The 576,716-nt window shown below is 38.0% G+C and overlaps 3 protein-coding genes, 2 long non-coding RNA genes, 2 other non-coding genes and 1 pseudogene across 20 annotated transcripts; 5 read left to right on the top strand and 3 right to left on the bottom strand.

Annotated features, from left to right (window-relative positions):
• Nucleotides 1-1,920: 1,920 nt before the first annotated feature.
• Nucleotides 1,921-118,028, top strand: LOC122237030. Of its 2 annotated transcripts, none has more exons than XR_006215228.1 (3): nt 1,921-2,073; nt 31,406-31,489; nt 117,928-118,028. It is a non-coding gene; the product is annotated as an uncharacterized LOC122237030 (long non-coding RNA). The 2 variants fall into 2 exon arrangements; XR_006215229.1 differs by lacking the exon at nt 117,928-118,028 and adding an exon at nt 116,633-116,695.
• Nucleotides 118,029-167,496: 49,468 nt separating this feature from the next.
• On the top strand, nt 167,497-212,666 carry XPO1 (exportin 1). Of its 8 annotated transcripts, XM_042981460.1 has the most exons (27): nt 167,585-168,366; nt 172,163-172,294; nt 176,768-176,858; nt 177,796-177,897; nt 178,804-178,833; nt 181,333-181,405; nt 195,849-195,910; nt 196,121-196,165; nt 197,393-197,574; nt 198,786-198,834; nt 198,916-199,035; nt 200,181-200,309; nt 200,971-201,129; nt 202,466-202,663; nt 203,445-203,583; nt 203,774-203,955; nt 204,034-204,190; nt 204,291-204,454; nt 205,036-205,170; nt 205,515-205,698; nt 205,998-206,104; nt 207,699-207,893; nt 208,588-208,756; nt 209,433-209,567; nt 209,650-209,809; nt 210,342-210,438; nt 211,551-212,666. In XM_042981460.1, the coding sequence occupies exons 3-27, from the start codon at nt 176,835-176,837 to the stop codon at nt 211,695-211,697; spliced, it is 3,144 nt and encodes a 1,047-aa protein (XP_042837394.1). In that variant the 5' UTR covers nt 167,585-168,366; nt 172,163-172,294; nt 176,768-176,834; the 3' UTR covers nt 211,698-212,666. The 8 variants fall into 8 exon arrangements, with proteins under 8 accessions (XP_042837392.1, XP_042837394.1, XP_042837391.1 ...); XM_042981458.1 differs by lacking the exons at nt 167,585-168,366; nt 176,768-176,858 and adding an exon at nt 167,497-167,515; XM_042981457.1 differs by lacking the exon at nt 176,768-176,858.
• A 35,175-nt stretch (nt 212,667-247,841) lies between these two features.
• USP34 (ubiquitin specific peptidase 34) lies at nt 247,842-496,926 on the top strand. 3 transcript variants are annotated; one of them, XM_042981450.1, is made up of 80 exons: nt 247,842-247,968; nt 289,029-289,116; nt 302,740-303,160; nt 310,090-310,140; nt 310,302-310,451; nt 326,193-326,260; nt 329,558-329,750; nt 330,725-330,786; nt 340,296-340,377; nt 340,469-340,561; nt 356,006-356,131; nt 356,299-356,428; nt 357,314-357,349; nt 357,684-357,814; nt 358,410-359,023; nt 360,976-361,190; nt 365,803-365,918; nt 366,008-366,135; nt 374,488-374,577; nt 377,039-377,134; nt 382,245-382,327; nt 384,787-384,941; nt 385,934-386,047; nt 387,833-387,932; nt 388,037-388,196; nt 390,917-391,043; nt 391,140-391,287; nt 396,722-396,822; nt 397,232-397,441; nt 401,128-401,253; nt 402,296-402,418; nt 403,211-403,294; nt 403,780-403,866; nt 413,747-413,947; nt 416,810-416,892; nt 420,061-420,101; nt 420,232-420,356; nt 421,349-421,501; nt 422,668-422,772; nt 424,040-424,095; nt 424,192-424,312; nt 434,600-434,783; nt 435,267-435,427; nt 439,327-439,392; nt 440,214-440,360; nt 440,444-440,500; nt 440,592-440,669; nt 441,063-441,157; nt 444,058-444,230; nt 447,778-447,931; nt 449,030-449,108; nt 452,712-452,765; nt 452,897-452,992; nt 456,817-456,881; nt 456,976-457,051; nt 457,134-457,181; nt 457,295-457,360; nt 459,943-460,023; nt 461,759-461,844; nt 462,198-462,366; nt 462,471-462,545; nt 463,659-463,810; nt 467,315-467,363; nt 467,444-467,548; nt 467,628-467,672; nt 468,615-468,719; nt 469,762-469,909; nt 475,065-475,699; nt 476,922-477,079; nt 478,523-478,601; nt 480,145-480,271; nt 481,076-481,183; nt 482,190-482,294; nt 482,411-482,535; nt 483,526-483,649; nt 492,125-492,204; nt 494,321-494,461; nt 494,568-494,711; nt 495,386-495,545; nt 495,749-496,926. In XM_042981450.1, the coding sequence occupies exons 1-80, from the start codon at nt 247,926-247,928 to the stop codon at nt 496,354-496,356; spliced, it is 10,644 nt and encodes a 3,547-aa protein (XP_042837384.1). In that variant the 5' UTR covers nt 247,842-247,925; the 3' UTR covers nt 496,357-496,926. The 3 variants fall into 3 exon arrangements, with proteins under 3 accessions (XP_042837384.1, XP_042837383.1, XP_042837385.1); XM_042981449.1 differs by having other exon boundaries at nt 435,264-435,427; XM_042981451.1 differs by lacking the exons at nt 247,842-247,968; nt 289,029-289,116; nt 302,740-303,160; nt 310,090-310,140; nt 310,302-310,451 and adding an exon at nt 318,337-318,513 and having other exon boundaries at nt 435,264-435,427.
• On the top strand, nt 289,955-290,098 carry LOC122237567. Its single transcript, XR_006216155.1, has one exon. It is a non-coding gene; the product is annotated as a U4 spliceosomal RNA (small nuclear RNA).
• Nucleotides 496,927-530,896: 33,970 nt separating the features above from the next.
• Nucleotides 530,897-533,236, bottom strand: CA3H2orf74 (chromosome A3 C2orf74 homolog). 2 transcript variants are annotated; one of them, XM_042981456.1, is made up of 5 exons: nt 533,057-533,236; nt 532,959-532,963; nt 532,426-532,539; nt 532,144-532,324; nt 530,897-531,371 (listed from the first exon to the last, which is right to left on the bottom strand). In XM_042981456.1, exons 1-5 carry the CDS (start codon nt 533,219-533,221, stop codon nt 531,150-531,152), a joined length of 687 nt encoding a protein of 228 aa, XP_042837390.1. In that variant the 5' UTR covers nt 533,222-533,236; the 3' UTR covers nt 530,897-531,149. The 2 variants fall into 2 exon arrangements, with proteins under 2 accessions (XP_042837390.1, XP_007075430.1); XM_007075368.2 differs by having other exon boundaries at nt 532,770-532,963; nt 533,057-533,149.
• An 18-nt stretch (nt 533,237-533,254) lies between these two features.
• LOC102972704 lies at nt 533,255-555,567 on the top strand. Of its 3 annotated transcripts, XR_006215751.1 has the most exons (5): nt 533,255-533,720; nt 542,320-542,414; nt 542,499-542,620; nt 547,218-547,410; nt 555,381-555,567. It is a non-coding gene; the product is annotated as an uncharacterized LOC102972704 (long non-coding RNA). The 3 variants fall into 3 exon arrangements; XR_006215750.1 differs by lacking the exon at nt 542,320-542,414; XR_006215752.1 differs by lacking the exon at nt 542,499-542,620 and having other exon boundaries at nt 542,320-542,445.
• A 15,292-nt stretch (nt 555,568-570,859) lies between these two features.
• LOC122237465 lies at nt 570,860-570,967 on the bottom strand. The gene has a single exon (XR_006216079.1). It is a non-coding gene; the product is annotated as a U6 spliceosomal RNA (small nuclear RNA).
• Nucleotides 570,968-574,178: 3,211 nt separating this feature from the next.
• Nucleotides 574,179-574,987, bottom strand: LOC102955851 (annotated as a pseudogene).
• Nucleotides 574,988-576,716: the final 1,729 nt, after the last annotated feature.

Below are 576,716 nucleotides of genomic sequence, written 5' to 3'. Positions count from 1 at the left end.
GCACGCATGTACACGGGGAGGAGTAGACAAAGACAGAGACATAGAATCCCAAGCAGGCGCCACACCATCAGCCCAGAGCCCAACATGGGGCTCAAACCCACAAACCGTGAGATCATGACTTGAGGCGAAATCAAGGAGCTTAACCGACTGATCCACTCAGGAGCTCCAAACTTTTGCAATCTTTGAAATGAAAATTTCATTTCATTTAAAATATTCCAAGAATAAAAAATAAACAGTATTCTAAGAATAGTAAAAGGCTCTCTGATATCTATAGATTAAAATAATTTTAAAATTATAAAAAATATTAACCAATGGGCAATACAATCTACCATACAGTTTCTATCACTTAATTATGCAATTTGTGTTTAAGTTAAACAGGTATTGGGGGCGCCTCTGTGGCTCAGTGGATTAAGCATCCAACTCTGGATTTCAGCTCTAGTCATGATCTCATGGTTTTGTGGGTGCCCGGAACCTGGCTCTGAGCACAGACTGCCATAGCCTTCCGGGGATTCTCCCTCTCCCTGCCCCTCCCCCGCTCACACTCTGTCTGTCTCAAAATAAAAAGACTTTAAAGAAAAAAAGACAAACAGGTACTTAAACCTCGAGTTTCACAGAAGAGCAAACTCTTAATTTTTCCTTTTAACATCATTCACCAGATGGTCTAGAAATCTTTGATCTGGAAGCCTTAGCTGGTTTCCAGATCTCTGGCGGAGGTATTACCCTCCTAAAACTTGTGTGATTTCTTGTCCACTCTCTGGGACTGAATCATTAGACTCTTACAGTAAAGCTACTAACTAATCACCAGAATGTTAGATAATCAGCCAAATAGGACAGAATGAATTTTGCAACACAAATCAGGGACCCATTTCCTACAGACTAATTCACAAAAATTGCCTTACAGGAGCTCCCATCAACATTTCTACCTAAATGTCCTGATACCTCAAGCCCAGCGACCATTCATTTTGAATTACATTCTTTCAAAAACTGGTTATCAACTTCCATCCCAAGTCAAGTCTATCTGGTTCCCACGCGAGTACTGGGGCGTGGGCTTGTTCATCTCCCGGGCCTCCCCACCCAAAAGTCTCCCTTAGTTTCGATGTCCAGAGAGGTCTCTAGCAGTGTTGTTCCGTGCAGTCGGTCTCTAACCTCCCGCCTTGCCAGCCCTCGGCTATCCAGGCAACTGCCCGCCGCTGACGCGACCTTTCTGCCCGGCCCTCGCCTCCCCTTCTCCGCAGTCCCGCGTCCGGCGTGGCTCCAGCCTCAAGGGAAAGCGTCAGTTGACTTATGCAGCCTGCTAACTACGGGTGCGAGCAAGATTAACCCGCTTCCAACTCAAGGGCCTCCCACCACCCAGTTCCCAGACAGTCGCCCCCCAAAAGCATAGGAGGGAGACAGGCCAGCACGCACGCGCGGGACCCCGCCCGTTCTGCCCGCGCGCGCCCGGCCGTAGAAGCCGCCAGCCAATCAGAAAGTGCCCAGCCTCTACGCCCCCAGGTCCGCGCGCGTCTGTCCTTTAAGGGCGGCATTCGAATACAATAGCCCGCTAGCGGACATTCCCTTCGCTTAGTGTCTTTCAGTCATCGCCCCTAGAGACGCCCTTTCCAGGGGCGGCCTCAAAGCCTCTCCCTAAGGGAGGGAAAGTGGGTGGTGGAGGAAGGGTGGGGAGTGATGTAGGGTTTTTCATTGTCAAGAAAACCCCTTTACACTCTCCAGGCTTCCCCCACTCGCATCTCAGGATAATGAAACGCCTCTTGGCTGGGCTTAAGTTAGTAGCAGATGTTGTGTTAAACGAATGAGGCATTAGTTCTTCTTTCAAATGGTAAGTTCTCCTCGTGAGGTAATGCACATCCGCGCGCTACCCAGAATTCCCCAGTTCCCGCGTGGCGTGTTTCCGGTCTGCGTGCTGCGGGGGAGCAGCAGGGCGAGGCTCCAACGTTCGGGAGCCACTTCAGCGTGCCCCGCCCCTGCAGGTCCTAGCCCGTTTTCTCCCCTCAAATCAATAGTTTCTTTGTATTTTATGATTGTAAGAAGAAAACTGCTTTCAAAAAGTGCCTGCTCCCTGCAAAACTGATAGTAAGTACATAAACGTTTATAAAAGAAAGTTAAACTCACCCACAATCTCGCCACTCAGAAATAACAGTATTAACACACTGCTATGTAAACTTGGAGACTTTTCACATATACACATAAAGTGTTTTTTTGTTTAAAAAAAATTTTTTTTTAATGTTTACTTATTTTTGAGAGAGCGTGAGTGGGGTAGGGGCAGAGAGCAGGAGACACAATACGAAGCAGGCTCCAGGCTCTGAGCTGTGAGCTCAGAGCTGGATGCAGGGCTCGAACCTGTGAATCCTTAGATCATGACCTAAGCAGAAGTCAGACACTTAACCAACTGAGCCACCCAGGCGCCCCTATTTTTTGTTTTTAATAGAAAAATGTGAGCGTGTTACGGTGTCCCAAAAGTGTCTATCTTTCCAGGTAAATTTAAATAGATAATCATTTTTAATTCTGTGGGGATGTAATGGCATTTAAGGATTTTACGTGTACAAACTTGTTCAGCCAGTCCCTAAATTCTTGGACTTCTACAGTTTTTCACGTGTACAAACAATACTAAATGATTATTCACGTACATAAATCTTTACATACCCCTGATTATTTCCTTACAATAAACTCATAGAAATATAATTACTGGATCAAAGGGAATGCACACTTATAAGACTCTAGATGATGTTACCAGACTCTCCCCTGGCAATGTATTTATTACTTTTCCACCGACAGAGTATGTAAATGACACCTGTGTCTTCATCTTCTTGCTAATCTTCAGTATTGTTAATCTTTGAGATCTTTATCACCTTGAACATTTTTATCATCTTTGTCTTCTTGTTTTAATTTGCATTTTGTTGACTAAGTGTAAAACTGAACATCGTTTATATATTTATTGGCTCTATTTTTGTGAATTGCCAGTAAATTACTTCTGCCTATTTTAAAATTAAAATATTTACATTTAACAAGTTACAAGTGCTTTTTGTATATCAGCAGTATTAACGTATCTGAAATATAATTATAAATATTGTTACCATTCCTTAATTCATGTTTTAACATGGCCTGTGTTCATTTGCCGAAGGAAAAAAAGAAATGTCTCACAAAAAGGAAGTATATATGATGCCAGATGGACTAAGATAGCAAAGAATACAATTCATCTGTAAGTTATTAATATACTTACAGTTTAAATTAAAATACAACAAAAATATACTTTATACATCTCATGAAAATGATACTAAAATTCACTTCAGAAAAGATACAGTTGATCCCCCTTGAACGACACAGATTTGAATTGCATTGGTCCACTTACCTGTGGATTTTTTTTTCAATAATGTAGTACTGTATCATAAATGTATTTTCCTTATGATTTTCTTAATATTTTTCTCTGGTTTACTTTATTGTAAGAATACTATATATAATACATGTAACATACAAAATATGTGTTAATCGACAGTTTATGTTGTGAGTGAGGGCAGTCAGCTTAGACTATTAATAAAGTTTTGGGGAGGGGCACCTGGATGGCTCAGTCGATTGAGCCTCCGACTCTTGATTTTGGTTCAGGCTCAGGTCATGATCTCATGGTTCCTGAGATCAAGCCTGGCATCCAGCTCTGCACTAACAGGGCTGTGCCTGCTTGGGATTCTCTCTCTGCCTTTCCCTTGCTTGTGCACTCTCTCTCTCTCTCTCAAAATAAATAAACTTAAAAAAAATTCTCTCTCTCTCCCTTTGCCCCTCCCCTGCTTGTGGTCTCTCTGTCTCTAAAATAAAATTTTAAAAAAGCTTTGGGGGAGTTAAAAGTTATGTGTGGATTTTCCACTTGGGAGGGGTCCCTGTCTCCAACCCCTGTGTTGTTCAAGGGACAAATGGTCAGAATATTCAAAGAACGTCATTTAAAAGGGAGAGAGGGAAGCAAAGTGGAGGAGAATGGACTCTCTTGACATGATTTGTAGGCTAAATTTAAAAATAATTAGGAGTACAAGAAAAAATACACTATGTGGTAAGTTATATAAAGTATATACTATAAAATTATACAATTTTGTACTGTGTAAAAACTCGGTTTATGTAGAATTAATCAGAATCAGAAACCATAAGTAAGTGCAAATAAATAGAAGTTTAAGGTGATGGAATTGTTGGGAAGTTTTTCATTTTTATGTAGGCATATATTTAGTTTTTGCCTCTGTTTCTAGCTTTGATGTCAGGCTTACCTGTGTATTTTTTTCTAGCATTTTTAGGTGCCCTTAACATTTTTTTCAATATTTAATCCATCTAAAGTTTATTTATGAGGAGGAAGGGAAGGATCTAGTTTGATTTTTTTTTTCTCCATGACTTGCTGGTTGCCCACACACCATTTATTGAATACTCAATCTACCCTATAGATTTAAAATTGTACTTATGTACAGCACTAAATTTCCAAATGTACTTTATTTTCTGTTCCATTGATTTATTTGTTAACTGGACAGCAATATTATTGTTTTAATATATTTTTTAATTGTTTTTATATTTCTGGTAGGGTAAATTCCTGCTTAATAGACTTCTTTTTCAGAGTATTTACTTAAGAACTGTCTCTTATAAATCTATTTGATAAAATCTAATACATATAAAAGAAAATTTTGTAATATATGTAAGTTAAAAAAACATGAAGCAAACTGCCAACCTCAGAGCTCGAACATTACCAATAACTTGCAGCAATCTGTGTATTCTTCCCATTCTACCTTGTCATCCTTGCCATAGATATATTGTTTCTTTCATAGTAACTTTAAATTTATTTTGTCAAATTAAAAGAGTTGTGATTTTTATTGGAATTTCATTAATTTCATAGATTAATTTAGGGAAAACGGACATCTTTATAAAAATAATTCTATAGTTTTTACTGAGTGCTTTGTTTGTGTTAGTCATTTAATCTTCTCAACTCTATTATTGTCACCCTCATTTTATAGATGAGGAAACTCATGTGTAAATAACTTGTTGAAGGTCAGGAAACTAATAGATGACAAAGTCAAAGGTCAAACTCAGGCTATTTGGCCCCAGAGGCTGTACTCTTTTTTTTTTTTTTTTTTTTTTATGTTTATTTTTGAGAGAGAGAGGGAGAGAGAAAGCAAGGGAGGGGCAGAGAGAGAGAGAGAGAGAGAGAGAGACAGAATCCAAAGCAGGCTCCAGGCTCTGAGCTGTCAGCACAGAGCCTGACATGGGGCTCAAATTCAGGAGCTGTGAGATCATGACCTGAACTGAGACCAAGAGTTGGAAGCTTAACTGATTGAGCCACCCAGGTGCCCCTGGAGGCTATTTTCTTTACCTCTATGTTATATTGTCTCTCCACAATATGGAATCTGCTCATCTATAATGGACATGCCATTCAACTTGCCTGTACCACTCCCCCATGTCCCAATATGCATCTTTATCTTCTTTTAATGAGTAGATACCTTCTTGATCCTCCCCTCCTCTGCCATAGCTGATTGGACTAGAGGGTAGGTAGAAAAGCTGGTCCAATCAGATTGTTTCTCCCAGAAATTAATAAATAGTCTTACTTAAGCTCTTGACCTAGAAAGTGATGACACAAGGGCAAAGCAGGGAGAGATGTTTGACCCACAAGTAAGTAGGTAGTGCAGACAAAGCAGGCTTGTGGAGAGGCAGTCAGAAAAGAAGCAGAGTTAAGAAGCCCAGAAGAGGGTGGAGGGGTAGCTGCCTGGGATTCTGGAGCTTTCCAGGTCCTGGTTTGCTCCTACTAAGGCCTTACATATTGCCTTTTCTGTTCTTGGGGATCTATACCAGTTACCTCTCTTCCTTTAAATAAACTTCTCTTTCAGTTTGAGCTCACCTGAATGACTTCCCTTACTTTTGAAACCAAGTATGCCATCTAAAAACATGCCCATTTTCAATTTACCCATTTTCTTTTGGTTTCCCAGTAGCATTTTCTTTACATAAATCCTTTACATTTCTTGTTCAGTTCATTCCTAAATATATTTTTGTTGTTTTTTGCTCTTTACAATGATAATCTGTTCATTGTTGTCCCCTTTATATCTTTTTTCCCTTTATATCTTTTTTAAAAAAATGTTTATTATATTTGAGAGAGGGAGTGTGCTCACGAGTGGAGGAAGGGCAGAGAGAGGGAAATAGGATCTGAAGTTGGCTCTGTGCTGACAGAGAGCCCGAAGTGAGGCTCAAACTCATGTACCTACCATGAGATCATGACCTGATCCCAAGAGGTTCACTTAGCTGACTGAGCCACCCAGGTGCCCCTATATCTTAATCTATAAAAATTCTACTTCCATTGGGGCGCCTTGGTGGCTCAGTCAGTGAAGCATCCGACTTCAGCTCAGATCATAATCTCATGGCTCATGGGTTGGAGCCCTGTATAGCCTGGTTGGGATTCTCTCTCTCTCCCTTTCTCTCTGCCCCTCCTCTGCTCACACACACTCTCTAAATAAACTTAAAAAAAATTCTGCTTTCATCAACTGAGACTGCTAAATGTCAATGGTTTGTAAATGTGAATTATTCTTTTAAAATAATGTTTTATCTATTAAAATAATGTTTCCTACTAGATATATCTGTTCTCTGCTTTCATTTGTTCTGCTGATGATTCATGTGAGGATGATGATGATTCATCTGTTGGAAATGAGCCACAGGGATCCCAAAGAAGTATAGAATTTTCTGTAACCTGTTTTGAAAAGAAAGTCTCATATATGAATAGAAACATTGAGTTTTCAACATCTAGCTGATATGAAAACATAAAATGAGGAAATCTATTTTTAATAAGACCAATTTCTCAGATATAAAATAATAAGACAATAGAGGGCATTATCTGGGTATATATTTTGTTTTTAAAAAAAAATTTTTTTTTTAATGTTTATTTATTTTTGAGACAGAGAGAGACACAGCATAACGGGGGAGGGTCAGAGAGAGAGGGAGACACAGAATCTGAAGCAGGCTTCAGGCTCTGAGCTGTCAGCACAGAGCCCGACACGAGGCTCGAATGGACCGTGAGATCATGACCTGAGCCGAAGTCGGACGCTTAACCGACTGAGCCACCCAGGCGCCCCTGGGTAAATATTTTGAATACAGTAGACAACAAAATAAAGATTAAGAGAAATTGATATCTCACTCTTAATATAGGCATATTATCCTTTATCCAAAACCTTTGGCCAGATGTGTTTCAGAACTCAGAATTGTTAAGACTTTAGACAGGAGTATAATGCATATACCATATTTTCTGTAACACCTCAGCAGGGTCTGGAGCAGCATCTTATAATCAAACATATTAATAGTCATGTAACAAAAATACATTAGTATGAACCCTAAGCAGGATAAATAAAGGCTATATAACCTATATAATATCCATATATATGTTCAGGTCAGATTTGCTGCCAAATGAGTTTGACTCAGCCTTATGAAAAACTTTAGGTTTCTAAAGCTTTTTTAGATTTTGGAATTTTATTTTATTTTATTTTTTAATGTTTATTATTTTTGAGAATGAGAGAGAGACAGAGAACAAGCAGGGAAGGGGCAGAGAGAGAGGGAGACACAGAATTGGAAGCAGGCTCCAGGCTCTGAGCTGTCAGCACAGAGCCCGATGCAGGGCTAGAACTCACAGACCTGATCATGACCTGAGAGCTGTAGTCAGCTGCCCAACCGACTGAGCCACCCAGGTGCCCCAGATTTTGGAATTTTAGATAATGGCTTATAGACCTGTGTAAGCAGATATGTTCAGATTTCAACATCTGGCCAGCTCTGGGGGTCAATTAAAGAGTTCTTTGAAGTCCTGGCTATGTTAGATAGTCCTGTGGTTTAGGATGTTTAGTCTAAAGGCAAAGGAGTACACTTTTAGAAGGACAAAATACAGACTTTGAAGTAATTATTGAAAAAGTAATGGGTTAAGTATCTTGACTTGCATTCTTAAGCTTTGTCTTCAGTCATTACTTCAGTGTGTGGTGCTTTGGTTGAAAAGAATTTCACTAACAGTGCCTAGAAAATCTTAACATAAAAAGTTGCTGTATTTTTCCTTAGGCCTATCAATGAAGGGATCCTTGATGTTTTTATTTCTAGTACATAGACTCCCTTCCCTCTAAATATCCTGACTGTGAAGATAATTGTTTCAGTTGAGTCTTTTAAAGTACCCGAATTAAGGAACCTATTCAGTCATCATATACATTGAGTGCCTACTCTGTGTCAGACTGTGCTAGATACTGAGGATGTAGTCTGGTGGCAGAGAAGCACACATCAATAGGACATTACAGTATCATGAGATAAGTGATGTGAAAGGGTAAGTACAGTGTGCCATGGAACCCCATGTTCTGGGGAGAGGGAAGGACTGAAGGCTGAGTAAGAAATTAGGCAGGTGAATGGGGGAGGGAAATAAAAAATGTTCTGACAGTGATTTTCTAAGTGTGGTTGGTTCATGGACCAGCAACATCAACATCACCTGAGAACGTGTCAGAAATGCAGATTCCTGGGCCCTATCACAGATCTACTGAATCAAAAACTCTGGGGGTGGAGCCTATCAATCTGTGTTTTAATAAGCCTGCCCATCCAAGTGGTCTCAAGCCCACCAAAGTTTGAGAACCACTGTTCTAAACAGCAAATATGATAAAACCAGAGTGTGTAGGCGAGATGTTTAGTGTGTCTAAATGGCACTATTCACTAGCATATCTGTATTGGAGTGGGGTGGCAGAGTAGGGGGATCATGGAAATGACAGATGAGGTTGGAAAAGTAAACATGCTTCACTTGGGGGTTTTATGAGCCATGTTAAAGAGTTTGGGCTTCATTTATTCAACAAATATTTATTGCCATGTCTACATTATAAGTATAGTGTACAAAATGGATTCCCTCTTGTCAGGGAACTTAGCCAAATAAGCAAATAAATGTATATGTCGGGTGGTAAAAAAAAATGTTATGACACAACAACTTGGATGAATCTCCAGAGAATTATGCTGAGTAGAAAAAGGCAATCCCAAAAGGTTAATACTGTATAATTCCATTTATATAACATTCTTGAAATAACAAAACTATAGAAATGGAGAACAGATTAGTGGTTGCCAGGGGTTACAGAGGGGGTGGAGGTTGGAGGGAGGTGGGTGTGGCTATAAAAGATATAAAAGAGTAACAGGAAGCTCTGTGGTGATGGAACTGGAAATGTTCCGTATCTGAACTATATCAATGTCAGTATCCTAGTTGTGATATTGTACTATAGTTTTGTAAAATGTGACCATTGGGGGGAACTGAGTAAGGGGTAAACAGAATCTGTCTGTATTATTTCTTACAACTGCCTGTAAATCCATAATTGATTCAAAATAAAGTGTTTTTTCAATGCTATCAATATAAATTAGGTTAGAGGATTGAAAGAGATGAGAGGATTTATTTTATATGGGATAGTTAGGAAAGGCCTAGCTGATAAAGGAAATAAGAGAATTACATATGAATATCTGGAAACTATTAGAAGTGTGAAGGCCCTGAGAGTATGCTTGGTGTAGGGACACTGGTGGATAGAGTGGGGTGAGCAAGGAAGAGAGCAAGGGGAAATGAAATCAGAGAGTTGATAGAGATGGTGGTTGTAGAGACAGATCATACAGGGTCTTGTAGGTCATAATTAAGGACTTCTCATTCTGAGTAAAATGGGAAGCTATGGAAGAGTTTGTTTTGTTTTGTTTTTATTATTTTGAGACAGAGAGAGAGAGAGAGCAAGGGAAGGGCAGAGAAAGAGGGAGAGAGAGAGAGAATCCCAAGCAGGTTTCGCATGGAGCCCAATGAGGGACTTAATCTCACAAAATGTGAGATCATGACCTGAGCCGAAATCAGCAGTCAGAAATCACCGAGCCATCCAGGCACCCCTAAGCTATGGAAGAGTTTTAAGCAGAAAAGTAACATGATCTAATTTATGTTTTAAAAGTATCACTTCACTGTAAAAAAATTGAGTGAGGGGAGTATGAGATTATGGGGGTTTGGACTAAGGTGGCAGAGGAGGAGGTAATAAGAAATAGTTTGATTGTGAATAAGTTTTGTGGGTCCAGCTAATTGGATATTCTGATAGATTGGATGTGGGATGTGAGAGGAGAGGAGTCAAGAATGATTCCAAGGTTTGGGCCTGAGCAAGTGGGAGAATGGTGTTACTACTTTTATGAAAGAAGAGCAATATATGGCAGAAAATGAACAGTTTAGGTTTGGGCTTTTTGAGATGCCTGTAGACATCCCAGTGGAGATGTTATATAGCCTATTGGATAGGTAAACATGTCTGGAATTTGGGTAGGAGTCAGGCTAGATATATGAATTTGGGAGGCAGTAGCATATAGATATTTAAAGTCAGGGTCTGGGTGAGAACTCTAATGAGTGAGTATATGTAGATAGGGAAGAGAAGAGGTCTGTGGAATAAGACCTGGACACTCCAATTTTTGGAGATTGGAAGATAAAGGAGAACTTAACAAAGAATGCAGAGAAGGAATGGCCACTGGGGTAGGAGGAGAACCAAGGGAGAGGGGTATCTTGGAGACCAAGTGAAGAAAGTGTTTTAGAAAGAAGAGAACAACCAAATAAGTCAACTGCTACTGATAGGAAGAATGAAATAAGAACTGAGTTTGTCCTTCAGACAAATATATATTTGGCAAAAAAAAAACAAAACAAAACAAAACAAAAAAACGAAAAAAAACCCCAAAAAACAAAAAACCACCTTTAATGTAGATTAACCTTAAAATATTCCTTGGGATGCCTGGGTGACTCATTTGGTTTAGCATCTGACTCTTGATTTCGTTTCAGGTCATGATCTCAGGTTTATGAGATAGAGCCCCATGTTGGGCTCTGTGCTGGGTGTGGAGCTGGCTTAAGATGCTCTCCCTTTCTCTAAGAACAAAACAAAACAACAAAACAAAACAAAACAAAACTGTCCTTGGTTCCAGAGAGAAATAGAGAAGTAAAACAAATTTTACTAATTACTTTCTAAATTAGACCATTATTTTATTGGTTAGAATGCTGCTTTTAGGGGCGCCTGGGTGGTTCAGTTGGTTAAATGTCTGATTCTTGGTTTTGGCTCAGGACATGATCTCACTGTTCGTGAGTTTGAGCCCCACATGAGGCTCCCTACTGACAGTGCAGAGCCTGCTTGGGATTTTGCCCTTCCCTCTCTCTGTGCCCTTCCCCTGCTCGCTCTCTCTCTCTCTCTCTCAAAATAAATAAATAAACATTAAAAAACAAAGAATGCTGCTTTTAAGGGATTAGTCTCTCCCTCTCTCTCTCTCTCTCTCTCTCTCTTTAATGGACTAGTTGCCTAAAAGGTACAGATGTAAAAACTACAGGTGGGAGGAAGGCGGGATCTTGTGAGGCAGGAGTTTTGGATATTTCTGCCATGTGGGCTGAATAGTATATAGGCCAGTTTTCAGAGAAAATAGTTCTATGTAACACCAAAAATTTACTGCTAAGCTACCAGGCTTTATGCAGAGAGGTAACCTGCCCAAAGCCCTAGCTTATAGGTAGTAGAATTGGCATTTGAACCCAGGCAGTCTGGCTCAGGAGCCCAGGAGTTTCACCACCACTCTCAGCAGATAAACAGAAATTGAGACAACAAATTGGGCAAGGGTACTGCTTAGAACTGTCTAAGCAGAAAGCAAAAAGGGAAGTAATTATAAAAACAACAAACCTGGATCCTCCTAGGACCTAAGAGCAGGACCAGGGCAAGGTCTCTGGAAGGACGGTGAGTTGGTAATTCATCAGGAAGCAGGCAGGGTGATCTAATTCCCAAATGGCAGACTCCATATATGCTGCATGCAGTATATGTTCTAGGCTTCTACAAATAAAATGTTTTATCTTCAATTATGTTCTTTTCCATAAATTTACAACAGCATAAACAGGCACAGATAACATATTAAAGCATAGACTTTTATCAAGTATAAGAGGAGCACCAGGCTAGGAGTCTAAAGAATTGGGTTTTGTTCATTCATAAATGCTCATGGAAACTTTCAGGAGTGATGGATATATTCGATATATTGAATATCTTGATTGTAGTTTTAGTCTCACAGATGTGTACATATGGCAAAACTTAACACTTTAAATATGTACAGTTTATTAAAGTCATTTATACTTCAATAAAACTGTCTAAAATGTTTATGGAGTTCCCACAGTGCTGGCACTAGGCTATAAAAAGGATATAGGCAGAACCCCATCCCTCAAAGGATTTTTATTCAAGTCTGGGGCCCAGACATGGAAGCACACGGGTCAGAGAGCAACAGAGGTTGCAACATAGAGAGCATGTGCTATGCCTCATTTTCCTTTTCTAGAATGTCTGCTTCCTTGCCTCAGAGAATATGGGCAAAATCCAATGAAAACACTTTGTGATAAATGCTATAAAAATATACAGAAGTTGTTTTCAAAACAAGATGATTCCTGTTCAACAGCCTATTTAGAATCCTTGCTGAGCTATTTTCAAATAATGCCAATATAAAATAATTACTGAAGGTGTTGTATCTATACACAAAATAATGAAAAATTGTCAGACTTTACTTGCCATTATTATCATAGTAATGTCATTTGTGTGACTTTGGGTAAGTAACTTCTCTAAGCCTTCTCTATAAAATGGAAATATTAAAATTGACCTCTAGTGTTGTTTTGAAGATTAAATAATGTGTGTTAACTATTTAGTACACAGTGATAATGAAAGTTACCTCTGATTTGAATTTTTTATTTTATTTTATTTAAAAATTTTTTAAATGTTTGTTTTATTTTGAGAGAGAGAGAAAGAGAGAGAGAGAGAGAGAGAGAGCGAGCAGGAATGGAAGAGGGGCAGAGAGAGAGGGAGATACAGAATCCGAAGCAGGCTCCAGGCTCTGAGCTGTCAGCACAGAGCCCAATGTGGGGCTTGAACCCACAAACTGTGAGATCATGACCTGAGCCAAAGTTGGCCGCTCAACCAATTGATGCACCCAGGTGCCCCTTATTTTATTATTTTTTAATGTTTATATATTTTTGAGAGAGAGAGAAAAACACAAGTGGGGGAGGGGCAGAGAGAGAGGGGGACAGAGAAGCCAAAGTGGTCTCTGTCTACTGTGGGGCTCAAACTCACGAACTGGGAGACCATGACCTGAGCTTAAGTCTGATGCTTAACCAACTGAGCCACCCAGGTACCCCTGATTTGAATTTTTTAAAAAAATGTTTATTTATTTATTTTGGGTGGGGGCAGGGGCAGAGAGTGAGGGAGAGAGAATCTGAAGCAGGCTCCATCCTGTCCACTCAGAGCCCGTCTTGGGACTCAAACTTGGAAACCATGAGATCATATCCTGAGCCAAAATCAAGAGTCCAATGCTCTGAATGCTGGGTGTCTTAGTTGGTTAAGCATCTGACTCTTGGTTTCGGCTCAGATCATGATCTTACGGTTCGTGAGTTTGAGCCCCGCATTGGGCTCTGTGCTGACAGTGTGGAGCCTGCTTGATATTCTCTCTCCCTCTCTCTCTGCCTGTCCTTTGCTTATGCATATGCACACTCTCTTGCTCTCAAAATAAATAAACTAAAAAAAAAAAAAAGGCGGGGGGAAATGTAATAAAAAGCCTCTAGACAGAGGTAGATTTAATTTGAAGCAAATGAGGATTATGTTTCAGGACTTCACCAGCACAGGCTCCTTCTAAGGCTCAGTGAGGTCTCCTTGTAGTGAGGAGAGTACATCAGTAGTCCCAACCCTGTGAAGTGCTGCCCCACCGGGGGTACCTGCCTATGCTATCTAATTCTCCTTCACTTCCCTGTTTCTGTTTCTTCCAACTGCAAAAGGAACTTTAGACAATACCAGCGATCAGCAAGATTTCAGAACAAGGATAAAAATGATTTCTGTGGGAAGATCTCAGTATACCCCACAAATAGGTAATTCTTGTTATTCTATTTTACTAGTGTTGAAACCAATACCCAGAGATTATATGATCTGCCTCAGGTCACAAATCAGCAAATAGAAGCAGCAGCAGCAGCAGCAGCAGCAGCAGCACAGTAATAGAATCTGTGAGTCTTGTCTTACACCCTTGTGCTTAAGCACACGAATATATCTCCTGAGCGACTATGAAGGTCTGCGCTGGCTGATCATACATAAACTCCAGAGGATGGTGCCACTGACCTTCCAAAACTTGCCCCATTCCTTGAGTAATTGATATGTCCTCAGGCTTCACTAGCTTGTGACCTCAGAACAAGGCCATGCACCTAAATATCCAAACCACACCTCTGAGCCCATGGAACTGGGGAGTCTATTCCTTTGCTGAATTCACATGCTCCTCCCCACCTGCCCCAAATCCAAGGAGCAGTTGTTAGGAAGGCTTGTTATTTTCATCAGTCCCTTGCTTCCAAAGTGGCTTCTTCCAAGGCCCTGGGAGAAGCCCTAGCAGTGCATTCAAATGGGTGTATGTTTTGGTAAAAGTTGTAAGTGTTTTAACTGCGATCATTTCAGATTTCTGTCTGTTTCTACTACTACTTTCGCTCCATTATACTCTCCCTGTCTATGGTGGTATTGGAGTGACTGTGGCCCTTTTTATAGGATCTGGCTAAGAAGAAGTGAATACTATATATGTTGTGCTTCAAAAAAAATTTTTTTAAGCACATTAAGTTGAAAATACACTGCTTCTAACACCTTTAATGTCAGAGATTGACATACAATAAAGGTTCATATTTAAAGTGTACAATTTGATATGTTTTAATTTATGTATAGCCTGAGAAACCATCACCAAGTCAAGATAATGAGCAGACCCATCACCCTCAAAAAGTTTCCTCATGCTTCTTTGTAATTCCTCCCCCCTGCTCTCATTGCCATCCTTAACCACTAATTTCTGTCAGTTTAGTTTGCATTTTCTATAACTTTCTTTTTTTTTTTTTTTTTTTTAAATTTTTTTTTTCAACGTTTTTTATTTTATTTTTGGGACAGAGAGAGACAGAGCATGAACGGGGGAGGGGCAGAGAGAGAGGGAGACACAGAATCGGAAACAGGCTCCAGGCTCCGAGCCATCTGCCCAGAGCCTGACGCGGGGCTCGAACTCACAGACCGCGAGATCGTGACCTGGCTGAAGTCGGACGCTTAACCGACTGCGCCACCCAGGCGCCCCTGCATTTTCTATAACTTTCTATAAATGGAATCATATAATATGTACTCCTTTTTGTCTGGCTTTTTTCACTCAACTGTAGTTGTTTTGGGATCCATCCATGTTTTTTTGTGTGTATCAGTAATTTTTTCCTTTTTACTACTGTTGTATTCCATTTTGTGTATATGTTGCAATTTCCTTATCCATTCTACTGTTGAGACATTTTGGATTGTTTCTAGTTTAGGGGCTATTATTACAATGCTGCTGTGAAGATCTGCATATAATTCTTTGTATGATCCTGTACTTTCATCTCTCTTGGGTAAATACCTGGAAGTAGAATGGCTGGGTCAGATGATAGGTTTATAGTTAATTTTTAAGAAATTGCCAAGTTTTCCAATGATTGTGATGAGATGTTGGGGGGTGATTGTGGGGTTTGTGAGGTCTGGAGCCGATGGCCAAGAAAGAATTCTTGAAGTCGTCCTTGGTGCAAAAAGGTGATTTTATTAAAGCACAGGGACAGGACCCATGGGCAGGAAGGGCTGCCCCTGACCCTGTGGAGAGACTGGTTATATATTTGGGAGTTGGGGGAGGTAAAGTCCAGGGGAAATTTCCAATGAGATTTTCTTTTTTTTTTTTTTTTTTTTTTAATTTTTTTTAACGTTTATTTATTTTTGAGACAGAGAGAGACAGAGCATGAATGGGGGAGGGTTAGAGAGAGGGAGACACAGAATCTGAAACAGGATCCGGGCTCTGAGCTGTCAGCACAGGGGCCCGATGCGGGGCTCGAACTCACGGACGGCGAGATCATGACCTGAGCCAAAGTCAGCGCTCAACCGACTGAGCCACCCAGGCGCCCCTCCAATGAGATTTTCATATGCTAAAGAAGACTCAAAGGATACTTGGAGGCCTAGGTATTGTCAAGCGAAGGTTGTTTTAATATTAAGACGTAGGGAGTTCTGGGAGAAACCTTTTACTTTGCCAGCCTGAAGTATTTGTCAATGGGCTGCAGGTTATAAGGAAATGTAATTCTATCTGCCATTTCCTTCTGCCTTTGTTTCCCACATCAATTGTATCATATTGTGTTCCCACTAGCTATGTATGAAAGTTCTAGTTGATCCATATGTTCTTGCTGATTCTTAGTACGGCCAGCTTTATATCTTAGCCATTCTAATAAGGGTAGCAGAATCACTGTGATTTTCCTGGATATTTCCCTAATAGTGAATGATGTAGAGTATATTTTCAGTGTGCTTATTTGCCAGCTTTAGATCTTCTCTGTGAAGTGTCTTTTCAGGTCTTTTGCCCATTTGAAAATTTTTTGTGTTGTTTGTTTACTTATTATTGAGTTTTAAGAGTTCTTTATATATTTTGGATATTCCAAGGTGTGGTCTGACTCCATATGGTCAGGATAAAGCAATCACTATGAATGACAGACTACTTCCAAAGCTGATAACTGTGTCTTGAATAATGCTACTGGGGATACCCCCTACCCCAATCTGCCATGTAGTTCATACAACACTGGGCTAAACTACTCTGTATGGGAAAAATTCTCTCTGTTTTTCCTCTGCTCGCACTCTACTACCACACTTCACTTCTGACACCAGATGTGTGGGTTTCCCACACATCAGGCAATTCTCTGACACCTGCTGAGTATCCCATAATTTAACTCAAATATGACACTACTTGAAGTTAATGTCAGATCCCATAGGGTAAGGGCTCAGCCCCACAAGACTGACCACCCCCCCTTCAGATGCCAATCTCAGTTCCCGGTTGTCATTTGTACTTCTGACTGATCATCTCTGAATCTCATGTCATATTCCTTCGGTTTGATAATTTGCTAGAATGACTCACAGAACTCAGAGAAATACCTAATTTACCTTTACCAGTTTATTCTAAAAGGAAGTGATAAAGGATACAGATTAACATCCAGATGGAAGAGATGCCAAAGACAAGGTATAGGGGGAGGGGCACGGAGTTTCCATGTCTTTGCCAGGTGCCACCCCCCCAGTACCTCCATCCTCAGTCCTCCTTGTGTTCAGCAAGCTGGAAGCTCTTTGGACCTCATACTTTTGGGACTTTTATGGAGGCTTCATCATGTAGGCATGAATGATCATTAACTCTATTTCCAGCCTCCTCTTCCTAGAGGATGGGGGCAGGGGGGGGGGGCGCTGAAAGTTCTAAGTTTCTAATCATGGCTTGGTTTTTCTGGTGACCAGCCCCCATCTGGAGCCCACCAACCATTGCCTTATTAGAACAAAAGATACTCCTATCACTTAGGAAATTACAAGGCAAAAGTTTTAGAAGCTCTGTGCTAGGAACCGGAGGCAGAGGCTAATATATACATTTTCTGTTATTTCCACACTCTTAAGTCCTTTTCACAGCTTTTCTTCTAGCGTGGGGGAAAGAGAAGTTCAGACCTGCATGTTAGCCTTCCTACAGTGTAGTCTTAAAATTTCCCATGGGCAAATGCTTTAACAAAAATACAATACCTCTTGAAAGAACCATCACTTTCAGGGACATTCCAGTCTACATAGGCAATTAGAAAAATAAAAATCAAAAACAGCTCTCTTACTCAGAAAGCATGTAGTCCTGCCAATAATACTCCCAATTTGTGTCCCTGAAGGAAAGACTTAACATTTTAGATTTTCAAATGCTTTACAATTGCCTGTACTTGGCTTCGCAGTTGTCTCCAGGAATAGTAGATGGATTCTTGCTTGTGGTTTACATTTTGCAGGTTCCATTTTGACAACTTTTCCCCAAAGCAGAGATTTTCATCTCTACTTCTAGAACATTTGTAATAAATATCACTTTTTCACCTTCTCAAAACACTAAACTTACTTATCCACTAGACACTGAAATACATTTAGATATGTATGGGTGTGTGTGTAGATACACATATGTATATACTACTTTATATATATGTATATGAGTTACAAGTGTTCCATATAGATAAGTATATATATTTGCACCTTTCTCTTCTAAAGAACTTCTGGTAGAGGAGGGCTTGGGAAGTCTTTGAATCAATGAACAAGCATTTTGGAGGCTCCTAATGCTCCTAAATGTGTGAGCCTAGCATTTAGCCATTTCCAAACACTGGTAAACTGATAAAAGAGTGAGGGAGTGACCATAAATGGAGCCAAGAAGTGTATGGCAGAATGTTCCTTCCATCCTAAACTTGTCCTTGCTGCTATAACCTTTAGTTATGCAAAAAACAAAGGTTTTATAGAGGGATGTAGAATAGGAAATTTTATTGCAGAATTTTGAAAGGCTTTGGAAACTAAAACCAAATCAACCAAAGGAATTTTTAAAATCCCTGTTGTTTGCAGAACATTATAGGATCAAAAAGCATTATACCTCTCATTATCCTCTGATTGCCTTGTCCTATTCAATATAGCACTGTCATCATCCTCACCGTCATTATCACATAACATAAGTATTGGTCTTACTTATTTGCATTAATCATCTGCCAGGCACCAAACTATGTGCTTTATACATTTTATCTTTCAGTAACTCAGAAGGGCCCTATGTGTTAGATATTATTATCCCTTTTCACAGATTAAAAAAAAAGCACAGAGAAATTAATCTCCTCTCAGTCATAAACTAGTAAGTGAAGTTAAAAATCAAACATCCATTGAACCAGAGTCATGCTCATAATAAGCTTACCATATTCACTCAATAATTAATATTTGTAGAAGCAGATTTACCATGAACTAGTGAAGCTTAAGTTGCAGGCCCCTTGAGTTGTACAACTCCCTTCCAAAGCCTTGGGTGTGGGGTCCCTAATGATGTGTTCACATGGCCATGTGCTTTTGTAAAATGAGCTATCAGTTAAGATGCTTTTTTCTTCTAACTCCTCTTCCATCACACTTTCCCTTACATCATGGGGCATTAGAATGGCTGTGGAAATTTATATACTGAATTGGGGATTTAGGGATACATTTAATTTGGATTTTGTGTGATATTTAATGTAGTACAATCACTTATGTACAGTTGAGTGACTGGCTTTTAGTAATACTCTAGCCACTGATTGTGCCAACTCACCTACTATTGTGACATTGGAACTAAAAGAGTTAAAAAGTGGTGGGGGGGAACCAAAGAAAATGGAATTAGAGCAAAAATTACATTTTTTGACATCTCAAATTTAACTAGTATAAGAACTCATAAATCTTAAAATTAAGCTCCTTACTATTGGAGTTAACTCATTAAGCCATTAAGGAAATTAGGTACAATATAACTTTTTATTACATTTTAGAGAGATTTTTATTAAGTGGTTTATATAAATGAGCATCATTTTTCTGAGTAATGTGCTTATATAAAGCAGCTCATTCCCCTGTGGTGCCTGATGAAGCATAAATTTGATGAGAAAGAACCCTGGCATATGATCACATGTGATGTGTGATGAATTTATAACATTGGCCCTCCCAGTTTGAATTGTCAGATGAGTAGTGAGAGACCTATCTGGCACATACTTAATGAAGCATTTGTCAAATGAATGAGCAAATGAATGAGTGAGTGAATCATTAGATTTATAGCGTTTATATATCATTGGATTTACATGATCAAGGCCTGTTGGTTCAGAGAGGCTGAGTGATTTACTTCCTAACATTGAGTGGCAGGGTGAGAGAAGGACTCAGGTTTCCCGACTTTCAATCCTGTGCTCTTTAACAAGATTTCAGATTGTGAATATTTTCTAGAAGGCTTTAAATAACCTCTACCAATTCCAACAACTAAAGTACCTCTTTTATATCTTGGAGATTGTTGTTCAATGGAAAAGGATTCTTAGAAAATCCAAGAACTTAGACAGTGATTGTTTTAAAGATGCCTTCATGTTATCTGACCTGGTTCTGATAAATAAGATGCCAAAAGAGTCTTGGGGGCTCTTTAGATCAAGGGTTTTCAAACTGAGGGTCTTGGCCTATTAGTGGTTAGTGAAATCAGTTTAGTGGCTGATTTTTTTTCCTAGAATAAAAAAGAAAATATCAGATTGTATTGCCATGTGGTAAGGAACTAAGTATTATTTAGGAAAAACTTTTGTATGCACCTTGTCACAATATAAAATGTTTTTGGTGTTTTGTTTTGTTTTGTTTTGTTTTGCTGTGGATGATAGTCAAGATTAAAAAAACAAAAAGCAAAAAACAACTAGAGGTGGTAACCCAAGTTTGGAGAACAGAATAAGAATGTAACATCAGTGTAATATGAATTTGGGAGGAATAAACCTGGGGTGTAAATGTAATTTTTTGGGATTGAAGAGGAGGGAGGACTACCACAGTTAGGCCAGCACTTAAATGATACACGGAGGAGGAAAAGCTCAGAGCCCCTGTGGTATGACTGGAGGTCGGGGTCTGGAGGTCTCCACATAATTGGTTGGAGACTTAGGAGCATGGGAAACCTCTCACTGGCTGCAGGTTCAGCCTGAGCTTGGGCCTGTAATAGAATCTGACGTGGTCAGGCTTCCAAGGGGCCAGTTTGGGGCAGAGGATCTCACTGGGCTTGGGGGAAGATCAAGGTTGTTGACTTTAAAGTTGGTTGAGCTCCAGTTACAAGTGTAGTTGGTTTTATTCAGTGTTAGATTTTGAAGGAGAAGCATGAAGGGATATGTCTGTGGAGTTGTGGAAGATCCTATAGGCTATGGAGTGGGGGATAGGCAAGGATGGGTTTAGGAAGGTATCACTATTACCTTTTTTTCTTCAGATTGCTTAGCACATAGAACAGTTATATATTTATAATAGTATAGTGCTGTATGGAATAATCTCCAAGTAGAATAGTGATTATGACAGTGCTATATCCACTTTTCATTAGCATTTTCCTAGTGAATCTTTTTCAATTCCTTTATTTTTGACATTTCTTTGATATGTTGTTTTAAGGGTGTCTCTCATAAATAGGATAGAGTTATTATCTTTTTAAAGGTGATTTTATTTTATTTATCTATTTTTTAAAATGTTTATTTATTTTTGAGAGAGAGAAGCGTGAGTGGTGGAGGGGCAGAGAGAGAGAGGAAGACACAGAATAGGAAGCAGGCTCCAGACTTCGAGCTGTCAGCACAGAGCCTGATGCAGGGCTTGAACTCATGAACCATGAGATCATCACCTGAGCCAAAGTCAGACGCTTAACTGACTGAGCCACCCAGGCGCCCCGGGATATAGTTATTTTTAATTAAAAATATACCAAATGTTGGGGTGCCTGGGTGACTCAGTCGGTGTGGCATTTGACTTCGACTCAGGTCATGATCTCGTGGTTTATAAGTTCAAGCCCAGAGCCTGAAGCCTGCTTCAGATTCTGTGTCTCCCTCTGTCTATGCCCCTTGCCCACTCACACTCTCTCTCTGTCTCTCAAAAATAAATAAACGTTAAAAATTAAAAAAAAAACCCAAATGTTAAACAGTATTTTTATTAGGAAGGTGAATACCTGTCAAGATTCAAATATCTAAAAGAAACAATTATAAGAAAATAATTTAAAATGTTAATTGTAGGGGTGGCTGTTTGGCTCAGTTGATAGAGTATGAGACTCTTGACCTTGGGGTTGTGAGTTTGAGCCCCACTTTGGGTGTAGAGATTACTTAAAAATAAGATCTTAAAAAATATGTTAATTATAGGGGCGCTTGGGTGGCTCAGTCAGCTAAGTGTCTGACTCTTGATCTCAGCTCAGGTCTTGATCTCAGGATCATGAGTGGAGGCCCTGCATTGGGCTCTGCACTAGGTGTGAAGCCTACTTCTGGATTAAAACAATTAATTCACCAAGTAGTTTGAAATATAACTCAGAAATCTGAGTTATAAAATTATAGTTACTAGAGTAAGTGACCACCAAAAAAAAAAAAAAAAAAAAAAAAAAAAAAGGAAGGGTAGGAGCAAATAGCACTATCAGGTTTTATTAAACCAATTCCAGATTATTAAGGATTTGACATCTACCAATTTAACTGAGAAGATAAAAATAATAAAAAAGATATTAAAAACAGAAAAATTAAGAATACAAAGAGTTAAGTGTAGTTTTGTGCTTGCTGTTTTTACTTGTTTTATCCAGTAGTAGGATAGATTTGGGTCGAATATTCATGCTGTTTTACCTGATCCACTTTGTCATGTCATGAAAAAGGCCGGCTAAAGATCAGAACCAGGAAAGTCACCTGGCCCACACTAGCATCAAACTTGTGGGATTACAAGCATCAGATAATTTATCTGAATGGGCCCACTACAAATAGCTGTGAATTACATTATTATGCACACTGTCATTATTCCAGCAGCTGCATTTTCTGTTCTGATTATTTTTGCAGAGGATAAATTTCTTCTCTGTTTCAGTGTTAACAGAAAGAGGGTTAAAATTGGATGGTCAGTGTGGTTAAACATGGACCAACCCAATGGGGGCAACAGATACCAAATAGGTTCATTTTCAAACCCAATATTAGGCAAAACTTAAAACTCATAATTATCATATTTCCAGGTAAAACAGAAGTACTTTGTGGGCTATAGTGAGCTAACTTAAACAGTAGCATTTAATAGTATATCAAATGTCCTATGTAACAGCCATGGTTAATTAGTATATGGCAATAATTATGCCAATGATATGGAAACACCAAGATAATATCTGAATTAAGTAGTAATTATATCAGAAAGGATTTAAGAGATAACTCCATCAGAAATTATGTCATCAGACTTACTGAGAAAATGATCATTGTTGAAGCTGAATGATACTCAGAGGTTCTGTTCTCCCTACTTTTGTGTATCTTTGAAAATTTCCATTATAGAAGTGATAAACAAACAAACAAACAAATGAAAGTGTGGAAAAACCAAATCACTGTTTTATTTCTGTAGAAGTAAAAATAAAGCTTTAAGTGACAGGTTATAGAAAAATTGAATACTACAACGAGTGTCTGGCCTTTACCACAAATCGAATTTGTATTTATTAAGTGTTTTGCATTCATTTTTCTGTGTATATGTATGGGCTTCAGTGCTCATGATATATGTGATAAGTTTGAGAAAAAAATTTTATAGGGTTTATACCACAATGTAAATGTCAGATATTCTTATTTACTTTGAAAATAGCCAGTGGCCAATGTCACTGAAGCTGATAGATAAAGGGCAGCATGGTCTTGTCATTTTAGTAACAGATCCTAAGAAATGGGCTGTGATCTCAGTTTTGCTTACTAAAAAACAAACCAATCCATTCATTATCTAAGTGACACTTAATAAGGGTTCAGCACTGTACTGGAACAGTGTGATCTAACAGTTATGGTAAAATGGTAGATCTGGAGTCACACATGGGCTAGAATCCTGGCTTGGCCAATTATAGCCATGTGATCTTGGGCAAATAACTTAAACTTACTAGATCAAGCTCAATTTCCTTTTCTCTAAATGGGAGCAATAATAGCTAACTCAGAGGGTTGTTGTGAGGATAAAATGAGATACAGCTCATTAAGTGTCTAGAACAGTGTCTGGCATATAGCATGTACAATAAATGGTGGTTATTATTATTTTTTAAAAGTTTATTTTGAGAGAGAGGAGAGGGAGAACATGAGTAGGTGAGGGGCAGAGAGAGAGAGAGAGAGAGAATCCCAGGCAGGTTCTGCACCATCAGAGAGGAGCCCGATGTGGGGCTTGAACCCGTGAACTGTGAGATCATGACCTGAACTGAAAGCAGGAGTCAGACATTTAACCTACTGAACCACCCAGGCGCCCCAGTGATGATGATTATTATCTATCTGCCCCATTGAATATGATATATTCTCTCCATGGTGGTAAGTAGAATATAGAAATATTCATAGTGGTAAGTAGAATATACACATAGAAATATTTTTTTCTATTGCACTAGGCATTCTAAGATAGACCATGTATGCAGGACAACCTAGTTCTTGACAAGAGCAGCATTATTCAGGTGCAGTTTTCTTGTGTCAACCTATCAGGCTCCTGTACTTTTGGGTATCTAACATCTAGGTGCCTGCAGCTTCCTGAGACTTAACATTTTGAGGAACCAGCTAAGTGGGAAGCAGGCCTGCTGAAACCTTGTTCTGCCCTCTAACTTTGCACCCGACATCTCCACAGCAGGATTGCTCTTCTAGGCACCCTCAATTCCAACTGATCTGAGTCCAGGCTTGCCTCTAGCATCATGACAATTGCCCAGAGCTCCCAAAATCAGATGTCCCCACTCCTGTTTTACCCCTCAGATCAGAGCACCTCTCCTTGCATGCCATTGTGTGAGTGGAGTTTAGCCACTATCCCTGGGCTTAGGTGTTAAGACTTCTATACATCTCTCCAGCTAAGAGAGGGTCCACCTTTTCTATTAATTGCTTTCCTGCTGCTGTCTTCTCCCAGGCTTTGTTTCCCACATACCCCAACCTATCCTAGCATGCTGCATGACACAAATAAGTATCTGTCTTGTAGAGGATATTCACTAAGTATTTGTTGAATTAATGATGTTCATGTTAATGATGGGGATGGGAGGGTATTCAGCTGGTATGGGCATGGGTGTGGGTAGTTCTATAAGTAACTATTTATTTATTTTTAATGTTTTTTTTTTTTAACGTTTATTTATTTTTGAGACAGAGAGAGACAGAGCATGAATGGGGGAGGGTCACAGAGAGAGGGAGACACAGAATCTGAAACAGGCTCCAGGCTCTGAGCTGTCAGCACAGAGCCCGCCGCGGGGCTCGAACTCACAGACGGCGAGATCATGACCTGAGCCGAAGTTGGACGCTTAACCAACCGAGCCACCCAGGCGCCCCTTTAATGTTTATTTTTGAGAGAGGGGTGGAGGGGCAGAGAGAGAAGGAGACAGAGGATTTGAAGTGGGCTCTGTGCTGACAACAGAGAGCCTCATGTGGGGCTCAAGCTCACCAACTGTAAGATCATGACCTGGGCCAAAGTCAGATGCTTAGCTGACTGAGCCACCAGGTGCCCCAGTAATTGACTATTTAATACTTAGCACCAGACCTTATCTTGATGTTTTTATAGTCACTTTGATTATCTGAATGTCATTCTCTAGTATATTCCTGGGAAAGGCACATGAGAACAGCATTCCTGATAGCAATTTATTTGTGCCCTTTATATTTGAATCAGTTTTGCCCACAACAGTCATTTCAGACGTCAACATCTCAAACTTCTCAAAGCTCTGATCACTCCCATCTACCCTCATTGGCAATAGCAAACCTCACCTCCTACATGATAGAGGTAATAGAAGCCCCATTTTTTTAAATATAAAACATATAAGCCTACTTTCCTCCTTCCTTTCGTTACAACAGAGAGCCTATCCTTATTCCTCTTTAATGTTAATCCCTCTTTGTTTAGATTTCATTCCCTCTTTCTTTCTAAGGAACATTACATTGTCAGTTATCCTTTTATATCCTTGTATGTTCAAACATTCTCTCTTTCTCCCGATTAGACCCTTCTTATCAGGTTTTAAATACATTCAAGTCATCCCCAATTAAAAAAAAATTTTTTTAATGTTATTTTATTTTTGAGAGCAAGAGAGAGAGAGAGAGACAGAGTGTGAGTGGGGGAGGGGCAGAGAGAGAGGACACACAGAATCCAAAGCAGGTTCCAGGCTCTGAGTTGTCAGGGCAGAGCCCGATGCAGGGCTCAAACTCACGAACCATGAGATCATGACCTGAGCCAAAATCAATTAAACTGACTGAGCCACCCAGGTGCCCCAAGTCATCCCCAATTTTTTAAAAAGGTCACTCAAGGGGCACCTGGGTGGCTCAGTTGGTTGAGCATCTGACTCTTGATTTTGGTTCAGGTCATAGCCCCGGAGTCATGGGATTGAGCCCATGTTGGGCTCCTCACTAAGCGTGGAGCCTGAGATTCTCTGTCTCCCTCTTCCCCTTTCCCTGCTCATGCTCTCTCTCTCTCAATAATAAAAAATAAAAAGGTCACTCAATCCCACATTCCCCTCTAGCTGTCATGTTATAATCTCCTTCCCTTGTGGACACACTTTCTCAACATGTGATTGTACATGCTGTGTAGCTGCTATGGGTGACTTCTCAATATCCATCTCCCGTGTTTTCTACAGAAACTGATTCTGTTAGGAACGGTAATGACTCAAACTAAAGAGCTACATTTCCTAGCTGCCCTTATAGCTAGGAGAGGCCATATGACACAGTTCTAGCTAATGATAAGTAAGCTGAAGTCAGCTGAGGATTTACAGAAAATTTTTGCTTTCCTGGTATAGGTACCAGACCTTTCCCCTTGATATTTCTTTCTTCTTCCTATCTGAAACACTGGCTTAAGAGTTAGCAGCTGTCTTACATGCACAATGGGGAAAAAACCATATACTGGGGATGATAGAGCATAAAGAAGGACTCTAGGACATTGATGACATCATGGAGTCACTGCACCAGCCTTAACTATCTCCCTCTGTCTTTTTTGTTATATGAGGGAAATAGCCTAATTTAGTTAAGCAACTATCATCAGGCTCTATTACATGTGACCAAATGCAATTCCTAATCTATACTCTCGCTCCCTACAATTCCTCACCTTCCACTCACTCTCAAATCATTCCATTCTGGCTTCTGGCCCATCATTCCTCTGGGCTCACCAGTGACCTGCATGTTGTGAAATCCAAGGGATATTTTCAGGTCTCATATTTCTTGACCTCTCAGCAGCATTTGACTCTTGGCCATGGCCTCCTTTTTGAAACACTGTCTCCCCATGGCTTCCATGACCAATACTCTGAGTTTGCTCCTTCTCTGTCTTCTTGTGGGGTTATTCTTCCTCTTTGAGCCACACTCACTGGTTCTTGGCCTCTAAGACATACTACGGCTTTAGCCACATGCTCTTCCCTCTGTCACGAATGCTCTCCTTCCTTTTGCCAACTTAGCCTTCCTTACCCTTCAGTTCTTCATCCATTCTTCACTTCCTTTTTTTTTTTTTTTTTTTTTTTTTGAGAGAGAGAGCACAAGTGAGTGAGAGGCAGAGAGAGAGAGAGAGAGAACCCAGGAGGGGCAGAGGGAGAGACAGGGGGTTGGGGGGGGGGAGAGAGAGAGAAGCAGGGCTCATGTTTGTTTTTTTTTTTTTTATGTTTATTTATTTTTGACAGAGAGAGAGAGAGACAGAGCACGAGCAGGGGAGGAGCTGAGAGAGGGAGACACAGAATCTGAAGCAGGCTCCAAGCTGTCGGCACAGAGCCTGATGCGGGCCTCGAACTCACGGACCGCGAGATCATGACCTGAGCCGAAGTCAGATGCTTAACAACTGAGCCACCTAGGCACCTCATTCTTCACTTCCTTAGGGAAGCTTCCTCTGACCTTCTTGTGAAGTCATATTTCCTTATTGTATATTCCTTCATAGCTCTTATATAGTTACAACTTTATCTTTTTTAGTGTGACTCTGAGTAAGCTGTCTCCCTCAGAATGTAGGCTCCATGAAGATAGGGACAGCTACTTTTGTTCATCATTGTATCCTGAGAAAGCAAAATATTCTCCCAATACATAATATGTGCTCAATAATTAGTTCCTGGATGCATAAATGGATGAATGTATAATTATATGGCTTATTTGCTTATCTGTTTATGGTCTATATTCCTCCAGCTCCATGAGAGAAGGGAACATATCTATTTTGTTCTCAACCACATATGCATTATCTAATACATATTGCATGGCATAAAATAGGAAATGTAACAAATTTTAATGAACTAAAGAATTAAAGATGTTCCAGGAGAGACATTCCAATAGTTCTATCCCTAACATGTCAATGTTTGGATATTATTTTACTATATTTTTCTTTTTATTGTTATTATTATTGTTATTATTATTATTATTTTTTTTTAGTTTATTTATTTATTTTGAGAGAGAGAGAGAGTGTGTGTGAGCAGGGGAGGGGCAGAGAGAAAGGGAGAGACAATCCCAAGCAGGCTCCACACCATCAGCATGGAGCCCGATGCAGGGCTCGAGCCCATGAACTGTGAGATCATGACCTGAGCCGAAATCAAGAATCAGTTGCTTAACCAACTGAGCCACCCAGTCACCCTTATTTTACTATCTTTTGATAAAGTTTCTGTTTACAAGAGAGCACCAAATAGCTCTATTATCTCTAGAGAAGAGTCTTTTGGAAAATATCTGCTAGCATGTTCTCCTTACTGTACATCATGCCTAAAATAGATTGTCTATCAAGATCTTGAACCTATACACTTCTTCCCCTCTTCATTGCCACCACCCTAGTCAAGTTCACTATCACATTTCCCCTTTCCTTAAGCATGATTTATTAAACTATATATATATTTAGATGGTTCCGAGTTTTTATTGTATCTTCAGATCAAGGATCATATCTGTTTATGTTATCTCCTAAGAAAGATAAGTACATATGGCACATACATAATTTTTCATTTTGTTGTGGCAGAGAATTATTTCTTTTCTACATTTGACAAAATATTTCATTTACTTAAGGAAAAGAAGTATTTTTCAACTAGCAACAGATCTTTGTTTTCAAATTACCAAACTGAAAACATTCAGAAAAAGCCAATGACTTTTTAAGTCCCCCTACTTCCCTGCCCCATGAATTCTTAGTCATTGAGGTACCTAAAATGTTCAATGAAGTTGACAAGAAGAGTAATTGATGCAGTTGTGATGGACTTGAGAATGCCCCCAACATTGTAGTCAGTATATCTGGATCCTGCTGTTCCTCCAAGGTCAAGCACCTGTCTTTCTTCCTCAACAAATCTTCTTTCACTCACTCTTAGCTCTGACACCTCAACTTATTATATATGTCTAATAAACATATGTATGTATATATCCTTTTTCTCCAAAAAGCCTGGGAAAGATGCAACACATATCTTACACATTATTGTATCCTCAGGACCTAGTACAAAGTCTCGTTGGTATATGTTCTGCTCTGCTGATGCTTATTTTCTTTTTGTTAATAAGAGTTACTGAGCACTTACTATTGTGCCACGCACAGCATTATGCTCAGTAGGTGCTATTATTGTCCCCCTTTCACTGATGAGAGTTTAAATAACTTGCACAAGTCTTGTAGCTAGTGAGGAACAGACGCAGGGCTCAAACACAGCTTACCAGAATCCAGAGCTAGTGCTCTTAACCACTAGGCAATCCTGCCTTCCATGAATATTCGTGGGTAACAAACTCCAACCAGGCTGCATTTGCTCCTATATTTAAGAAGGCACCAGGTGATCAGCTTTGCTGGCAGCTAATCAGGAGCCTTTCAAGTTGTTTTCAAATGAAGTTGTAAGTCTGCAGATAATTAAGAAAGAAACCATTTTGGAAACAGCAGGAAGGGGGGATGTGTAGAGGCCCACGTTGACATTTTGAAGTGCATTTAAACATACAGCTCAGGGCTATAAAAAGTCACTACACCGAGACTGCAGAAGTATTAAAAATCAAATTGCCTTATTAATTTTTTTAGAAAACTGTATATGACGTCCTTTCATCTCTAGGGAAATCCTTCCCTAAAGCACCAAACCTCTTGGATGAATGACTGGGTGACTGGGATGAATAAGTTGGCTTTCTTCCTTTTCATTTATCCACTCTCTGTCCCAGAGGGTCAAAGAAAATCATCTCATTTTAAAATTTAAGCTTTATTTGTTGAGGTTTCTAGCTAAACTGGGAGCAAGAAAAGCCATTTCATGTTGGCATGGTAGTAGAAAGCATTTAGCAACATTCCAGCTTAATGATGGAAGACTAGTCAAGATTATTATTAAGTTTTAATCTCCTCATCTAATCGACAAGGTCAGTTAATACTCTTCGACTCAAGGGAAAAAAAAGCTTTACAAAGTCTTGACCATTGATACTTTAACCAGCTTCCCCTTTCATATTTTGAGTGAAAGGCTCTATATCATGAACCATTGAGTTTCCTTGAAAGGTCCAGAGAATAAACAGTTGCAGAAAAGTCCAGGAGTAAGATAGCCCAGAGACTTGAACCTGCAGCAAAATGGAGTTTCTCCAAATTAGGCATCAGGAGAAGCAGATAAGGGGAACTGGCAACTGGAGATATCCTTGTTATTCTCTGGGCCACCATCATGCTGGCAGAAGCTTAAACTAACTAAATTTACTTGTGAGTTCTCCGAAGGGAGTGACTGTGTTGCACCAGAAACATTTTTCATAACACTACTTTGCAAACAAGTTTCTAGGACCTTTTAAATATTTGACTTATGAAACTCAATATAAGTATTAAAATGCCAGCATGTTCATTACATATCCCAGCTACAAAAAATATGTTTCACTATTCACTGGAAATAGAAACTCCAATAATATTTATGCCTTATTAGAGCATACAGTCTTCATTTTTAAAGACTTAAAGCCTCTAGGGTGTCTTTATCCAAAATTAGCATCCAGTAACAACACCTTGGGATATCCCCGTTTTGGCAGGCTCTGTAGCCAGATCTGGTTACAGTTAATAAACTAATGCTAGAGCTGCTGACCTTAGGAAGACAGGTGTCTTCTGTAACATCAGGTCCATATTCTGGTCAATAAGAAATTTACTTGCTTGATTAAACTGGCCTGAGGCCTGGTCTGTTTGCTTGGGTATCCGGCCAGCATTGTAGCCTCCTCACAAAGAATTAATGGAGTTTTCATGTCTTCTCCAAATACTTTGCTCTGTAATTAATTGAGCATTACATTTTCCAAAAGAAATATTGCTTTGTGGCTAAATACATAATACTCTTCATTAATTTGTTAATTAATCCAATATATATTGAATACCTACTATGTGTCTCAACATATGTGAGACCTATGTGGCAGGTCTTGGAGGTACAAAAATTAATGACAAGGAATCTCTACTAATAGCTCAACTTAGTAGCCCAAGAATTGTTTGAAGGATCCCCATCTTCTATCTATATTTTATCTACACAGCCCAATCTGCAAAGCCCATTTCAGGTCTTATCTCCTCATTCATCCATTTAGGAAAGCTTTATTAGGCTCCCTAAACTGTGAGGCACAGGAATGATGAAGAAGAGGAGAATACAGTTTCCATCACCAGGACCTTCCAGCTTACTTGTAGGGAGGAATGCAAGGTTGGCAGAAGCAGATGATGGAAGACATTGTAAGTCAGGCTAACCAAGGAGTATGGGTTTTATCGTCCAGCAGTGAGGAGAGCTATGAGACAGTCTTAAGGAAAACAGAAGGGTGATTAAATGTGCATTTTAGAAAAATCAGTTTGACAATGACAAGGGAGGTGGATGGTAAGGAAGAGTGGCCGGAAGGAAGGAAATCAGAGAGGAAGAAAAATAAAATTCCAAAGCAACTGAAGAAACAGAAGTGACAGCATTTTAGTAACAAATTGAATGTGAAGATTGAGGGAGAGGATGAAGTCTAGGATGACTTCTAAGATTCTGGTCTGGATGGTATTAGCAGCTAGAGAAGGAGGAACAGAGTTAGTAAAAAAAAATGAGTTCAGTTTTGAATGTTTTGTTGCAGGTGCCTTTGGAACATCCATGTGTCAACATCAAGTTTGCTGCTGTAAATGTTTGTCTGAAACCCAGGAAAGAGGTAGGGCAGGAGGTAAGGACTCAGGAGTTATCACCTTATAGATTATAACTAAAATATAATTACATTATGAATAATATTGCCAGTTCTGTAGCCATCCCATACTACTCCCTGGTCTCAAATGCCTTGTACTCATATAGCATTCATTTTTAAATGAATTTATTATTCATTGTTTCATCCTTCATTTGGTTGACTAATATAGAAGGCACTCCAATGTCATATTCCCAGTGACATGAAAGACTCTGGCTGTACACAGATAAAGGATTACCATAAAGGATTTCATAACCTGGCTGTTGATTATACATTGACTAATTCTGTGTGTCTTATATCCTTAAGAAGAGTATAAACTCTCAAAGTAAAAGACACTCTCTTAGACTCCTTTAACAAAAGAAACCAGAAAAGGTGCCTGGCTGGCTCAGTTGGAAGGGCTTGCTACTCTTTGTCTTGGGGTCATGAGTTTGAGCCCAACATTGGGTGTACAGTTTACTTAAATAAAACTTAGGGATGCCTGGGTGACTCAGTCTGTTAAGTGCTGGACCCTTGGTTTTGGCTCAGGTCATGATCTCACAGTTTGTGAAATAGAGCCCCACACTGGGCTCTGTGCTGACAGCATGGAGCCTATTTGGGATTCTGTCTCTCCCTCTCTCTCTGTCCCTCTCCAGCTCCCCTGCATGCATTCTCATGCACATGTGCTCTCTCTCTCTCAAAAATAAACTTAAAAATAGATAAAACTTTTAAAAAAATCCCCATAAAGACTTAGCACAAGTTCTGTTCTTTGTAGATGCTTAATATGAACCTTGAGTAATAGATTAATTTTTTTTTTAATGTTTATGTATTTATTTTGAGAGAGAGTGGGGGGGTGAGGGGCAGAGAGAGGATGAGAGAGAGAATCCCAAGCAGGCTTCATGCTGTCAGTGCAGAGCCAAAGGTGGGGCTGGAATTCACCAACTGTTAGATCATGATCTAAGCTGAAATCAAGAATCAGATGCTTAACTGACTGAGCCACCCAGGCCTAAATTACTTATTTAAAAACATAGACCACTTTATTTATTTTTAAATGGTTTTTGAGGGAAGAGTTCTGACTAGAAAAACATTATATTTTAATTGTAAAAAATTAAAAACATAAATACATTTAAATTAAAACATAACATTAAAAACATACAGAAAGTAATAATCATTTTAAACATATTATCCAAAGACAACTACTATTAATATTTTATGTAAAATATTCTTAATCCTTGTTCTAAGTATAAACATGTGGATTTGTTAAATTTTTGGTAAAAGAGATCATATTGAACATATTTTTGTGACACTCTTTTCATTTACAAGTGCTATATCATGAACATAATCCTATGTCATTAGATATAGGTTTTCAACATTATTTTTAAACTGTTTCATTGTATTCCATTGTTGTACCATAATTTATTTAGCTGATCCCGCACTAATGGACACTTAGGTTGCTTCCAAATGTTCACTATATAAACAGTGTAATGATGAATATCTTTATACTTAGAACTTTACATTGTGTGGTCTTTTCTGTACAAAAAATTCCTTGAAATGGGTTAACATGTTTGTAAGACTTGAAGGATATGTTGCCAAATTGTCCTTTGAGTATGAAACTATCCCCATCTAGGGTTTGAGTTTCAAAATTCTTTTTTTTTTAACGTTTATTTTTGAGACAGTGAGAGAGCAGAGAGAGAGGGAGACACAGAATCTGAAGCAAGGTCCAGGCTCTGAGCTGTTAGCACAGACGCAGGTCTCGAACTCACAAACTGTGAGATCATGACCTGAGCTGAAGTCGTATGCTTAACCGACTAAGCCACCCAGGTGCCCTGAGTTTCAAAATTCTAATTGAAGTTCTTTAGAGGCCAAAGGCAGAGACCTATGACTTTTTAAAAATAAAAACATAACATGTATACATAAAAGTTCATAAAAATGAGCTTGATAAAATTTTATAAAATGAACACACATACATGAAGCCCAGACAAAGAAACAGATAATTAAAATCCCAGAAGCCCTCTTCTGCCTTCTAGTTACTACACACCATACCTACTTTCTTTCCAGGAAGTTCTCTGTAAATGCCTAAGCATGGCATAGGTACTAATGTCTGGACATTTCTGTCCAATATAGGCCCCCTCTATGCTGGCCAGGATTTTCTCAGAGCTACACCTCTGTCTGAGGCTCTTCCTATTCAGTCCTCTTTACTTTCCCCTCTCCTTGTCCACATGTCAGACCTGCATCATGGTCTAAAAATTTACTCTGACTACTCCTTTAATAGATGTTACCAGCAATAAATCTCTTGCAATTCTAACTCTGCCTGATGTCTGCTGCCCAGAGAACCATCAACACAGATGGTACTAGAATTGATCTAAAATGACAAGCTCAGTTTGGGGACTGGACCACATACCTCCCTGCTGGCACGGAGGACCCCATCTAAGTGGTATGTGGGCACAGACAGTCTCAGACAAAAGTGGTTGCCCAATTGTTAAAAATAGTATGTCACTCCCAGTAGTGACTTGGGAGTGACATCCCAGTGGAGAATACCCTGGTGGGTGAGATGATTTGAACCTTTTTAAATGCAGGCTGTCAGAGGAGGGAGAGACTACACATAAGGATAGTGGAATTGGCTGGATACTAAACAGTTGCATTGACATCCTACAGAGGAATAATTGAAAATGGAGGGCAGCTAACAAACATTTATGGCTAAATATGACAGCCAGCAGGCCTCTTTCATAGCTTATAAAGTAGAAAAGCTAGTGCAACCCAGGACCAAACTCAGGACCTAATAGTTAGGATCCCCCAAAACAGTGGAATGCTGTGCCATGGTAGGTCTGTTATACCCTGGTTCAGAAAACCTGGGACCCTGAGACATGGGATGGGAACATCTGGATGGATATCCTCAAAGATACTGGCTCTGCTGTCTTCCCTGAACCTTCAAAATCTATAGATGTGACCAACCCCTCTTTGTGCAGGAGGATATTGCAGAAGCCTCTCATCAAGGCAACAGATGCCCCCTCCAGAGCTGTGTCCACCTCCTCTTCTGGCTGCCAGGTTGATAATTACACTTATATCTCCACATAACTTGACTGGGACAGTGGACCTGATGAGGGCACTAGAGTTACTCCCTCAAGCTCATACCTCTGGCTATAGTGGGCATCCAGTATAATCAGCTGAAGGAGGAAAAAGTCCAACCTTGGTTTACAGATGGGTCAGCTCAATTGTGGGTGCAAGCTTTGTCATTGGAACTGGCACAATGGATACATGAATGGAGTGGCCATGGTGGCAGAGACAGAATCTATATATGGACTTAAAAGCATGGACTCCCACTTAGCAAAGCAAGTCTCATTATTACCGCCTCTGAATATCTAACCTTTCAGCAACAGAGACCAACACTCATCCCATTATATGGCTCTATTCCTTGAGGAGACCCACCAGCAATAAGTAGACTAAATGGGTGAGAAGAATAAGAAGGATGGAGAGGAAGAAAGAATGGAGAGGCCTAGAGTAGTAAAAGGCAGGGGGAAAGGCTTTCAACCCCTCCACTTAATGGAAACTTTAGTACCAGGACCTTACCTTTAGATCAAGGCTGTCCAAAAGAGATATAATGTATGTCACACATTTAATTTATGTTTTCTAGTAGCCACATTAAAATTTGTTTTCCAAAAACAAGTGAAATTAATTTTAAATAATATATATTTAAGCCAACATATCAAAAATATTGTCATTTCAACATGTAGCCAATTAAAAAGTAATAAGCTATTTTACATTCATCTATTTTATGTCTTTGAGATCTAATGTATATTACATGGACAGCAAATAACAATTCAGATGCTCATTCTATTTATATTTCACAAAATTTTAAATTGAAAAAGTAGTTTCATAAATATACTTAAAATTTTTCAATAACTGAATCAAGTATCAGTTTTTAAATTTAAAGTAAACTTAGGGGGCACCTGGGTGACTCACTTGGTTAAGTATCTGACTCTTAACTTCAGCTCAGGTCATGATCTCACAATTCATGAGATCAAGCCCCACTTCAGTGGTGTCAGCACAGAGCCTGCTTGGGATTCGTTCTCTCTCGCTTTCTACCCCTCCACTGCTTACTCTCTCTGTCAAAATAAATAAATAAATAATTAATTAACTAAAATAAAATAAAAGTTAAATTTAAAAAAACTAATAAAATAAAATAAAAAACTTAGTGTTTCAATCACAGTAACTGCATTTCAAATGCTGATTAGCCTTGTGTGGCTAGGGGCAACCATGTTAGCACAGAGAACATTCCATCAGCACAGAGTGTTATAGGACTATGCAGGTCTAGATGATTCTAGCCTTTGGTGTAAACTTAACTCACTACTTAGTCAAACAGAATCAGGGAAATGAGTTATGTACATAAAACAGGTTCCTTAACTTTCCAGAAACCTGGGGATGCCTCTCCCTTGACTCTCAAATGAACTTCTCCAAGTGCCTTCTCCCACTCTACCCCACCCACCCTGAAGCCAATAAAGAGCAAGGGCTCTGGAGTCAGAGATATCAATTTTAATCTCAGCTCATCACTTAGTGGTTGACTTCCAATAGTCAGTTAACTTCTTTGAGCCTTAGTTTTCTCATTAATAAACTGATGACAATATTTTAAAGGATTGTTGTACGAAGTAAGAGAGGTAATGTGCACAAGACTTTTAGCACACTGCCTGCCACTCAGAAAAGAATAAATGGTAGTTATTAAACAAAAAAACTCACTGTATATGCTTTGTATATGCTTCCACCACTTCCAGCCACCCGTGCCGGGTTACTCTTTGGTGCTGTTAAGCAGGGCAGGAGTTAGCGAGGGTGGCGGTGAGAAGTGGGGCAGGGCCCTGGCATCTAGGTGCTGGCATGTGCCACAAGTCAACACTGTGGTTTAGGAACAGTGTTTGCTGCTACTGTTATCCTCAGCTCTTCCCTCCCCCTTATCAGTCAGATGGCTTTTGCTCTAGAACTCCAAGTCCCACATGGCCCCCCTCTTTCTACTCTGTACTAGAACAAATGATTAACCACACGAAACAGCCATCTACACTCTTTCCAAGGACATCAGTGGCCTCATTAAGTCCAAGCTAAGGGGCACTCTTCTCTTCATCCTCTCTGCAGTGTGTGACACTGTTGCTTCTCCCTCCCCACCCTGGTTCTCTTCTAACATCCTGCAGATCATTCCTCCTCCTCCTCCCCCCTCCTTTGGCAAAGGCAAATCTCTTTACTGCTCCCCAGGCCTGAGCCTTCCCCAGGGCACAGTCTCATTTACTCCTGGGCTCGATTCCCCTAAATGGATGGCTCCTAAATCTATACACCAGCTTCCACTTCAACTTCAGGCCTAACTTACTGCTCTCTGCTAGCCTGTCCTCCTGTAAGACCCACCTCTGAATTCATCCTTGCTCCCCTCAAACAAAATTCCCAGGTTGCTCTCAGGGGGGAAAGAACACACACACTGATTCCAAGCTCCTGTGTCCATACCCTGTGGTAGGTGCTTCATTTAATCTTCACAACAACTCTGTGAGGAAGGAACTGTGATCTGCATTTTATAGCTGGGGGGGAAAAAGACTCAGAAGAAGAAGAAACCAAAATCTAGGTCTGTCTGAATCCAGACTCCATGTTCTTTCCAGTCCATAGGACCACCTCCCATAATTCATTCAATGAATTGATGTTCTCTGCCAGGATAAGTAATATACCACCTATCCCCTAATGATTTGTGGTTTAGTGACAGAGACAGAGAAGATACAGGAAAATACAGTGGTGTGGTAGTAATATGATAGGTGATGTGGTTTGAAGTGTTGGGGCTCGAAGCCAATGGCCAAGAAAGAATTCTTGAAATGTCTTCGGTGCAAAAAGGTGGTTTTATTAAAGCACGGGGACAGGACATGTGGGCAGAACGAGCTGCACTGGGGTTGTGAAGAGTGGCTGATTATATACTTTCAAGTTCAGAGGGGCTTAGGGACAGCACAAACCTCCAAGGTAATTTGGAAACAAGGTTTCCAGAGTCTTGAGGGGGCTAACTGTCATTAGGAAAAGGTCATTTATTACTCTTTAGTAAAAACTCAGGCATGAGACCCTTCAGATTTGTATCAGTGGGCCATACATTTGGAGGACAATTGCTAACATATATTTGAGGGGTAGAGATAAAGGAAGTTTCCAAAGGAATTTTTATATGTTAAAGTAGACTTATAGGATCCTGGAGGTCAGGATAATGTTAAGCTAAATTTGCCTTTTGCCCTTAGCAAAGTGTCATCAGCAAGGCAGCTGAGTTCCTAGAGGAAGGCCACTCTGCCTGTTTCAAGGACTTGTCAATGGGCTGTAGGCAGTAAGGAAATTTAATTTTTCATTTGCCTTTGTTTCCCCCATCAATAGAGGCCTATGGTAATGCACAGAATTGGAACCTAACTTGGGCTTTGGGGTCAGAAAAAACCTCTACCAAAGAGAAAATACCTCTGCTGCATCAAGAAGGACTAGTAGGAATTACAAAGGAAGAGAACAGGGCAGGAAGCATGATCTCAGGCAGAGGGAGTAGTGAGAGAAAATATCTCAAAATGAGGGAGAGAGAGTTGGGAAGCTGCAAGCAGTTAATTATGGCAGGAGCCAGACCAGAGGTACTGTGAGACAGAGGTGAGCAGAAGCCAGCTGGAATCTAGGTGAGGTTACAGGAAACCATTAAATCCTTTTAGCAGAGGAGAAGCAGGTTCAGATTTGCATGGGAGAAAGAATCACTCTGTCTGCAGCCTAGAGAATGGACTCAAGAGGTAACCCAAGAGGGGAGGGCAGGGAGACCAGTTAGCAGGTCACAGTCATAGTCTAGATAAGAGATGAAGACAGTGCAAATAAAGGTAGTGGCCCCCTACATAAGAAGGAATGGAAAGAAATTCAGGATGGAGACTGCATGGGACTTGATAGTTGTTGATTAGATGTCATAATATGTGGAGGACAGCTAAGGAATCAAGGATAATATTCAACGTTGGAATATTGGGTAACTGTGTGGATGGTGATAGAGTCATTGAAAGAGAGATACACAAGAAAAAACAAGTATGAAGGAATGTTGATGCATTTCACTTGAGATGTGTTGAGTTGAGGTGCCATTGGGACACCCAGATCAGGATGTCTGATAGACAATGGTCTATCGGTTTCTAGCTGAGGAGAAGGAACTGTTGGGATAGAGACAGAGGTTTGAGTTTCATCAACAGTAACTTAAGCAATAGGAGTATATGAATCCTCCAAAAGAATATAAAATGAAAGGAAAAGCAGGTTGAAGAAGGAACTGAGACATACCGATATTTAGGAGGTGAGTAGGAGAAGAAAGACCTTAAAGGAGACTGAAAAGAAGCCAGAGAAGCAGAAGGAAAACCCAAGAAAGTACATTTTTGTGGAAGCAAAGGGAGAATAGTAGAGGTAAAGATGCTGACAGTATAACTAGTTTCAACAGTAAGGAGGTTATGGGTACCCTTATTGAGAGCAATCTAAGAGTGTCTGCAGTGAGTTGATATTTGGATGGTAAGCAAATGTAGACGGTGAACGTAGAACACTCCTTCAAGATATCTAGTTGTGCTAAGTTCACTGTAAAGGTTAAATGAGATGATGAAAGTATAGCAATTAACAGCCCATGGCACATCACAATAATTCAGTAAATGTTGGCTACTACTACTAATATTAAGGAATATATCTTAAGGAAGAGAAGAGACAGTAGTAGCCATAAGGAGGTGTAAGTTTAGGGAGGATATTTTTTAAGGCCTCTCTCTTTACCATATTGAAAAAAAAGGGGAAAAAAAGCTTTTAAAACCTCATCACTGGCACCTGGGTGGTTTAGTCAGTTAAGCGTCTGACTTCAGCTCAGGTCATGATCTCACAGCTTGTGGGTTCGAGCCCTGCAGCAGGCTCTGTGAGTACAGCTGAGAACCTGGAGCCTGCTTCAGGTTCTGTGTCTCCCTCTGTCTCTGCCCCTCCCCGACCTGTGTTCTCTCTCTTTCAAAAATAAACAAACTTAAAAAAAAAAATACCATGTCAAAGAAATACATGCAAATGATCCAAAGAAGCAACAATCTCTGAGCCACTTTTTGCCAGCCCAGAAGAAACCAATTTGAACTGCTTCTGTGTTATGGTAACCTCCTTATCACTAATTAACCTCCTAATGACTGTTTCTTGATTTATCATTCTTAAACATTATCTGTTAACTTCCTGCTATGCTGAGTGAGAATTTAGTTCACTTATACCTCTCTGTCATCCAGAGTAGTTATGTCACTATCTACTGGCCACCTTCAAAACCTACATAAGCTCTATTTTTCATTCCATTAATCACAGATAGCATTTCTTGACTCCCAATGTTTAAGATGAGGTTGTTAGTAGCCTACTCTTCCCACCATCTCTCAATGGGAAAGATTTGTTTTTGTTTGTTTTGTGTTTTAAATATGAGAGATTATTAAATAGGATTAAATGGAAAGGAATGAATGAAAGTGAACAACTGAAGATAGATGGCAAAACAGTTGTTGCCCTGAGGTGCCTGGAGAGGTAGAAGAGGATGAGTTCAGAGTCCAGTATGGGACATCTTGTCCATAATGGCACCACCAATGTCCTAGCACAAGTCTAGGAAACTTCTGGAATGTGTGGAACTCCTTTCACCCTAGATCCAAACAGCTATAAAATTCCATAGATTCCAACTCTTCAGTTACCATCTTTCTATTCATTTCTCTTCTGCCTATGCTTTTAGTTTGGCCCTTCAATATTTGTGACTTGGACAGTAGACTTCTAACTGATGTCTCTTTCTCCTCACTTTCCTCATTCACACAATGTGTCCCAGCCCAGCATGGGGTATTGAAAAGGTCACCTGAGAGGAATGGGGTGGAGGCCAGTGCATAGTTTCATAGAAACATAGTTTCTCAAGACTGCCCAATCATCAAGAGCTTCAGGGCCTGACCAGAAGAGGTAAAGACTGGTTAGGCAACCCGAAAGTGTCCATTGCAAAGTGAAATAACCATAGCATGGGCTCTGGTTGAGAAATTCTCTTAAGGTTTCCTTCAGAAAATCACAAAAGAAGAAATACAATAGCCAATAAACATTTAAAAGCTCAACATCACTAATCTAGAGTGACAGCCATGAGAAAATGTGTGTGCTGTCTTTTTAAAGGTCTTCCTTTGTGTCCATTATTAAATTAAATTAGTAGCTGGACAGTTTAGCTGGCAGCTGCTTTCCCCTCCTCCTCTGGTCTCAGTCCTTTGGGAACTGGATATGCCTGGCATAGGGCACTAACTGTGGAGAGCATGTGAGGCATGTACCTCTGTGTCACGGAAGCTCTGACAGTGAGCAAGATTATTTTTAGAGGTGACCTTCTAGGTACCAAGGAAAAGCAAACAGACAGATGCACATGATTTCCTCTGAGAGACTCACAGTAAACAAATTGGCATGTGTGCACTTTCTATTATCCCGTGTTCTGAATTCTCATCTCTTAAAGAGCAAGCTCAGGTGAAAAGCTTTATTGAAAACTCGAAAGCAACCAGAATGAAGAAAGTGGTAACTGAGTGAAAGTTCACAGTTTCTAGCTACTGGGTCAGAAAACCGTAGATGAAATGCCATATCTAGTCTAAATGTTTGGAAAACATGTTATTTAAATTTTTTTTTAAGTTTATTTATTTATTTTGAGAGAGAGATAGAGTTGGGGAGGGCCAGAGAGAGAGAGAGAGAGAGAGAGAGAGAGAGAATCCCAAACAGGCTCTACACTGTCAGCGTAGAGCCCAATGTAGGGCTTGAATTCACAATCCATGAGATCATGACCTGAGCCAAAACCAAGAATTGGATGCTTAACTGACTGAGCCACCCAGGCACCCCATGTTTTAAATAAAGTTTCAATACTTTCTCATAAAACATTGCTAAAACTTACTTAACTTAATCACTTGTTTTTATTTTGTATTATTCTGTTTTACCTTTGTTGATTGTGCTGTGTGATGTTTATTATCTTTAAGTGAATGTCTGTGTCACTTAAAAAAATGTAAAAAGAAAAAAATGTCCATAATCCTGCCTGTTATTAATACTTTGTATCCTTCAGATTTTTTTTGCACATACTTCTATCTATATATCAACAAAAGAAAAACATACTGTCATTTATAACTTTCTTTTGTCATCCAGTACTATATCTTGCCATCTTTTCATGTTCATATATATAGGTCTTTCTCATTCTGTTGATGGATGTTTAGGTCATTTCCAGTGTTTCACTGTTACAAACAATGCATAAGTAGGCATTTTTGCACAGATACCTTGAAGCACTTGCATGAAAGTTTCTGTTGGACAGCTTGTGGGAAAGAATTTCTGGACCAAAATGTTAACATATTTTTAAAGTTTTAGTTTAGTTATTGCTCTCTACTTGTCCCCTGAAACATGAAAATAAGTTAATTGCTCATGAAGACTTAGCACCTAACACAATGCTTGGCACATGTTCATTAACTGCTGGTTATAGTAAAGCAACAAATATTAGTTATTGTGAAAAAGTGATGCCTTTGACACTATTAAAACACATTTCCCTGCCTGTACTCTTTTCTTGGCCTAGACAACTGAGGTAAAATGTTAAATTCATAGTAGTTATCATCATAATAAATATTATAAAAAATAAGTGCATACCAGAATACATAGCACTTCTGATTGTCTCCTTGGTGACAAGCCATTGTTGTCACCTGAAATCATGGCATTCAATCATAGACAAGAGTCTAGACATCAAATAGTGTATTTTTAAAAAAATATATATAAATAAGTGAAATCCCAGAGAGGTAGTGATTGGTCAAAGGTTTGAGAACTAATAGATTCTACTTAAAACACCTCTTATTTTCCACTGTCCTTTCTTTACTTGAATGCACATATTTAGTATAATTTTATTACATTTGACTAGGTCATATAAACAAGGCACATTATTGACTGAGATGTTTCCTCAAGTCTTCTTGGTTCTGTCAATTACCTGCCTAGAGCTTTCTTTCTTGCCCTTCTCTAATTTCCTACTTCAAGTTAGTCAAAGATTGGAAATAAGATAGGCTTAATAGAATGATATGTCAAGTGGTGGGATCTGCATGTGAGTCCAAGGTTTTCCTATGAGTGAAACATGGGAATCTTAGCATAACTTTTTGTCAGTTATTTTAGCTACTCAGGAAAGCTTGTATGTGTGTATGTGTCTGGGTCTGTGTGGGGATGTAAGTACACATGCACTTCCCAAGTTTTATCAGTTTAGGAACATGTTGCCATGTTCTGGAAAGATGAGATGATATTGTATATAAATATTTATATAGCATATAATACCTGGAATATCTGGAAGGTACTCAGAACCTTTTAGATTTTTTTTGTATTTTTTCAATTTTTTTTTTTTTAATTTCTTTTTGAGAGAGAGAGAAAGTAGGGGAGGGGCAGAGACAGAGGGAGACACAGAATCCAAAGCAGGCTCCAGGCTCTGAGCTGTCAGCACAGAGCCCGACGCAGGGCTCCAACTCACAGAGCACGAGATCATGACCTGAGCTGAAGTCAGATGCTTAATGGACTGAGCCACCAGGTGCCCCAGAACCCTTTAGAATTAAAATTTTGCCTAATTAGGGGCACCTCAGTGGCTTAGTCAGTTGGGTGTCCAACTTTGGCTCAAGTCATGATCTCCCAGTTTGTGAGTTTGAGCCCCATGTCAGGCTCAGTGCTGACAGCTCAGGGCCTGGAGCCTGCTTTGGATTCTGTGTCTCCCTCTCTCTCTGCCTCTTCCCTGCTCGCATTCTGTCTGTCTCTCTCTCTCTCAAAAATAAACATTAAAATTTTTTTTTTTAATTTTGCCTAATTCTAAGGAAACAAATAGCCAAAGAGTTTGTTTTCAAATGCTGTTAGCATTTGGCCAAGGTCTATTTAAAGGACAGTGAAATAATCTTTTTCCATCCCTTTGCTGATATATAATGCCAACTTTGATTTCATCATCAGTAATTTCAGGAATAGTATCTGTGGCAGGCAGAATAATAGCTGCCCAAAGACAACCATGTCCTAATTCCTGAAATCTGTGAATATGTTACCTTACGTGGCAAAAGGGACTTTGCAGATATGATTAAATTAAGGATCTTGAGATGGGGAAATTATCCTGGATCATGCAGGTGAATCCAGTGAAATTACAAGGGTCCTTAAAGAGGGAGGCAGGAGAGTCAGAGTCAGAAAAGGAAATATGTTGACAAGAGCAGAGGTCAGAGTGATACTATTGCTGGAGGAAAAGACCATAAGCCAAGGAATGCAGGTGGCCTTTAGAAGCTGGAAAAGGCAGGGAAATGGATTCTCCCCTGAGAGCTTCCAGAAAGGAATGCAGTCCAGTGCCAACACCTTGATCTTAGTTCAGTGAGAACTTTTTAGATTTCTGAACTCCACAATTGTAAGATGATAAATTTGTGTTTAAATCCCTAAGTTTATGGTCATTTGTTGTAGCAGCAATAGGAAATTAACACAATGTCTTACCATAAGGTAGTGCAAGTTTGAATTTTGACTGAAGGACAGCTGTTCTTTTTGCATTTTAATAAAATATATAAAGAATGTTTAAAGAAAAAAAAGTTGAAAAAATAACCATATGATAATAGTTAGTATTTACTGACCACTTACTATAAAACTGACCACTTACTGTAAAAGGGCACCTGGGTGGCTCAGTCGGTCAAGTGTCTGACTCTTTTTTTTTTTTTAAGTTTTATTTACTTATTTTGGGAGAGACAGAGACAGCATGAGTGGGGAAGGGGCAGAGAGAGAGAGAGAGAGAGAGAGAGAATCCCAATCAGGCTCTGTGTTGTCAGCGCAGAGCCCAATGCAGGACTTGAACTCACAAACCGTGAGATCGTGACCTGAGCTGAATCCAAGAGTCAGATGTTCAACCAGCTGAACCATCCAGGTGCCCCAAGTGTCTGACTCTTGAATTTAATTAACTTTAATAAGCAAAGAGATTAGCTGAACTCTCAAGTCGAAAGTACAGAACTCCATCTTCTCAAATTAAGCATGGAAAAATTGAAAGTAGTTACCATAAAAATTAGGCAAAGGTAAAATTTACAAGGGATAGATGATGCCCTGGGTTGTAAAAACAAATCACATCTGAAACAGTTTGCGTTCCTACTACATAGTAGACAGTTCCCAGCTATTACAAAGGCCCAGCTTGTTAACTGGGAGACTGGGTAGAACCCTCAGAAGGTACACCCCTTCCTCTCCCACCTAATCTCCCCCCATCTGGAATTTTTGACCAATAACCCTGAAACTATACATAACCCCATCTCAAGCCTTTGACTGACAACCCTGAATACATCAGGTTAACAGTGCCAAAATAAATCTGTTCCCCTCTCCATTGGATAATGTACTCGGTAATGATTGCAACTCCAAATAACATACACATGCTGAAGAAATTATGATTATTTTAATGACACCTTGTATTTATAAGATGTAGTAACTTTTAACTCACTTGTTGCTTGTGTATATATTCTCTGTATTTACTATTATTTGATATATTTTAGAGAATCTCACAGGTTGGGGAGAAAATCTGACATTACATTGATTTTTAATTGAAATACTTAGGGTTTGACCAATTAGGCATATAGTGAATATTTAAATGCTTAAGGGATATTGACTTAATGTATAGGTTTGATTTTTATGCTGCACAGATGCCTAAGAGAATTTGATCTAGTAGATTTACACTAACACTGTAAAATCTGTTGAGCGCTTATTATCTGCCAGGTACTGTTTTAAGTGCTTTGCATGCACTAACTCAGGTAAGGCTCACAACAACTCCGAGAGTTGTGTACTCTTGCTACCCCCACTTTCAGGTGATAAAGCAGAGGTACAAAAAGTTACATGACTTAACCAAGGTCACGTAGCCAGTTAGTAGCAGAGCAGTCTGGCTGGGAGCCCACAATCCTAACCAGTGTCCTTTCAGTGCTCAGGAAGACTCTTAACAGGAATACTCTATAAGTGCTCTAGACTGGGCAGAAAATGGGCCAAGATGATTTAGGGTATAAATCTGCCTTGTTAGGAGTATGAAGTACCTGAGACAATCAGATACAGCACTGTGTGAACTTTACATAATTTAAGGGAATTTAAAAATTAAGTTTATAAATAGCATAAATGTGTAAGACAGTTTGATTTGTTGAATTTGTATGCTTTTGTTACTTTAATAGGTGATGCTTAAGAAAATTCTATCACTTATAAATAGTGTTTAAATGAAAAGTCTAATATTCAAATTAATAAGCTTACTGAGGGGCACCTGGGTGGCTCAGTTGTTAAGCATCCGACTTCAGCTCAGGTCATGATCTCCCGGTTTGTGAGTTCTAGCCCCGCGCTAGGGACTCTGTGCTGACAGCTCAGAGCCTGGAGCCTGCTTCAGATTCTATGTCTCCCTCTCCCTCTGCCCCTCTCCTGCTCACGCTCGGACTCTCTCTGTCTTTCAGTAATAAATAAACATTAAAAAAAATTTAAAAAAAAAGTTCACTGAGCATTGATCAAAGAACAAGTCAAAGTGTTTAATTTTTAACACAAAATTGATAGACTTATAAATGAATTTGAGATTTGTGTTTACATACTTAATAACAGTTTGGCTTAAAATTTACAACACTAATAAATTAAATATCAATTAAAAACCAAGCAGCTTTATGGGCTCTTTTCCATGCACTTTTGCGCAAAAAGTCCACTCTGATATTTAAAATCTCCACTGACAGTTGGTACAGTTATAGACCTATTTTGCAGAGGGGAAAACTAAAATAAAGAGAAGTAACTTCCCAAGTGGGAAGTGGCAGATCCTGCATTGCAGCCCAGGCAACACCAGATTGCCAAAGCCTGCACATTCAACCATTTTCCCATACTGCCTCAGTGTATGGAGAGTCCATTTTTACACAAAACAATGTCAGTTCCGAATATATAACCCGGAGAAATATACACTAATATAACAACAGTGGTTTTGCCTGAAGTGGAATTCTAAATGGCTGTTATTTCAATTTCTGTGTCACTGAAGATTTGAGTAAAAGGAGTTCTCTACCCCTTCACCCCATTTTCAACTTACCTCTTTAAAATTGATAGAATTCTGTACCTCTTTGTATTTTAATTTCTTCTGTTTCAATCAGCATTTTGTAGTCATTTATTGATATCTACCTCATGAGCTTTTTAAAAATTTTTACATTTCTCCTTGTGCTTCATATACCCCATCAAATGGACACCATTCCTGAGTTAAATCCTTTCTTATGCCATTATCCCCATAACACTGATAGAATTAGTCACTCCTTCAGTTAGGCTACTTTTGTACCTAGCATATGCTTTTATTAAACACGTAACACTGAATTATAGTTGTTTTTCTATTTTTCTGTCTTCCCTATTAGTGTCTGTGATATATGTCTCTTTTCCCTGGGTCTAGCACAGAATTTGGTTGGTTAAACCAAACATATTTTGCAGTTACAGAAGCTGAAGTATGCTTCAGTCAAGAAAGCTTAAGTGTGAAGTATTTTGTTTTTATTTTTTTTTATTCTCTAGGAAGATTCTTTCCCTTTTATTAAACTCTCTGAATTATATATATATATATATATAAAATATATACATATATATTATATATATATATTTTATATATATATATATATATAATATATATATATATATATATTATATTTTCATCAGGGTTATTTTGGAGTCTGTTTAGAGCCAGTAACCAAAGACAATGTGGCTGTGGTTTATGAGGTATTAGAAGAGATGCTTAACAGTGGGTTTCCATTGGCTATTGAGTGGAACATCCTCAAATCCACTCACTATCCTTTGAGCAGTTGTCAACTCCATAATACGTATGGAGGAAAGGGAAATCAACAGAAAGCTGCTGCTTAGTCCAGTGTGGCTTAGTCCAGTGTTGTGCATTGTTTCAAGTGCTTGTCTTTGGGAGTCTCAAATGTCAGGTGCTTTAATTTTGCTCTTTATAGTTTTTGAGTTGAAATGTGCACAAAAAAACTAGTTTTTTCCCCCTTAAAAAGCTTATTAATCTGGGGCACCTGGGTGGCTCAGTAGGTTACGCCTCAGACTCTTGATTTTGGCTCAGGTCATGATCTCATGGCACAGAGCTTGCTAGGGCTTCTCTCTCCCTTTCTCTGCCACTCCCCCACTCACGTGTGCTTTCTCTTTGTCTGTCTCCCTCTCTTCTCTCTCAAAATGAATACACAACTTAAAAAAAAAAAAAAAAAAAAAAAAGAAGAACCAGGAGATCCTGACCAAAATGTATATTAAAAGAAAAAGGGATGGAGGGGTGCAGCGATGGACCTCAGCTCAGGTCATGCTCAGGTCATGATCCTGGGTTTGAGCCCCAAGTCAGGATCTGTGCTCACAGCACAGAGCCTGGAGACTGCTTCAGATTGTGTCCCCCTCTCTCTCTGCCCCTCCCCAGATCGCGCCCTGTCTCTCTCTCTCTCTCTCTCTCAAAAATAAACATTTAAAAAACTTAAAAAAAAAAAAGGATTATTAATCTCTTTTGGTCCTTTGACTCTGACTCTGGCTTAGCATTGGGGTAGGTGATACAATCAAGACTTAAGTTGAACTAAAAGTGGAGGAATTCAGTTATGCTGTTACAAAACTAGAAAAATTGGATTATCTGAAAACAGGTATCATTTGTAAGGAGAGTGGAGCCAAATCACATTTTAACAACTTGGGAGGGAGGAATCTTGTCTTTGCTTTCCTGAGGTGCACCATGTCCAGCTGTTTTCAAATTAGCCCACCCACCACATCTGGTATGTATTTCTAAGGGTCCAGTTTTCTACTTCAAAGAAGAAAAGGGCAGTTAATCACGAAGAATATTTTCAGATAGGTCAGATAGCTGGGGACCGGGAATACTTCAGTTACTTATCATGACCCCAGTATATTTGCATTTTATCCCGGACTGCTTCATTGGTGGAAACCGTGGGGTAGAGTTTTGGATGGTACAGCCCTTACAGACCAACTAGCCACCACACCACTGCCCCTGTGGAAGTGGTGACACGGGCGCTGGTCCTAGCCACTTTCTCCGCTCCAAGTCTGCGGGCCCCATAGGGAAAGTGAAAATGGAAACTGAAGCTACCCTGACTGTCTACGCTCGGGCTGGCGGCCCGTACTGGTCCCTTAAACTATGTGGGAGGATGGGAAGCGCCGCGAGTTCACGGGCTGATGACCCTCTTAAGAGTCTCCCTTTTCCTCTGGATAGTAGTAAGTCTCCTTTCTTACTTCGCGTACTAGTGCAGCTAGCACGCCCTTTTGGGGCTCTGAAGACCCCCGCTCCAGCAGGCTGGCTGGTTCCCGCCCCAATGAGTCTCCACCCCGAAGAGGTTCCGCCCGCCCTCTGCTTCCGCCCCCGAGGCCACGCCCCCTGGAGGCCAAAGGGCACGAGGGCCCGACCAGCGCGGGCGGGGCTTCAACAAGGGCACTTTGTTTTTATCCTCCTCTCCGGTTCTCTCCTCCTTCCCGCTACGGTGGGGTCGCGGGATCCCGAAGGCCTGGCAGAGACTGGGTCCAGGCGAACCCAGAGTTTCTCATTAGGGCCCTGTCCAGGCCTCGCCATCCCGCGGCGGGTGGCGTTGGCGTTGGCGTTGAGCGTTGAGTTTCTCCCGGGCCCATCTCTGCGCCGAGAACCTGTCCGGGAGGGCGGATCCTGAAGAACCGCTTGGGCACTTTTTCCTGGTGCGCCGGCACCACCCAAGTGGAAGTGTTAAGGGAAGTAGGTAAATAGATTGTTGAAAGGAAAAGAATGCCCCTGAATTACGAAGTGCCTAGTCGAAGAAAAATCCGAGAGCAAGGACATGAGAGTGCTAAAAATATTTGAGGCAAATTCACAGTTAAAAAATACAAATGGTTAGAATTACCATTTCTAACCGCCTGATTTCAAACCGCCTCTTAATTAATTACAACTAACAGGACGCCTGTTAATTACAGTAGACACCAGGACTGATACTTACAGACCAAGCTCCGATCGGATTATTTAGAGAAATGCAGGTACGAAGCAGGAAACTGGGGTATTCATGTTTTCAGAATTCCTTTCAGGATTCTGAAAGATAGCAGGGCGGTGGCGGGGTGGGGGTGGGGATACCGCCAATGAATGTATACCCCAGACATAATCAAGAACAACCTAAAGCCACCATCATCTACGTTTCTCCATGTCTCACATCAGATTGTATTTATAAGTTATTCATTGGCTGGTGTGAGCCCTTACGATCAAAATGAAGCCAGATGATTTAGCACAGTTGTTTGCTTATGTTCTCAGATGCTGAAGAATGTTGCGTACACATTTGTAGGGAGTTTAAAGAGAAACACCTGCTTCATGTGCTCAGCCTTGTACTTGAACAATTATAGAAGCTATCACTTAGCTTCTGTGAATTTTTGCCCAAGTTAATGTGTAGTTGTGAGATTTACTTCATAATTACCTATTCCTAGTGAAACTTTGTCCTTTAGAAATTTTTTGGCAGTGGTAGCAGAGTGAAAGGTACACACAAATGTATCATATCTGTCAGTGCTAACTAGGACACACTGAACATTCTGAGAGTTGTGGGTAAATGATATATAAGATCATGCTATGTGGGGCACCCAGGGGTGGTTCAGTTGGTTAAGCATCTGACTCTTAATATCAGCTCAGGTATTGATCTCAGGGTCGTGAGTTCAAGCTGTGCATTCAGCTCCACACTGGATGTGGAGCCTACTTAAAAAAAAAAAAAAAAAATGCCATTTCTTCAGTTCCTTCTGCCTCTGACATAAAGAGTAAATGAATATGGCAGTCCCAGGAGCTTCAGGAGCCATAGGCTTCATGCAGACATGGTCAAGTCCAAGAACCACACGATACACAACCAGTCATGAAAATGGCACAGAAACAACATCAAGAAACCCCAGTAACAAAGATATGAGTCTCTTAAGGGGGCAGACCCCAAGTTCCTGAGGAACATACACTTTGCCAAGAAGCACAACAAGAATGGCCTGAAGAAGATGCAGGGCAACACCATCTAGGCCATGAGTGCTCGTGCTGAGGCTATCAAGGCCCTAATGTAGCCCAGGGAAATCAAACCCAAGATCCTAAATGGCTGCATCCACAAGTGCAATCAACTTGCCTACATTGCTCACCCCAAGCTCAGGAAATGTGCTGGTGCCATATTGCCAAAGGCCAAGGCCAAGGCTCAAACCAAGGCCCAGCCTATGGCTGTGCCTCAGGTCCCCAAAGGTGCTCATGCTCCTATGAAGGCTCCAGTGTAGCCTTGGTTTCTCTCTGCCAATGTAAGGACTACAGGTCTGGTGTGACCCCCTGAGCTTCTGACTGCATGGGGCTGGTGTCCTCCTGTGCTATTTGTACAAGTAAACATGAGGCAGGATGTGCCAAAAAAATAAATTAATATGGCGAACACTCAGAAGTGAGGAAGAAACGATGAGTTCATAAATTTCCATTTGAAAGAACCCAGGTAGAAATTTAGAAATACAAAGTTAATTTTGTATCTTACCTAGTTATAAAAGGCGAATTGAGAACAGACTGTATTCTAGACACTTACTGTTCATTATTTCACTGTACCTTTACAATGCTGTGAGATCGCCTTCATCGTTGTTTTACAGAGAGAAGAATCAAGGCTTTGAAAAGTTAAGGTAACTTGCCAAAGGTGACTAGTAAGTGACCAGTTTAGGATTGAACTCAGGTCACCCATCTCCAGGTTAAAAACCATGCAGCATGTGGGTGTATCATTTATCTAAGTTCATCACAATGTACAGTTTAAATGGATACAATTTATATAAATTATACCCATAAAGTTAATTTTAAAAAATAATGCAGAGTGAATGTAATGTTTTTATGATAAAGAAACAACATTATGGGGGCGCCTAGGTGTCTCAGTTCATTAAACATCTGTATTTGGCTCAGGTCATGATCTCACGGTTCATGAGTTCAAGCCCCACATCTGGCTCTCTGCTGACAGCTCAGAGCCAGGAGCCTGCTTTGGATTCTGTGTCTCCCTTGCTCTCTGCCCCTCCCCCCCTCCCCACCCCCCAAATAAACGTTAAAAAAAAAAAAGAAACAACATGATGATTTCATACATGACAGTTTCAGAGGAAAAAGAGATGGAGGTAATATATATATATATTTATATATATTTATAAATATATATATATAATTTATAAGTATATATATATATATATTTAAGATATACAGTGAAAGACTGATGATACTATAGTCAAGGATTGTTCATTTAGTTGACCTTCCTAAACTTAAGAAACAGATTTATAGAAATATCAGCGAGGATGCTATCGTGGGTAAGGGGCATGCAAGTCTGTTGTGGAAATGAATCAAGCAAATTTTTCTACAAAATTAAAAAAGACATCTGAAGTATGTGATACCAAGTTTGTCTAACAAAAATATGTTCAAGTACAGTACATTAAAAAGTTAGCTGTCTCTCAAAATAAATTAATAAACTTTAAAAAAAAATGTGGGGTTCCTGAGAGGCTCAGTTGGTTAGGGGTCAGACTCTTGATTTCAGCTCAGGTCACTATCTCAAGGTTTGTGAGTTAGAGCCCTGAGTTAGGCTCTGTGCTAGCAGTGCAGAGCCTGCTTGGGATTCTCTCTCTCCCTCTCTCTCTGCCCCTCCCCTACTCATGCTGTCTCTGTTTCTCTCAAAATAAACAAATAAACCTAAAAAAAAAAGTTAGATATTTTTGCTGGTGGTATGCATTAAGGTCACATTTTCTTTGTATAATAATGTTTTATACTAAGCATTGTGATTATAAGCTGTGCAGCAGAATTTATGCATTTTTATTTTCAGTGAAAACTTACTTGAAAAGTTTGTCACAACAATCAAGGCACAAAACTGCTTTTGTGTTTAAAGACTGTATTGGGGTGTTTCAAGAGAATATATTGACTCCTTTTTCATTGTATGATGTTCCATTTTGAAGTTTCACCAATTTCAGAAACATGTTGAATTTAAGGCTTTAATTAAAATTTACAAATCAAATATTTTGTGAATTGGGTATTCTGAACAATTATAGTTGCCCATACACATGTAGAAACGGCACAAAATAGCTCAGTTCCTTCCAAACTTCCTAGGATGCTTAAACTGCTAGTGACTATCCCCACCCAATACAGATATTTAACAGCCCCAATAATGGCAAACTCCACAAAGCCTCAGAACAAGATGTGACCAGTGAGATCCCACTGTTAGGAATTCTGCACAACCTTGAGTTTTCCAAGAGAATATTCTCTTCATTGGCCATCATGAAAACAGTGACCTATCTTGAGTGAAAAAGAAAACGATGGTGAGAGAAAGCATGAGTCTTAAGGCAATTTTATCAGGATGCATATTTAGCACCCTTTGTGAAATGCAGGAGGAAACTGACCCAGCAGCTTCCATCAGGAGAGTGTGTGAGTTTGAGCGTAACAATAGAAAATCACCACTCTTGTTAATTAGATATAACCTGGATGGATTGTTGGGGATTAGCACAGAGCCTGAGATTTCTGTGTGGAGTGCACCCAGCCTTCCTGATGGTTGTTACTCTCTTTACTATTTTACTTCTTTAACATCTGTTTAAAATTAGTACAGCTTAATGACAAAGAAAGCAGCTGTGTCTTCTCAGACATGAATAAGCCTATAATTGATAAACTACTAAAAATGTTTCTACTCCAACTAATTTCTAGTATAGTTTTCTTAATTTATTCATAGAATTTATAATCATTAATTCCAGAAATATACAACTTACTAGAAACTGAACTGGTGGCAGCAACTTTAATACATGGACATGTTATCCATAATAAATGCACATTTTTTTCCCCTTTCCCCAGCATACCACCTTGAGTTCCTATATCTGCATGATAAAAATTGAAATAAAGTTTCAAAACTATACTTTAAATTCTTAAGCTACTTTTTGGCAAGGTATATTAAGAATCTTGGGGCACCTGTGTGGCTCAGTCGGTTAAGCATCTGACTTCAGCTCAGGTCATGATCTCACAGTTCAAGCCCCGCATAGGGCTCTGTGCTGACAGCTCAGAGCCTGGAGCCTGCTTTGGATTCTGTGTCTCCTTCTCTCTATGCCCCTCCTCCGCTCATTCTCTCTCTCTCTCTCCCTCTCCCTCTCTCTCTCTCTCTCTCTCTCTCAAAAATCAATAAACATTGAAAAAATTTAAAAAAGAAGAATCTTTAGGGGTGCCTGGGAGGCTCAGTTGGTTAAGCATCTGACTCTTGATCTTGGCTCAGGTCATGACCTCACAGTTCATGGGATCAAGCCCAGAGTTGGGCTCTGCACTGACAGCGTAGAGCTTGCTTGGGATTTTCTGTCTCTCTGCCTGTCTGTCTCTCTCTGCCCATCCCACACTGGCTTTCTTTCTCCAAATAAACATTAAATAAATAAGTAAATAAATAAACCTAAAAAGACATTATAAATAAAAATATAATTTATGGAAATTTAAAAATGTGTTTCAAATTCATGTAATCTTACAGACTATCATCCTAAATTTGTAAAAATGCATATATATGCATAGAAAAAGAACAAGAAGCAACTACATAAGAATATTATCTGTGGTTATTGCTGAATAGTAAGATTATGGGCCACTTACATTTTCTTTATCTTTTAATTTTTTTCATACTCTTCATAGTGAACATTAATTTTTATAGTCAGGAAAATAACAAGTGCTACTCTTTAAAAAGAAAATGATTAGAGGGCTTAATAAACACTTCTTGATTCATAACTAATAGAATGAATTATTAGTGCTTATGCAGGTAAATAACCCAGAAATAACCTCAAACAATGACTACTTTAGAAATCAACTAGTATCCAGGTGCCTGGGTGGCTCAGTTGGTTGAGTGTCTGACTTCAGTTCAGGTCATGATCTCGAGGTTTGTGAGTTCAACCCCCTTGTCGGGCTCTATGATGGCAGGTCAGGGCCTGAAGCCTGCTTTGGATTCTGTGTCTCCCTCTCTCTCTATCTCTCTACTCCCCCACTCATGCTCTCTCTCTGTCTCTCAAAAATGAATAAACATTAAAAAGAATTTTTAAAAATATTAACCAGTCTCACTCTGCCTCCTCCCTTCATTCATTTAAAAAAAAAAAATTAACATTTATTCATTTTTGAGAGACAGAGACAGAGTGTGAGCAAGGGAGGGGCAGAGAGAGGGAGATGCAGAATCTGAAACAGGCCCCAGGCTCTTAGCTGTCAGCACAGAGCCCAATGCAGGGCTCAAACCCACAAATCACGAGATCACCACCTGAGCCGAAGTCAGACACCTAACCTACTGAGCCACCCAGGCGCTCTCTCCTTTCATTCATTCTTATCCTGGTCTAGTTGTTATAAAAATGTTTCCTCTGGTTGAAAGCCTATTCCTACCAAAGTAGAATAGTATAAAATGAATTAAGTCCAAAAGCTTATACCTACATAAACCTAAAGTGCTAACTTAAAAAAAGATTAATAACACATGCCCCCAAACACATGTTATGTATCATGACATGTTTCCTTCTTCCTCAAAAGCCTCAAGGCCCTGTGCTGAATACAGCAGAATTGCCATAACTGAGGTCTTTTTCTATTAAAATACTCATATACATTTACTTTTAAATGTGTCCTAGGAAAATGTCTGGAAGGCTACACTTTGATGTCAAGGTGCATTAAGTCTCTGGGTTGGTAGAATCATTAGTGTTCAGGACATTTTTTCAGTATTTTCAGATTATTCTATAATGTGCAAACATAGCTGTTTGTGGGGTAAAAAAATATTACCCAGAGCTGTCAGAATTAGTCTCTTTGAGACCTTCCTAACTTGCAATTAGGAAAATAAATGGCCAATTATACTATGGAGTTTTGACAGACTAAATAATATAGCTTTATATTTGGTATCTGCCCAGAACTTGGGAAGAAAAAGAAATAATTCCTTTGCATTTATCTAAGAAACAATTTAGGAAATCCTCTTGGAAAACTCAGTTGTGCAACAACTATTTGAAGAGATTAAATTAACATCTTCCATTGGCAGTTGTTTCAGTAGACGCATACATTGATGAATGATTTAAAACAAAACAGGTACTCCAACAGAAAATTAAACAAACACAAAATACCATAGGGAAACAGACAAGTTTCCTAAAAGAACAACATCAAGTTAATAACTATAGTGTTTAAATAAAAACATCTGGGACAATTTTGCATGTCAGAGCTTTTAGAGATGGAACATTACCAGTGGGCTGGTAACAAGGTCCATTTTACAAAGTATATTAGCACAGAGTTTGACATAAAGTAGATGTTCAGTATCTTCTTATAAAAATCTATTTTGTTCAAACCTATGCCATAGAAAGTGATTCCTAAGTTTAGTTTACAAATTAAGTTTGATTATTCACTGAACAAAACATATGGTGCTAAGTTTTTTCCCTAAATTTGAACATCTGGAGAAAAATTTTCAATCAATTTAGTACACACCTAACAAAATGAAACAAAGCCATTAAGATGGAGGCACTATGAGGGGCACCTGGGTGGCTCACTTGGTTAAGTGTTGGACTTCGGCTCAGGTTATAATTTCATGGTTCATGAGTTCCAGCCCCACATTGGGCTCTCTGCTGTCAGCGTGGAACCCCTTCGGATCCTCTATTCCCACTCATCCACCCCCGCCCCTCCACTGCACATGTGCGTTCTCTCTCTCTCTTTCTCAAAAATAAATAAACATTTAGCAACAACAACAACAACAAAAAGATCGAAGCAATATGACACACTAAAAAACACCTTGAACACTGGAATCTACTCCCAACTTCACAGCTAACTAGCTTGTAACCTTGAGGTTCATTTGCTACTACAGCAAAGTAAGGTGATTAAACAGGATCATCTCCAAAGATGTTTTCATTTTTTAAGTTTGTAATTTGAAAACAAACATAGGAATTTTCCAAAAGGTAGAGGGACACCTGGGTGGCTCAGTCAGTTGAGTGTCCAACATCAGCCCAGGTCATGATCTCATGGTTTGTGGGTTCATGCCCCATGTTGGGTTTTGCACTAACAGCATGGAGCCTGCTTTGGATTCTTTGACTCTCTCTCTCTCTCACTCTCTCTGTCTCTCCTCTGCTCGTGAATTCTCTCTCTCTCTCAAAAATAAACATTTCAAAAAAAATCTAAAATGTAGAGAGAAGGTAGATTAACTAGAGACGTTGGGACCCAAGACACAATAGAGGGATGAGTCTTCTGGATTATCTTTCTGCCTCATATAACCTATACTTGGAGCTATAGAAACTAGCAACTAGCACAAATTAAAGGAAAACCCCAGGGCTGCCCAGCTGGCTCAGTGGGTATAGTGTGCAACTCTTGATTTGTGGGTCCTCAGTTCAAGCCCATGTGGGGTATAGAGATTATTTAAAAAAAAAAAAAAAAAAAAGGGCACCTGGGTGGCTCAGTCGGTTAAGCGTCCGACTTCAGCTCAGGTCACGATCTCACGGTCCGTGAGTTTGAGCCCCGCATTGGGCTCTGTGCTGACAGCTCAGAGCCTGGAGCCTGCTTCTGATTCTGTGTCTCCCTCTCTCTCTGCCCCTCCCCCGTTCATGCTCTGTCTCTCTCTGTCTCAAAAATAAATAAACATTAAAAAAAAAAAAAAGAAGAAGAAGAAGGAAAGCCCCACCAAAACCTTCTTTCTTTAGCCAAAGGACCTGAAAAAGGGCAGCCTAGCAAGACAGAGCTTTAGGCAACAAGAGCTCTATTCCATCCAGACTCCAGCCAAACATGATAATAAAACAGTTTGGTCCCAACCCCACCTATATTAGTAGAGGCCAAGTGGAGAGTTCAGACTTCTACTTTTGCCAGGCTGTAATGAAGTGGCTTAACCCTGCTCCTGCACCACCACCACCAGTGTGGAATCAGAGGAAGCCTAGTGGAGAGTCAGGACTTTTATAACCACTGGTAGTAATGAGGCCAGAGGTCACTCACCACACTTCAGTGGTTGTCAGTGGAGTCCACATGAGGAGTAGTAAGGCCTAGTAAAGAGCTGGAACTCACATCTCCCCCTATAAATAATGAAAATCACCTCCACCTCAGGTGCCAACACAGGCTGAGTAGAGGCTGAGAGAGTCCAGTACCCAGTCTTCTACCCCCCAACTGGCAATAATGAAGTGGCCACTCCCCTATCCCCATCCTTCTCCTGCTGGAGCAGTTTCAGAAGAAGCCAGCAAAAAACATAAGGTTTAAATGAGATCCATATGGTCTCCTTTGAAATACAAAAGTTTTAAATTTTGATGAAGTCAAATTTATCTTTTTTTTTTTCTTTTGTTGCTCATGCTTTTGGTGTCATATCTAAGAATCCTTTGCCAAATCTCAAATCATGATTTTCCCCTATGTTTTCTTGAGAGTTTTATAGTGTTACCGCCTACATTTAGGTCTTTGATCCATTGTGAGCTAATTTTTGTGTATGGGGTAAGGTAAGGTTCCAACTTCATTCTTTTGCCTGTGGCTATCTAGTTGTCTCATTATTTGTTGAAAAGAACATTCTTCCCCATTGATAGTCTTGGCGCTCTTGTCAAGTCAATTGACCATATATATGTGATTTATTTCTGACTATCAATTCTATTCTATTGATCTGTGTGTCCCTTCTTGTGTCAATACCACATTGTCTTGACTACTGTCAGTTTGTAGTAAGTTTTGAAATTAGTAAGCATGATTCTTCCAACTTTGTTCTACCTTTTCAAGATTAATTAGGTTATTCTGGGTCCCTTGCAATTCCATATGAATTTTAGAATCAGCGTGTATTTTTTTTAATGTTTATTTATTTTGAGAGAGGGAGAGAGAGAGAGAGAGAGAGAGGGAGAGAGAGAGAGAGAGAGAGGGAGAGAGAGAGAGATCGGGGCAGGGGCTATGCTGTCAACGGAGAGCCTGACATGGGGCTTGAACTCACTAGCTGTGAGATCATGACCTGAGCTGAAATCCAGAGTCTGTTGCTTAACCCACTGGGCCACTCAGGTGCCCCTAGGATCAGCTAATAAATTTCTACAAAGAAATCAGTGGGGATTCTGATAGGTATTGAGTTGAATCTTAGGTCAATTTCAAGAGTATTGCATCTTAACAATGTTGAGTCTTCTGATCCAAGAACAGGCATTTTTCCATTTCCATAGATTTCCTTTTATTATTTTCACCAGTGCTATTTTCATAATAGAAGTTTTGACCTTCTTTTGTTAAATCTCTTCCTAAATATTTAATTATTTTTGATGCTGTTGTTAATGGGATTTTTTTCTTAATTTCATTTTGAATTATTCATTAAAATTGTATAAAACTACAGTTAATTTCTGTGTAACAATCTTGTGTCCTGTAACCTTTTGAAAATTTTTTCTAGTTCTAATAGTTTTTTAGTGAAGTCTATAGGAGTTTCTATATATAAGATTATGCCATCTATGAATAGAGATAGTTTTATTTTTTCCTTTCCAATCTGGATGCATTTTATTTCTTGTATGTATGTATGTGTGTATTTTTAATTCTATTTATTTATTTTAAGTAATTTCTACACCCAGTGTGGGGCTCAAACTCATGACCCTGAGATCGAGAGTCACATGCTCTTCTGACTGAGCCAGAATTAAGAATTAAGACACCCCAGTTTAGTTAATAGTTTTTTTAACGTTTATTTATTTTGAGAGGGTGAGAGAGAATGTACGTGTGAATGGAGGAGTGTCAGGGAGAGAGGGAGAGAAAGAATCCCAAGCAGGCTTTGTGCTGTCAGCACAGAGCCCCACATGGAGCTCGATCCCACAAACCATGAGATCGTGACTTGAGCCAAAAACAAGAGTCAGATGCTTAACTGAGCCACACAGGAGCCCTAGTTTTTTTGTTTGTTTGTTTTTGTTTCTTTAAATTTTTTTTAATGTTTATTAATTTTTGAAGGAGAGAGAGAGCAGGGGAGGGGAGGGGCAGAGAGAGAGGGAGACACAGAATCCGAAGCAGGCTCTAGGCTCCAAGCTGTCAGCACAGAGCCCGATGCGGGGCTCAAACTCAGGAACGGTGAGATCATGACCTGAGCCGAAGTCGGACGCTTAACCGACTGAGCCACCCAGGTGTCCCCCTAGCTATTTTTTTTTAATTGACTTATTGCCCTGGCCAGAATCTCACAGTGTTGGATAAACTGGTCACAGAGTGGAAACCATTGTCTCATTTCTGATCATAGAGGAAAAGCATCTAATATTTCACCATTGAGTGTGATATTAGCTGGGATTTTTGTAGATGCCCTTTATCAAGTTGAGGAAGTTCTCTTCTATTCCTGCTTTGCTAAGTGTTTTTGTTTGTTTTGTTTTGTTTTGTTTTGTTTTGTTTTGTTTACAACATGAAAGGGTGTTGGATTGTGTCAAATGCTTTTTCTATATCTGTTCAGGTTGCCTTAGTCTGCTTGGGCTGCCATAACAAATTACCATAGATTGAGTGGCATTAACAAAAGAAATTTTTTTATCTTAGATCTCGAGGCAGGGAGTGTAAGGCAGCAAGATAGGTTCTGGTGAGAGCTCTCTTTCTGGCTTGCCTTCTTGCTGTATCCTCCCATAGGAGAGACAGACCAATTCTCTGGTGTTTCTTCTTATAAGGGCCCTAATCCCATCATGAAGGCCCCATTCTCATGACCTCATCTAAACCAAATTACTTCCTAAAGGCCCCATCTCCAAATACCAACACTTTGGGGGTTAGGCCTTCAACATGTGAATTTGGGGGAGACTCAATTCAATTCATAGCAGAGATGATTATGTGATTTTTGTTTTTTATTTTATTTAAATTTTATAAAATGATTATTAGTTGATTTTCAGATGTTAAACCAACATTATATTTCTGGGATAAATCCCATTTGGTCACAATGTATAATTCTTCCTATATGTTGTTGAATTAGCTTTGCTAGTATTTTGTTGAGGATTTTTGCATCTGTATCATATGAGATATTGGTCTATTCTTTTCTTGTGATATCTTTGTCTGGTTCTCATATAAGGGTAATACTGGCCTCATAAAGTGAGTTGAGAAGTGCTCCCTCTTCTATTTTTTGAAAGATTTTGTGAAGAATTGGTATTAATTGTTCTTTAAATGTTTGGTAGAATTCAGTGGTGAAGCCATTTGCTTCTGGCTTTTCTTTTTATTTTGGTCTTATTAATATACACATTATTTCAGTTTCAGGTGTACAATATAGTGATTTAACAATTCTATACATGACTCAGGGGCTCCTGGGTGGCTCAGTCGGTTAAGCATCCGACTGCGGCTCAGGTCATGATCTCACGGTCAGTGGGTTCGAGCCCCGCGTCGGGCTCTGTGCTGACGGCTCAGAGCCTGGAGCCTGTTTCAGATTCTGTGTCTCCCTCTCTCTCTGACCCTCCCCCGTTCATGCTCTGTCTCTCTCTGTCTCAAAAATAAATAAACATTAAAAAAAAATTAAAAAAAAAAAACAATTCTATACATGACTCAATGCTCATCACAGTAAGTGTACTCTTAATCCCCATCATCTATTTCACTCATCCTCCCACCTGCCTCCCCTCTGGAACCACAAATTTGTTCTCTATAATTAAGAGTCTGTTTTTTTGTTTGTCTCTTTTTTTCTTTGTTTTGTTTCTTAAATTCCACATATGAGTGAAATTATATGGTATTTGTCTTTCTCTGAGTGACTTATTTCATTTAGCATTAGATCCTCTAGATCCATCCATGTTGTTGCAAATGGCAAGATGCCATTCTTTTTTTTTACAGCTGCATAATATTTCATTATATATGTGTGTGTGTGTGTGTGTGTGTGTGTGTGTGTGTGTATGCACACACACATGTATATATCACATATTCTTTATCCATTCATCTATCAATGGACACTTGGGTTGCTTTCATAATTTGGTGATTGTAAATAATGCTACAATAAATGTAGGGATACAGGTATCTTTTCAAATTAGTGTTTTCATATTCTTTGGGTAAATACCCAGTAGTGGAATTACTGAATCATATGGTATTTCCATTTTAAATTTTTTTAAGTTTAATTATTTATTTTGAGAAGGGCAGGGGCAGAGAAAAAGGGAGAGAATCCCAAGCAGGCTCTGCTCAGAGTGGAGCCCAACATGGGGCTCAATCTCATGACCACAAAATCATGACCGAAGCCAATATCAAGAGTTGGATGCTTGACAAACTGAGCCACCACCCAGGCACCCCATTTGTGATATTTTGAGGAAGCTTCATACTGTTTTCCACAGTGGCTGCTCCAGTTTGCATTCTCACCAGCAAAGCACGAGAGTTCCTTTTTCTCCACATCCTCACCAACACCTGCTTCTTATGTTTTTTATTTTAGCCATTCTAATAGGTAAAAGGTGGTATCTCATTGTGGCTTTGATTTGCATTTCCCTGATGACGAGTGATGCTGGGCATCTTTTCATGTGTCTCTCACCCATTTCTTCTTTGTAGAAATATCCATTTATGTCTTCTGCTCATTTTTAAATTGGATTGCTTTTGGTAATGAGTAGTATAACTTCTATATTTATTTTGGATACTAACCCTTTATTGGATATATCATTTGCAAACATCTTCTCCTATTCCGTAGGTTGCCTTTTAGTTTTGTTGATTGTTTCCTTCACTGTGCAGAAGCTTTTTATTTGGATGTAGTCCCAATAGTTTATTTTTGCTTGTGTTTCTTTTGTCTCAGGAGACATATTTAGAACCATGTTGTTATGGCCAATATCAGAAATTACTGCCTGTACTCTCTTCTAGGATTTTTATGGTTTCAGATCTCACATTTAGGTCTTTAATCTGTTTTGAGTTTATTTTTATATATGCTGTAAGAAAGTAGTCCAGCTTTATTTTTTTTGCATGTTGCTGTCCAGTGTTCCCAGCACCACTTATTGAAGAGGCTTTCTTTTTTCCATCGCATATTCTTGCCTCCTTTGTCATAGATTAATTGACCATATAATTGTGGGTTTATTTCTGGACTCCCTATTCTATTCCATTGAACTTTGTGTCCACTTTTATGCCAGTACCATAGTGTTGTGATTGCTAGAGCTTTGTAGTATATCTTGTAATCTGGGATTGTGAACCTTCAGTTTTGTTCTTCTTTCTCAAGATTGCTTTGGTTATTTTGTGGTTTCATACAAATCTTAGGATTATTTTTTCCAGTTATGTGAAAAATGCTGTTGGTATTTTGATAGGGATTGCATTAAATCTGTAGATTCCTTTGGGTGGTATGGACATTTTAACAATATTTGTTCTCCCAATCCATGAGGATGGAATATATTTCCATATGTTTGTGTCATCTTCAGTTTTTTTCACCAGTGTTATAATTTTCAGAGTACAGGTCTTTCACCTCTTTGGTTAAGTTTATTCCTAGGTATTTTATTATTTTTGGTGCAATTATAAATGGGATTGCTTTCTTATTCTCTTTCTGGTGCCTCATTATTATTGTATAGAAATACAACAGATTTCTGTATATTGATTTTGTATTGTGAAACCTTATTGAATTCATTTATCAGTTCTAGTAGTTTTTTGGTGGAGTCTTTAGGGTTTTCAGTGTATAGTATCATGTCATCTGCAAATAATGAGTGTTTTAGTTCTTCCTTACCAATTTAGATGCCTTTTATTTCTTTTTATTATCTGATTGCTGTGGCTAGGACTTTCAGTACTATGTTGAATAAAAATGGTGAGAGTGGATATCCTTGTCTTGTTCCTGATCTTTAAGGGAAAAGCTTTCAGGTTTTCACCATTGAGTGCAGTGCTAGCTGTGAGTTTTTTATACCTATCCTTTATAATGATGAGGTATGTTCCCTCTAAACCTGCTTTGTTGAAAGTTTTTATCGTGAATGGATGTTGTATTTTGTCAAATGCTTTTTCTGCATCTATTGATCATGTGGTTTTTATCTTTTCCTTTGTTGATATGATGTATCACACTGATTGATTTATGAATATTTAATCACCAAGAATAAATCCCACTTGACTGTGGTGAATTTTTTTTTTTAACACATTGTTGAATTTAGTTTGCTACTATTTTGTCAAGAGTTTTTCCATCTATGTTCATTGGCAACATTGGCCTGTAGTTTTCTTTTTTTGTAGTGTCTTTATCTGGTTTTGGTATCAGGGAAATTATGGGTTTATAGAATGTATTTGGAAGCTTTCCTTCCTTTTCTGTTTGTTGTTGTTGTTGTTGTTGTTGTTGTTTTGTTTTGTTTTGTTTTTTGGGGTTTTTTTTGGTTTTTGGAATAGTGTGAGAAGAATAGGTATTAACTTTTCTTTAAACCTTTGGTAGAATTTGCCTATGAAGGTCATAGATGTTTGTTTGTCCCGGGTTTTTTGATTACTGATTCAATTTCATTACTAGTAATCAGTTTGTTCAAATTTTCACTTTCTTTCTGATTCGGTTTTGGAAGATTGTATGTTTCTAGGAATTCATCCAGTTTTTTCTAGGTTGTCCAATTTGTTGGCATATAATTTTTCATAATATTCTCTTATAATACATTGTATTTCTGTGGTGTCAATTTTTATTTCTCCTCCTTTTTCCCCCATCTTTTTCTTTTTTTTTTTCTTTTTAGTTTATTTATTTATTTTGAGAGAGAGAGAGCACACCCGTGTGTGTGCACACAGGGGAGGAAGGGCAGAGAGAGAATCCCAAGCAGGCTCCACACGGACACTGGGCTAGATCTTATGACCCTGAGATCATGACCTGAGCTGAAATCAAGAGTCCAGGTCTTAACTGACTGAACCGCCCAGGTGCCCCACCCCACCTTTTTTCTAACCTCATTTTCCACCAGTCATCCCTGTACACTGTTGCATACTGTCTTTCATGCTATTTTTATACACCAAGCATATCCATCTCTTAGAACCTTCATATTTTCTGTTCCCTCTGTGCAGAAGACACTTCCTCTAGATATCTGCAAAGTTTCCTCTTGCTTTCAGGTCTCTGATAGAATGCGATGACTACCTTATCAACCTAGTTGCTTTCTAGCTCCCTGTTTCTACATAGCACTTACCAACACCATTACATATCTGTTTGCTTATCATCTACCTCCTTTACTAGATATTAAGTTCCATGAGGGCAGGGATTTCATTCACTACCAAATCCCTGGAGCCTACGATGGTATTTGGAACATACAAGATGCTCAGTATATATTTAGTAAAGAATGAGTTAAGATAATAGGGGAAATGAAGCACTAGATTTTCCATAGAGGCTGCCAATCAGAAAGAAAGAAGTGAGAAGAACATGAAGGAAAAATCATACCAATATGCATTGAATATGCTTAAAGTGAGCAGACTACTGCCTGAGTATCAAAGGTCTTGTTCCTGCCCTAAAGTTCAGGAGTTGACAAGATAATAGCCTGATAATATCTATAACAGAAGTAAGACCAATGTATAGAAGTAATAAAATTTTGTGAGACAATGGAAGTATCTGTGTTCATGTTTTTAGTAAATATTTCTATGAAAGTAGAAATGGAGAGGTATGAGGAAAAAGCTTATTTTTGGTTTATATAATATTTAAGACAATTTGGTGTGATGGTTATGGCCATGGCTTGACATAAACTTTGGTCACATTTTCTGAGTAGTTTTGATTCCTTACTAAGGATTGTGAAAGCAAGTTTGATTGATTTCACTAAAGTGACACCAGCTTCCTAAGACAGCAGTAAGCCACCTACTTCATACCAGCATCACCTACTTTTAGACTAATTTCTAGGCAGGTGGATGGTATTAAGGTCCTCCTGCGGGTGATTCTTGGACTTAGTATATTTATGACTGCTTCTGATACCACATTCCAGCTCAGAACTACTGGAATACCTCACAGCCTTAATATTCGATGTCCAGTCAAGCAGTAAATGTCATAGAACCTCTGAATCTGGAGGATCCAGAGCCAGGATCTAACCCAGTTGAGGAGTATAATTGACTCAGATGGCTCAGCAGCAGCTCTGTTTAGAAAGGGAAGTGATTTGACCCTGCCCTTGTATTACTTAACTCTCCTAACCTTCAGCAGTTCATTAATGATAAGGCAAAGTATAAACTACAACATCAGGCTTGTTTGTACCTATGGCACCTATGTTTGGTGGAATTCAGTAGTGAAGTCATTTGGGTCTGGGCTTTTCTTTGTAGGTAGTTTTTATTACTAATTCAATCTGTTCACTTGTTGTAGATCTATTCAAATTGTCTGTTTCTTCTTGAGTTAGTTTTGGTAGTCTGTGTCTTTTTAGGAATTTGTATATTTCATCTAAGTTATCTAATTTGTTGGCATACAGTTGTTCTTCCTCGTAGTATTCCTCCTCATCATTTATGGCTAAACTGAAATAAATATTCCAAAAAATGGCCCATGGCTTCCTGCCCTTTCATTTTTTGTACTTGGAATGCACTCAACTTAATCTCTACCTATTAAAATGTATTGGATATCTACTGGGACCAAAACATTCTTCAGAGTTCTCTAGGGAATGCATGAACAATAGTTATGATAAGGTTTTGGCTTTGTTATAGATAGCTGTCAACAACGTCAAGTGCTGCAGAGAGGTCAAAGAGGCCAAGAAATGGCATTTAGATTTAACAATCTTGAAGTCAATGTCAGTTTTCAAAAGAACAATTCCAGGACAATGGTGGAAGCAGATAAGAAGAAAATAATGAGTAAGTAGAACAATACATGAGCTCCAAAAAGTAGGGATTTTTGTCCCTTTTATTTACTAATGTTCCCCATCCTGTAGACTATACCTGATATATTGAAAGCTCTCCACAAATATTAGGTGAATATTAAATAAGTGAATTAATTAATGCATTGATAAGTGGTGGTAAAAAAGAAAAAAGTAGAGGCAATGGGAGTAATAAAGGAGAGACTAGAATAATGATGTAGTTGAAGAAAGGGGCAAGTTGAACATGCTTTTAGGTGGAGGACTCCAACAGAAAAGTGGAAATCAAAGATGTAAAAAAAAAAAAAAAAAGTAAAATAGTTGGGGTGCCTGGCTGGCTCAGTCAGTAGAGCATGCAACTCTTGATCTTGGGGTTGTGAGTTCGAGCCCCATGTTGGGGCTAGAATTCACTTAAAGAAAAAGATGCAAAATAGTGGAAATCAATGCCACACTATCGTTAGAGCAACAAGGTCACAAATAGGAATACAAAGAGGCAAGTTGGATGGGAAGAGGCAAGTCCCACTTAATGTATGAAATGGACTCAGTTGCGACTCTTTGCAAAAAAAATTATTCCTCATTATGGGTTCCATATTGTCATTAACTGTGTGAAAATCCACTCAAGCATGCAAGCTAGAGACTCCAGTTTTCTTTAACACCTCCTTCTCTTTCATCTTCTTCAGTGCTTATAAGTGCTTTCATCATCTCAATTCCACTTCTGTAATGCTCCATTTCCACTCCCATCTTCCATCCACACTGGCCCTACCCTATGTAAGTCATTCAACATTTTCATGCCTGGAATGTGTTAATGATTTTCTGAACTATATTCTGAATTCAGAAGCTTTCAGCTCTCAGTCCTTTCTTTATACTGCCATCAGAACTACGGTCTTAAAACACAGATATGATTATACCATTTTCCTCTTCAAAAGAGCAGCAATGAACCATTCCTATCTATTATATTTCTTCATTTATTGAGTGCTTTGCATATGCTAGGTGCTGGGGATACACTGGTGAGTTATAATAAAGGGGGCATTTCAAACTGGGGGCAAAGAAATAAAATGGCCACAACAAAATGAAAATACACTTAAGAATGAAATGTCATCGGGGCGCCTGGGTGGCGCAGTCGGTTAAGCGTCCGACTTCAGCCAGGTCACGATCTCGCGGTCCGTGAGTTCGAGCCCCGCGTCAGGCTCTGGGCTGATGGCTCGGAACCTGGAGCCTGTTTCCGATTCTGTGTCTCCTTCTCTCTCTGCCCCTCCCCCGTTCATGCTCTGTCTCTCTCTGTCCCAAAAATAAATAAAAAACGTTGAAAAAAAAAATTTAAAAAAAATTAAAAAAAAAAAAAAAGAATGAAATGTCATGGGAATGCAAGCTGGTACAGCCACTCTGGAAAACAGTATAGAGGTTTCTCAAAAAATTAAAAATAGAACTACTGTACAACCCAGCAATTGCACTACTAGGTATTTATCCAAGGGATACAGGTGTGCTGTTTCAAAGGGACACATGCACCCAATGTTTATAGCAGCACGATCAACAATAGCCAAAGTATGGAAAGAGCCCAAATATGTCCATCAATGGATGAATGGATAAAGAAGAGGTGGCACACACACACACACACACACACACACACAATGGAGTATTACTCAGCAATCGAAAAGAATGAAATCTTGCCATTCACAACAACGTGGATAGAACTCGAGGGTATTATGCTAAGTGAAATTAGAGAAAGACAAATATCATATGACTTCACTCATATGAGGACTTTAAGAGACAAAACAGATGAACATAAAGGAAGGGAATCAAAAATAATATAAAAACGGGGGGGGGGGACAAAGCATAAGAGACTCATAAATATGGAGAACAAACAGAGGGTTAGGGGAAGGATTGTGGGAAGGGGGATGGGCTAAATGGGTAAGGGGCACTAAGGAATCTACTCCTGAAATCACTGTTGCACTATATGCTAACTAATTTGGATGTAAATTTTAAAAAATTAAATTAAAAAAATAAATAAAATAAAAGGTATTGGAACAACAACAACAAAAAAGAATGAAATGTCATTTTTTCTCCTATGAGATCAGCAAAGATGAAAAAGAATGAAAATAGTCATTGTTGGTAAATATGTAGGAAAACAAGCAACCTTATTCACTATTGGTGGAAGTTATTAGATACAAACTTTTTAGAGGGCAATTTAACATTATTTGTTAAAATTCTGATAATACCAAATTACCCTAACAATAGTTATATCCAGGTTGTGGAATTATGAAAGACTAACTTTCTACTTCTCACAGTATTATTCACTACTCCTCATAGTATTTAAGTATTTATAATGTATATTTATATTTATTTTTTCATTTTAAAAAAGGTGTGGCACAAAACTGGAAAAATATTTCTTTCTTTAATGGATTCACACTTTTTTTTAGGTCAACATTCAAAGCTGCTCAAAATGAGTCCCTTACCCAGTCCAGCCCCACCTCCACCATTCCCATTTTTTACCAAGGACTGCCCCAGGTAGTGCTTTTCACTCTTCTGTGCCTCTGATGTGCTTCTAACTGGAATGCCTTCCTCCTCTTCTCTATTAATCAAAACAGTACTCATCTTCCCAGAGCAACTCCAGAGTCACTTCCCTTTCTCTGTGGAGCTTTTCCTCCCATCTGGTTTAAATTGCTCCTCCTTGGTGCTGAGGGGGTAGTTTGTTTACACTTCTAACAGAGCACAGCTTGGCTTGCCTTGTTACTTGTGTCTGGTGTCTCCCTTGCCATCTTTTATTATCTACTTTATCTGCCTTTTCTGTGAAATAAATGTTAATTTCAAAATATTACTCAGATTCCTGTATGTTCCGTACATAAATCCACACTTCAACTATACAGTCTTTGGAGATGCATATCTCAGCCATGTGGGTAATTTCCTTCAAGTCGCAAAATGCCACTTTGTATTAATTTGTATTTGAAGAGAGTGTAGGAATTAATTAAACACGTCTATAGATGCCTGGTGTTTATTCACTGACAATGAGCCGGAATTATTACCTCACTTTAAGCCTTTCTCTAGTGATTTGTTGACAGAGAGTTGTGCTAAATAGCTGAATTGTTGTCATGACCCTTTGCCTAGATCTTTTCAAAACAGTCATTAGACTTGAGTTTTACATAACACACACACACACACACACACACACACACACACACACACACATACACACACACACTCATATCAGAGAGAGAAACTGAAAACATTTCTTAGAATTTTAAGCTTGAGCTGCATTAAGGTTGGACTTATAGTAATAGGCATAGCCCATAATTTTGTAACTCAACAACAATTAAATCTGACCATTTATAAGTGCTGAAGTGTCTGTGGTTGCCAAACTGTGATAAAGTGTAAAATGAAGTAATGACCTTCCATGAACTTGATCAATAGGGCTCGTTTCAGTAAACCAAAGAATTAACCACTTTTTGCTTTTTGGTGACTACATAGTCACAGGTTCCCAAGTGGGAGTAGCTCTTAAAGCAAAAGTGGCAGCCCCATTATCATTTGTAAATTTCCACTAACAAGCCAGCCTTGCAGTGTCTGTTTGCTGTGCAGGCTGTGACCTTTCTAACAGCATAGTATTTGTCATTGTTTTGCTTAGGAGCATCTATATATGCCGTGGAAATTCTGGGGAAAGTTTCAAAAAGAGAAAACTGAAACTAAGAAGGACATCAAAAGTAAAAAGCCAGAAACGACTTCTTTAGCTCTTTCTTTATGATCTCAGGACTTCAGGGACCTTGAAAGATTGATTTCCTCTCACTCAAGTTTCTTATAAAATTAGCTTTGGCTCATACATTTGTAACACAGTAGTTAATTTTACAAGATAAGCAGTACAGGGGAAATGTATCTGAGGGGAGAATCAAGTGCTGGGAGCTCAAGAGACACTTATAAGGTCACAGAACAAAGCTGATAAGTAAAGTGGTCCTACCATAGACCTGCAAATAGCAAAGGGTCTGCTTTGGGTTAATTTCAGTGTATCTTTCATCACATTTCACTTTTCTTCTCAGCCAGTATTAAATATAAGTGGGCCTACTCAAACCTGTTCCATGAGAGTCTTTTGAATTACTCAGTCACAGAGCAATCATGATTTAAGTCATGAAATTTGAACTTTGTTTTAGCATCTACTTCTCTGTAATGGTCCCAGACGCTGTACTAGCCACAGTAATGAGTGTATTAACCAGGAATTCATGTTCACAGTTATTTATGCCATTTCTAGAAACTAAATGTGCTTTTGGATAAGCACCATTGGTTATCTGAGCTGGAAGGAATATTACAGTCTTTTAATTCAATCCTTTCACTTTATAGAAGAGGTTTCTAAGGCTCAGAAAGACTCCTAAAGATGAAGTAGTTTGCTTAAGAGCAAGGCTAGAATTAGAACCAGGTGTCTCAGCTAATCTAGATTCCTAATCTAGAGCTCTTTATACTCACAGTGAGTAAACGCCAGAATAATTTCTCACTTATACAGAGAAAGTCTCTATGAATTAATTAATCTTTTTATTTGGATATGTTAATCTTTTAAAATATGCAGAAGACTCATTTCAATATATGTTAGCACTGGGAAAATGCTCATAAATAAACTGCCTTAGGAAGCATCCTAAGAGATCCCTTCTGGGGTGCCTGGGTGGCTCAGTTAAGTGGCCCACTTTGGCTCCGGTCACAATATCGCAGTTCGTGAGTTGGAGCTCCGCATTGGGCTCTGTGCTGACAGCGTGGAGCCTGGAGCCTGCTTCAGACTCTGTGTCTCCTCTCTCTGCCCCTCCCCAGCTTGCAGTCTGTCTGTCTCTCTCTCTCAAAAATAAATATACGTTAAAAAAATAAAAAAGAGAGAGATGCCTTCTAAGTTAGATGGGGCTGGCCTGTAATACGGTCCAATAATCCACAAATTATGAATTTTCAAGAGAACATTAACTGGGACGATTACATTTCTACCTGATTATCGAACTGCTGTGTTGATTAACTTCATCAAAATTCCCTTCAAGTCAGTCATATCACTGAAGTTCCTCTCTATTGTACTCCAACTGGATGCAGCAGTTCCCAGGCAAGTTCTGAGAGGTACAGAATTCCTGTGAAACACACGAGGCTACTTATCCTCACCTCATCTTTTTATTAATTAATTAAGTAGTTAATTAATTTTTAAATTTACATCCAAGTTAATTAGCATATAGTGCAACAATAATTTCAGGAATAGATTCCTTTCTTTTTAGTATATGTGCTGTCAAAGCGAGCACTCAAGAGTGGATTCCTTAATGCCCTTACCCATTTAGCCCATCCCCCGTCCCACAACCCCACCAGCAACCCTGTTTGTTTTCTATATTTAAGTCTCTTGTGTTTTGTCTCCTTCCCTGTTTTTATGTTATTTTTGCTTCCCTTTCTTTATGTTCATCTGTTTTGTATCTTAAATTCTTCATATGAATGAAGTTATGTGATATTTGTCTTTCTCTGACTAATTTCACTTAGCATAATACCCTCTAGTTCCATCCACGTAGTCGCAAATGGCAAGATTTCATTCTTTTGATTGCCGAGTAATACTCCATTGTATATATATATACCACCTCTTCTTTATCCATTCATCCATCGATGGACATTTGGGCTCTTTCCATACTTTGGCTATTGTCGATAGTACTGCTATAATATAACATTGGGGTGCATACGCCCCTCAGAAACAGCACATCTGTATCCCTTGGATAAATACCTAGTAGTGCAATTGCTGGCTTGTAGGGTAGTTCTATTTTTAATTTTTTGAGGAACCTCCGTACTGTTTTCCAGAGTGGCTGCACCAGTTTGCATTCCCACCAGCAGTGCAAAAGAGATCCTCTTTCTCCACATCCTCGCCAATATTTATTCTTGCCTGAGTTGTTAATGTTAGCGATTCTGACACGTGGGAGGTGGTATCTCATTGTGGTTTTGATTTGTATATCCCTGATGATGAGTGATGTTAAGCATTTTTTCATGTGTTGGTTGACCATGTGGATGTCTTCTTTGGAGAAGTGTCTATTCATGTCTTTTGCCCATTTCTTCACTGAATTATATGTATTTTGGGTGTTGAGTTTGATAAGTTCTTTATAGATTTGGGATACTAACCCTTTAATATGTCAGATAAGTCAGAAGACTGATCTTCTCTCATTCCCTCGGTTGCCTTTTAGTTTTGTTGATTGTTTCCTTCACTGTGCAGAAGCTTTTTATTTTGATGAGGTCCCAATAGTTCATTTTTGCTTTTGTTTCCCTTGCCTCCGGAGACATGTTGAGTAAGAAGTTGTTGCAGCAAAGGTCAAAGAGGTTTTTGCCTGCTTTCTCCTCGAGGATTTTGATGGCTTCCTGTCTTACATGTAGGTCTTTCATCCCTTTTGAGTTTATTTTTGTGTATGGTGTAAGAAAGTGGTCCAGGTTCATTTTTCTGCATGTTGCTGTCCAATTTTCCCAGCACCACTTGCTGAAGAGACTGTCTTTATTCCACTGAATATTCTTTCCTGCTTTGTCAAAGATTAGTTGGCCATACGTTTGTGTGTCCATTTCTGGGTTCTCTATTCTGTTCCATTGATCTGAGTGTCTGTTTTTGTGCCATATCCTCGCCTCATCTTATTACTTTTCCCTAACACATGGATTTGGCATTTCCCAAGTGTGTCCCTTAAAATGTTAACTTAAATTTGAAAAAAATGGTTCAGGGGCTCCTGGGTAGCTCAGTTGGTTAAGCACCCACTCTTGGTTTCCTCTCAGGTCATCATCTTATGGTTTGTGGGCTTGAGCCACACATCGGGCTCTGTGCTGACAGTGCAGAGCCTGTTTGGGATTCTGTCTCTCTCCCTCTCTCTGCACCTCTTCTGCTCACTCTCTCGCTCTCAAAATAAATAAATAAATAAGCATTAAGAAATAAAAAAAGGAGCACCAGGGTGGCTCAGTAGGTTAACCGTCTGACTTTGGCTCAGGTCATGATCTCTCAGTTCGTGAGTTCATGCCCTGCGTCGGGCTCTGTGCTGACAGCTCAGAACCTGGAGCCTGCTTCGGATTCTGTGTCTCCCTTTTTCTCTGTTCCTCCCCTGTTTGCACTTTGTCTCTATCTCTCTCTAAAAAATAATTAAAAACATTAAAAAAAAATTTTAAAGAAAGAAAAAAGAAAAAATGGTTCCATGATCAAGTAAATTTAAGAAATATAGGGGCGCCTGGGTGGCTCAGTCGGTTAAGCGTCCGACTTCAGCTCAGGTCACGATCTCGCGGTCCGTGAGTTCGAGCCCTGCGTCAGGCTCTGGGCTGATGGCTCAGAGCCTGGAGCCTGCTTCGGATTCTGTGTCTCCCTCTCTCTCTGCCCCTCCCCCATTCATGCTCTGTCTCTCTCTGTCCCAAAAATAAAGAAACGTTAAAAAAAAAAATTTTTTTTTTAAAGAAATATAATTAACTTAGGGGAGCTCCAGGGTGTCTCAGTTGGTTGAGCCTCCCACTTTGGCTTGGGTCATGATCTCATGGTTAGTAGGTTCCAGTCTGACGTCAGGTTCTGTGCTAACAGCTTGGAGGCTGGAGCCTGCTTTAGATTCTGTGTCTCCCTCTCTCTCTGCCTCTCTCCTACTCGTACTCTGTCTCTCTCTCTCTGAAAAATAAACATTAAAAAAAATTATGGAAATATAGTTTACTTAGTTTCTTTTATTATGCTAATATGACTTATTCATTGAAAAAAATATTTATTCAGTACATACTATGTGTCATGCACTGTTTTAGATGCTTAGGATACAGGAGTGAAGGAAAAGGACACAATTCTCAGTCTTCACAAGACTCATAGACAACATGATGTATGTAGCTTTTTTTTTTCTATTGAATTAATTCTTAAGTTAGTGCCCTCTTAAGAGTTAATTCTGTTAAGCATCTGACTCTTGATTTAAGCTCAGGTAATGATCTCATTATTCGTGAGTTCAAGCCCTGCATTGGGCTCTGCACTGGGCATGAAGCCTACTTAAAGAGTTAAAAAGAAAAAAAAAGAATCCTTAAGTTAAAATCCCAGAAATGAGACGATGAATTGCATAATTAATAATTTGCAGTAATGATAAGTGCTATGACAGGAAAACCCAAAGTGGTATGGGAGGATATAATAGGAGAATTTATTAAGGACTTATTACCTGTGGAGGGTTTCTCCCCTCAATGAGATTCTGAATCTGCCTGTGGGTAAAGAGAACTTGGTATTTTAAAAGCCCCTCCTGACGTTTCTGGTCCCTTCCACAGCCCTCCTTTCCTCTGTAAGAACCCTCCACCACATCCTGGAACTCCATTCCTTGGCAGGGTAAAACCCCAGCACAGCCAGCTACTGTGGCCTCAGGAGTTTCTTGCTACCACCAGCTATTCTAGATGAGCAACCAATAACAATTGGCCCTGAAAGCAAGGCCACGTGACAGAAATTTAAGCAGGAGAGAGTGACTCAAGGCTCTCACCATTAAAGACTGACATTTCTTTTGATTTAAAAAAAATTTTTTTTAATGTTTATTTATTTTTGAGAGAGACAGAGACAGAATGTGAGTGGGTTGGGGCAGAGAGAGAGGGAGACAGAATCTGAAGCAGGCTCCAGGCTCCAAACTGTCAGCACAAAGCCCAATGCGGGGCTCCAACTCACAAGCCATGAGATCATGACCTGAGCTGAAGTTGGATATTTAACCGACTGAGCCACCCAGGCGCCCCTGACATTTCCTTTCAAACTTGACATCTAAGCAAACTTCTTCTGAAATGTAAAAAATATTCACTTTTGTGTCACAAACCATGGAAGTGCTCACACCCTTTGATTCAGCAATCTCACTCCTGGGAATTTCACTTGAAAATTAATTTAACAGAAGAATAAAACTACATATACCAATCTGGTCATTGTAATGTTAGGGATAATAATAATGAAGGAAAAAGCAAACAATCTAAATATTCTGCAGCTAGGAAGTTGTTAGATTGTGTTATATTAACTTGTGGCCATTCTGTGAATGGTGGAAAAATATGAATGAAGTAATGGCAAAATTATATGCTAAGGAATGTAAGCTACATAAAAATGGGTATATAAAACATAGGTGGCAAGGTAAAATGGAAAAGTGGAATCAATTTACTCGGGTAGTAGGACAACAGGATAGAAACTCATCATGAACTAGCTTACGCAAACAGGAGAAAATTCATTGGCTCAAATTACCATGTTTTAGGTAGAGCAGGGGTGGCACTGGCCTCAGGGATGTCTTTGAAAGAGGAACACATTGTGTCAGTGGGACTTTGTATACCCCTCTTTCTATTTTTCTCTATAGGGAAAGCTTTTTTCTCTCAATCCGGCTTCTTCCCAGGATGAGATCTTTATCTTTCCACAATAAGTTTTGATCACCCTAAACTCACACTCATATCTTCCAACTAGGATGAGTTTAAGAGCAATTTAAGAACTCCAGTTTAAGAACAATTCTGGGAGTGGGTTGTGATTGGCCTGGCTTCAGTCATATGCCCATCCCTGGTCCAGTAATGGCCAGGTTATCACGATTGGTACCCACCTATCAACCTACCATCTGGTCAAAGAATCTGGGTCATTTAAGAAGACAGTCACTTCTGTTAGGATCCTGTGTCTAGAAGAAGAGGGAAGCATTATCCTAAAAGGAAAGAAGTGCTAGTCTCAATGGAAATTAATTTGCCTGTTGTTCAAGTTAACATTTTATTTTATTTTTTAGTGTTTATTTTAGAGAGAGAGAGAGACAGAGGAAGGGGAAAGGCAGAGAGAGAGGGAGATAGAGAATCCGAATCAGGCTTCAGGCTCTGAGCTGTCAGCACAGAGCCCGACGCAGGGCTTGAACTCAAGAGCTGTGAGATCATGATCTGAGCCAAAGTCAGACGCTCAACCGACTGAGCCACCCAGGCACCCCTAATTTAACATTTTAGAAAGATACCTTATTCTGTTAGTACTATTCCCAATAGCAAGTTGTGATTTCCTAGTGCAGCATGTTTTATTATAAGGCCACATGGCACAGCAGAAGGAGGACTACAGTGAACACCAGGAAAATGGATTCTCCTAGCTCTACTATGAATCATCTGTGTGTTCTTGGACTAGTCCTTAAACTTCAGAATGGTGTCATCTCCATGAGGGCAGGAACCAAGTCTGTGTAAAATGGAGATTTGCATTTTGTAACAACCTCTGGGGCTTGGGTTGGGCAGAGGAAGAAGCTGAACTATGATATGGTTGCAACAAAGGCCTCTCTCTAATAGTCATGGGGAGCCCTGGACTTAGGACCACCTTTCATAGTGGTCACAGATTTCACCAAGTGGGCCTACTTTATATCCCCATTATAGACCAGATGTGCATGGTCCTCAGGGAGGGACCTTAAACTTGGGTGAGGCAATTTCTTGAGGCTTACACAGCCCTGGAGAAGGATTCAGCTGAGAGCTATTGGCAGTTGATAACCCCAGCTGCTGTTAGAATGAGTGCCTTGGTCCTGAAAGAAGATCTGAGCACCACAGTATCTCACCTACAACAATCAATATATTCATAGCACCAATAGGTATAATGCCGGGCACAGGGTAGGTGCTCATTAATTATTTGTTAAATGAATAAATTATGTAAAAAGAAGGGTGTGGATTAGATAATCCCTCCTGGAAATATTGTATACCTCTGTTTGTCTCCTAGAGGATATATGGAAAGGGTGGCTAATTAGAATCTTCACAATTTTTGTTATTGTTCTTTTTAAATAAAGGAGTGGGAATAGAACTAGGAGAAGAATGTTTACTAAAATTAATGTTGACTGACCTGTTTGGCTAGAGAGAATAAAACATTCTTTGTGACTGAGTTAGTAGTAGAAAGCATTAAGGAAGCAATTACTATAGATACTGCATAGAGCCATACTGTGCTGTCCAGTACAGTAGCTTCCAGCCACAGGAGGCTATTTCACTTAAACCAATTGAAATTAAATAAAATAGCGGCGTTCACTTTCAAATGTCCCCTCTCTGTAAAGAGAGCTTTCCTACTATTCTTCCTTTCTAATCTTATACTTTAATAAACTTTTGCCTGATTCTCAAATTAAAAAAAAAGAAGTTAAATAAAATATAAAATTCATTTTCCCAATCATCACGTATGAAGTGCCCAGTAGCCATATATGGCTATTGGCTATCACATTAAACATGCAGAATGTTTCTGTCATCACAGAACATTCTACTGAACAGCACTGGTCTACACTGAGTAGTTAGTTCGTTACCTCCATTCAATAAAAATCTAATTTACTCTCATGAATTCCACTGTTCATTATAGTGATTGCTGGAACTGGAGGCAAAACTTTGAAAGGCTTGGTTGAAAAGGATTGCCCTATATCCGTGTTTCTTTTTGGAAATACAAATAGCACAGGACAGTATTAAAATGGAATATTTATTGTCATTTCATCCTGTTCCTGCCATCTGCATCATCTGGATGTAACTGGAACTAAAGCCCTAGGCTGTGCTCTGCTCCTGGCTCCCCACAGCAAGGGAGACATGAGTGCTCCTTCAAGCCTCAAACTGTCCAGATTTAGACATTCAATAACCAGATTTGTGTTCTTTTTAAAAATCTCTCCTAGGAACACCTGGGTGGCTTAGTTAGTTAAGCATACCAACTTATTTTTAGTTAAGTGTCCAACTCTTGATCTTGGCTCAGGTTATGATCTCACAGTTTGTGGGATTGATACCATGTTGAGCTCCCCCCTCCACCCCTCACAGAGTAGAATTCTCTCCCTCTCTTTCTGCTCCTCCCCTGCTCACACTCTAAACAAACAAATAAGTAAATAACTTTAAAATGCCTCCTAGAATCTAGGCATTAGTTCTGAGTCTGATATATTGAAACCCAGGGAAATGTTGTCCCTTTTTTCTCTATTAATTTTTTGACCTGTTATATTATTGAAAATTTTGGAACATGTTCAAAAGAAGTAGTTTCATATAATAAATTCCCAAGTACCCCTCCAACAGTCTTAATAATTATCAACCTGGGGTACCTGTCTGGCACTGTTGGTAGAGCAGAGCACGTGACTCTTGGTCTTGGGGTTCTGAGTTTGAGCCCCAGGTTGGGACTAGAGTTTATTTAAAAAAAAAATAAATGGGGTACCTTGGTGGTTCAGTTGGTTGAACATCCGACTCTTGGTTTCGGCTGAGGTCATGGTCCCAGTGTTGTGGGATCAAGGCCTACATGCTCAGTAGGGAGCCTGCTTAAGATTCTCTGTCTTCCTCTGCCCTCTCCCCTGCTCCAGCTCTCTCTCTCTCTCTCTCAAAAAAAAAAAAAAAAAAGATATATACACACATATATATATATATATTTCTCTTTCCACCCAGACTTAATTAATTTTTTATTTTTTTTAAGTTTATTTATTTTGAGAGAGAGAGAGAACACGAGCAGGATCTGCACTGTCAGTGTGGAGCCCGATGTGGGGCTCAGATCATCACCTGAGCTGAAACCAAGAGTTGGGTGTTTAACCGACTGAACCACCCAGGCGTCCCTCCACCCAGGATTAATTTAAAGTTAATTTCAGACATCATATTATTTCATCTGTAAATGTTTTCCTATATATCTTTAAGAGATAAAGATGTTTTTTAAAAATAATATTAACAGCAATACTATTATAATGTCTTAAATTCCTTAATGTCTTCAATATATTTGGATGTCTTCCAGTCATCCAAACAAGGTCCATCTAATGCAAAATGGTTGATATGTCTTTTAAGTCTTTATTTACTTTTCTTTTCTTTTTTTTTTCTTTTAAGTCTTTAAATCTTTCAGTTCTCTCCCATCTCTCATTTTATCCTTCCTAGGACTTTTTGCAGAGGAAATCAAGTCTTATGTCCTATAAACAGAGCTGGGACTTTGTTCATTGCATCCCCATAGTATAATTTAATATGTACCTCTATCTTCTTTATTTCCTGTAAATGGATAGTTGGACCTATCTCAGATTCAGGTGTGACTTTTTTTTCTTGAAAGGCATTTTTATACATTGTGTGTGTCCTTCTGTTTGGTTGAAATACCACATAATGATGTTATCAGTTGTTGCTAATCATTGCCTGGATTTGTTAATTCCATTTAAGCTGCCAAACTGTGATATTCTAATGGTATCATTTTCTTCATTAGCTGGAATACATACATAAAAAAGACACTTCCTCTTATTAACTGTTCAGTTATCCAGAGGTAAAGTTAATATTAGAAAGCTAGAATAAATGCTTTATTTTTTTTTTTCTCTTCATTGCCAGTTTTCAAAGAATAAGTTTATTTTGGGGGAGCCTGGGTGGCTCAGTCAGTTGAGCATCTGACTTCGGCTCAGGTCATGATCTCATGGTCTGTGAGTTCAAGCCCCATGTCGGACTCTGCTCTGACAACTTGGAGCCTGGAGCCTGCTTCAGATTCTGTGTCTTCCTCTCTCTCTACCCCTCCCTCACTCACACTCTGTCTTTCTGTCTCTCAAAAATGAGTAAACATTAAAAAAAAGCTATGCCAAAAAAATTATTAAAAAGTCAATTTCTTAAAAAAAAAAAAGAAAGAAAAAGTTGATTTTTTGCCATCCTCCAGAAGATTACTGTAAGTTTTTATTCTCTTAGTATCAGAGGTTGTAACATATGTAACATGTTTGGTATGTTTTAATATATTGTAGTTATTTTTCTTACACAAATTGTTCCATCTTTGGCCATTGGGAGCATTTTCAAGTTGTCTCTAAAGTCCTTCTGGCATGACCTCAGCAGTCTTTGATAATTCTTTGCTATGTGTTGTAACAATGTGCACCATTTTCTAATCTGTTTGCTTTGATATCATCCCATATTCCTCTGCAAAGACACCAGTCACTCATGACTGTGCAGTCTCAGAAACCTGAGATATTTCTTGTATAAGAACATAGAGATGCAGTCCTTGTATCTTCAATACATTATGAATAATTCATATTCATTTATTTAACAAATAGTTATTGAGAATTGGCAATGAATCAGGCACTAGTACAATTCTCAGTCCATCAGGAAAGACAATAAAAAATTATGTAAATAATTACATGTAATAGTTATATGCAAGCATGTTACAGTGACAGGCACTATAAAAGAAAAGGAGAGGGCAAAATGAGAATGCATGGTGCTGGGAAAGGCTTTCCTGCAGAAGTCACAGAGAAGCCGAAATGTGAAGGGGAAGTAGGATGATGCAAAGGGGTAGAGACAGAATAGCATGTGCAAAGTCTGGAGGTGGAAAATACTGTATTTGGGGAACAGGAAGGCTGGCACGAGTTGGACTGTGGTGAGGAAGAAGAGGTACATGATGGAGCTGGAAATGCACACAGAAGTCAGATCATTCAGGGCCTTGTAGATCAGGGTAAGGATTTTAGACTTCATCCTAAAAAGGATGGGATGCCACTGGAGTGTTTTAGGAGAAAAACAACGTGATCAGATTTCCGTCTTTATGAGGCCACTATACCTGTTGTGTGGAGAATGCACTGGTAGGGGCAAGAATGAAAATGAAAATTGAGGGTAATTACTGGTGAAAAATCATAGTGTTTTGAAATAAGGTGATAGCTCTGGAAAACAGTGTGGAGGTTCCTCAAAAAATTAAAAATAGACCTACCCTATGACCCAGCAATAGCACTGCTAGGAACTTACCCAAGGGATACAGGAGTACTGATGCATAGGGGCACTTGTACCCCAATGTTTATAGCAGCACTCTCAACAATAGCCAAATTATGGAAAGAGCCTAAATGTCCATCAACTGATGAATGGATAAAGAAATTGTGGTTTATATACACAATGGAGTACTACGTGGCAATGAGAAAGAATGAAATATGGCCCTTTGTAGCAACGTGGATGGAACTGGAGAGTGTGATGCTAAGTGAAATAAGCCATACAGAGAAAGACAGATACCATATGTTTTCACTCTTATGTGGATGCTGAGAAACTTAACAGAAACCCATGGGGGAGGGGAAGGGGGAAAAAAAAAAAAGAGGTTAGAGTGGAAGAGAGCCAAAGCATAAGAGACTGTTAAAAACTGAGAACAAACTGAGGGTTGATGGGGGGTGGGAGGGAGGGGAGGGTGGGTGATGGGTATTGAGGAGGGCACCTTTTGGGATGAGCACTGGGTGTTATATGGAAACCAATTTGACAATAAATTTCATATATTAAAAAAAATTAAAAAAAGAAAAAAGAAGAAAAAAAATGAAATAAGGTGATAGCCATGAAAATAGAGAGAAGCGGATCAAGAGATTTATGGATGTCCAAAAGCCAGCTCTGTGCTTAATGGGGAAACAGCAGAAGCATTCTAACTAAACTGAGTGTTTTTAACTGAGTGTCTTTTTTATAGGAGTAGAGACGGAACAGCATGTACAAAGGTCTGGCGGTAGGAAATACTTTGTCACATTCAAGGAGCCGTAAGGCCCGCTTGAAGACCTGTGATAAGAAAAGAAGAGAGGGTCTGTGTTGAAGCTGGAAAGGTAGTGAGTCCGTAAGTAGTGAATAGACAGTGAGGCAGTGGAGGCCGGGAATTCAGGCAGCTCTGCCAGGAAGAGTGGCGCTCGGGAGTAGGGTGCTAGCTGGTATTTGCTTAGTGAGGGAAGAACTCAGCCCCACCCCCCTCCCCACTACCCCCCCAGAATCCCTCCAAGAGGGCAGCAGGGATTCTTCCCTGCTACCTTCAGGGCAATGCTGTAGACAAACCAGACCTTCACAAATGCCTCCTGAGATCACTGGGCCGAAGGGCCTTGCTCCTTCCTGGCTCTCACTGAAAGCTGGTGATTTAGTAGTGTGTTTCTCAGCCCTTCACAGGATATATGCTGTTCTCTTCACAAGACATCCCCACATTTGACTTAATACCAGCAGGGGATGAACTTGGCATTGTTTATCCAGGAATGGGAGGCGTGCAAGAAACTCCACTCTCTCCAGGCCAGCCCTGCAGTGCTGAAATCTGCTGTACATAGACCCGAAAGCTAGCTTATCCCAGGGTGCAGACTGTGGTTGGGAATAGAGGAAAGCTAACCTGATGGTTGAACAAGACCCTAACCTCATTAACCCAGTATCCTGTCCAAGAGAGTTAACAAGGATGTAGCAGTGTAGACCTAAGAAATGCAATTTAACACACCTAACTAATGCCTGATTTCCTGTCCCAGAGAAACTTGGGCCCTGGGAAGGTGACTTGAAATCCATTTCCTGAAACAAAGGCACACAGCAGTCCTGCTTCTTGAGCTGCCAAGTAAAACTATCAGAATCTATTTAAGAAAACCAGGCCAGTCTGGTTGTGTTTATTGAGAATAGCCATATGAGACAAAGAAGAAAAGAGTTTTCATTCAGTTCATTCATAGATATTTACCAAGTGCCTGCCATGTGCCAAGTCTTGTTCTAGCTGGTAAACTTGGAGAAATGAGCCAAGTAGACAAAACCGTTGTCCTCACAAAGCTTATGTTCTACTAGGGGGAGAGACACAACAAAGATAAGAGACAAAATATATATATATTAGGATGTGGTAAATGCTAAAGCTTCAGTTAGCATAAAAAAGTATATTTAAGGGGTGCCTGGGTGGCTCAGTCAGTTAAGCATCCGACTCTTGGTTTCGGCTCGGGTCATGATCTCACGGTTTCATGAGTTCAAGCCCTGTGTCAGGCTCTGTGCTGACAGCTCAGAGCCTAGAATCTGCTTCGGATTCTGTATCTCCCTCTCCCTCTGCCCCTGCCCCACTCATTCTCTCTCTCTCTCTCTCTGTCTCTCTCTCTCAAAAATAAATAATAAACATTTTTTAAAAAGTATATGTAAAGCATTTTTAGGACACAAATGGATATTGGTAAAGAGTATAGATAAAGTGAATATTAGTTATTATATTAGATATTAGAGTGGTCAGTGAAGAGCTTCCTGAGAAGGCAATATTTAAGCTAAATCTTGAAAGATGAGAAACCAGCCTTGTGAAGAGTGACAGAGAGGGAGAAATGTTACAAAATCCTGTGTTAGGCAAGAACTTGGAATGTTCAAAAGGCAGAAAGAAGGCCAATTTCTGCAGTGCACGAAGCTAGGGGAGAGATCCTAAACAGAGGACTGGGGAGGCAGGCATGCCATGATAAGGCATGTGGGTTTTTCCTAATTCTCTGTGCTTATTGTGGCATAATTATCTATTCCACTGTAACACTGCCTACTCAGAATTCACTGGCAAGCTCTGCTGCCTGGCCTTACCTCAGAGAGAGGACATCTTAAGAAAGTCCCAAGAATGGCCAAAACAGACATAATAAAGACCATACACAACATTCCTGGGGAGCTTCTGGGATTTTCATTCAGGTTCTTTACCTTCCTGTTGAATATCCTTTTAATAAATTTCCTTATCTGATTTCTAAGCCCGCAGCAGATTAGAAGGGTAGGGAAGGGCAGGCACTCTGCTCAGTTGACATTTTAATTCAGTGAGTCATTTTGCTTGGAAACCACCTTTCCCCATGACTGACCTCATCCTGTACTGAAGGACTCCAGGATTCATCCGAACACCCTCATGACATGTACATTTACTACACCATGATGCAGTGGTAAGAACACTGATACACATTAGTCTTGGACACAAATCCTGACTCCATCATTCATAATTCTATGTCCCCACTAGATTGTGAATGATTTAAAGACATTGTGTCTTAGTCAGCTTTGAATTCACCCATAACCCATCCCCCTACTCCAAGCTTGGGGTATTGCTAGTCATGTAATAGTACTTGATAAATGGATCTTGAATGAATAAATTAAAGTATGATTGGATAAGTTTTCCTCTCAGATCCTCAATTGCCTCATCTGTAAAAGGATGAGCTTCCTTGGAATGTTAAATAACAATATACGTAGAAAGCACAATGTAAAGTGTAATGTGCAATATAAATGCAAGGTATTTTGCTACTCTGGGCTGAATCAGAGGTGTCCTTTCAAAGGGTCAAGGGAACCTTTAGGTCCTTGTGTCTATGACATGAAGTAGTTGCCACTAGATGGCAATGTTTTCTTAAGGCACATGAAGCCATTTTTGAGTCTACCTTAGTGGCCTTAAAACTGGGGGTTCTCACACCACTGGGAATACAAAATGCTTTCCAAGATGTGCTCAGTTATGGATTGTTTTTCCAGTTCTCAACTTCTGTGTGTCTTCTTTCCTAAAACTAAACTGCTTGGGGAAGTACTAACTTTTCAAAAACAAAGACATACCCATTTATTCATCCCAAATCATATTTTATGGCACTAGCAGGTGAATAATACCCACCAGGGCATCAAACAAAATGGAAGTCTCCTTCACTGATTAACAAGGAACCAGTGTTTCCCTATCTTTTACATACTTCTGTGAAGAGTGAAACTTGGCTTTAGAAATGGGGTATTTTGGAGCATCTGGTTAGTTGTCAGTGGAGCCTGCAACTCTTGATCTCGGGGTTGTGAGTTCAAGCCCCACGTTGGGTGTAGAGATTACTTAAAACTATAAAACCTTTAGAAAAAAAGTGTTACAGGAATGGGGTATTTGGCTCATGTTGTTAAGGTCTAAATAAAATATATGGTACAGTGGGGTGATGGGAATAAGGTTTCTTCCATCCCCTAAGAATTATCAAAGAAAACATTACTGGGACACTTGGGTGGCTCAGTCAATTAAGCGCCCAACTCTTGATTTTGGCTCATGTCATGGTCTCCCGGTCGTGGGATCAAGCCCTGCATCTGGGCTTATGCTGATAGTGTGGAGCCTGCTTGGGATTCTCTCTCCGTCTCCCTTTGCCCCTCCTCCCTCTCTCTCTTTCTCTCTTAAACTAAATAAATTAACTTAAAAAAAAAATACATTTATTGTTTATTTAAAAAAAAAGAAAGCATTTACCTTTAGGAAGCAAAAAGCACAGAGAACATCTTTTTTTAAAAATTCTAAACAGTAGGTTTTTCACATTCTTAAAATATTGTTTTCATCTATTCTCAATACTTATTCCAAAATTATGTCATAAGCAGGAGAGAAATATGTTGGAATGGCCCAAGTAGTTGATCACTTTAATTTTTTTTTAAATGTTTATTTATCTTAGAGAGAGGGACACAGTGGGAGTGGAGCAGGGGCAGAGAGAGAGGGAGACACAGAATCCAAAGCAGGCTCCAGGCTCTGAGCTGTCAGCACAAAGCCTGACACAGGGCTTAAACCCACCAACTGTGAGATCATGACCTGAGCCAAAGTCGGACGCTTAACTGACTGAGCCACCCAGGCGCCCCAGTAGTTGATTATTTTAGATGTCACTAAAATATTTTTTAGGAAACCAAAATTTTCATGACCCATTAGCTAAAACCAAGTTTTTCAAAAAACCAACTCTTGGTTTCATTGATCTGCTCTACAGTTTTTTTAGATTCTATATTGTTTATTTCTGCTCTGATCTTTATTATTTCTCTTCTGCTGGGTTTAGGCTGCCTTTGCTGTTCTGCTTCTATTTCTTTTAGGTGTGCTGTTAGATTTTGTATTTGGGATTTTTCTTGTTTCTTGAGATAGGCCTGGATTGCAATGTATTTTCCTCTCAGGACTGCCTTTGCTGCGTCCCAAAGCGTTTGGATTGTTGTATTTTCATTTTCGTTTGTTTCCATATATTTCTAAATTTCTTCTCTAATTGCCTGGTTGACCCACTCATTCTTTAGTAAGGTGTTCTTTAACCTCCATGCTTTTGGAGGTTTTCCAGACTTTTTCCTATGGTTGATTTCAAGCTTCATAGCATTGTGGTCTGAAAGTATGCATGGTATAATTTCAATTCTTGTGAACTTATGAAGGGCTGTTTTGTGACCCAGTATATGATCTATCTTGGAGAATGTTCCATGTGCACTCGAGAAGAAAGTATATTCTGTTGCTTTGGGATGCAGAGTTCTAAATATATCTGTCAAGTCCATCTGATCCAATGTATCATTCAGGGCCCTTGTTTCTTTATTGACCGTGTGTCTAGATGATCTATCCATTTCTGTAAGTGGAGTGTTAAAGTCCCCTGCAATTACCCCATTCTTATCAATAAGGTTGCTTATGTTTGTGAGTAATTGTTTTATATATTTGGGGGCTCCAGTATTCGGCGCATAGACATTTATAATTGTTACCTCTTCCTGATGGATAGACCCTGTAATTATTATATAATGCCCTTCTTCATCTCTTGTTACAGCCTTTAATTTAAAGTCTAGTTTGTCTGATATAAGTATGGCTACTCCAGCTTTCTTTTGGCTTCCAGTAGCATGATAAATAGTTCTCCATCCCCTCACTCTCAATCTAAAGGTGTCCTCAGATCTAAAATGAGTCTCTTGTAGACAGCAAATAGATGGGTCTTGTTTTTTTATCCATTCTGATACCCTATGTCTTTTGGTTGGCGCATTTAATCCATTTACATTCAGTGTTATTATAGAAAGATACGGGTTTAGAGTCATTGTGATGTCTGTATGTTTTATGCTTGTAGTGATGTCTCTGGTACTTTGTCTCACAGGATCCCCCTTAGGATCTCTTGTAGGGCTGGTTTAGTGGTGACAAATTCCTTCAGTTTTTGTTTGTTTGGGAAGACCTTTATCTCTCCTTCTATTCTAAATGACAGACTTGCTGGATAAAGGATTCTCGGCTGCATATTTTTTCTGTTTAGCACACTAAAGATATCGTGCCAATCCTTTCTGGCCTGCCAAGTTTCAAAAGAGAGATCAGTCACGAGTCTTATAGGTCTCGCTTTATATGTGAGGGCACGTTTATCCCTTGCTGCTTTCAGAATTTTCTCTTTATCCTTGTATTTTGCCAGTTTCACTATGATATGTCGTGCAGAAGATCGATTCAAGTTACGTCTGAAGGGAGTTCTCTGTGCCTCTTGGATTTCAATGCCTTTTTCCTTCCCCAGTTCCGGGAAGTTCTCAGCTATTATTTCTTCAAGTACCCCTTCAGCACCTTTCCCTCTCTCTTCCTCCTCTGGGATACCAATTATGCGTATATTATTTCTTTTTAGTGTATCACTTAGTTCTCTAATTTTCCCCTCATACTCCTGGATTTTTTTATCTCTCTTTCTCTCAGCTTCCTCTTTTTCCATAACTTTATCTTCTAGTTCACCTATTCTCTCCTCTGCCTCTTCAATCCGAGCCGTCGTGCAAAACCAAGTTTTTACATGGTCTTTTTCAAAGAGACTGGTACATTCTTCAATAAGATAGTTACAAACTATTTTTATCAAATCATGTGATAAAATATTTTTTCTAATATTGATGATTTTAATTTTATCTTATTTGATTTAATATTATCTATTTCCCATACAAAAATACAATTATGGAACACCTGGGTGGCTCAGTCAGTTAAATATTCGACTCTTGATTTCAGCTCAGGTCATGATTTCACAGTTTGTAGGATCAAGCCCTGCATCAGGCTCTGCACTGACATTGTAGAACTTGCTTGGGATTCTCTTTCTTTTCTCCTCTCTCTCTGCATCTTCCCTGCTTGTGTTCTCTCTCTCTCTCTCTCTCTCTCTCTCTCTCTCTGTCTCAAAATAAATAAATAAACTTAAAAAGATACAATTCCATGTTACATGCAACTACAATTAATTTTTACAATCTGTACCTTCCATTTCATCAAATCATGGAAACATTTTATCACAATGTCTTATGAAATAATGGTGCTATTTCTTTTTAAAAATTTTTTAATGTTTATTTGTTTTGGAGAGACAGAGCACAAGTGGGGGAGGGGCAGAGAGAGGGAGACAGAATCTGAAGTAGGCTCCAGGCTCCAGGCTGTCAGCACAGAGCCTAATGCAGGACTCGAACCCATGAACCGTGAGATCATGACCTAAGCTGAAGTTGGACGCTTAACCAACTGAGCCACCCAGGCGCCCCATAATGGTGCTATTTCGGATTTTTATCTTGAGATTTATTTATTGTCAAAAGCAGAACCTCCGAGTTTGAAACAGAGTTACACCTGACCAAAGAAATATAAGGATTTGTATCATACTCCTTACTTTATAAATAGCTTATAATTTGGCCATACATAACATTACAATATTACAAGTTAGGCAATGAAGAATAGCATATTGATTTGTTACTTTTTCTAAATTTAAAAGTTGATTAAAAAAAGAGATAACTTCTATTAAATCTATCTTATATTAATCTTGACCATTTTTAATCCTTATAACAACCCTTGAAATAGGTCCTATTCTTTAAAAAAAAAATTATTTATTCATTTTGAGAGAGGGAATGCAAGAGGGGCAGAGAGAGTGGAAGAAATCCCAAGTAGGCTTCACACTGTGAGGACAGAGCCCAATGTGGGCCTCGAACTCATGAACCATGAGATCATGACCTGAGCCAGAACTAAGAGTCAGATGCTTAACCAACTGAACCATGCAGGTGCCGCCTTCTTATTTCCCCCAGAGAGGTTAAGTAATTTATCCATTGTCACAAAAGCAAAAAAAAAAAAAAAAAAAAAAAGGCCTCTGAGGAAGCCAATATAAAAGTTACCATTACTGTGTATTAAAACTTAGGCAAGTTATACTTTATATATTCCAATTTTACATAATAAAATAAACTTGATCATGTGGTTTCCAAGCTCACAGAAGAGTAGAAGAAAACTAGAAGTGGGGAGCAGATCTACTAGGGACAAACATTTTGGGACTAGTGAGAAATGATAGTCAATAACTAATAGCAAAGAAGAAATAAAAGAATAAAAGATAAAGCAATCCTCAAGATGAAAAATGGAACTATTTTAGTGATGGTACTAAAAATCCTACCCTATATTGTTGTCTTGAATTAATATTTAATATCTACATTATTATGACTATAGAATATTTTTTATTCAAGATTTAAAAAAACTTATTTTAAGGAGAGAGGGAGCAAAAGCCAGGGAGAGGGGCCAGAGGGGCAGAGGGAAAGAGAGAGAATCTCAAGCAGGCTCCACACTCAGCCTGATACAGGACTCCATCCCATGACCCTGGGATCATGACCTGAGCTAAAATCAAGAGTCATATACTCAATCGACTGAGCCACCCAGGCACCCCATAATATTTTTTATTGAGTCAAGCACTGTACAGTTAATTAAGCTGGACAATTTATTATTTTCTCTGGAAGTAATAATTGCCTTATCTTTTCCATTATTTAGTTTTCTAGATACCTATTACTGATTAATTCTCAAACTCTGATGCTACTAGAAAATATATCACAATGCAATCAAATACTTGAAGTAATGTTTCATTTTTTTCTTGGAAACATCCTTCTGGAGACTTTCATTCTTCTGCTCCAGTCTGGACGGGTTCTCTGCCTATTACTCATCTTCCCTTCTAGGACTTATCATCACTGTTGTCCTATGCATTCTTTCATTTGTCCTGTGTTTAATCCTTTGTTTCTTGGATTCCTTCTATTTCTTGGCTTAATCTCTTGTTTTGGTGGAAGACATTGTCCAATATCTTCCTAAGAAATAAAGTGTAAGAGGTAATTTATTTGAGTCTTTATATGTCTGAAAACAGCTATATTCTGCTCTCAAACTTGTTTAATAGTTTAGCTGGCTATAAAATTCTTCAGAATTTTGATGGCCTTTTTCAGTTGCCTAATACCAGTATTATTTACTTTTAAAATCAGATGCTGTCCTGATTCCCAAGACTTTACGTGTTACTGTTTTTCTCTATGGAAGCTCCAGGATTCTGAAGTTTCAGGATGATGAGTCTTGCTTTATTGAGATATTATATACTCAATAAAAAATACTTTTATAAAATATACTGTTTAAAATATATAACTACAAGAGTTTTTTTAAGTTGATTTGAATTGTCATCTCTTTTTTTTTAAGTTTATTTATTTTGAGAGAGAGAGAGAGAATAAGGGGGGGGGGGCAGAGAGAGGGGGGGGGAGAGAGAGAGAATCCCAAGCAGGCTCCATGCTGTCAGCACAGAGCCAACTCAGGGCTCAATCTCATGAACCATGAGATCATGACCTGAGCCAAAATCAAAAGTCAGACATTTAACTGACTACAGACTACAGGTACCCCTACAAGAATTTTGATACATGCATACAGTAATATAATCTCTACCACATCATTGATATAAAACATTCCCAGCATCTCCCTTTGCAGTTAATCCCCTACTCCCAATCCTTGGTGCTTAGAAACTACCAATTAGTTTTCTATTACTATAGTTTTGTCTATTCTAGAATTCCATATAAATAGAATCATGAAGTATGTAGTCTTTTATATATAGTTTCTTTCCCTTGGCATTCTTTTGAGATTAATGCATTTTGTTTTGCATATCAGTTGTTTCTTTACATTTGTTGCTGAGTAGTATTCCATTTTATCATTATACCACAATTTATCCATTCACCAGGATATAGACATCAGGGGTATTTCCAAATTTTAGCTATTATAAACATTCATCTATAAATCATTGTGTGAATCTGTTTTCATTTCTCCTAAGTAAATACCTAGGAGTGAAGTTTCTAGGTCATTTGAAAAGAATATTCTGTATATTTTTCCCCAAGTTTTTATTTAAATTCCAGCTAGTTAACATACATTGCAACAATAAGTATGTATTTAACTTTATAAGAAACTGCCGAACTGTTTTCCAAAGTGGTTATACCATTTTGCATTCCCAGCATCAATGCATGAAGGTTCCAGATGCTTCGCATCCTTGTCAATATTTGATATTGCAGTCTTTTGAGTGAAATATTTAGGGTGAGGTTCCCAAATTAAGGTGCTTCTGACCTTATGGATTTGGGGATCCAGTACAATGGCACATGAAAATGTTTTGGTTCCCCAACCTAGAAGCTCTCTGAACCCATCTTACAGGGTTTTTATGGAGACTTCATTACATAGGCATGGTTGAGTAAATCATTGACAGTTGTTGATTGGATCAACCTCTAGCCCTCCCTGCTTCCCAGAGGTCAAGGGAAGGTGGAGGGTGGGAAGGAAAATTCCAGCTCTCTAATCACATGGTTTGTTCTCCTGGCAACCAGCCCCCCATCCTTAGGTGGGGTCCCAAACTAACTCATTAACATAACAAAAGATACATTTGTTGTTCTGACCACTTAGGAAATTCCAAGAGTTTTAGGAGCTCTGTTCAAGAAGGGAGGACAAAGACCAAATATATATTTCTCATATATACTAGGAACTACCAGCAGCTAGAACAAGCAAGGAAGGGTTCTTCCCTGGAGCCTTCAAAGAGAATGTAACCTTGAGTTTGGATTTCTGTCCTCCAGAAATGTGAGGAAACATTTCTGTTATTTTAAACCACCTTGTTTGGGGTAGCTTGGTATGTCAGCCTTAGAAAACTAATATAGTTCAGGGGCACCTGGGTGGCTCAGTCAGTTGAGTGTCTGACTGTGGTTCAGGTCATGATCTTGCAGTTTGTGAGTTCAAGCCCTACATCAGACTCTGTGCTGATAGCTGAGAGCCTGAAGCCTGTTTCAGATTCTGTGTCTCCCTGTCTCTCTGTTCCTCCCCTACTCATGCTGTTTCTCTCTCTCAAAAATAAACATTAAAAAAACACCCTTTTTTTATTTAAGGAAAACTAATACAGTACAATTTATCCTTTTTTTTTCTTTCATAGTTCTTGCTTTTTGTGTTCTACTTAAGAAATTTTTGCCTTACAAAAGTCACTAAGATTCTCTTTTTTTTCCTCTAGAAGTTTTATGGTTTTAGCTTTTACATTTAAGTCTATGATTCATTTCACGTTAGTATTTTTTTTTAATTAAAAAATTTTTTTGGAGGAGGGCACCTGGGTAGCTCAGTCGTTGGGTGTCCAACTTTGGCTCAGGGCATGATCTCACCGTTCATGGGTTCAAGGCCCACGTCAGGCTCTGTGTTGACAGCTCAGAGCCTGGAGCTTGCTTCGGATTCTGTGTCTCCCTCTCTCTCTGCCCCTCTGCTCTGCTTGTGCTCTGTCTTTTTCTCTGTCTTTTTAAAATTTTTTAATGTTTATTTATTTTTGAGAGAGACAGAGATCATGAACAGGGAAAGGGCAGAGAGAGAGGGAGACACAGAATCCCAAGCAGGCTCCACACTGTCATTGCAGAGCCCTATGTGGGGCTGGAATTCACAAACTATGAGATCATGACCTTAGCTCAAATCAAGAGTTGGACACTAGGGGCACTCAGTCCCTGAGCTGGGTGACTTAGTCAGTTGGGCAGCCAACTTCGGCTCAGGCCATGATCTCACAGCTTATGGGTTCGAGCCCCACGTCAGGCTCTGTGCTGACAGCTTGGAGCCTGGAGCCTGCTTCAGATTCTGTGTCTCCCTTTCTCTCTGCCCCTCTCTTGCTCACACTCTCTCTTTCTCTCTCAAAAAATAAATAAACACTAAAAAAAAAAAAAAAAAAAAGTTGGGCGCTTTACTGGCTGAGCCACCTAGGCGCCATAATTTCATGTTAATATTTTATATGCTATGGAGTAAGAATTAGGGTTATTTTTTTATTCCAGCCTTCTTAGTTGAAAAAATGTATCCATCCCCCATTGAGTTACCTAGGAAACTTAGTAAAAAGTTAATTAGCCATAATTCTGTGGGCTTATTTCTGAGGTATTTATTCTGTTCCCTTGATCATCTTTCTACCAATATCACAATGTCTTGATTTCTATAGCTTTATAATAGGTTTTGAAGGAAAAAAACAGACAGTATAAATCCCCCAACTCTGTTACTTTTCAAAATTGTTTGGAGTTTTTCTAGGTCTTTTGCATTACCATCTAAATTTTATGAACGGCTTGCCAATTTTTATAAGTGGAATTGCATTGAATCAGTGGTTCTTAACTGAAGGTAATTTTATGCCCAAGGGGATATTAGACAATGTCTGGAGACATACCTGGTTGTCATTTGGGACGTACCTGTCTCATTTGGGAGGTGCTACTGGAATTTAATAGGTAGAGGCCAGTGATGCAACTAAACATCCTACAACGTACAAGACAGCCTCTCATAATAAAGAATTATCTGGCCCCAAATGTCAATAGTTCTGTTGCTAAGAAACCTTGCATTGAATATACAGATCATTTTTAGGAGAAATGATATCTTAAAGATATGGAATCTTTTGATCCATAGGCATGTTGTTTCTCTCACTCTACTTAAGTCTTTATTTTTCTTAGCAATGTTTTGTAGTTTTGGGTATATGAGTCATGGGCATTTTATGTTAAATTTATCACTACCAATGATCACCACTATCTAGTTCTAGAACATTTTCATTATCCCAAAAGCTCTACCCGTTACACATTTGCTCCCCCTCCCCCTCTATCCCCTGCCTCTGTCGACCACTGCTTTCTGTCTCTATGATTCTATACAAATGGAATCATACAATATATGGCCTTTGGTGTCTGGCCTCTTTCATTTAGCATGTTTTCATAATTCATCAACTTTGTAGCATGTATCAGCACTTTATTTCTTTTATGGCTGAATAATATTCCATGATATATATACCAATTTTGCTTATCCATTTATTAGATGATGGACATTTGATTGTTTCCAGCTTTTGGCAATTGTGAATACAGCTTCTATGAACACTAATATTTAAGCTTTTGTTTGAATACCTCTTTTCAATTCTTTTGGGTATATACCCAGGAGAGGAATTCTTGGGTCATATGGTAATTCTGTGTTTAACTTTTTGAAGAACTGCCAAACTCTTTTCCACAGTGGCAGTACCATTTTACATTTCTACAAGCAATGTACAAAGATTCAGTTTTCTCCACATCCTTGTCAACTCTTGCTGATTTCCTTTATTAATTTTTTTAGTTTGTAAAATCAGGGCACCTGGGTGACTTAGTTAAAATCTGACTTTGGCTCAGGTCATGATCTCATATTCTGTGAGCTTGAGCCCCACATCGGGCTCTCCACTGACAGCACAGATCCTACTTTGGGTCCTCTTTCCTTCTCTTTGCTCCTCCCCTATTCTCTCTCTCTCAAAAATAAATAAACACTAAAATTTTTTTTAATTTTTAAATTTTAATTTTTTTAAGTAAGTTCTATGCTCAGTGTAGGGCTTGAACTCACAACCTGAGATCAAGAGTTGCATTCTCTACTGACTGAGCTAGCCAGACCCCCATCCTTTTATTTTTTTAAATTGTCATCCTAGTGGGTATGACGTATCTCATTGGGGTTTTGATTTGCATTTACCTAATGACTAATGACGGTGAACATCTTTTCATGTGTTTATTGGAGATTTGTATACCTTTTTTTGGAGAAATATCTAGTCAAGTTTTTTGCTCATTTCTTAATTGGGTTATTTGTCTTTTTGTTGTTGAATTGTAAGAGTTTTTTGTATATTCTATTTCTAGACCCTTATCAGACATATGATTTGCAAATATTTTCTTCCATTCTATGAGTTGCCTTTCACTCTCTCAGTAGTGTCCTTTGATCCACAAAAGTCTTTAGTCTTGATAGAGTCCCATTTATCTATGTTTTTTCTTTGTTATTTATACTTTTGGTGTCATATCTAAGAAACCATTGTCAAATCTGGGGTCAAGAAGATTTAGTCCTATGTTTTCTTATAGGAATTTTATAGTTTTAGTTCCTATATTTAGGTCTTTGATCCATTTTAAGCTAATTTTTGTGTTGTGAGGTAAGGGTCCAACTTCATTCTTTTACATGTGGATATCCAATTTTCCTAGAACCATTTGATGAAGATTATTCTTTCCTCATTGAACAGTGTTAACATTCTTGTTGAAAATCATTTGACCATAACTCTATGGGTTTATTTCGGGACTCAGTTCTATTCTATTGATCTATATGTCCATCCTTATGCCAGTACCACAGTATTTTGATTACTTTGAATATAACAGTACCACACTGTAGCTTTGTAGTAAGTTTTGAAATTGAGAAGTGTGAGTCTGTCTGTTTTGTTCTTTTTCAAGACTGCTTTGGCTATTCAGGTTCTCTTGCAATTCTATATGAATTTTGGAATTAGCTTTTCCATTTCTGCCAAAAAGGCCACTTTGATTTTAATGAATTACATTCAGTCTTAGATTGTTTTTGTTATTTTTGCCATCTTAACAATATTAAGTCTTCCAACCTATGAACATAAAAGTCTTTCTCTCTTTTTTTAATGTTTATTTATTTTTAACGGAGAGAGACAGAGAGCAAGTGGAGGAGGGGCAGAGAGAGAGGGAGACACAGAATCTTTTTTTTTTTTTTTTTTTTTTTTTGAGACACAGAATCTTAAGCAGGCTCCAGGCTCTGAGCTGTCAGCATAGAGCCCAACAGGGGCTCGAATCCATGAACCGTAGATCATGACCTGAGCTGAAGTTGGATGCTTAACTAACAAAGCCACCCAGGCGCCAAGAAATCTACTTATGTATCTTTTCTTTAAAAATTTTTTAATGTTTATTCATTTTTTAATTCATAGTAAAAAATTTTTTTTAATGTTTATTTTTGAGAGAGACAGAGAGAGTGTGAGCTGGGGAGGGGCAGAGAGAGAGGGAAGGGAGACACAGAATCTGAAGCAGGCTCCAGGCTCTTTGCTGTCAGCATAGAGCCCGTGGTGGGGCTTGAACCCAGAAACCTTAGATCATGACCTGAGGCGAAGTTGGATGCTTAACGAACTGAGCCACCCAGGTGCCCCTGTATTTCTTCTTTAATTTGTCTCTGTAATATTTTATAGTTTTCAGTGTACAGGTCTTGAACATTTTATATTAAATTTATCACCAAATGGTTCATTTTTGATGCGATTGTAAATATTTTTTATTTTAATTTTTTTTTGTTGCAAGTATATAGAAATAAAATAGCTTTTTGAATATTGACCTTGTATCCTGTGAACTTGCTAAATTCATTTATTAGTTCCAATAGTTTTTTGTAGATTTTTAAAGATTTTACATAGATAACAATGTCTTATGTGAATATAAAGAGTTTTACTTCTTTTTTACTTTGTGGAAGACAAATGGAAAAAATTAAATTTCTTTCTCTTTCTTTTATTTTTTCTTTCTTTATTTTTTTTGCCTTATAGAATTGTCTGGGACTGTCTCACAATGTTCAATAGATGGGACTAAAGTGGGTATTCTTGCTTTGTTCTTGATCTCAGGGGGAAACCATTTAATCTTACACCATTTTTTCCTAATCTTACACCATTAAGTATGATGTTATCTTAGGTTTATCATAGATGCGCTTTACCAGGTTGGAGAAGTTTCTTTCTGTTCCTAATTTGCTGAGAAAATTCAGCCAAATAGAAGTTAAATTTGTCAAATGTATTTATTTTCATCTACTGAGATGATCAAATGTGTTTTTTTCTCCTTTAGTCTATCAATGTGGTGGATTACCTAATTGATTTTGAACATTAAATCTTATGTACCTGGTATAAACCCCACTTAGTCATAATGCATTATCCATTTTATATGCTAATGGATTCAATTTGCTAATATGTGTTAATGATTTTACATTTGTAAATGAGGGTTTTTACATTCATGAGGGTTATTGGTCTGTAGCTTTCTTTTCTTGTGATGTTCTTCATAGTTTTGGAATCAGGGTAATACTGACTTCACTTTCCTAGATTGGATACTGTATTAGAAAACATTCTTCTTCTTTCATATTCTGGAAAACTTTGTATAGAATTGGTATTATTTCTTCTTAAAAATCTAGTAGGTGTAGGGGCGCCTGAGTGGCTCAGTCAGTTGAGCATCTGACTCTTGATATCAGCTCAGGTCATGATCCCAGGGTTGAGGGATCAAGCCTGGAGTCAGGCTCCATGCTGAGCGTGGAGCCTGCTTAAGATTCTCTCTCTCTCCCTCTTCTCCTCTCTCCTGCTTGTGCTCTCTCTCCCTAAAAGAATAAAATAAAATAAATATTTCCTAGGTTTCTCAGTGAAGCCATCTAGGCCTAGCATTTTCTTTGTGGGAGTTTTTTTTTTTTTTTTTTAATTTTTTTAACGTTTATTCATTTTTGAGACAGAGAGAGACAGAGCATGAATGGGGGAAGGTCAGAGAGAGAGGGAGACACAGAATCTGAAACAGGCTCCAGGCTCTGAGCTGTCAGCACAGAGCCCGACGCGGGGCTCGAGCTCATGGACCGCGAGATCATGACCTGAGCCGAAGTCAGACGCCCAACCGACTGAGCCACCCAGGCGCCCCCCCCCTTTTTTTTTTTTTACGTTTATTTAAGTAATCTCCACACCCAACATGGGGCTTGAACTCACTATCCCAAGATCAAGAGTCAGATGTTCTTCCAACTAAGCCAGCCAGGTTCTCCTGTGGGAGGATTTAGAACAAATCGATTTCTTTAGTAGGTATAAGGCTAAATTATAGATTTTGTTTTTCAATGCACATTGGTACTTTGTGTCTTTAAAGGAACATGTACATTGTATCCAAGTTGTCAAATTTATTGGCAAAAAGGTTTTATGATATTATCTTATCATCCTTTTAATGTCTATAGGTTCTATAATGATGTTTTTTCTCTCATTCCTGATAGTGGCAATTTGTGCGCCCCCCCCCCCCCACCCCTTCCACCAACTCCTCAACCCCATGAATTTGGTTAGAGGCTTATCAGTTTCATCCTTGTCTCAAAGAATCAGCTTTTTGTTTCATGATTTTCTCTATTATTTTTATTTGCTATTTTACTGATTTCTGCTCTTATCTTTATTATTTCCTTTCTTCTATAACCTTTGGTTTTAATTTGTTCTTCTATTTCTAGTTTCTGAAGGTGGAAGCTGAAGTCATAGATTTAGGATTTTCTTTTCTAATATAAGTGTTTAGTGCTGTAAATTTCCCTTTAATACTGCCTTAGTTGCATCCACAAATGTTGATAGGTTGTCATTTTCATTCAGTTCAGAATACTTTCTAACTTACCTTTTGCTCTCTTTTTTGACCCACAAGTTATATAGAGTATGTTTAGTTTCTAAGAATTTGGAGGACTTTACAGAGACCTTTCTGTTATTTAATTCTATTTTGGTCAGAGAAAACACTTTGTGTGAGTTAATTCCTTTTAAATTTATTGAGACTTGTTTTATGGCCCAGAAGAAGACAGGAAATATGATCCACTTAATAGGAGAAAATGCAGTCATTATTATGCTAATACAAGGACTAAGGTCTGAACAACAATTGAGCAACAATTTTCTTCTTTCTTTCTTTCTTTCTTTCTTTCGTTTTATTTTTAAGCAATCTCCACACCCACTGTGGGGCTTGAACTCACAATCCTGAGATCAAGAGTTGCACACTCTACCAACTGAGCCAGGCTGGTGCCCCAATATGTTTCTTATCATAGTTCATATTGGAGTTTAGATTTTACACATCAGTCTGATCAGCTTAGTGAATATGAGTTCCTTACTGAGAGAACAAGCTACCTCTTGATGTTCACTACATACAATGGCAAAGATCTTAGGTGAAAACTGAACATTTCAATCTTCCAGGTATTTTCAAATATTCATATGTTTTTATTCATATATTTGTTTTATCTTTAAAACATAAATGATGATTTTAGGTCTCTGAATAAATTGTCCTTTCTTGAATTACTTTATTTCTCATCTGAGAATTGAAAATTAACTCAAGTAAATTTAATTTACTATATTTATACATAAATGTATTTTGAGAGGAAATGTGGTCCACGTGGCTCAGTATCACTGATTCAACAGCTTAAGTGGCCGGTAAATATGTAGAATTTGAGCCTCCTTGGAATCAGTCCCAAAGTTCTGTTCATGAATATATTGAAATTAAGTATTTTCAGAGCCATTAGATGGTATGTAAATACATTATTGACACAGGATATTTTTCAGTGAGCTATTAGGGGTCATAACCACAATATCTGAATAAAAATAATTGGCCTATTTAAAGAAGTTGCTGCGGGGTGCCTGGGTGGCTCAGTTGGTTGAGTGTCCGACTTTGGCTCAGGTCATGATCTTGCGGTCCGTGGGTTTGAGCCCCGTGTTGGGCTCTGTGCTGACAGCTCAGAGCCTGGAGCCTGCTTGGGATTCTGTGCCTCCCCCTCTCTCTGCCCCTCTCCCGCTAGCACTCTCTCTCTCTCAAAAATAAATAAACATTTAAAAAAATTAAAAAAAAAAAGAAGTTGCTGGGGCACCTGGCTGGAAGAACATGTGACTCTTGATCTTGGGGATCACAAACAAATAAGTACATTTTTAAAAAGTAAAAAATAGGGGCACTTGGGTGGCTCAGTCAGTTAAGCGTCCAACTTCAGCTCAGGTCATGATCTCACAGTCTGTGAGTTCAAGTCCCACGTCAGGCTCTGTGCTGACAGCTCAGAACCTGGAGCCTGCTTCTGATTCTATGTCTGTCTCTCTGCCCCTCCCCCATTCATACCTCTGTCTCTCTCTTTCTCTCAAAAGTAAATAAACATTTAAAAAAATTTAAAAAGTAAAAATAAAATATTTTATTTTTTTATGTTTTATTTTTTATTTTCTAAAACATATTTATTTGTTTGTTTGCTTATGTAATCTCTATGCCCAATGTGGGGCTCCAACTCATGACCCCCAAGATCAAGGAGGCAAACCATAAGAGACTCTTAAATACAGAAAACAAACTGAGGGTTGATGGGGGTGGGAGGGTTGGGGGGCAGGGAAAATGGGTGATGGGCATTGAGAAGGGCTCTTGTTGGGATGAGCACTGGGTGTTGCATGTACGGGATGAATCACTGAAATCTATTCCCAAGGCCAAGACTACACTGTATACACTGTATGCTAGCTAGCATGACAATAAATTGTTTTTTAAAAAAATTTAAAAGAACCAGTTACATAACAAAACAGAACAAAAGAAGTTGTTGCCAGTGTCAAAAACCAAAGCAAGACAAAAGAAAACCAATGAAAAAAGTGATCCTCTGCTTCCCCCACAAAGCAGAGGGGAGTGGTCAGGGGAAGAAAAGCCTTGTCCTTCCTACACTGTCGCTGTCCTCGCAGCCAAGATTTAGCCTCTTCAGTGTACCTCTAGCCCTCTTTCTTTACGTGACTGGGGTGCAAATTCTTAACTCTGATTAAGAGGGTATAGTGACAGTAGGATCAGTTTAACTCACCAGCCTTTGTGAAATTGTTTTCTCTTACAAGGCTATCTGGCAATTTCAGCTCTAATTTTCAATACTATTTTAATGTATGTATGTAGGGAGCCAAACACCCTACACTATAGGAGGCATTGGGTCTTTCAGTTGCAAACTGTAACACTATACAGAAACCTAAGTGGCACAGCACCAGCTCATAGGAACCAATCATCAGTTTGGGGAGGGGAAAGACTTTTGTTCTAAGATAACTACAAGTCTGGGGGCACCTGGGTAGTTCAGTGGGTTAGGCATCCTACTTCTGCTCAGGTCATGATCTCACCAATTGTATGAATTGTGAATGGGCTCTGCGCTGACAGCTCAGAGCCTGGAGCCTGCTTCAGATTCTGTGTCTCTGTCTCTCTCTGCCTTTTCCCTGCATTCACTCTCTCTCTTTCTTTCTCTCTCTCAAAAAAAATAAACATTTAAAAAAATTAAAAGTAAAATAAAATGAAATAAACTAAAATAAGCACAAGTCTGGGGGTGCCAGGTTGGCTCAGTCAGCAGAGCACTGAACTGCACAATTAAAAATGGCTAAAATGGTAACATTTATGTTATTATATATTACCACAATAAAAAAAAACATGCCTGCACATGAATCTCCCTCAGGATCTTTTTTTCTGAGGAACCTAATAACCAAACAACCTAGGTGAATATGGCAAAGATTGCTAGCTTTCATCAATAGCTATCCTTTCTTTCTTCTCTAGTAATGGAACTCAGCCTGAGACTGCAGGCAGTCTTGCTGCTGGTCATGGGATGTCAGACATGTGACTAACTTTGGCCAATTGGATGTGAGAAGTGATAAGAGCTACTTCCTGGTCGTGCTCTTAAAGTAATAGGCATACCCTCCACTTGTCTCTGCACTTTTCTACTGGCTGTGATGCAAATGCAGTGGCAGGAGATGGAGCCAGAGATGGAAGCCACAGATAGAGGATGACAGAGCTACCCTACCAACCCGAGGCTGATTATCTCTGGCTGTTACAAGGAGATAAAAATCAACTTCTGTATTGTTTAAGCCATGGAATTTGAGCTATCTTTGTTACAACAGCTCAGCCTGTATCCTGACACTTTGATTGACTCCAAAATCCATTTCTCTAATCCTAACTCCTTTTACATGCAGCTCCTATTTCACATCCCCAGTTTTGAAACTCAGCATGTCCACACCATAATTTATCCTAAACTCTGTTCCTTTTTTTGTTCTTAATTTCTAATAATGCCACAATTTCCTGCTTGGAAAGAGCCCTCAACATTCACACAGTGGAATACCATTCAGTCATTAAAAAGGAGGAGGCAGTAATCCAAGATACACTGATATGGAACAGTCCCCAAGATCTGTTAAGAAAGATCTGTGAAGAAAGCAAAGAGCAGTATGATGTCTGAATATACCACTATTTGTGTTAGGAAAAAAAAAAAAACTACCTTTGTAAATTTTTGTATGTGCATAGAATATCTTGGGAAGGATAACCAAAGACTTGAGTTGCTGCTCTATTTTATTTTTAAATTTTTTATTTTTTATTTTTTTAAAGTAGTTTCTACACCCAACATGGGGCTCAAACTCATGACCCCGAGGTCAAGAGTCTTATGCTCCACTCACTGAGCCAGTCAGACACCCCTATTTGTGTCATTGCTCTAGGTAGGACAGCTGGGGGACAAAGTGGCAAAAAACCTAATTTCTTACATATACCTATTGGAACCTTTGAATTGTGTGCTGTGTACAAAGTGCTGCTAGACTGTACAACCCCAGGGTGCACTATTCAAATTCTAATTTGTGTAACTGGTACCTCTGGAGTTGTGCTGTGTGTGGCCTGGGCAGCTGTTCATATCAGTCTTGTTATGCATGTTTTACATACTCAAAAACAAAGCTCAAGAAAATACACTTACTCTTTGTTCTATAGTTTAAATAGCACAGCTATTTTCTGAAACTGTCTCATTTAAAACATCCTAGGATTTCATAGATTTCTGTCTGGATTGTTATTCACATCTCTGTTACCAACATCAATTTAAAATGAGCTTTTAGGGGCGCCTGGATGGCTCAGTCAGTTAAGCATCCGGCTCTTGGTTTCAGCTCAGGTCATGGTCTCACTATTCAGGAGAATGAGCCCCGTGAAGGCTCCTCGCTGCTTGGGATTCTCTCTCTCTCTCTCTCTCTCAAAATAAACATTTAAAAAAATAAAATGAGCTTTTAATTTCATTTTAAGAGTTCCTATTAAAAAAAAAAAAAAGAGTTCTCACTCTTTTCAGGAACTTCCTTCAGCACCAAAATAACCAGGCAGCTCTTTCCTCCAAAGAACTCCAAGGTGAGATTGGGACCTCAAGATTTAACTCCCATAATTATCCTTCTCCTGGGAGCTATCAATGTTCAAGTATTTAACATGGACTGAGAACCTGAAAAATGTTCTTAACTTTTGATCCTGCAAATTCTGCTGCTATGAATTTCCCACATATCCTAAGGAAAGCATAGCCATACACACCAGATGTATGTACCAGAATGCTCACTGTAGCTTATTTCTCTTGTCTGAAAACAAACTAAAGAGCCATAGGTATAGGGTTAGTTAAATCTAGTACAGTTCATGTAGATAATGGAATTCCAGATGTTAGAAGAATAATAAAACAGGGAAATGAGTATATTATATTGATAAATGATAAAAGCAAATTGCAAAGCAGTAGGTAAGGGTATTATCCTTAGACTATGCCAATGTTTTGTGTTTTTTTTAATTAAAATTTTTTTTTATTTTAAAAAGGCTCCCCACCCAACATGGGGCTTGAACTCACCACCCTGAGATCCAGAGTCACAGGATATACCCACTTGAGTCAGCCAGGTAACTGCCCCCCCCCCCTTTTTAAAGTAAGCTCTGGGAGCCTGAGTGGCTCAGTCACTAAGCGTCAGACTCTTGATTTTGGCTTAGGTCTTGATCTCACAGTTGGTGAGATCAAGCCCCGTTTTGGGATCTTCACTGACAGCATGGAGCCTGCTTGGGATTCTCTCTCTCCCTCTCTCTCTGTTCTTCTCTCTCTCTCTCTCTCTCCCTCTCAAAATAAATAAATAAACATTTTTTAAAAAAGAATCTGTTTCTTAAAAACATGAATAAGTAAATAAATAAATAAACAAACAAGGAAATAAATAAAATAAAATAAAATAAGCTCCACACCCAACTTGGGGCTTGAACTCATGACCCTGAGATCAAGAGGCACATGCTCTTACCCAGTGAGCCAGCCAGGCACCCCTGCAATTTGTTTTTTAAGCAAAGTGTATAACTACATCTGGAAAAGAGATTCACCAATACGTTAATACTTCTTTGGCAATTGGGCTTATTATAGATTACTTTAATTTTTTTCTTTGTGCTTGCCTGAATTTCTGAAGTTACAATTAATCCATTTTCTCTCATAATTAAAAAGATATTACCCCCACCCAAAGTCAATTTGGGGGGTTCTATGAGCACTTCAGTGTGTCTCTCATTAGTCTCCCCTTGTACTCCGAGGCATATATACAAATTTTAAATGGGAAATATCGATTCTGGGTTATGTAGAGAATTTTTCCAAAAGGAGGAGGTAAGTAGAGGGGTGGCAGATGGTAAGGGGGTGGGGGTGGGTAAAACAGCTTAAATGGTGTTGTTACCTTTGTTGTAAGTTTTCCTTCCAGAAAGAGTAACTTAATGATTTTCTAGCTAAGTGAGCTACTTTACATTTGTAGAGATGACAAATTTCACTATTCACTAGGACCATATGCTTTTTTGGTATTCTTATAGGTTTTGAAGTCTAAAATACATGCTGTTTAGGAATGTTAGTCTAGACCAGAGAATAATAGCTCTCCCCTATATAATATAGAAGTATCTTTTTAAATTAGCCTTGGCGAGAGGAAATTTTAAAAATAGAAAATGTGGGTCAGAATCAAGTCCTATAAATTAGTGCATTCCTTATAAAACATTTATGGACTTGATTGATTATTTTAAAAATTTTTATTTAACATTTATTTATTGTTGAGAGACAAAGTGCGAGCAGGGGAGGGGCAGAGAGAGTGGGAGACACAGAATCTGAAGCAGGCTCCAGGCTCTGAGCTGTCAGCACAGAGCCTGATGCAGGGCTCGAACCCACGAACTGTGAGATCATGACCTAAGCTGAAGTCGGATGCTCAACTAACTGAGCCACCCAGGCGTCCCTGAAGGATTATTTTAGACACATTTGGTATAGCATAAATACAAATTAAATGTAAAAAAATTTAATAATGAAAAAGTGAGTCCTAAAAAGACCAGCAGGTGGCATAAATAATTTATTTAATCAAAACTACCCATATATATATATATATATATATATATATATATATATATATGGTAAAAGATACCCTCCCTGACCTTTCCCCCATGAAAAAAATCTCATGAATATTTAGACCAAAACAACCAATTAAAGCATCACTAAAAAGATTAACTTAGTTATAAATACAAAAATTAAAATTATAGGAGAGAGAGAGATTTCTTAGATATCAACCTGAAGCTAGATTGTAAACTTGTGTGCCCAGGTCTATCATTAAACTGAAACAACAACAACAAAAAAACACAAAATAATGAGAGCATCTAACCCGGGTGCTCCACCCAGCACACCTCAGCATCTCTGAAGTAGGAAGAGTGTGCTGACCTCCAAGACTCAAGAAAATAATGTTTTTAAAAGCTGCGTGGGTGTACCTTCCCCAGTTAATTACTCTGCAAGAACAACATTAAGCCTCTCCTCCTTTCAGATACAACTGTAATGTTGGTCTCAACATTCAGTCTTTTTTTTTTCCAGTTTATTTATTTATTTTGAGAGAGAGAGAGAGTGTGTGCATGCATATGAGTAGGGGAGGGGCAGAGAGAGAGGGAGAGACAATCCCAAGCTCACTGCGTGGAGCTCGATGCAGAGCTTGAACTGACAAACCACGAGATCATGACCTGAGCCGAAAGCAAGAGTTGGACACTTAACTGACTGAGCCACCCAAGCGCCCCTCAGCGTTCAGTCTTAACTGGGTACTAACAAAGTTCCAAGACACCCACCTATCAGATACCTGTTGACTGCCTTGTATCTGAAATAGGATATTTTCCTCATTCACCAACATCTGATAAAGTGACCAACAGGAAATGTTTGTCTCTTCTTGCTTTTGTACTTGCTCCCCTGAACGTAGCTCCCATCAGAGAGACATGTGCCAGAGATATAGTTGTCCATGTGGTGGGATTGGCCTTGAACTACACTAGAATAGGAGACTTTGTCAAGGATGGTCCTGCAGGTTCTTGATTCTCAGTAGCATGTAGCTCAGAGGCTCAAGTCTGTGCAGCCAACACATCACCTAAAACGTCTAGAGCAGCGCTTCCTGATCTGGGACCCTCAGCTGGAAGGCCAGGGGGCACAAACTTATCACCATAGGTTAGAATCCAGAATGTGTAAAGTTTAGAGCAAACTGTATCAAACTATTAATAATGCTTTCTCTGGAAGGTGACTTTATAGGATACTATTTTATGCTCACTCTTCTATCTTTACTGCCTTGTCTAGAGTCACATACTTTAAAAATTTTGTAATGTTTATTTTTGAGAGAGAGACAGAGAGACAGAGCGTGAGTGGGGGAGGTGCAGAGAGAGGAGGAGGCACAGAGAGAGAGGGAGACACAGAATCTGAAGCAGGCTCCGTACTCACAGCTGTCAGCACAGAGCCTGACACAGGGCTCAAACTCACAAATGGTGAGATCATGACCTGAGCGGAAGTTGGATGCTTAACCGACTGAGCCACCCAGGTGCCCCCCTAGAGTCTGATACTTAGTAGGAACCAAATAAATACTTGTTGAATGAATGACTACTTTTCTGTAATGTTTTAATTTTTTTTTGAAATCCTTGTTACTTCTGAAATCATAATGAAAATAAAGGTTTTCTGGCATTCTCACACTTAAAAAGTAAAGAATCACTCTTTGAGAGAATTTTCCTCCAGTGAAAACCTCATTATTTTTCTTCCACAGTCTTTATTTGAATGAATTAAATTTTGAGTGCAAATATTACTCAATATTTACAAGCTTGACAAAACCCACCTAACCTAAAGAAGTGTCTAAATCAGATAACTATTCAATTATATAAATCACCAATGACTCATTTCAAAGACCTTCTGGGTTTCTCTACTACCTGTTTCAGTAATCATGCCCCAGTGTTACTACACTGTTTGCTTTTCTGGGGACACCTTACACACAGCTGCATTTTGAAGCATTGCCTCTCGCGGTCCTGGCCCCTTCCCCATATTTGCCAGTATCTTTCAATACTGAAATATGGCCGCTTTTTCTCAAGTGGGACATTCACTGTGCTATTCTGTGTTCCTTGCAACCTTGCATCCCAGGTAGGCCAGATATTAACTAGAAGGTGATTGGGGTAGAGGGATGTAGAACAAAGTTTGCTTTAAAACTGTTATAAATAATGGGGCACCTGGGTGGCTTAGTTGGTTAAGTGGCCGACTTCAGCTCAGGTGATGACCTCACAATTTGTGAGTTCAAGCCTCATGTCGGGCTCTCTGCTGTCAAGGCAGAGCCTGTTTAAGATCCTCTGTCCCTCCCTCCCTCTCTCTACCCCTCCCCTGCTCACTCTCTCTCTTTCTCAAAAATAAACATTTAAAACAAGAAAAAAATTAAAAAAAAAACTGTTATAAATGATTAGAATCCAAGGCCAACCCTCAATATTTGAATTTACACATAATAAAGTTGAAACCGTTCAAATTTTGTGTATAGATAGAGTAGGCACTCAGTATGTATTTGCCGAATAAATGAATATTGGTAGTGCTTCTTAGCAAGAGGAATTTATAGGCTGAGACTCAGTCTCACTCTGCCTGCTCAGGGAGGCACTGCCTTTGTTCTGAACACCTCACAGCTATTGATACTGGAAGGTATCACAAGGAATTGCAAGTTGGGTGTTGATAACTAGGGAGATGCCTGTGTTGATTTCTTAGGCAAAGATCTTCTGGTTGAAAGTAACTTGAGGGGACTTACTTTAAGGGCACTCGCCTGGTGGTGCTCATACCTTCAGGTGTGGGCAGTTCTCAGAGAAGGATGGTTGTGAGCTGAAAAAAAAGAAGTATTTATTATATTTGGAGTTTTAGAGCATCACATCATTTTAGTTTAGACTCATTTGGTGTTAAGGAATTGAGATTCACTAGTGTTAGCTAAAATAAAGGGATTTATTGTAAGGAGTGATCACAAGTCTACCATTAATCCAAAAGGAATCATCACCAGGCTTCCTGTGGCTAGGGTGGAGCGTGGTTTAGGTCTCAAAGTTGTTCAGGAGCCCTCAGCTGCAGGGCCCTATGGCCTTTTGTGCTGATGCTCCTCCATTAATATGCTGTGAATACACATCTGCCCTGTTCCACCTGCCTCCCCTTAAAACTGGCAGGACCTATGGCATCAGGCAACAGGGTGAAGGTCATCGGTTAGCATGAAGATTGACAGCCCTCTCTGATGAATCAACTGTAACCCAATAGGACAGGGTGCATGGTCATGGAGAATAGATCATAGCTGTCTAGCAAGGAGGACTATGGGTGACCTTAATTTAATATCTCTCTTGAAACCAATAGAATGTGGCAGAAGTGACACTGCCTGACTTCTGGGTCAAAAAGACCATGCAGTTTCCACTAGTTCTCTTGGAACGCTTTCTCGCAGGATGATTCCTTTCCTTGTAGTTATGAGAAGCCAAGCCACATGGAGAAGCCATCATAGGTGTTCCAGTCTAGTGATCCCAGCTGAGGCCAGCCTTTGCATCATACCAGCCCAGGCACCAGGTATGAGTGATGGAACCTTCAGATTAGCACAGCCCTCAGCTATTCAAGTCACCCCAGGATCTGAGTTCCTAGCAGAGGGCCCAGGTACCATGCAGCAGAGATGTCTTATAAAATGTTTTACAAGACATCTCTGCTGCATCCGACCCACATTCCTGATCCACAGAGTTTGTGAGCATAATCAGATGGTTTTGGTTTTATGCCACTAAATCTGGGGTTGTTTGATATACAACAATAGAAACCAGAATATAAATCATGATACAAAGAGCCAAAAGAAAGTGGTATGGCAGACAAACGCAGGCTCTTACTGGATACCTGAAGTAACAACCATCTCTGCTGTTTTCTACTATGAGAAGTCAAAAATCAGATACGGAAGAGAAAGGCAAGATCATCTGAAACAGATGTGGTTGGGAAAATTACGGAGATGTAGCTTATACCTCTGTATTATCCCTAAACCAAGCAGAACACATTATTCACTTTCAGTCTTTCCCATTTAACGTAGAGATAAATACAGAGGCCTCTGGTTCTAGCCAGGTTTTCTCTACATCAGCCCTATAGAGCAGGGAGGGCCCCACCAGGGCGGCTCTCACCCCACTCTGAGCAACCACCCAATACGCATCTCAGCTGGCCCTCCACATGTCTCTGTTCTGCAGCTTGCTAAAGCCAGGCAGCTGCTGCAAACTCTGGCTGTGCGGCTGCTCCATCCCACCTCCAGCAGAATCACCACTCCCCCTCCTTAGTGGCCCTAGTTCTCTGAACACTGGAAAAGAAAAGGCAAGAAATTTTGTAGTTTCTTTTGGCCCAGATATGATTCCCCTGTCCCCTGGGCCATTCTACAATGGGCATCAATTTCAAGGACACCCTGCTGTGACTCACTCTACCCTATATTAATTGTATGGCTTTGTGTGAATTGTAAATCAGGAGGCATTAGATCTTTAGGTCATTTGCACATGGTTTTCACTTTGGAATGCACTCAGGGTGCAGGGCTAATGCCTGCTGACCCCATGTTTATTTTTTCAGCTGGCGATTGAAGTTCTGGTCCAGTTATAATAGATGGGAATGCCAATGTCTTGTCCATTTCCAACTTTAGTGCAAATCTTGCATTGCACAGGGATCATATTTCTACTCAGCATGTAAAATAGAAGTAATTTTCATGTATATGTTTCCAAAGTAAATATCATTGTGTTCACCCTTCCACCTCCACCCCTCTACATAGAACTGTTGTGTTTTTTTTTTTTTAAGACATGAACACGGAAAAATTTTCCAAGCTTCTGGGGGAATGTTATTAATATAGGAAGCTTTTCTTTTAATTATAAAGGCTTTTAAAATTATTTATTTATTTATTTATTTATTTATTTATTTATTTTAAGTAATCTTTACACCCAACATGAAGCTTGAGCTCACGACCCTAAAATCAAGAGTTGCACGTTCCTCTGACTGAGCCAGCCAGGTGCTCCATAATTATAAAGGCCTTTTAAAAAATATTGTACCCTAGGGGCGCCTGGGTGGCTCAGTCTGTTAAACATTCAACTCTGGCTCAGGTCATGATCTCAAGGTTCATGGGTTTGAGCCCCGTGTCAGACTCTGTGCTGATAGCTCAGAGCCTGGAGCCTGGTTCAGATTCTGTGTCTCCCTGTCTCTCTGTGCCTCCCCCTCTCTCTGCACCTCCCCTGTTCACGCTCTGTGTGTGTCTCTCTCTCAAAAATAAAACATTAAAAAAAATATTCTACCCTATAATCTGTGACCACTATTCTGCCTATAGTATCCCACACTTTCTTAATTGAATAGCACGCTCATTCAACAAATATTGATTGAGTACCTACTGTGAGTCACATATTGGAGATTCAAGAGTGATCAAGATAGACAAAATGATGTACTTGTCTTAATAACAATGGCATATTTGGGTTCAGGGAGACAGGCAGTAAACAAGTAAGTAAATAGATAAGGCAATTTATTTTTATTTTTTTTTAAGTAATCTCTACACCCAATGTGGGGCTCAGACTCACAACCCTGAGATCAAGAGTCACATCCTCTACCAACTGAGACAGCCAGGTGCCCCAAATAAGGTAATTTCACATTGAGAAGAATGCTTTGAAGAAAATAAGCAGAAGTAATGAACAACTAACATCACTTTAGGTAGAATGGTCAGAGAAGGCCTCTCTGAGTCCTAGAACGAACCTATGAAGGAACCAGTCATGCAAAGAGCCTGGGACAGGAGCTGCAGGCAGAGAGAACAGCAAGTACAGAAGCCCAAGAGTTTGGAAAGAGGTTGGAAGAAGTCAGAAGGAGCTGGAGAGGTAGGCAAAGGCCAGATCATGCAGGATCTTATGGGCTTCCCCACTGAGGTGAATAGATCTATATTTTTATTTAGTTTTTCTTTTTTTTTCTTTTAATTTTTGAGAGAGAGCATGAGTGGGGTGGGCAGAGAGAAAGAGGGGGACAGAGGATCTGAAGTGGGCTCTGCACTGACAGCAGCCAGTCCCATGAGGGGCTTGAACTCACAAACCGCAAGACGACAACCTGAGCAAAGTCAGACGCTCAACAGCTCAACTGACCGACCCACTCAGGTGCTCCCAGATCTATATTTTTAAAGTTTCAGAGCTTTCTTTGGCTGATGTGAGGAATGGATGGGGGTAGGTTGGGGCTAATTCGGGAGGCTGGAGACCAGGCTGGAGGCTGGAGACTACAACCATCCATAAGAAGAGGCTGCTTCTCTTGTGCCATCAGCAACGTGTATGCTTTGAGTGTTTTTAGGCAGTGTTACAGATTTGCATTGATTATTTCACATGTTGGCTACTGCTAGCTGACTAGTCAGTACTCAATACATGTTATGTCCCTTCTCTTAACATCTTTGGTTCTGTGTTTCACCAGCTGAACAAATCACCATCTTAAACTTCTGAAAATGCAATAAAAATATTATTTCAGTGCTACAAATGTTTTGAGCACCTGGTATGTGTAAGGCACTGTGTTAAGATTTGGATATTCAAAAATAAATGACACCTGATCACAGCTCTGCAGGAAGCTACAGTCTGAGAACAAGGCAGCCTACCGGAGGCAAGAATCAGTAACAAGATGGTGCTTTGCTTTCCTTGTGGGAGTAGAATAAACCCTTCAGAGCCCTAGGAGCAGAATGATTCTACAGACCTCTGGATGGGCTGGGGAGAGAAGAAGGATCAGAAAGACACAGTTTATGTCAGAAATGAAAAGAGAATTTGTATCCTCAACTTCATTTCATCTATGCAGCTCTCCATGGAGTGGAGCCCTTGCACACACCTGGTGTGATTTTCTTTTTACTTCTTGATATCTGGAATGATAGAATTCAGTGAAAAACAGAGGTTCTCTGGCTTCATGGAAGTTTAGAGCTGGCTCATTCATAAAAAGTGACTTCAATCGGGGCGCCTGGGTGGCTCAGTTGGTTAAGCGTCCGACTTCAGCTCAGGTCACGATCTCACGGTCCGTGAGTTCGAGCCCCGCGTCGGGCTCTGGGCTGATGGCTCAGAGCCTGGAGCCTGCTTCCGATTCTGTGTCTTCCTCTCTCTCTGCCCCTCCCCCGTTCATGCTCTGTCTCTCTCTGTCTCAAAAATAAATAAACATTAAAAAAAATTAAAAAAAAAAAAGTGACTTCAATCAGGGGCGCCAGGGTGGCTCAGTAGATTAAGTGTCTGACTTTGGCTCAGGTCATGATCTCATGGTTTGTGAGTTCGAGCCCTGCCTTTGGCTCTGTGCTGATATCTTGGATCCTGGAACCTGCTTTGGATTCTGTGTCTCCCTCTCTCTCTACCCCTCCTGGCTTGTGCTCTCTTTCTCTCAAAAATGAATAAACATTAAAAAAAATTTTTTTTAAGTAACTTCAATCAAACAAAATATTTCCCACAATGCAATGCCACATGTGCTTCCCTTGTCAAATAAAAACTTCCACAAGTCATGACATTTAAAACATACTTTAAATAAAAAATGTATGGAAAAGCTCGTTTTGAAGAGGGACACCTCCCCAACACTACAGCAAGCTAGAAACGGAAGTCTGCCACACCCCTTTGCTCTTAGCACTTCCATGTATAAGTCTGTAAGGCAGAATTGAACTTGCAACAGTTTTTAACCCTGGCCAGACATTGGGATCACCCACGGAGCTTTAGAAAAAATATTAATGCCTGGATCCCAGCCCCAGAGATTCTTTTTTTTTTTTAATTTTTTTTAACGTTTATTTATTATTGAGAGACAAAGCATGAACAGGGGAGGGGCAGAGAGAGAGAGGGAGATACAGAATCAGAAGCAGGCTCCAGGCTCTGAGCTGTCAGCACAGAGCCCGATGCAGGGCTCAAACTCACAAACTGCAAGATCATAACCTGAGCTGAAGTCGAACGTTTAACCGACTGAGCTACCCAGGTGCCCCTAGAGATTCTTATTTAATTGGTCTGAGGTATGTCCTCAGCATCAGTATTTTTAAAACCTCTTTTCAGGTGATTCTAATGCACAGCCAGGATTGGAAACTACGGGTCTGCTAGCCCCTCAAAGAGTTGCTCTCAGGGCCAGAAACTAAAACTATAGACTCAAAATATAGCAGTTTGTTTCCACAGACTAGGTCTGGTTCTGCAGTCATCATGCACTTCTGTAATTCCCTGCAGTTTTCCTTCTTGGGATTTAAACAGTTTGTCTGTGTGTGTGTGTGTGTGTGTGTGTGTGTGTGTGTGTGTGTGTGTGAAAGAGAAAGAGAGAGATTGCTGGACTGTTAGTCTTCTCATTGGAATATAAGCTTCATGAGGGCAAGACATCTGTGTACCAAGGAAGTACAGCATTGTGGTTAAAAATACAAGTTCTAGATGGGTGCCTGGGTGGCTTAGTCTCTTGATTTCAGCCTAGGTCATGATCTCAGGGTCAGGGGATTGAGTCCCGCATCGTTCTCCGTGCTAGGCATGGAACCTGCTTAAGATATCTCTCTCTCTCTCTCTCTCTCTCTCTCTCTCTCTCTCTCTCTCTCCCCCCCCTCCCTTTCTGCTCCTTTCCCTTGCTGTTGCTCTTATTCTCTTTCTTTCTAAACAAACAAAGAAGTTCTAGAGTCAATCTGCTTTGGAATCTCAATTCCATCACTTACTAGCCGTGGGACCTTGGATAAATTTCTTAATTATCTGTATCTCAGTTTCCTCAGGTACAAAATGGGATTGTTAGAAAATTAGGGTAGTTGTAAGAATTAGATGAGATATGTGGTGGTTTTAAAATATGTCTGCAAATTCTTCAGCACTCTTCCCTTTAAATTACGGAGCTGAAGTACTCTTCCCTTGCCTGTGAGTAGGCTACACAAGTAACAAATCGAATATGACAGAAGTGATAGTGCCTTTGAAATTAGGACATAAAAGGCATTGTGCTTTGGATCACTTGCTCTGGGGAAAGTCAGCTGCCTTCTTGTGAGGATTCTCAATCAACCAATGGAGAGGTCCATATTGTGAGGAACAGAGACCTCCTGTCAACAACCTTGTGAGGGAGCCATCTTGGAAGTGGATCCTCCATTCAGTCAAGCCATTAGATGTCTGCAATCCCTACTGACATCCTGACAGAAACCTCCTGAGAGACCCTAAACCAGAATCAACCTGCTAAAGCACTCCAAATTTCCTTGCCCATAGAAAATGTGATAATAAATGTTTGTTGTTTAACCATTGTGTTTTAGGGTTATTTTTTACCCAGCATTAGGAAACTAATACAAGATGATAATGATAAAGCATTTAAACATATACAGTGAATATTCAGTAAATGTTAGTCATTGTTGTTGCAGCTTTGTTCTTCCTTTGTATCCTTACCACCTAACACCTGCTACCTGGTAAGAGCTTAAAAATATACAGCATGCGAGTGAATGAGTAAATGAATGGACACACAAAGTTAAATAAAGGGTTGAGGCAATCATCCATGGCAGTTGTTTCTGATGTTATTTGAGCAAGGACATTTCAAACAAAATATCATCCCATGTTATCAAGTCAGGGTTGAATAAAAAAAAAAACAGAAACTACTTTGGATATTTCAAACAGAAGAAATTTTTTTAGTTTTTTTTTTTAAGCTTATTTATTTATTTTGAGAGAGAACGTTGAGTGGTGGAGGGGCAGAGAGAGAGGGAGAGATAGAATCCCAAGCAGATTCTGTGCGGACAGGTCCCACGAACCATGAGATCAAGACGTGAGCTGAAACTAAGATTCGGACACTCAACCAACTGAGCCAACCAGGCGCTCCTCAAACAGAGGGAATGTAATAGTAGGAATTGGTTACATAGGCAATGGAAGAGTTGAGAAGCCAAATGGAGGAATGAGGCAAACTAGAGATTAGCTAGAGCTAAAGAGACAATGAAAGGAGCTGATACTGCTAGTCCAGAAGTTGGAGCTATCCATAGTGATACCCTAGAAGGAGGGTTGTTGGGCCAGAGCCGTGAGAGAAAAGCCACCTGAGTCGGAGATAGAGAGGAAGAAACACCTTGGTTTCTTTCTTTCTCTTGCCCTCCAGTCTTTCACCAGTGCATCCCATTGGCCAAATTTCCTGGAAAGCAAGCTAGCAAAGAAGTTCTGGAAAATGAATGTATTTCCTATGAAGCAGAGCAAGAGAGGGAGAGGAATGGATCTGAGAGCAAAGAGCAAAGTTAGGTGTACCTAGTGATATTTGTAATAATACATGTATACTTGTGTTTATGTATATATATGTATATAAATATATAGAAAATGATAAAGCAAATGTGGAAAATGACCAACACACACCAAAAAAGAAAACAGATAAAAGCATTATTTTATTTTGTAGGTTAAAATGTAAAGTATTTATGCTTTTTGTACAATTAATGAGAACACATGTGGAGCACCTGTTTGGCTCAGTTGGTTAAGCGTCCGACTTTGGCTCAGGTCATGATATCAGAGTTCATGGGTTTGAGTCCCACATTGGGCTCTGTGCTGACAGCTCAGAACCTGGAGCCTCCTTTGGATTCTGTGTCTCCCTCTCTCTCTGCCTCTCACTCTGTATCTCTCATTAAAAAAAAAAAAAAAAAAAAAAAACACGTTGAAAAAAGAACACATGTTAGGGTGCCTGGGGGCTCAGTTAGTAGAGCATGTAACTCTTGATCTCAGGGTCGTAAGTTCAAATCCCATGTTAGGGTATAGAGATTACTTTAAAAAATAAAAAAAAAAATCTAAAAAAAAAAAAGAGCACATGTTAATATACTGTTAGTCTCCAGTGTGTTAAATTTTAATATGTTGTATATTTGAATGTGTTTATAGTTTTTATTTTTAATTTTTTTGAAGACTCTATTTTTATTTATTTATTTTAAAGATTTTACTTAAAAAAATTTTTTTTAAGTTTACGTATTTATTTTGAAAGAGAGAGAGACAGAGAGACAGAGCATGCAAGCAGGGGAGGGACAGAGAGAGAGGAGAGAGAGAGAATCCCAAGCAGGCTCCACACTGTCAGCATGGAGCCCAGTGCAGGGCTCGAACTCACAAACTGCGAGATCATGACCTGGGCTGAAACCAAGAGTCAGACGCTTAACTGACTGAGCCACCCAAGCGCCCCTAAGTTTTATTTAAGTAAACTGTACATTCAATGTGGGGCTTGAACTCATGACCTCAAGACCGAGAATAGCAAGCCCTTCTGACTGAGCCAGCCAGGCACCCCTTATTTTTAAATTTTAAATATAAATCCTAGCTTTTGGAAACCACTGATCTAGATGACCAGTCAAAACATTTTTACCCTAAAAATTCTTTTTTTCTTTGGTGGAAAGTGACAATATTAAGATACTTGATAAAATTCAAATAAACTCTTGATTTGAATAAGAATATTATCAGGATATATTATTACTTCCTGATTTGTATAATAGTGCTATGCTTGTGTAAAGAACAACCTTGTTTTTTTGGATGTACACATTATTTAGGGGTAATGGAGCATCATCATATATGTATCATGTGTGTCAAACTGTTCAGAAACAAAGAGTATATATAAACGAAGTATAAATATATTTGAGTTTAAACAGATTTTATTTAGGTATAAATTTATTTTATAAAAAATATTATACTAAAAATATTTATGTTTGGTGAATCTGGTTAAAAGGAATTCTTGTACTATTCTTGCAATGTTTATGTAAGTCTGGAATCATTCCAAGATATAAGTTAAAAATAAAAGATTTTTGCTTAACTTGCATGTGATGGAGTTGGGGGGAGAGTTTGGGAGGGACTGATTAATAAACCTGTTAAGAAAAATAAGAGAAGAAAGGTAAACTTTTAGCCAAATCTGAAAGAGGTCCAGTATGGTGTCTTTCAATCTCTGGAAAGCCACATGGTGTCTGCAGCTTTTTTTTTTTTTTTTTCTTAATGTTTATTTATTTTTGAGAGAGAGAGAGAGAGAGACAGCACAGGTCGGGGAGGGACAGAGAGAAGGGAAACCCAGAATCCAAAGCAGGCTTCAGGCTCCAAGCTGTCTGCACAGAGCCTAACACAGGGCTCAAACCCACAAACCATGAGATCATAACCTGAGCCCAAGCTGGACACTTAACCGACAGAGCCACCCAGGGGCCCCACGGTGTCTGCAACTTGCAGCTGATGGCCAGGGAAGTTCCTACAGCTGCTGACATCTTCAGCTCTCCACCAGCAAGCCTCTGAAAGGTGAAGATGGAGAGCAACAGCCTGGCAGGATTCACAGAGCATTCCAATGCTCTTAGCTCCCCTCCCTACTGACAAGTCTCAAAATGAAAGACACCAGACCAGAGGAAGAATTTTGAGAAATTTAGGACATTTGTAAATGTAAGAAGATGAAGGAAATATGATTCACTTGGCAAGTAGAGGGGAAAAATAACCATAAATGATCTAGTAAATGTGTAAAAATGTGGGATGAAGCTTAAAATTCCAGGACTAGTCTTCATAAACCCAAAAGGCCACCAGCATATTGTAAATAAAATTTCCTGAAAGATCATCCGGTATTGAACTAGTATCCAGCATATGTGAACTTCATATAGGGGCAAAGAGCTTTGTCTGCTATAGGTTAAGAATGTTAATCTAGAAGTTTTTTTTTTAAATCAAGATGTAATATCTGAAAGCAAGGCTCAAAAATTTATCAACCACTATTTACCAATCTTTCAGAAAATAATGGGCACCCAGAAAAAATGTACGAAGAAAACGAACAGGCAATTTACTAAGAAGAAGTGCAAAATGCCAAAAAAGACATAAACTTGCCTAATAAAAAGAAATATAAATTTATGCAATGATGAAATAATATTTTTATTAATAAATCAACAAATTGCTTTTATTTCTCAGTAAACTCTACACCACACATGGGGCTCACACTCATGACCCCAAGATGAAGAGTCACGTGCTCTACTGAGTCAGCCAGTCCTTCCCCACCCAGGCAAATTGCTTTTTTAAAAATGTTGATATCCGGTGTTAGTAAAGGTGGGACAAAGGTTAATATACATACCAAGAAAGAGCATGAATTGGTGCTTTCTGGAGTGTAATTTTCCCAAATAGTGTTTTTTCCCCAAACAGAAAGAGCTGGAGATGCTTCTTAGGAAGCATGGGAGGGGCCACTTGGGAAGCTGAGGTCCCCAGCCCAGAAGACCAAGTCAATAAAGAGATGTAGATGGTGCAGGGTTTGGACAATTTGGGAAATTTTGAGAATTTATGAACTGGGAGAATCAGGAAATACAGTGAGCATAGGAATACTGGGATGCTCCCTCATTTAGGAAAAAGAAACTCAGGCCTTGACTTTTAAAATTGAAATCAAAGATGAGAGTGCTCATTATCATTCTTGGTACAAATCCTGAGTTTAATTGGCCTCTAAACTAGTTTAATGAAAACATCTTTTTCCAAAATTATGTTACTAAAGTCTGAAAAGAAGTTAAGTGCTCTAAGTCTAGGAAACTATTCCCATACTTAACCGAGAGATCATATATAAGAAAGAATACGTTTTTTTAAAGGTTCACTTGAATAAAATCAAACCTCAAGTAGTACCAATTTATTTAGACTTCCAAAGAACAGAGAGAAACAACACAATTCATTTGGGGTCAGAAAACTTCCATGGACCACTCATTCTCTGCCTGGTCTCTGAAAACCTTTCCAGACCCTTTCCAGAAGTCATCCTTTCCCAGCATACTCAGAGGTAGGGTGCTGAGGGGCAAGGCCTGTCCTTGACATCCTCAGAACTGTAGCCTAGCACAAACTTCTACTCAGAAAGAAAATCTGAGTATGATAGAAAAAGCTCCATTCATCCTGAACTGGAATCAGAAACCTAAGCCATTTCTCCATCTTGGAAGAGATATTCAGATTTCCCAAAGACATGCTTGAAGAAATCAATTCCTCAAAACTGAAATTGTTACCCTCAATCTGGGAAATTTAATTTCATGCTTCCAAATGGATATTATGCTTTTTTTTTTTTGCAGGGCACACATAGCTCTAATTATACGGAAACTGTGCAAGAGGGAACCACATGGCAATCATCATGCAATTGGAGAGTAATTATCAGTTCCCTTCTGTTGTCTAAACCACCGCCACAAATAAAATATTAAAATTGTAAATAGTATAGTAATTAATCTGTCAACTCTTTGGGCAGTGTTTTACCAGGTGTATGTGCCTTGGGAGAGTGAAATATTTAATCATAAAAATTTCCATTTTCCCAAACAAAAGAATTTCAAAACAGAAGGAAAAAATCCTAAAATCCTACAAAGCATCTAGCTAAAAAAAAAAAAAAAAAAAAAGCCGAACTGCCTGTTTTTTGCCTTAAGGAAACTATAAAGTATTAGACATCCAGCTTTGGAGACAATGGAACCAGAATGTTAGTCAACACTGTTAATTTTGCTAATTCATTCCAAATGAAAAGGATCCTACCCTGGAAAATGGGATCAGTCAAAACTGATTTGACAATTGAAGTGATTACTGTGTAAGCCTGCCTCAGGAGCTTTCTCCCTAAACTGTTTTCACACTCCTCTCAGCTCTCCAGATATTTGTTATTCAACAAATATTTGTATTAAGAACCTACTAAAATGTCAGGTAAGGAGATTCCTAGAGAATTGCTTTGATCCCTCCAATTGCCTGGTGCAGTGCTAAGCACAGAATAAGAGTCCCCAAATGGGTCATGGCAGGAAATTCTAAGATATCTGCTGTTAAGTTTCATGCCAGCTGTCTCAGTCACTGATTACATTAAGCAGTCGGTTTTCACTCTGTCTATCCTGGCCAAGCACTGTAGATCGATTGAGCCAATCAACTTGGCATTAGCTTTTTGGAATGTGGAGCTAGAAGTTAGACTTTTCTGTCAAAGCCTGCCTCTGATTCTGTGTCCTAGGCAGACAGCATGCATTAACAGGGCACCAAATTTGGCAGAAAGACCTGCATCATAGACATGCATGAGAGTAGAGAGACTGAAAAACATAGTTCCGATGCTGTAAGAGTTTACAGCCATGTGAGAGATTAAGAATTTGGGTACTGCTGTCAATTATATTACAGAAAAACTTAAAGAAAGATGGGTGCCTGGGTGGCTTAGTTGGTTAAGCACCTGACTCTTGATTTTGCTTCAGGTCACTATCTCATGGTTGTGAGATTGAGCCCCACATGGGGCTCTACACTGACAGCATGGAGACTGTTTGGAATTTTCTCTCCCTCTCTCTCTGCCCCTCCCCAGCTCACTTGCACGCATGCTCTGTCTCTCTGAAGGGAGGAAGGAAGGAAGGAAGGAAGGAAGGAAGGAAGGAAGGAAGGAAAGAAAGAAGAAAGGAAGGAAGGAAGGGAGGGAGGGAGGGAGGGAGGGAGGGAGGGAAGGAGTTCGAGCCCCATGTCGGGCTCTGTGCTGACAGCTCAGAGCCTGGATCCTGCTTCAGATTCTTTGTCTCCCTCTCTCCCTGCCCCTCCCCCACTCACGCTCTGTCTCTGTCTCTCAAAAATAAACAAATATTGAAAAAAAATGTTACCTTATCATATATCAAATCTCTATATGTATTTGAGCCTATTCCTGCACATTCTATTTTTATCCTTTGATTTGTATGTCTATACAGGAAGGCATCAGTGCCATAAATTGAATTACTGAGGCCTAATAATATGGTTCCTGTTCAAAATTTTCAATATTCTTCAATATTCTTCCTGTTCAGAATTTTCCTGGCTATTCATGTTTATTTATTTTTCCATATGAACTTTAGAATTGGCTTGTCAAGTTCCCGGAAAAATAACCCTCTTGGTATTTTTATTGGGATTGTGGTAAATATTTTTAGATTAACTTAGTGAAAATTGATATCTTTATGATGTTGAGTCTTCATTCCAAGAACATGGTAGTCCTACCTGTGAAGCCTTTTGATACTCTTTGAAGTGTTTCTAAGTTTTATTCAAATAGATCCTGTATATTTCTTGTTCAGTTTATTCCTAGGAATTTTATCTTTCTTTTTTTTCCTTTGTGCAAGTATAAATAATGTCTTTTCTCCTTAAATATTGAATATTTAGGACATATGTACATCTGTGACAATATTCTCTGATTTCATACATTGTATTATATCTCTGAAGCAAGGTGCTATCAACGCCAAAGCCCTCCAGGGTGTCTCAAATTATGAAACTTTCAAAGTTCCAAGCTAAGTAAGTTTTAATTGATTTTAATTCTTTTAAATCCCCACCTGTTTAGAACCTGGCTTTAAAACTCAAGTGTAGGGGTTCCTGGGTGGCTCAGTCGGTTAAGCGTCCGACTTTGGCTCAGGTCACGATCTCACTGTCTGTGAGTTCGAGCCCTGCGTCGGGCTCTGTGCTGACTGCTCAGAGCCTGGAGCCTGTTTCAGATTCTGTGTCTCCCTCTCTCTCTGACCCTCCCCCACTCAGGCTCTGTCTCTGAAAAATGAATAAATCTTAAAAAAAAAAAAAAGACTAAGAGGCCCCTGGGTGGCTCAGTCGGTTAAGTGTCCGACTTCAGCTCAGGTCACGATCTCACTGTCCGTGAGTTCGAGCCCCGTGTCGGGCTCTGTGCTGACTGCTCAGAGCCTGGAGCCTGTTTCAGATTCTGTGTCTTCCTCTTTCTCTGACCCTCCCCCGTTCATGCTCTGTCTCTCTCTGTCTCAAAAATAAATAAACGTTAAAAAAAATTTTTTTTTTAAATAAAAGTCAAGTGTAACAACAACAAAACCATCTCTAGGTTAAAAAAAAAAAAGGTAAAATCAATGAAAACTTCCTTTTTTAAAAAATGTGGGATGCCTGGGTGGCACAGTCAGTTAAGTATCAGGCTCTTGATCTCAGCTCAGGTCATAATCACACAGTTCATGGGTTAGAGCTCCGCTTCAGGCTCTGCACTGATGGTGCAGAGCTTACTTGGGATTCCTTCTCTCCTTCTCTCCTTCACCCCTTGTGCTCTCTCTCTCTCTCAAAATAAATAAACTTAAAAACATAATAAAAAACCAAAATAAATAAAAATAAGTTTTTATTACCATGCCTCCAAGCATCCCTAGAGACAGGGATCTTCTTAAAATGTAAACTGGATAGGGGCACATGGATGGCTCAGTCAGTTTAGTGTCTGACTTCAGCTCAGGCCATGATCTCACGGTTTGTGGGTTCCAGCCCCGCATTGGATTTTCCGCTTTCAGCGCAGAGCTCACTTTGAATCCTCTGTCTCCCTCCCTCTCTGCCCCTCCCTCGCTCATGCTCTCTCTCTCAAAAATAAATAAACATTGAAAAAAAAAAACTGGACAGTTTGATTCCCATGCTTATCTTCAGTGGCCTCTCATTGCTCTGGAAATAAAATCAGTATCTAAGCAGACCTGCAAAATCCCATTGAAGATCAGCCCCTTCCTACCTCTTGAATTTCATCTAGCTTGTTCTTGCCTCAGATTTTTGCTTCCTACTGCCTGGAGCATTCTTCCCCATACTACTCCTTTTCACTCATGGCCCAATTTAAATGTCACTCTGGAGGCTTTCTCTAACCACATCTAAGGAGATTATTCTCTCTTAATGCTCTATGGCAACTCTTTGTTTCCCTCATCACAGGGATCACAATTCTTAATTACTTTATTTTACCTGTTGGTCTTTCCATTTATTCCTTGTATCTCTCTGGACTGCGAGCCTTGCATGAGCAGGGCCTTTTGGGTCTTCCTCACCCCTGTACCCTCAGCAACAAACACCTGGCCTCTAGTACGTAATAGGGGTTCGATAAATAATTGTTACAAAAGTAAATGCGTAGATTCTCAAACAGGTCATCCATTTCCATTCCTTGTTATTTTTACTCAACTTCTTCCTCCATTTTCCCTTTGCTGTCTAAACCCTGCTCATCCTCCAAGGTCCAGCTCAAAGGCCAGCTTCTCCAGGACTCTGCCCTTGATGACTTGTTTACTAGACATTCCTATCCCCACTTTCATGCCAGCTGAAAAACTTTCCATACGCTTTCTTTTAGTCCCCATGACAGCTCTTTTAAAATTTTTTTTTTTAACGTTTATTTATTTTTGAGACAGAGAGAGACAGAGCATGAACGGGGGAGGAGCAGAGAGAGAGGGAGACACAGAATCGGAAGCAGGCTCCAGGCTCTGAGCCATCAGCCCAGAGCCCGACGTGGGGCTCAAACTCATGGACCGCGAGATCGTGACCTGAGTTGAAGTCGGATGCTTAACCGACTGAGCCACCCAGGCGCCCCCATGACAGCTCTTTTAACCCTTCACTACTTGTACAAGCTCCCAACCCTGTCGCCCATGGGAAGGACCTCCTACCTCTCTTAGATAATAGTTTTTAGGGCAAGGTCCTCTGAATATAGTAGTTTCTTTCAATATAATCATTCTCAAGTCTCTTCCATCATAAATACAAGCAAGCAAACATATAAACAAACCCTCTCTTTTTATTTGTTTCCCCCGTGTGTGAGTTATCCACTACTGTGTAACAAACTACCCTAAAATTCCATGACTTAACAACAATCATTTATTTTCTGCACAATGCTACAATTTGCACAGAGATCAGCAGGGAGGGATCATCTCTGCTCCATGTGGCATTAGCTAGGCTGGCTCAACTTGGGGACAGAACGGTCTACTTCAAGTTGGCATGTTAATGCTGGCTGTTAGCTAGGGCTATGAGTGGGGCCCTGGCTCTTCTCTACATGGACCACTCCACAGGCCGCTTGGACTTCTCACGAACATTGTGGCTTCATTCAAGAGTAAGTGTGTGAGGGGTGCCTGGGTGGCTCAGTCGGTTAAGCGTTCAGCTTCAGCTCAGGCCATGATCTCACAGTCCGTGAGTTCAAGCCCCGCATCAGGCTCTGTGCTGACAGCTGAGAGCCTGGAGCCTGCTTCAGAGTCTGTGTCTCTCTCTCATCCCCTCCCCTGGTCATGCTCTGTCTCTCTCTGTCTAAAAAATAAATAAAAACATTAAAAAAAATTTAAAAAAAGAGTGAGTGTGTGAGACAAAAAGTAGAAGATACCAGTTTCTTGATGTCTGAGTCCAGAAACTTACTGCATCACTTCCACCATGTTCTAATACTTAAGATTCAGGAGATGGGGTATAATCCTACCTTTTGATGAGAGAATTGTCAAAAAATCTTTTTTTTTTTTTTTTTTAATTTTAGAGAGAGAGCAAGTGCGCACATGAGTTGGGGAGAGTGGCAGAGGGAGAGAGAGAGAGAATCTTAAACAGGCTTCACACTCAGCGTGGACCTGGACTCAGGACTGATGCCACGACCCTGGGATCATGACCTGAGCCAAAATCAAGAGTTGGATGCTCAAACAACTGAGCCACCCAGGTGCCCCTAATTCTTCATTTAAAAAAATTTTTTTTAATGTTTGTTTATTTTTGAGAGACAGAGCACAAGTGAGGGAGGAGCAGAGACAGAGGGAGACACAGAACCCAAAGCAGGCTCCAGGCTTTGAGCTGTTAGCACAGAGCCTGGCATGGGGCTTGAACCCACAAACCGTGAGACCATGACCTAAGCTGAAGTCAGATGCTTAACCAACTGAGACACCAGGCACCCTCCTAATTCTTCAGTTTTAAAGCCATGACATCCTTCTACATAAAGCAGGTTCTCTCCCCACCCCTTTTCCAGCCAATCAGGGTAGAACACTCATGAATGGGATTAGTCTTCATATAAGAGGCCAGAGAGGTAGCCAGATTTCATTCCACCAAGTGAGGATACAACCAGGAGTCAGCAGTCTGCAACCTGGAAGAGGTCCTCACCAGAACCTGACCATGCTGGCATCTTGATCTTGGGCTTCCAGCCTCCAGAACTGTGAGAAATAAATTTCTGTTGTTTATAAGTCACCCAGTTCATAGTAGTTTGTTATAGTAACCCAAAATGACTAAGACAGATGTCAAGGATCTAGCCCAGGTTACATAGCTGGTAAATAGCAACACCAAGAATCAACGCAGGCAATCTGGCTTTGGAGTCTGTATGCTTAACCACTACCCTGCACTGCCTTTCCAAATACCTTGACCATTTTAATAGCTAAATAGTATTCTAATGAGTTAAGAGGCAACAATTTTGGTAACCAGTCTCCTATCATTTTACACATGTGAAAATTAGCTTTCAGAGATGTTAATAACTTCTACTTGCAGCATGATTGGTGAAGGACCCGGCTCATAATAATAGCTCATGGTCATTATTTATTAAGTGCCTGCTATATGCCTGGCCCTTATTTTAGGCCCTTTGAATTCTTACTCTTCTATGTGATTAGTGTTAGATATAAGGAAACAAAACCCCAAGGAATTAAGTAATGCTGAAGAGCACACAGCTGGCAAGCATAACTTCCAGGATTAAATTCCAGAACCTGTGCCCTTTCTCTCTGCTACACCATCTCCCAGTTAATCACAGGCACTCTGCTTTTCAGTAACATTTTCATGAAGGGCCCTCTCTCATACAATGCTGGTGACAGTATAAATAGCTGCAGTCACCACGGAGGGCAGTTTGGCAATATCTGTCAAAATGACATATGTACATTCACAGCAGTGTAAATATACTTAACACTACTGAGGTGTACACTTCAAAATAGTTAAGATGGTAAATTTTAGGTGTATATTTTACCGCAATAAAAAAAAACAGTAAAAAAAAAAAAAAAAAAAGACATACGTACATACCATTTAACCCAACAATGTAACTAGCAATTTATCCTACTGGTATACACCTATGTGGAAAATGATGTGTCTTCAAGAATATTCATTACAGGGGCGCCTGGTGGCTCAGCCAGTTAAGCATCTGACTTTGGCTCAAGTTATGATCTCACAGCTGTGAGTTCGAGCCCCACATCAGGCTCTGTGCTGCTAGCTCAGAGCCTGGAGCCTACTTCGGATTCTGTGTCTCCCTCTCTCTCTGCCTCTCCCCTGCTCACACTCTATCTCTCTCAAAAATAAATAAACATTAAAAAATTTAGAAAAAAAGAATATTCATTACAATATTGTTTGTATCAACAAAAGATTAGATGTAAGTGTCCATCGGAGGGAGACTAGTAAAATAAATTATGGTCCACGATACAATGGAATAACATGCAGCCTTTAAAAAGGAACAGGAAGATGTTTATACTGATAGGGAACGATTGCCATGATGTACTGTAAAGTGAAATGAGCTAACAGTTGTATAAACAACAGGTAGTGGGAGATTAGGGGATAAGAAGGAAGGGGAAGAAAAAGTATGCATATTTACTTGTTAGACCATAAATATAGACAGACAGTTTCTGAAAACACGAGAAAAAAATTTTTTAGCTTTTTTAATGTATATTTATTTTTGAGAGAGAGAGAGAGACAGCACGAGTGGGGTAGGGGCAGAGGGAGAGAGGGAGACACGGAATCTAAAGCAGGCTCCAGGCTCTGAGCTCTCCAAATCTGTCTTTAAATGCAGATTTTCAACTGGCTCATGATATTTTAGTAAGGATCAGACCTACCAAATACTGTGGAAGGATTGTTGACCACGTTTTCACATTCCTTCCATTAAATACTTTCCTGTGTTAGCTTTTGAAAGAAAATCTTTTTTCTTTCCAGAGGCAGCATGGAGTTGAGAAAAGAGAAACAAGTTTCAAATTAGGAGACCCAACTTTTGAATCTGCATCTTCACCATCTACTGGCTGAGTAGTCTTTCATTCATTTATTCAACACGTATTTGTTGAGCCTACTCTGTGCCAGGTACTGTTCTGGGTACTGAGGATAGAGCAGTTAACAAACAAAAGTCCCTACTCTCATGGAATTTACATTTGGTGGGGAGAGACCACCAATAAACAAAGTGAATAAGTAAAATATATGTCATCACCATAGAAGGTGATAAGTGCTATAGAGAAAAATAAAGAAAGGAAGATAGAGAGTATGGAGGGGCAGAGGGTGCAACTTTAAGTAGAGTCAATAACATTTTTCTTGACAAGACCAAACTGATAAAGTGACAATTGAGTTATGACCCAGTGGCTATGAGAGAATGAGTCATGTGGATTTCTGGGGACTGAGAGAGCATCAAGTGCAAAGGCTCTGGGGTTGTAAGTGGGCTTGATGAAGAAAAGCAAGGAACTAGTATGGCTAATGGGAAGTGAACGGGTGAGCAGGGCAGGGGAGTTCAGAGAGAGAGGAGGCTGTGAGGGGCTGGACAGTGACCTGTGACTGAGTGAATTAATTTCTCACAACTATAACAATTCCTTGTTCTCTGAGGTTTAAATAAAGTAATATACATGAAAAGTGTCTGTGGCAGACCTGAGCAGATGGAAATAAATTTAATTGCCTGCAAGTTTTTGCATCTGTTTTTCAGGTTGGGGGGATCATTTTTTTCTAATAATTTATTCCCTGTGATTAGAGAGATGTCTGTTCTCAAACATCTTCATAGATACAAAAAAACAATGTGGCTGATGTCAATTATGGTGTTGGCCTGTATCCCAGAGTTGATGTTTTACATCTAAAAGATATCTGCAGATTACAAACCCACTCATCTGTGGCAGAGAGAATGCTGCCAGGATACCTTCCTTTAACAGAAGCCAAAGGTGAAGGAATAAAAGAGAAACAGTGGCCCATGGTCACTGGGAAATGACACAGAGCAATGTAGTTGATTCAGTGGAACATCTAGTCAATGAATGTATCTGACAGATTAATTCCTGCAATGTGGGCTGAACACTTTATCTAAGACTAGAGTACCCAAACTACACTATTGCCTGACCAAAATGGGTTTTTCTCTACTACTCTTTCTGTTTATTTACTGAGAGCTCAAGATTTTAAAGAACAGGGAGAGTGGCAACCTGAGCCTTCAGCAACCAATCAAGAGACATTTGTCTGAGAACAAAGATGAAAGGAAACCAATGGAAAAGCCTGTCCCTGATTTCCAGATTCTAGAGGGCACAACTGCTTTCAGTTGCTTCCTCCAAAAGCCCTTGTTTTCTGGCCTGTAGAATAGCCCTGCTGTTCTATCAACAGATAGAAACCTAGGTGGATTGAATTAATTTTGTTATCATCAATCCATCAATCTCAGGTCTGTTAAATATTAATGCCTCAGGCCAAGATGACTTCAAGTTCTCCAAGAGGTATCCAGGTAACACAGTTCAACTGCATCAGCAGCTAGAACCAACCTAAACACACATAGACACATGTGTGTGCGCACACACACACACACACACGGAGCTATGTTGACAGAGCATGAGCTAAAATTAGTTATTTTAGGGCAGTAAGATTATTTTATCCTCTTTTTCAAAATATTGCTTTTGAAATTAAAAAAAAAAACAAGGTTTTATTAAATATGGATTACCAAAAACATGGGTAATTAATTTGTCTTAAAACTCTAAACAGGGTGCTTGGGGGGCGCCTGGGTGGCTCAGTCGGTTAGGCATCCGACTTCGGCTCCGGTCACGATCTAACAGTCTGTGGGTTCGAGCCCCGCATCGGACTCTGTGCTGCCAGCTCAGAGCCTGGAGCCTGCTTCCAATTCTGTGTCTCCCTCTCTCTCTGCCCCTCCCCTGCTCATGCTGTCTCTCTCTGTCGCAAAAATAAATAAAAACATTAAAAAAAAAAAAAGTTTAAACAGGGTGCTTGGGTTGCTCGGTCAGTTAAGCATCTGATTCTTGGTCTCAGCTCAGATCATGATCTCACGGGTTCCTGAGTTTGAGCCCCACATCGGGCTGCACGCTGACAGCATGGAGCCTACTTGGGATTTTCTCTCTCCCTCTCTCTCTCTTCCCCGCCCCTGCTCATGCAAGCGCAGGAGCACTTTCTCTTTTTCTCAAAATAAATAAACTTAAAATTTTTAAATAAAAACAAAACAAACAAAAAAACCCTCTGCTTCCTACCTGTCTTCTCACTCTTAGCAGCTGATCTGATTTCAGAGAAAAGGACAATCCATTTAGTTTCCTGCATCCTTCCCTAACTTGTCTATTCTTTTTCGAAGGGAGCAACCCTATGTTTGCAATATCTGGGACATACGTACACTAAACAAATGATTCATTATTTATATCTGAAATTCAAATGTAACCGGCTGTCCTCTGTTTTGGGCAGCCCTACTGAAAACAGATTCTCAGCTATCTTTTATCCTAAGTAAACACACCAAAACAATCTTAATTCCTCATTCACCTCCAAAAAATCGATCACTGAACCAGGAGATGCCTATCATGCCTACCACACCCATGTCTCCTCCCAAGGAAAACTGTGAAGGCAAAACCCCCATCTCCTGTTGCCCTTGACAGTCCTGTTTGAATGTGTCAAAATCTGGCCTCCACAGCTGTTTGGAGACTGGTCTAAGTTACTGATGCCTCCACGTCGTCTGAGCACATTCACTATTCTGGCCAAACTCCAGCTGCACCCCCCCCTCCAGGTTGTGGTGGTTTCAGTACACTAGAAGGCCCCCCGCCCCCCTCATGGGAGACCCAACACCCATCACCCTTGGTTACTATCAAATGCAGTCTCTGCCTGACTCAGCACCTCTCCTTCATAACCCTGATGCTCATAGCCCCAGGAAAAATGAACTTTGTCCTGGGCTTGCTGCCATTGTTAGTGAGGTGGGGGGATGTATAATCACCCTGGAAAGGACTGGGGCATAGTGAATATTCCTGGGAAAATGGGGTTTGTTCCACACCTTAGAGAAAACAGTATTACGCTTGTTTTCCACGTCTGTCTTTCCTGTTCTATACATTCCTTGAGAGCAGGAGTTTTAACTTTTATATTCATATGCTGAAAACAAGCCTGGATAGTTTTATCATGAATAAATGAATGAATCAACAAATAAACCAGCCAACAACAAGGAATAACTAAGCAAACTGTGACACCTTAGCTATGTGAGATACTACATATCTACTTAAAATAAGAAATAAATGTATACTATGTTAATACATAGAAATATATGTGAAATCAATTAAATTCAGAAAATAGAATGTTAAATCATTTGTATTCTGGTTATAACTATGCTAAAATCTGCATACAGACCACAATCAAGACTGGCAAAAAATTTGGAGTTGTAAATAGTTTAGAGTATAGTACTTGTAGGGGATTTTCTATAAATTTGCTTAATGTCAAAATAAATATTTCCTTACAGCTGAGAATCAAGAGGGACCTCAGCCCCTGAAGCAATGGTATAAATAAATATGAAGGTCTCAGAATTTGAGCTTCTATTAAAAATGGCTCAAGCTAAGATTTTCCTTTTCAGGGGGTACTGTTTGCTCTCATGCTGTCCATACACCAATGTGATAGAAACAGTATCTTTTCAACACAAAGGATACATCTAGCCATTACTTTGTTAGTTTGACCAGTAAAAACTCAAAGCGTGTATTTGCCTTTTACCAGATATTCCCTGTTGTCTTTTTGCATTTTATATTTGAATTTAGACTGTATTTAAGCAGTTAGCTTAGTTCCAGAACTATAGTCCCGTAGATTCATGTGAATCTCTCTCAAGACTGTTTTCCTCACGATCCTTTCCCAAAGCCCTTGATAGCTCCTGATTGCCCAATCCAAATTCTTTAGCCCAGCAGACTCCTACAGCAGCTGATTCCAATCTGCCCTTACAATTTTATCTTTCACTAATCTCTTCTGCTATAACTAAATTTGCCTCCAGTATTTTACTCATAGAAATGCCTGCTTTCTTTGTAAGCTCCTCTGGTCTTCCCAATCAGAAGAGACTTTTGGATCTCTCCTCCAAATTTCTCTGAATAGCATTTACTTCTGTATCTTCCTTCAGCCCTTATCATTCTTCTGGTTTGTATTGTTAATATTCTTTGTGTGTGTTCATTTGGTCTTTCCAAATAGACAATATCATCATTGAAGGTAAACAAGCTAGCAAAATGATCTTCACAAGGTGGATTAATGGACCACTGGAAAGGTAGAGAAATTCAATTATGCCCATACCCATAATCCAAGTAGCACATTACAATTTCCAGAGATAATCTATGCTCAAGTTCTAGGAGACTGAATCATGCTAACCAAAAGCTCCCAAGAAACTTTTGATAAGCCAGCTTCTTATTTTGCAGTGGGAATGGCCATTTGGGTAGGCTTCTTTCCTTCTGATGAAAACCAGATTCCAAGCTCTCTCTACACTGGGTTTGGTAAAAAAAGAAAAAGAAAGAAAGAAAGAAAACCAAATTATAGATGAGAAAATAAGTACCTAGTAAGCAGAGATAAGGAAAAGAAAAGGGAATTGCTTCTATAACCATGTATTAGTTTTCTATTGCTGCTGCAACGTTTCCACAAACTTAGGGGCAACACAAATTTACAATCTTACGTTTCTGTAGGTTAGAAGTCTGACCAAGTGTCATTGGATTAAAATCAAGATGTTGGAAGAGTTCTATTCCTTTTTGCAGATGATAGGGGAGATTCTGTTCCTTTGCCTGTCCCAGCTTCTAGAGGTGTCTGCATTCCCTTGGCTAATGCCCCTCTTCCTCCATCTTCAAGGCCCTCAATGTCATTGCTGATTTCTTCACACCTCCCCTTGCCACTTTAAAAATTTTGTTATTAAATTGGACTCGCAGTTGTTTTTTTTTTTAAGTTTATTATTTATTTTGAGAGAGTGAGCATGAGCGGAAGAGGGGCAGAGAGAGAGGGAAAGAGAGAATCAAAAGCAGGCTCCATACTGTTGGTGTGCAACTTGGGGCTCCATCTCACGACCTGTGAGATTATGACATGAGCCGAAATCAAGAGTCAGCCACTTAACCAACTGAGCCACCCAGGCACTCCTTACAGTTCTTAATCATCTGTAAAGTCTCTTTGCCCTGTAAATGAACAAAACTGCATTTTCTGGGGATTAGGACATAGACATCTTTGGGAGGCCATTTATTCTGCCCACCACAATCAAATTTCCAAAAATATATTCACATGAAACTTATGTATTGTATTTGAATTCTAACATATGTAAAATAAGGAAATATTACTTTTATTCCCAAATTTTGGCTCCCATCAGACTAAGGTGATGGGAAATTAATTAATAATCATTGTTGATTGCACTTTATGTTGTACCTGAAATGCCAAAAAAAAAAAAAAAAAAAAAAAAAGATCTCGAGCCATGTGGTCCCCTAAAGTACAGTAGCACTCTATTCCCTGAGGTACAGGCATTTTTGCCCCAGCAGGACATCTTGGGGTTCTGTCATCCTAGATGCCCCAGTCCACTCTGAGGTGTTGACCATTTCCTGGGCCCCCAAAATAGTAATGAAATTCAGGCACCTGGGTGGCTCACTTGGTTAAGCGACCAACTCTTGATCTCAGCTCAGATCTTGATCTCAGGGTCTTAAATTCAAGCCCCATGTCGTGCTTTGAGCTGGGTGTGAAGCTTACTTAAAGAAAAAAAAAAAAAATAGTAATGAAGTTCATGGTATTCCAGTATTCCAGAACCTTCCTTTTCCTATCCCAAGCAGATGCCTCTCTCTTTCTTCCCTCCTCTTCACTGGGCTTACACTTTTATGAAAAGACCTGAAGAGCACTTGGCTTTAAATTGCTTTTGACTTTCCCTCTTGCAGAAATTTCCAGGAAAAGATTTACAAAAGACCTAGATACAGAGGACCTGTGAAGAGTGGGGTAGGGTGGGGTTGTATAGAGGCTGAGAAATAATATAGTGAGCAAAATACATTGCTACATTTAACAAATTAACATCTCAAAAAATGATCCTATTTCATAAACATAGCCTACTATTCCATCTTTTTCTATAAGGACCTATTTCTATTTAGATAATTTCTTCCATTTCATCTTCTTTATAAATAGTTCTGCAGAGGCACTGGTAAATTCTGACTCTTTAATGGTCTTTTTTTAAATTGAGGTATAATTGACATATAACATTATGTTTGTTTCAGGTGTACAACATAATGATTCAATATTTGTATGTACTGTGAAATGATCATCACAACGAGTCTAGTTACCAACCATCACCATACCAAATTACCAAAAACAACTTTTTTCTTGTGATGAGAACTTTTAGGATTTACTTTTTTGTCAAGTTTCTTTTTCTTTCTTTTTTTTTTTTTTAATTTGATTTTATTTATTTTGAAAGAGAGATAAAGAGCAAGTGCCTGACGTGGGGCTTGAATCTGTGGGGCTTGAACTCACAAACCACGAGATCATGACCTGATCTGAAATCAAGAGTTGGATGCTTAACCTACTGAGCCACTCAGGTGCCCCTCTTGGCAAGTTTCAAATATGCACTATGGCATTATTGACTATAGTCACCATGCCATACATTACATCATTACATCCCATGACTTATTTATTTCATAGTCATGGTCTTTTTTTTTTTTTAAGATCTGTATAAGCCATGAAACTTCTATTTACATATGTCATTTTCCTGTGAACATTTCTAATGTGAGTTTTTAATGATAGTTTAACCTAGCTTCCCCCTTAAGGAATTTGGGGACACTCTCTAATCTATTAGTGAGATATTTATAAACCAAAATTAGGATAGTTTGTTCTAGCTAAAGGTAATGAGTCCTTATTTGTGTGTGTGTGTACATGTGTGTGTGTCACATGTTTATTTTATTTTTAGATTTTTACAAGTTGTGGTAAAATATACATAACATAAAAGTTACCACTTTAACAATTTTAGAGTATTCAATTCAGTAGCATTAAGTTTTATGTTGTGCAACTATCATCACTCTCTAGTTGCAGAACTTTCCCATCACCCCAAATGGAAACCCTGTATCCATTAGTCACTTCCCCCTAATCCTTTATTTATAGAGTTTTTATGTTAATTTTTTCACTTGATATAATACATTCACAAACAATATAAAATGCATAAGCAATATAAAATGTAAAATAAAAAGCTCTTTCCTGTCCTGTCTTATCGGTTTCTCTGGAGTATATGCTTCCAGGGTTTCTTTATACATAAATAAGCAAATTTTCTCTCATTGTTGCATAGAATGTACCATTCTATAAATAGTTCTGTACGTTTCTTTTTTCTTTTTTTTTTTTTACCTAAAAAATATATCCTTATAAATTGTTGTAAAAGCTAATATGTAGGGGATCATAAGTCCTAATTTGCTTGAAATAGTCTCTGTTATGCCTGTTTTACAGGTGTTTGGATGACAAAATATATGTTCATCATATTTATATGGAGTCTGTGGCCCACTTTTTACCAAATACAAATAATCATTTTGGGATAAGGTCCATAATTGACTAGGTAATATATATTTGTTGACTGATTCACCAAGAATCCCAGGTGATTCCTAAATCAGACTTTAAAAATGACTATTCTAGGGGCATCTGGGTGGCTCAGTTGTTTGAGCATCTGACTCTTGATTTCCACTCAGGTCGTGATCGAGTCCCATGTCAGGCTCTGCAATGAGCAGGGAGCCTGCTTAAGAGCAGGGAGCCTGCTGAAGATTCTCTCTCTCCATCCCTCTATCCCTCTCCCCAGCTGACACTCATTCTTTCTTGAAAAGAAAAGAAAAGAAAAGAAAAGAAAAGAAAAGAAAAGAAAAGAAAAGACTATTAAAAAAAAAAAAAGATGGAAAGAGACTCTTCCAGTGAAATATATAGTGCACAAGTGATCTTTACTCCATCATTAATCTTATTTATTTATTTATTTATTTATTTTGACATAGAGTGAGAGTGCAAGCAGGGGAGGGGCAGAGAGAGAGAGGGATAGAGAGAGAATCCCAAGCAGGCTTGGCATTGTCAGCTTGGAGCCCAATGTGGGGCTTGAACTCACAAACTGTGAGATCATGACCTGAGCTGAAACCAAGAGTCAGATGCTTTACCAACTGAGCCACCCAGGTGCCCCTGGTCTATCTTTAATCTTGAAAATTAATTGGGATGGGGCACTCAGCTGGCTCATTTGGTGGAGCCTGTGACTCTTAATCTCAGGGTTGTAAGTTGGAGCCCGACACTGGGTATAGAGATTATTTAAAAATAATGCCTTAAAAAAAAAAAAAAGAAAAGAAAAGAAAAGAAAATGAAGTGGGATGTGTTATTTATCTACTGCACAGAGGGTCTCCAGAAACAAAGTATAAGTTATCAATTATATTTGAAAGTACTACTTTTTTCTGGAAGGCAAGTTGGCTATATTTATGACAATATTAAATACACATACCCTCTGATATTGGAAATCCTCTGTTAAAAATTTATTCCACATATATATTTACACAGATACTCAAATATTGTTAGAGACACAATCTACATGACCGTCAAGAGGGAACTGGTTAAACAATTTAAGATACTCAATGAAGTGCTATGGACCCATTAAAAAGAGTAGCATCAAGAGAATGAGAAGACAAGTCCCATACTAGAAGAAAATATTTGCAAAAGACACATCTGATAAATGACTGTTATCCAGGGTGCCTGGGTGGTTCAATCAGCTGAGTGTCTAACTTTGGCTCAGGTCATGATCTCATGGTTCATGAGTTCAAGCCCCACATCGGGCTCACTACTATCAGTGTGGTGCCTGCTTCGGATCCCCTGTCCCCCTCTCTACCCTTCTCCAGCTTGCGTTCTCTCAAACAAACAAACAAACAAACAAACATTTAAAAATGACTTTATCCAAAATACACAAAGAACTCTTAAAAGTCAACAATAAGAAACTAAGCAACCCAATTAAAAAATGGGCCAAAGAGAGCACCTGGCTCAGTCAGTGGAACGTGCAGCTCTTGATCTCAGGATTGTGAGCTCAAGCCCCATGTTGGGTGTAGAGATTACTTAAAAATAAAATATTAATAAAAGAAATAATGGGCCAGGGTGGCTCAGTTGGTTAAGCATCCAGCTCTTGGTTTTGGCTCAGGTCGTGATCTCGTGGTTTGTGAGTTTAAGCCCATGTCAGTCTCTGTGCTAATGGTGTGGAGCCTGCTTGGGATTCTCTCTCTTTCCCTCTCTCTCTGCCCCTCCCATGCTCTTGTGCTTTCTCTCTCTCAAAATAAATAATCTTTTTAAAAAAGTCAATAAAGGGGCGCCTGGGTGGCTCAGTCTGTTGAGTACCTGACTTCGGCTCAGGTCATGATCTCACAGTTTGTGGGTTCGAGCCCCACATTGGGCTCTGTGCTGACAGCTCAGAGCCTGGAGCCTGTTTCAGATTCTGTGTCTCTTCTCTCCCTGCCCCTCCCCCTCTCGCACTCTGTCTCCCTCTGTCTCAAAAATAAATAAGCATTAAAAAAATTTTTTTAATAAATAAATAAAGTCAATAAAAAAATAATAATGGGCCAAAGGCCTGAACATGTGCCTCACCAAAGAAGATGTACAGATGGCAAGTAAACATATGAAAAGATGTCCAACATAATATGTCATTAGAGAAGTACAAATTAAAACAATAAAATATCATTGCACACCTATCAGAATGGCCAAAATCCAAAACACTGACAACACTAAATGCTGAGAAGGATGTGGAGCAACAAGAACTCTCATTCATTACTGATGGAAAATGCAAAAAGATACAGCCACTTTGGGAGAGTTTGGCAGTTTTTTACAAAACAAACATATTCTTAACATACGATCCAGCAATCACACTGCTTGGTATTTACCCAAGTGAGTTGAAAATTTATGCCCATACAAAAACCTGCACATGGATGTTTATAGCAGTTTAATTCATAATTGCCAAAACTGGGAAGAAACCAAGATGTCTTTCATCAGGGGAATGGAAAATAAATTGTGGTATATCCAGATAATGGAATATTATTCAGTACTTAAAAAAAAAAAAAAGAGCTATCCTGCAATGAAATGACATGGAGGAGTCTTAAATTCCAACACTGAGTGATTCCAATGATTCTGGAAAAGGCAAAACTATGAAGACAGTAAAAAGATCAGTGGTTGCTAGGGGTTGGAGGAGGAGGATAGGTAGGGATGAATAGAGCACAGTGGATTTTTAGGGCGGTGAAACTGTTCTGTATGATACTATAGTTATGAGTACACATCACTTGACATTTGTCAAAACTTATACAATATACAACACCAAGGGTGGAGCCTAATGTAAACTATGGACTTTGGGTGATAATGGTGTATCAGTACAAGTTCATTCTTTGTAACGAACATATTACTGTGTGGTGGGATGTTGATAGTCTGGGAGGCTGTGTGGATATGGGGGTGGGATATATGAGAACTCTCTATATTTTCTGCTCAGTTTTGCTGTGACCCTAAAACTGCTCTAAAAAATACAGCTTATTAATTGAAACTTTTTTTTTTTTTTGAGTGTGGCACACTGGTAAGAGCCATCCTACTCAAGGTACAGTGTTGCATGAATAAAGGAAGTTCAGAACCAAGCTTTTTGATGTATCTTCCTATTTTCTGTAGGAATAAATAAATAAATAAATAGGGAGAGAGAGAGAGAGAGAGATTGAGAGAGAGAAATGAGGTATGCTTAAATACACCCAGAACATAGACTATGGAAGGACCTAAAAGAATTTGCTAACAGGGGTTTCTTCTGGAGAGTGGGTTAGGGAATCAGGAATGGGGAATTTGATTTCCTTTAATATACAGATTAGAATTGTTTTGAAAGAGAGACAGAGAGAGACAGAGAGAGACAGAGAGAGAGAGAGAGAGAACTTTAAGCAGGCTCTACTGTGGAGCCTGACTTGGGGCTCGATCTCACAGCCACCCAGTTGCCTCTACAGTTTTAATATGAGCATGTAGTTCTGGCTTTCCCATGATTATTTACTTTAGTTATTTAAATAATAACAAGTGGATTTTTTTTTTTTTTGCAGAATATTCTAGCAATTCAGGTAGTGTAAAAGTGCTCTTGAACTTCCTCCACCTAGTTCTGTCCCCCTCCCAGGAGAGAACCTCTGCTAGCAGTTTATCTGTATCCTTCTTTTATGATTTTTAAAGGCATATGTAAATCACTTTGAGCTGCTTGAATCTCTGTGTTTACTATTAGTTGTAAAAGTCCCTAGTGACCACAGAAATACTCCTTACAGGGAAAGGGAAGTTTTAAAATAGGGGAGAGACAGTTTTTGTCACAAACCAGCCCAGCAGCAGGGAAAACCCCAGGCCTTTTTTAGATCTCGAGAGCAGAAGGATGGCTTGAGGTGATCGGCCAGGAGCTGGGAGCAGACAAAGAAAGGAAGCCCAGAACAATAGGGTCCCTCCACCTCTGCCCCTATGGAGGCGAGGCCACTAAGTAAGTGTGGAGTTGGCCTTATCAATGTAATTCAGGGATTAGAAAGCTGCCAGAGTTAAGATTTTAAGTCATTACTTTGAATTCTAAGGTAGGGTATAGTGTGAAGAGTTGAAAAGTCTGAGGGTCCAAACTCATCACTGGTGAGAAAGGGATATGGAAGATAGTGCCACTTCAGTTCCTTTGCTCCTTTACGATTGTTATAGGGGGTAAAAATACATGTGTTCTAGAATCCTGTCATTAAAGAAGTTGCTTTCTGGGGTGCCTGGCTGGCTCAGGCAGTAGAGCATGGAACTCTTGATATCAAGGTTATGAGTTCAAACCCCACATTGAGTGTGAAGTCTACTTAAAAAATAATAATAGGGGTTCTCGTGGTTCGTTAGTTCTAGCCCCGTGCTGGGCTCTGTGCTGACAGCTAAGAGCCTGGGGCCTGCTTTGGATTCTGTGTCTCCTTCTCTCTCTGCTCCTCTCCCACTCACACTCTGTCTTTCTCTCAAAAATAAATAAACATTAAAAAAATAATTTTAAAAAATAATAATTTTAGAAAATAAAGTTGCTTTCTGTGTCATTTTTGGATTATAAGGCCATTTACCCAAAATATTAATTTATTCTCCGATCATAAAAAAAAAAAAATCACTGAATTTTACCCTGTTCAGTAGATATGTCTAGAGAGCTGGGAAATTCCTAATCGGGGCCTCTGATTCAATGGGAAAAACTTGTGGTTTGGACCCGACTTCTGTCCCTCACTATTGTGTGATCTCTCACTGAATTGCTCAATGCTTCCTTCATCTCATCTGTAAAATGAGACTGTTGGTACAAACTATTTCTATCATCCTACAGCTTGAAAATCTATTAGTTGAACCCATCTAGTTAATATAAGACTGTCAGACTGAATCATACATTGAAAATGAAGTGGGGAGCTGGATCAATGGTATGGATCATTCTGGAAAAAAATAAAACATAAATTGGACCTTGATTAGATATGTTTCAGGCCAAATTGTGCGTTCTGTTTTATTTTTCTGAGCCATGAGACCAGAATCCTACCTGATGGATCAACACAACTTGCTTGTTCTCAGCTCCATTTCACCTAGGTTGTCCCCCCAGATATTCAAACATGTATACCTAAAAATGCCACGCATAGTTTGCTTGCTCTATATATGTGCTAGAAAAACAAATGCATTCTTTCAGCCTTAGTACTGACCAGGTCTCACATATGGGGTGTTTACCACCATTTAGCTAATCAGCCCTTCTCAAACTTTAAAGTGCCTATGAGTCACCTGGGAACCTTATAAAATGCAGATACTGATTCATTCGTCTGGGGGGAGGCTCGAGAGTCTGTATTTCTAATAAGCTCCCAGCTGCTGCTGCTGCTGCTCCTGCTGCTGGCCTGTGTTCTACACTTGAATCAGCAAGGGGCTAAACCACCAGCCCCTTTCTGTCTTTTATAATCTTCTTTTCCAAATGCAAGCTATTTTTGATGAAAAATAATTAACTCCTTAACTGATAAAACCAATGCTGCTTTCAGATAGTATTTGTGAAATAAAGCCAGAATTACGGTCATTCCTAAAATAAATGTGTTGGGTCTGGATGCATAACACTTTGTTAATAGGATAGGAAACTTACAAGCATGTTTCTTTTTCTTTCATTCTATAGATAGATACCGTATACAATAGCAGAGACTTATTAACATATATAAATCCCTTGCTCCAGAAAAAGATTCAAGGCAGTAGGCTGTGAGGATTACTGAGATAACCTATGTGAAAAATCTTAGCCTCGTGCCGAGTACTTAAACAATACCTAACCAAAAGCTATATAACCAAGTAAGGAAAAATATATGAAGGAGCATTTCATAGAAGAGAAATCCAGTACGGTCAATAACATATGAAAGATGTACAACCTCATTAGCAATCAGGGAACTGATGATCACTTTATGACCTTCAGATTGGCAAAATGAAAAAATCCATATACTAGCACATGCTGCTGAGTATGTATTATACTGCTTGTGGAATTTAAGTTGGCGCAATTGCTTTGGAAAACAATTGGGCATTACTTGAGAACGTTGAAGAATATAAATATCCAATGATCCAATAATTGTAATCATTGCTACAAATCTGAGAGAAACTCTTACACTATCCATCAGTAGACAAGCACAAGGAAACTCATAGTATCACTGTTCATAACAAAAAAATGGAAACATCCCAAATGCTCATTCATGGTAGGGTAAGTAGTTTTCTATTCATGTGGTAGATGTTACATAACAGTGAAAAGTGAAGGTACTACAGTCACATACATCATCATGGATGAATCTTACAAACTTAATGTTAGGGGAAAGAAAAGACAGAGAAGAATACATGAAATATGAAAAACACAAAATGAAAACATGAGTTATTTAAGAAGGCATATATATATATCATAAAACTGAAAGAAAGAGAATGTAAGTATAAAAATCAGAGTAATGGTTTTACTGGGGTAAGGAAGGCGACATGACTGAGGTTGGGCACCATGAGGCATTTCAAATATATTGACAATGATTGCTTTTTTAAATGTTGGGTGCTGGATACATACATTTTTCTATGCAATTATTTTTTTTAAGGTTTAAATAGACTTTATTGTTACAAGGAGGGCCCTACCAGGCAGGGCCTTATAAACCAATATATGTGGTCCCAGGATATCACCGTGGAGAAATCAAGAGGTCATGATTGCAGAAGAGGTCACTGCAATTGAAGGGCATGATCCAGGAAAGGCCGGCCAGGAATGTAGCAGACATGATCAGGACAGGACGGGGGTGGTCAGGTGACAGGGTGAGGGACAGGCCAGCCCCCTTCACTCCCACTTCTTTTTTTTTTTTTTTTTTTTTCACTCCCACTTCTTGTAGTTCTCCAGATGTGACAGGACCCAGCCCCATGGTAAGAGGAAACACAGGAAGCAGGAGGTGAGCCCAATAGCGACATCCATGGTCCTGAGCTCCTCCCAGGATGGCTTGGAATAGATCTGGGCATCGGCAGCACCGGGAGCCACCGGGTTAGGCCTGTTAGGCCCCTCCACGGTGGCATCAGCCCAGACATGAACACACAGAATGACTGCAGACAGTGGCCAGCTACAAGGTCAGGAAGTCAAAATGACCTCTATGGCAATTCTTTAAAAAAAAAATTTTCTTTTAATGTTGATTTATTCTTGAAAGAGACAGAGAGAGAGACAGAGCATGAGCTGGGGAGGAGTAGAGAGAGACACACAGACACACAGAATCTGAAGCAGGCTCCAGGCTCTGAGCTGCCAGCACAGAGCCCAATGTGAGGTTCAAATGACCTGAGCCAAAGTCAGAAGCTTAACCAACTGAGCCACCCAGGCGCCCCCATATGGCAATTCTTTAAATAATACATGTATTTTTTTTTTAATTTTTTTTTAACGTTTTTATTTATTTTTGAGACAGGGAGAGACAGATCATGAACGGGGGAGGGTCAGAGAGAGGGAGACACAGAATCTGAAACAGGCTCCAGGCTCCGAGCTGTCAGCACAGAGCCCGACGCGGGGCTCGAACTCACGGACCGCAAGATCATGACCTGAGCCAAAGTCGGCCGCTCAACCGACTGAGCCACCCAGGCGCCCCAATAATACATGTATTTTATTTGTACTCATATATATAATGTAATTCATAACAAAACTTTTAATATGTGTATAGCCATATATTAAAAACACAGAAAGAATGAAAGAAGAGTAAAAATTGGACCTCCATAACTTTTGGTATCATTGTGGAATATTTTCATTTATTTTCTTTTCAAAAGTATAAATGTATGTTGAAGCTTTTCCTTCCATCCCCTGTGTGTGTGTGTGTGTGTGTGTGTGTGTGTGTGTGTGTGTTTTAAGATTTTCTTTTTAAGTAATCTCTACACCCAAAGTGGGGCCCAAACTCACAACCCCAAGATCAAGAGTTGCAGACTCAACTGATTGAGCCAACCAGGACCCCCTTGTGTGTGTGTGTGTGTGTGTGTGTGTGTGTGTGTGTGTGTGTTTTAATAATTATAATCAAAGGGCACCTGGGTGGCTCACTTGGTTAGGCATCCAACTCTTGGTTTGGGTTCAGGTCATGATCTTGCAGTTGGTGAGATCATACCCTGCATCAAGTTCTGCACTGACAGCATGAAGCCTGCTTGGCACTCTCTCTCTCTATCTCAAAATAAATAAACTTAGAAAAAACCACCATTCCTACTTATAAATAAATAAATAAATAAATAAATAAATAAATAAATAAAAATTAAGAGTGCCTGGCTTGCTCAATCAGTGGAGCATGCAACTCTTGATCTTGACCAGGTGTACTCTCCTCATTTTACATTCAGGCTTTCTAAAATAGAACTTATCATAGAACTGTCCCCTGTCTCCCACTTCCTACATTACAGGTAATAGAAATGTGAGAAACCCAGGATGGCCAAACCCTGGTCCTAATTCCTGGAAATATGCTGCCAGAGAGAGACTGTCCAAAGTGGAGATAGGATCTTTCTCAAGGGCCTAGATTTTCTTTGGAAAAGCACACCCTTTCTCATAGAAGAAGGCATTTTAACATTATAATCAATACTAATAATGAGCATTTAGTTGGCACTTATTATAGGTCAGGCACTACTCAAAATGCTTTACATTTATTAACTGTCAATTACTTCTAGAAACTCCACTATTTTCAAGGATTTGTAGAGCTTCAGTGATGATGCTAAAGAAAATATATGCTTCTCCCTTAATTAGCATCATTTATGTTACTACTATTTTGGGCTGTGGTGAGCTTTATTCTCATATACGTGCATAATTTTAATTATAAACTCAATATATATTCATTACAGAAAAATCATAGGCAAGTCCCTCTCAAATGACAAGCAAAAAATTTCACAACATTAAAAAAAAATGAGATCAAACTACTGTAAACAGTTTCTAAACTTTCATCTGTGAATATATATGTACTCATTTTTTCCCCTTTTACTAAAATGGAATCATGCTGCATAGACTGTTTTATAATTGCTTTTCCTACTTGAAAATTTACCACATCAGTTAATACTGACACTTACACCCTATTCTTCATAGGCCAGACCCTGTTCTAAGACTTTATGTACATCAGCTCATATAATCCACACAACCACCCCAGGAGGGTGAATTATTATCATCTCCATTTCACAGCTGAGGAGATGCCGCTAGGAGAGGATCAATAACTCACCCAGGGCCATGAGGCTAGTTAAAAAGCAAAGACTGGGTTTGAACCCAGGGAGTTTGGCTGGTCCAGTGGCCCAGATTCTAAAGAACCACTGAACCTGACCTCTCCATAGGACTAAATTGTTGATTGTTCCTCCTTCTTGAAATTCTTCTCTTTTAGCTTCTACACCACCTTATTCTAGCCCCCATGCCCCCTTTTACTGCTCCATTTAAGTCTCCTTTCCTTGCCTCTGTTCCTCAGACCATCACTAAAATGTTAGTCTTCCTCAGGGCCATCTCGCCAAGATCTCGTTCACTCCATGATTCAACTGCATACAACAAAATGACCCCCAAATCTCTGACTTTATAGTCCCTTTCTGTTGAAATCTGTTTGGGGGAGGGGGAGGGTTTGTTTGTTCTTTATGTCTTCCTATGTATCTTTACATCAAAGCGGTATTTATTAACTGTGTACAACATTAAAGTGATTATGCTCACTTACCAATCTCTATCCTTTTCTTCTTGTCCCAAGCTAGACAGTTTGTTATCGTTGTTTACTCCAACCTATGCCCACATCATATCTGTTTCCTGCATTATCTATCTCAGTAAGGACACCATTAATTCTGTCACCCACACCAGAAATTTGGGGGTTGGGGTGCCTGGGTGACTCAGTCAGTTAAGTGTCCAGCTTGTGCTCAGATCATGATCTCACAGTCTCTGAGTTCAAGCTCCTCATGGGGCTCTCTGCTGTCAGCATGGAGCCCCCTTGGGATCCTCTGTCCTCCTCTCCCTCTGTCTCTCCACTGCTCATTTCTTTCTCTCCCTCTCTCTCAAAATAAATAAACTAAAAAAAAAAAATTTGGAGGTCACCTTTGATTCCTCATCTCTACCTCAGCTACCATATCAATTATCAAGTTCTCTTATCTAAACATTTCTCTTCCTTCATTTCTGACCCCATCAGCACTAACATGTGTTAGGCCCTCAATCAAGGACTATTGGAATTACCTTCTAATTTTTCTCCCCAAGTCTAATTTCTCTCTCCAATCTTTCCCTCTATCCATTTCTGTGGCCAATCTTTCTAAAGTAAAATCCATTATTATTCCTCCCCTAGAAATCTTTAAGAGCTCCCTGTTGTTTTCAGAATAAGAAGCATACCCTTGGGGCGCCTGGGTGGCTCAGTTGTTTAACCTTCTGACTTCAGCTCAGGTCATGATCTCATGGTCCGTGGGTTCAAGCCCCACATCGGGCTCCATGCTGACAGCTCAGAGCCTGGAGCCTGCTTCAGATTCTGTGTCTCCCTCTCTCTCTGCCCCTCCCCTGCTCACACTCTGTCTCTCTCCATCTCTGAAAAATGAATAAACGTTAAAAAAAATTTTCAAAAGAAGCACACCCTTTATCACAAAAGAAGGCAATTTTTTTTGTTTTGTTTTTTTTAAGTTTGCTTATTTATTTATTTATTTATTTATTTATTTATTTATTTTGAGAGAGAGAGAGAGAGCACATGAGCAGAGGAGGGGCAGACAAAGAGGGAGAGAGAGGGAATCCCAAGCAAGCTCCATACTGTCAGCGCAGAGCTCCATCTCACGAATCATGAGATCATGACCTGAACCAAAATCAAGAGTCACTCAACTGACTGAACCACCCAGGCACCCCAAAGAAGGCGTTTTAACATTATAATAATTAATACTAATAACAAGCATTTAGTTGCCACTTACCATGGATCAGGCACCACTCAAAATGCTTTACATTTATTAACTTATCCTTACAACAACGCTATTAGGCAGGTGTTATTATTATTATGTGCATGGCCCATCATGGATGCTCAATAAATCCTGTTGGATAAGTGAATTCCTTTTTTACAGATGGGGAGGCAAGGCTTGGGATGTTCAGGTGCCCCAGATTTCATTGCTTGTAGTGGTAAATTAGTTACACAGGGCAGTCTGCCTCCAGGGCCTGTAAATGTCACCCACTATACCTCAAGTCTCTTTAAAATTGGACCTTAACCTACTTTTTCTGGCCTCCTCTCTGGATACTTCCAGTGTTCTTTTTCTATCCTAATGACCATTCTACAAATTTATGAAGCTAGAAGTTCCTACTGGCCCATCTGTATTCAGGCTCTTGCTCCAGAGTGCCTTTCTCTTCTTGACTCCTGTTCAGAGGAGCTCTTCTCAACCTGTAATATCCAACTTTCTTATGCCTGTCTCTGAGAAGCCCTCCTTTGCCCTGAGGCCCAATTACTCTCTCCCCTCCTTTTGCACCCATAACACTTTATTCATGCCTCTAATTACAGACACTAACACTATATTATGATTTATTTATATGTTTGCATTTCACCAGGTTGTGTTCTTCTTCAGAGCAGAGACTGGGTTTCATTCGTTGTTTGTATCCTCAGCCTGGCATGTAATCAGGATTCAATAAATATTTGTTAAATGAATGAATAAATGGACGTCTTTGATTTGACTTTGCAAAAGAAACAGGAAATATTTCTTTGAAAGGACATTTCTTATAATCACCTTTCTATAAAAGCTAAGGGCATAAGATTAAATCTTAATTTAGCAAAGGCTTTTGGCAGGAAACTATTTCAGTATCAACAAGGTTTCTTGCTTTCTGACATAACTTAATACAAGGGTAACAAGGAATAGTTACAAAGACAAATCTTAAGTGCACTTAAGTGGAGGAAGCTGAATAAATACATATGAATGGTGGGCTGATAGTAGAGTATAGAGAATGAAACTTTAGAGAATTTACAAGCCAAAAAAAGCCTCAAATATTTTATCTTTTAAATTTTAGACAAAGGAGTTGAGAATAGAGAAAAAAAAAAAACTACTAGGCATCTTTTGCTACATCTGATTTTATGACTTCTGGTTCAAATGCCTTCTCTAAAATATTTAGGACATCAAGTCCCTTACTGTGGATTACGTTCCAAATCTTCTTTGTCTATGAGATGTGGATAGCAGCAAATTCAGTTTCAGAGACCATTTAGTAGGTTATTTGGATCCCTGGGTCTCTGACAATTGTTAATTCCTGCCAACCTGTCTTGCTAACTACCAGCTTCTCAAGAGATGCATCTGACTCACCACAGATCCAGAAGTTGGGCCAACCTCTTCATTGTTATCCTGGTATAACACTTGACAATTATTCCAATATTATTTTCAGTAACTTGGTTAAGTATTTCCACCTTTCTCCTCCCCACCTTTTTGTGTAACCAAAAACATCAGTGGAAAAACTGTCAAAAGAACCTTGTCTGGAGGCACCTAGGTTGCTCAGTCTATTAAGCGGCTGGCTTCGGCTCAGGTCATGATCCCACGGTTCATGGGTTTGAGTCCTATATCAGGCTCTGTGCTGACAACTCAGAACCTGGAACCTGCTTCAGATTCTGTGTCTCCCTCTCTTTCTTCCCCTGTCCTGCCTGTGCTCTCTCTCTCTCAGAAATAAACATTACACACACACAAAAAGAACCTTCTCGTAATTCCATTTCACAAACATGACCCAAAGCATCAACTCCATGGTGATTAAAAAGCTCCAAAAGAACTCTTTGCAGAGAGATTTCTTCTAGCTATTTGTCACTGTTTCTTTGGTAAACTTAATCGGCTCTCCAAAAAGAGCCAGAATAATGAGAAGAACGCTTAGGTCTGTGAACACAGGAGCGTCATGGACAGGAGCCTTCATGCTGACTCCATGGAACTGTTGAATTATAAGTGACCATGTTAAAGATTCGTGAACCAGAGAGAGATGCAAGATTCAGAGAGAGAGTTGATTAACAGGGCAAAGCCCAAGAGAAAGGGGGTGTGGTGTGTGATCCACAGCATAGGTGGGAAAAAATAGCCTTAATAGGTGGAAAGGAGGGATGTTATTTTGGTGGCAGGAAGTCGGGGGAGTTCCTTTTAGCATTCTGTTTTAGCTCAAGTAGGAGGTGAGGTCATTCTTGGAGAGTGAGGTGGGAGGGTCAGAGATTGTGGAGGTTTGAAAAGACTGTTGTGGATAATGGGAAACACTCACTTCAGCCTGTCAGCCCCAAGGGCCCCTTTGCAGGTGGAACCACAGAAAAGCAAGGGAACAGAGGGGTCAAAGTAAAGGGCCAAGAGCTAAAGGCTGGAGAAAGAAGAAATAAAGGCAGAAGGAACTCTGCCAAAAGGAGGAGAGAGGGGAGTAGAGGTCAAAGAATCCTGGTGAAGAGCAGTTGAAAAAAGGACAGGGTTGGGGTGCCTGGGTGGCTCAGTCGGCTGAGCGACCGACTTCAGCTCAGGTCATGATCTCACAGTTTGTGAGTTAGAGCCCCGTGTCAGGCTCTGTGCTGACAGCTCAGAGCCTGGAGCCTGCTTCGGATTCTGTGTCTCCCTCTCTCTCTGCCCCTCCCCTACTCATGCTCTGTCTCTCTCTGTCTCAGAAATAAGTAAACATTAAAAAAGAAAGAGAGAGAGAGAGAGAAAGAAAAAGAAAGAAAGAAAGAAAAAGAAAGAAAGAAAGAAAAAAGGGCAGGGTGGGGGGAAGTTTGGTCAGAGACTAGGATGTCCAAATTATAATGATCATTGTAAGTGTGAAAAAATAGTATCAGTTTGAAACAAGATGAAATATATTGCAATTTTGTAATCCTGCATTTGAATATTGGTTTTATTTGTGGATTGTGTTTTTCTTTCTTTTTTAAGTTTTATTTATTTATTTTGAAAGAGAGAGAGCTGGGGAGGGGCAGAGAGAGAGAAGGAGAGAGAGAATCCTAAGCAGCCTCCACACTGTCAGCAGAGAGCCCGATGAGGGTCTCGAACTCACAAACCGTGAGATCATGACGTGAGCTGAAGTTGGTTGCTTAACTGACTGAGCCACCCAGGCACCCTACAAAACAACTTTTTCAGTCATCTACCTTGACAACAATATTGACAAGAAGGCCTTAAACATAATTCAAGGCAAATGTGGAGCACTTTATCTTTTTAAAATACTTTCACATACACAGGCTCAGTTGTCCCTCTAAGCAATCCTGTGCAGGGCTGCCTTATTCATGGATAAGGAGTCTGGGGCTCAAAGTGAGGGACATGACCATATACAAGACATACACTGGGGCACCTGGCTGGCTCAGTCTGTAGAGCTTGTGACTCTTAATCTCAGGGTCATGAGATTCATGTTGGGCATGAAGCCTATTAAAAAAAAAAAAAAAAAAAAAGAGGGGCGCCTGGGTGGCTCAGTCAGTTAAGCATCCAACTTCAGCTCAAGTCATGATCTCGCGATTTGTGGGTTTGAGCCCCGCATGGGGCTCTGTGCTAACAGCTCAGAGCCTGGGCCCTGCTTCAGATTCTGTGTCTCCCTCTCTCCCTCTCTGTCTCTCCCCTGCTTGAGCTCTGTCTCTCAAAAATGAATAAACGTTAAAAAAAATTTAAAAAAGACATATACTGACCAATGTTGATTATGTCACCCTTTTTCTGATTCCAGCTCCAATGCTCTTTCTGCTACCTCTAGCATAAAGAGTTACAACATTCAAAGAAGGCATAAGCCTGATGAAGAACTTACTATGCTGGTCTTTTTTTTTCCCCCCTCACTAGAGTTTGCTTTTAAAAACTCCACAGTTAAGAAATAAAGAGTGAAATCAACTCATAAGCTTTCTGATATTGGTAAAAATGAAAGAGATGAATCTGTCACCATGAGGCTTTATTCATAGGAACTAACCAGAATCAGAACTTAACGAATTCAGCAGCTGGAGTTGTCTGTCTCTCTAATATGATGGAGGTTAAGACATTCTTCTTTTTCAATGGATTTTTTATCATACTTTACTGAGTTAGTGAACTGAGTATTTTTTTCATTTCAGATTTTACCTAATGTAACTATGAAACTATGAGTTTGTTTTTTATAAGATTTTTTTTTTTAATGTTTATTTTTGAGAGAGGGAGGGACACAGTTTGAATGGGGGTGGGGCACAGAGAGACACACACAGAATCCAAAGCAGGCTCCAGGCTCTGAGCTGTCGGCACAGAGTCCAATGCTGGCCTCGAACCCATAAGCCGTGAGATCATGACCTGAGTCAAAGTCGGATGCTTAACCGACTGAGAGAGCCACCCAGGTGCCCCCAAACTTTGAGGTTGTTAGTAATGGGTTGGAGTTACTGTTTCAGCTTTGTAATGGCTTCCTACATATTCTTGTGGGAAAGGAGGAGTGACAGGGGTGTGTGAGGACTATGTGTAAAAATTTAAAATAAAGGAAAGTTGTTGATAAATACACTTTGTTTACTAGAATAGTTTTTAATATAGAGTTTACATAAGAGTTTGGGTTTACTAGCTCATTCCATTTGTTCTTTTACACATATATATATGTATATATATATATATACGTATATATATATATATATATACATATATATATGTATGTGTATATATATATATATATACATATATATATATACACACATATATACACACACACACACACACTGGGGCACCTGGCTGGCTCAGTCTGTAGAGCATGTGACTCTTAATCTCAGGGTCATGAGATTCATGTTGGGCATGAAGCCTATTAAAAAAAAGAGAGAGAGAGAGAGGGGCGCCTGGGTGGCTCAGTCAGTTAAGTGTCCAACTTCAGCTCAGGTCATGATCTCGCAATTTGTGGGTTTGAGCCCTGCGTGGGACTCTGTGCTAACAGCTCAGAGCCCGGGGCCTGCTTCAGATTTATAACGGATTTGTAATGTTTATAAATAATAAACGTTAAATGAGCAGTGGAGAGGGGCAGAGGGAGAGATGAGAGAGAATCTCAAGCAGGCTCCATGGTGAGTGTGGAGCCTGATGCAGGGTTTGATCCCAGGATCCTGACCTCAGCCAAAATCAAGAGTTGGACACTCAACCAACTGAGCCACCCAGGTGCCCCCATTTGTCCTTTCTTGACAAACTTTATTCAATTCTATTGGTTGAACACTCTGCTGGGTATTTTTTCACCCTGCTGTTTTTAATAACTTCCATACACCTGAGAATCTGCATCTACACTGTCCCAAATTATTCTATTTTGTTCTTTAAATTATAAAAGGATTTATAATTGTAGAAGGCTTCAAATAACACAGAAATGTAGAGAGCAAAGCAAAGGAATTACATGGTAGAGGCTTTATGACATTCTATAGCAGACTTTCAGATATGCGTCATTGGGGCACCTAGCTAGCTCATTCGGTGGAATATGCAACTCTTATCTTGGGGTTGTAAGTTTGAGCCCCATGTTGGGTGTAGGGATTACTTTTAAAATTTTTCAAAAATTATACATCAGTATAGTATTTTTTGCCTGTATTCTTTTTTTTTTTTTTTCCTTTTTACAAACTGTAATCAGTTATCCTAGTTACAAATGATTAAGACCACAAACTCTGGAGCCAAACTGCCTGGGTTTAAGTCCTGCCCTGTCACTTTCTAGCTATATGGATGACCTTGAACAAGTTATTTACCCTCCTCGTGCCTCATTTTCCTCATTAGTTAAGTAGCATCTAATAGGATTAAAATGAAATGACAATTAATTGGATTGATATACTTAAGGAATTTAAAAGAGTTCTAGGCAGAGAGTATATTCCACATAAGCAATAGTTTTTATTAGAATTACAAAGTTTTCCCTATTATGTTGTTTACCTCTTGTTATTATATATCGTCTTCCTATTTACAGTTGAGTATATTTCTGGGCTACTGATTTATCTGTTTAATCTTGCACTTAAACCACACTATTTGATTTATTATTGCATTATAATATATGTTAAAATCTGTTAGAGTGAAATCTACCCTTACAACTCTTTTGATTTTAGAATTAAAACACATGTATATGTGTATATCCTTGATTTGTTTTTTGTACATGAACTTAATACTTTCTCAAATTTTAAGTTATATAGTTTTGCTTTAATGGCATTAAACCTATGAAATAATTTGATAGGGGTGCCTGTGTGGCTCAGTTGTTTAAGCGTTGGGCTCTTGATTTCGGCTCAGGTCATGATCTCACAGTTCATGAGTTTGTGTCCTGCGTTGGGCTCTGTGCTGACAGCATGGAACCTACTTGGGATTTTCCCTCTCCTCTCTCTCTGTCCCTACCTCTCCTCGTGTGTGCACACACACATTCTATCTCTCTCTCTCTCTCAAAATAATAAATAAATATTAAAAAATAATTTGATAAGTGGTCACTTTCAAATATGTAATTTCCTCATCTAATAACCTGGTCTGCTTCTATTTGTGCAAGTCTTCTTTTAATAATGAAGACTTGAATAAAGTTTTATATTTTTCTTCATATAGGTCATACTCTTTCCTTACAAAATTACTTCTACTAGGTACTTTGTATTTTGTGTACTTATTATAAAGAAAGTCTCTTTTTCATGTTTTCTTGTTCCTACTACATAGAAATGGTCTTATTATATGTATTTTATCTTATATTCTTATTGGACCCAACACTATTTTCCATTTCCTTTATCTGTAAATATTCAATTGATTTTATTAATTTGAATCAATTTTTAAAGTTATCTAGCTACATAATCATGTTTAAATAATGATATATCACCTTCTCCTTTTGAATACTTTTATATCGTATCCAATACATGTTTGGTTGCCTTGCTTAGACCTTCTAACACAATATTATGGAAAAGTGGCTGCAATTTAGGGAATAGGCAAAAGCTAAACTCCTTTGTATAGAAAAAGCTCCTATTGAATCCAGGGGAAAAAAAACCAACAAGAGAAAAATGGACAAAGGATGTGAATAGACAGTTCAGAGAGAAGGAAATACAAAGTCTTAAACATAAAAAGAAGTTCAACTTTACTTATAATGAGAAGAATGCTGCGGTACCATTTTTCAGTCATTAGATTGGCAAATAACCAGAAGTTTCCTAACACTCTGTGTTGAGAGGCTGTGGGAAAACAGGTGCTCTCATCCACTGCGAGTAGGAATGTAAATTGATTTAATCCCTATAGAGGACAATTTGGCAATATCTATCCAAATTACAAATACATCTATCCTTTGACCCAGCAATAAACACTACTCCTAGGAATTAACTCTGAGGATATACTTGCACACGTGCTAACTGACCTATGTATGAGACTCTTCATTACAGTATTGTTTATAGTAGTAAAAAATTGGAAACAATCCAAATGCCTATCAATAAATAACTGGCCAAATAAATTATAGTGTATCCATGAAATGGAATACTATGCTGCCAATTATGTACTGATAATACAGAAAGATCTTCAATATATATGTATATCACTAACTGAAAAAATAAGGTGCAGAATGGTGTGTATGGTATACTATCTTTTGTGAGGAAAAAAAAGATGCCAAGTAAGAATATATATGTTTTTATTTGTATGTTCATACAAATAAAATACTTAAAAGAGGTATTACTTTTTTGGCAATCCAGGTTGAGCCAATAGAAGACAGGATTAGGAGACTTTTAACTGTAACTGCTTACTTTGTTAAAATGTTTGAACCATGAGAATGCATCGTCTCTGTTCAAGAAAAACATGCAGAGGAAAAACATGTGAATGCATTACATACTCAACATCTAAATTTTTTAAATCAGTTTTTATATTGGCTATTATGGCTTTTAAATTGTTAGCAGAGCATAGAGAAGTGGCTGGACATACTGACAAGGACTCACTGTATCAGCTGTTGTGTCTCTGTGTAGCTTTCTGCGTTGGTGCCAGAAGACTGGATAAGCTAGGCTCAAATATTGGTTGTGGTCTTAGGCAAGTTTCTTACCACCACATGGGGTTGTCATGAGGATTGAATGAGGGAAATAATGTACCATATAGATTTTAGTTCAGAGCCTGGCATTTGCTAAGTGGAAATGCTTGATTTCATGTTTTCTGATAGTTGCAAGGTACCTGCCACCCACTTCCCTTCAAAGCAATTATGCTGTGTGGTAGCAGTTTATTCCCAAGTCTGATCTCTTGAAGGCAGATCCGCCCCCCCCCCCCCCCCCCCGTCTTACTCAACTCTATTCCTGAAGTATGCAACACATAGCCTTGTACATAGTAGACTGGAGTATGCATATAATAAACGTGTGTTCCTTCACTCAACAAAGATTTATTGAGGGGCGCCTGGGTGGCTCAGCGGGTTGAGCGTCTGACTTCAGCTAAGGTCATGATGTCAAGGTTCTTGGATTCCAGCCCCGCATCAGGCTCTGTGCTGACAGCTCAGAGCGTGGAGCCTGCTTCCGATTCTGTGTCTCCCTCTCTGTCTCTGCCCCTCCTCCACTCATGCTCTCTGTCTCTCTCAAAAATAAACAAACATTTTGAAAAATTTAAAAAAAGATCTATTGAGTACATACTGTTTGGCCAGGTACTGCGCTTGCTGTTGAGCATTGAAGAGACATGTGGTCCTGTCAACAGTCCAGCAGAGAGACAGGCATTAGGCACTTGACTGCAGTGGGATGAGTGAGAAGTACAGTGTCTCAAGTACAACGAGACCCTGCAGGGAGAGGCTAATCTGGGAGAGTCTCCCTTAGGAACTGGTTTTTACAGTAAGAACTGAAGATAAGTAGAATTATTTCAACTAAGATTTTGAAGAAAGTGTTACAGCCAGAGGGAACTGCCTCCCCAAAGAGTTTTATGCCCTTAGGGAACCAAAAGGCCAACTAACCCTTAGGGATTGAGGGGAGAGAAGCATCTGCAGTGGCCCTGGAGGTAGACCTAATAAAACCAGTTAACATTGGTGTGCTTGATACTGAGAACAGTGGGTTTCCAGTGAAGGTTTTTAGACCGGAGAAAAAATTGACTAGATTTGCATGTCTTAAAATCTTTCCGGAGGCTCTCGAAAGTTTAAGAGGCTTTTATAATTGTTGAAGATAGTGATAGTGACGAAGTATTAAATAAATGAATAGATGAACACCAAGCAACAATTCATCACCAACTAATTCATATAGAATATAATACAAATCTATTGGTTTGCATGTTCTTTTATATTTCGTTGAGACCCTATCCTCTTTACTTTAGATCTGGGAATCCACAGATCTTTTCAAGCTACAGATTATTAACCATTTTTAGGGTGATTACCTCCACAGATGGATCTTATTACCTGTTGACATAATTGTGCTGCAGAGTAATCAAATCTTGAAAGTCTTGAAAGAACTTTCCATCTGCTCGTGTGCTCTGGTGGGTCCCACATGTCTTCTTTCCATCCTACCCCACCTGCCACAACCCCTCCTTGCTAGCACTGCATAGTTCCTCTACTCCTGAGAAGACTCAAAGGAGTTTACAAGAAAAATAAGTGTGTAGTTCTGGCAGAGGAGCAAAAGCAAATGTGGAAACTGAGGAATATTGGAGTAAAGCCAGTTTCTATGTTAATTAGTGTGATTTTTACAGTAACTCTTTGGCTGCCTTAAGCATCTGAAATCTATCTGAATAACAGTTCAGAAAGTGGTACTCTTGGAATTCTAATGTCATTATAATGTCATTAGGGAGTTTCTTTTCTAACAATAGCTGTTAACTTGGCTAAAGTTAATAGAATTAAAATGATGTTAACAACAGATTCCATTCGTCTTAACAAAATAAAAATAAATTAACGCACAGTTTAAAACTCTGAAATCATTTTTATTCTGTACTTCATTTTATAAAGCATTTGACATTATAACATAGGTTAGCAATAGTTAATAATGTTTGGAATGTCTCTTTAGAAGGTTATGACTTTAGGGGAAAATATCTTTTTTTTTCTTCCAGTGACTTTCTAAAAAAGGGGGAAAAACTTTGTTTTATGATATAATTAGAGCTGTAGATATCAAATGTGATACTTCAAGCTGTGTAAATCTGAATAAATAAAAATTCTAGGGGCATCTGGGTGACTCAGTGGGTTGAGCATCCGACTCCTGATTTCAGCTCAGGTCACAATCCCAGGGTCGTAACATCTAGCCCTGCATTGGGCTCTGTGCTGAGCACAGAGCCCGCTTGGGATTCTCCCTGTCTCTCCGTCTGCCCCTCTCCCCCACTCACACACACACTCTCTCTCTAAAATAAAATGTAAAAAAATTCCAAAGACAAAGATCAAGATTTTAAATGTCTTATTAAAACACATTTCCTCACCAGAGGGAAGGCTGTAAACACCATCCGAGCACTGGAATCTGCTGTCAGGGTGACTTGATGAGGTTGATAAGCACCCTCTGTGACAAAATCATTCTTTGAATCTGAGAGGTATCTATCTGGTATCATATAGAGGTTGGGGTTTTTTTTTTGCTTTTAAACCAAGGGAAACTGTATTTTGATGAAGTGGCAAACATTATATCTTACTATTATATAAAAGCCAATTTGTCATGGTTATAATTCATCAACAAATAAAAGATGAGTCATGACAGCAGTGTGTCTTTGTAATGCCTGAGAGTGCCTGGTACCAGGGACTGTACACAGACATTCCGAACTGTCTATCCCCACCTACTGACTGGTAAATCATCATCATCATCATTATCATCATCATCATCATCATCATCATCATCGTAGTAGTAGTAGTAGTAGTAATAAATGTATTGAGTGCTTAACAAATGATAGGTACTTTTTAAAGTTTATTTATTTATTTTTAGTACTCTCTACACCCAACGTGGGGCTCGAACCCACAACCCCGAGATCAAGAGTCACACGTTCTTCCAACTGAGCCAGCCAGGCACTTTGGTAGGCACTTTGATATAAATATTACAAGTATTACATGTGTTAACCACCAGTTCTCACAATGACCTTATGAAGTAGGTTTTGTTATTATCCTCAGTTTGTAAATGGGGAGGCTAGGTCAACTTGCACAAAACCACAGAGCTAGAAGGTAGTGGAGCTGGGATATAAAGTCAGACATCTGTCCCTAGAGTCTTTAATCACTGTACTGTTTCTTAAATGTGGGCTGACTGAAGCTGAGGTTTTTAAGCAGCAGGCCATAGCCCATCACTTCAGTGGGTCTTTTAAAACTGAAATTGGATAGAAAAGAACTGAAAATATCAGAGTCCGTTGCAGTAAACGTGGAAAGCAATGTTTCATAGAACTACCATCCTGTTTCAGTCATTTATATGAGACATGTGGATTGGGTTACAATGTAAAATGTATTTTTTTTCCTTACTGTGGGTTGAAGTAAAAAATCTTTGCAAGCCCACTAACCTCAAGTATGGTTGATGTTATTTTTGTAATTATCATATCAACAATATTGAATTGACTAGTCTCTTAAATTTTCTTTACAAAATAAATTGTAAAAAAATTGAGAAAGGTCATTTAAATTTAATCTACCATTTAAAAACTTGAGGGCGCCTGGGTGGCTCAGTCAACTGAGCCTCCAGTTCTTGGTTCCGACTCAGGTCATGATCTCATGATTTGTCAGTTCGAGCCCCACATCAGGTTCTGTCTGATAATGCAGAGCCTGCTTGGAATTCCCTGTCTCCCTGTCTTTCTGCCCTTTCCCGACTCATGCTTGCTCTTGCTGTCTGTCTCTCTGTCTCTCAAAATAAATAAACTTAAAAAATAATAACAGTAAAATAAGATAAAAACTGGAAGTGCCTGGGTGGCTGAGTCAGTTAAGCAGCTGACCCTTGATCTCCGCTCAGGTCATGATTTCACAGTTCCTGAGATCGAACTCAGTATCAGATGTGCAGCCTGATTGGGATTCACTGTCTCCCTCTCTCTCTGCCTCTCCCCTTGCTTGTGCATGCATTCTCTCTCTCTCTCTCTCTCTCTCTCTCTCTCTCTCTCTCTCTCCCCCCCCTCAAAAATAAATAACTAAACATTGAAAAAATAAAAATTTGACCAACTAAAAGTAAAAAAGCAAAAAATGATCAAACAAAAATGCTAGAACTAGGCAAAAAAAATTAAGACCACAAAAATTAATAATTGAGAGTTGATATGGGGAAGCATTTATCTTTCAAATAAAACAAAAGTTTGAACATCATAGTCCAAACTGTTCCCATATTTGGTCCTTTTTGTGCTTTTTAATATTTTCAAGCAAGTAAAGTTGGAGTAATGCATTTTTAGGTTTAATTTTTCAGGTAAGGTAATGTAGTTGTGATAACTTCCCTTTTTGGAAAACTGATGATGTTAGGTGACAATTAAGTTTTATAATGTACTTTTTTTGTTTGCTACTGTGTGGTAGATTTTTTCCATATTTTATTTTTATTTTTTTAAATATTTATTTATTTTTGGGAGAGAGAGAGTGAGAGAGGGACAGAGAACGAGTGGGGAAGGGGCAGAAAGAGAGGGGGGACAGAGGATTGGAAGCAGGCTGCGCTCTGACAGCAGAGAGCCAGATGCAGGTCTTGAACTCGCAAACCAAGCCCATGAATGGAGCCATGAGATCTTGACCTGAGTCGAAGTCAGGGGCTTAAATGACTGAGCCACCCAGGTTCCCCTGCTTGTTTTAAAAATAATCTATGCTTCTTTTTCAATTTATCGCCAGGAGTTATACAAATGGAAAAGATGAATTAGCATTTGTGACTTTGTTTCTTCTTTGTGTGTATGATTAATTAAGACCTTGTTTGAAATGTTTTTGACAGGATATTGAACTTCAAAATTTAAACTTTTGTCATCACTTCTTTGTGGAAATAAATAAGTAAAGGTTGAAGAATGAATGAAAGCTTTCATTATGTAGGCTAAATGTGTTTATTATGTTAATTGTTAAGATTGCTGATTTCCAAGAGCAGGTTATTGATTAATTATAATGACCTACCTCCTCTACCATCTCCGAAACATCTCTTTGTGGTTTGGTTTGCCCTGTAACTTCAGGAATTATGGTTCAATATTTTATGAGTTACAAGAAGATTTCCAGAGGGAATCTGAAAAGTATGCAGGATTTTTCTCTGTGGAAAACACAGAACATCATTTCTGACATTTCTGACATATCTAAGTGACAGGATTTCTCCAAACAGATATAGCACACAGCATAGAGTAATAGCATACAATATACTTTCACATTGCTCTGGACAAGGAATCTCTATGTAACAGGATTCTATGTGGCCAGTTGCACAGACTTTTCTCTTGGTACAAATTGTGTAAAATGAGATCCTTTTAAGCATTTACTTTAAAATAAGAGTCTCCAGGGGTGCCCGGCTGGCTTAGAAGGAGCAGTGTGCGACTCTTGATCTCGAGAGCACAAGTTCGAGCCCCACGTTGGGGGTAGAGATTACTTTAAAAAATAAATTAAAACTTAATAAAAAAAAATTAAAAAATAACAGTCTCCTTTCTTCCAAAGGGCAATAGGAAATTTTAGACCTAGATTATATTTGCCTTTTTTGACAAAAATACCCCATAAGCTAACCTTTTCAGTCCTCTTTTCAGGCCTAAGATGACTACTTTGATAAACATTTTTTTCAGTCTTTTCTAAATCCGAGTTGAGTTAGTTATATGTTCATTTGTTTGCTTTTTAAGAGTAAGGATTTATCAGTTCTACCTGTGGATAACTATAAAGTTTCATTCATTCATTCACTTATGTATTCAACAAATATCTATTGAACACCTAATCTACAGGTAGGCACCATAGGTAACTTAATGGAATAAAAAGACATATTCTGCAGTATTTCTGATCTTCAGAAGTTTATCACTCAGCTGGGGAGAGAAGATGTATAGCCAACACCACGTTAAGTTGACATAAATCCTTAACATTTCCTGCCATCCCTAGAGGATGCTGCATCAGTTCAGCCCATCACCAGCTCTTCCTTGGTTTTCTGCAGTAGTCACTCTAACATACCTCCTTGTCCCCAGTCTTGCCTGTTTTTAATCTATTCTTTAAATGATCTTCCTTAAATGCTAATCTAATTACCCCCTTTGCCAAAACCCACTGGTGATTTGCTATTGTCCTCAGGATAAAGTCCAAATTGTCAAACTCCCTGGATCTCTTTTTGCTTCTCTCTTTTATCCCATTTCTAAGTATTCACCTTCTTCAAATATATTTTCCAGCCATTCTGAATTCCTTTCAGGAGCCCTAATTCACCATGCTTCTCTTCCCTCATGTTGTTCTCCCTGCTTGGAATGTCATCTGTAGATATGTGTTCATTAATTCATTTATTCACTCAAGACATCTTTTATTAAGGATGTCTACATGTCCAGTCCTGTGCACCACCCTGGAATTTCCCGCTGGAGTCAGGAGATAGATGTGGAAGCAGGACATTATACTGCAGTACGCAAGTCCCAGAATCGATGCAGGCACAGGAACCGTGGGGGTCATGGATGAACTCAAGTCCAGGGAATCAGTGAAGGCTCTGGAGGGAGGAAGGGAATGAAGAACAGTCTGGATCGAGGAAGTAGCACACATGAAGGCCACAGCTAAGAGACTGTTATTCTGGGGAATGCCAATCAGCATGGCCTGAGTAGATGGTGTGCAAACATCAGAGAATGAACAGATGAACGGGATGGGGGGAGGCAGGGCCCAGTCACCAAGGGCCTTGCCTGATGTGTTAGCGGGTTGGGGTTTCTTTTCTTGTGAGATATGGGGTCACCACTGAAGAATTTTCTTTCTTTTTTTTTTAACTTTTTTTTTTTTAATGTTTATTTATTCTTGAGAGAGAGACAGAGTGTGAGTGGGGGAAGGGGAGAGAGAGAGGGAGACACAGAATCCGAAGCAGGCTCCAAGCTCCAAGCTGTCAGCACAGAGCCAGACACAGGGTTTGAACTCACTGAATGTGAGATCGTGACCTGAGCCGAAGTCGGTTGCTTAACTGACTGAGCCACCCAGGCGCCCCAAGAATTTTCTAAAAGTGGAAGGGCGCCGTCACATTTGTTTTTTAATGTTTATTTATTTTTGAGAGACAGACAGACAGACAGAGCATGAGCAGGGGAGGGGCAGACAGAGAGGGAGACAGAGTCTGAAGCAGGCTCCTGGCTCGGAGCTGTCTGCACAGAGCCTGATGGGGGGCTCAAACTCACGAGCCATGAGGTAATGACCTGAGCTGAAGTCAGATGCTCAACCTACTGAGCCACCCAGGTGCCCCTCCACTCAGAGCCTGCCTAAAATTCTCTCTTTCTCTCCCTCTGCCCCTCTCCCCGACTTGTCCACCCCCCCAAATAAAAAAAAAAAGAAATATTTTCAAATACTTAAGCTTTCATAGATCTCAGGATAGGTTAAACATTTTCAAATATTAAAACACATTAAAATGCTTTTTTACAGAATATGTTCAATAGGATGGATCTCTATAGGCAAAGAAAAGTGTCATGAAATAATTATCTGGATAAATCAGGAAGAAATCATTTTAATTTGAATTTATACTGTCATACATTTTCTGTGTTCATGGAGTTATGGCTCAACCCAAATATCCCTGTATATAAGTATTTTTAAAATCTTGCTTTTTTATTTTTTTTATTTTTACATTATTTTTTATTTTTATTTTGAAACAGAGAGAGAGAAAGAGTACAAGTGGGAGAGAGGGGGGAGGGGCAGGAGAGGGGGAGAGAGAGAGAGAGAGAGAGAGAGAGAGAGAGAGAGAGAGAGAGAAAGAAAGGGAATCCCAAGCAGGCTCCACATTTAGTGCGGAGCCCAACGTGGGGCTTGAACTCTGGAACCGTGAGATCATGATCTGAGCAGAAATCAAGTCGGTTGCTTAATCAACTGAGCCATCCAGGCGCCCCAAATCTTGCTTTTTATTTTATCAAACATTCAAACATTTAGAAATTTGAGTTACCTCTGGCCTTATTTCTGACTTATCACTATTTACAAATATAAAGCATCTGGCAAATAATAGATACTGAAAAATGGTAAATTTACCAGGCAATTTTCTTATAAGCAATTATTACTATTTGATTTCCAGAAGATGACTGTATCCAACTAGAAAAAACAGTAAACACTTTGCTATCTCCAAATGTATTGTAGAGATTTGTTGTTGTTGCTGTTGCTGTTGTTGTTAAGTGTTGAGTAAGAGGAGAATTTTCATCAGATTTCTTCAATTCCATGAGTGCCCTCTCGCTTTTTCTCTGGTTTTCTGAAAGTGTGAAGATGGAGAGAAAGAATGAATGTATGTATGTATAAAGATTTTTTCTACTTCTGTTCAATTGAACAATTGTTATTAAAGGAACTTGTAGAGGAGGATATTACGATCTCATGCTTAAGCATATATATCATTTTCTGCATTTCTTAGGTAAGTGGCATACAGCCTCACCCACAGAGGATTGGAATTACTGAAATTATGACTATAATAATCCATATAGTTATGTAACATTTTTCACTTCTCTTTTCATGTGAAAAGTGGTTTAAATATTATTCATTTGAAAATCTTCAGTTTCTAGTTACATTACAAATAAAGTGTTGTACTGGCAAGTCATACCAGATCATTCTTTTTTTTTAAGCTTATTTATTTATTTAGTTAGTTAGTTAGTTAGTTAGTTATCTCTACACTCAACATGGGACTTGAACTCACGACCCTGAGATCAAGAGTTGCCTGTTCCTTTGACTGAGCCAGCCAGGCATCTCAAAAATATTGTATTTAAAAAAAATGTTTATTTATTTTTGAGAGAGAGCACAAGTGGGGAAGGGGCAGAGAGGAGGAGCAGAGAGAGAGGGGGACAGAAGATCCAAAGCAGCCTCTGTGCTGATAGCAGACAGCCTGACATGGGGCTCAAACTCACAAACCGTGAGATCATAACCTGAGCTGACATCAGATGCTTAACCTAGACACCCCCAAAATAATGTATTTTTAATGAGCCCAGTATGAATTTGCACATACCATGCCCCAAACATCGTTTTGGGGACCCTCTCAGTACCAATTCTTAAGGAATCCCTGTCCCCATCCCACCCCAACAAGACACTACAATGGCATAATCTAGTGCCTTATTACTCAAAGTGTGGTTCATGGACCATCAGCATTAGCATCAGCATTTCCTGGGAGTTTGTTACAAATGCAGAATTTCAGGCCTTTCCCCAAACCTACTGAATCATAATCTGCATTTCAATAGGATCCCCAGGCAATTCATACATACAGTAAAATTGAGAAACATTGATCTAGTTGAGGTTCAGCTTTTTCTTTCCTCCATTGAACCAGGATAACTTCAACTATTTTATACACAGATCAGGGTTCCTCAACCTCTGCGCTACGGATTTTTTTTTTTTTTTTTTTACACGTATGGTTGACACACAATGTTACATTAGTTTCAGGTGTTTCACAACACAGTGATTCCACAACTCTACACATTAGGTTCTGCTCACCACAAGTGTAGCTACCATCTGTCCTTACACACATGCACTATTGAGATTTGGGGCTGAATACTTCTTTGTTGTGGAGGCCCATCCTATGCATACAGGATATTTAGCAGCACCTCTAGCAGCAGCCTACTAGATGCTAGTAACACCCTGTCCCCAGCCACTTGTAATTACCAACAATGTCTTTGTATTCGTCATTACTGCACTTGTTTTTATTATTACCTTCACCTTCTGATCTATCTAGGCTTATAATGTGCTGTGCCTGATTCTGACATTGGCTGACAATGTTGTTTTGTGAGGCAACGTTTAATTGCTAAACAAAATTGCCCCCTGTAGAGAATCACTGAAATAGATTCACTAATTTTGCTAGCTTCTTCATGTCTTCTAAAGTAAAAGCATGTGACAGAACATTTTTTAGTGTTGTTATAATCTGCTTTCACATTATTAGATGAGAAAAAGGTTTTGAAACTTAATTTTTAAAGGATATATATTTTTTTAATTTTTTTTAACGTTTATTTATTTTTGAGACAGAGAGAGACAGAGCATGAACGGGGGAGGGTCAGAGAGAGGGAGACACAGAATCTGAAACAGGCTCCAGGCTCTGAGCTGTCAGCACAGAGCCCGACGCGGGGCTCGAACCCACGGACCGCGAGATCATGACCTGAGCCGAAGTCTAGCTCACCACTATAAATAACCCACCAAACATGCTGCTGCCTCAGGCACTTCATTTTTCTATCTGCCCAGAAAGCTCTTTCCTAAATAGTTGCAAGGATTTCCCCTTTCATCTCCTTCATGTCTTTTTTTGAGTGTTATCTTTTAGGTGACACTTTCCCTAGCCACCTTGTCTAGGGACTTCCAACTCCTCATTTCAATACCTTGATTCATTTTTAACCTTAGCACTTATCTCCATACAACACATGATTTCTCTGACTTATTTGTTATTTACTTCCAGTGTCCTCTGTTAGACTCAAAACTCATTGAAGGTAGGGATTTTTATAGGATTTGTTTCCTCTCAAATCCTCAGCCTTTAGAACAGCGACCACTAAATACTCAATATAATATTTGTTGAATGAATGGATTAGTGTCACCTCATTTCCTTTTTTTAACTTTTCTTTTTTTTAATTACATTAAATTAAATTGTATTTTATTTTAAGAGAAAGACAGTGCAAGTGAACAAGGAGCAGACAGAGAGAGAGAGAGAGAGAGAGAGAGAGAGAAATGATGCTCACCCAAAGCGGGGCTCATGCTCACCTAATGTGGGACTCAAGCTCACAAACTGTGAGATCATGACCTGAACCAAAGTCAGATGTTTAACCAATTGAGCCACCCAGGAGCCCCTAAATTTTATTTTAGAGAGAGCACAAGCAGGAGAGGGGCAGAGGGAGAGGGAGAGAGAATCTCAAGCAGGCTCCATGCTCGGCATGGAACCCAACAATCTGTCTCGATCCCACAACCCTGGGATCATGACCTGAGCTGAAATCAAGAGTCAGACAGATGCTCCATAGACTGAGCCACCGAGGCACCCCTTAACTTACTTTTCTTATGCCCATTGCCTAATAGATAACGATACATTTGCATGTGAAAGAAATGGCATATCTTTCCAAGCTACAGGTACTAATTCCACCTTCCCTAGTGTTTTGTTTTATGTCTGACATATTTTTATTTTTGGCTTAGAAATACAGCTCTGTGGTTTCCTCTATTGTGCTTGAGAATGATCCTAGTTAAATGATATTTCATTTCTCATTTCTCCATGAGTAAGAGAGTCTGAGACCCATTGTTGAATGTCACCTAACAGAACTGTATAAATTTCTGACAGTCAAACTATAACTCTGAGACTTAGCAGCCTTGTCAGATTTTTTTTTTTTTTGCTATGTTCTCAAAAAGGCAACAACTCACTTTCAGACAGTTGCTGATTCTGCTCCTGATTGATTTGAGGTTTCACAGACTGCATATAGATTATTTGCTGAGCTCTTGGACACAGAAGAGAATTTAGCTCTGCAAACAATTTATTCATAATTCTCCATAAATATTGTAGACATTGTAAATTGAGGTAGATAGGAATGGGGTGGTAACCTGGACTATGCCTTCCCAGGTTAATTTTTTCTTGAAAAGGGTATCCCTTCTCTCCCACCTCCATCTCTGAGCATCATACACAATTATGCTGCTGTCCAAGTTACATGAGTAACGTTTTTAAATCTATGGTTGTGATGTGATGTACTATTTTATGAAGCATTTTTAAGAGTAAATAGAAAAACAATTATTGCCGTATAAGATATTCACAGAGAAATATTTCTTCCAGTGTTTCCTTTCAGGTCTTACAAATCTTAGTCATGCCCTAGAGATTCATTGGAATAGAAAGCCCATGGAATTGTCAATTTGTGCTCAATACATGAATACAACCAGTGAGTCACACTTGTGGTATATTCTGTCCAATGCCCATTTTTTGCTTCCAGTGTCCTCTGGTAGGAAGAAATGCATGTTGGAAGATCACTGCTGTTATCTCTGAGTGCAAAGTGGTATCAGTTTTCTCAAAAAGAGTGAAATGACCAATTCTATTTTAAGATAATATAGTTTTTCCCTATCCTTTAACTTTTTTTTTTGCTGTATTATATGGACATTTAATCTTATTATTTATGCATTCCTTGAAGAGCTCACAGGGGAGATTGTCTTCAGAATCAAAAGTTTAAATTACAATTCAAAGATTGTTTATTTGACTCTGGTGTGATCATAATAGCAAATATTTATGGCTTTGACAGGGAATAAACAGGTAGTATTCACATACTGTGGTGGGTATGTAAATTGACACAACCTTTTCAGGGGATAACTTGGCAGTACCTATCACAATAACAAATATACATACCTTTCATATAGCTGTTCCACTTTTAGGATGTTATCCTAGAGATGTATTCACATTTGTGCCCAAAGATTAATGTACAGGGGACACCTGGGTGGTTCAGTCGGTTAAGCATCCGACTTCAGCTCAGGTCATGATCTCACCGTTTGTGAGTTTGAGCCCTGCGCCGGGGTCTGTGCTGACAGCTCAGAGCCTGGAGCCTGTTTCAGATTCTGTGTCTCCCTCTTCTTCTCCCCTACTCATGCTCTGTCTCCCTCTCTCTCTCAAAAATAAATAAACATTAAAAATTAAAAAAAAAAAGATTAATGTACAGGGATATTCATTGCAGCATTATTTCTAAGAGGAAAAACTAGAAACAGCCATTGGACTCAGTAGGGGAATGGTTAAATCATTTATGGTACTAAGAAGATGGGGAAGGCTATGGCACTGTTAACAAGGATGAGGTGGATTTATATATTCTGATCTTTTAAGTAAAAAGCAAGTCACTGAACAATATGTATGGTATGATGTCATATATATATTGAACAAAACACAAAGCAAATATATTTGTAAATGCATAGAAAATACCTCAAAAAACACACTACACACTTAACGATGATTATTTGTGGGCAGGAAAAAAAACTGGGGGGATACACAAAGGGAACTTTTACTTTTTGCTACAGATACTTCTTTATAGTTTGAGTTGTTAGCCATGCTCACATATTTTTAAATTAAAAATAGTTTTTAAAAATAGAAATAAGTAGTGTTAAAAAGGAATTTATGAGTTTCCGTTTCTCTTACTTCCGATGAATGTTGTTTTGTAAGACAATGTGAACTAGTACAAAGAACACAAACATAGGTTCTAATATTGACTCAACCACTATGGGGTGGTGTGTACCTGTGTGTATGTATATGCATGTGTGTTTGAAGAGAGGGAAATAAGTGTGAAATTGCAAAATAATAACTATCTGACAGGATTGCTATGAGAGTTAAGTGAAATATTGTACAAAAAAGTCTCAGCCTGCTAGACAGCTGGCAGGCACTCAATACAGTTTACTTACATTTCCTTATTCATAGCCCACTCCAAGGTTTGAAATCTGTTTGATTCCAGTAAATGAAGGTAATGAAAGCAGTATCAAATGTGTCAGACCTTTGTTCTGAATCTGATCTTGAAAATACAGTCATCAAATATCTGCTCCTGTCACTTCTTTTTACACTTGTTAATAACAAGTTGATATTAAATACTCCATTTTGGTTAACTCCAGGCAAAAATGATGGGCTAAATATTTACATCTGATTCACAGAGAGGACCTCCTAGGGAGGTATGATTTAAAGATGGGATATAAACAGACAAAGGGAGGGGCGCCTACGTGGTTCGGTCGGTTAAGCGTGGGACTTCAGCTCAGGTCATGATCTCACAGTCCGTGAGTTCGAGCCCCGCGTCGGGCTCTGTGCTGACAGCTCAGAGCCTGGAGCCTGTTTCAGATTCTGTGTCTCACTCTCTCTCTGCCCCTCCCCTGTTCATGCTCTGTCTCTCTCTGTCTCAGAAATAAATAAACGTTAAAAAAAAAACAAAAAAACAAAGGGACAGCAAACTGAGACTATTTGAACTTTACAATCCACACAGAACTTTATGGGTCACACTGCTTCTTCATACCCATTTGATCCTTACATGGATAAGACAGGCATTGATGATGTAAGCCTCATTAAATGGGTGAGATGGGTGAGAAGGAAACCGAAGCCTAAAGAGGTGAAGCGACCTGCCCAAGGGCACACTCTGAGTAGAGCCAGTTCTCACTCCCAGTTTTTATTCCTATTATTCTGCCACCTAACAACAACAACAAAAGTGGCCTGGTACAAGAGCTGAAAATGTGGAAGGAAAAAGTTTTTAAAAAACAGGACAGGGGCGCCTGGGTGGCTGTCAGTTGGGTGTCCGACTTCCGCTCAAGTCATGATCTTGGGATTTACGGGTTTGATCTCCGCATTGGGATCTGTGCCGACAGCTCAGAGCCTGGAGCCTACTTCAGATTCTGTGTCTCCCTCTCTCTGCCCCTCTCCCACTCTCTCTCTCTCAAAAATAAATGAAAACATTAAAAATTTTTTTAAAAAAGGACAGCTCCAGTTGTCCAGTTGTAATAGAATAGAAGTATTCCAAATGACTAGTGTATGTTATATATTATGGTTTGATATTATTCAGTTAGGCAGTGAGTAAAAATCTTAGGTGTGAAATATTATGTTGGTAAAATATTATTTTGGTAAATCCAAGAGTTGAGTTACAATTTTTCTTTATGTGAGGATGAGGGAGTTTTTCTTAAGTAGTGCATTAGTGTTAGCTATTGTTGATTGTAATGAATATTTGCTGTTGAAATTGTGGCTTAATAAATCATGATTAAACCTCTCGGTGGCACAATGGGCCTAGAAAATTTTGGTGGGTTACTTTATGCTTCTTAAGAAAAATCAGTAAAGCTGATTTGGAGGGCAGTTGGGGACAAACGAGAGGCAACCACGTGAAAGGCCACGTGCATGTGACTTTCAGGGAAAGTCACTATTTGGGATGATGAAGAATGTGAAGGGCAGCTATGTTGAAAAGAAAAGTCAAGGGCACCTGGTGGGAAGCTGTTGGCATGCACCCTAACCCAGCAAAAATACCGGTTACACCAATTACAGAAATTATAGTGTCTTAGTTTCTAGGAAGGGTTAGTCCTTGGAGCAAACTCCAGCCTGGAGACACCTCGTTAAAATTTGAAGGAGCCTTGTTCAAGAACCACTCAGGTACCTTTTCCAAGACTCTGAGAAGATCACCAGGCACCAAGAGTGCACGCCCCCATATCTCACCCCAAATTCCTTCAAGGTTATTCTCCCCCTCAACTCCCTGGCCCCAAACGTAGGCCTTTAAAATGGATGAGAGGTCCGAGGCCTACAACTGCCCTCCCCTGCGTTCCTTTCGCTCTTTTTTGCCATCTCCACCTCCTTGATTAAAAAAGCAACTGAGTGTCCTCTCCATTCTCAAAGCGCTGCGAGGGGGTGGGTCCCGGTCACTGCGGGCTCGGGCCCCGCAGGTTGGCGGGAGCAGGCAGGGGCGGGCCAGCGCGGATCCGGAGAAAGCCGAGCGACTGCAGCCGCGCGCCGCGCTCAAACTCGCGCCGCCACCAGCTCACGAGCTGCGCCCCACCCTCTCCGTCACCAAAGGCACCAGCCAATGAGCGGATCGGAAAGGCCGGGCCTGAGGGCTGAGCTTTGGGAGGGGGAGCAGCGGGAGGGGAACGGGAAGTCGAGGGCGGGCTGCGTTTGATTGACAGGTCGCTCGAACCAATCCTCCGCGCGGCTTCTCTTTGCTCTCTTCTCCGCTGGGCACAGCTCTCCGTCCCACCTCCTCCTCTACCCCCCTCCTCACTCCTTTTCGACCCGCCCCACTTCCCTTCCCCCACTCTGCAGGCAAATCGCTGCTGGAAAGAGGCGGGGGCCGAAGCGGCGGGCTCGTGTGGAGACTTGAGGTGGAATTGACGGGGGATCTAGCCAATAAGAGGTAGGCTGATGGCGCGGCAGTGGCTGGAACCGGCCAATGGGCAAGCGGGCTGGGGGCGGAGGCCCAGGTTCCAAACGCTCCGCGGCGCCATGGGCTGAAAACTCAACCGAGATGGAATCTCCCAGTCTGAACCGGTTTCAACCGGTTCCGAGTTTGAGGCACTAGGAGGAGGGGGAGAAGCGGCTGCAGCGGCCGCGGCAGGAGCAGCGGGAGCTACAGCATCAGCAAGAGCAACAGTAGCTACAGCCCCGGCGGCGGTGCCTGTTCCAGTCTTTGCTGCTGCAGTCCGTGCAACCACCCAGAGGGGGAGGGGGGAACCACCAGTCGCTGAGGAGCAGGAGAAGGGGGGAAAGTTTAGGCGAGCCTGGGTGGGGGGGCCCAGCGCCGGAGCCGCGTGAGAGAGGGAGCCGTATTTTGGTAGGGGGGAGTCGGACTGCAACTGGCAGCAGAGCGTCCCCCGACCTTGTGGACTCTATACCCCCTACTCCTGCCGCTCCTGCTGCCGCCTGTGGCTGGAGGGTCCCCCTGGGGCTGAATCTTTGGGACTTGACCCCTTTCCCCTCCCCCTTCCCTCACTCCCCAGCCAGGCGCGAGCATTTATTCCACGGATTAATTCCCCTTCTTTTTTGGGGGGGGGCGGGTGGGTGTGTGTCGTGGGGGGTGTCCCTGAAATAGTAAATATTGTTGAGCTTTTTTTTTTTTGCCCTTATCCTCTTCGTTTTTTTAATTTCCTTTTTTAAGGTGGGAAAACTGTGAAACCCACCTTGATTTCCTCCCCTCTCCCCCCTCCCCACCTTCCCTCGCCCTAATCCCCCGACAAGGAAAGAAGAAGCAGTTGGTTCAATCTCTGGGTAAGTCGACTGTGTCTTCAGGGCCGAGGGTCGGGCGGCGGCCGGGCGGGAGGAGGCCGGCGTGGGGCGCGGCGGCGGCCGCGGGAGGCGAGCTCGGGAGGCGGCGGCGGGCCCACAGCAGAGCCTGCGATTGAATGGAGCCGCTTCTGCCGCTGGGGGATGGAGGCGGGGAGGCGGCCGCGGGAGGGTAGCGCTTGCTGGGTTATTCGCGTGTGCGGGTGGCGGTGGAGGAAGGCGAGGAGCGTGTGATAGTGAAGTGGAGCCGGCGTGGGGGTGGAAGGGCTTCCCCAGCCCAGGGGGCTGGGGAGAAGTTGGGGTGATTTCAGGAACATCTCTGTAAATTATTAGGAGTGGAAGTTTCCAGAAATATTTAGTGCAGCAGCATTGAAACGTCCGCCTGCATCACGTGGCCCCTCGGTGGAGAGCTTGGGATCGGGGGAGGGAGGGGCCGTTGAGTCCCTCCTCCTCCTCCTGCAAGGAAACTCAAAATCTTTCTGGTTTTTTGCAGGGTAGGATTAGATGTAGGAGAGGTTAGTTGATTGTTCAGAGTCCTGCAATTGGGATTCCGTGCTGTAGTTTGTTGGGGGGGGGGGGGGTTGAGTGTGTTAAGTGATCGAATCGCTTGCTGCTGGCTTTGTACGGTGGATGATGCCCTGATTCTCCTTCATTTCGAGGTCTTCGAGTTTGGGGTGGGTGGGAAGAAGTGGTGTAGTAGAGGAAGCTTTAAAGATTTGCCCACCCCGGACCTCCTCTGATCACGCAGAGGCCATGCTGCATAGAGAATGGGGCGGTGAACTTCAGGCGCCTGGTCTAAATGCCTCCTCCGAGTATGGGCGGGGTGAGTGCGTGCTCCGGTATGCTATAGTTAGAAGTGCTGCAAATCGGTTCGGGTGGGAAGCGAGGGGAGGGCGGGCCTTAGTGAGGTGTGTTTCTACTGAATGAAGCAGGCAATTGCCCACACATCTAAGTAGCAGTCTCTCCTTGTAGCGACTTGTTTTTTGACCTACTATTTAGTAATCATAAAGCAACGGTTATAGTTTGGATGGGAGCTGGCAGTGTGTAGCTGCTTGCTTTTTCAGTTTGAAGTGGCACTGAAGGTATTTTGGTAGTCACTTGTAGAGTCACATTGCTGGATAATCCCTTGTATATGCTATCCAGTGAGTGGATTTTAGGATTGAGTGTCCCAAGGAGAAAAGAAAGCGTTTGTGGTTTCACCTCTCCAGCGATGGCTGTTTGCTATCGGGCTGATTGTGTATCGTAAGCGTGTGGGACACTGCTGTTAGTGGAAAGAATGTTTTGGAAGCTGTTTGATTTGGGGGACTAAATGTGCTTGGCATTGACCAGAAAGCCGCCATTTCTGTACAGTTCAAGAATAGGTAGGTCATTTCGAAGATAGTCGGTAGTTTTAAGGATGGCAAACTACTGTATTTAACACGAGCTTCTATTCTAACCCTGATTTTTCACAAGAATTTATCCACAAGAACTCTGTAAGGACAGTGTACTTGAAAGTGAAACTTTTTACAGTCAAATTGTTCTTTTTGTTTGGGTTATTAAATTATGATAGGACTACTTAGAAAAGTTCGTTCAGTTTTTAACCAAAAATTGAAAACTTTTGTTCTGTACATCTTGGTGCTTTGTGGGGGCATTGTTTTTCAGCCTCAATTTTTAGACTGTTCTGATCTTACTGTACTTGAAGGGAGGAAATTTACGTTTGTTGGTGGAATATATATATTTTTGCTTTGATATTAGTATTTTAGTATTTAGAGCAAAGATTTTCATTAATGTGTGTCAGGTATTCTGTTTGTATTGAAAACCTTAAATAAATGCTATAAAAATTTTTGAAATCTTATGAGTTTTTGCTGTCAGTAATGGGCTGAAAGGTGTCAGAAGAATAAAAATCCTTGAACTCTTCATTTTTACGTCATCTGTAACTTAACTGACTCATTTTTTACACTTCTGGGTTTTTTTGTAACTGGCATTATCATTAAGTAAAACATTTCAGTTAAAATTGAAATTGCTGCCATTGTTACGAACATTTTTAAATTGCTATCAAGTAGCCAAGAAATAATGTCTCTTTTCTACCAACCTACTTTGTACAAACATAATCAAGCCACCCACCCATTTCCTTATCCTGGAAGGTTTTTAAGAGGGGGAGAAGTGGAGGTGACCATCTGACCTTTTTAGGTCTAACTACAGTAACCCAGGGGTTCTTAACCTGAGGTTTCATGCATGGCTTTCAAGATGTCCTGCATTTTCTGTAATTGTATACAATATTGTGAGTTTTCAAAATTTGGCAGGCACCATCATGTTCTTCTGATTGTAATGCATCTTGGCCCAAAAAGGTTAAGGAGTACTGATTTAGTCAGTCAGACCTTGAGTAGCACTGGCTTTGAAGAAAAAGCAAAGGAAAGATCTTTATAATGCTGGGCAATAAAAATGTGAATGTGTGCCAGCATCTTGATTAGAATCCTCTTAAAAAGATAACGTTGCATATGAACTGGTAGGTTTTAGCCAGTATATTATGTGAGGTGAAGAAGCTCACTTTTCTGTTATCATAGAATTTGTATTTATTTGGCAAATAGTTGGCAGGCTTTTAATAGCTTTCCACCTTGCCAATGAATACCTGGAAGTTAAGAAAAAAATTCTTCTGACATATCATAAAGTATTTTTTAGACATACATATGTTCAAGGAATTTGTACACTTGTAATTTTAATCTCCAAAATCATTGAGGGTTGAAAGAAACAAAATATATATATAAATTTTAAGTATAAGTATACTGAGTATAAAAGTATAAGTAGACTGAGTATAAAAATTTTAAGTTCTGTTGAGTATAAGGGTACCATATTTGATTGACTTGTGGTTCTTGCTGATTATTGGTATATACAGTAGGAGAACTCGTATACCATGTTTAACTTTTAGCATCTTCCTGTTGTTCTTCCCAGCATATCTTAAAAATTAAGGTAACATGCAATGCAGGGAAAGGAGTTTTACGGAATTAAAAGACCCTACTTAGGAAAGGGGAAATCCACTTAAACTTCATCTGTACCTAAAAATTTGAGATTAAGACTTCGAACTGTATCGATTTTTAGGGCCATAAATTCCTAATAGTTTCATTTAAAAATAGGTTGGGGGTGGTGTCTAGGTGGTTTGGTCAGTTGAGCATCCAACTTCAGCTTGGGTCATGATCTCACTTTGTTAGTTCCAGCCCCACATTGGGCTTGCTGCTGTCAGTGCAGAGCCAGCTTTGGATCCTCTGTCCCCCTCTCTCTGCCCCTCCCCCACTCCCACTGTCTCAAAAAAAAAAGATTTAAAAAATAAAGTAAAATAGGTTAGGAGTAATTCTTTATTTTCATAGTTAAGGTTTATTTTGAGAGTGCGCACATGCATGAGCAAGGGAAGGGCAGAGAGGGAGAGAGAGAATCAGAGGCAGGCTCTGCACAGATAACGTAGAGCTCCATCGGGCTCAATCTCACAGACTGAGATCAGGACCTAAACGGAGATCAAGAGTCAGATGCTTAACCCACTAAGCCACCCAGACACCCCCAGGGGTAACTTTTTTTTAAATATGAGTAGAACAATAAGAGTTTTCTGTGGTCTTAAAATAGATCTTAATAACTAAAGCAGTTAGAGTATCTTCACCACTTATTTGCTTTTACTATTTATTTAGGTAGCCTTTAAAATACTTGTTAAAATATTTGCAAGAACATGGTTGAAGTAAAATAATATGAATAGAAAGTTCTTGACTGGTAATATCAAAACTTCATAGGCACCTTAAATTTTTTTCTTTATTTACAGTAATCTATGCCAGCAATTATGACAATGTTAGCAGACCATGCAGCTCGTCAGCTGCTCGATTTCAGCCAAAAACTGGATATCAACCTTCTAGACAATGTGGTGAATTGCTTATACCATGGAGAAGGAGCCCAGGTAAAGTAGCTGATCAAAACTTTATAACATTCTTGTAGTATAATGAAGTTGTTCATTTAGAATTAGATTTTAAATTATTACCTTTTTAAAAAGTGTTCCATAGTTTGTATTAACTTGTAAGTATAAAAAAGTGTTCCATAGTTTGTATTAACTTGTAAGTATATATCAACCAATGAGAAGTGATCTGGAGAAATTGCAGTATATTTTGACATGGTTAGAGTGAGATATTTTGGAATATTATACTCGTTCTATCTTTCAGAAACCTTTACCGCCATTTAATGAAAGACCCCCATTTAAAATATTTATTAAATGCTTTGTAGATATAAAGGCTGTACATATTTTATGTGTGTGATATATTTGGAGTAAAGATTCTTGTATTTTTGAAATATGTAAATTACAGAAGTACTTCACAGGTAAAACTTGTTTTAAAATTCCCAACAATACAGAGCATCTTAAGTTATTTGAATTTAAGACTTGTAAAAGTGGTACTGTTAATGTAGGTAGTTATCTTACATATCCATGCTTTGAACAGTTGAAGGTTTGGGGATTTTTTTGTTAAAAACACCCAGTTGAAAGAAAGACGAGAGAGGAATGTTCATAAATGTTTTAATTGTTTTACGTAACAAGAAATTAGGCAATCTTGAATCTTCACTGGAATTAATCACAAAGAGTTTTAAATCAGTAAAGTTTTCTGTTGTTGGATTTAAGTCTTTTAAGGTGATGTAACAAATATTAGTACAATTTTGTTGCCAAAACGTTATGTTTCTAGTAGATAATGTCTAGTAGTTTTGAAGTTACTTGTGTTCAAGAGATTAGTTTATATTTGTGTAGTTAAATCCTGACTACTGTCATAACTTTAGAAACCTGAAAGGTAGAAATTCTTTCTTTTATGGACAGTATGAAAAACAGGATGTATAAGTACCAGCCTATGCATAAGTATTTCCATTTCTTTTTGAAATCTAACATTTGTGGTTTCACTGTATATAATAAAGAGAAAATTTAAAAAAGGGGGCCATGAAAGTTGTATGAGCAGTAAAAACTATTCTGCAGACTTTGTAATAAGCTTGTTGGTCCAGTTTTATAACTCCTAGGGGCTTTTGGTCAGCATTCTTGTCTCCAAAAGTCTTCCTGAAAAAGTTATTCCATCCTTACCATGTAGTTGTTTCTTTGTGCTGTGCATTCACTGTGGAGCTTTAAGCTTCATTTCATTCTAACATGCACGTATGGAAAGCAGCTGCTTTTGGAAGAAAGTATGGAAGTAAGGTTGGGCTCAACTTTGAATGTATTCGAAGCACAAGTCTTGTCGCCTTTAGGAAGATGGGCATTTAATTTTGTCACGTTGCTCAGCTGCTACTGCTGTTTAAATCTTTGTTGTTTTTTAACATGGCTCACAACATCTAAAACTGTGGTGGATAAACAAAGAGACCGGTGTTTTCCTAGGCTTAAAACTAAGAAGTAGCAGTAATTTTTTTTTTTATTTATTTTTTTTTTTATCATGAAGAACATATTGGTACTGGGATACCTGGCTGGTTCCGTTGAGTTCAAGCCCCATGCTGGGTGTAGAGATTACTAAAAAAATAAAGATAAATACGTATCAGAGGTGATGCCACTTTTAGTAATGTTTCACAGTATTGAGAGTTAATGATTTGTTTTAAATTTGACTTTTGAGTAAAATGTAGGCTTAGAAAAGTTTTCATATTTTCTAATTTTTTTCTTTCTTTCTTTCTTTCTTTCTTTCTTTCTTTCTTTCTTTTCTTTTCTTTTCTTTTCTTTTCTTTTTTTTTTTGGAGAGAGAGAGAGTGAGAGTAGGACAGGGATAGAGAGAGGGAGACTGAGAATCCCAACCCGGCTATCAGCACAGAGCCCGACTTGGGGCTCAAATAAACCATGAGATGTCAACCTGAGCTGAAATCGAGAGTTGGACACTTCTGAGCCAACTGGACACCAACTGAGCCACCCAGGCACCCTTAAATTTTCTATTTATCAAGGCAAAATAAACTTTCCCCAAAATAAGAATTTTATGTTTAGTTATATCATAAGATGAATAGGTTGCATAAAGATAATTGCAAACTGTAACATTGTAGATAAGGAAATGGAGGCTGAGAGCTTAAAGTCAGCTGAGAACTTTTTTCTAAAAGTCATGTTTTTTAAATTCTAGTTCAGTGTATTTTACATGTGCCACCTTTTGAGGGTCTTATTTTGAATAAAAAGAAGCATAAAGCTGTTGTGGAAAACATGTTTTTAGTGGTAGAATCTTGATTTTAGTCCAGTAAGGTTTCTAGTCACTACTCTAGAGTCTCAGCCACAAGGTTACCAACTTATTGAAGACAAAGATAGTGGGGTTTGTAAAACCACCTGTTATAGTACCTGATACTTACAAGGCATTCTATTTAAAAGGTACTTTGGGAAGTATAATGAAGATTTACCATATGTGATGTAAACTCATTGTGTTTTTGTTTTGTTTTGTTTTTTTAATTTTTTTTTTAACGTTTTTATTTTTGAGACAACATGAGCAGGGGAGGGGCAGAGAGAGAGAGGGAGACACAGAATCTGAAGTAGGCTCCAGGCTCTGAGCTGTCAGCACAGAGCCCAACGCAGGGCTCGAACTCACAGACTGTGAGATCATGACCTGAGTTGAAGTCAGACACTCAACCGACTGAGCCACCCAGGCACCCCTAAACTCATTGTTTTAAAATACAGTAAGGTTTCTTAATTTTTTCCAGTTTCAAAATAATGTACTAAAAAATGGCAACTAAAGGACTACATAAAAGTATTTTTCTATTTTTAGCCAAGTTAGGCAGCCAGGGGGGAAAAGATATAGAAGAGTTGGGTGTTTTCTCCAGTATTGTGTGAGGTGACTTGAACTCAATCTATTGCTTAGCAACTAAAATACTTTCACCATTCAGTAAGTAACAGGGAGATAACAAATTTTCTCTTCCTTTAGTTGCCTTTTTCTTTTTTAGCTCCTTTTGGAGTTTTAACTTAATAAAAAAATATTATAGAAGGATAGTGTGGTTGGGGCAAAATTAAGACCCTAAGATGCAAATACTAGAAATAACTTCAGAGAGTAAAATGACCACTAAAAGGAAGGGACATGATTTATGCAGAGTTTTAATGAATGGTTAGTAGTGTAGGGAGTATTCACTACGTGCACAATGGTCATCACTTCAAAAGTTCTGACAGTATCTTAACAAAATATTATTAGGCATGGATCTTTGGTATTCTTATTCTCTTGATATTTGTTACTATTTTATGTGCAAGACTATAACTAGTTAGAAATGAATAGATCTAGTTAGATGCTCTCAGGGAGAGAATCAAAACATTTCTAAAGTGTGCTTTGGCCCTAGATAACTCAGTTCACTATTCTTTTAGCTTTTTGTCATCATATAGCATAATTATAACTCCATAAAACTATTAGTCCCTTAATGAAGTCAGATCCAAAATACTTACATAATAAGAATTTATACTCTGGCTCTAACCCAATGTATATTTTTAGGTTGGAACCCAGGCAACTGGTTTTCCTTCCAAGTTACATGGTAGTTCTGGTGGTGGTGTCAAGGTGCAAAACCACTACTTAACATAGTTGGGTGTATATTTCTCAGTTCTTCTAAACAGTAAGCAGTGTCTATTGCTGATTGGGCGGTAGGGAAAATCACTGTATTTGCTACCTCAGGAAAATAATGCTTAACATTAAAGCCAAAATAAGGAGCATGATTTTTTTTCTTCTGTAAGTTTGAATAAAAGCTAAGTTAAAGAAGATTATGAGGTGTTGGTCAGAGAAGGTTCCAATTGGAAGGCTTCTTTTCCCCTTTTTGATGCCTGCTTATAAACTCTTAACCAAGTTGAATCAATCTGACAAAAAGGTAATTGACATTCTTTTTTTTTTTTTTAATATTTATTTATTTTTGAGAGACAGAGTAAGACAAAGTGAGAGTGGGGGAGGGGCAGAGAGAGAGGGAGACACAGCATTGGAAACAGGCTCCAGGCTCTGAGCTGTCAGCACAGAGCCCGATGTGGGGCTTGAACCCACAGACCGTGAGATCATGACCTGAGCCGAAGTCGGACGCCCAACCGACTGAGCCACCCAGGCGCCCCAGTAATTGACATTCTAAAGCCATCAAACTTTTTGATTTCATGTGTTAGAAACAGGTAAGAGGTAATTAGGGAGGATCCAGTTGAGCTACAAAACTGCCTTTAAAGGTCAAAAGATTAAGCTCTTCTTGAAAAAAAATCAGAATTAACAGCCTTTGGTAAAATGTATTCATCTCCTGAAAAACTATGATTAAAATGAAGATACATAGTATCAATATGGCGAGATCTCAAACTCCATTGTCAGTCATACCTTGCAATAAAACTGAAGGAAAGTGTCAAATGAAAAGAGCAAATTGTAGGATTTTTATAGTATGTTATTTATGTAAAATTTAGTGACCACACAACTGTATTGTTTATGAAATTTATACGCATGCTGTGAAGACATGGACAGAAAAAGACCCCAAATTCATGAAAGTGATTACCTCTACAGAAGGAACAAAGGAAAGAAATGGCATTGGAGAAAGGTATAAAGGTGATTGCCAAAAGTTTTAGATCTTCTACATTTAAAAGAAAAACAGATACAAGTAAAACAAAATGTCAGTATTTATTCTAGATCATGGCTATATACTAGGTTTTTACTATTTCTGGGTTTGTATTTTAAAGATAATAAAACGAAGTTTTTGAAATAAGCTCGGATTTAATATGACATTTAGAGGAATTTGAGAGAGTGTAAAACAGATGTATTTACCATAAACTTAGACTTTTTAAAAAGGGTTTAAGGATCTTCATGTTTTATATATATCTACAGGTATTTGAGGTTTGTGGCCTTACTTAGACCTAGTTTTTTTCAGTCTTCCTATGAGATCTATTTTTATAGTAAAGTTTGTTAGAGGTATCTTGGTAACTTGTAAGGCAGAGTGTACCATTACATAATTTATCTAAGTATCTGAATTTTTATATGTTGCTTTTGGTTGATTGTAAATGCTGAGAACTCATTTACATTAGTCTTTGTTAGCATTGGTTGAACTTAAGATCCGTTTTGAGGATACCAAATAAAGTAGATTGCAAAAAAAAAACCTATTGTTTCAAAGGGGTGAATATTCCCATTTTAAACTGAAATTTGGGATGACTAGGTGGTTCAGTTCTGCTCAGGTCATGATCTCATGGTTTGCTTTGTGAGTTCAAGCCCCACATCGGGCTCTGTGCTGACAGCGCTGAGCCGGCTTGGGATTCTCCCTCTCCCTTCCCCCATCCCCTCTCAAAATAAATGAATTAATTTTAAAAAAAGAAATTGGATTTTAAGAGTGATAATGGACATATTTATTTGTATATGGACTCATTAATTTCTTGTGTTTCAGAAAGTTAATAGAGTCACTGTCCCATTGGGATTTGTGCCTTGCTCGGTACCATTTTAATGAATGATTAAAAAGAACAAGTGAGCTTAAAATTATTTTCATGTAATATTTTAGCAAAGAATGGCTCAAGAAGTACTGACACATTTAAAGGAGCATCCTGATGCATGGACAAGAGTCGACACAATTTTGGAATTTTCACAGAATATGAACACGAAAGTAAGCAAGTGGTGGTTTTAAAATCCATTATTTCTTCTTTTCTTCCAGTCATAAACTTTGAGGAAGGTATCTCATTTTTAGTATTAGTGTTTGTTATCTCAAACATTTAATATTGTTAACTTATTTCAAAATTTAGTCTTAAACATAGAATTAATTCTTGCAAATAGTCCTAAGAATTATGAATGAAGTTTTGTAATTGGGACTAGAATGCAAGGTGGCTTTTTTTTGGTTGTTTTTTGTTTTTGTTTTTAGAATATGTATACAGATCTAAGTAGCATAAATTCTGGATGTTATTCAGATATGAAACATAACATCAGAGGAATTTTGGGCAAGTAATCAATATAATACAGGTTAGGCACCTCCAACACGAAGTTGTGTGGGCAGCAATAAAACCCTGCTCCATGGTAGCAATGCTCTTAATGGGACAGCACTCAGTTTTTATTTGCAATTGAAAAATGTTATAATTTGGGTCCTTTTTTCCTAGTTTGAACAGAAGGGTTGATCAAAATGTGTTTTGACTGTTTTAGGCTTGATGATTCACACTTCTCTTTAAACTGCCTTGAAGTAATAAAATACCATGCATGGCATTCTGTTTAATACACACAAGATTTCCACTTGGTATACATTGTGTTAAAACAGAAAATAGCCATTTTCACATCTGTTTCTGAAATCAGACTGTATTAATTAACAGTTTTAAAATATTGATTAGTTTTGACATCTTGTAAATTTTAGAGCAAAAATACAGTCCAGAACTTCCTCAAAGTGCTAACCTTAAGTAACATAATAGTGTTTGCCTGTTTGCTTGCCTGGTAAATTTTGCTTTTTATACTGACAGACATTACTAATGTTTAAGTTGATTTATCAACAGTATTTTTAAAAACTCAAATTTGTCTTGTGAAAAATGAGATGATTAGAGGAACAGAAAGAAAGCAACAGGTAAAGAATTCTTCAATTTACATAAATTACAAATGATTTGGTGCTAAATTTATGCACTATGACATTTGGCTTTTATGCAATCATTTTTTTTTCTTTAAAGATGTTAACACTACCTGATATTAATCATAATGTTCCATTATGTTGATTGCTTGTAATAGGAAGAAAAGGGGTGTCTTCCTGTGCAACTGACACAGCTAGGCTTTGACGGCAGGCCTCCACAAGGTCTACCCTTTTGATTCCCTTTAACTGAATTCTGTTCATCAATTGTTTTTGTTTCATGGGCGGTGGGAGGGGAAAGGGGAATTCAATGCATAAAATAAGTATTTCTAAGGGCTCAGTAGAAATTTCTACCATAGGGATCATTTCATGCATTTATTTTTTCATTTAGTCTTTGCTGTTATCTGTCCCTCATCTTCATAACTCAGCAGTGGATTTCTCAGGTCCTGAGATGTGACGCAGATACGTAAATAATTCTTTTGAATGATGTTTGGATTATTTATCAGTATCTCCAAAGTAGTCTTTTACTATTGGCCCCCAGATTTGGCTAACACTTAAGATTTTTAATCAAAATACTCTTATTTCAAAAAAATGTGGGTTCTCTTCATATGTAGAGTCTTAAGGTCTAGGAGAGATTCGGTTTTGGGATATTATGATGATCTTTGTATCCCTTTGACTTGTGAAAGCTTTTATTGGGCTTAACTGCTTCAGCCAGGAGGGCAGAATGAGGAAAATATGAATTGTATCCTCTGCAAGCTTATGCTTTCTTTTTACAGTTGGGGAAAGGACTTAGAGGTTAGTAAATAGGTAACTTAGGTAACAAAGTAGCAAACATAAAGGAAGCAGAGTAATAGCCTTCAATTAAAAAGTGTAAGCTGGAAAATATGGGCTAAATAGGACAAAGTTAAGAGATTTTGCTTCTTCCTGGTATATTTATGGTGGATTTTTAGTTTTTTAAAGATCTTTTTAATTGCTTGAGAATTAACAATATTCCATGTAGTAAGAAGTGCATTGTTTTGACTTAGCAAAACGTTGACAGTCTGATTTCGTATCTAGAAAATTAAAAGTTTTTAGGGTAGTATGTTCTTAAAAGTTAATTTAAAATTTCAGTCAGAATGTCACCTTTTTTTGCCTATTTTTCTGAGGTCTAGACCTATAAAGGAATTATAAATGAACAGGATAGAAAGTTTCCCTATTTACTGCTGATTATGAAACCCTTTAATGGTATCAAATTTGTAATTTCAGAATTTTGCTTTGGCTTTTTTATTTTGGAAGTCTTTTTAAGGAATGTTCTGCAAATGTAGGATTTTAGTTGAAATGGCAAAATTTTCTTGAAAAGTATGAAATGTTAAAAAGAAAGAAAACAGCAAAAACGTTTACTATTTGAGCACAATGTAGTTTGGGACAGTCTATATTGTGCTTTGGATAAAATTAGCATTCACATGATCCCTTTGGTTGAAATACTAATGCTCCTATTTTATTGTGTGATGACTAACCATTTTAAAGATGAACTCTTATTCTCAGCCAAAACTTGCAATCTGAGGTTATATGTCTATATATGAATGAGTTTATCTTTCAGGTATTATAACTAATTCTTCCCTAATTCAACCAGTTGAGACGTACCACAACAGTTTGGTCCCTTTTCTTCCTCCTGTCTATCCACACTAATTGGTCATGGTAATAATTTTGTGTAGTAACTTGTATAGCATTATAAATTGTTGTGAACATTGTTGACTATTTAGAGTGAGTAATGAGCAGGAGGGACAAAATGGCTTGAAAGTGGTATCTGTATTTATTAACTTACTTATATTTTTAGTAATGACTTTTATATTTAGGAAGGAATACCTGAAAGATAAATACAGATTGCAACATGCGTTTGTGTATTATTTTTGACTGTGCACAAAAGTTTATCTTTAAATTAGTAGAAATAGCAACTGTAAGGGTGGGATTAAAATTGAAAATTAAACCCTTGGGCTGTCTTGCTGCTCCTTAAGTAACACACCAGTGATGTTTGTAAACACTTTCTATAAAAAGTATCTGTGACAATACTTTAATACTTGGCCAAGAGCTTACAACTCCTAGAGGATGGTAGGGAGCTTGAGAGCATCCAAGCTGCTAAATTCTTAGGAGCCTGGTCGTGTTAAAGTACGTGAGCCTATGAGCAGTCATTTATGCTGTGAATTCATATCTGGCTGCTACTTTTCCTTCTACAGATAAGCCCATTTGGCTGCTAAAGGGCTTTTTATTTGGTTCTTCCTCCTGGTGTGAGCATGTATAAACAGCAGGACATTAAATAGAGTAGTAAACAATAAAATGAGGAAAATGCATGAAAACTCAGTATATGGGTGAATAGATCCTTGTTTAATATATGTAATTAAACTTGGTAGCATAATGTTTTTGAAACTTTAGATGTAAATGTGTGAATGTCTGTCCATTTGTGAATCCTGAAAATTGCCAGTCTTATAGCAATATGTTCACATGGTTCTATTCTCCAATTTTCAGTATTATGGACTACAAATTTTGGAAAATGTGATAAAAACAAGATGGAAGATTCTTCCGAGGAACCAGTGTGAAGGTAGGAAAATGCTTTGAAGAATTGTAAATCCAGAATTTTATTATTTTTGGCATTTGTATTATAGTTGAATATCAGATGGGGGATTGTTAAATCTTTAGTAGTTATTATGCTTTAATGGAGATTATGGCTTTCGTCATGTAGCAAAGCAGGGGGAGGAGTTAGTTTACCTTTTGGGGGAAAGAGGAGGCCAGAGCGGTTGAACTGTTTACAATAAGTACCGTGATAAAAAGTATATATCAACTTCTAGTTAATTGGGACCATGTTTGAAGTGAGTGAAATTTGAATGTGTGTTCTTATACATGGGTTTAAGTTTGCCAAATGGTAACTGACCAGTGATAAGTACTGTAAAAGCAAAGGAAAAACGAAATTTTAAAAGTCACAAGGCTTTACCTTGGAAATTCTGGGCGAGCGCTAGAAGATATGGACTTCTAACTTAAGGAAAGAAAAGAAAATTAGGATGTGATGATGCTTGCTATTCATATTTAACTTTTGCCTTTGTACTGTCTCAGTAACAGTCCTGTTTAAGAAACTTGGGGCAAGCTTAATCTCTTGGAGTATATTGATGTAGTTACTTCCAGTTTTCATATACTGCCTCTGTTACCTACTTTAGATCCCTTGTTAACCTCTGAAAAATATAGAAGTACAAGCCTGAACTTTATAATGGGGAGTATGCTACTACTGGTGGCAGTTTTTTCTATTAAAACCAGTCTCCTGTCTTGGACTGTTGATCTTTAATATGTCTTTTTTCACTTGCTTTTTCATGTTTTTTTTATGGTGGAATAATGACCTGGATTTACTCAGCTGGTCTTTCTCTAGAAACCTGACATCTTTCTGGCATGTTTATAGGTGAATAAGACAGTTTTTAATGGCAGTGTCCTTAATGTACCATAAGCCATAGAGTAAGAATGAGAGTACAGGGGGAAATACTGCCTTCAAAAAAAGGTTCCTATTTTTTAAAATATTTTATTTGGGGTTGAAACTATTTTAGATCATGTTGTGTGACCTTCTCAGAAGTTAGTAAGTCCAGTTTGTTTGGACCAAATAGATCCTTCATATCTTGTCACTGCCCTTTAGGGATCTTCGGAGCACTTCTCGTTCCTTTGCTGCTGTTAAGTCCCTCTTTTGTTTCTAAACACATAGTCCTCTGCCTCTTACCACATAAGGATTGCACTAGATGATTCTTCGACATTTTTCTGACTTTAAAATGAAACAATTTATAATGATACTAGCTGATCATGGTTCTCCATGAAAAAATTTCTCCATGAAAAAATTGGAGGCTAAAGGGTTCCCTGAGGATTTGACATTTTTAGCCTTCTGCATGAATGAGAGCAGTAGTAAGTTTTGGTTTTTATCATAAAGTCCCAGTGCTTCTCATGTTTATGTGTGTCAGATGTGCACATACTCCAGGGTGTGTAAAACTGTTTACTTTTGAAAACCTGTCACGTTTGAAGAAACTGGAGAGAGACATGGTGATTATTCTGCCTGTAACATTTCTAGACAAAAGAATATTATTAAGAAAATTGAAGTGAATATATATTTACAGTATTATACTGTATATAATTTTTTAAATGCACATATGAATGGACCCATCCACTTCAAGCCTGTGTTGTTCAAAGGTCAGCTGTTATCTATAAAACGATTTATCAGGGGCACATGGTTGGCTTAGTCAGTTGAGCATTTGACAGTTTTGGCTCAAGACATGATCCCAGAATCATGGGATGGACCCTGGAGTTGGGCTCTGCATTGAGCATGGAGCCTGCTTAAGATTCTCTCTCCCAAGGTTCCTGGGTGGCTCAGTCAGTTAAGTGTCTGACTCTTGATTTTGGCTCAGATTGTGATCTGACAGTTCATGAGTTGGAGCCCCATGTTGGGGTCTGCACTGACAGTGCTGAGCCTGCTTGGGATTCTCTCCCCCTCTCTCTACCCCTCCCCACTCATGCTCACTCTCTAATTGAATAAATAAAATAAAAAACCTCTCCCTCTGCCCCCCCCTTGCATGTGTGCTCTCTAAAATAATAAAGATTTATCAGAATCCCCTTTCCCCTGGTATTTCTCTTAAAGACTAATGATAACGATTAAGTGGGATCTAAACTTTATAAAAACCACTCATGATGGTTACCATTGTCAGTGAGGTCATTACATGGAGGAAAAAGTGGTATAACTTCTAGGATCTTTCACAGGCTTGTTGGAAGAGCATGTAATGTGCCTCCCAGAGAATGTGAATTCCAAATTTAAATAGGCAACAACAACTTTGCATGATGCATTTAGTGTGATCGTGTTTTTAAAGTGAAACATTGGGGGGGAAATTCAGTACTCTCTGAATTTTATAATTAATTTAAACGTTGTCAATCCTGGTAGGGTTCTCCAGTCTTAAGCTTTCTTATCCCCCAAAGTACACTAAGTTTTCTGAATGTTACTTTTATTTCATCTTTAAGTAACTTAAGTATTGGGAATAAGTTTGTGTAACCCCCAAAATAATGTATATTCTTTTTATCTACAACTGTCATGTTTTTTAAAGCTGTTGTCTCCACTTGGTAGCTATTCCTTGTCCATCTTCCTTAGCATATATATTTATTTACCTAGTACATATATTGTGTTTCTGCTTAGTACAAAGCATTAGTTGGTATTAAGTCTATGTAAATGTATCCCTATACCAACATGCAGTAGTTGGGAAGATATAGAAAAGTTAAATAAGGTATATATAATGAGTGCTACTCTCACTATAAAAGAAGGGGATGATGATCAGGTTGAGCCCTTTAAACCTCTCCTTCATGTAAATGGCAGTATTTTAAAGGAAGAAAACATTTGCACAGACAGCAAGCCAAAATAACTTCTACATTTTTCCAAACTAGTTTTTTTTGTTTATGTTTGTTTGTTTTGAGAGAAAGAGAGAGAGTGCCTGAGCTATGGAGGGGTAGAGAGAGAGAATTCCCCAAGCAGGCTCCGTGCTGTCAGTGCAGAACCCACAGAGACTGACAACGGGGCTCAGTCTCAACAACCATGAGATGATGTCCTGAACCAAAATCAACAGCTGGATGCCTAACTGACTGAGCCACCCAGGCGCCCCAGAGAATTTTTGTTTCAATTAAAATTTTTTTATTGAAGTAAAATTGACACACAGTTTCAGGTGTACAATGTAATGCCATGCTCACCATAAGTGTAGCTTCCATTTGTCACCATACAATGCTGTTATAATATCATTGACTGTATTTTCTATGCTGTACCTTTCATCCCTATGATTTATTCCTTCCATACTGGAAACCTGTACATCCCAGTCCCCTTCAGCGCCCCCCCCCCTTTTTTTTTAGTGTTTTATTCTTCATTTTTGAGAGAGAGCATGAGCAGAGGAGGGGCAGAGAGAGAGGGAGACACAGAATCTGAAGCAACTCCAGGCTCTCAGCTGTCGACATAGAGCCTGACGCGGGGCTTAAACTCACGAACCGCAAGATCATGACCTGAGCTGAAGTCAGACGTTTAACCAACTGAGCCACCCAGATGCCCCACCCCTTCACCCCTTTACCCCTTTTGCTTCCGTGTAACCATCTGTCCTCTAGGTAGCACTAGTTTTCTCTTTATATATGGGTATGTTTCTGCTTTGTTTTGTTGGTTTATTTTGTTCCTTAGGTTCTGCATATAAATTAAATCATATGGTATTTTGTCCTTTTCTGACTTAGTTCACTTAGCATTTTACCTTCAAGAACTCATTCTTTTTTGTGGCTGAGTAATAATCCTTTGTGTGTGTGTGTGTGTGTGTGTATTTAACCCCACATCTTTGTCCATTCATCTGTCGATGAGCACTTAGGTTGCTTCCGCATCTTGCCTATTGGAATTAATTGCTGCAATAAACATAGGGGTGCATAGACCTTGTGAATTTGTGTTTCCATTTGAGTAAATCCGTGGTAGTAGAATTACTGGATCATACAGTATTTCTGTATGTAAGTTTTTGAGGAACCTGAACATACTTTTTTCCACAGTGGCTGCACCAGTTTACATTCCTACCAACCATGCAAGAGGGTTCTTTTTTTTCCCATATCCTTGCTGTGGATGATTATTTCTTGTGTTTTTGATTCTACCATTCTGACAGATGTAAGATGATCTCTCATTGTGGTTTTGGTTTGCATTTTCCTAATGATTAGTGATGTTGAGTATCTTTTCATGTGTTTGTTTGCCATCTGTATGTCTTCTTTGGAAAAATAACTATTCAAGTCCTCTGCCTGTTTTTAATCAGATTATATGGGGGATTTTTTGATATTGAGTTGCAGGCTTTTATGTATTTTTGATGTTAACCCCTTATTGGATAGATCATTGGCAAATATCTTCTCCCATTCAATAGGTTGCCTTGTTTTGTTGATGGTTTCCTTTGCTATGCAAAGTTCTTTTATTTTGGTGTAGTCCCAATAGTTTAATTGTGGTTTTGTTTCTTTTGCCTGAGGAGACACCTGTGCTAGGTCTAAGAGATTACTGCCTATGTTTTCTTCTAGGAGTTTTAGATTCATGTCTCATATTTAGGTGTAACTCTCTTTTAAGGTGTGTGTGTGTGCGCGTGTGCGCGCGCGCGGTGTAATAAGAAAGGGGTATAATTTCATTCTTTTGCATGTAGCTGTCCAGTTCTCCCAACACCCATTTGTTGAAGAGATTGGTTGCTAGACACTGAAGTAATTAAAGGTACACTAGGATTGTTAGTGATGTTGATTATCTGGGCTGCACATCAACATGAATTTTTCCAGCTAACCCTCCTCCTTTTTTAAAAATAATGTTTGCATTTGGATTAGAAAATTCTAATTAGAATTAGAAATTCTAATTTGATCCTCCCTGGGGAAAAAAATTTATCTGTATAAAGATAGCCATATGTTTTGTTTTCTTTTGTTTTGTTTTGTTTTGAACCAGAGGATCATGATTTAATCTGTTAAGGCATATGGTTTACATGTCCTTTCATTTCATGAGATAAGAACTTACTATAGTTGAAAAGTCATGGTCAATTTATGAGTAGTCCCAAGTGATAAAGTCATAATTGGACATTTTGAAAGTTTGGGTGCTTAATTAAAGGTAGTTGGGCAATTAAGTTCCTGAGTTGTGTACTTCTGTGTTTTAATTTGAGTAAGTTGACAAATCCAGTTACCCAAAAGATTTTTACTCAGTGCCCTTCCTATGGAATGAGGCATATGGTACATTTATTTGTTTGTTTTAAGTTTATTTATTTTGAGAGAGAGCAGAGGAGGGGAGGAGAGAAAGGATCCCAAGCAGGCTCCGTGCTCCCCATGCAGAGCCTGAACCAGGGTTTGGACTCACAAACTGTGAGATTGTGGCCTGAGCCAAAACCCAGAACCGGACACTTAACCGACTGAACCACCCAGGTGCCCCCATGGTACAATTATTAGTATGATCTTTATGCAAAATATTTTACTCCTCTGAATCTTGACTGCTTTGCAACCATTTTGGGATATGATAGAAAAGGTAATGTGTATAAAGCCCCTGGGCCCTTCTAGGTGCTAGGTATGAATAAACATCCGGCATGTGTTTCGCCAGTCTCTTTCCACAAAAATGTATTCGTTTCACCAAATAACCTTGAAATTTCTGCAGTAGCTTCCTAACTAGGCTCCTTAATACCTACTTTTGTGTGTCCCCTATATTTACCACAAAGGATTTTACCACGTTTCTTTTATCATTTTCCCAAACAAGGGATTTTAGTGCAGAGAATTGAGGGGGTTGGTAAGGCCAGGAGAGGGCCATTGAGGTAACTCAGATGTTAGTAAACACAGGAAGCAGCTACTAACCTTAGGGAAGGGGGAACAAAAGGAAAGAGATGGTTATCAAAACCTAGAAGCTGTTCACTTACACAATTTGATAAGAAGTTTGACTTAAGCATATACCCATGAAACCACCACTGTAATCAAGGTCTTCATCTTTGTGATTGCCTTCTTTTTTACCCTTCCTCCTCCCCAGTCTTTCTGTCACTTACTTGATTAGCTGGAGTAGAATGGCTGGATAATATGGTAGGTGCATGTTTAACTGCCAAACTATATTCCAAAATAGCTGTATCATTTTACATTCTCACTAGCAGTACAGTTGACCCGTGAACAGTGTGTGTGAGGGGTTAGGGAAGCTGACCCCCTGGCAATCACATATCTGTGCAAAACTTTTGATCCCCCAGAATTTAACTACTAATAGCCTACTGTGTGTTGCCTCATTGATAACAGTTGATGAATACATATTTTGTATATTATATGTGTTTTATACTGTATTAAAGTAAGCTAGAGAAAAGTGTTAAAATCATAAGGAGAGTACATTTACAGTACTGTACTGTATTTACCTAAAAAACCCACGTATAAGGGGATCTGTGTGGCCAAACCTGCGTTGTTCAAGGGTCAACTGTAATCAATGAATCTTAAATATAACAGTTGTTTTGTGATAAAATATACATAAAGTATACATAACCATTTTAAGTGTGTAGTTCAGTGTTTGTAAATACATTCATAATATTGTACAACCATTATCACTATCAATCTCTAAAGTTTTTTCATCCCAAATTGAAACCCTACCCATTAAACATGAGCTCTCCCATTATACTGTCTCCCCAATCTCTGTTAACTACTTAACTACTGTTATGCTATCTGTCTCTGTGAATTGCTTATTCTAAGTAACTCCTGTAGGTACAATCATTTTTATGTGTGTCTGGTTAACATCACTTAGCACATGTTTCCAAGGTTTGTCCATGTTACAGCCTTCGATATCTGAATTTCATTTTTTTAATGACTGAATAATATTCTTTTGTAGTCTATACCACATTTTTATTGGTTCATCTGTGGGTGGGTGTTTGGGTTGTTTCCATCTTTTGCCCATTATAAATAATGATGCTATAAATGTAATAAAATTTAAATTCCTTATATATCCTTTATAGTTCTTGTTCAATATCTGAGGCCATAAAACCCTTTTAAGAGTGATCGATGTTCTGGGGTACCTGGGTGGCTCGATCAGTTAAGCTTTGGACTTTGGCTCAGGTCATGATCTCATGGTTCAGTTCATGAGCTCAAGCCCCATGTCAGGCTCCACACTGGCAGTGCAGAGAGTCTGCTTGGGATTCTCTCTCCTCTATCTCTGCCCTTCCCCACTTGTGCTTTCTCTCTCTTTGTCAGAATAAACAAAAGAGTGATCATTGTTCCTACAGCTTGTTCCTCCTGAAATTACTAAACATGCAGGTAATAATCGTTCTAGCCTATCTGTGTGAGCCCTGGGTTAAGAATTCCTGCTTTTGAGGGGTGCCTGGGTGGCTCAGTTGGTTAGGCGTCCGACTTCAGCTCAGGTCGTGCTCTTGCGGGGTTCCTGCGTTTGAGCCCCGCGTCGGGCTCTGTGCGGGCAGCTGAGAGCCTGGAGCCTGCTTTGGATTCTGTATCTTCCCCTCTCTCTGTCCCTCCCCCACTCGCACTCGGTGTCTCTCTCTCTCTCTCTCTCTCTCATTCTCTCTCTCAAAGATAAACATTAAAATTTTTTAAAAATTCCCACTTTTGAATTGATTTAGCTGTCTCTCATTTTGCTGTTTGTTATCTGAAGTATTGAATTGAGTGAAGAGTAGGAACCGTACTCTGGATTCATCTGTATAAGAAGGTGTAAAGAGGATAAGATAACTATATTTTAGTGTCTGTCTTTCTGATGGTCACTGTTGGTGGTTAGATGGACAGGTATTTGTGATAAATTTATGGCACAGGGAAAGAACCTTACTTTCAATTAAAATGGCTCTGATGGAGAAATGTACCAAACTTGCATTGTTAGAGCTTAAGAATGTAAAGAAATATTTAAAGTGGAATTGGAGGGGCACCTGACTGGCTCAGTCAGGAGAGCATACGACTTGATTTGAGGGTTGTGAGTTTGAGGCCCACATTGGGGTAGAGTTTACTTAAAATAATAATGCATCAATAAATTTATAAAGGGGAATTGGATACTTTTAAGTATTGCACAGTGGTTGGAACTGGGGTGAACTCAGTTTTGTCTGTAGTTTTGCTTTTATAATAATAGTGTGTTGAGATTTTGTTTTCTGTAATATGTAAAAATTAGCCACTGTGAAAGAGGAATCAGAATGTGCAACTTTTTTTTTTTAAATACTTATTTTTGAGATAGAACGAGTGGGGGAGGTGCAGAGAGAGAGGGAGACAGGTATGAAGCAGACTCTGCACTGACAGCAGAGAGCCCGTTGTGGGGCTCGAACTCAGGAACTGCAAGATCATGACCTGGGCCAAAGTTGGATGCTTCACCAGCTGAGCCACCGATGCACCCCCAGAATGTGCAGCTTTTTTATTCAACATATTTTATAATTTGTCTAGGAATGCAATTTTTCTTAGTAGGTAGAATCATGTATTTGGTGGAAAAGTTGCTGACAATCTATCACTGACCAGATGGGATGCTAAGGTAGAACCTTAAGTAAATTTTGAAAAGTAAGGCTTTTGCTCCCAGGGGAATATGACATCCACAGGAAGTTGTAGTCAGTAATAAGTTCTCATATTTTAAAGGTTTTTAGTGAATCCTCTTTATGAAATTCAGGTTTGGTAATGGATTTCTTTTACCCTGTCATTATCCACTTTTTGGAAGGTATTCCTAGATGCAAGTAGCTTGCAAGATGATGTGTAACTTCTAAGGCAGGATGATGTTTATTTTATATTTTCTAATGTTTATTTTTGAGAGAGAGAGAGTGTGAGCAGGGGAGGGGCAGAGAGAGAGGGAGACACAGAATCTGAAGCAGCCTCCAGGCTCTAAGCAATCAGCACAGAGCCTGGACACAGGGCTTGAACTAAGAAACTGTGAGATCATGACCTCAGCTAAAGTTGGATGTTTAACCCACTGAGCCACCCATGTGCCCCAGGATGAGGTTTATTTTAATCTTACCTTTTCACTAGCTAAAGTTGACATTATCTCTATTTTCAATAAGTTTATGTTGACTGTTTAGCATTGCTTGTTTTTTTATTTTAATGTTTATTTTTGAGAGAGACAGACACAGCATGAGCAGGGGAGGGGCAGAGAGGGAGGGAGACACAGAATCTAAAGCAGGCTCCAGGCTCTGAGCTGTCAGCACAGAGCCCAATGTGGGGCTTAAACTCATGAACTGTGAGATCATAACCTGAACTGAAGTCCGACACTCAAGTTACTGAGCCACCCACGCACCCCGATTGTTTATTGTAAATAAGACTGTCAGAAGACATTTTTTTTTACCTTGAGAAAATAGATTATAAGAGATAAATGCATAAACATGGATTTGAAAATTTTGCATCATAATATGCTTTTCTATGACTAGTTTGCCATTTTTATGCTAGCATAGATTTTAAAGAAAATATACATGGCCAGTCTTTTTTAAAAAGCAACACTTAAAAAAATAAAATAGCACTCTTCAGTACTTTGTAGGTTAATTTAAACTTTGGAGGTGAATTTTTGTTCAAATTGAGAAGAATAGAATGAGGAGCTATAGATAAAAATTTGTTAAAAGTGATTTTATGAATCCCTTGAAAAGCTTGATGACATAGTAACAAGAACATAATTGTGCTGAAATGTTCTTGATTTTTCAAAAACTTTTTAATTTTATCTATATTTGTGTGTCTTATCGTTTCTTCATTCCCAAAGAGGAGCTTAGAAAGCTGCTGGAAGAAATATCCCAGGTTCTTCACATACACTTTCTGAATGATAGGAAACAGACAATTTTATATTAATAGGTTTTGACAGATAATAAAGTTTTATATGAATGTGTATAGGGAGTGCCTTATTTTAAGAAATTTATATTATGTGAATATCTCTTTTGCACGTGACAAACATGAATTCATTTGGTACAAAGAATAAGACACTGAGAATATATAATTTTCTGTAAAATCTCAGATAATTTTCTGTTAAGTTTCAGAAGCTGAGCTTCTCTAATAGTTGTCAACATTTGGCTTTTCTGCCTTGATAAGCACGATGTCATTGCACTATTTCTTTAGTTTTTATTTAAAAGTTTGTTTTTTTTTTTTAAGCTTACTTGAGAGAGACAGAGACCATGCGAGTGGCAGAGGGCCAGAGAGAGAATCCCAAGCAAGTTCCGCAATGCCAGTGTAGAGCCTGACTTGGGGCCCTAACTCACAGAACCGTGAGATCATGGCCTGAGCCAAAACCAAGAGTCGGACACTTAACTCAGCCACCTAGGCGCTCCATTGTGCTATTTATTTACAGTTGTAAAACTCCTCCTCTTTGAGCTGCTTTTTTAAATTTTGGGTAAGCCATGGAATGTACTTGGGGAAGAAGTTAGAGTACTTGATGAAATAAGCTTTGTACCTAGCAATAGGAGATTCCAGACACTTTGTGTGCAGCACTACTTGATCAGAAAAGGCATTGTTCCAGTGTTCTGAAGGGATTGAAGTACTGTCATTTCAGAGTGACATTAAATTAAATTAATATTATATTGTCTGTGAGAAATTTCCATTTTTGTTTTCCTACTATTTTCATCATTTACGCTTTGCTTCATCTACAGGTGAACCTCAGACCTCTGAAAACAGGGAGAAGATACTTAATTGATTTAATTGCTAACAGAAGAGTTGAAGGATCTATTTGATCCTATTTTACTGTTCCCTGAGGCTGAGAAAAGCCTCCAAACAGATATGTGTTCCAAATAGAGGCAGCAATAGTGGATTTAGACATTGTTTCATTTCTTATGACAGATTAAGAAGAAAACTACTAAATCTCATTGTATGGTATTGTCTCTCCTTTAACAGAAAGAAGGCAATATATTTCTGTTTTTAGGCTGTTTCCTGTGTTAAGAGGATTCAGAGGAATGTTTATTGTTATTCATATTTTTTTAGAATTGTCATTTAATTTTTTAAAGATGCCTTAGTAGTAGTATTTATGTAAAGAACAGAAGGACCAGCGATACCATATTTACGTTTTGGTTAAATCTTCTGGACACTAAGGATATGTGGGATTGTTTTGGGGGTTAGCCTAAATAATTGGTAAAATTTAGCTTTTTTTTTTTTCTAAGTTTATTTATTTTGAGAGAGAACACTGGGGAGGAGGGAGGGAGAGAGAGAGGATTTCAAGCAGGCTCCATGCTGTCAGCACAGAGCTCTACACTGGGCTTGAACTCACAAGACTCTGAAATCATGACCTGAGCTGAAATCGAGTTGGATATTTAATCAACTGAGCCACACAGGTGCGCACCTAGCTTGTTTTTTAAAACTGATGTATGGTTGTTACAATAAATGATTCATGTACCGAAGCACTTGTTTTAAAATAAGTTTGATACTCAGAGCACCTGGGTAGCTCGGTTGGTGACAGTGCAGAGCCTTCTTGGGACTCTCTCTGCCTCTCCCCTGCTCATGTGTGCTGTTGCAGTCTGAAAATAAATGTTAATAAAACAAATTTGATATTCTTATTTCCTTTTTTTACTGTCTTATTAAAACTCGACCTGATTTTGTGTCCACATAGCCTTCTTCTTGTTTTAAAATAATTTTAGACTGTAGAAATGTTGCCCAAAAAATATAGAATGCACTTAATACCCTTTGGTTTATTCTAATACTAACAAGCTTCTGCAACCATAATAAAATTATCAGAACCATAGCAGGGGGGTGCCTGCGTGGGTGGCTCAGTCGGTTAAGCATCCGACTTCAGCTCAGGTCATGATCTTGTAGTTTGTGAGTTCGAGCCCCGTGTCAGGTTCTTTGCTGACAGCTCAGGCTGGAAGTTGCTTCAGATTCTGTGTCGTCCCCCTCCCCCCACCACCGTGTACTCTTCCCCTGCTCAATATTGTCTCTATCTCAAAAATAAACATTAAAAAATTATCAAAACCATGAAAAAAACATTGGTTCGGTACTATTAACTGAACTATGCCCATTTAAATTTCACGTGTTTTTTCTAAAGGCCTTTTTCTGTTCTACAGCTTAGTGTGTTTTTTTTAGTGTTCTTATGTGTGATGGTTCTTAATCCTTGCTTGATACATCTTTGACACTTTTTGATGAATTTTGATCATTTATTTATTTTGTAGAGTGTATTTCAGTTTAGGTTTGTCTTAATTCCTCGGGATTAAATGGAGGTTCCATGATTTTTTGGTAAGAATGTCATAATGGTGTTGTATGTCCCAGGTGCCTGGGTGGCTCAGTCAGTTGGGCATCAGATGTTGGCTCAGGGTCATGATCTCACAGTTCATGGGTTCGAGCCCTGCGTCTGGCTCTGTGCTGACAGCTCAAAGCCTGGAGTCTGCTTTGGATTCTGTGGCTCCCTCTCTCTCTCTCTCTGTCCCTTCCACAGTCATGCTGTCTCTCTCTCAAAAATAAATAAAACAATAAATTTTTTTTAAGAATAATGGTGTTGTGTCCTCAGTCCACCAAGACAGGGTATGTAATGCTAGTACATTTATTTATTATTAACATTTATTATCTGGTTATGGTGGTTCCTGCTGTTTTTTTAACAAAATTACTGGGTTTTTTCCTTGAAAACGATCTTGGGATAATTGAGATCACACTGGTATCTTATTTTTTCTGAAAGGTTTTCCCATTCTTTTTTAGCATTAATTGATAGATTTTGTCTGCAGCATTTAGTATTGTGGTCTTTGCCTAGGGTAGAACTAGCTTTTAAAAATGTAAATGAAGAGTGCCTGGGTGGCTCAGTTGGTTGAGAATCCCGACTTCAGCTCAGGTCATGATCTCTTGGTTTGTGGGTTCAAGCCCCATGTCAGCTGTGCTGACAGCTCAGAGCCTGAAGCCTGGTTCAGAGTGTGTGTGTGTGTGTGTGTGTCTCAAAAATGAACAAACATTAAAAAACTTTATTAAAAACATAAATGATATAGTTTATATTAGATTGTATATAACAAATTTTTGGCACTTACCAAACAGTTTTTTAAATGTCTCTTAATCTGTGAATATTGATACCATTTAACATTACATTTTCAGTTGATAAATAGTTCTCGTGTGACTTTATTGTACTAGTAGTTTTTTTACAATAAGGAAATTATTTACATAATTAGTGTATTTTAATGTTTAGTTGCTTGGAATATGAAAGAAAATGGAGGAACAAATGGAATAAATTTAATACTTCAGCACATGAAGTATTGAGAGGATTTTACAATCAAATCAGCATTTTACTGCCTTCATGTCAGCTGTGTATTTCCTGCTTGATATTATGGGTAAATTTCTTAGCAAATCCCCTCTCCCTGAGTTCCAAATTTGTTACATAAAGCTTGGGGCAACATAGTTCCAGAAGCTCTTGAACTGTATTTTCAAAGGTCAGATAGCTGTCAAAGATGATGATCGTTTGGTACCAAAGCCTAAATTAAATGTGAGAATAGTTTTTATATGGTAGGAAATCATAATTTGTTTATTTAAGGGTCCTACCTCTTAAACCCATTGGATGTATTGATGTAGGAGCACTGTGTAATTTTAAAACTGAAGGGAACTTATAATAGATGTTCTGTAAATTTTGAATGATGTGAATTAAAATCACAGGCAAGAAGTCTTGTTGTTTAAAGAATAGGTTGTACTATTAAGATATCCTTAAGTAAATAACATTATAAACAAAGCTTTCTCCTTAATTCTTGTGTATTGTAGTGGAGGGGACAAGTTAAAATCACTTCCACCTCAGGAGCCTGGGTGGCTCAGTCGGTTAAGTATCCAACTTTTGATTTCAGCTCAGGTCACGATCTCCCAGTTGGTGAAATCAAGCCCTATGTCAGGCTCTGGGCAGACAGTGCGGAACCTGCTTTGGGATTCTCTGCCCCTCCCCTGCTCAGGTGTACTTTCTCTCAAAATAAAAAATTTCTGGGAATACCTTAATGTTACAATTAAATTTGAAAAGGGAAACAACATCTAATCTTGATTTAGAAATATTTTCAATAGGGGCGCCTGGGTGGCTCAGTCGGTTAAGCATCGGACTTCAGCTCAGGTCATGATCTTGTGGTCCATGAGTTTGAGTCCGTGAGTTCGAGCCCCGCGTCGGGCTCTGTGCTGACAGCTCAGAGCCTGGACCCTGTTTCAGATTCTGTGTCTCCCTTTCTCTCTGACCCTCCCCTGTTCATGCTCTGTCTCTCTCGGTCTCAAAAATAAATGGTAAAACATTTTTTTCAAAAAAATATATTTTCAATAAACTTACTTAGAATGCTTTTCAGGGGTTTTGTAGTTTTAACCTTATAAAAATAAGTTTGTTTATTTAAATGAACAACAAATTAATCCCTGGTGGGTTTTTTTTGTAATTACATGTTGACTGATATAGCATTAAAGAATATTTTAGAATATAATCTGTAGTTGTTAAACCTATACATGTGGTAAAGTTAACAAAAGTTAAAATTTAAAGGGTAGTACACAAAAATGATGGGCATCATTCAAAAATGTAAATATTTCTGATGGGATTGGGGTTTATTATCTGACCTTTTATCTTCCCCTTCCTCGGTTTTTTGTTACTGATGATTTATCGGCGTGCTATGAAAGTGTTGAATATTTTTTTTTAATAGGAATTAAAAAATACGTTGTTGGCCTCATTATCAAGACGTCATCTGACCCAACTTGTGTAGAGGTAAGACCATTTTTGGAAATTAGTGTGAGAATTTAAAATCATTTAAATAATGAATCTTCAGCTTAAATCTACTCCTGTCACAGACATACAAACATATATGTACAATCATTTACAGTAGATCTGCATTCATTTTTTTCAGAGGAATTCCTTTGCTTGTGTTCTTACTATTATTTTAGACATTCATTTAATTAAACTTTTTTCTTTTCTTAGAAGGAAAAGGTGTATATTGGAAAATTAAATATGATTCTTGTTCAGGTAAGCTTTTACTTGATTTACTGTTTTCCATAGAATAATTAATGCTTCAGTTAGGCTGATTACTGGAACAAAATATTCAAACCTACTTTGTCAAATAGCTAGACTAACATCTTAAAGTAATAATAGTTTTTACAATGACTATAACCTACTGTTTTTGCATTTGAAATTGTAATTTTGCTATGGTTGGAAACTTTATATACTGTAAGTTCATCACTTCTATGGCTCCAGTATGGATCAGACCCATTACAGTTTTTTCATTTGCCTGTTCCTTTGCATACTTTTTTTCCATGTCATCTGTCTCCATTTTAATTCATAAATCATTGCTTTTGAATTCAACATTCCTTAAACCGATCTCTACACCTAGTCTGTTTTTCAAACTTCTCTAATAATCTCACTTTTGAATTTTGTATTTACATATTTTTTATAATACTGCAAAAATTTTCCTGAGAACATTAATTGGTGTGTGAGGAAAAAATACAGATTTTTCCATTTAGTAAGTGATGAAAACATTTGGGTTTTCATTAAGTTACGCTTTTATCCTGGGGACTTTTTGTTGTCAGCCTATCTTTGGGATGGAGAGAAGTACAAAGAAGTTAGTTACCTCTTATAGTAACAGGTACTATATAGAATATCTGGTTGGGAAAATCCTAGTGTGCATAATATATAGTATAGACTTCAAAATGTAATGCAGTTCATTAGACTTTGGTCAAAGATGATTCCATCCCCAATTATAATGCTGCCTTCCAAATTTATATGAGAAAATGAGCCTCTCTGCCCATCATGTTTTTACTGCTTAGAGTTAGATCTTTATATCTACTAGGATAATATGTACGTGTGTATCCAGCTTTATTGATATGCATGCATATTAGAACCGACTAGACCAGGGTACCTGGCTGGCTCAGTTGGTGGAACACGCAAGCATGCATCTCTTGATCTTGGGGTTATGAGTTCATGCCTTGCGTTAGGTGTACAGATTACTTAAAATCTTTCATTAAAAAAGAAAAAGGAACCAGACTAGACCAATTGGGAAAACTGAGAGGAGTCCTGGGCATTTGAAGCCGAAAACTTTATCTGTGCTATACTTTATCTATGTTATACTTTATCTAGTTGATTCTATAGAGGCTGGCACATTTCAAGGGGGAAAAAATGAAAAGTGGTTGTTATTCACTCTTGCTTTATCTGCCATTGAGAAGTAAAATGAAATTAACATTTCCTATCTTATTTCAGATACTGAAACAAGAATGGCCAAAACACTGGCCAACTTTTATCAGTGACATTGTTGGAGCAAGTAGGACTAGTGAAAGTCTCTGTCAGAATAATATGGTGATTCTTAAACTCTTGAGTGAAGAAGTGTTTGATTTCTCTAGTGGACAAATAACTCAAGTGAAAGCTAAGCATTTAAAAGACAGGCAAGTAATTATTTTGCTTTAGAATTTAAGCTTTTCTGAAAGGATGTCCAGGAATTTGGAGGTAGATTATAAATTTTTGAGATTGTAAATATGTTAAATTACTTTTGTTTTTGTGTACAAATTTAAATAGTCCTAGAATGGACCTAATAATTCTAAATCTGGAGCCTTGAAAAATTATGTGTGATGATAAAGATAAGATGTCACACTTCATTGTCCCAGCAAAATAACTTCATACATCTCATGCAAAAGGAGTATAGGTGTGGAGTTTCTAGAAACCTTTGGGATCTGTTTTTATATGGTGACTAAATATAATTCAAGGAAATGACTTGGGTCCAAATGTCAACTGAATTGTTACCAGTCCTGTGTCCTGGGAAGCAGGCCACTTTATTTTTTCACTTAGTGATAAAAATTTGTTCTCGTCGGTAGGGCACAGCAGTATTTCACATTTATATATTCAAACTAGCTTCAGACTTCACAAGTTTGTCTCTGTTTTGGTGTATAAGCATATTTTAGGATTTAGGATACATGTATATAATGCCACCCCTCTTATTTTGCAGAGTTTTGTTTCAACTATCTTGATTTAAAAGATTGATTTTGGGTGCTTGGCTGGGTCAGTCAGTAGAGCATGCGACTCTTCTTGATCTTAGGGTTGTAAGTTCACATCTCACGTTGGGTATACAGATTACTTAAATAAAATCTTAGGGGCGCCTGGGTGGCTCAGTTGGTTAAGCACCCAATTCTTTGTTTTCAGCTCAGATCATGGTTTCATGGTTCATGGGACTGAGCCCTGTGTCAGCCTCTTGTTGCTGACAGTACAGAACCTGCTTGGGATTCTCTCTCCCTCTCTGTCTCTCTCACTGCCCCCTCGCATTCCCTCCCCCACTCCTCAAAATAAACAATTTTTTAAAAATAAAAAAATCACTAAAAAGACCAGATGGATTGAAATTACTCACATTAGAGGAAGACAAAAATCTCCACAAAATCAAATTATGTGCTCTTTATAGTATTCTTTATGGGTAAGCTTTGAAAGAGTGATACTACATGTAGTTTTAGTAACTTTTGTAGCTTTTGATGAAGTTATTGATATTTGTGTTTAAATAGAAGTGACTCAAATTTTTAGCGACCAGATTGGTGACATTTTTAGTAATTTTCTTACTATGTAAATAATTACAGTATTTGTGTCTTCTAAACAGTTTACTTTTTTCTTTTAGCATGTGCAATGAATTCTCGCAAATTTTCCAGCTGTGTCAGTTTGTGATGGTAAGTGCTTTTGATTTCATTTTTTAAGTAGCAGTTAATTATAGGAAGAGGATTATTTACCAGGTATGTTTTCATTAATAGGAAAATTCCCAAAATGCTCCACTTGTACATGCAACTTTGGAAACATTGCTCAGATTTCTTAATTGGATTCCACTGGGATATATTTTTGAGACCAAGTTAATCAGCACATTAATTTATAAGGTATAGTGAATACATTTCTTTATCACTGTCTAGTTGGCATATGTTCATAATTTGTAATGCTCTGTGCTATAGAAAAACCATTTTGCATTTATAGGTATAACTAGTGTTATTTCTAAGATGAGAAAACTGCTCAGGAGAATTTTTCATTAGTTGCAGCTGGTAATTCTTTGAAATGGTGTCAGAAATCTTAGAAATCCATGTGAACCACTGTTTAACAGATTTGATTTGATTTTAGTTGATTGTATAGGTCACAATAAGGTAAATCAAGGGACATTTCTATAAAACAAAGTCTGGGTTTTTTCCATTTTTTTTTTTTTTTTTTTTTAAACCAATAGTGTGTAATGCCTAGCCTATATGAGGTCTTAATAATTGTTCATCCAGAGATGACTGGGTACCACCAATTGGTGCATTATTTTTCCAGATGTTTTCTTGGCAGATACGATGAATAAATTTGTATGCCTAATTGAGGCCTTATTATAACTTAACATTTGAGGCTTTATAGTTCAGTTCATTGAGGTAATACTCTGTTCTAATATATGAATTTATAATACTTGAGACATTGTATTGGTAGATAATTATATATAAAACTTATTGTCAGTTGTACTGCAGAGGAAACATTGTGAAATAATAATGACACTTATCTGCTTTTCTAAATATTTATTTTGCATAAATTTTATACATGTATCAGGGCAATAGGCATGTCTGTTATTTCTTTTTTAAGGTTTTTGGTGCTTACCAAATTGCCATCCACAAATGGTATGCCAATTTTGTCACACGTTTGTTAATCCTAGGTGTGCTGCCCATCTCTTAAAATCCTAAGTAAATCCTGGGACTTTCTTAGACTATGCATAATACATAATGTCCTTAATTAAGGCATATAATAGATTTTGGGAAGTCACTAAGCAACTTTGTGTTTTAGATGTTTGAAGACCTATCAAAATAAAGCACAGTTTGCTCCTGAAGCTTTTACTGTCTATTGGATGTATAATGAAATTTCCTCAAAATATATGTGCAAACAAAATGTATCTATCCATTTATCTGTTTTTTTCCCTCTTATGTTCTCAATTGTTAAAACCTTTATTTTTTTTTAATTGTTAATAAAGTATTAATGGCCATTTAATTTTATGCTTCGTTTATTAAAATAGTTCCTGAATGTTCCAATGTTTCGAAATGTCTCTCTGAAGTGCCTCACTGAGATTGCTGGTGTAAGTGTAAGCCAATATGAGGAACAATTTGTAACATTATTTACACTGACAATGATGCAGCTAAAACAGGTAATACAACACTTAACAACAGACTAAATAATTTTAGTGCTTTGGAAAAAGTTGGGTTGAACTGCCTTGTCACAACTAATCAATCATAACAGATCTGCTATAATGTGATTGTGTATTTATTATATAAAATAAGATTAGGTAGAGGTTTTAGTGAACATTTTGAAAATTCCTTGAAATAAAGATTCTGGGAGTATCATAGTAACGTATTTAAACAGAATTTAAAAACTTGGAAACCTGAGGTTTAAGTATTAGCTTTTCTTCTGAAAACTTATGTCTCTAAACTAAAGAGATGGTCCAGAGCAATCTTGATTAGGTATGTAGGAAATTATTCGGAATGTTACTCATAATACTACATAACAGTTTGTGTTTACAATACGAATGAATTACTTGAATATTTTTGTTTCTAATAACATTAAGGAAGGAAAAGTCTGATAACGGAAAAATTGAAAAGAAATCTTACAACTTGTAGCATTTTTAAAAATCAGAAGCCAGAACACAAAAACAACTATAAAGAACCAAAGGTTTCTAGTGAAGAATAATCTATTTAAGTCTATGGTTTAATATTAGTAACAAGGAGATCAAATTTTAGGGCTTAGAAATAATGTCTTTTGTGGGTTTTAAAATACAGGCTCAGACTAATGGTCCATATTTAAACTTGTAGATGCTACCTTTAAATACCAATATTCGACTTGCGTACTCAAATGGAAAAGATGATGAACAGAACTTTATTCAGAATCTCAGTTTGTTTCTCTGCACCTTTCTTAAGGAACATGGTCAACTTATAGAAAAAAGGTTAAATCTCAGGGAAACACTCATGGAGGTAGGCTTTATGAAGCCTCTGGCTTCTGAAATTCTTCTCTACATAATGAAAGCTTTTTCAGAAATGCCTTTGTTCTAAAATGTCTACCCTTTTATTAATGTCTGTACCTTTGATGTATCTTCTTACCTCTTACTCGTCAGTGCATAAAAATATGTTCTGAGTTACAGGCTGAATTTGCTTTTTTATATTCTCAATAATGCCAGATCAGTAATTTTATTATCAAAATTAAATTCCTAAAGGGTACTCAGACATTTCTGAGATGGAGTCTAAAGATAGTCTTTAAAATTGAAGTGTGATGCATGTAACGTAAAACTGTATTTTATAGTGTACAGTTCAGTGACATTCACAGTGTTATCAACTGTCACCTTTTCTAAAACCTTTTCATTACCCACAAAGGGTGACATACCTATTAAAATAATCCCTCATTCTGCTCTCCCCCCAGCTCCTTAGCAACCACTTATTTGCTCTCTGTGGGTTTACCTATTCTGAACCGTTCATATAAATGGGCTCATGGTTTTTGTAGTTAGCTTCTTTCACTTAGCATGTTTTTAGGGTTCATTCATCTTGCAGCCTATATATTTCATTTCTTTGTGTTTCATTTCATTATTCTTTGAATAATGTTCCATTGTATGATTATATCATATTTTGCATGTCCACTCCTGAGTAGATGGATATTTGGATTGTTTACAGTTTACTATTGGTACTAAATGTCCATACCTTTTTAGGGGACTTAATTAACATATGTATTGGCTAATAACTACATAAGGTTTTTGAAGTATTCCAGGACCTGTCAGAAGACACAGTTTGGGGTCCTTGGTTGGCTCAGTCAGTTAAACGTCCTAACTCCTGATTACGGTTCATGAGATTGAGCACAGAGCCTGCTTGGGATTTTCTCTCTCTCCCTCAAAAACAAATAAATTAATGAAACATTAATAAAAGGAAGAAGAAGGGCGCCTGCTTTGCTCAATGGATTAAGCATCCAACTTCGTGCTTAGTTCAGGTCATGATCTGGCTTGTTGGTTGAGCCCCGTGTTGGGCTCTGTGCTGACTGCTCAAAGCCTGGGGCCTGCTTAGAATTTTGTGTCTCCCTCTCTCTTTCGGCCCCTCTCCCACTTGTTCTCTGTTTCTCTCAAAAATAAACATGTAAAAAAAGGGATGAAGAAGAAAGCACAATTTGTTCCTACAGAATATCTGTAGTGTGTTAGATGAATGATGAAACAGTTGTGTAAAATGAAGCATGAATTTTTATTTCCTGTTAATGTAACGAGTGGAAGGCAATTTGTGGTAGGATAATAATGTCTAAGGATTATTTTGATAGTTTTGGTCTTCTTTGTAGGCCCTTCATTATATGTTGTTGGTATCAGAAGTGGAGGAAACTGAAATCTTTAAGATTTGTCTTGAGTACTGGAATCATTTAGCAGCTGAACTCTATAGAGAGAGCCCATTCTCTACATCTGCTTCTCCGTTGCTATCTGGAAGCCAACATTTTGATGTTCCTCCCAGGAGACAGCTGTATTTGCCCGTGTTATCCAAGGTAACTCAATTGGGTGGTTGATTGCTCACTCTTCCTGTTCCTTGCTGTGATTTTGAAGACTAAATGCAAATGGTGGGTTTTATTTTATTTTGGCTTTTATAATCTATCCAAATAAAAGAGTTGCAAAAATTGAATCCCAACTTTTTCATGCCCGTTCAAAACTAGACCATTGAAAGGGATTGGTTTAAGAGCTTTGGTTTTTAGTAGTGTGGCCTTACGAGTATACTGCATCAGCACCACCAGTGAGTTTGTTAGAAATGCAGATTAAGAGGTGCCTGGGTGGCTCAGTGGGTTAAGCGGCCTACTTTGGCTTTGGCTCTGGCTCAGGCTCAGGTCGTGATCTCACCTTTTGTGAGTTCAAGCCCCGCATCAGATCCTGTGCTAACGGCTCGGAGCCTGGAGCCTGCTTCGGATGCTGTCTCCCCCTGTCTCTCGGCCCCTCCCCTGCTCACACTCTGTCTGTCTCTCTCTCTCAAAAATAAATAAACATTAAAAGTTTAAAAAAAAGAAATGCAAGTTAAGAGATCACTTACCAATCTACTGAATCAGTCTCTAGATGAGACACAGGAAACTTAACAGTAGATGTTTATTCATGATAAATAACATTAGAAAACTTACTGTAGAATTCTATTTTCTAAATGTCTATATTTTATATTGTGAGAACAATTTTGGGAGGTATGTTGGTCTAAGTATAAAGTGCTTATTCTTAATTTTTTTTCCTATGCTGGATGTGGCTGATTTCATAGAGGTAACAGGTTTTTCTTGTGTATTTGTTGAATAGGTCCGTTTATTAATGGTTAGTCGTATGGCTAAACCAGAGGAAGTATTGGTTGTAGAAAATGATCAGGGAGAAGTTGTAAGAGAATTCATGAAGGATACAGATTCCATTAATTTGTATAAGAATATGAGAGAAACATTAGGTAAGTTAATAAATGCTGTCAATTTAATCTTCATCTTTAGAATTCTCTTGGGGTGAAAATACTAGGAAATGTATAGTTTTCTGAATTGTCAACAACCATCTTTATTAACGTGCTGTTATTTCTTAGTTAATATTTCTATTCATAGAGTTTTGCTATTTGACGTTTTGGAACCTTTTCCCTTCCTTTATAGTTTATCTCACTCACCTGGATTATGTAGATACAGAAAGAATAATGACTGAGAAGCTTCACAATCAAGTGAATGGTACAGAGTGGTCATGGAAAAATTTGAATACATTGTGTTGGGCAATAGGCTCCATTAGTGGAGCAATGCATGAAGAGGATGAAAAACGATTTCTTGTTACTGTTATAAAGGTATGCGAGTGGTAGCAACTGGAACCTTTAGGTCACTGTATTTTATTCTAAATGACTGAAATTTCTCTTGTTTTACAGGATCTATTAGGATTATGTGAACAGAAAAGAGGCAAAGATAATAAAGCTATTATCGCTTCAAATATCATGTACATAGTAGGTCAATATCCAAGATTTTTAAGAGCTCACTGGAAATTTTTGAAGACTGTAGTTAACAAGTTGTTTGAATTCATGCATGGTAAATCCTCTTTAATATATATTACTTAGTTATTCTATGCTTCTTGAACAAAAACATTTTTTCTTGAAAATCTTATGATAAATGTTTTTGTTTTGTTTAGAGACCCATGATGGAGTCCAAGATATGGCTTGTGATACTTTCATTAAAATAGCTCAGAAATGCCGCAGGCATTTTGTTCAGGTTCAGGTTGGAGAAGTAATGCCATTTATTGATGAAATTTTGAACAATATCAACACCATAATTTGTGATCTTCAGCCTCAACAGGTATGTAGAGCTCTGAGTATATCTCTCTTAGAAAATGACTACTGTTTTAATCGGAATGCATTAATGGGAATAGAGAGTTCCATACATCACTCAGGACCCATCATAAGTACACGTGTTAATCCTCCTCCCTATTTCACCTATCCCTCCACCCACCTCTCTGTTGGAGTGGTTAAATGTTCATAATGAGACAAAAATTTAACCAGAAGTTTGTTAGGCTGTTTGTCTACCTGATGCAAGTTATTTCTCACACTCATAAAATGAGTTCCACTACAAACATGAATTGCTTTCCTTATGATGCATTAAAGTAAAATATCTGGGGGCGCATGAGTGGCTCATCTGGTTAAGCATCTGACTCTAGATTTCTGCTCAGGTCATGATCTTTGTGTTTCATGGCTTCGAGCCCCATGTCAGTGTCTGTGCTGACTGACAGAGTGTAACCTGCTTGAGGTTTTCTCTCTTTCTGCCCCTCCCCTTCTCCCGTGCATGTGCTCTCTGTCTCAGTCTCCTCCCTGCCTCCCCCCGGCCCCCAAATAAATGAACTTTTTTTTTTTCTTAAGTAAAATGTCTGCCTTTTTACATAGGTCCATACATTTTATGAAGCTGTGGGGTACATGATTGGTGCACAAACAGACCAAACAGTGCAAGAACATTTAATAGAAAAATATATGCTACTTCCTAATCAGGTTTGGGATAGCATAATCCAGCAGGCAACCAAAGTAAGTTTTACTACTTTTTTTCAAAGTTCTAACGGAATGCAAGACATGTTATTTACAAAAAGTAATGAATTCAGTACCTTTGATGTGTATTCGTTATCCATGAATGGTTTCTGCATTTTTGCACATTAAAAAGAATTACACTATAATCTTACTCTGTTTTGATGGTTTAGTGGGACACTTTCTATTCTTGTAGACATAGGCAATAAAGATTTTTGTATTTGTTTTACTCTCAGATTATAAATGTGCGGGTGGTTTGGAGTAAGGTGTAGGTAGTGTTTTTTCCTTTAGTAATTACAAAGGTAAATTTCATGTGATTAATGAAATTTGTTACTTGTCCTTCACAGAATGTGGATATACTTAAAGATCCTGAAACAGTCAAGCAGCTCGGTAGCATATTGAAAACAAATGTTAGAGCCTGCAAAGCTGTTGGACACCCCTTTGTAATTCAGCTTGGGAGAATTTATTTAGATATGCTTAATGTATACAAGTGCCTCAGTGAAAATATTTCAGCAGCTATCCAAGCTAATGGTAAGTGATTCTGAACTTTTGTGGAGTGGTGTATGACAAGTCAGTTCTTTAAACATTCATTTCTCACGGATTTAAGTTAACTCTCCCAATGTCCCACATGACCCCAGACAATTATTTTTAACCAGTTGAATTCCCTTTCCCTTGTAAAATTAGTCTAAATTTGTTTTCCCGGTACATTTATTTCTGTGCCTCTGTCTTTAAGTTTTTGTGTGGTAAATGGGAGCTAATAGTGTCTGAAACAAACTACTGATGTAGAATTTTAGTTGTCAAGTTGGATTCCACTGGATTGTATTTTTTAGGTGAGATGGTTACAAAGCAACCGTTGATTAGAAGTATGCGAACTGTAAAAAGGGAAACTTTAAAGTTAATATCTGGTTGGGTGAGCCGGTCCAATGATCCACAGATGGTAAGTGAAACGTTACACTTTTTGTTTAAGTGGATGTTGTATTTTCCTATATATGCATATTGCCCAATTAAAGGTAATTTCGATGCACATATTGGGGGGGATTATTTTAGTGTCCTATTTTTTTAGTCCTCAAATACTTTAAAATATTAGTTAATATATACCATGTTCCTAAGAAATTGCTCTTAGTGGGGGACAGTGGTGATATGTAACAAGGTAGCTCAAGCCATTTCATTTTTCTACGGATAGGGTAAAATTTTTTGTGTTCTTTTGGGATTTTTCAGAGCAATTTACAAAGCTGTCATTAGTTTGCCTCTGCAGTGAGAGTAAGCGCTTTCCTAGTTAGAGGGATTAAAAATCTCTTCTTTTAGGTTTTTTGTTTTGTTTATTTATTTATTTTGAGAGAGTGTGTGTGTGTGCAGGGAAGGGACAGAGAGAGAATCCCAAGCAGGCTCCACACTGTGAACGCAGAGCTGGACTTGGGCTCAAGAACAAGACCATGACCTGAGCCGAGATCAAGAGTTGCATGCTTAACCAACTCTGCTACCCAGGTTCCCCACTTCTTTTGGTTTTAATTGGTTCTCAGAAATTAAACCAGGGTCTATATGCCTCAACTTGGGAAAAAGTTCATTTTTTTTTTTAATGTGTATTCTTTCTTTATTCTACCATTTCATTCTCTTTCCTTGGAACATTGCAGAAAATCCTTTTCTATTCATCATTGCTACGTGGAAACACTGGTTGACACATGTGCTGTTTACTTTCATAATGTTGAAATTTCAGTGTTGTTCCTTAACATATTTTCAGGAAATTTGTTCAGAAAACTGTGCAGTTCTCACGATAAAATACTGAAAAACACGCTGAAGATTCAGTTTCTGGGAAAAGAATTATTACAGTGTTGAGAGTAAAATGAGAAACCAGTTCTGGTCTAAGAACAAGTGGCTTATTGGAAAAATAATGTGCTTATTCTTAAATTTTTACTAGATCTGTTTTGTATGGTAGGACACTACTAACACTGGTAATCTTCAGTTACAAGAAACATTGCTTGTATTTAATGTCCATGTCTTAGTAAAGAAACTATTAAAAGCATGTAAGTTACACCTTAAGATCCTGTTTATTGAGACTCATGGAAACCCATGGTCTTTGTGGTACAGTTCCAATTCCTTTTACAAGTGTAAGGGATGGTTATTATTTTTGTTCATTAAGATACTTACCAGTTAGTATTCATTAAGTTAAAAAAAATCATTGAATGGGTGTCTATTTTTTATTATATATGAGCCTGCATGGTTTTTACAGATACTATGCATTGACGAAACTGATAGTATTGGTTAGGAGGAATTTTCTTTCCATTTAGCTAAGTTATCTCACTTAGAATCCTGGTCCTATCATAGTAACATGGAGCCACTTGCTTGATACGGGTTGGTTTCCAAGCCACTTGCTTGGTTTCTTTTGCTAAAAAAAGTTTTAGTCTCCAAAACCAAATTAAATTGTGCAGTTTTCCAGTCTTAAGCAGATACTTAACTTAAATGTCAGTACAACACCCATCTAACTATATTAGTTAGCAAATACACATAGAATACAATTTTTTTTTTTTTAACAGGTAGCCGAAAATTTTGTTCCTCCTCTATTGGATGCAGTTCTCATTGATTATCAGAGAAATGTCCCAGCTGCTAGAGAACCAGAAGTGCTTAGTACTATGGCTATTATTGTCAATAAGTTAGGAGGACATATAACAGCTGAAATACCTCAAATATTTGATGCTGTTTTTGAATGCACATTGAATATGATAAATAAGGTATGTGGTTTACCTTACAGTTGTAATGAGAAATTTTGCAGTATGTATCCTTGCAATTCTTGAAAGCATAAATGATACTTATGAGAATAGTATAAGTTTTAAAATCTGGAGTTAAATATTTCAACTTGCAGACAAGAGAAATACTTTTTAAAATTTTTTTCTGTTAAAAGAGATCTTAACAGCCAAATAGGGGTAAATTTGATAGGCTGTATGTAACATTCAAATAGCAGCTAGCATTTATGCTTATAAGAAATGGGAAAATATATTAAGCAAGAAGGAAAAATGTAGATGTAAGTCTGAATTTACACAGTAGGTAAAATTTCAAATCTCTATTAGCAGTCTCAAAGTCCCTATCATAAAGTGGTAGTAATACTCGGAGTTACTAGAAAATGTGATGTTCTTTATGTGGGTTTTTTTGTTTTGTTTACTTTGAGAGAGCATGCACATGCTAGCTAGCATGGGAGGGGCAGACAGGTAGAGGGACAAAGAGAATCCCAAGCCAGCCCTGCACTGTCAGGGTGGAGCCTGACACCTGAGATCTTGAACTGAACCTAAATCGGGAGTTGGACATTTAACTGACTAAACCACCAGGGGGCCCCAACAACTCCAAACTTTTGTAATAAATTAGTGTTTACTTCTGTCTTATTTAACATAATTAAGGCATTGAAACTTTGTTCTCACCATTTATTTCTAGGACTTTGAGGAGTATCCTGAACACAGAACAAACTTCTTCTTACTACTTCAGGCTGTCAATTCTCATTGTTTCCCAGCATTCCTGGCTATACCACCTGCACAATTTAAACTTGTTTTGGACTCCATTATTTGGGCTTTCAAACACACTATGAGGAATGTTGCAGATACAGGTAAATACATAGAAATTAGGTCCTTTTATTCATTTGCCCTACCAATATATAACCTATAGACTCTTACAGGTAGGGCTGTATTTGTAGCTAGGTAGCTAGCACTTGTTATCAGGGATTTGTTTGAGTGCATCAGTTGTATATATAGGTTTAAGAAAGTCCTAAAAGCAGTTTAATTATCTCTTCCATAGTGAGTCCATAGGCAGGATTGAATTATGGGGAAATGGGCATAAAATTCAAAGTAAAGGAACCTCTCTCATCCACTGTTTGTTTCCTTTTCCCTCATGTGCTTTGCCTCTGTGCCAGTAAGGGTCAAAATAAGGATAAACCACGACATCTTTAGCAGGAAATTTGCATCTCCTGCTAGAGATGTCGTGGTTTATCCTACTTATTTTTATTTTAGAGAGAGGGTGCAAATTGAGGAGAGGGAAAGAAAGCTATCATCCTGAGCAGGCTCCGTGCTCAGTGTGGAGCCCAACACTGTGCTCCATCCCACAATTCTTGGATTATGACTTGAGCTGAAAATCAAGAGTCGAATGTTCAACTGACTAAGCCACCTGGGTACCCCTATTTTGTTTTTAAACAGTAATTGGTTTCTGTAATAGATGTGTACTTGGTAATGCTGTTTTTAGAGTTGATAGGGAGAGAATTGACTTTTTTGGTGTTCTATACATTTCAGGCTTACAGATACTTTTTACACTCTTACAAAATGTTGCACAAGAAGAAGCTGCAGCTCAGAGTTTCTATCAAACGTATTTTTGTGATATTCTTCAGCATATCTTTTCTGTTGTGACAGACACCTCACATACTGCTGGTAAGCACATAAAGCCATGAAAATGTTAAGGGTTTCCATTGCTATTACATGATGGAGTTCATAATGTTCTTTTTATCAACAGGTTTGACAATGCATGCATCAATACTTGCATATATGTTTAATTTGGTTGAAGAAGGAAAAATAAGTACGCCGTTAAATCCTGGAAATCCGGTTAACAACCAAATGTTCATTCAGGAATATGTGGCAAATCTCCTTAAATCTGCATTCCCTCATCTACAAGAGTAAATATGCTTTTTTTTTTTTTTTTTTAATTTTTTTAAATGTTTTTATTTATTTTTGACACAGCATGAGGAGAGGAGGGGCAGAGAGAGAGGGAGACACAGAATCCAAAGCAGGCCCCAGGCTCCGAGCTGTCGGCACAGAACCTGACACGGGGCTAGAACTCACGGATTGTGAGATCATGACCTGAGCCCAAGTCGGACGCTCAACCAACTGAGCCACCCAGGCGCCCCAATAAATATGCTTTTTTTTTTTTTTTTAATGTTTATTTTTGAGACCGAGAGAGACAGAGCATGAACGGGGGAGGGTCAAAGAGAGGGAGACACAGAATCTGAAACAGGCTCCAGGCTCTGAGCTGTCAGCACAGAGCCCGACGTGGGGCTCGAACTCAGGGACCGCGAGATCATGACCCGAGCCGAAGTTGGACGCTTAACCGACTGAGCCACCCAGGCGCCCCTAAATATGCTTTTTAATACACATACATTTTTCATTTTAAAAATAGTGATTATTTAATTGTTGTGTTTTGATTTGCAGTGCTCAAGTAAAGCTCTTTGTGACAGGGCTTTTCAGCTTAAATCAGGATATTCCTGCTTTCAAGGAACATCTTAGGGATTTCCTAGTACAAATAAAGGTACGTATTTTCTTTGCACTTGGCAGAAGTATTAAGACTGAATATGATTAGTTGTTGCTTTGTGGAATTAACCACTTTTTTGTGAAGCAAAATGAATGGGCTTTTTGAATAATATGCAGGTTTACCTAGTTTGAGACTGATTCACAGTGAATAACTATAAAACATAGTTGACAAGAGGATGGGTTTAAAATGTTTTTGGAAATGTGTTACTAACATAATTCATTTTAGATGATATAAAGGTCTGTTGCAATATTGTGAATATATCCTACAGATGATTTTTAAATTGTGGAAAATGGGGGAAGAAATATATTGGCAGTCCCTTTGGGGATTTATACCCATTTGGTTAGTTAGGAGTCCATTTTAGGGAATTCTGACAAATTAGGTAATTTTTTTTTAATTATTCATTTATTTTGAGAGAAAGAGGGAGGGGGGGAGGGAGAATACCAGGCAAGCTTTACACTGTCTGCACAGAACCTGACACGGGGCTTAAACTCGCCGCAAACTGTGAGATCATGACTTGAGCCAAAATAAGAGTCAGATGCTTAACCAAGACTGAGCCACCCAGGTGCCCCATGAAATAGGTTTTTAAATCTTTGTTTATGAAGCGTATTCTATATATGATATCAGACATGCCTCTTCTTATATAACCTTTTTTTAATCCCCAGAACTGCCACCCTTGGTTTTAATTTAGCTACACAGAATTGTATAAATATACCATAAATTAAACCCAGCCAGTGGGGGCACGTGGGTGGTTCAGTCGGTTAAGCCTCTAATTCATTGATTTCAGCTCAGATCATGATCTCACAGTTTGTGGGATCAAGCCCCGTGTCAGGCTCTATGTTGACAGTGCAGAGCCTGCTTGGGATTCTCTCCCTCTCTCTGTACCCTTTCCCCTGCTCTTACGTGTACCATGCACACGCATTCTCTCCCCCCACCCCCAAAATAAATGGAAAAAAAAAAAAAAAGGAAATCCAACCAATGGAAGGATAAATTCTATTCTTGTGTAAGCAAAAGAAGGTCCTTGTCTATGCTTTTTTTTTTCCAAAGCCGGTCTTTTTTCCAAAATTGAAGTTTTGGGTTTTTTTGACAGCTCAACTATCTTGTTTTCACAGGAGTTTGCAGGTGAAGATACATCTGATCTGTTTTTGGAAGAAAGAGAAACAGCCCTTCGACAGGCTCAGGAAGAGAAACATAAACTTCAAATGTCTGTCCCTGGCATCCTTAATCCACATGAAATTCCAGAAGAAATGTGTGATTAAAATCCGAAGTGATGCTGGGTTTTTTGGGGTTTTTTTGTTTTTGTTTTTTGGGGTTTTTTGTTTTTGTTTTTGTTTTTTGGTTTTTGTTTTTTTCCCTCTCTGCAACACTTGTTAGCAGAAGAAAACAACAGCATCTGGATATTTGTCGACCAAAATGATGCCAATTTGTAAATTAAAATGTCACCTAGTGGCCCTTTTTCTTATGTGTTTTTTGTATAAGAAATTTTCTGTGAAATATTCTTCCATTGTTTAAGCTTTTGTTTTGGTCATCTTTATTTAGTTTGCATGAAGTTAAAAATTAAGGCATTTTTAAAAATTTTACTTCATGCCCATGTTGTGGCTGGGATGGGGGGAGGAGGTAAATTCAATTTGAACATATACTTGTAAATTCTAATGCAAAATTACACAATTTTCCTGTAAACAGTACCAATTTTTAATTAGGGAGCATTTTCTTTCTAGCCTGTATTTCAGCCTAGAAGAAAAGATAATGAGTAAAACAAATTGCGTTGTTAAAAGGATTATAGTGCTGCATTGTCTGAAGTTAGCACCTCTTGGACTGAATCGTTTGTCTAGACTACATGTATTACAAGTCTGTATGGCAAGTTTGCAGCAAGATCATGTGCATATCATCCCATTGTAAAGCGACTTCAAAAAATATGGGAACACAGTTAGTTATTTTTACACAGTTCTTTTTGTTTTTGTGTGTGTGTGCTGTCGCTTGTCGACAACAGCTTTTTGTTTTCCTCAATGAGGAGTGTTGCTCATTTGTGAGCCTTCATTAACTCGAAGTGAAATGGTTAAAAATATTTATCCTGTTAGAATAGGCTGCATCTTTTTAACAACTCATTAAAAAACAAACAAAACAAAACTCTGGCTTTTGAGATGACTTATACTAATTTACATTGTTTACCAAGCTGTAGTGCTTTAAGAACACTACTTAAAAAGCAAAATAAACTTGGTTTACATTTATTCTCTCCCTTTATTGGCTCCAGATTATTCCTGTATTAATGAAAGTGGTTTTATTACGTGTTTTACATTTTAGGTAACATTAAGTGAAGTTTGACACTTGTTGGTTTACAAATATTATCTCTAGGGTTTCTGGAGTTAAGGGGTAACAAAGAGAATGAGAACCCAAGTGTAAGAAGCTTGCGGATAGCCTTAATTGTATTCTTGTAAAATCTAACACTTCGAAAGTTGCCATATCCCTTTAAGAAAGGGAAGAAAGAGGACAATGTGTATGTAGATGTCCTGTAAAACATGAAAGGGCAACAACTAGGGGAATAGAAACAGAAAAGTGGCTTGGGTGAACCTGTTTTCCAGAGGATTGAATCTAACCATCTATAAACTTAAACCAAAAGGTAAACGTTTGAAGTGCCTTATGTTCATGCAGGGTCAGCAATATTGTGTAATTGCTGTAGTCCTCTTAATTTTTATAGGCTTTGGCAAAACTATCATTTCAATGGAATACAATCCTGCATAAAACTTTTTTCCAGGGCAGTAAATGGTAAGAGTTTAAATATATTAAAAGAACATTGGAAAACTTTTAGACTTTAGCTTTGTTAAAATCTTTGCTTAGTTTTCATTGGTGTTTGCTTAAAAACACCTTTTAAGAGGTTTTCTTTGATCACACAAGAGTTTAAGTTCAGATTGTTTATGCTGTATTTGAACGTGCTGTAAAATATATCGTTTCTGAATAGCTGTTACCATTTCTGCCTATGATCATACAGAATTTTCTTACCTTCCAGCACATCCACTGTGTACCCCTCCCCCTCCCCCCCCTCCCTTGCACTCTTGGTAGGTTTTAGATGTTGCAAGGAAACAGGCCTTGGCAGTAGTCCGCTTTGAATTAGAAATAATTGGCAACTTGACTCTTTAATGTTTTTGGGGGTTTTTTTGGAGAGAGAGATAACTTCCCTCCCATTTTTTTGGATTGAGAATAACTTACCTCCCATTTCCTCTTCTGACTTCTGTTACTGTCCTGTATTTTAATAAATCCTGCATATTATTTTGAACTCCATGAGATAGTAAATGTATACCTTAATAAGGGTAATTAGTTACAGAACCATAGCCTAGAAGAAGTATTTCTTCAATGTTTATATAAAGTAAATACATTCAATGAGAATCCATAAATTGAACTAGAAGCCTCAAACTTGTTTTCTTTACACAAAGATTTCATCAGAGGTATGCTCTTTCCCATAGTTGAGTCCCTTGCATGAAGCTTGTGTTAGCTATTGAACAAAGAATTGACCAAAACTAGAGAAAACTAGTGATAACAAATTTAGACTGGACATTTCTTCTCCTTGCTTGATTTTATTTTGATCATATTTGGATTACCCTCAAGGTATTCTACAGCAAAGCACACTGATACTGGCCATTTTGAGTATTTGGCATGGCGCTATTTAACTTGTTTTCATTTATTTTGAGAGAGAGCATGGGGCAGGCAGAGACACTGGGGGAGAGAATCCTAAGCAGGCTCTGTGCTGCCAGCAAAGAGCCCAATGCTGGGCTCAAACTCATGAGCCATGAGATCATGATCTGAGCCAAAATCAAGAGTTGGACGTTTAACGTACTGACACCCCTGGCACCCCCCCAGTCTCAATTGTTGTGAGGGAGAAATGGAATTATCTTTCATAGTCCGTGGCACTGAATCGTGGTCTAGGCACTCATTAGATGGATAATCTTGGGTAACTCGTGTGAACTACTTTCAAAAATGAGAACCCAGAGCCAAGTCCCTGGATGGTTCGGAGGATTTATATAGAAACTTGCCAATATGCCTGATGCCATAGCTAACTGTAGGGTGCATTTTTTCACGTTTTAGTTGCTCTGAAATTGGAGTATATCTGGGTTTTGTGTGTGTGTGTGTGTGTGTGTGTTTAAGTGTTTATTTTGAAAGCACAAGCAAGGGAGGGACTGGGGAGATAGAATTCCAAGCAGGCTCTCCTGTCGGCACAGAGCCTGATGTGAGGCTCAATCTCAAACCATTGAGATCATGACCCAAGCTGTATTCAAGAGTCGGGACTCTAAACTGAGCCACTCAGGTGCCCCAAATTAGAGTATATCTTAACAGTCCATGCCCTCTTAATTTCCGGTATCCCAGCAATACCACTTTCTCCACATGTGAACTTAGTCATCGGCTTTTGTGTGTATTAGTTTAATTGCTAAGTGTCTTCAGAAGGAGGTCCAACATCAAAATGTTAACTTGTATGTACAAAAAGGCACACAGAAGCAGCAGGGCATAAACGTTATTAAGGAAGGATATCTTATTGTTCAAAGGGTAACCACAATTCTGTATTTTTGTGCAAAGTGGCAACCAAATTTTTCTCGAGGCCTGAGCAAGGGAGCTGTCCATATCTGTAATGCAAGGAATTGTCTACCAAATACCAAGCAATGCATTTTTATTCATGAAAAGTGTGAACAGATGGATGAAATTTCAAAAAAAGGCTGCTGTAGCCAATTTATGCATTTTGCAGGACTATCAGATACAGAGTTGGCAGTGTTTTCTCATTCTTGGTACGTGTTGCAGCTGATGTCCTCTTCGAGTTGTAATAAAGAAGTGAGTAAATCACGTGTGAGTTCAGTCTTCACAGGCATTTCCTTATCTCACTTGGAGTCTAATTATTTTGGTAGGCTTACATAGGATGCAGACATTTCATGTTTGATGCCAGCACAGACAGGCAAGCATGGGTTTGAAAAACAGATTATTAAAATACCAAGAGGAACTAAATGGTCGATTTGGTAGTGTGTGTTCAGTTTTCCTCCAAAAAAGTTAACAGCAGAATTCATTCTGTAAAGATGTGAAGGTAAATCTTTATGGAAAAGAGGTTCATAAAAGAATCCGTCACAGGCTGCTATGAAACATACAACTCTGGGTCTCAGGTTGTGAGTTCAAGCCCCACATTGGGCTTACTTAAAGGGGCATCCAGGTGGCTTAGTCGGTTCAATGTCTGACTGTTGATTTTGACTCAGGTTGTGATCTCATGGTCGTGAGTTAAGCTCCATGCTGAGTGTGGAGTCTACTTCAAATTCTCTGCCCCTCCATCACTCGCGAACACACGTGCTCTCTTTATCTCAAACTAATAAACTGTAAAATAAAAGTACATAAAGCATGTTTACCTACTACTTGTTAGTACTTTTTTGCTTAAGATTTTATTTTTAACTAATCTCTGCACCCAACGTGGAGTTTTAATTTAACAACCCTGACATCAAGAGTTGCATGTTCCACCAACTGAGCCAGCCAGGTGCCCCTATAAATAGTACTTTTGATAAGTGCTATTCTGATAAAGTTTCCCTTACCATCTTTTGGGCTTTTTTTTGTTTGGCAGTTCACATTTTTAAATATTTACTTATTTTTGAGAGAGAATGTGAGCCGGGGAGGGGCAGAGAGAGGGAGACAGAATCCAAAAGTAGGCTCCAAGCTCTGAGCTCTTAGCATAGAGCCCAAAACAGGGCTTGAACTCAAAAACTGTGAGATCCTGACCTGAGCTGAAGTTGGACACTGAGCCACCCAGGTGGCTCTTCCTTATCTTTTGTGCTTTCCATCTCTATGAGACATGCTGGGTAAATTCAAAAAATTAACAGTAATTCCATAATCTCTAGTCCATGTTCAGGTTTCCCCAAGAGTTCCAAAGAATGTCTTTCATGGCCTGTGTTCTTCCAAATGGGAGTTCAACTTAGGTTTATGTTTTTTGCATTTATAGTAATGAGTTTTTAACTTTAGTGGTATTTTTTTACTTAAAATTTGTATTTGGTTATTTTTTCATTATTTTTTAAAAGTGTCTTATTTGTCACATGTGTTATAGCATAGCTTGCATTTTATATCCTCCACAACTCAGACTGATAAAAACCTGCCCTACCTCTCCACTGGTAACCTTTAAAATTTCATTGTGGGGGCCCTAGGGAAAAAACAGTGGCTAGCAAAGTGTTAGTATAGTAGTCCCCCTTTATCTGGGTTTCACTTTCTGTGGTTTCAGTTACCAGAGATCAACTGCGGTCCGGAAGCACGTGATCCTCCTGACCAGTGCTCAGAAGGTCAGTAGTAGCCTAACACTAAGTCATAATGCCTGCATCATTCACTTCCCTTTATTTTCACATCTCACATTATCACAAGAAGGGTGAGTACAGAACAATAAGATAATCTGAGAGAGACCACATTTATTAACTTTTTTAAGGAATGTTTATAATTGTTCAATTTTATTCTCAATCTCTTACTGTGCCTAAGTTTTAAATTGAACTTTATCATAGGTATGTATGTATAGGGAAAAATCTAGGATTTGATACTATCTGTGGTTTCAGGCATCTCCTGGGCATCTTGGGACATATTCCCCTCAGATAAGGTGGCACTGTTGTATATTTAAGAGAGATATATTATAACATATTGTTATATATATTTTTTAATTTAATATTTTTTTTGAGAGAGAGAGTGTGCAAGTTGGGGGAGAGGGGGGGAGAGAGAGAGAATCTTAAGAAGGCTCCCTGCTCAGCTTGGAGGCCCACATGGGGCTTGAACCCATAACCCTAGGATCATGACCTGAGCCAAAACAAGAGTGTTGGGTGCTCAACCTTAAGGGACTGAGCCATCCAGGTGTTCCTAAGAGAACGTTCTTATAAATAAACATTTTAATGTGGTTCCCCCCTCCATGTAACAAAAGTAATGACAATGTTTATTTTCCACTTGTGTCAGTGAAGTCCAGAGTTATTATAATATAGACCTTGTGAAGCTAAGCTTTATGATATCACTAGAATTCTGGCAATTTAGGAATTTTTTCTATACCCAACATCAAATATGGCTGCAGGAATTTCAGCTACTGCATTTGCATTCTAGACAGGGAAAAAGAAACTTCCCCTTTTAAGACTTCAAGTCTCAGAAACAGAACACTTCCAAGTACATCTCCATACCCCACCCAACAAGAGAAGCTCAGAAATACAATCTTAAACTTGGATGCTTTGCTGTTCTGAATAAAATCGGCACTCTATTTAAGAGGAGGGGATTGGGTGTCTGGGTGGCTCAGTTAAGTGTCTGACTCTTGGGTTTTTGGCTCAGGTCATGACCTCACGATTTGTGATTTCCAGCCCCATGTTGGGCTCTGCACTGCCAATGTGGAGCCTGATTGGGATTCTCTGTGTCTCCCTCTCTCTGCCCCTCTCTCAAAATAAAAACACTTTTAAAAATAAATAAATACAATTAAGAGGAGGGGGGAGAGTGAATTGAAGAAACTAACATCCTCTACCACAAGTTCAAAAAGTATTAAGTGAAAATAAAGGACAAAAGGCAGTTGACTCCATGGGAAAGGCAAAATCTTCCCTAAGCATTCAAGTACTGATAATGCCAAAGAAATTGCTTCTGTGGCAGTGACAGCTGCCTTTGTCATTCACTGACCATGATTTGAAAAAAGCTCCATCTCTACAGGGTGGCAGACAAAACCATTTATTTACTTCTGGTCTTTGTTACTAATTGCTGTGTCCGTTTTCAAGATAAGTAAAAAGAGTATTAAAACTAATATCCTGACTTTACAAATGAAAACTTCAAAAGCTTCCTAAAGGAAAGGAGAACTTACAGAGTTTGGAGGGGAAAGGGTCCTAAGAGTTGGGGAAGTTTATTTGGGCAGTCTTTTATTTCCATTGCAAAAAAAGGCCTTTTGGAAAAATGGATTTTGAAAATTCCAAAATCCTTTCCGTGGTGCACTCGTAACTGACCTAATGCCCAAACAGTACCACTGCTCTCTCTACTGTGTTTGGATACCCAAGAAAATTGTGTCTTTTACCCAGAGTTTGCCAACTAAACTAGGCTTTTCTCTTCTGACATGGAAGCCACTTGATCCACTTACAAAACTTTCTTTAGGGCACCTTGCTGGCTTGATTGACAGAGCATGCAACTCTTGATCTCAGGGTTGTGAGTTTGAGCCCCACGTTGAGTGTAGAGATTACTTAAAAAAAAAGAAAAGGAAAGAAAAAGAAAATCTTCCTTTGTCCTCTCACCCTAGGAGGATTTCTTTGGAGCCTATTATGGGTCAACATGCACTTAAATTATTAAGTCTCTCTTCTTAGCATATTGAACAAGACTAGAGTTTTATGCAAGCTAGGATATACTATATTTTGTACTACAGGAGGAGTACATAAGAGATCCAGCTTGAACATTAATTCTCTGAACTTGGTACCTTAACAAGTCTCTGACCCAGAATGTCCTTTTCCCTGGGTCTTGAGTCTCATACACTGCTGAGATCAGATCTTCAAAATGAGATCAGCCTTATTCAATATGTCCAATCAGTTAAGAGCAAACTATTCTTTTTTTTTCTTTAAGTTTATTTATTTTGAGAGAAAGAAAGAGTATGAACAGGGGAAGAGCAGAGAGAGGGAGAGAGAATCCTAAGCAGGCTCCATGCTCAGCGCAGAGCCCGATGTAGGGCTCAGTCTCACGAACCTCAAGATCATGACCTGAGCCAAGGTCAAGATTCAGACGTTTAACCAACTGAGACATCAATGGGGACATCTTTAAAAAATAATAACATCATGGGGTGCCTGGGGGGCTCAGTCAGTTAAGCGTCGGTCTCTTGGTTTCAGCTCAGCTAATGATCTTGCATTTTTGTGAGTTCAAGCCCTGAGTGGGGCTCTACGCTGGCAGCACGGAGTCTCCTTGGGATTTTTCTCTCTCCCCATCTCTCACTCTGCCCCTCCCCCACTTGTGCTATCTCTGTCTCTTTAAAAATAAATAAACACATTTAAAAAAATAATATCATGATACTATTCAACAATTTAAAAGAAAGAAACCTGCTGATACATGCAACAAAAGGGATACATCTCAAAAACAATATGTAGGTGAAGTAAGCCAGACATTAAGGAGTATATATGTACAGGAGCACCTGGGTGGCTCAGGTTTAGCCTCTGACTCTTGGTTTCGGCTCAGATCATGATCTCAGGTTCATGAGTTCTAGTTCTACATCAGTAGAACTGACTGTGCAGAGCCTTGGAATTCTCTCTCCCTCTGTCTCTGCCCCTCGCCTGCTTGCTCTCTCTCAAAATAAACTTAAAAAAGGAATTACATATGTACAATTGCATTACTATGGTATTCATGAACAGACAAAACTAATGTAAGATAATAGAAAGTGATTATATGGGTGTTGTACAACTTTCAAATTAATCAAAATGATACCTGATCTGTGCATTTTATTTACATTAATTGTACCTTAATTAAAAACTGCAATAAAAGTTAAAATATAAAGCATGTTTCTATGCATGCAGTCTACTTGTACAATAAACCATTAGGAATAATGACCTCCAAGAGTTTAATCAATATAGTGATAAAAACAACAAAAAAGGTGTGTATTTACCTATGTTTGTATATATTTAAATGTTTATTTTTGAAAGCGAGAATGCATGCAAGTGAGCGCACCCATGCACGTATGTGAGCAGGGGAGGGGGCGGAGAGAAAGAGGGAGACAGAGGATCCAAAGAGGACACTACGCTGCCAGCAGGAACCCAATGTGGGGCTCAAACTCACGAATAGTGAGATCATGACCTGAGCTGAAGTAAGTAGTTTAACCGACTGAGCCACCTATAGGCACCCCTGTTAATATATGTCTAAATGTATATATTTAGAGTACATACAAATTGACTTTTTAATTGGATAGTTAAGATAAGTGAAATTGGACACTCAGATGTAAAATATTTTTTTAACAAAGACTTCCAAAAAATAGAATGTACATATAGTGTATCATTACAGTCTAGATTATAAGAAAACTTACAGAAAAACATATATCAAGATGATAAAATTCCATCATTATGGATGAGACTTCAGGGGCGCCTGGGTGGCTCAGTTGGTTAAGCATCCAACTTTGGCTCAAGTCATGATCTTGCAGTTGTGAGCTCACGCCTGGTGTCAGGCTCTGTGCTCACAGCTCAGAGCCTGGAACCTGCTTCGGATTCTGTGTCTCCCTCTCTCTCTGCCCCTCTCACGCTCTGTCTCTCTCAAAAATAATGAAACATTAAAAGAAAAATTTTTAATGAAATAAAAAAAGTTAAAGCATTGTAATTATTTACCTTAAAAATGGAGAAAAAATATTTAAAATTATTTATTGAAGTTCAAAGCAAAGCTTTAAGATAATTTAAGATTATTACTGATCTTATGAAGATACTAGAAACATCTAAAATAATATTGAATTTTGCTGTTGCTATAGTAAAAATGAGTTCATTGAGAAACTTTACATAAGATTCTGATTGAATTTTACACAGAACAAGCCAGTGTTAGAGAGACAATCTGGATTTTCAGCCAAAAGTTTAGAAGACTTTTTAGATATTTTAATTCGGCACTAATTCACTGTATTCACCTATCTCTGGATGATGTAATAAAAGATGTAAATCAAATCACTTTATTATTTTTTTTAACTTTATTGATTCATTTTGAGAGAGTGCACACGTGAGTGGGGTAGGGGCAGAGAGAGGAAGAGAGATCATGACCTGAGCCAAGATCAAGATTGGACACTTAACCGACTGAGCCAGCCAGGAGCCCCTAAAATAAATCACTTTAAATAGTGTTGAATGTTTGATTTTCTACCATATATAAAATAATCAAGGGGCGCCTGGGTGGCGCAGTCGGTTAAGCGTCCGACTTCAGCCAGGTCACGATCTCGCGGTCCGTGAGTTCGAGCCCCGCGTCAGGCTCTGGGCTGATGGCTCGGAGCCTGGAGCCTGTTTCCGATTCTGTGTCTCCCTCTCTCTCTGCCCCTCCCCCGTTCATGCTCTGTCTCTCTCTGTCCCAAAAATAAATAAAAAACGTTGAAAAAAAAATTAAAAAAAAAAATAATCAAGGAGAATTAAATTATATGGTTGAAAAGCGGGAATTGGGGTGCCTGGCTGGCTCAGTCAGTGGAGCTTGAGACCCTTGATCTCGGAGTTGTGAGTTCAAGCCCCTCATTGGATGTAGAGATTGCTTAAAGATAAAATTAAGGGGCATCTGGGTGGCTTAGTCGGTTAAGCATCTGACTCTTGGTTTCAGCTCAGGTTATGATCTCGTGGTTTGTGAGCTCAAGCCCTGCATCAGGCTCTGTGCAGGCTTGGAGCCTGCTTGGGATCCTTTCCCTCTCTCACTCTGCCCTCTCTCTCTCTGTCTCTCTCTCTCTCTCTCAAAATAAATACACCTAATTTTTTTTTAATACGTAAAAATAAAATCTTAGAAAAGAAAAGCAGGGAATTGAAATAAGACATATCAGAAGAATATTTGGACCTGGATGACATCCTATGCTGCAAAACCTTAAAAGGCTGTTCAGACATCAAGTCAAGCCTTGTATATTTGGTTTAATAGAAATTATGAAATTGAAGTAAACCTTTGGAAAATGAAATTTTCTTTAAAGATTTGGCTCTAGGGGCGCCTGGGTGGCGCAGTCGGTTAAGCGTCCGACTTCAGCCAGGTCACGATCTCGCGCTCCGTGAGTTCGAGCCCCGCGTCGGGCTCTGGGCTGATGGCTCGGAGCCTGGAGCCTGTTTCAGATTCTGTGTCTCCCTCTCTCTCTGCCCCTCCCCCGTTCATGCTCTGTCTCTCTCTGTCCCAAAAATAAATTAAAAACGTTGAAAAAAAAAATTAAAAAAAAAAAAAAATAATAAAGATTTGGCTCTAATAATAATAAAAAAAAAAAGATTTGACTCTAATAAACAGTATTCTAACATGTGATTTTTTTTTCCCCTAGCTTCACTGGAAGATAGTTTTGGTTATTAAGGCTGACAGGTTAATCCAATAATTGGTAAAAATGATTAAATACATAAAATTAAAGAAAGGAAACTATAAAAGACAAGTAAAAGATGTTACAGAAATGAAGAAATATGAAATATAAAATACTCGATTCTATGAAAATTAAATTATCCAAGAAATTATATGAACATGCGTTGTTGTTTGATCATTAAAGTGAAATGAAAAATACAATGAAATTTCAAATTCTTTCAATCTTGGCCAAATTATAATTATGATGTGTTGGGGATTGAAGGTGAACAAGAATCAATAATATTAAGCTAAGTAATTAGTTATGGGATTCTAATAAATGACTTTTTGACTTAGTTGATAGTAAAACTATTATACATAGATTTCAGTATTATAAAGATTAAAACATTTCTTTTTTATTTTTGAAAGAGTACAAACAGGGGAGGGGCATAGAGAGAGTGGGGAACAGGGAATCTGAAGTGGGCTCTGTGCTGACAGCCGTGAGCCCAACGTGGGGCTTGAACCCACGAACCATTAGATCGTGACTGAGCTGAAGTTGGACGCTTAACTGACTGAGCCACCCAGGTGCCCCTATGGTTTTTTATTTTTAAGTAATCTCTATACTCAGCATAGGATCAAGAGTCATATGCTCTACCAACTGAGCCAGCCAGGTACCCCAGTTTGAACATTTTCAAAGCATTTTTTTCCCTTTTTTTTTTTTTTTTAACATTTATTTATTTATTTTTGAGAGACAGAGGAGTGAGAGAGGAGCAGAGAAAGAGGGAAACAAAGAATCCGAAGCAGGTTCCAGGCTCTGAGCTGTCAGCACAGAGCCTGACGCGTGAGATCACGGTCTGAGCTGAAGTCAGACGCTTAACCGACTGAGCCACCCAGGTGCCCCTCAAAGTATTTTTTAATATAATTCCGTAGAAGCTGAGCTATAAATTCTCTACGTCTTGAAACTATATCATTGACTCTTGATTGAAGGAGGAAGTTTTTGGAAGAGTCTGACTATTCCCTGTGTTAAACCATTGCAGGGCTACGTTTATCTAAGTAACAATTGTATCAAACAAAAAATAACATGATAATTTCTCAAAATCAACCAAAGACTTGGTAATTAGGAAAATAATTTCTTAAATTATTATTTTTTTTTAATTTTTTTTTTAACGTTTATTTTATTTTTGAGACAGAGACAGAGCATGAACGGGGGAGGGTCAGAGAGAGAGGGAGACACAGAATCGGAAGCAGGCTCCAGGCTCTGAGCCATCAGCCCAGAGCCTGACGCAGGGCTCGAACTCACGGACCGTGAGATCGTGACCTGAGCCGAAGTCGGACGCTCAACCGACTGAGCCACCCAGGTGCCCCATGGAAAATAATTTCATAGGACACTTGGGTGGCTCAGTTGGTTAAGTGTCTGACTTCGGCTCAGGTCACGAGCTCATGGTCCGTGAGTTCGAGCCCCATGTCGGGCTCTGTGCTCAGAGCCTGGATCCTGTTTTGGATTCTGTGTCTCCCTCTCTCTCTGCCCCTCCCCCGCTCATGCTCTGTCTCTCTCTGTTTTTCAAAAATAAATAAAACATTAAAAAAATTAAAAAAAAAAAAAGATGATTTTATTTCTTTTAGGTGCCTGGGTGGCTCAGTCCCTTAAGTGTCTGATTTGTGCTTGGGTCATGATCTCATGGTTCATGGGTTCGAGTGCCACATTAGGCTTGCCGCTGTCAGCACAGAACCTGCTTCAGATCCTCTGTCTCCTTCTCTCCCCCACTTGAGAGAGTGCTCTCTCTCTGTCTTTTATTTTCATTTATTTATTTTACTTGAGAGAGAGAGAGAGTCCCCATGGGGAGGGGTGGGTAGAGGGAGAGAGAAAGAGAATCTCAAACACTTAGCACAGAGCCTGACTCTGGGATCAATCCCGTGACCCTGGGATCATGACTTGAACCGAAACTGAGAGTTGGATGCTCAACCAACTGACCCACCCAGGCACCCCAAGATTTTGGTTTTAAAAGGTCTCTACACCCAATGTCGGCCTGAACGCACAACCCCGAGATCAAGGGTCACACACTCCACAACTGAGGCAGCCAGGGGCCCATCTCTTTTTTTTTTTTAAGGTGGCTTTTTGAGGGACGCCTGGGTAGCTCAGTGGGTTAAGCGACCGACTTCGGCTCAGGTCATATCTCAGTTTGTGAGCTTGAGCCCCACATCAGGCTCACTACTGTCACTGCAGAGCCTGCTTCAGATCCTCTGTCCTCCCCTCTCTCTTCCACTCCCTCCCCCTCAAAAATAAACATGTAAAAATAAATAAAGTGGCTTGTTGACTGGGATGTTTTGAGAATTTTCAAAGACAGAAGTGAGTCTGATAAAAACTTTCATTTAGTGCTTTATCCATTTGACTCTGCTGTATTTTCAAATTGCACATTTTCATCTTCATATGCTTCTTTGCTGTTATTGCAATTTGTCTGGGATCTTTCAAATCAGTTGAATAGCTAATAGCGTCCACACATCACAAGTGAATTCACAGTCTCATGTTATCTTCTAAACTTATCTAACGAACTGCAAGTTTGCCGTCATTCTCTGCAACCCAAAAGTGGGTTGGTGGCCTTATGGTCGTGGCCAGACTGCTATGGCAGCAATATGAGCCCCCGAGATTCCTGAGGAAGTCAAGTTCAGGAAAATGCTTGGTGAGTAAATGTTCTTCAATTCTACAAATGTGTACAGACTAATTATATGCTGGGTCCTGCAGTTGCAACAATGAGTAAAGTAGCTAGGGCCCTACTACCTGAGACACAGATAAATATTAAAGTGCTAAGTGCTAAGATAGGGGCAAGCACAAGCTGCTGTGGAGTATGAAGGAGGGGCGCCTGACTCAGAAGTGACTGGCTATGTTGGGGAAGGCAGGGAACATTATTTTGAATAGCCTTAAAAAGTACCACCAAGAAGTCAGCTTTTCATGAAGAAGACAGAAAGGGCAAACAGGAGGAGAAAACAGCAAGAGTAAATGACCCAAAGCAGAGTGTCATGATGTGTCTGGGAACACAGAAGTGAAAAGAAGGAGGCAGAGCGTGACTCTTCACCTTCCAGTCGGCAATCCCACTAGGCAGATCAGGTTTTCACTTGCCTGTGGTGACAGAATTAAGGAGTGACAGAGCAGCTAGGATGCAAATCCAGACCTTCTGGCCCCATGTACACTTTACACCATTGTTACCTAGGCACAATACAGTCGGAGAGAGGAGGACTATTCTGAGTTAACATCTAACAGGAATACAAATACAGTGTTACAATAGTGCTTTGATGTCAGATCTGTCTGAAAGTGATGGCATAAAGTCTTTTAACAGTGATCTGTGGCTCGGGTGCCTAGCTGGCTCAGTTGGTGGACTGTGTGATTCTTGATCTTTGGGTTGTGAGTTTGAACCCCACGATGGGTGTAGAGATTACTAAAAAAAATAAATAAGCTTTAAAAAATAAACAAACAATGAGATAGCGTTTCACAAAGAGATTAAAAAAGTCTGGTAAGACCAAGTTTGGTGAGGATGAGAAGAAACAGAAAGTGTTGTGTTTGCTGTGGAGAGTATGAAGTAGTGAATCCACTTTGGAGGGCAATTTAGCAATACCTAGAAAAGCCGAATGGGTATATATCCTCAATCCAGCAATTCCAATTATAGGTATATATTCCCGAGATTCTTCTGCACACATATCCAAGGAGACATGAACAAGAATGTTCATTTCACCATTGTTTCCAATAGCAAGAACTGGAAATAAACTAAATGTCCAACAGGGGAATGGACAAATTGTGATATATTCATATACAGGGACACCATACATGAGTTAAAATGAATGGGTCAGGGACACCTGGCTGGGCTCATTTGGTAGAGTGTGCGACTCCTGATCTCAGGGTGGTGAGTTCCAACCTCATGTTGGGGTAGAGTTTACTCAAAATAATTTTGTTTAAGAGCACGTGGGTGGCTCAGTCGGCCAAGCATCTGACTTTGGCTCAGGTCATGATCACATGGTTCGTGAGTTCGAGCCCTTCATCAGGCTCTGCACTGACAGCACAGAGCCTGCTTCGGTTCCTGTCCCACTCTCTCTCTGCCCCTCCCCAGCTCGTGCTTTCTCTCTGTCTCAAAAATAAATAAAAACATCAAAAAAAATCAAAATAATTTTTAAAAAAATATGTGTTAAAAAGGGGTGCCTGGCTGGCTCAGTCAGAAGAGCAAGGACTCTTGGGGCACCTGAGTGGCTCAGTCGGTTAAGCATCTGACTTCAGCTCAGGTCATGATCTTGTAGTTTGTGAGTTTGAGCCCCATGTTGGGCTCTGTGCTGACAGCTCAGAGCCTGGAGCCTGCTTCAGAGTCTGTGTCTCCTTCTCTCTCTGCCCCTCCCCCACTTGTGCTGTCTCTCTCTCCCTATCAAAAATAAATAAATGTAAAAAAAAAAAAATTAAAAAAAGAGCATAGGACTCTTGATCTTGAGGTTGTGGGTTCAAACCTCAGTCTGGGTGTAGAGATTACTAAAAAAAATAATAAACTTAAAAATATAATAATATTTGTTTAAAAAATTAAAATAGAATGAACTAAGCTACATCAGTCAATAAGCATAAATTTAAAAAATATGTTGAGTGAGGATGGGTCACCTGGGTTGCTCAGTGGGTAGAGCATGGGACTCTTGATCTCAGGCTCCTGAGTTCAAGCCCCACATACAACTTAAATTAAAAAGATAGGGGCACCTGGGTGTCTCAGTCAGTTAGGTGTCTGACTCTTGATTTTGGCTCAGGTCATGATTTTATGGTTCATGAGATTGAGCCCCATGTCAGGCTCTGCACCTGCTTGGGATTCTCTCCCCCTCTCTCTGGCCCCTCCCCACCTCTCAAAATAAATAAATAAACTTCATAAATAAATAAATAAATAAATAAAATAATATGTTGAGTGAAAAAACCAATTTGCAAAACATGTAAGATATGCCATCTACATAAAACTGGAAAAATAAAACACATTGTGGGGGCGCCTGGGTGGCTCAGTCGGTTGAGCGTCCGACTTCGGCTCAGGTCACGATCTCACGGTCCGTGAGTTCGAGCCCCGCGTCAGGCTCTGGGCTGATGGCTCAGAGCCTGGAGCCTGCTTCCTATTCTGTGTCTCCCTCTCTCTCTGACCCTCCCCCGTTCATGCTCTGTCTCTCTCTGTCTCAAAAATAAATAAATGTTAAAAAAAAATTAAAAAAAACCACATTGTGCTATATATTTTTAATTAATACAATCCTTTGGATTAATAATATAAAGACATGTGTGGGTATGGAAAAATGCCGAATTTAGATAAGAGATTATGATTACTTGGGGGAGGTGGGAGGGAGAAGGGCTAATGGAATAGGGAGATAGATGTTTTATTTCATTAAGAAAAATAAAGCAAATATGGATAAAGAACTTAATAGAAGAGTGGTTGATAAAATGGTATTTGTGTTATTGTCTGTATTGAAATACTTTACAAAATTTTGAAAAACAAGGAAACTAACAGTTTATCTGTAACATGAGGGTGTTGCCTTATCAATGTTTTCTAAAACACTAGTTTGCAGCCCATTAGAATGTTGTGAAATCAATTTAATATTTTTTAATTACTAATTTTTTTATTTTTTATTATTTGACATGTAACATTGTATAATTTTAAAGCTTTTAAAAATGTTTTATTTATATTTGAGATTGGGGAGAAGCAGAGACAAAGAGGGACAGAGGATCCGAAGCAGGCTCTGAGCTGATAGCACTGAGCCTGATGCTGGGCTGGAACTCACAAACCTTGAGATCATGACCCAAGCTGAGATCGGATGCTCAACCAACCGACCCACCCAGGTACCCCTAACATTGTGTAAATTTTAAGTGTACAACATGGGGGTGTTGTCTGTATTCATTCTAATGTACATTAGATCTACAGTACTTATTTACCAATGGATGCAATTTTGTACTCTGAAACATCTCTCCTATTCCCATACCTCTCAGCCCATGGCAATTAGTTTTACTCTGTTTTTATGAGTTTGGCTCTTTTAGATTCCACATATAAGTTATATCGTACAGTATGTCTCTCTCTGTCTGACTTATCTCAACATAATGTCTATAAGGTTCATCCAAGTGCTGCTATGGCAGGATCTCCTTTCTCAAGGCTGAGTAATATTCCGTTGTATGTATATACCACATCTTTATCTATTCATCCACTGACAGACGCTTAGGTTGTTTCCGTATCTTGGCTATTGTGAATAATGCTGCAATATACCTGGGAAACTTTTCATTTCCTTTGGGTATATACCTAGAAGCTGATTTGCTGTATCATATGGTAATTCCATTTTTTAAATTCTTTGAGGAGCCTCCATATTGTTTTCCATAGTGGCTGAATCCAGTTACATTCCTATCAACAGTATACAAGGGTTCCCTTTTCTCCACATCTTTGCTAACATTTATCTCTTGTCTTTTTATGCTATCCATTCTAATAGGTATGAGGTGATATCTCACTATGGTTTTGATTTACATTTCCCTGATGACTGGAGATGCTGAGCATCTTTACATGTACCTGTTGGCCATCTGGAGGTCTTCTTTGAAAAAAAAAATATTTAATTTCTTTGCCTATTTTTTTTCTAGATTTTATTTATAAACAAGCTCTACACCCAACATGGGGCTCGAACTTACAACTGAGAGATCAAGAGTCGCATGCTCTATTGACTGAGCCAGCCAGGTGCCTCTCTCTGCCTATTTTTAAATCAGATTTTGTAGTGTTGTTATTAAGTCGCATGAGTTCTTTATTTTGAATATTAACCTTTTATGCCGTGTATGCTTTACAAACATTCTCTCCCATTCAGTAGGTTGTCTTTTCATTTTGTTGATTGTTTCTTTTGTTGTGTAGAAGATTTTAAGTTTGATATAGTTCCACTTGTGGACTTTTGCTCTTGTTGTTTGTGCTTTTGGTGTTATTTAAGTGACTAATTATTAAAATAAAATAGAAGATAGGAGCTGCATTGCACATAGTAAGGATAAATAGCTCTTAAAAATTTTCTTTCAATTATGTATAGATTGTGTGTGTGTGTGTGTGTGTGTGTGTGTGTGTGTGTAAGATGTGTGGGAGGATAACTACATGTCCTAGTTGGCCTGTGAAAGTCCTAATTTATGCCTATTAATACAGGGTGATTTTATTTTTTATTTTATTATATTTTTAAAATGTTTATTTTTGAGAGAGAATGTGAGCAGGGGAGGGGCAGAGAGAGAGGGAGAGAGAGAATCCCAAGCAGGCTCTTCACTTGTCAGTACAGAACCTGACGCGGGACTTGATCCCACAAACCGTGAGATCATGACCTAAAGCGAGATCAAGAGTCAGACATTTAACCTACTGAGCCACTCAGGTGCCCCCAGGGTAATTTTTAATAGTGTTCTCTTTCAGTCTAAAAGTTTCTGGTTCATATCCTCTATCTCTCTCTCTCCCTCTCTCTGCCCTTCCCTTACTCATGTTCTCTCTCTCTCTCTCCAAAAAAAAAAAAAAAAAAAAAGATTTAAAAGAGTACTGGTTTAGGGCAATAAATTATATGCTCACTCTGGTTCTAGATCTTGATGTAAATTTACTATGGAGTGCAGTTTAAAGAAAAGGACATGAAAAAAACCTAGCTTAGATGACATCTGAAGCACCATTCTTTCTACACATGAGTGGGATTGCACCAGAATTCCATTGTCCAAAATGCAGAGGAAGTCCATGTATCAAAATGCTAGGTGGTGAAATCTCCTACAATCATGGGTCATATTTACATATTTATTCATTATGTGCATATTTTCTAACATGAATAAAAGTTCTCATTTACTGAGTGCTTACAATATACTAATTATCACGCTAAGTTTTTTTACATGTATTATCTCAATTCTCACAAGTCTTCTCACACATGGATTCTATTCTTTTCCCCATTTTACAGATTAGGAAATGGACACAATTAAATGACTTACCCCAAATCACACAGATGGTATGTGGTTGAGCATCTGACTTTGCTGTGAAATACCATTTTGGAGTAGAGGGGAATTTCTAATGAGTCCTTAGAAATTATCTTCCTTTGGAATATTATAAGGGTTGATTGTCTGGGGCGCCTGGGTGCCTCAGTCGGTTAAGCGGCCGACTTCGGCTCAGGTCATGATCTCGCAGTCCGTGAGGTCGGGCTCTGTGCTGACAGTTCAGAGCCTGGAGCCTGTTTCAGATTCTGTGTCTCCCTCTCTCTGACCCTTCCCCGTTCATGCTCTGTCTCTCTCTCTCTCAAAAATAAATAAACGTTAAAAAAAAAAAAATTAAAAAAAAAAAAAGAGTAACTCCTCTCTTAAAAAAAAAAATAAAATAAAATAAAAAATAAGGGTTGATTGTCTAAAAAGTACCCATCACCCTTACATGAATGGTTCTGGGTTGAAATCCTCCAAAAAAGATTTGGTGAGAAATGGGTGGTGGAGGAACTCGTGGTTGGCTCAGTGGGTGGAGCTTAAGACTCTTGATTTTGGGGTTGTGAGTTCAAGCCCCAGGTTACCTGTGGAGACCACTTAAAAATAGAAAGAAAGAGGGGCGCCTGGGTGGTTCAGTCTGTTGAGTGGCCAACTTTGGCTCAGGTCGTGATCTCACAGGGAGTGAGTTCAAGTCCTGCCTCGGGCTCTGTGCTGACAGCTCAGAGCCTGGAGCCTGCTTCAGATTCTGTGTCTCCGTCTCCCTGCCCCTCCCCCACTCTCTCTCTCAAAAATATGTAAACAGAAAGAAAGAAAGATAAGAGGGGAGGGAGTGGGAGGGGAGGGAAGGAAAGAAATATGTGGTGGAAGTGAGGCTTGCTCTCTGAAGGTTATCTTGACTAGATAGAGATGGTGAGAGACAAGGATTGCGGATCGTCCTTTCCTTTTCGCTTGGACTCATGCTCTAGTTCTTGCCTGAGGGCCCTGCTGACCAATAGTGACCCCATTTTGACCACCAGATGCAGAGTCAGTAGTCTTTGCTGCTTCTCCCACAATTATGGGTGCTCTTGTTCTTATAATGAATTCATTAGTTCATAATATTCATAGTGGTTCTGTTCCCTAATTGAATCCTAATTGAGCTATGGGCTTTATTCGTGTAGCTTAAGTATGAACAAGAACTTTTATTGTTTTAAAATTATAATAGTAAGACTTCATTGTAGAAAGTATGCCAAATGTAGAGAAGCAAAAAGAAAAAATATTAACTGTAATCCCTCCAACAAAAGTTAACTGTTAACTTACTGTTAACCCATTGTTTCTTAACCTTTTTTAATAGAGTGGAACCATATAGTTCATACAGTTTCATTTATTTATATTTCTTTTATTTTTATTTATTAATATTTTTAAAATTTTTTTAATGTTTATTTTTGAGAGAGAGAGAGGGAGAGAGGGAAAACATGAGCAGGAGAGGGGCATAGAGGGGAGGGGAGACGGAGGATTCATAGTGGGCTTTGCACTGACAGCAATGAGCCTGAGCCCGATATGGAGCTTGAACTCACAAACCGCAAGATAATAACCTGAGGCAAAGTCAGACGCTTAACCAACTGAGCCACCCAGGTGCCCTAATTTATTTTTATTTTTTTATTTTAATTTTTTTAATGTTTATTTTTGAGAGAGAGCGAGAGAGCAAGTGAACAGGTGGAAGCAGGGGAGGGGCAGAGAGAGAGGGAGCCAGAGAATCCAAAGCAGGCTTCAGGGTCTGAGCTGTCAGCACAGAGCTTGACGCGGGACTTGAACTCATGGACCATGAGATCATGACTTGAGCTGAAGTCAGATGCTTACCTAACTGAGCCACCCAGGCGCCCCCCAATTTATTTTTATCTTTTAAAATGTTTTATTTATTTATTTTGAGAGAAAGAGAGATAGAGAGTGTGAGCAGGGGAGGAGCAGAGAGAAAGAGTATCCCAAGCAAGCTCTGAGCTGTCAACACAGAGCCCAATATGGGACTCGATCCTACTAATGGTAATATCATGATCTGAGCTGAAATCAGAAGTCAGAGGCTTAACTGACTGAGCCATCCAGGAGGCCCTGTTTCATATATTAAAAAAAAGTTGTATGCACTACTTATAACATATTTTCAGGTTATTAAATACTATGCAACATCTATTTTAGTGACTGCATGATATTTCTTTGCATGAACATGTTTTAATTTACTTTACTACTAAGACATTTAGATGGCTGCTGGTTTTTTACTATTAAAGCAAAGCTTTCATGAGCATTCTTATAACTAAGTCTTAGCTCTCTGTCCTTAGATAAATTACTAGACAGAATTTCTGGGTCAGAGCATATATAAAATTAAAGACTTTATTTATTTATTTATTAAATGTTTATTTATTTATTTTGAGAGAGAGAGAGTGAGCATATGCGAGCAGGGGAAGGGCAGAGAGCAGGGGAGAGAGAATCCCAAGCAGGCTCTGCGATGTCAGTGCAGAACCTGATGAGAAGCTTGAACTCATGAACCATGAGATCATGACCTGAGCTGAAATCAAGAGTCAGCTGCTTAACCAACTGAGCTACCCAATCGCCCCCCAAATTAAAGACTTTAATACATATTGCCAAGTTTCTCTCCGGGTAAGTTGAACCAATTTTATATTCTCACCAATAACATATTACAGTTTGTAATTTCTCTCTACCTCAGCCCAAGCTAGGAATTATCATTAAAAATATTCTTTGAGGGGCTCCTGGGTGGCTCAATCGGTTAAGCATTCAACTTTGGCTCAGGTCATGACCTCATGGTTCATGGGTTTGAGTCCTGTGTCGGGCTCTGTGCTGACAGCTCAGAGCCTGGAGCCTGCTTTGGATTCTGTCTCCCTCTTTCTCTGCCCTTTCCCTGCTCTCTCTCTCTCACAAAAATAAATAAACATTAAAAACAAAAAGTTAAAAAAAATTTTTTTTCTTTCATGGTACCTAATGAGGTTGAATTTTTTTTAAACTTTTGTTTTTAATGTTTATTTATTTTTGAGAGAGAGAGAGAGAGTGCAAGTCAGGGAGGGGCAGAGGGAGAAGGAGACACAGAATCCAAAGCAGGCCCCATGCTCTGAGCTGTCAGCACAGAACCGGACACAGGACTCAAACCCATGAACCATGAGATCATGACTTGAACTCACTAACCGTGAGATCATGACTCATGACCTGAGCCAAAGTTGGATGCATAACAGGCTGAGCCACCCAGGTGCCCCGAGGTTGAATGTTTTTTACTTAAGAAAATATAGTTCCAATTTATGCCAGCCTATTTTTTGTCCTATTTAGGTTTTTGTACTTTGCATTTACTTGTACAAGTGGAATAGTATTTGTAATGTTAGAATAGTTTCCTCAGTTTCTGGGTTTTTTCTCAATTCTATTTATGGTGATTACATATACAGAATTTAAAAACTTTAATTTTTTTATTTTTTAAGTAATCTCTACACCCAACATGAGGCTCAAGCCCACAACCCCTAGATCAAGAGTCACGTGCTTCACCTAATAAGCCAGCCAGGCCCCCATATAAACAGCTTTTTTCAATGTAGTCAAATCTAGAGGCATCTGGGTGGCTTAGTTGGTTGAGTGTCTGACCCTTGATTTTGGCTCAGGTCATGATCCTGGGTGTGGGATTAAGCCCCACATCCAGTTCTGGGCTTACAGTGTGGAGCCTGCTTGGGATTCTCTTGTCTTGCAAATAAATAAATGAATAAATAAATAAAATGACAGAACATATTTTAAAAATGTAGTCAAATCTATCAGTGTATGGATTTTATTTTTCATGTCATGCCTAGAGTAAAGGCCTTCTACAATCTAAGATTATTTTCTCCTGTATTTTCTTTTAGTACCTTTACAGTTTAATTCTGTACTTTTGGTAAATGGTATGGGAAACATTTTTCACCCCAAAAGACTAAGCACTTGCCCCCTAAGCCACTTTTTTAATAACGTCTTATATACATATTCTGTTTGAAGATTGTCTACTTCTTCGCTTTTTTTTTCTATTTCTGTATGCATATTACTGTTTTATACTTTTTAAATGTTGATGTTTATTCATTTTTTGAGAAACAGAGAGAGAGACACACAGCATGAGCAGGGGAGGGGCAGAGGAAGAGGGAGACACAGAATCCGAAGCAGGCCCAGGCTTTGAGCTGTCAGATGAGCCTGATCTGGGGCTCAAACTCATGAAGTATGAGATCATGACCTGAGCTGAAGTCGGATGCTTAACCAACTGAGCCACCTGGGTGCCCCTACTGTTTTATACTTTATTCTTCGTCTTAGTATTTATTATGTTCTAGTCAATACAGGAAATTTTGTAGTGGGAAAATTTGCCTTTAACAATTTAATATCAGATGACTCAAGAGGCACCCTTGGGGCACCTGGCTGGCTCAATCTATATAGCATGCAACTCTTGATCTTAGGATTGTGGGTTCGAGCCCCACCTTGGGTGTAGAGATTACTTAAAAATGAAAAAAAATTCTTAAAAGAACAAACAAATAAATAAAAAGAAGCTCCCTTGACATAAATTCTACCTTTAAATGGATCTTTGGATGAGTTTTTTGTTACAATTGTCCTGGTACCCTGCTTCCTATTTAACTTGCTTTGGCTCCTTATACTAAAGAAAAGAAAAAGAAACCTCCAGAAGTGTGGTCTTGTTGAGTTCATTGACAAATTCTCTGCCTCCTTTGCTTCAGTTCATCCACCCAACCCCACACAACAAACACAAACCCATGGTAGCATTTCAGAACTATTTTTAGACATTAATTCTAATGAAAGCAGTAGCTGGCAGGAATCTCTATTAAGCTTCTAGCAGAATTAGAGGAAATGAAAAAGAAGAAACAGTCTCATATCTGTGGAAGCTCAAAAAACTTCAGTTATGCTGACATGAAGAAATATTTCTTTATTTAGGTTTCAGTTAAGGAAAAGACTAGGCAGAGCAAGAGTGAAAAAAGGCTTAGAGTGAAAGCGTAAAGAGTAAAAGTAAAATTATGACAAATGTCCAGAAATGAAGGGAGATGGAACATGTAGCAACTTCTACGTTGAATGTTAATTCAACAAATGGTAAAAGTTTATTTTATTTTTAAATGTTTATTTATTTTGAGAGAGAGTGAGAGAGTGCACACACACAAGCGGAGGAGGGGCAGAGAGAGAGGGAGAGAGAGAATCCCAAGCCGACTCCATGCTCAGTGCAGAGCCCGACACAGGGTTGATCTCACAAACCATGAGATCATGATCTGAGCTGATATCAAGAGTTGGATGCTTAACTGACTGTGCTGTCTGGGTGCCCCCGTGGTAAGGTTTAATTCATGGAATGCGCTCTGCTGTTCAATTGGGCTGTGGTAATTAATTTAACGACTGTTAAAAAATGGTCCTCAACCTTTAAAAAAAAATTTTTTTTTACATTTATTTATTTTTGAGAGACAGACAGAGCACAAGTGGGGGAGGGGCAGAGAGAATGAGACACAATCCGAAGCAGACTCCAGGCTTCGAACTGTCAGCATGGAGCCTAATGCAGGGCTCGAACTCACAAACCGTGAGATCATGACCTGAGCCAAAGTCTGACACTTAACCGACTGAACCATCCAAGCGCCCCAACCTCAACATTTTGATCAGTAATGAGATATACTTATTAAATTTTCAGTTGTTTTACACATACTGAAAGATCCATTTTTTTATCTGACAGTGGCTGGTGCCTAATATCTCCTAATAAGGCCAGGTGAAATAAAACTGAAGTATTGTTCCCTGAATCACGGATGAAATTTAACATAAATTGGTCTGTCTTGGACACCAACCAGAGTACTTTCTAGAAATATCTCACATAATAACCAACTATTTTTTTTTTAAGTTTGTTTAAGTAATCTCCACACCTAACATGGGGCTTAAATTCATGACTCTGAGATCAAGAGTCACATGCTCTTCTGACTGAGCCAGCCAGGCACCCTAATCTACTTTTTTTAGCATGGATTGAGGAGTAGAATTACAGCTAGGCATCACATCTTGATTTAAAGGGTAGTATAATTTAAATTTTATTTTCTGCCTTATTCCAAATTTCAGTTACCAAAGATAGCTCTGCTATGTGATACATGAAGGCAGTGAATTTGTAGAAAATAGTTAAAATATATCAATTAGTTCAGAACATTTTTACTAGAGAGTTCTTCATAATTTAGAATCACAGACTTTAAGGAAAGCTCCTAGGAGGGCATTTACCCCAATTTTCTGTCTGACACATTTCAGCTCATTGGTCAGCTAGTCTATGCTACTGCTGCATGCCTCACTAATGCATTAACCTGTTGCCACTGTGTAGTCCAGGGGCAAGTTGTGATCTTGGATCAGTACTTCAACATGATGAAATTCCTGGGACAAACATTTCTAAGATCCTTCTTGAATGAAATGAAGTGAGAGCAGTTTTCTTTTTTTTTTTTTTAGTGAGAGCAGTTTTCCAAACACTACAAGTTTGACAGTTCTAAAGTGTTTATTGGGCCATTTTATTGGGTCCCTTCTCTTGGCCTCAGTCTCCTTTGACCCAACTATAACCATAGTTTGGAGTTTCTGTTACTTATTTTTTCAGCATTTAGAATTCCTTTTTTAAAAATTATTTATTTATTTATTTATTTCAATGTTTCTTCATACTTGAGAGAGAGAGACAGAGCGCGAGCCAGGGAGGGGCAGAGAGAGAGACACATACACACAGAATCTGAAGCGGCCTCCAGGCTCTGAGTTGTCAGCACAGAGCCTGCCTGACACGGAACTCAAACTCACCAACTGTGAGATCATGACCTGAGCCGAAGTTGGATGCTTGACTGACTGAGCCACCCAGGTGCCCCAGGATTTAGAATTTCTAAAGGAAGGAAACAGGAAGCAGAACATAAGAAGATGGAGGAGAGCAGTATGAAGGAGATGAAAGAATTTAAGTGTAAAATGTATGAGGACAAAGTAATCAATTGAAAGCTAAAGGAACTCCGTTTTTTTGTGCTCCTACTGTGTACAGTAATTAATTACTATGTAGTGCCAGGAGAAACTTGATTGTTGTAACTTGTGTACGTTGGACAGCTAAACAAGTGAGAAAATGGCAACTTCATCAGGTCCTGGTAAATAGTATATTATAATTAATATGCTTAATTAGATTCACCTCAGTAAGAACTATATTCCATTGAATATAGGTTCAATTACCTTTAAGTTTTGTTAGAGTAGGTGTTTGATGAGCCTTCCAGAGGTTTTTATTTGATTACTAACAACCCCAAGTTTCATTGGCTTATGATACATTTCTTTTTCTTTTTTCTTTTTTTTAAGTTTATTTATTTTGAGACAGAGTGAGCATGTGCAAATGGGGGAGGGTCAGAAAGAGGGACAGAGAGAGGATCCCAAGCAGGCCCCGCACTGAAAGCACAGAGCCTGAAGCGGGGTTGGAACCCACAAACTGTGAGATCATGATGTGAGCTGAAGTGGGACACTTAACTGACCGAGACAAATGAGGCACCTCTCTTATGACACATTTCTCACTCAAGTTGCAAGTTAGGTGTGGCCCTGCTCCATGTGTCTCTGTCATTCTGCAGTTCAGGCTGAGGGAGGACTCCTTCAGTCTCATGGCAGGGGAAAAGAGCAATGATAGAACTATGTGATCAATGACTCCTCAGGATAGCTGCTACTCAGAACTGAAATCACTGCGTTCTATTGGCCATAGCAAGTCACAGTCCAATGCTGCCATAAACAGGCAGAGGAATTCTCTTCTTCTCATAGGCATCCAGTGTAAGTCACCTGGAAAGGTCAGGGAAGAATATTTCTTTAACTGGGGAGGGTGGGGTGGTGAACATTGGGAACAATAAGGCAATTTATCAATAGCAGTGTGTTGACACCAGTTTGCTAAATAAGCTTTTTTTCCAATAAACTATTAGATAACATAGTGAGTTTTTTCAAAATGCTTTTATGTACCTACTGTGTGCCAGACACATTCTTTCTGTCTGCAGTTGACAAACTCTCCTTTTGATGACAAAGGCAGATAGTGAAAAAGATAATCTGCAATAAAGAATATGAACAAAATACTATGGGAGCTACGTGCATTCTACTGCACAGGGCTGCCCTGTGCATTGTGAATTGTTTATAGCAGGATACCTGGCCTCCACACACTAGATGTCATTAGCACACCTCCTTTCTTGTGATGACCAAAAATGTCTCCAGACATTGACAATGTCTCCTGGGGAGAAAATATCTTGGGCTGAAAATCACCGTGTTAGAGGAACAAGGTGTTTAGTCAGGCTAGGGTGGAATGAGTGAGGAGGAAGTGGTAGAGAACTTCGAGAGGGGAGAGAGATCAGATCATGAAGGGACTTACAGGTCATGGCAAGGAGTAAAAACAGAAGCCATTGGAAGTTTTGATCAGAGAAGTGGCATTATTCAATTTGTAATCTAGGCAAGAAGTGATTGTGTGGTTTGCACTAGGGTGGGAGTACTAAGAAGTGGCCAGATTGTGGATGTATTTTCAAAATTGGATATATCTTGAAATCCTGTTTGATGCCAACAGGATTTGCATCACAGATGGAACATGAGAGAAAGAGGAGTTACTCAAGATTTCTGGCCTAAGCAACTGGATAGATGAAGTTACCATTTATTGAAATGGGGTAGGTTTGGCAAAGATCACCAAAAGTTCAGGGGCACCTAGCTGGCTCACTTGGAAGTGTGTGTGACTCTTGATCTCGGGGTTATGAGTTTGAGCCCCATGTTGGGTGTAGAAATTACTTAAATAAATAAAACAAAAAAAAAATGCAAATTTGGACTTAAGTTAAAAATACTCCTTAGGTAAGTGGAGATTTCAAGAGAGCTTCAGGGGAGAGGATGGGTTGGAGATATGAATTTATTAGTTGTTAGGTGGTATTTATTTATGTATTTATTTAAATTTTTAAAATGTTTTATTTCTTTTTGACAGAGAGAGAGAGACACACACACACAGTATGAGCGGGGGAGGGGCAGAGAGCGAGGGAGACACAGAATCCAAAGAAGGCTCCAGACTCTGAGCTGTCAGCACAGAGCCCAACGTGTGGCTCGAACTCACAGACTGAGAGATCATGACCTGAGCTGAAGTTGGACGCTCAACCGACTGAGCCACCAGGTGCCCCAAGTTGTTAGGTGGTATTTAAATCCATGGGACTGGATGTGATCGCCTAGTAAGTAAATGAGAAGAGGTTTAGCGCTGGGCCCCAGGCACACCAGTGTTCAGAGATGAAAAGAAGCCAACAGAGGAGACAGAGAACAAACATCCAGGACACAAAGGGTCCATTTGAAGATGGTTGTATTCAATAACTTTATTGCTAATATTTATCCTAAGAGAATAAATGAAATAGTACACAGAGATGAACATATTCGTTTATTGCGGTATTGCTTATGTTCATCAGTTAAGTCCAGTTTAATGAAATTATTTTGACTACATAATGCAATGTTATCCTATGGGCAATAAAAGTGATATGTATCTGTACATGGGAACATGAAAAAAAAAACTTAATGTTTATCTCATCTAAACAGTTTAGTCCCATTATAATAAAAAGATTTACATGCCTATTAAAGAATGAAAGGACATGTGTCAAGATGTTGATAGTACCTATGATTGGGTATGGGATAATAATATTTAGTTTCTTCATATTTTTCTATAGTTTTTACAATGAGTAATATTACTTTTATAAACAGAAAAGGGGCTACAACAGGAAGAAATCATTGAAAAATATTGCAAGTAGGTAAAAAAAAGCAATTGCACAAATAAAAGGAAAAATTTGGTTTACGGGCAGGACATGTGGAATATTTTATATTATATTTATTTTATATTAAATATTTTATTCAGTTTTTCAATACTTATTTATTTATTTTAGAGAGAGAAAGAGAGCACATATGAGCAGGGGAGAGGGGCAAGAGGAAGAGAGAGAGGGACAGGAAGAATCCTAGGCAGGCTCCATGCTCAGTGCAGAGCCTGACGTAGGGCTTGATCCCACAACCCTGGGATGATGACCTGAGCCAAAATCAAGAGTTGGATGCTTGACCATGGAGTCACCCATGTGCCCCAAAACTTAAATATTTCAATTAACTAGAGAGTGGCCAAATATTATGTGGCTACATTAATTGAAGTATGTTGTCCAGAACAAGAGAGATTATAATTTTATGCTATTGTATGCTGTTAGACTATATTTCTAGGTACCATGTTTTGTAAAAACATTGCTATTCTCTAGACAAGGCTTAATTTCTCCATCGGGTTCCTGTATAGAACTAAAACCATATTATATGAGGAGAAGGTAAAAAAAGTTCTGGATATTATGAGCCAAAGAAAAGTCAGTTACAAGAGAAACCAGACCTCCTACTTTCAAATATAGGGAAGCGTATGTTGAAGAAACGGGATGAAACCTATCTCAAGTGTTTCTCATAGTATCAGGCAAGGACCACCTATACCAGAATTACCTGAGGTGCATGTTAAAATAGTTGACTTCTGACCCCAGCTCAGGCCTACAGAGATCAGACCCTGCATCGGGCTCTGTGCTGACAGTGTGGAGTCTGCTTGGGATTCTCTCTCTGTCCCTTCCCTGCTCACTCTCTACCCCCACCCCAAATAAATAAATAAAATATAAACATTTAAAAAACACAAACAATAGAAACAGTATTTTATTGTATAGCTTTAAAAATTTTAATTATTTTACTTTATTACTTTAGTTATCTAACCTGTAAGATGTTCCAAAATGTATTTTTTGGTGTCTTTAATATTCCTCAAAATATCCAAATCTATAAAATATACATTATAAAATATATATTTAGTAATTTGAAGAATGAAGTTAGACATTTTATTGGTTTGATTTGGCTTAGTTGGCAGTGAGGATTGACTTTGTCAATTATGTTAACATACAAAATATATATATTTTATACATTTATATATATGTGTGTGTATATATATATACACACACATACATACATAGAGCTCAAGTGTATATATGTATGTGTGTATATATATGTATGTATATCAAGTAATATATGTATGTGTGTGTGTGTACATATATATACACACACACACATATAGAGCTCAAGCTTTCCTTGAGCTCTAAGGGTGGCCATGTGACAGAGTTCTAGGTAATGAGAAAGTAAAGTTAGCCAGAGGGGCTTCTGGAAAGTTTTTGCTTTCCTGATAAGAGGGGACAGCTGAGGGAACTGGTTCTTTGGTTGTTCTTCATGCCTAGAATTTATAATGCTAGAGGTATAGCAGTTATCTTTCCCCATAAAGAGCTACCATACTAAGGATTGATTTTATATTTGCAGTCCTGAGTTTTATTTTGAGCTTTAGATTCAAACAACTGCCTGGTCAACAACTCCTAGTTACCTCACAGGCACCTCAAACTGAGTGCTTCCAAAATAGTACTTGTCATTATTGATCCCATCTCCCTGTGGTCCTCCTTTAAGTGATCCCCAATGTGGTGAATGGCAGCATCATTTACCCAGTTTGGCAAATCTCTTATTTGGAGATAGCCCTGATACTTTCCCTCCCCATACCCATCAATCAAGTCTTGTTCTTTTCACCTCTAAAATGTTCTTAGAATGGACTCCCTTTTCTCCATTTCTTTGTTATCCTAGTCCAAGCTTATCATCATCTTTCTGGATTAATATTAATAACCCCCAGTTGTCCCTATCTTTAATCTACTCTCTACATATTAGTCTGAATATTTTAAACAATTTTTTTTTTAATAGGCTTCATGCCCAGTGCAGAGTCCAGCACAAGGCTTGAACTCATGACCCTGAGGTCAAGACCTGAGCTGAGATCAAGAGTCAGATGCTTAACTGACCGGGGCACCCAGGTGCCCCATTAGTCTGAATATTTTATTTTATATCTTTATTTTTTAAATGTTTATTTGTTTTTGACAGAGAGAGAACCACAGCATGGGGGGGGGGGGGGGGGGCGCAGAGATGGAGGGAGACAGAGGATCCGAAGTGGGCTCTGCGCTGACAGTGGGGCTCAAACTCACCAACTTCGAGATCATGACCTGAGCTGAAGTCAGATGCTTAACCAATTGACCCACCCACGCACCTCTAGTCTGAATATTTTAATAAAAACCTGATTGTGTTGCTTACACACTTAAATGCTTTGTATTGCTTTTAGGATCTAGGCCAAAATCTTAACAATGTTTGCAGTGCTCTGTTAAGTCTGGCATGGGCCTTCTCTCCCAACTATGTTCTAGTCATACTGGCTTTATTTCTGTTCCTAGAAAGAAGCAAGGAATTTTGTACCAGGAGTTTTGCATATGCTATTCTCTAGATCTGCACATCACTTCTATTAGTTTTCTATTGCTGCTGAAACAAATTACCACAAATTTATGGCTTAAAACTAAATTTAACAAACATCATTTTACAGTTTTGTAAGTCAGTAGTCCAACATGGGTTTCATTGGGCTAAATCAAGATGTCAGCAGGGCTGGCTGGGTTCTTTTCTGGAGGCTGAAAGGGAGATTCTGTTTCCTTGTCTTTTCCTTCTTCTGGAGACCACCCACATTTCTTGACTCAAGGCCCACTTCCCTTCATCTTCAAAGTCAGGAATGTTGCATCTCTCCAACATTTCATTTCGTTTCATTTCATCATCTATCTTGAAAGAGAGAGAGAGAGAGAGAGAGAGAGAGAGAGAGATCACGAACTGGGGAGGGGCAGAGAGAGGCGGGGAGAGAGAAACCCAAACAGGCTCTGCACTGTCAGTGCAGAGCCCGACATGAGGCTCAATCCCACGAACTCGTGAGATCATGACTTGAGCCCTAATCAAGAGTCAGATGCTTAACCCACTGAGCCACCCAGGAGGCCCGCTCCAACCATTCTTATGTAGTCACAGTCACAGCTCCCTGTGCCCAAAGCTGGGAAAGGTTCTCTAATTTTCAAGTCTCATGTAAAAAATTGAGTCCACAGGAATAGAAAATAATCTCCCTGTCTCAAGGTCCTTATCTGGAAAGTCCCTTTTGCCACTTAAGGTACCATATTCACAAATTCTGGGGATTAGGACATAGGCATGTTTGGGGGTTGGGGACATTATTCTAACTACCACACTATTTTTCATGACTGCATTTAGGCTATAAATACTTTATGGTGGCTTTAGAGTTTTGTATTTGTTAGATAACCAAATATCTTATGCAGCAACAAGTAGGCAGTTGCTAGCACCGATTCAGCAGCTCAGCAAAGCCACAAGGGACTCAGGCCTTTTCTTTTTCCACTCTGCCATTTTTGGTGCCTTGGCGTTTGCTTTTTGCTCACAGGTTTATTGTTTCAAGATGGCTGCTGTTCTCCAGATTTTCGTAACTATATTCAAGAAAGACAGAAGAGAGAAGGGGGGTGTACCAGATCCTGTCACAGTGCTCTGCCCATATCCTCTAGTTCTTATCACTTCAGCATACAGTTGGTGGCCAGACTTCCAACTGCTGGCACCTGCATTTCTATGCCTTCCTGGTTGAGCAAGGAAGCCTGCTTTGCTGCCTGCCTACAACCCCTCCCCTAACAACAATTAAAGAGAGTACATGTAAATACCCAGCTTCCTTGTTCCTTGGGTAGGAGGTTTTGTTTTTTGGGGTGGGGGAGGGGGGTAGGGTAAGACGATTTTAAGGCACATGTTTTATATTGGTTTGCAGAATTTACCAGGGGGATTAGGCTTCAGTTACCTTTAGGATTACGGGGCTTGATAATGAATCTTTTATTGGACACTTACTCTCCCATTTCCTATCTCATTTCTCCACTATCCTACCAATATTTCTTGGATGCTAACAAAATAAAACTATTTTCACTTGTTATTTCAGGGCTTGCTTTGTGGGGAATCCAAACCAAGACAGACCATCATCATCTTTCCTCCTTCTTTCTTTAAAGCAGACAGTTGGTGCTATAGTGGCCAGTTTACAACTAGGAGGTGACAAACCAATGTGTGGAAGGTGAAATGGAAATAAACAACTTGGGTTCATAACCTTGAGCCACTGTACCAGTCCTGACTGGACTGTCTACTGCCATTCTTACTTTAAAAATTGTTTATTTGCAGTCTATGTCCCCATTACAAATAAACAGAAATAAAGTAATAATAAAGGTTAGTAAGAGCTGTGAAGGAAATGAACAGAGTATTATAGAATATTCTAGGGGAGGGGAGTTATTTTTTGAGATGATGTCTAAGTTGAAACTGTGAGGACACAGCCATTTCAAAATTAAGACAGCATGTCCTAGGAATAAACAACATTCACCAAGACCCAGAGCAGAAAAGATTTTATGTTTGAAAGCAGACCAGTGTGGCTGGAATGTAATAAGAGTGAGGTTGGAAACCACAGAGGTTAGGGAAGGCTCAAATAGAGTTTATTCTAAATGCAACAGGAATATTGAAGGGTTTTAGGTAGGGAAGTGTAATAATCCAATTTATTTATAAAAACAATCACTCTAGCAAGTTAAGAACCAAACAGTAGTTTGCTGATCTTATGCACAAAGCATTGGGCTGGGTGTTGTGGAAAGAATAAAATAGCATACTTGCCTCTAATAATGTTCCTAAGTTCCACAAAACAGGGATAAGTGTGGGTGTGAGGGACAAGAGTAAATTCTGCGGTTAACTCTGGCCTCTAACAGTAACAATCAGGCTTTAACGCCAAACTCCAGACAAAATCCTGTATTCAGTAATAACCAGAATGCTATGAAGGGCAAATAATTTCTATGGCAAGATTAGTTTTCCAAAGCTGTTTACGTGAGGCTGGTTTTCAGGGAAGGAGCTAGGAATATACTATGTATATATTACAAAGCTCAAGAATTAAAAATTTCATAGATTGTATAATTTTACTGAAAGCATGATTCTACCACTAGATGGTGACATGTATACAAAGTATTGAAAACAATCTTAGCTGTTGAAGGTGTATAGTCATTGCTGATTACTGGTCGGAAAATCCAGATTTATAAGGATTTAGGGGTATTTTAGCAGAGATTCTGCTTCATCATACTTTTAGAATGTACAACTTTCAAATACATTAAAATGTCTCGTTGATACGGATACTAAATCAGCACAGAAGAGTGAAGATTCTAGTTAGGAGGCAGACAACCTTGTTTTTCATGGTCTTTTATGCTTTTCTCTGTTAACAAGCAGTTGAAGTAGATAAAGCGTTGTTGGTAAGCTATAGCCCATAGGCCAAATCTGGCTAGTTCCATTTCTGTATGGTTTGCAGGTTAAGAATGGTTTTCTATTTTTAAATAGTTGAAAATATCAAGAGAAAAATAGTATTTTGTGACACATGAAAATATGAATTTCAAATTTCAGTGTAAGTTAAATTTTATTGGAACACAGCCATACTTTTTCCACCACGTACTGTCTATGGCTGCTTTTGTTCTAACAGTTAAGTAGTTGTGATAAGGAAGTTGGCTTGTCTATAAAGCCGAAACTATTTACTATCTGGCTCTTTACAGAAAAAGTGTGTTGAGCATTTAAGTGGTGACTGAAGAGCAATGATCATTTATGACAACAATACTCTAGATTCTCAAAGCATTTTATTATTTTCTTTATTTTAGAGAGAATCTTAAGCAGGCTCCACGTTCAGCACAGAGCCCAACGCGGGGCTCAATCTCATGACCACAAGATCATGACCTGAGCTGAAATCAGGAGTTTCAGAGTAGGAGGCTTAACCGACCGAGCCACCCAGGCGCCCCTGTCCCCTTCTTTTATTAGGAATGGGCAATTCTTTCCAAAAGATCCACTCTGCAGATTTCTGCTCACGTTTCACTGGCAAGGACCCAAACATAGGTTCAGCCCTACCATGACTGTTTTAAACCTGTAACAAGTACTCCTTGGGGCTTTCCTTCCAGAGACCAGAGTCTCTAGCTGCCACCTGAAAAACAGGACAAAATTTGGGTTTGGCAAGTTTCCTTGTGGGCAGGTAAGAGGGGTGGGTGGGAATGGATGCTGGCTGGTCCTTGTCTGCTACGGATGCCAAAAGTCAACTGTGCAGAAACCCGAGTTTTACAGTAAAGATGGGAAGAAGGGGAGAGGATGGCAGAATCTCTCTACAGCTCGGAAATCTCACCTGCTCATATGGAGCAGTGTAAAGCAGGTGGGCAGAAACTTTATAAGAACACTGGCAAGGTGGTCCTGGCATGGAACGACGGTGGGACCCAACCTCGACACAACCTTTAAACCAATTACTAGTGTTAATAGCTGCTTGGGTGACACAGTTATAAGATTACGTACACGCCCTTTCGGTCTCTTCAGTCACATCTCTATAAAACGTACTGGGTATGGAAATCAGTGAGGACGTATTAAGTGCCGGTGTGAGGAAAATTTTCCTAATGCTAACTAGTTAACACTACCAACTTGAGCGGAGTGTCCCCTTTCCTTCCGGTTCTTCATTTTCCGTTTCCCATCTTAATACCCTGGCGATCTGCTCTTCGCAGAGAAGAATGTGCTATTTCAGGTAAAGAGTTGTAGAGTTGCAGGCAATTGGTGCGGGGCCCTCTCGCGTACAAGGGAGGCGATGCCATGTGAACGCTCCTCACTCCGCCATTTCTAGTCACGTCAAGGTGTCTTACTGCTCGAGGACGGATGAGCCTTACAGAATCGAGGGTAGCGATCGACACGCATGCAGGTTACGCCGCCCCCGGGCTGTTCCATTCTCACAAAGCCCCGCGGGGAGAGGGCCGTGTGCCCCAACTTGGGCTGCGGCGTCGCTTCGGCCTGGCTTCTCCGTGAACCCCTTGCCTCCCCCACCCCCCAAAAACCTGAGCGCTGGGAGGGAGGAATCGGCATCAAACCCCCCCTTCGTGGGCCCGGAGGAAAAATGGCGAAGCGCAAGGGCGGGGAACAGGGCGGCGCGAGTGACCCGGCGCTCGCCGGGACCTCGCAGCCCGCGGAGTGGGCCGCTGTGGGCGACGCCGCGCAACCGCGAGCCGCTCGGTGCCTCCGCCATCTTCCCCTACTCACTCGGACTCCCCCCGCGGCCGCGCTGGCTTCGTGTTTCCCTTCCGGCCGCTGACAGAGATCCGGGCTGGGCGGGGTGGGCGAACGCGCCGAGGGGGTGGACCGAGGGCGGGGAGGCCAGACGGAAGAGGAAAGGGAGGGCGGCGAGCCGGCCGCGGCGGGGTGTGGAGCGTGCGGCGTGTGTGCGGAGGGAGAGGTGGGGGGGCGGGAGGCGAAGCGAGGGAAGGAGGCGGAGGAATGAGAGCGCGAGGCGTTTCTCGTCGGCTCCTTCGCTCGGGCGGAAAGAGCCGAGCGCAGCCCGAACGCTCTATTAAAATGGCGGCGGCGTCAGCGGTGGCCGCGGCGTCTGGTCGGTGAAGTGACTCTGCTGCTTCTCTCCCCACCCGCCCCCTCCCTCCCTCTCCCCTCCCCCCGTCCTTCCCCCCCTTCCCCGCCGCCGGCGCCTCCGCGCCCCTCCGGCCTGCGCACCTCCCCTCGCCCCCCTCCTCTCCCCCGCCCGCTCCGGGGACCGCCGGCCCCCTCCCCCATACTCCTGCTCTCCGCCCCGTCCCCGCCGCCGCCCGCCCTCGTCGCCTCCCCGCCCCGCCGGCCGGCCGGCCCCCTCCTCCGCCTCTCTCCCCTCCCCCCCGCCGGTCGGGATCAGTCACTGCGATCCGAAGCGGGGGAGGGGGGGGGCGGCGGCCGAACGATGTGCGAGAACTGCGCAGACCTGGTGGAGGTGTTAAATGAAAGTAAGTAGCCGCGGCGGCGGCCTGTGGGGGTGCACGGTTTGGGGGCCCCGCGCAGCTCCCCGGGCTGCCGCGGCCTGCGGGAGGCGACGGCCGAGCCAGGCGGCGTGCCGGCCTAGCGCCCCGGGAAGGTGCGCGGTGGCGCGGCCGCCGCGGCGCCTCGGGCCCAACCCGGCCCGGTTACCTGGGCGCTCGAGAGGGGGCCGCCCCGGAGCTTTGGCCAGGCAGGGCCTGAGCGGTCTCACCTCTCGGAAAGTTTCCTCATTACAGGTGTCAATTAACGAAGGCACTAATGAGCCTTCGCCTCTCTCGCCCTGCCGGGAAGGTGAGGGGAGGTGGGGTCCGAGGACGAAGCTTTCCTCCGCAGTCCGAACCTTTCGGCCCTCCGGCCGCCCTCTTTAAATTTCAGCGTGCTGCCGAGGCCTCTCTTACCTGCTAATTTTCATTAAACTCCCTGGGAGGAGGTTGGTGGTTTTCCTCTCCCTTGGGGGTGTGTGGGTGTATGAAACCCTTCTACCGGCCCTGAAATAGCTGAAAATGAACTGTAATAGTCATGATTGGAACCTTCATACCTATTTTGTAAAAAATTAATGACGGTTCTTCTTCGTGTACCGTTCGTCATTTTAATGGTAAATTTTATTATATTAAGGAGAGCACTGTACTACAGATACCATCCCGGGATAGTCATGGCCTGTCTCCTGGAATGAAAGGCCTATTCCTTATACTTTTGATTGTTAAAGAGCGTACCCTGATCTTTTCTAGCCAGATTCTTATATTTATTTTATTTCCGACCCTTGTAAGATAGTATTTGAGGCTAAAGAAACAAGCTGTATTGCAGATTAACTACTTCTGGGCCCAAAGGCCTAGTTGGACGAGGTGCATTAGATAAGATTAATTTACAAAAACTTGATTGTTGAGAAAATGCTCATGTAAAGAACTGCTTATGTGGGTTTTGGATTTCTGTTCTGATATTTCCGAAGATTTCCAAACTACCTCTTTTCTAATACGATTCTTTAAAACAATGGTTTTAAAAAATGTTTGTGTTTGAATTTGACTTTATTTATGTGCTTGAATTTCACTTTATTAACCAAATGCAATAAGAAAAGTGTTAGAGTTCTAGTTTACTTTCAACTGGGCATTTATTTTCTGACAGGTGGAAGCAGGTTTTGCACATACTCAAACTGTACTTTCCAATATTTGTGTTACTGTAAATTTTCCTAGAATTTTAAGGTTGTTTTGAGATACTTTTGGTGCAGGTGATTTATGATATGATGATTACATAAGTCTTTAGTACTTATTTCAGTAAACTGTATTTTATATCCCAAACATAAGTTGTGTGGTTATTGTTACAGTAAATTGGGAAGAGCATTATCTTTGCTGTCTAATAAAAGAAATAAGTGCTTTTAATAATGTTTTGGTGTTTTAAAAGTTAACTAGGAAAAACAACTTTAAACATAGTATCTAAAGAAACTAAAGTCTGTTAATCTTTATTACGTTGTGAAAAGAGGCATCATGATAGTTGTTATTGAAAATTATTTGGGAAACCCCTAGAACTTTGCTTAGAAGCACTCAAAAATGCGATGGATTTATGGAAACTTAGAAATGTAGAGAATCTTGAAGTAGAATTTAACTTTTATTACCTTTATGTATATACAGTTAGTAGAACCAGGTTTGTATAAGCCAGTGGTCTCTAAAAATACTTAAGACGACTTCTTAATATTTCCTCTATTTATTTTTTTATTGTAGAGAGAAAGAAAGTGCCCACACATGTGGGTGTGGGGGCGAGGGACAGGGAGAGAGCGAGAGAATCCCAAGCCACTCAACGCGGGCTCAATCTCCTGACCCTTGGGTTATAACTGGAGCTGAAATCAGGTTGGCCACTCAGCCAACTGAGCCACCCAGGAGCCCCTCTTAATATTTCCTTAAAAGCTCAGTTTAAAAATTTGCCTCCTGAACACTAATCTCACAATGAAGCTTCCTTTTTTTTTTTTTTTTTTTTTTTTTTTTAATTTTTTTAACGTTTTATTTATTTTTGAGACAGAGAGAGACAGAGCATGAACGGGGGAGGGGCAGAGAGAGAGGGAGACACAGAATCGGAAGCAGGCTCCAGGCTCTGAGCCATCAGCCCAGAGCCCGACGCGGGGCTCGAACTCACGGACCGCGAGATCGTGACTTGAGCCGAAGTCGGCCGCTTAACCGACTGAGCCACCCAGGCGCCCCTGAAGCTTCCTTTTTTATTTGTTTAAAATTATTTCAGCAATTTTATTTGTAGGTTATACCAAACTATTACAGGTTGCTTTTTTTCCCTTGTAGTTTTAAAATTGTTTTCATTTTTCTTTTGTGTTGTATCCCAAACATAAGATGTTTAAGTTTCTTAAGAACAGAGGGTATTACTTTATCTCATTATAGTAATAACATTTATCCATGACTGGATAGGAACATGATGGTTGGACCTTGATAAAACTTGTTGAATTGAAGTAGGTTATGTCTTTCTTGTAATCTTGCTCACAATAATTATTAAGTCTGTCCTTTTATTCCCCTAGAGGTTGTGCAAAGATGAGCATCAATTCATCTTTGATTAGATATTCAGAACTAAAGTTCCCAAATAATGTGCTCAGAATTCATCTCTCAGTATATCTCCCCATAAGAGTTTAACCATGACAAGAAAGAAAATGATGTATGTGATGTGTTTCAAGTTGATTTTGAAAAAGAATTATTTAAAAGATACTAAAAACCTATTTCTTGTCAGATTTAACAATACTGATGAAACTGAAAAGAAGTCTGCCTGAACATATCAGTGTAATATAAAAATTTAGTGTTTTAAATGAAAGGGTAGATAAAATGTGGATAGTATTGTTTTCTATCTTGATGTGCAGAGAGATTTTAATAATGGTAGAGACTTCATATGAAATGTTTACTTAAAAATCTGGCAGAATGTAATTTAGCTAAAATAAAAATTGGTAACGAAAGGCTGTAAATAGTTTCCTTTTGTCATCAGTTTTTGATGAGAGAATTAACATTACCATTTATACGTCTCGTGCTGGGAATCTGAAGTTGTAAACTCTCCCCATGGAAACATACAGGTACACAGACACAATTTTTCATGCACTGTGAGGACTAATTGAAACCTGTCCATGGAACCAGGCTAAGAACCCCATAATAAGGATCCTCACATCCCCTTTTAAAATACGATCTTGATAGATTTCCTAAAACTTAAAATGACATTTCAAAATAATGTTTGGCTTTAATGTTAGAATAAACAATCCCAGCACTACTAACATGCTTGAATTTCTCTTTCCCTTCAGTGCTTTGTTTTTAAAAAGACATTTTCAAGGCTTGGGATGTATTAATTTGGCTACTGTCAGTTTGTGGGTTCACATTCAGTTTAGGAAATAATTTTCAGTTTTTAATCCTGTGCTTGTTTGGCTGAATTTGTATATTTGCTGCTTTTCTAGATTTTTTGTGAACCACTTTAACTCCAGAGCATTTCTGGATGTTGATGAGAAGTTGGAGGCCTGAATTTACGTTTTGGACCATCATCATAGCTAGCTCACTAGTAAATTGAGGTCATTATTTGCCTTGGTAAGGTAAATTTCTTTGAGAGAAGAGTGACAATGGCTTAAAAAATTTTTCTTAATGTTTATTTATTTTTGAGATAGAGAGAGCAAGCAAGCAGGGATGGGGCAGAGAGAGAGGGAGATACATAATCTGAAGCAGGCTCCAGGCTCTGAGCTGTCAGCACAGAGCCTGATGCGGGGCTTGAACTCATGAACCGTGAGATCATGACCTGAACAGAAATTGGACTCTGAGCCACCCAGGCGCCCCGAAAATGGCTTTAAATACAGATGTTATTCTGTGTGTGTGTTTAGTAAATTATAGTTTACCAAATGTAGCAGTTAAGTAGACAATTTATTTGCCCCCCTCCTTAGCCTTGGAGATAGGCAGGAGCAAGCATTGGTACCTAAGTTTTAGAAGCAAAGAGATTGAATCTCTGAAAGGCTAAGTGGTTTGCCAGATAAAGGTCACCTGTTACTTGCTTAGTTAGTAGCCCTGTCTAAGCTTGAACTCAAGATACTGTGATAACAGTATTTGCAGAATAATTCTGTTTGTATTATTTTTAAAGCAGAATACTTTATTGAGCAGTTTGTGTTGAGTACTTTATCAGTTCTTTGAGGTAGGTACTCACTCTATCACCCCTTTCAGATAAGAGAACCTAGATTTAGAGTTTACATAATTTGCTCAGAGTCACATGACTGTATTTGGTGGAGCCAGGATTTGAACAGGACTTAATCTCAGGTCAGGCTAAAAAAGCCCATGTTCTTAACAGATACGCTATGCTGTGGAAACTTTGTGATGATCTATTTGAATGGAAGACATTATTATGTTTAACTGACAATAAAAAATTAGTGTATATTTATGTATTTTAACAACTTCAGGCATGATGTTACTGTAGTTGTGGTAAGATTTTAAAAGTGGTGGTCCTGGGGTGCCTGGGTGGCTCAGTCAGTTGAGCCTCCGACTTCGGCTCAGGTCATGATCTCAAGCTTGTGAGTTTGAGTCTTGCGTTGGGCTCTGTGCTCACAGCTCGTAGCCTGGAGCCTGCTTCGGATTCTGTGTCTCTCTCTCTGCCCTTTCCCCACTTGTATTCTGTCTCCGTCTCTCTCAAAAATAAACAAACATTAAAAAAAAAAAAGTGGTGGTCCTTATGTAGCTGAATGAAATCTAAATGTTGTCTGTCAGCAGGGAGCCCTTTAGTACACCATACATTTCTAGAGTTTTTTTTATATTATAAGTATATGAGTGCTAAATAGTTAAATCATTAGTAACATAATATTTTTTGGTTGACCTAGTAATTCTAAAATTTGAACTGATTCTTAAAATTGGAAATCGGATTTTACTATAATATGAAGTCCCAGATTATGAATTTTTATTTGATGATCTAGCTAAGTCTATATCCTCTTAAACCAATTAATGTTTGAAGTAGTGTTCGTGATTTCAATTCACATATTTTTCTAATAAAACTTAGAAACCATAAAGCACTACAAACGTGCAGGATATTACATAGGCTATCTGCATTGTCAATGATAACTGTTAATAATTAGTTTTAGCACTCTTCGTGAAACATGTTAATGTTACTTGTATGTTTAATGATAGTACCTGTATATCTGATTTCAAAGTATTTGTAATGTGTTGTGTATTATTAAGAATTTTTATATTTTCAGAAAGAGAAAGAAACTTTCCAATCATAGCTTGACCAAGATGTGACATAATCTAGCTAAATGGGTTGGCCTACCTTCTTCTTTCTTTCTTTAATTTTTTTGTAATTATGAAGGTTGCATATTCTCATTGTAGACATACTGAAAACTATAAATCTCATCATCCAGTGATGATTCCTGTTGATGATCACCTTGAAATACTTTTGGTACACATTTATTTTTGGTACACATTTTAAAAATGTTTATTTATTTGTATTGAGAGCGAGCAAGGGAGGTGCAGAGACAGGGAGAGAAGAGCATATCACAAGCAGGATCTGTGCCGTCTGCACAGAGCCCAGTGCAGGGCTCAAACCCCTGAATTGTGAGATCATGATGAGCTGAAACCAAGAGTCAGACGCTTAACTGACTGAGCCACCCAGGTGCCTCTACGCATTTACATTTAAAAAAAAATTTTTTTAAAGTTTATTTTTGAGACAATGTGAGAGACAGAGTGCAAGCAGTGGAGGGGCAGATGGAGGGAGACACAGAATCTGAAGTGGGCTCCAGGCTCCGAGCTGTCAACCCAGAGCCTGACGCGGGGCTTGAACTCACGAACTGTGAGATCATGACCTGAGCCGAAGTCGGATGCTTAACCAACTGAGCCACTCAGGTGCCCCTATGCATTTATATTTTTAAGAATGAGATAAAGGTAGTTCAATATGTAGCTTGTTTCACCTAATGTTTTATTTGATTGTTTCCTTTATTAACTCTTTTGAAAATACATTTTTTGTCTGTATGGTATTTCATTTTGTATTAGATTTAACTTCTCATTCTTATATGTTTTCAGTTCTTTTATATTATAAAGCTGCAAGTGAACATCCTGTACATAAATTTTTAATAACATTTTTTTAGATAGATTGCAGAAGTGATCACTCTGTCAAAAATATAAGCATACTTTTGTTTATATTGTCTATTTGCCTTTTCAGAAAGGATGTATTGATTTCCACTCTTTCCATACTCAAGTATGGGCACTTGTACTGAATATTATCCTTGAAAAAGTGTTATTTTGGCAAAAATTGTAATAGCCAAATACTAGTAAGTTTAAACACTAATGGATGCTTGGGTGGCTTAGTCAGTTGAGCGTCTGACTTTAGCTCAGGTCATGACCTCATGGTTCGTGGGTTCGAGCCCTGCGTGGGCGTGGGGCTCCGTGCTGACAACTCAGAGCCTGGAGCCTGCTTCAGATTCTGTGTCTCCCTCTCTCTCTCTCTCTCTCTCTCTGCCCCTCCCCCTCTCATTCTCTCTCCCTCTTCCCCCACTCTCCCCCCCTCCCCCGCCTCCCTCCCTCTCCCTCCGTCTCCCTCCGTCTCACACACACAAATGAACATTAAAAAAATTTTTTTTTCTTTTTTTTTTTTTTTTAAATTTTTTTTTTTTTCAACGTTTATTTATTTTTGGGACATAGAGAGACAGAGCATGAACGGGGGAGGGACAGAGAGAGAGGGAGACACAGAATTGGAAACAGGCTCCAGGCTCTGAGCCATCAGCCCAGAGCCTGACGCGGGGCTCGAACTCACGGACCGTGAGATCGTGACCTGGCTGAAGTCGGACGCTTAACCGACTGCGCCACCCAGGCGCCCCAAAAAAATTTTTTTTTCAAATATAAAATTATAGAAAAACATTTTTATTGGCTATTTGCATTTTTTAATACATTGCCTGTGTTTTCTCATTTTTCAGGTTTTAATATTTTGTGTTATTACCTGATAACGAGTTTGGTCACTTATTAACAATAGGAACCCTTGGTCATGTTCACCACATATATTTTTTTCCAGCCCCCCCTTTATTTATTTATTTACTTAACTTATTTTTGATATAGTGAGAGTGGGGGTGGGGCAAGGAGAGAGAATCCCAGGCAGGCTCTGTGTTGTCATTGCAGAGCCCAACGTGGGGCTTGATCTCACAAACCATGACATCATGACTTGAGCCAGAATACAAGAGTCAGATGCTTAACTGAACCACCTAGGCACCCCCCCTGCCCTTTTTAAAAGTAATCTCTACACCCAGTGTGGGGCTTGACCTCATGAGCCTGAGATCAAGAGTTGGATGCTCTACTGACTGAGCCAGCCAGGTACCCCTTTGCTGCTTTTTTGTGTGCTTTTTATTTTTGTGTTTTTAATTATAGATCTTTAAAAAATGTTTTATGTTACAGCTTCTTCTGCAGAGTTGCCTAAAACAATATATGATTATCACATTACCTGCTTAAACTGTTCTAGATCTTCATTGCTTGAAGAAACTAACTTCTTAGCGTGACATATATCATGCATGGCACAATTTGGCTGAAACTCCTCTTCCTAGCTTCACTTCTCACTCTTTTGGTGAGACCTACTTTTTTTTTTTTTTTTTTTTTTTTAATGTTTATTTATTTTGAGAGAGAGGGAGAGACAGAATCCCAAGCAGGCTCTGACTGTCAGTGCAGAGTTCATTGCAGGGCTCGATCCTAGAAGTGGTGAGATCATGACCGGAGATCAAGAGTTGGACACTTACCTGACTGAGCCACCCAGGTGGCTCTTGGTGAGGCATTGAACCTTTCCCAGCCTCTCTTAAAATGACTTATATCCTTTAGATTAAGAACTTAGGTAATGGTCCCTCTTCCTTTTTTTTTTCTTTTTTTATTAAGTTTACTTATCTTGAGAGAGAGAGAGCACGCATGCGCATGTGCACTAGTAGGGGAAGGAACAGAGAGAGAAGGGGGTAGAGAGAGAAAGCCCCAAGCAGCCTCCGTACGGTCAGCACAGAGCCCAACATGGGGTTCGAACTCATGAAATGAATTCTGAGATCATGACCTGAGCGGAAATCAAGAGTGGGATGCTTCACTGACTAAGCTACCCAGGCGCCCCTGTTTCTTTTTTTTTTTTTTTAATGAGAATTTCATTTAAAATTTTTTTTAATTTGCATCCAAATTAGCATATAGTGCAACAATGATTTCAGGAGTCGATTCCTTAGTGCCCCTTACCCATTTAGCCCGTCCCCCCTCCCACAACCTCTCCAGTAACCCTCAGTTTGTTCTCCATATTTATGAGTCTCTTCTGTTTTGTCCCCCTCCCTGTTTTTATATTTTTGTTTCCCTTCCCTTATGTTCATCTGTTTTGTCTCTTAAAGTCCTCATATGAGTGAAGTCATATGATTTTTGTCTTTTTCTGACTAATTTCACTTAGCATAATCCCCTCCACTTCCATCCACGTAGTTGCAAATGGCAAGATTTCATTTGTTTTGATTGCCGAGTAATACTTCATTGTATATATATATACCACATCTTCTTTATCCATTCATCCATTGATGGACATTTGGGCTGTTTACATACTTTGGCTATTGTTGATAGTGCTGCTATAAACATGGGGGTGCATGTGTCCCTTTGAAACAGCACACCTGTATTCCTTGGATAAATGCCTAGTAGTGCAATTGCTGGGTCGTAGGGTAGTTCTCTTTTTAGTTTTTTGAGGAACCTCCATACTGTTTTCCAGAGTGGCTGCACCAGCTTGCATTTCCAGCCCCCCTTTTTTTTTTTAAATTAACAACAGCTTTCCTTCCTGAATGATGAACTCCTTACAGTCAGGGCCCATGTTTTCTTCTTTTCCGAGTCCCTCCTATAGTGCCTTGTACAGACTAGGTGCTTAGTAAACATTTTAGTTCATGCAGGGTTTTTGTAGAAGAAGAATGTGATTGCCTAGTTAAATCAGTATTCTTAGGCCTATAGTCAGTAGTGATTTATTTATTTTTTAAACTAAGCTCTACACTTTTCGTGGGGCTTGAAATTACAGCCCCAAGATCAAGAGTTGCATGCTTCACTGACTTGAGCCAGCCAGGTGTCCCTAGTCAGTAGTGATTTAGATATGAGAATTTTTGGCTGAAGTATGCTGTAGGTGAGGATTATTATCATATATACTGCTTTAAATTATCTTTTTTGTGAACTACTAGGTATATGCTTATAAAAAATATCTACCCTAAGCAACTGTTTTCTAAATTAATATGCATTGCAGAAAGGCAGAAATTAGTTGTTTTTATGTAGGTGGTGAGATTTGTGACTGTGGCATGAAATTTAACTAAATTACTTTTATTTAGGAGTTTATATATGAGGAAAACATTGGGCTTTTTATCTGTCATGTGATTAACACCTGTTAATGATATTTTCCTCTCAAATTCCATAGAAATTAAAAACTATCTCCAAAGGTGTTAGTTGAGAATTAACGTAGTATAAACCGGGCATCTTCTTGCACTTCTCTTACTGTGGTTGAAGACTGGGTATTTTTCCTATCTTGGCTATAACCTCTTCCAGAAAAGTTAAGTTGCTTATATTCTCTGGAAGAACTTAAGCCAGCCCTCCCCACCCCGCCCGTTGCTAGCTATTGCTGATTGGATTCCAGATAGACTCCTGACCTGATGTTGATCAATCAGATTTTTCTTGTCAGAATGTTTGAACTAAAGAGTGAGGTAGCTGTGAGCAGCTGAACTAGAGTGGGTGCTTTTGCAAGCTGATGGGTAGGAGCAGAAAAGTTGAGGAAGTAGAGACTGCTGTTTGCAGAAGAGAATTGGGGCAATCTGTGGAAATTGTTGACACCGAAGCTCCATAAAGAGATGGAAAATAATACCGAGGCTAGAGCTCCTTTTGAACTGTCTCCCTTATACATATCATTTGAGTTAATGTTCAAGCAAAAGAGTTTTGATTCTAGTATTGTACCTTGATGATCTCTCCTTATTGGAGCATATACCTAGTGATTCATGAGTAAGGTAATAAAAAGCAGTATATATGGTATAATCCTCAGGGACAGCATACTTCAGCCAGAAACTGAGTGCTTCATTATAATCTGGTGTAAGTTCTTGGAATGTGTTGGGCAAGTGTCATCAGTAATATTTGGTGGCAGGAGAAAACTTAACTCCTTTTGTTAATTACTTACCTCTCTACCAGGATATTTAGTCTTTTTTTTTTTTTAACGTTTATTTATTTTTGAGACAGAGCATGAACGGGGGAGGGTCAGAGAGAGAGGGAGACACAGAATCCGAAGCAGGCTCCAGGCTCTGAGCTAATGCGGGGCTCGAACTCACGGGCCGCGAGATCATGACCTGAGCTGAAGTCGGACGCTTAAGTGACTGAGCCACCCAGGCGCCCCTGTTTAGTCTTTTTAAAAATAATGCAAGTAGCTTTGTTTTTTCTAAAAAAGATAACTGCTTTTTTCAGGAAAAAAAATTTAGTAAAATTTGGAGAATCTGAAGCTCTGCATACCAAAGAAATTGTTCATGTTTTAGTAAGCATCTCTTTTTTTTAATTAAAAAAAATTTTTTTTAACGTTTATTTATTTTGGGGAGAGAGAGGGAGAGAGCATGCCTGTAAGTGGAGGAGAGGCAAGAAAGGGAGACAGAGAATCTGAAGTAGGCCCCGTGCTGTGAGTGCAGAGCCCAATACAGGGCTTGAACTCATACGAACCGTGAAATCATGACCTAAGCCGACTTACTAAGAGTCAGCTGCTTAACTGAGTCACCCAGACGTCCCTAGTAAACATCTGTTAAGTCATTCTTGATTTCCTTATACATAGCTTTTCTTACATATTTTATGTAAATAAGCTAATTACATGTTATTATTTATTTCTATATCATTTTATTAAGATGTAAGCATCTTTTTATGTTAATATGCACTTAAATTATAATTTTTAATGGCTTCACTGTAATACTCCGTTATTTGGTCCAACTGTAACTTAACCAGTTCTCTGTTGATGGGCTTTTGGGTTTTTGTAGGTTTTTGTATAATTGTCTGAATATTACCTTGAATATAGTGTGTGAAGTCAGATTGCTGAGTTGCTCATATAGCATATCTGGAAGGAAATCTGATAATATGCTAAAAGTTAACAGTAGGGCATCAGTATATATACTTTATAGTCTTCAAGTGTTTGATTCCAAGGTCTGTGGGGCTCTTTTAGCAATGAACATTAGCAATTCATTAATGTGCTGGTTTTAGGCCACCATAACACAAAATAGGAAGGTACTCATTCTGATTACCGAGAAAGGCTCAGTAACCAATCATGAATGTGGAAGTATATGAGCACAAGCTCAATAAATTTAGACTTAAGAAAATGCTAAGATAATAGGGAGTTTGAAGATGTGTTCGAAGTAAGAGTATAAATAAGGGGACAGTGGGCCTACTGCTTGGTAGAGTGGTATAAAAACAGCAATGCTGGTCAGTTTTTTTATTCTAATCTTATTTTGTTTCCATTTTCCCTTCTAAGAGGAGTCCCCAGACCTATAGGATAAATCATATGTTAAGAGGGAATTTAACCTCTAGATTGGTAAGGAATGGTGAGAGCTTTGTTAGTGGTGCTGAGTTAAAAAATCTCCAGGTCTGGGCAGATTCCATCCAGTGAAGATGATAGAGCTTTGGTTGTGTGTGAGTGTGAAGCTGTAGCTAAGTTTCCTGGAGAGCAGAAATTGGCAAATATTGTGAGGTTATTTTTTCCCCCTTATTTTGGGACTTACAAGAGTACTTCCCAGTACTGAATAATCACTTAGTAGAGAGTGAAATGATAATAAAAAATTGGCATGGCCATAACCTAAACCAGTGTCATTTTTTTTTTCTTTGCTTAAGAAACCAATATGATAAAACATGGAAATGCTACTATAGTTAATTTGATTACATCAGTGTGATTGATGGAATCTGCTGCCATCCTGGTGGAAGAGATGAGATGTATTTTGTACATCCTAGATGTATTTTGTCATCCGTAGAGGGACTTGACTGATGGCAGGCCACAGGATCTTCTCTTTAGGATTTTCAGTAATGATCCTTGGTTTAGGAACTGTTCCTTGGAGGGCTGGTGCCGGCTGGCTTAGTCAGTAGAGCATACGACTCTTGATCTCAGGGTTGTAAGATTGGGGTAAAGTGGTGACAGGCACATAGGTAACCTGTGTATAGAGTTTGTTTGGTGAATCTTCATCTTCCATGATTTTTGGACATCTGCACACAGATACAGTGTGGGACATTCGTTGTTACTTTGGCCCAGAAAGCTTTGTTGAGCCAGGTGTCAATGTGCATGTCTGGAGTTCTAATCTCTGGGAAACTTGTGGGTCTCTTTGAGTGCCCAAGGATCACACGTGTTGAAGTCTGCACCATAGATGCACTTGTTGATGGTGTGTTCTGTAGTCACTATCTTGTTGATGGCAAAACAGCCCACCTTCTCCCCATCCTTCTTTGTGGGAGCCTTTCTGCTGGGCCCAAGTTGAAAAGTTGAAAACCATTTCTTTTTTTGCTTTTTTGAAAACTATTTCATAATGTTTGATTTACTGAGTACATTATTTTGTGTGTCTTACTTTCACTTTACCTCCACTCTTTATGTTTAAATGTTTTATTCAATATATAAAAAATATATTGAATGTTTACCATACGTAAAGCATTGTGCTGGACACTGTGGTAGATATAGAAATACATTTAGATGGATCTCTTATCTTGAGGAGGGTTGGAGTCCAATACAGATGAGGCAATAGGATGGTAATTGAGAGATTGATGTCTGGAATCTGATAGACTTGAATTCAAATGCTATTCATGTCATTTATGGCAACTCTGGCTTTGGTTAAGTTAACCTTTTTGTGCCTTCTTCCTTACTTGGAAATGAGGATGATAATACCTTAATTACATTTGATAGGGATTTTGTGAGGATTAAGTTAGATAATGCATATAAACAACACAGTGAGATATACTGGGATAAACCGTGTGTGTGTGTGTGTGTGTGTGTGTGTGTGTGTGTGTGTGTGTGTGTGAGAGAGAGAGAGAGAGAGAGAGAGAGAGAGAGAGAGAGAGAGATAGGGAGAGAGGGAAGGAAAAAGGCAAATTCCATAAAGACATGTATAGCTGAAGTGCAGTGGGAGGAGTTTAGTTTTTGGTAAGATTGGAGAAGGCTGCATGGAATTGTTAGAATTTTAGTTGATCTTTGAGCAACTTTTTTTTTTAATGATTAGAATTGGAGAAATGGTTACTTAGTCAAGTTTTGAAGGAATAATAAACATACTATGACTTCTGTGAAACTTAACTGTTTCTGGTTTGTTTTCTATCATTCCTCTAAGATCGTGCACTTAAGCTGTCTCTTTTTTCCTCCAGTGCCTTAAATTCTCTTGAAGCTTCTGCAACCTTGCTTCTGCAACCTTGCTTCTGCTTTTGCCTAAAAACTTTTTTGTCACAGGTCACCAGGGGCCTCCAGTTGGCCAAAGCAAATGGGGAGGTTTTTTTTTTTTTTTTTAAGTTTATTTATTTTGAGAGAGCGAGAGAGAGGGAGAGAATGAGCAGGGTAGGGGCAGAGAAAGAGCAAGAGAGAATCCCAAGCACTGATAGTCCAGAGCCTGATGCGGAGCTTGAACTCATGAACCACGAGATCATGACCTGAGCGAAAACCAAGAGTTGTATGCTCAACTGAGTGAGCCACCCAGGTGCCCCATGGGAAAGTTTTTCATATAATTTTTCACATAACCAATGCTTTTCCTTTCTGTTTCACTTAATTAAAAAAAAAATGTTTATTTTTGAGAGAGAGTGAGCAAGCAAGGGAGAGGCAGAGAGAGAGACAACATCCCAAGCAGGTTCCACACTACCAGTGCAGAGCCAGAAGTGGGGCTCAAACCTACGAACCGTGAGATAATGACCTGAGTGGAAATGCTTAGCCAACTGAGCCACCCAGGCAACCCTCACTTAATTTTTTTGGTGTTTATGATTGTATATATGATAATTATATACATCATATATATGGGAAGTTTCCCCATATATATGTGGGAAGTTTGAAAAATACTGACATACATCAAGAAAACATTTGTAATTACTCTGTTAAAATTGTGGTATATGAGGGTGCCTGGGTGGCTCTGTTCTCTAAGCATTTTATTTTGGCTCGGGTCATGATTTCATGGCTCGTGAGTTTAAGTTCCATGTCGGGCTCTGTGCTGGCGCTCAGAGCCTGGAGCCTACTTTGGCTTCTGTGTCTCCCTCTCTCTTTGCCCCTCCCCACTTGTGCTCTGTCTCTCAAAAATAAATAAATGTTAAGATTTTTTTTTTTTGGCATATGTTTATCATTCTATTTTTCTATGAATATATAAAATTGAGTTCATATGTACTGTTTGCTTTTTTTTTAACGGGCATTTTCTCATATCCTTATGTCTAAGAACAGAATTTAATGGCAGCCTAATTCTAGTCTTTGAATGTAACATGTATTTCACTAGTGTTTTCCTATTAAAAAAAAAACTCTAAACCAAGAAATAACAAAAATGTCCTTAAGCATAGAAATCCGGATTATATTCTGGGTCAAAGGGTAAAAAATTTTAAGGCTTCTGATTGCTAAAAACCTAGAAATATTATACTAATATTGCTAAAAACCTAGAAATATTATACTATATAAACATCAGTAGTATTTGAGGGTGCTTTTTTATTTGTTAGATATTCTATTTGAAAAAATCCATATAGTAGGGGAAAAATGGATACAGTTACTATCTTAAATTATTTGGTTGCTGCAAGAGTTTGGATATTGAGGATTATTGCATTACTTATATTGACATATTTGGTTCCTGAGTTACAGTATTGAGTTGTCTGTTATTTAGAAAGGCTTTTCTTGGGGCATCTGGGTGATTAAGCATCTAGACTCTTGATTATGGCTCAAGTCATGATGATCTCACAGTTTGTGAGTTCGAGCCCTGAGTGAGGCTTTGTGCTAATAGTGTGGAGTCCGCTTGGGATTCTCTGTCTCCCTGTCTGTCTGCCCTTTCTGGCTTGCTCTGGAATTTATTTTGTTCTAAGTTATGAAGTGGGATCTAGCATTTGCTTTTCCAAAATATTACTCAGTGGTCTTAGCATCTGTTTCTTTCCCAGCAATTTGAAATGCCATCTTTGTTTTACACAGAATTCTTGAGTGCATTCTGGGTCTCTTTTTAAAACTTTTTGTTTGATTATTTTTTTGTTTATTTTGAGAGAGTCCGCACTCAAGGAGGGGACCAGAGAGAGGGAGAGGGAATCCCAGGCAAGCTTTGTGCTGTTGGCGCAGAGCTGGTTGTGGGGCTCGTTCTCAAACTGTGAGATCATGACCTGAGCTGAAATCAAGAGTAGAACGCTTAACTGACTGAGCCACCCAGGCGTCCTATCATGTGGTTTTAATTTAATCTCTGTGTATATATTTTAGTACCTGGTAGTATTAAAACAGATAGTAAGGAGTTATATACTTCTTTATAAAGTTTTAAAAAATTATTTTTGAGAGTGCACGCGGGAGAGGGGTAGAGAGAGGGGGACAGAGGATCCAAAGTGGGCTCTGTGCTGACAGGCTGACAGCAGCAAGCCTGATGGGGGGCCTGAACTCAGGAACCATGATACCATGATCTGAGCAGAAGCCGGACTCTCAACCAGCTGAGCCACCCAGGTGCCCCAGGAGTTGTGTATTTTTTGAGATAAAACTTTAAAATCCTTTTGTTTGGAGCAGTGTGGGGAGGAGGGGGTGCAGGGGTTGTACAACATTCTCTTGGAATTTTTACTGAAATGCATGTTTATAAAGAGGGACATGAGTTGATATCTTACAGAAATAATCCTGCCCCTTCAGGATGCGTGATGTATTTTCCCATTTATATAATTTTTTATATTTGTGAAATTCTGTGGGTTTTTTCCTTTACGTGGGTTCTGCACATTTCTTTTACATTTATTCCTAGGTATTTTTGTTTCTTGCTTTTATTATAATTCATATATTTTTATTCTTATTTTACTTTATTTTTAGTAACAACTTTATTGATAAATATACTTTAGGTTCACCTATTAAAACTCTACAACTGACTGGTGTTTACTATATTCACAGAATTCTGCAACCATCATCATAATCAATTTTAGAATACTTTCATCACCTCAGAAAGAAACTCCATACCCTTTAACTGTCACCCTCAATCCTCCATCCTTCCACTGTTAAGCAACACTCTATTTTCTCTATATATTTTCATATAAATGGAATCATAATATATTGTCTTTTGTGACTGACTTCTTTCTCTTAGCACATTTTCAAGATTTATCTGTGCGGGAGCACATACCAGTATTTCATTCCTTTTTATGACTGAATAATATTCCACTCTGTGGAGTTGACACATTTTGTTTATTCATCAGTTGATAGACATTTGGGTTCTTTTTGATATCGTAAATAATGCTTCTATGAACATTTATGTAAAAAGCTTTTTTGTGAACCTGTGTTTTCATTTCTTTCCTGTCTGTATCTAGGAGTGGAATCACTAGGTCAACTAGTAATTGAATTTAACTTTTTCAGAAACTGCAAGATTGTTTTCCAAAGTGCTACACCATTTTATATTTCCTTCATGAGTGCATAAGGGTTCTAGTTTCTCCATATCCTCACCAGCATTTTTTTTTTCAAATCAATATTTGTTTATTTGGTGGGATTTTTTTGTGGGTGAGTATACTGAGGCAGACACTTGCTATTTTGAGTATTCTAGCCATCCCAGTGGCTATAAAGTGGTATCTCATTGTGTTTTTGTGTATTTTTGGAGAAATGTCCATTCAGATTCTTTGCTCACTTTTTAATTGTTACTTGTCTTTTTATTACTTACTTGTATGAGTTCTTTATATGTTCAAGACATAAGTCATTCAAAAAATACGATTGAGAAACTGAAAAAATAACTGAGAGGAAATATTTTCTTAAAAAATTTTTTTTTAATGTTTATTTTTGAGAGAGAGCGAGAGAGAGAGCACACATGTGTGAGAGGGGGAGGGGCAGATAGGGAGACACAGAATCTGAAGCAGGCTCCACGCTGTGTGCTGTCAGCACAGAGCCTGATGCAGGGCTCAAACCCATGAACCATTAGATCATGACCTGAGATGAAGTCGCATGCTTAGCTGACTAAGCTCCCCAGGCGCTGCTGGACTTTCTTTATATACTTTACTAAAACCATATATAGCAACAGAGAAGGCGGAAGCACTTAATGAGAATCCACCTGTTTTCTATTAAGCCCAACCATTAAGAGATTTTTAAAAATTTAAAAACTTGTCACTCAAGTCACTGATTTTAATAATGGAAAATAGGCAATGAATTTATTGTTTATAAACTAATGAATAAGTAAATATTTCTAAGTTTTAATTTATAACAATAAATATTGCTATAAACCATGTAAACATAAGCCCTTTGAAGTCTTCTTCTAAGTATGTTGTAAAGGAGCCATAAAGACCAGAAGTTTGAGAACTACTGGCCTTCATAGTCTTAAAATTTTATTTTTCCTTACTTTGGGTTGTGTTATTCTAATCCTTTAAGTGTGGAGATTATCCAAGGTTTAGTCTTCTGCAATGTATTTTATGAAGAAGTTGAAGGAAGGATTCAGTCACTACCATAACTTTATCATCTTTTAGACAACTTTAAATATATATATAACCTGGCCAATTTTCCCAGCATCAGTCCAATATCCATAATTTAGTGCTAGACAATTCTATTTAAGTATCTTCTTTTGTTCTCAAATTTCAACAAAAGTGAAACTGAGTCCTTCATCTTGTACTCATATAGATCTTGTTTGCTTTTTTACCTGCATCTGTCTTAGTTACGTGAATTTCTCCCACTGCAATCCATTTTATTTGCAATTTATTTTATTACTTTCCAGACTTTAGAATAGTGAGTGCCTCTGGAAATTTAATGTACATATGAATCACCTGGAGATTTTCTTTAAAATGCAGATTCAAACTCAAGCAGTCTGGAATTTTGCCTGAAATTCTTTATTCTAATTGGCTTCCAGATGATGCTGATGCTATTGGTCCTTGGAACACACTTTGAGTAGCAAGGCCATAGAATACTTTAATTCCATTTATTCCATTCCAGTCTTTCATACTGCTGTTACAGTGTCTGTTCTGTTTTTTAAGTTTACTTATTTTGAGAGAGAGCGTGCACGTTGAGGGGAAGGGAGAGAGGGAATCCCAAGCAGGTTCTGTGCTGTCTTCACAGAGCCCAACTCAGGGCTCGATCTCACAGACCATGAGATCATGACCTGAGCGAAACCAGGAGTCGGATGCTTAACCGACTGAGCCACCCAGGTGCCTGTATGGTGTGTTTTAATTACTTAGATTTTTAAAATTAAGACCTTATTAAAGTTAATATTTATTTAGATTTACTTTTTCGATTGCTCTTCTTTATTTCGTCTTTGGGTTTTCATCTGGGATCATTTTTCTTTGAGCATTTCTTTTGGTGTGGTTCTGCTGTTGATAATTTTTGCCAGTATTTGCTTGTCTTCTAAAATGAAGATAAATGCTTGCATTTTCATACATATGCACACTCACATGGTGTATTGAATTACAGATTGGCAGTTTCTATTGCTTCTTTCATGAAGTCATTTTTTTTCTCTTTTAAATTGTTTCTACTACGAAGTCAGCCTTCAGTTTTGCTTTTTTATTTATTTTTAATCGGCTTTCTTTTTTTTTTAATCTTTATTTATTTTGAGAGAGAGACAGACTGTGAGCAGAGGAGGAGCTGAGGGGAGGGAGACAACAGACTCAGAAGCAGGCTCTAGGCCCTGAGCTGTCAGCACAGAGCCCAGCACGGGGCTCGAACTCACGAACTGTTGAGATCATGACCTGAGCTGAAGTCGGATGCTTAACTGACTGAGCCACCCAGGTGCCCCATCTTTCTTTCTTTTTTTAATGTTTGTTTATTTTTGAGAAAGAGGGAGCATGCGAGGAGCAGAGAGAGAAGGAGACAGAGGATCAGAAGCAGGCTCTGTGCTGAGAGTGCTGAGCCTGATGTAGGGCTAGAACTCACAAACTGTGAGATCGTGACCTGAGCCCAAAGTTGGATGCTTAACCAAGTGAGACACCCAGGCAGCCCCAGTTTTGCTTCTTTAAAGGTAAATTTTTTTTTTCATTTGCTGATTTTAAGATTTGTCTTTTTGTCTTAGGACTTTAGCAATTTTACTCTGATGTTTCTGTATCAGTTTTTGTATTTGCTTGGGATTCATTCTTGATTCTGGTTTGAGTTTTTTTTTTTAAATTTTTTTTAACCTTTATTTATTTTTTTGAGACAGAGAGAGACAGAGCATGAATGGGGGAGGGTCAGAGAGAGAGGGAGACACAGAATCCGAAACAGGCTCTAGGCTCTGAGCTGTCGGCACAGAGCCCGACGTGGGGCTCGAACTCACAGACCCTGAGATCATGACCTGAGCCGAAGTTGGACGCTCAACCGACTGAGCCACCCAGGCGCCCCATGGTTTGAGTTTTTAAAAATAAGTGTGTAGCCATTATTTCTTCATATATAGCTCCTGCCTCATGCTTTCATCACCTTTTGGGACTCTATTTACATAAATGCTATGCTCTTTCATCATCTTGTCATCTTGGTCTCTTTGTTTTCTATCCTTTTGTCATTTGTGTTTCTGTACTATATTTTTGACTGAATCCTTTTTTTTTTTAATTTAATTTTTTATTTTAGAGACAGAATACAAGTGGGGGAGAGGGCGAGAGAATCTTAAGCAGGCTCCATGCTTAGTCCAGAGCCTGTCGTGGGGCTCAATCCCATGACCTGAGCTGAAATTGTGAGTTGGATGCTGTTTGACACTCAACAGACTGAGGCACCCCTCCTTTTTTTTTTTTTTTTTTAGAGATTTTATTTTTAAATAATCTCTTTATGCAAGGTAACCCTGAGATCAAGAGTCCTATGTTCTACTGACTGAGCCCCCTCCCTGATACTCTTCTAAGCTATTTGAGAGAGGACACACACTTGAGTCGGGGAGGGGCAGGAAAGGAGGGGGAGAGAGAATCTCAAGCAGGTTCTGCACTGTCAGTGCAGAGCCTGACGCAGGGTTCCAACCCGAGATCATGACCCTAGCTGAAACCAAGAGTTGGATGCTTAACCAATTGAACCACCCCCCAGGTGGCCTGAGTTACTATATATTTTAATTCTAAAGTTTGTGATTTCCTTTTTTTTTGTTTGTTTATTTTTATTTATTTTGATGGAGACTGAGACTGCCTGGGGTAGATAGAGAGGGGGAGAGAGAGAATCCCAAGCAGGCTCTGTGGAGCCTGATGTGGGGCTTGACTTGGGGCTCGATCCAATGAACCATGACATCATGACTTGAGTGGAAACTAAGAGTTAGTTGCTTAACTGACTGAGCCACCCAGGTGCCCCTTGATTTCCTTTTTAATAGTTTTCAGAACCTTGCTGAAATTCTGTATCACCTGATACCTTGAATATATTTCTATTATAAAGTTCAGGTCTCATGAGTCTAATATCTGATTTTCTAATTCTTTCTGTTTGACTATGTGGTTTTGGTCTTGTTTTTTTAGTATGCTTGGCAATTTGTTTTTTTACTTCACTATAGAAACCTATAGAGTCACGTGGAGAAAAAGGGTGACAGTGATTTTATGTACCCTTAACCCAGTCAACACTTAGCAACTCATGGACAATTTTATTTCATTTGTATGCTACCCATTCCTTTTCCCCACCCATTGGATGATTTTGAAGCACATCCAGGTATTACATGTTCCTTATATGTATTTCAGTATAATTCTCTAAAAGACAAATATTTGAAAAATAACCGCAATATCGTGACAGTTAAAAAATTAAGAGTACTTTTTTTCAGGGGTGCCTGGGTGACTCAGTTGGTTGAGTGTCCGACTTCGGCTCAGGTCATGGTCTCACAGCTCGTGAATTTGAGCCCTGCGTCGGGCTCTGTGCTGACGGCCCAGAGCCTGGAGCCTGCTTCGGTTTCTGTGTCTCCTTCTCTCTCTGCCCCTAACCCACTTGCATTCTGTCTGTCTCTCTCCAAAATAAACATTAAAAAACAATTAAAAAAAAAAAAGAGTACTTTTTTTCTTTATTATTTATTTTTAAAGTAAACTCTGTCATTAACATGGGGCTCAAACTCCCGACTCTGAGATCACAAGTTGCATGCTCCACCAACTGAGCTAGCCAGACTTCCCAAGAATACATTTAGTAGTCAAATTTTCCTCATAGTGTAAAGTTTAAAAATTTTTATTGAATATTTCCTTTAAGATTTGAATTAGGATTCAGATGATGTAGTTGTTGATGTTATTTTAAAAATAAATACATTTTATGGATACATAATTTACATACAGCAAATTATTTTATTTTATTTTTATTAAAAATTTTTTTTGATGTTTATTTTTGAAAGAGAGACAGCGTGAGTGGGGGAGGGGCAGAGAGAGAGGGAGACACAGAATCTAAAGCAGGCTCTAGGTTCTGAGCTGTCAGCATAGGGCCTGATGTGGAGCTTCAACTCACAGACCATGAGATCATGACCTGAGCTGAAGTTGGACACTTAACTTACTGAGCCGGCCAGGTGCTCCCAAACTATTTAAATGTATGGTTTCATTCATTTCAGTAAATGTATATATCCATGTCAGCAGCACCACAATTGGCTATTTCTACCAACCCACCATCCTTGTGACTATTGATGTGCTTCTCCCCTCGGCTTTATTGAGATATAGTTGACATACAATATTAACATGAGTTTAAAGTATGACGTGATGATTTGATGATATGCATGTATTGCAAAATGATTACTACAGTAAGGTTAGTTAAAGCATCCATCACCTCACATAATTATCTTTTTTTCTTCCTTTGGCTGTGAGAACATTTAAGATTTACTCTTAGCAACTTATATATGTACACATAAAGTATATAATACAGTATTGTTTGTTTATTTATTTTTTTTGGACTTTCTGCACCCAACATGGGACTAAAACTCCTGACTCCGAGATCAAGAGTAGCATGCTCTTCCCACTGAGCCTGACTGGCTCCTTGTGTAATACAGCATTGTTAATCATGGTCCTCCTGCTGCCACCGTGGTGTACATTAGATTCCAAGAACTTATGCATTTTTAATTAGAAGTTTGTACCCTTTGATCAACATCTTGCCATTTCTCCTGCTCTCCAGCCCTTGGCAACCACCAGTCTACTCTCTTTTTCTAGGAGTTCAGTTTGTTTAGATTGCACATAGTGAAATCATCCAGTATTTGTCTTTCTGTCTCTGACTTATTTCACTTAACATAATGCCCTCAGGGTCCATCCATGGTGTTCCAAGTGACAGGATTTTTCTTCTGTTGTGTGACTAAATAACATTCGATTATATGTGTACCACATTTTCCTTGTCCATTCACCAGTGGATGCTTAGATTGCTTCCATTTCTTGGCTATTGTGAATACTGCATTGAACATAGGGGTGCAGATATCTCTTTAAGAAAGTGATTAAATTTCCTTCAGACATATACCCAGAAGTGAGATTGCTGGATCATATGTGGTAGATCTATTTTTGCATACTGTTTTCATACTGTTTTACACTTTGGCCGTACCAGTTTACATTTCCACCTATAGAATAAGGATTCCCCTTTTCCACATCCTCACCAACACTTGTTATCACTTCTTCTTTTGATTATGGCCCTTCTAACAGATGTGAGGTGATAGCTCATTTCAGGTTTTATTTATTATTAAAAATTTGTTTTTAATGTTTATTTTACCTATGAGAGAGAGACAGCGTGTGAGCAGGGGAGGGGCAGAGAGAGAGGGAGACACAGAATCTGTAGCAGGCTCCAAGCTCTGAGCTGTCAGCACAGAGCCCGATGTGGGGTTTGAACCCACGAACTACCAAGATCGTGACTTGAGCCGGAGTCAGGCGCTCAACTGACGGAGTTACCCAGGCGCCTCATAGTTGTTTGTTTTTTAATGTTTATTTTGAGAGAGAGAGAATGCATGCAGGGAGGAGCAGAGAGAGCAGGAGAGAGACAGTCCCAAGCAGCCTCCACATTGTCAAAGTGGAGCCTGATGTGGGGCTTGATCTCATGAACCATGAGATTGTGACATGAGCTGAAACCAAGGGTTAGACGCTTAACCGACTGAACCACTCAGGCACCCTGTTCATTTTAGTTTTGATTTGCATTTCTCTGATTAGTGATGTTGAACATCTTTCACTTACATGTTGGTGATTTGTAGGTCTTTGGAAGAATATCTCTGTAGGTCCTTTGCACGTTTTTAAATTCTTACTATTTTTTTTTTTTTTGAGAGGGAGAGCATGAGCGTGGGAAGGGCAGGGAGAGAGGGAGACACAGAATCTGAAAGTAGGCTCCAGGCTATGAGCTGTCAGCACAGAGCCTGATGCAGGGCTTGAGCCCACAAACTGTGAAATCATGACCTGAGCCGAAGTCGGACACTTAACTGACTGAGCCACCCTGGCGCCCCCATTTTTAAAAGCAGGTTATTTGATATTATGCTGTTGAGTTGTATGAGTTCTTTACGTAATTTGGATATTAATCCTTATTAAAGATAAATGGTTTGCAAATGTTTTCTTCCATTCTATAGGTTATTGTGGCTGTGCAGATATGCTTAGTTTGATGTAATTCTACCTGTTTGTTTTTACTTCTGTTGCTTGTGCTTTTGTTGGTGTCCTATCCAAAAAATCATTGCCAAGACCAATGTCAGGGAGCTTTTTTCTATGTTCTTGGTTTCAGGTCTTAAATTGAAGGCTTTAATCCATTTGGAGTTAGTTTTTGTGTGTGGTGTAAGATAAAGGTCCTGTTGTGTTCTTTTGCCTGTGGATATCCGGTTTTCCCAGCATCATGTATTGAGTATCCTTGGCTCCCTTGTCAAATATTAGTTGACTATATATGCATGGGTTTACTTCTGGCCTTTCTGTTTTGTTCCTTTGATCTGTGTGGTGCCTAAATGAGGTGTCTCTTCAGATCAGTTGAGGGCCCACAAACGTGGGGCAACTTATCAAGTGAAAGCTGGTGATGTAGGCAGTGACAAGAATTCACCTGAGGAAGAACAAAGGGTATAGTTTATTGACTACACCACACGGGATTGGAGGGCAAGATAGCAGAGGAGAGATGCCAGGACACAGTGGGTGGGAGCTGTTTTTAAAGGGGGAAGATGAGGAGGTATGGCAAGGACGTATGGAATTGTCCCTTTTTGGTAACTGTGCCTAGTTGTAAGTAGGCCATTGGTCAGTTAGGGCCTATGGATTATTTAAAAAAATTTTTTTTTTTAACATTTATTTATTTTTGAGACACAGAGAGACAGAGCATGAACAGGGGAGGGGCGGAGAGAGAGGGAGACACAGAATCTGAAACAGGCTCCAGGCTCCGAGCTGTCAGCACAGAGCCTGACGCGGGGCTCGAACTCACGGACTGTGAGATCATGACCTGAGCCGAAGTCGGACGCTTAACCGACCGAGCCACCCAGGCGCCCCGTGCCTATGGATTATTTTAAAGTGGATCACTTGATGTGCATGTCTGTATTCTGTTAGGTGGTGGCTGTGGGCCCTTTTTATATTCCATAGCTCAACCCTGTTTGCCTGAAAGTGGCCTCTACAGTTTGTGTCTCTTTTGATGCTAGCATCATACTGTTTTGATATTGGAGCTTTATAGTATAGTTTGGAATCTGGAAGTGTGATGCCTCTAGCTTTGTTTTGAGAATGGCTTAGGCTGTTAGGGATCTGTTGTGGTTTTACTTGGACTTTACAGTTTTCTATTTCTTTAAACAAAATCCATGGAGATTTGAGGGATTGCATTAAATCTATAGATAGCTTTGGGTAGTATGAACATTTTTACAGTTTTCTTCTGATCCATGAACACAGGATATTTTCAGTTTCCTTCATCACTGTCTTACAGTTTCCAGTGTACAAATCTTGCACTTTCTTGGTTAAATTTATTCCTAAGAATTTTAATGTTTTTGATGCTATTGTAAATGGGATGGTTTTCTTTCTCAGTTTGTTGTTAGTCTGTAGAAATATAATTGATTTCTGTATGTTGATATTATATCCTGAAACTTTACTGAATGTATTGAGTTTTTTTGGTCAAATGTTTAATATTTCTGTATAAAAGATCATATCATTTGCAAACAGAGTCAGTTTTATTTCTTCCTTTCCAATCTGGGTGCTTTTCATTTATTTTTCATATCTGATTGCTCTGGGTAGGACTTCGAGTACAATATTGAACAAGACTGGTAAGAGTTGGCTCCCTTGTTTTGTTCCTTATCTTAGAGGGAAGGCTTTTAACTATTCAACACTGAGTGTGATGTTAAGTGTAGACTTGTCATCTATGGCTGTTTGGGGTTTATGGATCCAACTCCACTGTGTGTTTGTGTGAAGGCTTTAAAACACTAACAGGCAATTCTCAGATACCAGTAGGGTGTCCAAGAATTCGCCTCAATTCTGACACTATATCATGAGATAGTCTCAGATTCTATAGGTAAAGGGCTCAGTCCCAGAAGACTGCCCTCCACTTCAGATGCCACTTGCAAGCCCAGGTTGTTATCTTCTTACCTGTTGGTTGTAATCCCAAAGCTCCCATGACCCCCTCCTTGGTTTCGATTAATTAGCTAGAACAGCTCACGGAACTCAGAAAACCTATTAACTCACCAGATTACCGATATTAAAGGATATGAATCAACAGTCAGATGAAGAGAGACATAGGGTGAGGTCTTAAACAAAGGATTTTCTGCCCTGTGGAGCTTGGGCCACAGCATAGTGGAATGTATGAGCGTTCTGGTTCCCCAGTGAGGAAGCTCTCTCTGAACCATGCTCTCTCTTGGGTTTTTATGGAGACTTCGTTGCATGGGCACGATTCATTAACCACTGGCCATTGGTGATTAATTCCATCTCTAGCCTCTTTCCCTTCCCTGGAAATCAGGAGGGTGGGACTGAAAGTTCCAATAATTTTTTCATGGTTCCTTCCCCTGGAAAATAACCCCCAAAAGTTACCTTCATTATTATAAACCCAGTTGTGATGGAAAAGGATTTGTTACGAAAAAAAGACACCCATTTCATCGGTATGGCTTGGAAGTATTTTCAGAAACTGAGGACAAGAGACCAAAAACTACAGGGGCGCCTGGGTGACTCAGTCAGGTAAGCATCTGACTCTTGATCTTGGCTAAGGCCATGGTCTCATGGTTCTTGAGATCAAACCCCACATCCTGCTCTGCACTCTGCTTGGGATTCTCTCTCCACTCTTCTCTGCTCCTCATCTGTGCGCGTGTGTGTGTGCTCTCAAAAGAGGAAAAAAAAAAACAAAACCCAGATACTATAATAAAAGATGCTCCCATTACTTTGGAAAAATCTCAGGAAATTTCAAGGGTTTTGGGAGCTGTGAGCCAGGAACTGTGGATGAAGACTAAATATATTTGGGAAATACATTTTGGTCATCTGAGTGGCCAAAATACATATTTCTTATAAATTACAGTATTGCAGTGACCTTTCTTATGTTGAGGTACATTTCTTCTGTCCCTAATTTGTTGAGTTTCTGTCATGATGTTGAATTTTTATCAAAATTTTTTTTTGCATCTATTGAGATCCTAAGGTTTATATCTTTTGTTCTGTCTATATCATGTATTGTATTTATTGATTTGTGTATATGTTGAGCCATGTTAGCATCCCAGGGATGAATCCTACTTAATCATGGTGTATGATCCTTTTAATGTGATATTGAACTTGGTTTGCTAGTATTTTGTTGAAAAATTTTGCATCTGTGTTCATTAGGTTATTGGACTGTATTTTCCTTCTCTTGTATATATAGTTTTTAAGTTTATTTCTTTTGAGAGAGAGCGTGAGTGGGAGTTGGGGGGAGGGGCAGAGGAGTGGGAGAAGCAAGAATCCCAGGCAAGCTCCGTGCTGTCAGCGTGGAGCTTAGTGCAGGGCTCGAACCTACGAACCGTGAGATCATGACCTGAGCTGAAAACAGTCAGATGCTTAACTGGCTGAGCCACCCAGATGCCCCCCTCTTGTAGTGCCTTTGTCTGGCTTTGGTATAATGGTAAATTTGGGAGTGTTTTCTGTTAAATTCTTGAAATTTAAGAGTTTGAAAAGGTTTGGTGTTAATTCTTTAAATGTTTGGTAGAATTGACCAGTGAAAGCATCTGGTGCTGGACTTTTCTTTGTAGGGAAGTTTTTGGATCACTGATTCAATCCATTTACTCATTATTTAAAAAAAAACAAAAAAATTTTTTTTAATGTTTATTTTTGGGAGAAGAGAGAGTGTGAGCGGGGAAGGGGCAGAGAGGAGAGGGAGACACAGAAACAAAAAGCAGGCTCCAGGCTCTCAGCTGTCAGCCCAACGCGGGGCTCAAACTCAGAACTATGAGATCATCATCTGAGCCTAAGTCGGACATTCAACTGACTGAGCCACCCAGGCACCCCTGCTTGCTCATTATTAATCTTTTCAGTTTTTTTTGTTATTTCTTCATGATTCATTCTTGGTCGGTTGTATGTTCCTAGAATTTATCCATTTTTCTAGATTGAACAATGTTGATTTATAATTGTTCATAGTAGTCTTTTATTCTTTGTGTTTGATATCAGTTACAGTATCTTAGTTGTCTGCCTCTTCCATTTTTGATTTTGATTTTTTTTTTTTTTTAGTCTAAGGTCTATTTTTTAAAACTAAAAAAACAGTTGTTAGTGTCATTTATTGTTCCTGTTATTTTTCTAGTCTTTATTTCATTTATTTCTGATCTCACCTTTGTTATTTCCTTCCTTCTGCTACCTTTGGGCTTAGTTTGTTCCTTTTTTAGTTTCTTTAGGTGTACAGTTAGGTTGTTTGAAAAAAAAATTTTTATGTTTATTTTGAGAGCACACCCAAGAGTGGGGAAGGGGCAGTGACAGGGAGAGAATCCCAAGCAGGCTCCATGCTGTCAGCGTGGAGCCTGATGCAGGGCTCAATCCCACGAACCATGAGATCATGACCTGAGCTGAAACCGAGAGTCAGTTGCTTAACTGACTCATCCACTTGGCACCCTTTTCTTTCTTTCTTTCTTTCTTTCTTTCTTTCTTTCTTTCTTTCTTTCTTTCTTTCTTTCTGTCTTTCTGTCTTTCTGTCTTTCTGTCTTTCTGTCTTTCTGTCTTTCTGTCTTTCTTTCTTTTGTATGTATGTAGGTATTTATTTTTAGTATGATTTGTTGACAGATTGGTTTCCATACAACACCCAGTGCTCATCCCAATAAGTGCCCTCTTCAATGCCCATCACCCACTTTCCCCTCTCCCCCACCCCCTATCAACCCTCAGTTTGTTCTCAGTATCCAAGAGTCTCTTATGGTTTGCCTTCTTTTTCTTAATGTAGCATTTCTCACTGTAAGTTTTCCTCTTAGGACTTGTTCTGCTGCATGTAAGTTTCGGTATGTTGTATTTCCATTTTTGTTTGGAGATACTTCTTAAAAATATATATTTTTTTTTTTTGAGAGAGAGAGAGTGCACATTGGGGGAAGAGCAGATAGGGAGACAGAGGATCTGAAGCAGGCTCTGCACTGACAGCACTGAACCTAATGTAGGGCTTGAACCCACGAATTGTGAGATCATGACCTGAACCGAAATCAGATGCTTAACCAACTGCGCTACCCATGTATTCCTTCAGTGCTGTTTCTTTAAATAAAGTATTGCCCCATTTTCCCTCTCTTCTCCTTCTGGGACTTTGCCAAAAATGCATAGATTGTTTCTTTTAATGTATACTTCCCATAGGCTTTTTTCATTTCTTCTGAATGTATCATTTCAAAATGACCTGCCCCTATTCTTCACAGATTCTTTCTTCTACTTGATCAAGTCTACCGTTGCTTTTATTGCATTTTTGTTTCATTCGTTGTATTCAGTTCCACAATTTGTTTCTTTTTTTAATAATTTCTATGTCTTTTTTAAGACATCTCACTTTTGGGGGCACCTGGGTGGGTGGTTCTGTTGGTTAAGCATCTGGCTCTTGATTTCAGCTCAGGTCATGATTTCATGGTTCGTGTGATTGAGCCCCACGTTGGGCTCTGTGCTGACAGTGCCTCTTTCTGTGTTTCCTTAAAACAACTGTTTTGAATTCTTTATCAGATAGATTGGAGATCTCTATTTCTTTGGGATTGGTTACTGGAAAATTAATTGTTTATTTGGTGGTTTAATGTTTCCTTGTTTCATGTTCCTTGAAGTTTTGAGTTGCCCTTTTTGCATTTGACAAGACGTCACCTCCGGTTTTTAATGACTAGCTTCAGGAGAGACATACCTTCTGTTAGCCTTGTTAGGAATTCTGAAGTTTTTTCAGACCTTTGCTGTGGATATGCCTGTTCCTCATTTCTTATTTTCTCTTGGAGGGGATTTTTAAGTTTGTATGCCTTCTCTTGATCATGCAAAGCTGAATCAAGTGTGACTGCCTCTTACTTGCTTTCTGTAGGGCAGTGCTGAATTCTCAGGTTTGTATGCTTTCTCATAGTTCAGAAGAGACGGGATAGCTTTTTGCACTTTCTTACTAGCCATCTATAGATGCTTGCAATATGTCCTTAGGGGTGAACACAGGGAGCCAGCCACAGAGTGAGAGTGTATGTTTGTGGGTGAGGTGTGTGGAGAGTTGGGGCTGCCCATTTACCAGGTGGCGGCATCTTCAGACAAGGCAACTTGTGAGTGGGCTTCCTGATGAAGTCTGCATTGCAGTTAGTAGGATCCATATCCCATTTTATGTTCTTTGAGAGTCCTGCTGTTCTTCCAGCCACTCCCCTCCTCCCTAGTTATGTTGTGAATGTCAATATTCTGGGTGGGGTAAGAATGAAAATGCACAACTGGGGAAGCTGGGTGCTCACTTACATGCTCTCATTTTCCCCCACGGGAGAAATCACAGATTAAGAACATCGCTCTTGGCACTATACTGTGGAGACTAGAGGGAAAGAATGTTCCAGGTACAGTGAAACTGTTTCTTTTACCCTTTTCAATGTGTTCAGTTTTGGATTTATTTTTGTTCCAGTGCTGTGCGGGAACTTCCCTGGACTCCCAGACTTAACACAAAGCCACTGTTGTTCATAGGTGATAGTCAAAATCAGTGTTCTTTGAGGAAGATGGTAGAAAACTCCTGTTTTGCTGTTTTGATGCCATCACTCTTCACTGACATGCTTTATGCCAACCATACTTAGGTTTGTCTTTTGTATAGTTACATTAAAGTGGAAATAAATTTCATGTACTGTTTGTATTTGGGATTTTTTTCATTTAGCGTATGGTTATAAACTATTGTTTTTTAGTGTACTGGTAGCCTTTTGACTTTTATTGCTGAATAGAATTCCTTATGGAGATTTCTCTCTACGTGTATAAATTGATCAACTCTTTGAACACTCAGTTCATTTCTAGTTTGAGGCTCTCTGAATAATTTGTTTTTGTTCATTTTACTTTTTGTGTTTTGTTGGGTGACCTACCTGTTCTAATTCTATAGATTCTAGCTACTCTGCAGTTTGCAGGCACTGATGTCTCGCTCTCTTTTTTAAAGTATGTAATTCTTTCATTCCTGTTTCCATTTTTTAAAAAAAATTTACTTATTTTGTGGGAGAGAGAGCACAGGAGGGGTGGGGAGAAAGAGAGAGAGAGAGAGAGAGAGAGAGAGAGAGAGAGAGAGAGAGAGAGGAGGGAGGGAGGGAGGGAGGGAGAGAGGGAGAGGGGCAGAGAGAGAATCCCAAGTAGGCTATGCATTATCGGTGCAGAGACTGATGCAGGGCTTGATCTCAAGAACCGTGAAATCATGACCTGAGTTGAAATCTAGAGTCAGATGCCTGAGTAAGCCAGCCAGGCGCCCCAATCAGTGGCTTCTTTTAAACTGCAGTCTGAGTTTCCCTATCTTTTTTTTTTTTTTTTTATTAACAATGTTTTTAATTGTAAAAAACAAAAGTTACTATCACAACCATTTTTTAAATTAAATTTTATTTTAAATGTTATTTTTGAGAGAGAGAGCATGAGCAGGGGATAGGCAGATAGAGAGGGAGACAGAGGATCCAAAGTAGGCTCCATGCTGACAGCAGAGAGCCTGATGTGGGACTTGAACTCATGAGATCATGATCTGAGCTGAAGTCTGATGCTTAACCCACTGAGGCACCTAGGTCCCCCCTTTTCCTCCCCCATTACAACCATTTTTTTTTTTAATTTTTTTTTTTTAACGTTTTATTTATTTTTGAGACAGGGAGAGACAGAGCATGAACAGGGGAGGGTCAGAGAGAGGGAGACACAGAATCTGAAACAGGCTCCAGGCTCTGAGCTGTCAGCACAGAGCCCAGCGCGGGGCTCGAACTCACGGACCGCGAGATCATGACCTGAGCCGAAGTCGGCCGCTTAACCGACTGAGCCACCTAGGCGCCCCTCCCATTACAACCATTTTTAAGTGTATAGTTCGGTAGTGTTAAGAATATTGTCATTGTTGTGCAACAGATCTCTAGAACTTTTTCATGTTGAAAGCTGACTCATTTCCCTGACAGCCACCATTCTACTTTGTTTCTATGAATTTGCCTACACAAGATATCTCATTTAAGCAGAATTAATAATCGTAAAGTATTTGTCTTCTTGCAACTGCCTTAGCATAATATCCTCAAAGTTCATTCATGTCGTAGTGTGTGATTTCCTTCCTTTTTAAGGCTGAGTAATATTCCTGTGTATATATACACTTATTTTGTTTATTCATCTGTTGGACATCTGGGTTGCTTCTACCTTTTGCCTGTTGTGAATTGCTATGAAGATAGGTATACAAGTATCTCTTTGAGATTCAGTTTTCAATTCTTTTTTAAAAATATTTATTTTGAGAGAGCGTGAGAGATTTTAGTGCATGCTTGACCACGAACAGGGGAGGATCAGAGAGAGAGGAAGAGAAAGAATCCTAAGCACTCCCTGCACTGTCAGCACAGAGTCGGATGTGGGACTTAATGTCATGAACTATGAGGTCCTGAACTGAGCTGAAACCAAGATAAGGATGTTTAACTGAGCCACCCAGGTGCCCCTCAATTTTTTAAAATATATACACTTAGAAATGGGATTTCTGGATCATAAGTAATTGTGTGTTTAATTTTTTTTTTTTTTTGTTTAAGTAATCTTGACACCCAATGTGGGGCTCAAACTCGGCCCCACAAAGAGTTGTGGAAAAGCAAAAAGTTGTATGGTGAAGCAAAGAGTTGTATGCTTCACCCACCAATGGAGGTAGCCAGGCACCCCCTATGTTTTTTGTTTTGTTTTCTTTTTGTTTTTTGAGTAACTACTGTTTTTCATAGCAGTTATACCATTTTACATTCCTGGTAACTGCACAGTGGTTTTGGTACATCCTTGCCCATACTTGTTATTATTTTTTCTAAATAGTAGCCAACCTAATTGGTATGAAGTGATATTTCATTGTGGTTTTGATTTGTGTACTTAGGTTTGAGATCAGAGTGTTGATTCTTCAGACTTTTTTCTTTTTCAAAATTGTTTTGGTTGTTTGGGATCCCTTGAAATTCCATATGAACTTTAGGGTGGAACTTTTTATTTTTGCAAGAAAACTGTGCTCCTCACCCCATTATTGGGACTGTGATAGGGATTGTATTGTATTGACTTTGGGCAATGTTGACATTTAACAATGTTAAATCTTCCAATTCATGAATGTGAGATTTCTATTTATTTGTCACTAATTTCTTTCAGTGATGTGATTTTCAGTTTACAAGTCTTGTAGCTCTTTGGTTAGGTTTATTCCTAAGACCTTTATTTTTTTTTTATTTTTGAAGTTTATTTATTTTGAGAGAGAGCACGTGAGCGGGGGAAGGACAGAGAGAGGGGGAGAGAGAGAATGCCAAGCAGGCTTGGTGTTACCAGCATAGAGCCCAACATGGGCTTGATTCCAGGAACCAGGAGATCATGACCTGAGCTGAAATCAAGTCAGATGCTTAACTGACTGAGCCACCCAGGTGCCCCATAAGTCTTTTATTCTTTTGATACTATTATAAATGCAATTGTGTTCTTAATTTTCTCTTCTGATGTTCATTTTTGCTGTATAGCAATGCAACAGATTTTTGTATGTTGACTTTGTGTCTTGTTACTTTACTGAATTCATTTATTCTAACAGTTTTTTTGGTGGACTTTTCAGAGTTTCCTCCATGTAAGATTATGTAATCTGTGAACAAGTGGTAATTTTACTTCTTTCTTTCCAGTTTCTTCTTGCCTAATTGCTTTGGCTAAAACTTTCAATACTGTGTTGAAAGGAATTTGTGAAAGTTTGGCTACTTTGTCTCGCTCCCCATCTTAGAGGAGGTTTCAGTCTTTGACCATTGAGTATGATGTTAGCTCTCTGGCTGGAGAGCTCTAGTTTGTCTGGCCCTAATACCATGTCCTTCCCTTCCCTTACTGGTTATGGGGTAGATATAATGGAATGAATTGGAAAGCTTGTGTTGGTGAACTGTTAGGCTGCTAGGTGGGCCTTAGCGGGGAGGACAGGTGTCTGACTACACATAGGCTTTTTCCACAAGGTATGTCATCTGTGTTTTGTGTTACGGAGAGATAGGATTGTTGCAGCCATTCTGATCCCTGTGTTTGCAGGCTGCAGAAGGAAAACTGGCATTGTGTACTATGGTTTCTTTTTACCTGGTCAGGTGGTTGACCCTTTAGTGTTGTAATATAGTTCCTTTCAGGTTTCTTCTTTTATTTTTTAATGGCTTAGGTACATTTTCTTGGGTTTTTTTTTTTTTTTTTTTTTGTTCTCAGAATCTTTCTACAGAAGAGCAAAGTTAAACACTAAGTTTCTGGCAAGAGGATTAAAATCCTTCTTTCTTTTAAAAAAATTAAAAAAAATTTTTTTTTTAAATTTTAGAATGCATACAAGTGGGGAAGGAGCAGAGGGAGAGAGAGTGAATCTTAAGCAGACTCCATGCTGAGCACAGAGCCTGATTCAGGTCTCGATCCCAAGACCATGAGATCATGACCTGAGCCGAAATCAAGAGTTGGATAGTTAACTGACTGAGCCACCCAGGCGCCCAAGAATCCCACTTCCTGAGAGCCCTCCACCCCTTCTCCTCTTTTCCATCTGTATCATTGCTTCAGTTCATGGGGTTGGAGGGCTTGCTATTGAAATCTACAAACCAAGAGGTTGTTTTTAGTAGTTGCCTTATCTCTTTCCCCAATATATTTTATTCTGTAATGGATTTGTTGTCAGAAACTTCTCCCTGATGGATGGTGTATGTTTGGCTTGCAGGATATCAAGTGTTGTTACGTTAGGCTTTTGTTTGGCATATACTTCTGCCTTATGCCTTTTCCTTATCTTCCTGGTCAAAAGGATTGTTTTTACCTGTCTTGGTCCAGCTAGTATTACTGGAGAAGAATATTTCAACCTCCTGCTTGGACTACCAGAATTTCTGGAGCTGAGTAGGGGAAAAGTGCCATAAGGCTCAACACTGAGTATATAGTTTGATTTAGAACAAGGTATTCTCTTTTTAGACAAAAATTAAGCTCATACACAATTAGAGGAATAATATTAATAAAAATGTAACATTCTTACTGGTTTTTAGGGGATTTCCCCCCTTCATATTAATGTTTTACAGTGATTGATGCAAGCTCTCGTATGATTAAAGAGAAGACCCTGGGGTGTTGGTTGTGTGGGGGAAATAAATAGAAGATCCTATTAGTACATGAAGAAACTATAATAAAGCTGACAGTCTTAAGAAATGCCTTAGGGGCTCCTGTGTGACTCGGTTGAGCATCTGACTTCAGCTCAGGTCATGATCTCACTGTTCGTGGTGTTCAAGCCCCACATTGGTCTCTGAGCTGACAGCTTGGAGCCTGCTTTAGATTCTCTGTCTCCTCTGTCTCTGTCTCTCTCTGTCTCTCTGTCTCTCTGTCTCTCTCTGTCTCTTTCTCTGTCCCTCCCCTGCTCGTGCGCTCTCTCAAAAATAAACATTAAAAAAAAAAAAAAAAAAGAAATGCCTTCTTGTGCATATAGTGATTGGTTTGTTGCCTTCATGGACCCCTCTGTTTTCTAGTTTGTAAAGCTGTGTGGACAAGGTGAAGTAGGTGTGAAGTCATTAAGGTGATGGATTCACGAGAATGGTTATGTTCAGTTTTTAATTTTGGGGGGAAATCATTATTAGAATTGAATACCCTCAGGCCTCTTTATATCAAAAGATGAAGCATTAAATCTGCAGAATATTGACTGACACTGGTTTGATGCAAATGCCAATGGGGATTTAACTGTGCTAGTATTTTTAAAATTTTAAATCAGACAGTTACTTTTTTTTATCAGTGGTCTGGCCATAAAGTTTCATAGGTTTTGAATAGTTTGCTCCTAACCTTGTTTTATTGTTGTTAGCTTTCTTCTTCTTTTTTAAGATTTTATTTTTAACTAATCTCAGCACCCAATGTGGGGTTCGAATTCATGACTCCCAAGATCAAGAGTCACATGTTCCACAAACTGACCCAGCCAGGCGCCCCAGCCTTATTATTCCTTAGGGCAAGATTTTGTATCACATGAGTCTTCTCAGGAATGCTTATGTGACATACTAGGAAATGCTTGTACAGAGACATATACATGTTTTCAATATGACACTCATGGCTTTCAGCTGCATGGTTTCCCGAACTAGATCTTTCTGGTTCAGCATCTCCAGAGAGACAACATAATTGTTTGGAGAGTGTGTGGTGTGTGTGTATGTCTGTGTGTGTGTGTGTATGAAGGGGGAATTGAGGGGATGTCTTAACTGCTTCTTAATAAGATTTTATTTATTTATTTGAATTTTTTTTTAATTTTTTTTTTATTTTTGAGACAAAGAGACAGCATGAGCAGGGGAAGGGCAGAGAGAGAGTGGGAGATACAGAATCCGAAGCATGCTCCAGGTTCTGAGCTGTCAGCACAGAGCCCGACGTGGGGCTCGAACTCACGGACTGTGAGATCATGACCTGAGCTGAAGTCAGACGCTTAACCTACTGAGCCACCCGGGCGCCCCTTCTTTAATAAGATTTTAATATCTTTTAGCTCAACCTGTATTCCTGCTATCAGAGGTATTCCATGTTTCCAATTCCTGAGCTTTTCTGAGGTTTCACGGGAAAAAAATTAGCCTATTTCTCTTCCTCAGTCTCTGGTTGGTTTTACTAATAAGGGTGGTTTTACTAATAAGTCAGGTGTCCTCTTCTTACACGTTTAGTTGTTTTTGCCCTTGCATGTTAGTTTTCTTTTGTTGTTTTAGTAGAGTTTTGGGGAGGAAGTGGAAGGAAAAGGGTATGTTGAATCTGGCATATTTAACTGGAAAAAATTATGAAAATAGGTTAGACCCATTAAAAAAAAACCCTAATAGTTAGATATACATGTGCTTGCCAAATTTAATGTCTGTTAATATTTTATATTGGCTTTCGTAAAAAAAAAATAAAAATTGATACAGCTAAAAGTACTTCTTGCCTATCCTTGTATCTTTTTACCCAGATGGGACCTTTCTCTTGATGAGGATGTGTATCATTACAGTGTATGTAATTATTCTGTAATTGTACATGAGTCCATACAAGACAGTTGGTTAAAAGTTAACAAATGGTATTATACTGTATCCTTTTACAAGTTTATCATTAATCATTTTGAATTTGTATGCTAGACATTTTGATGCATAGAGATTTGGTTTATTAACCTAAATACCCCTTTACTTAAAAAAAATTTTAATGTTTAATTTTGAGAGAGAGAGAGAGACAGAGAGACAGAGAGACAGAGAGAGAGAGAGAGAGAGAGACAGGGTATGAGTGGGAGAGGGGCAGAGAAAGAGGGAGACACTGAATCTGAAGCAGGCTCCAGGCTCTGAGTTGTCAGCACAGAGCCCCATGCAGGGATCGAACCCACGAGCCATGTGATCATGGCCCGAGCTGAAGTTGGATGCCCAGCTGACTGAGCTGCCCAGGCGCCCATACCCCTTTACTTCTAATAGATAGTACTTTTCATTTTACTCATTTGTTTGGGTTCTTCTATTACTCAACTAAAACTAGTCTTAATTTTAATTTTAATTAATTTATTTATGTATTTATTTATTGTTTTTGAGAGAGAGAGAGAGAGAGAGAGAGAGAGAGAGCGTGAGTGGGGGATCGGCAGAGAGAGAGGGAAACACAGAATCTGAAGCAGGCTCCAGGCTCTGAGCTGTCAGCACAGAGCCCGATGTGGGGCTCAGACCCACAGACTGTGAGAGTATGACCTGAGCCAAAGTCAGCCACCCAGGCATGACTTATTTTTTTTAAAAAGACTCCCTTCCTCCAGTTAAAGTTTTGCCTTACAGTATATTTTTGCAAACTGCCCAAGAATAAGGAATACATATGGTTGATATTTAAACTTTAATGTCAGTCCTGAAATAGGTATAGTATGAATGCTGTTTATAAGAAATATCTTCTGGGGCGCTTGACTGGCTCAGTTGGTAGAGTATGCAACTCTTGATCTTGGTGTTGTGAGCTTGAGCACCACATTAGGCATAGAGATTACTTAAAAAATAAAATAAAAATATAGGGGTGCCTGGGTGGCTCAGTCGGTTGGTTTAATGTCCTTTGGTTTTGGCTCAGGTCATGAACTCACGGTTTGTGTGTTCGAGCCCTGGGTTGAGCTCTGCACTGATGATGTGAAGCCTGCTTGGGCTCCTCTATCACCCTTTCTTCCCCTCTCTCTGCCCCTCCGCCACTTGTTTGTTCTCTTTCTCTTTCACAAAATAAATAAATTTTTAAAACCTTAATAATAAAATTTTAAGAAAAAAATTAAGTTCTGGATAATGGGCCCTTGTTCCTTTTTTGTTTTTATTTATTTTTTAAAAGATTTTTATTTTATTTTTTAAAGTTTATTTATTTATATGGGGGGAAAGGCAGAGAGAGAGAGGGAGAGAATCCCAAGCAGGCGCCTCGCTGTCAGCACAGAGCCTGCTGTGGGGCTTGATCCCACCAACAGAAAGATCATGACCTGAGCTGAAATGAAGAGTTGGACACTCGACCAACTGAGCCACCCAATCGCCCTGAAGTTTTTTAATTTTTTTATTTATTTTTATTTTTTTATTTTTATGTTTGTATATTTTTGATTGAGAGAGAGAGAGAACAAATGGGGGAGGAGCAGAGAGAGAGAGAGAGAGAGAGAGAGAGAGAGAGGGAGACAAAGAATCTGAAGCGGGCTCCAGACTCCGAGCTGTCAGCATAGCCTGATGCGGGGCTTGAACCCACAAGGTCATGTGAGGTCATGACCTGAGCCTAAGTCAGACGCTTAACCACTGAGCCACCCAGGTGCCCCATGATTTTTTTATTGTTAGGAAATCTTGGTATCCAACCACTCTGTGAGTGGTACTCACACTCATCACCCCAAGATCAAGAGTCATGTGGTCCACTGAGTGAGCCAGCCAGGCACCCCTGTTTTAATTTTAATTAAATAATATGTGCCTTATTTGAAATGTCATATAGTTTTGCCAGGCTTGTAACAAAACTCAGCAGTCTCTACCAGCAGTCCTACTTTTTCTCTCCTAGAGGTAATTACTTTCTGTTTTATCTGATTTTTCCCCCTAGATTTTACTTTCCTGTGTAATAAGATTATATTGTTACATGTTAATAGGTATTTTCAACTGTTGACTTGCTCCTATGAAAGATTTGTTGGTCTGTTTATGTCCGTTTATGGAAGAATTAGCATTTTTTAAAAATATTTTTTTTGTTTATTTTTGAGAGAGTGCAAGTCGGGGAGAGCAGAGAGAGGGTGATAGAGGATCCAAAGTGGGCTCTGTGCTGACAGCAGAGAGCCTGATGCGGGGCTTGAACTCATGAATGGTGAGATCATGACCTGAGCTGAAGTCACATGCTTAACCAACTGAGCCACCCTGACACCCCAAAGAATTAGCCTTTTTACCCTTGCCACCTCTTTCCAATTGTTTTAGAATTAGTATTGTGTATTTATATTATTAGGATCACGTAAATACTCTTGAGCACAGTATTATACTGTAGTTACATTTCTTGTACAGTGTCTTTCATTCCTGTAATTAGTAGTTGTCAATTTGTATGCATGAGTTTGTCTGCCCCTGCAAGCTTGAGATGTTTTAAAAATCTTTAAGAGACTAAATTACATGTAAAGTATATGTTTAATCCCCTTCCCTCTGAACCATCTTACCTAAAGTCCTTTTATTATTTCTTTTAAAAAATTTTTTAATGTTTTATTTTGAGAGAGAGCACGAGCAGGAGAGGGGCAGAGAAAGGGAGAGAAAGCATCCCAAGCAGGCTTTGTGCTGCCAGTGCAGAGCCCAGTGCGAGGCTTGAACCCAGGAACCATGAATCGAGTCGTATGCTTAACCGACTAAGCCACCCAGGCATCCCGGTCTTTTTATTCTCTTGATCCTATTTGAACTAGTATCCTTGGGATGTGTGCACAGTAGTCTGTCTTGGATCTCCCTTCACGTCATCCTGGGGATTCTCTTTGAACATGAACTTGGAGTGGCTGGAAGGCTCTGTCATTTGAGCTATTGACTCTTGATTTCAGCTTAGGTCACAATCTCAAGGTTCTTGAGTTTGAGCCTCGTGTTGGGCTCCTCCTCCTCCTCCATGACAGTGCAAGACGTGAGTATAGTGGAGTCTGCTTGGGATTCTCTCTCACTGTCTCCCCTTCTCCCCCTTTCTCTGTCCCTCCTGTGCACAGATACTCTCTCAAAATAAATAAACAAATATGAGCTTCTTTACACATAGTGCTTTCGTTTCTTTTTCTTTCTCTTTTTAATTTCTGAACTCTTAACACCAGGTTTTTGCTTACAAATCACTTACTTAGAGACTCTCTTCCTGACTTCTTCATTCTGCGGTGGGTTATGCTTATATTTGATACACAGTACTCTACTTGGTTTCTTCTTGGCATTTATCACAATATGTGTGAGTAGTTTTACTTACTCATTCACCTCTTTTTGTCCTTACTCTTCATCACTTGACTAAGTTCCATAAAGTGGGGATTGTTACCATTTCATTTACCGTCGGATATTTACTACTGAGGGTATACAGTACTCAAAAAATATATGAATGTATGACTTTTAGGTACAGTGAAGACTTAAATGCTGAGGGTGATATTATCTTGTTGGACTTTGTCTAGAATGGAGTTGGCAAACCGTGGCCCAGTGTACCACATCTTGTCAGCTGCTTGTTTTTGTAACATGGCTGATGCTTCTTTGTTTACACATGGTCTGTGGCTCCTTTCAAAATACTGTGGCAGAGCTGCTTAGTTGTGAAAGAGACTGTATGGCCTGCAAAGTCTAAAATATTTGCTTTCTCACCCATTAAAGAAAAGTTTGCTGATTTCAGTCTTACACAGTTAAACATTTTACATTAGAACATTGATTTGGACCATTAGGCAAACTGTAGTTTTTGAAAACACTTTTCCCTTCTGGATTTAACTTTGGATTCCTTTTATAGTTGTATATACTGTATATGAAATGCCAGTATGTTAGTCAAGGTCCATTCAGGGGCTTGAAGAAGCAATTTATTAAAGAGAAGTACTTATACAAATGTTAGAGATTTAAAGAATGAATGGGACCAGGAGGACAACCAGAGATGATGAGGAAGGCGACGATGAAGATGAATGACAACAACTACGATAACTGAGGAAGCAGCTCTTCCCTGAAGCCTGGGGAAACAAAGGAGGAGGGTTGTCAGAATCTAAGAGTCACTCAGAGTCACTTAGAAGTGGGCCCTGTGAAGGAAGCTCAGATTTAAAGTTAAGAGATGCTACTTGGCTATTTCTTGTACCTCTGAGAGGAGTACCATGAGATTGGTTCTTGGAAGCTGCCCTTTGGAATCAGTGCTGCTTCTGAGTGACTAACATTTCGTGGTCACCTCCTGCCTTCTAGTCTTTTAGTGCTATGCAGGCAGTGGAGGAAGATCTTAACAGGAAGCCAGCTGGAGATGAAAAATATAGCTTGCAGAGTTCCAGCCCCATCATCACAAAGCATAGAACAGAAGGTGGATTTGAAGTAGAGAGACAACATTAGAATAACTGGCAAAGTGTCTTCTCCCTCACTCCTTCAATACATCTGTTAAAAATATCTGAAATATTTGCACTTGTAAATCTAGGGTTTTTTTTTTTTTTTTGGTAAGTATTGTCTTTAATACTGGTTTAACATTATTTATTCCTAATTTTAAAAAGTATTTTTTCTACTTTATTTCAGTATCAGATATAGAAGGTGGTGATGGACTGCAGCTCAGAAAGGAACATACTCTCAAAATATTTGCTTATATCAATTCCTGGACACAGAGGTATGCATCCTTAAGTACTTTAAAGACTAACTTTGTGAGTTGTACTTTAAATTGGCATTGGTTGTCATGAAATTTACTTTTTAGGATGTTCGATTGTATACCTTTGGTCAGTAAGTGACAGTTGATCGATATATATTAAATCTTCTTCCCTTCTTAAACATGAGGCCTCTGATGGTTTTATTTTTAAAACATGAGAATAAAAATCAGGTTCTTTAACTCCTCTTTCATTATTTAGAAATAGAGTGAATGAAATTCTAACAATTATTTTGAGAGATAAAAGAATTTTTATGGCATAGATTGAGACCTATAACAAAATTAATCTGTTAAAAAAATCAGTTCTATGGTAGTGGACACTTTGACCCTTGTGGAGGCCACTTCTTATTTGTTCCGTTTGCATAATGAATAGGTGTATTAGTCCAATTTTTAAGAAATACATATATTGAGAATATATATAGAATCAAAATTTGTAACAGGAATTTGAAAATTCCTGTTCTCTCAACATGATGTTAGTCTGTCATGGCTAAAGATTCTTTTTTACTTGTTTGCCTGTCCCATTAGTCCTAAAATTTTTATGGGTAGAAAAAAAATTTTTTTTCTTATGGGTAAAGAATGTTTGAAGCTTTGTGTGCAATGATTAGTGAACATGTTAAATGCAGCTAACGTAAATAAATGTCCTGAGGTTCACAGTCGAGCTGATCATAGAGTTTATCTTCAAATAGCATTTGCTCTAGGTAATAATCCCTTTTTCTTATGTTTTTTCCTTCTTTGTCAGTAAAATTGGTACACATATTTGTAATACAAAAGATTGAGATTGTAGTTATTTAAAACTTAAATGCCAAGCTTTGCACAGTGGCAGTATTGTAGCCAGTGAGGTTTATCTGAGGCGTGATTATGGCTGATTGAAAACTTACATGCCATCATTATTGGTGTCTCTTTTCTGAGTCTCAGCCAGCTGATTTACTTTTGGCTAAGTTTAGGAATGGTTGCCAACACCTCTGTTCCTTTCCTTATGGGTAGAGTAAATGATTGGATATTTCCTAATACTAATGTTAATGATTTAAAATTAACGTTAGTAGTCCAAAGGATTTGCTGAGTAATGTTGCATTTGAGTTATAATTTTGGATGTATTTGCTGTAACTACAGTGAGGTGGCAATGTGCTATGCCACTAAGTAAAGTGAAATTCAGAGAAATGATTTTCATGTTTCACCTCTAGCTATTGGTGGTGCTGGGTGGAAGTTACATTTTCCATTCTTAGTTCACTTATATCATTGATGTATACTCTTAATCCTTAGATCGGGAATTTTTAACCTAGAGTATGTGGATGGGAATGAAATTACAAAGGAAGTATTGATGTATATAATTTTAGCCATAATTTGTAGGTTTTATTATAATATCAAAGGATGTTTGTCCCCAGACTACAGAGATCCTCTTAACTTTTATCTCTTCTTGTTCTAGACTATAGTGGTTAAGAGTGTGGCTGTGGAACCAGGTTGATGTGGCTTTGAGTCTTTCTTTTTTTTTTTTTATAAAAAAATTTTTTTTTAATCTTTATTTATTTTTGAGGGAGAGAGAGAGAGAGAGAGTGTGAGCAGGGGAGGAGCAGAGAGGGAGACACAGAATCCGAAGCAGGCTCCAGGCCCCAAGCTGTCAGCACAGAGCCTGACACAGGGCTTGAACTCAGGAACCGTGAGATCATGACCTAAGCCGAAGTTGGATGCTCAACCTACTGAGCCACTCAGGTGCCCCTTGAGTCTTTCTTTATCACCTGTTTACTAGATAATTATGACAGATTAGTTAGCTTGTAAGTAAGTTCTTAATTCCTTACTGTGGAATGAGAATAATAATAATAAAGGTACTACTATCTTAGGTTGTAAAGAGAGTGCTAAGCCTAGTATCTGACAAAAGATCTTTTTTGTTTTGTTTTATTTATTTTGAGAGAGTGCAAGTGGGGGAGGTGTGGAGGGGGCAGAGAGAGAGGGAGAGTGTAAGAATCCCAAGCAGGCCCTGCACTGTCAGCACAGAGCTGGTTGCGGGGCTTGAACTCATGAACTTTGAGATCATGACCTGAGTCAAAATTAAGAGTTGGTTGCTTAACCAACTAAGCTACCCAGGTGCCCCTCTGATAAAAGATCTTAATAAACACCTATTTTAATTAAAATTGTTAAAATTTAGTTTAGCAAATGATATACATTGAATGTTATATAAACTAAAGTTTGAAAAGCTGAACTAGAAAATAATTTCTAACATCTAAAATTCTGTTCACATATTGGTAAGTATGAACAGGTTTTTTTTTTAAGTTTTTTTTTTAACTTTTTTTTTAACGTTTTATTTATTTTTGAGACACAGAGAGACAGAGCATGAACGGGGGAGGGGCAGAGAGAGAGAAAGAGACACAGAATCGGAAGCAGGCTGCAGGCTCTGAGCCATCAGCCCAGAGCCTGATGCAGGGCTCGAACTCAGGGACCGTGAGATCGTGACCTGAGCTGAAGTCGGACACTTAACCAACTGAGCCACCCAGGCGCCCCAAGTATGAACAGTTTTTAGCTGGTAGTAAAAAATACCCAAAAGTAGAATGTTAAAGTCTTCATTGTTCGTGCTAAGGAAGAGAGGATTGATAATATAATACCCAGGTGGATCACAGTATTTTGTGATAAAAAGTTTTGCCTAGTCTCTTCTTGTCCCTCCCACCCACCGCAGTCTTTTTCTTTTCTTTCTCATTTTTTTCTTTTTTTTAATGTTTATTTATTTTTGAGAGAGAGAGAGAGAGAGAGAGAGAGCGCACAAGCGGGGGAGGGGCAGGGAGAGAGGGTGACACAGAATCCTAAGCAGGCTCCAGGCTCCGAGCTGTCAGCACAGAGCCTGACGTGGGGCTCGAACTCATGACCTGCGAGTTCATGACCTGAATGGAAGTCAGACACTTAACCGACTGAGCTACCCAGGCGCCTCACCACAGTCTTTTTCTTAGGCATGAGAAAATATTGTTGCCTAGATTAAGATGATGGTTCTTGTGGGTGATAAACAGCAATGAATAAGGCACAGTTAATCTTCAAAAGAGATTGTTAACTTGGAGACCCATGATTATGGTAGTCCGTAAATGTACCTTAGCACACTATTGAACCCGTGACATATCATACAAAATGTTCCTAATAGGTTTTCTGGGAGAAAAGTACTATTAATAGCCTTCATAAGATTATCAGTGACCAAGAATCATTATTTTAATATATTGACTAGAATATAGGTAAAGGAGTATGTTCACATTAAAAATAGTGTATTGATAAGAATTTAATATTTATGAGAATTACAGCTGTATTAATATTTTGTATTTTTCCTCCTATCTTCCTATTTAAGTAAACATTGTAAACTTTGAGAAAATAGAGAATCAACGTGTAAAACAAAAAGGCAGGCTACTACCCACAGTAACAACTGGTAATATTTTTGGTATAGCTCTGGCATGAACTTGTGAACTATACAGTTTAAAATTTTACAAAATATGATTTTATTACATTTATGTTTTAGAGTCTGATTATAGTTGACTGTGTATGAAAAATCAGTCTCTCCATGTCATCAGGTATTATCTGTCATCATTTTTAAAAAATTGTTTTAATATATTTTAAAAAATGTTTATTTTTGAGAAGAGAGAGACAGAGCATGAGCAGGGGAGGGGCAGAGAGAAAGGAAGACATAGAATCCGAAACAGGCTCCAGGCTCCAGGCTCCAAGCTGTCCGCACAGAGTCTGATACGGGGTTCAAACCCACGAACCATGAGATCATGATCTGAGCCGTAGTCAGTGCTTAACCACCTGAGCCACCCAGACACCCCCATCATCATTTTAATTGTGTGTAGCAGTTGTATAACTGACATCTTTCATTTTGTCTGTAAGATCAGGGAAATTGTATATGTTAGTTTAAAAAGTTATTATTTATTTTATTATTGCAACTGGGAATGGAATGGGAGGAAGACTAATTCAAAGTAGGCAGAGAAGATTAAGACAATAAATTGAAGAATACAAGTTAAGAAAAGAGCATATAAAGGTCTGAAAGTAATACCATGGATGATAAAAGCATTGGCTGATAACAACGGTGCCTATTTTTTTTTTTTTTTTTGGACTTGTTTAGAACTTACCACAAAACAGGCTTAGGTTTCTGTCTTGTAAATTCCACATTCCTTACCAGACATTCAAGGCTCTTACTGTTTCCTACAAAGTCTACTTTTAAATTTTATTTCATGTTTTCTCTCCTGAAAGAATTCTGGGTACCAGCAAGGGTGAGGTTCTATCGGTTTTTTTTATTTTCAGGCTAAAAATTGTGTCTTTCATACCTGCCATTTGTGGTTGATAAATGTTTGAGGATGTTGCTTTTATTTTTTCATTGTTTTAGTAAACTTTTATGTTTTTAAGTAAATTCTACACCCAGCATGGGGCTTCAACTTGTGATCACGAGATCAAGAGTCGCATACTCTTTTGACTGAGCCAGCCAACTGCCTCAGTAAACTTTAAAAACAGTTTTAGAAGCTGTTGCTTTTGAATAGATGAGTGTATGTTCTACACTCTTTAAGGCTCTATGTTTTCTTTTGGCATTAAGAAATTTGGCGATATTGATAAATTGAGTGGGATATGGATATTGACCATTACTTATAAAGTAGTGCTTCTTATAAATTAGTTCATAAATTGAAAAAACCTTTTGCTGAGGTTGGATACCGTGGATTAACGGTGTTTTCGTGTGTTCCATAGCACCAGGCCAGGAAAAACATTAGATCCATTGGAATATGTGTTGTTAGATGGAATTATAGAATCCAAGTTAAAAAATAATTTAGTTTTGACATGTAGATTCCTCATGAATGTTGAGTTAAAATTTTTTTCTTAATTGGAGCTATGTATTTTATGTTAGACATTTACAGATTTTATCATGTTACGTTCTTTTTTAAAAATTCTTTTCATTTTTTAAAAAATTTAATTCTGGTATGGTTAATATACAGTGTCAAATTTGTTTCAGGTATACAGTATAGTGATCCAACAATTCTGTATATTACTCAACAATTCTACATATTACTCAGTGCTCATCAAGATAAGTGTACTCTTTTTTAATTCCCTACACCTATTTCATCCATCCCTCTACCCACCTCCCCTATGAAAGTCATCAATTGGTTCTCTAGTTAAGAATCTGTTTTTTGGTTTGTCATTTCCCCCCACTTTGTTCATTTGTTTTGTTTCTTAGATTACATTTATGAGTGAAATCCTATGGTATTTGTCTTTCTCTTACTGACTTAATTTCGCTTAGCATTATACTCTCTGGATCCATCCATGTCCTTGCAAATGGCAAGTTTTCATTCTTTCTTATGGCTGAGTAATAATCCATGTGTATGTATATGCCACCCTTTTATCTGTTTACCTATTTGGACACTTGTGCTGCTTCCCTAATTTGGCTGTTGTAAATAATGCTACAATAAATACACAGATGCATATATCCTTTTGAATTAGTGTTTTCATATTCTTAGGGTAAATACCCAGTAGTGCAATTACTGAATTGTGGGGTAGTTCTATTTTTAATATTTTAAGGAATCTCCATACTGTTATTTTTTTAATTTTTAATTTTTTTAGATTGTTTTGAGAGAGAGAGACAGAGAGGGAGAGAGACAATTCCAAGCAGGTTCTGCACTGTCAGCATGGAGCCTGATGTGGGGCTTGAACTTACTAACCATGAAATAATGACCTGATCTGCAACCAAGAGTCGGACACTTAACTGGTGCCCACGTGCTATTTTCTACAGTCGCTGTACCAGTTTGCATTCCCACCTGTAGTGCACGAGGGTTCCTTTTTCTCACATCTTTGCCAGCAGTTTTTTCTTATGGTTTTGATTTTGGCCATTCTGACAGATTTGAGGTGATAGCTCATGGTGGTATTGATTTGCATTTCCCTGATAAGTAATGACATGTCTGTTCGTGTGTCTGTTGGTCATCTGTATGTCTTCTGCCCATTTTTAATTGTGTTATTGTGTGTATGTGTTGAGTTGTGTAAGATCTTTATATATTTTGGATATTAACCCTTTATCAGATACATCATTTGCAAATATCTTTTCCCATTCAGCAGGTTGCCTTTTTTAGTTTTGTTGATTGTTTTATTATCTCTGCAGGGACTTTTTATTTTGATGAAGTCCTAATAGCTTATTTTTGCTTTGGTTTCCTTCGACTCAGGAGATGTACGTAGAAAAATGTTGGTATGCCTGATGTCAGAGAAATTACTGCTTGTGGTCTCCTAGGAGTTTTGTTTTTAAATGTTTATTTTGAGGCGGGGGGGGGGTTGGTGGGGTGTGGTGCATGTGTATACACGTTGGGGAGGGGAAGAGGAAGAGAGAGAGAATCCCAAACAGGCTCTGGGCTGTCAGCTCAGATCCTGACAAGGGGGGGCTTGATCCCACGACGTGTGAGACCATGCCCTTAGCCAAAATGAAGAGTCAGATGCTCAATCGACCGAACCACCCAGGTCCCCCTTTCTGGGATGTTTATGGTTTCAGGTCTCACATTTAAGTGCTTGCTCCATTTAGAGTTTATTTGTGTGTATAGTGTAAGAAAATGGTCTAGTTTCATTCTTTTGCACATAGCTGTCCAGTTTTCCCAACACCATTTGTTGGAAGAGACTGTCTTTTTTTCCCATTATTTTTATCCCACTCCTCCTTTGTCGAAGATTGGTTGACCCTCAAATCATGGGTTCATTTCTGGGCTTTCTATTCTATTCCACTGATCTATTTGTCTGTTTTTGTGCCAGTACCATACTGTTTAGATTAGTACAGCTTTATAATATAACTTGAAGTCTAGAATTGTGATACGTCCAGATTTGTTATTCTTTTTCAAGATTGCTTTGGCTTTTTGAGGTCTTTGTGGTTCCATACAAATTTGGGGATTGTCCTAGTTCTGTGAAAAATGCCATTGGTATTTTGATAGGGATTGCATTAAATGTGTAGATTGCTTTGGGTAGTATGAATATTTTAACAGTATTTGTTCTTTGAACCCACGAGCATGGAATGTCTTTCCATTTCTTTGTGTTGTCTTGAATTTCTTTTCTTTTTTAATGTTTATTTATTTTTGAGAGAGTGAGAGAGAGAAAATGCAAGTGGGGGAAGAGCACAGGTAGAAAGGGAGACAGTGAATCCCAAGCAGGGTCTGCACTGTCAGAGCAGCAGTCTTGCAATTTTACTGAATTCATTTTTCAGTTCTAGTTTTTGGTGGAGTCTTTAGGGTTCTGTATGTGTAGTATCATGTCATCTGCAAATAGTGAGAATTTTACTTCGTCCTTACATTTTGGATACCTTTTATTGCTTTTTCTCGTCTGATTGCTATGGCTAGGACCTTTTACTACTATGTTGAATAAAAGTAAGAGTGGACATGCTCATCTTAGGCAGAAAACTCTAAGTTTTTCACCATTGAATATGTTGTTAGTTGGTAGTTTTTCATATATGGCCTTTATTATGTATGTTTTTCTAAACCTACTAGCTTGTTCTTAAATGTAACCATATTCTACTCAAGCAGCATGTAACTCTACTTGGGTAAGAAAGTCTTATCAGGGTGGTAATAATAGGAGTAGGACTAGGAAAAACATAGGATAAGCTTAGATAGGGGAAGGGTATGTAAGAGATTGGTATATAAATAGAAGTAGTATGTACAGAGTTTAAAAAGTAAATGCAAAAAGGCCTGTAATAAAGTTCATTGTCCCCTATCTCTTCAGTTCCCCTTCTGCTTTTAACTCTTTCAGATGTTGGTTTTGATATTAACTTCTGTATTCTGAAATCGTTTTATTATATTGCTGTTGCTTCATGTATCAATGAAAAAAATTTTTTTTAATGTTTATTTATTTTGAGAGAGAGAGAGCACAAGCAAGGGAGTGGCAGAGAGAGAGGGAGACACAGAATCTGAAACAGGCTCCAGGCTCTGAGCTGTCAGCACAGAGCCCGACGCAGGGCTTAAAGTCATGAGCTGTGAGATCATGACCTGAGCCGAAGTCAGACACTCAACCATGTGAGCCACCCAGACACTCCTCAATTTTAAGTCCACCCTGTGAACTTCCTTTTCGGATACATAAAGATTACATTCTTTTACCCTTTCCCTTTCTCTCAGGGTAATTGATGAGCCAAAAAAAGTTCTGTGGCTTATTTTATATTTTACAAGAAATAAGTTCTTGTTTATCTTTTGTTTCCAAGAGTTTCCTGGTGTGTTTTAAAATTTTCCAGGTGTGAGTCACTGATTCATTCCAAATTCTTCAACTCTTCTTAATACTGAGTTTTATATTTTTATATATCATTATATGATTAGTTTTTTCCCTCCCTTTCCCCTCTCCCAAATCTCCTTTGTCCTTTATCTTCCTACTCCAATTATTGATTTTTCATTAGGGATACTAAATAGCTATCTTCTCTTCAGATCATCCTTGAAATTCCTTTTGCTTTTATATTGTTTTGGATCTCCAGTTTCCAGAATTCTACGTGGACATTGTTATTGGTTTACTTCTTTGTTTTGTTAAGATGACATCTTTTCTGAGAAAGGGTGCGTGGGAGACAGGTGTTTTTTATACCCTTCAGACCTAAAAGTTTCTGTTCTTCCCTTAATCTTGAAGACTTCAATGCAGAATTCTGGGTAGAAAATTATATTCTTTAAAAAATTTAAAAGTGTTGCTCCATTGTATTCTAGCTTCTGATATTGCTGTGAGGTTTTTTATTTTTTTATTTTTATGTTTTTTGAGAGAGCAAGTGTGAACAGGAGGAGAGGGGATGGGGAGGGGGAGAGAGAATCTCAAGCAGGTTCCATGCTCAGTGGGGAGCCCAGTGTGGGGCTCCATCCCACGACCCTGGGATTCTGACCTGAGCTGAAATCAAGAGTCAGATGCACAACCTACTACTGAACCACCCAGGTGCCCCTTCTTTGAATTTTTTTTTTTTTTTTTTTTTTAAAGTAAGCTCTACTTCCATCATGGGGCTTGAACTCCAGACTCTGAGATCAGGAGTCACATCCTCTGCAGATTGAGTCAGCCAGACCTCCTCCACCCCCATATAGCTTTGGAGAAGTATTAGCTATTTTTATTCCTGAGCTCCTTCTTGTCACTCTTTCCACTCTCCCTGAAAGCTTTTAGGATCTTCATCCCTGCTCAGTTTTAGAAATTTCATGATGAGGGGCACCTGGGTGGCTCAGTTGGTTAAGCATCCAACTCTGGGTTTCTGCTCAGGTTACAGTCTCACAGTTCGTGGAATCAAGCCCTGCATTGGGATATTCTCTCTCTCTCTCTCTCTCTCTCTCTCTCTCTCTCTCTCTCTCTCTCTCTCTCTCTGTGTGTGTGTGTGTGTGTGTGTGTGTGTGTGTGTGTACCTCCCTCCCTCTCAAACTGAAAAAAAGATTCATGATGGTAGGTGTTTTGGTGGGTTTTTCAGTTCTGAAATATTTTGTAATTTCATCATTTCCAAACCTTCAGATTTTGTATTATGTCTTCTTGGAAGTATTATTAGTCAGATATTATGTCTTCTTGGTTGATGGTATGCTTTCCTTTTTCTCCCCATTATTTTTCTTTGTCTCTACCACTTTTTGGAGATTTTTTTACTTTTACCTTGTGGAACTTTTGTTGAATTTTACAAATTGGCAAATTTTAATTTTATTTCTTATTTATTTTTAATGTTTATTTTTGAGAGAGAGAGAGAGAGAGAAAGCGAGCATGAGTGGGAGAGGGACAGAGAGAGAAGGAGACATAGAATCTGAAGCAGGCTCCAGGTTCTGAGCTGTCAATGCAGAGCCCGATGTGGGGCTCGAACTCACAAGCCGTGAGATCATGACCTGAGCTGAAGTTGAATGCCCAACTGACTGAGCCACTGAGGCACCCCATCTTATTTATTTTTAAAGTTTTATTTATTTATTTATTTAAGTAATCTGTGCATTACATGTGGGACTCCAATTCACGACCCCAAGATCAAGAGTTGCATCCTCTTCTGTCAAATTGCTATAATTCTAATGGGGTTTTAAAGTGTGATTGATGTGTATGCAAAAGCTATATAATGTATATTTGTACACATTGAAGGTCTCTTTTGTAGTTTGAATGCATTTTTTAATAGTATTCTGTTCTTGTTTCAGTAATCCACTCTTTGTTTCTGAGGACATACATTATTAAAACCTTTTTTCTTTCTGCATTTTATCTACATTCTTTGAATTTCTTTTTACCATTTGTTTTGACCTACCTTTAGTGATGCAGCTTTCCTTGCTTGTCTTATTGGTTATCTTTACATGGTTAAGAGATGAGCATTCAAAGATGGATTAGAAGTTCTTTGTTGGGGCCATCTCAGATGTTGGCCCACTCTGTAGATTGGAAAATGGTGAGCAAGCTTCATTACCAGGGATAAGTAGGCTTTTCTCTTAGATCATTCATATTCTCTAAGAGAAATGTCTTCGAGTCTTTGGCCTTGAGATATTTTAGTCTGGTTGTTGGGTGGGGCATATTAGTTGGAGAGATTTACCAGTCGTAGTATCACATAGTTCTCTTCCTTTCAGTGTCTTTTATCATCCCTGTCTTCAGCATCAGTTTTTCCTGAACTTAATCTTGTTCATTTTATGTACAGGAGGAAACTTCTTGTTTCCCTGGATCAAGTAGGAACAGTATCCTGGCTACCTAGGAATCTGCAGGTTTTAACCGTACCTTTCATTTAGTCCTATTTTCTGCCCAATGCTTCATCTCTGCCTTTAGAGGTATCTGATGGTCTTTGTTCTTGAGCCTTTTCAGTGTTCTGTGGTGTGGATATTTTTGTTGATAAATCCTTCTATAGCCTCTTTCAAGTTTATTTCTCCTGCTCTCAGTTACTATTACTCCCTTTGCTGTCATCCAAAATTTGTTGCCATTTGTTAACTGTTCTTCCATTATCTCTTACCGTATGGAGTTAAGTCTTTTTTCTTTCAGTATATTTGTAGTGAGGTTTAGAACAGAGAAGAAATAAACTTAAGTGTAAAATCAAGCTGGGGCTTAACTGAAAGTGATGTTTTATTTAAAAAACACACATTCTCTTCCCCCCGCCCCCTGCATTGTGGGTAGGGATATATAGAGAAATGCTCTGTTGAGAATTAAAATGCCTAGACTTTTCAGAATTGAGTGTCATACAATAAAATGTATAAGTTATGTAATAATTAAAGATAAATGTGTGTATGTGTTTATTGTCACTTCGATTCTTAGTTCTTGAATTTGTATATTTTGGGTCTGTAAGAACTTAGATGCAGTTTGCTCTTTGTTCATACATAAGTTTTGTCTTTTTAAGATTAGTTTCCTGGTCAGTTAGATGCCCATTTCCTGCCAATGAATTTTATTTTTTATTTTTTTGATTTTGTTTATTTGAGAGAGTGAGTGAGCGTATGCACGTGTATGAGCAGGGGAGAGAGGTGGAGGGGAGGAAGGGAGAAAGAGAGAATCTTAAACAGGCTCAGGGGGGAGCCTGATGTGGGGCTTGATCCCCCGACCCTGGAATCAAGAACTGAGCCAAAATTAAGAGTTGGACGCTCAACTGACTGAGCTACCCAGATGTTCATGAATTAAAGTTTTTATTTAATTAATTTCTACACCCAACATGAGGCTTGAACTCACGACACTGAGAACAAGAATTGCATGCTCTTTCGACTGAGCCAAACAGGCACCCCCTTGGCATTGAATTTTTAAAGTAAATTTGACTGTTTCTTTGGCTTTCCTAATCTAAATCTGACCTCAAGGTCTTTTTTGGGAAGGAACTAAGATTCTTTTCTTGCTAAAGAAAGATATTCCAGTGTATAATCCTTTACTTTGAACTTGATTTTTCCTGAACCTAAAGAAAAGCTATTTGTCAGAAAAATACCAACAGTAATATGTTAATTTTTTTTCCGGAGGAAATTGTAATAATATAGAATTTTAAAGGTGGAGGAGTTCTTAGAGATAAAATCTCTTTCATTTTGCTAACTGAGAAGACAGGCCTGATGTATTATTTATCTATTTCTGTGTAACAAATTACTCAAAAAGTAGTATCTTAAAACAACAATAAACATTTATTATCTTTAGAGTTTTTATGGGAGTGGAATTTGGGAGTGGTTTTGCTGGTTCTTTGTGGCTTGGATTTCTTATGAGGTACTGTTGAGTTTTTGGCCAGGTTATGGTCATCTCAGGCCTCATGTGGGGCTGGAGGGTCTGCTTCCAAGTTGGCTCACTTACTTGGTTGGCAAGCTGGTGCTTATTAGTAGTGTGAGCGTGTGAGCTCTGTTTTTTTTTTTTTTTTTTTTTTTTTTTTTTTTTTTTTTCCTCATCTGGACCACTCCAAGGGCTCCTGGACTATTTAAAAATTTTTTTTTAACATTTATTTATTTTTTGAGAGACAGAGAGCAGGAGCAGGGGAGGGGCAGAAAGAGAGGGAGATACAGAATCCGAAATAGGCTCTAGACTCTGAGCCATCAGCACAGAGCCAGATGTGGGGCATGAACTCACGAACCATGAGATCATGACCTGAGCCGAAGTCGATGCTTAACCGACTGAGTCACCCAGATGCCCCCTGGACTATTTTACATCATATAATTGGCTTCTCTCAGAGCAAGTGATTGAAAAGAGAGCAAGGCTGAGTGGCACTGTCACTTATGACCTAGTTTCAGATGTCACACAGTCATTTTTGCCACATCCACATAGATTTTAGTTATTAAGTATGTTCCACATTCAAGGGGAGGAAAAGTTTAAAGGGAAGAATATTAAAGAGTTTATGGCTATACTTCAAATTTGCCACACTTGGAGAAATGAGATGATGTCTACATGGTCATAAAGGGAGTTGGTGCTCTATTTGGACTACAGTATAGATGATTTAAATTGATAATATAACTAGGTAAGTAATGGTTTTTCAGTTGTCATCCATCATTGGAAAGAATTATTCTTATAATCTGGTACTTGATGATCATTTATTTATTGATTTACCAGACTCTTTGATTATCCACAGTGTGCCAGGCATTAATGCTAACTGAACATGTCTTAACTAGATTTGTGTGTAATAAGTTACTCTTACTGTATTTATTTATGTATACACACACACACACACACACCCACACACGCTGAAGAGTGTGAGTGTATATTATTCCTAAATGCTTTTCATTAGCCAAAGAGGGTAGGAATGCCCTTCCTAAGTTAGCCTTCAAGCAAATTAGTAATGTTAAAATACATTTTTTTTTACTTCTTGGCTGCAAATCCCTTTATGTAAAATAGAACAGCTTTACTAATAAGGTTTTTATTTTAGCCAGTTTCCTAATATTTACTAAACATATATGAAGTACTCAGTGCTTAGAGAAGCAAAGATAGATGCCACAATTCTTGTTTTTAAATGGTTCTTTATGTGGAAAAGCAGATAAATATCTAGATAACACTGAAGACTATAGCTGTCAACCTAATTTGGTGACTTTTTACTAACCGAAGTACCAGTTTTTGGTGTGATGCTATCTTTATAAATGACTGTAGTGCTACCCTGTCAGGAAAAAGGAGACCAAAACTTAAAAAAAAAAAAAAAAAAAAGAGGTACTTTAGGATTTGCTGATTTGTAATTTTTATATTACTTGAAATATACAATTGTCTCTCTAGAAAGCATTAATTTATTGAAAAATTTTCTTTCTCTTATAGGCAATGTCTATGCTGCTTCAAGGAATATAAGCATTTGGAGATTTTTAACCAAGTAGTGTGTGCACTTATTAACTTAGTGATTGCCCAAGTTCAAGTACTCCGGGACCAGCTTTGTAAACATTGTACTACTATTAACATAGATTCCACGTGGCAAGATGAGAGTAATCAGGTGGAAGAACCACTGAGTATAGAAAGAGAGTGTAATGAAGGAAGTACAGAAAGACAAAAATCAATAGAAAAAAAATCAAACTCTACAAGAATTTGTAATCTGACTGAGGAGGAATCTTCAAAGAGTTGTGATCCTTTTAGTTTATGGAGTACAGATGAGAAGGAAAAACTCTTACTATGTGTGGCAAAAATTTTTCAAATTCAGTTTCCTTTATATACCGCGTACAAGCATAATACTCATCCTACTATAGAGGTATGTGAAAATATTTTGTGAATTTTAAGTAATACTAAGTTATAGTTGTCAATTTTTCATGAATAAAGACAGAGTTATTATTGACGGAAAAATTTATAAAAATAACTACTGTTAGGAAAAAGTATTCCAGTTTATCTAAACCATTTTAGTAGCAACTTGGGTTGAACATTTGCTTAACATAGTCCTATTAAGGAAAGATTCACAGATTGAACTCATAAGAATTAAACTGTCAGTGATATAAAACATTTTGCTGATGTACACTTATGCTGTAGTATGATACTTTCAGAAAGTAATAATTGAGGAAAAAGAAGCAGGTGGAATTTTGAATTTTATTCTTAGAAACATTGGTAACAGTATTTGGAATTTCTCACATTAAGAAAACAAAGTATCCTTAACTACAAAGTTTTTTTTTTTTTTAATGTTTATTTATTTTTGAGAGAGAGAGACAAGAGTGAGTGGGGGAGGGTCAGAGAGAGGGAGAGAATCTGAAGCAGGCTCCAGGCTGTGAGCTGTCAGCACAGAGCCCGACGCGGGGCTCGAACCCACGAACTTTGAGATCATGACCTGAGCTGAAGTTGGACACTTAACCGACTGAGTCGCTGAGGTGCCCCTTTAACTGCCTGTTCTAAATGATAGTACTTTCTTTTATAATAAGTCAAGATGCTTGACATACTGCATTAGTGATACTTTTATAAGCCTTTCAAAGAGTTTAGAAACCCACCTTAGGTTTATTTAGATGATAGCATTACTTTATACACATGGTGGGAATTGAGACAGTTAATATGATAATGTGTTATGTAAGTGGCATAAAAAAACAGATCTGTTATTTCTCATGCTTGTCTGAGTTGGCTGGGCAATTCTATTGGTTTTATGTGGCCTCACTTAGGCAGTTGTATATTTACTTTGAGAGATGGAAGAGTTTAAAGGTCCAACATGGTTTCACTCACATGTCTGACAGTTGGTGCTGGATGTTGTCTAGGGCTCCTTGGGTTTTCTCCACATGGCCTCTCATTCTCCACTAGAGTTGATTGGCTTCTTTACGTGGTGATCTTAGAATTTCTCCAGGAAGACAAATGTGTAAGCTTGTATATAAGGCCTCTTAAGGTCCAGCCTCTGAAACAGTATAAATTCTACCACATTCTGTTGAAGCACTTAATGAGGGCAGTTCAGATTCAGGGGGGTATGAAGTAGACTCCATCTCTGGATAAAATACCTCATTTTAAACTTTAACAGATCTACCACATGCTTTTTAAAAAAGTCTGCCTATTTTCTCTGGCTTATTCTGTAATCTTCATATTGACTTCTCTAAACTTCTTTCTTCATCTGGAAAAAAGTAGTTCCTTACTGAAAATGTTTTCACATTGAATTGAGACTATTTAAAAACAGCCTAGGAGGTGCGTATTTCCCCTATTGGAATTTTCCATAAAAATGTTTTAAAACATTGTGCTCTACTTTCTAGAATTCTTTGTTATCTTTCCATATAGAAACCTTTTAATGAATCATTTAGTAAACATCCTAAAAAATGTCAGCTCAGCATCCTTTTTATTTAAAAAAAATTAATAAATTTTTATTTTAAATTAATTTAATTATGCTTATTACAATATAATTAATTTAAATTTAATCTTTAAATTAAATAAATTTTAATAAATTTAACTTAGTTAAATTTAATTTTTGATTAAATAATTTAATAAAATTAAATTTCTCCAGTTAAAAATTTTTAACAGAACTAAGGTAATACTAAATCTGCTATTTTCTTCCTCAAATCAGTTTGCTCACCAGTTTATCATTTTTTAATGTTATTGGGAAAAAAAATCTCCAAATATAAGCATAGTCCCACTCCCCTACTTTCCCGTTTGAAATAAAGTGCCTCATTATTACTGTTCTTGAGGATCAGTCATTCCATGTGACTCTTTGGTTGAAAGCAATAATTTCATGATGTCTTTGAGGTAAAATTCTAATTAAAAAAAAACAAAACACCTTAGATATAATACAGTGTAATACAGTGCTACACAGAATTGTCATCTCCTTATACAGAATTTGTGTGCTTCTGTAATATTCTGTTCATAATATAGCTGTTTCCCAGGTTTCTGATATGTTAGTAATGTTTTATTACAAATTCTTGAAAAACGTATGGTTTCTGTCCTAGTGGCCATGTGGTTCTATGTGGTAGCAGTCATATTTAACTTTGATTTTAATTTGATCTTGATTTTGACTTTTCTAAAGAAGCACAAATTGGCTAGGACTTTTCAGAAGATGATTCAGTACTCATGTGTTAATATTTAGATAGCTATGACTTTAGAAAACTGTCAACAACCTGATTTTATATAAAGGGAATTGGCTTACACGGGTTAAAAGTTTTGGTCAGGTTTGCAACGTATATTGCTGAGAATTGTGGGATTCAGGTCTTATTCTGGGGTGCCTGGGTGGCTCAGTCAAGTTAAGCATCCGAGTCTTGATTTCGGCTAAGGTCGTCCTCATCACACGGTTGTGAGATTGAGCCTTGTGTTTGGCTGTGTGTTGAGCATGAGACTACTTAAAATTCTCTCTCTTTGTTCTTCTCACCCACTCATGCTGTCTCACTCTAAAATAAAATTAAAAAAACAAAAAACAAAGAATTCAGGTCTTACCCTGCTACACTGCTTCTCACATTACTTCAGACTAATCTCTGCAGCTATTGCTATCTTGCCAGTAGTGAATAAAATAGGAACTTGGAGCCCCTCCTTCTCCCCATCCCTTCCTGTCTATATCCTGCTTTTCTTCCTATCAAAGTCGATAATATTTTAAAAGATGTAGTAATTAGAAATAGGTATATTTAATTGAGGTTAAACTTTTTGGGGATGGGGACAAGGAGCTGTTGCATTCTTTTCTTAATTCTGAATCATTATGTGTAATTCTGTGAGGTGTTGCCCTAGTATTCTAAGTTTTTTTCCTAAGTAAAGTGAAATGAGTATAAAAAGTAGAGAAAAGAAGAGAAACACTACCCTTGTTAAATATGTGAGATATGATTAGATAGACTTAAATATATACACTATGTTCCAGATTTCTGAATCTGGTTGGGTTTTCTCTTGCCGCTTTCCACTGACTTTTTAATTTATGCTTTATTAAATTAAATCAAGTATTTTAAATTTACCCTTTTAATGTATACAATTTAATAAGTTGTAGTGTATTCCTACAGTTGTGCAACCATCACTAACTAAATCCCATACTGATTTATGACTTTTTTTTGTTTTATATTTATAGAATTCAGATGCTTGGATTTGTCTCTAATTTTGATAAACAGATGTACCTTATTCAAACTATTAAAAAAATAAACATTGACCATCTATTCTAGGAACTGCACTATTTATTGTGTATACAAAGATGAATAATCTACAGTACTCACATTCAAGGAACAATCCTAAACAACTCAAATAGCTTGTTTGTCTTCTACTCATTATCTTCCTTGTCACCAATCTGTGTGGATGGCTTACTTCTGTAGAAGCGAATAGAAGCTCTGCTTGTTCGTTTGCAAGCAATTATAAGCCAATGGAGACTTTCTTGGATTGCATTTTATCACTATCCTCTCCTGAGCTTCTTTACTTTAAAGCTCTACTGCCCAATATGGTAGTGAACAGACAAATCTGGCTATTTAAGTTAACTAAAATTAAAATAAATTGAATTTGTTCTTCAGTCACACTAACCATATTTCTTTTTACCCTTTCTTTCTTCCTTCCTTCCTTTCTTTCTTTCTTTCTCCTTCCTTTCTTCCTTCCTTCCTTCCTTCCTTCCTTCCTTCCTTCCTTCCTTCCTTCACATATTTTAAAAGCTCAGCAGTCACATGGGGCTCGTGGCTAGTGTATTGGGCAGCGTAGACAATATTTCCATCATAGCAGAGTGTTCTGTTTTGCAGAACTGTTTGAGAGTATGGCTTTGTTTGATTAGGTCTAGTCATTGGTGGTAAACTGTATGCTCTCCAGAATTGGTAGTCTTAATTTTCCATAACAGCAGATTATTTGATACGCTGATGACTTCTTTGTAAGCAAAAATTCTATTCCTAATTCACTGGCCTTCAGTTTTTCGTGGTTTGGTCATGGAGCAGCATTTGTTTGTTTGTTTGTTTTTAATTTAATTTTTATTTTTCTTAATGTTTATTTTGAGAGAGTGCATTTGTGGTAGGGAGGGATAGAGTGAGAGAGACTCCCAAGCAGGCTTCCTACTGTTGGCTCAGAGCCTGACCTGTGGCTCAGTCCCATGAACTGTGATATCCTGATCTGAGCCGAAGTAAAGTGTCAGATGGTTACCTGACCGAGCCACCTAGGCTCCCCCTTGTTTAATTAGATGTGGAATTACTTTCTTTTTTTTTTTTTTTAATTTTTTTAACGTTTATTTATTTTTGAGACAGAGAGAGACAGAGCATGAACGGGGGAGGGTCAGAGAGAGGGAGACACAGAATCTGAAACAGGCTCCAGGCTCTGAGCTGTCAGCACAGAGCCCGACGCGGGGCTCGAACTCATGGACTGTGAGATCATGACCTGAGCCGAAGTCGGCCGCTCAACCGACTGAGCCACCCAAGCGCCCCAAGGAATTACTTTCTGATTACTCATTTATTTCTCTTTATTTTCTCTTTTAAAGTAATAGGTCCCTCTCTGTAGTTCTAGAAATAGAGTGCCTTTATCTTATGTAATACATGAGAGATTTTCTAAAAAGACAAAAACTAATAGGTTTCTTAAGGCCTTTTTAGGGATCAATTTAAAATTGGAACTTTTTTTTTTTAAGTTTATTTATTTTGAGAGAGAAAGTGTGAGTTGGGGTGGGGCAGAGAGAGAGGTAGAGAGAGGAATACTAAGCAGGCTGTGCACTGTCATTGCAGATCTCGATGCAGGGCTTGAACCCATGGACCATGAGATCGTGACCTCAGCTGAAGTCGGACACTTAACCGACTAAGCCACCCAGGGGCTCCTAAAATTAGAACTTTGAAACAAAATTGGTGTTGATTCGGATTTCAGGGAGGCTTCTTAGTATTGTTCATAATGTTGTTACCTATAGGTCTATGTTAACTCTATATACTACTAAAGATGAGATTTTAAAGACACCTTAGAATAATGTCTTCATGTATTAAGAGTAGAAACAAGAAAGGATAAAATAGTTCTTTTGAGGAGTGAAAATAGAAGTAACCAAGTCCAAGAGCTGACGTTTTGCACATCAGAATAGAATTCTGTTAGGACATTTTCTAGCTGTGTTCATGTTAGGCACCAGAAATCTTGACTCCAGTCTAATATTCCAGCATGGTTGATCTGGCCCATGAATCTTTAAATACCACAGGTGTTCTTACATTCTGGACTTGTTGAAGACAGAAGGTTTGTTGAGAATAATTTAAAGCTTTACCTGTGGCCCTGCTAGTAGAAGCTCAGGAATAAATTTAAGTTTAGTATACTCGCTTTGACAGGTGTTTTGACCTGTCTTAGGACAGTTTTTGATTAGTTGGAAATGTTCTGAGAGTTTTATGTGATGCTCTCAATCAGTTGTTTTCGAACTTCATTTCAGCAATGGAATTTACATAAAGCAAGCAGGTAACAGCAATGAATGACAGGTTTCTTTGGTAGTGTTTTTCAGATGAAAGTATTAAACTTTCTGATAGAAAGATTTTCATTGTGACTAAAAAATACAGAATATACAAAATATAGACTTAAAAGAGCCTTGAACCTCTCCTTTCTCTATCATCTCAGAAAAACCATTGTTAGGAAATTAATTCAGATTATTTCCAGACACATAAAAAGTAAAGAAAATCAGATCAAGTTCGTAAATCCTAAGTTTTAAAAATGTAATACAAGGCAGTATCTTTCGATGCCTGTACATGTGGACCCACCTTAGCTTTTTTTTTTTTTTTTAATTTTTTAACGTTTATTTATTTTTGAGACAGAGACAGAGTATGAATGGTGGAGGGTCAGAGAGAGAGGGAGACACAGAATCCGAAGCAGGCTCCAGGTTCTGAGCTGTCAGCACAGAGCCTTACGTGGGGCTCGAACTCACAGACCATGAGATCATGACCTGAGCCGAAGTTGGAAGCCCAACTGACTGAGCCACCCAGGCGCCCCCCACCTTAGCTTTTTAAAGGAATAACTTACCATAAAAATCAATTGCTTAAAATATATAATTTAAACATGTTTTAGTAAGTTTACAGAATTGTGTTACCATTACCTCATTGCATTTTTACAACAGTTCCATCGTCCCAAAAAGATCCCTCATGGCATTTCACCTTATTTTTGAAAGCTGTATAAGACCCTAGATGGTTATATCACACTTTAGCCATCCAGTTGATGGATATTTAAGTTGTTTCTAAGTTTGAGATATTATAAATAATTTCAGGTAAGCATCATTAAACATTTTCTAGCACTGCTTTTATTAGTTGTTAGGATAAATAACCAGAAGATGAATTGCTGGGTCAAAGAGAATGTGCATTTTAAATGTTGGTAGATATTGCCAAATTGCCCTCCAACAAGGTCATACCTGTTCATATTCTCGCCAACAGTGAATGAATATGCTATCAAGTACTTTAAATCATATGTATACAAAGCACATTGTGGAATTTTTGGGTAAAAATTAACGTGGTTTTAAAATGTTATAATCTATTTTTGTGACAATTATCCCAATTCTTTATGGAGACATTTTTTATTGAAAAGGCAATATATAGTATATAGTGTAGAAAGATTTCTTTGCACAAGAGTTAAAATACATATTAGAATTGAACCATATAAGCTTCAGTTAGGAATATCATTATTCATGATGAGAAACAATTGCAAAAACCTGTTTCATGTTGTGTAAACTCAATCTATAGAATATTGTCTTTTTTTGAGTATATTTGATGCAGAAATTGTATTTTTTTCTTCAGAGATTATTATCTTGTAGGGTGACCTAATTGTGTTTACTTTGTTTTTGTTTTTTTAAATCAGGATATATCAACCCAAGAAAGCAACATATTAGGGGCATTCTGTGATATGAATGTAAGTGTTTATGTTTTTCTTATTCTCAGGTTTATGGAAAATTCAGTTTTTTATTCATATAGGTCTTTGAGTTTATTTTTATATTTGGTCAGTATCTTTTCCATATTGGTAATAAAATGAAAATTATTCCTGATGAGTTTAAATTTTTTTTTCCCCCTCAGGATGTAGAAGTACCATTGCATTTGCTTCGTTATGTATGTTTGTTTTGTGGGAAAAATGGCCTTTCTCTCATGAAGGATTGCTTTGAATATGGAACTCCTGAAACTTTGCCATTTCTTATAGCACATGCATTTATTACAGTTGTATCTAATGTAAGTATTGTTTGGAATTGGTTTTAATCTTGGGAATTAATGGCTTTAATAACATGAGTTTTATGTCCAGAAAAACAGGTTTTGAGTGGCTTGCATGTACAAGAATTTTTTTCCTGGGTTATATTTTGAAAAAAATTGGGTACAGAAGCCTTTATAAAAGGTCTTATAATAAAAATGGAATTTGTATAAAGTAACTAATTTAAGTTAAATAAGTAAATTTAGACCTTTACTACTTCTGTGAACAGAAGTCTTATGTTAATTTTACTTTCCTTGCCTGTGATTTTGTACTGGGAAATTTTTGGCATTTTAGACTTTTAGTTACAAGATTGTTTGCTTAGGGTGCTACTACAGTGTGCCTGACTTTCTTCTGTATTATAAGACTTAATAACATTTTTCTGCATTTGTAAAGAAGATAATTATTCTGTGTTGTAAATGTCAGTTACTGTGAAGCACAGTAAGTGTGGAAGCAGAGATACTTTGTTTTATTGAACTTCTTTTTTTTGATACTGAGATTTTTACAAAGGGGTGGTTTGTGGCAACCTGTGTTGAGCAAATCTATTGATGCCTTTTTTCCAATAAGTGGTTTACTTTATGTCATTCTTGTAATTCTTACAACATTTTAAACTTTTTCATTACTTTTATATTTGTAATGGTGATCAACGATTACAAATCACTAACCATCATAGGATGGTTAGTATTTTTTAACAACAAAGAATTTTAATTAAGGTTTATACATTTTTTTTAGGTATATTTTTTCACATTTAATAGACTACAGTATAGTATATACACAAGTTTTATATGTACTGGAAAACTAAAAAATTAGTTTGACTTGCTTTATTGTGACATTAGCTTTATTGTGGTGGTCTAGAACTGAACCTGCAGTATCTCCAATGTGTGCCTGTAATGAAATTCAATACTGTTTCATAGGCATATTCACCGTTTGGTTATTTTATGAGAAGTACTTTTTCACGTCGTTTACTTGTTTTAAAAAATCACATTGTCTGCTTACAGATGTGTGAAGATTCCTTATGTTTCGTATGCAAATCCTTTGTCTGACATACATATATTGCTAGTATCTTCTTCCACTCTGTGGTTTGCTTTTCATTCCCCTGTGTCTGTTAAGAGCTATTATTCCTCAATCTTAATGGTTTGTAATTTATCAAAGCTTTTTTGTTAGGGTTGTGTTTTCATTTGTGGATGAAAAAGTCTTTTCTCACCCTAAGGTCATGAAGTTATTTTCTGATATTCTGGAAGTTGTATTGTTTTTCTTTCACATTTTGATTACAGCTCGATTGGAGTTGATTTTTGTGTATGGTGTGGGTGGTCAAGATTAATTTTCTTATAGACAAACACTGGTTCTAGCAATTCAACAAAGACTGTCCTTTCTTCTTTGTTTCCCAGTATAATTTTTGTTATAAATTAGGTGTGTTATGGGTCTGGGATCTCTAGCATATTACATTAGTCTCTTTGCATAATCACATCATCTTAATTTCTGGAGCTTTATAATAAGTCTCGCTATCTAGTAAAGCAAATTCTACTTTCCTGTCATTCTTCTACGTTTTTGTTTTTGTTTGTTTTTTTTTTTTTAGGTGTAATTGACATATAGCATTATATTAGTTTGAGGTGTAGAATGTAATAATATTTGTATATATTGCAAAATGTTTGCTACAATAAGTAGTTAACATCCAACACCATTCATGGTTAACAAATTTTCTTTTTCTTGTCCTGAGAACTTTTAAGAACTATTCTTACTTTCAAGTATGCAATACAGTATTGTTAATACAGTCACCATACTGTACATTACATTACCTTACCCTGTCATTCTTAAAGAGTGTTTTGTCTCCTCATGGACCTTTCCATTTGGAATCAGCACCTAAGCTCTGCACATAAACATTTTGGGTTGCCATGAATCTATACATCAATTCGGAGAGAACTGTCATCTCTTCAGTATTGAGTCTCCTTATCTGTAAATATGGTAAATGTGTTTTTATTTGCATGTTTTAAATTTCTCTCATTATAATTTTTTGTATTTATGTGTGGAGGTATTAATGTGCCTTTTTTAAACAATTTTTATTTTTTTTTATTATTTTTTAAGTTTATTTTGAGAGAGAACATGCACGTGTGTGGTGGGGGGAGGGACAGAGAGAGAGGGAGACAGAGAATCCCAAGCATGCTCCATGCTGTTAGCACTGAGCCCAATGTGAGCTCGAACTCATGAACTGGGGCTTGAACTCACAGACCAGGAGATGATGACCTGAGCTGAAACCCAGAATCAGACGCTTAACCAACTAAACCACCCAGGCGTCCCTCTTCTGCCCATTTTTAAGTGTGTGTGTGTGTGTGTGTGTATGTGTGTGTGTGTGTGTGTGTGTGTTTTAATATGAAATTTATTGTCAGAGTGGTTTCCATACAACACCCAGTGCTCATCCCAATAGGTGCCCTCCTCAATTCCCAGCACCACACTCCCCTCCCTCCCACCCCCCATCAACCCTCAGTTTATTCTCAGTTTTTAAGAGTCTCTTATGCTTTGTCTCTCTCCCTCTCTAACTTTTTTTTTTTATTTCCCCTCCCCCGTGGTCTTCTATTTAGTTTCTCAGGATCCACATAAGAGTGAAAACATGGTATCTGTCTTTCTCTGTATGACTTATTTCACTTAGCATAACATGTTCCATTTCCATCCACGTTGCTACAAAGGGCCATATTTCATTCTTTCTCATTGCCAAGTAATATTCCATTGTGTATAAAAACCACAATTTCTTTATCCATTCATCAGTTGATGGACATTTAGGCTCTTTCCATAATTTGGCTGTTGTTGAAAGTGCTGCTATAAACATCAGGGTACAAGTGCCCCTACGCATCAGCACTTCTGTATCCCTTGGGTAAATTCCTAGCAGCGCTATTGCTGGGTCCTAGGGTAGATCTGTTTTTAATTTTTTGAGGAACCTCCACACTGTTTTCCAGAGCGGCTGCACCAATTTGCATTCCCACCAACAGTGCAAGAGGGTTCCCGTTTCTCCACATCTTGGCCAGCATCTGTAGTCTCCTGATTTGTTCATTTTAGCCACTCTGACTGGCATGAGGTGGTATCTCTGTGGTTTTGATTTGAATCTCCCTGATGAGTGACGTTGAGCATCTTTTCATGCGCCTGTTGGCCATCCGGATGTCTTCTTTAGAGAAGTGTCTATTCATGTTTTCTGCCTATTTTTTCACTGGATTGTTTTTTGGGTGTGGAGTTTGGTGAGTTCTTTATAGATTTTGGATACTAGCCCTTTGTCTGATAGGTCATTTGCAAATATCTTTTCCCATTCCGTTGGTTGCCTTTTGGTTTTGTTGATTGTTTCCTTTGCATTGCAGAAGCTTTTTATCTTCATGAGGTCCCAGTAGTATGTATGTGTTGAGTTGTATAAGTTCTTTTTTTTTTTAAGTTTTTTTATTTTTGAGAGAGACAGAGCGCAAGTGGGGGAGGAGCAGAGAAAGAGAGGGAGACACAACACGAAGCAGGCTGCAGCTCTGAGCTGTCAGCATAGAGCCCAATGCAGAGTTTGAACTTGGGAACTGAAAGATCATGACCTGAGCCAAAGATGGATGCTTAACTGACTAAGCCACCCAGGCGCCCCTATAAGTTCTTTACATATTTTGGATATTAACTCTTTTTAATTTAATTTTTTTTAATGTTTATTTTTGAGAGAGACAGAGACAGAGACAGACCAGAGGAGGGGCAGAGAGAGAGGGAGACACAGAATCTAAAGCAGGCTTCAGGCTCTGACCTGTCAGCACAGAGCCTGATGTGGGGCTCGAACCCACGAACCTTGAGATCATGACCTGAGCTGAAATGCTTAACCCACTGAGCCACCCAGGTGCCCCTGGATATTAACTCTTTATCAGATATGTCATTTGCAGATATCTTTTCCCATTCAGTAAGTTTGCCTTTTTTAGTTCTGTTGATTGTTTCTTTGCTGTACAGCAAAGAAGTTTGATGAAGTTGTAATAGTTTATTTTTGCTTTGGTTTCCTTTGACTCAGGAGACATATCTAGGAAAATTTTGCTATGGCCGATGTCTGAGAAATTACTGCCTGTGGTCTTTTATAGGATTTTTATGGTTTCAGATATCACATTTAGGTCCTTAATCCTTTTCTGGTTTATTTTTGTTTATGATGTAAGAAAGTGGTCCGGTTTCATTCCTTTGCATGTAGCTACCCAGTTTTTGCAACACCATTTGTTTTTTTTTTTTTTATTTTTTTATTTTTATTTTTATTTTTAAAAAAAATTTTTTTTTTCAACGTTTTTTATTTATTTTTGGCACAGAGAGAGACAGAGCATGAACGGGGGAGGGGCAGAGAGAGAGGGAGACACAGAATCGGAAACAGGCTCCAGGCTCTGAGCCATCAGCCCAGAGCCTGACGCGGGGCTCGAACTCACGGACCGCGAGATCGTGACCTGGCTGAAGTCGGACGCTTAGCCGACTGCGCCACCCAGGCGCCCCCCAACACCATTTGTTGAAGAGCTGTTTTTTTCCCAATGTATCTTCATTCCTCGTTTGTCAAAGATTAATTGACCCTATAATCGTGGGTTCATTTCTAGGCTTTCTATCCAATTCCATTGATTTGTGGGTCTCTTTTTGTGCCAGTACTGTATTGTTTTGATTACTACTGCTTTGTAATACAACTTGAAGTCTGGAATTGTGATAATTCCAGATTTGTCTTTCTTTTTCAAGATTGCTTTGGCTATTCGAGGTCTTTTGTGGGTGCATACAAATTTTGGAATTGTTCTAGTTCTGTGAAAAATGCCATTGGTGTTTTGATAGTAATTGTATTAAATGTGTAGATTTCTTTGGGCAGTATGAATCCATGAGCATGGAATGTCTTTCCATTATTTTGTGTTAACTTGAATTTATCCGTGCTTTATAGATTTTGGAGTATAGGTCTTTCACTTCAGGTTAAGTTTATTCCTAGGTGTATTTTATTAATTTTGGTGCAGCTGTAGATGGGATTGTTTCTCTTAATTTTTCTTTCTGCTGCTTCATTATTAGTGTACATAAATTTAGTCAGTTTCTGTACATTGATTTTGTATCTTGCAATTTTATTGAACTCTTGTTCAGTTCTGTTACCTTTTTGTGGAGCCTTTAGGGTTCTGTATATGTAGTATCATGTCATCTGCAAATAGAATTTTACTTCTTCCTTAACCAATTTGGGTACCTTTCTTTTTCTTCTCTGATTACTAGGATTTCTTTCTTTTTCTTTCTGCCTTTCTTTCTTTCTTTCTTTCTTTCTTTCTTTCTTTCTTTCTTTCTTTCTTTCTCTTCCTCCCTCCCTTCCTTTTTTAATGTTTGTTTAGTTTGAGAGAGAGAGAGAGTGTGTGTGAGCAGGGAAACGGGGGAAAGAGAGGGGAGAGAGAGAATCTCAGGCCAGCTCCATGCTGTTAGCACAGAGCCTGATGCTGGACTCAAGAACCTTGAAATCGTGACCTGAGCCGAAATCAAGAGTTGGACGCTTAACCGACTGAGCCACTCAAGCACTCTTGGTTGCTAGGATTTCTACTACTATGTTGAATGAACATAGTGAAAATGGACATCCTGTCTTGTTTCTGACCTTAGGGGAAAAATTCTCAGTTTTTCACCACTGAGTCTGATGCTGGCTCTTGGCTTGTTTGTTTAATTTCTTTTAAATGTTTTGTTTATTTTTGAGAGTAAGAGCACAAGCAGGACTGGGGAAAGGACAGAGAAGGAGAGAGGGGGGAACGGAAGATCTGAAGTGGGCTCTGCACTAACAGCAGCAAGCCCGATGCGGGGCTCCAACTCACAAACTGTGAGATCATGACCTGGGCTGATGTCGGATGCTCAGCCAACTGAGCCACCCAGGTGCCCTGGCTCTGAGTTTTTCATATAAGACCTTTATTATGTTGATAATATATTCCCTCTAGACCTGCTTTGTTGTAGTTTTTTATTGTGAATGGATGTTGTAATTTTCAATAGAAGCAGAGAAACCATTTAACAATGATATGTTTTTTATCCTTTCTCATTGATTGATTTCATGTGTCAGATTGATTGATTTGTGAGTATTGAACCATCTTGCATCCTGGAAATAAATCACACTTGATTGCAGTGTATGATTTTTTTATTGTATTATTTATTTGGTTTGACAATAATTTTGAGGACTTTTGCATCTATATTCATGAGGGAGATTGGCCTATAATTCTCTTTTTTTTGGTAGTGTCTTTGTCTGGTTTTGGTATCAGGGTGATATTGGCGTCATAGAATGTGTTTGGAGATTTTCCTCCCGCTTGTATTTTTTGGAATAGTTCCAGAAGAATAGGTATTAACTCTTATTTAAATGTTTCATAGAATTCATTTGTAAAGCCATCTGGTCATGGACTTTTGATTTTGGGGAGTTTTTTGATTACTCATTCACTTCATTGTTGGTATATGGTCTTTTAAAATTTTCTGTTTATTCCTTCTTTAGTGTTATACAAACTGTACAAATACAGTTGTTTGTATTTCTGTAACATTGTTATTTCTCTTCTTTTATTAGTGATTTTTTTTCTTTGAGTTTTCTCTTTTTTTTATGAGTCTCCCTAGGGGTTTATTAATTTTGTTGATCTTCTCTAGGAACAAGCTCCTGGTTTCATTTCATTGATCTGTTCTATTGCTTTTTTAAATTTGTGTATCCTTTATTTCTGCTCTGATCTTTATTATTTCCTTTTTTTTTTGGCTGGGTTTAAGTTTTGTCTGTTTTTCTAGTTTCTTTAGGTATAAAGTTAGGTTGTTTGAGATTAGTCATTCTTCTTGAGGTAGGCCTGTATTGTTATATACTTTCTTCTTACTTTATTTTATTTTAAAATATTTTGTTTTTAAGTAATCTCTATACCCACCGTGGGGTTTGAATGCACAACCCAGAACTCAGCAGTCGCATGCTCCACCAACTGAGCCAGCCGGCTGCCCTTCTATACTTCCCTCATAGAACCACTTTTGCTGCATCTTCAAGATTTTGTTGTGTTTTCATTTTCATTTGTTTCTGTGTAATTTATGATCTCTTTTGTTATTTTTTGGTTTACCTGTTATTTAGTAGCGTGTTATTTAAACTCCTTCTATTTGTGATCTTTGCAGATTTTTTCTTGTGGTTGATTTCTGTTTTCATACCATTGTTGTTAGAAAAGATGCGTGGTATGACTTTGATTGTTTTGAATTTGTTGAGATTTTTTTTGGCCTAATGTGTGATCTGTTTTGGAGAATGTTCCATGTGCCCTTATAAATAGTGTTCATTCTGTATTAGGGTGGAATGTTCTGAATTTGTCTATTAAGTCCATGTCCAGTTTGTCATTCATTGCCACTGTTTGCTTGTTTATTTTGGATGATCTATTTATTGATGTAAGTAAGGGGTTGTCAAAGTCCCCTACTACTATTACTGTCAGTTGTTTCCTTTGTTATTAACTGTTTTATGTATTTGGGTGCTTTCAGGTTGGGTGCATAAATATTTACAATTGTTATATCCTCTTGTTGAATTGTCCCCCTTATTATTATATAGTGTCTTGGTCTCTCATTATAGTCTTTGTTTTAAAGTCTTATTTTGCTGAGTATTCTACCTCAGCTTTCTTTTGACATCCATTTGCATGATAAGTGTTTCTCCATCCTCTCACTTTTAATCTCCAGGTGTCTTTCAGTGTGAAATGAATCTCTTACAGTCTGTATATAGATGGGTCTTTTATTTTTTTGGTCTGTTTCATCAGTTTGGTCTTTTGATTGGAGTGTTTAATCCATTTACATTCAAAGTAATTAATGATTAGCTGAACTGAAGCTTTCAGGTTTGGCTAATTTATCTATATATATGTACCAACATATTCTCAGACAAGACATCTAAATTATTAGATAAATATTCTTTTTATAGTAATTCCACACCTCTGTCCATTTTGCATACAGGTCACCTGCACTAATTTATGACATTCTTCATACTCTTGAGACTCTCCATAGGGGTTCACTAATGACAGTCCAGGTGTGAGGAATAAAACTTGGTTTCCCTGCTAAAAACAAAAAACAAAAAACAAAAAAAACCAAAGTAATTATTGATAGGTATGTATTTATTGCCATTTTGTTACTTGTTTTGTGGTTTCTGTAGATTATTTCTTTCTAAAAATTTTTTTTCTTTACTTTTGAGAGAGAGACAGAGTACATGGCGGTGGGGAGGTGCAGAGGAGAAGGAGACAGAATCTGAAACAGGCTCCAGGCTCTGAGCTGTCAGCACAGAGCCTGACGCAGGGCTTGAACCTGCGAACGATGAAATTATGACCCGAGCTGAAGTTGGACACTTAACCATCTGAGCCACCCAGACACCCCTCTCTAGATTTTTTCTGATCCTTTCTTCCCTTGTGCTCTTTTCTGGTTTGTTGGCTTTAGTGATATACCTGGATTCCTTTTACTTTATTGTTTACATATTTACTACTGGTTTTTGATTTGTGGTTCCCATTAAGTTTGTATGTAACATCTGTGTATAGCAATCTATAAGTTAATGGTCACTTAAATTTATTTTTTTAGAGAGACAGTGTGCACATGTGCAAGTAGGGGTGGGGCAGAGGGAGAGGGAGAGAGAGAATCTTAAGCAAGCTCCACACCCAGTGTGGAGCCTGACACAGGGCTTGATCTCACAACTGTGAGATCATGACCTGAGCTGAAATCAAGAGTCAGACACTTAACTGAGCCACCAGGTGCCCCAAGTTTATTTTTTTAATGGTTTTATTATTATTACTTTTTTCAATTTTAGGTTCCCAGTCTAGTTAACATACGTTATTCTATTAGTTTCTGCTTAAGTTTAAATCCATTTTTACTCTTCTTCTCTCTACGTTTTAGGTGTATGATGTAATATTTTCCATCCTTTTATTTTATGAATCCCTTGACCAGTTTTTATGGAAATACTTATTTTTATTGCTTTTGTGTTTGTTTTTGTTTTTACTTTTCATCTTCTCACAGTCTTTCCTTGTTACTCCAAGAGCCCCCTTTCTTGTAGATCTGGTTTAATGGTCATAAAACCCTTTACTTTTTCTTAGAGAAACTATCTCTCCTATTCTGAATAGCAGAGCACTTTGAATATATCATGTCACTCCTTTCCTGTCTACAAAGTTTCTCCTGAAAAATCTGGTGATAACCTTATGCGTTTCCCTTGTATGTAACTGTCTTTTGCTAGTTTAAACATTTTTTCTTTATTGCTACTTTCTGCCATTTTAATTAATATGTGTCTTGGTGTGGACATCTTTAGGTTGAATTTTGGGGGGAATTTGTGCCTCTTGGATTTGGATATCTGTTTCCTTCCCCAGATTAGGGAATTTTGCAGTTATTATTTTTTAAATGAGTTTTCTGCCCCTCCCATTGCTCTTTATTCTTCTGAGATCCCTATAATTCAAATGCTATTAACACTTAATGGAGTCACTGCGTTCCTTAAGTCTATTTAGTTTTCATAATTTTCTTTCCTCTTTTTTGCTCAGCTTAGTTACTTCCCATTACTGTCTTCCAGGTCATTAATTCATTCCTCTGCTTCCTCTAGCCTGCTGTTTATTCCATCAAATGTATTTTTAATTTAATGTAATTTAATCTTGATCTCTTGATTGGTTCTTTTTTATCTCTGTGTTAAGGATCTCACTGATATCCTCCACTCTTTTCTCAAGTCCAGTGAGTATCTTTATGATCATTACTTTAAATTCTGTATCAGGCATATTTCTTAAGTCTGTTTCACTTTGGTCTTTCTGTGGTTTGGTCCTGTTATTACATTTGGGAGATATTTCTGTCTCTTCATTTTGTCTCATCTCTTGTATCTGTTTTTCTGTGTTATCAATGTCAGTTCTTTCTCTTGCTCTTCGTGATAACAGCCTTATGAAGAAGAGGTCTTGTAGTGCTTTACAGTGCTGTGCAGTTCAGAGTCCCCTATTCTCCAGAGCCTGGTCCTTTTAGGTGTGTGTCCTATATGTGTTGCATGTGCTCTCCTATTGTGTCTTGGTCTCTTTTTCCTTCAGTACAGTTATCTGCAGATGCTTTCTTTGTGTATTGTGGTGATGTTTGGTCCTCAATAGGGGCTGGGCACATTTTAATAAAGTGTGGGAAATGACATTTGCCCCTGCAGCCACCTCTTGAACTGAGGTTCTGCAAAACGGGCAGCTGATTGGGAGATGTGTTGGCCAGATACATGCACTGGTATGTTGGGATAGAGGCCTACAGCACTGGGACTAAGGGAATGTGATGGGGAAGGGTGGGTCTAGCAACATGTGGGGTGTGGGGTGGTGGTAGGCAGCTTGGTGCAAGTAAGTTAGGTAATGATTGTTGGCCCCGTTTCAGGTTTCTGCAGCTGCCTGTATGCTGGGTGGTGGGGGGAGGGAAATGGTGCTTGCCAGCTCCTCTGTTCCTGGAGGGGTCTCCTTGTGGTGACTGTCTCTCTGGCCATGCTCCAAGATGAGCAGATCACTCCCACTCCTGTCTGTTTCCAGTGTCTTTCAAATTTCTAGTTTTGTGCTGTATCTGCAGGGCTATTTGTTGTGCTGTCTCTTTAAGGGTGGGGACTTTACTTCCTAATGCCATTTGGGCTCTCCTTTAGCTGAGCCCATTGAGTTTTAAAATTCCAGGCATTAAGTTACCCTGGTTTTAAGAACCCCCAAAATTCAGCCTCTCTTCCTTTCAGAGGCAAATGTGTGAAAGTTTTTTGTCCTTCTCTGTGCTGACTCCTTCCCCAGTATGGTTAGCTCGAAGACCATGTCTTTGCCCTTCCTGGTCTCTTCCCTACCTTGAGTTGTGGAGTTTGTTCTCCCAGTGTTTGGTTGTTTTCTGGGTTATATATGCTGTGTTATCTAGTTGTATCTGTGAGGCTCTATGATCTTAGAGTCCTCCTACTCCCATCATCTTCCCAGACTTCTCCAAGGTGTTACATGTCTTTATTAGATTTTTTTGTAGACATAAATTTTTTTGATACTTGTTTAAGGAGAATATTTTTGAAAACTTTATTTAGTATTTGTTCCTGGTAATTCAGAAAACATATGCTTATATATAATATGGGTTGTGTATGTACATGTATGTATGTGTGTATATTAATTACTTGTATTAACTTTCTATGCAGCATTCTTGACATATGCTTATATATAATATGGGTTGTGTATGTACATGTATGTATGTGTGTATATTAATTACTTGTATTAACTTTCTATGCAGCATTCTTGACAAACCATTTAATTCTAAAAACACTTACTGAAAGTTGTTTTGGATTGTTCTGTTCACATAATCATATTATCTCAGAGTAATAATATTATTTTTAATTGAACTATAATTGACATACAACATAACATTAGTTTTTAGGTGTACAGTATAGTGATTTGACAAGTCCATATATTACGCTATGCTCACCACAAGTATAGCTACCATCTGTCGCCGTACAATGCCATATAATATCATTGACTATATTCCCTATGCTGTTCCTTTTATCCTTGTGACTTACTCATTCTGTAAGTGGAAGCCTGTATATACCACTCCTCTTACCCCATTTTGCCCACCCTCCCACACTCTCCCCTCTGGTAACCATCATTTCTCTGTATTTATGGGTCTGTTCCTGGTTTTTGTTAGTTGGTTTACTTTGATATTTAGATTTCACATGTAAGTGAAATCATAAGATATTTTTATTTTTCTGTCTTCTATCATTTAGCATAAAATGTTCTAGGTCCATTCATGTTATTTATGGGAAGATCTCATTATTTTTTGTTGCTGAGTAATATTTCATGGTATGTACATGTATATGTGTGTATAATTAATTCTTTGAGGAACCTCTATACTGTTTTCCATGGTGGCTGCACCAATTTACATTCCCACCAACAATGCATGACGTTTCATCTTTTTCCGCATTGTCACAAATGTTATTTCTTATCTTTTTGATTCTAGCTGTTCTGACAAGTATAAGGTGATAACTCATCGTGGTTTTGATTTGCATTTCCCTGACGAGTAGTGATGCTGAGCATCTTTTCGTGTGGCTATTGGCCATCTGTAGGTCTTCTTTGGAGAAATGCCTGTTCGGATCCTTTGCCCATTTAAAAAAAATTTTTTTTTTAATTTAGATTTTATTTTTGAGAGAGAAAGAGTGAGTGGGGTAGGGGCAGAGAGAGAAGGAGTCACAGAATCCAAAGCAGGCTCCAGGCTCTGAATTGTCAGCATAGAGTCCGACATGGGGCTCAAACTCATGAACCATGAGATCATGACCTGAGCCAAAGTTGGACACTCAACTGACTGAGCCACCCAGGTGCCCCCTTTGCCCATTTTTAATCAGATTATTTTTTGTGTTGTATGAGCTATTTAGATATTTTGGACTTTAACCCTTTATCAGGTATATCATATACAAATGTCTTCTTCCATTCAGTAGGTTGCACTTTAGTTTTGTGAATTGTTTCCTTCCCTTTGTAGAAGCTTCTTATTTTCGTATAATGACAGCAGTTTATTTTTCCTATCGTGTTTTTTTTTTTTTTTTTGGCCTGAGGAAACATATCCAGAAAAATGTTGCTGAGAACAGTGTTCAGGAGATTACTGCCTATGTTTTCTTTTTCGGAGCTTTATGGTTTCAGGTCTCACATTTAGGTCTTTAACCTATTTTGAATTTATTTTTGTGTATGGTGTAAGGAAGTGGCCCAATTTCATTCTTTTGCATATAGCTGTCAGTTTCCCCATTACCATTTATTGAAGGGACTTTTCCTCATTGTATGTTTTTGCTTCTTTTGCTGTGGATTAATTGACCATATAAGTGTGGGTATTTTTCTGGGTTCTCAATTCTGTTCCATTGATTTACGTGTGTATTTTTGTTCCAGTGTCATACTGTTTTGATTGCTACACTTTGTAATGTATTTTAATATCTGGGATTGTGACACCTCTAGCTTTGTTATTCTTTTTTAAGGTTTCTTTGCCTATTTGGGGTCTTTTGTGGTTCTATACAAATTTGGGAATTATTTATTACTGTTCTGTGAAAAATGTAGCTGTTATTTTAGTATAACAGCATCTGTGGATTGCCTATGAACATTTCAACAATATTCATTCTTCCTACCTGTGAGCATGGAATATCTTTTTATTTGTGTCATTTCAATTTTTTTGTCATTGGTTTTTTTTGTTTTTAATTTCTAAAAAATGTTTCGTGAGAGAGAGAGAGCGTGAACGGCATACAGAGAGAGAGAAGGAGACACTGAATCCGAAGCAGTCTCCAGGCTCTGAGCTGTCAGCACAGAGCCCACTGTGGGGCTTGAACCCATGAACTGTGAGATTGTGACCTGAGCAAAGTCAGATGCTAAACTGACTGAGCCACTCAGATGCCCCGTCATCAGTGTTTTGTAGTTTTCAGAGTAAAGGTCTTTTAGCTCCTTGGTTAAGTTTATTCCTAGGTATTTTATTGTTTTTGGTGCAATTGTAAATCAAATTTTTTGTTTGTTTTTCTTCTATTTTGTTAAGTTAGTCTTAGTTTTAATTCTTCCGTTTTAGTCTTAGGACTTTTATTTACTTTCTTAACTTTTGTACTATCCAGGACCTTCAGGTCAATTTGAATTAAAGACATTCATGATTGCTCCTAGTTTTAGAAGGAATTTTTATTTTTATTTATTATTATTATTATTTTTTTTTGAGAACGAGAGCACAAGCAGGGGACAGGCAGAGGAAGAGGGAGAGAGAGAGAGAGAGAGAGAGAGAGAGAATCTTTTTTTTTTTTTTTTTTTAATGTTAATTCTCAAGTTAGTTAACATACAGTGTAGTCTTGGCTTCAGGAGTAGAACCCAGTGATTCATCTCTTATATCTGACACTCAGTGCTTCATCTTTCCCCTGTGTTCATCTGTTAGGTTTCTCAAATTCCACATGGGTGAGATAATAATATCTGTCTTTCTTTGACTTATTTTGCTTAGCATAATACCCTCCATTTCCATCCACATTGTTGCAAATGGCAAGATTTCATTCTTTTTGCATTGCTGAGTAGTATTCCATTATATATATACCACATCTTCTTAATTGGGCATTTGGGCTCTTTCCATAATTGCCTATTGTCGATAGCACTTGTGTAAACATTGAGGTGCATGTGCCCCTTCGAATCAGCATTTTTGTATCCTTTGGTTAAATTCCTAGTAGTGCAATTGCTGGGTTGTAGGGTAGTTCTATCATTAATTTTTTGAGGAACCTCCACACTGCTTTCCAGAGTGATTGCACCAGTTTGCATTCCCACCAACAGTGCAGTAAGGTTACCCCTTCTCCACTTCCTCGCCAACATCTGTTGTGTCCTGAGTTATTAATTTTAGCCATTCTGACCTGTGTAAGGTGGCAACTCATTTCTGGTTTTGATTTGTATTTCCATGGTGATGAGCGATGTTGAGCATCTTTTCATGTATCTGTTTGCCATCTTGATGTCTTCTTTGGAAAATTGTCTATTCATGTCTTCTGCCCATTTTTTCACTGGATTATTTGTTTTTTGGGTGTTGAGTTTGGTTAGTTCTTTATAAATTTTGGATACTGACCTTTTATCCGATATGTTATTTATAAACATCTTCTCCCATTCCATCAGTTGCCTTTTAGTTGTGTTGATTGGTTCTTTTGCTGTGCAGAAGCTTTTTATCTTGATGAGGTCCCAGTAGTTCATTTTTGCTTTTATTTCTCTTCAGGAGAGAGAGAATCTTAAGCAGGCTCCGTGCTGAACTTGGAGACTGATACAGGCTTGATCTCACAACTATGAGTTCATGACCTGAGCTGAAATCAAGAGTCAGACGCTTAACTGACTGAGCCCCCCAGGTGCCCCTAGATGGAAAAATTTTAACCTTTTACCATCAGTATAGCATTTAGTATGGAACTGACATAATGGTCTTTGATTAGAGTGGAGTCATATATTCTGTATTTTCAAATTTGTTTTTAATTTGTGTCCCTTGCCTTTGCTAAGGCTTAGTATTATAGCTTGTTGTTAGATAATTTGCTTAGGATTTTTGTTTTTATGCTACTTGAACCATTATTAGAATAAAGTTCTAAGGTAAGCATATTTAGAAATGGTTTGGAATATCATGGAGACAAAAGAAAATAAATTATAATTTATTATATCTTAGATTGGGGTATCTACAGTAAGAGCTTAAATGTTATAATCATTATGTGCGACTAAAATGTATTTCCCATAGATGGATATTGACAAGAAGGAAGGATGGATTTTCTGTTAAAAGCTAAGATAGTTTATTAGAAAGCTAATTTATTTATTAAAATAATTTTTTAACGTTTATTTATTTTTGAGAGACAGAGAGGGACAGAGTGCAAGCAGGGGATGGACAGAGGGAGAGGGAGACACAGAATCTGAAGCAGGCTTCAGGCTCTGAGCTGTTAGCACAGGGCCCGATGCAGGGCTCAAACTAAAAAACTGTGACATCATGACCTGAGCCACCCAGGCACCCCTAGAAAGCTAACTTCGTGCTATTGTATTTAGGTTGCTGTCATACAAAGAGCATATAGTACCATGTAGTAAGATGAAATTACTTGGGTAGGTAGGTGATTCTCCCTAGAAAAAGGTTATGGTCTTTAGGATGATTTTATGTATATCTGTAACAAATATATATAGGTTACTTACCTAATATGTGTGTAATCCTGTTTCTTAGTTTATTGTTTTCAAAATATATAAAATGTATGTAGTTTTAGCATCAGCAAAATACTAAATGCTCTTGTTTGTAATTAATTACAGTGACATGTATTTCACATATTCTTTATAGATTAATGTCATATTTATGTTTCTTTATAGATTAGAATATGGCTACATATCCCTGCTGTCATGCAGCACATTATCCCTTTTAGGACCTATGTTATTAGGTAAGTTTATAAAATCTTTTTCCCTTCATTACCAATATGATATGTTTAAATAGTTTATAACATAGTGTAGATTTATATTGTTTTAAAGTCCCTTGTATTCACATCCTTTAGAGAAAATTGACAGTTTAGTGTATAATATTTTTAATGCTCATGTAGGCTTATATTTAATGTTTACACTTAAGCAATTTATGTTGGACCTTTTTTTTTTCTTTTTTCAAAGATTTAAAAAATTTTAAGTATTATCTACACTCAACATGGGACTTGAACTCAAAACCCTGAGCGAACCAGTCTCCCCTGGACCTTTTATTTTCTTATACATGAATATATAAGGAGTTTAACAGTGGTTACATGGTATTCCACAGTATGCAGTCAACAAAGATACACGAAGTGTTATGTTCTAGGCTTTGGGAATATAGCAGAGAAGAAAGGACTTCTCTTTTTGCGGTGTCTGTACCAAGTAAATAAGTAGATGGTAATATTTCATCAGAAAGTCATGATAATTACAGAGTAAAGGAGGAGCAAAGGTGGATTGAGAGTTCTAGAGGGTGGGTCACAATTTTAAACAGGGGCTTTAAAGAAGGTCTCTTTGAGAAGAGATGACATTTGAGTTTAAGTCCCAGCCTCAGAAGGAACACTAAGAGGATGGAGAACAAAATGTATTGATTAGAGTTGGAGTGTGAACTTTTGGGAGTTCTAAGATTGTGCTTCTTGGTAATATTTATTATACTTTCTACTTTTTCTCATTTTATTTGCAAAAATTTGAGTACCTATTTTCCTTATATTCGAGTTTTTGGAGAAAGTATCAAAAAAAGAATCTGATAGTGATGAATCCTTTGTCAAGTAATGTGATAGAGAGGAAATGTGAGGTCTTTCTGAAAGATGGCATTTGAAGATCATGAATCCGCTAATCAGGTGGTATTTGGAAGAATGTATTCCCGGTAGAAGGAACATAGGGAAGTTAGCTTTGAAGTTGGAAAGAATATGACATTCAAGAAAGTAGAAGCAGACTGGTGTGGAACATAGGGTGTAAGGGAGGAGTAGTTATGATAAGAGGTTGGATAAGCAAGGGCAGGTTGTACAGGACCTTAAAGCTATTATGAAGAGTTTGGATTTAATTTTAGCAATGGGAATCTATTGCTAAATCTAGGGTTTTAAGCAGGTGAATTGTGATTATTTTTAGAAGATCACTTTGGCTTTTAAGTGGATCATAAATTATAAGTTGTTGGGGTAGAAGCTAGGAGACAAATTGAAAGGTTAATGCAGTAGTCTTGGAAATAAATGATGTTTATAAGGATTGTTTATGGTGATTTTGAAAATTGAATGGATGTAAGTGAAAATAAAATGGACAGGATTGGTGATTCTGGAATTTAAAGGGGTAAGCATCCTGGATGACACATAAACCTCCCCCCCTCAATTTCTCTTTTGTGCTGTGGGCATCATTCACTGAGATGTAAAGAACGGAGAGAACTTCAAGACTTAATTTCAAGATGCCTGTGGGACATTTAAGTGGCACTGGTGAACTGAGAGCATACATGTATAATTAAGAACAGTATTGTTGGAGAACAGAGGGTTACAGGAGGGGTTGTGGGAGGAGGGATGGGCTAAATGGGTAAGGGGCATTAAGGAATCTACTCCTGAAATCATTGTTACACTATATGCTAACTAACTTGGATATAAATAAAAAAAAAAAAACAACAATAGTATTGTTAATTGAGTTATCAGCATAAAGACCTCAGTTATTCAATACCTCCTGGGAGTGAATGAGGTCATCTGGGGGAGAGAATCTATAAAAGAATAGAAGTGTGTTGAGGTACCTGGTTGTTCCATTCGGTTAAGCATCTAAGTCTTGGTTTCAGCTCAGGTCATGATCTCACAATTTGTGGGATCAAACCCCAAGTTGGGCTCCTTGCTGACAGTGCAGAGCCTGCTTGGGATTCTCTCTCTCTTTGTCTCTCTACCCGTTCCCTCCCCCCCCTTCTCCCTCCTTCTCAAAATAAATAAATAAACTTTAAAAACAGTGTGTGAGGATGGGGCCTTTGTATCAGTTTGCTTTTGCTGTGTAAGAAAACAACACCCAAATCTTAATGGCTTAAAATAACAACCATTTATTATTTCTCACAGTTCTCAGGCTGAGTAGTTCTTTTGATCTGGGTTGACTTGGCTGGAACTGCATGCTTTAAGAATATCACCTCACTTATGTATTCTCTGGTTGCCCGCTGATTGTTGCTGGAAGTGGAGGGGAGTTCATATTCATCTTGCAGTTGGGGCATTGGCTGTGTGTCTTTCATCCAGCAGGCTAACCTGGGTTCCGTTTTTTTGGTGATGGAAAAGTTAGAGGTCAAGCACAGACTTTCCAAGCTTCTGTTTATGCCACATCTCTTAATGTTCCATTTATCAAAGCAACTTGCATTGCAAAGCTCGGATTCAAGGGAGAATGTAGATGAAATAGGGAGAATCTAGAGAAAGAAGGTGATACCTCTTTTATTTTTTTAATGTTTATTTAGAGAGAGTGTGAGGGAGGGAGTAGCAGAGAGAGGGAGAGAAAGGGAGAATCCCAAGGAGACTCTGTGTTGTCAGCACAGAGCCTGACATGGGGCTCGATCCCACAAACAGATCATGACCTGAGCTGAAACCAAGAGTCGGACGCTTAACTGACTGAGCCCCCCAGGCCCCCCCAAATAGATGATACCTCTTGATAGGAAGGGTGGCAACATTGCATTGCAAAGGCCTCTGTGTAAAGTGATGGGAATAGTTGGGGCCATTTTGCAATCCATTACAAACCCCGAGGAGCACTAATGTTGAAGGTTGGATAGGGAAGGAAGAACCAGCAAGTAGAATAGGTAGGACCTGAGGAAAACCAGTGGTTTGTGATATCTGGAAGCCAAATAAGAATAATGTTTAAAATGTACTTACTTTGAAGAATTTTGGCTGTGTGGGGAGTAGATATACGATTTTATATGAAAGTAGGTGAAATTTACTAAAATAGGACCTGTATACATGATAGATATGAGAGATTAATAAAGCTTTATCAGAGGTGCAGAATCCGATGTTAAATATCTTGGCTCTTGGCAGTTTCTGATTCAAGTTGGACTCTGCAAAGAACATGCTACTTCAGGTCACAGTCTTTGAAGCAGCACTTAGAAATAATTTAAATTGGGAATGTTAATCTCAGGATGCCAGGTTCTACTTTATTAAACATTTTAGAGGTATGGAACAAAGGAATATTACTGAATTTTTGAAGGGTCTTTAGGAATATTTTACAGGTTTTTATGTATGTTTTATTTTGAATCACTTAAGGTATTTATGCAAGCTCTCTGATCAGGAGTTAAGACAGAGTGCGGCTCGCAACATGGCTGACTTAATGTGGAGCACAGTGAAAGAACCATTGGATACAACATTATGCTTTGATAAAGAAAGTTTAGATCTTGCATTTAAGTACTTTATGTCACCAACTCTGACTATGAGGTTGGCTGGACTAAGTCAGATAACGGTAAGCTATATTTGTTCATTTTGGGTCATTTTTTATTTGCCTTCTGCACTTCACCATCATCATCATTATCCCTACTATTTGTGGAGCACTTATATGAGGCGTTGTGCTTGTTATTTTACGTAGATTACTTTGTATTGTCTATATAAATAATTTTGGTATTTTCCCTATTTTAAATATGATGAAACTGAAGCTTAGAATTACAAAGATTTATACTTTAGGTCATCTTTCTTTTCTTTCTTTCCTTTCTTTTTTTTCTTTCATTTTCCACGCAAAAGCCAGAGATAATTAGGCCATAGACCATATTTGATTAACAGAGATTTTGTTTGAATTGGACGGTAGCAAATAATGTTGTAAATAGAGAGAAATATATATTATTGTCTTGGGGATGAGATGGGGAGGAAGACCTGATACCATGAGTCTGTATTCTTGCATAATAACAATTTGCTAGAGCTCAGTAGTTAGCTGAATCCTTTAGAGTGACTATGCTTTTTCAGATTTACCAAGGTTTCCATGAGCTTTACTCCTTTGTATTTCCTGCCTGTTTTATTCTGAAGTAACCACATTTACCCATGTATTAGGCTTCGTAAATGTAGAAAATACTTATTGACATTTTTTCTAAATTAAATCTTAAATGTATTTATTGAGGGAGCCTTCCTGACATTTTATGTCTGTAGTGACATATTATTTGCTGCCTAGCATTAGATTTTTTAAGTTTTTCCCCTATTTAGTTTTGTTCTCTCATTTTCTCTCATGTACTTAGTGGAATAAAGCACGAGTATTGTAGAATGAAATTTTTTACTATTTTAATATGATAAAGGAAATAACCAGATTAATTAGTGTGTGTGAGAATCTTATGTTTTATAATTGTGATTTGGTTATTGACTGATTTATATATGACCATGTTTCTTGGCAGTTGATAACATACTAGAAAAATTTTGTAAAAAAAACTTTAAATTTCTTTTCTCTAATTATAGAATCAACTTCATACCTTCAATGATGTATGCAATAATGAATCCTTGGTATCAGACACAGAAACGTAAGTAGGAACGTCAGTTTATATATAAGTATATTAACTTATTGTGCAGCTGCTTATATGGTATATATAATTGTGACTTTATTAGTTTGGAAGTGTTTGGTAAGAATTCTTTGCCTTGTGACTTGATTAATAAGTTTTCGGAACAATATATTGAAACAATTCTCTTTTTTAAAAGGATATACCAACACATAGTTCTAGTGTCACAAAATGCAAAGGTGTACTATTTATAAAGGAAAATTTAGTAATAAAGAATATGGGGGGGCACCTGGGTGGCTCAGTCGGTTAAGCATCTGACTCTTGATTTTGGCTCAGGTCATGTTCTTACAGTTGTGACATTGAGCCCCACATTGGGCTCTGTGCTGACAGTGTGGAGCCTGCTTGGGATTCTTTCTCTCCTTCTCTCTCTCCCTCTCCCCTGCTCATGGTTGGCCTCTCTCTCAAAATAAATAAATAAACATTAAAAAAAATAGAATATGGTACTGATAGTTTTCAGAAAGCACACTTGATGCAGATAAAGAAAAGACCTCATTCAACACATTTTATGAGGAAAAACCAAGTTAATGATGCTCATGTGTGAAAAGAAGTAGTTGTTATAGCTTAGTGCTTTTCAGTATCTTAGAAATATTTATTTATTCCAATATCCCATTTAGGTGTTTGTCCAGTATACAAATCCATTTTAAAATCTCAATTGAGTGGTAATATCTTTTGCTTGAAAATACCTGTATAGTTTTTTGTTTGTTTTTGTTTTTTTAATGTTTGTTTATTTTTGAGACAGGGAGAGAGAGAGAGAGAAGGGCAGAGAGGGAAACACAGAATCTGAATCAGGGTTCAGGCTCTGAGCTGCCAACACAGAGCCCAGTGCAGGGCTTGAACTTAGAAACTATGAGATCGTGACCTGAGCTGAAGTCGGACCAACTGAGCCTGCCAGGTGTCCCGACCTGTATAGTTCTAAGGTGTTAGAAAAGTCAAAATTATATGAATGACTTATATTTTTGCTTTACTAAGTAAGTAACTTTTATGCATTGATTTTAGTTCTGCCCTATGGAATTAACCTCAGTTGAACCGAACCCTTCGTGAATTTGAAAACCAGAGATGATGTCTGTTGACTCTTTTTCTTCTCCAGGCTAAAGAGTTCTTATTCTTCCAACATGATAGGTTGTTTAGATTTATTACCAGACCACTCTCCCATCTCTGGCAACATTCTTTGTCAGTGATTTCCTTAAAATAATGTTGCCCAGAATAGGTCATAGCTGTATAAATTCTGGGTCATACTAGGAGTACTATTTCCCACTGTCAGGATATTACATAGATTATATCCAGTAGTAAAACTACACCTTTGGATTTTAACCCCTTAGTTTGCCCTTCTCCCACCTCTCTACTCCATAAGACAGACTAGGAGAATGTTAAATTTGCCGAGGCAGTAATCACCCCCACTCTGCAAAAAAAAAAAAAAAAAAAAAAATCCTAAAATCATCAGTGCAGTAACTTCACATGTCCATACAAGCTAGATCCTTATGTTGCTAAAACAGTGCATAGAGAATAAGGAGTTCCATTAAAAAAAAAAGTATAAGGAATATGTGTCCTAAAGGCATGATTAAGAAAAGAGGGAGGAGAGTCAAAATTTTGAGTAATAGTAGGTAGAAATAGTTAAAATTGGGAAGAGAAGGGTTCTTACAATGTGGGAAAATTGGAACAAATAGAGATAAGGTGATAAATACTGTTGCAGCCTATGAATTGTGTCTCTCTTTTTTAGCAGATTTATTAAGGTATAGATACTGTACCTATCATAAAATTCACTGTGTTTACAGTGAACACAGTGAATTTTAGGAGATTGGCAGGGCTGTGTGAAAATCATCACAGTCCAATTTTAGAACATTTCTATCACTTTAGAAAAACCCCTTTTACCAATTTGTAATCAATTCCTAGTCTTATTCTTAGCCTCACTAAATATACTTTTGTCTTTTTTTAATTTTTATTTTTTATTTTAAGTTTATTTATTTATTTTGAGAGAGATACTCAGAAAGCACGAGTGGGGTGAAGGGAGAGAGAGAATTCCAAGCATACTCTGCACTGTCAGTGCCAAACCAGATGCGGGCTCGAACTCATGAACTGTGAGAACATGATCTGAGTGTAAATCAAGAGGACCAAATTAAAAAGCAACACTGAGAGATCATTGTAGTACCAAATGAGATCCATGTCTGTTTTTCCATAGGGAGTAGGGTTGAGGAAAGGATACTACTGGTCTATGGTGGCATTTTTACATGAGGGAAAAAAACTCCCTTGCGTGGCCCATATTGAAGTGGGAGCTTCCAAACAAATTTTAGTTCTGTGAAGTATCTGAGTTCTTCATATGGATTGTAGAACATCTTGTATACCTAGATCATATAAGATTTGTGTTTAATCAAGCCTACTGTCTTCCATCAAAGTCAGATGGCAAGTCACATTATTGTACTGAGTCATGCTTCTAAAGAGAATCCACTTGAGGATACACTTGATACTAATGATACGTTCTTACCAATTAAAGTGGTGGGTGACAGTAATTTAAAAAAGGATTCAAGGGTTCAGTATTAGCTAGTTTTATCTGGCTTTATAGATTGTAACTGCCATAGAGAGTAACAAGAATTGGCTGTATTGTTTGTTTTCTTCTCCCTTTATTTCTGTTGCTTTTTATTTCATGTATTTTGGGAGTTGTGGGCTTTTTTGTGTGTTTGTTTTTAGTCCCATATATGTTTATAATTGTTATGTTCCTGATAATTTCATTCTTTTATCATTTTAAAAAGACCCATACATAAAGCTATTTTTTGGCTTAGAGGTCCTGGGTGGCTTAGCTGGTTAAGTGTCCAACTTTGGCTCAGGTCATGGTGTCATGATTCATGGGTTCAAGCCCTACTTCAGAGCCTCTGTCTGTCTCCCTCTGCCCCTTCTCGCTTACTCTCTCAAAAATAAATAAACATTAAAAAGCAATCCCCACATTTTTTGGCTTAATGTTTATTTTGTCTGAGTTACTATAGCCACTGCAACTTTGTTTTCATGGTATATCTTTTTCCATGCTTTTAACTTTCAGCTTGTTTTTTTTTGTTTGTTTGTTTTTTGTTTTAAGAGCGAGAGGGAGCGAGAGCACAAGTGAGGGAGAGGGGCAGAGGGAGAGAAAGAGAATCTTAAGTAGGCTCCATGCTTAGCACAGAGCTCAACATGGGCCTCCATCACATGACCCTGGGATCATGACTGGGGCCAAAATCTGGAGTTGGACTCTCAACTGATGAGCCACCCAGGTGCTCCTGTTTGTGTTTTTGGATCTAAAGTATTTATCTCAGCATATAGTTGGATTTAACTCCCCCCTCCCCAAATATAATCCCATAATCCCTGTTCCCCGCCCCCTTAAAGTAGTCTCTGTGCCCATTGTGGGGCTTGAACTCTCGACCCTGAGATCATGTTTTATGATCAGTTGCATGTTCTACCCACTGAGCCAGCCAGGTGCTCTAATCTCTGCCTTTTGATTGTAGTATTTAATCCATTTACTCTTAATATCATTGTGTAGTTGGATTTACTCCTCTTTTGCTGTTGGTTTTCTGTATGCCTTCTGTTTTGATTTTCTGTTTCTCCTTTATTGCCTTTATTCTTGTATACCATTTTAATCCATTGATTTTTTTTTTAATACTTCAAAAATTACTTTTTTAGTGGCTGCATTATGGGTTATAGTATGCATATTAGTTACTGTCTCCTTCCAATTAGTAATAATGGAATTTTAGTGAAATATGGAAACATTGTTCCAGTATATGTCTGTTCCTTTGTTTCTGGTAAATTAGCTGTTAATCTTACTGTGGTTCTTTTGTACACATATGTTTCATTTTCTTTTGCTGATTTCAAGATTTTGCTCTTTATCTTTGGCTTTTAACAATTTGGTTATGATGAGTCTAGCTGTGGATCTCCTTGTGTGTATCTTAGTTGGAGTTTGTTGTGATTCCTGGATGTGTAGATAAACATTTTTCATTAAAGTAGGATATTTTGGCCATTATTTCTTCAGCTTTTTTTTTTTTTTTCCTTCCTCCTTCTGTGAGTCTGGTTATATGTAGGTTTTCAGAGCCCTGAAAAGTTGTTACAGATAATGTTGTTCAGTTTCATACTTGGCTCAGTTATAGCTACAATTCTGAATAATTAGAAAAGTCCCTGGGTATCCTTAGACTTAAATGGCTTTTTAAATTTAATTCTGTGGATAAATAAGAAAAAATTATTTCACCTTTTCAGTTTTTCTATGTATAATTCATGTGGATGGAACATGTTGGGAGCTCATATGGCAAGTCCTATTTTGAAACCTATTTTCTTCTACTCAGAATATATCTGTAACTACTTTTTTATTCTTTTATATAATTTTTAAATGTTTATTTATTTGAGAGAGCACGATCAGGGAACGGGCAGAGAGAGAGAGAGAATCCCAAGATTCTGCGCTGACAGCGCAGAGCCCAACGTGGGGCTTGATCTCACAAACTGTGAGATGGTGACCTGAACCAAAACTAAGAGTCAGACACTTAACTGACTGAGTCACCCAGGTACACCTACTTTTTTCTTATTTCTTTCTATTTTTTATTTAAAAAAATTTTTTAAATGTTTATTTATTTTTTGAGAGACAGAGATAGACAAAGCATGAGCCAGGGGAGAAGCAGAGAGGGAGTCACAGAATCTGAAGCAGGCTCCAGGCTCTGAGCTATCAGCACAGAGCCCAACACGGGGCTCAAACTCACGGACCGCAAGATCCTGACCTGAGCCAAAGTCGGATGCTTAACCAACTAAACCAAGGCTCCTCTTTTCTTTTTATTTTTTGATTTTTTTTAACATATACTTATTTTTGAGAGACACAGACATAGCGTGACTAGAGGAGGAGCAGAGAGAGAGGGAGACACAGAATCCGAAGCAGGCTCCAGGCTCCGAGCTGTCAGCACAGAGCCTGATGTGGGGCTCGAACTCACGAACCGTGAGATCATGACATGAGCCAAAGTTGGATGCTTAACCAACTGAACCACCCAAGCACCCTTTCTTTTTCTTTTTAAATGTTGTTTTAAATTTTATTTTGAGAGAGAATGTGAATGTGGGGGAGGCAGAGAGAGAGAGGGAGACAAGATCTGAAGTGGGTTCTGCACTGACAACAGCGAGCCTGATGTGCGTCTTGAACTCATGAATCGCGAAACTGTGACCTGAGCCGAAGTCAGACACTCAACCAACTGAACCACCCAGGCACCCCACTACTTTTTTCATTAAATGTTCTGTAATAGCCATTTAAAAAGGTTTTTGAAGAAATAGGCAATCTGAAGAAGCCTGTATCAAAGAAATTGAATGAAAAATTACTGACTTTCCAAAACAAAGCACCAGGCCCAGATGTCGTCACTGGTGAATTCTTCCAAATATTAAAAGAAGAAATTTAAGGGGTGCCTGGGGTGCTCAGTTCGTTAAGTGTCACACTTCAGCTCAGGTCATGATTTTGTGGTCTGTGAGTTCAAGCCCCATGTTGGGCTCTGTGTTGACAGTTCAGAGCCTAGAGCCTGCTTCGGATTCTGTGTCTCCCTCTCCTTCAGCCTCTACCCCACTCGAGTTCTGTCTCTCTCTCTTTCTCTCAAAAATAAACATTAAAAAAATTAAAAAAAAAAAAGATAAGAAATTTAAGGAAGAAATTACCCTAGGGGCGACTTGGTAGCTCAGTTGGTTAAGCATCTGAATCTTGTTTTCCGCTCAGGTCATGATCTCATGGTTGTGAGTTTGAGCTCCTCATTGGGCTCTGTGCTAGGTGTGGAACCTGCTTGAGATTGTTTCTCTCCCTCTCCTTTTGCCCCTCCTCAGCTTATATGCCTGTGTGCATGCACTCTCTCAAAAAAAAAACAAAACAAAAAAAACACCCTTCCCCAATACCAAAACCAAAGACATGTAAAAACTACAGACCAGTATTTCTCATGAACATAAATGTAGAAATCTTCATAAAATATTAGCAAATCAAGTCCATCAATGTACAAAAAGAATTACATGCTGCAACCAAGTGAGTTATACCCCAGGTATGCAAATCTGGTTCATTTCATGTAATCTGTCACATCAACAGGCTAAAAGAAAAATCACATGATCATATGTATATGTAAAGAAAAAGTATTTGACGAAATTGAATACTTAAGATAAAACTCTCAGTAAACTAGGAGTAGAGAACTTCCTCAGCTTGGTAAAGAACATTTACAAAAAAGCTATAGGTAACTTTGTATTAATAGTGAGAAACACAAAGCTTTCCACTAAAATCAGGAAAAAGGAAAGTCTGTTCTCTTACCACTGTCTTTCAACACTCTACTCAAAAGGCCTACCTAGTGTAGTAAGGCAAGGAAAGAGAATAAAATGTATATAGATTGGGAAGGAAGAAATTGGTCTTTGATTGGTGATGACATGATCTTCTATATAGAAAATCTGGAAGAATTGACACTTGTGGAACCTAGTGAGTGAGCAAAGGTACAGCAAGGTTGCAGGATACAAAGTTAATAAAGAAAACTCAGTTGCTTTTCTATATATCAGTACTGAACACATGAAATTTGAAATTTAAAATATAATTTCATTTACATTAGCACAACATATGAAATACTTATAGATCCTGTTCATATTTTATTAGACTTATGTGAGGAAAATTACAAAACTCCGACAAAAGATACCAAAGAACTAAATAAATGGAGAGATACTCCATGTTTATGAATAGAACATGTAAAATTGTAAAGATAACAGTTCTTCCCAACTGGATCTATAGATTCAGTATAACCTCAGTCAAATCCCAGCAGGTTATTTTGTGGATATCAACAAAATGACTATAAAGTTTATATAGAGAGACAAAATACCCATAATTGCTAAGACAATATTGAAAAGAACAAAGTTGGCGCACTGATGATACCCACCCTCAAGACTTTAAAATTGCAGTCACGACAGTGTGGTACTGGTGACAAATAGATGAATGGAACAGAATAGAGAGCTCAGAAATAGACCATATGAATATAGTCCATTGACAGAGGAGCAAAGGCAGTACCATGGAGCAAAAATAGTCTTTCCAACAAATGGCACTGAAACAATTGGACAACTATGTACAAAAGAAAGAATCCAGACACAGACCACATACACTACTCAAAAATTAACTTAAAATGTGTCACACACATAAATATAAAATACAAAATTATAAAATTTTGTATTTCATAAAATCTTCTAGAATATAGGAGAAAACCTAGATGACTTTGAGTATGGCAGTGACCTTTTGGATATAACACCGTGATCCACCAAAGAAAGAATTGGCAAGGTGGAGTTTATTAAAATGAAAAACTTGTGCTCTGTGGAAGGTAATGTAAAGAGAATAAGAAGACAGCCACAAGCTGGAAAAAAAATCTGCAAAAGACATGTCTGATAAAGGACTGCTATCCAAAATATTCAGAGAATCTTGAAATTTAACAGTAAGTACCTTGGGCACTCTGACTAAAAAATATACCAAAGATTTTATCACCCTTCAAGCCTAAATCAGAAGATACAGAAATGACAAATATGCACACGAAAAGGTGCCCTATATCCTCTTTCATGAGGGAAATGCAAATTAAACTATCAGTGAGATTCTACTGCACATCTCTTGGAACAGTCAAAATTTAGAATCCTGATAACACCAAATGCTGACAAGGTTTTGGAGCAACAAGAACTCTCATCTGTTGCTAGTAGGAGTACACTCCACTTTGGCAGGCAGTTTGGTAGTTTCTTACAAAATTCAACATACTCTTAACCATTTATCTAGCAGTTGTGTTTTCTGATATTGACCCAGAGGAGTTGAAAACTTAGGTCTACGCAAAAACCCGCATAGGTGTTTATATTAGCTTTATCCATAATTGTTGAACTAGAATAAACCAATGGGATATTGCAAAATGAAAAAAATGGTGAGTGAAAGAGGCCAGATTAAAAAAAAATTACTTAATGTATCTTTTTTTACACATAAAATTCCAGAAATGAAAACTATAATAAAGCAGAGTATGGGGAGTGTGGTTGTGGGGGCTGGAGACGGGGCAGATGACAGAGGGGAATAAAGAATGTTTTTGGGTTAGTGTATGTGTTTATCATCTTGATGGTGGTGATGAATTCATAGAATATACTTAAGCTTAAATTCGTGAAACTGTATACTTTAAATGTCTTCAGGGGCACCTGGGTGGCTCAGTCGGTTAGGCAGCCGACTTCGGCTCAGGTCATGATCTCGCGGTCCATGAGTTCGAGCCCCGCGTCGGGCTCTGTGCTGACAGCTCAGAGCCTGGAGCCTGTTTCGGAATCTATGTCTCACTCTCTCTCTGACCCTCCCCCGTTTATGCTCTGTCTCTCTCTGTCTCAAAAATAAATAAACGTTAAAAAAAAAAAAAGTAAATGTCTTCAGTGTATTATATGTCATGTAGATCTCAAAGGTGTAAAAGACAGTTAACTGATAAACTCTCATACTACCTTATTGGTAGAACTAATGTAATAGGTTAACTTCTATTCTAAAGGAGACTTGATGGCTCTACTTAAAAAATGAGGGGTGCCTGGGTGGCTCAGTCAGTTAAGCCTCTGACTGTTGATTTCAGCTCCAGTCGTGATCTCCCAGTTCTGAGATTGAGCCCCATGTTGGGGCTCTGTGCTGAGCATGGAGCCTGCTTGGGATTCTCTCTCCCTGTTTCTCTCTCTCTACTCCCCTTCTGCCCCTCTCCCCTGCTCATATACGTGCACACGTGCTCTCTCTCTCTCTCTAAATAAACAAACATTAAAAAAAATCAAGAGTAATCTGGAACTGTTATAAAATGTTCATGGTTTGCAATTAGATTTTGGTAAATATAGTTTATTCTGAATGATCAATTGATATATTTAAGGAACAATAATCTTTATTAATATCAGGCAGGAGACTTTTAGTTTGGCTTTTAGATAATTTTTTTTCCCCCTTTTACCCTTTTGGTAACATGTTTTCCTGATGTTACCTTACTGTAGGGGGCATACTGGGAAACCTTCTCTGAATGCTTGGGTGCCTACTATGGAAATTAAAAAGTAGAAGTCAAGTCTTTGAGTAAGAAAATGAATTGCTTATTGTTATGCTTGGTATTTCCACTTGTATAACTGGTGTGAGCAGTTATCTTTTCAGGTTTGTTTTGCTTGTTTATAAATTCAGGCAGTATTACCATTTCTTTAGTTATTCTTTGTGGTACTCTAACCAGTTAATTGTATATAATCATTTCTTTATAATTTGTATGTGCACAAAGTTAGGTTTGTGGGTGCCTTGCTGGCTCAGACAGTGGAGCATGTGACTCTTGATCTCAGGGTCATGAGTTCAAGCCCCACACTGGCGTGGAGCCAAAAACAACAACAACAGCAACAACAACAACAACAACAACAACAACAAAACTCACTTTTAAAAAAAATTAGGCGTTTAACTGAATCTGCATTTTAGACTTGGGAAAGAATGATATTAATAATTTTTTAATGCACTAACTGTTTTGATTATTTGACTTTAGGTCCATTGCAAAAGAACTTGCAGACTGGCTAATAAGCAACAATGTGGTAGAGCATATATTTGGACCAAATTTACATATTGAGGTTTGTGGACAATTACATGACTTCTCTGCTCTAGTAAAAGAAGAATACTTTAGAAAATTGACTATAATAAGTTTTTTTTCCCTCCCCCCAGATCATCAAACAGTGCCAAGTGATTTTGAACTTCTTGGCAGCAGAAGGGAGACTGAGTACTCAGCATATTGATTGCATATGGGCTGCAGCACAGGTAATATTAACAACTCACACTCATTAAGTGCTTCTTAATTATTTGTTCTAAGTGTTTTATTCCCCTAAGAGGTAAGTTCTGTTATTCCCATTTTATAGCTAAAGAAACAGAGACATAGTGAAAGTTGGTCGTGGAATCTATGGAGTCTGGCTTCAGAATCTATGTCTGACTATATTATAGGGAGAATTGAAGGAAATGAGAGTCATTTGGAGGGTCTTCATGAAACCATCTTGGTTTATTAAGAGATATTTGCCTATTTGTTGATACAGTAAACCCTTCTGTATGTTGTATTCATAGTTTTCTATTATACTGTTTTCTTTTTTAATTCAGTTATTTGAATAGGCATATATCAGCATGGTTCAAAATCCAAAAAATAAATAGTAAAGTGTATGTTATATCTCAACCCTTCCCCCCACTCCTGTCCCTACATTCTAGGCATGCAGTTCTTATCTTCTCAGGTGCATCAGAGATTTTCTGTGTAAATAGCTAATTGTAAGCTTTTTTTTTTTTTTTTTTTTTGCCCCCTTTATTACACATGTTGCATACTAAATGGACTTGGCTTTTTTCACTTAATTTATCCTGAAGATTATTGCATATCAATATATAAAACCATTTTTAAAGGAGGGCATAGTGTTTAAATATATGCATGTATGGTAATTTATTTAACCAGTTCCTGTTCATAGGCATTATTTTTTCCCATTCTTTTCTATTATAAACAATGCTAAAATCAGTAAGTTCTAACATACTCATTTCATTCATGTGTAAAATTATTTTGTAGGATAAATCTTTTAAGTAGAATTTTTAGGTTAAAGCATCTCTGTGGTTTACTTGTGGTATATAATGGTGTGATAAAGCCTCTTTTCCCTCATCTTCCTCAATACATTGTGTCCTTACACTTGATGTTTGCTAAACAGATGGGTGAAAAGTGGTATCATTGCTATTTTAAATTTGCATTTAGTTTATATGAAGTACATTTCAAATCTTGTGTTTAAGAGCCACTTTTGTTTCCTTTACTGGGAATGTCCGTTGATATTCTTTGCCATGTAGTAGTGGTTTTCTTGTTCTTTTTTGTAGGAGACTTTTATATATTAGTGACATTGGACTTGTGCCTATGTTAAGAGTTATAACTGTATTCTACTTTGATGTTTTTTGCTTTGGTTAAGGTGGTTTTTGCTGTTCAGATTCACATTTGTGGTTTTCAAACTTGTGGTTTAATTTTTTTATTGCTTGTGGATTTTTTTTCTTATGGTTTGAAATGCCTTTTCCACTCCGAGGTTATAAGAAAATTCTCCTTTAGTTCCTTTCTGTACATTTTCTGTTTCAATTTTATATTTTAGTCTTTGAGTTGGAATTTTTCTTGGTTCAAGGTGTCCTGCATCTTAACTTATTACTCCATTTTTTTGTTACGTAGTTGTCTCCTTTCCACTAGTTCAGCAATTCTTTTATTCCTTACTGAACTGAGATACCACTTTTATTTTGACTGTTTTTATTTCTGGAGTCTGTAGACTGACCAGTAGTATATGTAGTCATGATCAGTATACCATGGATTAGTAAATTGAAGGCTTTCAGGCCAGCCACTTCATTTTGTAAATAAAGCTTTTTTGCACCATAAGCTTGTTGATTCTTGTGCATATTGCCTGTTGCTACTTCCATATTGTAGTGGTAGAGTATAGTACTTGTAGCAGAGACCTTATCACTGGCAATCTTGAACTGTTGACTCTCTGGTCCTTCAAGAAAACATTTGCTGATCCTGGGTTTATACTAATGTCTTACCCTTTTTTTCCCCCTGGTAATATTCATGTCTGGCAGGGCTGGTTCTTTTTATATATTTTTTCATGTAAATTTTAGCATTCTTATTTAAAAATATTGTCCTATTAATTGTAATAATGATTAATTTGAAAAGAATCGAAATGGTCTTCCTACTCAGAGCTTGCACTGTTCGTTCTCTTTTGTATCATTCAAAAATTTAAAGTTATTTGTATATAAGTTTTATTTTGTGTTAAGCTTATTTTTAGGAATTTAAGTTGTATTTGTTATTGCTATTATAATAGCCATTTCTCCCATTATACTTACTTTTGTTCATTATGTTTCTCTTCCTTCTATTAGATTTGATGATTACTGCATATATTCATAAACTTTTTGTATAAAGGTTTCAAATTTTTGATAATTGTGTGCCTTGAGACCTTAATTCTTAGATTGGTTGTGGTAATTTTTTAATACTTTTTTTTTTTTTACTTCCCATATTTAATAATGTATATTTATATATTACTGTCATTTTAGTAAATGAATGAAGCACTTTCCATTTCAGAATAAAAGGAACTTTTCTTTCATAATTTTCTGAAAATGTTATTCATTTTAATAGACATAAAATTTTTATTTTGTTCACATCAAGAGTAGGAAAATATGAGAACAATGATATATTAAGTAATACAGATTAAGTAGCTAGGAATAGTGGAGTATTATTCTTTATTGAAACTGAAACTTATCAAATTGATAATTGAAAATGTCATCTGTTCATGTTTTAGCATTCTTCCCTAGCAAGAATTTGAAGTAACCTGGGAAGGGAATAATTAAAAATTGTGGCATAATTTGTGATACAGTATGAAAACTTAAGATATTTATAAAAGATTAACATAAAATAAGTATATCCTAAGGGTTATTTTAATTGGGTGTTTCTGTGTTTGTTACTGCTTTATTTTTGAATCTACCACAAATTTAGAATGATCAGAAATTTTTACATTTTAAGATTTTAACATTTGAGCACTAAATATAATGAATTTTAAAGTGTCTAGGGTTGGTTAGTTTCATACAGTCTTACCTGAGTTTTTTTCATTCCATCTAGAGTAAGTTTTTGACGTTACTTTGTCCACCTCAGAGACAGACACACAAACACACACACACACTTCACCCATACTAATTGGATTGGCTGCTGCTCTTTTCATTGTTTGTATTATAATTCTTGTACTGGAATCCAAGAAGAAAATAGACACAGGTGACAAATGGATTGAAATAGGTAGAAAAGTATTTGCAAATATTTGAAAAATGCTTATCTTTGTAATTAAATACAAGTTCAAATAATGTAATAGAATTTTCATGTATTGGGTAATTCCCATTATGTTTAATAATGCACTGCATTAACCAGAGTATGGTATAACTTATGGCAAGCAATACAGAGTTCTATTTCTGGTAATTTATTCTGTAAATACAAGTACATTAAGATGTTTGTTGCAGCAATGACTGTGCTAGCACATAAGGAATGTCTGTCACTGTAGGACTACTTAGATAAGTTGTGGGAAATTCATATAATAGAATGCTGTGTAGCTGTGAGAAGGACTGAAGTAGTTGAGTTTTGCTCAAGTGGAATAGTATGTAAGAAATAGTTTTACTAAATACTGTGTAGGTAATCGATCTTTTATTGAGAGAAGATTTCAAGTACACCTTGTATTCTCCCAGTGTGTATTTAAACAATTATAAAAAGAGGATCCATATATACATATATGTATATATACTTCTTACTTATAAATGCCTGGAACTTTTTGTAAAAAATACACAAGAAATTTTAATAGGTTTGCTTTTAGGGAAGTTGCCTGGGATAGATGGGAAACTTCCTTCTTACTGTCTATGCTTATGTAAACTTTGAAACTTTTCCATGTGTATATCAGGTTTTCAGTAATACAAAGACTAGTATATAAAGTTAAAGCAAATATTTTGGCATTTAAATCACTCTACCATTTAAAGTTACTATTCTGATTTGGCTTAGTTAACCTCTCTATATTTCCCTCTACACACCCTTCCACTATGAAATGTTTTAGTCAAGGGACATCAAAAAAACCCTTGAGAATCTTAGCACTCCATTGGAATTTATTGTTAAATGCTTTCCATATTTGAAGAATATTTGCATACATGTATGCAACTTATTGATATAATAATTTTATCTTAAAATGGAGCTGATTTTTGTGAATAGATTTTCATGTCAATGACAAAAGTCAGATTCTCTATGATTTAGGACTTAAATATCATCTGATTGAGATATGCATTATGCACATAATTGTCATTAGATTTTCAAAAGGATTAGTGATGACCAATTTTATTTTTTTATTTTAATTTTTTTTAAAGTTTATTTTGAGAGAGAGAGAGTGCGCGCGCACACACACATGAGTAGGGGAGAGGCAGAAAGAGAGGGGGAGAGAGGATTCCAAGCAGGCTCTGCACTGTCAACATGGAACTTGATGCAGGGCTCAAACTCATGAACTCCGAGATCCTGACCTGAGGTCAAGAGTTGGTTACTTAATCGACCGAGCCACCCAGGAGCCCTGTTGTGATGACTAATTTTAGAAATGCTGATCTTTACTCAAATGGCTATTAGTTTCTGCATGTGTACTTGTATGCACATTTGGATTACTGCTTTATGAGACATTGCATGCAACTACTAGCATGTGAGGTTATGACTATACTTGAGTAATGTGATCACTGAAATTTCCTTCTGTGTTACATATTATAATTTGAATTCTGTTCCTTCCTGCCTTTTTAGAAACTTTTAACATGAGCTCTGTTCTTTGTTTATGTTGTTAGATGTCTTCACATATGACTTTGTTATCCATTCATATTTAAGAAAGTTGTCTAGGTAAATGATCTAGATAGTCTTGGATGTTGTGAAATATTTTTTCATTAGAGCTGTCTCAAATGGGTCTCCTGCTTTGTGACATTTTTTAGGGTGGCAATGGTAAAACAACTTGAACTTTCCTCATTTGAGTCACTAGTTTTTCTGCTTGTGGGATTTCTAAAAAATTTTTTTTCAAAGATTATTCATTTTTGAGAGACAGAAACAGGGAGTGAGTGGGGGAGGAGCAGAGAGAGGGGGAGACACTGAATCTGAAGCAGGCTCCAGGCTCTGAGCTGTCAGCACAAAGCCTGATGTGGGACTCAAACCCACGAACCATGAGATCCTGAGCTGAAGTTGGATGTTTAACCAACTGAACCACCCTGGCACTCCTCTGCTTGTGGAATTTCTAAGAGAGAGTGAAAGGGGATACCAGTATCTGCTTAAAAGCTATGGCTTTATATAATTTTTACTCAGGGAAGAGCCTTGGTGGATGGCTGTTTGTATTTTTCTGACCCATTGATGGCTGACAAATAAAATTATTCTTCAAGAATATTCATTGAAATCCTGTGTTTTTATCTTCATACCTCTTGCTGTCCATCTGAGTCCAGTATCTTTCCCATTTACATTGGGGAGGTTAACTTAGCTCCTTTACAGCTCACTCACAAATTACTCTGAGCTACACCTTTCTCAATCTGTACATTTAAAAATGTATTCCCTTCATTTTATTCAGAAGTTTGTTGAAATTTAGTATCTGTTATTAGCTCTCATTTTCTTTGTGAAATGAGAGCTTCTCATTCTAAAATACAGTGATGGTAGATTCTCTTCTGTAGAAGATGAGGGAATCTCATCATTTTTCTTTTCTCATTTTCTGCTTTCCAGTTTTTGCTATGTGTTATGTATAGTTTATCAAATTATTTGTTTTAAATTTTATAACCATAATTTGTACAGTTGTTTATTGCTAAGTTTGTATTTAGGTTATAACTCAAAAAAATTTTTCCCCTCATTTCTCTTTTTCTCATTCCAAAATTAATGAGTATTTATTCTTACGGTCTTCACAGAGTAGCTTTTTGTTTTCTCTAAAGAGGAATCCTGATGTTCTGTTCTGGGTTACTACACGCTTGAGATGTCTGTTTTCTTTGTACTCATGTTTGACTGAATGTAAGATACTAAGATTTCCCTCAAAACTTTGTAATAGAGGTGAATAGTAGTTCATTGTTTCCTCAATGAACAGCTTTTATGTTTTGTTTTATTTTATTTTATTTTATTTTATTTTATTTTATTTTATTTTATTTTATTTTATTTTATTTTATTTTTTGCTTTTTTTGGTAATATTTTATGAAGATAGGTATATCCCATCATTTTCCCTTCCTTCCTTCCTTCCTTCCTTCCTTCCTTCATAATTTCTACACACCAATGTCCAACTGAGCCAACCAGGCACCTCTATCCCACCATTTCTTGTTGGCAGAATTTTTCTCTTATGTAGGTTTTCAGGTGTTAAGTAATCCATGCTAGTTCGTTTGTTTATTTTGATAGCAAGAGTGTGCCTGAGCAGGGAAGGGGCAGAAAGAGAGGGAGAAAGAGAATCCCAAGCAGGCTCCACACTGTCTGTGCAGAGCCCGACTCAGGCTCTATCTCACAACTGTGAGATCATGAGGAGTCTGCTGCTTAACTGCCTGAGCCACCCAAGTGCTCCGGGTTTTTTGTTTTTTTTTTTTTTTTTTTTAAACTTGATTTGAGTTTTGGTATGATGCCTGTTAACACATATGTTTATTTTTTCTCTTTTTTTAATTAACTTCTTTATTGTGGCACAAATATATATAAACATAAAACTTAACCATTTGTAACTGTACAGTTCAATGGCATTAAATATTTAATATTGTGTAACCATCACCACCACTGTCTATATTTAAAACTTTGTCACTATCCCCAACGAAAACACTGTACCCATTAAACAATAACTGTCCCTCCCCCAAGCCCTTGGTATTCTACATTTTGTCTATATATGTCTATTTTAGGTACCTCATTTAAGTAGAATCACAGTATTTGTCTATGTCTGGCTTATATTACTAAACACAGTGTTTTTGAGGGTTATCCATGGTATAGCATATGTAAAAAATTGTCTTTTTACAACTAAATAATATCCCATTGTTTGTGTATTTAATGTTTTCATTTCTACATTCATAAACATTGGAGTTGCTTCTACTTTTTTGCTATATATTGTGAATCATGTTTCCATGAACATGGGTGTACAAGCATATGTTTGAGTCCCTGCATTCAGTTTTTCTGTATATATACATAGGGGCAGATCTACTAGGTTATACGGTAATTCTCTAATTTTTTGAGTTATTGCCAAACTTTACTACAGCAACTGCAGTGTTTTACATTCAACCCATAGTACAGGGAGAGTCCCATTTCTCCCTATCTTTGCCAACACTTGTTATTTGTCCTAAAATTTTTTTTAGTCCTCCTAGGAGGTGTGAAGTAATATCTCACTGTGGTTTTAATTTGTACTTTTTTGCATTTCCTAATGACTAATGACTTTGAGCATCCTTTTGTATGCTTATTGACCTTTTGTATATCTTTTTTGAAAAAATGTCTATTTAAGACCTTTGCCCATTTTGAATTGGGTTGCTTGGGAGATTTTAAAGTTTAGTAGTACTTATGGGGCATCTGGTGGCTCAGTTGGTTAAGCATCTGATTTCAGCTCAGTTCATGATCTGACCTGATAGTTTGTGAGTTCAGGCTTTGCATTGGGTTCTCTTCTGTCAGCACAGAGCCTACTTTAGATACCCTCTTCCCCTCTCTGTCTGCCCCGTTAAAAAAATAATAACAGCAGTACTTTTTACATTCTGGATATTAATCCCTTATCAGATATATAATTTACATATATTGTCTCCAACTCTACGAGTTTTCTTTTGCTTTCTTTAAAGTATCCTTAGATTTGGGGGCACCTGCGCACTCAAATCAGTAGAGCATAATCTCAGGAGTCATGAGATCAGACCCTATGTTGGGCGTAGAGCTTACTTTAAAAAAATAAATAGGGGTACCTGTGTGATTTGGTTGGTTAAGCATCTGACTTTGACTCAGGTCATGATCAGGTTCATGAGTTTGAGCCCCACATTGTGCTCTGTGCTGACAGCTTGGAGCCTGGAGGCTGCTTTGGATTATGTCTTCCTCTTTCTCTGACCTTCCCCTGTGTGTGTGCACGCTTTCTCAAAAATAAATAATAAAAACACTAAAAAATTTTTAAAAAATAAAGTATCCTTAGATGCACGAAAACTTAATTTTGATGGATTTCAGTTTATTTACTTTTTTGGTTATCTGTTTTTTTGGTGTCCTAATGATGAAACCATTGGCGAATCTAGTGTTGTGAAGATTCTCCCCAGTGTTTTCTTAGTGTTGTATTGTGTATTTATCTCCTGAGTTTAGGTCTTTGATCAATTTTGGGTTGATTTTTGTGTATGGTGTAAGGTAAATATATATCTTCATTTTTCAATTTGTGAATATCCAGTTTTCCCAGCACCTTTTGTTGAAAAGACTATCCTTTCTACATTGAATTGTCTTGTGAGTCTTGAAAATTAGTTGACGATTTATGTGAAAGTTTGTATCTAGGTGTTCTGTTCTATTCCATTGGTCTATATGCTAATACCATACTGTTCTAATTACTTTTATTTTCTTGTAGGTTTCACAGTTTTCTTTTTGAAAATTGTTTTGGCTTTTCACAACTCCTTGCAATTCCCTATGAATTTGAGGATTGACTTTTCCATTTCTGACCAAAAAGGCTCTTGGAATTTTGAAGGGATTGTATTGAATCTATATATCACTTTGGGTAGTATTTAACATCTTAACATGTTAAGTCTTCCTATCCATGAACATGGGATGTCTTTCCATTTATTTAAACTATAATTTCTTTCAGCCGTGTTTTGTAGTTTTCAGTATACAAGTCTTTTTCCTCTTTTATTAGATTCATTAAGTACAGTTGATCCTTGAGCAACATAGATTTGAACTGCCTATGTCCACATACACATAGGTATTTTATTAAAAAAAATGTTTTTTTAACATTTATTTATTTTTGAGAGACAGAGTGTGCAGAGAGAGGGAGACACAGAATCTGAAGCAGGCTTCAGGCTCTGAGCTGTCAACACAGAGCCTGATGTGGGGCTTGAACCCATGAATTGGGAGATCATGACCTGAGCTGAAGTCGGACTCTTAAACTGACTGAGCTACCCAGGTGCCCCCACATAGGTCGTTTTGATCAGTACAGTATGGTGAATGTATTTTCTCTTACGATTTTCTTAACATTTATTTTAAGAATGTGGTATATATTATATATAGCATACCAAATATGTGTTAATTGACTTTATGTTATTGATATTCTGGTTTATGTTGTTGGTTAGGCTTATGGTCAGCAGTAGGCTATTGATAGTTATGTTTCTGGGAGTCAGGGTTACACTCAGCTTTCTGACGACACGGGATCAGCACCCCCTATCTTCTTCGTTGTTCAAGGATCAATTGTATTTTATTCTTTGTATGCTATTGTAAATGGAATTGCTAGATTAAATTCTTTGTCAGATAATTCATTGCAAGTATATGGAAACAGCTTAATTTTGCTTGTTGATCTGTACTCCGTTACTTTGTCTATTTGATTTTTAGCTCTACTACCTTATATGTAGGGTTTTTTTTGCATATAGGATTGTGTCATTTTTGAATAGTTTTACATCTTCCTTTCCAATTTGGATGTATTCAGTTTTATGGGGTGGAGTCCAGTAACTGGCTAGAAGTTTGGTATAGTGTTAAAACACAGCGGTAAATAATGTGCATCCTTATCTTGTTCCTGATCCTATGTGAAAATGAGTCATTTATCATTGAGTATGCAGTTAGCTGTGGGGTTTTCATAAATATCCTTTATCATGTTGAGTTTATCCTCTGAGTGTTCTGAGAGTTTTTATCATTTAAGGATGTTGGATTTTGTCATTCTTTCTTTGTCAGTTAAGATGACTATGTTGCTTTTTTTCTGTTGGCTAACATGATATGTACAGTAATCGATACTCTTTTTGAACCACACTTGAATTCCTGAGATAAATCTCACTTGGGCATAGTGAATAATCCTTTTGGTATGCTCTTTGATTTGATTTCCTAATAGTTTCTGGAGGACTTTCTGTCATTTATGAGGTACTGCTTAGTAATTTTTTGTTCTTATGAAGACCTATAAGGCTTCATAGAATGATATAAGAAGTGTTTCCTTCTCAGAACCACCTGGTCAGTTAAGCGTTCAACTTCGGCTCAGGTCACAGTCTTGAGGTCCGTGAGTTCGAGCCCCACGTTGTGCTCTGTGTTGACAGCTCAGAGCCTGGAGCCTTCTTGGGACTCTGTGTCTCCCCCTCTCTCTGTCTCTCCCCCACTTGTGCACGTTCTCTCTCTCTCTCTCTCTCTCTCTCTCTCTCTCTCTCTCTCAAAAGTAAATAAACATTAAAAAAATAAGTATTTTCTTCTCCAATTTTATTGGGAGCGTTTGAGGAAATATTGATGTTAATTTTTTATGAAATGTTTGTTAGAATTCTTTGTTTAAGCCATGCATTTTAGTACTTTTTTTCATTGGGAGGTTTTTGATTACTGATTCAATGTCTTTTTTTTTTTTTTTTGATTCAATTTCTTTTTATTTCTTCTTGAGTTAATGTAGGTAGTTTGCAAGGAATTCCTCCCTATCTTCTAGGTTATCTAATTTTTTAGTGTACTGTTGTTCATAGTATTAAGCTTGATAGTAATATCCCATTTGAATTTGTCGATTTAGCTATTTATATCTTTTTTTTTTTTCTAGCTAAACATTTGAGAATCTTTTAGAAGAACCAACTATTGGTTTTGTTAATTTTCTGTTGTTTTTCTAATCTGTATGTCTATTTTATTTCTGTGCTTTTAGCTTTGGGTTATAAGGTATGGTTATAAGGTAATGTTATTATAAAAATATAATGTTTATACTGTATTGCTGTAACCTGGACCTTTTATTAATAAATTACATCACTCTTTATTAATCTTTTTTAAAAAAGACCTAATAGTAGGAAAAAGAAAACTTCATAAATTTATTCTCTGCACCATTTTTAAGTTCTAATACATTCATATTGTTATGTAACAGATCTCTAAAACGTTTTCATCTTCCGAAACTGAAAATCTGATTTCATTAAACAAACATAAGGGTGTCATGCTGGCAGATCATGTGACTCTTGATCTTGGGGTCTTGAGTTTGAGACCCTTGTTGGGCATACAGTTTATTTAAAAACAAAACAAAACATTAAATCATTGAGCAACAAATCCTTTATTCTCCTTACAGCTCCTGGTAGCCACCATTCTACTGTTTCTATCATTTTGACTACTCTGTATATTTCACATTAGTGGAATCTAATAGTATTTGTCCTTTTGTGACTGGCTTACTTCACTCAGCATAATGTTCTCATGGTGACCCATATCATAGCATGTGACAGGATTTCCTTTCTTGTAAGTTTGAATTATATTCCATTTTATGTATATGCCACAATTGTTTATTGATAGACATTTACTTTGCTTTTATCTTTTGACTGTTGTGAATGAATAATGTACAGTGTAAAATTAATATAGGTGTACAAATCCCTTCAAAATCCTGCTTTTAATTATTTTGGATGTATACCCAGAAGTGAGATTGTTGGGTCATATGGTAATTCCATTTTTTCTAGTAACCTTTAAAAAATTTAGAGTCTATCTTATTTGATTTCAGCATAGTCAGCCCAGTTCTCTTTTGCTTAATATTTGCACAGAATATCTTTTTACATCCTTTATCTTTTATCCTGTTTGTGTCTTTGGATATAAAGTGTGTCTCTCGTAGACCACATACAGTTGTGCCATGTTTTTAAAATCCATTCTAGCACTCTCTGTCTTTGATTGCAGAGTTTATACCATTTACATTAAAGTAATTATTCAAAGAGTGAATATACTTATGCCTTTTTTCTGTTTTTGTCTATATGTCTTAACAGTGTTTTTGTCTATCATTTCTGTTACACCCTTTTGTTGGTGTTGTTCCTAGTTGATTTTTTGTAGTGTTTGATTCTCATTTACTTTTTCTTTAAAAAGATTCTGTAGATATTGTGTTTGGTGTGGAAATTACAATTAACATCTTGAGATTCTTATAATCTAATTTGAATTTGTCAAATATTACACAAAATTTTGCTTGTATATAGCTCCTTTTCCCTCATTTTTATTATTGATATGACAACTTTCAACTTAATACATTGTGTGTACAGTTATTTACATTAGCAATAATTGTTTTTGCATTTCTTTTTTAAATCCTATAGCAAATAAAAGGTGGAGTTAGAAATGAAAACAATAGTAGCTTTTAATTTTCCTGTGTATTTTTCAGAGGTCTTAATTTCTTCACTGTTTAGCTTGTTTTCATTTCATTGTAAAGGACTTCCTTTAGGTTTTCTGGCAAGGCAGGTCTAGTTGTAGTGAACTCCTTTATTTTTGTTTATCCGGGAATGTACTAATTTCTTTCTCATAAAGATAGTTTTGCCAGTTATAGAATTCTCCATTGAAAGTTTTTTCTTTTAGCTTTTGAGTATATCATCCCACTTTCTCTGGTTTCCAATCTTCTAATCAGAAGATTAGGTACTTGCTGATACTCTTATTGACTGTCCCTTATATGTGGTACATTGTTTATCTCTGTTTTCAGGATTATTTTACTGTCTTTGACTGTTGACAGTTTGATTATAAGTCTTGCTCTAGGTTTCTTTGAGTTTACCCTACTTGGATGTGTTGAACTCCTTGGATTTGTAGATTCATGTTTTTCTATTAAATTTGGAGGTTTTCAACCATTGTTTCTTCAAATATACTTTAGTCCTTTCTCTTCTGGGATTCCCATAATGAGTATGTTGGTAGGTTGTGGTTCTCACAGGTCCCTTAGAATCTATTTACATTTCTTTATTTTTTTTATTTCCTTTATTTTATTCCTTAAACTCAGCAATTTCAGTTTCATGACCTGAGCAGAAATCAAGAGTGGGATGCTTAACTGACTGAGCCACCCAAGTGTCCCTAGTTCTTTATATATTATGGATACTAACTTTTATGAGATAGGTCATTGCAAATATCTTCTCCCTTCTGAAGGTTGCCTTTTAGTTTTGCTAATTGTTTCCTTGACCGAGCAGAAGCTTTTTATTTTGATGAAGTCCCAATAGTTTGTTTTTGCTTTTGCTTCCCTTGCTTCAGGAGACATAATTTAGAAAGAAGTTGCTATGGCTGACAGCAGATGAGATTACTGCCTGTGTTCTCTAGGATTTTAATGATTTCATGTCTCACATTTAGGTCTTTCATCCATTTTGAATTTATTTTTGTGTAAGGCATAATAAAGTCATGGACAAAAACCAGCAAGCTAAAGAAGAATTACATATTACTGTCCCCACAGCTATTTGACATAGGGGCATGGAGTGGGGAATGGGTAGCTGCTATCACACTGCAGGTTGAAATATGCCATTATTAACCACAATTTACTGGCTAGCCTTTCCCCTTGGAAGTGTGTCAGTGTGAAGGTTCAGACTGACTCCAGAGTTTCAGAGTGGTTGCATCAGACAGTTCTGTCTATATAACTGCTGTCAAGATGCAGACAGGGATCCCTGGCACTTTCTGCTTTACCATCTTTCCTGACTCCTTTTCCTCTTTTTACTTTGTGATAACTAATGAAGAAGAGTATGAACTGACTTCACACTGCAATCTTTTTAAGCTGTGTAATTTTAATATTTTTTTGTCTTTACTTTCTGAATTTGTTTTCATGATGTACACCTCTAAAAGAGCCTTCTATTTAAAAAAAATTTTTTTTAATGTTTATTTTTGAGAGAGAGACCAAGCATAAGCAGGGGAGGGGCAAAGAGAGAAGGCTACAGAATCCCTAGCAGGCTCCACACTGTCAGTACAGGGCCACCCCTCAAAGGGCCTTATATATTTATAGGATTACAGGATTACGTAATTATCTTTCAAGGGTTTTGTCACTAAAAGATAACCAGTAAGGTATTTGATTATGAAATTTGAGTCTATTATGGAAGTAACATTTTCTGTATGATCAAAGTGGCAGCAAGTCAGAAAGTTATTTTTTACTATGTTTCGTTACATTTTAATTAGGAAAAGTATAATTATACTTGTAAGACCTATAAAAGCAATAAACTTAAAATTTTTTTTTCTTTTACTGCTTACATTTATTCTTGAGAGAGAGAGAGAGACAGAGGATGAGTGGGGGAAAGGCAGAGAGAGAGGGAGACACAGAATCCAAAGCAGGCTCCAGGCTCCAAGCTGTCAGCTCAGAGCATATCCAGGACTCAAACCCATGAACCCGAGATCATGACCTGAGCTGAAGTTGGACATTCAACCGACTGAGCCACCCAGGCACCCCTAAAAGCAGTAAACTTTTAATTGATTATTTACTTATCCTTCATATCAAATGATATAAATAGTGTAGCTTATAGAAAGTCACCCCAATGTGGAGGAATTACTCCAAAGTTATTTTACTACTTTTATTTTGTCTTCTGGTTCAGATTCTGTTGTGCATATATATCCTGATAGGGGAGATAGCATAAAAAAGTTCATATGTTTTATGCCTGAACAATATAAAAGTCAGTATTTTAGAATAGAAAAACATATATTTTCTGATGGAATTTTTATGTATAGAAAGTAAGTTGGATCCCTGAGATTTTTACTTTTGGAACCTTCAAATTGGGAATTACTGGCTTGCTCTTATTTGTTGCATATCTTGAATTTGCACTTTGCAGCTTGATGGCTTATTTTAAGGTGAAGATACTTATTTTACACGATATTGTAGTATTTAATGTTACACTTTCACTTATTATTCTGTTTAGTATAAGGAGATTTTGTGTTTCTTGGTTTATTTCTATGTAGACGTTTATTTTAAGTGAGTTTCTATTATGTACTCTAGTAAAATGAACATCGTATACTTTTTTTTTTTTTAAGAGAGAGAGAGAGACATATCGTGAGCGGGGGAGGGGCAGAGAGAGGGTGACACAGAATCCAAAGCAGGCTCCAGGCTCTAAGCTGTCAGCACAGCGCCTGATGCGGGGCTTGAACTCAGGAGCTGTGAGATCATGACCTGAGCCGAAGTCGGACGTTTAACTGACTGAGCCACCCAGGCGCCCTGAATACTTTTTTTTTAAATGTTTGTTTATGTTTGAGAGAGAGACATTGTGTGAGTGGAGGAGGGGCAGAGGGTGGAGGAGACACAGAATCCAAAGTAGGCTCCAGGCTCTGAGCTGTAAGCACAGACCCTGACTTGGGGCTCGAACCCATGAGCCATGAGATCATGACCTGAACCAAAGTCAGATGCTTAATCAACTGAACCACCCAGGCGCACCTGTATGAATACTTTATAACCATTTAATATGAAAAATATGTTACACTTAGAATAGTTAATTTGGATTTCTCTTCTGTTTGCAATTTATTTTATTTGCAACTACTTACATTTTAATACACTAATTTGTTTATATTTTAATGATCTATATTATAAATTTAATTGGAATCCTCTTTATACTTGGATTCCAGAAATTTTTTTTATTGTGTGCTTCCCTCTTGTGGCTGGAAAATTAAGCTTTGGTTTTTTTAGATAAGATAAAGCTCTGCTTCAGTGGAATTTTATTTTCATAATGTTATGTACTGCCATTTATGATACATGATAATGAATATTTTCCCAACATATTAGAAAATATTGTTCCAACTGCTTTCTTGACTTTTAAACTAGAAGTTTTCTGTAGAACTTTTTGGTATCAGGTTGTTTATTAATGTAGTATAATTTGATTATTGTCTCTACCTTTATTTTATAGTTGAAACATTGTAGTCGGTATATACATGACTTATTTCCTTCACTCATCAAGAATTTGGATCCAGTGCCACTTAGACATCTCCTTAATCTGGTCTCAGCTCTTGAGCCAAGTGTTCATACTGAACAGGTAATATATTTAAAGCATTACGTAATGGTGGGTGTTTTTTTTTTTAATATAAAATTTGTTTGTGATGCAGATAATTGGTAGGTTTTTAATGTTCACGTTTCATTTAGGCAAAAGAATATTAAATTTGTTATGAAACGCTAATTTCAACCTCTCTCTTTTTTTGAAAGACCCTATACTTGGCGTCGATGTTAATTAAAGCATTATGGAACAATGCACTAGCAGCTAAGGCTCAGCTGTCTAAACAGAGTTCTTTTGCATCATTATTAAATACTAATCTTCCCATTGGAAATAAGAAAGGTTAGTAAAGTGTGATGTATTTTTTAAAGTAATATTTCTCCATAATTCAAACTTGAAGCAGTTTCTTCTCAGTATTAACTTCAAAATAAGTTTGAGATGGGAGGTAGGGTATTTGTTAAAGGGTTAATAAATAGTGGTTAGCTAATATTTTTGGTTTACTCTTCAAGTAAAGAACAGTAATGAAGTTGTAGTAGTTATTGGATATTCTCTCATTAGTTCTTCCCATGGGGTGGGGGGAAACCATTTCCTAATAGCTTTGGAGCTTTTGGTTAGAAAACAAACAACATACTTTGTTTTAGAAACAATTTAAAAAAAAAAATTTTTTTTTAACGTTTTATTTATTTTTGAGACAGGGAGAGACAGAGCATGAACAGGGGAGGGGCAGAGAGAGGAAGATACAGAATCTGAAACAGGCTCCAGGCTCTGAGCTGTCAGCACAGAGTCCGACGCGGGGCTCGAACTCACGGACCACGAGATCATGACCTGAGCCGAAGTCGGCCGCTTAACCGACTGAGCCACCCAGGCGCCCCTTAGAAACAATTTTTATAGCAGATCATAGTGGTACAATTCTCTGTGTTTTCTAATTCAAAAGTTGTCTCACTTCAGGTATTTTATGGGTTTTACGGAAAGCTTTCCAGAGCTTTCTAAAACTTTATCAACTTTACCCCATTTTTTGGTCTCCTGACATCATATAACTATGTTTTTATTAAGGATTTTCCATTCAGGCACACACAACTACTATTGTAGGTGTTAGGGACTTTATTATTTCAGGTTTCTCTGCCTGTATTTTGTTGATTTTGTAATAATAATCAGAGCAGTTGATAATCTTCCAGAGAAGATCAGTCACTTAGAATATTTCCCTCCTGTTTTTTCCTTTTCCTTCAGAGGAAGAAGAGCTCAGAAGAGCAGCCCCATCACCTTGTAAGTTGAGTCTTAGAAATGCATGGCAAGATGACTTGTAGTTTTGTTTTCATGATCACATAGAATTCATTTTATGTAATATATTTGTATCAGGGCTATAAAGTTTTTTTGAGTAGATATGAACACTTAACTGGCTATCCATCTTATTTTCAATTGAAATCATCTATGTCCTCTTGAGAGATAATTAATGAATGTTAACATATTTCCAGATTATATTTTTTGGCTATTTAGCACAAAGGTTTTATAAATGGAAGAATCAAAGGATTGTGTCATTCTCATAAATTCCCATGTTAATACAAATTAAGAGTAACAATGTAAAATCTGTTTAATATAGGGTCACCTGCTGCTAGTCCTCAAAGCAGTGATAACAGTGATACACATCAAAGTGGAGGCAGTGACATTGAAATGGATGAGCAACTTATTAATAGAACGAAACATGTCCAACAACGACTTTCAGACACAGAGGTATGAAAACAGTTTTCCCCCCACTTTAACAAGATTTTTGGATTTTGGGGATTTTATCATGTTTATCCTTTGAACTGGAAATATAAACATAGTCCATGTTCAGGCCTCTTCTGTAAGTAGTTATTGTTAAGGTTCTTTAAATTTTGTGTGTTTTAATTCTATTGTATATTTTTTAGAGGAGTCTGTCATGATTACAGCAGACTCTTTTTTTTTTTTTTTTTAAAGGAAAGTTTGTTTTACATTAACAGAGATGGATGTGGGAGGAAAGTTAAAGTGTCACTTTGCAGACAGGGCTAATGTTTCTGCGGTGATGGGTTTGCACTTCATTTTTTTTATTTTAGAGAACATGTGCACTTGTGCAAGTGATTGGGGGAAGGACAGAGAGAGTCCATAGTGAGCCTGGAGCCCGACACCAGGTTTGATCCCACAACCCTGGGATCATTATCTGAGCTGAAATCAAGAGTTAGATGCTCAACTGACTGAGACACCCAGGTGCCCCTTGCGTCAACCTTTTAAAAAGTCAGGGTGTTCATGTCAGTTACTTTTTTCTTACTAGTTTAAATATTTATTTAAGTCTGTTTCTTTCTAAATCTAGGAATCTATGCAGGGAAGTTCTGATGAAACTGCCAACAGTGGTGAAGATGGAAGCAGTGGTCCTGGTAGCAGTAGTGGGCATAGCGATGGATCTAGCAATGAGGTGAATTCTAGCCATGCCAGCCAGTCCGCTGGGAGCCCTGGCAGTGAGGTACAGTCAGAAGACATTGCAGATATTGAAGCCCTTAAAGAAGAAGATGAAGATGATGATCATGGTCATAATCCTCCTAAAAGCAGTTGTGGTACAGATCTTCGGAACAGAAAGTTAGAAAGCCAAGCAGGCATTTGCTTAGGGGATTCCCAAGGCCCATCAGAAAGAAGTGGGACAAGCAATGGAACAGGAAAGGACCTGGTTTTTAACACTGATTCAATGCCTTCAGTAGATAATCGAATACGAATGCTAGATGCCTGTTCACACTCTGAAGATCGAGAACATGATATTTCAGGGGAAATGAATGCTGCTCATATAGCACAAGCATCTCAGGAATCTTGTATTACACGCACTGGGGACTTTCTTGGGGAGACTATTGGGAATGAATTATTTAATTGTCGGCAGTTTATTGGTCCACAGCATCACCACCACCACCACCACCATCATCATCACCACCATGATGGGTAAGTCTCCTTAAAAATAGATTGTATTGTGGTGCTTGGCTGGCTCAGTTCATAGAGCATGCGCCTCTTGATCTTGGGGTTGTGAATTTGAGCCCCATATTGGGCGTAGAGATTACTTAAAAAATAAATGTTTACCAAAAAAAGTCTATTTCCTTTAGGGAACCAATTACAGCTTGTGTTTATTGAATTGCAGTATATTCTAGATTAGTGCAAGTAAGAATATAATGTAAATTCAAAAGCATGCTGTAAGTATATAATTGTTAATTTGCTTCTGGGCACATTTTAAAAAGCAAAATGGAATAGGTGACATTAATTTTAATTATGAGTTTTATTTAAAGCAGTAATATCTAAAATGTCTGTATGTAATCAGTAAAAAAACAAAGATATTTTTCTTTCTTTTGTAATAAGGCTTCAATATTCTGTGTATGTTTTATATTTACAGCGCATTTCTGTTTAGATCAGCAACTTTTCAATGTGTGCAATGACCATAGTGGCTAGTTGCTATCATATTGGACAACACAGATCTAGATCTTTATCTCCTTGTAATAATTACCTTAAAGCAGTTATAAGATTGCTTGTGGAAACTCCATTAAATTGTGATCATTAAAAGGAAATTTTACATGCATCTTAATTTTAGGGTATGAATAAGGATAAAGCTTTTTGAGTATTTGTGAAATACATTTGTGGTAATTAAAAGTAAGTGATTCTGTCACTAGGTGTTATTGGGGAAAGTACTTAATTTTTGTTTCAGTCATTTTCTCATCTATAAAATAGGAACATTAGTACTTACCTCTTGGATTTTAATGTGAACATTTTATGGGCCGATGTACTTGGTACATAATAGATCTCAATATGTGTTAGCTCCTGTTTATTACCGTCATATAAGTAGTAAATTTTAATTGACAATAAAATACAAATATGTGGTTTATCAGTATTAGTTTTCTTAACACTTGGCAGTGTGTCAGGACTTTCAGAATTCAGTGTGGTTGTTTGGGAGAACTATATATCCATATATTTACTACTTTATTTTCTTTGCCTTTATTTCTTATTACTAATCCATATGAATTTAAGGTGATGTCTCTCAATCTTGGCAGTATTGACATTTTGGATCAAATAATTCTGTGTTTTGAATTTGCAGCAATGTGAATGTATTATAGGATGTTTAGCATCATCCTTAATCTCTATCTCTAGATGCCAGCAGCATCTCCCACCTTGTGATAACCAAAAATATCTCTAAACATTGCCCAGTGTCCCCCTGTGATTGAGAACCAGTGGTTTATAGTCTGACGTTTTACATTCAAAGTTCTTCCCAGGATAGCTTATAAGGAAGACAAAGCAATTAGTTTGTAAAACTGAGGTGAAATATATTCATTTTGGCACATTGCAGATCTTTTAGTTTTCATACCCACAACAATTCCCTACTTCACAAGACCTACAATTTTCATATTAGCACTTCCCATGTTCTCTGTGCAGGGTACCTCTTGTGAATCTCTAAATTAATCCTGACCATTTTTTCTTTGTGTTATTTTTTATCTTTTTTGTTTTCCATCCTTAAAGTACCCAGTATGGTATGTTTCAGAAGTAAATTGCTTACTAGGTATTGTTTTAATAGGAGTTTACATTGAATAAAAGTCTCCTGGTTAATAACCACATCTAGATTGCAGCCTTAAAATGAAGTATTTTCCTGGTTGTAATCTCATTCGATTTTGGAGTTGTACAGAGTTTCACATTGTGGTTTGAGTTCAGAAAATATGTAACAGTGAGTTTACAGATTTTCCCTAAAATTATCTTTGAGTTGGTTTTAGTGAAGTGTGTTGATGGGTCAGACAATATGTGGGTATATTGTGTAATTAATTTAAAATTCTGACATAGTGGGGTTTTCAGTTTTTGAGACAATTTTTGTGTGTTTCACAACATGTGTTTTAACTTTGTGCTTTTCTCTGTGTTAATAGGCATATGGTTGATGATATGCTAAGTGCAGATGATGTCAGTTGCAGTAGCTCCCAGGTCAGTGCAAAATCAGAAAAAAATATGGCTGATTTTGATGGTGAAGAATCTGGGTGTGAAGAGGAACTAGTTCAAATTAATTCACATGCAGAGCTAACATCTCATCTCCAACAACATCTTCCCAATTTAGCATCTATTTACCATGAACATCTTAGTCAAGGTAAGGTTTTGTAGTAAGTAAAATATTTACTTTCTTTAAAACAATTTATATTGATAAAAGGATTCAATATTTAATGTTATACTTGAATATTTTTGCCAAATCATATGTGTGTGGTTTGTTTTCTTTCCTAGGGAATGAAATTATTATGAATACTCCATCATGAATATAAAGGCTACATTTCTATCAAGAGATATTTAGCTAGGGAAGGAAATACATAATATATAAAATTATAGTCTTGTATGTTAGAAAATAAATGGCTGTATTAAATTTTGTATTTAGAAATCTAAGGAGCTAAAAGGAAATTACACAGGGTCATATGTTCTATGAGTCCATTTATGTAAAATGTCTAGCATAGTCTTTAGTGAGTAGAAAGTAGATTAATTGTTGCCTTGGGCTAGGGAGGGTTGGGAGGATATAAGAGTAGAGGTAACTGCTACAGGGCAAGGTGTTTCATCCGGAGTGATGGAAATGTTCACAAAATGATGGTTCTAATCATTTCAAATCATTCTTTAAAAAGTGATAGGAGGGGCGCCTAGGTGGCGCAGTCAGTTAAGCGTCCGACTTCAGCCAGGTCACAATCTCGCGGTCCGTGAGTTCGAGCCCCGCGTCAGGCTCTGGGCTGATGGCTCGGAGCCTGGAGCCTGTTTCCAATTCTGTGTCTCCCTCTCTCTATGCCCCTCCCCCGTTCATGCTCTGTCTCTCTCTGTCCCAAAAATAAATAAAAAACGTTGAAAAAAAAAATTAAAAAAAAAAAAAAAGTGATAGGAAATGACCATACTTGGAAGAATGGAGGTTAGAGGAGGTTAAAGAATAATAGAAGAAAAAGGAAAGAGAGACAAATTAAGAGGGAAAAATAGTATTAGAATTAGCAGTTTAAAGGTTCAACTTCCTGAAACTAATGGAACATTGTAGAGTACACTTCAAAAAAAATAAAGTGCTATATACACTTAAAAAATTAAAATAGGGGCACCTGATCAGTCAGTTAAGTATCTAACTTCAGCTGAGGTCATGATCTTGTGGTTTGTGAGTTTGAGCCCCACATCAGGCTCTGCGTTGACAACTCAGAGCCTGGAGCCTGCTTCGTCTCTTTCTCTCTCTCTCAAAAAAAAATAAACATGAAAAAATTTTTTAAAAGTTAAAATAAAGGTCCAACCTCATGCTTTTTAAGGTACTATCAGCCCCTGCTAGCCTAGGAAATGGATTTTGGTGTACCAGTACAGACTGAGTAAACCTGATAGATAGGTTTATGTTAAAAAGCCATAATCAAATTTAGAGGTATAACTTATGGACTTTGGCAACAGTTTAATTGATTTCAAATGTTACGTGTGCATGATGTAGATAAGGGTATCTTGACTTTTTTTTATTGTTGTGTTATTGCGGTTTTTTGAGAAATGAATAGATTAAGTAAGATTGAGGTCAGTTGAATTTGATACCATATTTACTAAATTTTCACCATTATTTTTATTCTATTTTCCTTTTACTCAGTATTGTACCTATTTTTTACTATATGAAGTTAGAAATTGAGCAGAATTATTATGTATATTAATGCTTTCTGAGTCTACCTTGTATAACTATTTAGTACTATGAAGAACTTTTCAACACAGTAACACAATTCAGTTTAAAAATAGGCAAAAAAAAAAAAAAAGGTGGGGGGGGGGTCAACGGCTCAGTCAGTTAAGTGTCTGATTCATGATCTCAGCTCGGTCTTGCTCTCACAGTCATGAATTCAAGCCCCATGTTGGGCTCTGTACTAGGCATGAAGCAAAAGATTTGAATAGTTAAAAGAAGATACAGAAATGTGGTCAATAAATACATGAAACTGATGCTTAATATCTCCAGTTACCTGGGAAATGCAAAAAATTACTACCACAATGCAGTACTACTATATACCTACTGTAATGGGTAAAATTAAAGACTAACGATACTAAATGACACTAACTTCTAGAGCAACTAGAACTCTCTGTTGCTGTTGAGGAGTATGAATTAATTCAGCTGATTTGGGACCTGTTACAACAGTTTCTTATCAAGTTGAACATGTATCTCTCCATATGACCCAGCAATTCCTATTCTGGTTTATTTACCCGAGAAATGAAAACATACGTAAACAAAAAGATTGTACATTGAATGTTCATACCTGTTCCAGAATAATTTCAACTGGAATTAACTGGTATATTAACAAAATATGGTATATTTATACAAAGTAATACTACTCATTAATAAGAAGGAAAGAACTAATACATGCAACATAATGGGTAAATATCAACATTCTAAGCAAATGAAATTAAAAGGGTGTACTACATACTGAGTATCACTAAAAGCAATTCTGGAATGTTTAAAAGTACAGTAAAACCTTGGTTTGCAAGCATAATTCATTCCAGGCACATGCTTGTAATCCAACTCGTATATCAAAGCAGATTTCAGGAACCATTGGCTCAGTTGTGATCATGTGACATTTGGTGCCACATACTATTTGTGTTGCAAGTTAAAATTTATTAGAAATGTTTGCTCATCTTGTGGAACACATGCAGAACAAATTACTCACAATCCAAGGTTTTATAAATTAGTTTATAATGATTGAAATCTTCTTAATGATTACCTAAGGTTTGGTGGTAGAGAATGATTGTAAAAAGTCACAAGGGAACATTTTGGGGTGATAGGAATGTTCTATATCTTGATTATGTGTTTACATTACACTTTAATAAAATTAAGCTAAAAAAGAAATACTAAAACAAAACCACCAAAAGACAGGCCAAGGACTGGGAGAAATATTTGGAAATTATGTATCTCATAAAGAGCTTATGTCCAGAATATGCAGGAACTTTTACAACTCAGTAGTAATTTAGCAAAGAGAGAAGATACACAAATGAATGATAGCACATGAAAAGATGCTAAAACATCATTAGTCATTAGGGAAATGAAAATTAAAAAAAATACTTGTTTATTTGAGGGACTCCTGGGTGGCTCAGTTGGTTAAGCATCCAACTCCTGATGTCAGCTCAAGTCATTGTCTCACAGTTTGTGAGTTTGAGCTTACACAGAGCACAAGTGAGTTTGAGCACAGAGTAGAGCCCCTTGTGTGACCGGATCCCCCAAATGGGAGATCATGATCAGAGCCAGAATCAAGAGGGACACTTAACTGACTGAACCACTTAGGTCTCTTACCAAATGAAAATTTTTAACTTTTTTTTTTTTTTTAATGTTTATTTATTTTTGAGACAGAGAGAGACAGAGCATGAGTGGGGGAGGGGCAGAGAGAGAGGGAGGCACAGAACTGGAAGCAGGCTCCAGGCTCCGAGCCATCAGCCCAGAGCCTGACGCAGGGCTCGAACTCACGAACCGTGAGATCGTGACCTGAGCTGAAGTCGGACGCTCAACCGACTGAGCCACCCAGGCGCCCCGCAAATGAAAATTTTTAAATCACAATGAGATTCTACTGCACACCTATTAGAATGGCTGAAATTAAAAAGAGTGACCCTGCTGATGTATTCTGGGGATGTAGAGGAACAGGAACTGGTACTCTAATAAACTATTGTTGGGAATGTAAAATGGCACAAACATTTTGGAAAACAGTTTGGCAATTCTTCAGATGTTAAATACACATTTATCTTGTGACTCACCAATTCCAGTTTACCGAAGAGAAAGGAAAGCATGTGTCCATATAGACTTGTTACACAGATGTTTATGGCAGCATCATTCATATTAGCCAGAGCCTGGAATCTCTCAAATGTCTATTAACTGTTGAATATAACCAAAATGAAGTATTTCCATATATACTGTAATTAAAATGAATACTATATGTGCTTTGATATTGATGAACCTCAAAACATATTTTGGTAAGTGAACAAATTCAGATGTAAGGCTACACAAATTGTATGATTCCATTTACAGAAATTTCTAGAAAAGGCTAATTTATGTGGATGCAAAAATGGATTAGAGCTGAGGAATGTGATAGGAATTGTAATTAGGTATGAAGGAATGTTTTAAGGTGGTGGAAGTGCTTTAAACATTAGTGTTGATGGTTGTACAATTCTTGTTTCAATGAAATCAATGTGTATGTACAATTAAATAGGGAAATTTCATGGTAAAGCTGTTCAAAAAAACAAGCATTTTTACTTATTAGAACCAGTGAAAATCTATTTAGCTTGGCACACAAAGCCTAAATTATTACACTAGAATCTTTGCATTTAGTTGAATGTTGTAGGTAAATCATCTTTGGTACAACTTTTTAAATGTAGGGGTATAAAACATTATACAGAAGGTAATTTAGAATAATGTTTCTTGGCTATAAAATTATTCCAAGAAAATTATCTTTATGCTTAATTTGAGTTTCAAGCATTTATATATAGTTCACTTGACATGTGAAAAACATAGTTACTAGAAATAATGAAGAGACTATGAGAAGAAAACTCTTCTTAAACTTTAGTCTTATCAATCTCTAAGCAACACTGCAGCTCACAAAGCAACTGTTGTGTTAATCTTGTATTGTTTTTATTTTGTGGTGTAAAAATAAATTGTTACACTTTACTTTGGATTTGTTAACATTACGAATGCTATAATTCACAATTTCAGTCAGTTGCATTCCTCTATAGTGTGTTGTATTTCATCCCTTCAGGACCTGCAGTTCATAAACATCAATTCAACAGTAATGCTGTGACAGACATTAATTTGGATAACGTTTGCAAGAAAGGAAACACTTTGTTGTGGGATATAGTTCAAGATGATGATGCGGTAAGTTACTTAATAGAATGAAAAGACTACAAAATTACACCAAAATGCAAACAGGATAAACTAACTTTACGTATATACATTTTTTGTAGGTTAATCTTTCTGAAGGATTAATAAATGAAGCAGAGAAGCTTCTCTGTTCCTTAGTATGTTGGTTTACGGATAGACAGATTCGAATGAGATTCATTGAAGGTTGCCTTGAAAATTTAGGAAACAACAGGTAAATGGGAATTTAAAAAAAATTTATATAGTAAAGTTCCTTTTGTGTATTCTTTACTGACTATGGTATGTTGGATTCATAGCATTTAATGAAACATTACCAACCAAAATTTTTGTTTTTTTTTTTTAAGTGTGGTTTTCTTACTAGGTTCGAAGATTTTTTACCTCATAGGGTTCTTTTTTTTTTTTTTTTTTTTAAATTAGACCTTCTTTTTCGGCACTTGTGACACCCTTGATTAGATATCCTGCAACAGAAACAAAGTAATAATAACAATACTTTCTTCTTGATTCTGGAAACATAGTGGTAACTGCTGTGTTTTCAAATTTTAGTTAAATGTTCTTGAGCTGTTTCATATATAAAACAACCTAAATAAGATAAATGAAGTTAAACTTAAGTGAAATGCAAACATTTTGATAATGGCATTGTTCTTCCATCTGGGTCGATCTTTTATGTCTTGACTTGTGTCATGCATAAAGAATTAGGCTGGGGGTTTTTTCTAGTTTGAATTCTGCCATGTACTTCTTACTTGGGCTAAGATGATTACCGCAATTTTTGATTTTCAGTTCTTTTTCATTGGTATAGTTTCAGGTTTCTTTTCTCTTATACTGCTTTGGTAATGCCATCTCTGTTATAGGGCATTCACTTACTAATTGAATGTATTGTATTCTGTTCTGTTCATACAATGTTTTCAGCACCCTCTGCCTAAGCCTGATACAAATATTTAATTTTACTGAATGCTTTAATAAGCTTTAAAGTTTAAATGCTATAAACTTTTTTTTAAAACTCAGTTGAATTAGAAAAAGTATGTGTGACAGTTTCTGCTTTTTCTTTTAAACGGTTATATAGTTTGAACAGTTTCTTCATGCAGGTATAAGAAACCACTTAATAAATAGACCTCTGTTAGCACATCAGTTACATCACTTGACATACATTCTTTAAAAGGAATGCTTTTAATGGCTAGATTAATTTTTTTTAATTTATGTAGGTAGTATAGCAGTTAATTTTAAAATGTTAATTGTCTTTTAGACGTCTTTGTGAAACCAGTAAACGGTTTTTTTAAGTGGTTGTGACAGTCTATATTTCCCATATGTGCATCTGCATACCCTAAGACCCAGCAGTTCCACTGCTAATTCCAGCAGTTCCACTGCTAAGTATGTGCCTTACAGAAAGACATCCAGATGATTGCCAAAATGCACATTCAAGAATGTCCGGGGGCACCTGGGTGGCTCAGTTGGTTGAACGTCTGACTTCAGATCAGGTCATAATCTCACGGTTCGTGAGTTTGAGCCCCGCGTCGGGCTTTGTGCTGACAGCTCAGAGTCTGGAGCCTGCTTCGGATTCTGTGTGTGTCTCTCTCTCTGCTCCTCCCCTGCTCACACTCTGTCTCTCAAAAATAAATAAAGATTTAAAAAGTAAAGTAAAAAGAAAAGAATGTTCATAGGCGGGGTGCTTGGAGTGGCTCAGTCTGTTAAGCATCCAACTTTGGCTCAGTTTGTGATCTCACAGTATGTGAGTTCAAGCCCCACATCGGGCTCTTTACTGTCAGTGCAGAGACCACTTCTGATCCTCTGTATCCCTCTGTCTCTCTGCCTCTCTCACCCCCCCCACCCCCAAAAGAAATAAATAAATAAACAAACAAACAAACAAACTTAAAAAGAAAGTTCATAGTAGCATTATTCAAAATAACTGAATAGTCTTTATATAGCTATCCAAGTGTCAAAAAAGAGTAGAAAGGAAAACTAAATGGTGGACTCTTTGTTGAATGACATTATAGCAGTAACATTGAATGAACTACAGCTGCATGGAATAGTATGGATGAACTTCACAGATACAATGTTGAGTGTAATAAGCCAGATATAAGAGAGTGTATCACTGTTACTCTATTTATGTAAAGTTTAAAAACAGGAAAATGATTGTATTTAGTAGTCAGGATAATGGTTACTATTGGGTTATGTAGTGACTAGAACAGAGGCACAATGAAAGCCAGATGTATGTTGGTAATGATTTATTTCTTGATGGGGGTGCTCATCATACAGATATGTTCACCTCCTATTCTCAGTTATTAGGTATACACTTTTTCCATGTATACTTCAGTAAGAGTGTGTGAAATATGAAACATCATGCAGCCTTGAAAGATTTTTTTTTAAAGATCATATCAGGGGCGCCTGGGTGGCGCAGTCGTTTAAGCGTCCGACTTCAGCCAGGTCACGATCTTGCGGTCCGTGAGTTCGAGCCCCGCATCAGGCTCTGGGCTGATGGCTCGGAGCCTGGAGCCTGTTTCCGATTCTGTGTCTCCCTCTCTCTCTGCCCCTCCCCAGTTCATGCTCTGTCTCTCTCTGTCCCAAAAATAAATAAAAAAACGTTGAAAAAAAAAATTAAAAAAAAAATAAATAAAGATCATATCAATATAGAGGCATATAATTACAGGCTTGTCTGTTAAAAATTGCAAGCAATATGTGAGACTATAAAATGGTTAATTTTGAGAGAATTGAGTACTTTTTTTCTTCCTTATGCTTTTTGATTTTCTTATTTTTCCACAGTCATCACATCATTTAAAAGTAGGAAAACTTAAAAGGGACAGAAGGAAAAATAAGTGTGTAAAACGGAAAATAGTCAATCTGGATTTTTTATTAAGCTTTAATTTGTCCACTCCCAGATTAGTTGAAATTAAAGCATTTTTCCTTTGTTCAGTTCCTGTATCCTGATACAGTTACTTAATTAATGCTTTATTGAGTATGTTGTAAACATGATTACTGTGTTGCATTTAATTTTGCCCTCAAACTTGACTCTTCAGATGGTTGCTGTATCATGCTAGTTTTGTAGTGAACGATAGTCATATGTGATAATATTTAGAGCATAATGGCATTTTTTAGCATAGGAAATACACACCACATCCAGTGTATACCAGTTAAACTTACCAACATTATTATGCAAGTTGAAAAATTTTTGTGCATCATTGGTCTGGGTTTCTTGATAAACCAGTGGTTTTCAGTGGGAGTGATCCCCCCCCCCCCCCCCCCCCGGCAATATCAACCAAGATATTTTTTGGTCATTAACACTAATGAATGGTATTAGATGTATTACTACAGGCCAGGGACGCTGCTAAATATCCATCAATGCAGAGAACAGCCTCTCCACAACAAAAGGATTACCTGGTCCAAAATAGTCAGTAGTGGCATCTGAATTATAGAAACCCTAAAGAATATAAGAATTCTTTTTCAAATCTAGCCCCTGGGTTTACCATCAGAAAGGAGTGTTGTATAAGGATGCTAATATTAATGGTAAAGCTCTTCCTTATGTTGAAACAAATGGGCCGCTGCAACCTTATTTATCATTTTCCTGACATTTGACAAAAGAACACAGAAGTCTACTTCTTGGTGATGTCAGTTTTTTATGTACTTAAGGAAGGTTTATCTTTTTATTTTCTCTGTACTAACTTTTATATTTTCTTTGCAGTTCCTTACATGGTTTATAGACCTGTCAGCATTGTTTGTTTTTCCTTTTCTGTGGTCATATTCCAATTTATTTGATAAAATGAATCTAGCTTTTGGGGCACCTGGGTGGCTTTGTTGGTTCAGTGTCTGACTCTTGATTTTGGCTCAGGTCGTGATCTTATCGTTTGTGGGATTGAGCCTTGCATTGGGCCCTGCACTGACATCATGGAGCCTACTTGGGATTCTTGCTTGTCCACATGTGTGCACTCGCTCGCTCTCTCAACTATAAAACATTAAATAAACATTAAAAAAATAAACTTAGCTTTTTTTTTTGAACAGTAATATGGGCCTATTCTCAGGAAGCATAGAGATCTGAAAAAGAAAATTAAAGCCTTCTATAAATCGCCCATAATTCTACCATTTATATGGAACCATTGTAAACACTTTTTTTAGATGCCTTGCCTAGTCTCTGATATGCAGCATGTGTGTGCTTTGTGCACATTTAGCCTCAGGCAGATTGTTTTATAAGACACAGAAGAACATTTCAAGAGTGCAGGAAGTTAAAAGTTACAGAAACACACAGTAGACTGCTTTGCAGAATGTTTTCATAAAGTGAGAGCGTGAGGCAGATGGTACCTCCCACAATGAAAAGTCCATTTCTTTTCAGGCTTGTCTCCAAGGCTGGGTGAGATAAGACTGCTGTCCATTGAGTAGGATGGATTTAGGGGTTGGGTTGTAATCAGCCCCTTTGGTTTTTTATGTTTATTAGAAGGCATTTCCTGTACCTAGGCACCCCCTGAAGATTTGTGTCCTCCCAAGAATTGAATTGAGACTGGAATTCTGTCTCCTATGCTATTCTTGATCCTGTGTATGTACTTTATCACATATGCTTAAAATTTTTGCCTTTGTGTACAAAAGATGTCTTTAGTAAAGTGATCATGTATCAGGGGCCCTGTTTATATAAATAAAGGTTTGTATAATTAACAAATGGATGGTACTATATACTACTTTTGTTTTCTCCTCTATAAAGACTATATTACATATAACATTTCATGTCAACTTTTGGTATATACTATAATTTATAATGACTGAAAAATAATTTTGTAGAATGCATCAGTCTTAAAACATGTAGTCCAGGATTAGGAAAAAATCATTCAAGCATAACTTTGTGAATAACATCAGCAAACGTGTTCATTCTGCTAAGGCAACATAATATTTTATTGGTGGTAATTACAGGAATATCATACTGTTGCCTAGTAATAAGCTTCTGGTAACAGCAGTAACTCTTGGATTGAAGCAAAGAGCTAGGGCATTTTAGGGTAAAACATCTTTTATTAAGTCTAAAATTAGTATCTTGTTACTCTGGATCGTTGAACCATTTTATCCTTAAACACATTGTTGCTTATGATTGTGTTTTGGTATTTGAAATTTTCACCCTTAGAAGAAATTGTGAAATGTAGGTTTAAATATAACAGTCCTTTTTTTTATGTTAAGTTTTGTAAGCATATCACCAATCAAAACTGGGCAAAAAAGTTGATAAGTCAGTTTAGCATGTAGTTGTTACAGGAAAAAATCTACAGTATAATTTTAATTGTACAGGTTGGTGTATATCTTGTGACAAAATTTTAACATTGAAATATAAATTATTATCATCACCAAATTGTCTTCTCTGATTTTGTAACTATGTTAATAATGTTCAGTCTGTAATCACTTTATATCATTTTTTCCTTTTAAATTTAGCAGTTTAAATAAAAAGTATTATTTTGGGATTATTCAGATCATTTGATCCAGATTTGGTCATTTCTTAGAAACTATTAATAGTGCTTTAAATGTATGTATTTTATGTTCTTAGGAAATTAAAAAAAATTTTTTTAATGTTTATCTTTGAGTGAGACAGAGCGTGAGCGAGGGAGGGGTAGAGAAAGAGGGAGACCAAGAATTCACAGCAGGCTCCAGCCTCCGAACTGTCAGCACAGAGCCCAATGCAAGCCACAAGATCATGACCTGAGTGAAAGTCACACACTCCACTGACTGAGTCACCCAGGCACCCTGATCAACTTTTAAAGAAATGTTTTAGTCCTATAAAATGTAATCTCTCCCTGATAACTCACAGTTTATAAATTGTCCTATTTTTCTGCACTCCTATTTTTGGTTATTCAGTTATATGAACCATACCATTATCCATCCACTCATCTAAACCAGTATCCACTCAACCCCTGGCTCCCTATGCATTATTGTCAAGCAACATTACATTTCATGAAATGAAAACATGTTTATTGTAAAAAATTTGGAAAGTAAATTTAAACAGTCTAAACCTTTAACACCATTGACTGCAAGAAATAATAAGATTTTCAGAAAATATATACCTATTGCACACTATAAGACTTGTCAATGTCTTCATAAAGTAAGATATATCTCTTTCTAGATTTTGTTTCTTTGTATTTCAAAACCATTGTTAAAATCACTGGGCAAACAATTTTGAAATTTGCTTTTGTGATTTTAGATGAAAATTTTGTAGCTATGTTAATTTTCAGTCTGTAATCAGACTGAAATTTTTTTTTCTTTGTGATATCTCTTACTGATTTTATGCTTATAAAACCTCAGGTCAAGTTAATATGTATCTTTTCATTCTATTTTTTTATATCTTAATTTTTCTAAAATTTTGTCAAGAGCTTTTAGATAAAAAATCTAAAATTGATTGCTCCTGATTCTCCATGGTCCATTTTTCCAATTATCATTATTGTGCAACTTGTTGAAAAATATTAAAAAGTTTAATGTTAAAAAACACACTTAAATATTTAAATGTTTTTAAATATTTAAAGAATATTTACTTGACACTTAGTGGATATTAGTCACTTACTGTCTCCATGACTCAATTATGTACTCCTTAATCTGTACCAGTGTGGTTTTGATCCTTTAACATTCTATTAATATGCTGTTTCTTTCGTCATCTGTTGGTATTTTTTTTCTGTCCTCATCCTTCATGACTGTATTAGTATTTTACACTTGCTCTTCCTCCTTCCTTGAAAATCTTGCCTTTAAGTTCTTTGCTAGATCATTATTTTAGATAATCTATATTCATTGTGCACCATACGCAGGGTTTTTAAATGAATAAGACAGTCATTGCTCTCATCAAGCACATAGTAGTGGTAGACACATTAAATAAGGGATTATTCGTTAGGTGATGATGAATGAAAGAAAATTGGGAAGGAATAAAGAGGTTTCCTTGGGCAGTGGAAGAGTGTTGAGGGTTCATCCTCTGTTGACAGTTGAGGAAACTTGAATAAAGCCAGGGAAGGAGTTGTGCACTAGGGATAATAAAGAGGAAAATTGGAAGGAAATTCCGTTAGACTGATAAGAGAAATGGGTCAGATCACACACGGCTTTGTACTCCCAATGTAATGCAAAAAGATAATGCATTTCTCCAATTTTGGGTTTTTATTCAGAAACAAGAAGTGTTTGGGGTATCTGGCTGGCTCTGTTGGTAGAGCCAGAGTCGTGATCCAGGTTGTGAGTCGTAGAGCCAGGTTGTGAGTTCAAGCCCCATGTTGGTCATGGAGCCTACTTAAAACAAAAACTAACTAACTAAAAAAAAAAAAAAAAAAAAAAAGAAACAGGAAGTTTTCTTTTCTAATTTCTCCTACTTGGTATTTACCATGTTTCTCTTCCATTCTGAAGTGCAGCCCTACACTCTGATTTTCTTGGTACTCTTCTCAAAAAGAGTAGGCATTTTGGGGAACTTAACTTATATGGCATACTTTGCTCTTTTTAAAATTTTTTTCATGAAGTAAGATAAGCCTTAAAAAAAATTCACTATATCATTGGAGTTTGTCCTGCTTCTTTTAAGGCTCATGCAGCCGACCTCCTTGCCTATTGAGACTTCTGGGATGTGTGCATCTCTATCTTCCCTGTACCCCTTTCTTTCAGAAGATAAACACTCTCAGATCTACTTAAAGTTGTAGAGTGATTTCATAATCCGTTTTTTGCTCCTTCATACTTGAGGTATATGGTTTGTTTCCATTGTTAACATGGCTCATAATGCAGTGATTTTCAACTTGGGTGCAGATCATACTAAGTGAGAATTAAGGAGAAAAGGATAATTTGCATAGTTTAAAAAATGCTCTCTATATTCTTGCTGCTCAGAATGTGGTTCACAAACCAGTTTGAGTATCACTTGGGAGGTTAGAAATGCAGAATTTCCGGGGCGCTTAGGTGACTCAGTCAGTTGAGCATCCGACTTTGGCTCAGGTCATGATCTCACGGTTATTGGGTTCGATCCCCACATCAGGCTGTGCTGACAGCTCAAGCCTGGAGCCTGCTTTGGATTATCTGTCTCCTTCTTTCTCTGCCCCTCCCTGACTTGTGCTCTGTCTCTCAAAAATAAATAAATGTAACAAAAAAGTAAAAATAAATTTTAAAAAAAGGAAATGCAGAATTTCTTACCTCAGACCTGCCAATCAGAATTTGCATTTTAACAAAATTCCAGGTGAATCAGCGCACATTAAATTTTGAGAAGCCCTGTTCTAGGTAACTTACTTACGCTGCTCGTCCCTATTTTCCTTGATTAAGTTCTCAGAAGTACCCATGACTTCTTAATTTTTTTTTTTTTTTTGTTCATGAAAGTATTCTTTATTTTTAAATGCTCTTCATTTGTTTTTCTGCTCAGGTATTTATAGTGTATTTTACTTTATTTTAGATTGGGATTTTAAAATGGGTTTCTTGCCCTACTGTATAAAATAAATTTAAACTTTAAGGAAAATTTTTTCAATGTTATATAAGAAATATAGTTATAATGTAAAGTTCATTAAAGTCCTTTTGTATTTAAGATTTTTAATAGCTGTATTTCTGTAAAAAGCTAGAATTAGCAATAGTATCTAAAATTGTTTTATCCTATAAATACCTGTTTTTGCTGTTTCAGATCAGTAGTAATTTCACTTCGTCTTCTTCCAAAATTGTTTGGTACTTTTCAGCAGTTTGGAAGCAGTTATGATACACATTGGATTACAATGTAAGTAAATAAAAGAAACAAAAGTATTCATTTAAAATTTGTTTGATTATCATAGTCATCAAAGTCCCATGGAGATTTTATTACTATCAGGAAGAAAATCTGACTTTTGTTTTCTTTGTAGTTTAAGAAAAATCCTGTAGCAAGTAGTGCTCTAATTTTAGGGTGAAGTTTTGTAGTATATCTGCCAAAGTAAAGGACTCCTGAAACAAGAGACACACTAAAATAAACAACGTAGGGTGCCTTTTATTTTTCTCATTACTAGGAATTGATTATAGACACTACATCATGTTAGGGATAATTTCGACACCACCCTGTTACTCTTTCACATTTACAGAGAATTTAGGATTAATGAATGTTAAAGAATGTTTTCAAGGGTAAGTAGTTTGATGTGAAATTAGTCCAAGCTTTGGTAATATTCTTGAGAAAGTTGGCTAACAGGAATTTCATTAATCTGTAAGAATGTGTTTATTTGCTTTATTCAAAATAGACTTTTGGAGAGATTTCAGGGACATTTAGATTTTAGGAAAAATCTATTGAGGGATTCATTTTTGAGGTCAAATAAGATAACTTTTTACCTAATTTCTTCTCACATCTAAGATTAGCTGTTAACAGCACTTGTTTGCTTTCAAAGTGAATATCATTTAGAAAAATTCTTAAGACTTCATGGTAGTTCTAAATAGGATGAAGCCCTCAAAGCCCTTGCTGTTTTTTGCTCTTTTAAATGAGATCTATTTAACCTGAACCTCTATTAAAAAAAAAAAAAATCCTCTACTTTTAGTTAATATTATGACTCTAGTGACAATTTAATTTGTAAGTATAGGGAAGGTCTTTCAAAAACTTAACAGAGGCATAGGGAAAAGCATTTCGCATACTTTAAGTATAAGAAGAATGTGAATCTAGTTTCATTGACTCTTCGAATAGTTTTTAAATGGTTGAATGATAGAATTCTGATGTATTAAAAGGGATTTTACTTGTAGCTAACCTGGGTAAGTTGGTGACATATTTGAGATGTCATTTGAAGAGATGTATATTAAGGAATAACAAAGAATTACATCTTACAGAAGTGGGAAACTTTGTATGGTCAGTTACTTAACAGGTACCTGAACCTAAGTGTATAGAGTTAACCCTTTTAGCCTAGTCCTTAAATTAATTGTAAATAAGCTCAGTTGATGGCATTTCACAGGGTTTCCCTCCTGAAGACTGGATCCTACATCTTCAATGGATCACTTAAAAAGAACTCTGAGCTCCTGGGGTTAGTTGGCAGCAATAATAACAAAAAAAATCCTGTGAATTTATGTGCAGCAGCACTCAACATTTGGTATATATTATCTCTTAAATTCTTATGGCCCATATTTTACAATTGGAAATTGTTATTCCTTATCCACTTAGTAAATCTTCGGGTAACCAGCAAACAGACTTCAAAAGCTTAGGTTACTTGCCCAAAGCCATGCTGCAAGTGTATTGGAACTGGTTTCAAACCTGAGGCTTACTGGATGTTTTCTGTGTTAACTTCACCTTCATCAAGGGATTGTAAAGGCGAGAGTAACTTATTTTGAAAAGAGGGCTATGGCAAAAATATGTAAATTTTATCAGAAGTTTTGGAATTTTAATACTTCCGTACATTTTAGCAGATACATTGGTAGTATTATGTGAAATGCATTCTGTTAGTTACGGATGCTGTGGACCCTGGGCTCTGTGATTGTATTTATCACTTTTCTTTTTTTATTCTAGTGTTTGTAGGTTATTTTGGAGTTTAATACCTGATTTTTTTTTTTTTTTTAACAAATACTCCACAATAACAAAGAAAAATCAAGTGACTTAGTAAGGTTATGTTGTATGTGTACTCTATGCCAGGCATTCTGCTAAATTCTAAATAATGACCAAGGCACATAGTCCATTCTTGTATGGACTGAATCCTACTTTTTTTTAATATTAACTCACATTAGTCATTTATAATTAACACTTGTCAGACATTTTATCCTCTTCATAGAGATTGAATATTTTGAGATTAAAAAACAATAATGGGGGCGCCTGGGTGGCTTGGTCGGTTGAGTGTCCGACTTCGGCTCAGGTCATGATCTCACAGTCCGTGAGTTTGAGCCCTGCGTCGGGCTCTGTGCTGACAGCTCAGAGCCTGGAGCCTGTTTCAGATTCTGTGTCTCCCTCTCTCTGTGACCCTCCCCGCTTCATGCTCTGTCTCTCTCTGTCTCAAAAATAAATTAAAATGTATAAAAAAAATAATAAAAATAAAAAAAAACAATTAAAAAAAAACAATAATGACATTTTAATTCATAAAAATTAAGACCTATTGCTTTGTATCTTTCACAGTTTAAATATAAATAGAACCTGTAAATTTTTGGTAATTAGAAGAATTTTTAGATCTATATTTTTTTCTTTCCTAGAATAGATTTATTCTCTTCCCCTATGCCTTTAAAATTACTTTTGCTTTCGTTTGGGACAGGTGGGCAGAAAAAGAACTGAACATGATGAAGCTTTTCTTTGATAATTTGGTATACTATATTCAAGCTGTAAGAGAAGGAAGACAAAAACATGCACTGTAAGTATTTAACTAGGTTAGTTATGTTTAAATACTGATTGTCTTTTCTCTGAAAGATAATGTCCCAGTACTTTTATTCCTTTTCTTTCATATAGTAAATAAATGTGATGAAAATTTTAGTTGTAAAAATTTTAAGAGAAAGAAAGGCTCTTTTTTGTTTTAGTTGGAGAATTTTATAACGTTATTTCTATAATTTTTACCCTTAGGGACATGTAGGTTGTATAACTTTTGGGGGTTGATTAACCTTCACTGTTTAGTTCTGTTCAAAGTCATTGTTTTCAGGAATTAAAAATTAACTCCCCGCCCCCCTCCCCCACCATCAGCAATATCCTTGTGTTACTATATTAGGGCATTGATGCTGAAATTTTAAAATATTTCATCATTATGTGACTTTGGATAAGAATTGGTAGAAATGGTTCAGTGGTATAATGGTATTTAAAGCTTCTTACAGGGACATGTCTGCCGAGAAGGAAACGTAAAATTCAGAAGGCTTCTGCTTATTAGTCAATTGGTGGAGATTGATGGCTAAGTTGAGAAAACCAGTTTAATGTCAATATCAGCTAGCATTAGTATTTATTGAGAAAATATTGATGTAGAAGACTTCCACATAGATGAAAACTGAGCAGACTGTTCAGAAAATTCATTCACCTTTAAGGCGTACTTACCTCCAAAATTGAATTATTTTTCCCCATAAATCCATTCTGTTTCCAGATTTTACTATGTCCTTCAGAGTCCCACCATCCTCTCAGTCACCTGACACTTGGAGACTTTGGGGCCTTTTTTGTTGTTGTTCGTGTTGCTCTGTCATTTCCAAACATGAGAGATGATGATGATAAAAATAGCAGTGTTCATTGATGTTTACTATGTGCCAGATACCATTTAAGTATTAACTTCACGATATGCAACAACTCATTTGAGGTAGGCAGACTCATTTTAAAAATGAGAACATTTAAGCTATGAGATGATAAGTAACTTGCCCAAGGTCACACATTTTATAAATAGTGGCACCAAGGTTATAATTCATTTCATAAATACATTTTATAAATACTGGAATAGTCTGCTTTCTCTAATATTCTTGAGTTCTGCATTATAACTGTCGTCATTGTCTAGTTATTTTAGTGCTAAAATATATCCCATGTCTTTTCACAAGTTGACATTCCCACAGACACTGTTCCAGGCCTATTTTCCAACCTCTGGATCAGGCTTCTTGCCTCATTCTCCCCTATGCTCATTAATTCCTTATCCTTATTTTATTAGGAATGTAATACAGTACTGGAAGAAAGTACCTGGGCTTTTAAATCATACAGACCTGAGTTTAGATTATGAGTGTATTGTTTTGACATTATTTTGATTAGTTCCCTCCCTAATAGACTCGAATTATTTACCTCATGAGTTTTTTTAAGAATTAAATGAAATAATTTAGTAAGTTGCACCTGGCACATAGGTTATCTATAAAGTATAGTTACCTGACTAAAACAAACTATGGTATAAAACAGACAAAGTTGCCCTTTACCCTCATCTAGATTCTTCACCGTATAAAAAATAAATTTCCAGTTTCTTCAGCCTAGTATTTTTGGCACTCTAAAATCTAAACTCAACCAATGTTTCCTGTTTTATTACTCAGTGATTTTTTTTTTTTAGACATCCTATTCTATAAGCCTGTCAAATTATTTCTGAAATACCTCCTTAAATTTATTCTATAGCTTTGTTTACAAAGTTATCTCTACACAAGATGCATGTCTTTAAGTGCTATTAAAATTCTAAGTGTTCTTCATAGTCTGTATCTTCCTTTTAATTCTTCTTGAAGCAGAGGTTGAAAATAATCATGGTTTCCTGAATCTGAGCATCTCCATAGATCTGTAAAAACCACAAGAACAACAAGAAGCAGAAATAAAACCACACATGACCCACATCTTGAGCATCTTTAGGAGACAGAATTCAAGTTACTTGTCAGTAGAAAAATGCTAAGTTACAAAAGAACTTTCACCACAGCTATAAGCCTGTGGGCTTGAAGAGCAGGGATGGGAGGCTTAAGAAAGGCGTGTGGAAGACAAGACATAGGTGAATCATCCTCAGAAAGAGAAGGTCCAACATTAAGTGCCAAAAAATAAACACAGGTCTAAGTCTTATTAGTTCATAGCATTGTGTACAGGGAAGTTGCTCACTTTGTTAGTGGAATGATAGGTAGATCATCATATAAGCATTGCTTTTGTGGTGAAAAAGGTAAATAGTGGAGTGGTGCTCTCTGGAGATGAGTTTTATACTTAGGGTACACAGTATCCTTCCAATCCTCCAGTCTGCCTTGTTGCCTGGCATCTTAAGGAGAATAAAACCATAGAGAGATGTTATCTGGCCTGTTTTGATAGAACTCCCTTGTTCCATCAGGCTGTAGAACAGAGTTGTACATTTGCTACCCTTTGTTAAAGCATACTGACCTCTTGAGTTTGTGGCCCATTATTTTCTAATTGTTCAGTAGGAATTTTAGTAGGCAATTGAGGTAGGCAATTAGGATTAGTAGCATTCCTACTACTAAGATGGTCACCTAGGATGAAAAGATTCTTGTGGTATGAAAGCTTTCCCAAATAGACATGTTACATATTTCTCAAATCCAGTGGCCTCTCGAGAAAATCTATCTGCATCAATATTGAGGCTACAATTTTTTTTTTTTAAGGTATTAGTTTGCTGCTAAAGTTTCATGCCATTAGGGAGATTATTTTTGTCCTATATTTCCTGTAATGTCAGAAGCCATGGACATGCCCATGAGAAGATTTCTGTATTAATACTATCTTTGTTTTGCATTTCAAGAAATTTCCTGCTGGCGATATCAGTAGCCAGTGAGACCCTGACAGAGCAGACAGAGTCCTTTGAAGTGTGGAGCCAGTGGCTCTACTATGGAACCTGAAGAAGAGAGGACAAAGGGACTGGGTCCATGCCTTCTAGGGTTCTGGGTCCGTTACTCTGAGTTGTATGTATAGAAGAAGGAAGTATTCAGGAAATGAAAACACTTTGTACAGGACAAGACTTCATTTCCCCTTTATGTCTGTGACCAATGCCCCCCCCCCAGACTCAGGCTCAGAGAAGTATGGTAACTTACTTAAAATCACAGAACTGATGGATGATACAACTCGAATTTGAACCTGTACTCCAAGCCTTCTGCTATCAAATCTGTCCTTTTTAGTAGAAGGTTGAGAGCTGTTATGAGCTGTTCTTGAATTTTATCTGGATGGCATTCTGGTCTGTGAGTTGCTTACTGTATTCCCTCCTCCCCACCCAGCCATCTTGCCACATGTACTTTCATCTTCACAAAGGGCACTGTGGCAATAATGACACAAAAGTTGATCTTTTCTTTGCCAACATTAACATGGGACAGTAAGGAACAGCAAAGGTATATCCACCAAACTTAATCTTTAAACCTTAGAAAACCTTAACTTTAAACTTCAACGGTGAATGTAGGATATTTTGAAACCAGCTAATTTGGGAAGCTTTTAAAATTTTGCACTTATTTGAAGGTGATAGGAAATTGATTTAAGCTCTTTGACTCTCTATAACCTGGGATATAGATCAGGGCTCAGACTGGTTGCTGCTGTTTGTTGGCAAAGCAGTTTGGACAGTTCATCCACAACCAGCCTTTGATTTGTAACAGAGAGAGAAGAACTCATGATTGATTTGGGGGGATGGGCTAAATGGGTAAGGCACATTAAGGAAGACAGTTGTTGGGATGAGCACTGGGTATTATATATAGGGGATGAATCATCGGAATCTACTCCCGAAATCATTACTGTACTATATGCTAACTTGGATATAAATTTATAAATAAATAAATTTATTGATAAATAAGTAAATAAATCCCCTCATGATTGATTTAGTTTCATTGATTGGGTGCTCAGATGCCTGTGGGAATTAGAGCATTGTATTACCACAGTTCTCAGGGTTGGTAAAGGAATCCTAAAATGCAAACCTGATGTCAGTCCTCTCTCCCCTCCAACACCCTTCTGCGACCTCCTTTTCCATCCAGAATAATACCACATTCTTCTGTTTGATATTTCAGGCTGGCCACAGTTTGGCCCCTGACTACTGCTTCAGAAGCATCTTCTACCCACCCTTCCTCCCTCACAGACCAACATTTGCTTCTTAAAATACTGTTTCTTTGCATATGCTTACAAACTGAATTCCCAGAGAACCATGTGAAATCACCAACTTAACAAGCCTCCAATTCTTACATTAAGCATTGATTTTGTGCACATGAATTATAATCATTTACATTTGAGGTAACATTCAAAAATGCCAATTTTGTATTAGCTGCATTCTTTATGAACTGGATTTATGGAACTGATACTCGTTAAGCATTTCTTGTTTAAGGAATATAGTGTTATCACTGGCGGGACAGTGATAATGAAACATGCAATTTTTAGATGGAGATGCAGTTTTTTATTTAACTATTCTAATCTATGTGCATATTGCATAATTTCAAAATGGCGTATTTCTTTTGTTCCACTGTTACATTCTTACAAACTTTCTCATCTAATTTAAAAGTATGTTTTCTAATGTTTGCAGATTTTTATAATTTATTAAATAACATAAATCTCAAACATACCATTTGGCTTTATGACTTTTTTTTGTATAACCAAAGTTATATACAGTTGACCTTTGAACAACACGGGTTTTAACTGCATGTGTCCACTTACATGCAGATTTTTTTGATAAATATAGTACTGTATGTGTATTTTCTCTTACAGTTTTCATAGTAACATTTTTTTCTAGCTAATTTTATTGTAAGAATATAGTATATAATAATACATATATAACATACAAACTATGTGTTGATCAACTGTGTATGTTACCAGCAAGGCTTCTGATTACCAGTAAGGTATTAGCGTTTAAGTTTTTGGGAAGTCAAAAGTTACATACAGATTTTTACCTGCATGGGGTTTGGCACCCCTAAACCCCATGTTGTTCAAGGGTCAAGTGTAACTAAAATATTTAATAATTATGATACAAAAGTGGAGTTTTACTTCTTCGGTATAATTTAAGATTAGGGCCATTAAATCTTTAAAAATAATTAAGAAGTAGGATCTTTCAGTTAATTATTTTAATGACTTTTTAAATATAGGTACAGCCATAGTGCCGAAGTTCAAGTTCGACTTCAGTTCTTGACTTGTGTGTTTTCAACTCTGGGATCACCTGATCATTTCAGTAAGCTTTTTAATCAGTCTTTTAATCAGTCTTTTAATCAGTTTTTAGGTCTGTATTGACTCTTGGAAGAGTAGAGTTAAATGTGCTCATGCCTTTAGGTTTCTGTAGTGATTAATTAATATTAATTCATATTCTTAATACCAAATGTCCTCAGTATGTATGGCAATATGAGCATGACCCTGACACATTTTTGCTTCTGTCTCTGAAAATGCCAGTTTCTCAGTGGATAAACAACTCATCTCAAGAACAAGATATTTAGGGTAGGAGAAGATACTGTGTTTAGGAGTATCTGTATTTTTATTTCTTTTAATTGTAGAATCCTTCTTTCACTCTAGTTAGAAACAGCCACTGTCTATGTATTATTATTAGAGGTAATCTTACCCAAATTTGCTTGGCTTCATGGGTGATAGAGACATTTAGAAGACCTTCCTTTTATTTAGATTAATCTCAAATTCAATTTCATTAAAAATTAATCTTAAAAATTAGCCTGGTAAATTCAGGGTGTGGATCATATCTAAATCCACATGCTAAATGTTCTCAGAAGAGAAGAGGAAGCTTGATTTATTTTGGCCAGAGCTCGTTTTCTCTTGCTAGACAGATTGTGTTATTTTTCACCGTCCACACTCTTTCTGTGTGTCCATGTCAACCCAAACCAACCCATACTTGGGTTAGGACATTCCCTTTCTTTAGCTATGGTTAATATGGTCAAACTGTTACAAAGTGTTTTGCTAGCTGAGAGGTGTCATTATGGCTCTCTTAACGTCCACATCTATGCTTGAGATACACTGCTTATTTTACTGTTTAATTTCTTCAAGTTAAGCTCTTTGTAACAAATGCCACTAAAATGATACCACAAGATTATAAAATGAAGACACCTGTTTTTGATAGGAAGCTTTTGTTTCATATTATTAGGTTTTTTATCATACCCATTATGACTGACGATATACAAGAAATAAATAATGTAAAATATAAAAAACCAATCTTATACATGGATAAGTCAGACCAAGACAGATACTGTCCGCAAAAATAATTTCATATGACCTTTAAGTTTCATGTTTATTTAGTATAGATTCTCACTGGAAGCCATTCACTACTCTTACCAGTATTTGAATAATGAATTATTTATTTTGCTCTTCCCATCTCAGGGAGCGTGGTGTAGATTCTTTGTGTATAGTCTTAAAACAGCTACTGTTGAGGTAGAATCAAAGCGAAGACTTCAGTTCTCCCATATGATTAATTGTTCTTCTCTTATTGGCACAGTTCCTTTCAGGGATGATATAGTTATTCCAAAGTTATATTCAGTGAGTGAATACTGATTTAATATACCAATATCTACTTTCTTAAAAAAATTTAGTAAAATCTTATGCATTGCCTATTGAATGTGAATTGGTGATTTCAGTCATTTATGAATACACTTCTGTTTTATCATATAGTTTACTGTAATTAACCTGGATACTGTTTTTTTGTTTTTTGGCTTTTTTTTTTTTTTTTACAACTCTTTTCTTCTTAATTATTGAATGTATTTTAAATTAGATACTAAAGTTGGTTCTGGATTTTTTGTTGTTATTTTTTAATATTGTCTCCCAGGGGTATAAATTCTTCAACCTGTATGGTTATGTGAGAAACTGATAGATACCTATTTTCTGATCAGATTCTGTAGACTGATACTGCTACTAGGTAAATATTTTCTGAAGCCTTTTTTTTCTGTTCTGGATCTCATCTACTTTTCCCAAGAAAGAGGTTTCTTATGATTGTACCGTATTTTCCCATCCTTTCTGATTCGGGAGCAACCCAGGCTTTGGAACCCTTTATGATATACTTTAAAAATCCCTGTGATGCTTTTATTCTACCCTTTCAGATTTTCTCCTTTATCCACATTCATATATGTGATTGCTTATAATACCTTCTTTTTGGTTCTGAGCCTTTCTTTTGCCTTCTTCCTGCCAGACTTTGGAATCATTTAATACTTGGGTCAAAGTACCACACAGATTTCATTTCATTACATTGGCTTCCCAGCTAATTGAATACCCTGACATGTTGCTGTTTTCTTTTTTAGGCAGTCAATTACATTTTGCTTTATTCATCATACAGATCCTTTTTTTCCCCATAGTTTCCAAAAAATAATGCTCATTGATATTTATTGTTTCTCTTCTATGTGCACAGAATGATCTTTAAACATGATGTGTGTGCACTGTTAACCCTTAAACCTTAGAACTGACTCCTCAGCTTTGAGGATTACCTCACCTTAATCATGTTTATTGTAATACAATGGTATGTCCGTATTACTTATATTTTGCCTTTGAAAGCATAAATTGTGTGAAATCTCTTGTAAGATAATTTTTATAAAATGCTATAAAATATCTCCTTGATATTTTTGCATATAGTGGTGCTTCTAGTACATTGAATTAGGACTAAAACATTGTATGTACCATGATTCAAAATTTGTAATTTTTATCTAGGGTTAAGTTTAGAGCAAGTCGACATTTTATGGCATTGTTTAGTAGAAGATTCTGAGTGTTATGATGATGCACTTCATTGGTTTTTAAATCAAGTTCGAAGTAAAGATCAACATGCTATGGGAATGGAAACCTACAAACATCTTTTCCTGGAGAAGGTAATTTTATTTCTTGACAGTTTTATTGTTTATGTTCTTTTTCCACATTTCCTTTTTATCTCTTGAAATACAAATTCTGTAATGTTCATTTTTTCCTCTTGTGACACAGATTTTTAAAATAGACCTGTACTATTTTTCAGCAGTCCTTACATAATTTTGCCACTTAGGTTTTACTTTAATTTTATCCTCTATAGTCTTTATATTGATATGAATATGAGTAAGAGCTATATTCTCTGAATCTTCCTTAGTTAAATGGCTGTGGTTTTAGCCAGTCCTATGGGAGATACAAGCCAATCTCCAGATTTTTTGTAGATTCCTAGAAAGTCATTTTTAGGAAGCACTGTCATGTCACGTTATTAAAGATATTTTTCTATCCAGTTTTTGTTCTTTTTTATCAGATGCCACAGTTGTTTCAGGTAATAAATTTCCATTTTAATTTTGAAACTGATGATAATAAAGCACTAGACTTTATTTTATATTTATTTTTGAGATTACATAGACTGCAGAATCTCACATTACTTCTGTGGTAGAATTGAATATATATGAATGAGTTTTGGTACATATAAACTAAATCACTTAATAGATCTACTACAAAGCTACACATGACCTTTGGGTATCTTCATTTCACTCCCTGACCTACACACAAACTGTACATGTAGCTACACATCTAATGAATGTATATAGGATAGGTATACAATAAGTGATAAAATGTTTTATTCATGCCCTCTGATTTGGAGCTAGTTATAGATATATCTTAAAAATTGAAACAGATATTAGGTTTCAATTATGACTTGAATAAAATTTTCATTAAATTAGTATCTGTTTTAATTTTTTAAATCGGCACTAAAAATTTGAGCAGATACATTTTCTTCTTCAGTGGTTTCAATAAAATTAACTTTGTTAAATTAAATTTGTTAATCTAAATTCAATAAAATGCATTAATCATCACACTAAACTAGCTTAAATTTTTTTTTTTTTTTTTTTTTTTTTAGATGCCCCAGCTAAAACCTGAAACAATTAGCATGACTGGGTTAAACCTGTTTCAGCATCTCTGTAACTTGGCTCGACTGGCGACCAGTGCCTATGATGGTGGTTCAAACTCTGAGGTATGGATTTAGAACTGTTATTTTATTAGGTCAGCTTAAGGAATTTTTCTTTTATTTCTCAAAGTAGATTACTGAATTATCTTACGTAGTCTACCAAGCAGAGAATTTACTAACTATGAAGACTGTTATTCTTAGGTTTTAAAAAGCTTTATCTTTTGGTTTTAAAAAGCTTTATAAAGCAGATATGGTGATTTTTTTTTAACAATTTCTTTTCATGTTTATTTATTTTGAGAGAGTGAGAGTGAGACAGAGCATAAGCAGGGGAGGGGCAGAGAGTGAGGGAGAGAGAGAACCCAAGCAGGCTCTAGCTGTCGGCACAGAGCCTGATGTGGGGCTCCAAGTCACCAACCATGAGATCATGACCGGAGCCGAAACCAAGAGTCGGACGCTTAACTGACTGACTGAGCCACCCAGGTGCCCCAGATTTGGTGACTTTTTTGTTATCAAAGGTAACCCTGGTTGTGCTTAATGATAACTTATTACACATTCCTTAAAGCAGAAGAGGCAATCTGAGTGTTCTTTTAGTCCCTTAAAAGCTCCTAGATAATATAATCAAGTAGTTTTGTCAGTTTGAAGGTTGATTTGTCTAAAATCTGATTTTTATGCCATTTGTTGTTGCCAGGCTTTTACTTGCTCTTGGACAGCACTATGGAATAGAATCTACCTTAAATCATCTCTGACCATGAGGCATGACCATCCTTTCATGAATGCTCATGAATTGCTAGACTTATTTCTGGCTTACTATTCTGTTTGCCTCATTGGGTGGCTTCTGGGTTTTCTTGAATGCATTAATTCTTAGATTCTCCTAATACAGACTAATTATTTGAAGTCTTCATTGGACGTTCTAGTTTATTAATGCTAGCTTTGATTGAGAGTATGTACTCTCATTTTTCATGAATTTTCATTAGAAATTGAGGCTGTGTTTATAAAGACAGGGAAAACTGATGTTAACCTGTGTGGTAAAGAATAATTTTAATTGGATCTGCAATGCTTTCATAGGATCTTCTTACCTTTTTTCTTTGTTTGAATAGTATTTTTTTTTTTTTTAATATTTTGGTCTTAATTCTTACTTTATACATTTCAACTTGGTAATTTCAGGCAACCAGACAGATCTGTTTTATCTAGGTATTCATTTTCTAATTTTGAGGTAATACTGCTTTGTAAGTGATGATATGAATGCTGAGGCTGTTCAGTTACCTATCAGAAGGGTACCTTGCTTCAGCCTGCCCAACTTTTGAGAATTTTGATTCCACCTTTTCTGTTTTCAGTGAAAACACTCTCTTTGTCATCTCATACTTAACATCATAAATTTAAGTGACATTTTGGGTTAGCATATTTTAAAATTTTTCTGTGAATATCTTCAAGCAGTGGCTTTGTCACAGTAAGTTGGATGAAAGCATTGAAACTTTTTTCTGCTAAGTATGTGTGTTTTGTTTTTATTCACCTATAGCATGTTGTGGGGATTTGAGTTTTTCCCTCTACATAGTCACAACTTTTGAGTGAAACATTATGCCCCCTCCACACACACAGAGTTAACTGCTTTATAAATAAGTAGTTTTAGAACCAATAGAGATATATTTCAGTAGTTGAGGAAACTTCCAAGGCTCTTATCATAATTTTTATTATTTAGTAACTCTGTAATAGGAATTGCCTCTGAGTACTGTATAGGTTATTAAAGGTCTTTGATAATGTGTGACTTTAAGACTTGTTATTTCAGTCTTCTAATCATTTACGTTGTTTGACAAGTGATAAAATTTATAAATGTCATTATATTTTGTTTCTTAGCTTTGTGGTATGGACCAATTTTGGGGCATTGCTCTAAGAGCACAGTCTGGTGATGTCAGTCGAGCAGCTATCCAGTATATTAACTCCTATTATATTAATGGTGAGTGATTTGAAATACTGTCTGTGAGGATTTTTATGTGAGAATCTTTTGTTTGGCTATTTTTTGTTTAGTTTTTTTAACGTAGCTAAACATTTGATTTTCAGGTAAAACGGGTTTGGAGAAGGAGCAAGAATTTATTAGTAAGTGTATGGAGAGTCTTATGATAGCTTCTAGCAGTCTTGAACAGGAATCACACTCAAGTCTCACTGTTATAGAAAGAGGACTCCTTATGCTGAAGACACATCTGGAAGCATTTAGGAGAAGGTAATTTTTTTTATACCACATTATTAACAGTGAATTTCAGGCTTTTTTCTTTTATTGCTGACATGTACAAAAGTATTCTTAAAATTAAATTAAAGGTTTTGTTGGGGCAGGTAGAAAGCTTAACTTACCACAGGTGAAGGGTTAGTAATAGAGGTATTTTTATTCATGATATGTACCACTTTGCCATGAAATAGGCAATATAGGTTCCCAGTAAATATTGTGGAGCTTTAAAAATTCTTAAACACTGAGAAGATATGCATGAATAAGAATCTCTAGAAAGAATTCCACCTCTAAGAAAGTATTACTATGATTGAAAGGCAGAACACTACCACCAAAAAACGTTTCTAAAACCCTCACCAAGAACATCAAATAATCTCTCATAGTTGAATCAAGTTGAGTCATTTGTTTCATTTGCTGTTTTTTTTTCTTCCTGGACTAGGAGACAGTATTTTAATTTTGAATTTCCATTTACCATGGAAACATGATCAAAAAATTCTGTGTTAATGAATATCTGTATAATTAATTTAGACATACCCTGTGTAATACAGAAATAAAGCAAATTAACATTTATGAATATATCGACTGAAATGAAAGGTGAGTAGATAGTTTTAATTAAGAAATTCTGTTTGTTAAAAATCATGAGTAAATGTAAAAATACAAAGAACTGTGTTGGAAAAAATTGTTAAAATTAATCTCTCAACTTCAGAGGTTAGTTTGATAATGAATTTTACAATTGATATTTATTGAGATTCTACTTAAAATATCAGGAAATATTGAATAAAAGATATTCTACACATTCCTTATAAATAACATGGCTTCATGATTTCGTATATTTGGGCATCGCAAAATTCTTTATTTTGATTATGATTGCAATTTGTGGGAATTATACTTAAGTAATTCCTTGTGTTTTTAAAGAATGTGTAAGGGAACTCTAGAGTTTTTTTGAACAGAAACATCACAGTGCCTTGTAACTTTTACCACTGTAAAAATAAAAATAAATAAGCAAATGTGGTGATGTGTCTTATTCAAATTCATTAAAAAATTAATACATACTATTTATAATAAATTCAGATATTTTACTAAGGGAATACTACAGAAAATTAAAGTCATTGTAATCTATCTCTTCCTAGTGGAGATAGTTACTGTTAATGAGATGATATATATTCTTCCAAAATATCCTTTTTTGCTGCAGAGTCTACAAACCACAAACCAAAAAGGGCCTATTGATTCAAACCCTTAGTCTTCACACAGTGTTACCTGTGTTTTTCAAATAAGTATTTATTTTAAAAGTCTTTAAAAGTAAATTAAATTTCAATGGTGCTTTTTATAAGTTGAATGAATTTCAGTTCCAAAATCCCTTCTCAGATATACAATTTTTTTCTAACTCATGAAAAATGATTGTAGTATCCTTCGATAGAAATCTTTGTATTTGTTCATGTTTCACTCTAGAAGTTAATGTTGGTATTAAATAACTTACATAAATACTTATTTTTTGGGTGCCAAGTAGAGAAACTAGGAAACGAATATTCAGAAAACTAAGATCTAGTGTAAAAATGTCAGGTATTTTTATGCACATCTTTGTGTAGTATCACTGTACAATTTCAAGTGCTTAATGTGCTTAGTTCTGATTTAAAATTGCCTAACATTTATAGAACTACAGTATAAAGTAATTATTGTGTTTATGTGTTCCTTATATTAAGAGAGTAAATAAAACTGTCTTTTAAAAAAGATTTTCTTTAAAAAGAAAAAAGGTTATCATTTAAACCGTGGTTCTCAGCCATAGTGATTTTGTTTCCCAGGGTACGTTAGATAATGTCTGGAGACATTTTTGATTACCACAGCTGAAGGGAGAAGGGGCTACTGTTGGCATTATAGTGAGTGGATGGAGACCAAGGATGCTGCTAAACATCCTACAGTGCAGAAAGCTGTTTCCCCTACGTCCCCTTGCCCACAACAAATAATTATCTGGCCTCAAAAAATTAAGATCACTCTTTTGCTCAGCCATAAAAGCTGGACATTGAATACCTTCTAGGAAATCAAGTCCATTTATTCCTTTACTTTATGTCCTATTCTAGAATTGCTGGGTAGTTTTTGATATTGGTAATTCTTTTCTTAACTAAATTCAGGTATCTTGGATCCTGTCTTCAACGACTGAAAATCAGTTAGAAAACTGACAGTATTTAGTGAGTCACCTGCTAGATGCCTTTCTTCCTAAAGATTAGTCTTTGTGATTTTATTTTATAATTTTAGCCGTCATGGAATCAGTACTCAAATTCTGTTAGACTGGTTAACATATATTTACTAGGATACATTTCTGTCTCTGAAAAATGTTTCCTAATCCTTTTTTTACCTCTTCTGAATGTAGGAATGAAAACTTGCCATTTCACTTTCTGGATTAGTTTGTTGCTTTAAATTCCTCCTGCCTCTACTACTTCCCTCCACTCCCCCCTTTAAAAAAAATAAGTAATCTTCTTAGTGGGTTTTTTTTTTTTCCCCTCAGTAATTTTTCTTGGAAACTATTTTTTAAAGGAACTCTTAGCTGTATTTATGCATTAAAGTTTAATTCAGTGTGATGAATCTAAACTTAGTGCTGTAGAGTACATTGGAATATGCTACAACCTTTTGTGGGCTTTTTCATTTTGTGAAATATTAACAACTTCTGTAACATTAATATGGGTTAAAATGATATTCTTCCTATGTGTGGTTTTTGTGTGTTTTAGGTTTGCCTATCATCTCAGACAGTGGCAAATTGAAGGCACTGGTATTAGTAGTCATTTGAAAGCACTGAGTGACAAACAGTCCCTGCCGCTAAGGGTCGTATGCCAGCCAGCCGGACTTCCTGACAAGGTAGTTACACAATTTTAGTTTCAAAATTGATAACATTTCCCAGCTCAAGTAACTGTTTTTGTTGTATTTTTAAATTGGTTGCATCTCATATTTCAGATGACTATTGAAATGTATCCTAGTGACCAGGTAGCAGATCTTAGGGCTGAAGTAACTCATTGGTATGAAAATTTACAGAAAGAACAAATAAATCAACAAGCTCAGCTTCAGGAGTTTGGTCAAAGCAGTCGAAAGGGAGAGTTTCCTGGTAAGTCCAACGTTTAAATTTTCATATTTTCTAGGTTCTGTTATATATGAACTTAGAACCTTTGGTATCTAAGGTTCTAGATACCTTTTGGTATCATGCCATTGATTCATAGGGAAGTATTAAGGGTTGCTTCAGATGTTATTTGCAAACGTTTTTCCTCATTTTTCTTAAAATTTTATTTTTGAAGTTGTTTGATAAACAATAAGAGAGTTAGAAGTTTAGGTTTCCCTGCACTACTTAAGTACCCAGTTGTACCCAATAAATTTTCTTTGCTATTTTGTTATATTTTGTTTCCCTTTTTTCCCCAGAGCATATGAAAATAATACACCCTTAAATCCCACCTGTACATCTCCCCTTCCCTCCAAAAGAGTATCATATTAAGAAATTTTTCATATAGGCCTGAAAGGTATACTCCATTCCTCATTTATTGTTACCACTAGTGCATTTTTAGTGTTTTTCCATAGTACATAAAATATGAGTTAATCAGAGGAACAACCATGAAAGGAAGCTGTTATAATATCAGATCTTTAAATTTTAAGTAAAATGTAATAGGCTAAGTATATATTTAGAAAAAAAAAATCTTAAAGTTTAAAAGCTTAAGGATTTTCAACCTGCCTATGTGAAGTAATTCTTTGGCATCTTTTAGTAAGGTGGATCATGCTTAAGATGGAACCACAAGTGTCTTCTCAAGTATCAGATCTTTAATTTTGTTCTTGATTAATTAATAAATATTCTTGGTACCATAGAAGAGTTGTTGAAAAGTGTCCCTCCTACCCCTATCTCTAAACCATCCATTTCCCTGCTTCTGAGGCAAATGCTGTTGTTGTTTTCTTACATACCCTTTAAGATATACCAAGATTTAATGTAAGAATATTCATGTACTTAAAACACAAATGGTAGCATTCTATTTATACTGCATGTGGAAAGTCACCTCATTCTTATTAAATCTACATATCCTATTATATGGTGGTGCCGTGATATGTTTTACTAATCCTCTGTTAATGGACATTTAGGTTGTTTGCATTTTTTTTTTTTTTTTGCCATTTACAAGCATGGCCACAGAGAATATCCCCACACCTATCTCATCTAATGTACATTGGGTAAATACCTAGTTATGGGATTTTCCAGTCAAAGGTATTTTCTTTAGTTACGTTGAAATATATTTTACATAAAGAGAATATGAAATTAGTAATAATAAAATGAAATGTGTCCATGTACATACCATCCAGATTAAGACCTGGAACATTATTAGAAGCTACTTGTGTATCTCTCTTTAATATCCTCTTTTCTACTTCTCTTTAATGATGTCTTGACTTTTTAGTTTATTGTTTTTTTGTGTGTTCTTTGTAGTTTTACCTCTAATGTATATATTCCTAAAAAATGTGTTTAGTTTTGTGAAAATATTAAGCACAAATTTGATAAAGGAAAAGGGGAATACAGTTGTTATTAGAGGATCACAGAAGGAAACAAGCTAAAGAGAGTGTTTATTTTAACTTCCTCTTAAGGGTTTATAAAGCTTCATCTGAGGATGTCAGTGGGAAAGTTCTCAAGTATAGGTCTTGTGCTGTATACACAATTGTGCTGTATAATGTTGGCAAGACACTGGAATACATAACAGAAATATATTGGGTATTTATTACTTTTTCTAATCTCTTCATGACCTACTTCATCTCTCAAGAATAGACTAACAATTTCTCCCATGAGATATGAATGTTTTCTCCTGATTCAGATAAAAGGACATGGAGATGAGAGTAGACACCTCACCACCATATGGTGAAGGTAGTTCAGGTACAGATAAGAATCCAGGTCAAGTCCACTTGCCATTCCTTCCACAGGGAAGATATCATGCAGGTAACAGGGATTTTGGTCATGATGGCCCCTCAGTAATGCATTTCTGTATTATCACTGATCCTACTTTTATTCTCCAAATCTGATACATAGCAGTATGATACATTTTATCATCCTCTTGGTTTTTCTCTTTGCCTCTGTCTTATGTTGGATATCCTTTTTTTGATATCCTATACCTTTTTTATTGGTTCACTTTTTTTTTTTTCTTTCTGGAATACAATGCAATTGTTCAGTAGCTTCTCGAGAGATTGGATGGTGTAAAGTTTTGATTCTTTGAATAATCAAAAATTTTCATGTTTTTATACTTAAATGGTAATTTGGCTGGGTACACAAGTCTAGATTGGAAATAGTTTTGTTTCAGAATTTTAGAGGTATTGCTGCATTGCATTTCTTCTGTTGCTGCTGTTCCAGAAGCCATTTGCTTTCCAACATTTTTAATATATTCTGTTTTCTTCTTTTGTAGGGTTTAATTAGTCTTCTCCTTGTTCTCAAATTTTGTAATACCCGGTCTGAGTATTTGGTCTGTTTTCAACTAATGTGATGGGTACTTTAGTTTTTAGTTTGGCAACTTGTATCTTTTAATTTGGGGAAATTTTCTTGAATTAGTTTATTGTTTTCCTGTCCACTAATAATTTCTCTTTCTAGGAATTCTTTATTATCTACATGTTGCATCTCTTGGACTATTCCAAATTTACTTTTTTCATGTTTCATTTCTTTGACTTTAACTGAACTTCCTGTGAGATGTTTTCAGCTTTATTTTGCTCAACCTTCTTTTGAGTTTTTCATTTTTTGCTGTCATGTATCTAACATAGATACTAACATGCTGTTAGTATCTAACATCTCGTTTTTGTTCCTTGAGTACTCCCATTTTCATGGTTAACATATCTTTTTGAGGCTATTTGTTTTTAATCGTTGAATCTTTAAAAATCCAGACTCATGTTTCTGCATTTTAAATAGAATGTTTAGCAAATTATCTGGTTATTTTCTATTAGTTTCTTGTCATCTTTTCTCTTTTTTATCATATATTTACCATTTTGGCACTCCTCATTCCCATATATAGATCAAAATTTCCATTTGATTTCTTTCTCTTTATTTTCTTTCTTCTAATAAACTTCCTTTAAAAATGTTTGTACTTCCAAGTCTTTTGGTGGTATATTTTCTCAAGCTTTTGTTAAGTTCATTTTGCCTTCTCTTTTGAAGGATATTTTCACTGGACATAGAATTTTAGGTCAGGAAGTGAGTGTTTTCTTTCCAGGACTTCTTATGGGGCTACCCAGTGTCATTTGGCTTGCAGAGTTTCTGATTGAAAGTGTTTTTTTTCTGTCATCCTTTGTGTACGGTATGTCTTTGTAACTGTGGTTGATTTTAAAGAATATTTTTGCTGTTGTTTTGGTTTTAAAAATTTTTTTAAAGTAAGCTGTACTCCCAAGGTGAAACTTGAACTCAAGACCCTAAGATCAAGAGTTGCTTGATCTCCTGACTGAGCCAGTCAGACAGCCCAAGAATTTTTTTTGACATTGGTTTTCAGGGGATTGATTTTAACGTGCCTTCTTGTTTCTTTGTGTTTATGTAGTTTGGGTAAGTTTAACTTCTTAGGTCTTTGGGTCTATAATATTTACCGAATTTGAAAAAGGTTAGCAATTATATGTATTTTTCAAATATTTTTTTTCTTTTTCCTTTCCCCTCAGCCTAACTTCTGGGCCTCTAATTAAATATATCCTAGACTATTAATGTCTCATAGATCACAGACTTGATTTTCTTTTCCTTTTCTTCTTCCCCTCTCTTTTTCTTTTTCTCTTTCTCTCCCTCCTTCTCCCTCTCTGTTTTCCCCTCCCCCTTTTCCTAGTCTTTGTCAGGTGTTGATCTTATTTCTGTGTTAAACCAGTATAAAACAAATGACAGGTTATAAGCCTATCTCTGGTTTGACATTTATCTTTTTGGGGTCTTGCTAGTTACCACTTCATTTGTTTTTCAACTTAACAAACTTGGTTGATATTATCTCTTCCCTTTTTCCTCCCTGTCCAATAATTAGTAAAAATTTTAAAATTCAATTTATTGGAGTTTCAAAGGATAAAAAGTATATATATTTAATATACCATCATAAGAGGGTTTTTTCAGATTTTTTGTTGCTTTTTATTGGTTAGAAACATTTATTGAATTAAGACTTAAAATTTTTAAAAGTTGGTAACTCTTTACAGAACTCTTAAGGACTAAGCAGTTCTTATGTTAAAAAAGACGCTTTCAAAAGTGGTAAAAGAGGAGCACCTGGTGGCTCAGTCAGTTAAGCATCCCACTTTTCCTTTTGGCTCAGGTTATGATCTCATGGTTTGTGAGTTCGAGTCCCACATCGGGGTCTGCACTGACAGTATGGAGCCTGCTGCTGGGTCTCTGTTTCCCCCTCCTCTCTCTCTCTGCCCCTCCCACATCCCCCTCAAAAATAAATGTAAAAAAATAAATATTTTTTTAAGAAACTGGTAAAAGATGGAAACCTCCGTTAATTATAAAAGCCAATTCAAACCATTATAATCAAAAGTTAACGTATAGTAAGTGTAGGCCTGTCTCATACCAAATAGAATTCAAGAGCCTAAATCAAGTACTAGCCATCTTAATTCTTTTTGGAACAAAGTTATGTGTGCTTAGAGTATCTGACACACTGGGAACCAAACCAGCTATATATTATCTTAGCATTCCATCACAACTAAGGATTTTTTTATCTCAATATTGTAAAAAATATAAATAATCATAGACTGTATTATCTCAGTAAGGTAGAAAAGACATTTAATAAAAACCTGCCAAAATATCAGAAGTTGAATGTAGAGTTTTTATTGAGATATATAAATGAACACTTGACTAAGTGGGTATGCCTAGCATGTTTCTGTACACATATTATAATAGAGATACCAAGTTAATTTATGTCTTAATGTATTCTATCTGAAATCTTAATGGAATTTTTATTTTAAATTTGATGAAATTATTCTGAATAATAAACTGTGAGTACACTAAGCAATATCAGAAGTTCTGAGAGGAAAACCAAAAAGGGTAATAGATGAGTTTTGGTACTAGCCTTTAAACATTTAAGGAATTATAGTAACACAGTTTTGGTGAAGAATTGCATCATTATGGAAAGCAGTAGGCCTACTTCACTCATTCTTGAGCTGTGTAGTGTCCATCCAATGGAATTTTTCTACATGAAGTTTATAAAATTGAACAATACTTAAGTTTAAATCATTCCTCTGATATTTCATCATTTTGCTTAATTTCCTACTCTGTCAAGCATTTCCTTTTTTAAAAAAAGTTCATGGATTAAACAATAAAATTTGAATGCCTGTTATGTTCTAGTACTGGGAATACATCTCTGAATGTAATAAAATGTCTGCCTTTATGGAACTGGGATTTTTTTTTGGAGGAGAGAAAGATACATAATGTCAGATGCTCGTTAAGTATTTAAAGAAAGATAAAGCAGAGTAAGGGATTAATTTAGTGAAATGAGGCTCTTTAGGAAGGCTCACATACTGTAACCATGTATTCTTGTCAGCAAATAAGTTTTTATAAAAATGTTCATTTAATGTTTTCTGCTGTTTTGAAGGAGGCCTTATGGGACCTGTCAGGATGATTTCATCTGGACATGAGTTAACAACAGATTATGATGAAAAAGCACTTCATGAGCTTGGTTTTAAGGATATGCAGGTACACACAAATGTGGTTTGACTTTTAATGTTTATTTATTTGGGGGGCGGTGTGCATGTGTGAGTAGGGGAGAGGCAGAGAGTAAGGGGGGCAGAGGATCTGAGGCAGGCTCTGCACTGACAGCAGAGAGTCCGATGTGGGGCTCAAACTCACAAAGTGTGAGATCATGAGCTGAGCCAAAGTCAGACTCTTAACTGACTGAACCACCCAGGTGCCCCAAGTTTTAATGATGTGTATTGACTATTAAAGTCAACAGTTAAATAGTTGAAGGTATCCTTCAAAAACAATTATTGCTTTTGTTTTAATTGTGTGTGAAGTTTTGGGGGGGATTTTGTGAAGTTATTTTATACATAATACTTTAATTTTATACTTAATATTATACTTTTCCCCTTTGCTCTTATTTTTATAGATGGTATTTGTATCTTTGGGTGCACCAAGAAGAGAACGGAAAGGGGAAGGTGTTCAGCTGCCTGCATCTTGCCTACCACCCCCTCAGAAGGACAACATTCCTATGCTTTTGCTTTTACAAGAACCTCATTTAACTACTCTTTTTGATTTATTAGAGATGCTTGCATCATTTAAACCACCCTCAGGAAAAGTGGCAGTGGAAGATACTGAGGTGACTATATCATTTTATTTTTACAGTATATTGTTTGTCTTTCTGTTGAGTGGAAAATATTGTACTTGTAAGTGCAATAAAACCTATGAGTCCATTTATTTATTCATTAGGTATTTAACGGCCTAATATGATCCAAAACTAGTGTGTTTTAAGCATTGTTTTACAAGGATCAAAATAGGCAGCTTCAGCCTTCATTCGGTCTAGTGGGGAAGATAAATAATTGATATGCCTGGCAGATAGTTTTGGGTAAACTAACAGCTAAAATTTAGACACAGATGGCTGCTAAAACTAACGTTATTAGGGAGTAGGGATAGGCAGAAACTCATATATATTATTTGGTCAGGGAAGGTTTCTCTGAAGGAAACCATATGTAACCTGAGCTAGAAGGATGAAAAGGAGCCACCTAAATGAAGACAATTGAGGGATCGCCTGCATACAGTAATTGATTCCTGAAGCCCTTCATATAAGGAATCAGGCAGGTGTAGGAATTGTTGGAGTGCTAATAATGAGTAGAATGTGGAGGCTAGTGGGAGAGAGGAATGAGAGGAATAAGATAGGAAAGGTGAATAGAACCAGTCTGGCCATGCAACGTGTTTTTATTTTATTCCTTTTCACCTTGTAAGGTGATTAGCAGTAAGATGTTTTAAGCAGAGGGAAGGAGCACATATTCTGATTTTGGTTTTTAAGGTAATAGGTTTGTTTGGTAAAAGTAGGAAAAGTAATAAGGAACCTAATGCATTAGTTCAAGAAAGCCCTGACGGTGCCCTGGAATAGAATGAAGGGAGTGGACAAATTAAGTGGACTGCAGATCAGAACAACATAATTTGGTTGTGGATTGGATTAGGAGTGGAGATAGGCTCATGTTCAGGAAGAAGGAAAACAGGACATGGAATCCAGGTTTCTGTCTTGAGCAACTGGATAGATTCCATTTGAGATGAAGAATGGATGCTCCTGGGACATTAAGTGGTAATGTCAAGGAATCGTATATAATTGTGTTTGGAGCTCAGAGAAGGGGTTTGGTCTGAAGAAGTAAGGTGTGGGTGATCACTATGAAGATGGTATGTAAAAAGAGTGAGATCACCAAAAGGATTCAGTGTTAGTCTGCTGATATATATTAATGCCTTTAAATGGACTTATCCTAAGATGATATTCATTCATGTGTCTCATGCAGTGAATTATTATTTTGAGATTGAGTGCCATATAAAATAGTGCTTATTGTTTCTTTCCCAAGAATGTTAAGTGACTTTTTTTCCCTGTTTCCAAAATATGTTTGATTGTGGATGCATTGGTAACTGCTGTGGAGCCCTATGTTCCTCATAGCTTGGGGTTTCTTGTGGTGGCAAGTTTTTAAATTCCTAAGAAATTCTTCTTTTGTTCAATAATTAGTAACAGAATAATTAGTAACAGATCCCTATAAGCCTCCATTTTTTTTTTTTTACCTTTTGTATTTTATACCACAAATACTTAATGACCTTTTACTTCATGTCAGCACTGTATGGGCAGTTTAAAAGAGAGAAGGATAATTAGAAGAATTCCGTTTTCTTGGGGGTTGCTATACAGATGTGGGAACATAGGGAACAAAAATTTGGGGAAGGTTTTGCAAAAGGAGAGTCTTTCAAATTGGGTCCTGCTGCTAAGAGCAAAGAGAAGCATTATAGATTCACAGAAAAAGTGAATGGCATGTTTGAAATACTGGGAGTGTGAGTATAGTGTAATTAAAAAAATGAAAAGGAGATTGGAACCTGTACCACAAAGGGCCATATGAGATTTTTCTTCTGTGTAAAATGCTTTGCCATTATCGCAGAACATTTTAAAGCAACAAAATGAAATCTTTTATGGGGTATTAGAAACAAAGTGTAGGTGTAAGTGTGATGGATGTATTAGAGAAAACAAAGACTTGGAGGTAGGAGGCCCAGTGAATAGGCCATTGTAATAGTCCTGATGAGGCCTGAACTGGAGAGGAAGAATTCAGTTTTGAGCAGGTCTTTTTTTGAAATTTGTGGCAAGTATACCATTGTTGATGTGGGGTTCCTTTGTTTTCCCAAAACTGGTTTGGTCTTGTGGAAGGTTACAAAAATAAAAATAGACGATCTTTGTTGTGAATGACCCATGTTGTGGGGCTTTTTAATCATAACCTAGCACATACATTTGCACCTGGGATTTTTTTTTTCCTTCAGATTGTTTCTTTGCACAGAGTACAGCCTTACTTTTCTGTCTTTTAAACTTGGTGTTTACAAAGTAATGAATTTATGTTACTGAAGAATTTTCAGTGCCATTTCCCCAACTGAACTAAAAATGTTACTTTGGGTTGCTTCTCTTCATTAGGGTTGTGAAAAGCAAAGGATACTTTGAGACTCTAAGATTTCCTTGTTTTCAGATATGCTAGCTTTATATCATTATACAGAAAGAACTAAACTTTTTATAGATATACAGAAGATTCCTTTGGCATCCATTGTATCCTAGCAAAAAGTCATTATGACAGCAGTAGTAATAGAATAATACACAAATTCATACCCTGGAAAATTCCAAAATTGTAAATTTTAGCTTTAGCTGTTGATTTACTTCTTGGGGTTGTGCTGTAATTTTTTAAAAAAAGGAAACTTGCCTATTTCTTATATATTTTCTGAAACCTTTTTCAGGTTACTATTATCTCAGCATCTTACAGAGTTCAAATTTAACACATGATAATGGAAAAAAGTAGCTTTTAAAAAATTGTTTGCTTTCCTCTTAATCTCTGCTTATGTGAGACTGGAAAATAAGATATGGATTAGCAAAATAAAAAAGATGTACTCTTTTACCAAATGCGTAAGGTCAAGGATTTAATTCACCAAGACTTTGTCGTAGTTACAATAGTGACCTGATAATGTTCTTGAAATTTACTTGAATGGCTTTGTAAGACAGATGTTTTCACTTCTATTTGAAAAGTTTCCTGAATTAAAGTATCAAGATTTACAGGTCACTTTTTTCTTTCCAAAAAGCATCCAGTAACAAGTTTAAAAACTACTACTTTGACATAATCAATTTATTGAATAAATATATTTATTGTTTATAAGTAATAATTAAAAAACAAATTGTTGGGATGCCTGGGTCGCTCAGTCAGTTAAAGTGTGCAACTCCAGCTCAGGTCATGATCTTACAGTTCGTGGGTTCAAGCCCTGCGTCGGACTCTGTGCTGACAGCTCAGAGCCTAGAGCCTGCCTCACATTCTGTGTCTCCTCCTCTCTCTGCCTTTCCCCCACTCACCCTCTTTCTCCCTTCGTCTCAAAAATAAACATTTAAAAAATTAAAATTGTTTACTATGGAACAAATGACTTATTTCTTACTTTTAGAGTAAGACTAGGGTCGCCTGGGTGGCTCAGTAGGTTAAAGTGTCCAACTTTGGCTCAGGTCATGATCTCACAGTACGTGAGTTCAAGCCCCGAGTCAGACTCTGTGCTGACAGCCTAGAGCCTGCTTCTAATTCTGTGTCTCCTTCCCTCTGCCCATCCACTGCTCACACTCTTGTCTCTCTCTCTCTCTCTCTGTCTTAAAAATAAATAAACATTCAAAAAATTAAAAAGTAAAGTAAGACTAAAAAATGTTACCAAATTTGATAATCAAGGATTTTATGCAAAAAAGTTAAACTTAAATTTAGGTTTATTTTTTTAGTGATCTGTCTTGATAAGCAGTTATTCTTATTTGTGTAGAGCTTAAGATGTGAAGAACTTCATCTTCATGCAGAAAATCTCTCTAGGCGTGTATGGGAGCTACTGATGCTTCTTCCTACATGTCCTAACATGTTGATGGCATTCCAGAATATCTCAGACGAACAGGTAAACCCATAACATCTTTTTGCTCTCCTAGAGGATGGTACCATTTTATATTCCTCCTGGCAGTGTATAAGATTGCTTGTTGACCTGTATCCTTAGTAAAATTTTGCCCATTTAATGGATAAAAAGTGACAGTTCATTTTAATGTTCATTTACTTGTTAGACTTAATAATATGGGCCTAATGCAAGGCAAGGATATTTTCTGAAATTATATTTAAAAAACATAATTTGCCTTTATATTAGTGTTTCATACTGCTATATGTTTTAAATATTCCTATTGGGGCACGACCTCACAAGTGTAAGTGTTAGGTATCTTTGTAAATAATTAGATTATTCTTTCAAAGCTATATAATAAAGGGTTAGGTAGAGATAGCAATAGAACACGTACACGATGAATGAAAAAACAGTGTCCTAATGTTGTTCACTAATGGTTTTCTATGACTTGGGACTTGGCCATGTGATTTCAGAAGGTCGTGTATCTCAAATGATTTATATGTGAACAAGGTAAGCCTGAGAAATGTTGGTTGATGACTCAGAGTAGGTCTAATAATATTATCAGAGATGCACATTGTGTGAATATCATTTCATAAATTGTGAGTAGAAAATAACAGTATTTTAAGGTTTATGTATTTGCATATGACTTCTAAATGTGCAGGTGTAACTTTTTATAAGTATTAAATAATAGACTTTACTGCTTCTGTATCTTTAAAAGTTGTTGCATTCGGCTAGGCTGCATAGGTTTTTTCATTGGGAAGATGTTGCATTGCCTCATCTGTTTTAAAAGTTAATAAGATAGAGTTGTTTTTTTTCCTGTGCTGCTGTTTGCATTATTAATTTTAATAAAATTTAATGAAAAATTGGTGTTTTAAGCATGCCATGAATACTAGTTAATACAGTTGGTCTTCATAGGTTTGAACATACTTCAAGGTATATGTAATATTTGAGTTCTTATATAGTGTTCATTTCTTTAAATTTTTTTTGATGGGGAGAGATCCCTTAGTAAGTTGGCTTGAGAAAACCTGTGTTTTTCCTTTCTTAATTTAAGAGTAATGATGGACTTAATTGGAAAGAACTTCTCAAAATTAAGAGTGCTCACAAGCTATTATATGCCCTGGAAATTATTGAAGCACTGGGAAAACCTAACAGGAGGATAAGGAGAGAGTCAACGGTAATTGCATTTCCATTCTTACAGTCAAATACTTGTATTTTCTCTGGAGGCAAATTCCAGAATGTGTTATATTCTTTTATTTTTTATTTATTTATTTTTGTTTGTTTATTTGAGAGCAAGCGATCATGTGAGTGGGGGAGAGGGAAAGCGAGAGAGCAAGAGAGAAAGAATCTTAAGCAAGCTTCAGGCTCAGTGCGGAGCCTGATAGTTGGCTCTATCCCACAACCCTGGGATCATGACCTGAGTGATAATCAAGTCAGATGCTCAACTGACTGAGCCACCATGGTGTTCCAAGAATGTGGTGGGTTTTTTGTTTCTGTTTTTATTTTTTTGAGAGGGAGGGAGGGGAGAGAGAGAATTCTAAGCAGCCTCCACCTTCAGCATGGAGCCTGAAGCAGGGCTTGATCTCACGGCCATGTGATCATGACCTAAGCAGAAATCAAGAGTCAGTAGCTTAACTGAGCTGCCCAGACGCCCCTATTATCTTTTAATTCTAGAATAATTTTTTTCTCCTGCCACCTTCTCTCATTTTTTTTTAAACATTTTTTTTGAAGTTTATTTATTTACTTAGAGTGCAGGAGGGTCAGAGAGAGAGAAGGAGAGAGACAGAATCCCAAGCAGGCTCTGCACTGTCAGTGCAGAGCCTGATGTGAGGCTCAGACTTGCGAACCGTGAGATCATGACCTGAGTTGAAATCAAGAGCCAGATGATTTACTGACTGAGCCACCCAGGCACCCCTCTTACCATTATTTTATTTTATTTTTTTATTTTTATTTTTTGCTGTTCCCACAGGGAAGTTACAGTGATCTTTATCCAGATTCAGATGATTCAAGTGAGGATCAAGTGGAAAATAGTAAAAATTCCTGGAGTTGCAAGGTTTGATCATATGTGTTAAATAGTGTATTGATAAAAATTATCCCTAATTTTCCAAAAGTAGGTATCATAATCAATAATTTTAAATTTAGTAAAATAAAGGATGGTTTAAAAATCATGTATTACTGTAAATCACAGTAATAAGGTGAGATTATTTAATGCCTTGGTACACTTATTTTCTTCCTTTATTGGAATACTTTGTTAGGACACTTCAGTGTCTATAGTTAAATTGTCAATGGAATTTAAAGATACGTTTATGGATTTTTGCAAGAATCTTGTTTTAAAATTTTCTTGAAAATAAGGTAGGTTATCACTTTACATAGAAGTTATTTTGGTTATTTAAATCAGTAATTTCCTAGATTAAAGATGCATATTTTACACACATGTATACATAAATACACACACATCTAGTTACTGAATCAAAAGCAGGTCTTCAAGACATTTTGTAGCTGCATCTCTCTTACTGGTACTCTCACAATTACTTACAGTTTGTTGCTGCTGGAGGGCTTCAACAGTTATTAGAAATTTTTAATTCTGGAATTCTGGAGCCTAAAGAGCAGGAATCCTGGACTGTGGTAAGTGAAACCAGTTTTTAACCAGTTAATAGTGTCCTGTCTTAAGCACTTCCATTTTTTGTTAGCAAGTATATCTTTTGCCGCATGCTTTGTTGTAGTAAGGAAGATTATAGAGTGTAGTAGAACTAAGTTTTGAAAAATACGGTATCTGATAAAAATTATTCATAAGAATTCTCCATGACACCTGTTAAAATTTAAGTGCCAAAATTCATGACTCTGAATTATGGTAATTTGTAAATCTTTTTCCTTTAGGTAAATAAATTACATATTAGTATTTATACAGTCTTAATGTTTGGATGCTTTTAAAAGAACTGGTTTATGTCTTCAAATTTTGGAAAACATCCTTTTTCAGTGTTTTATTTTGTTTTGAGTATTTCTTCCTTTATAGTAGTGCTACTCAAATAAGTGTCTTTAGACCATTTGTGACTGGTCTGAAATGAATTAGGTGCAGGAATTGAGAGTAAGCCTTGAGAAGATTTTTACAGATACTGAATATGGCTACAGATTTTTTTTTTAATGTTTACTTATTATCAAGAGACAGAGAGACACAGAGTGTGAGCATGGGAGGGGCAGAGAGAGGGGGAGACACAGAATCTGAAGCAGGCTCCAGGCTCTGCGCTTGTCAGCACAGAGCCCGACGCGGGGCCCGAACTCAGAAACTGCGAGGTCATGGCGTGAGCCGAAGTCGGATGCTCAACCGACTGAGCCACCCAGGTGCCCCTACAGATTTTTTAAAAAGTATTTCACAAAATCATTTGCACTTAACAAAAAGGAAGTTTGTCTTTTTTTTTTTAAATAAACTATTAATGTGAAGAAGCACTATTCTATATAGTATTAAGAAAATAAAATTGTGGAATATTAAAAAATTGATACTGCTATAAAGGATGCTCCCTTTCCTGACTTCCAACAAAGTAGAGTAGCATTATCAAACATTCCATTCAAATACTAACTTTTTAGTACTGTGGTTTAGAATTACCTTAGAACCTAGGAGTCAAGTGTTCTTAATTTAATACCAAGTTACTAAAAGAAAATAGATTTAGAAAACCTATCATTATGTACCAAGCTGTTGTTATTCTTACCACTGGTTTCAGTACTTATTTTTCTATTTTTAAATATATTTTACTGTGATATTTTCCTTTTAGAATAGATACCTCTATTCAGTTATTAATTATTATAGTTCTGTGACTTATAACATCTGTTGCGTTTTATTAGTCATGTCTACTACCCCATTAATTCTCTTAGAATTCTAATGTGCTTTTTAGTTCTTTGGCAAAGTGGGAGATTTTAAATGTGTTAAGTAGTTATGTGTCATTTATAGGAATTTTGTTTGCAGACTTGCTCTAAGTTTAGTTTGGAATAAGGCTTACAGGAAATCAGTCATAAGCTAAAGGTTTTTTCTCTGTTTCTTTTGAAATTGTAGATATTTTTATGAAGTATTACTAATAAGATGTTAACTACCAAATATGACACATTGTAGCCTGGCAATGCCTGAGATGCTACTAAGCATGCCTGAGACACAGTTTGCAAGCCAGCTTACACCCCTATTTGCATCTCTCTTCACATATTATAGAATATTTACAAATTCAGTCATTCTTGTTTCTTAGTTTTTTTTCCTTTTAATTGAGGTATAGTTGAGGTATACTTTTAAATTAAAAACTTTTGAGATAGAATTCACATATAATGAAATTCAGCCTTTTAAAAAGCAGTGATATTTTAGTATATTTACAGACTTGTGCAAACATTACCACTAATGCCAGAACAGTTTGATCCCCTCAGAAGGAAACACCCTATGCCATATTCATTAGCAATCATTCCTCATTTTCCCCCAAACATTTCAGCCCTGGGAAAACACTAATCTAATTCTACTTTCTATGGATTTGCCTATTATGGACATTTCATATAAATGGAGCCATACAATATGTACATGGTCCTTTGTAACTGGCTTCTTTCACTTAAGCATAATGTTTTAAGGTTCATTCTTTTTTTTTTTTTTTTTTTTTTAAGTTTATTTATTTTGAGAGGGAGAGAAAGCACCAGTGGAGGCAGGGGCTGAGAGAGAAAGAATCCCAAGCAGGCTCTGCACTTAGTCCAGAGCCTCACACAGGGCTGGAACTCACCCCAAGAGATCATGACCTGAGCCAGAGTCAAGAGTTAGACACTTAAACGACTGAGCCACCCAGGCACCCCCCAGGTCATTCTTGGAAGTAGTATATTATCCAAAGTCACAGATATTGATGACTCTGTTTTCTTTTAAGAATTTTATAGTTTTGGGGAGCCTGGGTGGCTCAGTCAGTTAATTGTCTGACTTCAGGTCATGATTTCATGGTTTGTGAATTCCTGCCCCACATTGGGCTATGTGCTGTCACTGCAGAGCCTGCTTTGGATCTTCTGTCTCCCTCCTCTTTGCTCCTCCCCCACTCAATAGCTCTCAAAAATAAATAAACATTTAAAAAAATACATTAAAAAAAAGAATTTCAGTTTTGGGGGTGCATGGGTGGCTCAGTCCATTAAGCATCCAACTCTTGGTTTTGGATCAGGGTTTGTGAGATGGAGCCCTGCGTTTAGGGTTTGTGATCTTAGGGTTTGTGAGATGGAGCCCTGCGTTAGGTGGGAGCCTGCCTGGGATTCTCTTTCTCTCTCCTCTCACACGCTTGTGCATGCTCTCTTTCTTTCTCTCTGTCAAGATAAAGAATTTTATAGTTAGTTTTTAAACATTTAGGTCTTTGATCCATTTTAAGTTAATTTTTGTAGGTGATATGGAGTTGAGGTATACTCAGTACATAATGAACTTATTTATTTTTTAAATGTTTATTTTAGAGAGACAGACAGACAGACAGCATGAGTGGGGGAGGGGCAGAGAGAAAGGGCGACACAGAATTGAAAGCAGGCTCCAGGCTCTGAGCTGTCAGCACAGAGCCTGATGCGGGGCTAGAACCCACGAACCGTAAGATCATGACCTGAGCCGAAGACGGATGTTTTAACCGACTGAGCCGTCCAGGTGCTCTGATAATGAATTTACTTTAAAAAAAAAAAAAAAAAAAAACAGAACCTTTAAGTTTTGGAAAATGTATATAATTTTGTAATCCACCAACACAAACAAAATATAGAATATTTCTATTACACCAGAAGTTCCGTCCTGCTTTTTTACCATCAGTTCCTCCCTTCTTCCAACCATCCAGCCCTAAGCAACTACTGATCTGCTTTTTGTTGTTAAAAGATTACATTTGCATTTAATAGAATTCCATGTAAATGGAATACTACGATATGTATTCTTTGTAACTGGTGTCTTTTAGTCAACATGTATTTTGAGCCTGATAAATGTTGCATGTATTGGTTGGTTGTTAGTTTTTATTGATGAGTAGTATATCCTTTTATAGGTATACTATTCCTTATCCATTCACCTCTTGATGGACATTTGAGTTTCTGGTTTGGGGCTATTATGAATAAAGTTGACAGATGTTCATACACAAATCTTTTTGTGTACATATGTTTTTGTTTCTTGTGGGTAAATACCAAGAAAAGAAATTGCTGAATAATATGGTAATGTAAGATTAACTTTGTAAGAAACTGCCAAGGTGTTTTCCAAAGCAGTTGTACCATGCGACTTATGGGAGTTCCAGTTGCTTCATATCTTCAACAGTTGGTGTGGTCAGTCTTTTTAATTTTAGCTATTCTACTGGGTATGTAGTGTTACCTCATGGTGCTTTGCCCTTTTTAATTTTGGTAAAATACACTTAAGGTTTACTATCTTAACCATTTTTAAGTGTGTAGTTCACTGGTGTTACATACCTTCACCTTGTTGTGGAATCATCACCATCATCTAACCCCATTACTATTTTCATCTTGTAAAATTAAAACTATACCTATTAAACAGTGACTCCCCATTGTCCCCTCTCCCCAACCCATGACAAACCACCATTGTACTTTGCCTCCATGATTTTGACTACTCTGAGTACCTCCTGTAAATGGAATCATGTGGTATTTGTCTTTCTGTGACTAGCTTATTTCATTTAGCAAAATGTCCTCCAGCATCATCCTTGTTGTAGTCTATTGGAGAATTTCCTTCCTTTTTAAGGCTGCATACATAATATTCCATCGTATGCATATGCTACATTTTGTATATCCATGCATTCATGGGTTGCTTCCATATTATACCTATTGGGAATAATGCTGCTATGAATATAGGTGTATAAATATCTTTGAGACCCTGCTTTCATTTCTTCAAGAGTAGAATTGCTGGGTCATATGGTAATTATGTTTTTAGATTTTTTTGAGGAACCACCATGTCGTTTCCCACAGGAGTTAAACCATTTTACATCTCTGCCAGTAGTGCACAAGTTTCTGTACATATTTGCCAACACTTTTATTTCCTGGTTTTTTGATATCAACCATCCTAATGGGTGTTGAGTGCTATCTCGTTGTTTTAATTTGCATTTCTTAATAAACAGTGAAGTTGAGCATCTTTTCTTATGTTCTTTGGCCATTGAGAGAACTGTCTTTTCAACTCTTGTGCTCATTTTTGAATCAGGTTGTTGGGTTTTTGTTGAGTTTTAGAAGTTCTTTATATATTGTGAATATTAAACCTTTATATAGTTTGCAGATGTTTTCTCCCATTTGTGGGTTACCATTTTACTCTGTGGATAGCCTTGTGCATGAAATCTTTTAATTTTAATGAAGTCTAGTGTGTCTGTTTTTTCTTTTGTTACCTGTCCTATCCAAGAAATCATGTGTCCAAATCCTTTGTCATCAAGCTTCTATCCTACTTTTTCTTGTAAGAGTTTTATTGTTTTAGCTCTTATATTTAGGGCCTTTATTTATTTATTTATTTATTTATTTATTTATTTATTTTTAACTAATTTATTTATTTTAATTTTATTTTTTAAATTGACATCCAAGTTAGCATATAGTGCAACAATGATTTCAGGAGTAGATTCCTTAATGCCCTTTACCCATTTAGCCCATCCCCCCTCCCACAACCCCTCCAGTAACCCTCTGTTCTCCATATTTAAGAGTCTCTTGTATTTTGTCCCCCTCCCTGTTTTTATATTATTTCTGTTTACCTTCCCTTGTGTTCATCTGTTCTGTGTCTTAAAGTCCTCATATGAGTGAAGTCATATGATACTTGTCTTTCTCTGACTGATTTCACTTAGCATAATACCCTCCAGTTCCATCCACGTAGTTGCAAATGGCAAGATTTCATTCTTTATGATTGCATTCTTTAAGATTTCATATCTTTATGATATATATGTGTATATATATAATACACGCACACACACATAAACCACCTCTTCTTTATCCATTCATCCATTGATGGACATTTCTTTCCATACTTTGGCTATTGTTGCTAGTGCTGCTATAAACATTGGGGTGCATGTGTCCCTTCAAAACAGCATCCCTGTATCCCTTGGATAAATGCCTAGTAGTGCAATTGCTGGGTCATAGGGTAGTTCTATTTTTAATTTTTTGAGGAACCTCCATACTGTTTTCCAGAGTGGCTGCACCAGTTTGCATTCCCACCAGCAGTGCAAAAAAGATCCTCTTTCTCCGCATCTTCACCAACATCTGTTGTTGCCTGAGTTGTTAATGTTAGCCTTTCTGACAGGTGGGAGGTGGTATCTCATTGTGGTTTTGATTTGTATTTCTCTGACGGTGAGTGATGTTGAGCATTTTTTCATGTGTCAGTTGGCCATGTGGATGTCTTCTTTGGAGAAGTGTCTATTCATGTCTTTTGCCCATTTCTTCACTGGATTATTTGTGTTTTTGGTGTTGAATTTGGTAAGTTCTTTATATATTTGGGATACCAACCCTTTATCTGATATGTCGTTTGCAAGTATCTTTTCCCATTCTGTCAGTTGCCTTTTTCTTTTGCTGATTGTTTTCTTCGCTGTGGGGAAGCTTTTTATTTAATGAGGTCCCGAAAGTTCATTTATGCTTTTGTTTCCCTTGCCTCTGGTGACGTATTGAGTAGGAAGTTGCTGCAGCCAAGATCAAAGAGGTTTTTGCCTGCTTTCTCCTCGAGGATTTTGATGGCTTCCTGTCTTACATTTAGGTCTTTCATCCACTGTGAGTTTATTTTTGTGTATGGTGTAAGAAAGTGGTCCAGGTTCATTTTTCTGCATGTCGCTGTCCAGTTTTCCCAGCACCACTTGCTGAAGAGACTGTCTTTACTGTCTTTATTCCATTGGATATTCTTTCCTGGTTTGTCAAAGATTAGTTGGCCATATGTTTGTGGGTCCATTTCTGGGTTCTCTATTCTGTTCCATTGATCTGAGTGTCTGTTTTTGTGCCAGTACCATACTGTCTTGATGATTCAAGCTTTGTAATACAGCTTGAAGTCCGTAGGGCCTTGATTTATTTTGAGTTAATTTTTGTATATGGTGTTTTAGTGTGTAAGGGTCCAACTTTATTCTTTTGCATGTGGATATCCAAGGTTTCTCAGCACTGTTTTTTGAAAATACTGTCATTTCTCCCATTGGATGGTCTTGGCACCCTTGTTAAAAATCATTTGACCATAAATGTGAGGGTTTATTTCTGGGTGCTTTATTCCTTTCCATTAATCTTTTTTTCAAGTTTATTTTTATTTCTTTTGAGAGAGAGATAGAGAACAAGAGGGGGAGGTGCAGAAAGAGGAGACAGAATCCCAAGTGGGGCTTGAACTCCTGAACTGGGAGATCATGACCTGAGCTGTAATCAAGAGTTGGACACTTAACCAACTGATCCACCCAGGTGCCCCTTTTCCATTAATTTGCATATGTATCTGATGCCAATACCGCATCATGTTGATTACGGTAGGTCTGTAGTAAGTTTTGAAATCAGGAAGTGTCAGTCCTCTAGTTTTGTTCTTCTCTTTTAAGATTGTATTGGTATTGGAGTCCCGTGAGATTCCCTTTGAATTTTAGCGTGGGTTGTTTTTTTTTTTTCCTCTGCAAAAAATGTCATATTTTGTTACGGATTGTTTTGAGTAATAATAAGTCTTCCAATCCATGGACATGTGATGTGTTTCCATGTATTGTTTTTAATTTTCTTCAGCATTGTTTTATAATTTTCATTGTAGAAGACTTTCATATTCTTGGTTAATTCTTAAGTATTTTATTCTTTTTTTTTTTTTTAATGTTTGTTTATTTTTGAGACAGAGAGAGACAGAGCATGAACAGGGGAGGGTCAGAGAGAGGGAGACACAGAATCTGAAACAGGCTCCAGGCTCTGAGCCGTCAGCACAGAGCCCGACGCGGGGCTCGAACCCACGGACAGTGAGATCGTGACCTGAGCCGAAGTCGGAGGCTTAGCCGACTGAGCCACCCAGGCGCCCCAGTATTTTATTCTTTTGATGCTATTGTGAATTGAATTATTTTTGTAATTTCCTTTTCATATTGCTCATTGTTCACCTATGGAAGTGAATTTTGTGTGTTGGCTTTGTATCCTGTACTTTGCTGAATTCATTTATCTTAAGAGCTATTCTTTGGCATCTTTAAGGTTTTCTATATATCCTCTACAAATGGATAATTTTCCTTTCTAACTTAGATGCCTTTTGTTTCTTTTCTTGCCTAAGTGTTCAGGCCAAAACTTCCCCTACTATGCTGAACAGAAGTGAGGAAAGCCAGTATTCCTCATCTTAGTGGAGAAGCTTTTAGTCTTTCACAATTTAATATGATTTTCACTGTGGGTTTTTCATCTGTGGCTTTTATTTATGCTCAGGTAGTTTGTTTTCCTTCCTTCCTTCCTTCCTTCCTTCCTTCCTTCCTTCCTTCCTTCCTCTCTTTTCTTTCTTTCTTTCTTTCTTTCTTTCTTTCTTTCTTTCTTTCTTTCTTTCTCTTTTCAATTTTAGAGTTTTTGCCTGCTTACTGTGTGAGCAGTGGTGGAGGGTGGGGCTGAGAAAGAGAGAGTCTTAAGCAGACTCCATTCTCAGCGTGGAGCCCGAGATAGCCATCAGTCCCATGGCCCTGGAATCATGACCTGAGCTGAGTTCAGGAGTCTAATGCTTAACCTCTTTCTATTTTGTTGAGTGTTTTTATCATGAAAGAGTGTTGAATTACTTCATGTGCTTTTTCTGCATGTAATCAATTGAAATGATCAGGTGGTCTTTTTTCTTCATTTTGTTGTGGAGTATTGATTGATTCTTGTATGTTGAGTCATTCTTGCATTCCAAGAACAGATCCTACTTGGTCATGTACAATCCTTTTATTGTGTTGCTAAATTCTGTTTGCTAACGTTTTTTCAAGAATATTTGCATCATTAATCCTCAGGGATCTTGGTCTGTAATTTTTTTTGTAGTGACTTTTTCTTTCATTGATACCAGGCTTGTGCTGGCTTCATAGAGTGGGTTGGGAATGCTCTGTTCTTAGAGAATTTGAGAAGGATTGGTATTCATCTTTAAATGTTTAGTAGAATTTACTAATGAAGTTACCAGGTCTAAGGCTTTCTTTATTGGGAGATTTTTATATACTGATTCAATCTCATTACTAGTTATATATCTATTCAGATTTTCTGTTTCTTCAAGATTGAGTCTTGGTAGGTTTTGCGTTTCTAGGAATTTGTCCATTTCATGTAGGTTATCTGGCTTTTTGGCTTACATTTATCTATTATACTCTTAGAATCCTTTTTATTTCTGTAGAATTGGTAGAAAAATTCCCACTTTTATGTCTGATTTGACAAATTTCACTTTTTTTAGTTCTAGCTAAAGGTTTTGTTTTTTTCAAAGAATAAACTTTTATTTACATTGATTTTTTTGTTGTTGTTATTGTCTTTCTATTATGTTTTATTTACCTCTGCTGTGTATTATTTCCTTATTTCTTCTAGCTTTGGGTTTAGTTTTTCTAGTTCTTAAGTTGGAAAGTTAGATTCTTGATTTGAGATCTTTTTCTTTTAATGTAAGTGTTTATAAATTTCCTTCATTAGTACTTATTTCACTGAATCTCTTAAGTTTCATACTTTTTAAGACCATGATTTTTTTTTTTTCTTTCATGAAGTGTCTGTTCATATCGTGGACTTTTTTGTTGTTGTTCTTCCTTTCCTTTTCCTTTCCCTTTCCACCTTAGCAAAGAGTTGTAAGACTTTTTTTTTTTTTCCTTAATTAATTTAGACAAGTTTTTCCACTACATGTATGTATGGGAATATTTGTATTCAATCTGTGGCTTGCTTTTTTCATTATTTTGACAGTGTCTTTTAAGCAGAGAGGTTTTTAATTTTAACAAAATTGATATCTTATTTAGAAATCTCTGCTCCAAGACCGCAAGTATGTTCCCCCTTTTTTTTTCTACTATTATAAGTACTATTTGCATTTATTTCTGTGATGCATTTTGAGTTAATTTTTTTATATGTAGAGTGAAGTTGGGGGTTTGTTTCATTTACTTTTTTCAGTATGACTATTCAGTTTTCTAGGATCATTTGTTAAAAAGACTATTCTTACTGAAATTTCTTGATAACTTTCTTGAAAATCTAATGTAGTATTGCTGCATTACCTGGAATATTGGTTTAGCTGTACAATTTGGAAGTTGGATTAGGAAGAGTGGAAAATAGCTGTTGATGTGAGCACTCTGAAACTTTCATCTTGCACATAAATGATACTTACTAATTTACTCACAGGAGGTGTTTTTAAAATTCTAAAGTAGAGCTTTAAATCAGAAATTAATTTTCATATGAAATATTTTACCAAAAATATTTTTATTTTAAATCTCCTTATGTAAAGTGCAAAATCTTCTGTTATTTTTTACAATTTTGGGGAATTGCTTTGGCTCCAGAATATTGGAGTATATGTCATTTGCATGGAAAAACAACAGTACTTCATCTCTTAATTTTATTTTCTAGCTTTCAATTTCAGGTTATATAGTGGCCATATTAAATTAACCAAAATAGGGAAATGACATTTTCTTCTTCTCCACAGTGGCAGCTAGACTGTCTTGCTTGCTTGCTGAAGTTAATATGCCAGTTTGCAATAGATCCATCCGATTTGGATTTAGCTTATCACGATGTCTTTGCCTGGTCTGGTATAGCAGAAAGCCATAGGAAAAGAACTTGGCCTGGTAAATCAAGAAAGGCTGCTGGTGATCATGCCAAGGGTCTTCATATACCAAGATTAACAGAGGTAAAGTACAGAAGTTCCCATTAGATTATAGTAATGAATTCTATTTGTGTTTTATCGAGTTAAGAATACGCTAATGCATAAGGAATATGATCCCAGACTACTACAATATGATGTAACTGCTGAAGTGATACCTTCATTTTAAATTGAGTAGTAATTATGAAATAGTAATGTTTTTCAGTTTATTATCCAAATTTCAGGAATGAATGTCATTCTGCTGTACTCCCCAACTGTAGTTAGTTAGTCATTTACACAGTAATTTATATACTAAATTTGTCAGGGTCCATTTAGGGAAATAAGCCCCACTAGGTGTTTGAACAGAGGTGATTTAAAGTAAATAATTGTTTTTACGTGTATGTTTTGGAGGACTAAGTATGTAAAAGGAAAATGTTGAGGTAACCCAAAGGAGTAACCATTCACCACCTCTAGGGTTTGAGAAGCATATGGAAAAGGTTTGGGGTTTTCAGAAATGAGGAGGTTATAAGGATCTTGTTGGCCTGCAGTTTAGGCCTCTGAGGAAGGTGTTCTGCTACTGCTTCTGAAATCAATGGCTTCTGAAATCAAATGGGTTAAATACTTATGTTTCAATGCTGACAGAACAAGCAAGAAAGTAATCTCTCTAGTGTCCCAGGTTAATGGAACCTCATAGAAACCAGCTGGCAAAAGAGGAATTTAGTTTATGATGTACCAGCCCTAACATCACAAAGCAAGTTGATAGAATGGTATATTTAGAGCTGAATGAAAATGGCACCATAACCAGGATGACATCCACAAGTATAATTAGAATTCTTTCTGGCTGTGGATTCTTTTGTTCATGTGATCAAATATTTGCTGTTCGAATTGTTCCATCCCTGAATTGGGAAATGGGGACAGATGAAGACAGGTTTTTAGTGAGATCTCTTCCTCATTTGTAACCTTTTGAGAACAGCATCTTACCTCATAGCTGCCCCTAGAAACTCTAGAATTGTGAGTTGTTTCTGATTAGAGAAATAGGTTCTGTAGTGAACATAGGTTGGAAACTACTGGTGAAAATTGAAACCTGAAGCATATTTCCCTTTTGGAATTTTGGAGATTAAAGGGGCCAGATGATTTTGTTAGTATTCCAAGTCATTTACAGCTAATACAATTAAAATAGACTATGGAGACTACAGTGTAATCTAAATGTGTTTTCCAGTATTGCTTATTGCCAATTACTTACTTACTTTAACCTTGCATTGCTATAATGTTTCAGTTAATTTTTTTCCAGAATAATCTTTCCAAGTTATAATTTGAAAGCTCCCCTTTCCATTAACTCATTAAATAACTTCACAGCTTTGACCTTGATTAGTGGTTTCCTCTTGAGATTTTTTTTTTAATGTGTTTTTTTTTTTTTTTTAACATTTATTTACTTTTGAGACAGAGAGAGACGGAGCATGAATGGGGGGAGCGTCAGGGAGAGAGAGAGACACAGAATCGGAAGCAGGCTCCAGGCTCCGAGCTGTCAGCACAGAGCCCGACGCGGGGCTCGAACTCGTGAACCACGAGATCATGACCTGAGCCAAAGTCGGACACTTAAACGACTCAGCCACCCAGGCGCCCCATCCTCTTGAGATTTTAATAATAAATATATATAGTATAGACATAAACTACATACATAAGGAATTTTAAAATATTGTTTTTTAAAAAGTATATGCAAGTACATGCTTATTGACAATAATTCGGAATATATAGGTGAACCTATCCTCCTAGTCATAGGTGACTACCGTTAATAGTTATGATTTTTTTCTGTGCACATACTTCTATAGTTTAGAAAAGGTGCTTACTAAATATTTTTTTCCATTGGTTTATCATAATCAGAACTTAATGTATTAAGCTATTTGGGAACAAAAATCTTTGTTATATTAATTCTAGAGACAAAGTTAGCCAGTTTTGATACTCTATAGATAGTGAGGAAGAACACTAATTTTTTCATAATTTACTGTCATGCATTATTTCATTTGTTATCCTTAAAAAGCTTTTCAGAACGTTCAAATTTCAAGTTGAACTTTCAAATTCCAGCCTAGACCGCTTTCCTTAAAGCTGTTCTGATTTCACCAGGGACAGGTTTAGTTGCTGCTCTCTTTTTTTTGCTCATGTGGCACATTGTATTCCTTGTGTTACAGTGCTTTCTATGTTATCTGCTGCAGTGGATTCAAACCTCCAGGATGGGAACAGTGCTTATAACATAAGTGCCCAGAAGGGTTTCGATCTGCAGAAGGGAGTCAGTAATTCTTTATTTATATAAATTAGCAAATTATTTTCTACCATTATATAGAACTCTATAGAACATTATATAGAATTCCCATTATATAGAAGAACTAATACCTAAAAATTAAGTAGTTTATTAGAATCATGCAGCTTGAAAGTTTGCAAACTAAATATTGATCCTCAGGATTTTTAATCTAGAATCTATGCCCTGTATTCATCTTTTTCTCTGTTTCAGGATGGTTGAGATCTCTGTTGCTGCTTGGCCTTACTTATTTCAAAATTTAAAAATGTATAATTCTCCTTCACCACCCCAATAAACCACCGACATGTGTAATATGTTTTTTTCACCCATGTGGGTGACATGTAAAGAATTTGTGGGTCAAATACAAAGAATAGTTTTGTAAAATAATAATAATAATAATACTAAAATAGTTTGGCCTCTGTATTTCTAAATTTTCATTTTTTTTAAGTTGCTATTCTTAAGTTTGTTCGCAAAATTCTGATTTTCTAATACTGATATTTTTACTGTATGATTTTCTTTGTCATAGATAAAAATCAAATTTGGAGTTTTGGGTTAAAAATGCATTTTTGTGTTTTAGCATATTTAAAGATTTTTTTGTAATGTTTTTTGTTTTGAAGGTATTTCTTGTTCTTGTCCAAGGAACCAGTTTGATTCAGCGACTTATGTCTGTTACTTATACATATGATAATCTGGCTCCTAGGTATGAAGTTTTTACATAATTTATGTATGTATTTGTAGTAAGAATGGAGTGTTTTAAAATTTCATGTTGAAAACATTTAAGTGAGCAGGAAAACTGTTAGGGCATCTTAACTTTTCTACTGTTCATCTTCATTTGTGTATTGTCAACATTTTGTCAGTTTTTATTGCATAATCATGAACGTTCATTTTCTGTGTGTGTGTGTGTGTGTCTTTGTGCACATATTTATTTATATATTGTCCTGAATTTTATGAGAGTAAGGTTCAGATATCATGACCATTTACCCATAATCCTTCGATACCAGACATTTTCTTAATAATTGGAGTAAACACTCAAATATAGCAAGTTTAACATGGTTATGATAGTGTTATTTAATATATAGTTCACACTCAAATTGTCCCATTAATATTCTTTATAGTGTTTTTTCCCCCCCCTGGTCTAGGATCATGTACTGCATTTGGTTGTATTTCTTCCATTTCCTTTTACCCAGGGATACTTCGTTAGCCTCTCATGATACTGACATTTCTGAGTAGTGCAGGCCAGTTGCTTTATAAAGCACCTTTCAATTTAGGTTTTCCTGATTGTTCTTCATGATTAAATTCAGATTATATACATTTTTAGCAGGAATATATACATTTTTAGCAGCAGTACTCTGTAAGTAAAGTGTCTTTCTCAATACATAACTGGTGATGTCAGTTTGTCCCATTATTAATGATATTAATTTTTACTAGTTTATTTTGTTCCCTGCAGGTTTCTTTACAGTAAGGTTTCTGATTTTTTCTAATGAAAAGTAACCCGTGGGAAGCTGCTCCTCATAAAACTTTCATTCATTTTCAGCAGAGATGATTCTTGCCTAATTCAGTTATTAGTAAATGTTTGGAAACTAGTGATTTTCTGACTTACAACCATTCCTTTTATGCTTATTCGTTGACATTGTGTTTTGAAGAAGAGTTTTCTCTTCTTCCTTTTACTTCATATCAGTTTGAATTAATGGATTATTTTTCGCTCGGTTTGTTGCAGTTCATTACTATTACTATTCACTTTACTCAAATTATGCCTGAGCTGGCCACCTCAAGCTTGTTCATGGGTCATTTTGACATATCCCTATTATTTGGGGTGGAGGGAAGGAGTCCTTTTTTATTTTTCCTGTCACTGTAAGATCCTCAAGGCATGTAATTTCTCTACCTTAGTCCTGGAATCAGCCATTTCTTTAAGAAGCTGTAGTTCTTGTTGGGGAGGAACAAAATATGGGTTCTTGGTATACTCATTGCTACTGAGGACTCCTTGTTTCTAGGCCCTTGGTGGACAGAGCTGGAAATATGTGTGTATGAATATAGTTTAGCCAGGCGATATCCCATTTAATTTGGGCTACAGTGGAGATTTCTTTTTTTGAAAATAATGTACAAAATTTTAATGCAAAAATTCAAGTGTGGTAATTGCTGACTGATACATGGGTACCTGACTGTATGCCTTTAATAATCACATAAGTTAAAGTTGTGAAATTAATTTCTAAATATTGTGTAGGTATTTATGTTCGGCTGAAGTTTGCTATCATACTCAAATGATTTATAAAGCTAATGTAAACACGTTTGAAATTGCTTGACCTTATTCATGGCTAATAGCTGATAGCTGTTTTTAGATGCTTTTAAAAGTCACCTTCATAGGCAGTGGTTGCATATAAATAGCATGATTATTTTAAGATTATTTCTTTTATAATTTACCCTGTTTTTTGGGTCTCTCTCAGTTGAATTCACATTCATTGCTTCATCAATATCTACCTCCATCCACTAGACACTGAGTTCTATATGAACTATATTTGATCTTGCTCAAGAATGTATTTTTAGTACCAGATACTTTGTCTCATTGTTTATAAAACTTAGGAATGGACAGCATGTAGAAATGAAGAGATTACTATAACATGCCTTTGATTGTATGATCAGATAAATTTTATACCCTCACCACCAATACTCTTCACTTAAATAATTCTTAACTCTTCCTCTGTGTCCTCACTAACCCACACTCTACCTCACTCTTCCAACATACCACAATACATTGAGGTAACAAGGCAATTCAGTAACTGCTTTAATCTGGTTTTATTTCTTGAGAATTAAGAAATGTTCACATGACTTTGTTAGTCTCACACGAGAAAAAATAAACATGCAGGTTTGCTACCAACTTCTGCTATTCAAGCTGGTTCACTCTGTGGCAATTCTTGTTTTCATTCTACCACTCCTCATCCTTGTTTTTTCTCAGTGCCTGTTCATGCACCGTTATCTTTCCATAGGCCCCCATTTTGAGTTCATATGGTGGTAGGTTTGTATTAATTAAGGCAGTTAGAGCAAATATTTTGCCTGTGTTATCAAAAATCTTCTTATGCTATATATTTAAAAGATGGGTAGGTTGCTTTTGGTAAAGTTGATTATGCCAATATGATAATAACTAAACATGAAATACGGACAAATATATGATACATAAGTTGTATCTTAGTACTTTTTACTTTCTTTTTGAGAGTTTGAAAGGTATTTTGTTAATTATAACAAAGTGAGGATGCTAGAGATCAGTGCTTTTTCTTTTCCAAACTATAAGACAAATAATCCCCATTTATTGGTTTTGTTACAATGAAAGTTTTTAATACTTTAAATTGTAGTAGCACAGTAACTAAATGTATGGAGAAAAATGGTTCTAAAATAATACAGAATTAAGTTAGTTTTCTCTACTTTTTAATAATTTGCTTTTAACCATTTCTGATAGAAATTGGCATTAACAGTACTAAAGGAAGGGCATTATATGTCAGTGTATGATTTTATTTTTAAAATTGGAAGTCTGAAGTTTGCAATCGAAACCATTATAACTTTTCTCTTTGTAATATACATTTTTTTAGTAACTAAATCCTGAGTATTTCCTGAGGGTTCACTTATTTCAGTCAATACTGTATTCACTCAGATATTGTTCATTAAATCTGAACAATCATATGGAGTGGTCTATAATAATTTTTTACCAGTGTTTCTTTAAAAGATAAAGACTATAGGAAAAACAGATATTTTTCTTAAAATTTATTCTTTTGGGGGAGTACATTGTATAACTTGAAAGGATATGTGGTAATAAATTGAGTCATTTTTATTTTATTGCTGAATTTAATTGGTGGTGGTGGATTTTTTTTTTACTTTACAGAGTTTTGAAAGCTCAGTCCGATCACAGGTCTAGGCATGAAGGTAAGGATTCTACAAAAGTAGTTTTTAATAGATAAAGATTTGCGTAACTAGATAATGTTTAATAATGAACATTGTGTTTTCTTTACAGTACAAATCCTTATAGTCATATTTTTTTCTAATTTCTCTTTAGTTTCACATTATTCAATGTGGCTCTTGGTGAGTTGGGCACATTGCTGTTCATTAGTGAAATCTAGCCTTGCTGATAGTGACCATTTACAAGATTGGTTAAAGAAATTGACTCTCCTTATTCCTGAGGTAAGATAAGGATTGAAGATTAGAACTATTACTCTTCATATTATTTGATATTATTAGCATTGATAATAAAAAAAAGAGCTAATGGAAACAAATGGACTTGATTTCGTAAATATATTCCATTAACTGGAATATACTTATTAAATACTTTAAGATTCATTATGTTTTAACTATATACACGTAAATGTGAATGTTAGTCTGTAACATTCATATTTGTCTTTTTTCTGAAATAAAACTGATTGTTTTGCTTTAGAATTTTGAAAATCTTTTTCTGGGAAGGACTCGAGTGTTTATTTTGGTAATTTATATTTTAGAGAAGTTTTTTTTCCTTTTCTGTTCAATTAGAGTGTATCCTTAGATACAAGAGATAATAAAAATTAGTCAAATATATTTTGATTTTGATGTCAACACTCAGGTCAATATAATTTTCACTAACCATATCTCGATGTTGCTTATACCATATTCCTAAGTGAAATGGTAGAAACATATTCTTGATAAAACACTTAACCACAGTAGTCACATTATTTTAGGTCACTTCGTCTTAATACCTTTAGCTCTGAGTTGAATGCATATTCTTGTTCTGGCTGTGTCCCAGGTAATGATTGTGACATTTGGGCAAGTCCCTTAGAAACTGTAAAATGTTCTGGTTAAGTACTTTCTAAATTGCTTCTTGTTCTGAAATATTTTCTCTTTTTATTTAGTTTTGTAAATAAATTATTATGAATATCCTTTCCTTAGTCCCTTTTGTATTTGTTGTTATTATGTTTGTTTTTATCATGACCATATTTGGGAATTTCTAACATGTTTCTACATATTACTGTATACTTTGGGGTACTTTATTTGATATTTATGTGCGTGAGTATGTGATCAGAATATTGCATTTAAAAATATATTACTAAAGAAGCCATCTAACATGTTATTTCTGCTGACATATTTAAAGATTAACTTTTAAATACTTAATTCATACTGTCTTTGGAACTTTCTTTTTCATTTAGACTGCTGTCCGTCATGAGTCTTGCAATGGTCTTTATAAGTTATCTCTGTCAGGGCTAGATGGAGGAGACTCAATCAATCGGTCCTTTCTGCTATTGGCTGCTTCAACATTGTTGAAATTTCTTCCCGATGCTCAAGCACTCAAACCTATCAGGGTAAGTTTTACTGTGTTTAGTAGCTGTTTCTATTTCTGCAGTTTTCTTTGTGTCAACTTTTAATCACTGTATTATATACTTGGAGTAATTTTGAGTACTTGTTCACTGTATGTAGTTTTTACCAAGAGGATAGTCATAAAGTTCTTAAAGTGGCAGCATTGTGGACATATTGAATGACACATTACACCTAGGAATGGAATTTGTATGCTTTAATTTCAGCTCTGTGGAATCTCTCATGGGTATTCTGTTTTGGAAATAGCATTTGTTCTTACTGTGTTTTGGACCTTGTGTTAATAAATTGAATGATAAAGGGGCGCCTGAGTGGCTCAGTCGGTTGTGCGGCCGACTTTGGCTCAGGTCATGATCTCGCGATTCATGGGTTTGAGCCCTGCTTTGGGCTCTGTGCTGGCAGCTCAGAGCCTGGAGCCTACTTCTGATTCTTTGTCTCCCTCTCTCTCTGCCCCTCCCCTGCTTACTCTCTGTCTCTTTCTCAAATAATAAACATAAATAAATAAATAAATAAATAAATAAATAAATAAATAAATAAAATGATAAAAACATGATAAATGAAGCTTTCTTATTTACTAACACAGATTTTTGCAGTATTCTATCATTATGATATTCTAAATTTTCAGTTTTCTTTACTGTTCCAGTATATATCCTAGCTTCGTAAAAAATTCTTCTACCATGTAATAAATTCAGAGCTCATTAAGTAAATTTTACTAATCTCAGAAGTATGATTCATTGTAGGATTTACATTTTTCTCCTCCATATTTACTTGTCATTAAGTATGTGAGATATGTAAAATGTTTTTTATGTTTTATATTTCAAAACTCTAAAAGACCACTGCATTTGCGTAGGTTTGTATATACTCATGTTCTGTAGGTTTCTTTTGTTGATACATTTTCATTGAATTCTTAATTCATCACAGGTTATAAGAAATTTGAGGGTAATATTTTTCTGAAAGTTCTCGTTTATTTATGGACGTAGTTATTCTAATTTTACAGGAACTAGAAGTGTTCTCTCCATACTTTATTAAATTTTGAATACTGCTTTTACAGGGATTTAATTTTTTTTGTAAGGTCTGTAGTTTCTTAGATGTATTGTAATTTTAAATTATTCCCCCTTTTAAAGTGTTTTCACAGAGTTTTAATTTTTTTTAACAGATAGATGATTATGAAGAAGAACCAATGTTAAAACCTGGATGTAAAGAGTATTTTTGGTTGTTGTGCAAATTAGTTGACAATATACATATAAAGGATGCTAGTCAGGTATGTTCAGAAAATTATGCATTAACTTGCTAATAGAGATGGATTATACACATGTATGTTTATGACTTTATATAGGTCCTTATTTTTAAGGGCATTTTTATCATTTTATAAGAGTTGAAAATGCCATAATTATTTTACTGTAGTTGTACTGTTTTGTTCTGCTGTAATTCCTTTGTTCTTTTTACTTTGACCTTTGTTGAAGTGTCTTCATCTGGTACCTAGAAGTAATTTCCTTTCTTCTGAGTAGGATTTGTAGATGTAAAATCTTACTTGGAATGTGAAGTTCAGACTTTAAATGTAAATATACAGGTTTCTGTAATAGCATGTGGATTTGGAGTTTTGAATATGTAAAATAAAATTGCAATTCAGATAGAATTTAAGGTAAACTATCAGTTTACTGATCTAATTTTCTTAGACTAAAATATTTTGAGATGGTTAAAACAAATTAACTTCAAAGACAAACTTGTTGCCTAAGACTTTTGTTTTTTCTCCTTCATAAATTTAGTAAGCAAAAATGCCTCTAACAAAATGAGAAAGAAGATACATTTAGGTATTTAGGAAACATTTTCCCTCTTTTTAAAAAATGTGTTTTAATTTGCGCACCTGGCTGGCTCAGTTAGCAGAGCATTCAACTCTTGATCTTGGGGCTGTTAGATTTGAGCCCCACCTTGGGTGTAGAGATTACTTAAAAATTAAAAAATTTTTAAAAATGTGTTTTAATCCCAGTGCCTTTCATATACTTTACATTTTAAAAAATCCTGTAGTGTTTGCACTTCTTTTAAGGAGCAGTGTACGTTGAATTCTTAAAGTATTCTACTTTTTATTTGAGAAATAATTTTAAAAAATTGAATGTGTTTTAATTTACTTGAGTATTCATAAAATATTGATGTCAGATAAACAGCAGAGGAGGGGCAGGGACAGAGGGGGAGAGAAAGAATCCTAAGCAGGCTCCATAGTGTCAGTGTGGAGCTCGTTGTGGGCTTAAACTCACAAACTGTGAGATACGACCTGAGCCAAAACCAAGAGTCGGACACTTAACTGACTGAGCCACCCAGGCACCCCTACAACTATAATTTTATTAATTGACATCATGTATAGGTAAAGAATAACTGTATTATTTATAATTTAAATGGTATATTCGTGTATTTGGGAGACTGAATTCTTCTTACAAGGAAAGGATGTGTTTTGTTTTAGTAATCTCTGGCTACTAAACAAAAAAATATATATATATATGTATTTGAATTTTGTATTTTCTCTTTGTATTAAGACCACACTCCTCGACTTAGATGCTTTGGCACGACATTTGGCTGACTGTATCCGAAGGTAAATTTAAATGTGAAATTGACAGTTATATTGTTGAAAAAAGATATAAAGGACATAATTATGTGAACTATCTTGTGTGCGTTCTTTTTTGTGTAGCAGGGAAATCCTTGATCATCAAGATGGTAATATAGAAGATGATGGGCTTACAGGACTCTTAAGGCTTGCAACAAGTGTCATTAAACACAAACCACCCTTTAAATTTTCAAGAGAAGGACAGGTACGTATTAAGACATCAAATGTCTATATGAAATATGATTGAAACCTTTTTTGTTGTTGGGTTGTATGTGGATATGTTAAAATTATCTTAAACATGCAAACATAAACGTTGCTAGAACTTTATTGCTGGTAGGAAAAGTGAACATTGAATAAAATGAACCCTAGAAATATAAATCTTAGGCTTAAATTTAGAATGCTGAAACAAATTTTAATTCCTGTGACTTGTACATAGAAAGGCAACCCCGGGCGCCTGGGTGGCTCAGTCAGTTGAGCGTCCGACCTCGGCTCAGGTCACAATCTCGCGGTCCGTGAGTTCGAGCCCCGCATCGGGCTCTGGGCTGTTAGCTCAGAGCCTGGAGCCTGCTTCCGATTCTGTGTCTCCCTTTCTCTCTGCCCCTCCCCCATTCATGCTCTGTCTCTCTCTGTCTCAAAAATAAATAAACGTTAAAAAAAAAAATTAAAGAAAGGCAACCCCTACTTCAGTGGTACGGTTTCTGTAGGATTGAATATTTTGAATTAATAATTTGCACAGTGGAATTAATAAGTGGTCATTATAGAGTATCTGTTTTATTAGTTTCATGTTTTAAAAGCGCATTTGACATAAAATCTATTGAATACTAGATCATGCATAATGATTCTATATCTATAAATGTCTAATTACTCTTCAGATTAAGTTATTTACTTTGCCATTAGCACTTTTGTCATTGTCTGCATTAAGGGAGTTAGTTTTGGTTTGGATGGCTGTTTTCTTGAGGTTACTAACTGTGGTAAGAAACATAGGAATAACCACGATGGAAGATAGTCCTCATGGGGATGGTGTAAGGGATTCTGGTGATAAATCTGTGGTACTTTCCCTATTCAGCAAAGCCCCTTCTTGTACTCTTTCTTTTAGGTCCTAATTTTTAAATTTTGCCTTAAAACTCACTGGGAATAATTTGATTTAGTTTTGCTGGTTGAAGTATTCTGTTACATAAACCAGTATGTCATTTTTATTCCAAAGTGTAAATATATTGATTTTTCTGATAACATATTATAACATGAAAATCATTGTAAAGAAAGAAAACATGTTTAGATAGTTCAAAAGAAGATCCCCATGTAGTTTGATTTGCCATGATGCTCAGCTGATGGATGGCTTCTAGGAGTTTCCATGGATATATTAAATACTCAAATAATTTATATTACAAAAATACCATTCTGTGATCTTCTTTCTTCACTTAAAAAAGTGAATGTGTTAAAAAATATGTTTAAAAGATTGAATACATAAAGAGGAAAATAATATATTACTGACATTTATGTTACTGGTTGTAAAAAAAAAAAACTGCAACTGCAGGGAACAACATCTTTGCATACCTGTCCCATTATATACTCACTTAAGAAAATTTTTTTAAATGTTTATTTATGTTTGAGAGAGAGAGAGACAACAAGCAGGGGAGGGGCAGAGAGCGAGAGACACAGAATTTGAAGGAAACTCCAGGCTCTGAGCTGTCAGCACAGAACCCAGTGCGGGGCTCGAACTCATGAACTGTGAGATCGTGACCTGAGCCAAAGTTGGCCGTTTAACTGACTAAACCACCCAGGCACCCCTATACTCACTTTTTTTAATGTTTATTTTTGGGAGAGAGTGAGAGGCTGCATGAGTTGAGGGGGGCAGAAAGAGAGGGACAGAGAATCCCAAGCAGGCTTCATGCTGTCAGTGCAGAGCCTAATAAGGGGCTCAAACTCATGAACCATGAGATCATGACCTGAGCCAAAATCAAGAGTTGGATGCTTAACTGAGCCACCCAGGTACCACTCGTATACTTAGGTTCTCTTTCATTCCTTCTTCCTTCCTTCCTTCCTTCCTTCCTTCCTTCCTTCCTTCCTTCCTTCCTTCCTTCCTTCAACATGAATAGGGGAGGGAGGGGGATACAGAAGGTGAAGCAGTCTCCAGGCTCTGAACTGACGCTGGGCTCAAACTCACAAACTGCAAGATCATGACCTGAGCCAAAGTTGGACAGTTAACCGACTGAGCCACCCAGGCACCTCTATACTCATATTCTTAAAAGTAAATTTGATTCATTTTAATTGTAATACCTTAGTTTACAAAAGGTTCCTTCCGTATATTCTTCAAGCTGCACTGTATTAGAATGTTCCTAATATCTCTGTTTCTCAGATATCCCCACATTCCTTACATGTGGCAGTCTCGTTGCTTTAGTTTTATGTTTTTGATTACTATTGAAGATGAGTGTCTTTGTATGTATGCTATGTATTGTGTATTTGTGTTAACTTGTGAATTTTTCTGTTCATAATCATTGTGTATCTTTTGTCATTTTTCTTCTCATTTGTAAAACTCTGTACTTTGCAAATATTAAAAAGAATTTTTAATTCTTTTTCTGTCTTTTCCAGAATTCTTGTTTTTCTTACCCATATTTTTAAAAGACTGCTTATTTTTTCTTTCTTTCTTTTGTTGATTTAAATAATAATTTTAGGCAAAGTTTTGAGCCCTTTGTTAGTAGACCCCATGTGGACAAATTACGCAATTAAGGCATAACCAGTTTAAGCAACTTGTCTCACTGAGGTCACTCATACTCTTCACTTGGCCAAGCTTCTGACCATTATGTACTACTGTCTGTAGATTTAAAATCCTAAACACGTGGCTCTATAGTTTGCTTTTTTCACCTACCTTAGAGATTCTCTGTATCAGTATATACTGTATACAGTTAATTCATTCTTTTTAACAACTGCATAATATTCTTTTTTCTGTGTGTGTGTGTGTGTGTGTGTGTGTGTGTGTGTGTGTACACCCACACACTATCTTCCTAGTGATGAAAATGGTCTTATGCTCTAATAAGTGATATTGCAGTGAAGGTGTATAAATATCTTCCACTTAGGAAATCTTTAAGAAAAAATTTTGGAAGTAGAATTGCTGGTTCATAGGGTATGTCCCTTTATGATTTTGGTCAGTATAACCATGTTGCTTGCAGTGGATGCTGAGCCAATTTGTGATCCCACCTACACTGTTTGTGGATGAATGCCCATTTCCTCACATTCCTGCCAACCCAGTATAATATCAAATATTTCATTTCTGCCAGACTGATAGGTGAAAAATATTCTCTTGGGTTTTTTAGTTGTGATTATGAGTAAGGTTGAGCTTCTTTGCATGTTTTGAAAGCCATTATTTTGTATTATCTTTTCTGGGATCTAGACTCCATGTAGAAAACTAGGAGGGTGGCAAATATGTTGGGGATCTAGTTAGGAAGTTTGGAGTGGTTCTGAAGAGGGTTGATGGTGAAAAGTGGTTGGATTTGGGATGTTTATTGAAGGTAGAGCTCACAGACTTAAATTTGGATAGGATTGTGAGATGGGAGAGAGAGAAATTAAGAATGACTTAACAATTTTAAGCCTCAGAAACTAAGTGAATGGTAATTCCATTTAATAAGAAAGGGAAATCTCAGGATAGATGGTTTTAGGGGAGAAGTGTGGGTTCAAAATCAGGAGGTCCATTTTGGACATGTTAAATTTGAGATGTCAATTAGATATGGAAGTGGAGAGGTGTTTAAGGTGGTTGGTTTGGTATAATATATTTTTTTAATTTTATTTTTTATTTTTTTAAATTTACATCCAAGTTAGCATATAGTGCAACAATGATTTCAGGAGTAGATTCCTTAGTGCCCCTTACCCATTTAGCCCATCCCCCCTCCCACAATCCCTCCAGTAACCCTCAGTTTGTTCTCCATATTTATGAGTCTCTTCTGTTTTGTCCCCCTCCCTGTTTTTATATTATTTTTGTTTCCCTCCTTATGTTCTTCTGTTTGGTCTCTTAAAGTCCTCACATGAGTGAAGCATATGGTTTTTGTCTTTCTCTAATTTCACTTAGCATAATATTCTCCAGTTCCATCCACGTAGTTGAAAATGGCAAGATTTCATTCTTTTTGATTGCCGAGTAATGCTCCATTTTATACACACACACACACACACACACACACACACACACACACACACACATACACACATGTATGTATGTATATATATACACGTGTATATACGTGTATACACGTATATACACGTATGTATACATATGTGTATATACGTGTATACACGTATACGTATATACACGTGTATATACCACCTCTTCTTTATCCATTCATCCATTGATGGACATTTGGGCTCTTTCCGAACTTTGGCTATTGTTGCTAGTGCTGCTATAAACATTGGGGTACATGTGTCCCTTCGAAACAGCACACCTGTATCCCTTGGATAAATGCCTAGTAGTGCAATTGCTGGGTCGTAGGGTAGTTCTATTTTTAGTTTTTTGAGGAACCTGCATACTGTTTCCCAGAGTGGCTGCACCAGCTTGCATTCCCATGGTTTGGTGTAATATTAAGAAAAGTTTTCATTTTCTCCTAGATATTTAAAATACCTTTTCTACTTTAACAATTTTGCTTTATTGATTAAGAATTCTTTAAAAATTTCATTGACAATTTACTTTTGTTCAGGAATCAGTTAACATTTTGTGTAAAGAGCCTTTTAGTAAGTATTTTAGGCTATGCAGGCTAAATACGGTCTTGGTCACCACTATGACCACTACTGCTACTTCTTTTCCTTACTCTTTATGCCCTCTTCCTTGATTTTTCTAATTCCCCTTTAAAAATATAAACCCTATTCTTATCTCTACTACATTGCATAGTATCTAGCAACAAAAATATATATTGAACAGATTGATGGTTAAGACTCAGTCCTAGTGGTGGTGCCTGGGTGGCTCAGTCAGTTGAACATCTGACTTCGGCTCAGGTCATATCTTATAGCTCATGAGTTCCAGCCCCGCATTGGGTTCTCTGCTGACAGCTCAGAGCCTGGGGCCTGCTTCGGAATATGTGTCTCCCTCTCTGTCTGCCACTCCCCTGCTCATACTCTGTCTCTCTCTCTCTCAAAAATAAAATATAAAAACATTGAAAAAAAAAAAAAAACTGAGTCCCGATTGTTAAGAACTGACAGTGGTTCATTTTTTCAGGAGATAATTATTGAGAAACCTGCCTTATTCAAAATTTGTATGTACCTTCTCAAATAATGGTTGCTCAGGATATTTGCAATTGCTCAGGTAAAAAATAAGAGCTTAATATTAAAGAGACCATCAGGGTTATGAAAGATCACATAGCACTTACATGATTAGGAAAATTGAAGAAGGTACACCTTTTGTAATACAGGATAAAGTATTTTTAAGTAGAAAAGTGCAGGAAACATTTAAGTCCCAGAAAAGACTATGAGTAAAACTAAGTCATAGGAAACCACTAGATATGTGCAGGAAATTTATAAGTTCAGTTTGGCTTGAGTTTGAAGAAGTATAAGAGGTAAATTTGGAAAACTAGATGGTCCATCTTTTGTGTTCACAGGCGATTATTTATTTATTATTATTACTATTATTTTACATTTATTTATTTATTTTTGAGAGAGAGCGAACACAAGTGGGGTAGGGGCAGAGAGAGAATGAGACACAGATAGTCTATCAGCACAGAGCCCGACATGGGGTTCGAACTCACAAACTGTGAGATCATGACCTGAGTTGAAGTTGGATGCTTAACCGACTGAGCCACCAAGGTGCCCCCACAGGAGATCATTTTTATAATATTGGTCTTCAAACTTGTATTGCTCACATAGCTTTGAAGAATTTTGAGAAACCATAGGTGTTTCTGTGCATATTTTTAAATTTAAAAAAAATTTATAGATTTTTCAACTCATGTTTTTTTGTTTGTTTGTTTTACTTAGTTTTTATTTTAATTCCAGTTAGTTAATATGCAATGTTATATTAGTTTCAGGTGTACAATACAGTGATTCAACAATTCCTTATTTTAGCCGGTGCTCATCACAAGTGCACACCTTAATCCCCATCAACTCTAATTTCCAGTGGTTTGTTGAAATAGAAAAAAATATTTATTTCTTATGACCTCATGGTGTTGTCTTAAATTTTTTCTGTGTTTAATTATTATTAACATTACATTAATTTGGACATGGGCAATCAGAGCAACATAAATATATATTTTTTTCATATACACATAAGACTATTTGTAAAAAAATTGTTTTTAGTAACATTTTATAGAAGGAAATTTGTATCTTGATCAACTGTCAAAAGTTCTTCATCTTCTACATTAAAAATAGTTGGTGGTCTATAGCAATAATTTTGTCATACTTTCTTTTAAAATTTTTTTCAGTCTCAAAAACAGAAGCAACTTTATCTTGAAATATTTTTATAAAGGCTATTTTGTAATTTGATTAGTAACAACAGAATGGGTTTAGGATATCTCATTTTTTCTCTGAACCTTTCTCTTTTTATTCGTAGTGTGTATTCTTTGTTATATCTGGGTTAAAGCTGTTTTAGGATAGTTGTTCTTGTACATGATTTTAGAGGTTTCCTTCTCATGAACTTGTGGGGTGGCAAAGCTGATGTTCTCTCTGTGTAAGTCATCCTAGCAGGATATGTAGAATTCTCAAAGGGGAGCAGTGAGCCCATTTGGCTCTGTTGGTACTGGCATGTTTTGTTCACTAGCCTCGGAGTTGTCAGGGGGTCTTTGCATTCCACTTCTGATCACTACGTAATATTAACCTTAAAAAACAAAATTGCCAGGGGTGCTTGTCGGTTAAGTGTCCATCCAGCTTTGGCTCAGGTCATGATCTCATGGCTCATGGGTTCCAGCCCCACGTCAGGCTCTGCTAACAACTCAGAACCTGGAGCCTGCTTTGGATTCTATGTCTACCTCTCTTTCTGCTCCCCCCGACTCACACTCTTTCTGTGTGTCTGTCTGTCTCTCTCTCAAAAATAAATAAAGGTTAGGGGCGCCTGGGTGGCTTGGTCGGTTAAGTGTCCGACTTCAGCTCAGGTCATGATCTCATGGTCCGTGAGTTCAAGCCCCGCGTCGGGCTCTGTGCTGACAGCTCAGAGCCTGGAGCCTGTTTCAGATTCTGTGTCTCCCTCTCTCTCTCTGCCCCTCCCCTGTTTTAAATTTTCTCTGTCTCTCTCTGTCTCAAAAATAAATAAACGTTTAAAAAAAAATTAAAAAAAAAATAAAGGTTAAAAAAAAATTTTTTTAAACCTGCCAGTTATTTTAAAATCAGCAAAAATGGGTTTATTTGGGAGTAGCCGAGAATCGCAACCCGAAGCATGCACTCTTTTGCAGAACCATAGGCAAGTCCAAATATACCTCAGATTTTGCCAAGAGTATGAAACACTAAAATGAAATTTGAGGGGCACCTGGGTGGCTCAGTTGAGCATCTGACTTAGCCTCAAGTCATGATCTCCCTCTTCCCAAGTTCGAGCCCTGTGTTGGGCTCTGTGCTGACAGCTCAGAACTTGGAGCCTTTTTCAGATTCTGTGTCTCCCTCTCTTACTGCCCCTACCCTGCTCATGCTCTGTCTCTCTCTCTCTCAAAATTCAATAAACATTAAAAAAAATTTTTTAATGAAATTTGATTGAAAATGACTGTGTTAACAAGAATGAGCCTTTTAAAATTAATTTATATAGTTATAGGTGGATATTATTTGATAAGGGAGAATGTGTGTTCATTAATTCTCCTCCTACTTTATATTTTTATAAACATAAATTCTGGGAAAGTTTATTTACATAATGGAAATTTAAGCCTTGTTTATATGTTTACAGTGAGAATGGAAGTTTTGGTTTTTATTCATTTTTTTTAAATGTTAATTTTTTATTTTGATAGATTGAGTGGGGGAGGGACAGGGAGAGAATCCCAAGCATGCTCCTTGCTCTCAGCACAGAGACCCATGTGGAGCTTGATTTCACAAACCATAAGATCATGACCTGAGCTGAATTAAGAGTTGTATGCTTCAACGTTTATTTATTTTTGGGACAGAGAGAGACAGAGCATGAACGGGGGAGGGACAGAGAGAGAGGGAGACACAGAATCCGAAACAGGCTCCAGGATCTGAGCCATCAGCCCAGAGCCTGACGCGGGGCTCGAACTCACGGACCGTGAGATCGTGACCTGGCTAAAGTCGGACGCTTAACCGACTGCGCCACCTAGGCGCCCCAAGAGTTGTATGCTTAATCAACTAAGACGCCTAGGTGCCCTGGAAATTTTAACAATGTTATTTAATCTTTGAATTTCTTCTGAAGTACACGTTAAAATCACACTGTGATATATTATCAGAAACTATTTTTAGTATTCTCAGCAATTTGAGGTTCTTCTTTCTGTGAAATATATCAAAATGGTCTTACCATTATTTATCAAATGGACATATATATAGGTTACTTTTTCACAGAGACACCTGCTTTTCCAGTAAACTCAGAGTAAGGAAAATAAAAATAGTGTTCATTTCATTATGCTTTTACCAGCCTAATATTTCTGATAAAATATTTTTTATCTTATCAAAAGATTTAAATATATTTTATTAAAGCTTTGGAGCTGTAGGTATTTAATACTCGTTCAATTTCTGGATTTAAACTGATTAGCAAAGATAGTTCATTTTACACTAGTTATTAGCCAATTCTACTTCTTTTTGAGTGAATTTGCCTGTTTTTCCAGTTGAAGTAAATGTGTTATCTTGTGTCTCAAAGACAGTGCTCTAACCTCTGAATTCTAATATAGGCAAGATACAGTCTTATCAGTCTGTCAGCTGTATGAAGTAGACCCTAGTCACTTTCCATATTTCTTTCTTTCTTTCTTTCTTTCTTTCTTTCTTTCTTTCTTTCTTTCTTTCTTTCTTATTTATTTATTTATGAGAGAGGACATGAGTGAATGAGGGGCAGAAAGAGGGAGAGAGGGAGAGAATCCCATGCTGACAGCGTGAAGCCTGATGCGGGGCTCAAACTCACAAACTATGAGATCATGACCTGAACTGAAGGTGGATTCTTAACCGACTGAGCAACCGAAACATTCCATATTTCTTAGCCTGACATACTTTTCCTTGCAAAGACAGGACTTTGTACTTTCTTTGACAATAGTGAGATGGAAGAGGTGAGATCATTAATGGGAAAATATTTCAGATTGTCCTTTATTTGGTGCCTGTCTCAGAGGCTCCCAGGACACCACCAGATTTAGTGATTTACTGAGGGAATCACTCCAAGGAATCAGCATGTGGTTGTACTCATGGCTAATATTTATTACAACAAAATAATACAAAATGAAATCAGTGACAGAAAAAGACAGGATTGGGCAACTCTGGTGGAAAACAGCTACATATTTCCAAGAGTCCTGTCTTCTTGGAGTTGCACAGGATGTGCTTAATTTCCTCAGCGATGAGTGTGACAACATGTGAGAGGTTTTGTCTACCGGGGAAGCTGTCTTGAACCTACAAGTCAGGGTTTTAGGCAGGGTGAAGTGGTGGGGATTGTCATTTATAGTACCTGTGTAACCGACCACAGTATCTGAAATTCTGGACTCCCAGGTGAAAAGCAGGTATTCAGTATAAACCAAATACAAAAGGCACAGTGAGCCACTTTTATCACTTAGGAAAAGTTGTATATCAGAGGAGGGAACTATTCACCATTCAAATTTTCACATTACAGCCAGGGGCCACCTTACAATCCAGGCTTTCTAAGGCTAGGAGAATGTCAGTGTTAACTACAGTACCTCTTTTCTACGCAGTACACCAGGACATTTTATAGCCCAGAACAGTGTACCATAGTAGTATTTGAGGTGTGTGAGAAATAATTAGAAAAACAGGTTGGAAAGGTGACCTGACCCTTTCTTAAGCAGATCAGATTTAGAGAAAAATACGTCTAGGATGATAAAACCTTGCACTTCAGTTCACTAGGATAGAAAGTGAGAGCTTGGTGTCTGAAATCCTGACTCTGGCGTCTTTAAACTCTGTGACTCCAAGCAAGGTTTTTGATCTTCTCTGTTTTTGGTATGGGGGCCTTTGAGTAGTATCTGGCACAATAACTGCTCATTAGGAGAAGTTGCTACTTTTGGTGCTGTTACTGTTATTAGAGTGAAATACAGAGAAACTGAAGGAAATGAAGAGGCAGTCAAGATAGGACATAATGAGTCCTCAACAAAAACTTTTGGTCACTTAATGGAGTGGAAAATAATAGCATTATAGATGGGAATCTAAGAAAGAGCCTATTAGGTATTGAGAAGGAAGAGTAAAGGTGATCCTTACTCATTCTGTTTTCTTTAAGAGAAATGAACATTGGGGAAACTTTTTATATGATGCTGCTCTAAGTTTTTAAACAGCCTTTTAGAAAATTGTAGATTGTCATGTAGTCTAGTTCACTGTGTATAAGTTATTCGTTATATTTGGAATATAATTGAAATGTAATTTTAGATAATATACTTGGTCTTTCTCTTTTTTCCAGGAATTTTTAAGAGATATCTTCAATCTCCTGTTCTTGTTGCCTAGTCTAAAAGACAGACAACAGCCAAAGTGCAAATCACATTCTTCCAGAGCTGCTGCTTATGATTTGTTAGTAGAGATGGTGAAGGGATCTGTTGAAAACTACAGGCTAATACACAACTGGGTTATGGCACAACACATGCAGTGTAAGCATTCTTTTCCTTTTAATCTTTCTAATGTTTGGACGCGGAAAAGAGATTTTGAAGGGCATGTCTTAAAGAATCCACTGTTAACACACTTTAACTTTATAAACTGTTGTTTCTAAGATGTTAAAAAAATAACATCGATTTTTTAAAAACAGGTGTAAAGGACTTTTTGTAGGTATCTGAAATACGTAGGGATTTCTTGGTTAAGTAATATAGTGCCAAGTAAAATCAGATTTTAACATTCTTTTGGATTTTTAGGGAATGAATGTTTTTATAATTGTTTTTACTAATTTTGTATCTTATTCTTTTATTTGAGTATAGTTGAAACAGTGTTACATTAGTTTCAGGTTATATATAATGTTTTATGTATATTAACTAAAGTGATAGAGAGTAGTGGCCATCATTAAAAGCAAAATACATTATGTTTAATAGTTTGTTTCGGTGGGGGGCGGGGGGATCCTTTCCTCCCTTTTTGTTCAGCAGCCCATGCACCTTATAAATGGGACTACTGGCCTCACGAAGATGTTCGTGCTGAGTGTAGATTTGTTGGCCTGACTAACCTTGGAGCTACTTGTTACTTGGCTTCTACTATTCAGCAACTTTATATGATACCTGAGGCCAGACAGGCTGTCTTCACTGCAAAGGTACATTTTTCCTCACTTTCAGAATTAAAAGTATTAAAGAAAAGTTTTAAATTTTGTTAAATCTTGATTATTTCAGTTTAATAAAACATTGAGAAAATAATTTATGAATTAAATGACAATATTTGATTATATAGCTAGGTAGCTTGTGTATGTCTTAATTATTATTACAGTTTAATAGAGTACTCCTAACATAGTAGTATAATTTCTTTATTTCTCAAGGGGAAACATAGTTGTAGACTATATATACTCCATGTAGACAATGAACATATTTTCAGTAAAAATAAATACAAATTTTCGTCACATACAAAATAAGCAAAGCCTAAAACAAGTAGGGGAATATACCAGAATCACTTATTTCTTTTATTTTTATTCCAAAGTAAATTTGCCAGTGGGCCTAGTTTATTTGGGTAAGCGCTGCTTCGTGTTATTTTTCTTAACTTGTTATTTCTGGTTTTCATTCTTTTTATTCTTTTTCATGGAGTGTTTTTTAGTTTGCCTTCTGCACTACTTACATAATTTCTTGGCAAATTTACTTTATGCCTGTCCTTGCTTTTTTGTTTTCCTTCATCATGTCATCTTGATGTCCTGATTTATCCTCCCTAAAAAAGTATTGCAATTCTTTATGTACCTTCATTGAATCCTTAATTTGTTGTTTTTTTTTTTAAATATATATGTAGTGTTTTGATGGGAAGGACTTTTTTTTTTTTTTTTTTTTAATTTTTTTCTTAATCTTTATTTTTGAGAGAGAAAGAGTCTGAATGGGGAAGGGCAAGGAGAGGGAGACACAAAATCTGAAGCAGGCTCCAGACTGGGAGCTGTCAGCACAGAGACTGATGCGGGGCTTGAACTCACAAACCGTGAGATCATGACCTGAGCTGAAGTCAGAAGCCCAACCCACTGATCACTCAGGCGCCCCGAATCCTTAATATGTTTAAGTTCAGCTTCAAAGTCTCCAAGTTACAGTATAGTCAGGTGGGGTTTTTTTGCAGGGGATGGGGAGCTTTAGTTATATTAATGCTTTTAAGATTATCATCTGAGACTGATCATGCTTAGAAGTAGTTGAATAACTGACTCATTTAGCATATGGATATTTTTGTCACAAAATTTGTGGCCCCATCTGCTTAATTTTATAGAGCTAGTTATGATCAAAGAGTTTCATGGTCCCATAGTTTCAGTGTTTTGTTTTGTTTTGTTTTTTTCTAGCTGTTAACATGACCATTCTTTGCGATTTCTCTTCTTCATATTAATGATCACCGTTTAGCTGTTGTTAGCAGTTTCAGGAATTAATACGTAGCACCAGATAACACTCAGAAGTTCAGATGTGCTAATTGGGAGTAGGTCTCATAAATGGTGTTTTGGTTAACAAGTAAACTTAGGGCCGCCTGCGTGGCTCAGTCAGTTCGGTGTCTGACTTCATTCAGCTCAGGTCATGATTTCACCATTCACAGTTCAAGCTCTGCTTTGGGCTCTGTGATGACAACTCAGAGCGTAGAACCTGTTTCAGATTCTCTGTCTCCCTCTCTCCCTCTGCCCCTCCCCCGCTCATGCTGTGTCTGTCTCTCTCTCTCTCTCTCAAAAATAAATAAACGTTAAACAAATTTTTTTAAATAAAATAAATAAACTTAGGCTTCTCTCTACATAAACAATTTGGTGGGGGGAGGGGCGAGAAAATGCACACACACGCACGGGAGGGGCAAAGGAAGAGAGAATCTTAGGCAGGCTCCGTGGATGTGGGTCTCAGTCTCAGACTGGGAGATCATGACCTGAGCTGAAATCAGGAGTTGGACACTTAAACTGACTGAGCCACCCAAGCACCCTCTATATGAAAAATTCTTAATAGAATTTGACATGACTTTGGAAACTACTCTAGTCAAATGTTCACTTGATTATTTACATGTAAACATTGTTTTCATTTCCTTATCTGATGTTCACAGAAAGGTTAAAGAAAGCTTTACATGTATTTTAATTGTGGTAAAATATACATCACTAAAATTTACCATGTTAACCATATATAAGTATGCAGTTCTGTGGTAGTTAGTACATTCACTTTGTATTCACCACCATCAGTTTCAGCTATTTTTTCACTTCCCCCAACTAAAACTGTTTCCCATTCTCCCTTCTCCCAAACCCCTTGCAACTTCTATTGTACTACTTGTCTCTATGTATTTGACTGTCCTAGGTACCTCACTTAAGTAGAATCATATAATCTTATTAGCATAGTGTCTTCAGGTTTTCATGTGGTAGCATATATCAGAATTTCCCGATTTTTTAAGGCTGAACAATATTCCATAGTGTGTAAATGCCACGTTTTGTTTATCCATTCATCTGTCAGATGCTTTTGGGTTGCTTATATCTTTTGGCTTTTATAAGGTTTCCATGAACATGAGTATCCAGATACCTTTTGAGTTCCTGCTTTCACTTCTTTTTTATACATACCCAGAAGTGGAATTGCTGGATCATATGGGAATTCTGTGTTTAATTCTTTGAGGAATCACCCTGCCGCTTTCCCATAGTCGCTGTGCCATTTTATATTCCTACCAGCAATGCACAAAGGTGCCAGTTTCTTCACACGCCTTGCTGAAACTTGTTTTCTGTTTTTTTGACAGTAGCCATCCTAATGGGTACAAACATGTATTTCCTTAAGTAGTAATACATATGTAGGGTATATATTTAGAACTTACACATAATAAAATATTCTTGGTTTTTCTTAGTTTAGAAGAATTCTGTCACTTCTGTTCTTCAGCCAACTAATACTTCACCTCCAGCAATGAAAATATAAATCCAGGTCTTTATAAATATAAATCCTGGCCATTTTTGTATTCTGAATTTTGAATAATTTGCATGTGTCAGTTCTGTTCCATATTGGAAGATGTTGTTTTGTGTGACTGCTACTCTAATCTCATGGAGTATTAAGCCTCCCATATGCCGGGAATATTACTATTGTTGTTTTGCCAATAATGTTGGTTCCTTTTATTCAATTCCCATTGTACTTCATATCATATAATTTTGTGGTAACTATATGTTGAATAGACTCCTATTTCAGTATCCTTATGTCCTCAGTTTGATTATAAGTTCCAAAATAGCAGAACCACATTACTTAACACTCCCCACAAAATTGACGCAAATAACTAGTGTATACTTCTGGCATGTGGGAGGCTTATTATTCCATGAGACTATCAGAGCTTCTTCAAAATTATGACAGGCAGTTTGTAGTGAGGATAGTACTTCATAGGTTTAGGTTGATTTTAATATTTGGATGAGGTATATAGGTTTAGGTTTATTTTAATATTTGGATGAGATTGAGTATATCTAATAAGTGGCTGTAAGACTGGTGTTGAAGACTAAGTCTCTAGTGAATGAGTCTAGTCAAGATACCTGAATCGCAGTTAATGATACTTGAATATATAGAAGATTTTCAAGCATCTTGACCAGTAATTTTTCTACAGTATTAAAGATATACTCTTCTAGAAAAAAAGAAAGATACAACTAGATGATGGTGAGATGTCATGTATTATAATGAATTTTTTAAATGTATGGATTTATTTGTAGAAAACAGGTTTTTTGCACACCTAAGATGTTTTCTGTTTTTGCACAGTTACCAACTTGTGAAATCAGCATTGCACCAAATGAGTGTTGATCTAGAAAGCAATTATTTTTTAAGATCTCTTTATTCCATTTTCTTACAGAATAGTGATGGCTATATTTATATAATGAGCAAAATCTTCCAATTTTTAAAATGCTAACTTGCTAATAGGTAAAGAATGGACTGTATTTTTTCCTACACAAAGCTAAAATAATGAAAACAGATATGGTATTAAACACATTGTAATACTTTATTTACTAGAATGTCTAATTTGCTATCAGTATGTTTTAATAGAGAATTTTCTCTTGATTTCCAGTATTCAGAAGATATGAAGCATAAGACCACTCTTCTGGAGCTTCAAAAAATGTTTACATATTTAATGGTATGTTTGAAAACTGTGTATGGAAAACTAATTAGATATAACCTGTATAAGTTGAAAACATTAAATGAAGTTCATTTGTATTGGATTTGCCCCGACTGTATACTCTTATTTTTCGAGTTGAATTTGTCAGTAATTTGTTAAAAGTAACTTTTAACAGTTACATCTCCATTATCTGCATTCTGTTAATTTGTCCTTTGAAAAATTCTTTGTGTCCGGTCCCTTTCGCATCACAGTGTCACATTCACCCCCATAGTTTTCTGATTGATTTCTCTTTGTTCCTCTTAATTCCCACCCTCAAAAGTATAAAACTAATCGATCTTTAAAAATTAGCAAATCTTACAGTGTTTATTCTCCTGCTTAAAAGTTTTCAGTGATTTTTTTTTTTTATTATAAGCAGAATCGTATTCAGATTCATCAGCAGTGGCACATGTCTTCTGATTGTGCCCCTTCCTTTTAACTTCCTCTCTCCTTTCTTTCTTTCTTTCTTTCTTTCTTTTTTAAAATTTTTGTTTTGTTTTGTTTTTTAGATTTTAGTTTTATTTTTTAAGTATGCTGTACGCCCAGTGTGGGGCTTGAACCCAAGCCCTAAGATCGAGAGTCACGTGCTCTTCCAATTGAGCCAGCCAGGTGCCCCTACAACTATTAAACTGAAAATGCCACGAAAATCAAACAACAGTGAAATAGAAGAGCAATTCCTTATAGATTTACTCCGTTTTGTTGTTGTTTCGTTATTTATGCAAGAACCTTGTGATAATGTTCTTTTTATTTGAGACACAGATTTGTTTGTTTCATGATCTACCCCTCCCCCTTCTCCTTTGCAGGAGAGTGAATGCAAAGCATATAATCCTAGACCCTTTTGTAAAACATACACCATGGACAAGCAGCCTCTGAATACTGGGGAGCAGAAAGATATGACAGAATTTTTTACTGATCTGATTACTAAAATTGAGGAAATGTCTCCAGAACTGGTTAGTACCAGGATACTGAAGTTTCTTTGAAATTTGTACAGATTTGCCCAATTTTAATTACTCACCTTTGTTTGTTTTTAAAGAAAAATACCGTCAAAAGTTTGTTTGGAGGTGTAATTACAAACAATGTTGTGTCCTTGGTAAGTAGTGTACCTGTTCTTCACTTTTTGGAAATCTTATTGTATATTTTAGCTTATTGTAATAAATTACTAATATTTGTTGGTTGACCAGGATTGTGAACACGTTAGTCAGACTGCTGAAGAATTTTATACTGTGAGGTGCCAAGTGGCTGATATGAAGAACATTTATGTGAGTAATGTATATATTGTTTAGACTTTTTCTGCTTTTAATTTATTATATACAGCAAGTTTATTTTTGTTATCTTGATAGAAGATTAACTTTCATGTTTTCATCTATTTTCTTCTCATTATGCAAATCAAATAAGAATTAGAGATAGGCCAAAAAGCTGATATTTTTTCCCCATTCAAAACCAAAATACTTGCACTTTTGAAAAATTTAGTAAGATTCATGGAGCATCTTGTCATTTTGAGGGAAGACATTTTTTACTAAAATTTAGTGTTTTTTAAAATAGAAAAGTTCGTTTTTCTGTGTGCATTCTGCCCAAATTATAATTATTCCTTTTTGTAATTTTATATACTGTGAACAGTAATATGAAACTTTAAAATCTGCTTTAATACGCAGGAATCTCTTGATGAAGTTACTATTAAAGACACTTTAGAAGGTGACAACATGTATACTTGTTCTCATTGTGGGAAGAAAGTACGAGCTGAAAAAAGGTATGATTTTTGAAATGTAACATTTATCATTTTGATACATCATCAAATGGTAGTAAAACACAGACTTAGAGTAAATTCATGTTAAACTTTTATGAAAATTATGTGGTTACGGTTAAGGTTAGCTGCTTGGTGCACATTCTTACCAGCTTTTCATTCAGTTATTCAAGTATACTTTCAAGCATCCTTAAATTTTTCCAAATTATTTTTGTCCTTTTAATTAATCAAATATTTACCAAGGTCCAGGCCCCTGGCTGGCTCAGTCAGTAGAGGACGTGACTCTTCATCTCCAGATCGTAAGTTTGAGCCCCATATTGGGCATGAAACCTATAAATATTTACCAAGGTCTGATTCCTTTAACCCTTTGCTGTGCACTCACTAAATCATGATAGTGAGTCTCCTCATGAACTGAAGATGTCTTCCGCTGAATCTCTGAAGTGAGAGACTTTTTTCTTAAGAGCTAGCCATAAGATGGCCAGTTTAGGACAGACTTGTTGGCTAAAGATGTTTTGATTCTACAGGTGAACTTTGAATGGCAAATAGAAATTGGATTGAGAGAGCATCATATACAGTTAGTTATTAGGAACAAGGGCAGAGAAATAGAAATGACCTTGTAAGTACAAGAAGTCCAGGATTAGGCCAGCCTGCCTTGAAGTGGAGGACTTGCATTGACCAGTAATAGAAAATATTGGTTAGAAACATACAATGACATAAAATCGTTAACATCTAGATTTGGGGATTGTTTGCATAATTGGTTGATGCCATTTGAACATGTGCCTGAGAAAGACCGTAACTTTTGCAAAGGACTGACTGTGAGATCTAAGCCAACCTAAAAGTGCAGAGGAAGAAGTGACGGAATTGAAGCCAGGAAAGAAAGAAAATCGGGATAGGATAGTAACCTAGAAATTGGGGCAGAGAATCTCATGAGGAAGGTATTCAATTGACATAGTCCACAAAAAAGGAAAAATGACAGCTGAGTAAAAGCATTGGGTTTTACAAAAGACAGTTTAGTGGTATGTTTTTTTCAGGTTGTAGCAATTAGAAGCAGGGTTGTCAAGTTACATGGTATCTATCAAGTACAGATCATTCATTTTAGAAGTTTGGCAATAAAAAACAAGGAAAATGGAATCTAGAAAGGGCTTTGAGATCAAACAACAGTTTTCTAGATGACATAAATCTGAGCATGTTGGAAGGTAGAGAAAGATTGTAAAGGTAGACATACTTAAATGAAACCACAGGGAGAAGCCAAGCTCATCTGATGAGAATTGGGTTAGGATATGAGTTATAAGACTTAGACAGAATGGGGTCCATTAAAAATTTGTTACTATGGAGGGATATGAGGAATAAATAAAAGATAATTGAGAGGCATTTTCTTTGGAGAATGTCATTTTAGTTGGAATTTTATAAATAAACTTACTGAAAATATATGTCATTCTCAATAACTTACTTCATGAAACATTCCCTACTTTTGACTAATATTTGCCTGTTTTTCTAAAATAGTGTCTTGTCTCAGGCAAAGTTTTACTCAGTCCTTTATATTATTACCATACTTTTGAATGTCTATAATAACCTAGTAAGTGTTCACCAGAAATGGGCTAAGGATCATCTTTTGCTCTATATTTAAACCTTTGTTTTTCTCAGTTTATTCATTCTTTCCTGAATAATTCTACCACCATAACTTCAGTCTCTACTGATATGCTTATGATTCTTAAATCATCTTACCTAATTCAGAATGATGTGGTGTGTCCTCCCAGCTGTGATTTGTGTGTCTCATAGATTTAGTAGGTCTACAACATATTTCTCCTCTCTTTTTAGTTCCATTTATGTCTTGTATCCTCTGAATCGAGCATGGTTCCACGGTCAACCACAGGTCCTTTAGTGACTCTTAAGCTCTCAGGCTAAAGTTCATAGTCTGACATGGCACACAAGGGCCTTCATCATTTGACTCCTTTATACTTCTATAACATCATCGTTTGCCAGTTCAAAAAATCCATAATGATGATTTTTAGAGTTCTTGCTTCCTCTGCTTATGAAATCCTTTGGTTACCTGGTCTCCCTAAATTCCTTTTTTTCCTTAACTAAGTTTCTGATTCAAACAGAAACTCTTTTGATTCAGAATCTTAGAATCCTAAGTACGATGAAGAATTATTCTCCAAAATTCATTATTTTTCATGAATCCAAGCTTTTATATATATATAAAAGCTATATATATATATATATATATATATAGTAGTTTGTTTAAACTGAAATATTGGTGTTTTATTACTTTTTTTAAAATTTGAACTGGCAATATTTATTACAAGATTTAGGTAACCAGTTAATTTGGTGCTGCTGCATTGTTGTAACATCCAGCAGTGTTTACTGAATGCTGTCAGGCAGCATTCTAAAAGTAGTAGGAAATAGGCAGTTTAATCTCCATTTTAGGAATTTCCAAATTAGGAATTAAGCTCAGAGAGGTTAAATAACTTGTTCAGGGTCATATGTCTGGTAAATAAAACAGCCAGACTTTGCAGTTCTAATTTATAAAAATAAATAGGTCACTTCCTGTTACTTAAGATGGAAGAGAAAACTCTGAACCAGAGACCTTCCCCCCATATCTTTGGAGTATGTATGGTGTGATGCCTTTTTATGCTTCAGTAGCACCTTTAATTTCATGGAATTTACCGCAGTGTACTGTAATTTTTAATTTTTCTTACCTAAACACAGGGAAACCCTTTCAAAATGGAAGAAGTCATGTAAGAGGGGGAATATATGGTTACAGATACATTTAATAAGAACATGATTTAGAATACTTTTTATTATTTACTCTGAGTTGAATGTTGAAATAAATGTACAGTAAATGATACCAGTTGAAGTACCTTTTGAAAGAGATTTTTAACAGTTGTTTTTTTCATGTCTTTCAGGGCATGTTTTAAGAAATTGCCTCGCATTCTGAGTTTTAATACTATGAGATATACATTTAATATGGTAACAATGATGAAAGAGAAAGTGAACACACACTTTTCCTTCCCATTACGTTTGGATATGACGCCCTATACAGAAGATTTTCTAATGGGGAAGAGTGATAGGAAAGAAGGTAATTTTTTATCTTTCTCTTGCCTATATTTATCGTAAGTCTCCATAACAAGACAGTCGTCATTACAAAGTTGTAACCAACTACACATTTAACAAAATGAAATTAAATTTTAGAAAGGGGAATGTATTGAAGTACAGTGTGGCACATCAGTCATTAGCCAGTAAATATTTAGTATTTACTAGGATTGCGTTCTAGGCACTCCTCTGGGTGTTAGGGACATGGCAGTGAACAAGTAAACATGGTTTCTTACCTCATAGAACTTAAGTCTAGTAGGCATGTCTTACTGAAAAAGAAATTACTGGGATGCCTGGGTGGCTCAGCCGGTTAAGCATCCGACTCTTGGTTTCGGCTCAGGTCATGATCTCCCGGTTCATGGGTTCAAGCCCCTTATTGGGCTCTACGCTGCCATTGTGGAGCCTGCTTGGGATTCTCTCTCTCCTCACCCCTCTCTTGCTGCCCCTCCCCTGCTTGCATGTGTGTGTGTGTTCTCTCTCAAAAAATAAAGTTAAAAGAAATACAAACAGAATGTGTCATCAGATAGGATGGTGAATGTATCTCATATCTGGCGGAATCAGAGATGGCTTTCACCAAGGTAACGTTGAAGTAGGGACTGAGTAAGGACTAGATTGAGAGGAATGGCTAATCTCTTTAGGTGGGTAGGAGGTGGGGGTGGAGTTGATAAGAAGGACAAAAGGCAGTGACCAGATCATTTTGTTTGTAGGCCAGGTCTTTTTTTTTTTTTTTTTTAAAGTAGAAAAAGCAGAGGCAAGCTGGGGAGAGGGGCAGAGGGAGAGCGAGAGAATCTTCAGCAGGCTCCACGCTCAGCATAGACCCTGATGTGGGGCAATATCCCACAACCCTGGGATTACTACCTCAGCTGAAATCAAGAGTCAGATGTTCAACTGGCTGAGCCACTAGACACCCTAATAATTTTAATCTCTCTCTCTCTGTCTCTCTATTTCTCTCCCTCTCCCCTTCCCTCCCTCCCTCCCTCCCTCCCTCCCTCCCTCCCTCCCTCCCTCTTTCCCTCTCTCTCACTCTCTGTCTCTCTCTCTCTCTCTCTTTTTTTAATGTGAAACCTTTGGAACATTTTAAGTAGGGAACTGAGATGACCAGGTGGGTCTGGAAAAGGTTATTCTGACTACAGCAATAGAAATAAATGAATTAGAGGATGATGAAAGGGATGTACGGAGGCCATTCTGATAAACCACAGGGAAGGTGGTAGCTTGATGAGCAACTGTACGTGGAGAGTTAATAGAATTTGATGATTGAATGAATAAATGAATCTAACAAAGTTACTGAATATCTATCTACTGTGTAACTTATTCTCATAGTGATGGCAGTAGAATGACAATAAAGAGCAAGGTCGGGATACCTGGTTCAGTGTCCAGCTCTTGATTTTGATCTTGGCTCAGGTTATGATCCCAGGGTGGTGGGATTGAGCCCTGTGTCGGGTTCTACACTGAGCGTGGAGCTAGGTTAAGATTCTCTCTCCCTCTCTGTCTCTGTCTCTGTCTCTGTCTCTGTCTCTGTCTCCGTCTCCATCTCCCCCACTCACACTTTGTCTCTCTCAAAAAATAAACATGTAAGTAAGTAAGTAAATAAATAAGTTTTTTTGTCCCTTTGAAGCTTACATTTTAGTCTGGTACTAGAGGGAGGGAGAAAAGTCAAGAATGACTCAGGTTTGTGGCTTGATCAGCTAGGTGAATAGTGGGGTCAGTATTTCAAGATCTCAAGAAAAAGGGAATGTGGTCAGAAGTATTGAATGCTAAAGAAAAGGAATAGTTCAGTAAGAACATAACTGAAAACATGTAAAGTCGTTGGTTATCTTTATCATAGCATTTTCATTTGGGTATTACAATAGAGAGGCAGATTGCAATGAGTTAAAGATGACACTTGGTTCATATCTAGTTACCTCCAAATTATTACTGCTTTTATAAGACCAGTGATTTTCAAACTTAGGTTTATGTGCCTCAAGGAGCACAAACAGGTGAGAGAAAAAAGCAGAGGACTCTTTGTCTTTGCATTCTTTAGATGGAGAAGTTCTGTTTTACATAATAGCGATCTGGCAGTGTTTTCTTTGTATAAAAAGTTCTACCGATTAAAAATTTTAAGGTGTGAAGAAGCCACTGTATTTTACGATTTGAGAAAGAGAACTGTGTTTTTAATCTTTATACTCCATTGCCTGGCACTTGAACATTCAGTAAATGTTTTACCAAATGGTATATGAGAAGCGTAGACAATGAGGGTAGGCTGTTCTTTAAGAGAAGAATGTGCTCTTTCTTTGAAGAGAGAAGAGAGATTGGTGACTGTAGCTGTAGAGGAGTATGGAGTTCAGAATTTGAATATGTTTAGGGGTGCTTGGGTGGCTCAATCAGTTAAGCTTCCAACTTCAGCTCAGGTCGAGATCTCGCAGTTTGTGGGTTCTAGCTCCACATTGGACTCTGCGCTAACAAGCTCAGAGCCTAGAGCCTGCTTTGGTTTCTGTGTGTGTGTGTGTCTCTCTCTACCCGTCCCCCCACTTGTGCTCTTTCTTTCTCTCTCTCTCTCAAAAAATGAATAAACATTTTAAAAATTAAAAAAGAATTTGAATATGTTTAGAAGTTGCAGAAAATGAGCCAGAAGAAGATGATTAACTTTGACAATACTTTATAGATGAAGTTAAGAAGTAGGTGTTGTATATATACATCCTACTATTTAGAACTCTTTTCAAACCATTTCAAAAATTATAGTGAGACTGCCAAGTTATTATACTTACTGGTATTTTTCATGATGCTTCCATGTGTAGAAGTAGCAGAAATTTATGCCAAGATGAAGGATTTTTTTAGGCCACAAGTGATGGGTTCAGAGTGGGATCCTACCTAGCACATCCAAACTTCTCGGCTGCTACTTTGACACTGTTAGCTATTTCCTTCCCTCCACAGTTATTACTTTCTTTCCAGTTTAGACTATGCGCTCAAGTTAACTTAATCTGCTTTCAGTCACTTATTTCTGATGATACTTTTCCCTTTCTAAAGGATGCTGAGAATACAGATCATAAATCTTTGAATTTACTAGATTATTCTGTAATTTTTCCATAGTATCTTTTATCCCTTTCAGATTTAAATCTTTAGCAACAGAAAGCATGTCTTTTGTTTATTTTCTGTCTCCTAATACGAAATGATAAACTGTAACTTGACATTAAGAGACATAAGTATCTTAATGCCTTTTCAAATCTTGTATTTGCTTGCTCCTAATAAGATGAATGAAAAATTTTGTATTCTATTTCAAAAGGAATAAGATTAGACAAAAAGCATATTTTACATTTCTACATTATGTTGAGGTTGCCCATAGTCATGCAGTAACACATGGTTGTTTTTCCAAGTGATTTGTGTAAATGTTCCTTGAAATTGTAGACTATGAATGGGGAATGATTAGCAAATATTTGTATCTGTTATAATACATAATGTACCTGTGCCTTTTTCTGTATGTATTACATAAAGTGATTCTAAGGTGTCACTGTGCAGTATTCAGAATTATTACCATTATCTTATGTAAATCATTTCAGGTTTTAAGGAAGTCAGTGATCATTCAAAAGATACAGAGAGCTATGAGTATGACTTAATAGGAGTAACTGTTCATACAGGAACAGCAGATGGTGGGCACTATTATAGCTTCATCAGAGATATAGTCAATCCACATGCTTATAAAAACAATAAATGGTGAGTTTTAAATATTTTATTCTTGGGATTAAATTCTTTTTCCTGTTTTTAAAGTTTAAACTTGTGATTGGTTTTGCTTCATATATGTTTCCTGATTTTATTTTTCTAAAAACTTTCTATAAAATTAGGAAATGTTAAATGAAAGTAACTTTCATAAGATGATAAAAATCAATTGTTCTTAAACTTCTTTTGAGAACTTGATGATGGTGTCCTGAGACAAATGGATATCCAAGGTTTTATACACAGCTTTAGATTCATAGACAATATTGCACCTTCCAAATCTTCTCTTTATTCACTCATTCAAGAGTTGTTTGCTGAGTGTCTTCTATAAAGTGGCTTCAGAGTCCTTGTATACGCCAATTCGAAGTTGCCTGAATGCTCCACTCTGTCCACCTTACTTTTCCCCTTCCAACCCGTACAATTTTTTTTTAGCAACTTTTATCAAGGTAATGGTTGGAAGTCATTAAATCAGTGCTTAATAGCTGTTTTTTGCTATTTAGATATTGTTAGATAGAGTCTCAAGTATAGTAGCTATATCAATAGTAGGCGCTGTTCTACTGTTGGGAATATTGCTTTGAACAAAATGTACATTGGTAAATTGATCTGCAGTTAGCAGAATAGTTTGGTTCAACTCTTTAGGCTGTCATGTCCATGCTATCTTACCTTGTTTGCCCATTTGAATATAATTCCATATTTGGGATCCATTTTGATCATAAATTTTAAAATGACGTCTTTATTTTTGGAAGCTCTCCCATCTCTTAATCGTTTCTGTCTGGTAGCTTTACATATTCTATTAATGCAAACTTGTTATTTGCTTTTATGAACTCTTTTGTTACCCCTAGTTTTTAATAAATGCGTTTATTGGATTTTAGGACAGTTAAGATTTGTACAATTATATTCTGGTTTTTAGTAGATTAGCGTTGTCAAAACAAGAACATAGAATTTATTTACTTCATGTTAAAAATAGTTGGATCGCAAAAGAAAGTTTGATTACTTCTTGTAATTTGTCACTATGTAATGTAAATATTTTTTAAATAGGTATAATACAGAGATACTCAGTACATATATACTTGGTCAACACTATATGCTCTGTTTTAGGTATCTTTTTAATGATGCTGAGGTAAAACCTTTTGATTCTGCTCAACTGGCCTCTGAATGTTTTGGCGGAGAGATGACAGTGAGTTTTATTCAGAAATTATAAATGTTTTGTGACTTCTCATGTGTTATGCAGTATTATAAAATCCAGTAGCAGAATCACTAAAATTTCTTTTAATTGCTATGATTAAAACTAAAATTTATTCTGTTGTTGCTTATTGAAGTCGAGACTGTTTGGAATAGATACGAGGCACTGGGAAATACCTTTTAAAAGACTATTTCTGCCTTCAACTAATTAAGAAGGTTAAGACTTAAAATTGAAAATTTAAATAGTAGTATAGGAATTGAATTACATTGCTGTGAAACATTATGATGGAAGAAGTTGTTCACTTGAATGCTTTCGGATTCAAGCAAAAAGAAATTACTCTTTATTGACATAATATGAAAAATCTTTGTCAAGGACATTGGCTTGAGCTGACCTTCGAAGAAGTATTCTTTCAGTACTTTTTTGTAATGGCAGCAGCAACCTGATTATTACTATTGACAGGATACACAAAAAATATCTTACCTGTTATGTTATTATCTCTAAGACATGAGAAAAGACAATTAGGTTGGAATACTAGTGTTTAATTATAATATAACAATTACAATAAAATAGGCATTTTGTCCAAGTATCAATTTTCTGAAAACTGTTAAAATACTGTTTTGATTCTCAAAAGACCAGCGTTAGTCATTCCCATTTCACAGATAAGCCCACATAAAGTTATTTTTCACTTTAATAGCCATGTGTATTGTGAAATCACTGTTCACATTCTGGATTTTAATGCTCTTTGTTGCACTTACATACTACTACTAATAGAAAAGAGGAAGTAGGCAAATTGCTAACACTTCAGAAATGGATAGAAGGAGGAAGTAAATAATGAGTTCCTGATGCCATCATTAAACTGACTGCATCTCTAAATGTTATTTGTAAAATATTTCCTCAAAAAAAAAAAAGAAAAAGAAAAACAAGTACACTTAGCAAAGTTCTCTTAAAATGTAGTTTTTAAATTGCAAGTACATTTTCTTAACTTTATATACATTATGGTAAAGTATCTTTAAAAATGTTTTGAATATTTTCAGGTGTAGTTGACCCTTGAATAATGTGGGGGTTAAAGGTGCCAGCCCCCCACACAGTCAAAAATCCAAGTATAACTTGTCTGTTGCTCAGAAGCCTTATTGGGCACGCCTGGGTGGCTCAGTCGGTTAAACATCCAACTTCAACTCAGGTCATGTTCTCACGGTTCATGAGTTCAAGCCCTGTGTTGGGCTCTGTGCTGACAGCTTGGAGCCTGGAGCCTGCTTCGGATTCTGTGACTCCCTCTCTCTCTCTGCCATGCGCACGTGTGCTCGCGCTCGCTCTCTCTCTCTCTCTAGAACAAACATTTTAAAAAATTAGAAAAAAAAAGGCCTTATTGATAACATGAATACTCATTTAATACATATTTTGTATGTTACACATTATGTACTGTATTCTTTTTTTTAATTAGTTTTAAAATTTATATCCAAGTTACTTAGTATATAGTGCAACAATGTTTTCAGGGGTAGATTCGTTAATGCCCCTTACCAATTTAGCCCATCCCCCCTCCCACAACCTCTCCAGTAACCCTCTTTTTGTTCTCCATATTTAAGAGTCTCTTATGTTTTGTCCCCTTCCCTGTTCTTATCTTATTTTTGCTTCCCTTCCCTTGTGTTCATCTGTTCTGTGTCTTAAAGTCCTCATATGAATGAAGTCATATGATGTTTGTCTTTCTGACTGACTAATTGCGCTTAGCATAATACCCTCCATTTCCATCCACGTAGTAGCAAATGGCAAGATTTCATTCTTTTTGATTGCCGAGTAATACTCCATTATACATATATGCATACATACTACCTCTTCTTTATCCATTCATCTATTGATGGACATTTGGACTCTTTCATACTTTAGCTATTGATAGTACTGCTATAAATATTGGGGTGCATGTGCCCCTTTGAAACAGCGTACCTGTATCCCTTGGATAAATACCTAGTAGTGCAATTGCTAGGATGTAGGGTAATTCTGTTTTTAATTTTTTGAGGGACTTCCATGCTGTTTTCCAGAGTGGCTGCACCAGTTTGCATTCCCATCAGCAGTGCAGAAGAGATCCTCTCTCTCAGCATCCTCACCAACATCTGTTGTTGCCTGAGTTGTTAATGTTATTAGCCTTTCTGACAGGTGGGAGGTGGTATCTCATTGTGGTTTTGATTTGTATTTCTCTGATGATGAGTGATGTTGAGCATTTTTTCATGTGTCAGTTGGCCATGTGGATGTCTTCTTTGGAGAAATGTCTTCATGTCTTTTGCCCATTTCTTCACTGGATTATTTGTTTTTTGGGTGCTGAGTTTGGTAAATTCTTTATAGATTTTGGATACTAGCCAACCCTTTATTTGATACATCGTTTGCAAATATCTTCTCCCATTCTGTCAGTTGCCTTTTTCTTTTGCTGATTGTTTCCTTCGCTGTGGGGAAGCTTTTTATTTAATGAGGTCCCGAAAGTTCATTTATGCTTTTGTTTCCCTTGCCTCTGGAGACGTATTGAGTAGGAAGTTGCTGCAGCCAAGATCAAAGAGGTTTTTGCCTGCTTTCTCCTCGAGGATTTTGATGGCTTCCTGTCTTACATTTAGGTCTTTCATTCCACTGTGAGTTTATTTTTGTGTATGGTGTAAGAAAGTGGTCCAGGTTCATTTTTCTGCATGTCACTGTCCAGTTTTCCCAGCACCACTTGCTGAAGAGACTGTCTTTACTGTCTTTATTCCATTGGATATTCTTTCCTGGTTTGTCAAAGATTAGTTGGCCATATGTTTGTGGGTCCATTTCTGGGTTCTCTATTCTGTTCCATTGATCTGAGTGTCTGTTCTTAGGCCAGTACCATACTGTCTTGATGATTACAGCTTTGTTTTTTATGTTTTATTTTTATTTCTTATGTTTACTTATTTTTGAGAGAGAGAGAGTGTGAGCAGAGGAGGGGCAGAGAGAGAGGGAGACACAGAATCGAAGCAGGCTCCAGGCTCTGATCCGTTAGCACAGAGCCCGACACAGGGCTTGAACCCACGAACTGTGAGATCATGACCTGAGCTGAAGTCAGACACTTAACCGACTGAGCCACCCAGGGCCCCCATGATTACAGCTTTGTAATACAGCTTGAAGTCCGGGATTGTGATGCCTCCTGCTTCGGTTTTCTTTTTCAAGGTTGCTTTGGCTATTTGGTATCTTTCTGGTTCCATACAGATTTTAGGATTATTTGTTCTAGCTCTGAAGAATGCTGGTGTTATTTTGATAGGAATACTGTATTACAATAAAGCTAGAGAAAAGAAAATGATATGAAGAAAATCATAAGAAAAATAAATTTCCAGTAGTGTACTGTATTTATTGGAAAAAAAAAAATCTGCCTTTAAGTGGACCTGTGCAGTTCAAGCCTGTGTTATTCAAAGGTCGACTATACTTTTAGCCAAAAACTTTTGTCAAGGATTTTTATGATGTAGTACTATTTGAACACTATTTACAAAGTTACTATAAAGAATAAAATCGGTATTTATGAAACATTTTATATATAAATACAACTGAGATAAATATAAGCTGAAATATTGTCTTTTAAAGTAGCAAAACTTTTATTTTTTTAAACAGACCAAGACCTATGATTCTGTTACAGATAAATTTATGGATTTCTCCTTTGAAAAGGTAATCATTTCTTTGCATATATCATTTTACATAGTTTTCTTTCTTCCATGTTATCTAATTTTATAGTTAAACTTGGTCAAATTGAAAATATACTTATTTTTTCATCTTTTTTTTTTTTTGGCCCCTTAAAGACACATAGTGCTTATATGCTGTTTTACAAACGCATGGAACCAGAGGAAGAAAATGGCAAAGAATTCAAATTTGATGTTTCGTCAGAGTTACTAGAGGTATAGTTAATTTAACTTAAACAGCAGTTTACAAGCATGTCAAGAATTTATGCAAGTAATAGAACTCCAAGAGCAGGCTATGGCAATGTTAGGATTTGTAATCTGGGATGGACCTTAACAGTGTTTATAGATAGTCTTGGTAATACTGATATATGACAGATGCATGTGAAGTGAATGAGATTAAAGTGAGTGGAAATAATTAGTAATATTAAAGAAAAATAAGAATAAGACAGGTAAAATAGTTGATGGAATTGGGGCAACCTCATAAGTAACTTGTATGTGTGGTAATGGATTGGGTGATTGGTGTTCGTTCCTTCTTTGCTTCATGTTACATATAAATGTACCATATATTTGAAATGCACTTAAAATACTATCAAATGCTTTAAAATGTGTCTTGATTGTAGTATTGAGGTTTTCTTTGTTTTATAATGTAATAAGTGGTAGTGTTACTTTAACGCCTTAAGAGTTATAAAATACATTCACAACTCTGTGTGTGTTGTGTCAATGTAATAAACTCAGCCGAAAGTACAAAATATAAATCTTCAAAAAGGTATACCTGGTAAAAATGTAATCTTCCATCTAAACAGTTCAGCTTTTACTATTTAATTGGTTAATATTTGCGCTGTTGCGGTCATGTCTTGAAACCAAATGGAATTTTTTCCCCCAAACAAATAATCTTAACAGGTGTCTTGCCTACCTATAATATTACTGATAAAAACACAAGAACATCCACATCTTTTAAACCTTTGAATTGGATTTACCAGCAAAATTAAGTGCTTCATTAGATTTCTTATTCTAGATAAGGACCCAACAGTATTTAATGACAACCCAGCCCACTTGTGAAGTAAAATGAAATTTTAACTGAAACCTTAAAGATGTATTTTGTTGGGGCATCTGGGTGGCTCAGTCAGTTAAGCATCCAACTTCGTCTCAGGTCATGATTTCACAGTTCGTGAGTTTGAGCCCCACATCAGGCTCTGTGCTGACAGCTCAGAGCCTGGAGCTTGCTTTGGATTCTGTGTCTCCCTCTCTCTGTTCCTCCCTCACTTGCTTCTCTCTCTCTTTCTGTCTCTCAAAAATAAAAATGAAACCTTTAACATTTTTGTTTAACATTTGTTTGTTTTTGAAGGAAAGAGAGCATGAGCGGGGCAGGGGCAAGGAGAGAGGGAGACACAGAATTCAAAACGGACTCCAGGCTCTGAGCTTTCAGTGCAGAACCCAACGCAGGGTTCAAACTCCACAAACTGTGAGATCATGACCTGAGCCTGAAAATGAAACATTTTTTAAAAAAAGATGTATTTTGTTTACATCAGTGGTTCTGAAACTTCCTATTCTCAGAACTTATATATTCTTAAAAAATATTGAGAACCTGGGGCACCTAGGTGGTTCAGTTGGGTCCGACTTCATCTCAGATCATGATCTCACGGTTCCAGAGTTCGGCCCCGCTTCGGGCTCTGTGCTGACAGCTCAGAGCCTGGAGCCTGAGTCAATTCTGTGTTTCCCTCTCTCTCTGCCCCTCCCCCACACATGCTCTGTCTCTCTGCCTCTCAGAAATAAAACTAATTAAAAAAAATTTTTTTCTTTTAAATATTGAGAACCTGAAAGTTTTTTAAAATATTAGTTTTAATGTGGTGGTTATATCTGTCAATACTTACTATATTAGAAATTAAAACAATTTTTAAAATTTACATTAATTTATTTAAAAATATCAAAAATAAACTTGTGACATCCTAATATAAGTAACATTTTATTAAAAAAATATTTTTCAGAACAAAACCCTGTATTACATGTTGGCAAATCTTTTTAATATCTGATTTAATAGTTGACAGCTAGAGTCTCATAATAGCTTTTTGCATTTGCTCTGTTGTGATCTCATTCATCATTTAGCCTCTGGGAAACTTCATTCTATGCTCAAAAAAGAATGAGAGCTTAAGAAAGGCATATAGCATCATCATATTACTAAAAAAATGGTGTAGATCTTACATATACCCTAAAATGGTCACAGGTACTCCACAGCTCTCTCAACCATTCTTTGAGAACCACTGATTTATGTGGTGACAAAAGGAAATCCATCCTTTTGCTCTACCAAAACAAGAAAAATAAATCAAACTACATCAAAATATTCTTGATTGCACATCTAAGCCAACCCTTTTTTCCTGGCATTGCTTTAGCTTATTAATTTAAAATGAGTTTGTTTGCATATACATTTTACTGAAAATATTAAAATATGATAATACTGTTACTTAATATTAACATAGATTTTAGGTAAAAACTAGAATCTGATCTTTTAAATTTGTACAGTTAAAATATAGCTAGTAGCAGACTTTCCCAAAGAGTAAATTGAAAATTTAGAGCTATAAAATTTATTAAGTAAACAAACATTATATAATGACTATTATGGATAAAACAAAATGCCCAGAAAGAGTAGTTGATTTGAATTGCTGGGGGAAGTGATTAGGAAATGCTTCAGATTAGCCTTAAGCTGAGACTTGAAAGGTAGCAAAGAGTTAATCATGTGAAGATTACTCCAAGCAAAGAGTAGATTATGTACAAATTCCCTTAGGAAAGAAAGAGTTTATTGGCATGTTTTAGGAGCTGAAAGATGATCTCTGAGACTGTGATGATTAGTAAGTTCAAGGAAATGTGAGCCAAGATGAAATTGAATGGGATATAGAAAATACCTGGGAAAAATGTGATCATCGTAGTGAAGTAATTTCACACTTAGACACACCCAGATTGCTCCACATATGTTGTATTGTTAAAACATAAAAAGGATTGTCAAAAAATAGGGTGAATATTTCTGTAGGACAGAAATGGAACAGATATAAAAGCACTGAGTCTGGTGGAAAAACAGGACTACCAGGCTCTAGGGTCCCCTTTAGCTCTTTTGGGGTAAAGGGGACAAAAATTATGACAGAGGATCTAGAGCCAAGCTCATGGCTAGAAGTTGAAAGCTGGGAATGGAGCTCCATTGCTGTGAAAAAGCATTGGTCGAATGCTGCCAAAGTTTTCTTGAAGCTACAGCTTTCTAGAAAGCTGTGTGCATAGAAATGCTAGAGTACCAAGAACTCTGAAGCAAACCATTCAGTGCCTAGGTCTGCATCAATGTGGAGCAGGAGCCCTAATACATAATTCTAAGAGCTGGTTCTAGACTAGAGTAGTGGGCTGGGAAGCAAGTAGAGGTAGTTGAAAATCTTTAGGAAGGATCAACACAGGCAGTAATGTCAGTAATCAACATAAATATGTTCCAGATAAAAATAACTTTATGGAACTAACAACAACTCAGAGCATGTTTAGGGTATTCACAGAGTTAAAGGAACACAAAAACTAAAGTGAGCAGAGAAGTTACTCTAAAGGCTCATGTCAGAAATAATTATTTTTCATAATTGTTACAGAATAAGCCAGGAAATCACCTCTTAAGTCAGCCAACCTGAATTGTTTTTATTTTGCCAGTTTTCGAACATAAACCTTTCTCATAACCTGTTTTTATCAAAACAGGACATAATTTTATTCATTTATATATTCGCTCTTGAGACAAATGATATTTCAGAGCTCTTCCTTTCACAGTCTGTATAATTGCATTTTTAAAAAACTAATTGCTTGAGGTAGCCAGATACAGAATGATAACATTGGAGCCAGTTTAGTAGCCATTTTCATATTCTTGTATACCCAGAAAAAAATCAACATGAATTTTAAGTGCCTGTATTTTTTGCTTTTTTTGTTTCTTTTAGAGCAAATCTTTTTTTGTCTAATAAAAATACTAGTAAAATGTAATGAAGCAAATGCTTTCTGATATGTAATGTTAACATTTTCTTTTACTTCAGTGGATTTGGCATGATAACATGCAGTTTCTTCAAGACAAAAACATTTTCGAACATACATATTTTGGGTAAGTTTTGTAAATTTAGTAATAGATTTTTGTTACACATTTAAAACAAATCTTCTTCTGTAAGAAATGTAACTTAACTTTTTTTTAATTCTAGGTTTATGTGGCAGTTATGTAGTTGTATTCCCAGTACATTACCAGATCCTAAAGCTGTTTCCCTAATGACAGCAAAGGTAATCTATAAGCCTTAGATAGTTTTTCAAAATTGACTACTTTAAGATAATTAAATATTTTTTGCTTAATCTTTTCTTACAGTTAAGCACTTCCTTTGTCCTAGAGACGTTTATACATTCAAAAGAAAAGGTATGTGTTGTGTTTCATAGATTTTTGTGTCATTTATCAGATAACTTCTGGTTTTCATGATCTTTAGCTCAGAAGTAGATGCCTTAAGTGACTTCTTTCTTTTTCTTTTTTAGCCCACAATGCTTCAGTGGATTGAACTCCTGACCAAACAATTTAATAATAGTCAAGCAGCTTGCGAGGTGAGAATAATTCAACAAACAATGCATAATTTAATGTGCACTTTTTTATTTACTTTTCTTCTTAGATGCTACAGCAAAATTATTGTATTTTATAATAGGGATCCCAATGTAAATTGTTCCTAAAATTACTCAACAACTGAGAAAGTTGTCATTTATGTGTCCTATCCATTACACTGATTAAATAATTGATTGTTAAGGTATTTAAAAATCCTTGGGTGCCTCTCCCCCCATGTATTAGAATTAAAAATACAGAAAATTCAGAAGACTGATACCAGATATTTCTTAACTAATTTTGAATATTATAAAACAATAGTTGACAACAAAATCTTCCTTCCCCCTCCAAGATAAAAATGCATATATCCTAGTATATCAGTTTATGTCCAATTTTATCTTCTATATTGTGGTCTAATGTATCCCTGTAACAATATATCCTTAAGGATAATCTGCTCACAAGTAATGATCACTTAACCATATTGGCATCTTACTGTTATTTTATCATTTCTTGATTGGTTCCCAAAGTGATATAAGCCTTTCTAGGAATGCAAGTCTTAAAATTTTCCTGAGGTGGGAGATAGCAGCATAGTGTACAATAGATGAAATTAGTTGAAGACTTTTTTTCTTTTTTTCTTTTCTTTTTTTAATTGTTTATTTTTGAGAGAGAGAGAGGGAGGGACAGCATTAGCAGGAGAGGGTCAGAGAGAGAGGGAGACACAGGATCAGAAGAAGGCTCCAGGCTCTGAGCTGTCAGCACAGAGCCCGACGTGGGGCTCGAACCCACAGACTGCAAGATCATGACCTGAACTGAAGTCAGACAACCAACTAGCCACCCAGGTGCCCTAAAGATATTTTTCTTATGTATAAGTTCATCTGATTATGCCTTGAAGCAGTGGAATTAGAGAATCTGATTGTTGTAGAATACAAATACAAAGCCATAATTTTTTAAAACTTTGTAATGAGCATTTCAAAACGAGCACAAAAGTAGAAAGATAATGAACTCTTGGGTACCTATCACCCAGTTTCAACAAATAGTAATATTATTTTGTTTTCATCTCTTCCTCGTGTCTGTTTTGAGGTATCTTAAAGCAAACCCAGATAGCATATCATACACATCCATGAGTACTGAGTATGTATCTCTGATGAGAACTTTAAAAAATATATATAACCATGATTCCATACTCCTAGTAAAATTAGAAGTGGTTCCTCAGCATCATCCAATACTCATTTTGTGTTCACTTTTCTCTAGTTGTCTAAAACATGATTTCGCAGTGCCTGGGTGGCTCAGTCGGTTGAGTGCGGACTTAGGCTCAGGTCATGATCTCGCTGTCTGTGAATTTGAGCCCCACATCGGACTCTTTTGCTAATAGCTTAGAGCCTGGAGCCTGCTTTGGATCCTGTCTCCCTCTTTCTCTGCCCCTCCCCCACTTGTGCTCGGTCTCTCTCTCTCTCTCTCTCTCTTTCCTTCTCCCTCTCCCTCTCCCTCTCCCTCTCCCTCTCCCTCTCCCTCTCCCTCTCCCTCTCCCTGTCAAAAATAAACATTAAAAAAAATTTTTTTTAACATTTTTTGGGGCCACCTGGCTCGGCCCAGTGGTCTAAGCATCCAACTTTGGCTCAGGTCATGATCTCAGTTCATGAGTTCGAGGCCCATATCTGGCTGTCTGCTGTCAGTGCAGAGCCTGCTTCAGATCCTCTGTCTCCCTATCTACCCCCACCCCCAAATAAACAAACATTAAAAATTTTTTTTAATGTTTTTCTTCTCTCAGTTTGCTTGTTTGAAGTAGTATTTAAACAAAGGCTACATTTTGCTTTTGTCTCATAAATCAACTTTCATCTGTAGCAGTTAATAACTTTTTTTTTCTCTTTGCTACTTTGTCATTTGATCTGCAGAATTCTCTACATGCTTGTTTTGACTGATTGTATCCTCCTGGTGTTAGTTAACAAGTTCCTCTATTCTCCACCCCTTTCATGTTTTCATATATAGTGTTGCCACTACACACACACACACACACACACACACACACACGTATATACATACGTGTGTGTGTGTGTGTGTGTAATTAAAATTGTCTACACTTGTCAGTAATTGTGTATATATATGCACACAGTAAAATTCAGTATTACAGGAGTTAAGTGATTAAGAGATATCTGGAAATCATTGAGAATTGTCTTAGCATAAAGAAGTGTTTTTGTTATCAAGGGAACATAATTTCTTTTTAAACAAAAAAACGAATCAATACATCATGTTATTAATAGGAACAAAAGATAACTGCAGTCTGACATCTGTGAGAAACAAAAGGAAAATAGTATTCCATTTTATTATGTTAAGGGCTGTAGGTTGCCATGATGCAGGTTGTACACTGTGATGTAGATGGCATTCATGAAATTCTGTAGTTAGAGGACCCTGATTGTGACTTTTGGCATTTTAGAGTTTTTGACTTTGTAACAGTTAAAGAATCTGTTTTGGTAAGAACTTAAACTAATCGAAACATTGACTAGAAGTAAAATCCTTATGTGATTTTTTTTTTTTTAAATCCTATATTTAACAAGTATTGGTTGAATGTTTATATCACACTATTTTTCTACAGTGGTTTTTGGACCGTATGGCTGATGATGACTGGTGGCCAATGCAGATACTAATTAAGTGCCCTAATCAAATTGTGAGACAGGTAAGAAAAAGAGTGTTTGAAAAAGAGGTAGCCTTCAAACTAATAATTCTAAATTTGCCTGTGAATGTATTTTAACCCAGCATTGAAAAGTAGTTTGAAAAGATTGACCTCTTATCAAAAAAAATAATTTTGCTGTTGTTTCATCAGCTTCTTTTAGCAAATCAACTATCTTTCCAACCAAGTGATTAAAATCATTCACATTTCCTGGTTGTAGGAAGATAGCTTTAACTCCCTGTTCTCTCAGATCCTACTGTGGCTGCTTTCTGAGTTGTACTGATTCTTTTTCAGAACCTTAGATATTCTAACCATGGTAGAGTGTTGTAATGGCCTTAAAAATTAAATGAATAGTATATTACATTTCTGTGAAAGATTTTGAACTGTCACATGAAACAACTTGTGTCTCCTTAAATCTTTGGGAAAATTAGACAAAAAAAAAGTAAATATTTTATATTCACTTATGACACAGAACCGAAAATTTAATCTGAAAATGCCACTTTTCCCTTATTACTGACAAACAATTTTTACACCATAAAATTTATCAAAACCTTTCAAAGTGTAAAATACAGTAGTTCTATCCCCAGACTTATGCACCCATCATCTAATTTTTATAATCCTGCTAAGAGAAACTCCATACCTATTAAGTCACTCCCCATTTTATCCTGTTGCTTCTTTTCAGCCACTAATGACAGCCCCTTATCTATGAATTTGCCTACTTAATGATATGGATTTGCTTATTTAATGATAATTGGAGTCACACATTTTGTGGTCTTTTATGATTGTCACTGATTTAGCAGTGTTTTCAAGGTTTATCCATGTTGTAGCATGTATCTGTACTTTTTTGCCAAATTGTATTCCATTGAATGGATATACTAAATATTGTTTATCCATTCAGCAGTTGATGAACATTTGGGATGTTTTCACTTGGCTATTTTGAATAATGCTGCTCTGAACATTTGTGTACAAATATTTGTGTGGACGTATATTTTCAGTTATTTTGGGTATCTACCTAGGAGTGGAATTCCTGGGTCATATGGTCGCTCTAGGTTTAATATTTTAGGAACGACCAAAAATTTCCATGGTGTCTGCACCAGTTTATGTTCCCACCAGCAATCTGTGAGATGTCTTTTTTTCACTATCTTCTTCAGCATTTGTTACTGTCTTTTTGATTTTAGCTCTCCTAATGTGTGTGAAGTAGTTAGTATGTCATTGTGGTTTTGGTTTGCATTTCCCTAATACTTAATGATAGTGAACATCTTTTCATGTGCTTAGTGGCTATTTGTATATTTTATTTAGAGAATCCCAACCCTTTTTAATCCATGTTTCTTTTAGATAAACTTAAATCACATTTCCTTCCCTTAGTCATTGACCTCTGATAAGCAGCTATCCTTCCCTATTCCACTCTTTTAAAGAGATGGATGCTAAGTTTTCTGTTCTGTATATCTCCATTAATCAAGAGGTTTTTATGAAGCTTTGTGGGTTTTTTGTGTGTATTTTCTATTACTGAAATGTATAGTTTATTGTTGTTTTTTCATTTATTACAAAAGTAATTATTTTTAAGCTACCTTTACCTTATATTTTTAGTCCAGGTGAGATGTCAGAAGAGCTTTAGAATGTCAAAAGATAATCTGTGGGGAAAAGAAATGGTTGGCAGAGAGTTTTGAATCATGTTAATTTTTTAGTGTCTCTATTACCTGATAAAGTTGGCTCTTAGATTGTTACAACTTTTCGTTTATAGATGTTTCAGCGTTTGTGTATCCATGTGATTCAGAGACTTAGGCCTGTGCATGCTCATCTTTATCTACAACCAGGAATGGAGGATGGGTAAGAAGTGCCTTTTGAACATTGTATTTTTAAGCTTTTTAATTATACACCTACAGAGTATTTTTAAATATCCACAGAAACATTTTGATTCTTCTATTTAAAAATAATCTGTAATGATACCGATCAAGGAGAGAAAACTTTTATTTTTGATCTTCAAAATTGTCTACAAGTAACTTCATGATTGAGTTAGCCAGACACAATAATTAGAATCCACCTACTTAAATTATTATAATTCGTATTGCAGTCTATTGCAAAGATGAAAGATAAATTTGGGTTTTTAAAAACATCTCTCCTTCCAGAATATCTGTCCCCAGACTTCATACTGTCTCTGAGATATTAAATTATATTTTCAGGTCAGATGATATGGATGCCTCAGTGGAAGATATTGGTGGTCGTTCGTGTGTCACTAGATTTGTGAGAACTCTGTTATTAATTATGGAACATGGTGTAAAACCTCACAGTAAACATCTTACAGAATACTTTGCCTTCCTTTATGAATTTGCCAAAATGGGTGAAGAAGAGGTAAAGCTATATCTTATTTATTTCTGGGATTATGTACCTGTTTTCAGTATTTAAAACTTCATTGTTTTTATGTTATATTTTTAAATCAATGTTTTTATTTTTAGAGCCAGTTTTTGCTTTCACTGCAAGCCATATCTACAATGGTACATTTTTACATGGGAACCAAAGGGCCTGAAAATGTAAGTGCAGTTCTCTCTCATATTGGGGGATTTAGGGGTCCATGTTTTCAAGTTTGTATCATGGAAAGTCCTTAGACATTAGAACCCTTTAAAGTCTCTTCTGGCCCTGATATTAGATAATGTTAAGGGTCTGAGTTTGGTTGATATTTTTAATGAATGTAGCAAGAGAAGAAATAATCAAATAATGATTTCATTGGCAAGGCCCTAGAACAAAGCAAATATATTTAGGCAAAGTGGCCACCACCTGTTTTGGAGTCCTATCAAACGTATGTCATCTCAGTGAACATTTTTGCTGGCCATATTTTTAAGCCCTTTGCTATTGAGTTTGTAAAATCTTGCAAAAATTTAAGTAGCTGGTCTATTCATGATTATGAAAGTATTATATGAACTTTGTCTTGTCTGTGACGACCACATTGGCTTGTGCCCTATTTTTACTGTTGTTACCTCCGTTTTACAGATCAGGAACTTGAGGCTTAAAGAAGTTAACTTGTTTTAGACCACAGTGAATTGGGCTTTGATCTTTGGTCAGACTCCTGAGCTAAACTGTTAAACCATTATACAGTAATGCTTCTCAGAATATGGGCTTTTACTACCTAATTCCTGCCTATATTGTGACCTGTTCAGACTGCTTTTCTTTTGCTTTTTAAATCATAAAATGTCTTCAGCCTCTTGCATTTCAAAGCCCAAGTGCATATCTCTTTGGAAGACTTACTATCTGGATTATCTGAACACTATTAATTTGTGTAACTGGCATTTTTATTAAATAGGAAATGCGGTTTTATCATACTCATATAAAAGTTGATCTTGATTTATCTTCCAAGGGACTTGCCTGTAAGAAAAAAGAAATTGTTAAAAGATTTATCCCCGTAGGTGAGGTGTAAATAGTCACGGTGTTGAGAATCATTGTTCTTTACAGTTCTGCCTGCTGTGTCTAAAGTTGTCCTGAATGTTGTTTAGACTCTTAAAAGTTAAGGTTAGGCCTTTGTGTGGTTGTTCTTTAATACATGCTCCTGCTACCATTTACATAGGGTAGTTTTGTAAAAGATTCAAGTTATTTTCTCTCTGGATAATTCAGTATTGACATATTAGTTCTAACATTTTGTTCTGTTCTAGCCTCAAGTTGAAGTATTATCAGAGGAAGAAGGGGAAGAAGAGGAGGAGGAAGAAGATATTCTCTCTCTGGCAGAAGAAAAGTACAGGCCGGCTGCCCTGGAAAAAATGATAGCTTTAGTTGCTCTGTTGGTTGAACAATCTCGCTCAGAAAGGTGAAATGTTTCAACATTCAAAATGCTTAAAGCATGTTTGATTTTATTCCTTCTACATACTTGTTTTACCACTACTAGCTTTTGTTACATAATTCCTTTTAAATAACACCACTATTTATCAACTCTTGTGGCATAAGTATTTCAATCTTTTGTATGAAACTCTTACTTTCACTGAGTCATGTTAGAAATATACGTTGAAGAAATATACAGTAAAATATTTAGCAAAATTATATGTGCGTTCATCCTTTGATCTAGCAATGCTACTTCCAGAAATGTGTGCCCCAAATACAGAAAGATGTATGTACAGTGATATTTATTGAAGTAGTTAGTTTATAACAGCAGAAGACTGGAAATATCCACCAAAAGGGGATTAGTTGACAAAAGCCGGCATCCACTCAGTAGAATACTCTATTGCTGAAGAAAAAAAGCATGGGAAATTATCTGTACTACCATGGAGAGGTGTTTAGGATAAATATTACTAAGTGAAAAAAGCACGGTGGAGAAAACTGTGTATAGTATGGTACTTTTTAAGAAAGGGGAGAGTGGGGGAGAGAGAGATTGAGAGCATGTACATCCAATTTCCATTATTCCTCATTATGGATCTCCTGTTTCCAAATCTGCCTACTTGCTAGGATTTATTGCAATCCCAAAATAAGTACTCATGGCACTTTCACAGTCATTTATTGTGGGCTGCAGATGTACATGTGCAGAGTGGCAAAAAATTAGAGTTACCTGACACATATTTTTCTAGCCAAGGTCAAACATGATGACACTGTGCCTTCCTGTTTCACTTCTCATGTTGTAAACAAATATCTTTTTTATGGTTTATGCCATGTTCGTCACATTTGTGCTTTTTTAGTGGCTTGGTATTTAAAATTGCCCCCATATATAATGCTAAGTGCTATCTAGTGTTCCTAAGCCCATTAAGTCCGTAATGTGCCTTGAAGAGAAAATGCACATTAGACAAGCTTCATTCAGGTATCAGTTATAGTATTATTTGCTGTGACTTCACTGCTAATGAGTGAACAACATATATTAAATAAAGTATCTTTAAATAGAAACACACATAAAACAAGGTAACGTATTGATTGGTTGAAGAAAATGTTGTGACCAGAGGCTCACAAGAGCCAACCTTGTATTTCCCTTATGAGCAATGATTAAATAATCACTAATTCAATGTTTGCAGCACATTATAGAACATAAGTACTACAATAACAAGAATTTACTGTATTTTTTAAAATTGAAGTCTAAATTAAGAAAAAAAAAGTAGTTTCCTATGGTTGGGGGAGGGGAAAACAGACTAGAAAGGACAGAAATGAAAGCTTGACTTCTATGAATATATGTTGTTGTTTTTTTTTTAGATTTAACTTGTAATCATGTAAATGTTTTATATAATTATAAGTGAATTAATAAAATGCAATCCCTAAAAACCAAAAGCAGACTGAAATAAATAAACTATATATTGACCTGGTGGCATAGTCATTGGAGAGGAATTCATTAAAATGACTTTAGAGCACATTAACTGTAAATTCCTAGTTGTACATGAAGGACAAAAAGAATTGTAAAATTATCCTAAACTGTTTTACTAAGTATATTGTTAATAATGTAATTGTGATTATTATTCTGAAACAAACGTATATTATAGAATAAAGCAAATAGTAATTGTCAATGTCATTCGAAACGAAGATTTTCAGCAAAAGAAGGAAGAAGTAGAGATAGAATATTGCAGGTTTTTTACATAAGTTCTTTAAAACTAAATTTGAATTTGGGAAGATCAGTAGAGTTTATGGTGTATTTTGTCTTAAGCAAACAAAAAATGTTTTATATACTCCCGATTTTCTGAAAGGGCTTAGAAATCTTGCCCAACCCAGAATCCATGTGTGCCACTGGCATCTGGATTATAGTCTCCAGATATCATTTCCTGTGGTAAAAAAAATCAGGATTCCTTGAAAAAAAAAAAAAAAAGGCCAATTCCAGGTCTTGGGCAAGAAAGAAATGGGCCGTTTTGCAAAGCAGAGACCATCAGAGACTACTGAGATTATTTATGTTAAAAGGACTCAACCAATTTAAGGATATTTCTACTGGTTATAGATTGGACAACCCGAGTATCAGTAATATAAGAATAATTACAAGTGGACAAAAATGTAAAATGCATCACAGATGTTTAAATCCATGAGTTTGTAATGGTGCCTAAAAATTAACAAACAAAATACTTGTAACCTTTGGAGTATAGTAGGAAACCAAATCATAATTTTGGAAACTTATTAATAAAGGAATGATATCAAGCATTTATCTTATCAGCAAGAATTATCCCTCATGGCAACCAATGGGTAAATGAGAGGAAGTTTGCTGTCTTGGAGGTATTTGAGCTAATAAATGAGCAAGTAATGCTGGAATTAGTATGTCTGTATTTTGCAACCTGAATGAAGTAATGGATCTAGGAAATGATCATCATTGACTGAAAATGCTACAAAAAGACAGCCTTTCATTGTGTGCCTCCTGATGAAAGTCAATACCATCTCCTATAAAGCATGCTTGATTAAAAAGATCAAACCCAGATATGATCAAGTCTCTAGATCTAAACTACCAGTTTACAGGAAATACGGCGTCAGAGGAACATGTTAAAGCAACACCCCAAGGATACAGTGAACAAAATGGAAATGTGGGATATTCTTCAAGACGAACCACCTACTTTCTTCAATTCATAAATTGCAAGATAAAAATAAAATTGGAGGGGAAACCAGTAGTCTCTAAGATACTTAAAAGACATTTGAACCACTTGGAACAGAGGACTTTATGTGGATCTTGATTCAAACAGATTAAATATTAAAATTTTTTTTAGAAACTTGAGGTAATCATACACTGGATATTGTATGATAGTAAAGAATTGTGGATTTATTTTAAGTGTGAGTAATGGTAGTATGGATGTTTTTTAAATTTTTCTGTTAGAAATATATACTGAAGTTTTTGGATTAAATGGTAAAATACCTGGAATTGCTTTAGAATAGTCCGTATTGAGTGAGTGAGAGGTACAAATGAAACAAGCCTGGTCATGAATTAGTAATTTGAAGCTGAGTAATGGGATACTTCCACTATCTTACTGTTTTCCTATGTGTCTGAAATGTTCTATAAGTTATTACAGAAATTATAAACTGGTAACTGAAAACTCTTTAGTATTTCTTATAAGTTCATTTTGTTTTAAAGGATCTCATGTAAAAAAAAAAAAACTAAGACCCATTCTAGTGTTTATAATACACAAAAATATAGCGTTAATTAAATGTGAAATAAAGTAGATTTGGGCTTCCACAATTCTGGTATCTTGAAAAATTGTCTAAGAGACGTCTAGCAAGTAAGTTTAGCTAGCAGAAGGTTCAAAGTCATTTTGTGTTAGTGGTTTGGTACAGTTGTAATTGAATTGGCAGTTTTGATGCATGTCATGATGCAAACAGCTGTAACGTAGCCCAGAGGGAAGAAAAACTTATTTCCACTAATGTTTCCTTTCAGGCATTTGACATTATCACAGACTGACATGGCAGCATTAACAGGAGGAAAGGTAATACTTTCTATATTAGAGGATTTGATAATCGCACAAATAATAATGGTTCTTAAATGAACAACTTTTACTTTTAACAGGGATTCCCCTTCTTGTTTCAACATATTCGTGATGGCATCAATATAAGACAAACTTGTAATCTGATTTTCAGCCTCTGTCGATACAATAATCGACTTGCAGAACATGTAAGTGCTGAGATACAGTCTTAAAGTTTTTTGGTAATTTTTAGAAGAATGTTCTGAAATCCTCCTTTTTCTGTTTTAGATTGTGTCTATGCTTTTCACATCAATAGCAAAGTTGACTCCTGAGGTATGTACACATTAGCTAATTCATGTTTTTAAGACTACTAGTGCTTTCAAATAAACCTTTCTAATTGTTCTTGAAAAAATATCAAGGTTTCTCCCATAACATAACTTAGTTTTATTTATTTGTTCTAAATGTTTATTTATTTTAAGAGAAAGAGCACGAGCAGGGGACTGGGGGGAGAGAGAGAGAGAGAGAGATTTTTCAGGGCTGAAACTCACAAACCATGAGATCATGACCTAAGCCAAAATCAAGAGACACTTAAATGACTGAGCCACCCACGTGCCCCACCACAACTTAGTTTTAAGTGTGTAACTGAATACACTGAATTACCCCTTTGTATTTTATTATCATAAATGTAATTTTCCCAATTAAATATAAATTTACATATAAGTTTAACATACTAGAATGCCACCTAGATAGTAACCTTTGAAGTTTGATTTGAAGCATATATCATAATTGTGTTTAAGGAAAAAATAGACCAACCAGGACTCGGCATAGATGAAAAAAGATGTGGAAAATATAGTAATATAGTAGTATATAAAAGTATTTTTGTAAAATGGTAATGTTACAGCCACTTTAGTGATACATACTTGTCAAATATTAATGTAAATTACACCTTAGTGATGAAGGGATGCTACACGAAACTTTTAACCTAAATTGTTCCAGGTACCAAGCTTGTCTCAATAATGAGTTTTGATTTGCTTTTTTTCCAAATTGACGTCCAGAAGAATATGTGTTTTCTGTTACATGTGGTACCCTTGCAATTGACTTTGTATCCCAGTTTGAGCCTGCTGCTTTATGATAGTTCAGTTTATATGCAGGAGTTCTGAGGTCTTGTCACACAGATTTAAATGTGATGTGTAGAAGAGTTTTACGTGTTTCTTTTCTGCAGAAACAGAAGGGTTCAAATACATTTAAATTCACAGGTATATATGTGTCTTACAGGCAGCCAATCCTTTCTTCAAATTGTTGACTATGCTAATGGAGTTTGCTGGTGGACCTCCAGGAATGCCTCCCTTTGCATCTTACATTCTGCAGAGGATATGGGAGGTAAGTAAGTCTTGCAGTAGATATTTTAGTATTTCTTTTTCTGAGAATTTTATTTTCCTAATGAAGTCATTAGCAGTTTAAGTACCAGATTCTTCTTAGGTAATCCAAAATGGTTTAAGTAAGTCACAAGCCAGGGAAGAAGGCTTTAGTTAGGAGGTTTGGGGTTAAAAAGAGTTCTTGTCTAGTCTCCCACTCACTTTAAAGAAAGTCTTTAAAGACTTTCTTGTAGAGTCATAGAAAAAAGCCTTTAGCCAATCTAGGGTGCTCATTTCCCTCCCCTCAAAAAGGATTCTGTGAAGTGATAGGATCTTAGAAATACAAGCCAGGTGTTTTCAGCAGTTGACAGAAATGGTAGAGGAAGTACCAACAGCTTCCTCTCTTTCAGAGTTGCTGTTGTGGTCACCGAATTTCTTTTTAGTGAGCGTGAGGAAACCTACTCTCTAGACCAGGGGTCAGCAAACTTTTTCTCTAACTGGTCAGTTAGTAAACATTTTAGGCTTTGTGGACCCTGTGATCTCGCTTGCAACCACTCCACTGCTACTTTAGCATAAAACCATCTAGACAGTACATAATGAGCTGGTAAGGCCCAAAAGCCATAGTTTTCCAACTCTAGATTCCTAGGTTTCCTTTTCCCATGAAAAAAATCTCTCCAGCAGTGCAGTTACTATTTTTCATTCTCATGAGCAGTAATAGATGAGGCAAGCAATAAGAAAAATAAAGATGAGAAACTTTATAGAATTAAAAGCATTGTTAATTAAGTTTATAAATTTAACAAGACGTAAAAATCATTGAATTCTCTTCCTGGTTCTGTGTTAGAGCCCTTGGTTATTTTAATTTTATTTTGCAAACTAATGTCAGATTTTTCTGAATGATAGACATAGCTTTAAAAATGGAGGAAAACATGGGTGAAACTTCTTTTAGGCTCTAGTTTTCAAAAGTCTGTCTTGGCTGTAAGTGTTTAATGGTATATACCAAAAGTAAGTAAAACAGTAACTGTTCAATCAGTTGGTTTTATATTCCGTTCTTATCATTTTATTTGTAGGTAATTGAATACAATCCTTCTCAGTGTCTGGATTGGTTGGCAGTACAGACACCCCGAAATAAACTGGCACACAGCTGGGTCCTGCAGAATATGGAAAACTGGGTCGAGCGGTTTCTTTTGGCTCACAATTATCCTAGAGTCAGGACTTGTAAGTCACATATTCAGAACTTATCGAACCATTTGTTCCAAGTTTTGCTTTTGTTTGTTTTTTAAGGTGACTATAGTATGCCCATTGTTGTATGGAGCAAAGGCTCTTGGAGATACTGTTCTTAAAGGCCAAAGTTACATTAGTATTTGGAAACCTATGACCATGTTTTGCAAATATCTGCAATGTTTTTGGTGTCTTAAGGATAAGAAACTGTCCTGTTTTGGGTGACCTAACCACCGCTACCATTTTTGTTTCCTTAATAGACAACAAAAGATATCAGCATTAAGTGAACAGAATAAAGGATCATAAAATCCTATTTTAAAAGTGACCTCAAGGCTAAGAGTAAAGTAGTAATAAAGACATAGAGCAAGCTGAGAGAAAATATTCACTGAAGTTATGGGAGTTAAATGATAAATCCTTTACACAGGCTGGAAGGGAACAAACAAAGATCTTGGAAGACAGGTGGACAAATACGAAGAATAGATATTTCAGAGATTAGAAAATTGCTCGTAAATAAATAGAATATTTCCTCTTTTGATAATATTCAAAGAAACAAAAATCAGAATAGTATTTTTAAATTTCTTTAATCACTAAATTTAAAATCATATTTCCTAGCTGTCTGCTGAAAAGGCCTAGAATCAGTGACATTGCAGTAGCAACAAGCACATCAAATACCCAGATCTCAGATCTCTGTTTCTAAACACTATTCTCTGATAAAACAAATAATAGCCCTTTGAAGAAATGGCTGATTCTAGGACTGGGGCAGGTAATCTGCAAGATGAGCCTGGAGCATCTTGTAAGACCAGAAAGTAAAGAAGTATTCAAAAAAACAAAATAATGGGGGTATATCAAAGGGACACAAGACCAACCTGAAAGAATTCCCAGTGGCTAAAGCTGGAACAATTTGGGTAAAAAAATAAATAACATATCACTGGATTGTACCAGCAGTGTAAAATAAATAGCCCTGAATCCGTACTGATAAATAGTTAAGTAAATAAATGGAGACAAATCTCCCATACAGAAGAATCCTAAATAATTTATGTACATCCTTCAAGAAGGTGGAGCTTAATCTCCCAACCCCTTGAGTATGAGTTTGGTGACTTGCTTTCAAAGAGTAGATGGTGGGGGGGTGGGTTGTTAGTTTAACTTTAAGTGAAGAAATTTGACAAACATAAACTCAGCCAGGTGATTAAGGTTAACATCAATGATATATGTTGATAGCATGTACCCTTGATATCCTTGATGTAATACAATGTGTAAAGGGCACCTTACCTGTGTGTTCTTCCCTACAAAAACCCATAAGTTGAGTCTAATAGTGATAAACAAGAGACAGACTCCATTTGAGGGACATTATTCAAAAATACCTGACCCCAGTAATCCTCAAAACTGTCAAGGTTTTCGAAAAGCGAGGAGAGCCTGAGAAACTGTCACAGTTAAGAGGAGCTTAAGGATTCGTGATAACTAAATGTAATGTATCCTAGATCCAAAATAAAAGAACATTAAGGCAAAACTAATAAAATCTAAAGTATGGAGGTTAGTTGAAAGTAGTGGTTCCTTAGTTACAACAAATGTACCATAGTAATAATAGATGTTAATAATAGGAGAAAGGGGGAAAAGAGTGTATGGGAACTGTGTTTTCTGCCTACTCTAAAATTTTGTTTAATGTTTATTTTTGAGAAAGCATAAGCAGGGGAGGAGCAGAGAGAGAGGAGACACAGAATCCAAAGCAGGCTGAATCCAGGTTCCGAGCTGTTGGCAAAGAGCCCGACGTGGGGCCCAAAGTCATGAACCATGAGATAATGACCTGAGCCAAAGTTGGAAGCTTACCCGACTAAGCCACCCTGGCACTCCTGTTCTACTTATTGTAAAATTAGAAGATTACTTGGGGAAAACATCTTAAACTTGTGGGTACATGTGGATTGGCATTGGTACTCATAGGCTCATTTTTCCTGCCACTTTATGTAACTCAATAGTAATGGGTTATTTGTAAATGCTGACATGTATGTTGGTGGCATTCATGTCCTGACTTCTCATCATAAAGCAATAAAAAAAACTTACACTAAACCAAAAAAAAAAATTTTGTTTAAACAAATGGTTACTCCTAACATTCATGACAGTACTGAGGATATGGTATTCTCATACACGGCAGTGAAGTAAGTTAACATTACGGTATGAAAGGCCATTTAGCAATATGTATCAAGATACTTCAAAATGCTTTGCCCTTTTTAAATTCAGTAGTATCATTTGAAGGATTCCAATAGAAGTAAGTCATCTAATGTATGGATGCCTAAATAGCATTAGTTATAATTGTGAAAAATTAAAAACTGGATGTTCAGCTGGGAAATAAATTGTTAATAATGAATCATTTAAAAATTATAATAGTTTTAGGGGTGCCTGGGTGGCTCAGTCTGTTAAGTGTCCAACTTTGGCACAGGTTGAGTTTGAGCCCCACTTGGACTAGGATTTTCTCTCTCTCACTCGGTCTCTGTCTCTCTCAAAATAAATAAACTTTAAAAAAATAAAAATTGTAATAGTTTTAGACTATAGTAAACACATAGTAACATAGTTTTAGACTATAGTAAACACATAGTGTTGTGTGGTGAAAAAGTGCTTTTGATAATGTAACTTGAAAAAACAGCCAAAATGTTTTCATAGAACAATAAACCTTAGAATAAGAATTAGAGTAACATGTATAGAAGAAAAACTACAGAGAAATACTATTAAATCTTACAAAATAATTTTAAGGAATGCTTTAGAATGTTTAGAGAAAAGAAGAAAAATGGAGGCATGATAAGTGTCTTAAAATAGTTGAAGAGTTGCCATATAGAAATGGAAGTAGATTTGTCCTAAGTTCTCTCTAGCATAGAACTTAAATAAAGGAACTCTTCAGTCATAGCAAGGCAGTTTTTAACAAAATGGTCTGTTCTTTCATATTGACCTTCTTAACTGTGTCAGTGATAAACATAATTTAAAAGCTGTGTATTTCTCCCAAGGAGAACTTATTTTTTATTTAAAAGCAGATAGCTCTTCAAGAAATAAATAGATGGTTTGGTATATGATAAAGCAAAGCTAAATGTTAATTGTGGAATTTAAGTGGGTCTTTATTTTATTTTATTTTTTTTAACGTTTATTTATTTTTGAGACAGAGAGAGAGCGTGAACAGGGGAGGGGCAGAGAGAGAGGGAGACACAGAATCTGAAATAGGCTCCAGGCTCTGAGCTGTCACCACAGACCCCGGTGCGGGGCTCGAACTCACAGACCGTGAGATCATGACCTGAGCCGAAGTCGGATGCTTAACCGACCGAGCCACCCAGGCACCCCTTAAGTGGGTCTTTAGTAAAGTTTTTTAAACCTTTCATTGTGTTTGAAAATTTTGCATAATAAAATATTGGGATAAAAATATATAACTTAATCTAAGTAAGTTTTTGCTAATCACAAATTGTCTCAGTAGCAGCTTAAACAAAAATTGAACAGAATGACCCTTAAATGCCAAGTTTTAACTTTTGAAACACATGCCAAATTGAGCCTAACTGAAAACAGACTAACCAGAGCAACGTATAGAGGGAAAAATATGTAGAGATGGAGTATTGTGCACAAAGTTGTGCATAAAGTTTAATTTGAAATAAATCTTTAAAACAGGTTACAGTTAATCTTAGAAACTAACTTTATTTGCTTTGACAGAACATTGGAAATTATCAAATTATAGGTAGAATAGTAGGAAACAATTAGTAGGCATAGTGAAAAGAGTTAAACTAAGGCATTAGAGTCCTTGAGGTGAGGAGGTTCTATGATGACTTTTTAGGAGCATTAGCTCATGAATCGGGTATATTTGGGTTTGAATTCCAGCTCTGCCACTAGATGTGTAATATGGGTGTAGTCTTACTAAGTCCGAATGAAAGTGAGGATAATAAAAGTAGTGCTTGCTACATAAAATAACGGTGTTAAATAGTATAAATGTTCAAGAAATGTTAGCAGTTCTTGTTGTTGTGATTATTGTTGTTTGACCATTATCATTACTGTCATTGTCATCCTTATCATCTCCCAAGGCTAAATCTGAGCTCTACCTCTTTATCTGTGTGACCTTGGTCTTTGCTTCTCCAAGATTCAGATTTTCCAATGTAACATCACCTACCTCCAGGATGATTGTAAGGATTAAATAAAATAATATGTTTAAAGTACCTTGCTCAGTGCTTTGCACATAGTAACTTTTTACAGAGGGACTCAACTAATGAGTTACTTACCTCTCAGAATTATATGCTTAATAACCTTTTTCAGGTATGCTGAAGGAGGGATGCTTTCTTTGCATTCAGAGTCAGCCTAGAAGCGTCCAGTTAGGGAATGAATAAGTCATGGGGATAAAAGAGACAGCATAGGGAACATAGTCAGTGATACTGTAGTAGTGTTGTGTGGTGACAGATGGTAGCTACACTTGTGGGCAGCATAGCCTAACATAAAGGGAAGTTGAATTACTATGTTGTACACCTGAGACTAATATAACATTGTATGACAACTATACACAAATTAAAAAAAATTTAATACAAATTTAGCCTAGAAGACTTTTAAAGATTTTCCAAAGTTAATGTTCTATAATTGGCATATATAATCTTCTACATTATAATGAACTTTAAAATAGAAGGTCTCCTTCTATTTTTGTAACTTTACATTTTACTGTTAACTGTAAATCATTACAAAATAATTTATCATCATTTTGTAAAGAAGAAGAAAAGTAAGATGCTAAAACATCGAATGATCTGACCATGTCAGACAGCCTTAGCTAGGTCTTCTGGCTCCAAATGCTGTATTATTCCTGGTAAACCATATTATTTCCTAAGAAGAAATGAAACGATAAAATAAGTGGAAAATTCTGTATCTTGGGAAAGCTAACCAAGAAGGTTAAAAACTGTTTCTATTAATGCAGTTACTGTCACTACTTTAAAAGTAACAATGACAGAATGGAAGGCGTCTGTTTTCATCATTCCTTGGGATCTTTCTTTGGGGCCAGTGGTAGAGCAGAACGATATTAAGAAATGTTCATGTCCCTTAATTTTTAATCATTTTGATTTTTAAAGAGAAGAGTGGCTTTGTGTTTAATGACTGCTCTTCAGTCTGTTTTATATCTTATAAGGATCTGACAGTTTTGTTTTACATTTTATAGCTGCAGCTTATCTTCTGGTGTCCCTTATACCAAGCAATTCATTCCGCCAGATGTTCCGGTCAACAAGGTCTTTGCACATCCCAACCCGTGACCTTCCACTCAGTCCAGACACAACAGTAGTCCTACATCAGGTCTACAACGTGCTCCTTGGTTTGCTCTCAAGAGCCAAACTTTATGTTGATGCTGCTGTTCATGGCACTACAAAGCTAGTGCCCTATTTTAGCTTTATGACTTACTGTTTAATTTCCAAAACTGAGAAGCTGATGTTTTCCACATATTTCATGGATTTGTGGAACCTTTTCCAGCCTAAACTTTCTGAGCCAGCAATAGCTACAAATCACAATAAACAGGCTTTGCTTTCATTTTGGTACAATGTGTGTGCTGACTGTCCAGAGAATATCCGCCTTATTGTTCAGAACCCAGTGGTAACCAAGAACATTGCCTTCAATTACATCCTTGCTGACCATGATGATCAGGATGTGGTGCTTTTTAACCGTGGGATGCTGCCAGCCTACTACGGCATTCTGAGGCTCTGCTGTGAACAGTCTCCTGCATTCACACGACAACTGGCTTCTCACCAGAACATCCAATGGGCCTTTAAGAATCTTACACCACATGCCAGCCAATACCCTGGAGTGAGTAAAATTGATAATTATTTCTGTATCTTCAAATTGATTGGAAATAACCAATTTGTCCCCCTGGTGGGAAGTGGTGACAAAATATGGAAATATGTATAGTCTAACTTTAACTGTTCTTTCTTAAGAACTTACTGTGTATTTGTTTTCTTGAATATATGTATAAAATGCTGTAGTACTATAACATTGGTAAGTAATACGGATAATTCTTAGGTTGATGTTGAAATTGTATCTCTAATTGAACTTAGCTATTTTAATTTATTTAGATATTTATTATCAAGATCTACATGCTGTGCTAAGTTGTGAACTATGCAATATTTTTATCTTAGCTGTAGTATTCCCTAGTGTTTTTTTCTTAACTACATTCAGGGGAATGAAATGGTTAAGGAGTCCATCAGAATACAAATATATGCGGTCTAAATCTGGTACCTTTATTTCTGCAGACTGTTTATAAGTTTCATATTAAAAACTCCCCCCTTCATGTATAGCTGTCATTCCTGGATATTCCGTTACACTATTGCTTCTTAACACTGTTGTAAACTCAAGATGACATCAAGAGGGTTTAAGTCTGGAAAAGGGGTTGGAAGAAGAGTGAAGAACCCTTTTTTCAAGCTGTCAACCTAGAGGCCACAAACTGCTAATATGAGAAGTTTTTTGCTAAATGGGAGATGGTGGGAGTGGAGAGTAGTGGCGTTTTCTTTTTTTTCTTTAATTTTTTTTCAACGTTTATTTATTTTTGAGACAGAGAGAGACAGAGCGTGAACGGGGGAGGGTCAGAGAGAGGGAGACACAGAATCTGAAACAGGCTCCAGGCTCTGAGCTGTCAGCACAGAGCCCGACGCGGGGCTCGAACTCACGGACCGCGAGATCATGACCTGAGCCGAAGTCGGACGCTTAACCGACTGAGCCACTCAGGCGCCCCAGTAGTGGCGTTTTCAAGACATTCAACATTTACTTAAGAGTTCAGTCAAATGAATGCAATGAAGAGTATTTTAATTACTGGTATCCTTGAATTACATACTACTTTTTCCTGTTGAAAAACACCTTAATTAAGATCCTTTAGACATGATGTAGTAAATTGTTCCACACGCCCCCCCACCCCCCTGCCAAGAAAGAATAACCTAATTTCCAGCCAAGAAATTTAGAATGCCTACAATAGAGGAAATGTTCTAAAATGTTGTAGGGTTAAAAGGTCACCAAAATGCTTCTTTGCCCTTTTTAGGCAGTAGAAGAACTGTTTAACCTGATGCAGCTGTTTATAGCTCAGAGGCCAGATATGAGAGAAGAAGAATTAGAAGATATTAAACAGTTTAAGAAAACAACCATAAGTTGTTACTTACGTTGCTTAGATGGCCGCTCCTGCTGGACTACTTTAATAAGGTAAAAAGATGTTTTCTGGTGATTTTTTAATATGTTTTGTTTTTCCAAGTGAGGAAATGGGCACTATCCTTTTGGACCTTTTGAAGAGTTATAATTAAACTATAACTGAGAGTTTACCAATTCTTGAAAGTTATTAGGGAAGCATTTTCCATGTAGTTACCTTGGAAGGATTTAGCTCTTAAAAATTAACACTACTTTTGAACAGCTTTCATTTTGTTTTGGTTTGGGATTGTTTGTATGTGTTTTATCAGAATCTTAATGTATAATCTTAAATCTGAAGCTTGAATCCTCCTCTGTGTTGCTATTCATCCTGACTTATGCTTAGACAGTTCAGTTCTAGAGGCCTCCAAAAACAGCTTTCTCCATCTTTGGATGAGTCTTACTGTTAATGTTTTAAATTGTTTAGCGCAGATCTACCTGTCTTTTTTAACTATAAGAATTAGCCAAATAACAAAACATCATTATAATTGTTCAGAGCTACAGAAGTTATTGAATGGTTGTAAAGGAACTCTGCAATAAATGACACATAATTCCCTTAACTGTAGAAAGTCTAAGTTAATTTCTTAAAACGCTTCTGTGTATTACATTTAAGACTTGGAGGTAATGTCCTTTATGGGGCACATTTTGGCAGTATTTCTTTGAACACTATAATATTTTAAGCTTGATCAACCAAGATAAAGTTATTTCAGGTTTTCTTGAGAAAATTTTCAAATTTGAATCTTTATTAGTACACAAAATGAATTAACTTATGCTTTTGCTCTAAAGGAATTCTTTTAAAATGTTGGCATTAATTTTAAATACATTGTTTTCCCAAGGTTTACTATTTATCTTTTTCTTAAAAAAAAAAAAAAAAAGATTGAGCTTTCTTAATTCTTTTTTGAAAAAGTAAAGAAAACATCTAACTAAAGTAGAAGGAATTCTGGTTGTACTTCTATATAGCAGCAGTTTCCAGTACGTAATAATGAAATTAGGTCTGTTAACAGGAGCAATACAACTACTTTTGAGGATTATTATCACATAAATTATTTTCAAGGCCATGGTGTGTTTAATGTTTCCCCTTCATGTTTCTCTTTCTTCCCAAGAACCAGCTGATGAGTGCTTGGATAGTATAAGTGTATTTTGTTATTATCCAGAAGATAAACCCATTATAAAAAATAAACATTATATATACTGAAACTTTAAGAATATTCACATGATACCTCTCTTCCACTGTTTCGAGCAATTGTTGACTAGATACTAGCATATGCAACTTTTCTCCATGTTATTTAGAGCGTTTCTTAATATTATCTCCTTTTATTACATTACTAAAAAACAGATATAAGCAGTCTCTCCTGTAGGTAGAAAAGTAGAGAGTCTAAATGACCATTTAGTTCTATTTTTTTGTCACCTGAGTTTTCCATTCTGATGCAGAGTTCTCAACCTGGACTTTATGTATTCTTCTAGTGCCTTCAGAATACTATTAGAATCTGATGAAGACAGACTACTTGTTGTATTTAATCGAGGGTTGATCCTGATGACTGAGGTAAATATTTTATTCCATTTTACAGTAGACGTATCTCATTTTAATGTTTTCACCAAGACTTCTTTTTTTATGGATATTTAGTATTCATGCTAGACTGTTTTACAGGTCTTTAGATTTTGGTTATACAGATCAATAAATGCAATGTATATTCCAAGAATAATAAGGTCACAGGTTTTAGGTTGTTGTTTTCTTTGTGCACTGTAATTCCATACTTCTTATTTTGTATTTAGAACAACACTGTTTTTATTGATTCCATTTGTAAGGGTAGAAACAGATGAAATTCATGTGATTTAATCACTAGCACAGTTTTTCAATATCTCACTTATTTGACAGTTAAGAAACTGAGATTACTTACCATCATCAGAGGAAGCCATTGAGACTGTTATAGGTGGTTAAAATCACCTGTTCATTCTTCCCACAATTCTTGAACATCCACAACTATGAGATGATTTTAAAGCCATAGAGGTACATTTTACCCTTTAGTCTAATAATGGAGAGAAGACAAAAGAATATATGCCAAGAATACCATGAGAAATAAGAGTTAGGATAGCTTTTTCAGTTAATGGTGTTACAGAATAGGAAAACCACATTTTTGAAACTGCACTTATGAAGAATTTGAACTTGTAAAGATAAGTGGGAGAGTATTTAGATAAATGATGTGGTCACCACAGGGGCAACAAAGTATTGTCATATTTGAAAAAATGCCACATATTTTTGTTTGGCTAGAACAAAAGGTATGTGAAGAGTAGTGCGAATTTCATTCTTTCATTCAACAGATGTTTGAATGTCTACTCTTTGCCACGCATTGTGCTAGGCACTGGGTATACAGCAGTGAACAAGACAGACATGGTTCCTGTCCTCATGGCTTATAGGTTAAGTGCCATACAAGTACATTGTTTAGTTAAGGTACCACTACAGATTCTAGACGATGGATTTTGAACTTTGAATTATGGATAGTATATAGGTTATAGGGAACTGATTTGAGAGGATTAGAAAAAAAAAGCTTTGTGTAAAATGAAATAGGAAAAAAAAGTTAAGGATTTGGAATGAAAAGATTTAATAAGCTAATATGATTAAAGGAATTCTACCTTTTGGAGCCCTTTTTCCTCATTCAGGTGTACTGTTTTGGCTATAGCTGACAACCATTTCACTATTGTCTTCCTTCCGAAGCCCTAGAATGTTAGAGACAGCAGTTACCCATTCTTCACAATCTTGTTGCCTGCTGCTTTGCAATCTCTAAGGCTTGTGGCATTAGAGCAAACAGTAACCAAAAACAAACAAAATGATTAAACGAATTATTCCTTCAGATCAAAATGTATGCATAAAATATCAGCTCTGCAGGTGAGCACTGTTTTTGTATTTTAAGGAAGAGCTGAATTGGGAGAATTTGACTTTTAGGTAGAAAGCAAATACATTTGCTTTGGGCACATGTGCACACACATAAAGTCTGGAAATATCTGTCATAAAGGGTGAGCACTACCATTTTGTGGCTCAGTAAAGTAAAAATGAAATGAAAATTTCCATCTTTTTAAATCACTTGTAGTCATTCAACACTCTGCACATGATGTATCATGAAGCCACAGCTTGCCATGTGACTGGAGATTTAGTAGAACTTCTGTCAATATTCCTTTCAGTTTTGAAGTCTACACGCCCGTATCTTCAGAGAAAAGGTTTGGTCATTCTTCTTATTTTTGTCACCTTTAACTATTACAGAACAAAATAAGGGTTTCAAACCACATGTTTCAGAGATTTTTGTCTTTATCTCTAGTTGATGGTACAGAAGATGAGAATGCTCCCTGTCATCAAATATTCATCATGACCTCCCGATATAAAGCTGGAATGCTCTTGTTTATTCTCTAATGCCTTCCTGGAAAATAGGCAGCATCTTATAAGTGTTAAAATTTAGGAGACTAGAAAATGCTTCCAAGCAGAGTAACAACATGGGTATTTTGTGAAGGTTCTCCAGCTGGAAACCTCCATGGCTTAGGTTAGATTATTTTTAGTTTCAAGAGAAATAACTATAAAAGATATCTCTCCCCCACAGTGTGAACTCTGAACTTCATATAAATTTCTAGAAAACGGACATATTCATGACTAAAATAATGTGTTTTAAGAAACCTAACAGGTTTGGGGCGCCTGGGTGGCTCAGTGGGTTAAGCATCTGGCTCTTGGTTTCAGTTCATGTCTTGGTCTCGTGAGATTGAGCCCTGCATCAGGCTCTGTGCAGAGCCTGCTTGGGATTCTGTCTCCCTCTCTCTGCCCCTACCCCACTCGTGCTCTGTGTCTCTCAAAGCAATCTAGTAGATTTAACAGTAGTAGCTATCTCATGAAAATAATCACTTAGCTTTCACCAAAGATGTTTATGTCATTAACTTGATTTTCTTAGTGTTAGCATTCTGTAGGTAATAATAGAAAATAATTGTAAGGAAGTTTGAACTCAAGTGGCATATTTATGTATGCTTTTGTATTTGCAGATGTGAAACAAGCATTAATCCAGTGGCAGGAGCGAATTGAATTTGCCCATAAACTGTTAACTCTTCTTAATTCCTATAGTCCTCCAGAACTTAGAAATGCCTGTATAGGTAAGTTACTTGGAAAATATACCTGTGTGAAAACCTAGTGGAAGATTCTTACGGAATATTTTTTGCAAGATGTGGTATTAGTTCTGTGGTATTAGCTTCAGAAATAAGCTAATACCATAGATGTGGTATTAGCTTCAGAAAACATTTTTACTTTTTATGTGTAACTCATACTGGCCAGCAAATCCTAGAAAATCTAGTTATATTTTTCAACATGCCAGTAATTATGTGATCATGGGCAGGTCACATAACATATCTAGGCTCTTTGAGCTTAGGTTATTTCTAGATCTTTTGCAGCTCTGAAATCTTCTGGTCCTATATAAACAAGGTAGAATCACACAAATGTTTACAAAGGAGAGCTGATATTATAAAGAGTTGGAGTAATTATTTCACTGTCCGTTCTTTTGCCTAAAGATACTTCTTAGTAGCTGTTCTCAGACTCATGAGTATTTTACCTTTTTAAAGTCCTCTTTAGAGACTGTAACTATTTATGGTTTGTTTGTTGTTTTTTTTTTTTTTTTTTTTTTCATTTACAAAATGATGTGAGTAACTGGCTGTCATGTATAAGTAATCAGTTTTGGTCTGATGTTCTGTGGAATCACTGGCCTGTAACTTCAGTAACCTCTGACTGCCAGTAGCCTGTCATCATCACAAGGTTTACGTCTGTGTGATGTTGATTTTATGAAGACACGACATCAGTGTGCATTAAATATTTCCTTTAGTGTACTTATCCATGGTGCTTCTCTTGGATAAATAAAATACACGTAAATAGTTTTAAACTTTGGTTTCTAAATGATATTGTGGTTAGTAACTCTGCTGATTCAGATTTGATTGAGCATCAGACAGAATTTCTCCCAGTGTCAGGAGCTAAAACCGTTTTAGACTCATTAAAACTTTCCACCTGCCATACTGCAACCAATCACCCTAACAGGATTTGTGAGTTTCAAAGTAGCAGGTTAGATATATACTCCAGTTTTACTTTAAACTCACACTGTGTTTTTATTTTCAGATGTCCTCAAGGAACTTGTGCTTTTGAGTCCCCATGACTTTCTTCATACTCTGGTTCCATTTCTACAACACAACCATTGTACTTATCATCATAGTAATATACCAAGTACGTATTCCTCAAGCACAGTACTTGAATGTGGTTGGCATTTAATCTTTCTGCACACTGAAACATGGAGATTTATTTTTTCCATTTATTCTTATTGTACACTTTTAATGTCTTAGTGTCTCTTGGACCTTATTTCCCTTGTCGAGAAAATATCAAGCTAATAGGAGGGAAAAGCAATATTCGGCCTCCGCGCCCTGAACTCAATATGTGCCTCTTGCCCACAATGGTGGAAACCAGTAAGGTATGTTGGGATGCCAGGAAAACCATGTTTCTGTAGTACACCGTAATTTGAAATTTCCCCTCTAGCAGTTATATTAGATTTAAATGACCATTTTGTGGATCCTAAGAAGATTAGACTCATTCGGACTTTTTCCTTTTAGTGCTCTGAAATGTTGGTTGAGTATTTGCAAAATCAACAACAAGCACAAGTAATAAGTTTTTTCCCTCCCTCAAAAAAATACCCTAATAGAAAGTCTTAGTAGTATTTGTCACTAGGCTAAATTATAACTGGGTCATATTTCTAAACCTGAAGAGTCAAGTTAGGTATTTATTATTGTTTAAATTTGACCATATAATCAATGACTTCATTTACTGCCCTTTCCTTATAATCCCTTGACCTAAGCCTAATATCACTGATAGATTTATCATCATTTGTAGTCTGATTCTTCTCTTCTAATTCATATTCTAAAATAATGCTAATTCTAAATTATAGAGAACATTGAACAGAGGATAATTTATCTTAGTTTCAACATTTTTTTAACAATTTTTCCCTTTATCTATCTTCACCCCACTTCATTCACACTGCCCCTGGCCCACCATCTTTGGATCTTAACTATACTTAAGTTCTTATAAAATATTAAAAATAATTAACACTGTAGTAACCATTACAGAAATCATTTGAAATCTATTTCAAAAATCAAATTTAATTCAACTCTTCTTGATGATGTCTGTAGAACTAAAGTGTCACATTTTAAAATCCTACAGTAATTTTACTTTATTAAAGTATATAGAAATAATGGGTAATTTAATTGATAGCATTTGCACACTGAAAATAAATTTGTGACAATTAAGATCTTAACATTACTAGAAACTTGGAATTTAAAACTAGGTTCTTATAGAATTTAAATATTTAATCAGCTTTTTAGTTTAAACTTATTACATTTGCACAAAATATGCTCTTTAATTTATTATACAATTTAAGTGCAACCATTTTATCATCTTTAACCTTCAGGGCAAAGATGACGTTTATGATCGTATGCTGCTAGACTACTTCTTTTCTTATCATCAATTCATCCATCTATTATGCCGAGTTGCAATCAACTGTGAAAAATTTACTGAAACATTAGTTAAGCTGAGTAAGTATAAAAGATGAGCAGTAAATTCCACTGAATTATTTTAAGCCCCTAGCCACTCAGGAAGGGGAGACCAAAATGAGACCATCCTTTTTTTCTTTTTTAAAGTGACTGTTTAAAAATATTAATTATTCTTGGGAACATTTTTATTTTTATTAAGAAAACACCAACTTACTGGTTTCCATTGAATAGTTCTGCCCAGAGTTTCAGCTGGCCTATAAAGGAGTGTGGAGTAGGGCTGATCACTTTGTTCATAGAAGCCCAAGTCCTCCTCCATCTGCCCAGCAGAATTTAAAAACAAATACCAAAAACTACTCTGCTTTAGGGAGGCAGGCTTAGAGAGGTGGACTTTCCCAGCCCTGATCTTGAGGATAAGATGAGATCTATAGTGCCAGCTGTGCTTTGGAGCTGGCAATGCCAAGAGCAAACTGAGTGGGCTTGCCAGGATGAAGCAGAGGTGCATATATGAGTAAATTAGGAGGTAAGTCTCATGAAATAGAGAGATGAGTGAGAAGAAAGGAAATTTGATAAGATATGAGAAATAGTAAACAAAACCATCAGTGAGTTATAAAAGGGCAAAAAACTCAAATTATTCAAGAATGTGCCTGAGACCTATAAGAGAATTGCTCCCTTTGGGTGACTTTTTCTAGCTGAAAAGTCTTTAGAAGATATGTCCCCTCTCTTAGGACCTCCAGAGTTACCAGGGTCTGTGTGGCCTGTGAGTCTTACTTCTTTACGGATGGCCCAGGATCCTCTCCCAGTGTTCTGTAGTTTTGTTTCAGAGCATAGGAAGTGAAATGCTCATGGAACCACCACCCAGGTCAAGAAACAGAATATTGTCACACTCTAGAACTCCCCATCGTGCTCCTCCTTAATCACAACCCCTTCCTTCTATGGAAGAGGTTTTGATCCACAATAAGTAGGGCAAAAGATGTGAACATACCTTAGGTTCCATTATCCAAGAAGAAGGAAGTGGTAACAGCTGTCAGGGATAATTCCTCTTCAGAAAAAACCATCTTATTGGTAAGTGATTAGAGTGTCTTCAAATTTGGAAGATTGTTCCTTCCACCTGTTATCATTAGCTGGTTTTATACATATGTGGCTGAAGTGCCAAGTGGGGGCTGTGGGTGGGGAAGCACATGATGAGATTGGCCATTTCATGATTACACAGTTTAGTCATGGCACTTGGTAAAAAACTAAAACCTAGCAGTGGCAGTGATCGAGTGTGAGAAAATGTCCAGGAATTCTGGTAACACAGCCTTGTTCCCAGATAAGAAGGGGGACTTATTAAAATGCTGACCTTAAGAAAAGTTCTTGGTAATTGTGTTCACGTGATTTATACCAAAAGTTATGTGAGGAACTATTTTGGCTGCTTGAACAGCTGTGATCAAATAGTGAATGTTGTACCCTCTTTGGGACTGTCTTTCCTCATCAATACAAATACATGTTTCAGGGAAAATAAACATGGAGGCGAGGAGGAAGGGAAAGAGGACATACACTTAGCCATCAGCATTAGCTAAATCAACTTTCATATTTTATATTCCCATCCCTTTTATAACCATGAAGCACTGTTGATGCTGCCTCCTAAGTGGTTAGTGTATGAGGATGGAAATACTCTCCCAACTGCATCATCGTCCACATTATGATAGCCACAAGCCATATGTGAGTGTTGAGAACTTGAAATGTGATTTAAGAAATGGAATTTTCATTTCATTTCATTTTAACCAAACTTAGCCAGATGTGGCTGGTGGCTGTATTGATACAAAACAAAGCCTTCACAAGTTGAGCAGGTTGTACCTTTTTTTTTTAATTAGTTAATTCATTTATGTATTTTTATTAGGACCCTCCTACTCTGCCATCTTCCCCAGAAGTCATGGTTATCTCTTAATGCAGAAAATCAGACATTATTTTGAATATGAAATAAAACAAAGACCTAAAAGCAGTGCTTTCCTTATGTGTCATCTGAATAGCGAGAGTACATCCCAGTGTTTCAGGTTAACGCCTGCTTTCAGTTGCAATGATTATTTCCAGGGAGAGGCACCTAGGAGAGAGCTTGAGAAAGCAAAGCCCACATTGACTGTAATAGGGAGCAGGCAAATTGATAAGGAGTTTCAACTTGTATAATTTCTTCAAAAACTTATATTTGGCAACAAGGAAAGAGCAAATTTAAACTGGTTGTGTCCTTAATCATTTGAGCCTTGAGGTTAGATGGTTCAAGGGCCAGAATATTGTGACCACAGGTGGGGTTGTCTCAAGACCTATATGATTGTAGGTCACTTCCAGTTTTGAGGAAAAGTCTCTGTGGTAATTCTTATGGATAACTAAGCAGATTTTAAGGTTTGTTGGGAGACAAAAAGGAATTGTGTAATAATTGTATATTAGAGTTACAGGTGCAAAACAGTAAAGTGTGGGTTGGAGTGCTTTTGAAGTAGAGGTAGGCATGGGGCTACGGAGACACAGAAGTGGGGGGAGAATTTGGGGAGAGTGAACAAAGCTACTGACTTCCATGTGAAATAACTGTGTCTGAAATTACAGTATTTTGATATTTAAAAATAGTGGAATTTAGCCAAAAAAATTCTAAAAAAGAATAAGAGGGACTGGCAACTATTTTTTTTTTTTAATTTTTTTTTTAACGTTTATTTTTGAGACAGAGAGAGACAGAGTATGAACGGGGGAGGGTCAGAGAGAGGGAGACACAGGATCTGAAACAGACTCCAGGCTCTGAGCTGTCAGCACAGAGCCCGACACGGGGCCCGAACTCACGGACCGCAAGATCATGACCTAAGCCGAAGTCGACCACTTTACCGACTGAGCCACCCAGGCGCCCCGGGACTGGCACTATTGATTTAAAAAAAAAAAAACAACAAAAAACTTACCAAAGATCAGTAATTTTTAATTTTATTTTTAAGATTTAATACATACACATATTCAAAACAGCAAGAAGTACACATCACAGTATCCCCCACTTTTATTAAATTTTTTTGTTTATCTTTTTTTGCATAAAAGCAGCAAATATAGGTTTATTTTCTCTTCTTTCTTACATAAAAGTGAATTACAATGTTTAAAACTGTGTGAAGCAGATATGAAAATACATGGGCAGAAAAACATACACAAGCAATGGAAAACGGCCCCAAATAAACATAAGGATACATGGGGGTTTGGAGTCAATTAAGATGACCTGTCAGATTTGTGGACATTGTATGGTATTGAGAGAATCAGTCAGCTACTTAGGGAGAGAAGGGGCAGGACTTTAATATCTTACACTTAAATAGATTACAGGAGGATTAAAGATTTAGCTGTGAAGAATAAAGTCATAACAATATTAAAGAAAAACACAGAATCACATAGTTAGCACCTTGAGATTTGAAAGACCATTAAGCAGGACACAAAACCCATAAACAATAAAATAAAATCTTTGGCAATATAAAAATTGAAATTACTACATGTTGAAAAATGCCATCGATGAAAATATAGCTAGTGGGGAAAATATTTGCATTCTTAACAGATAAGTGGTTAGTATTGGCAATATATAAAGAATTTTTAGGATTCAGTGAGATGGGAAAGGACATTAAGTAAAATAAGTAAAAGGCCATCAACAGGCAACTTCTTCACATAGAAAACAAGTAAATGTGTTGTAACCATATGAGGATTTTCCCTGCCTTACTAATCATGATTTCTCTTTTCTCTCTTTTTTTCCCCCCAACTATGAGATAAAGTTTAGATGGTATGCATACTTAAACAGTTTTGGGAAAGAAGAGATGTTTTCATGGAGTCAATTTGAGGAAGCATATTATTAACATTATCACTTTAGATTGTTCATGACCCTTGATCCCGCAATACCAGATCTAAGAATCTACCCTACTCTACTCATAAAAGTGTCCAACAACATGCATAGGGTGTTTATTTTCACTCAGTTTGTATTGGATAAAAACTGGAAACAACCCAGATGTCCAACAATAAGAGTTGAGCTGAGTAAACCTGTAATTTATTGTATAGTCTTTAAATAATTCATCTGTATTTTATGGTCTTTAAAAAGATAGGACCTTAGATTACATGAAAAAAAAGCAAATTGGAAAACAGTATGCAGAATGTGACCACAGACTTAGAACAATAGGAAAAATCACTTAGTACGTGTTTAAAAAAAAAACCAAACCTAGAGGCTTATACTCCGGTGGTATAAGGATAAAATTATGGGTTGCTTTCATTGTCTGGGTTAAATGTCTTAAGTTTGAAATCATTTGCAATGATCATTTGTCTTGGGGGTGGCGGGGGAACAAAATTTTTAAGTAGTAGTATAGGAAGATCGCCTGGCTGGCTTATTAGTCAGTTAAGCATCCGCTTTTTTTTTTTTTTTTTTTTTTGTAATTTTTTTTCTTAACGTTTATTTTATTTTTGAGAGACAGACACAGAGTGCAAGAGGAGGAGGGACAAAGGGAGAAGGCGACACAATCTGAGGCAGGCTCCAGGCTCTGAGCTGTCAGCACAGAGCCCAGTGTGGGGCTTGAACTCACGAACCTTGAGATAACATGACCTGAGCTGAAGTCAGATGCTCAACTGACTGAGCCACCCAGGTGCCCCAAGCATCTGATTCTTGATCTCCTCTCGTCTTGATCTCTCAGGGTCATGAGTTCAAGCCCTGCATGGCTCCACACTGGGCATGAAGCCTACTTAAAAAAAAGTGGGGGTGGGGGTGGAGGGGGAGTAGTATAGGAAAAAAAAAAAAGTATAGGAAACTGCTATTGCAGACTCCCAATATTTTTTTTTAAGTTACCAGAGTTGACATGCAAAATTAACAGTGAGATGCTCAAGTAAAATTAAATGACAGATTCCTAGATTTATAAACAATTTTCATTTTCAGAGATAAAACAATCTATCACCTTTATTATTTAACATTGCTTTTGACAATTTTGTTAATGCCTTAGTAAATGAAAGTAAAAAATAGTAAAAGGAAATTTTTGCAAGTAACATTGTATATACCTAAAAATCTAAAATCTTCAAAATCTCTGGAATTAAAAAATTAGTATAGTTGGTAAAAGTAAACAAATTAGAAATTCAGCTTATCAAAAACACAGCTGTGGTTCATGCTTTACCTTTTTTGATGTCCTGATGCTACAGTTAGCTGTTCCCAAAAGACGTCTTAAGGTTAATGAATATACCAGTTATTCAGTACAGATCAGAAGGCAGCTTCTTACTAGTCTACCAAGGGCAAATCCATCTATCCCAGGCTAATACTTAGTAATTGCATTTAATAGATATATTTATAATTAGCAGTTCATTACAAGTTAATTCACAAAGAGGAAGAACTGGCACAGTGATCTGAATACCCTGTGGTAGGGCCAGCAGATTTTTTTCCAGTAACCAACATGGGAAGCCAAATAAATAGCAATAGGTTGCTTAATGGGTATGAGTGAGAACAGGGGGAATCAGAAGAATCAGATGTGTGATATTCTGTGGCTAAGATGTCTTGATTCAGTCCTGTAGTGAACCATTAGTTGTGGGCTTTCATCCATTGACTCCCACTTCCCATGGATAATGCTTGGATGGGCTAAACACTGCTACAGAAAACTAGACAAATAATCTTAACACAATTCAGATAGGAGAGACCCTAAGCAGTAAGTATACATATACAATACTTCATCCTCAAAGCAATCATCTGAATTACCATTCTACCTACAAAAGCAGTTTTTAAAAGATTTTTAATAACTCATCTAGTAGCTTCTACAGTATAAAGTGTTATTAATGAGGAAAAGTTATTTGGAATAGTTTTTGATTATTGTATAGTACTTCATGGATAGGGTGGGGTAAGGACCCGTTGAGGATGCCTGAAGTCACAGGATAAAGAAAGATAAGTGGACAGAACCCAATATGTCTTAGGCCTACTCATCCTGATTCTTGAAACAAGGCTTGGACGTGTGCCTTGATTGCGTCGGGATGCCTATGCTTTGTACCCAGTAAAGCACCCCAGAACGTATTGGAGGAATGTGTAGAGTAGGATGGCATTGGCCTCTACCTTGAGTTACAGAGCCAAGATACCCCTGATCCCTCAGTGCTTTGTGAAAATGCTAGACTAGAAAGAAAGTGATACTTTGTTGCTCTGAAGGGATGGCCCTCCTTCCAAAGGAGGTGCACCTCAGAGGAAATAGGGCTGCGAAAGAGGTTTCATAAGCTCACCATGGTGGCACAGTGTTTTCCAGAGTGTAGTGTATATAAGATGGTCCAGGGAAAATAATTGTATATTCATAAATAGATATGGATCTTACAGTGTCACAAAAATACAAAACTAGTATACTAAATTTATGACTTCTTAGTTCTGTTGCCTAAGGCTGATGTAGTATTAGCCTCCCTAAGTGAATCTAAAGAATAGTGTTAAGTAAACAGTGTACGTGATAGGCACATATGAAAACACTTAGGAAAATGGCATGAATGATTGAAGTTTGGGGAAACACTGGTTATTGAAAAGATTACAGGCTTCACAATCAGATCTACCTGGGGTAGATGTTTTGCTCCCTGGCTTTTGGGATGAACCTGAGCAGATTACATAGTCTCTCTAAGCCTGATTTCTTCATTGAAAAAAAGGGAAATGAGGATAAAACCATGCTTTTGAAACATTGGAAGTGATGTTAGATTAGGGAAGACCTCCACAGTTTTTTGTTTGTTGTGGTAGTGCTGGCTTTTTGGTAGTTGTGGAAAATAGGAATAAAGATTGTTTTGAGGAATAATTGAGAAAAAAGAATAAAGACAAAGACTAGAGAAACTTACATTGTAATGTGCAGTCTACTTTCACCTGGGAGGGTTTAGGTCAGGGCAGGATTTAGGGGTTGGCAGACTTCCTGCAAAAAGTGTACTTTGCTGGCCATATGTATGATCTGCATCACATACTCTTCTTTGTTTCACTATTCCTTTTGCAATCCTTTAAAAATACAAAAGCCCTCCTTAGCTCACATGGCCATACAAAGATAAGTTGTGGACCAGAATTGGCCTGTAGGCCAAAGTTTGCCACCCTTTGCTGTACTTTTATGGGTGATTATGATGCACGGACATGGGAGCATAGAAAGTCTTACCTGTACCTGACAGTTTTGATGACATACCCTCGTTTGCTTATATATATTGTGATCTTACAGTGGGTAAATGCCTCCAGCCCCAACCAGATTAAGTTAGGATAAAAGAGAAAGATGACAGTTTGCTTGGGGATCTCTCTACAAAGGGTTAATCTTGACAGGAAAATAAACTTAACCCACAAAAGGGAATCTTGGCATCCTTGGATGACTAAATTGGATGACTGATCTGACTTTCTTGTCTGTCTTAAGATTTTCTTGAATCCTTGGCTCATCCCAGAGGTTGGCAAATAATAATAGCCTGCATTCTCACGTTTTTGTATAACCAGTGAGCATACCTGCACGCTGAGAGTTTTTACATTTTCTAATAAATACTGTTATTCTAAATATTTTTGTGACATGAAAATTACATGTGAGTCAAATTTCAAAGTTCTTAGGTAAAATATTATTGCAAGACAGCCACACCCATTCGTCTGGTGTTGTCTTTGGCTGCTTTCACACTACTGCGAAGTTGAGTATTTGCAACGGGGATCATTTGGCTGCAAAGACTGAAGTATTTACTATTTGGCCCTTTACTTTAAAAGTTTGTTGACTTCAGGTTTAACTCAATTTTTTCTTAACTGGAGGAGGATAACTTTTATTACTTTTATTATTTCTCCTTCTCCATGATCATATTTTCGCTGGAAGTGGGAGTGTGGAAGATGGGAAATTTACTTACAGTTGTGCTTTGAGAAGTAGGGCAGAGGGCAGGGGAACACATTTCTTAAAGATAATACTTGACATTTGGAATAGTCAGAAAGAGGAAAGGTTAAAACTATTCAATAGAGGTTCCAAATAGAACACTGACATACAGCTAAGTATGGTCCACCCAGAAGAGCTTGGGGACAAGACTAGCAGCTGTTAGACTCAAGAGCAGTGTCTGTGTAAATCCACCATAATTCTCCGTGTTTTCGGGGAAACAAGGTAAAAGAGGAAGGACCAGTATATTTTCTAATTCTCCTCATCCTCTCTTTGACCTTGCACCTCTCCCTTCCAGCTTAGCTAGTCCATGAAAATTATCTAATATGCAGGGTGGTACCTTAATCCAAGAAAGCTTTGGAACCACTTGCAATAACCTTTATTAAATTGTCCCAGATAAGGTTCTAATACTTACAAAGCAAATTGGTTTAAGTTACCTCAGATCCTTTTGGGAATGAGGTGTGGAATATGACTAAATTCAAAGTATACTGCATTCTAAATTATTTCACTGGTTAAAGCATTGGAATGAATTCTTCCCCTTTAGGTATTCTATAGATTTCTAAAACATGTACAAAATATTCATAGTTGTGACTAGAAATACCTGTAGAATTGTACCTACAAAGTTGAATACCTCAGTAGTATAATTTATAATTATAACCTATTCTGATTTCTTTTCAAATATTAGGTGTCCTAGTTGCCTATGAAGGTTTGCCACTTCATCTTGCACTGTTCCCCAAACTTTGGACTGAGCTATGCCAGACTCAGGTAAAGAAAATGAGTTTTAGATGATTTGGTCTTTCATCTCCTCACCATTTGGTCAGTAATTTTAGGAACAGTGGGTTAAACACTAGGTGGAAAAATTGGGGAGGTTTTAGAATCTTAGTAGGTAAAATATGATTAGTGGAAATAATAGCTATTAAGTATTGGGCATCAAGTTGCCCTTTGGGGTTTTTTTACTTCAGTAGATTTGTATCACAGGATTTTCAAATAAGCTAATATATTTGAATTTGTAATTTATAGGTCAATATAAATAGTTGTGGTAAAAGTCCAAAACAGGGAGGTATTTGGGGGGAAGTCCTTTACCTGTCCTTTACCTTTACCTCTTACCTGTTACCTTAGGAGTAGGTTTTCAAGGGTCTGATGTACTTTTTTTTACCAGCATGGTCATTGAGAACTGGAAACACTATATCCTACCTACTTTAAGTATCTTAAGAGCCAACTCTTTAAAGCAGGCACCTAAATAATGCTTGTTTCATTCTGGGGGAGAATGGCAGAGAGGTGGGGAAAAACCAGATTGGTCCTAAGATTTGATTCATTCCTTGGACCAGGCGCATTTAGATCCTGAGAAAACTTGGTTTCCTGACTGGTTGCAGCTGCCCATCCTCAGAGGAAGAGATGAGTTTGTTTACTTTAGCCTAAACTTTACCCACATTACAGTATCTGAAACACTTTATGCCTCTGGTACAGCCTCCTGCCTGGGCTGTAATGCTCTGTTTATTCTCCCGGTGGATGTGTGTCACACGGTGCTGTAATAGTTGTTTATCTCCTCACAAACTGAGCTCCTCAAGTGTAGAAATGGAATCCTCTCTATCCCTTCAAGAAATGTCATTTTATTCTCTGTAGTAGGAATCTTTAAAAGACTAATTTACATTGATCACATGGCGTAGTACATAGGAGACTTTGAGAAAATGACTTCCTGGGTTTTTTTCTTTGTTTTGTTTTTTTGTTTTTGTTTTTAGCTGAGTGGTTAATTCAGTAAATGGGAGAGCTCTGCTTTTTCCCTCTGCCACTGCTGCTGTTCTTTTCATTCTTGATTTGGGTAGTCGCTTTTTTTGGTTTCTGTACTCTGCCACTGGCTATTGCTTCCCTATTGTTTTATCTACTCCAGCACTTTACTGCTCCCTTAATTGGGTTGTTTTCCAAAGAATCCACCATCTCCAAAAACTTCCTTTAAAACAAAGCCAAACTGTCCAAGGCTTCCAGTCTGCCAGCGTGGTAGAAGCAGCCGTCAAGAAACACAGGCAGCAGGCAGAGGCTCTGGCTGGTAGAATTAAGCAGATTTTCCTGACACCAAGCATCTGAAGAGCTGGGTCCTGGTCCTATTCGACTTCTGATTTTTTTGGGTGAACTTGAGTGACTTACCAAGTTGCTTACTCGAATAAAGCATATACCTGTACATATTACCTAAACTTTGCCCTGTTTTATTAAATACTCCATTTTATCTCCCATATAAATGATCTTTTATTAAAATACCTATAATCTAGAGAATAGATTTACTTAAAGATATACTACTTGTGTTGAAGAGCCATGACCATTTAAAAACAGGGGAATGAAATTTTAGTAAAATTTCTTCTGTATATTGGGAACCACTAATTCTTGTGAGGTAATTAAAGGAGGTTTGCTGTTTACTTTGCCGTATTCATGGGGGGTGGGGAGGATATTTCCAAACAAATTACTATTGCTTAACGTTTTAATTCCTTTTATGGAATAAGTTTAATTCTTAAAATTTGTCTTTTTTCTATATATAGTTTGGTTACCTATTATCCATTAATTGGTCCTTTGCAAACATTCTCATCCTATTTGCTGGTCTTAATTTGTCCAGTCCTTATTCCCCCATTTAATGCTAGATAATAAAGTTGCATTTCTTTGGAAACCTATTTGTTCCTTTTGCCCTTCAGACTTGTTACTCTCTTCCTCTTATACTTACATGTAGAGTCCAAGTGACTAAGACTTGTTTTATCGGGAGGACGGTTACTATAACTGGAGTTAGAAGTGGTCTCTGAAAGGACTTAAATGACTTTGGATGTTCATCATAAGCAGTGTGTAAGCCTTGCAGTTATTTCAGTGCTCAACCATCAGTACTTCTTCTCCCCTACTGTAGTCTGCTATGTCAAAAAATTGCATCAAGCTTTTGTGTGAAGATCCCGTTTTTGCAGAATATATAAAGTGTATCCTGATGGATGAAAGAACTTTTCTAAACAACAACATTGTGTACACATTCATGACACATTTTCTTCTAAAGGTATGTCCTACCTTTGAAAACTCATTGTGTTACTTCTACCTAGTTAGTGGTTGTGTTTTCATGGTGTTGGTCTTTTGGAGATTTGTTTTTAATCTCTTTTTCTCAGGTTCAAGGTCAAGTGTTTTCTGAAGCAAACTGTGCCAATCTGATCAGCACCCTAATTACAAACTTGATAAATCAGTATCAGAATATGCAGTCTGATTTCACCAATCGTGTTGAAATTTCCAAAGCAAGTGCTTCTTTAAATGGGGTAAGAACTGGGGGAGGGAACAGTCATGTTGTACTTAAGAACTTTCCTTAAATCACCTTTGGCTTTAGTACTATTTTACTATCCTAACTTCTTCAAACTCTGGAAAAACTACCAAATTTCTAAAAACATGTGTTCACTATGGGCAGTGAAACCATTAAGAGGAGACATTCCTTTTATCTCTACTTGTTTACATTTTTTTAAAACATTACTTGTGATGTTTCTGTTATTGCCTGTGGCTCATAAATAACTGAAACAATCAAATTAATGATCCATTGATTATAAAGGCAATTAAACCTAGGGAATTAGGTGCCTTATATAGATTTCCATGATACCCAGGTCATACAGTAATGGAATGCTAACACATGTCCAGCAGCAGTTTTCCAAGTAACAAAATGTTGCTTAGATGCCAGAACAGGTTGCAGAGCTAGGTGAGTTAAGACCTTACTATTTGTGACATTCACCAGAAATCAGCCTATTTGAGAAACTGATTTCTAGATCGAGGCCTTAATTTCTCACGGATAATATCCTAATGCTGGCTTTCTAGTTTTAGCATTCTCTAAAAATGGAAAAGAAACCAGAATGGATTCCTGGAAAAGTAAATGTGTGTTAAACTGTAAACAGCTGTGTCAAAATGTTAGCTTTAGAATTTGACATGTTCCTTTCTGGGTTTACAGGATCTGCGTGCACTTGCTTTGCTCCTGTCAGTCCACACTCCCAAGCAATTAAACCCAGCTCTAATTCCAACTCTGCAAGAGCTTTTAAGCAAATGCAGGACTTGTCTGCAGCAGAGAAACTCACTCCAAGAGCAAGAAGCCAAAGAAAGAAAAACTAAAGGTTAGCTTTGTGGACTAATATTAATTATACCTTCAGGGTGGGAGAGGGGGAAGAATACACTCAGTGTAACTGACTTTGTAATAGCTGTCTGTTCAGTTGGGTCTCCTGGGTATAAATGCTAAGAACAAAATTTCCCGCAAACACCCCCCCGCCCCGGTGTGATCTCAATGACTCCTTTCAGAGAATGATGTTCATTTTTACAGATGATGAAGGGGCAACTCCTGTTAAAAGAAGGCGTGTTAGCAGTGATGAGGAGCACACTGTAGACAGCTGTATCAGCGACATGAAAACAGAAACTAGGGAGGTCCTAACCCCAACTAGCACTTCAGACAATGAGACAAGAGACTCTTCAATTATTGATCCAGGAACCGAGCAAGATCTTCCTTCCCCTGAAAATAGTTCTGTTAAAGAATATCGAATGGAAGTTCCATCTTCGTTTTCAGAAGACATGTCAAGTATCAGGTCACAGCATGCAGAAGAACAGTCCAACGAAGGTAGATTTGAAGACTGTAAAGAGTTCAAGGACCTCCACTGTTCCAAGGATTCTAACCTAGCTGAGGAAGAGTCTGAGTTCCCTTCTACTTCTATCTCTGCAGTTCTCTCTGACTTAGCTGACTTGAGAAGCTGTGATGGTCAAGCTTTGCCCTCCCAGGACCCTGAGGCTGCTCTATCACTCAGTTGTGGCCATTCCAGAGGACTCTTTAGTCACATGCAGCAACACGACATTTTAGATACTCTGTGTAGGACCATTGAATCTACAATCCATGTGATCACAAGGATATCTGGCAAAGGAAACCAAGCTGCTTCTTGACATTAGATGTAGCATGTCTACTACTTTTAAGGTCCCTTATCTCCATCCCCCACCCCCAAAGCTGTTTGTATAAGTTTTGCTTATTTCTGTTTTTGTGCTTCAGTTTGTCCAGTGCTCTCTGCTTGAATGGCAAGATAGATTTATAGGCTTAATTCTTGGTCAGGCAGAACTCCAGATGAAAAAATTTGCATCTTCAGTATACTTTCTAAAGGGCAATCAGATAACGGATATGTTTTATGTAATTAAGAGTTCACTGTAGTGGCTTTCATTTAATATGGCTGTCTGGGAGGAACAGGGTTCCCTGGCCCTGTACAATGTAATTTAAACTTACAGCATTTTTACTGTGTATAATATGGTGTCCTCTGTGCCAGTTTTGTACCTTATAATAGAGGCAGGTCGCCTCCGATCGCTGTGGTTCTTATTATCAAAATTAAGTTTACTTGTATACGGAACAACCACAAGAAATTTGATTCTGTAAAGAATCCTCTTTAGCTGTGGCCTGGCAGTATATAAATGGTGCTTTATTTAACAGAATACCTGTGGAGGAAATAAAGCACACTTGATGTAAAAATAATTGTTTTATTTTTATTGACATGACTGATTGATTGCTATTCTGTGCACTTAATTAAACTGATTGTGATGACTTTTCATTTGTTTACATTTAACATTGCTTTAGCCTTCTCAGATGAAAGTAATGAGGACACTGAGCGGGAGGGAAGCATTTCTCCATTATACTCTATTTCCTTAGTGCTGGCGGCGATCCAGAACGTAAGCTGCCCCGCAGCCTGTCAGTCCTCCGCCTGGAGTGCATAACCACTGTGGGGAGTAGCCTGATGACAAGGCCCAAGGCACCTCACTCCAACATGCTTCTGAACATATGGCTGCTATGCTACCTAAAGAGCTACAGACCTTAAAACCCTGAAGTGAAATAAAGGAAAAGTATCGACATGCCACTTACTTTTTTGTCTTCCTGAACTAAAACTACAGAGTGGCTTGCCAGGACAAGCTTTAGTGGGAAACTTCAACTATCTGTACTCAGAGGCTCAATCTGTTCCCAGAGGAGCATCTATGGGAGGTAAGGTTAATACCTAATTTCCACATTGCTTGCTACTTTTAACCCAATGAGAGTCCAAGCGTAGTAAAGAGTCAAACAATGTTTTGAATTCTGTAAGAGGTCATGGATTTCATCCAATATAAATTAAGGGTGTTTTCTTTTTTAAAAGGATTGAGAAGAGGTAGACTTACAAAATCTTCTAACTACTTCAACCATTTAGGGTAGTCAGCTTCACTAAACATTTTATTTCTTCAAAATGCTGCTTCTGCCAACAGGATTTCATGCCCTCTTCTTTACAAACAGGAACTCCTTTACAGTCCAACTGCAATTCCGTTTGCCCTGGAGTAGGCACAAAATTCAGTGCAACTGTCACATGGTGTTCTAGAAGAAAAAGAAGGAGCTTATTACTGCATTATGAAAACTATCCATACAGTACTACAACTGGCTTATTACAGTGGGGGTGGGGGGAGAAATCTTGAGTGTTTCCCAATTCTTATAACAAAGGATACTACTAACATACCTTCTGGCCAGTTCCTATATCTCCATTTCATGACGATCTTTTTATTTGTCAACTAAAAACACAGGGGAAATTCCCTTAAGACATTTTTTAAAACTTCCAGTGCAACACAGAAAATCCTTTCATTAAAACTCCTGAGGTACTAAAGGTAATCAACAACATACAGTCCCATCTTCCAGGTTATATGCCAGCATCACTGAGAATCCATTGTTCTAAGTGCCACAATGTCCTTAACAGCAGTAACATCAAGGACAGAAGTATAGTGACAGTGGTAACCAAAACTGGGCTGATGTCAAGGGTGACACTGGGCAACACAGACCCTAGTGATTTAGGTGGCAGAAATGTGAAACTTCTAGACCAAGAGTTGAGGGGAATTAACTATACTTCTTTCTTCTAAAACCAGTACAATTACTATGCAACTAAGGCTTCATCTTTATCACTACTTAGTATTTGTAACATTTACTTGTTCTACACCAAGTATACGTAACTTTTTACCATAACCAATTTTATAAATTTCTCAAGTTTCTGTGAACTCAGATAAAAAAGCAAATTAAAAACACAGATTTTTAAAAAGCAATGTAACAGAAGGGTCAGTCCCGGCTTACTTTTCTTTAACCCTAAAGCTTACTTACCAATTCTACATATTCGCCGGTGATTTTCCCATCAAACATTTGGAATGTCCCTCCTTTTTCAGCTTCTAATATAGCAAGAGATTTAGAAAATTTCTGCACCAGCTAACCAAGTAAAACATACAAGAGACATGTCATCCCATCATGCCCTATCACCTTTTGAACCTAAAGGCAAAGTATTAACAAAATCATCACTATGGTTTGGGGTTTTTGTTTTTTTGTTTTTTTCCTAATCCTCAATAGCATTTACTTACAGCTTTCTCTCCCTTTCTGAAGGAGAAAACCCAGTATTGTATCCCCTAAGTGCAGACATATTTCCCTAAAAATGCCCATCTTTTAGCCCCTTAAATTTTTTTAGAAGTTATCCTAAAGCCCTCTATCACCACCACGCTAGGTCTCTTCAATCATAAAAACATGGCTATCTGGGAAACCAAAAACCAGCTCCAGTTCTTAGTGGCACATTTTCTCCCCACATCAGCACTGGGGGCCCTAGCTTGGGAAGTTACATCTTTCACAGTGAAGATGCTGTACAGCTGCTCTACAGTTGGGTCAAACAGTTCGGTCATGTGCAGTGTCACCGTGGGGATCCTCACACCCAAACCCATTGGAGATGAAGCCTGAATCTCAAGAAGAGTAGATGTTCCAAAGGATATTTAGGATAACTAAATAGCATGCCAGGAGATAAAGCTACTTAGATTTAAAAATTCAGTCTTTCAGTCTTACCAAAAGGTCCTCAAATTCCACACTATACCTTCCAGACGCATGGAAAGAGCATGAAAAGCCTTTTTAGCACCACCAATCCCAGTTACTGTGAAACAGCTCATTGTGGCTATGAGCTAGCTCCTCGGCTCTGTTCTACTCCCAGGCCATGGCTTAACACCCCAAATCCTACTTGGACAAGTACATATGGCCCAGAGGGCACAAAGATAAGCAGATGAAGGACAACAGCACTTAAGGCCAAAGGCTGTCAATTCCCACCACCAGATTCCAAGAATGGGATCCCAAACCTCCTAAACCAAAAGTCTGAAGCGGTGTTTTCCACTGTGGTAGGTGAACCACAACATCACCAGGTTTTGTAATCTGCCTACCAAAAAACCCTGCCTTTGGAGCATTGTCTTGAACTAAATTCAGTATTTATCCCACAAGAAACCCTATTTATACATTCCCTTCCCTCAAGGATGAAAGTGTCATTTCATCATTTCCCAAAACAATGGCACAGGATACAAAGATGGATGAACTGGCCTTCCTCACTAGCCTTTGCAGCTCTCCATCATTTAGAGCTTTAAATATTCTCATTAAGCACTTCCTCTTCCCTCCCTACGTATTGGCCACCACAGCTCATACCTGCAAGGTATTCTCCATTTCCTTTTAAATGTCAATTTTAGGGAAGAAGACAATAACCTCACTTCCACGCAGTGCAGGAATTATCTAGGAGTTCCTCAGGAATTATCTCAACTATACCTGTAATACCTTTCATTCATTCGATATTCAACAAAGATTTATTAATAAGCACCTACTATGTGTCAGGCATTGTGCTAGAAGCTGGAGATACAGCAGTCAATAAGACACCTTCCATGCCACCTTAGAGCTTACAGTGTAGCAGGGAAGATAAACAAGTAATTATACAAACAACTGAATAAATTATTCCAGAAAAGTCTTAGCAATTCTGTAGGCAAAACAGTTCACAATGTATACAATGCCGATAGTCACTAATCATGCACTTACTTGTAACTAGCTCTCAACCTCCAGACTACAATTTTTATCCTGCAGCATAAAGAGTTGTTTCGGAAGCCTCAGACATAACCCTAACCTGGAAATCCAAGTACAGAGCAGAACTTGGGTAACTAGAAAAGGGACACACTGGTTCACAAGGGTGGCCTTCTACCCGTCTTAAGTGCCTTCATGTAATCTCCAAGGGCCTCTCTGACCTTGGCGGTGCCTGCAGTTTTCATAAGATCCTTCAGTATATCCCCATCTCCTTTCTTTTTACTCACGTTCATCTACAAATCAGAAACATACAAACATAAAAATCTGGTTTGATGTACTCTTACAACATCAGGACACATGGCTGGAAGAAGCACTATGACGGTGAGGGAAGGGGAAGAAGTGGATGAGAGAGATGTGCCAGGTTTCTTCACAGACTGAAAAGCTGTAAGGATTTTTTAATCCAAGGTCCACTGACTGGGTTGATGGCCAGATCTTAAGGGGACTTCTTAGAAATGTGAACTCCTTAATTTGCATACAAAATGTTGTGTGTATATGTGTATGTATTCTATTGATGATGTAGTCACACCCCATGGCTTTTATCAGGGTCTAGAAATGCGCTGTCCAGTATGGTAGCCACTAGCCACATTTGGCTATTGAGCACTTGAAATGTGGCTGGTCTGATTTGAGATGTGCTACGAGTGTGAAATAATACACACAACAGACTTTGAAGATTTAGTACAAAAAAAGACTGTAAAATAATCCCAATAATTTTGATACTAATTACATGTTTAAATGGTATTTTTATACATTCGGTTAAATAAAAATATAAATATTAAAATTAATTTCATTTGTTTCCTTTAACTTTTTTAATATGGCTACTCGAAAATTTTAAATTCCATATGTGGCTTGCATTGTATTTCTATTGAACAGCGCTGGTCTAGTACCCCAAAGCCAGTGTCATTAGGAAAATCGAGTTCCCATGTAACACGGCCTTGGGCTACACTTTTTTGGTAGGGAGGAAGAAAGGAAGAGGGAGGGAGAAAAAGGGACAGTAAGAGTGGGGAGGAGGCAGACAGAGGGAAGCATCAGAAGGCCATTCTGGCTCTGGCAATGCCTCTGTGGTATTCTCAGAATAAAAAGAGATGTTGGTTTAAAATATTTCACATCCCTATGATTTACTTGAGATGGGTATGGTCCCAGATCCTGGGTCCCACTTTATTCTGTAATGCCACCAAGGGTTGAACCGAAAAGACCAGTTTAATACGCTGATGAAAAACTTTTCATCATGCTGAATATAGCGACGTGAAATCACAGTCCTTAAAGGCGTCAACCACATGTCTGAAGATGTGTATGAGACAGCGCCCCCCCCCCTTTTTTTTTTTTGATGGCGAGCAGGAGAGGGGCAGAGAGAGAAAGGGAGACACAGAATCTAAAGCGGGCTCCAGGCTCTGAGCCATCAACACAGAGCCCAATGCAGGGCTCGAATTCATGAACTGTGAGATCATGACCTGAGCTGAAGTCAGATGCTTAACCGACTGAGCCACCCAGGTGCCCGAGACAGCCCCACCTGTATAGCATTTTATAACCTTTAATAAAGGGAGGTTGTATGTTTCTCAGTATAATTTAATTTTTATGTCTTTGTAAGCCTTCATATTTAAATACATTCACAAATCAAAACCCCTTTGTCAAATTATCTTGGTTTGGAAAATATGGCTGCTGTACAAATGGTCCCTCCCCAGAACCAAGCTTTCGGCTCAAGAGGGCAATCACTGAGAATCAAGCCTGGGTGTTCCACAAGGCTCTAGCTCCCAGCAGAACTAGGAGAGCTAATCAAAAGCAACATGGACTAACTAGTTTCTGAAAAACCATGCGATACAATCACAGCTAAAAGCTGAATATTTTCACATTCAAAGGAAACAGCAGAGATGCAGAAACAAAACCCCGTTCACCAAGCTGCACATCCGCCTAAGCACTTAACAGACCATACACTGTCACATTTATCTGATGCCACCCCTGAAAGACGAATTAGTCCCACTTCACAGATGAAAAGGCTGTGGAGGGCATGGTCACCTGCCCAAGGACTACACCTGGTGCATGGGGCAGTCTGGGGCTTCCTCTTCTTTCCTACACGGCTCCACTCCACACCCCACACTGCCCCCCACCCACCCAGCATAGTAAACCTTCTTGGCAAACAAACCCTTTACAATACACCACTGCACAGGAATCACAAAGTGTATTCAATAGTTTTTCAAATGCCCAACGTATACAGAAGCTTGGACTTAAAAAACAAAACAAAACAAAAAAACAGATACCTCACCTCGGTGTCATCTACTTCATTTTCTTCAGAAAGGCTGAGTATTTCAATCAATCCCTTGTGCTTTGCACCAGATTCTTTAATTACACTTGAAATGAACAAAATACATTCTTCAATTGTAAAGTAACAACTGGTTTATGCCAAACTGCCTTAACTAAACAGCCCACCCTCCACACAGGGTGCACCACAGATGGTGACACAGCAAGCTCAAGGCTTTCCCAGCACACAGGTGTTCTGGTCCACAACAGAGATAGGCAAACAGCAAATGTGGAGGTAAAACCCAGCCAATGAAAGTGCACACAAAATTAGGGGCCAGGTGGAGGCATGAGACGAGTAAGTGGGCCTTTAACCCATGTTTCTGTTTTCCTCCCCCAATAATCTTTACCTGGATCAAAGCAGGATAAAGGGCTGTCTTGAAGAGCAGTCACATAAGGGATGGGAGGCCAGAAAGGGGCACGGAGTTGCAATCATGGAAAGCGTGAAGGGAGACAGGCTGTGACTTAGGGAAGTTATGCTTGGGCCCCACGCAGCTAGATTTCTTTCAATACCAAAGTGCTGATTTCAGTGACAACATCAAGATGGCAATGTAGTTATCCCCAACTTCAGTCCCCCTCACAAGACCAACTAGCAGCTATCTATCCACACGCAAGACACCACTGAGAATCCCAGAATGCAGAGGCAAGGGAGATGCACCCTTGGTGGACCAAAGACAAAGAAGGACCAAAGAGAAGGGTAAGAGAAGTGGTAACACTGACCAAACTGCCCCTCCTGAGGCCAGCACAGAGCTGTGGTTTCTTCAATGGGAAAAAAAGTGGACATCCAGATCCCCGAGCATTGTGGGATGCTTCCCAGGAAGCCCTTCTGGGGTCTCAGCTAACAGGGACCACTGGCAATCAGAAGCGGGGGCAGGGCTTTCAATAACCAGAGCGCAGATCTTGTTGGACGGTGTTCTTGCTTGCAGCAGTGCATGAGCAAAGATTCCAGCCAGTGACTCTGCCCATCTGCAGAGCTCAGCTGGTACCCTATGTGACCAGGGTGCTTGGTTGGCGATTATGCCTGATTTGGACTCCTAGTCAACTGGCTGAAACCAGCTGTAGAGCCCATTCTACTGCCCCACCCAGGCAAAGAAGCAAATTTGCAGACCCACTCAACTGCTGACAGAAGCCCGACCACAGAATCTGGGCAGCCACAGAGCCCATCCTCTAGCCCCACTTGGGCAGGAAGCCAAACCAGCAGCCCTGCCCAACTGTTCAGCACAGCTTCTGGTCCTATAAGCAGGGAGCCTGAAGAGTGTCCCTAAGCAGCCTTGAAGCACAGCCTACAATTCTGCCCAAATGCTGGACACATCTTGTGGCCTTGCCCAGATAGGGAGCCCAGGCAGTGACCCTACCCAGCCACAGAGCACAGTCCCTAGCCCCAACCAACTACAGGATACAGCTGGAGGTCCATCCCCACCAGAGAACCCAGCCAGCAATGTTGCTCAAGAGCAGAGCACAACCAGAGGCTACCTGATCTCGAAACCAGGCCTGCAGATTTCTGGGGCACAGTCTGATCACAGAGCACAGCCTGAGATCAGGTCCAATCATGAAACTCTGCCTGTGGCCTGACCTCAACAGAGTCTAGCCAGCAGAACCATCTGGTCAGGATGGTCTAAGACCCCACCCAACCAGGAGCAATGGTGGAGACCCACCCATAGTGCTGCCCAATCAGAGCCCAACCAGTGGCATTGCCTTTCCAGAGGACACATCCAGTAACCCCACCGGATCAGAGGTAACTACAGAGCCCAGCTAGTGACCCCAAGTGACCATGTAACACAGCCAACAGCCACACCCAGTCCGAAAGCCTGCCCAGCAGCCCTGCTTGAACACAGAGCCCAACAAGCAGACCCACCCTACCAAGGAGCCCAGCTAGTAGAGCCCTGACCCCCAACCACAGAGCATGAGCAGTGGTCTCACCCAACTAGAGACCCTGGCAGCATGCCCTGCCTACCATGAATGCTACTAGCTGACCCACCCAGTAACCCATTCAAGCTAAGCTGAATGGTGAAGATTTTTCCTACTGAAGCAAACTGGTAAAGTCTGGAAAAGGAAACCACTTATATGTGCAGATACCAATGCAAGGAATTAAGGCTCATGAAGAATCAGGTAAACATGACACCACCAAAGGAAACTAACAAAGCTCCAATAACAGATCCTAAAGAAATGGAGATCCATGAACTATATAATCAGTAATTAAGAATAAACCTCTGGGGCACCTGGGTGGCTCAGTCAGTTGAGCATCTAACTTCAGCTCAGGTCATAATCTTACCACTTGTGGGTTCGAGCCCCAAGTCAGGCTCTGTGCTGACAGCTCAGAGCCCAGAGCCTCCTTCAAATTCTGTGTTTCTGTCTCTCTCTGCCCCTCCCCAACGCTTTCTTTCTCCCTCAAAAATAAACAAACGTTTTTTTAAAAAAAGAATCAATTTCTTGGGGAGCCTGGGTGGCTAAGTTGGTTGAGCATCCAACTCTTCATTTTGGCTCAGGTCATTGTCCCAGGGTCATGAGATTGAGCCCCGCATCAGGCTCCACACTGAAGCCTGCTTGGGATTCTCTCCCTCTGCCCCTCTCCCCCACTTGCACTCTTCTCTCTCTAAAATAAATTTAAAATTTTTTTTAATTAAAAAAAAAGTTACGTTTTAACAAGAAGGACAGACAGCTAAATAAAATTAAGAGAATAATACATGAGCAAAATGAGAAGTACCACAACGAAACAAAGCAAAAATCCCAGAGCTGAAGAATACAATGACTGAAGAACTGCACAGAAAGCTTGAACGGCTAAATTGACCAAGCAGATATAAGAACTAGTGAATGAGAAGATAGGTTATTTGAAATTGGCATCATAAAAACATAAGAATGTGACGGGCTCCTGGGTGGCTCAGTTGGCTAAGCACTGGCCTTCGGCTCAGGTGATGATCTCAAAGTTCATGAGTTTGAGCCCCACATCAGGCTCTGTGCTGACAGCTCAGAGCCTGGAGCCTGCTTCAGATTCTGTGTCTCCCTCTCTCTCTGCCCTTCCCCCACTCATGCTCGGTCTCTCTCAAAAGTAAATAAATATTAAAAAAATTTTTTTAAACATAAGAATGTGTAAAATCCACCAATAACAGTAATATACATAGTATATATATATATATATATATTAAGAGTAAATATATAGTCAAAGTTAGATCTAATATTGTAATGGTGTTGCATAATTCAATTACAACTCTAATTTAAAAGCTAAACATACTAAAAATGATCCTAACTACAATAATTTATTACTAGATACAGAATATAAAAATATGCAAATTATAACATCAAGAACCTAAAATATGAGGAAGGCAGAAGTATAAATTTCTGTATGCTATCAAAGGTCTTAGTAGTTTAAATAGCATGTTATAAATATAAGACATTTCATGTACGTCTCAGGGTAACGACCTGAGGAAAACCTGTAGTAGGTACACAAAAGATTATGATAAAGGAGTTAAAGCACACCACCACAAAAAGGCATGAGATCACCAAGGAAGACAGCAAGAAAAGAAGCAAGAACATTGGATCTACAAAACAGGCAACAACAAAATGGCAAGTGTAAGTTGTTACCTATCAAGAATTACTTTAAACATAAACCATTAAGTTCTTCAATCAAAAGACACAGAATGGCTGAGTGGATTAAAAAGAAATAAGAGACAACATCCAATAATCTGCTGCCTGTAACACAGAGGCTCACTTTAGCATGACAGTGAGAGTGAGGGGGTGAAAAAGATATTTCAAGCAAATGGCAACCAAAAAACAAAAAAGCAGGAGTAGCTATACTTGTGTTAAACAAAATATTAAGAAAAAAAGATGGTCAAAAAAAACCTAAGGTTGTTATATAATGGTAAAGGGATCAAGTCATCAAGAAGATATAACAACTGTAAATATTTATGTACCTAACATTGAAGCACCTAAATATATAAAGCAAATACTGATAGATTAACTAAAAGGAGAAATAACTGGCAATATAATAATAATTGGAGACTTTAATACCCCATACTCAACAGTGGAGAGATCACCCAGACAAAAAATCAATAAGGAAACAGCAGATTTGAACATTATAGACCAAATGGAACTAACAGACATATACAGAACAATCCTTTAAATATCAACAGAATGTACATTCTTCTCAAGGATCCATACAACATCTTCTGGGATAAATCACACTGGACACTAAACAAGTCTCAACAAATTAAAAAATATAAAAATTATAAGTATCTTTTCAAACCACAATGGTATGAAACTAGAAAGTAGTAACAGGAGGAAAGCTGGAAAATTCACAGATATGTGGAAATTAAATAAAACATTTCTGAACCAATGGCTCAAAGAAATCAAAAGGGAAATTTTAAAAATAACTTGAGACAGGAGTGCCTGGATGGCTCAGTTAAGAGGCCAACTTCGGCTCAGGTCATGATCTCACTGGTTCATGAGTTCGAGCCCCACGTCAGGCTCTGCACGGACAGCTCGGAGCCTGGAGCCTGCTTCGGATTCTGTGTCTCCCTCTCTCTCTGCCACCCCACCCCACGCCCCTGCCACACACTGTCTCTCTCAAAAATAAATAAACATTAAAAAATAAAAACTTTAAAAAAATTTAAAAAAAATAACTTGAGACAAATAATAGAAACACACACACCAAGACCTATGGGATGTAGAAAAAACAGTTCTAAGCAGGAAGTTTGTAGTGATGAGCACATAAATCAAGAAAAAGAAGATTTCAAATAAAGAACCTAACCTTATACCTCAACGAGCCAGAAAAAAACAAAGCCCAAAGTTATCAGAAGAAAGCAAATAAGAAGCATCTATAGATTCAATGCAATCCCTATCAAAATGCCAATGGAATTCTAAAATTTGCATGAAACCACAAAACACCCTGAACAGGCAAAGCAATCCTGAGAAGGAAAAACAAAGCTGGAGGCATCATAATTCCTGATTTCAAACTTCACTACAAAACTACAGAGATCAAAACAAAATAGTAGTGACATGAAAACAGACAAAGACCAATGGAACAGAATCAAGAGCCCAGAAATAAATCCATACATATATGGTCAACTTATATTTGACAACGTAAGCAAGAATACTCAGTGGGTAAAAGACAGTCTCTTCATTAAATGGTACTGGGAAGGCGTACCTGCATGGCTCAGTCGGTTAAGTGTCCAACTTCAGCTCAAGTCACAATCTCATGGCTCATGGGTTTGAGCCCCATGTCGGGCTCTGTGCTGACAACTCAGAGCCTGGAGCCTGCTTCGGATTCTGTGTCTTCCTCTCTCTCTGCCCCTCCCCTGCTCATGCTCTCTCAAAACTAAATAAACATTAAAAATTTGTTTTAATAAATAAATGCTACTGGGAAAACTTAATATTCACATGCAAAAGACTGACACACTGGACCCCTATCTTATACCACTCAAAAAAACTAATTCAAAATGAACTAAAGACTGAAATGTTAAGATTTGAAACCATTAAACTCCTAGAAGGAGGATAAAAGCTCCCTGACAGCAGTCTTGGCAATGATTTTTGGATGTAACACCAAAACCACAAGCAACAAAAGCGAAACAAGTAGGACCATCTCAAACTAAAAAGCTTCCGCAAAGAAAAAAATCAGTCAACAAAATGAAAGGGCAACATGCAGAATGGGAGAAAATATTTGTAAACCTTATGTGATAAGAAGTTAATATCCAAAGTATATAAGGAACTCCTAAAACCTGACAACCACCAAAAAAAAAAAAAAAAAAAAAAAAGAAATAATAATCCCAGTAAAAATGGGCAAACTACATAAATAGACACTTACGCAAAGGAGATGTTTAAATAGATGACAGGTACATGAAAAGGTACTCAACATACTAATCATCAGGGAAATGCAGATCAAAATCACAATGAGGGGCATGTGGGTAAAGCAGCTGACTCTTGATTTTGGCTTAGGTCATGATCTCATGGTGGTAAGATCAAGCCGGGAGTGGGAGCTTGGGAGTCTCAGTGTGGAACCTGCTTAGGATTCATTCTCTTTCCCTTTCTCTTTCTCTGTCTTTCTCTTTCTCTCTCTTTCTCTCTCCCCCTCCTCTCCCTCTCCCCCACTTGCACATGCACGCTCTCTCAAAAATTAAAAAAACAAAACAAAACAAAAAGATCTATGGGAACAGGGGCACCTAGGTGGCTCAGTTGGTTGAACGTCTGACTCTTGATTTTGGCTCAGGTCATGATCTCAGGGTCATGGGATCAAGCCCCCATTCGAGCTCCGAGCTGGGTGTGGAGACTGCTTGCAATTCATTCTCATATTCCCTCTCTCTCTCTCTCTCTCTTCCTCTCCCGCTGCCCCTCTCTCCTGCTCTCTCTCTCTCAAAAATAAAATAAAAAAATTTTAAGTTTAAAAAACAAAAAACCAAATCACAATGAGGGATCACCCTACATGTGCTGGAACGGCCAGGATCAGAAAGAGGTAACAAGTGTTGGTGAGGATGTGGACAACAGGGAACCCTTGTGTGCTGTTGGTGGGAATGCAAATTGATGCAGCCACTGTGGAAAACTGGATGGAGGTTCCTCAAAAAAATTGAAACAGAAGTACCATATGATCCAGCAATCCCACTTCTGGGTATACCAGTAAAACCTTGGTTTGTAACCAGAATTCGTTCCAGAAACATGCTTGTAATCCAAAGCATTTGTCTACCCAAGTGTTTTCAAGTTGTGCTTGTTGTGGGCTCAGTTGTGATCGGTTGTGATCATGTGCCATTTGGCATCACCTACTACTCGCACTGCAAGATATTGCTCATTTACTGAGTTAAAATTTACTGGAAATGTTTGCTTGTCTTGCAGAACGCTCACAGAACAAGTTACTCACAATCCAAGGATTTACTTATATCCAAAGGAAATAACATCACTATCTAAGAGACATCTGCACCTCCATGTTGACTACAGCATTATTTACAGTTGCTAACACATGGAAACAACTGAAGTATCCACTGATGGATAAATGGATAAAGAAAATGTGGTGTACACACACACACACACACACACACACACTATTATTCAGTCATAAAAAAAAAAAGGAAATCCTGCTATTTGGAACAACATGGATGGACCCTGCGGGCATTATGCTAAGTGAAAAAAAGTCAGACAACGACAAAAATGATATCTCATTTACATGTGAAATCTAAAAAATCAAACTCCTAGAAACGGAGAGTAGTTTGGTGGTTGCAGGGAGCCAGTGGTGTTGAAGGTGGTCAAAGGAAACAAAGGGTCCAAACTTCCAGTTACAGGAAGAGTAAGTTCTGAGGATGTAATATACAGCCTGATGACTACAGTTAACATTATTATATTATATATTTGAAAGTTAGTAAGAAAGTAAATCTGAAAAGTTCTCAACATACACACACAAAAATGGTAACTATATGGGATGAGAGATGTGTTAACTAACCTTATTGTGATCATCATTTCTAATACACACACACACACACACACACAAACACACACACACACCCCATCAGGCCATATACCTTAACCTTATACAGTGTTATAAATCAACTGTGTCTCAATAAAGGTGGGAAAAAATTAAAGTTTAATTTAAAAAAGAAAAAAAAAATGACCAGTGTTGACTCTTCCCCAGAGGGTCCCACTTGCCACCTCTGGGGCTCACTGCTAGAGGAGAAAAGCACAAGGGGTGAGGGTAGGGCATCCTCAGCCCTGTCTTGGAGTAGCTGAGTCTTATCTCACAAAGGAGGTGGTTGCCACTTTGAAGTGAGGGAGACAGAAGAGACACAAGGCCACGAGATTCCCTGGGACACTCGGAGCCCTGTGCTGGGGGTGGGGTAGGGTGAGGGTGTAAGGTGCCAGACCCTGCCATGTCCAGCCAACAGCAGACAATGAAGGAGCAACAGAGAGAAAACCTCTAGCCAGAAGGTCCCAGGCAGGAGTGGACTTTTGACACTTGTAGAGCACCTTCCTGGGCTCAAGCCCAGCTCTAGCAAAGCGGCCAGCAGGGCAAAAGCCCAAGGCCAGCTTGCTGTGGAACTCTCTAACCCAACTCTCAAGAAAGGAGCCGACTCCTGGGCAAAGGCCCAAACTTTAACTCAGTACAATCTTCTACAACTAGATCTCTCCCTCTCCCCTCCTCTTCCTTTTCCCCTTTGTCTTCATATCCATGATTATTTCAACAAGTATTCATTGAGCCCAGACTGTCTGTCAGCCAGGAACTAGGCACCACAGCAGAAACTTACTCTTTTAACAAACACACAACGTTCCAGACAGTGATCTGGGCCTGGAAACAAAACCAATCCATCCCTAACCAAATGACTTAAAGAATGAAAACAACACAAATGTTCATCAGCTGATGAACAGATAAACAAAACATGCTATATCTGTACAACAGAATATCATTCAACCATAAAAAGGAATGAAACATGCTACAACATGGATGAGTCTTGAAAACATTATGCTAAGTGAAAGGAGCCAATCACCTCCATGTGTGACCCAAAACTATAAAAGTCATAGAAGAACACAGGCAGTAATTTCTCTGACACTAACCACAGCAACTCTTTTCTAGATATGTCTCCTGAGGTAAGGAAAATAAAAGCAAAAATAAACTATTGCGATTACATCAAAATAAAAAGCTTCTGCACAGCAAAGGAAATGATCAACAAAACTAAAAACCTACTGAATGGGAGAATATATTTGCAAAAGATATATCCAATAAAGGATTAGTATCCAAAAGGTACAAAGAAATTCTACAGGGGTGCCTGGCTGGCTCAGTCAGTACAGCCTGTGACTTTTGATCTTGGGGTTGTGAGTTTGAGCCCCACAATGGACGCAGAGCTTACTTTAAAAAATAAAAATATTTTTTTGAAAATAAAAAACTTCTATAACTCAACACCAAAAAAATAAATAATCCAATCTAAAAATGGGCAAAAGACATGAACAGACATTTCTCCAAAGAAGACATACAGATGGCCAACAGACACATGAAAAGATGTTCAACATCACTAATCATAAGAGAAATGGGACTCAAAACCACAATGAGAGATCACCTCACATCTATCAAAATGGCTAAAATCAAAAATACAAGAAACAGGGCACTGGGCTGCCTCAGTCAGAAGGGCAGGCTTGATCTTGGGGTCATGAGTTTGAGACCCACACTGGGTGTAGAGATTACTTAAATAAATAAATATTTTAAAAAACAACAACAGGAGAAATAACAAGTGTTGGTAAGGATGTGGAGAAACGGGAACCCTCTTGTACTGTTGGTGGGAATGCAAACTGGTGCAGCTACTGTGGAAAACAGTGTGAAGTTTCCTCAACAAATTAAAAATAGAACTACCCTATGATCCAGAAATCACACTACTGGGTATTTACCCAAAGGAAATGAAAACACTAATTCAAAAATATGTGCACCCCTATTTCTATTGCTGCATTATTTACAATAGCCAAATTATGGAATATTTTATTCCAATATATATATGTGTGTGTGTGTGTGTGTGTGTATGTTTATATATATATATATATACACACACACACACACATGAAGTATTATTCAGCCACAAAAAAAATGAAATCTTGCCATATGCAACAACATAGATGGATCTCAAGATCCATCCAACATTTAATAAGTCAGAGAACGACAGATACCATATGATTTCACTCATATGTGGAATTTAAGATGAGACCGAGTAATATATACAATTGTTCAATCCCTATATTGTACATCTGAAACTAATTTAACACTTATGTTAACTATACTGGTGTTAAAATTAAAAAAAAAGGGGGGGGGGTCATTCACAAAAGACCACATACTCTAGGATTCCATTCATAGAAGTGTCCAGAAGAGGCAAATCCACTGAGACAGAAAACAGATCAGTGGTTGCCAAAGACTGGGAAATGACTGCTAACGAGTTCAGGGGTTTTTGTGAGTGATGAAAATGTTCTAAAATCAACTGTAGTGACGGCTGCACAACTCTGTGAGTGTGCTGGAAACCACTGAACTGCATACTTTACATGGATGAACTATATGGTATGTGAATCAGATCTCAATAAAGCTGGTATTTTTAAAAATCCCTGCCCTGATGAATGGGGGCTGGAGGGCAACCAGATAAATAAAATATTTAAGTAACCATATAAAGATACCAAATAACAGTGCTGTGGGGGAAAATAAAGTGGGAAGGGAGACAGTACAAGGAAGGGACCTGCGATCTTTGTATAACAGAGATAGGTGGCTTCACTCAGGACAAGGACCTGAAGGACCCAAAAGAGTCCGCATGCAGAGAAGAGTGTTCCAGCAACTCCAGAAAACTCTAGGGCTCACAAGTGCCTGGCAGACAAGAGTCCAGCTGCAATCAAAGAGCCCTAAGCAGGGGCACCTGGGTGGCTCAGTCGGTTAAGCGTCCGACTTCGGCTCAGGTCATGATCTTGCAGTCTGTGAGTTTGAGCCCCGCGTCGGGCTCTGTGCTGACAGCTCAGAGCCTGGAGCCTGTTTCAGATTCTGTGTCTCCCTCTCTCTCTGACCCTCCCCCGTTCATACTCTGTCAATCCCTGTCTCAGAAATAAATAAACATTAAAAAAAATTAAAAAAAAAAAAAAGAGCTCTAAGCAGCTGTGTGATGGGAGAAAGGGAAGCCCCCAGCTTGTCGGACATGACAGAAGGGTATCTGTAACTATGAAGACCAATTCAGGGGCCAATAAGTGCTAGGCTAATATCAGTTCTAAAAATATCTGCTGAACAAGTGAATGATAAATGAACCAACTCTGCCCCAAGGCTGCCTCCAGCCCTAGCTGTCCCCTGAGCCCCGTTACCTTTCCAGCTCAGTCTGATGTTCCACTCATAGAAGAAAATCAGCTTTCCTTTGCGGCTGCTGCAAGAAGCCTCACCTTCTACCTGCTTCAGCTCACTGATCACACGGTGTCCAGTCTCATTCTCCACGACGATGCCCACCAGGAGGTCGCGGAGCTTCCCCTTGGACAAGCTGGTAGCATCCCGCTCTGTCCTGCCAGGGACCAGAAAGGAAAAGCCATGAATGGAAGCCCCAGCTGGTATCCACATGCCCAGGCTGGGGCATCAGGGCAGTGAGATCCGCTCATCTCCTCTCAGGCAGCCTTGACAGACCTACCAATCTCAAAGTTCCAAATGTGCTTCTTAAATCAGATTTCCACCAAATATCTTTTCATATTCCCGCTCAGTTCCTTAGGATACTATTATCCACTATGTAAAGTAGTATTTTGTCTTCAAAACACTAGCTTATTTGGGGCCAAGGGGTCTAGCAATCTCACCCATTGGAAATGGATGGGCAAAGCGGCCATACAAAAAGGCAGTAATAACCGAATTAATTTTAATCACAAGACAAATGATCAAGTGTTTTCACACATATATTATCTCATGCAATCTTCCCAAATAAATGCTTCCATTTTAGGGAGTGGAAACGAGGTGAGAGAAGTCCCTGATGTGTCATGGTGACAGTGCTGGGAAAGGAGAGGCCAGGGCTCCCTCAATAAGCCGCTCACAAGCTGACGGCTTTACTCTGCCCTGACCTGCCTCAACATCAGCTTGATGGCCTTGAGGTAACACAGCCCTCAGTGATGCTGCATCACCTCCTGAAACTCTGGGGCAGAGAGGGAGGCAAGTATTAAGCCCATGTTCCAGATGACCTCCAAAAAGGATGTGCAACCGCTCAAACTCCTAGAAGGCGGGGCTCACTAAAAGCCAATCGAGTTATATCTACAGCTGAGATCCAATTTCCTGTTCTTTCCACTACACGCAGACCAACGGACAAGCGCGCACACACGCGCACACTCTAGCTCCTTTTAACTTCTAGAAACAACAAGAGGGGTGGGGGGTGGGGGAGTCTTAAGGTCACAGACTGTCAAAGTTGAACAGGTAAGTCAGATACCATTCGTGGGGCCCAAACCAAGTTTCACAAGAAGGAAACTGAAGTTCCACAGCCAAGTGCAGATAAGCCCCCAGGTCTCCGGACTCACCTGAGGCTTATTTACAGCAGCGCTCTGAGCAGCTGCGGGGGCGGGGAAAATCCTCTGCACCTGTGCAGGCCCCGCCCTACGGAGGGAGCGCCGCGGCCCGAGAGGCCTGGCCACCCCACCCCGCAGGGCACCCGGAGCCCGGTGCTCGCAGAGGGGCCCCACCATCCGGCCCGCCGCTGCGGAGGAGGAGGCCCGAAAGCCCCGGCCCCCGCCCGGCCGCACCAGTGCCAGTTGTTCACATTGGTCCCGTCCTCCCGCTCCTCCACGATCCAGCGCGGGTCCCCCTGGCCCCATTGGCCATGTCTACGCTGACGGAGCGGCCTCCGCGGAGAACAAGAAAGGACCTCCGTGCGGGATGCCCTGCGGCTCCGTAGCGACGTTTCCGGCCTCCGAGCCCGAGATCCGAGCGTTCGCGGCGCCCAGAAGGTGCCAGAAAATCCCGCCCCCTGCGCCGCCCCGCCCCGCTGCGGGGCGCGGAGAGAGCAGGAGCCCTGCCGGGGATCCGGGAGGCGGGGTCGCGCGGAGCAGTGCAGTGTTGGGGCCGGGAGGCCGCGAAGCCCAAACGGGGCCGCACGGTCTGGGAGGCAGGGGTGATGGGGACAAGGCGTCCGAGAGGTACGGCTGGAGAGGGGCGCGAGCCAGGAGCCCCGGGCCCGCCAGGGGACTCGCAAGTGCAGAGCCCAGGAAGGGGACCTTCGGCCGCCTGCAAAAAACCGAGACGCCGTTTAAGGATTCTTTATTACTATCGCAGTGATCATTTTCAGTGCAAGCAAGTGGTGGGTAAGGGACGCCTGAGGGAGGTATTGGGGATGCAGCTGGCAGGCTGTCAGCGGCCCCGCTAACGGTATTCGGTGAACCTGGTCCTGGAGGATGCGCCCCGAGCACTTGATCACCCTGTTCGCGGTGCGACAGACTCCAGCTCGGAGCGCGCGCACGGTGCGCTGTGGTCTGTGCTGTGCGCACGCTCTTCACGCCGCAATCCTACTCTGTTCCTGCAGAGTTGGTTCACCCTGGTTCTCACCCCTTTCCAACACCTGTGCAAGCAGCACGAACTGCCAAGTTCTGTTACTTCGGAAATGTTTACATTCTATGCACGTAATAATCCTTCATAGATGACCAAAGAATGTGATTGCAAGCAAAAAAAAATGATAGCAAGCGCCTATTATTGGAGCTTACAGCAATTTTTCAATAATTAAGTGGATGTTGATGACTTCTTTCACAAATTTTCACCGTCCTACAAAAACTTTGCACCAACTATATGGACACTGTTACTAAGATGTCAATGGATATTTATTTAGCAGGGAAAACGAATAATGACAATGAAAGGGTGGAAGCACCTGGCTGTTTTCTTCCTTTGCCTGTGTTCTGTGCTCATCAAATTTACTGGGGGAGAATATTTTCTCCATTTGCTTACTGGAGCTGCTACATTCCAACATCATCTTCAGAAAAGCTATCCCAGTTGAGTAAACAAAATAACATTGATCCCCAAAAAAATAACATTGTAATTTCACCTTTCATAGCTTTACTTCACCAAAGGCATGAACACTGACACGAGGTGTCAAATAAGGAAGAATTGCAGTGGCAATAGTAAGTGGGCATCGTTTTCTTGTGGATTCGCTGTTTCATCTTTTATCTAATTCATAAAGACGGGCACCTGGCTGCCTCAGTCCATAGAGCATGCCTCTCTTGGTCTCGGGGTCCTGAGTTTGTTCCCCACATTGCGGGTAGAGATTACACAAAGAATATTACTAATAGAACATTACATGGTAAGATTTATATATATATAAGTAACCTGGGGGAAAACAAGACTTACCAGAAAACATACAAAGGCAGAAGCTATAATTACTAAAATTTTATGTGAACAAAAATATTTTCTAACATTTATACAAAAAGAAATTATCCCAATGGAAGTAACTTTATTAAAATGGAAATGGAAAAGGTATTATTCTTTGTAGGTAATTGATCAAGAATTAAATTGACCTTGGGCACCTGGGTGGCTCAGTCAGTTGAGCACCTGACTCTTGGGTTTGGCTCAGGTCATGGTATTGAGCCCCGCATCTGGCTCTGCACTAAGCTTGGAGCCTGCTTGGGATTCTCTCTCTCTCCCTCTGCCCCTCTCCCCACAGCTTGTGCTCTCTCTCAAAAAAAAATAAATGAGTAAATAAAAATAAAATTTTAAATTGGCCTAAAAGAAATTGCTCCAAAAAATAAATTTCACAAAGAAAATCTTCAGAATTAATGTAATTATTATTAAAATATTTGTCTTTGGGACACCTGGGTGGGTATGTTGGTTAAGTGTCCAACACTTGATCTCTCTGTTTAGGTCATGACTTCACGGTTCATGAGACTGAGCCCAGCATCCAGCTCTGAGCTGACAGCTCAGAGCCTGCTTGGGATTCTCATTCTCCCTCCCTCTCTGCCCCTCCCCTGCTCTCGTGTGTGCGTGTCCTCTCTCTCTCTCTCTCTCTCTCTCTCTCTCTCTCTCTCTCTCTCTCAAAATAAATAAAAATGAAAAATAAAATATTTGTCTTTAAAAACCAGTGAAGGGTCTCAAAGAGATATCTGTACACCCATGATCACAGCAGCATTATTCACAACAGCTAAAATGTGGAAGTAACCCAGTGTACATTCACAGATGAATGGATAAACAAACTGGTATATGCATACAGTAGACCATTATCCTTACAAAGGAAGGAAAGTCTGACATATGCTACAACATGGATCAATCTTGAGGTTCACTTTATGCTACTAATGTGAACTTAGCATATTAACATTATGTTAAGTGAAATAAGCCAGTCACAAAAAGACAAATACTGCATGATTCCCCTTATCTGAAGTGTTTAGAGTAGTCAGATTCACAGAGACAGAGAGAATAGTGGTGACAAGGGGCTGGGGGGAGGGCGGCATGGGAGTTATTGTTTAATGGGTGTAGAGTTTCAGTTTTACAAGATAAAAAGAGTCCTGGAGATGGACAGTGATGATGGTTGCACCACATTTTGAACGTATTCAATACCACTGACCTGTACACTGAATGGTTAGGATGGTAAATTTTGTTATGTGTGTTTTGCCACACACACAAATCAATGAATCGATGAGTAAAAGACTGTTGGAGAAGAGCATATTCACACAGTATGAAGGTGCCTCACACACACACACACACACACACACACACACACACACACAAACTCATACAGTTTGCCGCTTAATTACAAAAGGGAGAAGTGATCTTTACAAAGGAGAAATCTGGATGCAAGAGATGAATCAGAGGAATCTACCCCCAAAACCAAGAGCACACTGTATACTCTGTATGTTAGCTAACTTGACAATAAATTATATATAAAAAATAAAGGAAGGTTTTTTCCATTTCTAAAAAAAAAAAAAAAAAAACAGTCACTGCTCTACATCCTACTTCTTACAGCACGGAAAAAAAGAGAGAGAGAAAACGAGACTAACCACCTTAACCAAATGATCAAACTCAGCATCACCAACAGTGGAGCAAATGGACATGGATACACCGTCACCCATGCAGTATTCCTGTGCAAAGTGCTTAATCTGAATCAAAGCATGCAGAAACAACCAGAAAAGCCCAAACTGAGGGAAATGCTGCACGATGGGGCTGGCTTGGACTCTTTGCAAATAAACATTTCGTGAATGTCAAAGGAAGACTAGAGAGGGGTGCCAGGCTGTGGCTCAGTCAGAGCATCTGACTCTTGATCTTGGGGTGGTGAGTCTGAGCCCCACCTTGGGTGTGGAGACTACTTTTTAAAAAGGGGGGCACCTCTGTGGCTCAGTCAGTTAAGTGTCTGGCTTTGGCTCAGGTTATGATCTCATGGCTCGTGGATTCAAGCCCCACATCAGGCTCTGTGCTGACAGCTCAGAGCCTGGAGCCTGATTTGGATTCGGTGTGTGCCTCTCTCTCTGCCTCTCCCCCACTTGCGCTCGGTCTCTCTTTCTCAAAAATAAACATTAAAAAAAAGAAGAAGACGATGACTGAAGAAATGTGACAACTAAGTGCAATGCACAATCCTAGAGCTCCTGAGTCCAAAACAGTTTAAAATGACAAAATTGGGGAAATTTAATTTGCATTTAAATTGCATTTCAGACTGCTTATTGAATAACATTGGGTCAATGTTAAATTTTCTGAGCATTGAATTTTGGTTAGAAAGGAGAACATTCTTGTTCTTTGGAGAGAAGGGCAGATTATTTAGGGGGTAAAGTGTCATGAGGTCTGCAATGAACTCAACTGATTCGGAGAAAAGAAACAGATAAAGCAGGTGTGGCAAAATGTTGACAATTTGCGACTCTAGGTGAAGAATATCTGAGGGCTCCTTGTACTATTCTTGCAACTCCTCTGTAAGCTTGAAATTTTTTTTCAGAATAAAAATTTAGAGAAGAAGTTCAGTCAAAACATCTTCAGGCTCAAAGCAGTGGGCTCCACCCTTTGTAACCATCTGTTCCTAAGATGGGTAAATATCACACCACAACATTTACTGAACCGCTACTGTGTGTCCAAGTCTGCTCAATGATGTAGTGACTGCAAAAGTGAACAGGGCTCCGGCTCTGGTAGAGGAGACCAGTGTGACTTCATCTTCATGGCAAATACAGAGCACCCTGGGAGCATGGAGGAGAAAGTGCCTAATTTGACTGCAGGGAGTGTGGTGCTTGGGTAGGTCTTTTCTCAAAGGAGGTTTGAAGAGTGAGTAAGAGAAGGAACAACAGAGGGAGCAGCTGTTCCCAGAAGCGCCCAGGCACAGAAGTCTCAAGAAGCACACGGTGCCAAGGTGGTGATGAATGCGAGTGATATAAGGGGGTAACAGGACATAAGCGTGCAAGGGGCCAAAATGTCCAACATGAAAAACCTCGTTTGCCTGGCTCAGGAGCTTGGACTTTGTAGGATAGACAACTACATGGACGGAAAACTGTTCAGGTGATCTAAATGGAGAAATATCATAATCGGACTTGTGTTTTAGAAAAATCATTCTTGGGGCGTCTTGGTGGCTCAGTCGGTGGAGTGTCCAACTCAATTTTGGCTGAGGTCATGATCTCATGGTTTGTGGGATTGAGCCCCATGTCGGGCTCTGCGCTGACATGTGGAACCTGCTTGGGATTCTCTCTCCCCCTCTCTCCTCCTCCCCCATCCTTGCTCACACATGCAACCTCTCTCTCAAAACAAACTTCAAAAAAATTTTTAAAAAAGAAAAATCATTCTTAATAAACTTTGCACAATGGACAGGCACGGGCCAAAAACTGGGAGGAAGGAGATTTCTTAAGGTGGAGATGAGGCCACAGATTAGGGAGAGATTTGAAAGTTGAGTCTGTGAGCCAGTCAGATATTGGAGTGTAGCAGAGGAAATGTTTTTCAGTGGCTGAGACTTTCCACTTGGTTAGTCAATATCACCCTGAGAGACAGGAATGAAAAGAGGCTGGGAGAGGGCTTAGGTTAGAACTCCAGAGAGCAACATTCAACGGATGAGCAGAGAAGGTGGAGTCTGAAAAGGAGCAACTGAAAGAGGAAGAAAACAAAGAAGGCATTTCATCATGGAAGCCAAGGCCCATAACAGAGGGAGTGGTCAGCAGTGTTAGATATCGGAAAGTGCAGGTAGGATAAGAAATTGTTGGGGCGCCTGGGTGGCGCAGTCGGTTAAGCGTCCGACTTCAGCCAGGTCACGATCTCGCGGTCCGTGAGTTCGAGCCCCGCGTCAGGCTCTGGGCTGATGGCTCGGAGCCTGGAGCCTGTTTCCGATTCTGTGTCTCCCTCTCTCTCTGCCCCTCCCCCGTTCATGCTCTGTCTCTCTCTGTCCCAAAAATAAATAAAAAAAAAAAAAAACGTTGAAAAAAAAATTAAAAAAAAAAAAAAAAGAAATTGTTCTCTGGATTTAACAAGAGTGTTGATGGGCCCTTTGCACAGAGCAGTGTCAGTGAATGATGGGAGCAGAAGCTAGGTCACAGTATACAGAGGAGTTATGGGAGGTGAAAAGGTGGAGGGCATGCTTTCAAAATGTCTGATAAGGATAAGAGAAATGGACAGTAGCTAGGTGGGCATATGGGATGGAGGGAGGTTTTGCCTTTTCCCTTTACAAGTTTTCATATGCTGATGTGGAGTAGCTGGTGAGAAAAAGGGATCCCTGTCCAGATGGTGGGGCAAAGGCCCAGAAGCAAGGGGAGGAGAGGAGTCCAAAGGCAGGTGAGGTCAACATGAGATAGGAAGACCCAGAGAAAGGATAAGAATGGATGTTTTGGGGGCACTTGGATCGCTCAGTTGGTTAAGCATCTGACTTCAGCTCAGGTCATGATCTTATAGTTTGTGAGTTCGAGTCCCACATTGGGTGAACTCAAGCCCCACTTCAGGTGAGCTCGAGTCCTGCTTTGGGTGAGCACAAGCCCTGGGTGAGCCCCACTTCTCTCTCTCTCTCTCCCCCTCTCTCCTCTTCTTTCTTCCTCTCTCCCCCCACCCCGTCTCTGCCCCTCATAGGATTCTCTCTCTCTCCCTCTCTCTCTCTGCCCCTTGCTCACTTGAGCCCTCTATGTCTCAAAAAAAAAAAAAAAAAAAAAAAAAAGAATTGATGTTCTTGGGTTTGTTTTGAGAGGGAGACAGAGCTCACACACACATGTGAACTGTGGGAATGCAGGGCAGTAAAGGGGGTAGAGAGAGAGAATCTTAAGCAGGCTCCATGCCCAGTGCAGAGCCCTACTTGGGGCTCAGTCTCACAACTGTAAGATCACGACCTCAGTGGAAATCAAGAGTCAGAAGCTTAACCGACTGAACCACCCAGATGGCCCTGGATGGATGTTTCTATACCAAGCTTGGTTTTTCTCAGTTTGATTTGGGGATGGGGAGAGAACAACTTTAGGTTCAGGCATCTTGCCTAAAGTGAGCATGATGTCCTGACAGGCTTTGGGGGGAAGAAATGCAGAATGTTCTAAGTATGTGTTTCTTCCCATCTGCCCTGGGGTAAGCCCAAATCACTGTCACCTTTTCTACACATAACTAACTCCACCACATTTTCTCTATGTCTACAGAAAGGAGTTGAAAAGTCTATGTCCAGGATTGACTCTTACAATGCATTAGAGAATCAGAACTTTGATTCAAGTTTCACATCACAGTAGATCTATGAGCTGCTAAGATTCTGCTGTTGAGAAAGTCACTATTCTCAAAGCCTGTGCTGCAGTATGGCTTCATTACACTAACAGTTATTGAGTTACCAATATACACATCTGCCCTAAGCACACGATAGCCCGTAGGGCACTTGTATGGCATTGGCTCTCAAGCCATGTTCCCTTCACCCACCAGCTAGCCATGAGGAAGGAGCCCTTCCTCCTCTTCACCCCAAGGCCAGAGCTATGCCAGCACACACTGCAGTGTGGGAAAACATCTGATGACTGAATGAAGAAAGGGAAACATACTTCTCAAACCTGAATGTTCCAGCCTATTTACCTAGGCTATAAAATCAATTCAGTAGGCATCTGCCATCATTTTTATCTTAATGAAATAGAATAGAGTTTAAATTATTGGAGTGATTCCGTATGATAAAGGCAAATGTTGTTCCTTAAATCATTCTGTGTCTGTGTGTGTGTGTGTGTGTGGTTACACTAAGGTGTTGCTTTTTTTTCTAATTGGAAAACCACAGCTGTAGCAAACACAAAGACAAATACAACAGCTTACAACTACCTGTTGATTTGCTTTGCTCACTGGAGAATCCCCAGTGCCTAGCACACAACAGTTCTCAGTAACTATTGGGTAAATGAATAAACTCATAAGAGTAAAGGAAGACATTGAAGGGATTATGAAAGGAGGGAACTGGGCCTTTGAAGGATGGATGGAATTTTGACAGCTAGAAGATGGGAGAGGTAGGTCCAAACCAAAGAAAAAAAGCTTTAACAAAGATGGGAAAGTAATTAGGGGAAGGAGAACATGGTGGGCAATCAGGCTATAATGAGCCGCCCCCCCACCCCCGCTTCTTTCCCTCGGAGTACGTGGAGCAGGGGCGGCAGCGGTGGGTTGCGCAGCCAAGGCCAAGATTAAGGCGAGACCCTGGTGACAAGGAATTGCCGCTTAAACAACTAAAAGAGCTGAAGGAGGCACCGTCCCAGCTGCGCGTCGCTTAAGTGACAGGCAATGTGGCTTCCAAGCGCTCCAAGATTCGAGTTGTTTGCAAATCCATGGCTCGTGTTCCCACCGTCATTAAACAGGCTCAGCAAAAGAAGTTCAGCCAATTCTACGAGGGTGAGAAGTATGAGCCCCTGCACCTGCGGCCCAGGAATATACGCGCCATGAGCCTCCCGCGCCGGAGAACCCAACAAGGCCAAGCAGCCCGGCAGCGGGAGGAGGCGGTACCCACCGCATGAGGCCTCGGCCTGAGCATCGTCGTCAGTAAAACGCAACTGGGGGGGGGGGGGAGGGGGGAAGCCTATAAGGAGGACAATTTGAAGACAGTGTGAAAGCCAATGTGAAAAAGGCTTTTTAGAGGCGCCTGGGTGGCTCAGTCAGTTAAGTGTCTGACTTCGGCTCAGGTCGTGATCTCACGTCCGTGGTTTCACGCCCCATATCCGGCTCTGTGCTGACAGCTCAGAGCCTGGAGCCTGCTTTGGATTCTGTGTCTGTCTCTCTCCGCCTCAGCCCTGCTCCCACTTGCTCTCTGTCTCTTTGTGTCTCTCTCTCTCAAAAAAATGAATAAATATTAAAAAAAAAATTTTTTTTAAGTCTTTTTACACCAAAAGTTAAGTAAATGTGTGCTGGGTTCTTCTCCTGCAGCAGTGTGAGACCATGCTGGCAGGCTGGAAGCCCGATGTCTGGACCCAGGTCTTGGATCCGCCACTTAAATTCCTAACCTCTCTGTACTTTACCATTATAAAATGGGGATGGTGTTACCCCTTATTTAAATAATTAGATACGACTACTAGTAACAAAATAGCAGTAACAAAATAATACCGAACAAGCTATTTTCCTCTCATGTAAAAACAGGCAGTCCATGGCAAATATGGATGCTATGCAATCATTGGAGCCCTGAGCTTACATCAACGATCCTCCACATGGGGCTTCCACATCAGGATTCAAGATGACCCCCCAACACATCCATATTCCAACCAGCACGAAGAAGAGAGAGCCAATATACATCCTCAACCTTTTAAAAAAATTTTTATGTTTGTTTATTTTTGAGACAGAGAGAGAGGCTGGAGGAGGCATAGAGTGAGGGAGACAGAGGATCTGAAGCAAGCTCTGCATTGACAGCAGAAAGCCTGATGTGGGGCTTGAACCCATGAACGGTGAGATCATGACCTGAGCTGAACTCAGACACTCAACCAACTGAGCCACCCAGGTGCCCTACCCTCAACCTTTAAGACACAGCTGGGCACTTCTGTTTAGACCCTGTTGGCTATAACATGTCACATGGTACTTCCTAGGGAGGAAAACTGGGAAATACAGTCCTTATTCTAGTCTGCCACAAGCCCAGACCACATTTGGGAATTCTGTTACCAAAAAAGAAGGAAAAAATAGATACTGGGGGACAACTAGCAGTGTCTGCCACCCAACCTCATAGGCAGTGTGAAGTTAAAGAAGTTAATACAACTAAAGCTATTAGAACAGTTCCAGGCATGTAGGATGCACTTGATAAATGTTTTCATTGTTTTCTCCTCAGCCTCCCTGTGATTTTCTCTACTCCAATACACCGCTACCACCAAACTCCAAATCTCCTAAGTTGACATTCTAGCCTAGGTTTCCCAGCCAAGCCAAAGGCGACTCCTGTAGCCAACGATCTGCTTTGTCAAAGACGGCTTTACAACCACTCCCATATCCTTACCTGCAGGAATAAGGAGAGATAAAAGGGGGGTGGTGCCTCTCTTCTTTTAAGGGCATGACTCAGAAGTGGCAGACATCACTTCTACGCTTACCTCAATGGCCAGAACTTACATGCCACTAGAGAAAATATGGAGGAGGGGGTTGTTACTATAAAAAAGACAGGTAGAATGGATATTTAGAGAATAACCTATAAGCTCTGGCTCACCGCCACTTCCCTGAACCTGCTCCTCCTCCTATTTCCCTCCTGGTTTCTCTCTGTAGGCCGTGGGCATCGCCATCTGTAGTAATTCAAGGGCTGGATGTGCCACTCAGCTGTGACTCTGCCCCGGCCTTGTCTCCAGAGCATCACACTGCACAGCTCAGGCACCATCCATGTGCCAATCTATACCTCACACTGAGTTGTAATATAGTGAGTGAATGAATGAATAGGAGAGAAAGGAAAGCCTACCTTTTAGTAGAATGCCAACTAAAATTCTTTCTCAATAAGTAAAAACTACTTATTATTTTTACAGTGGAGAAATCCAACAGACACCATATATATATATTTTTAAACAACAGATACCATCTTAACCAAGTGATAAAAATTAAATTACATTATATCTATGGGACAAATTGGGAGCACATGCCTCCTGATATGATGCACTGAGATCACAGAATCACTTCTAGAACATTTCTGCCAAAGATCCATGACCTGAACCTAATCATAAAGGAACATCAGGCAGGCCTCTGACTCTTGGTCTTGGCTCAGGCCATGATCTCAGAGTTTGTGAGTTTGAGCTCTGAGTGGGGCTCCACACTGACCTTGTGGAATCTGCTTGGAATTCTCTCTCTCTTCCTCCTTCTGTGTCCTTCCTCCACTTGCGTCCTCTCTCTCAAAATAAGTAAATAAATAAACTTGAAACAAAAGAAAGAAACATCAGGCAGACCCAAACAGTGAGGGACGTTCTATAAAGTAACTGGCCTGCAATAGTCAAAAGGTCAAGGTCAGAAAAGTCAAGGCAAGGCTGAGGAACTGGTCCACATTGAAGGAGATCAAAGAGATGTCACAACAAAATGAAAAACGTTATTCTGAATTGGATCCTGGACTTTAGAAAAATGTAATGGGACAACTGGCAAATCTCAAATGTAGGTTAAATGACAATAGTGTATCAATGTTAACTGATGGTCGACCTGTGGTTATATGGAAGAATGTCCCAATTTTTAGGAAGTATGGGCTAAAGTACTAAGGGTAAATGATACAGCATGTTTGCGTCTTACTCTGAAATGCTTACAAGACACAAATACGTATACATGGAGACTGTGAATAATAAAACAAATGTGTACACTGCTAACCTGGGAATCTGAGTTAAGGCACACGATTTTGTACTACTCTTGCGACTTTTCTGTAAATTTGAAATTACTTCAGTATAAAAATTTTTTTTCTAAAAATCGTCCCAGTTTGCTGTCAGCGTTTTGATGTTATTTTTTGCTGAACAGAAGGCTTTTGGTTTTTTTTTTTTAATAGTCCAGTATCAAACGTTTCCCTTTTGGCTTTTGGATGATGTGTCCTGCTTGGAGTAGTCATTTGAAGACAGTCCCTGGGTCAACAGCTAATTAAAGAGGAAAGGTAGCAAGTTTGCAAGAGAAGCACCAGTAGGCATTGAGAAAGAATTGCTCAACTTTTCACTGAATCCATGGCTTAGGAGGTGGAAACAGACTCTGAAAGCTTTACTGATCACTGAGCATCTTCAGTTGAATTTCTGGCAAATACCTCAAATTCAACAGATCTAAAAACCAGCTAATCTCTTTTCTCCAATTAGTCCCCTCTTTGGACTTTCCTATTTCTGACAGTCCCTCAAGTATCCCAACTCAGAAGTCATCTTGGTGCCCTCCTCATTTTCCTCCCACATCTCACCAGAAACTGACATTCGTTACTCTCTTCATAATCTCCTTGTGTGCTGCCACTTCCCTATCCTGGATCCTCATCCTTCAAACCTGAATTGTCCCTAGAGCCATCTCCATTTATCTTCTGGTTGCTACTCTTGATAACCTAATCCTGGAGGAAAAATCTCATGCCTCTGCCCCCTCCCATTACTATGTAGAAACATGAAACCAGGTATCAACTTCTAATCCTTAGAGCTCTCATGCAACCAGAAGACAAAACAAATTTACAAATCAAATACAAACAAAAGCATAAAACCAATAAAATACAAATTAACATTTGTTCTTTGACTGTTCTACTGTTCACCCCATAGTTGTGGCACCAATGACCTACTGGAAATTCCGTGTGCCTGTACTACCATGGGCACTGATGGCCAATGATCCCACCATTTTCTTCTACTGGAACATTTACAAAACCATAATTAGTATAGTCAATCACCAGGAAATTGGTCTTCATTTGACATAGATGCATGATTTACATATTAATTCCTCCTCTAATCTTTTCTCTTCAGCTTGTGACAAAGTAATTTGGTACCCTAAATACAGGTGCAGATATGGTCAACGAAACCATGACATCATATAGGAATACACACCAATAAATCATCATCCACATAACTCTGAATTGTCTTATATTAAAATTTTAGATAGGGGTGTCTGGGTGGCTGAATTGGTTAAGTATCCACGTCTTGGTTTCAGGTCAGGTCATGATTTCATGGTTTGTAGGATTGAGCCTTGTATTGGACTCTGCGCTGACAGCACAGAGTCTGGTTGGGATTCTCTCTCCCCACTCCTCTCTCTGCCCCTCCCTCAGTCATGCTCATGCACATGTGCTGTCTCTCAAAATAAATAAATTTATAAATAAATAAAGATGTAAATATTCATAGCAACATTATTCACAAGAAAAAAGAAGCAACACAAGTAGAATGGATAAACAAAATGTGGTATGTACATACAAATGGAATATTATTCAGGCTTACAAAGTAAGGGAATTCTTTATATTATAGGGAAAGGACAGTCTCTTCAATAAATGGTGCTGGGAAAACTGACAGCTACATGAAAAAGAATGAAACTGGGCCACTTTCTTACACCAGACACAAAAAATAAACTCAGAATGAATTAAAGACCTAAATGTGAGACTTGAAACCATAAAACTCATAGAAGAAAACATAGGCAATAATTTCTCTGACATCCATCCATTATTCTAGATATTTCTCCTTGGGTAAAGGAAGCAAAAGCAAAAATAAACTATTGGGACTACACCAGAAAAAAAGCTTTTGCACAGCTGAAGGAAACCATCAACAAAACAAATGAGAGAATACAGAATGAGAGAAGATATTTGCAAATGATATATTCGATAAGGGCCTAATACCTAAACATATAAAGAACTTATATAACTCAACATCAAAAAAATAAATAATCCTTTTAAAAAATGGGCAGAGAACCTAGACATTTTTCCAAAGATAACAAACAGATGGTCAATAGACATGTGAAAAGATGCTCAATATCAATAATCATTAGGGAACTGCAAACCAAAACCAAAATGAGAGATACATTTATATCTATCAGAATGGTTAGAATCCCAAAGATAAGAAATAACAAGTTGGTGAGGATGTAGAGAAAAAGGAACCCTTGTTCCTGTTGGTGAGGATGTAAATTGGTACAGTCGTTGTGGAATAGAGTATGGAGGTTCCTCAAAAAATTAAAAATAGAAATACTATATGATCCAGTAATTCCCTTGGTATTTACCCAGGGAAAGTGAAAACACTAATTTGAGAAGATATCTGCATGCCTATGTTCATTGCAGCATTATTTATAGTAGCCAAGATATGGAAACAACCCAAGTGTGCACAGATATAGATGAATGGATAAAGAAGATGTGAGATGTGTATGTATATATTACACACAAACACATACGCATATACACAGTGGAATATTACTCAGCCATCAAAAGGATGAGATCTGGCCATTTGTGACAACACGGATGGACCTAGAGGGTATGATGCTAAGTGAAATAAGTCAGTCAGAGAAAGGCAAATTCCACATGATTTCACTTCTATGTGGAATCTAAAAAACAAAATGAATAAATGAAAACCAGAAACAGACCCAGGAACACAGAGAACTAACTAATGGTTGTCAGAGGTGAGAGAGGGGGGATGGGTAAATGGGTGAAGGAGAGGGGCAGGTCCAGGCTTCTAGTTACAGAATGAATAAGTCAGAGATAAAAGGTACAATATAGGGTATTGTGATAGTGTTGTGTGATGACAGACGGTAGCTACACTTGTGGTGAGCACCGCATAATGTGTTGACTTATTGAATCACTATGATGTACACTGGAAACTAATGTGACATTGTATTAACTATACTTTAATTTTTCTTAAAAAGGAGGGAAGTTCTTGACCCATGGATGAATCTTGAGAATATCATGCTAGGTGAAATAATCACATATACTGTGATTCCACTTATATGAGGTACTTAGAGTAATCAAATTCATAGAGACAAAAAGTAGAATGGTGCTTACCAGGGGTTGGGGCAGGCTGAAAGAAGGATTAGGCTTACTAGGCACAGAGTTACAAGTTTTGCGAGATGCAAAGAGCTCTGTGGTGGTGGTTGTCCAAGGTAAATGTACTTTACACCATTTACTTTTATTTTTATTATTACTATTATTATTTTTAAATATTTGTTTTTGAGAGAGAGAAAGAGCACATGAGCAGGGGAGGGGTAGAGAGAGAGGGAAGCAGAGGATCTGAAGCAGTCTCCGGGCTCTGTGCTGACAGCAGAGAGTCCAACTTGGGGCTTGAACTCGCGAACCATGAGTTCATGACCTGAGCCGAAGTTGGACACTTAACCCACTGAACCACCTAGGTGCCCCTGTACTTTACACTATTAAACTATGCACTTAAAAATAGTTAAGATGGTAAATTTTATGTTATGTGTACTTTGCCACAATTTAAAAAAAATTTTAATATTATCATCAGGTGAAAGACCCAGATTTTTAAGTGCTGGTAGAGAGCTCATGGGCTCTGAATACTTTTGTAGACCATCCCCCCCCTCTTCCCTGAAGTCCATACTGCTTTTATCCCTTCTCCACCCTATACCTCCAGCCTAGAATCCCAAGAGTGACCTTACTCTGACTCCTCACTACACTTCACTGTTCTCTCTCAACTCTCAATGACAACCTACAGCCCCAGGTAACTGGGGTCCACCAAACTTGACCCACATTCTCACTTTGTTTTGGCTTATGCCTTTCCCCAGCTGAAAAACACTCTTCCTTCTGCTTGTATTATCCAATCCTCCCATTCATTAAGTTCCTTCTCACAGTGGAACAACCCCAGACTACAAGGACTTCTCTCAATATCAAAGTGTGTCAATACTCTTCATTTAGAATTAGTCACATTCTAAATGTATCACTTACTCTTTCAATCACTCAACATTGAGCATGTGTCATACACATGACAATGTGCTAGACCCTGAATCAAATGCTATGTCTTCTGTCTTCTGCTTTTTAAAAAAATGTTTATTTTTGAGAGAGAGAGAGAGAGAGAGAGAGAGAGCAAGTAGGGGAGGGGCAGAGAGAGAGAGAGAGAGAGAGAGAGACAGAATCTGAAGCAGCCTCCAGGCTCTGAGCTGTAAGCTCAGAGCCCAAGGCAGGGCTCAAACTCAGGAATTGCGAGATCATGACTTGAATTGAAGTCAGCTGCTTAACTGACTGAGCCTCCCCCACCCGCCGCCCCCCAGGCGCCCCTTCTGCTTTTTCTTTTTTTAAGTTTGAGAGAGAGAGCGCACATGAGCAGTGATTGGGGGAGGGGCAGAGAGAGAGAGACAGAGAAAAGGAGAATCCCAAGCAGGCTCCATACTGTCAGTGCTGAGCCCGATGCGGTGCTTGAACCCACAAACCTCGAAATCATGACCTGAGCCAAAATTAAGAGTCAGAAGCTTAACTAACTAGGCCACCCAGGCACCCCTTCTGCTTTTTATCTCTCTCATGGCCTCTTACACATTTAACAATGTTTACTGCAGCAGTTTGGATGATTTAATGGCCTATACTATCTTATTCCATATATGGACAGCAGATTTTAAACTAGTGAAATCAAGAATAGTGTAAACTCAGGACTTGCCTGAAGCAACAGGATGTTTTGTTGGTGATGGTAGGATTTTTTTCTAGCAATCTTACAAAGCAGCTGTCAGTTCGGGAGCCTGGGTGGTTCAGTGGGTGAACTGTCCAACTTCAGCTCAGGTCATGATCTCACGGTCCATGAGTTCAAGCCCCGCGTCAGGCTCTGTGCTGACAGCTCAGAGCCTGGAGCCTGCCTCAGATCCCGTGTCTCCCTCTCTCTCTGCTCCTCCCCCACTCATGCTCTAACTCTCTCTCTTAAAAATAAATAAACTTTAAAAAAAAAAAAAAAACCCAAAGCAGTTGTCAGTACAATAAGGGTTTGAGGACTGAGTTCAACAGGGATTATGTGGTAGGAGATCCTAGTCCTTGTTATTGGAAGTTTCCATGATGATAACAGTAATGTCATTTGGTCATGAATGCCTGTGATGACAGCATCAAAAACATGCTATCCCCAAAGTTCCCCTTAAATATGACTTGCCTAACAGACATCTGCACAAACACAAATAACTTTATTCACATGTTAGAACAGTGTTTGAGTAGATAGTGTTTTAAGGACACTTAATACAATACATTTCTTGAACTCAGATTCGAGTTAAAAAAAAAACTATATTCAAGCTCTGGGTATTTTACTTAAAAATTTTGCATGTAGCCCACTTGTTTCTGCACAAAGGTAAAATACTATCTGTATTTGCTTAATTCCCCATACTTTGCCATTTCATCATGATCTTGTACCCCCAGTCATTTCATTGTTCATCTAAGTTTACATTTCGTTTACCCACACTTTTCTGAGCTAATTTTCTCTCTTTATGTTCTAAAGGGTAGCTTTGAGGTTTCGGGTATTCCTTCCCAAGGTCCACAACAATTACCTCCCTAGAAAATGTCACTCCTTTTAAAGGTCTTCTGTGGTTTTCAACAGCTGATTGACTTCTGGTGACAGGTATGGGTGGTTTTTGCAAATCATCATCCTGCAAGAGAATGGGGCAACAGTCAAATGCTTAATTTATGAAAGCAACAAGCCCTTCTTTAAAACACCTAAGTTTATATTTTTAATTTAATTTATATTTTAAATTAAATATAGAAGCATTGTTCGTGAGAAACAGAAGAAGTGTTTCTAAGTGATACAGGAAAGCAGCGGTAATCCATCATGATCTCATTTTCATATTTCTATGGTTACAAAGGAGCCCCCTGCACTGTCATTCTGCCTCTGGGCTTAGGCCTTGTGTAAGGGAAGATGTGAACTGTCCCTATCAGGGAGCCCCGACAGGGAGCTCGAGAAGGTGCAGGGGTGATTGTATGCTGTTGTATAAGGAGCCTGGAACCAAAACGGGGGCGTGGGGCCTGGTCCTGAGCTTGGCTATGGGGGAAGAATGACCTTGAGCAATTCATCTCATTTTCTCATTTGTAACATGAAAGGGCTGGATCCCTAGATGATCTCCAAGGACTCCTCCAGCTCTGAGATCTTAGGATTCTGGGGAAAGCACAATGAAGGGGAACTATTAGGAACAACACAAATGTAAGAGTAAAGAATGGGAAAGTGTCTAGATTTGGCGCATATGACTGGTTTACACAGACTGATGAGCTAAGAAGATGGTTTGGATGACTGCAGACATGATGCTCCTTTCAGGTAAAAACTTAAGTTGCAGGCAAAGCCATGTCATTGGACCCAGCCAAGTCATTTACCACCTTTTCAATTAAACAAATTCTAAACAGCCCCTTGAGAGTAGAAAAGTCCGTCACCTCTTGACCATTTCCTTCAGCATTCTTAGGTTCTTGCTTCTCTCTTACTATGTCCTCCCCCTCTTCTTCCATGTTTTCTTTCTCTTCTAAGGGTGTGATCAACGCTTCTTTACTCCGTCTCTGGACAAGAATGCCAGGCCTCATGGGTGCGTTCAAGTCTATGATTTGTGTCAGGAGAGTCCTAGATAATCAATCAGCAGGATTTTTAGAAATTCAGGCGTGTTAGCCACCATTGCTATACCCCAAAATGACTTTCTACAACATTCTACGATACAGACTTACTTTTCTTGGTCTCTTGAAATGTTCGCCTCCACATTAGCAGCTAAACAACCTTCACCTCCATTACCATCTGCACAAGGGCGTTTTTCTGTCTGTACATCTTTCTTGCTTTGGAAACTGAAAATGAATAAGCAAAAAAATTCAGAAAAAGGAGAATGGCTCGAATTGAATGCTTGGCATAGAACATCACTTTTAAACAGGAAATTAGATTTCCTAAAATTCCTAAATGGACAAAGTAGGTAGCTATGGCGTTACTGGCTCTATCATAAATTGACTTAGATTATTTCTAGATACATTTGCTAGCATGACTTGAAATCTGATCCCAATTAATCAGCATGGATTTATACCATTTATATAAAAAAACCACCAATAAAAGGAGGATGCAAATGAAGCAAATTAGAAGGAGGATGAAGAAAGTGATTGCGGTGATTTCAAAGGCCAGAGGATTAGCCAGAAGACTCATCTACTCTCACAGTCACAGATCATGCAAATATTCTTTTCCAGCTTAGTTTGAATGTAGTTCTCTTGTTCTTTACGTTTTCTAGAAACAGAAGAACACAAGGCTATTTTCATTGTTGTCCTTTTGATCCACTTCATAAAAGATGCTCTGCTTGTTTCAATGAAGTTGACTCACACTGGCTAATTTCTCTCCATAAATATGGTGGGGGCTCAGGTGGTTGGAGGGGAGACTGAGCTGGGACACGTGGGATTGGCTCAGCTCACCTCCCCTCACCCCAAAAACTATCAAGAATCCAGAGGAGAGGAATTGGAGCAGCTGGAGCCAAGCCCAGCTCCCCATTCTTTTCTCTTCAATGACATCATAGAATCATGGAACCGTTCAGTTAGCAGGACAAGAGTGCCAGCCCAACCCTGCCCATCACCGGAGTCAGGAGAACTACGAAACTCTCCTCTGGGCTGCTATCTGTCCTCTCCTCTCAGAGGGCTGGGGTGGAGGCCATGTGGCACCACCCTGACTACTCTTTGCACAAGGATTTTCTTTCTGCTCTCTGAACACCAGCTTTCCTTTCTTAACCCGAGCCTGTTTCTCTTACGCTTCTTTCACAGACAATGAATAATCAGTCCACTTCCTTCTTATAAAATCCCTCTCTAGAGTAATCTACTTACCTCCTAATGGGTGCTTTCCAGGCTAAATAGCCTATATCTTTCTAATCTCACATCCCTGGACCTACTTTCTGGACAAATAAGCAAACTGGCACCTCTAGTAGCTATGGCTGAGGAAGCAGGAGCAGAGCAAGATGATCAGAGTCATGATGATCCTGCCCCCAACCTCACTTCAGGTGAGTGAGTGATGCCCACAACGGAGCAGAGCTAGGGTTTTCTGAGAAGCAAAGGAAGGTACAAAGGAATATGGCAGGTACTGCCAACCACATCTAAAAGAGTCAGAAAATGAGCCCTTGGGGGTCTCTGGGCGGTAGTAACACTGGCTCTCCTTCAGAAGGGCGAGGACTACGGCTTTTTTATCACTGGATACTCCACCAAATCAGAATCTGCAAAGCCTACAAATGTTGAATGGATGGGTCTGTGCGGCAGGTGTGGTATGTACGTATGTGGTGTGCGTGTAAGTACAAGTAGAGCTTGTTGGAGGGTTCAGGCCAACCCTGATTTCTAGAACATGGGGACATCTAGGCCACTCCTGACAGAGTCAGAATTCACAGATGCTTCCTGCAGCAAGGCTCCCAGATAAAGACTCAGAGCCCATATCACTCTCCTTCCTCTACACTGCTGCCAGACTGAAACTTTAAGAGCCCAAATCTTCCCATGTCTCACGTACACACAAAGGATTTTCCTGGGAGATGGGACTATTTTTGATCTACTGTTAGTTACACACATTTAGACTTATGTAAAAACCCATCAAACTGTATCCTTAAGACTAGTGTGCCTTGTGTCATCTACTGTGTGGATACCACACGGAATAGAAAGTAAAAAGGGGCCCCATTCCTACACTGGGCTTGAGTGTGTGTGGTGCCATGAGCAGTGCTGGACCAGAGGGGACTGATGCTAGTTGGTCCTGCCTCCAAGACTTTGTACCAGATATAGGCTGAGACCAGAGACCTTTAGCAAAAAGTAAGGGCTAGTAAGACTATCATAAGCATTTTCCTTCATTGAATGTAACTTGGAAATCGATGTTAAACTTATATATATAGTTAACATAATTCTGAAAAGTGTAAGGTTATCCAACTTTGTCCATAAATCACATTTTTAAGTACACTGGACTAGAAGTTTCTGATGTCATGATACTCGAAGATGGATTCCAGAACCTAACCCAGGGCACCTTGCACATGGGTGTGTGCTCAGAAATTACACATGGTGGGAAATTACTACCAATTCTACAGAAATTTAAAAATATTCTAAGAGAGTATTATGAAAATTGTATGCTGACAAATTGAATAATCCAGATGAAATGGAAAAATTCCTAGAAAAACAATCACACAGAATTGTGAAGATATAGAAAATCTGAATAGAAATATAATAATGAGACTGAATCAATAATCAAAACCTTTGAACAAAGAAAAGCCCTGAACCAGATGGCTTCACTGGAGAATTCTATTAAACATTTAAAGAAGAACTAACCAATCTCTTTCAAACTCTTCCAAACAATTGAAGAAAAGGGAATACTTCCTAACTCATTGCATGAGGCCAGCATTATCCTGATACCAAAGCCAAAGACAATACAAAAAAAGAAACCTAAAGACTGATCTCCCTTAGGAACACTGAAGCAGAAATCCTCAACAAAGTACTAGCAAACTGAATTTAGCAGCATATTGAAAGGATTATGCCACAACATAGTGGAATTTATTCCTGGAATGCAAGGATGACTTAACAGAAAAATCAATGTAATATACCACATTAACAGAATGAAGGGGAGAAAAATACATGATCATCTCAATTGATTCAGGAAAGGCATCTGACATAATTTAACATCCTTTTCATGATGAAAAACACTAAACAATTTAGGAATAGAGCCTACTCCAACATAATAGAGCCCATATATAGGAACCCCTATTTATAGGAACCCATATATAGGAACAGCTAACATCATACTCAGTGGTGAGAAAGTATTTACAAATCACATATCTGATAATGGATTAATATCCACAATAAATAAAGAACTCCTACAACTCAACAATAACAAAAAAAAACCCAATTCAAAAATGGGCAAAGGACTTGAATAGACATTTCTCCAAAGAAGATATGCAAATGGACAATAAGCACATGAAAAGATGCTCAACATCACTAATCATTAAGGAACAAATCAAAATTGCAATGAAATAACCACTACACCCATTAGTAAAGCTATTACTTAAAAAAAAGAAAAGAAAAAAAAATAACAAGTGTTAGTAAGAATGTGGAGAAGTTGGAACCCTTGTGAATTGTTGGTGGGAATGTGAAAGGTACAGTCACCATGGGAAAAAATATGGCACTTCCTCAGAAAATTAAATATAGAGTTCCATATGATCCAGCAACTTCACTTCTGGGTATATTCACGAGAGAAGGAAAGCAGGGACTGGAACAGATATATTTGTACACCCATGTTCACAGCAGCATTATTCATAATAGCCAAGCAAGGGCGGGGGGGGGGGGGCAGAGAGAGAGAGAGAGAGAAAGAATCCCAAGCAGGCTCCACATCATCAGCACAGAGCCCAACTTGGGGCTTGAACTCACAAACCATGAAATCATGACCTGAGCCAAAACCCACTGAGCCACCCAGGTGCCCCCCACCCCGGGAGACTTTTTGACCTTGTGATTCCAACCCAGGGAAGAAGTAAGAGGACATTCCATCTCACCTCAGAAGAGCAAGTTTCCCCCAGGGTGTGTACAGACCAAGCCTTTTGCACATTACATTGGTCCCACCCCTGTGACAAACCAGCACCCTTAACAAGAAGTAGGAACCATTATCAAGAGGCAAATAGGGGACTTCCTTCGGTGTTTTATTTTGGAAGCTTGAGCTGGAAAGGATGAGAGCACTATCTCTTTCTGGGGATGCTGCTGTGGGAGGTGAAGCCAAGCCCACCTCTGCTGTCTGTCTAACTGGAACACGAGTGGTTTTTCAATTGATTTTGTTCAGCCAGTAAGCTTTTTGCTTTTATCTCTTTTAAAAGACACAATTTGCTCTAATCATTTGTACTGTTATTGTTATTTACATATTTTATTTTAATCTATTTTAGTTTTTACTTGCTTTCCTCAACCTCTGTACTCATAGCCTTTGATCTAAACATTTTCTGATAAAACATTAGGAATTTTCTAGGGCAGAGCTTCTCTATCTGTAGCAAAGAAGCAGGTTTCAATTTTTTTTCTCCCAATCCACTGAGGACCAATACTTGCGCAAAACAGAATTATTAGAGTGATCATATGTTTGGATGTTACAGCAATGTAAAATAGTTATTAAAAGTTTCTAGGTATTTACTTTCAATTTCTGTATTGTGTTGCAGACCAGTGGCAATTTAAGGACAAATACCTACCCAGAGATTACACCTGGATTAACACTGATTGAACAACGATTTGCTTAAAAAATTTTTTTTCAATGTTTATTTATTTTTGACAGACAAAGACAGAGTGCAGCAGGGGAGGTGTAGAGAGAGACGGAGACACAGAGTCCGAGGCAGGCTCCAGGCTCTGAGCTGTCAGCACAGAGCCCAACGCGGGGCTTGAACCCACGGACAGCAAGCTCATGACCTGAGCCAAAATCAGACACTTAACTGACTGAGCGACCCAGGCATCCCAGTAACTGTTTTAAATAACATTTGTGTTGGGGCACCTGGGTGGTTCAGTCGGTGAAGAGGCCAACTTCAGCTCAGCTCATGATCTTGTAGTTCATGAGTTTGAGCCCTACATCAGTCTCTGTGCTGACAGCTCAGAGCCTGGAGCCTGCTTCATATTCTGTGTCTCCCTCTCCCTCTGCTTCTTGCCTGCTCACGCTGTCTCTGTCTCTCAAAAATAAATAAACATTAATAAATAAATAAATTTGTTTTTTGCAGAAAATTTGGAAAATGCCAAAAAAAAAGGAAAATAAAATCTGATGTAATTCCAACATCTAGAAGTAAAAACTATTGAAATATACTGACATTTTGTATTACATATACTGACGGTTGTACAGCCCTGTTCAGTATAATTTTAGAATATTTTTATCATCCCCAAACGAAGCCCCTTACCCATTAGCAGTCAGACCCCAGTCTCTGGCAACCACTAACTATTGCCTTTTTTTTTCTTTTTAAGATTTTATTTTTAAGTAATCTCTACACCCAACATGGGGCTCAAATTCACAACCCCGAGATCAAGACTCTCATGCTCCACCGACTGAGCCAGCACATGGCCCCCTGATCTATTTCATTTCTATTGATTTGCCTATTCTCAATATTCAAAATAAATGGAATCATACAATATGTGGCCTTTTGTGTCTGGCCTCTTTCAGCTTAGCATAATGTTTTCAAGATTCATCCATGCTGCAGCATTAACAGTACGCCATTCCTTTTCATTGCCAAATAACGTATTTTATAAATATATCAAATTTTGTTTTATCCATTATCAGTTGATAAACATTTGGGTTGTTTCTACTGTAGCTATTGTGAATAATGCTGCTCTGAACATTCATGTGTATGTTTTTACAGAGACATAAGTTTTCATTTCTTTTGGATATATATGAAAGTATACATATATGACTCAGGATTACTGAGTCATATGGTTAAGTCTATGTTTAACATTTTGAGGAAACACATATGTATTTTAATAACTTAAAAAAATTAGAATCACTATATATGTACTTTGTTAAACTTACCATTTTTATTATAAACATTTCCCCAATGTCTTCTGATAATCTTCAAAATGATGATTTTTTTTAGGGGCACCCGGGTGGCTCAGTCGGTTAGTGTCTGACTTTTGATTTCTGCTTAGGTCAGAATCTCACAGGTTCATGAGTTCCAGCCCTGCAAAGGGCTCTGCGCTAACAGTGCAGAGCCTGCTTGGGATTCTCTCTCTCTCCTTCTCTCTCTGCTCCTCCCCCACTTGCGCTCGCTCCCTCTCTCTCAAAATAAATAAATAAACTAACAAAATTTTTTAAAAAGATGATTTTTTTAAATACATACACATTTCCCCAATTTATAAAAGCGTTACAATTATTTTCTTATTACTGGACATCTTACTGCCTTTATAAATAGCATAAATGGTCACATTTATACACAAATATGTAGATTAAACTCTGATATTAAAATATTAACTTTTTATTTGCAAAAGTTTATTGGCTTCTGGCTCTTTATATCTCATCCATTTGTTTCACTGTTTTTGGGCTCCAAATATCTTGTTTTGATTTATTACTTTTAACTTCTATTTATTCCCTTTTTTTTTTATACCTTATTTCTAATTTCTTGGGTTTAGTCTTCTATTAATCTTAGTTGAGGCAAAAGCAATTTCTGCTTTAGGTTTATAAAACTGTTAAAAAAACACTTTGATTTTGGGGGGTGGGTGTGCTCAGCCAGTTAAGCGCCCAGCTCTTGATTTTGGCTCAGGTCATGATCTCACAGTGAACCCCACACTGGGCTCTGTGCTGTCAGCACAGAGACAGCACAGAGCCTGCTTGGGATTCTCCCTCTTCCTCTCTCTCTGCTCCTCCCCTTGCTTGCACTCTCTCTCAAAATAAATGGATGAACATTAAAAAAAAAAAAAACGCTTTGATTTTTTAAAACAATTTGTCTTATTAACTTGTAAAAGGGGAATCATAATCATCTGAAGAGCCCAACAGTCTTGTTTCTTTGTTTGTTTCCTTTGGGGAGGCGAAAATGTCAGAACAAAACATGCCTTGGTGATGTGACTTAAATTTTAAGAAACATGTTTTGGGGCGCCTGGGTGGTGCAGTCAGTTAAGTGTCAGACTCTTGATTTTGGCTCAGGTCATGACCTTTTGGTCATGAGATGGAGCCCTGCTGAGCGTGGAGCCTGCTTGAAAATCTCTCTCTCCCTCTGTCCCTTTCCCTCACTCATGTGGGCTCTCTTTCTGAAAAGAAAAAAAGAAAGAAACATCTTTCAGAAAAAAAGAACTATTTCTTATAAAAGCATTTTTCCCCTGATTCTAAGCAATTGTCTTAGGCCTAGAAGTTAAAGTTTCTCTTGCAGATATCAAGTCTTTCTGATCACAAGAGCCTTTACTACTCTGTTTGAATGAAAAGAAACCCCAGAATCACAACTCTGCCATTTGAGCGATTTAATTTTAGTAGGAACTTACTTAAATTTGATTAATAACTTTTAATTTTTCTGTTACCTTTTCAAGCTCAAAGCAAAAATGTTCACGGCGCATCACTGATAAGCCAATGCTCAGAGAGATGTTCTCCTCTCTGTATAAAATTCTGGTCGGTATTGGGCAAAAACATACTAGTTTCAGTAGCCTTTTTAAAGAACATTTTTAGAGGGGCACCTGGGTGGCTCAGTTGCTTAAGTGTCCAACTTCAGCTCAGGTCATGATCTCATGGTCCATGAGTGTGAGCCCTGTGTCGGGTTCTGTGCTGACAGCTCAGAGCCTGGAGCCTGCTTCAGATTCTGTGTCTCCCTCTCTCTCTCTGCCCCTCTCCCACTTGCGCTCTCTTTCTCTCTCTCTCAAAAATAAATAAAACATTAAAAAAAATTAAAGAACATTTTTAGATTTGCAGAAAATTTGAGAAGATAGTACAGAGAGTTCTCCTATACCTCACACCCAGTTGATAATTAACACATTACCTTAGTATGGTACATTGGTTATTATTAATGAAGCAGTATCAATACATTATTATGAACTAAAGTCCATAGTTAATTCAGATTTCCTTAGTTTTTCATACTTTTTATCTAATGTCTTTTTCTTTTTTTTTTTTAATTTTTTTTTTCAACGTTTTTTATTTATTTTTGGGACAGAGAGAGACAGAGCATGAACGGGGGAGGGGCAGAGAGAGAGGGAGACACAGAATCGGAAACAGGCTCCAGGCTCCGAGCCATCAGCCCAGAGCCTGACGCAGGGCTCGAACTCACAGACCGCGAGATCGTGACCTGGCTGAAGTCGGACGCTTAACCGACTGCGCCACCCAGGCGCCCCTCTAATGTCTTTTTCTAGTCCAGGATTCTATGCAGGATATTTCATTACAATCAGTTGTCTTGTTTCCTTTGACTCTTCTTGGCTGTGAGTTTCTCAGACTTTTGATGACCTTAACAGTTTTTAGGAGCACTAATCAGGTATGCTGTATATCTTTTAGGATGACCCACTACTGGAATTTGAGAGACACATTTTTTTTATTCCACATTTTCTTTAAAGTAAAGGAACACACATATTTAAAATTTTTAATTCCACATCTTCTACCTTTCCACTATTGATTTACTCAAACGCTTTAAACCATCTTCCTCCTCTTTTTCTTCACCTATGTTTTTCCTTTATTTACAGTGATGTTTGGTAATGTTTGATAAGCAGCATAGCCAGTCTACAGTGGTAGCTATAAGAAGAAAGCCCACTCTACAAACAAGGGGTTGATAGCATCCCTATCTTACACATTCCAACCCATCTCTACACCCTGTCATTCTACCCCTAGTCTTTAAAGCACAGCTTTCTGAAACCTCACTCTGGGGGAATTGGAAGCCTCCACTTTGTACAGACCCCAAAACAGATTCACCCTCAAATCCTAGATCTCTAATCTAAAAATGGGAGAAGTTTCATGGTTTAAAATTCATGGTCTTCGAAAGACTGAATCATTGGATCTGGGGCAAACTAGGACAGTATGACCTTTGCTAAAATGCCCTTAGGCTTACTTTGTGGAGATCAAGTTGGTGTTGGACTTTGTGACGGTTTTACTTCTTTGATACCCCTTCTATCTCCTTGAGTGTGAATGAGACTTAGTGAATCACTTCTAGCAAATGAAATGTAGCAGAAGCGAGGACCTGTGAGCTCTGAGAGTAGGTGATAAAATGCATCATGACTTCCTCTTTGCCTCTTCTCTTGGATCACCTCCTTTGGGGAAAGCCAGCTGCCATGTTGTGGGGACAGTGAAGCAGCCTATGGATGGGGCCATGTAATGAGGAACTGAATCTTCCTTCCAATCATTAGCAAGGGAAAAAGCTTCTTGCCAATATTCCTATGAGTAGCCTTAGAAACTGATCTTCCTTCAACTGAGCCTTCAGATTACTGTAGACTAACATCTTGACTGCAACCTCCAGAGAGACAGAATCACCAAGTTAAACCATTCCTGAAATCCTGACTCACAGAAACTATGAGATAATGTTTATATGAAGCTGCTACATTTGGGATCATTTGTTATGCAGCAATAGCCTGTGTTGTTTATATTTTTTATTTCCTGTATACTATGATGTTTTGATACCTTGAAAACCTTCCTGGCTGGGGAGACTACCTATCCTGAGGCTAGCCAATTCTTAGAGACAGCAAAGGGCTCAGCTGGGAGCATGTCTTTCATTTGCAAGCTAACCAATCCAGAGCCATACCTCGCCTTGATCATCCCAGGGCCGGGCACTAAGCAACAAGAAACCATCCCTATAGCTTAGAGCCCATAGAAACTGTTCAGATTAGGGGCGCTTGAGTGGCTCAGTTGGTTAAGTGTCTGACTCTTGATTTCAGCTTAAGTGATGATCTCATGGTTTCATGGGTTGGAGCCCTGCATCAGGCTCTGTGCTGACCATGCGAGGAGCCTGCTTGGGATTCTCAGTCTCTCTCTCTCTCTGCCCCCCTGCCCTGCCTGTGCTCTCTCTCTAAATAAATAAATATAAATATAAATATAAATATAAATATAAATATAAATATAAATATAAATATAAATATAAATATATATATATAAGTAAATATATATATATATATAAAAGAAATTGTTCAGATTAGCCAATGCTAAGCTGTTTACTCTGCCCTGCCTTGTTTTTCCTACAGAAACTTTGGTAAAGTTTGTGGCCTCAGCTCTCCACTCACTCTTGTCCCTTTTGCCTCTTAACGGACACTGGCGCTTTCCCGTGTGGCCCTGCATGGTGTGCTCTGTCTCCTGAGTCTCCAGGACTTGTGAGTATAATAAACATTGTTTTCCTGAGCCTTTCCTGTCTTTTCTTCTGTAGCCACACCTGACTGACTTCACATAATAGAACCCAGAACATAGCTTTGGTGATGGAATATGTGGAGGGAGGACCAACAAGACTCTGTAGCAAGTAGTGATCTGTCTCCAAGTGGATCTGTCCAGGTGGGTCCATTTTCTCTCTCAACAGCACAAGATGATCCTTTCAATATGTGACTCACCATGGGTTTCATTTATTGTAAAGATCACTAAGGTACCTTTAAGAATTAGGGTTCTTATGAATGGGGGTTTATGTATTAAAGTTGGCTGTGCTTTTCTTGGAGGTGCTCTTAATATGTTCAGAAAACCAAGACCTCTCTAGAACCTAAAAGAAAAAAAAAGCCTGATGTACCTCCATCCCAAGAGTCTTACATCTCCTGAGGCCCAGAACTTAGGTCAAAGGAATGTGGCTAAGTTTTAGTTTTTTCACTCTTGGCAGAACTAAGAGCTATCCCAAAAGGACAACCTAATCTACCCTTAACACCTGCCCCTAAGGAATGCCCATGCCTTGCTATAGCATTCTTCCTGGGATCCATAGCAGGACCCAGTACTGTGCAACCTGAACATATCTCCTACTTAGTGTCAGGAAAGCACATCACCTCCAACTCTGGCCCAAGAGGGACTGGACTCTAAGCCACTCATCCAGTGACTTAAATCTGCCTTCATGAAAATTACCCTTGAGACCCTTCTTTTGGGCTGTCCCATTGGAAAGCCCAACCACTTGGCCCATAAAGTCCACAGGCCCCTATTTCCAGGAATCAGTTGCACATGCTCTACTTTGGACCAGTGCAGCCTCACACGGGCTAAGATAAATGGAAGGACTAAAGGTTTCATTTCTTTTTTTCTTTTTTTCTTTTTTTTTTTTTAGTTCTGGAGACATCTTTCATAGATACTTTCATAGGCAACTCAAGCAGCTGTGGACTTGGGCTTTGGCACATACAGTGGTCTGTGGGAAGCATTACTATAGTACCCAGGACTGTGGAAACCATGACAGGAGGCATGCATTATGGCCCTGAGACATCCACCCTCCTACCTGTTGGTTAAATTACTTGCTACCCCAGAGAAAACCGCACTCCCTCCCACAAAGAACCTTGTTCTTCATTAATACAGATCCAGGTGCCATACTGAGAGTTGGAGAAGAGACATGTTTGTTCTACACAGTGGTATCCAATAAATCAGGGTGTTGTGGACACACTTTGTATCTGAAGCAATGCTTTCAAGTGATACCTTGTTCTTGAAGCTCGTCTGTGCTCCTGTTAGTCCCAGGAGGTTAGGGGACTGAAAAGAGTAAGAAAGACTGTGGGGGGCTTCTAAAAAATCACTGAGGAAATATATAGTAATTATAAGAAAATACATATTTTAAAAAGGTAAATAATTTGCCCTTTATTCCAGCATCCAGAAATAGCCACTGCTAACAAAAGTATCCTTCCTAATTTCTTACACATATGCAACTAGAGACAACAGTGCTTACCTGCCCAGAGGCTCACCCTCACCAGAGGATGAGTTTGTCAACTGCTGGCTTTCTTACAGAGAAGTTGGTAGGAGAGGAAGCCCTGCAAAAGAGAGGCTGCATGGTTCAGGCTCACGAGTGTGGTTCTGGGAATTATCAGGCTGTGAATCCCTGCTTTTCTACTGATTACCTGTGTGACCTTGGAGAAGTTACTTAACCTCTCTGTGTTTCACTGTCCTCACATCAAGGATGGAGATAATATCTGTACCCAAAGGATTGTTGTGAGATTTAAATGCACTAATATAGATGTGGTTGGAAAGGCATCTGGTACACGGAAAGTGGTCGACAATTTTGTTATTGCTATTGCTATTAAGAATGTAACCTAGTTTAATAGGGTAAAAGAAGATGGTAATTTCACAACACCTGCTGGTTCTCTGAGCAGCTGAGAGTGACAGGCTCATTGTCTGTGAAGGCTTTATTTCTTACCCACACATGGGCATCTTGGTGTGTGTGTGTGTGTGTGTGTGTGTGTGTGTGTGTGTGTGTGTGTGTGTGTGAAAATGTGCACTGGGAAGGATCAAAGATGGAGTGCTTTCTTTGAGAGGAGGAAGTAAAAGGTAGATTTTAAGACAAGAAAGCAAGACTAGCATCCCTGTAGAAGGGTTCTTTTCTTTCCTTTTCCTTGGCCTTTGGGAACCATCATATTTAGTATCCAATTTGAGGATCCTCCACCATATTGTAATTCCCTCTAGTTACCCCAAGCCTTCAGTAAACCCTTTACACAGAGCTGGTAGGGCACTTGGTCTGGACAGGAAAGGGTTTGGGTTCCTATCCTCCCTCCATTCCCTGTTGCTTCTGCCATGCTGGAGGGAGAGGCAGGGAAGCCAATACACCAAGAATAACTTTTGCCAGTGTTTGAATTCTATTTCCTTAGTAAATATTCAGATGATAAATACTCTCTCCCTTCTTTGTGTGTTTCAAGAGAAATACATTGCTAAACCCTTCTTTCAGAAATTATATCCCTCCCTCTCTTTTCTCTCCTCCACTTTAACGTGGTCAGTCAGCAACTCTCATCCTCTCAAGTATAAAATTCCCCAAAAATGATTTCTTGAGAAAAAATTTATTTTTATTTATTATTTTTTAGAGAGAGGGTGTGAGTTGGGGAGAGGGGCAGAGGTAGAGAGAGAGGGAATCTTAAGCAGACTCTAAACTCAGCACGGAGCCCGACCAGGGCTTGATCCTATGATCCTGGGATCATGACTTGAGCTGAAATCAAGAGTCAGACACTTGGGGCACCTGGGTGGCTCAGTCAGTTAACTGTGGGACTTCAGTTCAGGTCATGATCTCATGGTTCCGAGTTTGAGCCCTGCATCGGGCTCTGTGCTGACTGCGTAGAGCCCCCTTAGGGTCCTCTGTTTCCCTCTCTCTCTCTCTCTCTCTCTCTCTCTCTCTCTCTCTGTCCCTCTCCCACATGTGCTCTCTCTTTCTCTCAAAAAGAAATAAACATTAAAAAAAAAAAAAGAGTTGAACACTCAACCAAGCCACCCAGGCACCACCTCTACCCCTGATAATGATAATGATGTCTAATCTCTTTACCCTTATTATTTCCAAGGTTAGTTGTTTCTTAAATGGCATTTTGTTTGTCTTAAAATGCAAATAACCTCAGCTAAATTTTGAAAGCAAAGATTTGCATCCCCCACTTTTCTTACTGTGGTAGATTATGTATATGCACGCCACTCCTCCCGCCAAGAGGGAAGTCATTTCTCTTGCCCTTGAATCTGAGTCAGCAGGTGACTTGCTTTGGCCAATAGAATATAACAGAAGAAATGCTGTGTCAATTCTGGCCTGGCCCTTTAGAGGCCTGTCAGCCTCTTCGTCCTCTCTCTTGGAACCCTGAAGCACCAGGGAAGAAGCCTTACCTTGCAGCTAGAGAGGCCCAGCTCCCACGAGGCACTGAACATGTGAATAAGGCCATCTTGGAAATTCCAGCCCAAGTAAGTGATCCTAGTTGTCTTAGTCTGTTTGGGATGCTTTAACAGAAATATCGTAGCTTATAAACAACAAACACTTATTTCTCATAGTTCTGGAAGTCCAAGATCATGGTGCTGGCAGATTTAATGGCTGGTGAAGGCCCTCTTCCTGGTTTAGAGACAGCTATCTTTTTGCTATGTCCTCATATGATAGAAGCAGGGAGAGAGAGCCCTCCTGGGCTTCTTTTATAAGGACACTAATCCTATTCATGAGGGCTCTGACCTTTTCATCTAATCACCCACAGGTCCCACCTCCTAATAGCATACCACAGGTGTTAGTATTTCAACATGAATTTTGGATGGCCACAAACATACAGACTACAGTACCAGCCTATGCCAAGTGGGACAGAACAACCACTTACCTGATTTAAGACAACCCATAGGGTCATAAAAGGTAATTACCAAACCCAGCTTCTTAACATATCAGAATTACAGGCTTTCTTCTATATCTGAATATATGCAAATCCCCTTTAAGATCTGCCTTTGGGGGCGCCTGGGTGGCTCAGTCGGTTGAGCGTCCGACTTCGGCTCAGGTCACGATCTTGCGGTCCGCGAGTTCGGGCCCGCATCGGGCTCTGGGCTGATGGCTCAGAGCCTGGAGCTTGCTTCCGATTCTGTGTCTCCCTCTCTCTCTGCCCCTCCCCCGTTCATGCTGTGTCTCTCTCTGTCTCGAAAGTAAATAAACGTTAAAAAAAAAAAATTAAAAAAAAAAAAAAGATTTGCCTTTGGAGGGGCACCTGGGTGGCTCAGCTGGTTAAGTGACCGACTCTTGATTTTGGCTCAGGTCATAACCTCAAATCTAGTCCCTCATCAGGCTCCTCACTGAGTGTGAAACCTGCCTGGGATTCTCTCTCTCTCCCTTTCTCTCTGCCCCTCCCCTGCTCATGCTCTCTCTCTCTCTCAAAATAAATTCAAAAAAAAAAAAAAAAAGAAAGAAAGAAAAGAAGGGAACTAACTCATGGTATTTGTTCAGATAAACAAAGGAAAGTATGACATTGAAGATTTGTAAATGGATCATGTTTGTTCACGAGGGTAATACACTAAGAATAATTTTTAAATTTTTAACTAAATATGTGAGAAGAGATTTTGTTTGGTTTTGGTTTTGGTTTTGGCTTACAGATGGGCTGATTTCCTTATCTTTATAATTTATCGCATTCACAGTGGCTGTTTCTAGTGGGTGGGGCCAACCCACCCACTAGAAATTCTGCTATACTTATTCTTTTCACTCTGACTTCTTCCTCAGTACCCCTTTTGCTATGGGCCCTTCAAGTTCACTGGATCATTGTCAGTAAGAGGGAGAGGACTCTTTAGAAGACTGACACCGATTTGCTCTCGGGCATGCATCCTCCAAAGATGTCTACAACTAAATATTGGCATTTTGACCAAGACAAGTCCTATTGAGAAGGAATCATTTCTCACAGAGAATAAAAGATGTTGTAAGTAACATTGCTCTATTGCAGCTGATTTTGTTTATTATGAACAAATGGGGTAAATTCAGTCACAACTTGCAGGGTATCCATAGTCAGACCAGGTAAGACACAGAATATTTCCTATAATTAACATATGCATAATAGTTTGACATTTGAATACACTGTCTTTTGTAGAATATTTGAGCTTTCAATGTTTAGGACTTTTAATAAACATTATTTAAAGTAATTATGTCAGTTTTTCAATAATTGTTCCATATGTCCTATTTCAGGATTGTCAGAAAAAAGAGGAAAAAGGTTGGGAAACAAACACTAGACACCTGTGTGACAAAAAGCAGGCTAGATCAATTTGGAGATAGGATTCTACTAGGTAAACAATTAAAAAAATAATATATTCACACAGCTCAAAAATTTTTAAATATGAAAAAGTTTTATGGCAAAAACGTCTCCCGACCTGCCCTGCCCTACCTCTCCTCAGACCACTGATATTAGTTTTTTTGTGTTTTCTTACAGAAAGTCTTTATTCATATAAGCAACACAGATATATATCCTTACTTTGGTATTCCTTTTTAAAAAACTTTTTATTGGGGTGCCTGGGTGGTTCAGTTGGTTGGGCATCCAACTTTGGCTCAAGTCATGATCTCACAGTTTATGGGTTTGAGCCCCACATCAGGCTTTGTGCTGACAGCGAAGAGCCTGCTTCAGATTCTCTGTCTCCCTCTCTCTTCCCCTCCCCCCCAATTAAACATTAAAACCTTTTTGTTGAAGCATAACTTATATATAGTAAGTTCTGGCTACAGGAATATTAGCAATACTCCCCTAAGCCCTCCTGCTCCCTCCTACTCCCTCCTAATTAGTATCTGTCAAAGATGACATTATTCTGACCTCTATCACTATAAATTAGCTTTGCCTATCTGTTAGTCCCATATAAGTGGAATAATATAGTATGTACTTTTTTTGTGGATGGCTTCTTTTGCTCAGTGTTACATCTGAAGTTCATCCATGTTGTTGTATATGGCAATATCTTGTTCTTTTTTTTCTTTGATATGTTTATTCCATTATATGATTATACCTCAATTTATTTATCCATTCTACTGAAAGTCATTTGAGTTGTTTCCAGTTTGTGGCTATTATAAATAGTGCTGCTATGAACATTTTTATACGTATCTGTTGATGGATATAGCACTCACTTACATCAGCTATACAGAATGGTTCAGACAAGTCGCAGGTAGATCTCCAAAGTGGTTGTATCAGTTTATACTCCCACAAGCAATGTATGAATCCCTCTTGCTCCCTACCTACAGCAACCCTTAAAAGGTCCACCCTTTTAAACAACGTGAAACAAAACTTCCTTATTCATCTTGGGAGGGTGCTAGGGAGCCAACTCATTATCTTTAAAACTAGTAAATAAAGGTGGGGCGCCTGGGTGGCTCAGTGGGTGAAGTATCCGATTTTGGCTGAGGTTATGATCTCATGGTTCGTGAGTTCAAGCCCTACACTGGGCTCTGCACAGTGCAGAGTCTGCAGAACTGCTTCAGATCCTCTGTCTTCCTCTCTCTTTCTGCCCCTCCTCTGCTTTCTCTCTCTCGAAAATAAACAACAAAAACTGATAAATAAAGGGGAGAAATCAGACCCTTTTCTTTTTTTCTCTTATAATCGCTACCTCGGGATAATGGAACTGAGAGATTTCTTCTCACAAAGGAGTTTCCTATAAGAAATAGAGAATTTGACTAATATCATTTTTCAGGTTCTGATGCATCAACGGATATTGCTGTTAACATCCCACAAAAAAGAGCCAGATACCAAATGTCTCATGATGGAATTACACATCAACACTTAGAAAGCAGTCTTAGTCCAGCCCCTTGAAAAATCTCAATTGAACAAGTCTCTAGATCTAACCACCAGTTTACAGGAAACACAAGGGTCAGAGAAACATGTGAAACTACATGGTAGAGGCAATCATCTAAATGCAGGCTATGGAGAAAGTGTAGGAAAATAACCTGGTTTTATCAACAGGAAGAAATAAAGGAAAAACATTTTTTGAGAGAGAGAGAGAGAGAGAGAGAGAGGCAGAGGGAGAGAGAGAATCTCAAGCAGACTCCACACCAAGCAAGGGCTCAACACGGGGCTCAACCCCACAAACCTTGATCACTATCTGAGCCAAAATCAAGAGTCAGGTGCTCAACCAACTGAGTCATCCAGGTGCCCCTAGAAATAAAGGAAAAATTTTTTAATGTTTATTTATTTTTGAGAGAGAAAGAGAGAGTACGTGAGCAAGGGAGGGGCAGAGAGAAGGGGACAGAGGATCTGAAGAGGGCTCCATGCTGACAGCAAAGAGCCTGATGCAGGGCTCAAACTCATGAACTGTGAGATTAGAACCTGAGCCAAAGTTGGATGCTCAACCGACTGAGCCACCCAGGCTCCCCAATAAAGGAAAATTTTAAATGATGTAAAGGGAGACCATGCATCAAAAGAGATTTAAGATAATTATCAAACAAGTACAACACGTGAACTTCATTTACGTCATGATTCAAACTAAAAAAAAAAAGAAATTGTAAGGCATTTAGACAAGTGTGAACGCTAATTAGACATTTATTTAATATCAAGGAAATGTTAAAACGTTCTTTAGGTGTGATAAAGTATTGTAGTTATGTTTGAAAACAATTCTTATATTTTAGGGAAATACACAGGAATATTTACAGATTAAATTAAAACTGGGCTGGTTAAAAAAATTTTTTTAACATTAATTTATTTTTGTGAGAGAGAGCAAGTGAGCAAGGGAGGAGCAGAGAGAGAACGAGGCACAGAATCTGAAGCAGGCTCCAGGTTCTGGGCTGTTAGCGCAAAGCCCGATGTGGGGCTGAAACCCACAAACTGTGAGATCATGACCAGAGCCAAAGTCAGACATGTTTAACCAACTGAGCCTCCTAGGCGCCAAAACCTGGGATGGTTTTAAAAATAGTCTGAGTGGAGGAAATGGAAGGTTTGGATGAAATATGATTATCCATATGCTGATAATTGTTGAATCTGGTGATTCAGACATTAGTATCATTTGTTTTCTCTCTGCTTTTGTGTATATTTGAAATTGTACATAATAAAGCTTTTAAAATACCTAAAAAATTGTCCTTACAGTATTCTCTGCAATAGCAAATATTTGGAAACAAACTAAATGTCCACAATATGAGAACAGCCAAAATAAACAGGGTATATTGAAATAATATAATGGGGTATCGTGAAATAATACAGAGTGTAGTTCTCAAATTTTTGATCTTAGGAACTACACTATTAAAAGTTATTGAAGACCCCAACAGCTTTGTTTATGTTGGTTGTAGTTATTAATATTTGCTGTATTGTATATTAAAGCTGACAAATTAAAAAAATTAACGTTTATTTATTTTTGAGAGAGAGAGAGAGACAGAGAGTGAACAGGGGAGTGGCAGAGAGAGAGGGAGACACAGAATCCAAAGCAGTCTCCAGGCTCTGAGCCGTCAGCACAGAGCCTGATGTGGGGCTTGAACCCATGGACCACAAGATCATGACCTGAGCCGAAGTCGGACACTCAACACACTGAGCCACCCAGGTGCCCCAAAGCTGACAAATTTTTAAATGTGTACTAATCATTTATTTTTTTTATGTTTGTTTGTTTGTTTGTTTGTTTTGAGAGAGAGAGAGGGAGGGAGGGAGCAAAGGAGGGACAGAGAGAGGGAGAGAGAGAGAATCCCAAGCAAGCTCTGCACTGTCAGCACAGAGCCCAATGTGGTGCTCGAACTCACAAACCATGAGATCATGACCTAAGCCTAAACTAAAAGTCAAACGCTTAACCAACTGAGCCATCCAGGCACCCCAACATGTGACTAATCATTTAAAAGTACAAATAATACAGGGTGCTTGGGTGGCTTAGTTTGTTAAGCGTCCGACTTCGGCTCAGGTCATGACCTTGTGGTTCAGGAGTTCGAGCCCCGAGTCGCAGTCTGTGCTGACATCTCAGAGCCTGGAGCCTGCTTCAGATTGTGTCTCCTTCTCTCTCTGCCCTTCCCCTATTCACATTCTGTCTCTCTCTGTCTCTCTCTCTCAAAAATAACATTTAGAAAATAATAAAAAATTTAAAAAATACAAATAATAAACCCATAAAAAGTTACTAAGTAGAATGAGACATATGTTTTGCATGTATAGGATGCTTTCAAATGCAATATAAAATGGGAATTAAAAATAGCTTAAAAAAACAAGAGATTTCTCACCTCACATGACAACATGGCTCCTAGGTTGCTTAATTCCAGAGTCTGGTGACATCATCAAGGGTCAAGGTTCTTTCTATCTTTCCACTCTGCCAGCTCTGTGCATCAGCAAGCCTCCTTGTGGTTATGAAAAGACTACCACTGCTCTAGACATCACACAAATGTCACAGGCAGAAAAATGGGACCATCTGGGGTTAGACATAAACATCAAAGAGTGTGGCTTTTGTTTCATGTAAAACACCACAGGCCAAGTTATAGGTTTGACAGTAAGAATGATGTCACTCTCTTCCTAACATTTCCCTTGACTACTAGAAAGGATACCAGCAATTCCACTCAATGCCTCAGGCTAGTAAATATTATCCAAGTGGAATATTAGGATAATAAACAAGAAGAATCCTCAGAATTAGGGAATAGACCGATTATTTTCTTTATTTATTGCATACTTTTGCATTTATACCAACATTTCCATCTATAGCTTCCATTTTACCAAAGGTTATAAGTTACACTACCAACTTGGAAAGGCTACCACTTGTTGCCAGGTGTTTTATATATATTTGGCTCCTTTGATCCTCACAACAATCCTATGAGTTAGGGATTATTATAATCCCCACTTTTCAGATGAAGAAACTGAGGTATGAAGAGGTTTTGTGACTTACCCAGCTCCTATGCACCATATGTGTGAAGCTAGGATTCAAATCACAGTAGTCTGGCTCTAGAGTCTTTGCTTTCAACTATATGCTTACCTTTATATGGTTTTAGAAAATATGCTCAAGTACATGAGTTGAAAAATTAAGCTAATTGATAGAAGAATAGAGTTTATCATTTTTAAAACAATAGAAGAAAATAATCAAACAACTCAGTATACAAAAGGGGAGAGGGGAATCTTTTCTCTCTGGCTGATAATTAACCACTGTCATAAGTGATAGAGCAATTATCTGGAACAGGAAGTTCACAACCTTCGACCTTCAAAGGGTCATAGATGTCCTCCACCCTGGAAGGGCAACAGGACCTAAGACATTAATTCTGCAAAAACTAACAAATATGTGTAAAACCACAGATGTCATCTGTGTCTTTAGATTCAGATCCATTTTGGCCTGGCTTTGGCATAACCTATTATTTGGCCTATGTTAAAAGAAAAAGACCTCAAGCAAATAGCAAAAGTATTATAAGACTAGATGAAGGAAGTCAGGGAATATAAAAACCAACCCTGGAGCTATCAACAAAGAAGGATTAAGGGTACTGCCATGCCTTGATTTGTAGACATTGTGCAGATGTTTCACTAGAGGATTAATAAATTAGATAACAACTTACCTAAAAGGGAGTGGATGCAATGGTGAGAAAGGAAGAAAAAGGACAACGAATGCTAAAACGTACCCAACTACTCCAAAACTGAACTCTTGTCTTACTTAAAAGCATGTCTTGCCCCTGAGCTCAGACCTTCATGATCCACTCAGTTCCCAAGACAGAAATCTATAAGTCAGCACAGACTCCTTTCTCTCTCCTCATCTAATCAGCGATCAACCCAGCTGCCTGACATCTTAATCTTTTTCCAAACTATTCTTCCTTTCTATCTCTACCACCCAGGGCAGCCAGGATGCCATCACCCTGCCTAAGCTATTGCAGGAGCTGACTGACTGGCCTTGCTTCTGAATTTGTTCCTCTTCAACTCACCACTTACCAACCCATCGAAGTTATCTTGGTCAAATACAATTCTGGTAACGCCATTCTTGGCCTAAATTCAGTGGCTCCCCATCACCTACTAAGTAAGCCTTCCAGTTCTAGTCTCTGCGTTTGAGTATCCTTTCTCTGGCTCTGTTTCCCATCGTTTCCCATCGTTTCCCATCGCACTGCTTAGCATTCCCTACACTGTTGCACTGCCTTCTTACTGCATGTCTTTCTGGGCTCTGGTCACTCCAGCCTGAACTCCCAGTCATACCTCATTGTTCATCTCATATTCCCCAAGAAGCCTTCCCTGCCACCCCCCCTCAACGCCCCCAGTGCTCTGCACTGCTTATCACATTGTACTAAAATCATTTCTTTTCCTATCTGCAGTACCCACTACACTGAGTTCTCTGAGTCCATTGAAGGGGTTGAAGCTTATCTACTTTTGTATATATAGTCCAAGTCTGGCATCCTTTTGAAAAATATTTCCTGAGGACCTACTATGTGGCAGGCACTGCTCCATGGGCTGGGATACAGTGGTGAACAAGGCAGATAAGACACCTGCATTTCATGCCACTGACTGTCTATTTCTGAGAGAAACACAGGAGGCACATTCCGTGGAATGAGCTGGATTCTATAGGTGCAAAGAGAAAGTGGCTTTCTTCTTTCCTATCAATCCCAAATAAACTCTGCCCATGCCTCTTGAATAATAAGTGGATAAGTAAATGGATCTTTCTCTGTTTTGACTTTAATCCTAGCCCAATGAACTGATGAGATCTCCAAACTTCTTTTGATTTAAGACCTCTCCCTTTCTGAAGCTGGGGTCTGCCACATGCTTGACCAGTGAATCACTTTTTCCATTCCAAACCCCTCGATCACTCTGCACTTCACATTGGGTGCCTTTAGAATGGCTGCAGCAATTTTTAAATCTCAGGAAGCTGAACGGGGGATATATTCAGGTAAATTCAAAAGGATACATTTGTATAACTTCCAGTTACTTCCATGTATGGTGAAATTATTGCTAGCTGTCCTGATATAGGAATGGCTTCCAGAATATTCCTCCCTGCTACTCACAGGGCTGACTCGTCTGGTATCATGAAACAAAGGTGCAAGGCCAGAGGCAGATAACAATATGAAAGTGTCCTAGAGTAGCTGGTGCTGGAAAATTTTTAACAATGAAACAGAAACAGGCTTGAAATGTACTGGGCTAGATGCTAGTCTATGGGAAAGCTGTCTAATATTTGACACTTAACACTGTAAGCAGAGTACTCGGTACTCATTGGTCAGAAAGAAGTTCTCTCTTGGTCAGGAATGTATAGAGTCAATGTCATATGACATGGAGATTGAAGAGTATGCAGCCAAAACACATAGTAAAAAGTATTACAGAGATGTGTCAGGCAGTTCATTTTGAGAAAATATGATCTGTGTCTCTCTCTCTCTGCCCCCTCCCCCACTTGTGCTTTCTCAAAAATAAAAAAAATATTTAAAAAGTTTAAAAGAAAAAAAATTCTTTTCTTTCTGGATTTGTGATGTTTGTGGTATCTGTCAGCTTCTTAAATTATATAAATTGTTTATTTTCTCACCTTAAGTAAATATTTACTTTCATACTTCATTTTATTCATAATTGAAATATTCTTTAAAAATTTTTTTAATGTGTATTTATTTTTGAGAGAGAGAGAGACAGAGACAGAGCATGAGTGGGAGAGGGGCAGAGAGAGAGGGAGACAGAATTGGAAGCAGGCACCAGGCTCTGAGCTGTCAACACAGAGCCCTATTCAGGGCTTGAACCCATGAACAGTGAGATCATGACTGGAGCTGAAGTCGGACATTTAACCAACTAAGCCACCTAGGCGTCCCAAATATTCTTCTTTTTAAACAAGTCCCAAATGTAGTATAGTTTTAGGTCCCACACAACCTAAATCCACCCCTGTGCAGGATATGTAATCAAAAGCTCTCTAAGAAGTCTTCTTCAAAGAGAGGTTAGCACTTCCTTCCCCACCCCCATAAGAGAGGCAGTGCTTACTGGTAACTGTCTCCTTGGAAATCCTCCCTCCAGAACTACCACGCCAAACTCTTTTATAGGTTACAGGCAGCAGATTGCTGATGCAGGAAGAGCCAGCTTCTCCATACCTTCCTTGTGTGGGGGGTCCTAGGAGTACTGTCACCTCTTATAGCATGCTTGGCCTTTGGAGTCTCTGCTGAAACTCCAAGTCAGAACCCTTTTCTAACATCGTATACTGTAAGTAAGCCAATAAACACGAATTTCAAATCTTGGGTAATACTGTAAAGAAAACAAAATGATAGAGATTAAGGATGGAGCCTGCTTTCTCTCCCAGGGTCTAAATGAGGAGGATCCACTACCAGAAGATATGGAAACAGAGAAATGAGCAAGTGCACAGCCCCTGAGCAGAAGCTGAGCTGGGCATATTACAGGGCCCCAGAGAAGCACATCTAGACTGTAATAATCAAGGGGATAAGTAGTCTGAGCTGGAGAAAAAGTCTGGTAGAAGCTAGATCCTACAGGACTTAATAAGTCCACAGCAGTTTATTTTATTCTAAGTAATGGGAACTCATCAGGTAGTTTTATAGGGATTGTGATGTGCTCAGAGTTTTAGGGTTTTTTTAAAAGATCATTCTGATTGCATGGGAAGCAGACTGTAATCAGGAAAGAGAAAAAGCAAAAGGAGACTGGAAGCTACTGAGAGATAATGACCTGGACTCGGTTGGCAGTCCCTGTGGTGATCACTCAGGTAAAGAGTGTAACAGTCCTTCATCCAGATCTGGCTGTTCTCACAGTTGACGTCAGTCAAGCCTTCAGACAACATCACAGACCTTAGGCTGATGCCTTGACTGCAGCCTTGTGAGAGACTATTTAGCAGAGGACCCAGTTAAGCTGGGCCCAGAATCCAGCTCCCAGCTGATACTGATGCTCTTGGCCTGAGGACCACACTCTGACAAGGAAGAAGGAAGTCGAAAAGAGCGAGATCATCTGAAGAAGGGCTGAAATAGTAAAAGAAAAAAAAAGCGCACCATGTCTGTGGTTTAAGAGCATTTCAGCCACTGCACATGCTGCTGTTCATCTTCCTGGTGCAATCACAACCAGAATAAATAAAACAAATGTTTGTGTACACGTTTCTTTGTCTGTTCCAGAAGTTGCTAATGATTTGTAAGTATCCTGAATAAAGAAGATCATTGGGATAGGAAGTCAATAAAATTGGGCATATTCTCTTAAAAATTTACTTAGGGTTGGAAAATTTAAATTTTCTATAAAGTTCTTTTTACTGGGGTGCCTGGGTGGCTCAGTTGGTTAAGCGTCCAACTCTCGATTTTTGGCTCAAGTCATGATCTCAGAGTTCGTGGGATCAAGCCCTGTGTCGGGCTCTGCGCTGACAGCTTCGAGCCTGCGTGGTATTCTCTCTGCCACTCCCCTGCTCACACACACATGCATACACATGCATGCTCTCTCTCTCTCTCTCTCTCTCTCTCTCAAAATAAAGATAGATAGATTAATAAATAAAAAATAAAGTTCTTTATTACTGATGATTTCAGTTATCACCACAGATTTGCATTCCTTCATCTTAGGTATCTGTTTTTAAATACCGTTACTGAATTTAAGAACTTAGAAGAAAACAGAGTCAGAGTCACTGTTTCTCCCCTTAGAATGCTGTATTATATAAGCCAGCCAATCAGATCTTCCAAGCACATGGCAGGATAAAGAAAAATAAGTGTATATGTACATAAAAAATGTACAAAATTGTTCATAGCATTGCAACTCTATCCATGATAGTCAAAAACTGGGGAAGGGGGAACGCATCTAACAACTGAAAAATAAATAAAGTGAAATATTTACACAGTGGAATACTATGCAGTAATAAAAAAAGGATGCATTACAATATACAGAGCAACACAAATTTTTAAAAATTTTGTTGAATGAAAGGAGCCAGACAAAAAGATATACTGTATGATTCCATTCATATGAAGTTCAAGAACAGGTAAAATAGCAGTAAGAATAGTAAAGACCTCTAAGAAGAAGGGTATTGAATGAAAAGGTCACATGAAACTTTCTAGGGTGATAGAAATGCTTTATATCTAGATCTCTATGGATGGATGTATACAAATGTAAAATTCATTGAGTTGTATGCTTAAGATTTGTGTGCTTTAGTTTACCTAAAATTTTTAAATTAAAAAAAAAAGGAGATAATAGAAGAAATGAATTAGGATTACTGGGAAGAGCTGGAGATATAAATTTGAGATTTTTCTGGACAGGAAATATTTTAATGCCAGGGGTCTGCATGAAATCAATTAGGAAGAGAATTTAGATAGAGGAGAGACCCCAGGATTAAGTTCTAGGGAACCAGAGGTTAGGAAAGAAAACAGGTCAGCAGAATAGACTGAGGTCAAGAATGGGAGAAGAGGAAGAGCAGAAGAATAAGGTCTCAGAGAAAATGCCTTAAGAATGGAAGGGTCAGGGAGCCCCTGGGTGGCTCAGTTGTTTACATGTCTGACATAGGTTCAGGTCATGATCTCATGGTTGTGAGTTTGAGCCCTATGTCAGGCTCTATGCTGACAGCACAGAGCCTGCTTGGGATTTTCTCTCTCTCCCTTTCTTTCTCTGCCCCTCCTCTGCTCACGCACTCTCTCTCAAAAATAAATAAATAAAACTTAAAAAAAAAAGAACATAAAACTAAATATCTTTCTTTCTTTAAAGAAGTCTCAAAGCATTCTTATGGCTTAAAAAAATTTTTTTTTTAATGTTCATTTATTTATTTTGAGAGAGAGAGCTAGAGCGTGAGCCGGGGAGGGGCAGAGCGAGAGGGAGACACAGAATCCAAAGCAAACTCCAGGCTCTGAGCTGTCAGCACAGAGCCGGATGGGCTCAAACTCATGAACCGTGAGATCATGACCTGGCCAACTGAGCCACCCAGGTGCCCCTCTTATGGCTTTTTTTTAAGTTCTAAAATAAAGTTCTGCATAATAGGCAATTTGGACTGATTTTTCTAGAGGACAACTGGAAAAGCTAGATAAAATATTTTAAAAATAGCTGTTTGAAAGCATAGGAGAGTAAATAAAGCCATGAAGAATTACACGCCAAGATCCAGGAGCAAACAGAAAGTGGAAATCCAGGTAGCTGGAGCCCAGTATTTGGGGCCTGCCAATCTTCTAGTATCAGATGTTTCGCTGGGTCGAAGAACAGAGCTTTGAACCAACTCAAGAGGCCAGGGGAATATGAATTCAGGGCAAATCCCCAGCCTTTGCATTGGGACTTGAAAGGTCATACTCTAGGAATAGGGTCAAATAGGCACTAAAGCCCAATTCTGAATTATCTCAGTTTCTGAATGGATTAAGATGCTCTGAGATTGATGGTGTTGCTAGCCATCTGTCAGAAGCAAACATGCATTCTCTCTGGAGGAAAAATATCATTATTTTAGGGTTCAAATTATCTCTATAATTTTTCATGATGACCACATTAAAAAAATCTGGGCATACAGGGAAACAAGTTGATAAATTCAAAAATCGAGAAGAAAAACACCGGACTCAAAAAAGAATCAGCTAATGGAATTAACAGAAAGTTGTTTTTTTTTTTTTTTTTTTAACATTTATTCATTTTTGAAAGGCAGAGAGAGACAGAGAGCGAACGGGGGAAGGGGCAGAGACAGAGGGAGACACAGAATCTGAAGCAGGCTCCAGGCTCTGAGCTGTCAACCCAAAGCCCGACGCGGGGCTCAAACTCACGGACCGCGAGATCACGACCTGAGCCGAAGTCGGATACTTAACCGACTGAGCCACCCAGGCACCCCAAGAAACAGGTTTTAAAATAACAATGCTTTTTGTTTTTGACAGAGAAAGCACACGTGCGGGTGCACGTGCATGCATGGGGGAGGGGCAGAGAGAAAGGGAGAGAGAAAATCCTAAGCAGGTTCCATGCCCAGAGCAGAGCCCCATGGCAGGCTCTCTCCCACGACCAGGAGATCATCACGTGAGCCAAAATCAAGAGTCAAAGGCTTAACTGACTGAGCCACCCAGGTGGCCACCCATACAATTCTTAATATGTTTAAGAGTAAAAGACAGCTTTGGCAAAGCACTGAAAACTATAATAAAGAAATAAATGGAAATTCTAGAACTGAAAAATACAGTATAAGAAATTAAGAACTCAATACATAGGTTTAACAGCAGATTGGTTAAACAGGATGAGAGAAGAAAAGTACCATCCATTAAAAAAATTGATAATTGAACCACATTAAAATTAAGACCTATGGGGGTGCCTGGCTGGCTCAGTTGGAAGAGCTTGATTTCAGGGTCATGAATTCGAGCCCCACGTTAGATGTAGGGGTTACTTAAATAGAAACTTAAAAAAAAATTAAGACTTTATGTTGTTCAAAACATATCATGAAAGTAAAAAGGCAAGCCAAAAAGTGTTCATACACAAAAGATATATTCAAAATTTATAAAAAAACTCCAGTAAATCAGTAAGAAGAAGAAAATCCAATATAAAACGGGCAAAAGACTTGAATGGACACTTCACACATGAGGGTATCCAAATGCTACTACATATAAAAAGTGAATAAATTTAAAAATATAATTATAACAGACCAAGAGCTTTTGACTTAAAGCTTCTGAAGCATGTGAATAACATAAATTAAATTAAAAAAAAAATACTTTTTGAGACTGAAGCAAATAAGATGCCCAAAGAACATGCATCGGTTGGGCACCTGTGTGGCTCACCTGTGTGGTTAAGCTCTGACTTCAGCTCAGGTCATGATCACATGGCTCGTGGGTTCCAGCCCCAAATTGGGCTCAGTGCTGACAGCTCAGAGCTTGGAGACTGCTTTGCATTCTGTGTGCGTGTCTCTCTCTCTGCCCCTCCCCCACTCATGCTCTGTCTCTGTCTCTCTCTCAAAAATAAATACAAAACATTTAAAAAAAAAAAGAACATACATCTGTTAATAGAGTTACCTTTAGAAGGTGAATTTATGGGCTATTTTTTATATTGCATATTTCTGAAATTAAAGTTATTGTGGCTTTATTTTTGTTTTTAATGGATAACATTCACATGGTTTAAAGTAATATATAATACATACATTGAGAAGTCCCTCACCCTACCCTCCCAAGCACAGGACATCATGATTATTAGTTTCTTTTGTATCTTTGCAGAATCCCTGGGGAAACAGGAAGTGCTCATACAGTCTTATTCCCCATCCTACACAGAAAGCACACCTGCACTGTTCTGCATCTGGGCTTCTTTCACTTAGCAAGAAATCCTGGAGATCTTTCCTTGGCAGTACATAGGGGACTGCTTCATTCTTTCTCACTGCTGCACAATGCTCCAGTGTGCATACATACTATAAAAGGAGACTTCAAAACAGACCAAGCAAGCCTAGCTGAGTCTCTTTTTTAATTAAAAAAAAATTTTTTTTATGTTTATTTTTTGAGAGAGAGAGAGAGAGAGAGAGAGAGAGAGAGAGAGACCGACCAGGGGAGGGGCAGAGAGAGAGGGAGACACAGAATCCAAAACAGGCTCCAGGCTCTGAGCTGTCAGCACAGAGCCCAATGTGGGGCTCAAACTCACAAACTGCGAGATCGGATGCTTAACCAACTGAGCCACCCAGATGCCCCAAGAGTCTCTTTCAAAATATGGTTAGGGGGCTATAAAGGAGGAGGAATTTATGCACTCACTGAAGGAAACTATAAACTTTATGCACTTTTCAAGCCATCAGCTGTGATCTTCAGCCTGAACTTAACCCCTTCCTCACCATGACAACTAGCTTTTCCAAATTCTTCACTTAGAAAGGAAACAAGCCAGTTTATGGGGTGCCTGCGTGGCTCAGTCAGTTAAGCATCCGACTCTTGATTTCGCTCAGGTCATGATCTGATGGTTTATGAGTTTGGGCCTAGCATTGAGCTCTGCAGTAATGGTGCAGAGCCTGCTTGGGATTCTTTCTCTCTCCCTCTCTCTCTCTGCCCCCTCCTTCACTCATGCTTTCTTTCTCAAAATAAATAAAATATTAAAAAAAAAGGAAACAAGCCAGTTTAATAAGTTTCAATCTCTCATTTGCATATTAACTCAACCAATCTGTGCCTCCTGAATTGCAAGTCCAACTGCCCAAATAAAAGTCTGTTTGCTTTAATTTTCAGTGAATTCTTCCTTGGTCAACAGTACTATCATTTTTTAAAATCAGTCCTCTGATGGACACTTGGGTAGTTCCCAATTTTTTGCTATTGCAATCAACAACTTCATACATTATTTCATACATAAGTGTATCTGTAGGAATAATTCCCCAAAGTGGGATTGTTGGATCGAAGTGTAAAATGCAGCTGTAGTTTTGATAACACAAGAGGGTTACCAAACACCTGTTTCCCCCCATTTTCCTATACTGAGCATATTGCCAAATGTTTCATTGTTTGCCAATCTGATGAGTAAAAAATACTATCTCAGTGTAGTTCTAATTTGTAGTAAAAAATACTAACTCAGTGTAGTTCTTATTACAACTGACCCTAAGGCACCTTTTTGTATATTGGTAATTATTTTTCTATGAACTCTGTGTTCCCCAGTCCTTTGCCTTGTGAAAGATGAAATAAAACACACTCACTCATATCAAGGGGTTTTTAAATGGAGCCAGGCGGCCATTAAAGAGTGGACCTTATGCACATGCTCACATGCACCATGGGATGGAACCAAGAATTTTTTAACTCGGCCAAATCGCATAGGCTTCAAGGACTCTGCACCAACACCAGCAACTTGCTACAGTTAACAGACTTTTGCTTAGTGATAGTCTTAGCAACCAATTATGTTTAGCCAAGATTAGTTTTCTGCCACCAGCACCAATCAAAATTCTTTGTCAACAATCTATACAAACAAGCATTCCCTTTGTGTCTTTAAAAACTGCTGACTTTGGGTGACAGCTCACTTGTGGTGAGCATAGTATAACTATAGACTTGTTGGATCACTAGCTGCACACCTGAAAACTAATGTAACATTGTATGTCAACTACACATCAATAAAACATTAAAAAAATTTAAAACTCCTTAATTTTGCCCCCTAGTGGGACATTATTTGGATCGCTGCTGAAATCTATGTACCCTGAATTTGCAATTTTTTGATCCCAAATAAACATTTTTGTGTAATTATTGCCTCCTGACAATTTTAGGTTGAGAGCCTATTTTTCTTTTTTTAAATTTTTTTAAATGTTTTATTTATTTTTGAGAGAGACAGAGACCGAGCATAAGCAGGGGAGAGGCAGAGAGAGAGGGAGATACAGAATCCAAAGCAGGCTCCAGGCTCTGAGCCGTCAGCACAGAGCCCGTCGCGGGCTCCAACTCACGAACCGGGAGATCATGACCTGAGCTGAAATCGGAGGTTCAACCGACTGAGCCACACAGGTGCCCCGAAAGCCTATTTTTCTATTGGATTGCTGATTGTTAGAAATTTTACAACGAATATTTAATACAATTATATTCGTAAAAAAATGAAAGATGTTTAAAAAAAAAAATGTTAAAACTCTTGTCGAAAACAAACATACCAACCTTTGGTCCACGAGTCTAGAATCCGGCCAAGGAAGGATCCACAAACATCCTGCGACCACTTAAAGAGAAGCCGGGATCCCACAGCGCATACTCCGAAGAGTCTCACCTGAACCCAAACACTTGCCTGCGCAAGGGAAATTTTGTGTGCGCATGCTCCAAACAGCCAGCGCCTCACCTGATTCCTAACGGAAAATCTGTCGTGCATGCTGATAAATAAACCTGCGCTCCTGGAGACTTTCCACAAAGACCTGATGGAGTTTGCTAATGATGGCTTTTGTAAAAGTATTTTCAATGGAGTTGCGGTGCAATTAGGGTGGATTTTAAGAGTGCATAAGAGGGGCACCTGGGTGGCTCAGTCGGTTCCGCGTCTGTGGCTCAGGTCATGATCCCACGGTTTGTGTGTTCGAGCCCTACGTCCAGTTTGTACTGACCGCTCAGAGCCTGGAGCCTGTTTCGGATTCTGTGTCTCCCTTTCTGCCCCTCCCCTGCTTGTAGTCTCTCTCTCTCTCTCTAAAAATAAATAAACATTAAAAAGATTAAAAATGCCTAAGAGTCAGAGAGTAGAAGCAGGCACATCCCAGGGGCTTCCAAACTAGGTTACACAATGATTTTCCTAAAAATGCCCTTTCTGAGGGTATGAATGTGCTGTGGGCACAGCTTCTTTCCCACCTCAGCTTTCTGTTGCCTTTCCCTTTTTACAAAAGAAAGGCGTGCATCTCCTCCTCCTCATCTGACAATGGCACATTGCCCCAGGGTGTGAAAATGTCCAGGGATGACAAGCAACGGGACAACTCAAAACGTTGCTATTGAATTGAGAAAGCAGTAACCCCAATAAATTATTTTGAAATTTTGGTGTTTTTTTTTTTTAAATCTTTATTTTATTTATTTTTTTTTAATTTTTTTTTAACATTTATTTATTTTTGAGAGAGAGGCAGAGACAGAGCATGAACGGGGGAGAAGCAGAGAGAGAGGGAGACACAGAATCGGAAGCAGGCTCCAGGCTCTGAGCTGTCAGCACAGAGCCAGATGCGGGGCTCAAACTCACAAACCGCGAGATCATGACCTGAGCCGAAGTCAGACGCTCAACTGACTGAGCCACCCAGGCACCCCATGAAGTTTTGGTGTTTTCTTATTCTTTGCTCTCAACCAAATTGAAGGAGAACCTAGCGGTCTGGTCATAGATGATAATGTGGTGATAGTTCACACAATGTCATTTTTGGCATTAAGAATCCAAAGACATGACTGATATGGTTATAACAAAATCTCTTCTACATCTATTTAGTTATATGAAGAAGTTTCTTATCACATAAAAATGAAAAACTGGGATTTTATTCATGCAGAGCCCCATCACTCTGAGCAGTAAGTTATCCTCAAAAATTAAAGCCAATTGAAAAAAAAATCCACTCACTCATTAAGATGGTATTTCCAATGAGATTTTACTTCAATGTGATTTTGATCAGTTGTATATTAGTATCATAATAAATCCACAAGACATTAACTTTTAGAAACTTCCGGTCATAGGAAAAAATTTAATTTCAAATACTTTTTTTCAGAGAAGCATGATAGGGTGATGAATAAAAGACTTTCAAGCATAAAGTATATTACATTAGGATTAAATTTTTGTGAGAGAAGTGAATTAGAATTAGGGCTTAAAGTAGAAAAAAGAATAATGTAAAACTTGTAAAAGAAGACTTTTTTAGTGGATGACGAGTATCAAATTGTATTTAGATTTATTGGATACATTTTAAAGATTGATGTGACTGTTAAAACACAACCATTTAAAATATTCTGGAAATTACAGAGTTAGCGACTATTTAACACAGTATAAAATATTTAGATGTTAACTTAAAAATGTGCAAAGAGGGGCACCGGGGTGCCTCAGTGGGTTAAGCATCTAACTCTTGACCTTGGCTCAGATCATGATCTCACAGTTGGTAAGTTCGAGCCCCACATCGGGCTCTGTGCTGATAGTGCAGAGTCTGCTTGGGATTCTGTCTCCCTCTCTCTCTGCCCCTCCCTTGCTTGTGCTGTCTCTCTCTCTCTCTCTCAAAAAAAAAAAAAATGTGCAAAGAAAGTACATAATTTTATAAAATTCTTCTAGGAGTTTCTTGCTGGAGTAAGCAGAAAAACTTGGAAGACCAGTGCTAAGGAACTATTCTCTCAAGTTTTGCTGTGAGGGAGAACACAGAAATAGGATAGTATCTGAAAGGTAAACACAGGGTCGAGAAAGATGTTTTAAAGTATGAGATTAAGCATGTTTATATGCTGATGGGAGTGTAAGGGAGAAAAAATTCTCCTCTACTCTGTTAGCATCTCCAGCTAGGTCTAAGAATTAAACTGACATAAACAGATTAGTAGGAGGAAGAGACATACAGGTTTTATTCTTACATGATCATGAGGACCTTCACAAGAGAATGAAGACTGGAAGAAGTGACAGGATCAGAAAGCTCTTATACCTTTTAGACAAAGAATACAAATGACAAAAGAGTTTGGGCTAGGGGCAGTAAACTGTAGCAAAGTGACTAGGAGATGTGTGGGCAGAGGGCCGGCAAAACTAGTGGAAGATAAGAGTCACTTTAGTAAATTTGTACAGATTCATGTCAACGTTGATCCCCAGTCTTTGGTGATAAGGTTGTTTTCTTCCCTCCCAGAAAGGGAGGGCACCTTTCTCATGGAAATTCTATGGCCTGTTTTTAAGGAGATAAAGGTAGGTCAGAGAGCCCTTCCTCATCTGCTGTTTCTCAAGTGCCTTCAGCTCAAAGTAATATGCCACAGCAGCATAGTTTAGGATGGTTTTGTTCTGAATTCCTTCAGGAATGATCTGGTAGATAGAGCTGATGTAGGAGAGGGGAGTGAAGTTCTTAGGAAGGTGAGAGACAAAGCCATCCAGGGCAGAAGCAGAGCGACTGGTCAACTTTGGTATAAGAGAAAAGGAGAAGGTAGCTGTGGGTGTAGGTAAATATAGATAGGGTGGAAGGAGATGAAATACTCTCTTTTTTTCAGTAAAAAAAGGAATGAGATGGGGAATCAGCTGAGAGGGGGATGGGTTGTGGGAAGTGAGTGTTTAGGAAATGTTAAGAAGCAGAAGACAAACATATGTAAGCATAAGCTTATCTGAGATCCACATTTATAAACTAGAGAGACAACCAAATGTATTTGGTGGTCTGTGGAAAAAATTTTTGTTTTTGCTTTACAGAAGGGAACTTCAGTGATTCAAGGTGTTCTTACCTAGAGAGAAAACATTAAAATGAATTTTTTCCCTATTAACCAACCCTGTATAAATATTATCATAGTTTTCATTTGTCTTCAATATTTTGAAATCCCCTCACAAATCTCAAAAAGTCATTAATGTTTGGGGCACATGGGTGGCTCAGTTGGTTGAGTGACCCACTCTTGATTTCGCCTCAGGTCATGATCCCAGGGTGGTGGGATGGAGCCCCTCATTGGGCTCCATGCAGAGCAGGAAGCCTACTTAAGATTCACTCTCTCAAGGCACCTGGGTGGCTCAGTTGGTTAAGTGTCTGACTTTGGCTCAGGTCATGCTCACACTGTCCGTGAGTTCGAGCCCCGTGGTTGGCTCTGTGCTGACAGCTCGGAGCCTGGAGCCTGCTTCAGATTCTGTGTCCCTCCTCTCTCCCTGCCCCTCCCCCCAATTGCACTCTGTCTCGTTCTCTCTCAAGAATAAATGTGCTGAGCCAAACCATAAGAGACTCTTAAAAAACTGAGAATAAACTGAGGGTTGATGGGGAGTGGGAGGGAGGGGAAAGTGGGTGATTGGCATTGAGGAGGGCATCTGTTGGGATGAGCACTGGGTGTTGTATGGAAACCAATTTGACAATAAATTTAATATTTAAAAAAAGAATCAATGTGCAAAAAAAGATTAAAAAAAAAAAAGATTCACTCTCTCCCTGGGAATGCAAACTGGTGCAGCCACTCTGGAAAATAGTATAGAGGTTCCTCAAAAAATGAAAAATAGAACTACCCTACGACCCAGCAATTGCACTACTAGGTATTTATCCAAAGGGTACAAAAATACTGATTCGAAGGGGCACATGCACCCCAGTGTTTATAGTAGCACTATAGACAATAGCCAAATTATGAAAAGAGCCCAAATGTCCATCGACTGAAGAATGGATAAAGAAGATGTGGTGGCATATATATATATATATATATATATATATATATATATATATATATACACACACACACACACACACACACACACACACACACACACACACTGGAATATTACTTGGTAATCAAAAAGAATGAAATCTTGCCATTTGCAACAACGTGGATGGAACTAGAGTGAAATAAGTCAGAGAAAGATAAATATGATTTCACTCATATGTAGAATTTAAGAAACAAAACAGATGAACACAGGGGAAGGGAAGGAAAAATAAGATAAAAGAGAGAGAGGCAAATTATCAGAGACTCTTAAATACAGAGAACAAATTGAGGGTTGCTGGAGGGGAGGTGAGTGGGCAAATGGGCTAAGTGGGTGATGGGCATTAAGGAGGGCACTTGTTGGCATGAGCACTGGGTGTTATATGTAAGTGAGGAATCAGTAAATTGATTACTCCTGAAATCATTATTACACTATATGTTAATCAACTTGGATTTAGATAAAATTTAAAAATTAAAAATTAAATTAAAAAAACGATTCTCTCCCTCTGCTCGTCTCCCCCTCTCTAAAATAAAAAAATATATAAAATAAAATTTAAAAGAAGGAATTAAAAAATACAAACAGAAATGAAACAGGGCGCTTTGGTGGCTCAGTCAGTTAAGCGTCCAACTTCGGCTCAGATCATGATCTCATGGTCCCTGAGTTTGAGCCCTGTGTCAGGCTCTGTGCTGACAGCTCAGAGCCTGGAGGCTGCTTCACATTTTGTGTCTCCCTCTCTCTCTCTGCCCTCCCCTGCTACTACTCTGTCTCCCTCTCATTCTCAAAAATAAACATTAAAAAAAATTTAATAATAAAATAAAAAATGAAAAACAAATACACTACAAATATTCCTACTATCTGAATCCTGAGTTTCAGATCCTAGATTTAGGTAGGAAATTAAAAAAAAAAAACAAAAAACAAACTTATCTAAATCTTTTTGTTCCTGAGTTTCAACTAGCCAAACCAGGAATTTGGATAGCAAAGAAATGATAAAAAAAATTTACTTGAGTTCCTTGTTCCTGAGTTTGGATAGCAAGGCTTGCCTTGAATATTTTTCTCCACACATATACACAATGATGTTAGAATCACTCATATCTATCAGAAATAATATGCATCATGCTCTACTTTTCTCTCTTCCTTATCCTCTAAATCCAGTCAATAAACTCCTGCAAGTTTGTATCTCCTAACTCAAATCTATTTTTCTCCATCATTCTCAGTGTCTTAATGGTTTCCCTGCAAATCATGTTACTCTTCAGTCCATTCTTTACACTGTAACCAGACAAAATATTCTCGAAATTCTCATCATGGCTCTGCCCCATTTATCATCCTTCAGTGGCTCATCATTGCCCTTAGGATCATGGCTCTGTCTCCGGAGCTTCAACCCATGTCTTTTCCTGCTACTCCCACTCTATTCCAAGCACATTAAACTATTGCACTCGTCTTTTCCAGAAAGAGCCGCCCTCCTCTTATCTCCAGGGCTTTGTTTATGCTGTCCCTCCTTCCTGGAACATTGTCACACCCCAGCTGTGTGAAGAGCTCCTACCTCAGCTCTCAGCCTAAAATGTTACCTTCTTTCAGAGTCTTTTCCTGACCTCTCTTTCCACTATCCAAAGTATACATAAGAAGTTTCTTCTCTGAATTCCTATTGGACCCCATGCTCACCCTCGGATTGTAGTTTATTCTGTGATGCACCTTATCTATACCCCCTAAACTCAGTAGGAGCATGGTTACTATCACCAGCTCTTAGCACAGTGTCCGGCATGGAGGATATGCTTAATAAATGTTACTGAATAAATGAATAAACATTTTCAATAAAATTAGTGTCACCTAGTCCATAAACTCAAATACAAATATATTCACAATGCTTTTATTTTTTGCAAACAATTGGTTAATTACTCATAAGTGCTTTTAGCAGAAAGCCCATTATGTCTCACTGTGGAAAAATCCCCCAAACATTGTCCAGATACCCCAAGGGATAACTTATTCAGTCAATAGTGGGCTCTGTTCTCTTCTTAATTGGAGTCTGATTATTGGCTAATGCCATAGTGTCTCATTAACTCATATCATAAATTTTGGAGACTGGTCCCACTCAATCCAAAAGACAATGCTTGCCCACTGCTTGTGGATGATGCTCTTGCTTGCCTATATCCCTGCTGGGAGGTAAAGCTCTTCCAGGGATGACAAGCTAAGCTTGCCAAGGATGTTCCATATTTGACCCCCAAGGACCCACTTGTAGCAATCAGCTACAGCAGATCACACACAGCCCTGGCAGTTGGCGGGGGAGGGTTGGGGGGGTATTGGGTCAGGATAATAACACCGTATCAAGGTTCCAGAACCCCATTTCTTCATTTCTCTCTGATGAGGACCAATTCCCCAAAAAAGAGGCATTGTTTTGTTTTATTTTGTTTTGTTTTGTTTATATCAAGACAGAGAAAGTCTTGCTATGTCTTTCTCCCAGGACATGCAGAATCCTTACCCTTCCAAGTAAGGCTTCTTTCTGCCAATCTCTATCCTAGCCTGTGCTGTGAAAGAAAGGAAAAATACAAATTTGATCTTTAGCAGAGTACTTTTCTGGTGGGACACACTGGTATGTCAAGAAGGAAGAGACTGGAATAGAAGGACACAGACCTGGTTGGAAGTTTGGAAATTTGAGTATATCCCAACTCTGCAACCAACTAATTGCTATGATGACTTTAGCCTCCCTAGGCCTCAATTTTACCATCTGAAAAAACAAGAGAATCTTCAAGACCCTTTCTAGCTCTTTAGAATTCTATAATTTCAGTATTTTTTAAAATCTATTTTGTTGGGATATAATTTATATATAATAAAATGCACCCATTTTAAGTATATAGTTATATATGTTTTGATAATTTTATACTACAATCAAGTTATAAAACATTTCTATCAGGGCATCTGGGTGGCTCAGTCTGTTGAGCATCCAACTCCAGATTTTGGCTCAGGTCAAGATTTCATGGTTCCTGAGTTCGAGCCCCTCATTGGGCTCTGCGTGGACAGCGAGGAGCCTGCTTGGGATTCTCTCTCTCTCTCCCCCTCTTTCTGCCCCTCCCCTGCTTGTGCTCTCTATCTCTCTCAATATAAATAAATAAACATTTAAATAAAATAAATAAATAAATAAATAAACAAAACATTTCTATCATAGTTCCTTCATGCCCTTTTGTAGTTAATCTCCCTTCCCCTATCCTTAGCCCCAGGCAACCATTGATCTGTTGTCATGATGGTCTTGCCTATTCTAGAATTTCATGTAAATGAAATGATACAGTAAATGCTCTACTTTACTATTTTTTTAAAATTTCTTTTTAAGTAATCTCTACACTCAATGTGGGACTCAAACTTACAACCCCAGCCAAGTGGCTGGCTCAGTTGGTGAAGCATGTGACTCTTGATCTTGGGGTTGTAGGATCAAGCCCCATGTTGGGTGTAGAGATTACTTAAAAATGAAATCTTAAAAAAATAAAATGGGGCACCTGGTGGCTCAGTCGGTTAAGCATCCGACTTCGGCTTGGGTCGTGATCTCATGGGTCATGAGTTCAAGCCCCATATTGAGCTGTCTGCTGTCGGCACAGAGCCTGCTTCGGATCCTCTGTCCCCCTCTCTTTCTGCCCCTCCCCTGCACTCTCTCTCTCTCTCAGAAATAAATAAATGTTTATTAATTAAACATTAAATGTTTATTAAATAATTAAACATTAAATGTTTATTAATTAAACGCAGGGCTCAAACCCACAAACTGTGAGATCATGGCCTGAGCCGAAGTCAGATGCCCAACCGACTGAGCCACCCAGGTGCCCCAAAAACAAATAAATGTTTTTAAAAAATAAATAAAATTAAATAAAATTGTGGTAAAATATACAGAACAAAAAAAAATAGGGACTGCATCATAAAGTGTGTCATCCTTATTACAGGGGTCATGCTAATCTTCTCTGTATAGTTACAATTTTAATATAGGCACTGCCAAAGCAAACACAATATGTAAAGACCTCTTGTGTATCTGAGGCTTTTTTTTTTTTTGCATGACATGTTTTTATTATTTACATCTATTATTGCATATTCGAGATATTTTAAATTGATTTTTAAAGCAAATTATGTTTCTAGACTGGATACATTTTTTAATTTTTTTTTTAACGTTTATTTTATTTTTGACACAGGGGGAGACAGCATGAACGGGGTAGGGTCAGACAGAGAGGGAGACACAGAATCTGAAACAGGCTCCAGGCTCTGAGCAGTCAGCACAGAGCCCGACGCGGGGCTCGAACTCACGGAACACGAGATCATAGATCATGACCTGAGCCGAAGTTGGATGCCCAACCGACTGAGCCACCTAGGCGCCCCTGGATACATTTTTTTAAAAATATCTCCATTCATACATTAGAAAGTTAAATAGGGGCACCTGGATGGCTCAGTCAGGTAAGCGTCCAGCTTTGGCCCAGGTCATTATCTAATGGTTTGTGAATTTGAGCCCCCCCATCAGACTCTCTGCTGTCAGCTCAGAGCCCACTCCCCCACATGCATGTGCATACTTTCTCACTTTCAAAAAGAAATAAACATTTTTTAAAAAGTTAAATAAACTTGAGTAATTCCTCGGTGTCTGTTGGTTAAAAAAAAATTTCTGTGTCATTACTTTCAGAATCAATTGATTTCATAAGAATGTAATGGTGATCCATATAAAGATGGTATTGGAGCAGGGCAGCAAGTAATGGCAGCCCAGGACAGCATTGGTAAGGGTGGCAGGGACAACCTGTTGGGGTCAGGAGACCCTATTCCTTGAATAAATAGCTGATTCCAGAGGGGAATAAGGAAAATACAAGTTGAGCTTAGAACATCTTATGCCAGGAAATATGGAAGTCCTCAAAAAAAAACAAAAACAAAAACAAAAACCAAAACCAAATCCAAAACATGATGGGAACATGTCGAGAAGATATACGATATGGCTTGCAGGGGTTCTCACTGGCCAAATCTGAGATAATTATAACATTATAATAATACTTACACATTGTAACTTACTGAATTAAATAGAATTCATGATATAAGCAAATGAATAAAGTATGGAGAGAAGAGAGAGCTTTTTTTTAATAGTAGAACAGAATTAGAAAAAAACCCGTTTGACAATTATCATGGTAATAATTAATTCAAGAGAGAATCATCAATGGATTCTAATACCAGTAGATAAAAATGAGATGAGGAATTAGATAATGGTACAGTTTCAAGGTATCTCCACATGAAATATCTATTAACTTATAAAGATGCAATGTAACTTCACGACAGAGAAAATTAGAAGACGTTATCTTAAGTGATCAAATTTAATACCATCAACAATGTACAAACTGACACTGTGTGCCCCTCAATGGGATATAAGGATTCACTGAATGAATGAATCCAAATATGAAGGGCATTCTACAAAATGACTATGTCTTATAATCTTCAAAAATGTCAAAGGAATTCCTTCTCTGCAGAGGACAGACACTCTCCTTGTAGGAAGTTGAGGTGGACCAGAGGGAGTGTTGAGGAGGAGTGGCAGGGTCAGTTTCAGTGCCAGCTTCAGGTAAGGACATAGGGTTGGTGGGGCATTGGGCTTTGGTTGCCCACTGAGAATCGCACCCACCTTCTCATGAAAAATAAAATTTATGTATGTATGTATGTATGTATGTATGTATGTATGTATGTATTTATGATTCAAGGATTTGTTAAGCCATACATGCAAAACATACCACTAATTGCATTAGCAAAGATCAATGTAAAAAACACTCCACAATTCTGCAACTGTCAATTTAAAAAATTTTGTTCTAGTGGTTGAAAGGCCCACCCTTGTGTTCTTGCCCGTGGGTAAGTTGTATGGAACTTGGTTGGCAGGAGCGGGGGCTTACAGAACCTCACAGACCCAAAGGAACATGGCTAATGAGGCAGAGCAACAGGAAGCCTGTGTGTGTGTATGGGGGAGGCAGGTGGTGAGGCAAGGAGGAGGGTTAGCATTAGTCAAGGTACAGTATTGGTGATCTGGCAAGACAGTGGTGTTAAGAAAGTTCATAGTTTAGGAATATCTAAAATATTTCAAAAACTGTAAAGCTGCAACATATGATTTTTGCACCTAGTTACTAGAAAACTAAGGAAAGTGTTTATTAGCTTTGAATAATGTAACAAGGAAACAGAAATGCACTTTTACTACTCTACAAAAAAAAAAAGTCTAATGCATTAACAGATTTTATAATACAAGGAGGCATATCGTTCATTAAGAAGGGGTTCTATAAGAAAGCACTAAGTTAGCAACTATGGGAACAACCAGTTCAAAGATGAGTTAAATACCCGGTTTCAGGAGGGATAGCACATCTAAGAAAAAAAGTTTAAAACACTTAGTGATGATACTGACCTTCCATCATTTACTGCATCTGACAGAAATTAACCTTTAAGATTTTACCTGTGACACTTTTACTCAGTTTAATTATGACGTGCACAGTGCAGTGTAAATTAACCTCCATATTTTGTAAGAATACTGCTTCATCCTCTGATCATGTCCTGTGCCACATACGCCCACCCCGGTGTGCCCACGGCCACAGCAGACCCTTCACTGAAGGGACACGGGAGTCTGAGGGGGTTCCAAATCGCAGCAAAAGCGAATATACTAACTTAAAAAAATTTTTTTTCACTACAAAATAAAAAAGATTGATCCAGAGAGCTGAGTCATTATTCTCATTCCATTAGGAGACACAGTACAGTGTTAGGGGGCCGACATGGGCTGTGTTAGGTGGCAAATTTCGTGAAGGAGGCTGTGTGGCTCTCCTGTCAGAGACTAGCAGGTATCTGCATTTCTGAACTTGAGGCACTGCAGTCTCTTCTTAAAGACAAAGGCCTTAAACGGGTTCGTGCTGGGTGTTCTCAGCACAGCAATGCAACTTAGTTCACAAGATTTTGGCAACTTTTACTCTGAGCAAGAATAGGGGCTTTTGACAAATGAGGCTTTAAGAAAACTTGCCATTTTAGGGCTAAATTTTAATATAATGTTGAAGTTTAAAGCTTTAAACTTTAAACAAAACCTAAATATTACTGATTGGTTCAAAATGGTTTTAGGGAAAAACTAACCTGTAACAAAAGTTTGGCATTGAGTGGGAAGTCTCCACCATCTTTGAGCAAAGCCTACAAAGGTTCTGAGGGAGACAGGACAGGAGAGGGGCCCAGACATCTATCTATAAGAGCAGGCATTTATCTCTTCCTCTTCTTGACAGGAGGTGGGGCAGAGAACCGCTGGAAAAGCTTCATCAAACACTCTTTTTTTTTTTTTTAACATTTATTTATTTTTGAGAGACAGAGTGAGACAAAGTGAGAGCTGGGGAGGGTCAGAGAGAGAGGGAGAACACAGAATCTGAAGCAGGCTCCAGGCTCTGAGCTATCAGCACAGAGCCCGATGCGGGGCTTGAACTCAGGGACCGCGAGATCATGACCTGAGCCAAAGTCGGCCGCTCAACGGACTGAACCACCCAGGTGCCCCAATCAAACCTTGTCTTGAAGCCTAGCTGCGTGAGAACCTAGCACTCCAGGTATTTTACAGCATCAATCTCCTTAGCCATGGCCACACCCTGCGGGTAGGTGATGAGAATCAACTTCTCCTTCAGTTTCTCAGTTGTGTCCTTGTTGTCCCTGAGGTCAAGTTTACTTCCCACCAAGATGATGGCGGCGTTGGGACAGTGGTTTCACAGTTCAGGGTACCACTTTGCTCAAACATTTTCAAATGATGCAGGATTCACGAGAGAATACCAAATTAAGAATACATCTGTTTGCGGATAGGATAAGGGACGTCACCTGGCATAATCTTCTTGTCCAGCTGTATCCCATTAGCCCAGATTCACGGGTTTTCCATCCACCATAACATTGGCAGAGTAGTTGTCAAAGACAGCGGGGATATATTCTCCAGGAAATGCATTGGTTGTGTAACTGAGGGTAATCACGTTTTACCTACAGCGCCGTCTCCCACCAGCACACATTTAATGGCCTGCATCTGGGCCTCTCGCTGGGCCGCAGAAGGTGGGCGGCACGGCGGGCGGGCAGGGAGCCGGGTGCTGGGGGGTGGGGGTGGGGGGCTGCTGTCCATACCACCTGGCTGTCCGCCAACCGGAAGCCGGAACCCAGCAGCTCCCCACCCAAAGCTGGGGAAAACTGCGGAGAGACAGGAAAATCAAAAAAGAATTTTTTTTTAATGTCAAGATCATGAAACCCAAAGACTCAGAAACCGTCCCAGATTGCAAAAAACTGGAGAGACATGACAACTAGGTGCAAGGCATGATCCCAGATCCCTTACAGGTAATATAAAGGACATAATTGGGACAGTTCACAAAACTTGAATGCGATCTGTGTGTGTGTGTGTGTGTGTAGAGGAATTCTCTGTACTCTTCTTAAAACTTTTCTGTTAAGTTGGCAATTGTTTCAAAATAAAATGTTTTTTTTTAAAAAGATAAAATCAATGGGTTTTAGAAATTTTTTTTTTTTTTTTAAGGTATTTACTCGCTTGGCCAGAATCCTTGGATATGTTAAGATGAATTTGCTTGCAAGTAAAAGAAAATCAACTCAACTGTCTGAAACAATAAAATGCATTTTCTCACAAATGTCCAGATAGTTTAGCCAAAGGGTTAATTCACTAGCCCCAGGCTTTCATTAGGTTGTTCCCCACTTCCATTTACCAGTGCAGCAGCTTTGTCCTCCTCTCTTGGCTCTCTTCACAATTGCAATATGGTTTCAGCAGCTCCAAACAAAATGTTCTGACATTAAAATATCCAGTGGCTTCAAGGGAAAGAAGAGTGTATCTCTTATTCGGCCTATTTTAATTTTTTTATATTTATTTGTTATTTTTAAATTTTTTTTTTAACGTTTATTTATTTTTGGGACAGAGAGAGACAGAGCATGAACGGGGGAGGGCAGAAAGAGAGGGAGACACAGAATCTGAAACAGGCTCCAGGCTCTGAGCCATCAGCCCAGAGCCCGACTTGGGGCTCGAACTCACAGACTGCGAGATCGTGACCTGAGCTGAAGTCGGACGCTTAACCGACTGAGCCACCCAGGCGCCCCTATTTGTTATTTTTAAAGTAAGCTCTATGCAGGGCTTGAACTCAAACCCTGAGATCAAGAATTCCATGCCTGGGGTGCCTGAGTGGCTCAGTTGGTTAAGCATCTGACGTCGGCTCAGGTCATGATCTCACAGTTTGTGGGTTCGAGCTCCACATCAGGCTCTGTGCTGACAGCTCAGAGCCCGGAGCCTGCTTGGGATTCTGTGTCTCATTCTCTCTCTGCCCCTCCCCTGCTTGTGCTCTGTCTCTCAAAAATAAATAAATGTAAAAGCAAAATTAAAAAAAAATAAAGAATCCCATGCTGTACTGACTGAGCCAGCCAGATGCCCCCATACCTATTTTTAAACATCAGGGAAGATTTCCCAGAAGCCTTACAACAGACTTTCTCTCACCTCTCATTATCCATAATCACATGTGCATTTTTAAACCACTGCTAAAGGAGCTAAATCACCATTAGTAGTTTGGACTATTCAAAATTCATCTTATAGGGCTAGTGAAAGGCCAGCTTCCCTTAAAAACATTTGACTACTTAATATCTGAACAAAATTAGCAAAGACATTAGGGAATGGTTGCTGGGTAAGCAACCAAAATCATCTGCCATAATGCTCGTTAATTCAATTGAATAATATTTAAAGATTTCTTTAAATATCTCTATTTTCAAGTGTA

The sequence above is a fragment of the Panthera tigris genome, chromosome A3 (genome assembly GCF_018350195.1).
Source record: "Panthera tigris isolate Pti1 chromosome A3, P.tigris_Pti1_mat1.1, whole genome shotgun sequence".
NCBI lineage: Eukaryota > Metazoa > Chordata > Mammalia > Carnivora > Felidae > Panthera > Panthera tigris.
Note: the sequence above shows the minus strand (reverse complement) of the source record. Positions and strands in the feature narration are given on the sequence as shown.

Coding starts and splice junctions, on each gene's coding strand:
- XPO1 (XM_042981458.1), top strand. CDS start 172,169: ATGCCAGCAATTATGACAATGTTAGCAGACCATGCAGCTCGTCAGCTG. Junction 196,166..197,392: donor TAAATATGATTCTTGTTCAG/GTAAGCTTTTAC, acceptor ATCTTATTTCAG/ATACTGAAACAAGAATGGCC. Junction 199,036..200,180: donor TCAGCACATTAATTTATAAG/GTATAGTGAATA, acceptor TTATTAAAATAG/TTCCTGAATGTTCCAATGTT.
- USP34 (XM_042981449.1), top strand. CDS start 247,926: ATGTGCGAGAACTGCGCAGACCTGGTGGAGGTGTTAAATGAAA. Junction 386,048..387,832: donor ATGGTGGTTCAAACTCTGAG/GTATGGATTTAG, acceptor TTTGTTTCTTAG/CTTTGTGGTATGGACCAATT. Junction 480,272..481,075: donor CCCGTATCTTCAGAGAAAAG/GTTTGGTCATTC, acceptor TTGTATTTGCAG/ATGTGAAACAAGCATTAATC.
- CA3H2orf74 (XM_042981456.1), bottom strand. CDS start 533,221: ATGGGGAGCTGGGCTTGGCTCCAGCTGCTCCAATTCCTCTCCTCTGGA. Junction 532,325..532,425: donor ATTTCAAGAGACCAAGAAAA/GTAAGTCTGTAT, acceptor TTGATTATCTAG/GACTCTCCTGACACAAATCA. Junction 531,372..532,143: donor CTGAAGGAAATGGTCAAGAG/GTGACGGACTTT, acceptor ATTCTCTTGCAG/GATGATGATTTGCAAAAACC.